General features: G+C 47.6%; 10 protein-coding genes across 32 annotated transcripts; 4 read left to right on the top strand and 6 right to left on the bottom strand.

Moving 5' to 3' along the window:
• Positions 1-40,156: 40,156 nt before the first annotated feature.
• Positions 40,157-56,912, bottom strand: TIFA (TRAF interacting protein with forkhead associated domain). Of its 3 annotated transcripts, XM_076073375.1 has the most exons (4): positions 56,804-56,911; positions 56,379-56,491; positions 55,928-56,164; positions 40,157-46,360 (listed from the first exon to the last, which is right to left on the bottom strand). In XM_076073375.1, the coding sequence occupies exon 4, from the start codon at positions 46,355-46,357 to the stop codon at positions 45,497-45,499; it is 861 nt and encodes a 286-aa protein (XP_075929490.1). In that variant the 5' UTR covers positions 46,358-46,360; positions 55,928-56,164; positions 56,379-56,491; positions 56,804-56,911; the 3' UTR covers positions 40,157-45,496. The 3 variants fall into 3 exon arrangements, with proteins under 3 accessions (XP_075929490.1, XP_075929492.1, XP_075929491.1); XM_076073377.1 differs by lacking the exon at positions 56,379-56,491 and having other exon boundaries at positions 55,928-56,148; positions 56,804-56,912; XM_076073376.1 differs by lacking the exon at positions 56,804-56,911 and having other exon boundaries at positions 55,928-56,148; positions 56,379-56,613.
• A 35-nt stretch (positions 56,913-56,947) lies between these two features.
• Positions 56,948-125,202, top strand: ALPK1 (alpha kinase 1). 4 transcript variants are annotated; one of them, XM_076073374.1, is made up of 15 exons: positions 56,948-57,090; positions 81,778-81,927; positions 82,126-82,320; positions 87,044-87,207; positions 102,096-102,294; positions 103,033-103,092; positions 103,983-104,069; positions 104,954-105,030; positions 106,313-106,408; positions 108,595-108,699; positions 114,994-117,160; positions 118,324-118,483; positions 119,299-119,461; positions 120,701-120,890; positions 123,139-125,202. In XM_076073374.1, the coding sequence occupies exons 3-15, from the start codon at positions 82,212-82,214 to the stop codon at positions 123,342-123,344; spliced, it is 3,783 nt and encodes a 1,260-aa protein (XP_075929489.1). In that variant the 5' UTR covers positions 56,948-57,090; positions 81,778-81,927; positions 82,126-82,211; the 3' UTR covers positions 123,345-125,202. The 4 variants fall into 4 exon arrangements, with proteins under 4 accessions (XP_075929489.1, XP_032824903.2, XP_032824902.2 ...); XM_032969012.2 differs by lacking the exon at positions 81,778-81,927; XM_032969011.2 differs by lacking the exon at positions 81,778-81,927 and having other exon boundaries at positions 57,022-57,157.
• A 7,755-nt stretch (positions 125,203-132,957) lies between these two features.
• Positions 132,958-136,917, bottom strand: NEUROG2 (neurogenin 2). Its single transcript, XM_032969302.2, has 2 exons — positions 136,311-136,917; positions 132,958-134,757 (listed from the first exon to the last, which is right to left on the bottom strand). The coding sequence occupies exon 2, from the start codon at positions 134,754-134,756 to the stop codon at positions 133,920-133,922; it is 837 nt and encodes a 278-aa protein (XP_032825193.2). The 5' UTR covers position 134,757; positions 136,311-136,917; the 3' UTR covers positions 132,958-133,919.
• A 28,053-nt stretch (positions 136,918-164,970) lies between these two features.
• Positions 164,971-206,663, bottom strand: AP1AR (adaptor related protein complex 1 associated regulatory protein). Of its 4 annotated transcripts, none has more exons than XM_032969422.2 (10): positions 206,417-206,661; positions 179,727-179,775; positions 178,341-178,367; positions 177,020-177,048; positions 175,854-175,872; positions 174,025-174,123; positions 173,289-173,347; positions 172,016-172,092; positions 170,900-171,004; positions 164,971-170,694 (listed from the first exon to the last, which is right to left on the bottom strand). In XM_032969422.2, the coding sequence occupies exons 1-10, from the start codon at positions 206,500-206,502 to the stop codon at positions 170,330-170,332; spliced, it is 915 nt and encodes a 304-aa protein (XP_032825313.2). In that variant the 5' UTR covers positions 206,503-206,661; the 3' UTR covers positions 164,971-170,329. The 4 variants fall into 4 exon arrangements, with proteins under 4 accessions (XP_032825313.2, XP_032825312.2, XP_032825315.2 ...); XM_032969421.2 differs by having other exon boundaries at positions 175,776-175,872; positions 206,417-206,658; XM_032969424.2 differs by lacking the exon at positions 174,025-174,123 and having other exon boundaries at positions 206,417-206,663.
• A 4,751-nt stretch (positions 206,664-211,414) lies between these two features.
• Positions 211,415-425,280, top strand: RAPGEF2 (Rap guanine nucleotide exchange factor 2). 10 transcript variants are annotated; one of them, XM_076073363.1, is made up of 28 exons: positions 211,415-212,227; positions 245,520-245,590; positions 253,583-253,639; positions 258,017-258,100; positions 307,200-307,272; positions 308,113-308,316; positions 383,053-383,184; positions 399,771-399,954; positions 400,911-401,047; positions 401,818-401,976; positions 403,240-403,392; positions 404,011-404,175; positions 404,861-404,968; positions 407,149-407,352; positions 408,042-408,150; positions 408,677-408,992; positions 409,450-409,619; positions 410,045-410,285; positions 411,572-411,955; positions 412,400-412,611; positions 413,347-413,470; positions 416,014-416,037; positions 417,634-417,857; positions 418,669-418,878; positions 421,062-421,190; positions 421,927-422,040; positions 422,658-422,826; positions 424,910-425,280. In XM_076073363.1, exons 1-28 carry the CDS (start codon positions 212,159-212,161, stop codon positions 425,190-425,192), a joined length of 4,509 nt encoding a protein of 1,502 aa, XP_075929478.1. In that variant the 5' UTR covers positions 211,415-212,158; the 3' UTR covers positions 425,193-425,280. The 10 variants fall into 10 exon arrangements, with proteins under 10 accessions (XP_075929478.1, XP_075929480.1, XP_075929477.1 ...); XM_076073365.1 differs by having other exon boundaries at positions 418,666-418,842; XM_076073362.1 differs by having other exon boundaries at positions 418,666-418,878.
• A 1,224-nt stretch (positions 425,281-426,504) lies between these two features.
• Positions 426,505-437,198, top strand: LOC142930558 (uncharacterized). Its single transcript, XM_076073372.1, has 3 exons — positions 426,505-427,063; positions 428,649-428,963; positions 429,449-437,198. The coding sequence occupies exons 1-3, from the start codon at positions 426,565-426,567 to the stop codon at positions 429,472-429,474; spliced, it is 840 nt and encodes a 279-aa protein (XP_075929487.1). The 5' UTR covers positions 426,505-426,564; the 3' UTR covers positions 429,475-437,198.
• Positions 437,199-441,240: 4,042 nt separating this feature from the next.
• Positions 441,241-481,292, bottom strand: LOC116951088 (long-chain-fatty-acid--CoA ligase 1-like). Of its 5 annotated transcripts, none has more exons than XM_032969474.2 (22): positions 481,163-481,270; positions 477,969-478,075; positions 472,650-472,885; positions 470,017-470,131; positions 468,933-468,997; positions 467,766-467,867; positions 465,615-465,714; positions 464,913-465,091; positions 461,321-461,353; positions 460,388-460,439; positions 458,810-458,883; positions 456,960-457,037; positions 453,221-453,355; positions 452,082-452,216; positions 450,927-451,022; positions 450,302-450,374; positions 449,133-449,221; positions 448,171-448,287; positions 446,424-446,567; positions 445,336-445,437; positions 444,373-444,444; positions 441,241-443,167 (listed from the first exon to the last, which is right to left on the bottom strand). In XM_032969474.2, exons 3-22 carry the CDS (start codon positions 472,851-472,853, stop codon positions 442,622-442,624), a joined length of 2,511 nt encoding a protein of 836 aa, XP_032825365.2. In that variant the 5' UTR covers positions 472,854-472,885; positions 477,969-478,075; positions 481,163-481,270; the 3' UTR covers positions 441,241-442,621. The 5 variants fall into 5 exon arrangements, with proteins under 5 accessions (XP_032825365.2, XP_032825366.2, XP_032825364.2 ...); XM_032969475.2 differs by lacking the exon at positions 477,969-478,075 and adding an exon at positions 478,311-478,344 and having other exon boundaries at positions 481,163-481,266; XM_032969473.2 differs by lacking the exon at positions 477,969-478,075 and having other exon boundaries at positions 481,163-481,292.
• A 28,599-nt stretch (positions 481,293-509,891) lies between these two features.
• LOC116950924 (fibroblast growth factor 5-like) lies at positions 509,892-541,319 on the bottom strand. The gene is made up of 3 exons (XM_032969099.2): positions 540,768-541,319; positions 518,768-518,871; positions 509,892-517,039 (listed from the first exon to the last, which is right to left on the bottom strand). The coding sequence occupies exons 1-3, from the start codon at positions 541,138-541,140 to the stop codon at positions 516,629-516,631; spliced, it is 888 nt and encodes a 295-aa protein (XP_032824990.1). The 5' UTR covers positions 541,141-541,319; the 3' UTR covers positions 509,892-516,628.
• A 15,828-nt stretch (positions 541,320-557,147) lies between these two features.
• Positions 557,148-570,457, top strand: RBP3 (retinol binding protein 3). The gene is made up of 4 exons (XM_032969098.2): positions 557,148-562,535; positions 564,133-564,323; positions 565,865-566,007; positions 568,021-570,457. The coding sequence occupies exons 1-4, from the start codon at positions 559,452-559,454 to the stop codon at positions 568,383-568,385; spliced, it is 3,783 nt and encodes a 1,260-aa protein (XP_032824989.2). The 5' UTR covers positions 557,148-559,451; the 3' UTR covers positions 568,386-570,457.
• A 979-nt stretch (positions 570,458-571,436) lies between these two features.
• Positions 571,437-574,572, bottom strand: LOC116950957 (uncharacterized). 2 transcript variants are annotated; one of them, XM_032969169.2, is made up of 2 exons: positions 574,376-574,572; positions 571,437-573,681 (listed from the first exon to the last, which is right to left on the bottom strand). In XM_032969169.2, the coding sequence occupies exons 1-2, from the start codon at positions 574,386-574,388 to the stop codon at positions 572,534-572,536; spliced, it is 1,161 nt and encodes a 386-aa protein (XP_032825060.2). In that variant the 5' UTR covers positions 574,389-574,572; the 3' UTR covers positions 571,437-572,533. The 2 variants fall into 2 exon arrangements, with proteins under 2 accessions (XP_032825060.2, XP_032825061.2); XM_032969170.2 differs by lacking the exon at positions 574,376-574,572 and adding an exon at positions 574,127-574,369.
• Positions 574,573-576,716: the final 2,144 nt, after the last annotated feature.

Here is a 576,716-nt window from a genome sequence, read left to right as displayed (position 1 = left end):
ATCAGAGACCAGTCTGACAGTCTATTGTCTAGAGACTCCATCAGAGACCGGTCTGAAAGATTATTGTCTAGAGACCCCATCGGAGACCCGTCTGACAGTCTCTTGTCTAGAGACCCCATCGGAGACCGGTCTGACAGTCTATTGTCTAGAGACTCTATCAGAGACCGGTCTGCAATATATGTCTAGAGACCCCATTAGAGACCAGTCTGACAGTCTATTGTCTAGAGACCCCATCGGAGACCAGTCTGACAGTCTATTGTCTAGAGACCCCATCGGAGACCAGTCTGACAGTCTATTGTCTAGACTCCATCAGAGACGGGTCTGACAGTCTATTGTCTTGAGACTCCATCAGAGACCGGTCTGACAGTCTCTCATCTAGAGACCCCATCGGAGACCGGTCCGACAGTCTATTGTCTAGAGACCCCATCGGAGACCGGTCTGACTGTCTATTGTCTAGAGACCCCATCGGAGACCGGTCTGGCAGTCTATTGTTTAGAGACCCCATCGGAGACCGGTCTGACAGTCTCTTGTCTAGAGACCCCATCGGAGACCGGTCTGACAGTCTATTGTCTAGAGACTCTATCAGAGACCGGTCTGCAATATATGTCTAGAGACCCCATTAGAGACCAGTCTGATAGTCTATTGTCTAGAGACCCCATCGGAGACCAGTCTGACAGTCTATTGTCTAGAGACCCCATCGGAGACCGGTCTGACAGTCTATTGTCTAGACTCCATCAGAGACAGGTCTGACAGTCTATTGTCTTGAGACTCCATCAGAGACCGGTCTGACAGTCTCTCATCTAGAGACCCCATCGGAGACCGGTCCGACAGTCTATTGTCTAGAGACCCCATCGGAGACCGGTCTGACAGTCTATTGTCTAGAGACCCCATCGGAGACCGGTCTGGCAGTCTATTGTTTAGAGACCCCATCGGAGACAGGTCTGACAGTCTATTGTCTAGAGACCCCATCGGAGACCGGTCTGACAGTTTATTGTCTAGAGACCCCATCAGAGACCGGTCTGACAGTCAATTGTCTAGAGACCCCATTGGAGACCGGTCTGACAGTCTATTGTCTAAAGACCTCATCAGACACCGGTCTGGCAGTTTTTTCTCTAGAGACCCCATTAGAGACCAGTCTGACAGTCTATTGTCTAGAGACTCCATCAGAGACCGTTCTGACAGTCTATTTTCTAGAGACCCCATCGGAGACCCGTCTGACAGTCTCTTGTTTAGAGACCCCATCGGAGACCGGTCTGACAGTCTATTGTCTAGAGACTACATGAGAGACCGGTCTGACAGTCTATTGTCTAAAGACCTCATAAGAGACCGGTCATGCAGTTTTTTCTCTAGAGGCCCCATCAGAGACCAGTCTGACAGTCTATTGTCTGGAGACTCCATCACAGACCGGTCTGACAGTCTATTGTCTAGAGACGCCATCAGAGACCGGTCTGACAGTCTATTGTCTAGAGACTCCATCAGAGACCGGTCTGAAAGATTATTGTCTAGAGACCCCATCGGAGACCCGTCTGACCGTCTCTTGTCTAGAGACCCCATCGGAGACCGGTCTGACAGTCTATTGTCTAGAGACTCTATCAGAGACCGGTCTGCAATATATGTCTAGAGACCCCATTAGAGACCAGTCTGACAGTCTATTGTCTAGAGACCCCATCGGAGACCAGTCTGACAGTCTATTGTCTAAAGACCCCATCGGAGACCGGTCTGACAGTCTATTGTCTAGACTCCATCAGAGACGGGTCTGACAGTCTATTGTCTTGAGACTCCATCAGAGACCGGTCTGACAGTCTCTCATCTAGAGACCCCATCGGAGACCGGTCCGACAGTCTATTGTCTAGAGACCCCATCGGAGACCGGTCTGGCAGTCTATTGTCTAGAGACCCCATCGGAGACCGGTCTGGCAGTCTATTGTTTAGAGACCCCATCGGAGACCGGTCTGACAGTCTATTGTCTAGAGACTCCATCAGAGACCGGTCTGACAGTTTTTTCTCTAGAGACCCCATCAGAGACCAGTCTGACAGTCTATTGTCTAGAGACCCCATCGGAGACCCGTCTGACAGTCTATTGTCTAGAGACCTCATCGGAGAACGGTCTGACAGTCTATTTTCTAGAGACCCAATCAGAGACCGGTCTGACAGTCAATTGTCTAGAGTCCACATTGGAGATCGGTCTGACAGTCTATTATCTCGAGACTCCATCAGAGACCCTTCTGACAGTCTATTGTCTAAAGACCTCATCAGAGACCGGTCTGGCAGTTTTTTCTCTAGAGACCCCATTAGAGACCAGTCTGACAGTCTATTGTCTAGAAACTCCATCGGAGACCGGTCTGACAGTCTATTGTCTAAAGACCTCATAAGAGACCGGTCATGCAGTTTTTTTCTCTAGAGGCCCCATCAGAGACCAGTCTGACAGTCTATTGTCTGGAGATTCCATCACAGACCGGTCTGACAGTCTATTGTCTAGAGACGCCATCGGAGACCCGTTTGACAGTCGCTTGTCTAGAGACCCCATCGGAGACCGGTCTGACTGCCTATTGTCTAGAGACTCCATCAGAGACCGGTCAGGCAATATATGTTTAGAGACCCCATTAGAAACCAGTCTGACAGTCTATTGTCTAGAGACCCCATCGGAGACCAGTCTGACAGTCTATTGTCTAGACTCCATCAGAGACCGTTCTGACAGTCTATTGTCTAGAGACTCCATCAGAGACCGGTCTGACAGTCTATTGTCTAGAGACCCCATGAGAGACCGGTCTGACAGTCTATTGTCTAGAGACCCCATGAGAGACTGGTCTGACTGTCTATTGTCTAAAGACTCCATCAGAGATCGGTCCGAGAGTCTATTGTCTAGAAACCCCATCAGAGACCAGTCTGACAGTCTATTGTCTAGAGACGCCATCGGAGACCAGTCTGACAGTCTATTGTCTAGACTCCATCAGAGACCGGTCTGACAGTCTATTGTCTAAAGACTCCATCAGAGATCGGTCTGAGAGTCTATTATCTAGAAACCCCATCAGAGACCAGTCTGACAGTCTATTGTCTAGAGACTCCATCAGAGACCGGTCTGAAAGATTATTGTCTAGAGACCCCGTCGGAGACCCATCTGACAGTCTCTTGTCTAGAGACCCCATCGGAGACCGGTCTGACAGTCTATTGTCTAGAGACTCTATCAGAGACCGGTCTGCAATATATGTCTAGAGACCCCATTAGAGACCAGTCTGACAGTCTATTGTCTAGAGACCCCATCGGAGACCAGTCTGACAGTCTATTGTCTAGAGACCCCATCGGAGACCGGTCTGACAGTCTATTGTCTAGACTCCATCAGAGACGGGTCTGATAGTCTATTGTCTTGAGACTCCATCAGAGACCGGTCTGACAGCCTCTCATCTAGAGACCCCATCGGAGACCGGTCCGACAGTCTATTGTCTAGAGACCCCATCGGAGACCGGTCTGACAGTCTATTGTCTAGAGACCCCATCGGAGACCGGTCTGGCAGTCTATTGTTTAGAGACCCCATCGGAGACCGTCTGACAGTCTATTGTCTAGAGACGCCATCGGAGACCGGTCTGACAGTTTATTGTCTAGAGACCCCATCAGAGACCGGTCTGACAGTCAATTGTCTAGAGACCCCATTGGAGACCGGTCTGACAGTCTATTGTCTAAAGACCTCATCAGACACCGGTCTGGCAGTTTTTTCTCTAGAGACCCCATTAGAGACCAGTCTGACAGTCTATTGTCTAGAGACTCCATCAGAGACCGTTCTGACAGTCTATTTTCTAGAGACCCCATCGGAGACCCGTCTGACAGTCTCTTGTTTAGAGACCCCATCGGAGACCGGTCTGACAGTCTATTGTCTAGAGACTACATGAGAGACCGGTCTGACAGTCTATTGTCTAAAGACCTCATAAGAGACCGGTCATGCAGTTTTTTCTCTAGAGGCCTCATCAGAGACCAGTCTGACAGTCTATTGTCTGGAGACTCCATCACAGACCGGTCTGACAGTCTATTGTCTAGAGATGCCATCAGAGACCGGTCTGACAGTCAATTGTCTAGAGAGTCCATCAGAGACCGGTCTGAAAGATTATTGTCTACAGACCCCATCGGAGACCCGTCTGACAGTCTCTTGTCTAGAGACCCCATCGGAGACCGGTCTGACAGTCTATTGTCTAGAGACTCTATCAGAGACCGGTCTGCAATATATGTCTAGAGACCCCATTAGAGACCAGTCTGACAGTCTATTGTCTAGAGACCCCATCGGAGACCAGTCTGACAGTCTATTGTCTAGAGACCCCATCGGAGACCGGTCTGACAGTCTATTGTCTAGACTCCATCAGAGACGGGTCTGACAGTCTATTGTCTTGAGACTCCATCACAGACCGGTCTGACAGTCTCTCATCTAGAAACCCCATCGGAGACCGGTCCGACTGTCTATTGTCTAGAGACCCCATCGGAGACCGGTCTGACAGTCTATTGTCTAGAGACCCCATCGGAGACAGGTCTGGCAGTCTATTGTTTAGAGACCCCATCGGAGACCGGTCTGACAGTCTATTGTCTAGAGACCCCATCGGAGACCGGTCTGACAGTTTATTGTCTAGAGACCCCATCAGAGACCAGTCTGACAGTCAATTGTCTAGAGACCCCATTGGAGACCGGTCTGACAGTCTATTGTCTAAAGACCTCATCAGACACCGGTCTGGCAGTTTTTTCTCTAGAGACCCCATTAGAGACCAGTCTGACAGTCTATTGTCTATAGACTCCATCAGAGACCGTTCTGACAGTCTATTTTCTAGAGACCCCATCGGAGACCAGTCTGACAGTCTATTGTCTAGAGACTACATGAGAGACCGGTCTGACAGTCTATTGTCTAAAGACCTCATAAGAGACCGGTCATGCAGTTTTTTCTCTAGATTCCCCATCAGAGACCAGTCTGACAGTCTATTGTCTGGAGACTCCATCACAGACCGGTCTGACAGTCTATTGTCTCGAGACGCCATCAGAGACCGGTCTGACAGTCTATTGTCTAGAGACCCCATCGGAGACCCGTCTGACAGTCTCTTTTCTAGAGACCCCATCGGAGACCGGTCTGACAGTCTATTGTCTAGAGACTCCATCAGAGACCGGTCTGACAGTCTATCGTCTAGAGACCCCATCGGAGACCGGTCTGACAGTCTATTGTCTAGAGACCCCATCGGAGACCGGTCTGACAGTCTATTGTCTAGAGACCCCATCAGAGATCGGTTTGGCAGGCTATTGTCGAGAGACCCCATCAGAAACCCGTCGGCAGTCTATTGTCTAGAGACCTTATCAGAGACTGGTCTGGCAGTTTTTTGTCTTGAGACCCCATCAGAGACTGGTCTGACAATCTATTGTCGACATACCCCAACAGAGACCAGTATGACAGTCTATTGTTTAGAGACACCATCGGAGACTTGTCTGACAGTCTGTTGTCTAGAGACCCCATCGGAGAACGGTCTGACAGTCTATTGTCGAGAGACCCTATCGGAGACCGGTCTGACAGTCTATTGTCTAGAGACCCCATTAGAGACCAGTCTGGCAGTCTTTTGTCTAGAGACCCCATCGGAGACCGGTCTGACAGTCTATTGTCGAGAGACCCCATCGGAGACCGGTCTAACAGTCTATTGTCTAGAGACCCCATTAGAGACCAGTCTGGCAGTCTAGTGTCTAGAGACCCCATGAGAGACCAGTCTGACAGTCTATTGTCTAGACACTCCATCAGAGACCGGTCTGACAGTCTATTGTCTAGAGACCCCATCGGAGACCGGTCTGACTGCCTATTGTCTAGAGACTCCATCAGAGACCGGTCAGGCAATATATGTTTAGAGACCCCATTAGAAACCAGTCTGACAGTCTATTGTCTAGAGACCCCATCGGAGACCAGTCTGACAGTCTATTGTCTAGACTCCATCAGAGACCGTTCTGACAGTCTATTGTCTAGAGACTCCATCAGAGACCGGTCTGACAGTCTATTGTCTAGAGACCCCATGAGAGACTGGTCTGACAGTCTATTGTCTAGAGACCCCATGAGAGACTGGTCTGACTGTCTATTAGCTAAAGACTCTATCAGAGGTCGGTCCGAGAGTGTATTGTACAGAAACCCCATCATAGACCAGTCTGACAGTCTATTGTCTAGAGACCCCATCGGAGACCAGTCTGACAGTCTATTGTCTAGACTCCATCAGAGACCGGTCTGACAGTCTATTGTCTAAAGACTCCATCAGAGATCGGTCTGAGAGTCTATTGTCTAGAAACCCCATCAGAGACCAGTCTGATAGTCTATTGTCTAGAGACTCCATCAGAGACCGGTCTGAAAGATTATTGTCTAGAGACCCCCTCGGAGACCCGTCTGACAGTCTCTTGTCTAGAGACCCCATCGGAGACCGGTCTGACAGTCTATTGTCTAGAGACTCCATCAGAGACCGGTCTGGCAATCTATGTCTAGAGACCCCATTAGAGACCAGTCTGACAGTCTATTGTCTAGAGACCCCATCGGAGACCAGTCTGACAGTCTATTGTCTAGATACCCCATCGGAGACCGGTCTGACAGTCTATTGTCTAGACTCCATCAGAGACCGGTCTGACAGTCTATTGTCTAAAGACCCCATCAGAGACCGGTCTGGCAGTCTATTGTCTAGAGACCCCATCAGAAACCGGTCTGATAGTCTATTGTCTGGAGAATCCTTCAGAGACCGGTCTGACAGTCAATTGTCTAGAGACCCCATTGGAGACCGGTCTGACAGTCTATTGTCTAAAGACCTCATCAGAGACCGGTCTGGCAGTTTTTTCTCTAGAGACCCCATTAGAGACCAGTCTGACAGTCTATTGTTTAGAGACTCCATCAGAGACCGTTCTGACAGTCTATTTTCTAGAGACCCCATCGGAGACCCGTCTGACAGTCTCTTGTTTAGAGAACCCATCGGAGACCGGTATGACAGTCTATTGTCTAGAGACTACATGAGAGACCGGTCTGACAGTCTATTGTCTAAAGACCTCATAAGAGACCGGTCATGCAGTTTTTTCTCTAGAGGCCCCATCAGAGACCAGTCTGACAGTCTATTGTCTGGAGACTCCATCACAGACCGGTCTGACAGTCTATTGTCTAGAGACGCCATCAGAGACCGGTCTGACAGTCTACTGTCTAGAGACCCCATCGGAGACCCGTCTGACCGTCTATTGTCTAGAGACCCCATCAGAGATCGGTTTGGCAGGCTATTGTCGAGAGACCCCATCAGAAACCTGTCGGCAGTCTATTGTCTAGAGACCTTATCAGAGACTGGTCTGGCAGTTTTTTGTCTTGAGACTCCATCAGAGACCGGTCTGACAATCTATTGTCGACATACCCCAACAGAGACCAGTATGACAGTCTATTGTTTAGAGACCCCATCGGAGACTTGTCTGACAGTCTGTTGTCTAGAGACCCCATCGGAGAACGGTCTGACAGTCTATTGTCGAGAGACCCTATCGGAGACCGGTCTGACAGTCTATTGTCTAGAGACCCCATTAGAGACCAGTCTGGCAGTCTTTTGTCTAGAGACCCCATCGGAGACCGGTCTGACAGTCTATTGTCGAGAGACCCCATCGGAGACCGGTCTAACAGTCTATTGTCTAGAGACCCCATTAGAGACCAGTCTGGCAGTCTAGTGTCTAGAGACCCCATGAGAGACCAGTCTGACAGTCTATTGTCTAGACACTCCATCAGAGACCGGTCTGACGGTCTATTGTCTAGAGACCCCATCGGAGACCGGTCTGACTGCCTATTGTCTAGAGACTCCATCAGAGACCGGTCAGGCAATATATGTTTAGAGACCCCATTAGAAACCAGTCTGACAGTCTATTGTCTAGAGACCCCATCGGAGACCAGTCTGACAGTCTATTGTCTAGACTCCATCAGAGACCGTTCTGACAGTCTATTGTCTAGACTCCATCAGAGACCGGTCTGACAGTCTATTGTCTAAAGACTCCATCAGAGATCGGTCTGAGAGTCTATTGTCTAGAAACCCCATCAGAGACCAGTCTGATAGTCTATTGTCTAGAGACTCCATCAGAGACCGGTCTGAAAGATTATTGTCTAGAGACCCCATCGGAGACCCGTATGACAGTCTCTTGTCTAGAGACCCCATCGGAGACCGGTCTGACAGTCTATTGTCTAGAGACTCCATCAGAGACCGGTCTGGCAATCTATGTCTAGAGACCCCATTAGAGACCAGTCTGACAGTCTATTGTCTAGAGACCCCATCGGAGACCAGTCTGACAGTCTATTGTCTAGATACCCCATCGGAGACCGGTCTGACAGTCTATTGTCTAGACTCCATCAGAGACGGGTCTGACAGTCTATTGTCTTGAGACTCCATCAGAGACCGGTCTGACAGTCTATTGTCTAAAGACCCCATCAGAGACCGGTCTGGCAGTCTATTGTCTAGAGACCCCATCAGAAACCGGTCTGATAGTCTATTGTCTGGAGAATCCTTCAGAGACCGGTCTGACAGTCAATTGTCTAGAGACCCCATTGGAGACCGGTCTGACAGTCTATTGTCTAAAGACCTCATCAGAGACCGGTCTGGCAGTTTTTTCTCTAGAGACCCCATTAGAGACCAGTCTGACAGTCTATTGTCTAGAGACTACATGAGAGACCGGTCTGACAGTCTATTGTCTAGAGACCCCATTAGAGACCAGTCTGGCAGTCTTTTGTCTAGAGACCCCATCGGAGACCGGTCTGACAGTTTTTTCTCTAGAGACCCCATTAGAGACCAGTCTGACAGTCTATTGTCTAGAAACTCCATCGGAGACCGGTCTGACAGTCTATTGTCTAAAGACCTCATAAGAGACCGGTCATGCAGTTTTTTTCTCTAGAGGCCCCATCAGAGACCAGTCTGACAGTCTATTGTCTGGAGATTCCATCACAGACCGGTCTGACAGTCTATTGTCTAGAGACGCCATCGGAGACCCGTTTGACAGTCGCTTGTCTAGAGACCCCATCGGAGACCGGTCTGACTGCCTATTGTCTAGAGACTCCATCAGAGACCGGTCAGGCAATATATGTTTAGAGACCCCATTAGAAACCAGTCTGACAGTCTATTGTCTAGAGACCCCATCGGAGACCAGTCTGACAGTCTATTGTCTAGACTCCATCAGAGACCGTTCTGACAGTCTATTGTCTAGAGACTCCATCAGAGACCGGTCTGACAGTCTATTGTCTAGAGACCCCATGAGAGACCGGTCTGACAGTCTATTGTCTAGAGACCCCATGAGAGACTGGTCTGACTGTCTATTGTCTAAAGACTCCATCAGAGATCGGTCCGAGAGTCTATTGTCTAGAAACCCCATCAGAGACCAGTCTGACAGTCTATTGTCTAGAGACGCCATCGGAGACCAGTCTGACAGTCTATTGTCTAGACTCCATCAGAGACCGGTCTGACAGTCTATTGTCTAAAGACTCCATCAGAGATCGGTCTGAGAGTCTATTATCTAGAAACCCCATCAGAGACCAGTCTGACAGTCTATTGTCTAGAGACTCCATCAGAGACCGGTCTGAAAGATTATTGTCTAGAGACCCCGTCGGAGACCCGTCTGACAGTCTCTTGTCTAGAGACCCCATCGGAGACCGGTCTGACAGTCTATTGTCTAGAGACTCTATCAGAGACCGGTCTGCAATATATGTCTAGAGACCCCATTAGAGACCAGTCTGACAGTCTATTGTCTAGAGACCCCATCGGAGACCAGTCTGACAGTCTATTGTCTAGAGACCCCATCGGAGACCGGTCTGACAGTCTATTGTCTAGACTCCATCAGAGACGGGTCTGACAGTCTATTGTCTTGAGACTCCATCAGAGACCGGTCTGACAGCCTCTCATCTAGAGACCCCATCGGAGACCGGTCCGACAGTCTATTGTCTAGAGACTCCATCAGAGACCGGTCTGACAATCTATTGTCGACATACCCCAACAGAGACCAGTATGACAGTCTATTGTTTAGAGACCCCATCGGAGACTTGTCTGACAGTCTGTTGTCTAGAGACCCCATCGGAGACCGGTCTGACAGTTTATTGTCTAGAGACCCCATCAGAGACCGGTCTGACAGTCAATTGTCTAGAGACCCCATTGGAGACCGGTCTGACAGTCTATTGTCTAAAGACCTCATCAGACACCGGTCTGGCAGTTTTTTCTCTAGAGACCCCATTAGAGACCAGTCTGACAGTCTATTGTCTAGAGACTCCATCAGAGACCGTTCTGACAGTCTATTTTCTAGAGACCCCATCGGAGACCCGTCTGACAGTCTCTTGTTTAGAGACCCCATCGGAGACCGGTCTGACAGTCTATTGTCTAGAGACTACATGAGAGACCGGTCTGACAGTCTATTGTCTAAAGACCTCATAAGAGACCGGTCATGCAGTTTTTTCTCTAGAGGCCTCATCAGAGACCAGTCTGACAGTCTATTGTCTGGAGACTCCATCACAGACCGGTCTGACAGTCTATTGTCTAGAGATGCCATCAGAGACCGGTCTGACAGTCTATTGTCTAGAGAGTCCATCAGAGACCGGTCTGAAAGATTATTGTCTACAGACCCCATCGGAGACCCGTCTGACAGTCTCTTGTCTAGAGACCCCATCGGAGACCGGTCTGACAGTCTATTGTCTAGAGACTCTATCAGAGACCGGTCTGCAATATATGTCTAGAGACCCCATTAGAGACCAGTCTGACAGTCTATTGTCTAGAGACCCCATCGGAGACCAGTCTGACAGTCTATTGTCTAGAGACCCCATCGGAGACCGGTCTGACAGTCTATTGTCTAGACTCCAGCAGAGACGGGTCTGACAGTCTATTGTCTTGAGACTCCATCAGAGACCGGTCTGACAGTCTCTCATCTAGAAACCCCATCGGAGACCGGTCCGACTGTCTATTGTCTAGAGACCCCATCGGAGGCCGGTCTGACAGTCTATTGTCTAGAGACCCCATCGGAGACCGGTCTGGCAGTCTATTGTTTAGAGACCCCATCGGAGACTGGTCTGACAGTCTATTGTCTAGAGACCCCATCGGAGACCGGTCTGACAGTTTATTGTCTAGAGACCCCATCAGAGACCGGTCTGACAGTCAATTGTCTAGAGACCCCATTGCAGACCGGTCTGACAGTCTATTGTCTAAAGACCTCATAAGACACCGGTCTGTCAGATTTTTCTCTAGAGACCCCATTAGAGACCAGTCTGACAGTCTATTGTCTATAGACTCCATCAGAGACCGTTCTGACAGTCTATTTTCTAGAGACCCCATCGGAGACCCGTCTGACAGTCTCTTGTTTAGAGACCCCATCGGAGACCGGTCTGACAGTCTATTGTCTAGAGACTACATGAGAGACCGGTCTGACAGTCTATTGTCTAAAGACCTCATAAGAGACCGGTCATGCAGTTTTTTCTCTAGATTCCCCATCAGAGACCAGTCTGACAGTCTATTGTCTGGAGACTCCATCACAGACCGGTCTGACAGTCTATTGTCTCGAGACGCCATCAGAGACCGGTCTGACAGTCTATTGTCTAGAGACCCCATCGGAGACCCGTCTGACAGTCTCTTTTCTAGAGACCCCATCGGAGACCGGTCTGACAGTATATTGTCTAGAGACTCCATCAGAGACCGGTCTGACAGTCTATCGTCTAGAGACCCCATCGGAGACCGGTCTGACAGTCTATTGTCTAGAGACCCCATCGGAGACCGGTCTGACAGTCTATTGTCTAGAGACCCCATCAGAGATCGGTTTGGCAGGCTATTGTCGAGAGACCCCATCAGAAACCCGTCGGCAGTCTATTGTCTAGAGACCTTATCAGAGACTGGTCTGGCAGTTTTTTGTCTTGAGACTCCATCAGAGACTGGTCTGACAATCTATTGTCGACATACCCCAACAGAGACCAGTATGACAGTCTATTGTTTAGAGACACCATCGGAGACTTGTCTGACAGTCTATTGTCTAAAGACCTCATCAGACACCGGTCTGGCAGTTTTTTCTCTAGAGACCCCATTAGAGACCAGTCTGACAGTCTATTGTCTAGAGACTCCATCAGAGACCGTTCTGACAGTCTATTTTCTAGAGACCCCATCGGAGACCCGTCTGACAGTCTCTTGTTTAGAGACGCCATCGGAGACCGGTCTGACAGTCTATTGTCTAGAGACTACATGAGAGACCGGTCTGACAGTCTATTGTCTAAAGACCTCATAAGAGACCGGTCATGCAGTTTTTTCTCTAGAGGCCTCATCAGAGACCAGTCTGACAGTCTATTGTCTGGAGACTCCATCACAGACCGGTCTGACAGTCTATTGTCTAGAGATGCCATCAGAGACCGGTCTGACAGTCTATTGTCTAGAGAGTCCATCAGAGACCGGTCTGAAAGATTATTGTCTACAGACCCCATCGGAGACCCGTCTGACAGTCTCTTGTCTAGAGACCCCATCGGAGACCGGTCTGACAGTCTATTGTCTAGAGACTCTATCAGAGACCGGTCTGCAATATATGTCTAGAGACCCCATTAGAGACCAGTCTGACAGTCTATTGTCTAGAGACCCCATCGGAGACCAGTCTGACAGTCTATTGTCTAGAGACCCCATCGGAGACCGGTCTGACAGTCTATTGTCTAGACTCCAGCAGAGACGGGTCTGACAGTCTATTGTCTTGAGACTCCATCAGAGACCGGTCTGACAGTCTCTCATCTAGAAACCCCATCGGAGACCGGTCCGACTGTCTATTGTCTAGAGACCCCATCGGAGGCCGGTCTGACAGTCTATTGTCTAGAGACCCCATCGGAGACCGGTCTGGCAGTCTATTGTTTAGAGACCCCATCGGAGACTGGTCTGACAGTCTATTGTCTAGAGACCCCATCGGAGACCGGTCTGACAGTTTATTGTCTAGAGACCCCATCAGAGACCGGTCTGACAGTCAATTGTCTAGAGACCCCATTGGAGACCGGTCTGACAGTCTATTGTCTAAAGACCTCATAAGACACCGGTCTGGCAGTTTTTTCTCTAGAGACCCCATTAGAGACCAGTCTGACAGTCTATTGTCTATAGACTCCATCAGAGACCGTTCTGACAGTCTATTTTCTAGAGACCCCATCGGAGACCCGTCTGACAGTCTCTTGTTTAGAGACCCCATCGGAGACCGGTCTGACAGTCTATTGTCTAGAGACTACATGAGAGACCGGTCTGACAGTCTATTGTCTAAAGACCTCATAAGAGACCGGTCATGCAGTTTTTTCTCTAGATTCCCCATCAGAGACCAGTCTGACAGTCTATTGTCTGGAGACTCCATCACAGACCGGTCTGACAGTATATTGTCTCGAGACGCCATCAGAGACCGGTCTGACAGTCTATTGTCTAGAGACCCCATCGGAGACCCGTCTGACAGTCTCTTTTCTAGAGACCCCATCGGAGACCGGTCTGACAGTCTATTGTCTAGAGACTCCATCAGAGACCGGTCTGACAGTCTATCGTCTAGAGACCCCATCGGAGACCGGTCTTACAGTCTATTGTCTAGAGACCCCATCGGAGACCGGTCTGACAGTCTATTGTCTAGAGACCCCATCAGAGATCGGTTTGGCAGGCTATTGTCGAGAGACCCCATCAGAAACCCGTCGGCAGTCTATTGTCTAGAGACCTTATCAGAGACTGGTCTGGCAGTTTTTTGTCTTGAGACTCCATCAGAGACTGGTCTGACAATCTATTGTCGACATACCCCAACAGAGACCAGTATGACAGTCTATTGTTTAGAGACACCATCGGAGACTTGTCTGACAGTCTGTTGTCTAGAGACCCCATTAGAGACCAGTCTGACAGTCTATTGTCTAGAGACTACATGAGAGACCGGTCTGACAGTCTATTGTCTAGAGACCCCATTAGAGACCAGTCTGGCAGTCTTTTGTCTAGAGACCCCATCGGAGACCGGTCTGACAGTCTATTGTCGAGAGACCCCATCGGAGACCGGTCTAACAGTCTATTGTCTAGAGACCCCATTAGAGACCAGTCTGGCAGTCTAGTGTCTAGAGACCCCATGAGAGACCAGTCTGACAGTCTATTGTCTAGACACTCCATCAGAGACCGGTCTGACAGTCTATTGTCTAGAGACCCCATCGGAGACCGGTCTGACTGCCTATTGTCTAGAGACTCCATCAGAGACCGGTCAGGCAATATATGTTTAGAGACCCCATTAGAAACCAGTCTGACAGTCTATTGTCTAGAGACCCCATCGGAGACCAGTCTGACAGTCTATTGTCTAGACTCCATCAGAGACCGTTCTGACAGTCTATTGTCTAGAGACTCTATCAGAGACCGGTCTGACAGTCTATTGTCTAGAGACCCCATGAGAGACTGGTCTGACAGTCTATTGTCTAGAGACCCCATGAGAGACTGGTCTGACTGTCTATTGTCTAAAGACTCTATCAGAGGTCGGTCCGAGAGTGTATTGTACAGAAACCCCATCATAGACCCGTCTGACAGTCTATTGTCTAGAGACCCCATCGGAGACCAGTCTGACAGTCTATTGTCTAGACTCCATCAGAGACCGGTCTGACAGTCTATTGTCTAAAGACTCCATCAGAGATCGGTCTGAGAGTCTATTGTCTAGAAACCCCATCAGAGACCAGTCTGATAGTCTATTGTCTAGAGACTCCATCAGAGACCGGTCTGAAAGATTATTGTCTAGAGACCCCCTCGGAGACCCGTCTGACAGTCTCTTGTCTAGAGACCCCATCGGAGACCGGTCTGACAGTCTATTGTCTAGAGACTCCATCAGAGACCGGTCTGGCAATCTATGTCTAGAGACCCCATTAGAGACCAGTCTGACAGTCTATTGTCTAGAGACCCCATCGGAGACCAGTCTGACAGTCTATTGTCTAGATACCCCATCGGAGACCGGTCTGACAGTCTATTGTCTAGACTCCATCAGAGACCGGTCTGACAGTCTATTGTCTAAAGACCCCATCAGAGACCGGTCTGGCAGTCTATTGTCTAGAGACCCCATCAGAAACCGGTCTGATAGTCTATTGTCTGGAGAATCCTTCAGAGACCGGTCTGACAGTCAATTGTCTAGAGACCCCATTGGAGACCGGTCTGACAGTCTATTGTCTAAAGACCTCATCAGAGACCGGTCTGGCAGTTTTTTCTCTAGAGACCCCATTAGAGACCAGTCTGACAGTCTATTGTCTAGAGACTCCATCAGAGACCGTTCTGACAGTCTATTTTCTAGAGACCCCATCGGAGACCTGTCTGACAGTCTCTTGTTTAGAGAACCCATCGGAGACCGGTATGACAGTCTATTGTCTAGAGACTACATGAGAGACCGGTCTGACAGTCTATTGTCTAAAGACCTCATAAGAGACCGGTCATGCAGTTTTTTCTCTAGAGGCCCCATCAGAGACCAGTCTGACAGTCTATTGTCTGGAGACTCCATCACAGACCGGTCTGACAGTCTATTGTCTAGAGACGCCATCAGAGACCGGTCTGACAGTCTACTGTCTAGAGACCCCATCGGAGACCCGTCTGACAGTCTATTGTCTAGAGACCCCATCAGAGATCGGTTTGGCAGGCTATTGTCGAGAGACCCCATCAGAAACCCGTCGGCAGTCTATTGTCTAGAGACCTTATCAGAGACTGGTCTGGCAGTTTTTTGTCTTGAGACTCCATCAGAGACCGGTCTGACAATCTATTGTTGACATACCCCAACAGAGACCAGTATGACAGTCTATTGTTTAGAGACCCCATCGGAGACTTGTCTGACAGTCTGTTGTCTAGAGACCCCATCGGAGAACGGTCTGACAGTCTATTGTCGAGAGACCCTATCGGAGACCGGTCTGACAGTCTATTGTCTAGAGACCCCATTAGAGACCAGTCTGGCAGTCTTTTGTCTAGAGACCCCATCGGAGACCGGTCTGACAGTCTATTGTCGAGAGACCCCATCGGAGACCGGTCTAACAGTCTATTGTCTAGAGACCCCATTAGAGACCATTCTGGCAGTCTAGTGTCTAGAGACCCCATGAGAGACCAGTCTGACAGTCTATTGTCTAGACACTCCATCAGAGACCGGTCTGACGGTCTATTGTCTAGAGACCCCATCGGAGACCGGTCTGACTGCCTATTGTCTAGAGACTCCATCAGAGACCGGTCAGGCAATATATGTTTAGAGACCCCATTAGAAACCAGTCTGACAGTCTATTGTCTAGAGACCCCATCGGAGACCAGTCTGACAGTCTATTGTCTAGACTCCATCAGAGACCGTTCTGACAGTCTATTGTCTAGACTCCATCAGAGACCGGTCTGACAGTCTATTGTCTAAAGACTCCATCAGAGATCGGTCTGAGAGTCTATTGTCTAGAAACCCCATCAGAGACCAGTCTGATAGTCTATTGTCTAGAGACTCCATCAGAGACCGGTCTGAAAGATTATTGTCTAGAGACCCCATCGGAGACCCGTCTGACAGTCTCTTGTCTAGAGACCCCATCGGAGACCGGTCTGACAGTCTATTGTCTAGAGACTCCATCAGAGACCGGTCTGGCAATCTATGTCTAGAGACCCCATTAGAGACCAGTCTGACAGTCTATTGTCTAGAGACCCCATCGGAGACCAGTCTGACAGTCTATTGTCTAGATACCCCATCGGAGACCGGTCTGACAGTCTATTGTCTAGACTCCATCAGAGACGGGTCTGACAGTCTATTGTCTTGAGACTCCATCAGAGACCGGTCTGACAGTCTATTGTCTAAAGACCCAATCAGAGACCGGTCTGGCAGTCTATTGTCTAGAGACCCCATCAGAAACCGGTCTGATAGTCTATTGTCTGGAGAATCCTTCAGAGACCGGTCTGACAGTCAATTGTCTAGAGACCCCATTGGAGACCGGTCTGACAGTCTATTGTCTAAAGACCTCATCAGAGACCGGTCTGGCAGTTTTTTCTCTAGAGACCCCATTAGAGACCAGTCTGACAGTCTATTGTCTAGAGACTACATGAGAGACCGGTCTGACAGTCTATTGTCTAAAGACCTCATAAGAGACCGGTCATGCAGTTTTTTCTCTAGAGGCCCCATCGGAGACCCGTCTGACAGTCTCTTGTCTAGAGACCCCATCGGAGACCGGTCTGACAGTCTATTGTCTAGAGGCTCCATCAGAGACCGGTCTGACAGTCTATCGTCTAGAGTCCCCATCGGAGACCGGTCTGACGGTTTCTTGTTTATAGACCCCATCGGAGACCGGTCTGACAGTCTATTGTCTAGAGACTCCATCAGAGACCGGTCTGACAGTTTTTTCTCTAGAGACCCCATCAGAGACCACTCTGACAGTCTATTGTCTAGAGACCCCATCGGAGACCCGTCTGACAGTCTATTGTCTAGAGACCTCATCGGAGAACGGTCTGACAGTCTATTTTCTAGAGACCCAATCAGAGACCGGTCTGACAGTCAATTGTCTAGAGTCCACATTGGAGACCGGTCTGACAGTCTATTATCTCGAGACTTCATCAGAGACCCTTCTGACAGTCTATTGTCTAAAGACCTCATCAGAGACCGGTCTGGCAGTTTTTTTCTCTAGAGACCCCATTAGAGACCAGTCTGACAGTATATTGTTTAGAGACTCCATCGGAGACCGGTCTGACAGTCTATTGTCTAAAGACCCCATCAGAGACCGGTCTGGCAGTCTATTGTCTAGAGACCCCATCAGAAACCGGTCTGATAGTCTATTGTCTGGAGAATCCTTCAGAGACCGGTCTGACAGTCAATTGTCTAGAGACCCCATTGGAGACCGGTCTGACAGTCTATTGTCTAAAGACCTCATCAGAGACCGGTCTGGCAGTTTTTTCTCTAGAGACCCCATTAGAGACCAGTCTGACAGTCTATTGTCTAGAGACTACATGAGAGACCGGTCTTACAGTCTATTGTCTAAAGACCTCATAAGAGACCGGTCATGCAGTTTTTTCTCTAGAGGCCCCATCGGAGACCCGTCTGACAGTCTCTTGTCTAGAGACCCCATCGGAGACCGGTCTGACAGTCTATTGTCTAGAGGCTCCATCAGAGACCGGTCTGACAGTCTATCGTCTAGAGTCCCCATCGGAGACCGGTCTGACGGTTTCTTGTTTATAGACCCCATCGGAGACCGGTCTGACAGTCTATTGTCTAGAGACTCCATCAGAGACCGGTCTGACAGTTTTTTCTCTAGAGACCCCATCAGAGACCACTCTGACAGTCTATTGTCTAGAGACCCCATCGGAGACCCGTCTGACAGTCTATTGTCTAGAGACCTCATCGGAGAACGGTCTGACAGTCTATTTTCTAGAGACCCAATCAGAGACCGGTCTGACAGTCAATTGTCTAGAGTCCACATTGGAGACCGGTCTGACAGTCTATTATCTCGAGACTTCATCAGAGACCCTTCTGACAGTCTATTGTCTAAAGACCTCATCAGAGACCGGTCTGGCAGTTTTTTTCTCTAGAGACCCCATTAGAGACCAGTCTGACAGTATATTGTTTAGAGACTCCATCGGAGACCGGTCTGACAGTCTATTGTCTAAAGACCTCATAAGAGACCGGTCATGCAGTTTTTTCTCTAGAGGCCCCATCAGAGACCAGTCTGACAGTCTATTGTCTGGAGACTCCATCACAGACCGGTCTGACAGTCTATTGTCTAGAGACGCCATCGGAGACCCGTTTGACAGTCGCTTGTCTAGAGACCCCATCGGAGACCGGTCTGACTGCCTATTGTCTAGAGACTCCATCAGAGACCGGTCAGGCAATATATGTTTAGAGACCCCATTAGAAACCAGTCTGACAGTCTATTGTCTAGAGACCCCATCGGAGACCAGTCTGACAGTCTATTGTCTAGACTCCATCAGAGACCGTTCTGACAGTCTATTGTCTAGAGACTCCATCAGAGACCGGTCTGACAGTCTATTGTCTAGAGACCCCATGAGAGACCGGTCTGACAGTCTATTGTCTAGAGACCCCATGAGAGACTGGTCTGACTGTCTATTGTCTAAAGACTCCATCAGAGATCGGTCCGAGAGTCTATTGTCTAGAAACCCCATCAGAGACCAGTCTGACAGTCTATTGTCTAGAGACCCCATCGGAGACCAGTCTGACAGTCTATTGTCTAGACTCCATCAGAGACCGGTCTGACAGTCTATTGTCTAAAGACTCCATCAGAGATCGGTCTGAGAGTCTATTGTCTAGAAACCCCATCAGAGACCAGTCTGACAGTCTATTGTCTAGAGACTCCATCAGAGACCGGTCTGAAAGATTATTGTCTAGAGACCCCATCGGAGACCCGTCTGACAGTCTCTTGTCTAGAGACCCCATCGGAGACCGGTCTGACAGTCTATTGTCTAGAGACTCTATCAGAGAACGGTCTGCAATATATGTCTAGAGACCCCATTAGAGACCAGTCTGACAGTCTATTGTCTAGAGACCCCATCGGAGACCAGTCTGACAGTCTATTGTCTAGAGACCCCATCGGAGACCAGTCTGACAGTCTATTGTCTAGACTCCATCAGAGACGGGTCTGACAGTCTATTGTCTTGAGACTCCATCAGAGACCAGTCTGACAGTCTCTCATCTAGAGACCCCATCGGAGACCGGTCCGACAGTCTATTGTCTAGAGACCCCATCGGAGACCGGTCTGACAGTTTATTGTCTAGAGACCCCATCAGAGACCGGTCTGACAGTCAATTGTCTAGAGACCCCATTGGAGACCGGTCTGACAGTCTATTGTCTAAAGACCTCATCAGAGACCGGTCTGGCAGTTTTTTCTCTAGAGACCCCATTAGAGACCAGTCTGACAGTCTATTGTCTAGAGACTCCATCAGAGACCGTTCTGACAGTCTATTTTGTAGAGACCCCATCGGAGACCCGTCTGACAGTCTCTTGTTTAGAGACCCCATCGGAGACCGGTCTGACAGTCTATTGTCTAGAGACTACATGAGAGACCGGTCTGACAGTCTATTGTCTAAAGACCTCATAAGAGACCGGTCATGCAGTTTTTTCTCTGGTGGCCCCATCAGAGACCAGTCTGACAGTCTATTGTCTAGAGACCCCATCGGAGACCCATCTGACAGTCTCTTGTCTAGAGACCCCATCGGAGACCGGTCTGACAGTCTATTGTCTAGAGACTCCATCAGAGACCGGTCTGACAGTCTATTGTCTAGAGACCCCATCGGAGACCGGTCTGACAGTCTATTGTCTAGAGACCCCATCGGAGACCGGTCTGACAGTCTATTGTCTAGAGACCCCATCAGAGATCGGTTTGGCAGGCTATTGTCGAGAGACCCCATCAGAAACCCGTCGGCAGTCTATTGTCTAGAGACCTTATCAGAGACTGGTCTGGCAGTTTTTTGTCTTGAGACCCCATCAGATACCGGTCTGACAATCTATTGTCGACATACCCCAACAGAGACCAGTATGACAGTCTATTGTTTAGAGACCCCATCGGAGACTTGTCTGACAGTCTGTTGTCTAGAGACCCCATCGGAGAATGGTCTGACAGTCTATTGTCGAGAGACCCTATCGGAGACCGGTCTGACAGTCTATTGTCTAGAGACCCCATTAGAGACCAGTCTGGCAGTCTTTTGTCTAGAGACCCCATCGGAGACCGGTCTGACAGTTTATTGTCGAGAGACCCCATCGGAGACTGGTCTAACAGTCTATTGTCTAGAGACCCCATTAGAGACCAGTCTGGCAGTCTAGTGTCTAGAGACCCCATCAGAGACCAGTCTGACAGTCTATTGTCTAGACACTCCATCAGATACCGTTCTGACAGTCTATTGTCTAGAGACCCCATCGGAGACCCGTTTGACAGTTTCTTGTTTAGAGAATCCATCGGAGACCGGTCTGACAGTCTATTGTCTAGAGACTACATCAGAGACCGGTCTGACAGTCTATTGTCTAAAGACCTCATCAGAGACCGGTCTGGCAGTTATTTCTCTAGAGACCCCATCAGAGACCAGTCTGACAGTTTCTTGTTTAGAGACCCCATCGGAGAGCGGTCTGACAGTCTATTGTCTAGAGACTCCATCAGAGACCGGTCTGACAGTCTATTGTCTAAAGACCCCATCAGAGACCGGTCTGGCAGTCTATTGTCTAGAGACTCCATCAGAAACCGGTCTGATAGTCTATTGTCTAGAGACTCCTTCAGAGACCGGTCTGACAGTCTATTGTCTAGAGACCCCATCAGAGACCGGTCTGACAGTCTATTGTCTAGACTCCTTCAGAGACCAGTCTGACAGTCTATTGTCTAGAGACCCCATCGGAGACCAGTCTGACAGTCTATTGTCTAAACTCCATCAGAGACGGGTCTGACAGTCTATTGTCTAAAGACAGTCTATTGTCTAAAGTCTATTTTCTAAAGACCCCATCAGAGACCGGTCTGGCAGTCTATTGTCTAGAGACCCCATCGTAGACCAGTCTGACAGTCTATTGTCTAGAGACCCCATCGGAGACCAGTCTGACAGTCTATTGTCTAAACTCCATCAGAGACCGGTCTGACAGTCTATTGTCTAAAGACCCCATCAGAGACCGGTCTGGCAGTCTATTGTCTAGAGACTCCATCAGAAACCGGTCTGATAGTCTTTTGTCTAGAGACTCCTTCAGAGACCGGTCTGACAGTCTATTGTCTAGAGACCCCATCAGAGATCGGTCTGACAGTCTATTGTCTAGACTCCATCAGAGACCAGTCTGACAGTCTATTGTCTAGAGACTCCATCAGAGACCGGTCTGGCAATCTATGTCTAGAGACCCCATTAGAGACCAGTCTGACAGTCTATTGTCTAGAGACCCCATCGGAGACCAGTCTGACAGTCTATTGTCTAGAGACCCCACCGGAGACCAGTCTGACAGTCTATTGTCTAAACTACATCAGAGACGGGTCTGACAGTCTATTGTCTAGAGACTACATCAGAGACCGGTCTGACAGTCTATTGTCTAAAGACCCCATCAGAGACCGGTCTGGCAGTCTATTGTCTAGAGACTCCCTCAGAAACCGGTCTGATAGTCTATTGTCTAGAGACTCCTTCAGAAACCGGTCTGACAGTCTATTGTCTAGAGAACCCATCAGAGACCGGTCTGACAGTCTATTGTCTAGACTCCATCAGAGACCAGTCTGACAGTCTATTGTCTAGAGACTCCATCAGAGACAGGTCTGACAGTCTCTCATCTAGAGACCCCATTGGAGACCGGTCTGGCAGTCTATTGTCTAGAGAGCCCATCAGAGACCGGTCTGACAGTCTTTTGTCTAGAGACCCCATCGGAGACCGGTCTGACAGTCTATTGTCGAGCGACCCCATTGGAGACCGGTCTAACAGTCTATTGTCTAGAGACCCCATTAGAGACCAGTCTGGCAGTCTATTGTCTAGAGACCCCATCAGAGACCAGTCTGACAGTCTATTGTCTAGACACTCCATCAGAGACCTCTCTGACAGTTTCTTGTTTAGAGACCCCATCGGAGACCGGTCTGACAGTCTATTGTCTAGAGATTCCATCAGAGACCGGTCTGACAGTTTTTTCTCTAGAGACCCCATCAGAGACCAGTCTGACACTCTATTGTCTAGAGACCCCATCGGAGACCCGTCTGACAGTCTATTGTCTAGAGACCTCATCGGAGAACGGTCTGACAGTCTATTTTCTAGAGACCCCATCAGAGACCGGTCTGACAGTCAATTGTCTAGTGTCCACATTGGAGACCGGTCTGACAGTCTATTATCTCGAGACTCCATCAGAGACCCGTCTGACAGTCTATTGTCTAAAGACCTCATCAGAGACGGGTCTGAAAGTCTATAATCTAGAGAATCCATCAGAGACTGGTCTGACAGTCTCTCATCTAGAGACCCCATCGGAGACCCGTCTGACAGTCTATTGTCTAGAAACCCCATCAGAGAACGGTCTGACAGTCTATTGTTGAGAGACCGCATCGGAGACGGGTCTGACAGTCTATTGTCTAGAGATCCCATTAGAGACCAGTCTGGCAGTCTATTCTCTAGAGACCCCATCGGAGACCGGTCTGACAGTCTATTGTATAGAGACCCCATCGGAGACCAGTCTGACAGTCTATTGTCTAAACTCCATCAGAGTCCGGTCTGACAGTCTATTGTCTAAAGACCCCATCAGAGACCGGTCTGGCAGTCTATTGTCTAGAGACTCCATCAGAAACCGGTCTGATAGTCTATTGTCTAGAGACTCCTTCAGAGACCGGTCTGACAGTCTATTGTCTAGAGACCCCATCAGAGATCGGTCTGACAGTCTTTTGTCTAGACTCCATCAGAGACCAGTCTGACAGTCTATTGTCTAGAGACTCCATCAGAGACCGGTCTGGCAATCTATGTCTAGAGACCCCATTAGAGACCAGTCTGACAGTCTATTGTCTAGAGACCCCATCGGAGACCAGTCTGACAGTCTATTGTCTAGAGACCCCACCGGAGACCAGTCTGACAGTCTATTGTCTAAACTACATCAGAGACGGGTCTGACAGTCTATTGTCTAGAGACTACATCAGAGACCGGTCTGACAGTCTATTGTCTAAAGACCCCATCAGAGACCGGTCTGGCAGTCTATTGTCTAGAGACTCCCTCAGAAACCGGTCTGATAGTCTATTGTCTAGAGACTCCTTCAGAAACCGGTCTGACAGTCTATTGTCTGGAGAACCCATCAGAGACCGGTCTGACAGTCTATTGTCTAGACTCCATCAGAGACCAGTCTGACAGTCTATTGTCTAGAGACTCCATCAGAGACAGGTCTGACAGTCTCTCATCTAGAGACCCCATTGGAGACCGGTCTGGCAGTCTATTGTCTAGAGAGCCCATCAGAGACCGGTCTGACAGTCTTTTGTCTAGAGACCCCATCGGAGACCGGTCTGACAGTCTATTGTCGAGCGACCCCATTGGAGACCGGTCTAACAGTCTATTGTCTAGAGACCCCATTAGAGACCAGTCTGGCAGTCTATTGTCTAGAGACCCCATCAGAGACCAGTCTGACAGTCTATTGTCTAGACACTCCATCAGAGACCTCTCTGACAGTTTCTTGTTTAGAGACCCCATCGGAGACCGGTCTGACAGTCTATTGTCTAGAGATTCCATCAGAGACCGGTCTGACAGTTTTTTCTCTAGAGACCCCATCAGAGACCAGTCTGACACTCTATTGTCTAGAGACCCCATCGGAGACCCGTCTGACAGTCTATTGTCTAGAGACCTCATCGGAGAACGGTCTGACAGTCTATTTTCTAGAGACCTCATCAGAGACCGGTCTGACAGTCAATTGTCTAGTGTCCACATTGGAGACCGGTCTGACAGTCTATTATCTCGAGACTCCATCAGAGACCCGTCTGACAGTCTATTGTCTAAAGACCTCATCAGAGACGGGTCTGAAAGTCTATTATCTAGAGAATCCATCAGAGACTGGTCTGACAGTCTCTCATCTAGAGACCCCATCGGAGACCCGTCTGACAGTCTATTGTCTAGAAACCCCATCAGAGAACGGTCTGACAGTCTATTGTTGAGAGACCGCATCGGAGACGGGTCTGACAGTCTATTGTCTAGAGATCCCATTAGAGACCAGTCTGGCAGTCTATTCTCTAGAGACCCCATCGGAGACCGGTCTGACAGTCTATTGTATAGAGACCCCATCAGAGACCGGTCTGACAGTCTGTTGTCTAGAGACCCCATCGGAGACCGGTCTGACAGTCTATTGTCGAGAGACCCCATCGGAGACCGGTCTAACAGTCTATTGTCTAGAGACCCCATTAGAAACCAGTCTGGCAGTGTATTGTCTAGAGACCCCATCAGAGTCCAGTCTGACAGTCTATTGTCTAGACACTCCATCAGAGACCGGTCTGACAGTCTATTGTCTAGAGACCCCATCGGGGACCCGTCTGACAGTTTCTTGTTTAGAGACCCCATTGGAGACCGGTCTGACAGTCTATTGTCCAGAGACTCCATCAGAGACCGGTCTGACAGTCTATTGTCTAAAGACCCCATCAGAGACCGGTCTGGCAGTCTATTGTCTAGAGACCCCATCACAGACCGGTCTGACAGTCTATTGTCTAGAGACCCCATCAGAGACCGGTCTGACAGTCTATTGTCTAGATTCCTTCAGAGACCAGTCTGACAGTCGATTGTCTAGAGTTTCCATCAGAGACCGGTCTGGCAATCTATGTCTAGAGACCCCATTAGAGACCAGTTTGACAGTCTATTGTCTAGAGACCCCATCGGAGACCAGTCTGACAGTCTATTGTCTAGAGACCCCATCGGAGACCAGTCTGACAGTCTATTGTCTAAACTCCATCAGAGACGGGTCTGACAGTCTATTGTCTAAAGACAGTCTATTGTCTAAAGTCTATTGTCTAAAGACCCCATCAGAGACCGGTCTGGCAGTCTATTGTCTAGAGACCCCATCGTAGACCAGTCTGACAGTCTATTGTCTAGAGACCCCATCGGAGACCAGTCTGACAGTCTATTGTCTAAACTCCATCAGAGACGGGTCTGACAGTCTATTGTCTAGAGACTCCATCAGAGACCGGTCTGACAGTCTATTGTCTAAAGACCCCATCAGAGACCGGTCTGGCAGTCTATTGTCTAGAGACTCCATCAGAAACCGGTCTGATAGTCTATTGTCTAGAGACTCCTTCAGAGACCGGTCTGACAGTCTATTGTCTAGAGACCCCATCATAGACCGGTCTGACAGTCTATTGTCTAGACTCCATCAGAGACCAGTCTGACAGTCTATTGTCTAAACTCCATCAGAGACGGGTCTGACAGTCTATTGTCTAGAGACTCCATCAGAGACCGGTCTGACAGTCTATTGTCTAAAGACCCCATCAGAGACCGGTCTGGCAGTCTATTGTCTAGAGACTCCATCAGAAACCGGTCTGATAGTCTATTGTCTAGAGACTCCTTCAGAGACCGGTCTGACAGTCTATTGTCTAGAGACCCCATCAGAGACCGGTCTGACAGTCTATTGTCTAGACTCCATCAGAGACCAGTCTGACAGTCTATTGTCTAGAGACTCCATCAGAGACCGGTCTGGCAATCTATGTCTAGAGACCCCATTAGAGACCAGTCTGACAGTCTATTGTCTAGATACCCCATCGGAGACCAGTCTGACAGTCTATTGTCTAGAGACCCCATCGGAGACCAGTCTGACAGTCTATTGTCTAAACTCCATCAGAGACGGGTCTGACAGTCTATTGTCTAGAGACTACATCAGAGACCGGTCTGACAGTCTATTGTCTAAAGACCCCATCAGAGACCGGTCTGGCAGTCTATTGTCTAGAGACTCCATCAGAAACCAGTCTGATAGTCTATTGTCTAGAGACTCCTTCAGAGACCGGTCTGACAGTCTATTGTCTAGAGACGCCATCAGAGACTGGTCTGACAGTCTATTGTCTAGACTCCATCAGAGACCAGTCTGACAGTCTATTGTCTAGACTTCAACAGAGACCAGTCTGACAGTCTATTGTCTAGAGACTCCATCAGAGACCGGTCTGGCAATCTATGTCTAGAGACCCCATTAGAGACCAGTCTGACAGTCTATTGTCTAGAGACCCCATCGGAGACCAGTCTGACAGTCTATTGTCTAGAGACCCCATCGGAGACCAGTCTGACAGTCTATTGTCTAAACTCCATCAGAGACGGGTCTGACAGTCTATTGTCTAAAGACAGTCTATTGTCTAAAGTCTATTTTCTAAAGACCCCATCAGAGACCGGTCTGGCAGTCTATTGTCTAGAGACCCCATCGTAGACCAGTCTGACAGTCTATTGTCTAGAGACCCCATCGGAGACCAGTCTGACAGTCTATTGTCTAAACTCCATCAGAGACCGGTCTGACAGTCTATTGTCTAAAGACCCCATCAGAGACCCGTCTGGCAGTCTATTGTCTAGAGACTCCATCAGAAACCGGTCTGATAGTCTATTGTCTAGAGACTCCTTCAGAGACCGGTCTGACAGTCTATTGTCTAGAGACCCCATCAGAGACCGGTCTGACAGTCTATTGTCTAGACTCCATCAGAGACCAGTCTGACAGTCTATTGTCTAGACTCCAACAGAGACCAGTCTGACAGTCTATTGTCTAGAGACTCCATCAGAGACCGGTCTGGCAATCTATGTCTAGAGACCCCATTAGAGACCAGTCTGACAGTCTATTGTCTAGAGACCCCATTGGAGACCAGTCTGACAGTCTATTGTCTAGAGACCCCACCGGAGACCAGTCTGACAGTCTATTGTCTAAACTACATCAGAGACGGGTCTGACAGTCTATTGTCTAGAGACTACATCAGAGACCGGTCTGACAGTCTATTGTCTAAAGACCCCATCAGAGACCGGTCTGGCAGTCTATTGTCTAGAGACTCCCTCAGAAACCGGTCTGATAGTCTATTGTCTAGAGACTCCTTCAGAAACCGGTCTGACAGTCTATTGTCTAGAGAACCCATCAGAGACCGGTCTGACAGTCTATTGTCTAGACTCCATCAGAGACCAGTCTGACAGTCTATTGTCTAGAGACTCCATCACAGACAGGTCTGACAGTCTCTCATCTAGAGACCCCATTGGAGACCGGTCTGGCAGTCTATTGTCTAGAGAGCCCATCAGAGACCGGTCTGACAGTCTTTTGTCTAGAGACCCCATCGGAGACCGGTCTGACAGTCTATTGTCGAGAGACCCCATTGGAGACCGGTCTAACAGTCTATTGTCTAGAGACCCCATTAGAGACCAGTCTGGCAGTCTATTGTCTAGAGACCCCATCAGAGACCAGTCTGACAGTCTATTGTCTAGACACTCCATCAGAGACCTCTCTGACAGTTTCTTGTTTAGAGACCCCATCGGAGACCGGTCTGACAGTCTATTGTCTAGAGATTCCATCAGAGACCGGTCTGACAGTTTTTTCTCTAGAGACCCCATCAGAGACCAGTCTGACACTCTATTGTCTAGAGACCCCATCGGAGACCCGTCTGACAGTCTATTGTCTAGAGACCTCATCGGAGAACGGTCTGACAGTCTATTTTCTAGAGACCCCATCAGAGACCGGTCTGACAGTCAATTGTCTAGTGTCCACATTGGAGACCGGTCTGACAGTCTATTATCTCGAGACTCCATCAGAGACCCGTCTGACAGTCTATTGTCTAAAGACCTCATCAGAGACGGGTCTGAAAGTCTATTATCTAGAGAATCCATCAGAGACTGGTCTGACAGTCTCTCATCTAGAGACCCCATCGGAGACCCGTCTGACAGTCTATTGTCTAGAAACCCCATCGGTGAACGGTCTGACAGTCTATTGTTGAGAGACCGCATCGGAGACGGGTCTGACAGTCTATTGTCTAGAGATCCCATTAGAGACCAGTCTGGCAGTCTATTCTCTAGAGACCCCATCGGAGACCGGTCTGACAGTCTATTGTATAGAGACCCCATCAGAGACCGGTCTGACAGTCTGTTGTCTAGAGACCCCATCGGAGACCGGTCTGACAGTCTATTGTCGAGAGACCCCATCGGAGACCGGTCTAACAGTCTATAATCTAGAGACCCCATTAGAAACCAGTCTGGCAGTGTATTGTCTAGAGACCCCATCAGAGTCCAGTCTGACAGTCTATTGTCTAGACACTCCATCAGAGACCGGTCTGACAGTCTATTGTCTAGAGACCCCATCGGAGACCCGTCTGACAGTTTCTTGTTTAGATACCCCATTGGAGACCGGTCTGACAGTCTATTGTCCAGAGACTCCATCAGAGACCGGTCTGACAGTCTATTGTCTAAAGACCCCATCAGAGACCGGTCTGGCAGTCTATTGTCTAGAGACCCCATCACAGACCGGTCTGACAGTCTATTGTCTAGAGACCCCATCAGAGACCGGTCTGACAGTCTATTGTCTAGACTCCTTCAGAGACCAGTCTGACAGTCGATTGTCTAGAGACTCCATCAGAGACCGGTCTGGCAATCTATGTCTAGAGACCCCATTAGAGACCAGTTTGACAGTCTATTGTCTAGAGACCCCATCGGAGACCGGTCTGGCAGTCTATTATCTCGAGACTCCATCAGAGACCCGTCTGACAGTCTATTGTCTAAAGACCTCATCAGAGACCGGTCTGGTAGTTTTTTCTCTAGAGACCCCATTAGAGACCAGTCTGACAGTCTATTGTCTAGAGACTCCATCAGAGCCCGTTCTGACAGTCTATTTTCTAGAGACCCCATCGAAGACCCGTCTGACAGTCTATTGTCTAGAGACCCCATCGGAGACCGGTCTGACAGTCTATTGTCTAGAGACTCCATCAGAGACCGGTCTGACAGTCTATTGTCTAAAGACCTCATAAGAGACCGGTCATGCAGTTTTTTCTCTAGAGGCCCCATCAGAGCCCGTTCTGACAGTCTATTGTCTAGAGACCCCATCGGAGACCAGTCTGACAGTCTATTGTCTAAACTCCATCAGAGACGGGTCTGACAGTCTATTGTCTAGAGACTCCATCAGAGACCGGTCTGACAGTCTATTGTCTAAAGACCCCATCAGAGACCGGTCTGGCAGTCTATTGTCTAGAGACTCCATCAGAAACCGGTCTGATAGTCTATTGTCTAGAGACTCCTTCAGAGACCGGTATGACAGTCTATTGTCTAGAGACCCCATCAGAGACTGGTCTGACAGTCTATTGTCTAGACTCCATCAGAGACCAGTCTGACAGTCTATTGTCTAGACTCCAACAGAGACCAGTCTGACAGTCTATTGTCTAGAGACTCCATCAGAGACCGGTCTGGCAATCTATGTCTAGAGACCCCATTAGAGACCAGTCTGACAGTCTATTGTCTAGAGACCCCATCGGAGACCAGTCTGACAGTCTATTGTCTAGAGACCCCATCGGAGACCAGTCTGACAGTCTATTGTCTAAACTCCATCAGAGACGGGTCTGACAGTCTATTGTCTAGAGACTACATCAGAGACCGGTCTGACAGTCTATTGTCTAAAGACCCCATCAGAGACCGGTCTGGCAGTCTATTGTCTAGAGACTCCATCAGAAACCGGTCTGATAGTCTATTGTCTAGAGACTCCTTCAGAGACTGGTCTGACAGTCTATTGTCTAGAGAACCCATCAGAGACCGGTCTGACAGTCTATTGTCTAGACTCCATCAGAGACCAGTCTGACAGTCTATTGTCTAGAGACTCCATCAGAGACAGGTCTGACAGTCTCTCATCTAGAGACCCCATTGTAGACCGGTCTGGCAGTCTATTGTCTAGAGAGCCCATCAGAGACCGGTCTGACAGTCTTTTGTCTAGAGACCCCATCGGAGACCGGTCTGACAGTCTATTGTCGAGAGACCCCATTGGAGACCGGTCTAACAGTCTATTGTCTAGAGACCCCATTAGAGACCAGTCTGGCAGTCTATTGTCTAGAGACCCCATCAGAGACCAGTCTGACAGTCTATTGTCTAGACACTCCATCAGAGACCGGTGTGACAGTTTCTTGTTTAGAGACCCCATCGGAGACCGGTCTGACAGTCTATTGTCTTGAGATTCCATCAGAGACCGGTCTGACAGTTTTTTCTCTAGAGACCCCATCAGAGACCAGTCTGACAGTCTATTGTCTAGAGACCCCATCGGAGACCCGTCTGACAGTCTATTGTCTAGAAACCCCATCGGAGAACGGTCTGACAGTCTATTGTTGAGAGACCGCATCGGAGACCGGTCTGACAGTCTATTGTCTAGAGATCCCATTAGAGACCAGTCTGGCAGTCTATTCTCTAGAGACCCCATCGGAGACCGGTCTGACAGTCTATTGTATAGAGACCCCATTAGAAACCAGTCTGGCAGTGTATTGTCTAGAGACCCCATCAGAGTCCAGTCTGACAGTCTATTGTCTAGACACTCCATCAGAGACCGGTCTGACAGTCTATTGTCTAGAGACCCCATCGGAGACCCGTCTGACAGTCTATTGTCTAGAGACTCCATCAGAGCCCGTTCTGACAGTCTATTTTCTAGAGACCCCATCGAAGACCCGTCTGACAGTCTATTGTCTAGAGACCCCATCGGAGACCGGTCTGACAGTCTATTGTCTAGAGACTCCATCAGAGACCGGTCTGACAGTCTATTGTCTAAAGACCTCATAAGAGACCGGTCATGCAGTTTTTTCTCTAGAGGCCCCATCAGAGCCCGTTCTGACAGTCTATTGTCTAGAGACCCCATCGGAGACCAGTCTGACAGTCTATTGTCTAAACTCCATCAGAGACGGGTCTGACAGTCTATTGTCTAGAGACTCCATCAGAGACCGGTCTGACAGTCTATTGTCTAAAGACCCCATCAGAGACCGGTCTGGCAGTCTATTGTCTAGAGACTCCATCAGAAACCGGTCTGATAGTCTATTGTCTAGAGACTCCTTCAGAGACCGGTATGACAGTCTATTGTCTAGAGACCCCATCAGAGACTGGTCTGACAGTCTATTGTCTAGACTCCATCAGAGACCAGTCTGACAGTCTATTGTCTAGACTCCAACAGAGACCAGTCTGACAGTCTATTGTCTAGAGACTCCATCAGAGACCGGTCTGGCAATCTATGTCTAGAGACCCCATTAGAGACCAGTCTGACAGTCTATTGTCTAGAGACCCCATCGGAGACCAGTCTGACAGTCTATTGTCTAGAGACCCCATCGGAGACCAGTCTGACAGTCTATTGTCTAAACTCCATCAGAGACGGGTCTGACAGTCTATTGTCTAGAGACTACATCAGAGACCGGTCTGACAGTCTATTGTCTAGACTCCATCAGAGACCAGTCTGACAGTCTATTGTCTAGACTCCAACAGAGACCGGTCTGACAGTCTATTGTCTAAAGACCCCATCAGAGACCGGTCTGGCAGTCTATTGTCTAGAGACTCCATCAGAAACCGGTCTGATAGTCTATTGTCTAGAGACTCCTTCAGAGACCGGTCTGACAGTCTATTGTCTAGAGAACCCATCAGAGACCGGTCTGACAGTCTATTGTCTAGACTCCATCAGAGACCAGTCTGACAGTCTATTGTCTAGAGACTCCATCAGAGACAGGTCTGACAGTCTCTCATCTAGAGACCCCATTGTAGACCGGTCTGGCAGTCTATTGTCTAGAGAGCCCATCAGAGACCTGTCTGACAGTCTTTTGTCTAGAGACCCCATCGGAGACCGGTCTGACAGTCTATTGTCGAGAGACCCCATTGGAGACCGGTCTAACAGTCTATTGTCTAGAGACCCCATTAGAGACCAGTCTGGCAGTCTATTGTCTAGAGACCCCATCAGAGACCAGTCTGACAGTCTATTGTCTAGACACTCCATCAGAGACCGGTGTGACAGTTTCTTGTTTAGAGACCCCATCGGAGACCGGTCTGACAGTCTATTGTCTTGAGATTCCATCAGAGACCGGTCTGACAGTTTTTTCTCTAGAGACCCCATCAGAGACCAGTCTGACAGTCTATTGTCTAGAGACCCCATCGGAGACCCGTCTGACAGTCTATTGTCTAGAGACCTCATCGGAGAACGGTCTGACAGTCTATTTTCTAGAGACCCCATCAGAGACCGGTCTGACAGTCAATTGTCTAGAGTCCACATTGGAGACCGGTCTGACAGTCTATTATCCTGAGACTCCATCAGAGACCCGTCTGGCAGTCTATTGTCTAAAGACCTCATCAGAGATGGGTCTGAAAGTCTATTATCTAGAGAATCCATCAGAGACCGGTCTGACAGTCTCTCATCTAGAGACCCCATCGGAGACCCGTCTGACAGTCTATTGTCTAGAAACCCCATCGGAGAACGGTCTGACAGTCTATTGTTGAGAGACCGCATCGGAGACCGGTCTGACAGTCTATTGTCTAGAGATCCCATTAGAGACCAGTCTGGCAGTCTATTCTCTAGAGACCCCATCGGAGACCGGTCTGACAGTCTATTGTATAGAGACCCCATTAGAAACCAGTCTGGCAGTGTATTGTCTAGAGACCCCATCAGAGTCCAGTCTGACAGTCTATTGTCTAGACACTCCATCAGAGACCGGTCTGACAGTCTATTGTCTAGAGACCCCATCGGAGACCCGTCTGACAGTTTCTTGTTTAGAGACCCCATTGGAGACCGGTCTGACAGTCTATTGTCTAGAGACTCCATCAGAGACCGGTCTGACAGTCTATTGTCTAAAGACCCCATTAGAGACCGGTCTGGCAGTCTATTGTCTAGAGACCCCATCACAGACTGGACTGACAGGCTATTGTCTAGAGACTCCATCAGAAACCGGTCTGATAGTCTATTGTCTAGAGACTCCATCAGAGACCGGTCTGACTGTCTATTGTCTAGAGACTCCATCAGAGACCGGTCTGACAGTCTATTGTCTAAAGACCCCATCGGAGACCGGTCTGGCAGTCTATTGTCTAGAGACCTCATCACAGACTGGACTGACAGGCTATTGTCTAGAGACTCCATCAGAAACCGGTCTGATAGTCTATTGTCTAGAGACTCCATCAGAGACTGGTCTCACAGTCTATTGTCTAGAGACCCCATCGGAGACCGGTCTGACAGTCTATTGTCTAGAGACTCCATCGGAGACCGGTCTGACAGTCTATTGTCTAGAGACCCCATCAGAGACCGGTTTGGCAGGCTATTGTCTAGAGACCACATCGGAGACCTGTCGGCAGTCTATTGTCTAGAGACCTTATCAGAGACTGGTCTGGCAGTTTTTAGTCTAGAGACTCCATCAGAGAACGGACTGGCAGTTTTTGTCTAGAGACCCCATCAGAGACCAGTCTGACATTCTATTGTCTAGAGACCCCATCGGAGACCGGTCTGACAGTCTATTGTCTAGAGACCCCATCAGAGACTGGTCTGACAGTCTATTGTCTAGACTCCATCAGAGACCAGTCTGACAGTCTATTGTCTAGACTCCAACAGAGACCAGTCTGACAGTCTATTGTCTAGAGACTCCATCAGAGACCGGTCTGGCAATCTATGTCTAGAGACCCCATTAGAGACCAGTCTGACAGTCTATTGTCTAGAGACCCCATCGGAGACCAGTCTGACAGTCTATTGTCTAGAGACCCCATCGGAGACCAGTCTGACAGTCTATTGTCTAAACTCCATCAGAGACGGGTCTGACAGTCTATTGTCTAGAGACTACATCAGAGACCGGTCTGACAGTCTATTGTCTAAAGACCCCATCAGAGACCGGTCTGGCAGTCTATTGTCTAGAGACTCCATCAGAAACCGGTCTGATAGTCTATTGTCTAGAGACTCCTTCAGAGACCGGTCTGACAGTCTATTGTCTAGAGAACCCATCAGAGACCGGTCTGACAGTCTATTGTCTAGACTCCATCAGAGACCAGTCTGACAGTCTATTGTCTAGAGACTCCATCAGAGACAGGTCTGACAGTCTCTCATCTAGAGACCCCATTGTAGACCGGTCTGGCAGTCTATTGTCTAGAGAGCCCATCAGAGACCGGTCTGACAGTCTTTTGTCTAGAGACCCCATCGGAGACCGGTCTGACAGTCTATTGTCGAGAGACCCCATTGGAGACCGGTCTAACAGTCTATTGTCTAGAGACCCCATTAGAGACCAGTCTGGCAGTCTATTGTCTAGAGACCCCATCAGAGACCAGTCTGACAGTCTATTGTCTAGACACTCCATCAGAGACCGGTGTGACAGTTTCTTGTTTAGAGACCCCATCGGAGACCGGTCTGACAGTCTATTGTCTTGAGATTCCATCAGAGACCGGTCTGACAGTTTTTTCTCTAGAGACCCCATCAGAGACCAGTCTGACAGTCTATTGTCTAGAGACCCCATCGGAGACCCGTCTGACAGTCTATTGTCTAGAAACCCCATCGGAGAACGGTCTGACAGTCTATTGTTGAGAGACCGCATCGGAGACCGGTCTGACAGTCTATTGTCTAGAGATCCCATTAGAGACCAGTCTGGCAGTCTATTCTCTAGAGACCCCATCGGAGACCGGTCTGACAGTCTATTGTATAGAGACCCCATTAGAAACCAGTCTGGCAGTGTATTGTCTAGAGACCCCATCAGAGTCCAGTCTGACAGTCTATTGTCTAGACACTCCATCAGAGACCGGTCTGACAGTCTATTGTCTAGAGACCCCATCGGAGACCCGTCTGACAGTCTATTGTCTAGAGACTCCATCAGAGCCCGTTCTGACAGTCTATTTTCTAGAGACCCCATCGAAGACCCGTCTGACAGTCTATTGTCTAGAGACCCCATCGGAGACCGGTCTGACAGTCTATTGTCTAGAGACTCCATCAGAGACCGGTCTGACAGTCTATTGTCTAGAGACTCCTTCAGAGACCGGTATGACAGTCTATTGTCTAGAGACCCCATCAGAGACTGGTCTGACAGTCTATTGTCTAGACTCCATCAGAGACCAGTCTGACAGTCTATTGTCTAGACTCCAACAGAGACCAGTCTGACAGTCTATTGTCTAGAGACTCCATCAGAGACCGGTCTGGCAATCTATGTCTAGAGACCCCATTAGAGACCAGTCTGACAGTCTATTGTCTAGAGACCCCATCGGAGACCAGTCTGACAGTCTATTGTCTAGAGACCCCATCGGAGACCAGTCTGACAGTCTATTGTCTAAACTCCATCAGAGACGGGTCTGACAGTCTATTGTCTAGAGACTACATCAGAGACCGGTCTGACAGTCTATTGTCTAAAGACCCCATCAGAGACCGGTCTGGCAGTCTATTGTCTAGAGACTCCATCAGAAACCGGTCTGATAGTCTATTGTCTAGAGACTCCTTCAGAGACCGGTCTGACAGTCTATTGTCTAGAGAACCCATCAGAGACCGGTCTGACAGTCTATTGTCTAGACTCCATCAGAGACCAGTCTGACAGTCTATTGTCTAGAGACTCCATCAGAGACAGGTCTGACAGTCTCTCATCTAGAGACCCCATTGTAGACCGGTCTGGCAGTCTATTGTCTAGAGAGCCCATCAGAGACCGGTCTGACAGTCTTTTGTCTAGAGACCCCATCGGAGACCGGTCTGACAGTCTATTGTCGAGAGACCCCATTGGAGACCGGTCTAACAGTCTATTGTCTAGAGACCCCATTAGAGACCAGTCTGGCAGTCTATTGTCTAGAGACCCCATCAGAGACCAGTCTGACAGTCTATTGTCTAGACACTCCATCAGAGACCGGTGTGACAGTTTCTTGTTTAGAGACCCCATCGGAGACCGGTCTGACAGTCTATTGTCTTGAGATTCCATCAGAGACCGGTCTGACAGTTTTTTCTCTAGAGACCCCATCAGAGACCAGTCTGACAGTCTATTGTCTAGAGACCCCATCGGAGACCCGTCTGACAGTCTATTGTCTAGAGACCTCATCGGAGAACGGTCTGACAGTCTATTTTCTAGAGACCCCATCAGAGACCGGTCTGACAGTCAATTGTCTAGAGTCCACATTGGAGACCGGTCTGACAGTCTATTATCCTGAGACTCCATCAGAGACCCGTCTGGCAGTCTATTGTCTAAAGACCTCATCAGAGATGGGTCTGAAAGTCTATTATCTAGAGAATCCATCAGAGACCGGTCTGACAGTCTCTCATCTAGAGACCCCATCGGAGACCCGTCTGACAGTCTATTGTCTAGAAACCCCATCGGAGAACGGTCTGACAGTCTATTGTTGAGAGACCGCATCGGAGACCGGTCTGACAGTCTATTGTCTAGAGATCCCATTAGAGACCAGTCTGGCAGTCTATTCTCTAGAGACCCCATCGGAGACCGGTCTGACAGTCTATTGTATAGAGACCCCATTAGAAACCAGTCTGGCAGTGTATTGTCTAGAGACCCCATCAGAGTCCAGTCTGACAGTCTATTGTCTAGACACTCCATCAGAGACCGGTCTGACAGTCTATTGTCTAGAGACCCCATCGGAGACCCGTCTGACAGTTTCTTGTTTAGAGACCCCATTGGAGACCGGTCTGACAGTCTATTGTCTAGAGACTCCATCAGAGACCGGTCTGACAGTCTATTGTCTAAAGACGCCATTAGAGACCGGTCTGGCAGTCTATTGTCTAGAGACCCCATCACAGACTGGACTGACAGGCTATTGTCTAGAGACTCCATCAGAAACCGGTCTGATAGTCTATTGTCTAGAGACTCCATCAGAGACCGGTCTGACAGTCTATTGTCTAGAGACTCCATCAGAGACCGGTCTGACAGTCTATTGTCTAAAGACCCCATCGGAGACCGGTCTGGCAGTCTATTGTCTAGAGACCTCATCACAGACTGGACTGACAGGCTATTGTCTAGAGACTCCATCAGAAACCGGTCTGATAGTCTATTGTCTAGAGACTCCATCAGAGACCGGTCTCACAGTCTATTGTCTAGAGACCCCATCGGAGACCGGTCTGACAGTCTATTGTCTAGAGACTCCATCGGAGACCGGTCTGACAGTCTATTGTCTAGAGACCCCATCAGAGACCGGTTTGGCAGGCTATTGTCTAGAGACCACATCGGAGACCTGTCGGCAGTCTATTGTCTAGAGACCTTATCAGAGACTGGTCTGGCAGTTTTTAGTCTAGAGACTCCATCAGAGAACGGACTGGCAGTTTTTGTCTAGAGACCCCATCAGAGACCAGTCTGACATTCTATTGTCTAGAGACCCCATCGGAGACCGGTCTGACAGTCTATTGTCTAGAGACCCCATCGGAGACTCGTCTGACAGTCTCTTGTCTAGAGACCCCATCAGAGACCGGTTTGATAGTCTATTGTCTAGAGACCCCATCGGAGAACGGTCTGACAGTCTATTGTCGAGAGACCCCATCGGAGACCGGTCTGACAGTCTATTGTCTAGAGACCCCATTAGAGACCAGTCTGGCAGTCTATTCTCTAGACACTCCATCAGAGACCGGTCTGGCAGTTTTTTCTCTAGAGACCCCATCAGAGACCAGTCTGACAGTCTATTGTCTAGAGACCCCATTGGAGACCCGTCTAACAGTTTCTTGTTTAGAGACCCCATTGGAGACCGGTCTGACAGTCTATTGTCTAGAGACTCCATCAGAGACTGGTCTGACAGTCTATTGTCTAAAGACCCCATCAGAGACCGGTCTGGCAGTCCATTGTCTAGAGACCCCATCACAGACTGGACTGACAGTCTATTATCTAGAGACTCCATCAGAGACCGGTCTGACAGTCTATTATCTAGAGACTCCATCAGAGACCGGTCTGACAGTCTATTGTCTAGAGACCCCATCAGAGACGGGTCTGACAGTCTATTGTCTAGACTCCATCAGAGACGGGTCTGACAGTCTATTGTCTAGAGACTCCATCAGAGACCGGTCTGACAGTCTCTCATCTAGAGACCCCATCGCAGACCGGTCTGACAGTCTATTGTCTAGAGACCCCATCGGAGACCGGTCTGCCAGTCTATTGTCTAGAGACCCCATCGGAGACCGGTCTGACAGTCTATTGTCTAGAGACCCCATCAGAGACCGGTCTGACAGTCAATTGTCTAGAGACCCCATTGGAGACCGGTCTGACAGTCTATTATCTCGAGACTCCATCAGAGACCCGTCTGACAGTCTATTGTCTAAAGACCTCATCAGAGACTGGTCTGGTAGTTTTTTCTCTAGAGACCCCATTAGAGACCAGTCTGACAGTCTATTGTCTAGAGACTCCATCAGAGCCCGTTCTGACAGTCTATTTTCTAGAGACCCCATCGGAGACCCGTCTGACAGTCTATTGTCTAGAGACCCCATCGGAGACTGGTCTGACAGTCTATTGTCTAGAGACTCCATCAGAGACCGGTCTGACAGTCTATTGTCTAAAGACCTCATAAGAGACCGGTCATGCAGTTTTTTCTCTAGAGGCCCCATCAGAGACCAGTTTGACAGTCTATTGTCTGGAGACTCCATCACAGACCGGTCTGACAGTCTATTGTCCAGAGACGCCGTCGGAGACCCGTCTGACAGTCTATTGTCTAGAGACCCCATCAGAGACCAGTCTGACAGTCTATTATCGAGACTCCATCAGAGACCGGTCCGAGCCTATAGACGTCAATGCATCGATGCATTGTTGCACCCCTGTTACACAGACACGCAGTTGATAACCACAAGCACACCACACCAGGTAGTCACTTTCAGCGTGGCTGACAAAAGGTGAATGATTGCATCACAGCTAAGCATTGTAAAATCCTGGTCACGAGGATCGTGGCGTAGCGCGCTGCACACTGACGCCACTACGAGACGTGCTTACACAGAAATTCCCCACTAAGCCTTAGCAACTCTTGGGGGACAGTTGTTGGGAAGTTCCGACGAAGCCAGAAATAGTTTGTGAATGGGTGGTGGGGTAAGTACCACATTCTGAGCCACCCTTGCCCCTCCCCCCCCCAGCGCTGATGCACCCACGATCTCGTTGAGGGGTGACTCAACCCAGAAAGATGCCCCACAGGGCAGGTTTAGACCAGCACGTGCAGGCGGACGTTATCCGTGACCAGGAATTGAGATCGCAAGTCACAATGCAACGTGATAACCACTGCGCCACGTAATATATATCGCGACGAGTTCTACAACAGTCGCCATTCCCTACCGAGTGAGGGTGGTGATGTCACAACCGCTCTCGTGCAAGGCTCGGTGCACTTCCGAGGCCACGTGAAGTTGGCGAAGGCTCGCTGCTGGCAGGTCAACGGCACAGACGTACGGGCTTGGACTGACCAAGGTGACGAGTTGAACAGAAACAAAAATCACCACACACAAGGTGCCTGGACACAAACCCGCACAGTTGTAATGTTGAAAGTTCCTTGTTATTGTTTTCCCCTCCTAAAAATTCCACCACAAATGCCATCACCCACATTGAATTCTTAACCTCATTGCTAATATGTATTATGGTAGCGCGGATGGGGGTAGTTTTCAGTGTTTAACAAAACGTCCGATGAACCCGGTGAAAACAGAGTTTGATTTCGGGGGCCACGGCTAACATCAGTGGCGAGTGATATCTGAACCGGTCCCGTGGCAGCATTGGTAAAGTATGGCGAAATAACGCCCTCATTACCGACACGACGTGGGGAGGGATTCATCCGGCAGTACATTCACATAGCACTGCTACGAGTGTAGAGGGCGGATTGTTGCTGGCTGCTCGGTGTTTTCGGCCTTGGCAACAATGGGTTAAAATTAAGTTACTTTTAAATACACCATGTTGAATACACAAGGCATTTACATATGCATTTATTTATGAGAAAGCATCGGCAGATTCAGTAACACAACACTGGGGTTTTGCCCACAAACAGCCGGTTGACAGCGCTCACTTTGCGTCAAATGCAATCCCATTTAGTTCGCAGTAACAGTTTGATACACATAGGCATAACATGCGTAACATACACGCACAGTAACACATCAAATCACGTTTTATAGCAGGGTACATTGCCGACCGGGTGTTCTGAAACACGTGCACTGTGGATTATGTACTTGTGTTACGAGCAACTACACAATTTAAGGAGGCACTTTAATTGCGGCTCCAATAAAGCAATGCACCACCGTGATGTTACTACTATAGCGTTAAAGGCAATTAGTAGTTGCAACCAATAATAATACTATCTCCACGCTCATTGCCATTGATTGGCTGCACTCAATTCATTGGTGGCCAAGCCAATGGTGGAAATTCCACATTCCTAAGGCAAAAAGCCATGATGTTAACCAATAACCCTCGCGTGACTATCATGAGGCATGCGACAGTATGCTTCCCTTGTGATATGACCAATTGTCATAGCTTGCGGACAACGATTAGATATCAGAACCGTTCATTTGCATTGTAGCGCCGTCACAACATGTACATCCGTCACAACATGAACATATAAACTATTAAAAGGCATTGTGGGTCATACACCCCCAATGCAGGCCCCTCTTGAAAAGGTATTTTTAGAATTAATGCTGTTAAAACCTAAGCAACATTTCGGCAATGTTATGGCATAGCAAAGCGAAAATATCATACACACAAATAAAATTAATTCAAACAATAGAGTTAAAACAAGGTCAGCCACACCTAAGCACAGACGTTGCTTGAAACGTCAGCTGTGTAGGATGAGGGGAGGGGTGGTGGGCGATCGAGCTGAGGGCGAGGGGGGATCGAGGGGAGGGCGAGGAGGGATGGAGAGGAGGGAGAGGGGAGATGGAGGGGGGCGATGGGGGGAACAGCAAGAGGGGGGGGGGGCCTGTGGGGGGGTCCGACTTTGAGAACCGACCGATGGCCTCCACTACAATGCGTTACACAGCATGACAAGTTATTTTAGTTTCTAATACATATACAAATACGCAGGTTTTTATTTTCTACAGAGGTTTTCAGTAAATGTAGAAGCCATCAAAGTACAACAGTATACAGCCGAGTCCAAGTAAAACAAAGCCATCTATTCAACAATAATGATACAACACAAATAAAACCTAAACAATACTCTTAATACGACTCCAGTACAAACGTGTGAAAATACATTCACCATACTGAGTTGATCTGTTTAAAGTGGACCTGCCGAGTAACGCTTCACATGAACACATTAGCATTGCGAATTAAGATTTTGTTGCATTCGTGCGAACTCCTTAAAACGGGAACTTTCCCGATGCGCCCTTTGGAAAGTTGCCTTTACGCAACGCTGCCAGTCCTTGCCACAGTCCGGATGGCTTGGGCAACTCGGTGGTAATGTCCTCAAATCACAAACTGAAAAATCCACACCGCCTACGCTCCCCTTTACAAAATCAAGCAACGCAATGCGTTTGTGCAGAGCAGCGATTCTTACTTAACCTTTATGGCAGCCTTGCACCCTTTTGGTCCTCAATCGTAAAAAAAAAATGTTAATAAACACAGAGGTTTGATGAATCAACGTAGTTGTAACTTACGTGCCCGTGCTTAATTTGTGTTTTGCAATTTACCTTCTAAAAAAATCCGGCAATGTATCGCACCCCTAAAAAGGGCATATCGCACCCCAGGTTGAGAACCACCGGTGTAGAACATTGCTGATTGTATAGGATGCACAGTTTTCTGCAGAGGTGGCACTCGATAAATATATTTCATAAGTAGCTATATAATATCTCCTTCCAAAGGCCCCCTTTTCTAACACTCTGTAATGTGCGAGCTCAGAATGGACAAGTCACCAATAGCACAATTCGAAGGCGTGGGGTGGGGGAAATCCATTAAAATAAAAAAAGTGTCCTCATCTAAATGTTTTTCACTTCTGAAAAATGTATAATAAAAACTATTGAGAAATTCTGCCAATGAGCTCCAGGGCAAACGGCTGTTAGTTTAATGAACAATGCTGCAATGATCCCCGTTGCCTGGTTTGCATAATTAGCTCTCCTGGCAACCGAAGTGAAATCACTAATTTGCGTAATTAGCTACAGCTTCCTATAGTAAAGTAGTTTCAAATTAAGTGTATAATTATCACCCGAGCAGCCAAGTCTAAATCTGGCCAGGTGGCTCTGTAGCTGGAGTGGCTCAACTCAATAAAAAAAATGTTGCAGCTTTAAAGCCTAGTCAAGGGTTGGGCATAAGGATTTACACTGGAAGGGCGCTCGCTTAAAGGCCTTCGCATTTCAGAGCATCTCAGCTCGACCATTCAAATTCCCTGTTGCAGTCGAGCCAAGGAGACTCCCCCCCCCCCCCCCCATTGACAGCTGCCCCTGTGTAGCACAAGGTGAATGCGCCACTTGCCTAAAAAAATGGGTAAAATTGTTGTCCGAATTAAGTAATTTGCGAGTATCTTTTTCAACAACATCAAAGTGTCTTTATCATTCACTGCGAAGTTTAATACACACGCAGTATTAACCAGGGTGGCCACTGGACTCGAACCGCGAACTCCTAAAATAATCTGCAGACGAGCTGCAGCTCGGCCACGTCATCGAGGTTATTAAATGTGTACCGCTTTGTGGTATGTCAACATTAGTTGTCCCTACGAAGCGATTTATGCACGTCATAAGAATGTGGAATTCCCATCACTCGCGCAGAGTTCTCAGCAGCAGCGTGCCTACACCCAAATGCTCGTTTGACCTCGGAGATTATTCTTTTTTTCGTTGGGTTCAGTATCGACTTGGCAGCACAGGTTAACTAATACCATTAAATTATTACTTCACATTATATACTGGAGTTTATCCCAACTGTGGAAGCAGAGACATCAGAGGGCTTGCAACTAAATTCCCTTCAAGTGACTCGAGTCCACACAATCGGGTGCAGCACTTTCCCACCCATTCTTCTAAACGAGATTTATGTTCATACCACGAAAGTCGAAACTGACATGCTTAATTCCCAGAGCCGGGACATTTTGCCAAATTCCACGCACAAATAAATGTTACATGGTGTTTTCATTTGCGTGCAGTCATTATTGACCAGGCTGAGACCGTCAACTCGTTACACTTGAGCACCTGGTTTAATCGCACGCGGTCAAACCCTGGAATCGAAGCCAAGATCTCAGCACTTGCCGGCTGAGCACACTGCCCTCCAGACAATCGAGACACGGCACGTCTTTGAAATTCATAGCAATGTAAGTTATAAAACTGGCATGGTATCGTGGGATTCCCAAGTGGCCTTGTATGGTCTGAAAGATAAAATGCAGCGTTGCTTAATGGATGGGAGGAAGCACATGCATTTTACATTACAATCCTTTGTAGGCCTTGTGCCTTCCGTGTATAATATTAATTTGATTTGTGGATGACCATACATTTAAGCAACCACACACGCGTACACACACACAAACAAACATTGTGCGCTTCCATAACTTAATCAAGATGTTTACGATGAAACGTCTGGAGTATTTCAAAGAACCAACCACACACTGCAACGGTCTTAGCACAAATCATTTCCACAAAAAAAATACTTTCCTGCCTTTTCCAAGCATTGAGACAAACCACTTCATCAACAAACTTACTTTACACAATAATATACAGAATTCGACATTTAACATAAGGAGAGCGCCATCGCAATTTGAGATTAAATTCTGTCGCTTAAAAGCTCTGGTTGAAAACCATTTTCACAGGACAAAATAAAACTGTACGTCAAGACGCTGCACCAGTCATGCATTTGTGCGTACAAAATAAACCGTAAATATTGTCAAAGTAACGTTACGAACAAAGGTACACATATTTACGATTTTTCCCTAATTGTATTAAAATGTCATCTGCCAAGTCCACCGAATTTGGAAGAAGCCTGCCGACTTTAAAAACCATTTCCAATGGCACGTTCACAGCGCAAGTCGGGTGATAACATTCATTGCTTAAATTTTTTTTACGATGCGGTATTATTAAGTCGTGAATTTGTGTAGGGAGGCAAACGTGTTGGCCCAAGTATGCAAAGTGTGCCATCAACATCGTGTCACCAACACAAATTTACATTTGTAATGTGCAGTGACCGTGTCAACAGCAAACATGTAACTAAACAATGTTTTATTTTACCAGGTAAAGTTCACCAGCTATGCAGCTCTTTTTCAGAAGCGACCTGGACACAAATGATAGCCCAACGAAGTGGCTTATCACCACGTGGAAACTTACATCAGCCAAACACTCCAAACGCACGTTGATTATAAATGCGGAGGGAAAACCGTAGGACCTGGAGAAAAATCCACGTGACCACGGGGGGAGAGACATGCAAACTCCAAATATACAGCAGGCGTTAGGGTCGGTATCGATCCCACAACCTCCTGTATACCAGGCGAGGTAGTTAACATCTTGCCACCGTGGCGCTTTGTGACTTGGCAATGCTGCTGCTGCATTGGCAGTAGTGCAAGAGCACAATTAACATAAACAAACTCAACACGTTTGTCAATAGCACTGCCTTAAGGGAACAACGTTTCGGGCGATAGACCTTTATCACTGCAGTTTTACGTGCCATGAACAAGGGCTATCTCTCGAAACGTCGCCTATTATATATTTTTCCTTCGAACCCCAGTCTTTTCGATTAATGTTTTTTTTTAAAATCAGAATAGAGGGCCTGGTAGATCAAACTACTTTTGAGAATACTTCAAAAGGTTGTATTATTGATCGACACTGAGGGCACATCCCTGGCAAAGCGTCTACTCCATATCAATCAATAAAAAAAACAATAATTTATTTCAAGTCTCAATACCGAAAAAAAAGCCAGAATGAAGTGACAAGGCAAAGTCAACGCGATGTTTTTGTTTTGGTGCAGCCATTGGTGACTGAGCTGAGCCCATCATATGCTTTTTCAGTACAAATAGACACGGGGGAGGGGGGGATTGCAGTTCGTCAGCACTTACTACGACTAACATCAACAAGGTGTTTTGTACGTGTGTACGTTGAAGCTCTTTCGCACCGTACGTAGCCAACCATGCTAATCGGAGCCTAGGGGTGGGCCAGACGTGGTTCCGCTATCCATTTACACCAGTGCCGTGCCCTCATTGTCAGGAACCGTATCGTGGTTGTGGGTGTTTGTAGCCCAACGTGCAAGCCACTGCAGTGCTGCTCGCGAACACGTGCGCTCACACACATACACGTATTGGCAAAGTGTCCGCTTGATGTAACCGTTGTAATGTGCATATTCACCACTAAATCATCACTTAGCATCTGGCAAAATCCTTTTCTTCATTCTCAGTCGGCATCCTGCGGTGATTGACGGCGATTGAAGCCACTGACGCACGACAATCTTCTACTTTCTGGCCAACGCGCTCCTCTTCCCTGCCGCAAGCACCACCGCTATCACCAACACTATCACCACCACCACCACCACAAGCACCACGACTATAACTACCACTATCATCACTGCTGGCAACACTCACACCGATGCCACTGCTCAAGCCACGAGGGCTAGCAAGTGCAACACCATCGCCACCACTACCATTGCCGTTGTCGCCACCACAATTACCACCGCCGCCGGTCTCCATCATCGGAGTGCAGAAATGCGAATCGTCCGCGCCGGTCTCCTGCCGCAAGGGCATGGTGGCCACCTCGCACAGCACCTCGAACGAGTCCACGGACTCGCCGGCCTCCACCGTGCACCCCAGCTGGAAGTTCCCGAATATGAGCAGGCTTCTGGGCGGCAGAGCGACGCGCTCAAGGTGGCCCAGGCGCTGGTCGTTGACCCGCAGCTCCATGGTCTTGCTCAGGTTCTTCACCTCAAAGGACAGCTCCACGTCGAGCTCCGAGCCCGCCTGCTGCTGCTCCTGTTGCTGCCACGTGGGCTGCTGCCGCCGCCGCACCGCCTCGAATTGGAGCTGCATGCGCGACGCCCGCTGGTAGTGCAGACGCAGGAGGCACGTGTCGAGGCGGCCCACGGTGAGCACCGTGTGGCAAGGGTAGTCCCTGCGCTCCTGCAGGGGCAAGTGGCGGAAGATGTTGCCGACCGCGTTGTCCGGGTGGTACACGGAGAGGTGCAGGCACGGGGACACTTGGTCGGTGGGGGCTGTGGTGTTGACAGCCATGACCTGCGCGGCGGGAATAGAGCGGTGTTAACGATCGTCGTCATGTGACGCCGCGTGTAGGCTTTTCGCGACCAACGTTGGGATTAAAGAATTTATTTTTGGGTCAGGTCGTGCGTGTCGTATACCCTGCTCCACCCGACACGGCTGTTTAAAAAAATAAGCTGTAGTGTGTTTAAAAGTGCCACTTTATTGCCGCTTCAGCACACCGGTAGGTTGGAGAGCAATCCACAACGGTTAACAACTGGGTACAGTACCAAATTGTTAAATGTGAAGGGGAGAAATTGTTTTTGCTGCAGGTGTGTTACGTATTGTTCATTCTTGCACTAGTTTGGGTTCTCAAGCGATTAGTGTACTGACGGACACACTTCACACAAAAATTACAAATAGACTAAGCTACAACATCGCAGGATCACGAGTGAGGGGAATGGCAAGGAGAGGTCTTCATCCAGCAGTGGACTGATCACGACCAAAAATGACAAATGCGAAACCTTATATGCTATATTCTTAGTTTTTTCGGTAAAGTCACGTTGAAGGGAAACAACAAAATAATAAAATATATATAAAACAATAAAAAATTCTCACGACGTTTCGACCATAACTCAAACGGTCGTCTTCAGGTGTGTTGGTTTTTTAAATCAAAACCTTATATGCTGTTAATGATATTCTTCTATTCTTGCATGTGGCAATGTTTAGGAGTTAAATGCCAATGTTGAAGTCTGCTCGCCACAAGCGGGTTTCAGGAGAGAATCTGTGTACAGGTAGTCCCCGAGTTACCATGGTCCGACTTACGATATTTCGATCTTACGATGGCGATACGACAAAATTGTAAAATATTTTAAATTTCGCGCGGCAGGCAAACGCAGCAGCGAATGAGGTACGATACTGTACGTTGGGACACTGCCGGGATGTACGCATCTCCCGCCTTGTGCGGTGATGCCTCACTCTCACCAGCGGTCGACGGAGTCAAGTTGTCTCGGTGTTAGCGCGTGCACTGTACCTTGTGTTTTTTTTACTTTACATTTTGCTGTGCAACAGTATTGTAAATAATAAATACATACAGTATATAGTTTATACAGTACGGTATTGTAAATTGCTCTATTTTTGCTAAATTATCACCATTCTTTAAGACTCCTGGGTAGGCTAGGCCATCTTCGACTCACGATATTTTTGACTTACGATGGGGTTGTCGTAACGCATCTCCATCGTAAGTAGAGGACTACCTGTAGTTTCGCTGTTCCTCCATTGAAGGAGCGCAGACTATAGTGGTGTACTATACGGTCCATAGTTTGGGCTGCATTGCAGCCCAATGTATCGCTATGGGTTCACCATATGGTCCACAGTTTAGGTTGCATGGCTACAATCGCACTGTAGCTTGTCTTTAATGTATATCTATGTATCTCCACGAATGCCAGTGTATCTCTTTGTGTCTCTATCGGTTTACTATGTGGCCCATAGTTTCGGTTGCATGGCCATATTTATTTTTACGCTATCAAACCCAATATCCTATATTATGAATAATATTGGTCACGAAAGCTTACTACGTGTTACATATTCTGTACCCATGGACCAAAAGTCAACCCTCCGTTTGAATTTTCACCAAGCACCAAGGGACACACTCTACTTTCCAAATTAAAACTACTCCAAATCATAGTATCTGCAAAAGGACCATATCCTACAGCCTCACGAAACACAGGTTGGGTACAGCTCGCTGCTGTAGGGCAATAGCAAACATGTCAAATAAATAATACAATAGGTGACACTGGGTTTTATGGTGGTGGGTGGGTGGGTGGAAAAAACTACAAAAGTGTTGTGTTTTTTGCCAGACATGATGATACATTGCTCGTTTGACTCATTCGCACCTGAGGTCGGGTGACGCAATGTGGCTTTAAAACAACAACACGCCCGACCGGGGCGTTTACGAGGACTTTCTTTAACACAGGACAGGTAAGCGAAACCACTGTGCTAATAAAAAACAAGACGATTACAATAAAGTTTATGTTGTTTCTTATTGGGCAAGGTATGGTAAAAATTCCCAGACGGTTAGCTCTTATGCAAATATTAAGGTGAGTGGGCAAAGGTGTTAGGTGTGGTTTAAGTGAAGATTAAGCACCTAGACTTGGTAAAACAAGATTGCTGTAATTCTTAAACAAAAAACAAAGAATGTGTCACACTTGATCGCAAATCCTTCCTTCTTACTGGCTGGAATGCCTAAGAGAATGGTGCCGTGTAGCCTGCAGCCATTAGCAGCCATGGAGGCCTCTGCTCTTTGATTAGGGCTCATCAGTGAGCCATGTCCAGATACGCACTGTGTATGTCATGAGGCTTATGGTTAAGGACACAACACTCAAGCCACAGGGATCCCTGAAAGTTGCAGGAACAGAACGCCAATGCAGTATTGTAAGTTACAGTCCTGCAAAAAAAGAGTAACAATTTTCAGCCCTTTTGTCAATCGGAAAGAAGTTCAACATACACACAATACAATCCACTGCCGGATTAAGGCCTCCCTATGCCGTGTGCCACGGGGATTGCTAGACCATGCTTCACCACGCTTATCAATGTGGGTTGGTAAACTGCCTGCGGGGGTGGCTGGTGAACCAGGCCAAGATCAGATACCGACGTTAGTCGTGGCTGGCAAATCAAACTCAGATCACTGGGTCCTTAGTGCAACGCGCTAACCACTGTGCCACCGCTCCAGCTCAATGAAAAACTATAAATTACATTATAGTTCCTCAAAACCGCTGGCTGGAACACGAGGTCGTAGCCCTTAAAACCGCAATCATGAAGGTCACAAGGTTGAGTGTTACCCCTGCCAATCAGCTTTTGCCATGAGCAAACGCGTCGAAAACATGACACAATTGTAAGCAGAACGAATTCGACACCGAGCAGGAGGAAAGGGATGACTGGGGAAGGTGGAAAAGTGTGGTCAAGTCAATGTTTTAATGAGTGACTTGTAGCTTACTAGGGAGGTGTAGGTCCCCTCTTCCATTCTGTTATTGAGCAATCATTTGCGGCCAGGTCGTTTCTGAAAAAGAGCTATACAGCTCAGTGGGCCTCACCTGGTATATAAAAACATAGTTTAGTTTGTAAACTAGGACAAGGATCTTGTAGTCAACCACTTTAAGTATTGTTGGGAGCCAGTGACGCTGGACGAGCCTGGGGCTGGCGATCGTGGAATGCAGCTTGGTGCGGATGAGGGTTCGGCCAGTTGTGTTCTGGATGAGTTGAAGTTTGTGGAGGGTGGAAACAGGGAGGCGAGCAGTAGTCATCCTACAGTGAGACTGGCCTCTGCCATGGGTAGGTGGAATTGATACCACATCCATGCTTGTTAGGGTATGGAGACATTTTATTGAAATGCTCATGAATGGTGCCTTAGCTCCACCACCTGAATGTGAAATTGTGGTTGTTGCTCTGCATCTACATCAGCCATACGAAGAAAGAAGAAGAATGGATTCATAATAAAGTTTTAAGTGTATATGCACTGGCTCTCTGTGTCTGAACATAACAAGGGGGCACGATAACTCTCAAAGATGATCCAATATTTACCAAAGTGTAGTATAAAGTTGTGTTGCTATTAGGGACATGCTCTGTTTAAAACTGATCAAAGTGTTGCCCAAACCCTGGAGACACCAACACGCACAAGAGTTCACCTTGTAAATAGACAAAGATGTTTTTCCCTGATAGATACCACTTCAAAAGACAAACGAATGTTGGACAGCATTACAGAATCCTTTGGGTATTCAGGATGTTTACTATGTACCTAGATTTTTATGTTATAGCAACTTTAGAAATGTTCATGTAGAAAAAAAACATTAATACAATGGTAAGATCTTACTTGCTTCAAAATGTGTGTTCACAGACTAGTCTAAGCATTTGGGAAATTTTTGGACACTTAATCCCAAGACTAATATGGCTGCATCCAGGCAAATCGTAGAAGAGAATTAAGCTTCGAAAAATATTGAAAGAAGGATTCAGTCATAGCCACAGATATGGTTGACTTGATTCTGTCCAAAGTTACTTGACAAAACAGACACTGTAAAGTGCCCCAAACAGGGACCTTTGTTCGACTTTGAAGACAGAAAAATGTAAGACCTGTGTCCAGCAAATGACGTAAATTCTCGTAAGCCAGTGGCAGACACTAAGGCTAGGGCTGCAGAGGACAATCGCTTGCTGCCCTGTTTGCGTCGGTCAGCCTGTAGTCTTTAACTTAGAATCTGCATGTACATTTTTGTTGATGTTGTTGTTGCCATTTTACCACATTCGTATATAACCAGCTCAAAGCCAATTGTTTATTTTGCAACAGATTTAATTCAAAGTGTTTCCATGATGACATGGCAACGCAACGAATAGACCCCCCCCCCCCACCAAATCAGGGGTCATAATTCCATTCAGAAATATATTATCCCTAATATAAGATTCACCATCTCCTGCCAGCAGCCTAAAAGGGGAGACTAAACATAAAATACGCATATCAATTATTCTTAATAATTGTAGAAAGTCCTGTCAATCCACTGTAAGCCTTCCAACACTATTCGGTTTATGAAGGTTGTTTCAATGCAGGCTCACAAGAGTTGGTGAAGTGGTTGGATGGTGTGGGTTCGGGGACTGAAAATAAATAAAATTGCGTCTTAAAAAAAAAGCCAGATTTCATGCATTTCCTTTTTAATTTCAAATGTAATTCTTCATAGCACGTACAGAGAGGCCCGAGAGAGTCACGGAGTGGATATGAATTTGAGGCTGCACTTTTGACACGATGTGGGCCTTGATAATGAATGTTGTACAAATATTTTACGGGCGTTTATTTGTTGTTAAATGGCATATAAATAGTTTTCTATGAGTAGTTAGTAACAACCCGTTTAAAAATCAAAAGAACCTGATAAAAAAATAAAGCATATTTGAATAGGAAACAATGCGGTAAGCATTGTACTAGATCAGTCAATAAGCCCTATCAGGAGTGCATTGTAAAAAGCAATGTTTACTTGACAGCTTAACATCCAATCTATTGAGACAAGCACTCCTATAAAACTCAACAATTAATATATTATCTGTGTAGCAGTCCCCTAATGGCAGCACCCGTGACTGTTAATTAGAAGGGTAACAATGCATCAGTTAATGCATCGATTAATATGGACTCATGATACATGCATCGTATCTTGATATAGAGTAATTAACATTAATATAGTCTCTTAAATGCAACCCCATCTCCGGGCACTTCACGGGAATCATAAACCATAAAAACACATATTTCAGCAATAATCAGGTGAAAACAAATTACGGTAGTCTTAAGTCTTGAAAAATGAGCGATAAATCTGATGTTACCAGCAGCATACCGGGCGATTTGATTATTGTATTTGCGATTCAAGAAAATTCCATGCAAGCTGTGGTGGAGCATTGGCTCAGAGCGGTGACCGCACGACACTGAACCTGGCCCTGCCCGAGTTATATTCCTGGCCAGGGCTAACGCCGGTGGCGAGTGACATCTAAACCGGACCCGGGTACTTCGCTTTGCTTCACCTAAGCGCAGAGACTTTGATTGCATTCAAACCCAGTTTTGCTGTCGTTACACAAAACAGCTCTGGCGCGTTTCTTTCCATTTGTAACTAAAAAAAATCGTAATCTTCAAAACAAATTCAACAAACCTACCTGCAATACAATAACCGTGCCTTCTCAAAAGAAAAACAGCTGGGGGCATTTTTTGTTCCGTTTAAAGACAATTCCACAAAGTGTCCGAGCATACACACATGGCCAACAGACACGGATTTCGTTTTGCGCGTGTATGCCGCTTAGCAACTCGTAAAACTTCATTCCTCGTATCACCACTCGCTGCTGTGCACCTACCCTGTAAACAAATACCACGTTCAGACAACACAAATGCATTGCATCGAAGCACGATGATGTGTTTAAAAAAACCCCACACAAAAGTCACGTTCTTTCAGTAGGTTGATCGGTAGGTCCCTAACATGTGGGTGGTGTAAAGTATCCTTCACCACTTGGAAAGTTCGGTCGAGTCGAACTCTATTCGCTCCACAGAGGGGGGTTCTCTTGGACTAACTATAAATATAACTACTAACCGATGTATCTCTTTAAAATCATGCTGGAAAAGCAACTGGCTATACTAGTGAGGCTTTCTTGATTTACATCTACATGCAGTATGAATGATGTGTAGGTACTGTCTGAGGAAGAGGAGACACAGATACCCTCTAATAACGTCCCCAATAGTGGAGGCCCTTGCCGCCAGCAGTGGCATGGGCAAGGTAATTTTGGGGCTGCACGTTTAGTTGTGGGTTATGTGGATCATAACCCACAACTAAAACTTGCGCAACGAGTTACCATTCCAGTGCTGCATACACGTGGACAGGCAAGGCACGTGGTTAATGTTGCGGTTTCTCCTTCCTACTGGGCTATACGAACATCCAACACTACAGCATATACCAAATGTATCATATCTATTTGCAGAAGCACCATGAGCAAGCATTTTTAAGTGTTTGCTTGAGCATGTTTCAGTATTGTCCAAAGCCTACATTTCCTCTAACCGTATACACTTCTGTATTTGAAAGCAGTCAGGAGGAAGTGAGCGTGTAAAGATACTGCAGTAACATACAAGACCGTGTCTTTAGTGTAATGTCATTACATGCATAGGAATGTCACGTCGATTCCATACATGTACTGTGAACTAGAAGAATTATTAAATCGAAGGCATGGCCTCCGTTAAGTTAATAAGGGGAATACAAAAGAGGATTATGAGACTGAGACCGATGAAAACATTATTTGAGTCACACGTATGGCTGAGTCACACGTGTGGGTGGGTTAAAGCAATGTTTTTCAGACGAGCAGAGGTCATATTTTGTGTGTTGAACAATGTTAAGGTAGTAACAACTGTCTGTTATCTGTCCAATGCTACGTTTGCAAAAGCAGGAAATATAAGAATACAGCACGAGCTTCACGTAACCATAAGTTAAGCTACAATAGTGAAGCGTTCAAACTATACTCCATACTGTTATAGTAACTTGCCTCACTCTCTGCTCTTAACACAAGTGAGCTATCCATCCAAAAATGAGTTTGTGCAGTCCTTTATATAACTAGTAAACGCACCAACGATTAGTAAACTTTTGGCATGCGATTGGACTCGTTGGACAAATGCAGATGCGAGAAAAGGGTTGCACACAGAAGTAGACCTGATGATACACAGGCAGTGATGAGAAGAGAACTGGCACCATTTGAACAAATACGTACGATGGAAAACAGGGAAATTGAAAGTGTGTTGCTCGGAAAAATGTAAGGAACTGGAAAGAGGGGATGATCAAACAGAGAATGGCTTGACGACGAAATTGGAGATTAGTGCCAGAAAGATGTGCACTAACTTGAGCATATCGGCACAGAAATCAGAAATAAATTACGAAATGCGCAGTGGACACCTAGGGGCTATCTGCCTGTAGATCGTGATGATGATTGCTGATCAACAATTACATATCAAAAAAATATCACACGAACATCAACAAAAATGACATATCAACACTAATAGCACCACCGCGTGTATAAATATTAGGCCAGCTTACAACTATTTTCCAACCAGAACTGAAAGCCACAATTAAACCACAACCAACGCAACCACGATCACGTGGCCACGACTGCATTAGAAACACAACCACGTTAGAACCACACCCCTCCACATTATCGCAGCATGCTACATTGCCGACAACCCGTGACAAAGGCTCAATATCCATAAACATTATCCATAAACACTGCCATCATCTTTGTTTTTTGTGCGGACATCTCACCGTGTCCAGCCCCAGAGAATCTACAAAACTTACAACAGCTGCAATGTCCACGCCGTAGGAAATCAACCTGCACCATCATCATCACTGCACAATCCCAATAGGTATGATTCACGGCAACTGCATCATTGTCGTCTGAACAAGTTCACTTTATAGCTCAGTGGTTCTTAACCTTGGGTGCACGCATCCCCCCGGGGGTGCGAGATGCCCTTTCTGGGGGTGCGAGACATGGCCAGATTCAAGGCCGTAATTATAATATATTGGGGGGGGGCACATCCCCCCCCCCCAATATTCAAATATGCTCAAAATGTTCCCCCAATATATTGTTATAAAATAGATTTCTGTTTATATGATTGTGGTTATGGTTGTACTTTATTAATCCCTAATCTCTACCATCACATACAATGTAAAAAAAAGTTAATCCCATGTGTTAGTGAATTATTTTTTTAGATTTTAGGTAGGAAATTCGTTTTCAAATTTAGATTTTTTTCTGGGGGGGGGACCCCCAGACCCCCTGGAAGATGTGGGTCCCCCCCCCCCCCCAATATTGACTCCATGGCTACGGCCTTGGCCAGATTTATTTTAGAAGGTAAATCATCTCAAATACAAATTAAGCACGGGCTTGTTGCTGGCAGAATATGAATCCCTGCAGTCACGAAAGCTTTAAATCAAAATTTAAGTACAACTTTGTTTCATCAGACCTATGTTTATTATTAAACATTATTTAAAAAATTACGATGTATAACCAAAGCGGTGCAAGGCTGCATGAAAGGTGAAGAAGATCCACTGCTTTAGCTCCACAATTTACTGTCGGTACTCATCAAATTTCACATTATTACGGCACGAGTCCTAGCCCATCATCGAACGACCACTGACCGTAGTAGACTTCCAGCAAAGTGGTACCCATTTTATCTGACCCGCAGGATGATGATGGGCCGAGTCGAAACTAAACAGGACCTCATATTGCGAGAATTGACCCACACAATGCAACAAACATATCCAGGGTATATTCATCGTTATCGTCAGCAAGCATGAGTACTCCACTGCTGGATGAAAAAGGCTCTCCCAAAGCGGTCGCAATAATATCTAGAAGCTCGACAGCACGAAGTAACATATAACCGGTGACGTTTCGGTCAATGGACCTTCTTCATAGATTGCAGATTATACCGTATACAGCACTACACACTACTAGGCTTACGTTGCCGTTATATCTACTGACGCATCTTATAACAAACACTACCGCAATATATTTACATATAAGCAGCAATATGCGGTATAATATTACACCATAACGCAACTTACACATATTACACTGTAATATACAGGTTGGTCCAGATATCTTGTGACCCCCCCCCCCATTCAAAAAAATAATTATATAAAACTTAGTGTTTATTTAAAACATACATGAACATGCAACTTAACAAAAAGTATAGACATTATAGGGGTCAATTAATTGGAGGTGGAGGGGTGGTGGACGTGGGGTCACAAGACATCTGGACCACCCTTTCGAGTACAAGCGTCCCCTTTGGTCAATCCACTGCTGGATGAACTCCTTGCCGTGCCAGTCAAGGCTGGGGGGGGGGGGTGCAAACCGACAGAAGGGGGGGGTCTTAACCATACTTCACCAACCCTTTGGTTAGCGCGTGTGGGATGAAGGCTTCGGGCCTTCATTCTCCTCCGTTGCGTCGTGGGGGCCGAGGATCGAACACATCAACAAACGCGTCCCCCCCCCCCCGCCTCCTCTATCTCTCTATCTCTCTCATGCTCGTAAACGAGAAATGTTTAGCCCGCTACTCACCTTCAACAGGAGATAGCAGCACCGCAAAGTCGTCGTAACAACAACAGAAGCAGCAGCCGCAGCAGCGGTAGTGGTAGAGAATAACGCCGTGTGTGGGTTGTGCGCGCTCGGTGCCTGTGACTTCTACGGTCTTCCAGTGACTCTCCTCCTCCCCCTCCTCTAAGGAGACGTCGCTTGTTGCTGGCGGAACGTTCGGCCTCGCATCAACCACGGGGAGACGCCTACACGGGACACACACTAAAAGTAAAAAACAAATAAATAACGGCGACACAAAGATGATGATGATAACAAAAAAATCCTTCCCCCACCCGTCGGGGTTGTTGCCTGAACACTTTGGTCAAGTGCTGTTCGCGAGCGGCTATTATCGACGCCCGGCCGCCTTTGTCTCTCTCCCACGTGCTGATGATGTTTTTGTTGTTAAATCCGAATCGGTTCAGGGCATCAAACTCACCGCTGACGACGACGACGTTAGCCGCGGTTGGGACTCGAACTCTGGATTCAGGGTTCGTGGCCGGGACAACTGCGCCACCGCTCCTCCTAAACGATTGCCAACGCTGTTGTGGGCTTGGTGGGAAGAGACACGACGTTAACGTTTATTTATTCTAAAACACCACAAAAGCTAGCTGCAACTTGATTGCTACTCTGTTACACGTCCTGACGGAGTGGAGGAGTTGTTGGGGGGAGAGGGGGTGGGAGTTGTAGGTTCATTGTTCAGAGGGATTTCCCCCGGCTTTTTAATCGCTGGAATTTCCATCGGAACTTGGACAACACCAACAACAAACCCAACCCGCCCGAGTCCAACACGTGGCGTTGCTGCGTGGGAGCGGTGGGTGTTGTGGTTAGCGCCACGCTGCGCCACGAAGCGCGGGCCCTTACCCCGAGTTCGATTCCCGTTCACGGTCAACAGCACCGGCGACGGTCCCGGGCCTCGTCCCCTAGGTAGACTCGGCCTCAAACGACTACCTGTTGTTGTACGATGTGTAAACAGTCGTACAACGTGGGAGGGGGGGGGAGAGACAAAGGCGGTCGGGCGTGGTGCTGAGCCGCACCTCGTGTGCCCTGCCGGCCTTCATAGGTTGCGGCTGCCTGAGAGCACTTGCCCCGTGAGTGTGTGGCAGGCTACACGGGGGATCTTTGTCTTTGTGATTTCTGCAACCCGGAAGGTACTTCACCCACCACCACCAACGTGAGGCGGCCATAGGCTTCACTTTGGCAGATTTCTATATTGTGGTGTGTATATGTTTTTTAAAACATTCTTTTTGGAAGCTTCAAAAAGTGTTCTATACGTACACCACGCGCGTCGCAAAGGGGTTTTAGTAGCTTTTTGCATTGCCCTCTGTTGCTTCGAGGTCCGGGGCATCGTCGTGAGAGGTTAGGTGTTCGTAAGGGGTTGTTATTATTATATGCCGAGTTTAGTTTTGTTGAATAACAATAAGCGACGCTAACACAGAGTCGACTGTGGATGCAGTGTTTGTTGGGTAAGTTGCTGTTTTCTTTCCGGCCTTTTAAAGAGATAGTGTACGCGTGCCTTTGTCCTTTTTTTAATACACATACAGTATACACATTGTTGCATTACACGTGTGTGTTATACTGTGCTATGATATATACCGTTCTCATCGGTGTATAAGACGCAACAATCCCCCTCCTTGTCTGGAACTTGTGACGGATATCAATAAGGTCTGGGTCTCAACGCTTACTCATCTACCGCACCACCACACACACACAAACACAATCATTACTTAAAATCTAGATTACTACGACATTGTTTAATCCAAGCTGCTTTAGGAATATTAGCCAAGTAGAGAACTCTGAGATTGAGTTACGCTATCGTTGATGTTAAATTCACTCGTGACGAGTCTTAAAAAAACCTACTACTACCTCGGGAGTAGCTTTGCCGGTCAGAATTTGTTATCTGAAATGCATTGGTACGATTAATGATGATCTCCCGTATCTTTGTAAACGTGTTAGTCTTTGTCGGGTGGTGGAGGGTTGACAGCGATGTTGGCATACAACTACTACTGTACGTGGCCTAGCCCCCAACACATACGATACGTTGTACTGTATGGTCTCGGAAGACCTTTATTTAGTTAAATGTCAATAGCATATTCTTGTCTGTAGGTGGCGTACGCCGACTATGCAATTTTTTGTTTAAGTACCACGGATGTCTCCAAAGATGTCCTGAGACACTGCGAAAATCCACGTTGCTATGTGCAGTGGCATTCAGGATAGTGGCATTGATTAAAACATTGTTTTTAATCTGTTTGAATAAAATTATTTGGTGGTGGTAATTGTTTTACCCAACTCATGCTGATTACAGCATGCGGCCAATAATTCGGTGACCTTTTTTTGCCAGTATCAAAGTATACAAAAATAAGAATAGGTTTTACCCTTTATGGCAATATTTTTTTAATACTTTGATACTGGCAAAAAAGGTCCCATATTGTAGTTGCTCATCCCGAGTTATAATTGCCCTGATAGTGGCATCGTCTTTGCGCTGTTCGCCTTTTGGCGTTCTCTGGTCTGACACTTGTGAGACTGGGCCCTAAAGAAGGCTGTCTGGTGTAGAACAATCAGTTTCAAAGACAATGTTGTTTTTTTTTATCAGAGCATGTTTATTTCCATCTTCAGCACAAGTACGTGTGGTTAATGCGAACTTGATTCCTTGCAAAAGTTTTCTATTTGGTGTTTTAACTTCTTGACACCTGTTTTATTGCAAGAAAGGATAAAACCTATTTGTATTTTTTCAGTAATAATTCTGGAGTCCTCTATTTACTCAAGAAAGGCTCCTTGAGTCTCTGTTTCTTGATGCCCATTGGGGGCCCGAAGCAGACATTATTTTGGGAGGCCACTTTTCAACGTTTAAAATCCTCCTTATGAAATGACGGAAGAGATATGGACAAGAGATAGTGAAATAAGAGATATGGAGCCAAAATAAGAGATATCGTGAGATGACAGAAACGAGATGCAGACAATATAGTGATGAGATATATTTAGTATTGCCTTATTGGATTGTTGTGTTTAGTAGGATTAGTATTTGAGCTGATTGTTTTAATGAATCTGGGCCCCCATTGGGTTACTAAGCTTTTGCTGGGTTTGCTTATGCCTAGTGTGACCACTGCATCGATGTACAAAGAAAGTCTACCGTGCTGTATTTATTATTGATGCCTATTTGGCACAGTGCTTGACTCTCAATCAAAAGGTTGCAAGTGCAATCCTGGTTGGATGTCAGAACAACCCTTATCACTTAGATATACAAACTATACCATTTGAAGGAAGTCAACAGGGGGCATTCTTTGGCAAGATGTGGAGACTGCCATGAGTATGTGGAAGTTACACCACTGGCTCATGGCTTTCCAATCGAGATTTGTGCTTCCCCAAGCTCATTTTGGGACCTCAGGGCTCACAAAAAAACTTCCAGAAGCTGCATTGCCTAGAGTTGTAGCGCTATCTGGTGGAGTGGTGGCACAGTGGTTGGCGCATTGTGCTGTGAGTCTCACAAACTAAGTTTGATTCCCGCTCATGGCTTACATCAGTGGCAAGTGATATCTGAACCAATTCCAAGCTTCCCCTTCACCAACCAACACTGACCAGGGCAGTGAAGTATAGTCAAACAACCCCACACTACCAACTTAGAATTATGAGTTATTCATCTAGCAGTAGATTGAGAAAGGGCTGCAAATTACAATAATTATTAAGCTGATTTGAGTAAGGTACGTTTAATTTTTGTGAACATCTGCATAAAGATGAATAACTTGAAGGCTTTTACTAGCCTTAAATCATAAACAACTTCTGACGAATAATAAACTATAGTGCAATAACAATGCGGCATTGTACAACATTTGCCGCTGATATATTTTGCACGCACGTTCAATATACGTTCCACTGTAATAATTATAATCACTATACAGTGTTGACATTGCGCAGTGTCACGATATCACGGCCACCGAGACCCCAAACGCCATGCGGCCAGCAACGTACAGCCTGCGGCCATTATGGCGACTAATGATGATAAATGATGACGATTCCTTACGGAAACAATACGCCCATAGAATTCATGCAGTGACCCCCAACAACATTTGACAGAGGCCATCATGAAAAACGATAAAAAACAATGGTGACCGTGAAAGAGATTTAGAAGACAAAAAGGGCTGCTCTACTGTAACCGACAACGGCACAAAATGCAGCGGCAAATCGTGAAAAACAAAAACTCAAGGATTGGATGCTCTGCTGTTTTTTTTGTTTTGCCACATCAACCAAGGCATTTTCACTTCTGCCTTTAAGTTCAAACAAAAATTGCCATATTCTCCGGATTATAGGACGCTCCGGGAAGTAAGATGCATTCCACAATCATTTTATTTTTACACACAAAGCCGATAGCAAAGTTGACAAACACGGTCACACATTCACACACCGAGAGGATTGTAAGACGTACTTCAACCGCTTTACTTTCAAATACAGGGAGATAAAAAAAACACTGTGACATAATCCAGAGAAACGGTATATATAATGCTAAGAATATGGCATTATAAAACATAATTAAAATCAAGGGATAATGTTTGGTTGTCCACTTAACATTCAGAAGACAGCCGGCCTAGGTTATTAGAGACATGGAAGTCAGCCATTGGCTTTCTCTTTTAATTCTTTTTTTTTCCCTTAACCACCCTTTCCCCCATCATTGCCACCTCCACCCATTGACCGAATGTGCAATGTTTGTCAAAATCTGCCGTACGCAGGCAACCAACAAAAGCCAGCCCATTCTCTCGGTCAACTGTTCATATTGAGAACACCGATAAATTCTGCGCTGGCATTGTGATGCAGACCCAGGTCTCATTCAACGCTCATTTTCTTTTTTTTAGGCGGTGGTGGGGGTAGGGGGAGGGAATTCTATATTAAAAAAAACCTCCAGCGACACCGCTTCTCTTATGGCCCCTTGCTTCTACTCCTCCTCGACGCCACAATCATTTTCAACCAGCCCCCACCACCCCACTCCGCCACCAATTCCATCGCTTTATTTGCTCCACGGCTGCAATTTTCTCCAGCGCCGGGCGTCTCAATGGACGCGAGTATACGAACGTGGCCTTGTCTCGCATGCAGGAGATTATAGCGGGCGGCCGGGCGGCCGGGCCGAGCGGGTGTTAAGCTGTCTTGTGGCCGTGCCCGGCTAGCTACAGCCGCCCCTCTGTTCTGCGTGCGCGTTTGTGTCGGGGGTGTGGGGGGGTTGAGGGTGTGTGGTGGTGGTGGGGGGGTGCCTTTCGTTTTTTTTCTTCTTCTTTCCGCCAGGATTGGGTTCTGGGAGACGCTGGTTTTAGCGTCGCCACAATAGGGCTGCCCCAGATCAGGATTTGTGGGAATTAGTGCTACTTTGAAGACATTTTCAGTCGTGCGAGGAGTTGGTGGGGGGAGTGGTGGGGATGCGTGGGTTGCCGTGGCGAGAGGAGGGAGAGGTGGCGGTTTTGTTCGTCCGACTTGTGGGAGGGAGGGAAGGAGCTTGTGAGGGATGTGGAATACCAGATGGCGAGGTTATTTGACTCGTACGTAACGGCGTAGGAATATATGCGCGAATGCTCGAGGAGGTAAGCATCTCATAGATTCGAACGTAGAGTAATAAAGTGTGAGTCCATGTGCAGTTTTTAAGTGTGGAATATCCAGCACGTTTCGGCACTTCGGGACAATGCCATGCGCATTGCAGTTAAAGGTCAAAATGTCTCCTTGCTCAAACAAGCAGTGGGGTGGAGCTCATCTCCATTGGCGGTCCTAAGCCACTGGTGTGAATTCCACATTCCCATGGTGAGGGTCAGACTCTCCATAGGATGACCACTGTTAGACTTTTTTACAATTGGATACATTACTTTATGAACTGTGTATTTTTTGCGTACCTCTGTTTGATTGTACGGAATCTTTGGTGGTATAACAGAAATACACAGTGGATATATATAAATACGATACATGCATTTTCTGTATAGCTTATGGGCTGTTGGACCAAGTGCTGTTAATAAGCGCCTATTTACACCAGAAATAGCACAAGATGGGGTCAAATCTAGGGGAGGCCCGGGGCAGATTCGGATACCGCTTGCCACGCATGCTATTATCCATGGCCTGGAATCGAACTCTGGTTCATAGCACCGTGTGCCAAAGACTACACCATCTGCAGTGGCACACACACACGTGCCCCCTATAGGAAATGTGTCTTCCTTTTTTAAATGTTTGACTTCTATTTGCCTGGCTTTCCCTTTCCATATGTCACCCCTGGGACACTGTTAATATTCAACATATGTGAGTTTGATCATTTCACTTGGCGTAAAACAGGGAGTGAAGGATTAACATGGTGGTTAATGTGTAATAGAAGCAACGCTCACTAATTGTAAATGGCCAATCTACAGAGGAGCCCACAATGAACATCGTGCCCTCATAATGGACCAGAATGCTGTTAAGATACTGTGCTCAGTAAGGTAGTAATGCATTCAACAATAATATCTGTACAAGAAACAAATATTACATTGTAAATAATACACAGCCATTTTTCAGTACAACTGCTGGATTGAGGAGGCCTTCAAACTTTGTATCAACCATGGGGGTTGTTTAATCATACTTCACCACTCTGGGTGGTTTTGGTTGGTAAAGGAAGGGGTGGGGGGGGTGGATGTGGGGGGGGGGCAGAAGTTGTATATTTAAATACAATAAAACTATGTTCTATTGTCCACAATCGAACAAATATTATTTTAGCGCATTAGTCTATGGCCTTTTCAATCCGAAATCTGCTGATGATATCCTAAAGGGTGAAGCCACAAACTACAGAGTTTGTTTAAACATACCCTGCAGGCTAAATATTCTATTCTAGATTTAAAGCTTTCGTGACTGCTAGGATCCATACTCTTTGGTTCTATTGGGTAAAGTCACGTAGGTGAAAATAAAATAACAAAAAATCACGACGTTTCGGCCACAACACAAGCGGCCTTCATCAGGTGAAGGGACGAGCCTGTCTGGAGGACACTCCAGCGCTGTCCTCCAGACTGATGAAGGCCGCTTGTGTTGTGGCCGAAACGTCGTGATTTTTTGTTACTAAATATTCTAATTGATCGACTTTATAATTGACGAATCAAGGTATGACTCTACATTTTACGCTGTTACGTACTCATCCATAATCAGGACACGTCAAATGCACGTTGCAATCTCGCACAAGCAGGGTGCAAGAGAACTCCAGCCGACTGGAGTGGGGTTCACCCTGTGTAAGCAGGGGAAGAATGCAAGTAATAATTTGAGATGGAGAATATTTTATAAGGCAGGCTTTGTGGCACATATATCATACATTGCAAAAATATATCGGTGCAGAAGTACAGTATGACCAAAATGACCAATTCTCACAATAAAAATAAATACAACGGTACGTGCCATATAAATTATACCTATATTAGAATCTGTATTTATCCAAGATAAATCCGATGAGCTATGAAGCTCTTTTTCACAGGTGTACAGTCGGGACGGGTCAGAAAGTTACTACAACGATAGCAGTACAAAGTATAGGAAATGTAAGCAAATAACCAAAAGTAAATACGTTAAATAGATAAAGTATATAAGTTCAAATTTCATAAGTATATGCAACATATCATTGGCCATTGTCCACTGCTATATGAAGGCCCCCTCCCCGTGTCGTCAGCATCCCTCTCACAGTCCAGTGCTGCTCCCAACCCTACCATCCGTCTCGCTCCCGCACACGATCTGATCTCATCTCGCTCCCGCACACGATCTGATCTCATCTCACTCCCGCACACGATCTGATCTCATCGCTGCATCCCCGCCGCGGTCGTCCTCTTGGGAGCCTTCTTCTCAGGAGAGAACTTCGATTCCGTCACCGGTCTCATCCATCGGCCACCGTTCTATCCAGAAATTATCTTATTGTATGCAATGTAGGGCACGTTGCTTTTATTAGCACCAGATGCGCTTCTGCGACTGTCTGGAACGCTCTTTCTTCCAATATTAGGAAGCCATTACAGCTATGCACTTTTAAAATATAGCTTCTTTAGAACAGCTTTTTGTGTTTAGTTTGTTGTCTTTCCCTCGCACGTCCAATTAACACGCTTGTATGTAGTATGCATGTTGGCTACGTATGATGAGAAAGAAGTTCAACATACATACAGTACCAGATAGCCGGCGACTGGCATTTTTTGCTTTAAAAAATGATAATACATACACGTGGAGGTAAAATTACAACCCTTGCAATTATTTGCCCCTTGTTTCAACTGCTGCGCCGGGAGATCGAATCGAACCGGCGGCTTCTGAATTGCAAGTCCGCCGCGCTGACCGTAACACCATCCGCTCCGTTGCGGATCAGCTCGCGCCGGGCACCTCCAGCTCATCGGGCTTCTTTCAGCTGAAATTTTTTTTAATATTATGTCTGTCGTAAAGATCATAAACCACCGTGAAATAGTCCAAGGCAGTTGTAAAAAGTGAACCTCCACTTTCATTACAACTCACTTGACGTGCACGCGCGCGTGTGTGCACGCACTCTTAACAGCGTGCGTGCGCGTTTGTGCGTGTGTGCGCACGCGGGTACATACAACAGGAGCGCGCATGCCAGTCGCCCGCCAGTCTCGTACTAATAATAGTGATTGCATGACGCCCCGTGCGACCCGGAGATTTGGGCCCACGTGTGAGCTGTCCCGTACAAACCATTTATCGGTACAATGGGGCGAGCGGGCCCTGTTCAAAATAGGCGATTAAGGGGTTCCATAGAGAGAGAAAAAAGGTGGGGGGGGGGTCCAGGGCAGTTAATGCGGCGGCCCCTGTGCCTTGCACACACGCACGCACGAACCCCGTGCCTATTTGCAATTCGCCCGCTATCCAGACCTCTTTAGCGAGAAAGGATGCACGGGTGCAAAGAAAGGACTCAGAGAGCTGGAATGAAAACAGGGGTGTTAGAAAAATCTATTCCCCCCCCCGTGCCCCTGGCCCCACCCCACCACTGAATCCCTTTGGAATATTTTATTTGTGACTTCACTTCATGTACCAGCGAGGCTTTCGCTATGGGTGTGTGGATGTGTTCTTGGCCCCCTTTTATATATGTGTGCGTGTGTCTGTCTGACAGTCATAGCGGTGTGCAGGTTTTTTTTGCTGTCGCGCTTTCGAGCTCTATGATGGGTTTTTCTTTTCAGGTTGGAGCTTCTTCAAGGAATAGATCTTTACTTCCCTGAAGAGGCTCTCAGCACGTGCAGCGAAACGTCTGACTTGGCCCCCGAACAACACGTGGTGCAACCCGAAAACACATCGGAGGGCTATCCCAGCGGGTTACAAATAATAGATGGGTTTGTCACTGTGACGCAGCTATCGAGTGTGTAGGCCGTGCAACCAGGCCGGGGCCCACTGGCCATCGGAGTGTGGTATCGGGATCCATGCCAACCACACCACACCACCACCTGGTCCCATTGCCCCCTTCCCAGCGAGACTTCGCCAATGCACGTCACCTCAAGGTGTATCCTGACAGAGGTCGCGAAAATTGAACTGGTACTTTTTGTAAATTTTCTACCAAGTATTTTACAACAACTTGTCTCTCTGGTCCGCGAACACATAATCAGGCCCCATGTGCAATTCCAGTATAACCTTGGATTGCGAGTAACTTCGTCTGCGAGTGTTTTGCAAGACGAGCAAAATTTTTGAGCAAATATTAATTTGATAAACGAGCGAGGTCTTGCAATACGAGTAGTATGTATACGCTTTTTCTGCCGAGCGTCACGTGATCACAACTGATATACGAGTGCTTTGATATACGAGTGCTTTGGATTACAAACACGTTTCCGGAACGAATTATGTTCGCAATCCAAGGTTTGACTGTACTTTATTTTGGGTGTACACAAAGGCGAACACTAGGGGGCAAACTGAAACCAGTTGTAACTGAGGCTGTGAAATTAGTTTCCTCAATTCAGCAAGTGGCAAGACTTGAGAGGCAGATGAAAGCAAGATAATGTAAGACTTCTACCGTGGCTGCAGCATACAACTTCAACGATCGCCCTACGCCGCGTTGCTATCATTATTACAATCTGGTCTTATTTTTGTAGTCTTCATTGCAAACAGCGCATCTCTCACTCAAGAACTACCTGAGTTCAATGATCTTCGAGCGAACACTCAAGCTGGGTGTTGTGGGCGTGGGGCTGTGAGCTGTGGGTAGGAAGGATGTGGTAGTGCTTAGTGTTATCCCCTCGTATATAAATGCTGGGGTTGTCTCCGAGTTGTCTGGTTTCCTACCATGCAAAAATTATCATTCATCGTCAGTGGCCAATCATTCAAATTAAGGACCACCCCCCCCCCCCCGAAAAAGTATTTTGGGACTCAGGAAGGCTTTCCTGAATTAAAAAAATGCTCTTGGTATTATTATCCACAATAACGTTTTTTGGGTTAGATTGCATAAATTTAAATGTGTCGTTAACCCACTACCACCCGACACAGCCAATTGTTAAAGTTGTCACGTAAACAAAACATGGTAATTACTACTTCAGCACACCGGGTGTGTTGGAGAGTAAACCCACAACATTTACCATTAGGGTACGACGCTTCTCTGGCGATTACAACCAGCTTCATCAGGCAAATATAAATGCATCCTTGCATTTATGTTTACGCGATCTAACCCAGAAACATTTTATGAATAATATTGGTCACGGAAGCCTACGTGTTAAACTGGTATCATTTCCATATTCTTTGGTTCTTTCGGTAAAGTCACGTAGATAAAAAAATTAATAGATCATGATGTTTCGATCGCAAATCAAGTTTGGTATAATTTCCCTTTTCCAAACAATATAACTGCCCCATGTATATAATGTAAATACAGATGGATTTTACTGTATTAAATTTCAACTCACAATAACCCTGAAAGAAACAGTGGTATGTACTTGATGAAAATTAATTATATTTTTTACAACATATGGAAATTTAAGTATCATACTTTAGCATGAATAATTTTGGTTAGAGGAAAAATATATATTGTACTGTTTAAGGTCACGACTACATAAATACCTAAAAAGCTAATTAATTTCTTTGAAATCTTTTGAATATGGCACTGGTTAAGTCAGTGAGACATGACTGTAAGTACGTATGTAGAACTTCTTTCGCACCGTACGTAACCAACCGTGCTTATCGGAGTTGTGAGGGTAATGATAACGCACAAAAAAGTAAAGTTTACAGACATTAAGTCAAGTTTAAGCAGCCAGCAGTAACGTGTTTATCGCCTGTATGTACTGCGGAAGAGGAGACCAAATATCCTGAAAAGGGGGCCCTCTTGAGCTCTGTCTAGTGGATGATCTTCCGTCAGCAGCAGTGAAAGAAATTGCACTCTTACCACCTCTGGTCTGGGCGCTGTCAGACACAATAAGAGTGTGAATTCTGTCAAAGGCCAGTGAGTGTCTTCACGTTCAAATGATCAGCACTGAGCCATTGGTGAATATATTCTACATTCTTGTGGAATATATTCACCATTGTTGACCACTGTGTACAGATGTAAAAAGAGTCATATTTTACAACGCATCAATCCACTGCTGGATGAAGGCATTCTGTACGCAGTGTTGGTAAGGGGGTTGTTTAACCATACTTTACCGCCCTGGTCAATGAGGGTTGGTGAATTGTGGGGGGTTATAACGGTTCTGACATCACTCGGCACTGATGTAAATTGTGGGTGGAATTTTAACGCCGATAAGTTTTAACACGTAGAAGGCTTTCGCGACCAATATCGTCAATAATATAGGTTTTTTGTTGGAAGTTAGATCGCGTAAATCGAACTCACTCCGACTTATGGCTTCATAGTGCAGTGTGCTGGCTGCTGCGCTACTACCGCTCAGGGCCGTTTGTAAAGATCACACGAGAAAGCCTGTGAATCTCCAGAGCATTGTCAAGTCGCACATGACAAATCTTCACTCCATGAGGATCTTATTCTGATAAGGGTGAAGTTCAGACGCTAGAATGCACGCATTATTATACGTTGGGTAGATTTCGCTTGAGCAACAATTTTTGTTGATGTTATCCTTATTTTCGGAAGCGAATCTCAAATCTGCCGTGCGGCTCTCCCGAGACACAACTTTCAGTGGTTGAATGAATGACGAACATTTAACAAAGAATTCGCGCACAGCTAAAGTTCTGGGCGGTCATGGGCTGAGGCCACTCCGTGAAATTGCTCATCAAACCCAACCACACACGCGAACACACACACACGCTTACACACGCGAATCACACGCACACACTTGTGCACGCGCACGCTCTTTCTGCCTCTGTCTGTCCTCCCCCTTCTACTCTCCCCTACCCCCCATACCCACCCCACACACAACACCCACCACCACACACACAACACCACCACCACCACACACAAACGAGCACATCTGCCACTCACATTCACGTGTGTGAATGTGAACGCGCGCGTGTGCACACAGACACACACGCGCGCGGCGTCTCGCCAACTCACCCGCCCGCTCATCCACCCGCTCGCTTGCTCGCACTCACACACGCGCGCACTCACTCTCACTCTCATATGCATATACAAACAAACATGTGGCGGGGAAGCGTACAAACTTGCGCTGTATCATCTCCAGTCCCGGGAGCGTGTCATCCAATTACATTCAAAGCGCATTGAGACGACGCGCAAGAGCTCGCTCGCGTTAACGCAATTTATATTTTTCCTGCGTTGGTTTTGTTTGCTGATGTAACACGGAGACTTCTTTTAAAACTGTGGTGAAAAGTTATCTGCGTTTTAGACGTAGAAGTTGTTGTCCGGGTTTACACGCTCGTAACCGTACATCAATGATGTTCGTTAGTGTATTGTGCGCAGTGTCTTTAGTTGTCTAAGATGTGATCGATGTACAGCATTTGTTTTTGAGTAATACATATTAATAACGGCGTTTTTATACGTAGGAATGCCTCACCCGGTCTCGTTTTCCATTAGACTGCTTAATTTGAGATGTCTGCCCACTTTCACTTTAATGAGAGTTTGGCTTCACGTGGGAAGACATCGGAGTACGTAACCCAATGAACCCCACACGGACATCGGGGTAACACGCAACAGCTCTGCACAGATAGATTCAACAATCCATTGTACTCCTGCCTTTTAGCCACCACAGCCCGAGCCTACACTAACTGGCAGTCTCCAATCCAAGTACTCGCACACACACACAAAAAAACGTGACTTTACCGAAATAACCAAAGAATATGAATTCCTGCAGTCACGAAAGCTTTAAGTCAATGCATTGTTTTACTTTTGAAGCCGACGTGTCGTTGACGAACGTTGTTCGGTGTTGTAGAGATTTTGTTTTCTTGCTCTTGTTATTTCGCTGCCTCTCGCTTTCCTGCATCAGAAGACGCTTTGGTTCTTTGGGTAAAGTCACGTAGGTGACGATTGCTTGCGTTGCGATCGAAACGTCGTGATGTATTATTATTTTTTTCTGCCCACGTGACTTTACCGAATGAACCAAAGAGTATGGATTCCTGCAGTCACTGCCATTGAATGGAATATCACCGAATAACGGCAGGTAAATGTACTAACCAGGCCAGGCTAACCATCGCTTGCTTACCTTGCAAGATTCGGACGAGATCACGGCGGGTCTCGCTGCCCGGTCTGTGTGACCACCATCCATCCTTGGTGATTTGCCTGGTGACACACATGTTGGGAGTGAATGTGAATGTTGAAGCAAACATGCCACCCGGGGAAAAGGCGTCCGTAGTTACGTCGCACCGTTTTGCGTGGTTAGCGCAATGTTGCGATCGAGAAATGTCGCTGCATTCGATAACGATCCGCATTTGTGGCCGTTATCGTTTCATAGTCACCAGTGGAGTTTACGTTGGTCAGGAATTGATGAAAAGCGAATACAAAATGAAAATGAGTCTGGGTGACAGTGTGAGGAGACGGGGATAGGGGTTGGATTGGAGTGTCAGCAGGAAGGGGCGGTGTTCGTGATTGGTTGGCTGGCGTCTACCGGACATCTGTGAAAAAAAGAGCTTTACAGCTCATCGGATTCCTCCAGAATAAAATAAGCATTGTGATTCTGTCTGGTTGGCGAGTGTGAGCCATCTACAGATACCCCCGCCGATGTCCATTGACCCACTTAACGTTCCGCTCGGCGGGTGATTGAATATTGGGTAAGCGACGGCTCCTGCCCGCTATGCCTACGGGGGCAGTGAGTAGGGGCGTGCTCAAAGATTCCATGAGTTTTAAATTGAGCTTGGCGGGAGACAGTGTTGTAGAGATTTTGGGGCGTAATGTTTGCTTCCTCTGTTATTTCGCTGCGTCTCGCTTTACTGCATCAGAAGACGCTTTGGTTCTTTGGGTAAAGTCACGTAGGTGACGATTGCTTGCGTTGCACCCGAAACATCGTGATCTATTATTTACTTATTTCTACCGACGTGACTTTACCGAAAGAACCAAAGAGTATGGATCCCTGCAGTCACGAAAGCTTCAAATCAACGACTTAATCAGAATATTTGTTTTATACTTCAGGACGGATCAGATGAGCTATAAAAGCTCTTTTTCACTGATGTCCAGTAGGGTCGGGTAAGGGGCCGTCCATAAATGACGTCACGCACCTGGGGGGGGGGGGTCAGACATTTGTGACGATGTGTGACGAGGGAGAGGGGGGTGTTTGGGAAATGTGACGTCACGTAAAATTGTGCAACTTTAAATAAATATAGACAACACGTTCTACTTAATTAAATAGACTTTTTTAATTAATGTTTTCTCCTACAACATCAGAGTGCAGCGCCACATTAAATACGCACTACAATGACAATAGTTTAAAGCGATTTGAAGCATGTTGTTTAATTTTCAAAATGGAAATATGGTTTTGGGGGGGGGGGGGCAGAGCTTTGTGACGTCATATTTGAGGGGAGTCTGACTTTTTGTGACGCCGTGTCACGAGGGGTGGGGGGAGGTAAAAAATCGCGTGACATCATTTATGGACGGCCCCTAAGAACGTTACAATGGGGGACGCTGTACTTTGATGAGGTTAGCACAGTAGCCTTCTCATTCAGAGTTCGCCAGTTTAGCGACATAGCTGTGTTCGCCAGCAGTCGGTCGATGAGCCTGTTTCATGTGGCGGGGTAAAGTGTGGGTGCTCGCACAGACCTCTTCCACGACGTCTGTTCCAGCGTGGAAGAGTAGACCAAAACACCCTCGAGAGGAGCCCTCTGGGCCTCCTGTCAGTGGGGGCCCTTCCGTCAGCAGTAAAGCAACTGCAGGGGCTGCGCCTGTACCTTTCAATCTGGCTCACCCGGTCACGATGTGGAGCGAGGACGGACGCACGTGGACGTCGCTCCAAGGAAAGTGCCCACAAAGTGAAACAGCACGCGGAGACAGCTGCCTGCCGAGTAGCGCACACAGTACTCACAAACAGCACACAGTACACATACTACACAGTACACACGGTACACACAGTACTCACAAATAGTACACACAGTACACATACTACGCAGTACACACACGGTGCACACAGTACTGACAAACAGCACACACAGTACACATACTACACAGTACACACACGGTACACACAGTACTCACAAACAGTACACACAGTACTCACAAACAGCACACACAGTACAGATACTACAAATACACACACGGTACACACAGTACTCACAAACAGTACACACAGTACACATACTACACAGTACACACAGTACTCACAAACAGCACACAGTACACATACTACACAGTACACACACGGTGCACACAGTACTCACAAACAGTACACACAGTACACATACTATGCAGTACATAGTACTCACAAACAGCACACACAGTACACATACTACACAGTACACACGGTACACACAGTACTCACAAACAGCACACACAGTACACATACTACACAGTACACACGGTACACACAAACAGCACACACAGTACACATACTACACAGTACACACACAGTACACACAGTACTCACATACAGCACACACAGTACACATACTACACAGTACACACGGTACACACAGTACTCACAAACAGTACACACAGTACACATACTACACAGTACACACACAGTACACACAGTACTCACATACAGCACAAACAGTACACATACTACACAGTACACACACGGTACACACAGTACTCACAAACAGTACACATACTACACAGTACTCATACGGTACACACTACACACAGTACACGCACTGCACACACGGTACACACAGTGTACACAGTACACGCACTACACACAGTACACACTACACACTCAGTACATACACACTACACACACAGTACATACACACTACACACACAGTACATACACACGGTACACACAGTACACACACTACACAGTACACACACAGTACACAAACAAGGTTGTTCCACGTCCGACCGCATCGCCGCATATGAGTGAATTCAAACCGCACAGAGCGAAATCGCACAAACGGAACCCGCACAAAGCGAGGGAAACTTATACACTATACACAACGCAGTGGTGTTATTTAAGTCGGGTATCTATATATGGATCGCGCCCTGCATTATATAGACAGTCTGTGAAAATAAATCGTGTTTTAATAACGCTAGAGATTGTATCAGGGAACACATCTTTTTATATAACGCGATTGAGTGAACGTCGCAGCGCGAGAAGGGATCCGCGGTTGTACGGCTGCCTCGGCGCGGGATGCTGCTGGATGCTTCTAAGACACACGCGGCTCAAACTCTTTTCTTCAGCCTGCGGCGTATGCATCTCGTGTGCCATCGGTGGGGGACTGTGCTTCTCCCCCCCCGCTCCCTCCCTCCCTATATTTATATATTCATTATTATAACGCGATTTTTTTTGTTAATTGGTCCACAACGCGCCTGTCCTTCCGGCACGCACCGAACAAGAATTGGACGGGGAGAAGTTTGCTCTCGCCGAGGCTGTCGACGTCGATCGGCCACAATCTGCAGACCGCTTGCTATTATTGCTATGCGCAGAGAGAGGAAAGCCTCCTTAGCTTAATGCCTTGTGGCTGTGCAGACGGCAGGCAAACACATGGCGGTAGACACGAGCGGAAAAAAAGGCCGATTAATCCCAACGCGATGGACCGAATGCAGATTTCGCGCACGCGATGGTTATCTTCACCCGTTCTCTCTTTCTTTTTTGTTTAAGGAAATAAATTACGGGTAAATAAATGGAAGGCAGGAAAGAACTTCATGATGTTTTCCCAATTATTCAAGTGTCCTTTGTGCAATGTTTACACACGCGAGCTCTGCACATAACTTTATTTATGTTTTCCTGGCGCGTGTACAGCCACTGCCTGTTGTGAATGCACCCTTTCGTGCTCCGTTCGTGATACTTCGTACAACAGCACAAAGACAAAGATCCCCCGCGGAGCCCAAACGCAAAGCTGGGGCAAGTGCTGCGAGCGAGCACATTGTGAAGGCCGGCACGGCACACGATAGTGTTTTGTGGCCAGCACCACGCCCGTCCGCCTTTGTCTCCCCAGTTGACCATGTTTACACGTGTTTATACATCGCCACCAGGTACTCATTTGAGGCTGAGTCGACCTAGGGGAAGCCCATGACCGGTTCAGATGATCGTCGCTGGTGTTCACGCAAGTACAGTACAAAGCACTGTGGTATATCATCGTCAAACATGGTCAATCCACTGCTGGATGGTGGCCAATACAAGCCGTCGCAATATTTCACCGTCACACGATGCAACAACGTTCGCATCGAGCACCTATCCGCACACGAGCTCATTTCGTCGCTCCATCTCCGAGGTGATCGCTCCCTCCTTTGCGCTGCCACTCTGTCAAACGTCTCGACCATCGCCCGTGTGTGTCTGTGCGTCTGTGGACGCAGTCAGAGCCCCGTCCCTACGCTATGGCGAATCGGGGCGATGGCCCTGGGCCCCACGCTTTGGGGGGCGGGTGATTTCCCCGGGTCCCACACCACTCTAGGGGACCTGCTTGGGTTGCGAGATGGCCATGAGATTGCAGTGCAGCAGTGGATTATTGTATCAATCTGTGCGGTGATTTGGGTGTGTCCATATCCTCGTATTAAACCTAGGGCAATTATGATTGTAGGGCAGTGTGTTAACCAACGACAACAACAACAACCGCCGTTCGCAACTAAGTGGAGGTGACGTTACCATGGCGCTTGTGCCAGGCAAGGTGCACCTGAAGTCCGCGTGAACTGTTCGTTGGCAGGAGGTCATGGGACAGAGCCAGGTACCAATGGTTGACTTGACAGATGACTGGGAGATGCATCACCTGTGCTCCCTACTGACACACAAAGATCCTTCATTTAGCACAACAGACCATGGGGAGAATGTATGTTTGCGAGCACCTATTAAGGCCAGCATAAGGCACAATAGTGGATTGGCCAGCACCACTCCTGGCCATCTTAGTCTCCCCAGTGCTTATGTGTAGGCTGTGGTCCTGGTTTTTATTTATGGCTGAGCTTATCCAGGTGGCAGCCTGAACACGTTCAATGAGATGCTGTACAGCACCACTTGTTACGCAATACTGCATTACAGCCTTGGCCAGAAATCGAATTCAAGCGAGCGCCATTTGTAGTTAACAGAGATATCCGTACAAATACACGGACTCGTATACGTACACATAAACAAAGATCCCCTAAATAGCCTGCGTGGGATGTTGGAGAAAGTTCTGTTTGCGAGCACCGATGACAACCGGCACACAATTTGTGCGTGCAGTCAAAATGTGTGGAAAATTCTGAGGCTACTTTGTTTTTTGCGTATGAGTACTTGTTTGATATTTTATCTTAGGAAGTGCGGAATAAACTAAAACTATGTTTTATTCTACCAGATAAGGCCCACCGAGCTATATAGCTATTTTTCATAAGCTACCTTGCCACAAATGATAGCTCAACGAAGCGGTTTATTATCGTGTGGACATTTATAGTAGCAGCCAAATACCCTAAACGCGTGATGTTGATTCTAAATGTGGAGGGAAAAACCGGAGGACCCGGGAAAAAAATCCATGCTACCAAGGGGAGAGGGACACGTAAACTCCAGATATACAGGCGTCAGAGTCGGACTCCAACCCACGACCTCCTGTATACCAAGCGAGGTAGTTTACATCTCCTAGCCACCGTGATGCTCAAATAAAGCATCCCCCCCCCACCACGAGCAAGTGCGAGGCTCATTGAAACTTTTTCTCCACACCACCCTCGGTGGTGCGAATTAAAACCATTAGGCTTGGATTGGCAATTGTGGGGAGGGGAAGGATTGGGAGTGGGGGGGGGGGGAAGCGGTAATTGGACTGACTGACCCAACCCCTACATCTCGCTCTTCTCCTGCCCCGCCAGCGCGCCCCACCGCAACCACAAACCCCAACCTCGCTTACCCCAACCTCACTTACCCCGGCCATTCTCTTCCCCCAAATCTCCCCGCACCCCGTCAAACCCCACCCCAGGCCCCCGCTTCTTGCCCAGCGCAGATGTCAGTTTAATTCGCCAAAGGCTGCACGCTGCAGCCCCATCTGTTACATTACTTTATACGGAGCCGGCGCTGGAGTTTGTGCGTGTGTTGCACGCTTGTTTGGGCCGGCTATAGGGGTTTGCCGACCCTATACAATAAATGCCTCTTGTGTGTGCGCGCACGCGCGTGTGGGTGTGGGGCACGGTAGTGCAGCGGTCAGCGCTAGGACCTGGGTTCGACTCCCGCTCACGGCCACCAGCAGTGACGATAATTATCTGAACCGGTCCTGGGCCTCCCCTAGATAGACCCGGTCTCAAATGAGAACCTAGTGCGGTGTGTAAACATCGCCACTGGGGAGACAAAGGCGGCCTGGCGCGGTGCTGGCCACCCACCCCCTCGTGTACGGTTCCAGCCTTCATAGGTGCTCGCTAACAGCACTTGCCCCAGCAGTCTGTTAAGGCTACATGGGGGATCTTTGCCTTTGTGGGGCACGGTAGCAGAGTGATCGTCTACTTCGTCCTGCCACCCCGCACTCGTAGATTGTATTTCTTCCCCGCCCCGCTTGTCAGGCACATGATATGCCCGTCCAGCAGTGGATAATCCATAGCTCATGATATGGCCCGGACGAGATGTTCCACGTTGGCGCAGGCGAATGGATGTTCCGTGAGGTCTGTGTTTTGCCGCAGTGTCGGGGTGGTGTTGACGATCACTGTCGGTCGATTCCAGTGGCAATTTGAGATCTTGGGTTTCCACCACGTCGTGGGAAGATGACTACATCTCACAGTTCCAGAAGAGGGGAGAATGTCACGTGAATGCATTGTCTTTTATGCAACTAACAAAATCCACGACTTTTAATGTCCCTGGTGGACTTGCTGATCTCCCAGGAGAGCCACTGCAACGTGACGAATGTAATGCTGGAAACTTTATTAATATCTGAACCTGTTCTGGGATTCTTCTAAGTAGACTCAGCCATAAATGGGAACCTAGTGTGGTGTGTGTAAACATCGGTGTCTAGGAGACAGTCGCAGCTGGGCATGTGTGGTGATGGCCACACAGGCCCATCCTGTGCCATGCTTCTCTTAATAGGTGCTCGCTAACAACAAGGGACTCCAATGGTCTATGTGTATCTGTGTATTTCCATGTATAGGGATCAATAGTGTAGTAGTTGGTGCACTGCGCTCCGAACCCACCAACCCGAGTTCGATTCCCGGCAATAGCCGACATCAGTGGAGAGTGATATCTGATCCGGACCTGGGCCTCCCTTAGGTCTGCTCGGCCTTAAATTAGTATTTGGTGCATTGTGTACACATCAGCTCTGGGGAGACAACAATGGCCAAGTAAGGTTCTAGCCACAACGCAACCTCGTGTGTCGTACCAGCGTTAATAGGCGTTCACGAACATCATTTTTCTTCAAACAGTCTAGCCCAGGAGTCGGAAACCAAAACAACAACAAGAGTCCGAATCCAGTTATCAAAACTCAACATTTCAAGAGCCGTAATGCACTGTGGGCGAATACGAGACAGTCGTCCCTTCAGTGAAGAAGGTCACGAGGCAGGTCCCTTGAAGAGCCACAGCCGCGTGCGGCCTTGAAGTCGCGGGTTGCCGACCCCTGGGTACTGGTACCCGAGACTCGACCAAGTGAATTCCTCCTCTTCTTCTCAACCTGGGGTGCAAGGCACTCCGTGGCGGTGCGAGACGTAGCCAAGTTGTTTCGGAAGGTAAAATCATCGAAGCACAAATGAAGCTTGGACACGTCAGTACCACTTACTTTATGGAGGGGATCTTTGTATTTGCATGCGCAGTGTTTTTGCGCATCATGAGACTTGTGCCTTTAAAAAAAAATCTTTACATTAGGAATTACGAAAGCCCCTCTGTAAACATTGACATCAAAGAGTGCGTGACGCGATTTTCAAGAGTAGGCTGTTGCGTCCCAGGCACCATAGCCCCACATTGTAATTGTCAAAATAATTGCGACTCCAAATTTTAAAACAAAGATGAGTAATACATTTTAACTTTTTCGGGTACGGTGCTGTAATTACATTTATATTCTTACATCTTCTGTGCGAAAAAAAAGATCGCCGATCTTCACGGGGTTCTTGCCGAGTAAAAAAAAGGAAATTAAATTAAGTGTGTGCACGTGTGCTTTGTTGTGCGTTAAAAAGGGAGAGAGCGAGACAGCCTGGCTGTGTCACAGTCCGTGTGTGTGTGCGCGTGTGTGTGTGTGGGGGGGGGAGCGGTAGTGTAGCGGACAGCGCGCTGTGCTACAAACCCTGCGACCCGAGTTCGATTCCCGCTCAGAACCTAGGTCGACGCAGCCTCAAATAAGTACCTGGTGCGGTGTGTAAACATCATCACTAGGGAGACAAAGGCGGCCGGGTGTGGTGTTGGCCACCCACCCACTCGTGTGCCGTGCCGTCCTTCGTAGGTGCTCGCTAACAGCACTTGCCCCAACAGTCTGTTGAGGCTATACGGGGGGTCTTTGTGTGAGTGGGGAGCGGTGGTGTAGCGGTTTGCACGCTGCGCTTTGAACCCGGCGCCTCGAGTTCCATTCCCGCTCACGGCCAACACCGGTGGCGATTATCTAAACCGGTTCTGGGCCTCCCCTAGGTCGACGCAGCCTCAAATAAGTACCTGGTGCGGTGTGTAAACATCATCACTAGGGAGACAAAGGCGGCCGGGCGTGGTGCTGCTTACCCACCCCCTCGTGTGCCGTGCTGGTCTTCATAGGTGCCCGCTAACAGCACTTGCCCCAGCAGTCTGTTCAGGCTTCACGGGGGGGGGGGGACCTTTGTCTTTGTGTGTGCGCGTGCGCGTGTGTGTGCATGCGCGCGTGCCCCCGCGTGTGCGTGCGCGTGTGCGTGCAATTGTGTGCGCGCGAGACGGGGGGGGGGGGGGAGTGTGTGCGTGCGCTTGCATGCGCACACACGCACAGGCGAGACACCAATGGGTCGCTGAAAGGAGCAGAAACACCCCCCCCCCACCTCCTCCTTCAACCCACCCCATGAAATAAAGACAAGAAAACATGCACCCAGGCGCTAACGACATGTGTATGGTTCTATATGATGCCGCATACTGTGCCATTGGCGAGACCTTAATTTATGAATCCCGGCAATTCAGGCAGAACCTCGCACCGGTCCAAGTGCCCCTTTCTGGCATTTGTGATGGCAGGCGCTCTGCAGCGCGCACTTGGACGAGTTCACAGAATGAAAGGGCGGGGTGAAAAGAAAAAATGAGAGATATAACAATTTACAATATAAACAAAGGAATAGTGTTGTTATATATTCGGTTTTTAAGCGACGTAGCGATACGTAACTTTTAGGTCTCCCGAGTATTTTTTGACCGTGGGTCTTTTGAAGATATATATTAAAAAAAAATCTCAAACAGGTGGCCTTTGCCGTTCGACGCCTTTCTAAAAGAAAATTTGAGGTTTTATTTGGGTTCTTTGTGCGCGCCCGTTGTTTGGGTGGGCGGATGGAGCGCCGTTCTGGATCACAATGTGTTATGTCCGTGCGTGTATAGGTGTACATCTCGCGCAGCGCTTTATCCACCGGCAGATGTCGGCCAGTCCTACGCCGATGCGTTCTTCGGTTATCATATTTAGTGGAGCAGTTTTGACGCAGAGATAACACACTGGTTTGGGTATTTCAACAACCTTTTTGAGTTGTTTCTACGCATGTGAATGGAAAGTGCAGCACAAGGAGAAAAGCCACAGCGTTTGAGAGGATAACACTAAACAATTCTGCATAGGTAGGGCAGCCTACTTTCTGTACTCCCTCACCTTATAACCGTTTGTGGTTTCCACTTGAATTTGTTGGCTCCATCTATGTGTGATCCACCAACCCCAACATCCAAAGCACAGTATTGCAGGCATTCAGCCCCACACCTTGCCAAATGTTTGTACATATTGCGGTATGAATATAATCGTCTTCCGTTTTCTGTCCGCTGCTGGCTGAAAGCCTCCCCATGCTGTCACTGTCCTTTTGACGGCCCGCGTGAACTTCACAAACATCAGGCACACGAAGTGCGTAAAGACTACACCTGTATTCGAACGGATGCGTTGCATTTTGGATTTTTTTTTCAATAATCGTCAAGTTGTGATCGCATCTCAAGACACGGTACAAATGGAACTGCTTTTTGAATTTGTTCGCCCGCACCTCCGATCAGCATGGCTGGCTATGTACGGCGCGAAAGAAGTTCAACATACACACATTGCCCCAATGGTTAGTTAAAGGGTATATTGGGGGGAACATTGTCGTTGTAAGCCACTTCGCCATCCATTCACGACGCCACCAGCACCAAGTGGTATCAGGGCTGTATCGTAATGGCTGGAGCGGTCTCATATCCAACATTGGTTTGCTGCTGGCGATGCTTACACACCGCACCAGTTACTCATTTGTGTTTGAGTCGACCTAGGGGAGGCCCAGGACCGGTTTAGATAATCGTTACCAATGTTGGCCGTGAGCTAACCACTCCAGCCGCGCTCCCAACATGTGTGTGTGTTCGTGCACGCGTGCGTGGGGAGCGGTAGTGTATGAATGTACGTGTAGCGGTTAGCGCCACAGATGAGGGAATTGCGATGCCACTTTAATAGAGGTGTTCTTCAGTGCAAGGCCCGGAGGCCACTGGCGGCCCCTGGTGGCCTTTAGTGCGGCCCCAGACAATACACAAATGTGAAAATACCCCCCCCCCCACCCATTATCGTGCTGTCAAACCCAATGCTTACAAATGTGTAGCGGTCCTCACACTGACGATGTCTTGTCGGCGAAAGTGGGCCCCCTCTAAAAATGAGTGAAGAACACCGCCCTGGGTAATCTCCCGTCGTAGCGGTGAAGCAACTGGGCCAAGCTTCTTAAACTCCCCCAAACCCTGTCCAGCCAGTGGCGCAGATGGGTACACCGCAGTCGCTTGGCAGGTTCACGTGTGGTGGGGTGAAGTATGGGTGCTCCCACTGTTTTCAAGACGTTTGGCCAGCCTGGAAGAGAAGGCCAAAATACGCCGGAGATGGACGATCTAAGGCTCCCTCTTGTGGAAGGCCCTCCTACGTGCAGTGGCATTGGGCATGCAACCGCAGATACTTCTGGCAGAAAGACAGTCGTATGCTGAAGAAAAGAGCAAAGTCTAGAGCCTTTGGTTAATTCGAAAAAACGTACCATGTTCGGTTGTGAGGAATGGAGTTTGGGACAACCCTGCATTATGTGTAATGGGAAACTACTGAAACTCTATGCCAGTATAACAAAGTGAAAAAAAAACCATGAATAATAAAGTGGTCCATAATAGCGATTGTTTTGGGTTAGATTGCATAAATATATAAATGTGTAATTAAACCCGCCACCACCCTACCTACACAGCCAATTCGTAAGGTTTGCCACGTAAACAAAACATGTCAGCTAATTACTAGTTTAGCATACACCAGTGTGTTGGCAGAGTAAACCCACACAACATTTACAATTTCTAGTGCGACGTTTCTCGCCGGTGATTACAACCAGCCTCATCAGGCGACAGGCAGAATTGTGGTCCGTGGCGCAGAATTTGCGATCCGTTGCTTGTCAGGTGTGTCCAGCGAGAGCTGAATTTAAGGGGGAGAATGGATTACGTCGTTGTGTGCACCTGCTGTGAGGACTTTGCAAATCGTGTAGTGGATCGATTTGCCTCTGCCCAACCGCAGCCAGGGAACCGCGTCACATGCCTGCTACGTGGACGTGTAACTGGGGATGCGTGCGAGGTGCCTTATGGTTGCGCTTGGCCGGGAGCGCTGTCAAATGGACTCTCTTGGGATATATGACAGCGGTCGTTCTCAGAGAGCGGTTCCCGGTACCACCTCCAGGTGATCCGTGGTGGCTGCGATGCAAACGCAGGTTGATCCGGACAATAATGACAACGTTTATTGTACGTTTTGTTTCGGACGTTATTTCATATTTGACTCATCATATTTGATAATATTTTTTTAAAATACGAATTTCGGTACACTACCCTGATTGAACTACCCTAACCCTAGGATCTAAATGCCACCACTTAAAATTTGTATAATTGAAGCTGCGTAAAAAATATTTTTTTTATGTTTCGGTAGTATGAATCATTTTTGTATTGCTGGTATTTAGAGAGAGAAGCGAAGGCGTTCTGTCACCAGGGATGTGGGGGGCTGGGTGGTCCACGGAAATGTTTGATTGAATAAACTTGCCCCCCACCCCCATAGTTTCAGCTGCCACGCCGGGAGATAGAGATGAAGCGGAGGCCTCTGCATCGCAAGTCCAGTAGTGCTGCTCACCATCGTACCACCTTGGCAGTGTCCTCCCCTTGATTGATATAATCAGTCTTGGAATTTGATTGGATATCAGAATATTTGTTTATATTGGAGGAATCCAACGAGATATACAGCTCTTTTTTCACAGATGTCCAGGAGAATATAATAATAAAATTGGAATGTAATTGAGGGAGATACATTTTTTTCACGATTATGTATGTATGTTGAACTTCTTTTCGCACCGTACGTAGGCAACCGCACTCATCAGAGGTGATTAAGTTAATGCGCACCAAACGCAACCATTTTCCATCACGAAGCAACGCCGAAACGCGAAACTTTGCGAGCGTGGCCTGCGACCGATGGCGTAACCTTGGACTCAGAAGCTGGCGCACCGCTGAGCTGTGAGGAAAAGAAAACAACCGATTCATGACCCCTCTATTTATTGAAAGAATAACTCTTCCAAACCCCCAACACCCCCATCGCCTTCCCCTGAACCCTCTCCACCCCCTCCTCCCCTCGCCACCACTCCCTCGCGGCTCGCTCACCCCCTTGTTTTGTTTTTTCATTTTTCCCCCCACCCCCCCCGCCCGCAACTCAAGGAGCCACATCTGGGCTCGGAGGCGAGAAGTTTGGCCATCAATCATCCTGTCCCCGGACGCGTATCGGAGAGCCTCCCTCTCTCACCATGAGCACCCAGGAGGTGATGGTGGCTGCCCTGAGGGCATGTCTGCAGGAGTTGGGGGCATTGCGAGACGGAGATGCCACTGTCCCCGCGGGGGCGGCGCTACCTCACGGTGAGACACGTGCAAAGAGCGCCTTTGAAATGAGCAGCGGCTCTTCCCGGTCGCTGTGATTCGTCGCCGCGGCTTTCATCATTTTGTATTGTTGTTGTTGTGAGATCGCAGTGCGTAAATTAACCATTGAGGATCCATTGGGATGTACGGATGAAATCCCCCTTACATATGTAAATTATTATTATTATTATCATCAGAGAGAATATAAGTAACTCAGTAAATACGCAGTTGTGACGCCTCATTCTCACTCATATTTTCTCTCTGCGTATACATTTTTTCTTTTTTTACACATCCCATGATACCCGCAGCTCCTTGGCGGAGTGAATATTTCCAGCAGCATTGGATTAAGTCAAGTAAACCCAGGACCGCCTTAGACATTCAGTGTCTCACCAGCAGAGCTGGGCTCGCGAAATCTAATGCTGGTGAACCAATAGATGAATGTGTTCCTTCGTTAGTGTTGTCTGCCGTTTGGATGGTTGGTGACCAAAAAAGCTTTTATTTGCCTCTCCCCCCTGGGATATCGCTGTAATTTTCCGAAGCACCTGCTGTCCAGTCCTTTCTTTGGTATTCGCTAAGCGAAAGAGAGAGAGAGATATACATCCTTTATTTAAAACTGGGGGAGAGCCCACAGAGACACAGATGTCTCTTTTTCCCAAGGAACACATGGGTGAAGGATAATTACAGCACACGGCTGAAAACAAAGTGGGATCAAATTAAAAACAAATGCGAAATAATAAAACACAAGTTAACGTCCGGTAAATAACAGATGTATAAAGAACCGGTGTAGAATGTGGACAGATCGTATGAAATGAAGGCAAATGGTCACAACAACAAAAAAAGGCAATTAATTTTTAAATCAAGGCGATGCGAAAGGCAATTTGGAGAGGAAATACAACAGAAGTGGTAGATACGGTTTTAATTTAAACACGGAATCAATTTGAGATTTGGTTGTACTTTAAAGTGATGTTTGCCTTCAAAACAGGGAAAACAAGGAGCGCCCTGATAGACAATTTACGTGCGGGTGAACGGACGCGGCCAGGGGCGACCGAATAGCGTGAGCGCGTCAAGACGTCTTCTCTGTACAAGCCCTCCGAGAGCGAGAGCAACCCCTGAACGATTGGTTCCAATTCCGCTTTCCTGTGGCAGGGGCCAGTCTTACAAATCGGAAAGCCCGCTGGTGACTTCCCACAATAAAAAAAAAAAGTGGCGGGCGTTTTGTTGACCCCGCAGAAATGATGGACCGAGTTGAAACCACCCCCCCGATGAACATCTGAACTCGTAACCCTTGTCAGTACGAGTCGCGTGTCGTGTGAGTTCTTCACCATCTGGATGGGAATGAATAAATGATGAACCTCGCTTCGGAGGAGTGGGCGCTGCAGCAGCAGGCTCGGCTTGCAGTCAGAAAAGGTGCTGAGTTCAAATGCCAATCGAGGGGTCAACCAATCACGTGATCTCTCCCGTGTTTTATAAAAATGAGTGCATTTCGCTTTGTTGGATGTTAGTAGTGGTTGTCCTGTAGGTGACATGCCCCCGCACCCCCCCCCCCCCTTGCCATTGGAATGTGGAATTTCCACCAGTGGCTTGGAACGGCCACGGTAGATGATCAACGCCCAATAATCAATTAAAACTAGGAGACGAATTGGTGTCTGGGTCAATTAACCCCCATGACCCGCACGGCGTGTGGAGGCCCTCATCCCGAATCATTAGAATCACACGTGACAAAGAGTCGTGCATGTGTGTATCACTGCCCATAGACGTGATAGCACAATTATCTAAACGACTGTTGCGCAGTCTCTGGCGTATTTGATCACCTTTGTTCAAGTAATTATCTTGATCCGGACCATCGGCGCGTGGCTGCGTACGTCCGACGACAGCGCACGTTGAACGTTGGTACAGCACGCGTCCGCGCACGTGTCCGCACATACGTACGTACGTACACACGCGCGGGCACGTGGGCGAGCGCGCGCGCGAGCTCACCGGAGGAAATTGTGACATGTCAGCAGAATGCGCTGGAAGGGATTTTGCCCGGTGATGAATGGGTGCCTGCTGTGTAGGACTTGATTAAGCAAGATTGCCGGTAATGATAGTGCGGCCGTGGCGCGCGTACGCCAGTGCATGCACTCGGAGCGGTGTTGATGCGATCTTCTATAAACAGCGCGGACAGGAAGGGCAACAACCGACGGAAATGCCTCGGACCGTCCAACCGTGCGGCTGCCGCGTGTTTACAGTTGCTGTGCGCGTATGTGTGCACGCGCGCGTATGTGTGAGAGACACACGCGTGTCAATCAGATGACCCATAACACCCGGGCCAGTTCCCGTGACCTTTCTCTTGCCCGTGTTGAGCTGCTCCACACTTCACGCGGCCTCCAAGTGCACCTAGGCTGGCACAGGCGCTGTCGTAACGTCAACGCCACTTTCTTTTCTTGAACACAGTTGCTGAGCACAGATACAAAGACCCGACTTGTCAGGTGGCTCGCAACAATCAGCAACACAAGTGGTCACCAAAAAACTTACTGGAGAACAGCGGGTGTTGTTGTTATTGTTTGTATTTGTGTGTGTTTGAACACCGGTGTGTATCTGCATTTGTGTATGTGTGTATGTGTCCGTGAAAGATCTCGACATTGTCCCATCGGTGAGCTCCTCTGGCAGGCGAGGCTGTGTTGGCTGCGTCATGTAGCCCGCATGCCCAGCCATCACATGTCCAATGATCCTCTGTTTGGCCGAATAGAGAGGGCTAAATGGACATGGCACCTGCTAGAGAGACTGATCTAGTACAGGTTGACGTGGAGCTTAGTGGACTTGCCAACGACTGGCACCAACAATATCAAGATCGACCTCTGTGGAGGAGGCTCGTGAAGGACGCTACTGGGCAGTTGGAAGCATTTGCCCTCCAACAACAACGGGGGGCAGAGGGGCGAAGCTCACAACAACAAGCGGAGTGCCAGGTGGTTAAAACGAAGCAAGTTGTCACGGTAGGGAGTACAGGTGGTGCATCTGCTCGTCATTTCCGTCAAGACAACCCATGGCACCTGGGTCTGTTCCGTGACCTGTTAGCGAGCGTTCGACACTTTACGTGGCCTTAAAGTGTACATAGCCTGGCACAAGCGCCGTGGTGATGTTACCGCCACTTAGTGGCGAATGGCAGTTGTTGTGTTATTGTGTATGTGAGAAGTGATGGCATAATGGTCAGCACACTGCACTATACATACAGTTAACATTAGTGCCAAATGACATATGAACCAGTCTTGCACATCAACTTGATTGACTCGGCCTGAAATGAGCACCTTGGTGTGGTGTATAAACATTAGCACTACGGAGACAAATATGGCCGGGCGTAGCACTGGCCAAACCGCTCCTTTGCGATCTACGCTGCTCTAATAGGTTCTTGCTAACAAGCTCTTTCCCCAATAGTCTAACCATATTATCTGTGTCTTTAGTGTGTCTACGTATATGTGTGGGCAACGGCGCAGTAGTTAGCGCACCGCACGACGATTCAGTCGATCCGAAGTTCCAATTCCCGGTTATAATTCGCGGCACTTTTTGCCTTTGCTGTCTCGGCCTGGCCTGGGCCTCCCGGAGGTTGACTTAGCCTAAAGTGAATACCTGGTGCAGCGTTGTGATCAAAACCATTGGCCGGGCGTGGCGCTGACCACACCGGCACGATGCCTACCCACACACACACACGTGTCTGCTGTGTGCGGTGGCGGGCGCCCATCCCAAGCACGATCCATTTGCTCGGATCAAAAGTGTGCCGGTCATATCTGGATTCGAATTTTATCGCCCATCCGTTTTTGCCGAGTTGACGGTACCATTGTCGACGCAGCTTAAGGTGACGTGAAAACGTGGGGCGACCGTTTTCCACGCAACCATATATGGACCCATATAGTAAAACCACTGTTGTCTGTGTATGTATGTTGAACTTCTTTCGCACCGTACGTAGCCAACCGTGTTAATTGGAGGTGTCGGGGAAGGATAACAAACTCACTCCTTCAACAGAGGAGCATGAACAAAACGCCACGAACTCTCTCCGGAAGCCCTCTTGTGACGAGCAGATCTTAACATTGGCATTCAGCTCCTGAACATAATGCCATATGCAACCATATATCCAAAGAGTGCTCGTATCAGAAGTGTACTTGTGTCCGAAATTTGTTTGTATCAGATGTGTACTTGTAACAGATGTGTAACTGTATCAGGGGTGTACTTGCATAATAAGTTAAGTATTTCTAGCTGACGTGTCTTTATAACCGAAGTGTGTTTATATCAGAAGTATAAATTAGTGTTATATAATCTCCACGTATATATGTGTATACGTATTTGAGTAGATGGGGGGCATTTATGTTGTAAGTATGTGCAAGTATCTACGAGTGCATGTATCATTTAATTATAAATGCACGTGTATGTGTTTCCGTGTGTATGTATGTTGTGGCGAGCGGACGTGTGGTGGTTATTGCACTGCGCTACGAACCCGGCGACCAGAGTTCAATTCCCGCTCACGGCCAACACCGCTGACAATTATCCGAACCGGTCCTGGGCCTCCCCTTGGTCGACTCAGCCTCAAATGAGTATCTGGTGCGATGTGTGTAAACATCGCCGCGTGGGAGACAAAAGCGGCCGGGCGTGTGCCTTGCCAGCCGTCGTATGTGCAACTCGCTGACAGCACCTGTCCCAACAGTCTATGCGGGGGAATCTTCGTCTTTGTGTCTGTGTGTGGGGGTTGACGTAGGCAGCGACGAGCCCTTGTCCGAGGAGCTGTTGGCGCTGCTGCAAGACGCTCGGGACATGAAGTGGCCCTTCGTGCCCGAGCGCTGGCAGTACGTGAACCCAGCGCGGCACGAGGACACGCGAGACCTCAAGGACATCCTGGCCGGGCAGCTGCCGCAGCTGCTGGTGAGTCCACTACTCAGGTCTACGTCGCAGTCCGGCCTGCGCGCCATTGCATTGGTTCGACGCGGTAAACTTCGGGATGGCAGGGTGGAGAGATGGAAGAGGAGGCCAAAGTACCCTGCAGAGGTGCCTCTCTAGAGCCCCCTCTGGTGGAGGCCCCTTTCTGCCAGCAGTGGCGTGAGCAAGCAATTGCAGTGCTGCCCCTTAACCTCCTCACATTGTGTTACCGCTGTCCCCTGAGCGGGGTAGACGCGTTGATGTTGACCGGGGCGCCACGGTGGCGAGATGTTAACTACCTCGCCTGGTGTACAGCAGGTCGTGGGTTTTCCTCCAGGTCCTCCGGTTTTTCCCTCCACATTTATAAATGTGCGTTTAGAGTATTTGGCTGCTATACATTTCCACATGATAAGCCACTTCGTTGAGATATAATTTGTGTGGCCAGGTCGCTTCTGAAAAATAACTATATACCTCAGTGCGCCTTATTTGGTAAAATAAATAAAATTGTTTAGTTTACAGTATAGTTTAACTACTGTGGCCAGTCTTCTTTGTTCTTCTTTGGTTCTTTCGGTAAAGTCACGTAGAATGAGAATAAAATAATAAAATAAAACAATAAAATTCTCACGACGTTTCGGCCACAACACAAGTGGTCTTCAGAATGATCTTAAGGTTGTGTGGAATCCCTCCCCGTAGAGGCGGTTAAATTTCGATTTAAAGCTTTCGTGACTGCAAGGATTCATCTTCTTTGGTTCTTTCGGTAAAGTCACACAACCTTAAGATCATTCTGAAGAAGACCACTTGTGTTGTGGCCGAAACGTCGTGAGAATTTTATTGTTTTATTTTATTATTTTATTCTCATTCAACGTGACTTTACCGAAAGAACCAAAGAAGATGAATCCTTGCAGTCACGAAAGTTTTAAATCGAAATTTTACTGTGGCCAGTTTTGAATCGTTGGCTTGGGCGCCTCTCTGGAGTTTGTAAATGCGTTTCTGTTGCCGTCTGGAACGCTCTTCCTTCCGATATTAGGAAGCCACTGGAGCAATGCACTTTTAAATAATCTAGATTGAAAACTCGTTCCTGTATAGCGTGCTTTTTGTATTTATTTTGTCGTCCTTCCTCCGTGCATCCGATTAGCATGGGTGGCCACGTACGGTGCGAAAGAAGTTCAACATACATACATATGTGTTCCTTGCCCCTGTTCTGCATGAGTTCCTACCGAGTTCGATTTCAATGCCACGGCCAACACCCATTGACGAATATCTGAACCGGTCCTGGGCCTCCCCTAGGTCGACTTAGCCTCCAATGAGTACCTGGTGCGATGTCTAAACATCACCACTGGGGAGACAAAGGTGGTCGGGTGCGGTTCTGGCCACCCCACCCCTTGTGTGCCGTGCCGGCCTTTATAGGTCTTCGCGAACTGCACTTGCCCCAAAAGTCTGTTAAGGCCACATGGGGGATCTTTGTTTTTGTGCACTTTCATAATTTGGGCACAGTGCATCTGCCAGTCATCTCAGTTAATCCATGGCACCACCTGGGTCTGACCCGTGACCTCCTCCTGCCAGCGGAGAGATCCCTGGACACCTCGCGTGGCTTCAAAACGCACCTAGCCTGGCACGGGCGCCGCGGTGACATCACCGCCACTTAGTGGCGAGTGGCGGCTGTCGCCGTTGCCGCTGCTGTTTCTTAATTGACGAAAGGCAGTGAATGGGATGCGCCTTCTGCAGAACCACGCCGAGTTTATTTTCCTGTCTCTCGTTTCCTCCGACCGTTTCATCCCCCCCCCCCATCTCCCTGCATTATAAATGTCTTCCCCACTCGCGTATTACCTCTACCTGTGCCCCACGCACCCTCATTAAAGCGTCCCAGGTGCGCCGCTCTTTAAGAGAATTAAAGAAAAAAAACACCCGGAGAGGCGCACCGGGGGATAAGAGTGGGCAGAGCCCAACTTAACAAGCGACGCAATTAAGGCGTGGGACGCAACGATTTGCCACACACACACACACACAGAGGTTACCCCACGCACTCACGCAAGGTGTGCAAGATTGCCGCTTGTCGGAGTGAAAAGGCTTTTTATCCCGCCCGCCTCCTCCTCCTCCTCCCCACCACCCACCGCACCTTTCGTAATTACAACGCCAGCAAGCACGATGGGCGTTGCTGATGGTGGTGGTGGTGGTGGGGGAGGGCCCCCCCACCTCAGCCTGGGCCCACACGGGAGAGAGACGAGAGGGCGGCTCGCTGCCTCTTGTGCTTCATCAGTGTTGTTCTTGTTCTGCCCGTCGGGGGGGGGGGGCAGGGGAGGCGGGGGGTGGGTTTTCGGCCCTGCGTTTGGCTCGGGTGTCGTGGAAGGGTTTTTTGTTGTTAAACCACAGACGCTCGTTGGAGTCTGCGCCTCTCGGGAGAGAGCGCGCACGGCGGTGGGGTGGAGGAGGATGATGGGAGAGGAAATGATGATAGTGATTATGGGGGAGGTCAGCTTGGAAATTAGCACAGGGCGGCCGTGCTGGTTTTACCCCCGGACGATTTTTCTCGATGCGCTGCTTCGAATTCTGTATGGGGGGGTGGGGGGGGCCTTGATGTGGCTGAATGAGTTGTTAGCATGTCTGGTGCACGCTGAGGATCCAATATACGACTTAGTTTGGCAGTTTGGGACCTTTCCTTTCAGCATGTCAATTGAGCCCTGAGAATCATAAACATGCCCTTAGTTTTGCTGTTGGAACGATAGTATTATTAATTAGATGATTCGTTAATTAGTATCATTTCTAATGCTCGCGATGTTTGCATTCTATCATGCGTGTAAAATGTATATATGTTTATAGATTATGAGTTGTTCATAGAACACTGCAAACCAGCATTTCTATTTTTTAGTCAGAGAGATGTGCCCTGTCATAGTAATGTGGAATTGTCACCGCTGGCCGAGGGGCTGCACATTGATATGGCCGCCACCCCAAAGTCATTTGAGCAGAGGGATGCTTTTACTCTTGGTTTTATTAAATCAGTTGCGTCAAATTATCAGGTGAAGTCGGGATGTCTCTATGAAATTAACACAGTATTGAGTAAAAGTGAATTTTGATCAGTGCAATACATCACTTTGAAAGTATTCACAAGTGACACTTCTGAAAAAAAAGTATCAACGTTCAAAGCGTACCCCTGCTCACGCTGAGTTTAAGGCAGTGCTTGAGCCGGTGGTGGAAATTCCACATTCCTATGGCAGTGTACATTTGCTACGTATGTGCACCTTTGACTTACCTCGAAGTGGTACCTATTTTATTAATTTACGAACCTCCCTCCCCCGCCGCCCTGCCCCATAGAGGTGTTGGGCTTAAGTCGACCTGCAAACCGGAATTTAAACTCACAAACCTCCCAATTGTGAGTCAAGCACCCTAACACAAAGCCGCCCGGGCTGTATAAAGGATACGAGTGGCTTACTGCCCCATTCATATGATGGCTCAGTAGTCAGAGCACTGAGCTGGCACGGCTAATGTCCTCTATTCAAATCTGTGTTTCAGCCACCTGTGATTCAACCAGGTTCTCGAGTGTTGAGGATTTCAGTCCGGTCATCAATGACTGCACACGCACACAAACCACATTTGAATTCGCCTAAATAGCACCAATGAGAATTATGTTTTTATTGGTTTGATTACAGTTGCGATCGGAATGCAGGAAAGTACACCCCCCCCACCCTCCGCCACCCCCGTAGTTTGTGGATACAAAAATAAGTGAAATGAAAAAGATGACAGTAGTTCTGTGATATCTGCTTCTACGGGGCATCCTCTAAGACGCGGTGGTTCACACAATTGAGATTTCCGAACGGAAGCTTCATCTCGGGGCGTGATGCCGACAGCACGTCCGCGAACACGAGCAGCAGTCGACACGTGGCACGGTCCAAATCACATTTTAGAAAAAGCCAACGGAAGGTGGAAACAAGTACGAGGCCCGACTCAAATAAAACAACAAAAAATCCGCAGCAACGCTTCTTCTCCTCCTCCTCCTCTACTACGAGCAGAGAAGAGGAAGAAGAATAAGTCGAAGTTTGTTGACGGGACCTGCGTCTGTTCACTGCGAGCTCTGGATTCGCCCATCCGTGCCGCTGCGTACGACACGCGATGTAATTGCAGATGGAGATGCAGATTGTGCTGTCATGCGCGGGAGAGTGGCGGCGCACCGGGCGGTGAACAGTCGAACTCTTGTGTGTGTGTGCGCGTGCGCGTGAGTCGGGGGATCTTAAACGCGTGCGCTCGAGGGGGTACCTTTAGGGTCGTTAGATCAGTGGGATTATATAAGAAGGGTGACGGCAGAGGGCAGGGGAGGTGGGGGCAAGGTTGGTCAGAGCACACCTGTTGCATACATACACCCGCGCGTGTCTGTGTGTGCGCGTGTGTGAGTCTGCGCGTGTGTGAGAGTGTGTGTGTGTGTGAGAGTGTGTGTATAAGTGTGTGTCTGTGTGTGTCTGTGTGTGCGGGGAGCGGTGGTGTAGCGGTTAGCGCTGCGCTGCGCTACAAACCCTGCGACCCGAGTTCCATTCCCCGCTCACGGCCAACACCGGTGACGATTATCTGAACTGGTCCTGGGCCTCCACTAGGTAGACTCAGACTCAAATGAGTACCTGGTGCGTTTTGTAAACAACATCAGCACTGGGGAGACAAAGGCGGCCGGGCGTAGTGCTGCCCACCCACTTTTTCGTGTGCCGTGCCGGCCTTCATAGGTGCACACACTCACACATGCTGGAGTGGTTAGCTCACGACCAATATCGTTGACGATTATCTGAATCTGTCCTGGGACTCCCCTAGGTTGACTTCGCCATAAATGAACAAACCTTTTTAATTGGCTGTGTCGGGTGGTGGCGAGTTGACGACACATTTATTTGTACGTGCTCTCACCCAAAGAAAGACCTTTTTCATGGACAACGATCCCCTGTATAGCATTTTAACTCACTGTTGGGGCAGATGCTGTTAGCGAGCAACCAAGGGGATGGGTGACCACACCACTCCCAAACGCCTTTGTCTCCCCGGTGCTGATGTTTACACACTGCACCAGGTGCTCTTTGGAGGTTGAGTCGACTTAGGGGAGGCCCAGGACCCGTTCAGGTATTCGTTGCTGACACTTGTCGTGAGCGGGAATCGAACTCGGGTTTCCGTGTTCGTAGCGCAGTGTGTTCACCACTACAAAGCCAAACATCCCCCGTATAGCCTTAACAGACTGTAGGGGCAAGTGCTGTTAGCGAGCACCTATGAAGGCCGGAACGGCACACGAGGGGGTGGGTGGCCAGCACCCCGCTCGGCCGCCTTTATCTCCCCAGTGGCGATGTTTACACACCGCACCAGGTACTCATTTGAGGCTGAGTCGACCTAGGGGAGGCCCAGGACCGATTCAGATAATCGTTACTTCTGTTAACCGTGAGCGGGAATCGAACTTGGGTCGCTGTGTTCGTAGCGCAGCGCGTTCACCACTACACAAACACAGACGTGCACACACCCACTCGCACCCGGACACAGACGCACGCGCACGCACGCACGCGCGCGCGTGCTCTCACACGCTTGAGCGAGCAGCCCAGTTGCCCAGATCGGGTGTCTAGCCCCAGCAGATGTGATCGGAGTCTCCATGCTATGAAGACTCGAGGGATGACAAAATGGAGCATTCATGTGCATCACCAAGCAGCATCGGCAGGAAACAGAACTATAATTATCATCATCAGCATAATAATGATCAAAATCAGCATCGTATTAAGTCGTCGTATTTATCAGGAGCATTGCCATCAACGTAGACATACAGTCATAACAATTATTACTCACAAAGAGATCAACACCATCATTGATATCGTCATCATCATGGACAGCAGACTTCTCGTCACCATCATCACTATTACCAGCAAAGACGTCAGCGCCATTCTTGTCATCGTCATCATCGTCATCATTATCTTCATTACGTGCGGAAACATCGTCATAGTTAACAGTAGCATTTTTTATAATTTTGATAAACAGTAAGATTGTCATCACTAACATCATCATGATTATCAATATATCGCCATCGTCAGCAGAATTGTAATCATCATAATCCATCACGGAAGTAGCACCTTAATATAATAATTAATCTGTTATGACTGTATCATCATTATACATGGTCGTGTAATGGCTATCACACTGCACTATGAACGTGGAGAGCCGAGTTTGATTCCTGGCTATGGCTCACATCCGTGACGAGCAACGTCTGACTTGGGCCAGCCTGGCCCCCTCCCCCCAACCCTTCCCCAAGCCACGCCGACCAGCGTGGTGAAGTATGGTCAAGCAACTCTTCTCGACCCACATTGCATGGGGAGGTGGCCCCTCAACCACAAAGTCGATTGACAAACGTCTGCAATGTATGATAATTATCAATATCTATGCGCCCAGTGCGTGGCAGTTCACTTTACCACTATGCCTGACCCCCAAAGCATCACTCAGAACCTCAAAAGAGTTCACAAAGCATCACTCAGAACCTCGAAAGAGTTCACAAAGCCCTAGCATAGGAATGGCTTGGGGACCCATCAAGCGTTTTTTTATTGTGTGTGCCCCAGTGTATGCACACACAAAGACAAAGATTCCCTGTGTAGCCTTAACAGACTGTAGGAGCAAGTGCTGTTCGCGAGCACCTATGAAGGCCGAAACGGTACACGAGGGGGGTGGGTGGCCAGCACCACGCCCGGCCGCCTTTGTCTCCCCGGTGGCGATGTTTACGCACCGCGCCAGATAATCATTTGAGGCTGAGTCGACCTAGGGGAGGCCCAGGACCGGTTCAGACAATCGTCACTGGTGTTGGCCGTGAGCGGGAATCGAACTCGGGTCGCCGGCTTTGTAGCGCAGCGCGCTAACCGCTACACTACCGCTCCCCATTTATACACACACACGCACACACACACGCACACACACAGCATCTGCCCTGGTCCCAGAGGAAGAGATAGTGCATCTCTGCTAATGGCTGGACGCTCACGGAGAGAATAGAGGGGTGAACCTCGGGTAAAGGGCATGCGTGCCTGCGTGCGTGCGCTTGTGCGCCCGCGTGCGTCCGCGTGTGTGTATCTCGCGGTCGAGGATTCAGATAACATCAGACGCTGCAAAGCCACGCCGCCACGCCACGCCACATAGCCCACCATCCGCCAGCCGATCTTCCCCGTGCAAGCGAAACTCTTGGCAGATGCGCGGCCGTCAAAGTGTGACCCGGCTGATTTTTATCATCGCCCCATGAAGGCTTGATTTAGCGATGGCTGTGCTGATCCACCCCCCGCACTATAGCTGGAGGGGGGCCTTTGGTCTAAACTCGAGGCCATCTAACGACGAGCGTGTCGCCGTGGTTAATGCGGGGGGGGGGGGGGGGAACGGGCTGCTGCCTCCAGAGATACCGCTACTGTGTGTTCGGAGGCGCCCGGACTCCGCCAATATTTCTCTACATGTTGGCTGGGTTGTTGTTGTTGTTGTGGTGGTTATTGTTGTCAGCCTGTAACTTGGCAATGCTTGACAAAGACCTTTGCCCTATTTTCTTCCATTCGCTCCTTTAGCTTCGCTGTTCCTGTCCTGCAGCCGTGACCTCCAAAACTCTGTGATGTCTCGCTGCTGATGTCTCTACTTTGTGGAGTTAAAGTTTTCGCTGGTTCTCCGTGATTGCTGCGTTTTGCGATCATTGCAAATGCTGTACATGATCAATCAAAATCTACATTAAAAACATTTTTTTTAATATAGTGTTGCTCCCGAAACTAGCTGGGTAACTGGCTAAATTGGATTTTCCGTGCAACAAACAAACATTGAATGAAATTGAAACGGTGAAGAACAAAGTTCGGAAGATGTATAATAGATAGCAAAACCGATGAGGTGGGAATTACACAGAACACTGACCATAGTTTCGATTTAAAGCTTTCGTGACTGCAAAGATTAATCTTATTTGGTTCTTTCGGTAAAGTCACGTAGAATGAGAATAAAATAATAAAATAAAATAACACAAAATTCTCACGACGTTTTGGCCACAACACAAGTGGCCTTCTTCAGGTGAAACTCTGTCGTCCCGACAGGTTTGTTCCTTTCACCTGAAGAAGGCCACTTGTGTTGTGGCCGAAACGTCGTGAGAATTTTATTGTGTTATTTTATTATTTGATTCTCATTCTACGTGACTTTACCGAAAGAACCAAAGAAGACTGACCATAGTTAATTTAAAATTTCTTTATCTTCTAAAATTGTGCACCTATTAATGTAATTCTTTTGCCAAAATATTCTTTAAATCCTAGAGACATTTTAAAAAATCAAAATACATCTTATGTTGGCATTTTATTACATACAAAAGTGTTTTAGTGCTCCGAGTACAGGATTTTGAGAAGAGTATGAAATTGTTATTTTTCCTTGCAGAGTATCGGGTTTTCTCTTGATATTTAAACACACATTTAAAGCCCTTTGTTAAACCATACTTCACCGCACTGGTCAATATGAGTTTGTGATAGTGGGTTTATTGGTGACAAGACTCAGTGAGGGTCCAAGACACAGTGAGGGTCCTGCATTGGGATATTTGGCCATATTGGTGTCATCAAAATGTTATACATGTGAAAGTTGTACCTGGAGAAAACCAAGGGATAACGAACCAAAAAAAACATACACCTGTTTTGTGATAATGCGTTAACAGTGGTACATGATCACAAATAACAATAACTTAACACGTTCCATCAGTAACACCGACCTAAACATATATACGAGGTGCCATTTTAGCTAATGGTGTTTTACAGAAAGGCCATTACTCGTACAATCAGCCAGTGCAGATTGTTTTCCTTTTCGCGCCGTGCTATTGACAAATGTTTGGAGGGAAAGAAAAGCCACACGGATAGGTTGTCAACCTACTTGCTGTACTGTCATCCACTGGCCACCCCTTAGCTCCACGCACCACACACTGTGATGTCCACTCCACCGACAATGCAACTTCACTCACAAAGGTCAGAATATCAACTCGTTTTTTTTAGGGGGGGGAGGCGGTGGAGGAGAGTGGGCGGGGGGGGGGGCGGGCGGTCGAAGGCTGTCGAATGAAAAAAAAATCAAGCACCCTTCTTGATTTTTTGTTCTTGACTTGGCCATGCAAACCACCCAGGCCACACAGACGACACACAAACACATACACACGCGTGCACGTACACACACACGCACGCCCGCCCGCCCGCCCGCAAGCACTCTTAACGGCAGCCTCTCTTTCCAGAGGCTGCTCGCAGACTCCCCACAGCGCTGTGCAAACACATGTAAATATGCAGGGCTTCCTTGCATACAAAAGCAGTTTGCTATTTTCACTGCGACGGTGCATTCAAGACAAGCGCTATTCAAGTGCTCAATTATTGTAAGGGATATAATAGCCAGGCTTGTTTCTCCCCGTTCATTTTAAGGGTGGCTTTTTTTTTCTTCCTTTTGGCCCATCTCTAGGTTTTTTTTATTTTTCGAGGATGGGTGACTTGGTGGGTTTGGTGGTGGGTGGGTGGTTTGGTGGGTGCATTGGTGGGTGGGTTGGTGGGTGGGTGGGTTGGTGGATCCCGCGTGAGTTTTTTTGTCGGCAAAGAAGGTCAGACCTTTTTTTGACGCTTTGTTGTACTTGAATAATAAGCAGCGTTTTGGGGGTAACAGAGGGATTTGAGGTTTTAGGAAAAAAAAAAACACACACACGCTAGAGCCGCAGAGAAAAGCACAAGAGAGAAAGAAAAAAAAACACGCTCACACAGTGGAGAGACTGCTCAATCGATCTTGAGAGGGTGACCAGGGGAAGAAGGTTGGCTAGATTCAGCCAACAAGTGGCCCTGCGAAGAAGGGGGTTTAGGGCGACAGGCAAGGCAGGCAGCCAGCCATAGTGAGAGCGCGTCCAGGCGAGCGAGGCACGCGGGGATAGGGGAGAGGCTGGGAGGGAGAGGTGGGGAGAGAGAGAGAGAGGGGAGAGGCATGGAGATGGGGAAGACGCTCTACCCCGGACGCACGCGAGTTTCAACAGACCCGTCGAGGTGGCGAGAGGCGAGAGAAAGAGCGCAGGAGATCTGGAGCAGAGCAGCCGGTGGGGGGTAGGGGGCAGCGGGGTCTCGCACAAATTCGTAATCTGGCAGAGAGAGCGGGCGGGCGTGCGGGAGAGCGAGAGAGCCCAAATAAAAGAGCCACGGCTCCCTTTTATTCTCTCTCCCCTTTCTAAAACCACGGCTTTCTTGTCCGCGTTTTCAACCGGTGCTGCATTAAAAAATTGTCAAAATGCAATTAAGGGCCTGGCTCGGTTGCACTCGACTGTGAAGTTTATACAGGCACTCGATTTTGTTTGGGAGGGTGGGGGGGTCGTTTTGTTGTTGTTGTTTGTTGTTGTTTGTTGCTCCTCGTGGCCTCGTCCACCGTCCCCCACCCCACTCCGCGGCGACGCGGCGCTAACTTTTCTTGGCAGCTTTGAAATAAAAACACACACACACACGCGCGACAACCACAACAACAACACAAAATAAGGGCCAACTTTCTAAACAAAAAAATAAACAAATCTGCAAAGTAAAGAGGCCCTTTTTTAAAGGGGTGGCGGTGGGGGGTGTCTAGAGAGTGTTTTGTGATACACACGCTTAAGCCGCTCTCCAAGTCTCGCGGCGTCGTCCCCAGATATCCCCCGGCACTTCACAGCGTCTCTCTCTTGTTGCGCGGTTCCGGTGATTAGATTAATTGCGCAGATTAATGACGCTGCGTTATTAGGAGTACACCGCTCGTCGAGCAGCGAATGAGAAATAGCGCACTCGCTGGGACAGTAGGTGCGTTTGTGCAGCGTGCAATTTATACGTGGTGCTCATCATTGAGCATTAAATTATTGGTATTATTTTTCTCCATAATGGAGGTAAATATAAATGTGCCTCTTATGAATTATAGTGGTCGCGAAAGCCTACGTGTTTAAACTTTTTTTTTACGTCACAAAAACTCATTAATTTATTATCCAAGTCAACAGTGGCCATTACATGAAATACTAGTCCAATCGATTACTACTGTTGACTTTGTATGGATATACTGTACTAGACCGTGCCATAGGAATGTGGAATTTAGACCATTGGTTTGGGACCTCCGGCAGAGTTGAGCAGTAACCAATGCTCATTTGAGCATGCCAACGACACTTTATTAAAATCACCTACTTTCGTATGGCTTGTGTAGAGAAACATTAGTGATTCAGTCATTCGGGTGCTTTGTCTCAAGAGTTGGTGAATTCCAGGTACACTCACCCACCCAATCACGTGCATATTTGGGGCAGTGCAAAGTTTTACTTTGCCATGGTTCCTTCGGAGTTCGTAGCTTCGATCACACCCCGGAGACTTATTGAGTTTAACGGAGAGGCGTATTGAGTTGAATAATTATCATGAAAATGAATGTGTCGCTGTACTTAAAACGATGAAACTAAAAACGAAACTTTTACATTATGAGACCTCCTTTGCCAGTAACAAGATATAGTAATAGGTAAAATCTATTACTAAAAACGAAACTATTTTTATTTTACCAGGTTTGCCCCACTGAGCTACGTAGCTAATCTTCAGAAGCGACCTGGCGCACAAATGATAGCTCAATAAAGTGGCTTATTGCGTGGAAATATATCGCAGCCAAATATTCTTAGACCGTGTGTTTGTCTTGGTGTCGTCAGGAAGTGATCTTGCTGTTGTTTTGCTGCGTTGCCCAAGCTTGGGAATTTGTGCACTTATGCAATCTAAACTTATATACTTACATTTATTTGTAGTGATTTTTTCACCGTTCCTATACTTTGCACTTCTATCGTTTTTTGTGCCGTTTCTTGTTGGAACTTTCTGACCACGTGCCCCTACAGGACATGTGTGGAAAAAGACCTTCATAGCTCATCGCATTTCTGCAGGATGAACACAAATTCTGATTCTGATATACGTATTTCTTTTTGCACATACAGTAGTATTTATTTTGATTTTGACGATGAGAATTTTGGTCCTACTCTACTTCTGCACTGAGATATTTTTTTGTATCGTTACAATCTTTGTGCGCCAAGGCCTGCCTGCCTTATAAATATGTTAGAAAAAATCCGTCCATCTCAAATTCTGACTCTGACTCTCCCCTGCTTGCCCACGACCCGAATCCCACCACCGGGTAGCCTGGAGTTCTCTTGCGCCCACCTTGCGTGAGATAGCAAATTTCAAGATTTCCGACGCTACGTCTCCCGCTTGGGGCCCCGCGCTTGCTCCGAACGTTGAGCGAGAGCTGCACTTGATGCTGCCCACCATGAGGGGGGCCTTCCCCCTTTTGAGGACGAGAGGCAAATTGCTCCATTGTGTGACCTCACATCTGTCTCGTTTTTTTCCATTCCCCCCTCCCGCCTCCTCCTCCTCCTCCGCCTCTCTCCCCTCCACCCTCTCAGCGCACGGTCCCTGAATGTGAAATTCGCTGGCCCTGGGGGGTGGGGGGGGTTTGGGGGGGCTCGCCCATTGTCTTCCGGCTCATAACGCCGTTATTAACGTTCAATTCCAATACAAAAAGGACAATGCCCCATAGGTCACCTCCCCCCCTCCACCCCACCAACCCACCCCCCCCCCGTCTTAGCCGCGCAGAATGCAGTGGGGGGGGGGCAAGTGCTGTTAGCGATCGCCTATTAAGGTCGGCGTGACGTACGCCTCGGGGGGGGGGGTGTGGGAGGTGGCGGCGGGGGGGGTGCTCGAGAATGTTGCGGTCAGCGTCGCGCGCACTGCCAGGCCTCCTTTGTCTCCCCAGCGCCGATGCTGATCACGCCACAGTGTTAGATGGTAATTTATTTATTTTTAGCCTGAGTTGACCTAAGGGAGGTCCAGAGCCGCGCGTGGCTGGAAATTGAGCCTAAGTGTGTCAGGATTGTGCCTCGGTGCACTCTCACGTGTGCCGGCACTTTGCGATGTCAATACTTTGCGTGTGTGCGCTTGTGCATTTGGCACAGTGGGGAGCGGTGGTGTAGCGGTTAGCGCTACGCTGAACTACGAACCCGGCCATCCGAGTTCGATTCCCGCTCACGGCCAACAACGGTGACGATTATCTAAACCGGTCCTGGGCCTCCCCTAGGTAGACTCAGCCTCAAATGAGTACCTGGTGTGGTGTGTAAAACATTGCCACTGGGGAGACAAAGGCGGCTGGGCGTTGTGTTGACCACCCACCTCTTCGTGAGCTGTGCCGGTCTTCATAGGTGCTCGCTAACAGCACCTGCCCCAACAGTCTGTTAAGGCTATAGGGGGATCTTTGTCTTTCTTGGCACCTGGATCTGTTATGTGACCCTCCTGACAGCGGGCCTTCAACACTCCACGTGGCCTCAAAGTGCACCTCGTATGGCACAAGCGCCGTGGTGACGTCACAGCCACTTTGTGGTGAATGGCGGTTGTTGTTTTTGTATGTTTGTATGTATGTCGAAATTCATGGGACCTCCTTTTCCAGGACCAAAATATGAGAATAGGTTTTCCCCTTTTTTCTGGCAACAAAACAGGTGTTAAGATTCATATTCTTGGTTCTTTCGGTAACGTCACATAGAAGGGAAACAATAAAATAATAAAAATATAAAACAATAAAATTCTCACGACGTTTCGACTGCAAGCCATCTGGCTACCATGAGAGATTCGTTAATGAGGCTATCACATATACAAACACAGAGACAATTTCAACCGAGAAGATGGATTCTGGCTTAGCAATCATTGGAAGGATTTGATAAACCATTTCGGGTCTTGATTGATTGATCACGCTTAAGGTGGTTTTCAGACCGCATCCATTATTTTTCGTCTCCCCCCTCCTCTTTTCCAAACATAGATGGACTCGTCCATCTGAACAAACTGTCAAATCGCTCTCCGTGGTGCTAACGTTAAAAATAACCACCACTTTTTTCAAATTTTTTTGTTGTGGTTTTCACACCTAATGATGATTGCTTGTGTTGTAGTCGAAACGTCGTGATAATTGTATTGTTTTATATATATTTTTTATTATTGTATTGTTTCCCTTCTAAGTGACTTTACCGAAAGAACCAAGAATAAGGTGTTAAGATGTTAAAACACCAAACTGAAACCTTTTACAAGGAGTCATGTCTGCATTAACCACAATGCTTGTGGTCAGAATGCAAACAAAAAACATACTCTGATAATATATTGCCATTGTCTTTGGTGTAACACCGTTTGAGACGAGGCTCGAAAGAAAGCTGTCTCTGGTGTGGACCAATCAGTTTCAAAGACTTTACCGAAAGAACCAGAGAGTATGAAAACCTATTCTCATATGTCGAACTTGTTTCGCACCTTACATAGCCGATCGTGCCAATCGGAGGTGCGGGGGAAGGACAACAAACTTAACACAAAAAGCAGTCCTTAAGAATTGCATGCGTGTGTGTATATGTATACAGTCATACAAATGGTTCCATAGATAAAATGGTCCCATAAGTAGTGATTCCTCGTTTTAACGCAGAAGATGTGTTCCTGAAAAGTGCCGCGTGAAGCGAGGAAGTGCTATATGTGGAGACATTACGGGACGTGAATAAATAAAGCTATGCTTTTTCAATGCAGTCATGCCATGAGTACCTGGTGCGATGCGTAAACATCGCCGCTGGGGAGACAAAGGCGGCCGGGCGCGTGCGTGCGTGCGTGTCGACCTCCCACCGCCTCCCAACGTGTGCCGTGCTGTTGGGGGCGGAGGTTGTTTAAGTTTTGTTGTCCTTCCCCCGCGCCTCCGATGAGCGCGGTTGGCTACGTACCGAGTGAAAGAAGAAGAAGTTCACCTTACACACGTACATGTTTCTCCGCCGCTGCTCTGCGCGGGTTTTTTTCACCGGGTGCTCCGCTTTCCTCCCACATGCACAATAGGCGCTCATCACTAACCGGCCGAAAACGTCGTAACGTGCACGTACGTGCAACAGGCGGTTCAGGCTACTCGGGGCACGTTGGTCTTCGCAGGGAGCGTTGTGGCGCGCCGTGGCCGAGGACGATACGCTGGGCGCGGCGTGCGCCTGCCTGGCGCTCGACCGCTCCGCGTACTGGGCGGACGCATCGGGGCCCCTCCTGCGGGTGGTGCGAGCCCTGCACCGACGGTCGCCCGACACGCCACTCGCCCCGCAGATTGTCATCCGCCAGGCGCGCGTCTACGTCAACGACGGTGTGGCCCCCCCTCCCCCTTCCGCCCCCCCCCCCCCCCCGCGGCGCCGTCGCCGTCACCGTCGCCGCCGTCGCCGCCGTCAGTTTAACAATCATCCAGCGATGCCTTTGTCATCAGCACGGCCGGTGTCGTCTTCGTTGCCACCGTTGTCGTCATCGTGGTTCTCATCGTGATCACTGTCGACGTCTCATCATCATCATCATCGTCAGCAGCACGATCATCATTGAGCTCATTATTTCGCGATGCGGCTGCTATCGTGGCCTGAAGACAACAAAATAAACGCGTATAAAATCGGCGACATTTCAGGCAATGGCCCTTCTGCATAGCACGCAAGCAGAGAGGCCGGACGGGATAGCGTTAATATTCTGCAGTGCTGACTGCCTTCGTCACTTTCAATATCAACGTCAGCGTCATGGTTATCATCGTCATCAGCACCATTGCCAGCAGTGGCAAAAGCATCATCAGCTGTTGCAGCAGCAGCAGCATCAGCGGCCTCATGTTCGCCTCATGTTCATTGTCAGAAAGAGAAGCAGCATTGGATGACGAGGACGATGACGACGGCGATGATGATAATGATGCCCACTATGGCAATGTACAATATCTATTTTTGTTTCACATTCAGGGTTTATAATTTCAAATGAACAAAAGAAACATGTGAACTCAGTATGCTCATGCTGCACATTGGACACGACGACGCGACAGGGGGTCACGTTCGTGAGTTTGTTATTTTTCTTCCAGGTCAGCTTCGAAAAGCCGAATACATGTTAAACAACCTTATTGAGAACAACGGGCAAACAGGTGCGTGCGTGCGTGTGTGCGCGTGCTTGCATACGCGTGCGCGTGTGTGTGTTTCGCTACGCCTTTCGATAAACTCTGTTTGCTGAAATGCTCAAGCGATGTTGGAACGCTGCCACGGTGTGTTGAGTCGTCGTGCACCGGTCATTGCGATCCAGAGGTCGCCAGTTGAATCGATGGGGCAAGTTTCTGAAATCAAACCCCCTCCTTCCCCTCCCTCCCACCATCTCTGGCCACTCGGCAGTATGAATGTGTACCCCACAGTTAGTTGATCGGCAGCTGGTACGTGTTAGAGTAGAGTGAGTTGATTCCCACCTTTTCCGAGACGCCTGGCCGGCAGTGGATCGACTAGGGGCTGCGATTGATGATTATTTTCATTGTTATCGTGGACGTCCGGAATAAACTCCTCATTCGGCATCCAAACACCGCACACCCTCTTGGCTTTGACATTCCTCCTGCTCGAAGGCACCGGTGGAATCATCAACCTTATCAAAACATCAACAGGCCGATGCACATAAAGATACAAGCCACAGTACGACCGTGACCATGCAACCCAAACTGTGGCCCATACAGGAAACCACCGCAGTCCTTCAACGGAGGAGGAGTTGCAAAACTCTCTCCTGAAGCCCTCTATTGGCGAGCAGTCCCCGACATTTCTATCTAGCTCCTGAGCATATTATCATCGTACGCAAGAATATTATTATTGTTGTTTAATTTGTTGATACGCTGTGTTGTGACCACACAACTGCCTTCGTGCTCTATTGCTGTTGCCTATAACCTGGTTTCCCTGAAACTAAGTTCTCGAGACACAGAGTCTCTCCGTCTTGATGTGGTGGGATTGGCCAAAGCTTGTTTCACCCCATTTTAACCCAGCACCGCGTCTGTGTGGCCAGGGACCTGGGTTTACCACAGCGACCAGGACAGGATTCTGGTGCAGTCGGTGTGCATTCAGATCCGAGGACAGATCTTCCAGAAGCTCGGTAAGCCGGAGGGCGTGGAGTTAACCGAGACGCGTTCACCTACCGCTGAACGCGACAGCCATCGTACCTCCGATTAGCTGGATTCAGAGGCGTTGTGAAGCCAGCGTGTCACAGCTTGGTTGCGGCTCGACACAGCGAATGGCCATGGTAGGGAATCTATAATGGTGCAGCGGTGGCAAGATGTTAACTACCTCGCCTGGTATTCAGGAGGTCGTGAGTTCGATCCCGATCCCGATCCTGACACCAGCTGTACATTTGGAGTTTGCATGTCTCTCTCTTTCCCAGTGGTCGCGTGGATTTTTCTCCGGGTCCCCCGGTTTTTCCCTCCACATTTGGCAACACGCGTTTGGAGTAGTTGGCTGTGACAAATTCCTACGTGATAAGCCACTTCGTTGAGCTATCATTTGTGATAGCCACGTCGCTTAAGCCACTTCGTTGAGCTATCACTTGTGATAGCCAGGTCGCTTAAACCACTTCGTTGAGCTATCATTTGTGATAGCCAGGTCGCTTAAGCCACTTTGTTGAGCTATCATTTGTGATAGCCAGGTCGCTTAAGCCACTTCGTTGAGCTATCATTTGTGATAGCCAGGTCGCTTAAGCCACTTAAAAAAAGCTATATAGCTTAGTGGGCCTTACCTGGTAAAATAATAACGTTTAGTTAGTTAAGTATCTGATTGAGAGTGTGCATTTGGTGGATGGTAGAAAAACCTTTCCTAAATCGAGCTTTGCTGACGTGGCTGTTTAACCTCTAAGAGTTGTTTTTGTTTATTATTATTAAACATTTTAACTCAACAATTGCTGGAAAAGCGCTGAAACAGGGTACTCAGTGTCCCTAGTTGTGATCACGCAATTAATTGTTTTTGTTGTTGTTGTTTTTCTTCAAGGAATGTGGTTGGAGGCAGCAGATCTGTTCCTCCTATCCATTGTGGGATTTCAGAACTTAGACATCGCTGACAAAAAGGTGAGTCGGCATTGCTCGACATCCACGTACTAAAGCTTCGCTACAAGTATTCCCCCGTTGCTCACGAACTTGCCACCCGCGAATCGCATCTGGAACTCTAACACGACTGCATCGTGAGAGAGAGCGAAAGAAAGTGATGAGAGATTGAGTGGTGAGATAAAGTGATGAGATAATAGCTTATTTACTTATTTATTTAAAGTAATTCATCGCGTAGACCAAAATCGTTATCCGTGCAATTTGCTATTCACGAGCACCTCCGGAATGCATCCCTCTTGAATAATGAGGGAATACTTGTATGTCCATCGATTACTCTGAAAAATGAATGACTTTACAATTTGCCGCATGTGGCATTAAATTCATTTAGATTTGAAGTTTTCGTGACTGCAGGGATCGATACTGTTTGGTTCTTTCGGTAAAGTCACGTAGGTATAAAATAAAATAAATTAAATCCCCTCTCCTTGCTCGCTCTACCCCACACCCCCCTCTCTCTCTCTCCTCCCTGGCTCCTGCCCCCCCCCCCCCATCTCTTACCTTTATAGCCTCTTGTCACAGCAGTTCTTTTTTCCCACTTCAGCAATTGTTTCTTGCTGTGGTTGTCCCACCTGATGACGGACGCTTGTGTTGCGCCCGAAACGTCGTGACTTAATTTATTTTATACCTACGTGACTTTACCCAAAGAACCAAAGATTATTAAATTATCAAGGTCAAAGTGCAGCCCTGCAAGTCCCTGATTGCGCCACTGCTGGCGGGAATGGCCTCCGCTAGAGGGCCCCTCTCGAGGGTGTTTTGGCCTACTCTTCCACACTGGCTAGACATCTTGGAGGATGTGGGGGGTATCCACCCTTCACCTCACCAATTGACTAACTGTTGCGTGCACGCTGATACCGCTGGGTGGACAGAGGGCAGAATGGGGGATGTGAGAAACGCTTCCACTGCCACGCCGGGAGATCGAACCGGCGACCTCTGCATCGCGAGTCCACTCAAAGAAAACACACACGCGTGTGCAAGGGGGCAACGCTCTATCCCAGTACAGATGGAAACAGGTCGCGATTAGTCCACTTGCTGTGTTGCCTCTTCCTGGCGAGCCAGAGTATGGCACCCCGACGCCCACGGGAAGGGAGTTTAACAACATTTGTGCGATCCCCCAACCCTGGGTGCCTCCGTAGTGCTGGACTACAGGCCACGTCCATAGCTGCCACCGCACCAGCTTGATGCAAAGGTGAGTGATATCAGCCGTAGAGTGACGTTTAATCCGAAATATTTCCGTGCGTTTGTACTCCAGGGGATATCCTCATCGCTGGGGCTGTTGGCCGAAGTTTTGGTTTCCATGAGCGACTCCGACTACGAGCAGTTGAAGGCAAACACCAAAAATGTTCCGGTGAGTATCACAAATACAAAGATGTCCTGCGTAGCCTTTAACGGACTGTTGGGACGAGTGCTGTTAGCGAGCACCTATGAAGCCCGGCACGCACACGAGGGGGTGGTTGGCCAGAACCACGCCCAACCACCTTTGTCTCTCGGGTGGCGTTGTTTACACACCGCACCAGGTACTCATTTGAGGCTGAGTCGACCTAGGGGATGCCCACGACCGGCTCAGATAATTGTCACTGGTGTTGGCCGTGAGTGGAAATCAAACTCGTGTCGCTGGGTTTTTAGTGTAGGGTGTTAACTGCTACACTACTACTCCCCCAGTGTGTATCACATCGGCAAAGATCACTAATTTTAACTTCATCGACAAAGACACAGATCCCTCGTATAGTCTTAACACACTTTTGGGGAAAGTGTTGTTAGCTAGCAACTATGTAGGCTGGCACGGCACACGACGGGGTGGGTGGCCAGCACCATACCCGGCCGCCTTTGTCTCTGTAGTGGCGATGTTTACACACCACACCAGGTACTCATTTCAGCTGTGTCACACACACACACGCGCGGGCGCAGCAAACTCCAGTAATTTACGTTCAAGAGCAAACCAATAGGCTTGGGCTGAGACAGCCGTTCAGTCAGCCTTGTCGGCAAGTGAGTAAATGCCTTGACTGAGAGCCTCTCAACAGGTCCATTGACGGACGATGGCTCAATTTTCCAGCCATGTGCAGCAGCATCAGTGCGAAGTGAGGCCCTCCACACTTGTACGAGGCCTCGTGTAGGTTGATGCAACGTTGAATTAGTGCACGGCTTGATGCTGTGGGAATGCCAGCACTGGAGGAGACAAAGGCGGCCAGGCATGGTGCTCACCGCACAAAAATTCCCCTCGTGTGCCGTGCCAGCCTTAATAGGTGCTCGCTAACAGCACTTGTCACAACAGTCAGTTGAGGCTGTACGGGTGATCTTTGTCTTTTGTGTATGCGTGCATACGCACGTGATATGGGGAGCCGTGGCACAGCGGTTAGCACACTGCACTACAAACCCCGTGACACGAGTTCAGTTGCCGCTCACGACCAGCAACAGTGGCGAATATTTGAACCGGTCCTGGGTCTCTCCTAGGTCGACTCAGCCCCAAATGAGTATCTTGGTGCATTGTGTAAACATCACCACTGGGGGAGACAAAAGCGGCCGGGCGCAGGTGTTGGCCATCCACCGCCTCGTGTGCATTGGTGCTATTCGCTAACAGCACTTGCCCCAACTGTCGGAAAGGCCACACGGGTTCAGGTTTATTTATTTTGGTATAGCCCTGTGAGCCATTCGGCTCTTGAATCGGGTGCAACCACAACAAACAAAAAAAACCACGACTGCAGGGATTCATATTCTTGGTTCTTTCGGTAAAGTCACGTAGAAGGGAAACAATAAAATAATAAAAATATAAAACAATAACATTCTCAACAATAAAATTCTCACGACGTTTCGTGAGAATTGTATTGTTTTATATTTTTATTATTTTACTGTTTCCCTTCTACGTGACTTTACCGAAAGAACCAAGAATAAGAAAAACATCTTAAAGTGACTATGTGACTGTGCAAACAGAAAATCCATGATCTTTGTTGTCATTTGTGTTTGTGCGTGTGTTTTTGTTTGTGTGTGCATGTTTTTGTTTGTGTGTGCATCTGTTTTTGTTTGTGTGTGCGTGTGTTTTTGTTTGTGTGTGCGTGTGTTTTTGTTTGTGTGTGCGTGTGTTTTTGTTTGTGTGTGCGTGTGTTTTTGTTTGTGTGTGCATGTTTTTGTGTGTGCGTGTGTTTTTGTTTGTGTGTGCGTGTGTTTTTGTTTGTGTGTGTGTTTGTGTGTGCGTGTGTTTTTGTTTGTGTGTGTTTTTGTTTGTGTGTGTTTTTGTTTGTGTGTGCGTGTGTTTTTGTTTGTGTGTGCGTGTTTTTGTTTGTGTGTGTGTTTGTGTGTGCGTGTGTTTTTGTTTGTGTGTGTTTTTGTTTGTGTGTGTTTTTGTTTGTGTGTGCGTGTGTTTTTGTTTGTGTGTACGTGTTTTTGTTTGTGTGTGCGTGTGTGTGTGCGTGTGTTTTTGTTTGTGTGTGTTTTTGTTTGTGTGTGTTTTTGTTTGTGTGTGCGTGTGTTTTTGTTTGTGTGTGCGTGTGTTTTTGTTTGTGTGTGCGTGTGTTTGTGTGTGCGTGCGTGTGTTTTCAGGCTTCCGTGTGGAAGCAACCGCATCGGTTACTGGCGGCGGCCGAAGCGGCAAAGCTGTCGGCCGTGTTTGTGGAATACGTGGCCGGGCTGGTGCTGCTCAACATGGTAAGCGTTGTCTCTCCTTCACTCGTTCGTTCATTCAGTCATGCGTCCAGTCGTTCGCCTGTTCATTTAAATCCGTAATCGAGCCAGGCAGCCTTTGCATTCACTTTATCTGTTCTTAATTCACTCATTTAATCAGACTCTCAGCTCGCAGTGCAGTCTTTCAATGAGTCATTATTTTAATTATTAACTTGTTCACTTCACTGCTGGTGGAAGGGCTTCCGCCTCAGGGGGCTTCAGAGGGTAGCTTGGCCTGCTCTTCCACTCTGGCCAGACGTCTTGGAATAGGTGTACGTACCCTCACTTTAATCCAACATACGTGACCTGCCCAGTCAGCCACGGTGGGGCGAGATGTCGACTCCATCGCCTGTTATACAGGAGGTCGTGTGTTCGATCCAGACCCGTGGATCGAACACACGACATGTTCTCCCCGTGGTCGAATTGGATTTATCTCCGGGTCCTCCAGGTTTCCCCTCCACATGTAGAATCAACGTGTGTGTGTGTGGAGTATTTGGCTGGTTATGAATTCCCACGCGATAAGCCACGTCGTTGAGATGTAATTTGTGATGGCCAGGTCGCTTCTGAAATAGCGCTATATAGCTCAGTGGGCCTTACCTGATAAAATAAAAAAAATGGTTTTGTTGTATCGTTTTGCTTACTACGATTACCCATTTCTACTGCTCGGTGGACAGAGTGGATGGTGGTGGGGGTGACGGGTCGAGATTTGAGAAACTCACACCGTCATTTCGACTAGCCGCACCGGGAGATCAAACCGAACGCGGTGATCTGCGCAAGTTTGGGGCTCCACCCCGACCATCACGCCGCGATGGCTTCCCGGGCCGAACGTAAACGAGAAGCCGAAACACATCCACGCCGTCGCTAAACAAACACGTGACAGCCTGACAGCGGACAGCAAATAGATTGCGTCGAGGCGCATCTCAAAAGGATCGATGTCGAACGTTGCCGCGCACCGTGTCCGATCCTCGTTTCTATGGGGTTCGTTTTTCTTTTTTTCCACCCCTTGTGCTCAATCTGGCCGGACCGATCGTTCCCCCCGGCCGGATCGAGTTGGGGAGGGTGGGGGGGAGGGAAGTGAGCGCCGGATGTTGGCCTCTCGTTCCGGAGCGACAATGAGCGACAATAAGCGACGGACGGGCGGCAGAAGAAAGAAAAGGCGAATGTCTCGGCCGCCATCGCTCAGCGTTGTCAACTTGCGGCAAGAGGGGCTCATTATGAGCGGTGCGCGCGTTAGCGGACGGGGCGGGGCGGACAATGCGAGTCAGGTTCGTGACCCCCGCCGGTTCATCATCGCGCTCCGAGCCGTTGGTCACGTCAGGGACGGGAGCGAGCGGGGAGGGGAAATCGATTCGAGAGGGGACGTTGCGTGAGCTCGCGAGAGAGGGAGGGAGGGAGGTGGAGAGAGGGGGGGAGGAGGGCATAACCCGATTCCCATTCGTGCCGCTTTGCGTCACGGAATGGATCGTTTCTGATTTTGCTTTCGTTTTCGTTGGTTTTGTTCAGTGGGTTTTTTTTTTGTTCCTTTTTTTTGAGACGGCGCTAAGATAAATAACACTTTGATGTGAATGAACGGTTGTTATATACCGGAAAAAAAACCCTGGACTCTTCATACACAATCTTCATCAAGACAGTGTAAAAGCATTCGCTAAATACATCAATCAGTACAGCGCATGCACAGGTACGTTTGACCAATTCCACAAACGAATGTTCGGTACATTCTGAGGCCACATAATATCGCATATTTACAATCGCATGCGTGCAAACAGTTATATATATGCACAAATGCAAAGATCCCCCATTTAGCCTTAACAGACTCTTGGGGCAAGTGCTGTGAATGACCACCCATTAAGGCCGGCACGGCACAGAAGGGGATAGGTGGTCAGCACAACGCCCAGCCACCTTTGTCTCCCTTGTGGCAATGTTTACACACCACAGGCTGAGTCGACCTAGGGGACGCCCACAGGACCGGTTCAGATAATTGTCTCTGGTGCGGGCTTTGAGCGGGAATCAAACTCATGTTGCTGAGTTTGGAGCGCAGTGCGCTAACCACTCCACTACCACTCCCCACAAATATATATACAAAGATCCCCCCTATAGCCTCAACAGACTGTTGGGGCACGTGCATTTAGCAAGCACGCGGGAGTGGGTGGCCAACAACCACACCCGGACACCTTTGTTTCCCCAGTTCTGATGTTTACGCGAGGTACAAGCCTGAGTCGACCGACCATACGGAATGCACACAACACAGAAGCACTTGAGTACACTTACAGGCTACAACTTAAGAGCATTAGACTTAAGCCTCTCTCTTCACGACAACATTTCCCCATGGCTTTCTCTCGATCAAAATTAAGGTAAATATAACGGATGGACCTTCACCGATTTCCCACACATATAACAAATTGTTTTTTTTTTTTAAATCATACTCTCGTTTTTTTCCCCGCGAACAGTACAGATATATATTTTTTGATATTAAACCATATTAACAGAAGCTTTGCCGCGCGAGTGTCATGTGACTGGTAGTTTAACCCTTAAAGCGGATTACGGTGCTGCCTACTGGCCGTGGGGAAGTCCGTTCTAAATCCTCGGGGCCACGTCATCAAGGGCAGCATTGGGAGGGTTAATGACAGGCTGGCACCTCTGTCGAGCGCAGTTGGCTACGCACGGTGTCAAAGAAGTTCGGGCTCGATAATTTCGCTGTTGAACGTTGCGGTCCTCAAGGACAGCATCGCTCCTTCTGCTATGCCGTACGAGTAGCACGTGCGTTCGATTGCTGTGTTTTCCCGTGTGTGCGTGTGTGAATATATATTCGAATCGGAATCTTTATTTATCCTGGAGAAATCCGATGAGCGCCAGGTGTCTAGTAGAGGGCACGGGGTCAGAATGGTTACGACAAACAACACAAAAGACGATCGGAGTGGAAAGTATAGGAAAGTAAATTGCTAAAAATAAATACGTAAAATACATAAACATATAAGTTCAAATTGCATAAGTACACCAACTCCCAAGCTTGAGCAAGGCAGCAAAACAACAGCAAGAACAGTCCCAGACCACACCAAGACCACACACAGTCCCTAAATAAAATTGCACATTAAAATGTAACTATTGATACATAGGTAACGATGAAAGTTTCAAATCACATTGGTAAATGCATTTGTCTCCGGCAGATATTTTGTGAAGGAATATTTACGTACGTATGTGCGTGGAACTCCTTTTGCACCGTACGTAACCAACCGTGCTAGTTGGAGGTGCGGGGGAAGGACACCAACGTTGTCAACAACGTTGTCAACAAAGTTGTTAAAGGAGGAAACAAGGTTGTTCCATAAAGGTCGGTGCTGCAACGGCAAAGCCTTCATCACCCACGCAGGTCCACTCGGCCTCGAACGAGCACCCGGTTGTGGTGTGCAAGTAACTGCCACCAGGGAGACAAAGGCGGCCGGGCGTATTGCTCGCCACCCCACGTCCTCTCGCGAACCGTCGCGCGAGCAGGCGGACGGACGGATGGACGGACGCTGCCCCGCGCTGCCCCCGCAACCCCTGTCGTCGTCCGATGCGCGGCCCAAGCCGAGCTGAACTCAAACCCCCGAGCCCCCAAGCCGCCCCCCTCCCCGCCCCACGGCCGCCCCCCGTCGCCCCCTCCCCCCCCCCCCCCCATCGAAAGCCGAAGCTCCGTAAATTTTTTATCTTTTTGTCGCGTCGCTTCAAAAGGGAGGCGGCGGTTGACGCGGGCAGTATGCTCCACATTGTGCGCGGAACTTGGCATGAAAAATGAATTGAGGTTTTATTACATGTTGAAACTCCGTGTCCAATGCACGTGCAATAAAACCTCCATTCAAGCGGCCCGAGCGCTCTATCCAAGCAAAAAAGTTGGTAGAGGGAACAGGCAGCAAAATAAAGGGCTCGGGGACAAGGACATCTGCAGGGGAGCTATCCCCATTTTTTGTTGTACGGGGGTGGGTGGGTGGGTGGGTGTGGGGAAGAGGCAGCCAGCAAAGAGAAGAACGAGAGAGAGAGAGAGACAGAGAGAGGGGGAACCCAAGCAACAAAAAAAGACAAAACAATAAAGCCGAGCTCGCCGCGGGACAACTCATTATATGCACGACACAGGTACATAAATTTTGCACGTAAAATGCAACTTTGCGCTGAATAGATTTTTCATGATAAGCTGATGAAGGAACTGATTGGGCATGCGCTGTGCCGTTGTGCGATCGCCCCGCTCCCTGCTAGGCTGGAACGCGTGAATGCTGTTGATTTACCGTGCCCACGGGTTATGCGAAGACTCCCAGTGCGTGTGGTGTCTGTGTGTCTGTGCGTCGTCTTTGGGGAGCGGCGGCGCAGCGGTTAGCGCCACGCTGCTCTACGAGCCCGGCGGCCCGAGTTCGATTCCCGCTCACGGGCCACCGACACCGGTGACGATTATCTCGAACCGGTCCAGGGCCTCCCCTAGGTCGACTCAGCCTCAAATTAGTAAATAGTGCGGCGTGCAAACATCGCCACTGGGGAGACAAGGGCGGTCGGGCGTGGTGCTGGCCACCCACCCCCTCGTGTGCCGTGCCAGCCTTCATAGGTGCTCGCTAACAGCACTTAAGGCTGTTGGGAGATCTTTGCGTGCGTGTCGTGTGGGGAGCGGCAGCGTCGCGGTCAGCGCGCTGTGCTTCAAAAACAAACGCGACCCGAGTTTGATTCCCGCTCACGGCTGCTGACGTCAGTGGCGAATATCTGAACTGGTCGTAGGCTTCCCCCGAGGACCGCTCAGCCTTAAATCAGCACTTGGACATCACCGCCGGGGAGGCGATGGCGGCCAGGTTGGGGTGCCGGCCACGCCACATCCTCTTGCGCCGTGCCGGCCTTCGGCCTGGCAAGTGCTTTTCGGCACTTGCCCCAACAGCCTGTGTAGACTATACGGGGGAACTTTGGCTCGGTGTGTACTTTGGTATAGCAGCACGGCGAGAGGTGGTGCGGTGACTCTCGTGTGAACACACAGTGCCTCTGTCCCAGTTACTCGCGTTCAGCTCCTTGGCCATGACGCACAACACCAGTGGGCAGTTGGAATCTGAACCTTCTCAGGAATCCCACGAAGGTCAACTCAGCCTAGAATTAGTACCTGGTGCAGTGTGGTCAACATCAACATTGGGAAGACAAAAGGTGGTCCGACTTGCATTGTTGTGGCCCTGGAACCTCCTCGTGCCTTCTGCTGGCTTTCCTCACGCTTCGCTTTCGGTACCCGCTACAGGAGTACAAAAGTTACCCGGTTTTGCCAATTTGATTATTTTTTGTTTGAATGAGCGATGTTTTATTTGACTCCAATTTTGTTTGTAAATCAAAGAGAATACAAAAAGAAACTAATTACGTAAATGAAGTGTGATTAGGATGCAGAAAATATGCACGTGATGGGTTCTATCCAATTGCAGACGGTTCTACGTAGTCATGAGCACACTATCAAATCAATGCATTGATCACAGCACTCAGTACCAGGACTGGCCCTTACAGAAACACTATGTTTGATTTCTTAGCGGAAACCCGGTGTGTGTCTAATTTGGGGTATGTGTTGTATTGTGTGTGTATGCTCTGCGTGTTGTGTGTGTGTTATGTGTTGTGTGTGTTGCGTGCGTGTTGTGTGCGTGTGTTGTATGTGTTTTATTGTGTGTGTTACGTGTGTGTTGTGTGTAAACGAGTCCCTTGTTTTCATAATCTATGCAGCCGTCCACTGGTTGCTAGTTGGTCTTAACGAGACAAAAAAGCAAAGCTTTTACCAAAGTACAAAACCTTAACTACCTTTGTTACAAGGCAAGTCAATCCTTACACCTGATTGGTAATGGTCAAGAGAAAAGCAAACGGCAATACTGCATCTGAAAGAGGAGGATGCTCACTGCTTATGTTTACTGATTTTTGATGATCACTTCGCCTTCAGTTTTGATTTTAAACAAAATAAACTTAAGCTCCTTCTCTTCCGCTGGCTTCACTGCCTGCAGTGACACAGCACTGCTGCCCAGCTAAAATCAGAATTCCCGACTTGTTGTAAATTGCTGCTTTCAACAAATGTGCGCGTACGTATGTATGTACGTTGGACTTCTTTTGCACCGTACATAGCCAACCGTGGGGAGCGGTAGCGCATCGGTTAGCGGCGCTGTGCTATGAACGCGGCGACCCGAAGTTCACCAACACCAGTGACGAATGAATGAACCAGCCCAGTACCGCGCCCCAGCATCCTACACAGAGTCGTGGCTCTTCCGCGTTCGCTAATCTCTGCGGCTGCCCGTCCGTCTGCCTGTGAACCTGCAGAACCGCTGCGGCACCTGCCTGCTCTCCTACAGCCAGCTCCCGCGCGTGCCCGACGACGCTCGGCGAGCCCGCGCCTCCGCCGCCGCCGCCGCCTTTGAAGTGTGCCTCCTGACGCGCCGGGGCAGGGGGGCGGTCACGGGCCGAACGCCGCTGCACGCCTTTATTTACGCCGCGTTTAACCTCTCCGTGGCGCGCCGCCTCGCCCGCCCGCCCGGCCTCCCCGCGGGGGGCCGGGTCAGCGCGGGGTTAAGCGCCCACGCGTGCGCGCGGCTCCTGCGCTTGCTGGGCACGGCCGAGGCTGCCGCGCGCCCGGGGAGACGGGGCCCGGCCGCCGCTGCCGCGCTGGCGGCCGCCGCCAGCGCGGCAGCGGCGGAGGAAGAGATCGACCGGGCGGTTCTGGAGCTGCTGGAAGAGGCGGACGCCGGGAGCGAGAACCGCACCGAGGATCCCGATTCCTTCGTGCCCGATCGCTACAAGGACGCGGAGGCTTACGAGGCCCTCGGGAGGACGGAGGAGTTCGCCGCGGCCTTGCGAGCGAAGGCCTCCTCCCTGTTCCGGACGCTGGAGCAGGGCGAGGATTTCCGCAGGCCGAGCGACGCGCGAGACGGCGGCGCGGCGGCGGCTCTGTGCATCACGACGGCGACGACGGAGGCGTGCGCGACGGGCGACCAGGACGCGCGGGGGTGCGCGAAAAAGCCCATCGCGTCGCTCGTGGGATACGCGGCGCGCGACGCCCGGTCCGGCAGCGACGGCGGGAGCAGCGGACGGTCGTCGCGCGGTGAGGGCGTCTCCGGCGCCAGCAAGTCGCGGAGCCAGAGCTCCACCGGATCCTGGGGGGTGGTGCAAAAGTCCGGGAAGCAGTGGAGCCTCGAGTCGCTTCCCGAGCACCGGCCGGCGGCACCCTCACTCGCTGCCAGCGACAGCAGCGGCTCGTTTGTGTTTGTCGAGAAGGGCGGCGGAGACGCCGGCGGCGATGCCGGTGCCGGGAAGCCGTCGGCGGCGGCGGTGAAGGAAGCGACGGAGATGGTGGGGGGCCTTCGCGTGTCTCCGGAAGGCTGGGCGTCCTCCGCTGAGGTCGTCGACGCTGCGCTTGCCACGGCTGGCTCGGAGGAGCCGGGACATGCGTCGGTCGAAGCCGCGGGGCGTGACCGCCGCGAGATGGCCGCGCCGGACCCGGACGGCACCGTGGACCCCGACCTGGCCACGGAAGACGTCTTCGTTGTCGACGTGTTGGCTCGCGACGGAGCGGGGCGACGGGCTCCACCGAAGTCCGCCGCCGCGGCCGCCACCGTCGACGCCGAAGCCCCCACGGCGGACGACGGAGATCCGGTCGCCGCGCCGCGACCCCAGCGAGGCTCCGCGCCCGGTGAGCTGGGGGGCCGGGGGTCGAGCGCGAGGGACGTCGACCCGCCGACGGAGGATGTGCCGAGCACCGCGGACGGCAATCGCCGTCTCCCGCCCTCTCCGCCGTCTCCCGCCTCGTCGGAGAGGAGCGGCTCGTTCGACCTGCTGGATTTGGACGCAGAGACGAACGAAGGCGACGGTTCGAACCTCCCGCCGCCGCCGCCGTTGACTCGCGGCCGCCCGGCGGCCCTCGCCGGCGGGGCGTCCGCGCCGGACGACGAGCCGCCCCCGGGCGCTGCCACGGACGTCGACGTGGACCTCCCGACGGCAGAAGACGAAGCGGTCGCGCCGAGGGGAGCGGAAGCCCGGCGCCGCGCGTCGCCGGCCGCGTCTCCCGACAGTGGCTCGTCGTTCGAGGTGGCGACGAGCGACGCGACTACCGACCCGCCGACGGAGGGGCCCGGTGGCCGCGGCGGCGGCGGCTCTGCCGAGCCATCGAGCGGCTCCTTCGAAGGGTTTCCCCCGGGGGACGCTCCGAGCGCAGCCAACGCGGTCGACTCCACCGCGAGGAGAGCCGCGTTCAGAGCGTCGAGGACGTTCCACGACAAGCCGGGGCGCTCCGGGAGCTCCGGGAGTTCCGGGAGCTCGTTCGAGACGGTCGACTACTCCTTCGTCGACGACGGTCAAGGCCGGTCGATGCTGCCCGAGGAGGCGGTCAGGGCGGAGGGCGAGCTGTCGCCCATGGACATGACCACGGCCGAGCTGAAGAAGATGCTGGAAGGGAAAGGCCCGATGCCTCTGGTCGAGGAGAACACGGTTCATCGTGAGATTTAGATTGCTTTTTATTTTGACGTTTTTTTTAAAATCATGTTTTTATCGGGACAAATGTAGTTTAGTGGATGGGACCGATTTTTTTTTAATCAATTGGCTTCTCCAAAGTTTTGGAGCGCAGTAAGATGAAAGTTTGTCTTGTAAAGTTTATATGTGTAGATCCAAACATTAAATCAGACTTTATAAAATATATATTGGGACTCCAAAATGTTTAGTTTTTTTGTTGACACATCTGGAGGCTTCGAAGGGTGCTGAATCCAAATAAAGGCATACCCCGTTTAGTGTGGGGGATGCGTGCCTGGAAACGAAAGCGCTAGGTGAATCGGTGCTATACGGGGTCATTATAGCATAGGCCCTATGGAAATGTGTTCCCGACATCGTAATTTATCACCTACGACCAACACATTAGGGATTCATTGGGTTATTGGAACAATAGTACAGATGATAAACATGATTTATAAATACTGTTAATGGTACGAAATTTTGAAATAATTAAAAACAGTGTTCTCATCAGTGAATGGTTCGGCCCCAATATGGCGAACTTGGCAGCAATGGGAGACAAGATGGGGGTTACAGCTTGGGCCTGATGGGGGTTACAGCTTGCGCCTGATGGGGGTTACAGCTTGTGCCTGGTGGTGCAGTCCAATCTGTGACTAGGCACCCCCCGGTGTTAGAGGAAAGTGCTCAATGGCGAAGAGCGAACGCTGCTTGCTCATTGGCTGAGGGCGGACAGCGTATAAGGGCGCTAATACTGTAAGTATTTGGATGAGAGCGAACACTGCTCAAGTACGGCTTTGAATCCATTTTTATTAACTCTACGTTACGTATGTACTGTTTATTTTTTGTCACATATAATCTGTATCTATTTTATTTTTAATAAAAATGTGCCCGAAAGCAAACAGCTCTAGAACGAATCAGCGCTGTACTGGATAGCGCTAAACGGGGAATGCGTGTCTTCAAATATTCCAGTTTTTCAAGGGGTCTTTTTCTGGAAAGTTGCGAGGCCAACGCTGATATAAAGTGCGTTTGTAGAAGTGCGTCGCTCGTACACACGGTATATATATATGTGTGTATACACACGCAACCTGCACGTTCACTGTTTGCTCTTTTTTGTCGCGGCTGCCGCTGCCTCTCCTGCCGCTGCGTCGGGTGCAGTGGCGATGGTGCTGACGTACAACCGGTCGGCGGACCGCTGGGCGGGCCACCACACCCTGCTGCACATCGGGGCCCGGCTGCAGCTGACTGCCAACGTCCGAGGGCAGCAGCGCGATGCATTCTGGGTACAGTACCTTCACCAGGAGCAGGCCTTGGCCCGGTGAGTGTCTCAACTTCCTCGCCCGTGTCCTTTCCTTTAAACACGCCACTGCGGGTGGAAAGGCCTCCACCAGAGGTCACTGGTTTCATTTGATTCACGAATGAGTGGTGCGGGTTTTTGTTAAATCTCTCGCGCTCCGTGGGATAAAATGTGGGTACTCCCACCTCTTCCAAGAACGTGTGACCACCGCGGAAGAGGAGGCCAAAGTACCCTGCAGAGGTGCCTCTCTAGAGCCCCCTCTGGTGGAGGCCCCTTTCTGCCAGCAGTGGCGTGAGCAAGCAATTGCAGTGCTGCCCCTTTACCTCGTCACATTGTGTTACCGCTGTCACCTGAGCGGGGTAGACGCGTTGATGTTGACCGGGGCGCCACGGTGGCGAGATGTTAACTACCTCGCCTGGTGTACAGCAGGTCGTGGGTTCAATCCCGACTAACGCCTACTGCTGTATATTTTGAGTTGGCGTGTCTCTCTCCCCGTGGTCGTGTGGATTTTTCTCCGGGTCCTCCGGTTTTTCCTTCCACGTTTAGAATCAACATCACCCGTTTAGAGCATTTGGCTGCTATAAATTTCCCACGTGATAAGCCACTTTGTTGGGCTATCATTTGTGGCCAGGTCGCTTCCTGAAAAAGAGCTATATAGCTCAGTGGGCCTTACCTCGTAAAATAAAAAAAATAGTTAACATTAATATTTTAGACCGAGATGGCGCGTCGTGGCGTTGTGACGATGGGGTATGACGCTGCCCCCCCCCCACTCCCGCTACCCTGCCCCCCCCCCTGTCCTCCACCCCCCCCCCCCTCCCCGCGCCACCGTGCGACAGCTACGTGGGGAAGTGCTACAAGCGCGAGCGGGAGGCGCGCTACTACGTGGACAACGTGGTGCGGCAGGCGACGGCGCAGCACTACGTCACCGAGTTCAATCAGCGGCTCTTCAAGAAGAAACACCCCACCCAAATCTACTACATGCCCGCCACCCTGCTGCTGGTTTGTGTGGGGACGCACGCACACACACACGCACGCGCACACTGATCGCCGAGCCGTTGATACGAAAATGTTAATTATTATAAAACTAAACAATTTTTTTTATTTTACTAGGTAAGGCCCACTGAGCTATAAAGCGTTTTTTTCAGAAGCGACCTGGCCTTCACAAATGATAGCTCAACGAAGTGGGCTTATCGCGTGGGATTTTATAGCAGCCAAATGTTATCAATGCGTGATGGTCACTTTAAACGTGGAGGGGGAAAACCGGAGGACCCGGAGAAAAATCCACGCGACCACGTGGAGAGAGAACACGCGCAAACTCCAAATGTACAGGTTTCAGGCTGGGGATGGCATCCACGACCCTCTGTATACCAGGCAAGGCAGTTAACATCTCGCCACCCGGGCACCCCTTGTTATTTTTTTGACACACCCGACCCAAGGTCGCTTCTGAAAAAGAGCTGAGTGGGCCTTGTAAAACAAATTAAAATTATTACTTATATATCTACTGCTATCAATTCTGCTGGTAATGATAAGGATAACGATGATGATGATGATAATAATAATGAGGATGTTTGTGATCGTCAAGAAGTTGCTATTGATGATGGTGGTGATACCTTCACCGCTGCTTCGACTGATTATGAAACTGCCGCTGCTGATGATGCCAACAAAGACAATGATGATGTTAATGAAGATTATGATGCTGCTACGAATAATAATGATGTCGATGCTGCTTGTTACTCCTACTGACGATGATGTTGATGACGATGAAGTGGTGACTGATGATAATGACGCTGCTGCTGATGGTGATGCTGTTTCATGTTGAACTTCTTTCGCACCGTACATAGCCAAACGTGTTAATCATAAGTGCTGTGGGATGATGTGATACTCTTTGAAATGTGTGATTATGATGATGATGATACATCTGCAATTTCCAATTATGCTGAAACTTTGACTTCAAACGTCCGTGACTGCAGGAATTCATATTCTTTGGTTCTTTCGGTAAAGTCACGGATTTTATTTCTTTTTATTTCATTATTTTCTATCTACGTGACTTTACCGAAAGAACCAAAGAATATGCTGAAACTGCTGCTAGCTGCTGCTGCTTCTGCTGCTGCTGCTATCAAAATTATTCTGCGAAAAACCCAGTCCGATTTTCCCAATCACCGCAACAAAGCGTTGTCAAAACTTAACGGCTTTGCTCCCTCCGCGTCCCTCCCCTGCCTCTCGCCGAATCCCCGGCAGATGTTGGATGACGGCGGACGCGTGCGAGCCTGCATGAACGCGGAACCCTACATGGAAGGATCTTTCGCCAAAATAACAAACAACTCTGAGGTGTACAAGAGAAACGTCCCCGCGGCACCGTACGCCATCGCCTTCAGCCACTTCACCTACGACCTGTCCAAGGGATCGGAGATCATCGTTGACCTGCAGGGTAAGCGGAGCGAACTCTCATCAAAGCCCGCCTACGATTTATTTTTTTACCGTCATCATCATCTAAATTTTGCCAGGTGACATTGGTGGCTATGCACGCCGCCTGTAATCCAACGCTGCGGAGGGGAGGGTTGGCGGATCGCACAGATGTTGTGAGACTCCTTTCCCGTGGGTGTCGAGGAGCCTCATTCCCTGACTCGGCAGGAGAAGGCGGCGCAGAAGAGACATGGATTCGACCTGTTCCGTCTGTATGGGGTAGAGTGTTTCCCCCTCTCGCGCGTGGCTTCTCTAAGGGTGTTCCAGTTTCCTCCCGCGTGTAAACACTTGTTCATTTGTGCACAGCTCCAGTGGCTACCCAATATCAGAAGGAAGAGCATTTCAGAAAAGGAATTGGAATTGAACGCATTCCGTGGTGTACGTCCACTGAGGAGATGGAACGCTGAAATCAGTTTCATGTGCAGGTGCTAGGCGGACTACTGCATTGCAGGATCGTGAGAGGTGGGCGGCAGTTTGGGGAGAGCTTCATCCAGCAGTGGATTGATCATGACTGCCGATTCGGATGCTGATGGCCAAGCTATTTTAGAGATATTATATGGACGCAAATTTGACTTTCTTCAGTTTGTGGTCTAATTTGAGGCCTGTGTGGGTTATGACATGCGACGTGGTGAGGTCCTGCACTGCATGCTCACTGCTAACAGTACTTGCCCCAACAGTCTGTTGAGGCTAAACAGGGGATCTTTGTCATTGTGTGGTGATGTCACATTAACTCTGAGGCATGATAGAAAAAACAATACAATGGTCGCAATGGAGCCTTCTGCCATCTAGGAATCAGCTTAGTTGCGTGTGTTATTGTTACTACTCGTGTTTCCATCCAGTAAGCACCTTTGCCTCTGATGGCTTTCCCATAATTTAAATATAAACTGATAGCATCGGTTCAATAGCAGATGGGCCCAGACATAAAATGTTACTTGGTGGTACCATCTGAGGTGGAAAGACTTGAGCTATACACTCGTATTGATATCTGCAATAAAAGTAAATTTCGTAGTCACGTTATCAGGCGTCGCGCTGGCGAAGTGGGAACTTTTGCGCCTCGCAGCAAGAAGGGCCTCTGGGTTCGATCAGAATCAGAATATTGATTGATACTGCGGGAATCCGATGAGCTTATGGAAATCTTTTTCACAAGATCTCCGGTAGATGGTCGACGCTCGATCTGGGTGCCTCTCTGTGTAGAGACTACACGTACACGATCACCCCCCCCCCGCCCCCGTTTAAAACGCATTTTATCCTGGTTTTCCAGTTTACTCCCGTAAAGAAAAAACATAATCATTCGCGAAATATATATTTTTTACCATGTAATTGGTCGTGGCTAAACATCCCAAAGTGGTGAAAAATTATCCGCAAATCGAATCGGGAGCGCAAGAAACAACCTCGCCTCCTCCGGCAAAAACCGTGGAGGAAGCTCCAGAGAAGGAGTCTTGAGACTCAGCGAGGCCTTTGTGGGTAAACAAGCGAAACAATAACTAATTATAATAATTATTATGCTAGCATATACTTCACTTCTATTAGCCACATACGGTAACTGGTGTTGTTGCCCCGAGACGCAAGAGATCAATTGTCGACGTCCGGTCGCCGCGTTGATGGCGATCGTCGTGATGCCTCGCTTAACAGAGTGGGCCGCATGAAGGCTGCCATCTTCCACGCCACGGTAGCTGGCACCACAACATTAAATATTTGCCACCTTCAGTGGTATCAAATGTTCCTCATGCCCACGGAATGTAACACGTCCACCTGCTTGCCTCTTGGCGGCCTTGGTCAAGCGCTCGTGAGAAGGAGGCCCTCTCTCTGGCGCAGACCAATCGGCTTCAAGCACGGTGCTCACATCGTCAAAGCGATGTTCTGTTTGCGTTCGTTCGCAACAAGCGTGCGTGGCTGAGCAAGGGGGTGATGCCTTGTAATCGGTGTCTACTCAGCGTTTGAACATCCTAACACCTCATTTTTTTTGACGGCAGGTAAATAGGGGTAAAGCCCAGTTTTTTTTGTTTCGTGTTTCCCTCCACGTTTAGAAACATATTTTTAGAGTATTTGGCCGTGAAACATTTTCACTTGATAAGCCACTTCGTTGAGCTACCATTTGTGGCCAGGTCGCTTTTGAAAAAAAGCTGTACAGCTCAGTGGGCCTTCCCCGGTTAACATAAAAAAAAATGTTGAATAGTTTAGTGCTTAATATTGTGTGTGCGTGTGTGTTGCAGGCTGGACCACGATGGATGGCACGGGTCTCATGTATCTGACCGATCCTCTCGTCCACTCTTGGTTCAAAGATCTGAATGATTCGGTGGACTATGGCCAGAGAGGGTTCCACAAATTCTGGGACAAGCAGCACGCAGAGTGCAACCACATCTGTCACGACCTGGACTTAAAGAGACCCCCGCCAGGGCAATACACCATGAACTCGTGAACGAAATTTACCGGACATATTGCAACGATGTGTCACAAATTTTCGCGAATCTTCGTGGAGATTTTATTCAAGCGTCGATCTGGGTTTTCTTTCTTTTTTGTCTCTGCTCTGGCGGTGAATGCAGGGACCATAGTGGCTGCAGGGTTTACTTTAGACCAGTTTACGTAAGCCAGCTACGTAAAATATAACATCGCGTATCCGCCGTGAACCAATTCACCTCCCGCGCCCAGTGCAGTATCTGTGCACTTTGGTGTACCCGTCATTTTCTCTAGATCTTCATATATCCGGCCGTGTCACACGCGGTTAACGTGGCATCCTCAACCACGCGTATATCCACTCGGCTCCAATGCACAGTGAAGCATCTTCCCACGTTTGGAGCGGTTTGCACTTCGTCCAGTCACCTGGTTACACGTGGCGTGTAACTGTCATTTCGTAAAGATGTTGACATGTCCGACTTATTTCACATGCTCGTCTGCATGTATGCATGTTTAACTCCATTCGCACCGTACGTAGCCAAACGTGCTAATCGGTAGGTTTGGGGGAAAGATAACAAACACGAAAAAGCAGTTTCCGAAGAAATTAGTTTTCGATCTATATTTAAAAGTGCATAGCTCCGGTGGCTTCCGAATATCAGAAGAGCGTTCCAGACGGCCGCAGAAGCGCACCTGAAAGCGCGCGATGCCAGTGACCATCTTTGTTCGATGGCGAGCCAAGGATGACCGCCGGAGTTCGCACGATGATGGTTTCTGCTCCTTGACGAGATCAGCAAGGTGTCATGGTTCATTTGTTTGTGCAACCTCATAACCCATAACTCAGTTCCCCGCGGGTCGGATATGTGACGTATTGGACTGCACAGACGGGGTAACGTGTTCCATGAGATGAGTGTGTGCGAGTACCTTGGACTAAGGGGCAATATTCATTATAATGCTTTCATTTTACATAGCGTCATCCATGCCAACAGCATCCCAAAACGCTGGACGTTAATTATTTTTAAGGGCCAAATCCCATGTACGTCGTAGACTTTGTACGGCGCGAAAGAAGCCCAACACAAAAAAGACAAAGATCCCCCGTATAGCCTTTAACAGACTTTTGGGGCAAGTGCTGTTAACGAGCACCTATGAAGGACGGACCGGTAGACGATGGGGTGGGTGGCCAGCACCACGCCGGACCGCCTTTGTCTCCCTAGTGGCGATGTTTACACACCGCACCAGGTACTCATTTGAGGCTGAATCCGCCTCGTCACTGGTGTTGGCCGTGAGCAGGAATCAAACCCGGGTCGCCAGGTTCGTAGTGCAGCGCGCTAACCGCTACACCACTGCTCCCCACACACACACACACGTACATATCAAGCAAATAAAAACCCTAATACTAAGCAAAACAAAAAAGTTCAAACGACTTAAATGTTCTTCTTTGGTTCTTTCGGTAAAGTCACGTAGAATGAGAATAAAATAATAAATTGATAAAATAAAATAACACAATAATATTCTCACGACGTTTCGGCCACAACACAAGCGGCCTTCATCAGGTGAAAGGACGAGACTGTCTGGAGGACAGCGATTCACCTGATAAAGGCCGCTTGTGTTGTGGCCGAAATGTGAGAATATTATTGTTATTTTATTTTATCAATTTATTATTTTATTCTCATTCTACCTGACTTTACCGAAAGAACCAAAGAAGATGAATCCTTGCAGTCACGAAAGCTCGTCTGTGACGTGCAGGTCGTTTTTTTATTCCATATTGTGCAGGGTGAAGCTGTGGGGGGGGGGGGGGCATGACGAAGCAGCAGTGCAGGCGAGGATGTGGACGAATGCACTTGCCAGTTGACACTAAATGTTGTTGGGAATCGTTACGGGTGGGGGGGGGGGGGGTGGCGTTGTTACGAGAAGCAATTCTGCGGTGGGCTGGTCATCAAGACTTAAAGGTTTGGGCTTCAGAAACAAGTCATCGCGGGGGTGTGGGGGGGGGGCATGGGATTGGTGCCTTTCACTGTGGGCATCGGTTTCGTTTACAAGTCGACGTTTCGTCTTGGGCCATTCCTTGGCGTCAAACACTTACGATGCACGATGCTTGCTGCGGGCATTATTTGCAAGTCCGGTTCGTATTTCTTAACGGAGGGGGGGTCGTAGTTTTTGCCTCGGCTGCTCGTTGAAATGCGGCGTGTTATTTCGGTTTATGTTCACGGGTTTTTATTTTTGCTCTCTGTTTGACTGGCGTGGTGAAGTATGGTCGAACAAGCCACGTGACCAACATTGTGTGGAGGGGGGGGGGGGGCCTTCATCCCAGCAGTGGATTTCTAAGAGTCTGCATGTGATTATTGTTTTGTTATGATGATGATTTTCAATAAAAGTTTCCACTTTTAATTCCAAGTTGTGTCATAGTGGTCCCATTTTCTTTGAGGTTACGGATTGGTTATGAAGTCACCTTCATAACCAATCCGTAACCCCACCAAAATACAGGCTCAGGTGTTAACTCAGACCCAGCGTGGGTGAAGTATGGTCAATATAGTTATGAACAAAACAAGACAAAGATCCCCCATGGAGTCTGAACAGGCTTTTGGGTAAGAAGGCCACCACGCTGCATGATGGGGCGGGTGGCATCACGCCTCTTCCGTCTCCCCAGCGGCGATGTTTACTACACACCGCACCAGCTACTCATTTGAGGCTGAGTCGACCTAGGGGAGGCCCATGATCGGTCCAGATAATCGTCACTTGGTGGTGGCCGTGAGCAGGAATCGAACCCGGGTCGGCCGGGTTCGTAGCGCAGCGCGCTGCTTCACGACCGCTCCCTACACAGACGCAGCGACACGATTCCTAAAACCATAACCCATCTCCAAACGATCATAGCTACGTCGCATTGCGGTGCAAATCTTTTTCCCCCTCTGGACAAAACACCCAAGGGAGGTGGGGTGTCTCATCTCGGGGAGTCTTCTTCTTCTTTCGTACGGCCGATGTAAACGGCAGAACAACCACGACAAATTCACATTGAGGTGGCCAAGCCAGGCCAACAGCGTCGGGAGTGTATCGTCGCTGTTATGATGTGTCTCCTCTCCGTATGTTTATGAATCGGGGCATTGCGTCGTGGTCGTTATATTGTTGTTGTTGTTTGGGTCTCTTCTGGATGGCCCACAGTCGCACCACCACCACCACGACTACCACTGGAAACTTGTTTTCTGTTAGTTTACATTTGTGCAATCAGATTATCCGCATCTGCTGCTGTTGCCATGGCGTGCTGCTTTGCGTGATGCGATTTGTAGGCTGGACCGTTGGAGCCTTGGTGGAAGAGCAAACCGCAGGGAGGGCGATCTAATGCGCTGGCACCGAGAGTGACTTTAGGAAGGGTGGACAAAAAACAAGGAAGGAGCTGCGTGAGCCTCCTATCCACTCCTCCCCACCCACCCCCGCTTGTCCGACCCCCCCCCCCCCACCCCCCGAGTGATCAATGCCCTCCGCACGGCCTGAATGTTAATTGCTGGTTGTGTCCGCGGCCTCGTTGGGTGGGTCGCGGGCACGCTATGGAGACGCCTTCACAGCTCCCAAAAATGCGAGGGGCGAGCGAGGTGTCAATCAGGAGGCCGCGAGCACGCGGGTTCGCACGCCCGTGCGTGCCGGGCTCAGCCGAGCCGAGGAGGCGAGGAACGCGGAGCTGGCTAAGTGGGGATGGGGGGGGGGGGGGCACGTGCGTAAAAGGTGCACACACACACGCACGGTTTACTTGTGGCAACAGCCACCCTCGATGTTGCTCGTCTCGTCGTGCACACCGCACTTCCCAACAACGCACTCGCTCACGCATTAACCCGCTCACTCGGCCACTCACTCATCCACTCGCCACACCGCAGGTCATAGCGACACACTCGCTCAAATACTCACTCACCACGCTGCAGGTCTCAACAACTCACTCACTCATCCACTCACCACACCGCAGGTCATAGCGACACACTCACTCAAATACTCACTTACCACGCTGCAGGTCTCAACAACTCACTCACTCATCCACTCGCCGCACTGCAGGTCATAGCGACACACTCGCTCAAATACTCACTCACCACGCTGCAGGTCTCAACAACTCACTCACTCATCCACTCACCACACCGCAGGTCATAGCGACACACTCACTCAAATACTCACTTACCACGCTGCAGGTCTCAACAACTCACTCACTCATCCACTCGCCGCACTGCAGGTCACAGCGACACACTCAAATATTCACTCAAATACTCACTTACCACGCTGTAGGTCTCAACAACTCACTCACTCATCCACTCACCACACCGCAGGTCACAACGACACACTCACTCAACAACTCACTCACCACACTGCAGGTCTCAACAACTTACTCACTCACTCATCACACCACAGGTCACAACAACACACTCACTCAACAACTCACTCACCACACTAGGTCTCAACAACTAACTCACTCATCACACCGCAGGTCACAGCGACACACTCACTCAACAACTCACTCACCACACTGCAGGTCTCAACAACTTACTCACTCACTCATCACACCGCAGGTCACAACAACACACTCACTCAACAACTCACCACACTAGGTCTCAACAACTTACTCACTCACTCATCACACCGCAGGTCACAACAACACACTCACTCAACAACTCACTCACCACACTAGGTCTCAACAACTTACTCACTCACTCATCACACCGCAGGTCACAACAACACACTCACTCAACAACTCACTCACCACACTAGGTCTCAACAACTTACTCACTCATCAACTCCGCAGGTCCCGACACTTTCCCACTTCCTCCCTCGCGCCACTCCACTTTAAAAAAAATCACTCACCTCGTCTCAATTTTTTTTACCCGGATTTTCACAAGAAATCACCTTTGCTCGATTCAAATTAAATGACTGCTTCGATGATGATGCTGTTTGTCGCTGACCGCGCGACGCTTAGCCACCTGCGTTAAAACGAACGCGCGGTGGGGAAGCGGTGGTGGTGCGGTTAGCGCGCCGAATGTTGACTACGCGTGGATTAAAGTGTGTGTGCCCTTTGTGGGTGTGTTGTATGTATGTTGAACTTCTATCGCACCGTACATAGCAAACCGTGCTAATCGGAGGTGTATGCATCCGTGTGAACGCGTGTCTGCATCTCTGTGTATTGAAGGTGCGTGTGTGTGTGTGTGCCAGAAGCGTACGGGTTATCGCGCTGCGCTACAAACCTGGCCAGCCGAGTTCGATTCCCGCTCACGGCCAATGCCAGTGACGATTATCTGAACCGGTCCTGGGTCTCCCCTAAGTCGGCTCAGCCTCAAATGAGTATCTGGTGCGATGTGTAAACATCGCCACTGGGGAGACAAAGGCGGCCGGGCGTGGTGTCGGCCACCCATCTCCTCGCGTGCTGTTCTGGCCTTCATAGGTGTTCGCTAACAGCACTAAACCCAAAGCATTTGGAAATTATTAATGTTCATGGAAGTTCCTGGGTTGATCAGCATGGTAAAACAAAATAACGGCGTGGTAATGCTTTAATCCATGAGTGGATTAACAAAGGGCTGTAAATTAGTATTGTGTGTATTATGTACGTATTGTTTGTACTGTATATAATTATACGCAGGATATGTTTTTAGTATTAAAATGTATACAAGTCAAATCTATGGTTGTGCAAGGAATTTCTGTGCAATCCACATGGCTCACCCATTTCACTGTGGAAACATGCAAAACCACAAATTCCTCAACATGATTTGTGCATGTACAACCATTATCTCATAAGTTTGATTGCCTTCATCATTTAAGCTTGGTCGGATAGAGGGGGCTAAACGGGCGCGGCACGGGCTGGAGAAGAGATGGACTGATGCGGGTACGGGAGGATGTGGAGCTGAGTGGACTTGCGGTGTCAATATCGGCCTCTGTGGAGGAGGAGGAGGAGGCTCGTGAAGGACGCTGCTGCTGCTGGGCAGTTTGGAGGCAGTCGCCCTCCAACAACAGCGGAGGGCAGAGGAGCGACGCTCACAACAACGAGCGGAGCGCCGGGCGGTTTAAAACACAGCGAGTAGGGGGCACAGGCGAATGTACATTCGCCAGTCATCTCAGCCATGGCACCTGGGTCTGTCCCGTAACCTCCTGTAAAGGAGCAGCGACAACTTTGCGTGGACTCAAAGTGCACCCAGCCTGGTACAGGCGCCGCGATGACGTCAACTGCGGTTTTTGCTGTTGTAGTTCATTATCCCCTTTCATATGTGTGTGGGTGTGTGCCTATTGAACACAATTCTCACACAACGTACCCAGTATGAAATGCTTTATTAACAAAATAAATACACGCGTGGAAGGGCTTTCGTTTACATGTGCTTTTTTAGAACAAAATATGCACATATATAGCACTCCAACAATTAGCAAGCCACGTCTGTGTCTGTCTCGTTTATATACCACCTCCGCGTGTACAAATACACGTGCTAAGAGTACGTTAAAAACACAAAGATAGAGATCCCCCTATAGCCTTCACATAATGCTTGGACAAGTGCTGTTAGCAAGCACCTATGAAAGCTGGCACGGCACACGAGGGATCGGGTGGCCAGACGTTTACACATCGCACCAGGTACCCATTTGAGGCTGAGTCGACCTAGGGGATGCCCATGGCCGGTTCAAATATCCACCTGTTATTGGTCGTGAGCGGGAATCGAACTTGGGTTGCCGGTTTCCCAGCGCGGTGCGCTAACCATTGCGCCACCGCTCCCCACACACACACGCAGACACACGCGCGTTCTCGTCGTAACAACATTATCTTCTCGTTTTTTTTGTTCGAATAAATAGAGAGAGAAGTGTACCGCATGCGGCGGCTGCATAAGGGGAACAAAGGCGAACGGGGCTAAGCATGCATAATCGGGCAAAGGGGGTAAACCTTCTGCATATTTTCTAATGTAGCGGACAACACGCGCGTGTGTGTAACCCATTCAGAGCGCCCCGTCTCCTGCAGAAAATGTGAATCTCGTTCTGATTTTGCACGCCCAGCCACCGCACAAAGGCTCCCCGCGCATCTTCTCTGTGGGCGGCGCGCCTTAAAAACGCTTTTAACATTGATTTTGTCCAGGAGCCCCCAAAGAGCAAACTTGAGCTACACACACACGCGCGCAGCACAAGCGAGGGATTGTTCTTTGTGTGTCTATTGATGCTATTCAACGCGTACACACACACACACACGCGCGCACACGCACGGCAAAGACAAATATCCCCGTATAGCCTCAACAGACTGTTGGGATGCAAGTGCTGTTAGCGAGCACCCATGAAGACCGGCACGGCACACGAGGGGGAGTAGAAGGCAAGGACAACGCCCGGCCACCTTTGTCTCCCCGGTGGCGATGTTTACACAGCGCACCAGGTACTCATTCGCGACTGAGTCTACCAGCGTAGCGCTAACCACTCCACTACCGCTCCCCCCCCCCCCCCCGTACCACACACACACGCGCACCTGCAATACACACGCAGATGCAGACACGCGTTCACACGTATGCTACACCTCCGATGAGCACGGTTGGTGGCTACGTACGGTGCGAATCAAGTCCAACATACACACACTTTCATTCACACACGCGCACAGGCACATTCGCACTTTCAAATACACACTCAGATGCATTCACACACATGCAACACACACAGACACAAATACATACACATTCACACATATTCTTGGTTCTTTCGGTAAAGTCACGCAAAGACCCCTGTATAGCCTACACGAACTGTTGGGGCAAGTGCTGTTCCTGAGCATCTTTGACGGCTGGAACGAGGGGGTCGGTTCGGCTAGAACCAACACGCCCGGCTGTCTTTGTCTCTCCAGTGGTGATGTTAACACACCACACCAGGTACTCTACTCGTTTTAAGGCTGAGTCGATCTATGGGAGGCCCAAGGACTGATCCAGACAATCGTCAACTGATGTTAGCCGTGGCTGGATAATCGAACTCGGGTCGCCGGCTTCGTATCCACCACTACGCTACCGCTCCCCATATTTGACACACACTCAATGTACCGCGAGCACGCACGCACGCGCACACACACGCGCCGTGTCTCTCTCTGGAAGACGACACCAGAGAGAGAGGAGACCGAGAGCGGCCGAGGGAAGGGCCGAGTGACGGAGAAGAGTGTTTCACATTGAAGTGGCCGAGAAGAGTGTTTCACATTGAAGTGGCCGAGAAGAGTGTTTCACATTGAAGTGGCCGAGAAGAGTGTTTCACATTGAAGTGGCCGAGAAGAGTGTTTCACATTGAAGTGGCCGAGAAGAGTGTTTCGCATTGAAGTGGCCGAGAAGAGTGTTTCGCATTGAAGTGGCCGAGAAGAGTGTTTCACATTGAAGTGGCCGAGAAGAGTGTTTCACATTGAAGTGGCCGAGAAGAGTGTTTCGCATTGAAATGGCCGAGAAGAGTGTTTCACATTGAAGTGGCAGAGAAGAGTGTTTCACATTGAAGTGGCCGAGAAGAGTGTTTCACATTGAAGTGGCCGAGAAGAGTGTTTCACATTGAAGTGGCCGAGAAGAGTGTTTCACATTGAAGTGGCCGAGAAGAGTGTTTCACATTGAAGTGGCCGCATCGCTGCTCGGTACGTTGAACTTCTTTCTCACCGTACTCAGCCAAGCGTCCTAATCGGAGGTACGAGGGAAGGACAAAGGGGTGTAATAGGGATAAGGATCTAAAAGTACGGTGGTGGCGGTGGTGCTTCTGGTACTGTGGGACTCGATGCGAAATTAAGACAGAGGGCTCACCCGCTGCGCCACCACGCACATTCCCACGCGCGCGCGCGCACACAGACGTCAACAAAACCCACCACCCTAGATTTCTAATAGTGGACTTAAGGGCTGACTCAAGTGGGATCATGAACCAAAAGGGAAGGCCAATGACAAAGCAACGGAATGCGGTCTCAATGAGCCTCCACCAGCCAGCTCCCCCAGACTCAAAAGGCCACAACTCCTCGACATTTGCATATCGAAAAAAAAACGTAGCCGGTGGGAGCGATTCCATCTCAAACGTCCCCGGGAGTCGTGATATGCTGGACGAGGGGGGGGAGTGAGAGGCGGGAAAGGGTGGACGGACAATGTTCTGTATGCCATCGTCAGGTTGTGAATACAATGATTGTTGGAGAGTGTTTAGAAGAACATAGCATGTGTATTATTGAGAGTGTGCAGCTGAGTTGAAAATAAGTTTGAATGTAGCTGCAGTGGGCTCTTTGGGTGGTTTTATGTTTTTGACCAACACAAAATAGCGTTCAGTGGTTTGCATCGCTGACAGCAGCGTTTTTTATTTTGTTGTTTTCATTAACAAAAAAACAATTTTCAGAACTTTTTTTGTTATTGAGTCACGTGATATCTCTTTCACTCTTTGCTCGGGGATATAAAAAAACCCAACAAGTGGTCAAGCAAATCAAATATCAAACTGATGCACTGTGAATAAGGGGCTCAATGGCCGAAATGTCCCATATTATGTGTATATATTTTTCCTTTTAAGGCCACAGTGTTGTTATCGACAAAGGTGTTGAATTGTCACTGTTGTTGTTGTTAGTTGTGCTTGTGTGCCAATGCAGCAGCAGCAAATAAGAATGATTTTTTTTAAACATCACTTGCATCAAGTGATACACTCCTCGTTCTTAAAGACACAGACACACTCGGAGCGAGGATATTTCAGTGTTTTTATGTAAAAAAGAGACCCCCCCTCCCCACATTTGACATATTTCCCGAAATATGCCGACAAGTTCTTTGACAATGGAAACATGTTTCGTTGCAAAGGTACGCATTTTAAAAAAATAACAACCTGAGATGGTTTTACATAAGTTAAGTCACGCATTTGATAAATTATTATTATTAAGGCGAGTTGTTCGCTGCTTGCCAGCCGAAGACCACGTTCTAAAAATACAATAAAATAAAAATATATATTTATATATTGTGTTTTATAAAAAACAATAACAATTACAATCAAAATATTAACATCACGGGGCTAAGTCGTCTAATGCTGTGATGTGGAATGCCATGCCGTCTAACGCATCACAATTGAGGACACGTGCTCTCCGTCTCACATCTCGTCGCCCAAGAGTGGCCACCACAGCAAATCCAAGTGCCAATCCGCCAAGCCGTCGATGCCACCACCACTTTTGGCAGGGGAGGTCATCGATTCATTGAACCAAACAGGAGCGCGGACGTTAAAGGCGCCGTTCAAACGATGCTGACATAGTTTAACACGTCCGTAGGCTTTTCGCGACCAATATCATTCATAATACACGGTTTTTTGGGGGGGGGGGTTAAATCGCGTAATTTTATAAAAAAACACAAGCTAGTTGTAATTACTGGCGAAACGTCGTACTCAAGATTGTAAATGTTGTGGCTTTGCTCTCCAACACACCGGGTGTGCTGTACTGGTAACGAATTGGCCACGATCTGTTTACGTGACAACCCTTACTAGTTGGCTGTGTCGGGTGGTGGCGGGTTTAACGACACATTTATACATTTACGCGATCTAACCCAACAAAAAAAAACCCTCTATTATGGATGCTCACCTACCACTCGGGGGATCACCTTTACCAAACAACAACGGCAAAAACGAATTTTGAAACTAAACGATGCGACGCAAGAAGTCCGCGCGGTCAGATGAAGTCGACAAACGAAGCGTTGTGCAGAAACTCCGTCCCGTTGGGGAAGGACGACCTCAGCAGCAGATTCTCGCACTTGACGTCCGCCGGCAGCGGACTGCACAGCGACTCGAAGTCAGAGTCTGGGGAACTGCAGGGTCTCGAGGCGGGGGAGCTCGAGGAAGCGATGGATGACAGCGACGACGAGGAGGACGAGGATGCGGGAGACAAGCTGTCCCCGCCGCTGGCTGCCCAGGCGGCTCGCACGATCTGCTGCTGCGACGGGCGGCACACGCCGGCGCCGCTCAGCAGGCTCTGGTCGGCGATCTGCAGCGTCTCGGTGAGCACCCAGATGTAGTTGTAGGCGAAGCGCAGCGTCTCTATCTTGGTGAGCCGAGCGTCGTCCGGCAGGGTGGGCAGCACCCCGCGCAGAGCGTCGAGCGCGTCGTTGAGGTTGTGCATGCGGTTGCGTTCGCGGTCGTTCGCTTTCATCCGCCTGTTCTGCTTGACGCGCACCAGCGGCTCGCCGCCGCCGCCGCCGCCGGTGCGGCCGGAGCCCCGGGATCTCGCCTTCCGCCGTCGCTGCTGCTGCTGCTGCTGCTCGGGCATCTGAGGTTTCTCTTCTTCGCAGGATGATGACGATGACGGCGACGACGACGGTGATGCGGATGACGATAATGTCGGCGATGATGATGGGGAGGAGGAGCTGCAAGGAAAGCGAGGAGACAGTGCCGGAGTGTCTTCTTCCATCGGCGATGGAATGGCGATGCCGCTGCTGGTGCCGCCGCCGCCGCCGCTGCTGCTGCTGCTCTCCGGATGGGTGGGTCCGTCGCCAGGAAATGGAGACATCATTCTGTTGGAAAACGAACAATAAAACATTTATTTACGGTAACCATCGAGGATTTGCTATGTTAGACCAAATGTTTCGTGGATGCAAGTGACTTTTTGTGGGGGGGGGAGGGAATTATTTTAAAATGCATGATGTGTCATGCTTCTGAACCAGAAAGTCAATCATTCACACCTCGTATTAGCATTGTTTGGATAAATATGCATGCGTGTATGTTGAACTTCTTTCACACCGTACATAGCCAACCGTGCTAAGTATTGCTACTTTTAATTGGCAAGGTAAAGGTTCAGCCCTGCAATTTCCGTGCTCACGCCACTCCTAGAAGAACGGCCTCAAAGAGCAACACTTGTTTCAAGAGATGGAGCAAAACAACTTCTGATAAAATAAAAAATATATATACCAGTTATACCCCAAGCTTAAGTTATACATTTTTTTAAATGTGTGTAGACAAAAACGAAATGCATCGTGATAAAGTGCCAGTATTGTGATGGTATATTCTGATTTCATAAGCTGATAATATATGTAGTGGCTTTGGTATTTATTTGTCGTGATAGCAGAATCGTAGAGTTATATTGTTCTAGTGGTATGGATTCGTACAGTTATACATTTATATTAAGAGTGGTATCACTAAGTTACGAAGTGACAGCATAGTCCTAGTGATTGTAAAGTCAGGCATTCACACACACACTGCAGTTACAGCATGGCCATGTTTGGATAGTCAAGTGATTATAGGTCAAGAGTGAGTATGTATTTATATTACTGTTTAAATAGCTGCTGTTGGTAGGCATGGGTCTGGGAGGCTGGTAGGCCATGAGGCTGTAATAGTATACGCATGCATGCACACCAATGTCATATACTATTGACATTAGAGTCATGGTGACAGAATGTTCATGTATTGCTAGCCTTGTGTCCTGCATTTACAACCTAGCCATCGTAAAGTATGTGACATCGTGACATAACAACCGTAAAAATAGCTTGCTCACGTACACTGATGCAAAGACACATTACAGACAGGCGTAGAATAAATATACACGGATTAATTCATGCATGTCACTAAGTTAGTAGGTGTATGCAGTGTGTTTTGTGATGCTGTCTGCCCACCGATCTAGACACGAATGCACATGTTACTCGCAGTGGCTTACGCAGTGACATTGCATTAACAGTGTGTGCTCATGGACATTGCTGCAAAGGCACACAGGGACACGTACAGAGGACAGAGATACCCCATCGTATTACATTTCAATCAGGTATGGCATGCAGTCAGTTGCAAATAACACAATGTCGGTAGTCAGTATCTGTTGCAGTGTGTTTGTATGTATTGCAGTCAGTAAGTTAACTTATGCAGTGTGTATGACATACGGGCCAGTAAGGTCACCTTTTGCAGTGTGTATGACATGCATACACACAGCCAGTAAGTTAGCGTATGCAGTGTGCGTATGACATACAACCAGGAAGTTAGCTTGTGCACTGTGTGTATGGGTGTATGCCATGCAGCGAGGTACGCTAGCTGATGCAGTGTGTGTGAGTGTGCAAGGGCTTTGCTCTGCTTGCATGCCCACCTCGCTGCTGCTAAGCTGGGGCCGATATCTGCTTGCTGCTGCTGCTTGCTGCTGCTTGGCCGGCGTGCTGGGCTCGTGGCGTGCGCGTCGCGTGAGTCGAGGGCGTCACGTGCGCGGCGCGTGCTCGGGATGAAGCCGGGGGCACGAGACTGGGAGTGCGAGGGTCGCGCGCGTCGCCAGCTCTTCCGTCTCTCTTCGCGCAGTGGTGCACGCGACTGCCGCACGCCCCACGGTATATAAGCGCCTCACCGGGCACACAATGGGCAACAAAGGCGGGAGGATAGTGGGGGGGGAGAGCCCCTCGAGGAGGGTACATAATAAATAAATAACTAGCACCACCACCACTACGACCCCACCACTACGACCCCACCCCCCAAGCACGTTTAGAGAGGAGGAGGAGGGTGAATGGAGGAGGGAGCAGAATCGAAGAAGTAGAAAAAGAAGGGGGGGTGGAAAAAAACTCTGTAAAGAATATCATCTATCCCTGCCCCACCACTAGCAGCACCCACCCACCCCCTCCCATCTCCAACCATCTCTACCCTCACACACACGCGCGCACGCACGCGCGCGCACAAATCCCTGCACCCATGTGACCGCCATCCACGCGCCCTCCATCCCTCCCGCCCTCGGCCGCTCTTGTCCGCCTCGTGTCCAGCCTTTAATCTGTGAATGCCCGGTGTTTTGGCACCAAAGTTGCACCACCACTGCCACCACCAACCACCACCACCCCCACCCCCGCCACCACACACACCATCCACCCCTCCTTCCATCCACACTCACCGCCCCGCGGGCTGCCTATGAGTGCGCACGTGCGCAGACACGGTCTTAGGGGCAGACGCGCGCGTGCACGCGACAACACACACGCGCGCGTGCGCACACACACGCGGGCATCAATACATTGCTGTATAGGCACACACAGTATATAAACTATCATTAAAAAAGTATTGTTTTTATTGATTTTACCAGGTAAGACCCATTGAGCGATACGGCTCTTTTTTCAGAAGCGACCTGGCCACAACCGTCACGTGGAATCGCATAGCGGACAAACGACTCTGAACGCGTGGCGATGTTGAGCCGAAATGTGGAGGGAAAAACCGGAGGACCCGGAGACAAATTCCACACGACCACGATGAGAGAGAGAGAGAGACATGCAAACTCCAAATATACAGCAGGGTCGTGATCGAACCCACAACCTCTTGCATACCGAGCGAGGTAGTTAACATTCCGCCACCGTGGCAGCAGTTAGGTCGATGGGGTAAAGTACATGGGTACGGCCACAGATTGTTGATCAGCGTGGAAAAGTCGGCCAGAAATGACCCTCTGAGGTCCTTCCGCCTGCAGTGGAGTTCACAATAAATTGCAGGGCTGGACCTGTGGCTTTCACAACTGCAACGGACATCTGCTGTTTACTTTAGATCTCACTGCTGCCGGAATAAACTGCGATCCATCCTATGCATGCGTCTCACGATCTTCGTCGATCTCGACTGCGGCTTATCGTTTGTGGGCGGGTCGCCTTCTGAAAAAAAAAGAAGCTAAGAGCTCAGTCGGGTTTACCTGGCAAGTTACGAAAAAAAAGATTGTAGTTTTTATATGAATCGTTTTTTTTTAAGTGATTTGTTTACCTTTCATACACTCTGCACTCCTACCCTATTATAGCTACTCGGATTCCTCCAGTGTAAATAAATATTATGGGGGACTCTGGTATGCACCACGGTCGATAAGTGGTGGAATAAATTTGTGGGTTTACATTACCCCCCCCCACACACACACACCTTCATCAAGACGTCTGGTCGGAGTGGGAGAGTAGCCCGGAGTGTCCTCCAGACGAGAGACGCTCTTCAGAGCTTCCTCCAGTGCTGACTCCTTCGCCGGCAGCGGCAATTGCATGCACGTTTAACTTTAAACCGGTTAATTTATTATCATACATAACCACACAAAAACCTGACCCCAAACGAAAGGTTAATAAAACCCGATATGTTGTCCTTGTCGCGTTAAAATAATGCGTATGTGTAACAATAATAATAATAAACTTGTATCGACTGGGGACTGCGTGTCTATACTTCACCACTCTGGTCAGTGAGAGTTGGTGGAGTGGGGTGGAGGAGAGAGGTTCTGAAGCCGTTCAGATAAAACGCGCCACTGATGTTGGCCGTGGCCTGGGATCGGAACTCAGGTTCATCTCAGTTTATTTATTTGGTATAGCCCTATGAGCCGTTCGGCTCTTGAATCGGGTGCAATCGCAACAAACAAAAACAGGTGGTCGAGTTCGTAGCGCGTACACATTGATCATTTGTAACCAGAGCGCTGTTAGCGAGCGCCTATTAATATCGGAACGGCTACCAAACAATGGTAGTGGCCACAAACACACCACGCCCGACCGCCTTTGTCTCCTGCATGGAGCGAAAACACAGTATTGATCGGTTTGTCACGATGCACAGAATAATCGATCAATATCGATTAATTAGCTCTCGACCCATTGATCGAATCCAGTTCTATTTCACCCATTTTTGTTTCTATGTTGTATACGTCAAGTCCCACGGGTTCGTGTGATACCCAGAGCCACTCGTGGCCGCTACGTTGATCGTTATTTAAATTAAGTGCGACTATAATTGATCGAATCGCCAGGTTGGTGAATCGTTGCAACTCTGTTGATAACACACATTTTAGGCTGAGTCGACAAAGAGGAGCGCCGGTTTGACACCGGCGTCGTCCAATCGCGGCCAGGAATTGAAGTCAGCCGAGGGCCAACGTCGCACCACGGTGCTCTCGATCCTTCTCGACAGTCCACTCTTGTGGGGGCTACACGAGGTCGACTCAGCATCAAATCATCACTTGGTGCTGTGTGTGTGTTACAAAGGTAAAGATCCTCCCCTGACACAGCCGTGAATCCACTCGGGGCAAGTGTTCCGTCCCTGATGTAGCTTCAGTTATCTTAACGAGTTCCCCGCACGTGGACTCAAAACGTCGGACATCGTGCCGAGCAACACGCGGTGCAACCCTAAACCAACATCGAAGGCTGTACAGCACAACCACGATAACATACACAAGTTTGCTATTGCCTATGCCATCAATAATTCCCTCCCCACTTTTTCGCTCCCTCTCACTCCACATCATCACCATTTCGATCGCTCTGGCTCCGTCTCCCTCTCTCCATCTCCCTCCCTCCCTCCAATTCTCATCCTCTCGCTCATCTCCCTTGCGGCTCCATCTCCCTCCAATCTCCCCCTCTCGCCTCCTCCCCCCTCTCGCCCATCTCCATCCCTTGTGGCTCCATCTCCATCCCTTGTGGCTCCTTCTCCATCCCATCCCTCCACCTCCCTTCCCTCCCTCTCCCCATGCCACCCACTACCCCTCCCCTCGGGTCCCCACCCTTCCCCCCACCCCACACCACCCGGGTGTGCCCCACTCATCCCCCCACCACCCCCCTACCCCCACCACTATTGTCGCGTGCGCACTGCGGGTGGCTTTCACGGGCGCGCGTGCGTCTAATTAATGGAGCGCGGCGCGGAGCCAATGGGAGCGCCGGAGCCAAAGCAACGGCGGCGCGCACGCTTCATTAGCGGCGTGGCGCGGGGCACGCCTGGGGGACCCTGCCCATTCAACACACACACACACAGACACACATACTACACACACATACACACATACAGACACACACATACACACACATACAGACACACACACATACACACATACAGACACACACATACAGACACACACACACACATACAGACACACACTACACACACACACAGACAGACACACACATACACACATACAGACACACACATACAGACACACACACATACACACATACAGACACACACTACACACACATACACACACACACTACACACACATACAGACACACACACATACAGACACACACTACACACACACACAGACAGACATACAGACACACACACATACAGACACACACACAGACACACGTACAGACAGACACACACACATACAGACAGACACACACACATATACAGACACACACACACATACACACACACGTACTTCACACGTACGGACAGACACACACTACACACATATACATACAGACACACACACATATAGACACACACACATACAGACACACACACATACAGGCACACACACACACACACATATACACACACACGTACTTCACACGTACGGACAGACACACACTACACACATACAGACACACACACATACAGACACACACACGTACTTCACACGTACGGACAGACACACACTACACACACTTACAGACAGACACACACACGTACTACACACGTACGGACACACACACGCACTACACACGTACACACACATACGGACACACACTTACACACACGGGTATACCTGCGGGACCCTGTCCTTTCAACACACACACACACGTACTACACACACGTACGGACAGACACACGTACACACACGCACTACACACACGCACGGACAGACACACATACACGCACTGCACACGTGCAGACATACAGACACACACGTGCAGACATACAGACACACACACGTGCAGACATACAGACACACACACACGTGCAGACATACATACAGACAGACACGCACGTGCAGACATACAGATACACACACACACGTGCAGACATACAGACACACACGCGTGCAGACATACAGACAGACACACACACACGTGCAGACATACAGACACACACACGTGCAGACATACAGACACACACACACGTGCAGACATACAGACACACACACGTGCAGACATACAGACAGACATACAGACACACACACGTGCACGCCTACGGGATCGTGACAACACTTTCGACACTTCGACCGCCGATCGCATCCAAGTGGCGGTGACATCACCGTGGCGTTTGTGCCAGGCTGGGTGCACCTTGAGGCCACGTGAAGTATCGAAGTCTCGCTGTCAGGATGTCACGGGGAACACCCAGGTGCCATGGGTTGGCTGAGATGACTGGCGGATGCATCGCTTGTGCTCCCCACGGGGCAAACTCGCTGCGTTTTAATCGCCCCGGCCCTCCGCTCGTTGTTGTGAGCGTCGCTCCTCCGCTGTGCGTTGGAGGGCGACTGCCTCGAACCGCCCGGTGACCTCCTTCACGAGCCTCCTCCTTCTCCACCACAGAGGCCGATTTTGACAACGCTGGTACCAGTCATGAGCTCTTGCATTCTTCTGTACCGAATCAGTCCATCTCTTCTCCATACTTAAAACAGGCAAGCAGCCAGACCCTGGACCCAGACCATTCGATACATACACGTAAATAGACTCTATAATATGCCTCCATACGGGCAAATACAGACATATGCGCACAGACAGCTGTAGATATTAAAACTATTTTTGTTTACTATTTTTCATTTTACCAGTTTTCAGTTTCATTCATTTGGTATAGCCCTGTGAGCCATTCGTCTCTTGAATCGGGTGCAACCGCAACGAACAAAAAACCAAAACATGAACAAGAAAACATCTTGAAGTGACTATGCGCAAACAGAAAAATCCAGGAAAAAACAGCTAAATCTTCCAGAAAAAGCACAGGTAAGGGCCACTGAGCTATAGCTTTTTTTCAGAAGGGACCTGGCCACAAATGATAGCGAAACGAAGTGGCTTATCGTCTTGAAATCTACAGCAGCCAAATACGCTAAACGACATTTGTTTCTAAATGTGGAGGGAAAACCCGGAGGACCCGGGAAAAAATAAACGCGACCACGGGGAGAGAGACACGCGAACTCCAAATATACAGCAGCAGCAGGCGTCAGGGTCGGGGTCGAACCCACGACATCCTGTAGACCAGGCGAGGTAGTTAACATCTCACCACCGCGGTGCCACACACACATGTATATTAGGACACGCGGATATATAATATAGATGCATACACACGTGCATATGTGTACACACATCTAGATAGACAAAGGCAAAGATCCCCCGTGTAGCCTGAAGAGACTTTTTTTGCAAGTGCTGTTAGCGAGCACCTATGAAGGCTGGGTCCGCACACGAGGGGGAGGGTGGCCAGCACCACGCCCGGCCGCCGCTGTCTCTCCATTGCTGATGTTTAAGACACATCTCACAAGGTACTGATTTAAGGCTGAGTCGACCTAGGGGAGGCCCAACACCGGTTCAGATCATCGTCACCGGTGTTGGTTGGCCGTGAGCGGGGGTCGAACTCCCCACATTATGCTTACACGAAAAAAAAAACACACACACACACATAGACACACACACAGACAAAGATGCAATTTCTGTTAGCGAGCACCTATGAAGGCCGGCACGGCACACGAGGGGGTGGGTAGCCAGCAACCACGCCCGACCACCTTTGTCTCCCCAGTGGCGATGTGTATTCATTTGGGGCTGAGTCGACCTAGGGGAGGCACCGGACCGGTTTAGATAATCGCCACCGGTGTTGCCCGTGAGCGGGAGTCGAACCTGGGTCATCGGGCTCATCGTAGCACAGCGCGCTATCCGCTGCGCCACCGCTCCCCGCGTTATGCCTACACACACAGACACACACACAGACAGACACACACACAAAGACAGACATAAACCACGCACTGGGGCGAGAGAGGAGAAAATAATGAAAGCCCCAAGAAAACCTGCCCACAACCCACCCACCCTCCCATTGTGTCAGCCATCCAGATCTACAATGCAGATCCCCTGGACAGCACAGCGCTGTAACATCGCGTCATCATCATCGTCGGCCATAGTCCATCCACTGCTGGACGTGTGCACGTTGAACTTCTTTCGCACCGTACGTGGCCAAGCGTGCTTATCGGAGGTGCGGGGAAGGAGAACAAACTCAACGCAAAAAGCAGTTGTAAAGGAATGCGTTTTCCATCCAGGTGATTTTTAAAATGCGTAGCTCCAGTTGGCTTCCTGATGTCGCAAGGGAGAGCGTTCCAGACGGCCGCGGACGCGCATCTGAAAGCACGCGATGCGGTGACCGTCACCGTCTTCGTTCGATGTCTATAGCCAAAAAAAGGCCGCTCCAATTCACCCGCCCCTTCATACGATTGAACGATGCAATAACGAGAATAATAATTCTCCATCTAGCCACCGCACACGAGGCAATTCCGTCGCTCCGTCTCCTCTGTCCAAGACGCGTTCCCTTCCTTGGCTGCCACTCCGTCGTTAGTCTCGACCATCGTCCCTTGTAGCCCCCGGTGTGCCCTGCCAATTGGACGCTTGTTTATTTTTACAACAACGAAATATCGCGTGGATAATGATGTACGTGCTATGAATAACGTAGCTTAGTCTGAAAAGGGTCCACCGCTCGAAACGTCGCCTATTATATATGTGCGTGTCTTTCTTTGAAGGCCACGGTGTTATTGACGAATGCTTTGAGATTGTTACTTACAGTTGTGCTTGCGAACAACTTGCAATGCAGCAGTACCACCAAAAAATAGGGATTATTTTTTTATAAAAACATTTTTGTTAAATATTAAGGGCCATCCATAAATGACGTCACGCACCTAAGAGGGGGGAGGGTCAGACTTTTGTGACGATGTGTGACGAGGGGTGGGGGGGGGGGAGAAATGTGACGTCACGTAAAAATGCGCAACTTTAAATAAATATAGACAACACGTTCTACTTATTTAAATAGACTTTTTAATAAATGTTTTCTCCTACAACATCAGAGTGCAGCGCCACATTAAATACGCACTACAATGACAATAGTTTAAAGCGATTTTAAGCATGTTTTATTTTTTTGGGGGGGGGGGGGCAGAGCTTTGTGACGTCATATTTGAGGGGGGTCTGACTTTTTGTGACGCCGTGTGACGAAGGGGGGGGGGGGTCAAACATCGTCCAAAATCGCGTGACGTCATTTATGGACGGCCCTTCACCAGCAGCGTACGTTCTGTAATGCCACGTGTTCCTCCCTCTCTCAAGGCGGGGTAATTCCCAAGCACGAATCTCCCTCGTTGCAACGTGTTGATGACACCGGCCACGTTTCCCGAACCGCATCTCTCGCTCCCCGCGGCGCGATCCTCGTCACACGCACCCCAGATGTTACGTGCTAGACGGCCACCTGCATGCAACGAGGTGAACGGAGTGGTTGGTGCCCGCGAGACTTACTTTCTGTAGACTTACAAAGCAGCGCCTTCATCCGGGTCGCTTGACAACAATTATACAATTGTACATAAGAGTGGGGGGGTTATTATATTTTTTTTAAAGCGGTGGTGTAGTTTTGGTGACAGGAGGACAGGTGGGAGTGGTTAAGGCCGGGTGGGAGTAGGGGTAGTGACAGGGGTTGTACGTATGCTGAACTTCTTTCGCACCGTACGTGACCAACCGTGCTAATCGGACACTAATCGTAGGTGTTGGGGTAGTGATAGGGGTTGGGGTGGTGATAGGGGTAGGGTCAGCGATAGGGGTAGTGGTAGGGACAGGGGTTGGGATAGGCCTGGCCATAGGTGGGGGGCTCGGGGCGAGGGAGTAGCAGTAGTAGGATGGGCTAGGGGAGAAGAGACGGGGATTGTGTTAAAGGGATGAACGGAAGCTTTAGGTTGTTGTGATGGCTCTGTGTGTTGCAGTGGGAGTTGGTTCCAGCGAAGGGGAGCGAGAAGGGATAAGGAGCGAGAGAGCAGCAGAGCGAGAGAGTCACAGAGAGGGACGGTGGAGACGACTGGGAGCGTATAGGAGGGGATGGGACAGATTCGTCAGAGGTCAGAGAAGAAAAATAAGACAGGGAGTGGAAGTGTAGGTGGGTAGCGCACTGCGCTATGAACCCGGCGGCACGAGTTCCATTCCACCGTTCACGACCAAAAAACAGGTCCCGAATATCTTAATTGGTCCTGACCTTCCCCTAGGTTGACTCAGCCATAAACTAGTACATGTACACAGCAGCAATGGGGAGGCCACGATCTTCTTCAAAGGTGCTACTCGCCAACAGCACTTGGCCCAACTATTTGTTGAGGCTACACGGGGGGCATCTTTGTCTTTGTATTAAGAAGTACAGGAAGTAGGTCGCGGATTATGAAAGTTAATCTGCGTAACGGAGTATTCCTGGGTATTGTTTAACCCAGATATTTCCGATTCCCCCCCGCAACGCAAAAACATATATCCATGATAGAGGTTTTTTTTGGGGTTAGAGCGCATAAATATATAAATGTGTCGTTAAACCCGCCACCACCCGACACTGCCAACTAGTAAGGTTTGTCACGTTAATACAACATGCCAATTGGTTACTGGTACAGCAAACCGGTGTGTTGGAGAGCCAAGCCACAACTACTACATATAGTACTCAAAAACATTGTCAAGCATGGTACTGTCTTGAGACTCAATGTGCCAGACAGACACCGTGCAGCGTCACTGTTACGATGCGTGTACGAGCCAAGCCCTTCTGTTCATCCGCTGCTGGATGAGGGCCTGCCCGCACTGCTGCGGCTTGAGGATGTTATTTGACCTCGCTTGACCTCACTGGTCAATGCGGGTTGAAGGTATAGAAGAGCATGAAGGTGCAATACAACAATGGCGACGACTGCACTGCAACCTCCGCTGTCCAACCACGTGGCGCTGAAGCCGAGAGCAACGTGAGCGATGTCCAGGCTCGCAGCTGCTTAGCGTTCCGAGACCTCACGAGATCGCCCGCACAACATATCGCGTGGTATGGTCTGCATACAGGGTGGCCCAGAAGTCAGGGCGCGAAGGGTTATTGAATTTATTTAACACTGGAATTACAACATTTCGATTGTTCTTTTTTAAAGTTAAGTTTATTGTCTGTTCTTATTATTAATATCCATTTTTATTCTGCCTCATCTCAAATCTGTCGTTTACAAAACTCGAGCGAAAACCCCTTAATTAATTGACACGAAACATAATTGGTGAATGTTCAAGGATTACACCTGTTAGCTTTTTGTTTTTAACAGCCATACAATAATTTCAAACGAGAATTCGTGCGTGCATTTATGTTGGTGGAAGTCAGTTTGAACATTTGTTGAAATGAAATAAATAACCAGATGTGTCCTAACTTTTGGGCCACCCTGGATTATAGGCCTATACATTTCCATTAATCTTCTTTGGTTCTTTCGGTAAAGTCACGTAGAATGAGAATAAAATAATAAATTGATAAAATAAAATAACACAATAATATTCTCACGACGTTATCAATTTATTATTTTATTCTCATTCTATGTGACTTTACCGAAAGAACCAAAGAAGATGAATCATTGCAGTCACGAAAGCTTTAAATCGAAATTTCCATTAATATCATCAACATCATCAATTTATCTAGGTAGGCCTCACTGAGTCTCAAGATTGTTACCTTTCAAGAGGGTGCTGCCGTGCGATATACGAGCCCATTATTCGTTTCAATATAACAACACGTATGGAAAAACTGGAATAACAAATGTGTGTGATTAGTCAGCAACCTACTTACCATGCTGCAATCTACTAACCACGCCAGGTCTCGATTATAAAACATTTAGTAGCGACGAGAGATGAAGTTGCACTCCTCTCTGTCTTCGCTTCGTCTACTCTTGATGGTTGTCAGCCGGACAATGACATTGCCTAGCGGTTGTGCATTTGCAGAGTGTTTTTTTTGCTGGTCGAACCCAGCGGCAGCCCCGGTTAATCCTGCGGGTGTATCGATTGAAAATACGCGACGCCCGCTTCACAGCGGACGTTCAAGATCCCGTGAACGCAATTCGGTAAAGAGCAGAGGCCATGCGTGCTGGGCTCATGGTCCCAATTTGCCGAGTTAAAACAAATTAAATTTAACACTGAAAATGACTCGATTGGGAATGCTGGTAGCAACATAGTCAGGAGCCTCCTGAAAGAACAGTCTTGAGACTCAGTGGGGCTGTCCTTGGTAAATAACACAATATATATAATAACGATATTGTCAGAAACTGTCAATCTGTCATAATCTTAGTCTAAGTTAGTCTGTTCTTCCTGCCTGCCTGACTTGGCACACGTGTGTTTGTGTGTGTACTGTGTGTGTGAGTACGTGTGTGCGTGTACCTGTGCGTGTACCTGTGTGTGTGTACTGTGTGTGTGTGTACTGTGTGTGTGCGTGAGTACGTGTGTGTGCGTGTACCTGTGTGTGTACTGTGTGTGTGTGTACTGTGTGTGTGTACTGTGTGTGTGAGTACGTGAATGTGCGTGTATGCGTGTACCTGTGCGTGTACCTGTGTGTGTGCACTGTGTGTGTGTATACTGTGTGTGTGTACTGTGTGTGTGTGAGTACGTGTGTGTGCGTGTACCTGTGTATGCGTGTACCTGTGTGTGTGTGTTTGTGTGCGTGTGGAGAGCGGTAGTGTAACGGTTAAGGCACTGCACTATGAACCCGGCGACCCGAGTTCGATTCCCGCTCACGGCCAACAGCAGTGACGATTATCAGAACCGCTCCTGGGCCTCCCCTAGGTCGACCCAGATTAAAATGAGTGCGGTGTGTAAACATCGCCACTGGGGATACAAAAGCGGCCGGGCGTGGTGTTGGTCACCCGCCCCCTCGTGTGCCGTTCCGGCCTTTCATAAGTGCTCGCTAACAGCACTTGCCCCAACAGTCTGTTAAGGCTATACGGGGGGATCTTTGTCTTTGTGTGTCCAGAAAATAAAATAAAAACCTGAGCACTGATTGCTGTTTGCCATCAAACTTATCCGTTCCTCTTCCTCCTCCTCCTCGTGTGTGCCGGAGCATCTTCTTCTGCTTCATTCACAGAGCGACAAACGCCTCTCGTTTTTTTTGTTCAGCTTTTTTGTGCCACACTTTCTTCGGCCGCGTTTCCGATGCACGGCTCACGTTTGGCAGTGCGAAATCCGATTGAATGCCGCGCCTTGAACAACAACAACAACACAAAAGGCACCTCTCGCTCTTCGTGACAGAGTTCAATTTCTCGAAAGCGTTCCAGCCCCCCTGACCTCCTCTGCTCTGCTCTTCCGTTCGATTAGCGTGGCCATGATCCATCTTGAACGGGCCACCTTCAATAATAAAAGGCATGCCGCCCCTATAACCACCCCTCACCCCTCATGGCAAGACGGGAAGGGCTTTTGTGTTCGGATATGCCGCTGCAGAGTGGAGCCGATGCAATGGTCACCAAAAGCAGCGGTCATAACACCGAGTTCGATTTTCGGCCACGGACTTTATCAGCGGCGATTGATATCCGAACCGGTCCTGCCACATACCCACACCCACCCACCCCCCAGTACCACCCCCCCCCCTCCCTCCCTCTGTCAGACACTTACAAACAACTGTCACGACCAAACAGCTTGGGGAGAGAGGGAGGCCTTCATCCACTCTTTAGATCCACAGTGAGATGAATTCTAATGATGTATTAGGTAGAGTCAACGCTGCCGTAATTGTATCGGGAAGACCTCGGGGCCGGCCCAGGACACGGTACTACTTGCGGGACTGTCGCTCAGCTGGCCTGGGGACGCCTGGGAATTCCCTAAGAAGAGCTAGAGTTTGTGTATAGCAGTGTATAGTGTCGTGTATAGTAGTGTATAGTGTAGTGTATAGTGTAGTGTATAGTCGTGTATAGTGTAGTGTATAGTAGTGTATAGTGTAGTAGTGTATAGTGTAGTGTATAGTAGTGTATAGTGTCGTGTATAGTGTAGTGTATAATAGTGTATAGTGTAGTATATAGTAATGGATAGTGTCGTGTATAGTAGTGTATAGTGTAGCGTATTGTATTGTGTATAGTAGTGTATAGTGTAGTGTAGTAGTGTATAGTGTAGTGTATAGTAGTGTATAGTGTAGTAGTGTATAGTGTAGTGTATAGTCGTGTATAGTGTAGTGTATAGTAGTGTATAGTGTAGTGTATTGTAGTGTAGTAGTGTATAGTGTAGTGTATAGTAGTGTATAGTGTAGTGTAGTCTAGTAGTGTATAGTGTAGTGTATAGTGTAGTGTATAGCAGTGTATAGTGTAGTGTATAGTAGTGTATAGTGTAGTGTATAATGTAGTGTATAGTAGTGTATAGTGTCGTGTATAGTGTAGTGTATAGTGTAGTAGTGTAGTCACTCCACTCTACACTACTATACTGTAGTGTATAGTAGTGTAAAGTGTAGTGTATAGTGTATTGTATAGTAGTGTATAGTGTAGCATATTGTGTAGTGTATAGTGTAGTATATAGTAGTGTATAGTGTATTGTATAGAAGTGTGTAGTAGTGTATAGTGTATTGTATAGAAGTGTGTAGTAGTGTATAGTGTAGTGTATAGTAGTGTCTAGTAATATAGTGCTGGAGTCTGTCGCCAGGGAAAGGGAGGTTTGGACCGCCATACTCAACATCATTGCTGCCACGACCCTCGTTCAGGACAAGCGGATTTAGAAGCGAACGAACGGAACGCGAATTGGCAGAATCACTTTGGCACGTCACCTCCATCTCGCCTCTCATTTCGTCAGTGCGACTAAATCAATGCTTGCAGCGACGGAGATGTGAACTACCTCGCCTGACATGCAGGAGGCCATGCGTTCGATCCCAACCCTGACGCCTTTATATTTGGAGTTTGCATGTCTCTCTCTCTCTCCCCATTGTCGCGTGGATTTTTCTCCGGGTCCTCCGGTTTTTTCCCTCCACCTTTAGACACACGCGTTTAGAGTATTTGACTACTATACATTTCGACATGAAAACCCCCTTCGTTGAGCTATCAATTGCTACTAAGTCGCTTCTGAAAAAGAGCTAAGATAGCTCAGTGGGCCTTACACGGTGAAAAAAAAAAGTGTCGCTTTTAGAGAACGCCTGCGAGACGGGACATTTCTAAATGACGGGCGTCGTTTGACCAAGCAATGAAACGAAGTCACGGGCCGCCGTTCTATCCCGAGGGCCGGTACATCCCCCTCCTTCCCTCCTCCCCACGTCCCCCACCACCCCTTCGGCCCTGTAAGGCTTGAGCCACAGCAAAGCAAATTGCATTGTGCGGGCGGCTGAACCCGGGTCCCGGGTTTTGACCCCTCCGTCCCACCATGCGCCTGAGCCGCGGCTCGACTTAGGGGAGGGCGGTTCTCGCATATCCGCCCCCTTGCGAAAGGTGCTCACAGACTCGGAGCGACGCGGACAAAGATTCGAAGGGGGGGGAGGTGGGTTTGGGGTTGGGGGTCACGCTTCTACAGATGTCACTGGGGGCGCAAGGGGCCCCCGCCCGCCGGTTAAACATATACCCAAACGGGGGGGTGGGGGACAATGTGGACATTTCTGTCCCTGGCAATTCATCCCGAGCCATCGCCATCCATTCTCGAGCCGCGCTGCAGGTTGTGTGACCAATTCCATTTCTCCCGAACCCGTTTTGTTCGTCGGTGGAAAACAAACAAAAAACGGGGGCCCAACCGAGGTTAGAGGAGGCGGGTTCGGGTTCGGGTAGGGGAAGAAAGTGAAAACAATTTTGCTTTGTGTCAACTCTTGATCCCTCCCTCCCCCGCCCCCCCCCCCCCCCCCCCGCCCGTCACTAAAACCATATGCTGCTAGGATCTCATTTAATGCACAATCATCATCAGCCGTTGGTCTATCCACTGCTGGATGATAGATTAGAAATGTTGTACCGTCCACTCACTGTCCTTAAATGGCCGCAAGGCACCTGGCTCCTATCCACGGTGGCGAGATGTTAATTACCTCGCCTGGTCTACAGGAGGCTGTGGGCATCGTCCCCGACCTTGACGATGCCTGCTGCTGCTGTATATTTGGATTTTTCTCCGGGTCCTCCGGGTTTTTTTTCCCCCTCCACATTTAGAATCGACACGCGTTTAGATTAATTTGGCTGCTATAAATTTCCACGCGATGAGCCACTTCGTTGAGCTATCGTGTGGCAAGGTTGCTTCTGAAAAAGAACCGTAAAGCTCAGTGGGCCTTACCTGGCAAAATAAAAAAAATACAAATTGTTTAGTTTAGACGCAGTTTCTGCTCTGGCTGCCGTTACGTCACCACCAGTCTCTTTCCAGTGACTAATCATCATAATTTCTTCGAGAGATGTCCTACTAAAGCACATTCACTTCCCTTGATAATCAATAGGATGTCTCTGGTTCGAGTGTATTCTCCTGATCTACACGTGTCCTCCCTTCCTCGCCGCATCGCAGAACCGGGTGGGCCTTCATCCAGCAGTGGATTGAGCACCGCTGATGATGATGATGATGAATGTAGGCAACATACTGTAATTGCATAGCTTGAGTTTAATTCATGTGATTACAACTCAGATGTTTATTCAGATATGAGTGTGATTATTTCGCAACGTGCTTTGTATGTCGAACTCTCAAAAAGTTATTTCCACCTGGTTTTCATTAAAAACACATCGTGCGAGGTCAGCAGTCGACGGATATTGGAAGGACTGACCCCCGCCATGAGAACGTGGAATACGCATCAGTGGATCGTGAGTGTTTACGTGTGTGTTGGTACGTATGCGTGTGTATGTTTGGCGAGCGGTGGTGCAATGGTTAGCGCATCGCGTTCTGAACCCCGCGAGCGATCCGACTTTATTCACGACCGTGGCGAGCAACGGCAAGCCTCCTCTAGATTTACTCAGCCTCAACAATGACGATCCAGTACGGCGTTGTAAAACATCAGCAGTGGGGGAAACAAAGGCGGCCGGGTGTGGTACGAGCCACACCAGTTGCTTGCTTACAGCATTTACCCCAACGGCGGTCTGTACGGGTATACGGGGGGATCTTTGTCTTTGTGTATGTGTACAATCACACGCAGAGCATAGGGGGTATACCGTGTCCAATTTAAAGTATGCGCAACACAAGCCAATCTACATCAGGCGGAAGAAATACACAAGTCCCACTAAAGATCGTGGGATTCCAAAGCCAAGCGCGTATTCTGGGTGGACACACTCATTATGTTAAACGTCACTCAGCGCATAAGGGCCCGTTTGAACCCGCGACCTGGCATTAGGGGGAGAAATCCTATAGAATATCTTATAGGACATCCACCGAGGTGATGGAGCGAGAACAATCCTGTGTAATATCTTCTGAAAAGGACATCCTTTAAAAATGTGGTACCACCCAGATTCATCATGATTCACCCAGGAAAGCCTTCTTTATTTTTCAAGAGGGTCCTGCTTTGGGATGTTTGGCCAATGCCAATTTGTTTCGAGGCCAGGGTTTGTGGATAGTACAGACGTTTGCGAAACTCGCTTCCCGTGGGCGTCGAGGAGGCGTCGTTCCGCCGCTTTAGGGAAAGCGGTACACAAAAGTGCTGACCATCATCTGCCCCTTCTTATATGGGATACAGTGTTTTGATTTCTCACAAGCGTGAGTTTTCTTCGGGTGCTCCAACACGCATGAACACCCATGAATTGGCTGAAAACATATTTCTATCGTAGAACCGTGCCCGCACCTCGGATTAGCACGGTTAGCTACGTACGGTGCGAATGTTTTTAAACATACATACATTACTATGCAGAAGACTGCAGAGCTTGGGAAATTGTTGCTAGTGCCGACTCACCGCCTGGCTGCTGATTTCCAGCTTGGTCTGTGGTTCCTGCGCGATTGTGAGATGCAACTTGCACGAACGATCCTCAACATAAAACCAAATGTTCATATTACGAATGGCTGGCTTCGTGTGGGAGGGAACTGGAGCACCCGGAGAAAACCCCACGGATATGCACAAGAGTCGGTAAACGCTTAAAAGCTCCGCACAGACTGATTTAAGGATTCCTCTTTGAACTGTTATCTCCTGGTCACGTCGCAGCCCAAGCCTATATCGATATAGTTTGTTAATCCCCACCCCCCACCCACCTTCGCATTATTGACCCAGGCTTCAAACTGCGTGGCTTCCGAGAGCCATCGGAAGCCACGACCTCCTGTGTACCAGGCGAGGTCGTTAACATCTCCTAGCCACCGCGGCGCCCGCACTCAGCAGCCTCGCCGCGAGCATGTCGAGCGCTGCCGGTCGACCTCTGCACCACACGAAGGAATAGCAACGAGAAGGAGGAGGATAAGAAGTGGAAGGTGTCAAGTGAGATGATCGATCCATTGACGGATTCGCACTGGCGAGCGGGGGGTAGGGTGAGAGGATGGGGGGGGGCGGGATTGAAATACGACGTTAAGAGGTTGGTGGCGCACTTAGGCTAAATCGAAGATGATCTCAGGATAGAACAAAGGGGGGGGGGGGGGGAGGTCCTAGCCATCTTCCCAAGAGAGAGAGGAGAGAGATCCCTTCCTCCGCTTCCCCCCACTCCACCCCACCACCGCCACCTCCTCCCCACCTCCCCGTGCCCCGCGTGTGTGCTCTGGGGTTTCACTGTAAACAGAAGTCGCTATTTAGTGCCGACAAGTTCCCTGGGGCAGCCCACAATGCGTGCCCGCGGCGTACGAGTGCCCTGTAAACAAATTCGCGGCACAGTCGCACAAAGCGCGGCCCCCAGGCCCCGAGCGTGGGATGTGAGGATGCGGTTGGGTGGTGGTGGTGTTGAGTGGTTGGCGGTGGTGGTGAGTGGTGGCGGCGGTGGTGGTGGTGAGTGGTGGCGCTGGTGGTGGTGGTGGTGAGTGGTGGCAGTGGTGGTGGTGGTGTTGAGTGGTTGGCGGTGGTGAGTGGTGGCAGTGGTGAGTGGTGGCGGTGGTGGTGAGTGGTGGCAGTGGTGGTGGTGGTGAGTGGTGGCGGCGGTGGTGGTGGTGAGTGGTGGCGCTGGTGGTGGTGGTGAGTGGTGGCAGTGGTGGTGGTGGTGTTGAGTGGTTGGCGGTGGTGGTGGTGAGTGGTGGCAGTGGTGGTGGTGAGTGGTGGCGGTGGTGGTGAGTGGTGGCAGTGGTGGTGGTGGTGGTGAGTGGTGGTGATCCTACTGCTGCCGGTGATGATAATGACGATTGTGATATTGTTAATGTGAGATCAATGCAATAATAACGCTTGTGGCCTTATAAGGAATTAATGTCATCGGTGACGTTTCGGGTAAAGGCCCTTCTCCATTTGCACGAAGTGTCGCCCATGATATATGTTGCTGCTTATCAGGTCACAGTGTGATGATTGACAGGCGTGTCGAGTGTTCTTATTTGTGATTGCGCACCACTGCCAACGCAGCAGCAGCAGCAGGATCACCAGACAATTTAATTCGTTTAAATGATTACTCTTTGGTTCTTTCGGTAAAGTCACGTAGGTAGAAAAAAAAAATAATCACGATCTCTCGATCGCAACACAAGAAGCGGTCGTCCTCAGGCGGAAAAAATAAGCCAACAGTGGAACTGCTGAACCGACATGATATTATAATCTTAGCTCTTTCGGTAAAGTCACGTTGAAGGGAAACAATAAAATATATATAAAACAATAAAAAAATTCTCACGACGTTTCGACCATAACACAAACGGTCGTCATCTGATGACGAAACGTCGTGAGAATTTTTATTGTTTTATATATATTATTATTTGATTGTTTCCCTTCAACGTGACTTTACCGAAAGAGCTAAGAATATGAATTACTGCAGTCACGAAAGCTTTAAATCAAAATTCGACATGATATTGTTAGTTCGCTGGTCCAGCAGCTCCACTGCTGGCTCATTTGTTCCGCCTGAGGACGACCGCTACTTGTGTTGTGATCGGAACGTCGTGATGTATTTTATTTTGTTGTTTCATTGAAATTTTCTACCTACGTGACTTTACCGAAAGAACAAAAGAGTATGGATTCCTGCAGTCACGAAAGCTTCAAATCAAGGTTTAAATGATTGTTTACGTGATCATAGCGATCGTATTAGATTACATCATGAGCGTGCCACGGTAGGAGCCCGTGGGTTTGATCCGGGACCCTGACGAATCCCTGTTGTACATTTTGTACATTTGGAGTCCGCGTGTTTTCCTCTCTGCCCGTGGAAGTCGCGTGGATTCTTCTCCGGGTGCTCCGGGTTTGCCTCTCCACATTGAGAATCGACATCACGTCGAGATTGTTCCGCTACTACTATAAATTCCCCACATGTGATGTATCGCATCATGTGTGGCCAGGTCGCCTCTGAAAGATGAGCTGATAGCTCAGCGGGCATGATATTGTTAGATCGTGATGATGGCAAGAATGTGTCATATAATTCTGACATTGATGGTAATATTAGATGCTCATAATGGTATTGATTATGATGATGGGCCACTATATCTGGTGATGATGACAACGATAATGCATATCAGATCGTTCATGATGATGTTATTTAATGATGACAAATAATGATGACAAAAATGTGGATAATATTGATAATATTTGTGGATGCTGATGACCAATGACTGTATGGAATGATTGTGAGATGTAGATAATCGATACTTGTGTTAGTAGATGAAGATACATGGGTTGTGTGTATTCTGTGTGTTGTGTGCCTTGTGTGTTTGTGGGGCGTGTGTGGTGTGTGTGGTGCGTGTGTGTATGTGGTATGTATGTGGTGTGTGTTGTGTGTGTGTGCGGGGTGTGTGTGGTGCGTGTGTGTATGTGGTATGTATTTACGTGTGTGCGGTGTGTGTGTGTTGTGTGTGGTGTGTGTTGTGTGTGTGTGGGGTGTATGCGCTGTTTTGTGTGGTTTATGTTGTGTGTGGTGTGTGTTGTGTGTGTGGGGGGTGTATGCGGTGTTGTGTGTGTGGGGTGTATGCGGTGTTGTGTGGTTTATGTTGTGTGTGTTGTGTGTGTGGGGGGTGTATGCGGTGTTGTGTGTGTGGGGTGTATGCGGTGTTGTGTGGGGTGTGCACATGCAGAGAGGTTTTGAGCATGAGGCACAGAGGGTTAGTGGTCAGATCTTAGAAGTTGAACATCTCCAAGGCAACGACACAGCTTACTGCCTCTAAATCCAAACCCCCTCAGGGCATATGTGTCTCTCAGTATGTGTGTCTGGATGTGTGTCCCTATATCTGATGGGGAGCTCGTATAGTGATTAGAACACTGCGCTACGAACCCAGCCGTCCGAGTTCGATTACCGGTCACGGCTAACATCAGTGGTGATTATCTAAACCATTATCTCGGCCTCCTCTAGGTCGACTCAGCCTTAAATCATGTACCTGGTTCGGTACGTAAAAATCGCCAAAAGAGAGACAAAGGCGACCGGGCGTGGTGCTGGCCACCCACCACCCCCCCCCCCCCCCCCCCTCGTGTATCGTTCCGACCTTTCAAAAGCGCTCGCTAACGGCACTTTCCCCCAATAGTCTGTCCAGGCTATACGGGTGATCTTTGTCTTGTGTGTGTGGTGGGCGGGGTGGGGGGGGTCGTGTCCCGTGGGGGGGCGAGGGGAGGGGGTGGACCTACACAGAGGTCGTAGGTCCACGAGGGTGAGGCTGCTGCCCGCGTTGTGTGTGGAGTGCCGCGTGTGGGTTGGTGGGGAGGAGGGGAGAGTCACAGGGAGAGAGAGAGAGAGGGGGAGAGGCAAGCGCATCAAATAGATTGGGCATCAGGGGTTTGTGCACGCATTTACATGGCAGGTGCAGCTTGGCATTGTGAGGGCCGGGGTCTGCTGTCGCCCTTGCACACGCCTAAAGAATATCTAATACGATATAAATTCGACAGGGGTTGAGCTGAGAAACGGGTATTAGTGGGTGAAAAAAAACCCAAAACCCTGACTTTATAAGTTCCAAGGGGGCTTGAACAATTGCAAGAAGAGAAAACGGCGAGGACTATGGCTGGCGTGTGTGTGTGTGTTTTTTTTAATTCCACATCACGGATCAAACTATATGTTTGTGTATTTTGAAATCTAATTTATTTGGGGGGGGGGGGGGTGCGGGTGGGGGGGGGGGAAGAGGGAAACTTTAATAATGTGAAATCTACAGCTTCTATATTATGTATATGTTATATATAATCTGCTAAGTTTGTTTTGAGTAACGATAGTCTCTTGTAGAAGAAATGCTCGATTAATTGTGTAGATTTAAAAAAAAACTTGTATCCGATACTCAGGAAATTATAAGACGCTCCAGAAAGTAGGACGCGCGATAAACTCGTGCGCGGTGTTAATTCGAGTTATACAAAGACAAACATCCCCCGTGTAGCCTTAACAGACTGTAGGGGCAAGTGCTGTTAGCGAGCATCTATGAAGGCCGGCACGGCACACGAGGGGGTGGGTGGCCAGCACCACGCCCGGCCGCCTTCGTCTCCCCAGTGGCGATGTTGACACATCGCACCAGGTGCTCATTTGAGGCTGAGTCGATCTAGGGGAGGCCCGGGACCGATTCAGATAATCGTCACCGGTGTTGTTCGTGAGCGGCGAATCGTCACCGGGGCGCTAACCACTTCACCACCGCTCCCACGCTCACAAGTGCCGGATTATAGGTCCCCGTCCGTCCTTAAAAAAATTATATATACTGAGTAAAAATATTTAGACGCAAAAAAAAGTTTCGGAAATTGTTGGAATAAAAATGGCTCGCGTGTGACAAATGAACAATGTCAATGTTCTGGTAAGTTTGTGCATTAAAGTGTGCGTGTATTTTAATTATTAATGCTCGTAATTGTACAAGAATGCTTGATTTTGTCTTCGTACAAAACAAATAACTCAGTAATTGAATTCAATTAACGGTTCTCAATTAAAAAAAACTCCAACAACAACTTAACTTTAAATAGAATACACCTGCAGTGCTGTTTGAGAGCGCCTATTAAGGTCATCACGGCACATTGAGGTGGGAGGGAGTCAGAACACCTCATACCAGGACACATTTGTCTCCCCGATGCCGATGATGTTGATCTGAATGCACCATATGCAGTAAGCTTTTCAGGCTGAGTCGACCTACGGGAGGCTTTGTTCAGGGCACAGCAGGACCTTGATTAAAATAAGTCTCAGGGATTCAAAAGGGCATTATTACTATTACATGTTTTGGGGGGTTACATTGTGGCCAGCATTTCACAGTGCAGGAAGATTCCTTGTTGTACTATACTCCTATGTCCCCACGTAGCATTCACCAACCCCGCACTGGCCATCGTTGCAAAGTCTGCGATTCGCACAGTGGAATGACATGTCATGACCACGGGATCGAACTCAGATTTTCCTGGCATCGCGCGGTCCAAAGATTGCCACATTTACTCCACAAGAGAGACAGATTCCCCTGTGTAGCAGCCTCACAGACTGTCAGAGCAAGTTCTAAGTTAGTGACCACGATGGGAATTGTGGCCAGAACCACGCCCGGCTGCATTTGTGTCCTCAGTAGTATCCACACCAGGTAAAGATCTACTCATTTAAGACTAAAATAAAACTAAACTATGCGTGTTTTTTTTTTATTTTACCAGGTAAGAAGCGACCTGGCCACAATTGATAGCTCAACAGATTTGCTTATCATCACGTGGAAATGTACAGCAGTCAAATACTCTGAACTCCTGTTTCTAAATGTGGAGGGGGAAACCGGACGGCCTGGATTAAAATCCACGCGACCACGGGCAGAGAGACACGCAATCTCCAAATATACAACAGGCGTCAGGGTCGGGATCGAACCCACGACCTCCTGTATACCAGGCGAGGTAGTTAACATCTTGCTACCGTGGTCTCTATTTGCTTCCCCAGTGCTGAAGTATCCACACCAGGTAAGTCCTACTCATTTAAGGCTGAGTCTACCTACCACTACAGTGTTATACGCCACTATGCCCATTACTCGCCACACATACAAGGCTCAATGGGCTATGCCCAGATGCACACAGCAGGATCAAACACCACTTGCTCACTGATGTTATCCGTAGTGTAAAACCCGACACATGTCAATAACATTGTGAACTTAAAAGTAAAACATATAGAGAACCGGCGACGTTTTGGTCAATTGCCCTAATTCATAGGACGTCCGTAGCATGGTCACTGGGTTGGTAGCGCCATGCGCTGACCACTGCGCCACCGCTCCCCACATTGCCCCACGAAAGACAAAGATCTCCATTATAGCATTAACAGACTGTTGGGGCAAGTGCTGTTAGCGAGCACCTATGAAGGCCGGCGCGGCACACGAGGGGGTGGGTTGCCAGCACCACGCCCGGCCGCCTTTGTCTCTCGCTACTACACTACCGCTCCACGCGCACACACACACACGTACAGTATAGATGCAAAGCGGATTGTGCTGCTTGCGTTATAATAATAATAGGGGGGCCGGTGTGCGCACGCACTGCGGCCGCGAGGAGCGAGGGGGGGGCGCTTAAGCCTCTGCCCGAATAATCCGAACCCCATGCGGGCTGATCCCCTCTCCTGGGGCTCCTGCACGGGACCTCAGCCTCTATTAAGACGTCGTCACGCGAGCAGTGGTGGGACCCTGACCCACACCCCCCCCCCCATTCCTCTTTCCTCTATCCAGGCAAACCCCCCACAGCCCCCTTCTTATCCCCCCCCTCCTCCCCTATGTCTGTGCAATGTGCCCAGCACCCCCCCCCCCCCCCTTTAACACGCACGCGCACGCTCCCCGCACACGACCACTGCCTTAACTGCGCTTTCATGAGCTTTGCATTCAGCCCGACTTGGTTGGCACCTTCTGTCTCCTCTGTCTCCTTTTAGCCTTTTATATTTTCGTGCGCGCGCGTGGGTCCCCCACCTCCATCCACCAGCCACTAGCAGCAGCAGCAGCAGCAACCCTCCCAGGCATTTACAAGGCACACGGCGAGCGGCGGTGGTTGGTATCCCACCGCGTGCATTTGAAGAACGCTTCTGTAAATTCGAAGGCCCTCAAACGCATGAGAACATCCGAGGGACACCGGCGGGCGCATCTCGTTTTTTTTTATTATTATGAATGGGAAATGAAAAGGCGACGTCCCACGTGTGCGATTGTGTGCTATGAGACTCAAACTATGAACCAAATAGTGAACCCGCAGAGACACATGGGGAGTCGCGTAGACTCGCGCAGAACCAATCGAGACGAAGTTGGAGATCAGTCCGCAGTTTGCTGGACCGCATTCTCCTGGCCCGTGAGGTGGGCGAATAGTTGGCAGTTCGATCATAGATTGTTAAATGCATCTGTTCGGAGCTTGGAGTGTCGTATGCCTGGGTTTCTCCGGGGACTTTTCAAATTTGATTTTATTTAAATTAGGGTACACGTGAGTATACTCCTGGAAAATACTGGAAATCTGTTAAAAAGAGCTTCATAGCTAATCGGATTTCTCCAGGACAAGTACATAAATAATCTGATTATGGTATAAGTTGAAATCACTTTTCACTGTCGGCATTTAACAGACATAACAACCTCAGCCTTAAGCACGGAAATAAACAATATGCTGAGTGATGCCGAGTGCCATTCTTTGTTTGGGGAGCGCAGCTTTGCTCACAAAGTTAGCTTCTTAAATGTATAGTCATAGTATTGTAATAATATAGTAATAGTATACTAATATGAATTCCTGTGCAATTTTGTATTATTATTCAGGTCTGTTCGAGATTGAATCTGTTTCTGTTTGTTTTAACTCTACTTAATTGTACCCTACTGCCAAAACATAATTTGTATGTGCGTATAGCTGTGTTTGTCTTTGTGTTGTCTACAAGAGGCGTACAATTATCCGTTGCCTGCGTGCGTGTGTGTTGTCACTACTTGTTACACAGTCCGCGTGTGAATATTTGGGATGTGTGTGTGTCTCTGTGTGTGTCTCTGTGTGTGTCTCTGTGTGTGTCTCTGTGTGTGTCTCTGTGTGTGTCTCTGTGTGTGTCTCTGTGTGTGTCTCTGTGTGTGTCTCTGTGTGTCTCTGTGTGTGTCTCTGTGTGTCTCTGTGTGTGTCTCTGTGTGTGTCTCTGTGTGTGTCTCTGTGTGTGTCTCTGTGTGTGTGTGTGTGGCATGTGGGGAGCGGATAGTGCGCTGCGCTATGAACCCGGGTTCGATTCCCGCTCACGGCCAACACCAGTGACGAATATTTTAACCGGTCCTGGGCCTCACCTAGGTGGACTCAGCCTCAAATGAGTACCTGGTGCGGTGTGGAAACATCGCCGCTGGGGAGACAAAGGCGGTCGGGCGTGGTACTGGCCACCCATCCCCTCGTGTACCGTTCCGGCCTTCATAGGTGCTCGCTAACAGCACTTGCCCCTACAGTCTGTTCAGGCTATATGGGGGATCTTTGTCGGTGTGCGTGTGTGCGTGTGTGCGTGTGTGTGCGTGTGTGTGCGTGTGTGCGTGTGTGCGTGCGTGCGTGTGTGCGTGCGTGTGAATGTGTGTGTTTGTCACACAATCTGTGCGTGTGACTATGCGAGTATGTGTGTGTGTGTGACTGAATGTGCGCGCGCGCGTGTGTGACTATGCGTGTCGCTGTGGCACTTTGCGTCTGTGAAAGGCACTTAAGAACCTGCAGTGAGGAATGGGGACCTTTCACTCAGTCCGTCGCGAGAGAGGGGTTGTCAAAGGGGGCCCTTTCAAAGCTAAAACAATCAAAGGGGTTTCTATAAAAAACCCGACCACTCTACCCTCTTGCCTCGCGCAGTGAACAAATTAAAACGTGCTCTTCACAAGGGACATCAAACATTAATAGGTTTATTGCCGAACCACAAACAGGCCAATTCGCGTTTGTTTTCTCTTTGTCCGCGACAATGACCTAATGGTTGTCGGTTCAAATGGTCTGCTCAGCCCATCATTCCTCCGGGTCGGTAAAGTAAAGTACCAGGTTTATTGCCGAGTGACGACCACCCATTTGTGTGTGTGTTCATGCATGACTTAAACCGATGGTTGCCGGTTCAAATTGTCGACTCAGCCCATCATTCCTCCAGGTCGGTAAATTAAAGTACCAGGTTTTTTTGTCGAACGACAGCCACCCATTGGTATGTGTTTGTCCATGACTCTATCAGAATCAGAATCTGTATATATATTGGAGGAATCCGATGAGCTATAAAGCTATTTTTTCACAGATGTTCAGTAGCCCTCGACTAAAGCTATCATTCCTCCGGGTCGGTAAAGTGAGTACCACACTTGCGCTTTCCTTACACATGCTACGGCCATCGTTCTGCATCTTTATATGCAATTAATGTATACACAGTGCTGTATATTCATATTTCCCAGATATGTCAGACTTATGTTAACAACACTATTTTCTGGTTCTTTCGGTAAAGTCACGTAAGTATAAAATAAAATAAATTAAATCACGACGTTGCAAAAGAAATCTTGCTGTGGTTTTCCCACCTGATGTTGATTGCTTGTGTTGCAATCGAAACGTCGTTATTTAATTTATTTTATTTTATACCTACGTGACTTTACCGAAAGAACCAAAGAGTATGGATTCCTGCAGTCACGAAAACTTCAAATCTAGATTAACACTATTTTTTTACATACAAACTTGGAAACTTCTTCAACAAACTGGGGCTTCTAAGCGGTCAGGTTTGTTGAAGCAATATTTTTCACTCATTGCTGGGATTTTCCCAACATGCAAATTTAGGCCCTCCTGTAGGAGAGTATTGAGGCTCGAGTGAACCTTTCATGAGTGAATAATTGCATCGGTATCATCAGCCGAAGACACACCAGCAACTTCCATACTCACATTGAGTAGTGCTCATGTCAGTTGGTGGCCTAGGTCATTGGTGGACATTCCACATTCCTATGGTTGGGGTATGTTTATCCGTAGAGTAATGATCACACTGTTGCCTTTCCACGAAGTTAAACTATTTTTATCTACCCCGAGAGAGATGATAGGCGGAGCTCACCTAAGATATTTTAACTGACAACTTGGTGAATTTGAGTTGAGCAGCATAGTCAAATGGAATGTATTCCTATTGTAATATGCATTAAATTACAAGTGACTTTTACGGTAACCATTCCATTTTTAAGAATGACAATCGCTTTCAAAAGTTAGCTCGTACGCACATCTGAATGTGCAATTGCTCATAATATATTATAAGTAATTACGACCATGTCTGAGGCTGGTTATAAAATATGCAATTTTAAGGTTGGTTTAATGGCCAATACTATAGTGTAAATGACATTCAGCCGATGGTTATACTACTCCACAGCCAACAAGTTGCATGAAGAGTTGAGATACACATTTTTTTTCGTGTCAGCGGGCGTAGCTACTGAGTGTGCAGGCGCTGCAACTGCACCGTGACACACGGGGCCGGAAGAGCCCACAGGCGGCCAAGAGTGGCCCAGACCCGCAGGGAGCCAGGTGCCGTTCTACACAAGGCAGGAGGCCCAAACGGGCCCCACGGTGGCGAGATGTTAACTACCTCGCCTGGTATACAGGAGGTTGTAGGTTCGATCCCGACCCTGACGCATGTATGTTTGGAGTTTGCATGCTCTCCCTGTGGTTGCATGGATTTGTCTCCGGATCCTCCACATGAAGAGACGTGCGTTTAGAGTATTTGTCTGCTATACATTTCCACGTGATAAGCCACTTCGTTGAGCTATCGTCTGTGGCCAGGTCGCTTGTGAATTTGAGCTACACATAGCTCAGTGGGTCTTACCTGGTAAAATGAAAAATAGTTTAATCTGCACGCTCCTGTCATTTAAATTATTCCATTGGGTTGCCGTTTAGAAAAATAATGTTTCAAGTACCTTGACCTAAAGGTGCTCTATAAATATAAGATGATAAGATTCCTTGCACCAGAGCCCATACCAACCACCTACTCAAACGAGTACGTACGGTGCGAAAAAAAGTTAAAACTACATACACACGGTACCATACAAGTTCGGGGGCCCTGAGACAGTGGTGGAAATTCCACATTGCCATGACGAGACCTATCTCTACACGCCTAACTGTCACGGAACGTCTCTCGCGCTTATGATGTTCGGATTCTCTTGAAGTGCAATGCTGTTTTACGCAATAGTGCACGACGTTTCGGTGCACCGCCAATGCCAGACGTTTTTTTTTGGGGTGGGTCACTGGCCGGGCCTGCCTTTTGGAGGCCACGCCAGCTGCGACGTGGTCGTTCCGCCACCTGGCGTTAAGGCAACGAGGGTTCGACTCTTTTTGCCGATCGTCAACTCGCGAGCGGCTGCGTTAACTCGCTCTTCTTCGCACGGCTCATGTTTATGTTAAGACGCAGTGTCCTTCACGAATCTACAGAATGGTGGGGGGGGGGGGGGGGATTGTTCGGGGGGCAACTTTCACCGCTAAGACATCGTCAGCGTGCGAGGGGCCGCCACACATTTGCAACCATTTGCGGGTTTCTGACAGCGGCACGACGTTGATGATGATGGTTGAGGGGGGGGGGTTCACATTTGTGTATCGTCGTGGGCCGCGAGCCTTGGAAATGAAGAGCACCGATGTGGAGCAACAACCGTCACTTGACATCGAGGTGGTTGAAGCCAGATGTGGCGAAGTCTATCGCTGTGATGACGCCTCCTTCCCATGGATCTCTATGCGAGTGTTTGAGACTTACATTTATAGACGTATGGCTCACGTGAATGCAGACCAACAACTGACATTTTACACTGTGGTAGCGGTGGCAGGTAAATGCGTCAGGAGCAGCTGAGTGGCGTGTCGCTGCCGTGACGATGCCTCCTTTGCATGTGAAATCGGACATTACGTACGTTGAACTTCTTTCGCACCGTACGCAGCCAACCGTGCTACTCGGGAGGTGCGGAGTCGTTTGTGCAACACTCCACGGCTCCGTTCTGGGTGCGCAGTCACTTGCACACTGCCGGAGAGTTATCCCATTTCCGTTTGGGCATCACCAAGTATCTCTGCATCTGCTCGCGATTTGTGCGGACGAGGTTTCACACTATAAAGGCGACATTCAGTTTAGACAAGGTTTTCCGTCCACCGAGGAGACGGAGCGATGAAATCACTTTGTTGCAGGCGCCGCAGGATTGAGACGCGGTGGCTATTGGGATTGTCCATAACTGCTGCTGCTGATGACGACACAAAGGAACTGGCCCACGAACTCAAGCAGCCTCGCGACTCGGTGAGACATACACAAGATCATAACAATAAAGTCAAACCAAAATGTTTTAAAACCTTTATTGCAGTGGACACATGCTTGCATAAATCCCGAAATGAAATGAGATTCGTGTTCTTATTGTCAACAAATCGGGGTGCAAACTGTGTATGATGTACACCGGAATGCTTTCACGCATCATACAAACTGCGCAACACAACCATGACAAAATGAACCCAAGTTTAATTACACCACCATAGCCGCGAAACATTCAGATGTCTTATCAGTTTATTTTTTATTTGCTAAACTGTTCAATCTTTTGGCACCGCAGGATATTTCTCAAGGCTGCTGTGGTGTTAATTTACCAGCAGAGGGCAGTGCACAAACATCCAATCGTTGCACAGGTACGAGGGGGCCTCAACGCCTATGCACCCCGACTCCCAACAACCGACACTGACCTGCGTGGTGAAGTATGGTGAAATAGCTCCCGTGGATTTAAACGTGGTGGGCAGGGAGGGGGGGGGGGCTCTCATCCAGCAGTGGATTGATTAAAGGGCTGTATGCGTGTACACACACCCGTCATCGGGGCTCATCGGTGAGTGAGCCATGCTCAGCTACAAGACTGCGTGGAAGGCATGAGACTACAATTAAGCGACGGTGCCTGGATATTGTATCATCATCATGCTGTCCGTACCCAAGGACGATGACCTCTCTTGCGTCGGGAGTCAGTAATCCTTCGTCACCTTACGTGGTTGTTGTGCATGATTCATGCGCGTTCGCTTGTGACCAGCAAGACCTGCGTTTGGACAACCCCATGCCGCGTAGATCACATGCACAGTGGGCCGAGGGTAGCACCTAATATTCAAATGCACTGGTCGGCACTCTAACCACTTCTAACCCACGTCTGCCGGCGTGTTGTGACTCCGTGTCTTCAAGAGCGCCGTCTCTCAAGCAACTGGGCAGCTTCAGCCAAGGCTTTGCGCCAATTCTGTCTGTTTTTGGCGAGATTTTCCCATGAATCTGCATGGAATTCCACATCTTCTCAATTTTCAATGCAGTACACATCCTGAACGTATTGTCAAATATGCACCGCAACTTCGACGCTTCACATTGAGACAGGCGTGCACCGGCAAGAGGAGATTTTTAGCTTCTGTTAAGACAATTGGGTCATGTCGAGGAGCATTTTGACACAGTTAAATACTGAGTTCATGGGGTGAGATTCAACGACGTTGTTATTTTGCCCTGCGGAATTCTGATGGCCCCGGCTCTGATTTCCAACGAAACATCCATTCGGATGGATTTTAAAATGCACACTGAGCATTTGATCTTCTCTCTAGCTTTGACCACGCCACTGCAGCCGAGGGCATCTTCATGATGAGCCACTTTTGTTGACCAATCATTTGTGTCCAGGTCGCTTCTGAAAAAGAGCTATATAGGTCAGTGGGCCTTACCTGGTAAAATACAAAAAAACTTTAGTAGTTTAGTTTAGACGTAGTTTCTACTCTGGTTGCCGTTACGTCACCACCAGTCTCTTTCCAACGAGCCATCATCATGATCATCGTCTCCTCAAGAGATGTCCTACCCTAGCACATTCACTTTCCTTGATAATGAATAGTATGTCTCTGGTTAGAGTTGAATCCTCTGATCCACGTGCGTTCCCGAATAGCTCAGTGGGCTTTACATCGCAAGACGTTATTTTTTTGTTAGTTTTATTTGTATATATATTAAGCGATTTGTTTACCTTTACTACACTTTGCACTCCAATCGTGCTTTGTTTGTATTGTTTGTTGTCAGGAACGCTCCGACCCACCCCGGATGGACATCTGTGAATAAGCGCTTTACGGCTCAACTGATTCCCCCAGTACAAATAAACATTCCGATCCATTCAGTAGTTCGTGGCGAAAGCTTGGGAACAACGAATGCTCAAGCCGCGGCCAAAACCCTGGAAACCGCACTCGCACTCGCGTGGACGTTCCACAGCCGATTCAGAGCGGCCGCCAAAGCTCCTCGACATTGACACCCGTTCGCTGTTGACAAGGGGCCTGAAGCGGTGGCCCGCACGGGCTGATAGACGAGTGGCCCCTGGCGGTGGAGAGCGGTGGTGCAACGGTTAGCGCGCTGCCCTACAAACCAGGCGTCCCCGAGTTCGATTCCCGCTCACCGGACAACACCAGCGGTGACGATTATCTGAAACGGTCCCGGGCCTTCCCTAGGTCGACTCAGCCTCAAATGAGTAACCTGGTGCGGTGTGTAAACATCACCACTGGGGAGACAAAGGCGGCCGGGTGAGGTGTTGGCCACCGACCCCCCGTCTTGTGCGGTGCCTGCCTTCATTAGGTGCTACTCGCTCACAGCACTTGCCCTACAACGGTATGTTCAGGCTATAGGGGGGGGGGGGACTTTGTCTTTGGTGGTGGGGAAGAATGTCTGGCCACAATCTGCTACAAGGCTACGGCCAAAATCCATCATCACACCTTATGTGATGGACGTGCCTTCCTTTGTACCTGTCACACGAATTTGAAAAAGGTACGCGGTTAGCTCTCTCCCATGTTACACCCCCCCCCCCCCACTCCTTGCTTGCTGTGTGTGCGTGCAGTCAAATACTCTTGGATGAGGCCACCGTGGATGACGAAACCTTGGCCCTAGGTTTGAATCAGCTTCAGGATTCCGGAGCAGCTGTACCACCCCCCCGTGGGGCTCTTTTAAAAAAAAAAAAACTTTACAATGGGAATTGTGTGCTTGACTCGTGCTGCTGGAAGGTCACGATAATTCAAATCCCCCGGTTGCGGCGGCAGATGACTTGACGCACATGCTTCTACCTCCACGGTCGTGCGATGAGTAAACCGATCCCTGTCATGGGAACGTGGAATTTCCTTCACTGGAGCCAGACGGCCTGCTGCTCAAAACAGAAAGAAAACTTACAACGACTTTTTATCGTCAACAAGTTCAAGGTGTAGTAAACTTGCACGTAGCTCCATCGGTCACGGATGGAAGACATCAAGTTCATGAACATGGCACGTGGTCTTGCGGTCCAGATGCATCAAAACGCAACATTAACTTCGCCGATTGGCAGATGTATGGCAGTTGTTTTTTTTCTTTCTGAATGTCACATGCAATGTCTGCTGCTGTAAAGCCATTGCTTTAAAAAAAAAAGTTACTTTATGTACGGCGGTTGTGTGTGGGAAATTCATCGCACAACTCAACAGCTGTGATTTAATTAAGGCAAATCAATTAACTTTGTTGACCCAAGGGGAAATTTAGGGTACGTCGATTTTTTTTTTGCTGAGACCAAGGGGCTTCATTGCAATGTTTAACTCCTGGAATATAACAGACACGAAGTGGCACTATATCGTAACAAATTATTCTAAAACAAACACCTGCCTTGAAGTAAACATTCTTCACACCCGTACTGCCACCCGCAACCAGGTTTCACAAAACAAATGGACATTTATTCACGACGTAGTGGGGGGTGGGGACGCGTGGTCAGAATGAACCAACTTAATTAAGCCTAAATTAGGTCGGGCACTTTAATGGTGAAATAACTCACTGGGTTCTAAATCGATGGCGGCAACTCCCACTGCGCGTCAATTCGCAATGTGTCCAACAACTGTGCATGCCCGGTCAAGCTACCTCCCCGTCCTCCTGCGTGGATATTCACGAAATAAAACCCGATGCTCTCGCATCGGCTGCGCATTGACCGAGCGGAGCGTTTTTTCCAAGATTCGCCAACACGGCACGATAACCGTGTTACGTTACGATTGCCACTTACGCCGGTTATATCCCGTGATGCACAAAACCATTGGCGATTTGCATCTGAATCTGGGCCACTGTTATGTCAAACTTGGCATAACACGAGCACCTGGGGACTGTGTGCTAAACACGAGCAAAGGGGAATGATGAGTGTGTTTGACCATGCTGGGTTTTAACCGCAGCAGTGCTCGCATGTCTTTGTGGGCCTTAACGGGTGCTCGCTAACAGCAATATAAACAAATCTACGTGTGACCTTAGTGTGTGTGTGGAGCGGTGGTGTAGCGGTTAGCGCGCTGCCCTACGAACCCGGCGACCCGAGTTCGATTCCCGCTCAAGGCCAACACCAGTGACGATTATCTGAACCGGTGCTGGGCCTGTCCTAAGTCGACTCAGCCTCAAATGAGGACGTGGTGCGGTGTGTAAACATCGCCACTGGGGAGAGAAAGGAGGCCGGGCGTGGTGCTGGCCACCCACCCCCTTCATAGGTTATCGCTAACAGCACTAGCCCCAAAAAGCATGTAGAGGCTACACAGGAGATCTTTGTCTGTGTGTGTGTGAAACCGTTAAGCGTGTTGATAACGGGGTAGAAAATCACTAACACAGATGTCCACGTAAAGGAAGAGTTATTCACAAATCAAGACACCACGGTTTTGTAAATGTGCTGCGTTTCTTCAGACAATTGCAGAAATGCTGCACGTGTTCTTGAACATCCGATGAGGAATGCAGCCAAGTATTTTACACACACGCAAAATGCTTCAGGATCACATCTCTGCATTACAAACAAACTTGGGCTTCCGTTCCGATAACACTTCGAGGCAGATTAATACAAACATTGCGGAAATACAGTAGCTTCAATAAAACATCTCTCCCCAGCGTGTTGAGCATCTAAAGCCAGTGCATTATACATGAGAAAACACCCCCCCCTGCCCCTTACTCATTGCGTTAGGCCACATCACATACCAGTGGTTTCAATATAAACCACACGAAAAAAAAACAATTTTTATAAGCTCATCATTGCATAAACCTGCAAAACAGAGAAAATGTAAAAACTGTGTTCAGCAACTAAATTTTTATTGAAAGCAACAATTTCCCTGCTTTGATTTCCCCCGATATTTTTTTATTGGTCTAATGGACAAAATAATAATTTGCCTCTTGAGAGACCGATGGTGATGCACAGAGCATCACTTCTCCTTCCCGCAGCCCTTAACCAGCACCATCATTCGACTAATTTGTCGGACGTCATGACTTGACTCTTTAACGTTAATGCTCTACCCAGCAAATCCTGGGTAAGTAAAGTCTTGAGACTCATTGGCGAGATAGGGTCCTGCCTGAGATGTTAAGCCAATTTCGAAGAAAAAGAAACATCTGCTTTGCGACAAATCAATATATCTTGTGACTTAGGCCAACCATGTGCCAAGGGACCGTGTATCAAATTCACATGGAATTCAATTGTGAACACCGTACCTACCCCTCCTCGGGTCCTTAGCCCGGACAGCTGCCACTTTGCCAATATAAACGTTGGAGGAGATGGAGGGGACGGAGGAGGAGGAGGAGGAGGAGAAGGACGGAATGTGTCTGGGCCAAAGCGGCTGCAAGGCAACACACGTACGATGTGCGGCGGTGGCAATGACAATTACAAACCGCCGCCGCCGCTTGCGTGCGTCACGAAACGGCGGCTACCTATCGGCCGCGTGTCTGTCGTCCCCCGACGTGGATCCGTCGGTCGAGCCCGCGGCGGCCGGCGCGCCGCCTCCGTCGCCGTTGCCGTTATCGTCCACCTGGGCGCCCACAAAGTCGTTCTCCCACTCGAGCCCCGGGGACGACTCGGAGGTGGAGGTGGCGGCCGGGGTGGAGCCGTTGCCGCCGGTGTCGCCCTGCTGCTGCTGCTGCTGCTGTCGCCGCCGTTGCTGCTGCTGCTGCTGCTCGCAGTCGCTCCTCGCCCTCCCTGGCGGGCGGGGAGACTCGGGTTGCATCATGGACGCTTGGAGGAGGTCCTCCTCCGTGCGCGAGCGCTCGTGAGCCTCCAGCATGCGGTTTATGCCTGCGGGCGAGCAGGCGGACGAGAGCCACCGGGTGAGAAACGGACCATCCAAAAAGTGAGGCGATTGCAAACGTTAGTGGATTCATCGAGCTTATTGGCTCATCATCCGAGCCCTCTTACGATTACTTGACCACCGGGTTTACGAGTCGAGGCTTAGTTCGGACGCAACCGCGGCGCCGCCGCCGCCGCCGCCGCCGCCACTCACCCTCCTCGTCCTCCCACTCCAGGTCAAGCGAGGCACTGTCGTCGGCGGACGACCGCGTGCGGCTGCTCTCCGTGTTGGGGGTGATCGCCGCGTCCGCAACGATCCCTGCGTGCACACGCGCGCATTCAGGCGCATTCACACGTGCACGCATTCCCGCACATGACACACAGATGGCGCGTAATTATGGATAAGATTCATGGGTGCTCGCACGGTTTGTCAGACCTTACCAATTCACGCTCTGCATCATAAGCATCGGGATGTGCATTTACAGGCCACTCGCGATTAACCCTTTCCCATTCTGATGACGTTCGTGTACATAATTAAAAGGAAACCGGAAGACATAAATAAATAACTTTATCGGTACCGAGGGTCCCACAAGGGCCATGCGGGGGGGGGGGGGGGGGGGGGGTGTGTGGCACAGTTTGGCGCCAGCTATCGTAGAGTGCGGTCGTGTCGCTACGGTTCTCTGCGGTGAGTACAACGTCTTTAATAACAACGTTGCTCGGCACTCTCCAAATAAAATGAACGCGGAACCGCTCGCGCGTTCCGAGGTTCGGCGGTGAGCGTGACCCCACCCTGCAGATGCCTCGGAACGGGAAGAGGTCGAATGTCTTGAGCGCAACTCGGAGCGCCTTGCATCACATCCGATCTCAGACATTCCAATGCCTTGCCGTGCTCTAGCCAATGGGACTCTCTGGTGGCAGCTGCAAAATGGGCTTTAGACTATCAGCAGGGGACGATGGTTCATGGACTATAATCAGAATATCGATTTACACCGGAGGAATCTTATGAGCTGTAAAGCTCTTGTTCACAGATGTCTCGTAAGGGCAGGTCAGAATGTTACAACAATACAAAACACAATCGGAGTACAAAGTATAGGCACTGGCGGAGCCAGTGGGGGTGGGGGGGGGGGTGGGGGTGAAACCCAGATTCAAAGCCAGCAGCATCTCTCAGCAGCGCTGGCCATAACATTGAGGCCATTGTGACCTTGGGTAGACGGCCGTACGGGTCAAAACCAGCGCGGGGTGAAATCCCAGCACTTGTGGGCATCCAGAGAGATCGGCACGGCTGGAGAACACTGGGCGAGCTGAGTGAGTAGGGAGCAGAGGTACTCACGGTATTTGTTCCTAAAAGCATCCGATCTTGCCTTGACCCCCTGCAGATAATGATCAAAGTCCTCTTCCTCATCGGCCCTGCGGACACCAGGAAGAGACGGACGCTGTTTTTAGGAGGAGCCTGACCCTGGGGTTTTGCTTGCGGAGGGGGAAGTAACGCACCCCGGGGGTAGAGATGGAACGATGAAATCGGCTCGCGCGCAGGAGCTCGATGGATCGTTGCGTCGCGCGACCATGTGAGATGGGGGCTGGCTTGGGGGAGGTTTTAATCTAACAGTGGTTTGATCATCATGGATGGTGATGGTGGTGATGACGACGACGACGATGTAGCATTTCCACATTCTGTGATCCGATGCATACAAGGGGGTAGGGGGTGGTGTTAATTTTTCTCGGAGTCAACCTAGGAGGAGCATTTAACGAGTATCATCTTCCCTATATACGCAATCCAGAGATTTTCAGCAGGTAGCTATGATACTGAATCAGCCAAGGAGAGGTCCCTTAATTAGTTCTCATTTCAGTCACAGCTAACCTGGAGGAGGCCCTGTTCTGATGTTAGGGAGCACAGAATGGTAGGGACATTATTATGTTACTATTGAGCCCATTCATTCACACACTGTCAGTGGATTCACATTGTGAATGGCACGCCACACCACACCGCATCAGCGCACCAAGGATAAATAAACAAAAGGCCACATAAAATAATTTCTGATGAAACTGCACTCACGCCATGGTGTGCACTTGGAATCAACTACTTCCTATTCATATACGTTTACACAGGGGTGGCAGAGCATGGTTAGCGCACCGCGTTATTAACCCCATGACCCGAGTTCAATTCCCAGCCAAGGCTAACATCAGTGGTGAGTGATATTCAAAGTGCTCTGGTCCACGCAATTAAAAGCGTGGTGAAGTATATGGTCTAACAACCCCCCCCCCCCTCCCTGGGACCAACACGGTTTGTGGGTGCCTTCATCCATCCATCAGAGAATTAACAAAGGGCTGTAAAGTCATGATCACATCTACTATGGTAACACCATTCTAATAGGTTCGTACGACTGCATTTTCTACATGTGTCAGAGGGGCAATATCCTTAATATTCAGAGAATCCTGAATAACAATAATGATAATAAAACAAATAATATTCATTTTATCATGACTCCGAAAAGGGGAAATGGATTGCATCGTGGACAGTGTAAACTGCTTGATTATTCATACTCCGCCTACTCACCGACCTGTGTGCAGGGGGGAATGCAAATAAACGGCATCGCACCACTTACACTTGCCACTCATCAGCACTGTCTCCCACCCACGACTTATCCAGGTCAGAGCTTCTCTCCTGCAAGGCGTCCAGAGACACGACATTGAAAGACAAAGAACACGGCAATAGATTTTTTTTATTTTTTTTTAATCAGCGATTTCTTGCTCAAGTGAGCATTTAGGTGCTCATCTCCCGTTCACAGTGCCGAGACTGTGGTAAATTTTCCACATTATTATGGCAGGCAAGTTTCAATACAGCACAGCCACTGTTGCTGCTTTGGCGAGGGCATCGGCTCACCATAGAACAATAACTAAACTAAGCTAAGTTTGATTTTACCAAGTAAGACCCATTGAGCTATTATCTCTTTTTCAGAAGCGACCTGACCACAAATGATAGCTCAACGAAGTTGCTTACCACGTGGAAATTTATCACAGCCAAATACTCTAAACGCACGTTTATAAATGGGGAGGGAAAAACCAGAGGACCCGGAGAAAAATGCACACGAAATTAGCCACAGGCCACCACTGCTCAATTCGTTTGCAAAAAATTCAAATGCACATTTGGGGAGTGCCATCACACTCCCCGGGTTCCTTGGGAGGGGGGTGCTGGGGGCATCCGCCCCACCCACCCCCCACCTGCCCCCCACCCGCCCCCCAACCGCCCCCCACCCGCCCCCCACCCACCCCAGCTGGCCCATCCATCCCACCCGCCTGTGCTGTGACACTGCAGGAAGTATGATGGAGCAGGTGATGTACCTGGCGCGCATGCTTTTGCTTGGCATGTAGGGCAGCCAGCCTCTGTGCCCTGTGTAAATCCTCCTCCTCCTTTTTCAACCTCTCCTCCTGCTCCCGTAACTGTGTCCAATGGAGCGCAGCAAGATACACGGGCGCAAGGACGCGCAGACCGAACACAACACACACACGAAAATATATTCAACAAAATGAAACAAAAACCCCCAAAAATTAAGTTGCGTAAGAAAAATAAGCCAGGCGAAATTAAATGAAGGAAAAAAAGTATTGCGAATGCAATGGAATGTATTTGATTCAAAGTGTTGAAGTGAATGTTATTATTGTGATAATAGGTTAAAAAAAAACATATAAAGGTGCAGCCCTGCAATTACATGCTACCACCACTGTTGGCAGATGACCCTCCACTCGAGAAGAAGCACAAGAGTGCCCTTGAGAGGGCACAGTATTTGGTCTACTCTTCCACGCGGGCCAGACGTCTTGGAAGAGGTGGGGGCACCCACACTTTACCCCACCACACACCACCTCTGGTGTACCCCATTCATCCAGTTGGGGCGGACATAGGCGAGGGTGGGGCGAGATTGAAGAAACTTGCGCCACCGTTTTAAATTCCACGCCAGGAGATGGAATCTATCGAATCGATCGTCTACACTAGCTTCGTAATCTGAACCGGGATTTTCATCGAGATGTGAAACAATAAGAATGATAAATCCCACAAACTTCGCCCACTTGTTACAAGAAAATTGAAAACCAATAACACACACAAACACGCACGCATGCACGTAAAAAAATAAAGAAACCACCCCAAACTTGTGCCCGGTATTAATAACGCTATACAAATTTTACTACACACAAGCACCCAATTGATTATAAGATTATAAGACACCCCCCCCCCCACCAAAACTATTTGAAAAAATAGAGGGGGGGGGTAAAGTATTGATCTAAAAATGTCTACCTTAGATATAACTGCTTTGGCATTTGCATCTTCGCCTTTTGGCATTCCATTTGGTCTCTACAGCTGTGGTGAGACAAACCACTGCAATAGGCCAATCGGTTTCAAGGACAATGCATACACTACCAAAGCATGTTTGTTCGCATGTTTCACCACAAGCATGTGTGGTTAATGCAGACTTGATGCCCTGTAATAGGTGTTTATTTTGAAATTTTAATATCTTAACACATCCTGCATTATATGCCAGAAAGGGTGTAAAAAAGCCCGAGTAAGAAAATAAATAACTTAATAAATACTCAGTTTAACACGTATGCTACTCTCGATTCCCTCCGGCCACAGAGGGAAAGGGAGGGAAAACGCAGACGGCGGGAATGGAACAGGAAGGACGCGAGCTCACGTAGCCGAACCAGAATCAGAATATTTATTGATACTGGAAGAATCCGATGAGCTACAAAGCTCTTCTTCGCAGATGTCCAGTAGGGGCGGGTAAGAGAACGTTGCTACAACAAACAGTACAAATACATGACACGAGTGCAATGTACAAGAAATGTAAACAAATCAGCCAAACACATAGAAATACAACACTAAACCATCACCATCCTACCAGGAAAAGACCAAAGAGATTTTAACTTATTTTTCATTGTTGGAGGGGGCGGGGGGGTTGGTAAGAACCGAGCTGTGGTGAGCCGTTCCAAGAGCCGCATCTTGGCGGGTCGTGGAAACGCGGCGCAAAAAATTTCAGGAAATAAAAAGTGCATGACGAAGCCGAGTTGGGCTGTTTGATGGACCGCTCGGCCCGAGGTCAGACCTGCTGCGCCAATCTCTGGTCGAGGTTCCTCTGCTCGTCAACCAGGTGCTCGTATTTCCCTTCCCGCAGGGTCCTCACCTCCTCCTCGGTGAACATCCTGGAAGGCAAGAGCCGCACGCTCACCGTCACGACCCCCAAACGTGACGGCCCCTGTTGCTCACCAAACGGGACCTCCTAAATCACCAACCGGGACCTCCTAAATCACCAACCGGGACCTCCTAAATCACCAACCGGGACCCCTCGCTCACCAACCGGGACCCCTCACTCACCAACTGGGACCCCCTAAATCACCAACTGGGACCACTCACTCACCAACCGGGATCCCTCGCTCACCAACCGGGATACCTCACTCACCAACCGGGACCCCCTAAATCACCAACTGGGACCACTCACTCACCAGCATGACCCCTCACTCACCAACCGGGATCCCCTAAATTACCAACTGGGACCACTCACTCACCAACCGGGACCCCTCGCTCACCAACCGGGGCACCTCACTCACCAACCGGGACCCCCTAAATCACCAACCGGGACCCCCTAAATCACCAACTGGGACCACTCACTCACCAACGTGACCCCTCACTCACCAGCATGACCCCTCACTCACCAGCATGACCCCTCGCTCACCAAACGGGACACTTCGTTCACTCACTCAGAAGGACCTCCCAGCTCAAAACGAGCGTGGGGCGGCACTCATATCTCCCCTTGCTGGCCAGTGGTGAAAATTCCACACGTCTCTATGAGCAGGGCCGAACGGCACTTGAGACGAGCGCACGCGTGACAACGCACAAAGTGGGCACTCAATTTATCGATCACAGAGGGATGACAGGGCCGAGTTGACACCAGACTGGGAATCGAACTCGTGATCGGCTGCCTGGCAGTTGAATTGCACCTGTGTTACCCTTGCAATCGCCTGTAATGAATGTTTACAACTTAATCACAGGTTTTTGCTTGGCTTCTATCTGATAATCTCGGAGGTGCTGACTCGGTGTTCCAGCACAGCAATTATAAGCCCCCTTGGGTTACAAAACGATACGTGATAATGATATTCTAATTGTAATTTTATTGCAAATTCCAATGTTGAAGATGCAGTTTGGTTGTGCGTGATTCTTTCATTGCATTATCCGGTAATATTGCACTCGTATTTACATGTTGTTTTAGTGGTCTCTGTTAAATAACATTCGCGTAATGAAATAGAAAAGAAAATATTGTGGCTTTCTTAAGAATTTTGAATGACATCATACCTTGGGTTGGCGTTGACACTGCTGTAAACCTGGAAAAATGACAAATTTGAAACACTCCTTCAATTATTTCAAACACATATCCTTTGCAAAATGCGCAATAACACTTTAAAAGAAGGTACATGAAAACAAAAACATTGAATCAAACACGACAACGCATCCTGACAAGGAGGAAGATGTAAAATAAAACAGCACGAAAAGAAAAGTTTAAACAATTTGAAGAACTTAATAGCAACATCAAGAGGGAATAGTGGTACACTGGTTAGCACACTGTGCTATGACCCCAGCGACCTGAGCTCAATCGCTGGCCACGGATAACATCAGCGAACTGGTCCTGAGCCCTTCCTTGACGTCACCAACTCGGACTGACCAGTGTGGTGAATTATGGTCAAAACTCCCACAGCTGACATGGTGAAGGATTCAATTTACGTATCTTTTTTTATTATTAAATACAGAAATGTCACCATAATCACATGCAAAATCGAGTTTCACTGCGGCGTTACATTAACCGGACGTTATTTTGTCCCACGGCTATTAATGTTAACGACTCATCTGATTTAGTTATTCATGCATTATTTTGTCAGCCATGTATTGCCCTGCGGCTTTTTTAAGCCAAAAATATAAGCCTCAAGATTTTAGGCATACTTAACTGTGAGCGTGAAAGAACTCTTTATTTTAAAAAAATGTTCACGGCTATGTCGCACTTTGAAGCTTTGGCCAATGACGCGGTCACACCACGGGTGAACAACACGCTCAAAGAAGATATTTCATCATTTGTACCATCCGCTATACAGCAGTAAAACTAAATATTCAGGAAGAGGAGGATCTGGAGAAAGAACCCGCACACAGGAGGGGATAACGCTGCATTGCTGTAATTGTCACGTTTTAAAATGGTCTCCAACATATTTGCCAAAACGCTCATGAATACCCCTGTATTCTAACACGTAATACGCATCAGAGAATGACCCTTCTATATTTTTTTGCGTGTATTCTATTATTATTATTGATGCGTCTTCACCCAGGAAAGTCTAACAGATTTCTCATTACTTTTTTCCCTGCCAAGTTTTTTTTTGCAGTTGGGGGAAACCATTGCTCTTGAAAATTTTCCAACAGAGAAAAATTTTCGCGCAATTAGTTTTTTTATTGCGACCGTGACGCCGGCACACAATGACCCAACTCTTGAAAATGACGTCACAGGCTCTTTAACGTCAGCAGGAATCAAGCTCGAGTTGCCGGGTTCGTAGCGCAGCGCGCCAACCACGACAATTACCGCTCCCCGTGAAGTTCAACACACAACGTAGCGGGATCTGAAATCAAACCATACCTCATCTTCTTCCACCAAGTTTTCAAACTGCAAGAGAGGAGAATAAAGAAGAATAACAATTTGCACGTAGAGTGGCACTTGCTTGCCTGCTTAGGGCAACTCAAAGCGTGACCACACCACACCTCATCTCAACGATTCAAATGCCCTGCTGCCGTCTAGCCGAGGGGACCCCACAGTGGCCAGCTGTCACCACACATGGTGGGGGGGGGGGGGCGCAAGTTTGCCAGTGACGGCCGATGCTGCTTCGGCGCATCCACGAACACAAGTCGGCGTTTCACAACATTTGGTGATCCATTTGACCGCCTCTTACTTTTCGACACTTGCGTAATGTAGCTCTCAGAGACACTGTCTTGTCTCTCCGCATAAAGTCCACGGACAACTCGACGAGTAACCACGAGTGGCTACGTACACTTGGTTAGTTAGCCGACTCTGTTCTGGGTCATCACAGCTTCCGGTCTCAAGGCATCTCGAAGACGATGGAGACGGCCCGTTCCAAGGCGATGACGGCGATGATTCCCCACACCAACAGCCACCGGCTCGCGCCGCCTCTTATGCCTCGTCCGGTCCGGTCACGCCCCTATTCTCCAATTCTCCTCGCCACACCTGGCTATGTCAATCACCTGCCTAATTACACTTCCCGCGCCGCCATTGGATCCCGTGATCCCCTTCACGTGACCCTGTCAACGTTTGTCTCATGAATCATCATTAGCACGTCCATTAGTAACCATGTTCCCGGGGAACCATACTGTCCCACTATCGCTCGGTACTGTCTTTACACTTGGATTCAATATTGCGAGAGTGGTGGCTCCGTACCTTACAGAGGAAGCAGGGTGCCAACAGATGTAACGAGTTGTATTGAGATTGGTGACAGACGGGTCGAGACTCTGAGATACGATGCAGTCTTCTCACGTGAATATTTTTTTTTCCACATGACTTTGGCGGGGTATCTATAAATAGGCCGCGCTGTGTACGCATTGCCGATTTTTTGAATGCCCAATTTCTATATTTAGTAGCCACGATTCAACAGTATCTAGCTGCTCAAATGAGACGTGAGCTCATCTCCATCGGCAACCATGTGCCAGTGGTGTGAACTCCACATTCCCATGAAAGAGGCCAGTTCTGCCAAACCAAGAAGCACTATTGACTTCTTGGAAAGTGATACTCCTTTTACAAACCCCCACAGGATGATGGGAAAAGTTGACCTCAAATTTGGGAATTTTTAAAAATGTTATGTTTGGGATTTTCGGCAAGTTAGTTTGTGTAGAAGAAACCCTTCCAATTGTGAAGTTATAAGTTCTATTCTCGGCTTATTTTAATGTGATGATTATCATCATCCGTGTCATCATCCTTACGCCAATGAGTGATACAAATGAGAGCAGATCATACCTCGATGGTTGTATGCTCTGCGGCGTAGCCAGACTTAAAATATTTAGACCTGTAAAACAAAACAACGAGAACATCAACTTATTAAACACTCAAAACAAACACACGAAGTATCTCAACACGTGGGCCACGTGACTCTGCAATGTGTGTACATCAATCAAACCACAAGGGAATACAAATAACGTGGTCTAGTATTTAAGGCCTCGATGTGTGTGCGTGTGTGTTGTGGTGACCGATGGTGTAGCGGTTAGCGCGCTGCTTTGCAAACCCGGCGACCCAAGTTCGATTCCCGCTCATGGCCAGCACCAGTGAAAAATATCTTAACCGGGTCCTGGGCCTCCCCTATGTCGACTCAGCCTCAAATGAGTAACTGGTGCGGTGTGTTAACATCGTCACTGGGGAGACAAAGGCGGCCAGGCGTGGTACTGGCCACCCACCCCATCCTGTGCCGTGCCGGCCTTCATAGGTGCTCGCTAACAGCACTTTGGCCCAAAAGTCTGTTTCAGGCTACACGGGTGATCTTTGTGATTGTTTTCGTGTGAGAGGAAGCTCAGATAATGCAGAGAAAAGCCACTCCTAAAGGGGATATACCACTCGAACTCCGCTGCACAGATTGTAGGTTTCAAAAACTGAGAAACACTAGCGTTAACCCAATACCGTGAAAAGTGAGTATATTGGGAGTAGATTGTGTAAGTAGTATAATGAGTGCGTATTGTATTTGGATACTTTTATATTTATTAGTTTGTCCTTTTAAGTCTGGCCAGGCGGTATTGTTAGAGGTGCTCTCGACCGATAATCACAAGGTTAGAAGTTCATATCCCAGTCGGGGGTTAAATTAACCCTTCTTTACTACCTCATCGATAAAAATAAGGAATTGTTATTTTGTTAAAACATGTTTCTCTGCGTCCATGCTGCCATCCACCGGCGACTTTGTTAGTTTTAAGAATGAGCAATTGCCGTTGGGAACATGGAAAGTGATGCAGAGAGTATTTTGGGGGTGGGCACTAAGTACCCACTACCCATGAGCCTCACTGTTTTTTCCTCATCTCTGAGCGAGCTGAAGACAGGGGTTTTTGCTCATTGTTAATACGTAACCAGGGGACAGTGACATTGACGCGCATCAATGCCTATTGCAGTGTTGTTTTTTCTCAGTTGCTGCTCGAATAGCTCGCCGATGTGTTTTCGCGGTTATGCTGCACGTTATTCCCAAGGGGCGTTCGACCCGTGCGTGTCATGAACACGCGGTATATGACCGTGGCAATACATCGAAGAGATAAAACTGACGAATCGCTTTGTGGGACAACAAGACTGGCAGTCGCATCAAGAGGTTGGACCCCACTTTCAGAATCTGAAATTCCACCTTTGTCTTGACGATTACCATCGAACACACGTGCCCGTCCTAGCCCGTTAAAGGTGACTTCCGTGATTAAGTTGACAAATTAACCACGCTGTGCATCGCTGTCTTGCACATTAATAATGGTCCAATTACGACACACACCTCCGATTAGCACGGTTGGCTACTGACGGCACAAAACAAGTTCAACATACATACATGCGATTAAATAAAATTAATCATTAATTTATTTTGGGTTAAATCGTGGAGATATGCCAATTTTCAGCCACCCCATAGAGGCAATACAATTAAGTTGTCACGCGAACAAATGATGCATTTTTTTTAGTTTTTTCTTAGTAAACTGGGATGTTAAAAAGCAAAGCAAAATTGTTGACGACTTTATACGACGTTTCGCTGAAGATCACATCCAGCATCGTCAGGCGTCAACAGCGGCTCAGCTCTCACGGCAAACACGATTGCTGGGCGATTTGGGCCACTAAATCATTGTTGGGATTCAATTATCGATCTTGGTTTCACGGAAAATAATAATAGAATGCGGTTCAATTTTAGTAACGATCAAACCGATTTAGCACGCGCAGACATTCAAACTCGACGTCGCAATGCTTCAATGTTCCAAACGGGACCAGTGGCAGAACTCATCAGAGACAAACAAACAAATACAAAAATCCCCCATGTAGCCTCAACACTGTTGGGGCAAGTGCTGTTAGCAAACACTTTTGAAAGCCGGAATGGCACACGAGGGGGTGGGTGGCCAACACCTCACCCGGCCGCCTTTGTCTCCCCAGTGGCGATGTTTACACACCGCAGCAGGTGCTCATTTGAGGCTGAGTCGACCTACGGAAGGCCAAGGACCGGTTCAGATAATCGTCACCGGTGTTGTTCGTGAGCGGCGAATCGAACTCGTGTCACCAGGTTCACAGCGCAGCGCTCTAACCGCTACATTACCGCTCCCCACGCGCACACACACGGCTCAAGTTAATGAATGATTTCGCTATGATTAGCGATCCAAAACGCACAATAAATTCCGTGGCATTCGTCCAATTGACTACCAGATGGTCAGCGGCAATTTACGTGGACCACGCGCGACTGTGCATTCTGCCACCCAAACTGCCAGGGCTCCACGTTCAACTTGATTCGATGTCAAGGCAATGGGCATTTTGCATTCGGCAAAGTGGATCTGGTGGCAAAGCGAGGTTGCTTGCAATCGAAATGGCCGCGAGTTCAAATCCCGGTTGCGGGTTGACTCGCCCACCGTCATCACTCCCGGAGTCGATAAAAATTCGTACAACATCGTGGGGAAGTCAAAAGTGCTTATCCTATGGATAGACTCGCCCCCTTCCAGAGGAATGTGGATTTTCCACTGCTGGCTCAGGGCTTTAAACAGATCAGAATCAGAATATTGATTTATTCTGGAGGAATACGATGAGCAATAAAGCTCTTTTTCACAGATGTCCAGTAGGGGTGGGTCAAAAAGTTACAACAAAAAATACGATAGGATTGCAAAGTATAGGAAAGACGAGCACCTCCTCACGGTTTTCACGTACATTAAAACCAACTCCTGCAGTCACGAAAGTTTTAAGTCAAAATCCAACTCAACGTCTAAAGGTTAACTATAATGAACCACCTGCAGACGTGGAAGAAAGTTCACTATCAGGGTGTTCACCGGAATAGGTTCAATGTCAATTTGTAAAGTACTGTTAATAATGAGCGACAATTGTGTGTTTGGCAGCGCCTACGATTGTTAGACGCAGCCACTGTAGGAGGCACAACGTCACACAAGTGAATGCATTCCTGCGGCACGCTCATTATGAACGGCGGATCGTTACAGTTAAGCATGGTCCATCATATAACGAGATAATACGAGGTGACACTGCATATCTCGTCACGGTGAAGTGATGCTCTACATTTGGTGTAAAAACGAAGCAGGCTTTCGGCTGTCACTTCCAGTTTAACACAAAGCGTGCAGCTTCCTTTGGGGCTAGCAATTCGTCTGAATCGACATCAGCACGGATACACGCACGCACACACACGCACCCCCTCACAGACACCCCGATGACGTGGCACTTTTGCGTGGGCAGTCTTTGTGCAGTGTGAAAAGAAAACTGAATCTCCCCGTCAAATTCCCCGAGTGAAATCGACGGGGCGTAAGCGGGGAAAGTGAAGCAATTTGCACGGATTGCTGGCCCCCTCCAATCAGTCAGGCAACGCCAGGTAAGATTTGCTTCAGGAAGAATGCTTGCACCTCAACAACAACACTAAGAACAGCAGCAGCAACAACACCACCAACAAAAACTCCTGAACGTAATGTAACAAAAAATCCAGAGTAATACGAGCCACCCGTTTCAGATCAATGATGCATCTCTGTGTGCCACGGCCTTAACTTACTGTTTGTAAGAGATGTGCCGTATCCCTCTGCTGGGTGGATGAATCGGTCACAGCAAAAAAAAATCGGGCATCAATAATGCCGGGACCAAATCAGCCCCAAATGCGCCTGGCCTCGTCAGATTTCTGAAGCTATGCCGGTTTGAGCCTGGGGAGAACTCGTTAGGGCCGAGCGCCATACAAAAACAGGTTGCCGTAGTCCCCGCTGCCAAGGCACGTGGAGGGCATTGCGGCGAGTTCCACTGACACACCGCGCTTCGACAGTCGACGCTCTGCCACCTTCGCGAACCCACGCGAAACCGGCCAGGTGAAGTATGGTCAAGCAACTCCCCCCTCAGCTTGCGCGGCGTAGGGAGGCCCTCCATCCTGCAGCGTATATCGACAAGAGGGCTGTTACGCAAGTTGACGTCCGAGGCAGAAATCGTTTTAATTAAACCGGTGTCTTGTGCGGCCTTGAAGATACGAACATCTCGTGGAAAATAAAAATCAATACCAACTGCAGTGATGGCGCTCACTTAATTGTGGGCTGATGAACGCCGAGCCATTTGAGGAATGCGCCGCTTTCACCTGGCTAAGAGAATCAACGTTTTTACGGAGGGGGGGGGGGGAAGATGGGTCCGCATTTATTGGGCTAATGCCAGCACCCAGATACACAATGTACCGTTTCACTCAGGGTGAACCGAGCCGTATTAGGTCCAATTCCACTGATGGCATCGGCCTCTCGCCATTGCCGCCTTCCTTCTCCTGCTCAATGCCCCAGTTGTTGCAGCGTCTGGCGTCAGGGTCTTCCCCTCGTCACAACAGTCCAAACATCTCAACATCTATTGAGGTCCGTTTCCTGCAGTCTCCCAATATACGGCTTACAGTCTCACCAACACCAACCTGTCTGGCTTCTGGTCTTCCCCTCGTCACAACAGTCCAAACGTCCTCTTTGGTTCCTTCGGTAAAGTCACTAAAGATAGAAAATAAAAATACTAGATCACGACGTTTCGATCGCAACAACAAGCGGTGATCGTCTTCAGGTGAAAGAAACAGACTGCTGTGGACGAGGCATTATACAGCAGTCTGATTCTTTCACCAGAAGACGATCATCGCTTGTTGTTGCCATCGAAACGTCGTGATCTAGTATTTTTATTTTATTTTGATTTTCTATTTACGTGACTTTACCGAAAGAACCAAAGAGTATGAATTCCTGCAGTTACGAAAGCCTCAAATCAAGATAGTCCAAACATCTCAACATCTTTCAAGGTCCAAAATGGGACTATTTTTTGTCCTTATCAAAGCATTAAAAAACAAGAGGTTTTACCCTTTCTGGCAATAAAAGAGGTGTTAAGATGTTCAAACCCCAAATAGAAACCGTTCGTAAGGAATCAAGTCTGCATTAACCATGCGTACTTGTGGTGAACATGCAAAATAATCATGCTCTGATAACATATGCATTGTCTTTGAAACTGATTGGCCTACACCAGAGACGGTCTTCTTTAGGGCCAAGTCTCACCAGTGTCAGACCAGAGAAGGGCAGTTTCACCATTACCATAATCTCTGGCTTTGAGTCTTTTCCCCATCCCATTGGTCTCTAATCCCTGGGCACCACTACGACACCCCGTCCTCTGCCCTGTACACTCATCGCAACCTCCTCGTCCTGATCGCATTCACAACACTTTCTCGCCCCCCACTCTCTCTAATCATCACGAGTTTTAAGTTATTTGCCCAATCGTTAAAAGGGAAATTTCCAGCACCTCGTTAAACAAAATGTCAGTTGAGTATAGATATTCTTAAGTCTGTTTATTCTATTTAGCTCGACTACTCTCTTGGCATTTCCTTATCCTTATTCTTACAACTTAAAACTCGTGATGATTAGAGAGGGGGGGGCGAGAAAGTGTTGTGCGACATTAGTGGAAGGCGCCGTAGAAATAAATGTAAATGATCAATTATCATTAAACAAACGTCAGTTGAAAACAGGGTCGTTGTTTTTATTATTGTTACACGAGACCAAACGGCAATCTCTGCCCAAGCTACGTTAAACTTCCGCCAATAAACTAGAACGATATTAAATGTCGTGCTTAAGACAGTTAAACACGATTTAAAAATCAATGTGTGTGGTTTCATGCATGAAATATATCCCGTTTCAACACAAATCTCTACACACTGTCCAAACACGTGGCGTGTGCCATTTTCCTCCTTAGCATCATCAATTAACAAAAAATAGTCACCATTTAACTGACAATTCATGGTGGGTACGAGCGCGTGCATATACTTCTCAACTTCAGGCTTTACATTCCTATTAAAATGTAAGAAACCACGTGTAACCAGCTATAACCGTAACGCTGATAGTGGTTTACAATGAGACCACCACCAACAAGACTGTGCGTAGCTATGCATCCGTGATCTGGTGCTTTGGAAGGAATGGTTGCCAAACTACCAGACCATCTGGGCTGTGATGTGGCTCGGAGATGGCAGTACAGCAAATTGGGGTCCTGACCCCTCTCCCTGTGGACGTTAAGAACCAATTTATCTATTTTTATTTTACCAGTTAAGGCCCACTGAGCTTTCCAGCTCTTTTTTTTTCAGAAGCGACCTGGCCACAAATAGATAGCTCAACCTAGTGGCTTAACATCGTGGCGAAATTTATAGCAGCCAAATACTCCAAACGAATGTTGACTATAAATGTGAGGAGACAAACTAGAGGACCTGAGAGAAAAATCCACACGAACACGGGGAGCACATACAAATTCTAAATACACGGGCATCAGGGTTGGGATGGAACCCATGACCTCCTTCATACCAGGCGAGGTAATTAACATCTTGCGCCACCTTGAACAGGAGCCAGGTGGATTGGTGGATTTGTGGCCATTCAAGGACAGTGAGGAGTAGTACATGATTAAAACTCTTTCATCCATAAATAGATAGACCAACGGCTGATGATGCATGAATGCAATCCCAGCATCATTTGGTTTTAGTGATGGACTGGGGGGGGGGGGGGAAGAGGAGAGGAGGGGGATCAAAAATCTACGCGGCCATGGGGAAAACATACAAAATTCCATATATGCAGGCGTCAGGGTCCGGATTGAACCCACGACCTCCTGCATACCGGGCGAGGGAGTTAACATCTCGCCACCACGGCGCCCCTTAAGAGCGGTATCCCCTTGTATGCGCCGATGAGGTTTAACTCGGCGCTGTGCTCCGTGTTTTCCCCCCAGTGACTGATGACTGCATCTGCCCAACCGCGCACGGCGCGCAGCGCACGTCGCAATTGCTCACTTAAACAGACCACGTGGGGCTTTGGGGGCTGTGAAGCAATATTGCCGTTGCTCTCTCTCCCCCTGGCGTGTCATCTAATTGGACCGATAACTCGATGTTGGGAAGCTATGCTCCCATTCAGCAGCCCCGAGAAATGGCTGCGAGAGTCATGTACAGTTGAATATAATTACAGCTCTCTCGCCGAGTGGTAAGCACGGCTGCCGCTTGTTAGAGGTGCCACGGTGGTGGAATGTTAACTACTTTGCCTGGTACACAGGAGGTCGTGGGCTCGAGCCTGACCCTGACGCCTGTATATTTAGAGTTTGCATTTTCTCCTCGTAGTGGCGTGGGTTTTTCTCTGGGTCCTCCGGTTTTTCCCTCCACATTTAGACATCTGTTGGGAGTATTTGGCTGCTATAAATGTCCACACGCCAAGCCATTTCGTTGAGCTATCATTTGTGGTCATGTCCGAAAAAAAGAGCTATATAGCTCAGTGGGCCTTAAGTGGTGAAATTAAAATAGTTTAATTTAAAGCTTGGGGAGGCCTTCATCCAGAAGTGGGATCGATCATGGCTGATGATTATACTTTTCTTGAAGCATTTATCTTTATTAAGGCTGCTCCAGATAAAACATCACTCGTGCTCCTGAGCACAAAACACAATGTAAAAATATGATCGATTCTTTAAGTTGTGACCCTGAGCTGTAATAATTACTTAATTACCTTGGTGGGGAAATAGGTACACCCATAGGTTTCAGTCTTGGATTTTTATTGATGCAAGTCGGACGCATATCGTAGGCTTCTACCGTGGCCATTTATTCATTCTGGAATAATGATAACAGCAATATTGATAATATTGCCATGTTTGAACAATAATTTGCAGCGCTATTATTAATCTACCACGTATGAAAGCCTCGGCACGCCGTGTCGGTCACAAGGGTTGCTCGACCATACTTCACCATGCTGGCCAATGTGGGTTGGTGAAGGGCGAGGGCGATGATCGATTCAGACATCACTCGCCGATGTTGTTAGGTACGACCTGGCAGTAGCCAGGTTCATAGTGCAGTGCTAACTAAACACACACTATGCAACTACGCCAGCCCATTTGTTGCTGCATGTTGGCAATGTCGATTCAATTAATTCGCACATTTGCATGGCGACATTCGTGCAAAATGCATCTTCACAACGCTGCAACGTTGAATAATCCAAAAGGAGAGAGAGAATTTTTTGAAACATAAATTCTGCCCCAAGGAAGTGAGTGATGTACGAGTTAAACTTGTGAACAACACACCGTGACGAACACGCTCTCTCACCATCCCACCACACTCCTCAACCCCCCCCCCCCCTTCACCAAACTCCTCGCAATTTAAAAAAGACAAAATTATCGTTTAATGAGGAATCAGACGCCATCAGTTGCAGCCCCGCGGAAGAGCCTCCACTAGAAGGGAACCCTTGAAAGCTCGACCTCGAAAACGGTACTTGGTCTACTTCTCCGCAACCGGACAAATGTCGCCGAAGAGGTGGGCATACCCACACTTTAGCCACTGTGGTGCGACCCATTTTTTTAAATTGCCGGGTGGACAGAGACAGCGAGGGGGAAACATATGAAAGGAACTCGCTCCGTCGTTTTTGTCAACTGTCACGCAGCCCGGGACATCGAATCCAATCGGCGCTGTAATATGATAAAATCGGACACCCGACAAAAATCACCCGACAGACACCTGCCCATATATGGCATAAAGTAGGCGTGGTGTTGCACGAAGGGGCGTTTCTTTGCGCATATATATGGTCGAGTGGATCGTGAATTTTAGGTCAAGTGTATTGATTCTGCTCGGTCGATCGGGCAAAACCAGCTCAAAGTCGGACGTAATCTGAGGGTTAATCGCCGCGTCGATTCATTGCCAATCGATAGATGAATCGAGTAATCCCAAATGGTTGGCATACCGTCATGTGACATGCCCCCTTTGTTTTTGATTGTCTAATATCTGCATGATCGGTGATTCCGTCGCAGGCCGTTTTTATTGTATGGCGTGCCCTCTGGATCGCAATCCCAGCACGCTAACCGTTACATCACAGCAGAGTCCCCAGTCGCGGTTCCATCAATAAAAAAATAAAACCCCAACCGAATTATAAAGGCAAAATGTGGAGCACTTCTTCTTTCATGTGGCGTTTGAAAAGAAAAAACAACCAACAGGCTACAATTGTACTTTACATTTTGTAAGCCATTTCACGGGTATCTTGGGGTGCAGCCGAGCGCTGAAGGAAGGAAGCACGGGGGCGTTCCACCACAGAAGCACGTGCTTACGCTTCACTTTATATTCTTTGCTGATGTGTGCGCATTTCTAACAGCCAACCCGTGACTCAGTTGCGCGACTTAAAAAAAAACACACGAGCCACTCAAGCCCGGTGCCCTTTGCAGAGACAATCAACAAGAGAGCTAGGTTTAGGAAGCCACCCATAACTAATGGCTCCTCTTCATCCCCCCTTTGTAAACCTAATGCATCAATGTCGATGAAAAAAAAAACCTCCCGAATTTGGCTTTATTAATCGTCCCAGTACACTCAAGTATCGATCAGGTAGGTGGTGGTGGCACAAACGACTGTAATTTATGCCATCTGGGCTGGTTGGGTGGCAAAGAGATTTAGCGTTAATTGGCGCTTAGTACACCCACCTACAGGGCCAGGAGAGATCTCCAAGAGGCAGTACTACGAGCAGCTTCACGACTGGCACAGAACAATACATCTGTTCATCGATTAAAATATATTCTTTGCGATTATGACAATTGTGACACGTGTATCATTATTGTCCAAGGGAGGAACATATATTACGAATCGTACATACATTACACTCATCAGTGTGGCGAGGTATGGTCCAAAAAAAAACCCCGTGACCAATACGGCATGGAGGGGCATTCATCCAGCTGTGGATTGAAAAAAAGGTTGTGAATTATTACTATTAACATTTTTATTTTATACGTTTGTATTTGTCCTGGGCATGAGGTCGGCGTGAAAAATTGCGATAAAGTGGTTAGCACGCCGCGCTATGAACCTGTTGTGTAACGTACCATGTCTGTATGGCCACTGCTAACATCAGTGGCGAGTGATATCTGAACTGGTCCAGGGAACCACGCTTCACCAATGCGCACTGAACTACCGTGGCCAAGTACGGTCAACCAACCCCCATGAGCAACTTGGCAGCTTGAGGCTTTCATTCGCCAAGGGCTTGATGAAGGGCTGTCAATTATTATTATTTGTACGACGTTAAACTGCATCCAGTGATGCGTTATCTAAAACCCGCGTCTCTGAGAAAGGTTAAGAGGAGGCCACCTCAACCCATCCTTCCCCTAGACCAGGGGCCGGCAACCTGCGGCTCCGGAGCGGCATGGGGCTCTTCAAGGACCGCTTGGTGACGTTATTTATTAAGGACCACCACCGTATTGTATTCACCATGTGCGTTGGTGGCTCTTGAAATAGAGGGGGGGGATTTTCACCGAATTCGAAAAAAATGTCTCTCCTTATTTTTGTCGCCGACCCATGCCCTAGGCCGTCCTGAAAATAAGGCTTTCTTGGCTCACCAAGGTCCCAGTGCCTAACACCATAACAATAATTGAAGATTTGGTCCAACATGGCTTGAACCCTGATGTACCTGCGCTGGTTAGGCACTGCCTCACCAACACTTACTTTACCTGGAATGGTACCTTCTACAAACAAAATGAGGGTACCCCTATAGGTTTCCCCTTGTCACCAGTGATAGCCAATGTTTTCATGGAGAAATTTGAATCAGACGCCATCCAGACATCCACCCTTCGTCCTTCCCTGTGGAAGAGATATGTGGATGACACTTTCGTCATTTGGCCACATGGCCTCCCAGCATTGAACCATTTCCTAGACCACATCAATTCCAGACACCCATCCATCAAATTCACCATGGAAGTGGAGAAAGATGGCAAGCTGCCATTCTTGGATGTTCTGTTTGAGAGGAGGACTGATGGCTCTTTGGGAAATTCTGTTTAGAGGAAGTCCATCCACACAGATTCCTACATGAAGCCTGATTCCCACCACCACCCAGCTCAAAATAATTCTCTCATCAAAACATTATACCATAGGGCTCATTGCATTTCTGACCAACATCACCTGGCCAGCGAATTAAAACATGTACATCTGGCCCTCAAGATGAACGGATACTCTGACCGTATAATCCGCAAAGCTGTTTCTCCCACCATACAGAAACAACCACCTGATACTCCGATCAAAATCATCACACTGCCATACATAGCAGGCGTTACCAAAAAGATTTCCAAAATTCTAAACAAACACAAGATCCAGGTCCAGTTCAATACAGTACACAAAATCCGTGATCTGATCCCATCAGCAAAAGATGTCATTCCTGACTTACAGTACCCCGGTGTTTACAAATTGAGTTGTGCCTGCGGTGACTGCCATATCGGGGAGACAAAACGACACATTTCTCACCGAATTCGCGAGCACAAATCAGATTTGAAACACGGCAGAACGAATTCCTCGGCCGTGGCTGATCATTGTTTCAACACAGCGGGTTCTCATGACATTGTTTTCTCCGATACCAAAATAGTCTGCAAACCTCCCGGTTATTACCAAAGATTTGTCTATGAAGGCATCCAGATATACAAACATAGACACAACGTCAACAGAGAGGATGGTTTTAAATTGAGCAACCATTAAAAAGATGTCATCAACAAAGTCAAACTTTAGCTGCCTTATAATTGTACAGCCATTTCCATTACTCTCAATGGGTTGTACTCGCTCTCGTGCAGTGCACCACCGCTTCCCCCGAACCCCCTGCAGCATAACAAAAGGCGGCTTAACTTAGCCCTCCCCCCCACCCACGTCCCTTCCTGGCCCCCCCCCTCTTAACCTGTATATATAATCTGGGGTGTCTCAGAGCTCTTCACTTGATACAGCTATTTTGCTGCGACTGTTCCACCTGAAGACGGAAGTTTGTTCTGCCTCAGAAACGTCGTGATTTAATTTAGTTGTTTTCATTTATTTTATTTTACCTACATGACTTTACCGAAAAAAAACAAAGAGTATGTAATATTAATATAATATTAGAACGGAGTCTGTTGTTTGCAATGTAAAGGGTGTGGGGCTGCAATGTGCTCAGAACAAAAAAGATAAATCCTTTGTTGTAGTGTCCAACGTCGATGCTCCCCCTCTTTCGCCAAACCCACAACCAGCAAACACAGCATACGTGCAAGTAACAATGGATACCACTGTTGTTGCTGAACTGGTAATGATTGAACGGGGCGGGCGTGCGGACTTCAGTCAAGAACACGGTAACACACGATACCGACCAGGGCTGAACAGCCACCACAGGGAACAAGATTCGCAACCGCGGCTCAAAACATTACGCACACATCAAAGTCACATTCTGGATCCTAATTCAGATGTACGTGGACAAAGGGGTAGCCAGCCGTGATGGCCAGCCATGGTGGTTCATATACATGGGCAGCTGCTTTTCGTCGGTCCTCTGCTGGATGAAAGCCTCTGCAAGCAATTTTAGTCGTGGGATTTTGTTTCACCAAACGTCACCGTGCTGGTCAGTGCGGGTTTGGCGAAGGTTGGAGAGAGGGCTCAAGGATGCTGCTGATGTCACTCGCCACTGATGTCAGCCGTGGTGGGAATTGAATTCGCAGCGCAGTGCGGTAACCACTGTGACCAACTATTCAATACATGCGCACGCTGAAACAGTACAAAAAAAAAGCACAATTCGGTAAATATAAACGCATTTGTCAACAGCACTGTTCCTGAAAGAAAACTACGCACTCCAAGAAGGCGATGCGGTTGATGGGCCGTGTAAGAAATGTTTTATTTAATGTGTTTATGTGGAGATGGATGTGCGAAGACATTGTCCGCGTATTTATTTTTCCCCTAAAAGGAAACAAATATATGGCAACATCACCTATTTTATTTTAGGGAAGTGTTTCTGACCAACTTTAATCGTTTTTTTTCGGAAAATGTACCATAATGAACAGGAAAATGCCTATACAGTACATCAACGCATACACCGGTTCACAACGCTATTTTATGAATTAATTCAGTGAAGTCCAATCTCTTTTGCGGGAGTGGAAACACTCAAGAGATGTTTATAACAACAACTAAAATACCGATTATTTCAGTTTAGCTTAGATAAAATCAATCTGCCCTAAATTGCCGCCGGCGCCGTGCCGGCGTATAATAAATGTGGTTCGCATTCCGCCGGTGAACCGGCTTAGCGTGCTTGATGCGCAACCATCCTTGACAGAGCCCACTTGTCTAATTCAACCAGAAATTAGTCTTGGGGGTTCTTTTCTTTTTTTTCACAAACGGAAAGATGGGAGCTTTGCGAGCCCAAATCGCTTTGGGATTTGCGCAGCTCTGCCGAAACAGGACGCAGGCCGGTGGTCACGTAACCCAAACTATGGGCCAGAGTAAAACCGCCGTAGTCTGCACTTCTTGAGTGGAGGAGGAATAGAAAATCAACAAACAAAAAATAGCTCGTCCGAAGCCCTCTCGTGGAATATGTACGTACGTACGTTGAACTTCTTTTGCGCCGTATGTAGCCAACCGTGCTAACCAGAGGTGCGGGGCGAGCAAACCTCGGCAGTGGCATTGAGCTCCTGACCGTCTGAACATATTGCCAGAATATAATTGCGGTCAGATGCTGTCCACGTAGAAGGATTAGCACAAGCTGGACTCCCAAGGTCGCCGGTTGGATTTGTTCTCTCCGAGCGGCAGTCCCGACAACCGTGCAAATTTTTTAAATCCCCTCCCCCCCCCCAGCCCACCGCCTCCGTTCACCCAGCAGCATAAACGGGTTCGCCACGGTTCGTTGATCGACCGGGTCCGCGTGTGGTGGGGGGTAAAGTGTGGGTACTCCCACCTCTTCCAAGATGTCTTGCCAGCATGGAGGAGTAGGCCAAAAATATCCTCTGGAGGGGTTCTCTAGGGCTCCCTCGAGTGGAGGACCATCCACCAGCAGTGGTGCGAGTAAGAAATTTCAGGGCTGTGTTTTATTTTCGTGACATGTCTGAGCCAGATGCAAGTCATGATGAATTAAAATTTATTCTTGAGCTCACAAATCAAATGCCAGGCGTGTGAGACTCAATGACTTGTAATTGATGCAAGTGACATGCGAACCGCATGAGTGTGTTAAATTTAGGTAAATGTAGCAAACAAGACTGTGAAATGAAACCGTAAAAATAAGACAAAGAATCACCAGCCAGGAGCAATCCACTGCTGGATGACGGCCTTCCCAAACCCAGCAACAACCCATCTATATAGCACCTGAACACGAGCCGATGTCATCGCTCCAACTCTCTCCTTATTTGAGGTGGGTAATGGTAAAGAATAACGACGGAGCGACAGCCAAGGAAACGAACGCGTCCGAGAGGACCTCCACCGAGGAGATGGAGCGATGTATTCCACTCGTGTGCAGGTGCTAAGCGGTTTATTACATCGTAGAGATCATGACAAATGGTGACAGCTTGGGGAGGCGCTGCGGTGGAGGAGATGTTAACGACCTCGTGTGGTACGCAGGAGGTCGTGGGTTCGATCCCAACTGATGATGCCTACTGCATATTTGGAGTTTGCAAGTTCTTCCCGTGGTTGCGTGGATTTTTCTCCAGGTCCTCCGGGTTTTCCCTCCACATTTATAAACGTGTGGCATCAAAATCAGTGATTGTTTTGAAACGAAATCTTAAAAAAATACCTTTTTAGATTGGCTTTTAATAATAAGGATGCTTTTATTATGCGTTTATGATGAATTTTATTATACTTTTAGGTCACTATAATGTGATGTAATTTTTACGTGACAGTCTCTTCATTTAGTCCTGTAAAGCACTTTGTATTGCATTCTTTGCACGAATTGTGCTATATAAGTAAAGTTTGATTTCATTTGATTTAGAGTATTTGGCTGCTGCTCTAAATTTACATATGATAAGCCACTTTGCTGAGCTATCATTTGTGACCAGGTTGCATCTGAAAAAGACCTATATAGCTCAGTGGGCCTTACTTTGTAAAATAAATATAGTTTAGTTTAGTTTGGCGAGGGCCTTCATCCAACAGTGGGTTTCAATCATGGCTGTTGATCATATTTTTTCTGGAAGCTTTTGTCTTTATTAAGGCTGCTGCTGATAAAAGGTCACTTGTAACTCCCGAGCGCAAAATGCTTTTGGAAGAACGAGGCTTCTCAAGCGGGCATTTGCTAACGATCCTCTCCGACGTCACCAAAATTAAATTTACCGCATCCACGGAGTGTCCCACGGAGCGGCTGGGGGCATTCGATGCGCCGAAAGGTGCGAGACAAATGATGCAATCTTCGAGATATCGATAGCTAGCAGCTCCCAGCACGGAGAGAGCAATTTACGACGATTCCGGCTCGCATATCACTGGGCTCGGATTTATTTGTGTCATACGTGGACAACGTGAGTGGCATCGTTTTGCCGCAATGTCCCAGACAAAAAACGTATGCTCTCCAATCGCACGTGTTCTTCTTTATGTCTTTAAATGCAAGATGAATGGTGCAGCCCTGCAATTGCTTGTTGACGCCGCTGCTGGTGGCGAAGTCTCCACTAGTATTATGGCTGGTCTCCCACGCTGGCCAAATGTCTTGGAAGAGGTCCGAGCACCCACACTTTACCCCACCACACACAACCTGCTCATCGGCTAATTACGGCGTATCCAGTTATGCTACTGCTTCCAATGTAATTCCACCCGAATAAAGGACTCTCATTGATAAAAATTAAACAAGACCACCAGCGACACGTGGCATGAGTGGCCCATAGCAGACCGCACGGCCACTTAATAAAAAAAAACGGCAGGAAGAATTATTTCTATCTAAAGCTTTCGTGACTGCAGGGATTCATATTCTTGGTTCTTTCGGTAAAGTCACGTAGAAGGGAAACAATTAAATAATAAAAATATTAAACAATAAAATTCTCACGACGTTTCGACTGCAACACAAGCAATTATCATCAGGTGTGAAAACCACAAGAAAATTAGAAAAAAGTGGCGTTTTTTAATGTTAGCACCACGAGCGGAATAGCAAAGTGATAGCGAAGCTATCACTCCAACCATGAAGAAGGACCCTCTTGAGGAGCCTTTCAAAACCATCACTTTACCCTACGGGGATCACAAAAAAATCTCCAAAATCTTGAATAAACACAAGATCCAGGTCCGATTCAACACATTACATAAAATCAGTGATCTGGTTCCGTCTGTAAAAGATGTGATTCCGGACATACAGTACCCTGGCGTCTACAAACTAAGTTGCCTCTGTGGTAGTAGTTACATTGGAGAGACCAAACGACATGTCACGGACCGCATTCGTGAGCACAAAGCAGACCTAAAACACGGTAGCACCAACACCTCGGCCGTGGCAGATCACTGTTATAATTCAGTAGGCTCACATGACATTGACTTCTCCAAGACAGAGGTTCTTTGCAAGCCATCTGGCTACCATGAGAGATTCGTTCATGAGGCTATCCACATATACAAACACAGAGAAAATTTCAACGGAGAAGATGGATTCTGGCTTAGCAATCATTGGAAGGATTTGATAAACCATTTCGGATCTTAATTGATTGATCACGCTTAAGGTGGCTTTCAGACCGCATCCATTATTTTTAGTCTCCCCCTCCTCTTTTCCGAACATAGATGGACTCGTCCATCTGAACAAACTGTCAAATCGCTATCCGTGGTGCTAACGTTAAAAAAACGCCACTTTTTTCAAATTTTCTTGTTGTGGTTTTCTCACCTGATGATGATTGCTTGTGTTTCAGTCGAAACGTCGTGAGAATTTTATTGCTTTATATCTTTATTTTATTGTTTCCCTTCTACGTGACTTTACCGAAAGAACCAAGAATAGGAAGCATTATATTACGCAGGAAGCTCATTGCTCAAATCTATTCAATGGACGACGGTCGTCTTTTCAGAAACGCACGATCGAAGTACACCCACAACCACGAGCAGCCAAAAATAACAAGAAACGAAAATATTGCGCTTCACACTCCTGTTTCTCAACGACGAAACACCTTTCAGTAAAGCAGCGGTAAGTATTGGGGAAATGTGCTTCCAGACGCAAATTATTCCTAATGGTCTCGAGGACATTAGCCATTATTAGCGAATAGGGTAGGTGAAATCGATAGCCGTTTCGGATTTCCAATGACGACATAATGGGTGCGCGCTACGCGAATGGCATAAGAGCATCTGTGGAGCGAAGGGAGACAGAGGTGGCAAGGCCACGTCATTAAAGCGGAATGCATCTCGGCAGTGGGAATTAGGGATGAGAGTTAGGCCTTGATAAATGGGCTTGGAGAGCAGGAGGAAAATGCCAATACAGGGTAATGTGATTATGTCTAAAAAATATATAAGAAAAAAATCAACTGCTAGATGAAGGCTGCCCCCACCCCCTCACGCCACGAAATGTAATTTTAAAGGTGATATGTTGTTAATGTGAACGAGGTCAGAATTCTCTTGTTTAAATAATAATGCAATACTGTCGTTATTATTTTATTAAAAGCAAAGGTGCAGCCTGAAATGACTTTCTTCAAACCACCACAAATGAAAGGGCCTTTACGAGAGAGTCCTCCCCTAAACTATAACCACATGCGCGCACTACTTTATGAATAGGGGCGGTGGGGTGGGATGTCAGAAACTAGCCCTTTGTTTCAACTGCCTTACTGAAAAATTGGAATTTAACCGGCAACCTCTGGGTTGCAAGTCCGGTATACTAGCCATGACACCAAAGCAGCATCCCTATTGGTTGAGCGTGCAATCAAACCGATCAAACTAATTGTATTACATTGCCACTGAATGAATATACTCACTCAAAGTTTTTTTTTTTATCTCAGTGGGATTACTACTAATGTTTAACAGCTCTTTCACACTACAAACTGATGTGTACACTAAGTACATGCCAAAAGTAAAAAAAAAATATTATGGAAAACTAATTTTGCCCCCAATATCATCCTGCTTTATATTATGAGACCAAGTATATTTTCAGATTTCCCTCAGAGCAGTGTAACCCTTCCTGTTAGAGAACGGTCCATGGAAGCAGATACCACAGAGCTACCTCAGATCCCTTCCTCAAGTGATACTCTGGTCAGCACAGAATCGAGGCCAGCAATTCCCACCCGCTCTGTTGCATTATAGTTCAATGAATAGATGCTGGAATTTGGCAAAATTTATTGTAGAACCCAATGTCCCGTGAGTTTTTTTTTTAAATACAGATATTGGTGACTGGGCTGAGACCATCAACTCACAACTACACTTGAGAACCTCGTTTAAATACAGGTAGGTGCCGCCTTGATTCGAACCCAAGATCTTAGCGGTGCTAGCTCACCGCTCTGACAGCCGAGCCACACGGGCACCTCAAATATCCACAAATATGAAAATCGCCAAAGACAATCGCGACCGACCATTGCACAAATACTTATCGGCTGTGTAGGTTTGGCTCTGACAGCCGGTATCACTGAGCAGCAAAACCGACACCTATGGCTCAAGAGGCGGAAAGGCATCGATCATTCAATTACCGCGCAGAGCACGCGACTAACATGAGAAATGTAATATCGCCGACCGAACAGCCGTGCCTTGGTTGTATCCAGCATCGTGTGGTCGCTGCCTGTCAGTCGCCTGTCAGCCCAGATAGGGAACAAGTGTATTTTATAGCTTCTCATCTGTTGTGTTATCGTGGACATCTTGCGAATAACAATAAAGAGAACTGGGGGACATGGCATGGTTGTGTGTATGCATGTATTACACTGGCAAGAAAGAAGCGAGCTCCCAAGCCAAGGGAAAAAAATATATATTTTATTTGCGATGTGGAAAAGTGGCAAGGGCACTTATCAATGATTTTCCCAGAAATACTTATCATCTAACCTATATGTACTGCATAGCCATTTCATTACTTTAATGTACATAGCGTTTAAATAATATTTTAAATAATGTGAACCCCTTTTGTCAACCCACTGCTGGATGAAGACCCCCCCCCCCCCCACCTCCATGTTGAGTTGGTCGCAGGGCTTGTTTGACTATACTTCACCACACTGGGTCAAGTAAGGGCCAGGGTGAAGAAGGGGCACCCACGGCAAGGTGTTAACTATCTCGCCCAGTGTGCAGGAGGTCGTGGGTTCGATTCCGACCCTGACGCCTGCTGCTGCTGCTGTATATTTGCAGTTTGGATGTCTCTGTCTCTCTCTCTCATCATCATCACGGTGGCTAGGGAGGTGTTAACTATCTCGCCCGGTGTACAGGAGGTCGTGGGTTCGATTCCGACCCTGACGCCTGCTGCTGCTGCTGTATATTTGCAGTTTGGATGTCTCTCTCTCTCCCCGTGGTTGCGTGGATTTTTTTCCCCGGGTCCTCCAGTTTTTCCATCCAAAATTCAGGATCAACATCATGCGTTTGAAGTATTTGGCTGCTATAAATATCCACACGTGATAATACATTTCTTTGGGCTAACATTTTTGGCCAGGTCGTTTCTGAAAAAGAGCAATACAACGCAGTGGTGCCTTATCTGGTAAAATAATAGTTTAGAGTTTTTATCGCTTTAATCACGCGCGACTGATACGTGTACGAATGCAACAAAACCACCGAACTGACCGCATAATGATGCAGCAGATGTTTACTTACATATTCATGCGATCTCAAAAGCTCTTGCAGGAAAGCCTTGCTTGGCATTTTCGACCAATTCCCCGTGAATTATTCCCGCGTGTTGAGGCGGTACGCAGAGTGCCTGGATAAAACCCATTCGTGATAGGGGATAGCGTTCAAGTTCTGCACAAGTACATCGGTATCCTACAGGCAGACCACACAGGCTCCTCAGCCACCGTCTCATTGCACTACAGGTGGCCGTTTTGCACGCGTATTCTCTGCTAGATCTACCGACCCCACCACAAAGTCTCCGGATTAGGTGTGCACCAATGCAACCGGTTTAACCTTCGTTCGCCAGGAACGTACGACTTCCTGTTTAACACGGCGCGAAACACAGGCTGTCAACATCGCGTAAAGGAAAACTTTGAGGGGGGGAAAAAAACCTCGCAGTTCAATGAGCACTGATCATGTTTTAAAACCGGTATTATTTGCACAAGGACCACAGCTTATCGCATGCCGCGACACAGTTCGCCTGCACGCCTACAATGTCACACCGTCCACGTGAGCATTCGCCTGTGAATTAAATAAATAAACGTTGCCGCCATTTGTAAATCAACTGCTGGATGAAGGCCTCTTCATGCCGTGTCCGTCATGTGGGTAAAAAAAAACACCCTCTATTTTTTATTTTACCAGGTAAAGGCCCACCGAGCTATATAGCTGTTATTCAGAAGCGACCAGGCCACAAATGACAGCTCATCGTGTGGAAATTCACATCAGTCATATACTCTAAAACATATCTTTCTAAATTTGGAGGGGAAAACCGGAGAATCCGGAAGAAAAATCCACGTGACCATGGGAACAACATGCAAACTCCAAATATACAGGTGTCAGGGTTGGGATGAAACCCACCTCGATGGTCAGTGTGGATTGGGGAAGCGAGGGCCACAGGATCGATTCAGATTTCACTCGCCGCTGATGTCAGCTGTGCGGCCAGGAATTGAACTCAGGTTACCCGGTTCATAGGTCGATGTGCTAACCCCCGCACCACTGCTCCACCCTACCACATCACATAACTCAATCGTGAAATACTCAAACATCACGCAAAATGTAGATATGTGCTGGAAATTCTAAAGAAAAGATTCCCCCATTCAGCCTTCAAGGCTCTTGTGCGGCAAGTACCTTTAAGTAGAAATGATCAAATCTCATACAAAACACGAGCAGACGGTGTGGCCAGAAGAATAGAGGCCACAACCACCATTATCTCCTCATGCTAATATCAACAGTACCACTCCAGGTATTCATTTTAGGCTGAGAGGCAAAGCTACATTCATATACTGATTGGCACTTGTGCTGCGTGTGGACGGGAATCGAATCTCAGGATCAGAATCTTTATTTATCCTGGAGAAATCCGATGAGCTATGAAGCTCTTTTTCACAAATGTCCAGCATCTGTGTGTTGCCAGGTCTGTATCAAGGCGCAAAGAACCTTGAAGTAACTACCCCTTTCGTACATTGTGTGCACAAATATCCGCTTTATTAGATATATGAATGTAATGCAAGGTGAAGTAGTGCGTGTTTGTACTGCTTCTTTGGCCATGATTCCACTTACAGCTGGAGAACCGAGAGTATAACAAGGATGAGCAATTCACCAAAGATTTGTACGTAAATGTTTTTTAGACAAATCAAAGTCTGCTTTTTTTGTGAGTGCGTTACCTGACCTGAGGATTGGGCAAACATTTTTTTTAAAAAAAAGAACTAACAGATCGGTGGCCCACTGCCTCACTGCCATTGGCGAGTCACAACCCAACAGATAGAGCAGATTTCAGAGAGGACTTAACAGCGCGAGTTTGGACAAGGTGAAGAGAGAGTGGAGATTTGACACCATTCATCCTCCATCCGTTGGGGCAAACGGCCGACAAGTTACAGAGTGAGCACTGTAGCAAGACCGTGACGCCCGAAGCCAAGATAGCAACACAATTACAGAGATTAAAAAAAAACGGAAAACACGAATAAATAAACGTAGGTACAGTATTGGACGTACAAAAGGACACGTAGCAGAATGTGCCCGCGCAATGCCTGGTGAACCAATGATGAACTGGCAAAGGCAATCGCGGTCATGTCCACGACAATCGATGACACGGCGGTGTTATGATAATGCTAGCGGCTGATGGCGATTGCGACGCTAATGCAACCGCCACTCCAACAAAAACACAATACAACAATGAGCGCGATCAACTAAGAGGCAGGCATGGAGGCTAAAATTGATTTGGCAATCCAAAAGGGCACCAAGTATGAACGATGCTAAATAAACAGTACTGCAATAATTCACTATTTTTTTTTCTTGGTGAGGATCGCGTAAGGACAGAGCCAAAAGGTGATCATTACACAGCCTCCGTCGCCTGCCACAGCCAAACAAATCAAGTTGTCACAAGAACAAAACATGCCAACTGATATTGCCTTCAGCCAACAGATCTGTTGATATATGACCTACGCAAAATTGGACAATTTATATACACGACGTTTCGCTGAAAATTACAACCAACATCATCCAGCGACGGCGACCCAACAGAGTCTACTCAGCAAGTGGTGGCATCCCCTGACCCGGAGAGATCAAATTGTGATATGGTCATCTGCCGAGCCAGGAGTGTATATGACACCATCTGGCTTTATACTTGCGTGCCCTAGCCCTAGAAAAAAAAACAATCATGAAGCGCAACATTTGGCGGCAAAACATGCGTGTTAATGTGCTGCCATAAGCAGTTGTAACATCATCGCGGAGGACAAACACTTACACCGGCCATTGCTGCCAGCTACTGATCCGGAGCTTAGAATTCAGGTCTTTCTAAAACGCACAGAACGCAGCCTTGGTCACACAGCATGATTAGGGTAAATAATTGATGTCACTGCCAATTGCACATGAATATGGCCTGTGTGGTACTCTGCATAATTATGCATAGAAAATATAAATAAAATTAGACCGTAGAGTTTCCTAAACTCCTGTCAAGTGACATAGCTGGGTATCATTTCCCATGTTCGCTAATCTGTTCCATTCAAAATACTCGCCGCACACGCCTGATACTTGTTAAACAATTCCCATTTTCAATGTAGAGAGCGCTGGTTACAATGAAGACAGATATCGTATGTGTGTCTGTGTGTAAATGTGGCCTCCATAATGTAGGGAGCATTCTTAAAATGAATCATCCCTCTCTGTCACGTGTGAAATGTTCATTACTCATGAGGTTTTGTCGGCATGTAACCACATACGTTGTATTTTATTTGAATATAGCAAATTGGTAAACATGAGGAGGCAGACAAAGGATGCCGAGTTCAGTAGCCACGTGAATTGACAGCACCAAGGCATAAACTACCATCAAAACGATCCTTCCTTAAATCTGTTCCGAAAATTCTGCACCATGTGACCGTTTAATATATATTTACTTAAATCTCTTCATAATCACTGAAATATGTCACTTCAAATCAATAAACAATGACACGGCATAAAATGCCTGTGTTGGGTAACTACTTTTTGAAATTGTTGGATCAACACATCACACATGCGACTGCGTAGGGTTTCACGATAGCCCTGTGTAAGCTCTCCGACGAGTTTCCTTCCGGGTTGCACGAAGTGTTGCTCGGCACCGTGTCTCACGTTTCACTCCACGTGCTCGGAGCTTCTTCAAGCATGGAATTGTTATTCAGTTCCTGAAATTTGGATTCAGTTCCCCAATAATCTCCCAGCACGTGGTGTGGCGCATCAGCCAAAGTGCCGGGCAACACGCAGTACAACCTGAAAAGGCACCAGAGAGCCGTACAGAACAACCACAACAACCTACACAGTAGTCCTATTAAGTAAGGTGTTTTGAGAGAATGCAAACTCTGTTCTGACATTGATCTGAATATTTTCTACTCGAGTATTTTTTTGTCTAGATTTGAAGTTTTCGTGACTGCAGGTATCCATACTCTTTGGTTCTTTCGGTAAAATCGCGTTACATTATTCAGTATAATGGGAGCTTGGGCTGTGCCTACCAGCTGGGTTTTTATGGAATTCAATATTTGTTGGTAATGAGACTGGCTCTTCCTCAGTTGTACAGTGGCTATGCTTACAGACGTGCTCTGCCACTGTGGGGCATCAATGATTTATGAGCAGGTGTGAGCCCATAGAGAGACCAGAGCGCCTTTGTAGTGCAGTCTATCTGCCCTGCTCACAGGAGATATTAAAAGAGAACTGACTGCATGAATGAAGCCCGCTGTTAACCTGTACATACAATACTGCCCAATGTCCATATATCCGCGACATCACAAAGCCCATGCCAACGATACCTCATTCATTCACCGACTTGCAAATGCTATTTTCCCACTGCTGAATGAGAGCCGTGAGGGGTCGTTGAGTGAGGGGATCATTTGACCCATACTTCACGCATAGATGTGAGGGAATGAGTACAGTACAACATCGTGTTTTACTGCACTGCCATTCTGATGACCACTACAAAGCCTCACAGCCACTTCAACAAACCAGCACCATGGTCGACCATGCAAGAACGATATAGGCTCAAGCCTGCATAGATTCCGAGGTCTGTTCAGATGGTATACACTGGAGGTCTTTGGTTTGAAGTAGAAGCTCATTCATAATTAGCGAAATCGAACTAATCATGCCTTCTTCTTGCTCAGGATGATGGCCTCACTGAATCTCAAGACCGTTTAAGAATTCCTGTTACACTGGAATGTTTTGGACAATTCCAATAATGAGAGGTTGTTGGCATGTGGGAGGAAATCGGAGTAACTGGGGAAAACCTCACGCATACGAAGGGGTAACTATCAAAGCTCTACAGATGGATTCAATAATTGTTCTACTGCCATGTGCTGGTCACCTCACAGCCAACATCAACAGACAGTCTTCAATCGAAGTACTAACCCGCCTCAATCCTTCTTAGCCGTGATCTAACGTAATGAATGTTTTTTTTATTTACCCAGGTAAGGCCCACTGAGCTATGTAGGTCTTTATCAAAAGTGACCTGGCCACAAATGATAGCTCAACGAAGTGGCTGATCATGTGGGCATTTACAGGAACCAAATACTCGGAAACACATGTTTGTAAATGCTGAGGGAAAAACCGGAGAACCTGGAGCAAAACCCACGCTACCATTGGAAGAACACGCAAACACCAAATATAAAGGCGTTAGGGTCGGGATCGAACCCACGACCTCCTGTATATCAGGCGAGGTAGTTAACATCTTGCCACTAAAGTCAATTAATTCATTTTGTTTACTCATTTACATGAGGGCATCTGACCATGATATTCACGTCACCGTACAGGTTTCATTAATTATTTTAAGAATTCCTTCATTTATTTATCCATCAACGTGCTAATGGCAGTCGTGTTGATTCTGTGCATACGTACAGCAATGAGTGCTAATGTATTGTCTGCATGCAGTGAAAACGATAACATTGACCAACCAACGTTGAACAAACGCTGAAATGTGTGAGTGCTTGAAATGACAATGAAATACGGTAAGAGGGATTAGAGATCAAGTAAGAGACATGACATGGACTGCTAAGAAAGTGGGAATAGTGGCAAGGTTGTTCTCAAATGGGATGATGGCTGATGGTTCGGACTAACACCCGAGTGATGAAACCCCAGAGGACGTCAACTGAGGAGATGGAATTATGAAATCAGCTCGCGTGACCGTGAGAGGTGGAGACCCCTTGGGGAAGCCTCCGTCCAGCAGTTGGTAGATCCGAGCTGATGATGATGATACCACTCAGAGCACTGTGTACCTTGTTACATCATACACAGACGTAAAACATTGTACTGTACCTAAAATACACAGATATGAGGACTAATATGTACAATACATATTGGACAGATTGTACACATTGCTGGGCCAATGTATGACAATAGACGGTTAATATTTGATACTAATACAGTAGGCAAATACAATAGGCACCCTATGCATACACACCTGCATGTTGTACATCTCGTCAGATCTCGAAAGCCAAGCATGTGCGAGCCTGGATAACCCAGTAAACATGGAACGCTGGGTCAATATTGGCCCAACCACATTCCAACACTGCCCTACATGACATGTTTTGCTGGGTAGTGTTTGGAATGGTCGACCACCATGCATAACAGGTCACATAGGCTTCTGAAATAACGTGGAGATAAGAGTACAGGATACATAATCCCTGATATCATGAAGCACGTCTCATCTGCGCATACAACATTCATTCACTGGCTTGTAAATGCATGATTTTACCAAATAATCTCCCATGGCTCGTACCACGTGGGAAGGCAGATGTCCAGCAATGGATGTACACTTATAAGGAATACGATACAAAATAAAAACAATTACTAGTAGTCATTAATGATTTAATTCAAAACACCTGCCTCGACCGCTCCATTCCGTAGCACTCGGGAACTCCAACCCGGCTTTCCGGTCACACCAAACAGATTTCACAATAGGCTGTTGCTAGTTTCAGTTTATTTATTTTGGTATAGCCCTGTGAGCCATTCGGCTCTTGAATCGGGTGCAACCACAACAAACAAACAAAAACACGAACAAGAAAACATCTTAAAGTGACTATGTGACTGTGCAAACTGAAAATCCATGAAAAAACCAGCAAAATATTCCTGAAAAAAGCACCGTACACCAACGCTGTGTGCAAAAAAAATCCCAGTGGAATATGACATAACTACTATTCTAAACACAATTATCCACAGCACTAATTAAACATTGTATTAGTTATGCAAATGCACACTGGCTGAAGCAATTGCATAAAGCAAACACAACCCGTGATTGTTGTTACGATACAGGACTAAATAACCGGCTTTAAAACAGCGGGGCGGTTCGCAAAACACGTACGGGACTATACCCCACACAGCACGGAATGGAGCCTGGGTTTACGTGTCAAATTATAACAATTAAACCGTCACTAATTTATAATAATGTGCCAAACACGGCGACGTCAACAACGTCAACCGACCGCAACGAACAACGTCGTCGGAGCGACAGTCCCCTTGGAAGGAGAATGAATAATGAATGAATGAGGAAATACGGAAGAGAAAGCCAACATCATTCGGCGGGCATATGGAGACATATGAGCGCACGTACCCTCCGCCTGCTCGAGAGAGCCTGGGTCTCCCGGCCGCACCGCCCGGCCTCAGCGCGGCCACACACCACGACCAGCACGCGCCCATCGCTGTGCCGTGGCCATAGGGGAAGGACCCGAGGTTTGGCGGACGACACGAGGGGCCGAGAGAAGCTGAGCCCCACCGCTCCTTCTTTCTCCCACTGAGAAGCGACACGGGGAGGGGAAGGAGGAGCGTGGTGGTGGGGGGGAGTGGCTATTAGCGAGCCACGCCTACTTCTGTGTAAGCTCCTCCCGCTGTAACAGATGGCCCCCGCCCACTGTAGCAGAGGTCCCTCCCACTGTAAGAGAGGCTCCGCCCACTATTACAGAGCCCCCCCCCCATAAGTGGTCCGCGTGGCAAGAAGCGGAAGTAGAGGCGGGGTCCGACGTTTCGGGCGTGGAAGTGGTGCACAAGAACAAACAAACAACAAAAACTCGACACATTCGTCTCAATCGTATGTTTTTCGTCTCAAGCACGTATTTTTAGCGTGTGCTCTGAAGAAGGGACATTTCCCGAAACGTCGCCTATCACACACATTTCCTTTAAAGGCAACGCTAATTGCCGAATGTGTTGATTTTTTTGGTACAGTAAGGTAGTTCCGTGAGGGCGTGGCTATCAATATAGTAGGCGGGGCTTGGTTACAAGAAGGCGGGGCCATGTGAAAGGGGGCGTGGTTGGTGTGAATTTCAGGTAGGGCCCGTTGGAGGTGGATTAAATCGTAGAGCTGGGATAACAGATTATTATTAAAGTACTGTAATGTAATCTATTACTATCCAAGTTACTATTCATGCGTTACAAACAAATGACTCAATTGATATTACACATAACAGTCATCGTCGCCCGCTACTGGCAGACTTATATTTCCTGTTCTGTTTACATGACAAACCTTACTCATTGTCTGTGTCGGGTGGTGGCGGGTTTAACGACACATTTATATTTTTACGCGATCTAACCCCCCCCAAAATCCCCCCAAAAAATCCTGCATTATGGATAATGCATATTTGCAGACGAGGTGCTGAGTCATCTCGTGCCCACAGGGACATCTGCCGCTAGTGGTGCCCTTTCCAATGTGGTCGATGAGTTTGTCTATCCAAAGCGGGCTGAGACGCCTGGAGGCTATATCGGTTCGATTACTTATCGTACAACACCCACATTCAGCAGTTGGGACAATGTGACATTTCTGTTCCCACGTATGCCGCTGGACGGGAGGTGCTGTTTACAGTTGTCCGAATAGTCGATTTAAATTATTATTCTACAAATCGGCAGGTAATTATTTATAATAAAGGTTTTTGGGTTAGGGGCCGTCCATAAATGACGTCACGCGATTTTGGATTATTTTTGACCCCTCCCCCTTCGTCACACGGCGTCACAAAAAGTCAGACCCCCCCCTCAAATATGACGTCACAAAGCTCTGCCCCCCCCCCCCCAAATATATATAAAAATCGCTTTAAACTATTGTCATTGTAGTGCGTATTTCATGTGGCGATGCACTCTGATGTTGTAGGAAAAAACATTTATTAAAAAGTCTATTTAATTAAGTAGAACGTGTTGTCTATATTTATTTAAAGTTGCGCATTTTGATGTGACGTCACATTTCTCAACCCCCCCCCCCCCATCGTCACACATCGTCACAAATGTCTGACCCCCCCCCCCCTCCTAGGTGCGTGACGTCATTTATGGACGGCCCCCTAGATCGCGTAAGTATAAATTTGTCGGTTATTAGTAAAACCTCCACGTGCTGGACAGAAGAGGGCAGTAGAGCAACTTCCATTGTTGTGCTGTACGTCTATGCCCCCACGTGTCTGCTTCTTGCCTTCACTGAACCCGCACTGCCCAGCTTGGTGAAGTATGGTCACCGAACAATCCCCGTGACCCGCGTGGAGACCCTCATCCAGCAGTGGATTCACCTATACGATGGGAGTATACTCTAGAATCATGGGTGGGGAACCTTTTTTTCTGCCAAGGGCCATTTGGATATTTATAACATCATTCGCGGGCCATACAAAATTGTCAACTTAAAAATTAGCCTGTTATATTTGGTCAAACATTTAATTAACTCACCCCTAATGTGATGGCTGGAACTGCTTCTCTTTTGCGAGGTGTGTGATGATGTCGGCTGGTATTGATGATGTTGCTACTACTCGCAACTGCTTTTCCAGGTTAGCTCCTAGATTTATTGAATTTCGAGTCCCGCCTGCGGTTGCCTTGGCGGGGCCAGAGACCAAATTATTTCGCTGTGCCTTACACGTCCCGCGGGCCGGACGTGCCCCCACCCCTGTTCTAGATGCATCGAGGGTTGCAGCAGTGGTTGTTAATGGTGAGCAAACTAGACGACTTACAAGCCAGACTCTCCCGGCGTGGTAGTTAAAACAATGTACACGTTTGGTGTTCAAATCCTCGCCACCTGTCCACAGGTGCAACACATTCAATGGACAAGTCGCGTGTGGTGGGGTAAAGTGTGGAGTACTCCAACATCTTCCGTCCAAAGACGTCTGACCAGCATGGAAGAGTAGGCCAAAGAACCCTCTATAGGGGCGCTCTCTAGAGCTCTCGAGTGGAGGTCCTTCTGCCAACAGTCTCGTGAGCAAGAAATTGCAAGGCTGCATTTTAACATGTACATTTTGAAAGGGGAAATGGAATGGATGCCGGGACGGAAGTCTCACAGGTAATAAGCAACGATGTTTTTTTTTTACCCGTGGTGCACCACGGGGAGGGGAGTAGAATCAAGGACATTATTTATGGGGAACTAAAAAAAGAGATGGGAAATGGAATGGATGCCGGGATGGAACGTCTCAAAGACGGACAAAGAGGAGGGCACGGCTCAAGATGAGCAGCAAGAAGAAGGAAGGAAAGAGGAAGAGTGAGCCAAGACGATGAGAGGGGAGAAGGAAAAAAGGGAGAGAGGCGGAGGGCGCAAAGAGATGTGAGCTGCACGGAGCGGCGTCTGTTTTCACAGGGGGCGGGGTGATGGGGGACGAGGAGAGGATTCAGAGTGGGGGTGGCCACACGTTGTCACGTGAATTACGGCAGGCTTGAGTTAATTTAGATGTTTGTTTCAGACATTTCAAAAATACCATTAACACAATAACATTTTAATTTGCTATTTGATTGGACAATTGCTCCATATGGGGCCGTGACATCACCATGGGAATTATGGGATGGGCCACCGCAACGAATATGAAGCAAACACAAATCAATGCACGTGGCTTTCCATAGGACGCTCATTGTACAAGGTGGCTTGGAACCGCTCATATCAAGCACCGTATTGAGAATGGCTGGATATTAAATACACGTTTTTACTGGGAGATTTGACCTGGAGTCGTTGAGCAGTAGTTCGTAGTGAAGTATGGTCTAACAACACCCTAGGCCAACACAGAGTGAGCGGGCCTTCATCCAGCAGTGGATTGACAAAGGGCTGTCAATCGCTCTGAGAAATAAACAGAAAATGCAATACTCATTTTGTGCCACGCTGTGGCAGTGTGACACCAAATTACTTGACATTGAATTTCAATCGCAGAAGAACGTGGTTTTTAGGTGAAGGAAAGTATAATAATAACTCATATACCCAGGACACCATACAGAGTCCAATAAGTCATTTTCAGGAGAGTCCTGCATTGCGTGTTTTTATATTAAGCCCTTTTCAAGCAATGAGTATCATATACATGTGGGAGGAAATTGGAGCACCCGGAGAAAACTCACGCATGCGAGAGAGCATCAATCGGTTCTATGCAACTGGGACACAGTTGGAGATTCGTCCACACTTGCTCTATCGAATGCTCCTGCTAAGCCACGGTGTGGTACCTCCACGCACACGAAAAGAGAATTCCCAAGATGTGTGTGATCCACCAACGCTTGTCTCCACAGTGCGCCACCATCATTAGATGATGGACGGCCTGCCCCCTGACATAGCAATGTGGAATTGACTCAGGGTCTCCAACGAAGATTGTGAATACCACATAATGCGTGTTTGAGCAAAGGGACTTCAAATATTTGAATTTTTTTTTAATTGGTGGCGATTTTGGGGAATCCTTCATCCAGCAGTGGATGGACCATGGCTGATGATGATTAATCATTATTCCTTATTTAATACAATCTGTATTCAGGATGGTTATATTCGGATGTTTGGCCAATTTCATATGCATTATTTTGCATTTGGCTTTGATCCAATTACTTGATTGAAGTACAGTAGATGATTTAATACCACTCCTATAATTACTGCTGAGGTTTTCGCGATTGTGTTGTGACGCGTCCCGACGTGATTTGTTTGGCACGCTGTCTGACGTTTCTCTACATGTGTTGGGACCTTTCTCAGTTACTGAATTCCTGAAGCAATCCAGCGCGTGTAGAAAAACGTCGGACATTATGCCAGACCACACACGATTCAACTCAAAAGTATACCGGACAGAGTAATACAACAATAATAATAATAATGACCAATTCTATAGTGCCGTAACAAGGCAAGCAAGCCATTACAAACCGATATATCAACACGACACATTTTTAAATATAACCTTAGTAAATACAATAAATATAACCTAACCTGTATTTCAATTCTCAAAACTTCCTTTAAAGCGACATGTCTCGCTGTGCCAATGATCTGTCAGATTAAAGGACATGTACATATATTGTGCAATGATGGTGCGTGATTGTGCGTGGGCACGTGTACGACCTATACGAGCCACGGGTGCCGATGTGTGTCAACGTGTAGTCGTGTCGACAAAGTCCACCTTGAACGGTCGAGCCAGCCATTCGTTGTGGCACTTTGTTATTTAAAGGAGGCAATTGGCAAAGCCCCTTTGCCAGCCTTCCAGCCCCTTTATCTGTGCGCTCGTGTGTGTGTGTGTGAACTGGCTCAGCGTTGTGGGTGTGTTCCAGTGGCTATCAAATGGATTCCAGTCTCGCTGGTTGGGTGAGCCTGTGTGGGGGAGGGACGGGAGAGAGAGGAGAGAGCCAAAGTTTTCTCATTTAAATTCTGTGGATTTTTTTTTCTCACTCTTCCACGGCGTGTCCGTTTTCACCACTGCCAAGTCGAGGCAGCCGGCTCAACAAAAAAAAAGACTCTGCTCCCTCGCGGAAACTCGTTTTGTTTAGCAAACAAAATATAAAACAAACCCCTAAAGCAACTGAAGAAGACATCTGCGCTATATTCGTACCAAGAAGCTTCCTGTTAGTAGGGGCGTTTGCTTCCTGAACCATACGTGATTATACGTGCATCCTCCTAACTATTCTACTGTTGTGTTTATAGCTTTGTACAGGTTGATACTTTTATTTTCTTTTCTTTTGCTATTTTCATGAACACATTCGTGCGCAGCCTATACACATTGAGTACGTGTAACTAAATGAATGAGGATTGATTCGTTCAAAAGAAGACTAGATGTAGTACTTTGCTATGTTCGAGAGGTGCCAAAAAGGAAGATAACTTTTCAACTGGGCGAAACTTTCCTTCAACTTGTAGGGAGAGTCGCCGAACGAACACCGCCAGGATTAATCAGCAAACTGCGTGTGCCGGTCATTCTTAAACAAGGCTCCGAAAGCCCTCTTTACTGATTGGCTGCTGCTGCTCCTGGAATAAAAAAAATGAATGTGAGCCACGGGAAACGAGTCAGAGATTGAGAGAGAGTTAGGGGTGGAGGAAATAAAGGCTCCCGGCTTCAAGATTTTTTTTAAAACTCGAGGACGTTAAAGAGGAATTCTCACGTTTGTTTCCAAGCAAAGTGGGAGAATGTCGCACCGTGCCGACGTGGGATTTCTGAGCGCACTCGCCAAGCCCGTCCCATCCAGGACACCCCAGGTGAGGATTTGCTGAAGAATTCCCCTGCGCTCGCTCGCCAACTGCTGTGACTGCTCGCGTGCGTCGTGTTCTAACGGGCTGAGCAGTTGAAGGCATGGTGGGTGCATCAAACGTGCGTTTTACTGTGGTCCAAGCATACGGCTTTGCCGTGCTTGCCTTGCCCACGACGGATGGCAACGCGTTTCAGGAGCCTTAAATGCCCGTGTCGAGATCCGTTAGCCGCAAGATGGGCTTCAGGAGGGAGAGATCTTTGTGTAGTTTTACCGTTGATTCGGTGAAAGGAGCACGCTGGTTCACTGTTGTGGTACGTAGCTTGAGGTTGCATGACCACAGTGGTAGTCCCCGTGGGCTTGTCCTCAAATGTTCCCTTCGTGAAGATGATGTCCGTTGCTGTTGATGGTTACTTCCACAAGTGTCATAGAGGAATGTCGGAGCCAGTATAATACCGTGTCGACCCATACGGTTTACCCGTATTGTTGTACAGGGAAATTGAGTTTTCAGGTTCATAGACTCCGTACAGCCGTTTCAATAGGGCAAAAAAAGTGTCTGTGTGTTTATCTCTTGTGACCGGACTTTGTAGGATGAACTTTGAGATGTATCAGGGCACATGGTGACCAATAAGGTCTGAATTGGTCTGTAATAATGTAGGCACTGCAAAGGGGTTGACATGTATGCAGTATGTATGTTATGTATGGTTGAACTTATTTTGCACCGTACATAGCCAACCGTGAGGTGCGATGTTTGGGCCTCGAATGAGGAGTTTATCGTCATCGTGGTAATCGGTTATCATTCATCATCAACCAACATCGGTGAACAGTCGTCAAAACAGAAAAGCTAAAGGTGCAGCCCCGCAATTACTTGTTCACGCCACTGCTAATGGATGGGCCTCCACTACATGGCCTGTAAGCAGATAGCAGATATTTCAAGTGTCAATGTATTTCTCTATTCTGGATATATTTTGTCGTGGTTAAAAAAAATAACTAACAGTCAATAAGTTGCGAGTTCAAATCCTGGTGAGGGGTTGTCAGCTTAGCCAATTGGTAAGTGGCACTTTAAGTAATCAGTGATCATTTCATGGACACACTGGGCCCCCAACATGGAAATGTGGAATTTCCACCATGGGCTCAGGGCTGCCCATGCCAGAAGAGCACTGCCCCATCACTCGTGTGAATATAGAAACTCTGAATTTGACGTGATCTCCATTGTATGAATGTATATTTTTTGTTGGCCTTAAAGCTATTGGTGCAAAAGCCTCGTGTTAACTCTTACATGCTTTATTTCAGGTTATTAATTAATTGACATTGGACTCCTATTGAACTTTGACCTTAGATACCACCCGCTTTTATGGGGCTATGAGTTAAGTATTGTCACCTTTGTCCCAACGGAGCACTGTTACAAGTTAAAGTGATTGGTGGTAAAGCTTTATTTTTTTTAGTGATCATAACTCTGTTACACTGCAGCAGTGTTTAACCAAATTAAAACTGGAAGTTACAGAGCGGGAAAGAAAGAGGAACACATATTAGGGAACAACATGATATCATTCTAACGTATTAAAATAAAAGTGCGCTCTGGAAGGACACATTATATTAGAAAGGATGATGGTCAGGAATAATGATTGAGTGGGAATGGGTTTGAGAGTATGCCTACCTGGGAGATTGAGCAATGAATTATGACATCGAAGGATTGTGGGAGATGGTGGTGATATGGAGAGGCCTTAATCCACCGGTGGATTGACCATGATACTGTTCTCATGTCATGATGTTCACAACACACATTATTGGTCACAGTTACGGGCCATTATTAACGAGCAGAAGGATATAATTGTGTGCGAGTTAAGTAACAGTCTTAAGTGTCTCCATGCTTGAATGAGATTGGGGTAAGACTGTTCTCTGCTAAATGCACTGAGCCCGTGGTGGAAATTACACGTTGCTATCACAGAGGTCAGTGTCACCAGAGGGTAACTACTGCTAATGTCCCACAATTTGGAACTATTATGATTTTGTTGACCCCAGAGAGACGGTGAACTTAATTGCCCTCCTGACCAGGATTTAACATTTTAAGCTTTCAATCTTGAGTCCAGCACTCTTAAGCCGTGCCACCTGGCCGTATTGTGGCATGTAGCCACAATGTATGACTGTTTTGTGCTTTCTGTCGCTTTATTGATTTTGTATCCGCAATGAGGTCTTGATAAATAGACCTATATACGTTGTACGTATGTGAAGGCATATGTATACATTTTCACATCGGTTTGGAATGTGATTTCAAAGTTCAAAGCAGCTGCAGTACAGTACTTGATTTCCCAAGGACAGTTATTATAAACAAGGGCCGGTCAAGGGGCACATTTAAAGTCAAGGGTGCTTCAAGAAACCTAAACAAACAAACTTTCATTATTTATTGATTATTTTTCTTGGTTCATTTTCCTTTTTTTTTTTCGAATGAATGCAGAAATATATTGTTGAAGGACTTACTTATCCCACGACCAAATCACTCTGATTTTATCCGATCCGGTCAGATTTCCCAAGCCAGCGGTTTGAGTCTTGTTCGGACTGTATGTGAATGGGCGACTGCCTATGAATATGGGGAGCGGTAGTGTAGTGGTTAGCGCGCTACGCTACAAACCCAGCGACCCGCGTTCGATTCCCGCTGACGACAAACACCGGTGACGATTATTATTTGAACCGGTTATGGGACCTCCCCCCCCTAGGTCGACTCAGCCTAAAATGAGTACCTGGTGCGATGTGTGAATATCGCCACTAGCGAGACATAGGTCGCTGGGTGTGGTCCTGGCCACCCACCCCCTCATGTGCTGTTCCGGCCTTCATAGGTGCTCGCTAACAGCACTTGCCCCAACAGTCTGCTAAGGCTTTATGGGGTGGGGGGGGGGAGTCTTTGTTTTTGCCTATGGATACCAGGTGTTGGAGGCTTGTGCTGCTTTTACACCTGGCCAGGAAGATGCTATTCATGCAATGTATTCTTGATTCCATCTGTCTTTTGCCTCTACGTTTGGATATTCTACGGGTACTTCAGTTTCCTTCCACATGCTAAACACTCAATAACGCAATTGGCCAGCCATTACAATGGAGCCTCCCCCTGAAAACAAGAATTGAGACTGAGAATTTCCTGGCTAAATAAAGGACGTACATTAAAACAAAAATATACTATCGTAAAGTGTCTCTCTGCTAGAATTAAATATCTGGTAGAACCTATCTCTTTTGGCAGCCCTGAGCTGGTAGTTCAAATTCAACATTTCTATGGTGGGTAGCACTCTCACTATTAATACCACCAATTCCCACTTTCCATAAAGTGGGTGTCCATTCTAGAAACCCTTATTGGAGTGTACATACCACAGTTAGGTTGCAATATAGTATAGCTGGACACAAGAATTGGAGTCACCTGACCTGGCAAATGAGTGCTGTACTCATTATCACCCCCACACAACAGCAGCCCCCTGGTTTCAACATCCACAGGAAGGAGTCGGTCCACCCTCAACAGGTTCAGGACCCGTCACGGCCCATGCCTCGCCAACCTCCACTGCTTGGGCGTAAGAGCTTCAAGCCCCGCTACGTGTCTGCGGGGTGGAGTAAACCATGCACTACATCCTAGAAGTCTGCCCAATCCACAAACTTAGTGGAGGCCTCCAAGGCCTCAACACAGCAGGACCGGAAGCAACCGCTTGGCTTAGGGACTTTGTATTCGCTAAATAAATAAAATAGTATAGCCCTTGATTTGCGATTCGTGAGATTAAAGTACAGTACAGTTTTGCCAAAGGCAGTTAATTGGCAATGATATCTACCGTATCTCGATAAAGTATTTTTCCACTTTATCATCAGCCACTGTCTATCCACTGCAGGATTAAGGCCTCCACACACTCTCACGAGCCCTCACGGCCATACGACACCACAGTCCGTCCCACTCCTGCACGTGAACTGATCGAGTTTCTCCGTCTTCACGGAGGTCGTCCTCTCGGGCGCCTTCTCTCCTTTGGCTGCCATTCTGTCACCCGCCTCGTCCATTGCTTGCCACAAATGAACCACAACACCTCGCTGATCTCGTCAAGGGGCATAAACCATCACGCTAACTCTGGTCATCCTCGCAGCAGTGGCTTTTGGCTATTGCCATCAACAAAGACGTTCGCCGCATTGCGCTCTTCCTTCCGATATTAGGAAGCCACTGGAGCTATGCACTTTTAAATGATCTCGATTGAAACCTCATTTTTTTCAGAATTTATTTTTGTGTTTAGTTTGTTGTCCTTACCCCGCACCTCCGATTATCACGGTTGGCTACGTACGGTGCGAAAGAAGTTGAACACATATACGGTACATCATGCTTTCTAGCGATATGTCCTGCCCATGCCCACGTAACAGTCGCTGCGATGTGAGAATTTGCTAGCTAGTGGCTCCGTGGCTCCGTGCGTTATTATCTTTGGCCATAAATGCGATTCCAACTATGCATCGCTTCGTGTCTTTCTGCTCACTTGATTATTTTCTGTCATAACGCAGTGTTTATTGTGGGCACATGCGCAAGTGTATAGCTCCACTGTCAGTCCGCTGCTGGATGAAGACTTCTCGACAACGTGAGGGGGCCGTGGACTCTTATTTGACCGTACCTCACAACGCTGCTCATTGCGGGTTGGTGAAGGTGGAAATATTGACGTGAGAGCAGAGTACAGTCGGCGCCGGATTAAGCTAGTGCGGGGCCTGTAGTATATGTTATAAAGGGGCCCTAAATAAAAAAAACACACGTACATTTTAACTTGCATAGTAAATTAATTGTTTTTTTTCATTTGCTATACAGCCAGATAATACGACAAATCGCTAACCTTAAACACCCAGTCGTTCATAAAAGTTGAAGGCAGTATAGTACTATAGTAATGGAGCAAGTGCAGAATCACTTGCTTGAAAGAATTTAGCGTGGGGCCCTTGAAAGTGCGGGGCCCGTAGCATATGCTACTTTTGCGACTAGAATAATCCGGCACTGAGTACAGTACAACGATGTATTATGCTTGCCAGTATGGCAAGAAAGAGGTCCCATGTTGTATCTGCTCACCCCGAACTATAAATGCTCTGATAGTGGCATTGTCTGTGTACTGTTCACCTTTGGGCGTTCTCTGGTCTGACACTGGTGAGACAAGGCCCTAAAGGAGGCTGTCTGTTGTAGAACAATCCGTTTCAAAGACAATGTTGTTTTTATCAGATCATGTTTATTTGCATGTTCACCACAAGTACGTGTGGTTAATGCGAACTTGATTCCTTCCACAAGGGTTTTATTTGGTGTTTGAACATCTTAACACAATTTTATCGCAAGATAAGGTAAAACCTATTCCTTTTCATTCATACTTTGATACTGGCAAAAAAGGTCCCATGTTGAACTATATCTCGTTTGCACAATGTTATCATCTTGCAGAGAAAGAACTTTGTTCTATTTCGATTCTGATAGTTGCACACAGATTCGACTATTTGTGCCATAATTCGGCTATGAGAAACCCCTTTTGGAGCAATGATTAGAGTGTACAACAGTCCCTTAATGAGCCAGTCCGTGTGAAATTGAAACTACGGCGAAACATTTGTTATATGCGTTGAAATGCATGGCGTTCTGTGTATTTGTGTGGTTGCTTATGTAAGCGTGTTCGTGTTTGTTTGTGTGAGTGGACGAATGTGCAGTTTCTCATGCTCGTGTGCACAAACACAAGAGTCGCACCACAAAGGCGAAATCTTGCAATTGGTAGCCTGGCATTGTGTGCAGAAGCCCCCTCATTGCGTGGAAGCATTGTTCGTTCTGTGATCGTGAGTGTCGTTTGCACAAAACCAAAGCTAAAATCCCTAACGAATTGTCACTGATGCACTGGTACTAACCACAGTTCAGTGCTGGAACTGAAGTGTGAAATTATATACCAAACGTAGAATTTGACATCGGGAAAATAATTAAATGGAATAGAATGTCAAAGGTAATAAGGGCTAACGGCGACAATGCTTGAATTGTCTTGTCAAAGTGCCGAATTTCTCTGGTGAGTGTTGGGTGGTGTTTATTTATATATTGGTGACCCAGATACAGTGGTGGAAATTCCACTTCAATGTGGCAAGAACCGAACGCATTGCCAGCCCCGGTTTTAATAACATCATTGTGAGCGGCGGCGAGGGGAAACTCTTCGGGCGATTGCTGCCAATGGGCAAAAAAGGTCCCGTTAATTAGTTTTCACTGTCAAACACATTCCTGCGGAGGGAGCTGGTAGGAACGTTGGGTTGCTCGGTCAATGGCCAGGGTCAACGGCGGCACCACGTGGTGTATTCCGCAAATATGCCCGACTGTGAGGGCGGGCACAAGCCGGCGTGAGTAGGTTAAACGTTGAGTTTTATAAGGGCACCACGGGGAGACCAGCCCCTCCCCACCCAGCCCCTCCCACCCAGCCCCTCCCCACCCTCCCCTCTCTACCCAGCCCCACCCCTCCCATTTTTGGATGCACCACGGACGGACACAACAATCCCCTGTGGGCTGGTGTAACCAGGAGGTTCCTACCAGTATAAACTGTACGTAATGATAATGCAAAGGTAAAGATGCAGCACCGCAATTGGTTACTCAAGCTACTGCTGGTAGAAGGGCCTCTACTGGAGGGAATTCCAGAGAGCCTCTCTCGATAGGTGTTTTGGCCTACTCTTCCATCCTGGGTCAGGCACTACAATGGGACCTTCTGATCGACTGTAGTGTGAATCCATCTGAACGTAGTACCGTTGTAATAATAATGAACTCGACGAGAGCCTAATGATCCTCTCCCATTTAACTGCAACTATCTACTACTGATGATATTGCCAAGTTATTTTGTGTACATATTACATGTATATGTACGCGTGCAAGTGAATGTGTGTAGGGAGCGGTGTGCGCAGAGCTCAGCACACTGTGCTACGAACCTGAGTGATCCAAGTTCGATTCCCACTCGCGACCAATAACAGTGGCGCATATTTAAACCGATCCTAGGGCCTCCCCTAGGTTTCCTCAGCCTTCAAGAAGTACCTGGTGCGGTGTGTAAACAAAAGCATTGGAGAGACAAAGGTGGCTGGTGTTGTCCACCCACCCCCTTGTGTGTCGCGCTGCCTTCATAGGTGCTCACTAACAGCACTTGACCCTGATTAAGTATACAGGGGAGATTTTTGTCGTTTTATGTGTGCGCGTGTGTTAAGAACACCCATGTGTTTATGTGTCCGTACATGTGGGCTTGCGCGTGTGTTATGTGTGTGTGTGTATGTTGGCTGTTCAGCTTTTTCAAGGGCCCTATTGATCCCGAAAAACTTCAGCGTGGGACAAACTAAGCGCTTTTGTCTGCGACACGGATGTCGTGTCTTATGAGGGGTCTGGGAGGTGGGGGCTCCCAATGGCATTGTGAGCCCATTCATTAAGTCCCTGCGTTAGGATTTGAGGCTGCTTTTGGCAACGTCGTCGCCAGCATTCGGATGTAAACGGCGACTTTGCCCGTTGCCCTGAAGAGAAAGTTGGCGCGCAAGAAACGGGGTCGGCGATTTTGTTTCTCGGAAATACGTCCGCAAGGTCAATGGGAATGCAATTGCGTTTGTAAGAGGAAAACATTTTTTTCACGACGGCACAGATGGTGGTCTTGAGTTGTTAATGCCGCATGTATATATTATGGTAACTGATATTCTCATACGTGCATTGTTAAAAACTGTGATCGTGCTTATCGCTATTGGCAACCTTTAGTTGGTGGCGGAAGTTCCACATTCCTATGGTGGGATCCAGAAGACCACTGGGAAACACAACTGTCTTATAACATCGGCCCCAGAGAGATGGTGAGCTGCGCTCAGCTCAACTAGGAGTTGAACTCGCAATCTTTAGACTGTGTGCTCTAATCAAAGTGCCACCTGGCCAACAGTAATACTCATGAATTAACTAACTAAAATCTGAACGTTTTATTGTACCAGGTAAAGTGCACCGAACTATTTAGCTCTTTTGTCAGAAGCGACCTGGCGAAAAAATGTTAGCTCAAAGAAGTGGATTATCGCGTGGATATTTATAGCAGCCAAATACTTCAAACGCGTGATGTTCATCCTAAAAAACTGGAGGACCCGGGGAAGAATCCACGCAACCACAGGGAGAACATCCAAACTGCAAATATACAGCAGCAGGCGTCAGGGTCGGGTTAAAACCCACGACATCCTGTATACGAGGCGAGGTAGTTAATAATAATAATTTGGATTTGTAAGTGGCATTTCATCCAAGGATCCCAATGCACCGTCTATGGAAAGCAGGGGAGTTAGACGGAGCCAGTGGTAAACGACCAAAACGATGGGGAAAAGGACATTTTTAAAGAGGTGCTTTTTTTTAGGGTAAATAAAAAATGCTCTAAAGATTCTGATTGTCTTATTATCATCGTCTTTGAGTCCCATAGTCTTGGAGTTGCGCTGGCAAAAGCCCGATCACCCCCAGGAGCGGAGCCTTGACCTCGGAAGACTAAGTAGAAGGATGTCATTGGTGGTGTATAGAAGTGGATCAGTTCCTTTAAGTAATGTGGGGGCTTACCCATTGACAGCCTTGTAGGTCAATAGCAGGAACCTTATAATCGACTCGGTGTTTGATTGGTAGTTAACATCTCGCCACCGCAGCACCCCCCATGGTGCAGGAGTGGCACAGTGTTACGTGCACTAAGCTATGAACCCCGAATACCGAGTTCGATTCCCAGCCACAGCTCGTATTGGTGTGCGAGAGATATCTGAACCAGTCGCAGTATCCCTCCACCAAACCATGCCGACCACTATGTTTGAGTATAGTCACAAAGACAAGGATTTCCCGTGTAACATTAACAGATTTGTTGGGGCAAGTGCTGTTAGAGAGCACCTGTGAGGGCCGTCACGGCACACGAGGGGCTGAGTGGCCAACACCACGCCTGGCCGCCTTTGTCTCCCCAGTGGAGATGTTCACACACCGCATCGCGCACCGGGTACTCATTTGAGGCCGAGTCGACACAGGGGAGGCCCAGGACCGGTTCAGATCATCGTCACTGGTATTGGCCATGAGCGGGAATCGAACCTGTCGTCGCTACGTCCATAGCGCACCACGCTAACCGCTATGCCACCACTCCCCACAAGTATAGTCACACGACCCCCATCACCGACACATCCAGCAGTGGATTGACAAAGAGCTGTACCTTTTTAAAAAAAAATTATATTATGTATAAGTCTTCACATATGATGCTTGTGATAGTAATTGGGTATCCAATAAACTGGATGGAGTTTGTATAACACGTTTAGGAGTTGCAAATTTACATTGCGAGGTGTTGTGCTTTTTTCCGAGTGTAATATTGTCCTATTAAGTATATTTAATTTAATCTGTTGAATATTTTTTTTATACAGACCGCTTACTCAGGCTTATGTTGTTTTTTTGGTTGTCTCAAATTCCCGCACTGAAACCACTTTAATTATCTTGTGTTTTCACAAGAATGCGGTCCAATGTTGAGAGCAAGCTTCGGTATGCAAGCCTGGTGTGTTATCTCAGTAAAAAAAATATTAAAATACACAGCTGGATTGCTTTCTTTAAGCCCCAAATTGCACTTTTATTATGGGGAAACAGTGTTGCAGTCCTTCGGTACGACTTTGTCATGATGTGTATTTTACGGTGATATAATGGTGCATGAACACGAACCGCTTGCTGTGCCCCCTTGCTGCAGCGAGCGTTGGACTGTACTCATCTCCATTGGCGGTCCTCGGCTATTGGTGGAAATTCCACATCGCTGCGTAGGCATTTGCGGTGGTGCTGTGTGTCCCCTCCGTTGTGTGTTCGAGCTGCACCGAATGTTGTTGATGCCCACGTGCTGGGAGCTGAACTCTCCCGGCTCGCTCGCAACACAGTGGAGCGAAACGTCAGACAAAGTGCCGAGCAGCACGCGGTACAACCCGAAAAATAAAACGCACGTCTGTATGTATGTTGAACTTCTTTTGGGTCGTACGTAGCCAACCGTGCTAATTGGAGGTGCGGTGTGAGGTCTCATTTTATGTTGTTATTTTATCAGGTGAACTTGAAATTATAGAAATTCGATTTTTTGTTGTTATTATTATTATTTTACTTTGTAGAGGTATTCCTTGCAGAAAGGGTAATACTTCTCGGTGGTCTCACAAATTTGCTAAGTAATGTATGAAAACAGGACATAATTTTACGTATTTTGTCACAAGGCTACGCTTGAAAAAAAGAGCATTTATATCAGAGTAAATAGTTGTGATAATTCTAGAAATAAACATGAACACATTCGTTAATAACGACATCAATAATGGACGAATGTTTTCAGCTTTGTTTGTTGGATAATTGTGTTCGTGCACTGTTGCCAACGTAGCAGCAGCAACAGCATGATAACCGCATTATTTGTTTCGTTAAATTGTTGGTTTAGTATCTGCTGTGGGGCTAGAACGGCGGGTACAGTGGTTAACATTTTGTGGTATGAATTCGGCGGTCTGAGTTCGATTCCACGGCTAACATCAGTGGCGAGAGTGATATCAGAACCAGGCCTGGACCCACGCACCCACCCAAGGCACCGCGCACCTTCAACACCTAACCCAGTGTGCTGGAGCCTGGCAAATAAACCCAGACAAACAACCCATGACTGACCATCCACTGGTGCATCCAATCAATCTTCCTCAATAAAGTGGGCATCGGCGCACATGACGGCAGAACGGGAAGGGTTACCGGGGGTGCACGGAGCAAAAGGATTTATAAAAGAAAACCCCTCGCGAACTCAGCGGCTAACACCTACGGGACAAAGTAAATTTCAACCTCGTGCGGAAATAAAGTGCAGCCGCGTGCACCGATTAGCTGGACAAAGTGAAGTAGTAAATACAAATGAATGAAATGAGCGAAAATTGATAGAGGCAGTTTTTATTTTTACATTTCGGATGTTTACGGGGAAGGCCAGTGCTGAATAGGTGTGTCTTGTGCACACCACGGACTGAGAATAACTGGAATTAATTTTACTACCTGCTTCGGCGCAGCTGTAGTGTTTTGAGTGGAACTTGTATATGAATGGCTTACAATATTTCAGTTCGTAGTAAACATGCTATTGAAACTGAATACACGGATTTATTTTTCAAGTATGGGAAAGCGACCAATAAATGTTAGTACTGGAAATTCGTATAGCGATGGTGCATACTGGTAAATAAAAAAACACCGATGTTCATGATTTTAGAGGCAGAACGTTATTCCAATTTAAGAATCCTAACTCTCTTTTAAAAAGCAATAAACAACCAAGCCATATTTTTGCTTCTTAAAATTGTATGGCGCGTAAAACTATCTTGCATTTGTTTATGTAGGACTGAATTTCTCACACGCCCATTCCTTGTACTCCATGCCAACAGTCCAGGTTCTACTTTTAACCGGTCATCAGTTACTTGCACAGTCTATGATGATTGTAGCTGGCTGCTAGTGAATTATTAAATCACCTCGGACTGCACAGGATCTCATCAGATCTCGAAATGCTAAGCCGGTTTGAGTCTGGAAATGCTTGGATTGGTAACGTGCACGCACCTCAGGTGTTATAGGCTACGGAGCGATGTGTGGTAGACTGCAAAGGGGGGGGGGGGGTGCAACAGAAAACCCAATCTTAAGTCGGCATCTCTAACCGCAACACCATCCAACCAAATTTAAGGCTAAATATATTTTGACAATGTGTTGTTTGATATGGTCTAATTTAAAAGTTACTTTCGCTATAATCTCTGCTCAGCACTCCCAGGCCGAGGTTACGCTCTTTTGGCGATCGGGATTTTGTTCGCGTGGTACCCAAACTATGGAACGCCTTGCCACTTTGAATCAGGCGATCAGAGTCGGTAGATATATTTAACACGTAGGCTTTCGCGACCAATATCATCCATAATATATAAAAGTGTCGTTAAACCCGCCACAGCCAACTAGTTAGTGTGTTGTACTCGTGACGAATTGGCCACGTTCTGTTGACGTGACAACCCTTACTAGTTGGTTGTGTCGGGTGGTGGCGGATTTAACGACACATTTATACATTTACGCGATCTAACCCAAAAAACATCTATTATGGAGATGTATTAAGTCTGCCTTGAAAATCCACCTCTTTAAACTGACCTTTCCTCTTTAGTTTGGTCGGTTGCCCTGGTTCTGTTTTTTTCATGCATTGCGCATTTGGATCCTGGGATGGAATGTGCATTATAAATTTCAATTATTATTATTATTAATTGTGTTCTTGTAAAGCTTCCTCGAGTAAAGGCCCTTGCACCAGCAGCATTCTGAGCAAGCACTTACAGGACTGCGCCCTTGCCTCTTTACACAAACGCAAATATTCTCGGGACACAAATACCCCGGTTTACGTCTCCCCCTTACACGTCGTCGCTGTATTGTCAACGCCACCACCCGATGTGCGTCGCCTCAGCCTCGCACGCTTACGTCGCTGGCAGCATCGTCCGTCCTTTCTGGTATCCGTCTCCTCCGCGGCCTTCGCCCTCCACCCACCTACCCTGTAAAGCGCTTCAATTGCCGTCGTTTCGATATTCATCGTCGCACCTTCCCAGGAACGCTACCCGCGACGTAAACCGGGGTGTGACTGGTCATATTTAAAAAAACAAACACCGATTGTGTATTGAAAATGTGGCACTGGAATCATGCCACGAGGCAAAGAAAACATCCTTCTAGAATTCTCATTCCCCGATGGGAGATGACCCTTCCACACGCTTACTTCCAAAGCCACGCCAATAGTTTCCGCGGTACCCTACGCGAGGTGGCACCTCCTTGCTCCTTCGTTCTCCGCAGACGACGCTCGCCTCGCGTGTCAATTCTCCACACTTGGGTGGCTGCTGGGTTTTACCACGCGTGGCTGCGCCAGGATTCGAGCCCAGGAATCTCAGCGGTGGCCGGCTCAGTAATTTGGCACGGCCGTTATTAGTCCCCCCCCTCCCCCGAACCACAAGGCCGCCACAAGTTGTTTATTTACTGAGCCTCGTGACGCACGCACAAGCCAACTAGGCAGGGCTTGCAGTGTATATATTTTTTTATGTGTTCGTCCCATTAGCGCGCACACACACACATTTAGTGTTAGCGTCCAAGGCTGCTATCTACACCTGAAGCCGATTCGTCGTTACCTGCAGGATTTGCTTGGGTCGGTCATGCAGTTATTTTGACTTTTTCTACAATGCAACAACCGTGTTCGCTGCGGACGAGGATGTGTCAAAAACGTCACATTAATTTCACGCTCAAATAGGCATCGGAGGTGGCGCCCATCCCCGAGTTAGAGGCCTGAGCCAGTGATGGAACTTCCACGTTCCTACGGCGGGGGGCTGTCAGACCACAGGACGACCGTCATTCACTTCATCCACAAAGTAGCACGAATTATTTCCTTTTTTACACCAAAAGGATGATGGAGCTCAGCCATCCCACCAACCGGGATTTGAACTTGCAACCTTCTGATTGCGAGCCACTCGCTCTGCTGCTGAGGCACACGACCAGTTGACTATTTACTTCACGGTACAGCCGTGGATTTGAACTCGGGGTAATAATTGAGCGCTTGAGAGATATCTGCCTCTAAAATGCATGATTAAAAGAAACTCCGAAAGGCCCAAAGCCAAAAGGATCCATGAGCGCGACACCAAACAGCAACCGGTGAACTCGAGACAAGAGTCTAGTCGCAGATTCGATTCTCTCGAGATGTATCCTCAACCTCACCTGCAGCATCGGCCACGGTCCAAACGTACGATAAACCCACGGTGCGAGTTCATACAAGCAAATTCTCAGTTGCTTCGGTTCCCCGAGCCGTACGCCAGGGAAAAGGGTCGAGGCACAGAGAGCACGAGTAAGTTGGGGTTGGCAAAGAACAACACAAGGGAACATGCAAGGATTTACAGAGCTTACAGGGCACTGAGACTACACAAGTCGAATTAACGAGATCGGCGATAATGGCGGTAAAGAAGAAAGAGAATTCGGTCGAGTGATAACAAGATCAACAGATCGTCATCATCATTAGACCTCCTTTGCCAGTACCAAAATGTAATAATAGGGTTTGTCCCCTTTTTTTCTGGCTAGTCGCGGAAGGACCAGGCCGCAGAGCTCCGTCACGGAAGCAGGTGTGTAAGCCTAAGTTCACAGGTCAACGGACACTGGCTTGAGCGGGGCTGGACACCGTGTTTGGTGGAGACGTGGTTATTTAAACTGACTTCAGTCTCTGTCTGTGTGGACCACGCATTAGTTTGGCTCTTTCAGGCTCAGGAATTTTCACTGAATCACAAAACATAATGAAAGTCGTAAGAATGGGCCTTTATGCGCTTTTGTCCCAGCTTCACGCTCAATTACCCACCTACTGCGTTTAACGCTGCCCCACATAAGCGAACGAAGCCTAGGAAACTCGACCAAATTGCATTTGGCTTTTACGAATATGGCCTTGGGCTCTCGACGGCTCACGTTGCCCGGGTCTACCAAACGACTAGAGATGAATGATTTACGCAGCATGTTTAAGCCACGGCTTCTTAAACTGCCAGTCCTCTGATCTGGCTGTGATGGTCAGCACACTGGACTTACGATGCTGAGGTGGCTGGTCTCCTGCCGTGGAAGTTGAAGCAATAGCGCAAGTTTCCTCACCCTCCCCACTACCCTACCCTCCCCCTCGCCTTTATCCACCCAACACTATGAATAAATGGGTGCCCCAAAGTCAGTCGGCAGGCCACGTGTGGTGGGGTAAATAGTGGGTACTTCCACTTTATTCCAGTATGTCTAGCCAGCGTGGACAAGTAGGCCAAGTTCCCTTTATATGGGCTTCCAGAACTCCCTCGAGTGGGGAGGCCCTTCTGTCAGCAGTGGAGTGAGCAAACAATTGCAGGGATGCACCTTTACCTTACACCTCACAATCATCGTAGTACAGGTTTACATGTTTAGCAATCATCAGGTGTGTGCGGTATGTAATTTTATATGTCATGATCATCAGCCATGGCCAATCCACTGCTAGATGAACGGCTGCCAGGGCTGCCACCGTCGCTAGCGCCCGCGCGCGAGCTCATGTGGTCGTCGTTCCATCTCCCCAGTGAACGTCCTCTCAGCAACACAGCATCAGCAGCCCGCAATTGCAGGATCCACTCCCGACTAACCTTACCCAAGATTTAGAACTTCACCCACACAGGGCTACAAGTAACTGAGCGGCTCGCAATCGGAAGGTTCGGGACTCAAATTATGTTGGGTGCGGTGGGGGAGGGTTGGCTAAGCCTATCATCCTTCCCACCGTTGATAAAATTGGTACCACTTTGTGAGAACGTCAATGTTTTGTTTCGATAAAATGCGAAATTTCTACCACTAGTTCAAGGGTTGTCAACAGGAGATGAGTACTAACTACCTCAATGTTCATTTGAGCAGGAAATCACTGACTTTATATGTTTGTGGGCTGCTCGTCAACTATTTAAAACTATTTCAACTGTTTTATTTTATTTTACCAGGTCAGGCCCCACAGAGCTATATGGCTATTTTTTCACAAGCGGCCTGGCTATCACAAACGATAGCTCAACAAAGTGGCTTATCACGTGGAAATTTATAGCAGAAAATTACTCCAAGCGCACGCTTCCAAATGTGGAGGTGAAAAACCGGAGGACCTGGATAAAAATCCACGTGACCAACTCCAAATATACAGGCATCAGAGTCGGGATCGAACCCATGGCCTCCTGTATACCAGGCGAGGTAGTTAACATCTCGCCGCTGTGGTACTGTAGTAGTGTGGACAGAATAGAAAGGCTGTGATGGATGATCCGTGGGATATTTTTGGGCAGGTGTTATGTCTTCTCATGCATGCTTATCAGCTTCACGGTGGTGCTTATAGCTTCGGGCAAAGACACTAAAATAAAACGTCTTCATGATATGATTCTACTCACACTCGTAAGGTCAGTTCAGGGCAAACTTTGCCAAGACAGTAATTTGGCAAACATTTTTTTGAAAGTTCAAAGTTTCCCCTGGGGTAATGGCTGAACCAAGATTCCGCCAAGCAATAATAAAAAAAACACTGACACTGCACAATGCAGTAGAATGTGTGCAGGTCGCTGGGTGGATTGTCGTGAAACAGGATCATGAGAGGTGGCATTCATCCAGCAGTGGATTAACCATGGATGATGATGATTGTGACGATACGACAATTCGCACGGTTCGCTGCGTGCGGTGCGAAAGAAGTTCGTCGATAGGCACATTCGCAGATAAGCAGAGTTCATTTCACAACTGCGATATCATTGCATTTGTGGCCATGTGAAAGTTCTGTTTAGGGCTCCCTGTGGCCTGCCAGCCCCAGTGGTTTTCACCACCCCTGGTGTGGTCGCTGGTGTGGTGATGAGATTGGTAGCAGTGCAGTCATGCGGAGCCGTTTTTTAAACCGGCAGTCTGCCATCAATCCTCGCCCTACCCCCCCCTCCAAAAGAGCTGGTGGCTGAGCCACCTCCAGTTAAAAACAGAGCTCGCAACGCTCGGATTCCACGAAAGATGAATTAACTTAATGCAGCTAGATTTTAAAACTCACTTCTCTCTCCAACTGCTTTTAGTGTTTAGTTTGTTGTGCTTTCCCCGCACCCCCGATTAGCACGGTTGGCTTCGTACGGCGTGAAAGAAGTTCAACATATATTCATATACACATTGACAATCGGCTTAAATAAAAGCAATTTTAAGGTACAACATTCTCAATTAGCGCCGCAGCAGCAATGCCATTCGCGTCGGTGCACGGCCCTTTTTTCAATCCACTGCTGGATGAAGCCCCTCCCCCATGCTGTGTAGATCATGGGGGGTTGTATGACCATACCTCACCATGCTGGTTGGTGCGAGCGGTTGGTGAAAGCAGGAAGCTCTAGGCGGTGGAGCGCAAGTCGAATCCAACGATGGATTTTTCTGCACTGCTGTCTGCTGCCTGCTGCCAGCAACGTAGCCCCCCAGAGTCCTGAACGTCGGTTTTAAGCACCCTGATTGCCGATCAAAGCACTGTCCAGGCTCAGCACTACCTTGGCTGTCCCTGCCATCTGGGTATCGTTATTTTTACTCGGTGCAACCTTTCACTTGCTGGACTTTGGAAATACGGCAGATTCCAAGGGGGGGTCTTTGAGTGCATTGCTTGCTGGAGTTTGTGACCCTTGCTTATCACGATGTTTGGGGTTTGGGTCTTGTTCCCACAATCAGTAACTGCTGAGCGTAGGCCTGTGGCTCATGTCTAGACTACGTTTCCTCCTCTCCGCAGCATTTGTTTGTGAATTCAATCGTTGTTTTGTTTACCATGCTTTCAATTTGAGCAAACACTTTGCTTTCATTTGCCAATTTTTTTTTTAATTTCTGTTCGTATATAGATATGCATATTCCTGTTTGCATATTGCCATTCTGCTTTGTCATAAAGCATCCCTATGGACTGTTCGTAAATATGTAAACCACTCTGTGGGTTTTTGCAGTCGAGCTGCGCGGCCCTCAAACCCGTTGTCTTGTTGTACCGTGCGCCGTTCGGCACGCTGTCCGACGTCTCACTCAACGTAGTGGCGGGGCCTTCTTCAGTAACTGAACACCCGAATTCCTGTAGAAGGCCCCATCGCGGAGGGAGAAAACGTTGGGACATTACACCGGGCAGAGCGCAGTATGACTCGGAGTGGGGGGGGGGGGGAAACATCACAGAGCTATGATCTTCAAATCTATAGAGCGTGTGTATTCTCGTTACTTAACAAAACATTTTTTTTTTTACCATCTTGTTCCCACAATAAATAATAGCGAACAAAATATTGCACCGGAATTTTGTTTATTAATACTTGAGTGTTTGTAATTACCACGTTAAAATGTTACTTTAGCACGAGTGTTCTAAACTAATAACGTTGACATTTTGCGCTGTCTGAACGATCGTGTTCTCATTTTTGAGGAGGTGCTGCTGCTGTGGTGGTAGATTTCGCTGTCCAACTCGCCGTTTCAATTATGGTTTTCAATGCGCCGTGATTTCCGATAGCGTTGCATTTTTCTGAATCCTCCTGATGGTTTCTAGTTCCCTACCCTGGGTGAACAAACCGAATAAAGTGAACCAACTAAACCTGCTATTACATACACATAGACTGGAAACATGGACACTGACAATTTTTTTAAAATCTAGTTGAAAAGTCGTCCGTGACAAAACACATCCCATTACCACGGTTGGCTACGTTTTGTGCGAAAGAAGTTCTGCAAATTGAAGATATAATTTTGACTTGTGAAAACTAAGTGGGCTTTGAACGGATACGTGGCGTGAAATATGTGGGTCGAGGCTGTTGACAATGTCAGAGGTGTTGGCAATTTTGCGCTGGCGACAGGCATGGCTCGTATTTCAAGCATTTCTCCGAATCTGGCGAATTGGAAAACACACAGAAATCGTGGCCCAATCTCTATTGTGAAAAAAACTCGGCAGCAACTTACCGAGGATAAAATTCGTCTTTAGACTCTGAGATTTGTTCGGGTCAACGAGCATTTGGTATAGCCGTGTGCAGCCACGCACATTCAACTGCTTCTCGCACAGGCTGCGCTAGATGCGCAATTCAACCGTCTCGCGTAAACCACTTTAAAGTAAAATTATTGTTCTTTTGTCGGCAGCCGTCGGTTTTTTTTTTGTCTACGGATGCAGCACTTCCCCGTTTCACCACGGCTTCGAAGTCTTTTTGGCACCGGCTTCTAAAATCAAAACAATTACCCTGCCGAAGCTGGTTGACCCGTGACGCAGAATTCTCGTAATTGTATCTGTCTTACAATGCCGTTACCGGAGCAACACGTGTTCTGTCACTCCGTTGCGTAACAAATATTGAAAACAAGGAACCGTTGGCAATTTTTTTTTTCGTGAACGTTCCCTGCTCAAGGATGAACACAGGAAGTGGGTTTGCAGTGGTCATGCAGTTTCCTCATTTCATCATTTTAGTGCGTACTTTTCTGGGGACGTTTAAACCGTGTAATTTTTTGGGGGGTGAAATAAATGTCAGATGTATTGACACCTTTTATTGATGTAAGTCTACGGCGGTTGTTGGCATCCCCTCAATCCTTATTCGCATTGATCCTTCTACACAGTCAATTACCCCCACGCTCTGATGGCGCTGGTTGTAATTGCTGGTGATACGTCACGGTACTCGAATTGTAAATGTTGTGGGTTTACTCTGCAACACACCGGTGTTCTGTACTAGCAAAGCAGTGGCATATTTTTGTTTACGTGACAAACCTAATTGGCTGTGTCAGGTTTAACGACACATTTATATCTGCGCGATCTTACCCAAAAGGCTCTTACGGATAATATCGGTCGCGAAAGAATACCACGTGTTAAACTCGCCCTACGCTCCAGTCTCGGTATCTCCAGCGCGCACCCCTCTCCCGGCTAGTCTTATCTCTCTTCATGCACTTCCTTTCAACCCCCCCCGCCCCCCGACGTCACTGTTGGTGTCCACCCCAAGGGTCCGTCTGTCCTTGGGGCCCTTGCTGTTCTACCTCTGTTTCTCACCGATGGAAGCTGTCATTTCATCATTTAACTTTCCCCATCACTTCTTCGCTGACGACACCCAGATTTGATTTCCCTTTCCCTCCCGATGCCTCCTGAATTTCAGGCTGCTTAACCGCTGTCCAAAACCTAAATCCCTGTCTTTCCTTCTCTCTGCTCCCCTCCACTCTGCCCTACCATCTTATTCCCTCTCTTCTCCCTCTCTCCTCCTGCCTCCTCTGCTCACAACCTCGGTTTCATCTTCTACTCCCTACCTGTCCAACCCACACCCCTGCCACTCGTCGCACTCGCCGTTGTCACCAATTCGATATTTGTCAAAATCCATTCCCCCTCGTCTCCCTCTGGTGCTAAACTCCCGGTTCGCGCCCCTCGTTTGCACTGCGCTTGCCTCCTGCACCTCGCTTCTTCTCGGCCTTCCTCCCTACGCCATCACTCCTCTCCAACAGCAGACACAAAACGCCTCAGCTCGGATCATTTTTAACCACCTGCAGTCATTCCAATCTGTGTCTCCGCATATGAATACAAATTATTTATTGATTTGTTAGTCCATCGGCCGATATTGGCCAAGATAATGAAGAAGTATTTGGTGAAAAACAACAAACCCGGAACCCGTTTGCAACCGACTGGGTCTCATCAGCAGTCATGGTTTGTAAAAAAACATGCTGCTGCGATTCCCAGACGATATTGTCAAGAGCACTCCATAAAAATTATTGGACCTGCCCCACCCCCAGCTCCATTGCTGCTATTAACAGCCTCAACAACCTGGCTACCTCTTCTGGTTCTTTCGGTAAAGTCACGTAGAATGGAAATAAAATAATAAAAATAAAGCATAATAAAATTCTCACGACGTTTCGGCCACAACACAAGTAGCCTTCCCCTTGACGTCACCACTATTCTTCAGGGGAAGGCTGCTTCTGTTGTGGCCGAAACGTCGTGAGAATTTTATTATGTTTTATTTGTATTATTTTCTTTCCATTCTACGTGACTTTACCGAAAGAACCAAGAAGATGAATCCCTGCAGTCACGAAAGCTTTAAATCGAAATTTAACCTGGCTACCCACAGCCCGGGCCAGATGAACATATGTAATGACTTGACACACTTCTCTTGAGATGGCACTTTATTGAAGACACGTTCACTTGACATCAGGCAGAAACCGCCGCTGCAACAGCCCCGAGTCTCCCGTGTGCATCTCCCTTTTATATACCAACTGAGGCCACGCCCCCCTTCCCGAACCTTCTCGCTGACTCTGGACGCTCGCTCCACCGGCAGACTCTACCGTCCTCTTCCCTCGCCTGACCTCGCTCCCTTCTCGAACATTCCCGGAGCCACCAGTCCCTTCGCACTCGCAACCGATACCCCTGTCATTACCTCCTGTGGCCACTAGTGCATTCGCACTGGAGGCTGACTCCCCTGGCATTACCTCCCGTGGCCAATAGTCCACTCACACTGGCATGTGCCCCCACAATGATCCGATTGAAATCCCTAATATCGATCAGATCATTGGCGTTTATTAGTAATCGGCATTTTGCGACCCCCACTGCCACTGTGTAGCATATTCTATGAGATGATAGGACAATAGTCTGAGTCCATAATTGGCAATAAGTAACGGCAAAGCGGTTATAAGTGACTCACAGAATTGTGCGCAGTTGCGTATACAGAGTCCACGACTTCCCTGAAGGCATCAACACCTTCAGCGAGCGCGATGCCGATCACACAACGCGGTTCGAATTCGACCCTCGATCGATGGCTGTGCCATCGCCGCACACGCGGCGAGTAACAAGCAAGGGACAAGTCTTTACTTACTAACTACTCCTTACTTACTAACTCCTTACTTACTAACTCCTTACTTACTAACTCCTTACTTACTAACAACTCCTTACTTACTAGCAACTCCTTACTTACTAACAACTCCTTACTAACAACTCCTTACTAACAACTCCTTACTTACTAGCAACTCCTTACTTACTAGCAACTCCTTACTTACTAACTCCTTACTTACTAACAACTCCTTACTTACTAACTCCTTACTTACTAACAACTCCTTACTTACTAACAACTCCTTACTTACTAACTCCTTACTTACTAACAACTCCTTACTTACTAGCAACTCCTTACTCACTAACAACTCACTCACTAACAAGTCCTTACTTACTAACAACTCCTTACTCACTAACAACTCACTCACTAACAACTCCTTACTTACTAACAACTCCTCACTTACTAACAACTCCTTACTAACAACTCCTTACTTACTAACTCCTTACTTACTAACAACTCCTTACTTACTAACAACTCCTTACTTACTAACAACTCCTTACTTACTAACAACTCCTTACTTACTAACAACTCCTTGCTTACTAACTCCTTACTTACTAACAACTCCTTACTTACTAACAACCCCTTACTTACGGACAACTCCTTACTAACAAGTCCTTACTTACTAACAACTCCTTACTAGCAACTCCTTACTAGCAATTCCTTACTTACTAGCAACTCCTTACTTACTAACTAACAACTCCTTACTTACTAACAAGTCCTTACTTACTAACAACTCCTTACTTACTAACTCCTTACTCACTAACAAGTCCTTACTTACTAACAACTCCTTACTTACTAACTCCTTACTTACTAACAACTCCTTACTAGCACGTTCTTACTTACTAACTCCTTACGTACTAACAACTCCTTACTAACAACTCCTTACTTACTAACAAATCCTTACTTACTAGCAACTCCTTACTTACTAACAAGTCCTTACTCACTAACAACTTCTCTATCATTTCTCATTGCTGGAGGGGTTGCCCCCGCCCCCTACCTGAAAATCCTGGCTCCACCATTGCTCACACCGCATGGAGGCTCTATTGTCATTACACATTTATTGATGCAATGACTACTTATGTGAACGTCCAGGAGCCGAACTCTGGTTAGCAGGCGTGTGCGTGTAGTGCGCCGATCTTGACGTCAACACTATTCCTGTACCATGCTGTAAGCGTGCATTGTTCCCCCACTGGCCTACGTGGTATGCATTTTCATACCGCACTTTGTCTGCAATGCAACACAACGCAATGGGAATTTACCCCCGTGCAGGAAAACCAAAGGTGCCAACCCACACACACGTGCTCGTCAGGTGGGAATGTAAACACACCGCAAAACCGTGCAGCCCACCACCGCCGCCGCTGACAAAACACGCAGCTAATAGCAACATGCCACCGGGGTCCAACACAAAACACTTTACTTGAGAAGAAGACAGCTTCTGTGTTGTACAGGATGTGTGCCGTCACCTAGGGGCGCTAGGTGACGAGTTGAGTTTCCTTGGGGTTTTGGTTGCTGAGCTGTGAGGAGAGGGCCCGGAGCCTGCTAGAAGGGATCGTACCAGACTCGATTGAGAGTTGCAGTGTTGTGATTGTTGGATGTATTGATTGATTGCAAAAATAGGGTAAATACTAGCAACGTTTTCTTTATTTTTTACCCATGCCACATCAAGGAAAGGGAAATAGAGTCGGGGATATCATGTTTGGAGGGTGAGAGGAATGGGGTAAGAGAGAGGAGAGAGAGAGAGAAGAGAGAGAGAGAGACCCGGGAAAATATGAGTACAAGGATGGATCAGGAAAGATGAGGATAGGGAGGAGGAGGAGGCTACTTTCAAGGCCATGGTGCTGCACGGAGCAATGTTTGTTTTCACAGTGGGCGGAGAGAGAGGAGGGGTTCAGAGTGGCGATGGCCAGTAAGAAATTAAGGGATTTATGGGAGGCTTTAGTTGATTTAGATGTGAACGTATTGGCAGTATTACCAGTGTAGCGGTATATATAAAAACAATTCCCCCAATATTTATTATTTTTTTCCAGCGATTCGCAACCCCTGCTCAGAAAATCTTGCGGGGTGGTGCGTCAAAATCAGTTGTCGTGATGTCGAAGCAGTCGGAAGACGAATGTTACGAGTAGCTGTACACGAAAGCTTCACAGTCTGTTGCCGTACAGCACCCAGCCTGATGAAGATTGGCTGCTCCATGTTCTGACTTGTGGCTTAGACTTGGCCAGACGGTTAGTGTGAGAGAAATACGAGCACTGACCTTTCACGAACTATTTTCCTTACATTGGGGGAAAAAAAAAAGAAAACCTTGTCCTTAAATAGCATTTGTTCGTTCATGAGAGATTTCTATTTTTAGCTCATCTATTGTTGTCATTTCAATAACCCTAACCCTGATGATCCCAATGCTTCACTGGCCGCATTCTCCATCGGCTGTTAAAGATGACGATGCTCCAGTTCCACCTCAGGCTCGTAAGGCAACGCAAGTTGCTGCTGCTCCTGCTGTTGCTCCACGCGTTCGCCCTCCTGGTCGGCCCAAGAAATCGCGTGCCCCGGACCCAAATTAACGGCCAATATTGACCTTTTTAGCAAGTCTGGGTAGACTGAATAAGCCTTCGAATCGTGTCAAACTTGGCGACAGGGTCAATTAAATCATGGGACCTCTTTTGCCAGTAGCAAAATATTAGAATAGGCTTCCCCCTTTTTTCTTGCAACAAAACAGATGTTAAGATGTTACAACACCAAACTGAAACCTTTTACAAGGAATCATGTCTGCATTAACTTGTGGTCAGAATGCAAAAAAAACATACTCTGATAATATATGCATTGTCTTTGAAACTGATTGGTCCACACCAGAGACAGCTTTCTTTTGAGCCTCGTCTCAAACGGTGTTAGACCAGAGGACGCCAAAAGGCGTGGACCAATCAGTGCAGAGAACTTCTCCAAGACGGAGAAGTTATCTGCAAGACATCCGGCTACCATGAGAGATTCGTTCATGAGGCCATCCACATATACAAACACAGAGACAATTTCAACCGAGAAGATGGATTCTGGCTCAGTAATCATTGGAAAGACGTGATAAACAATTTCGGTTCTTGATTGTGTTTTACGGTGACTTTCAGACCGCAGTTCATTCGCTGGCATTGCCTCTTAGTACCTTTCACCCGACGGTCAATGGTATGGTTTATAGCATATTGTATAATAATAAATAGTATAACAGTGTAATGTTTAATATAATTTATAAGGTAATATATAGTTTCGTAATTGTATAGTGAATATACAGCAGTGTGGTATACAGTAGGGTTGGTAGAATAATACATAGTGTAATATTACAAGTCTAATATTATTAGGCTAAAGTATAGGGTAGTGTATAGTAACGCAGTGTATAATTCAATGTTGGGGTCTGTCTATGGCAGTTTATAATACGGGGTATAGTTGTGAGATGTAAGAAAAAAGATTAGTTGGAGGCATATTATAATAATTTTTGCGACATAGAAGTGTAATGTATAATGACTTATTGTTCGTAGCTCAGCTTATTGGAGAGTATATCGAGTATATTGATGATATTGATGCAGTTTATATTTAATTTTGTATCGGTTCACTATATGGTAGTCATTATATAGTGTAGTGTATACCCAGTTACTTAATGTTAATAGCTAAACTTATTGGAGAATATATTGAGTACATTGATTAAAATGATGTAGTTTATATTTAGTTCTTTCACATCGGTTTATTGTATGATAGTTGGGTAGTTGCAGTTCTTTAGCGTTAATATAATAAATGCCTCTGTTGATATGTAAACTCTGACTTTCCGTGACCAGTTACATGCTAATTCATCACATTAACATCATGCTAATCTCCCAGTTACATGCTAATTTCTCACCTTAACATCCTGCTAATCTTAGTAAATAATACATAGTGTAATATTCCAAGACTAATATTATTATAATCTAAGGTATAGGGTAGTGTATAGTAATGCAGTGTGTAATTCAATGTTGTGGTCTGTCTATGGCAGTTTATAATAAAATGATTAGTTGGAGGCATATTATAATAATTTTTGCGACATAGACGTGTAATGTATAATGACTTATTGTTAGTAGCTCAGCTTAGTGGAGAATATATTAAGTACATTGATTATATTGATGTATGTTCTTGGTTCTTTCGGTAAAGTTACGTAGAAGGGAAACAATAAAATAATAAAAATATAAAACAATAAAATTCTCACAATATTTCGACTGCAACACAAGCAATCATCATCAGGTGTGCAAACCACAGCAAGAAAATCTTTTATTGTTTTATATTTTTATTATTTTATTGTTTCCCTTCTACGTGACTTTACCGAAACAACCAAAGAATATGAATCCCTGCAGTCACGAAATCTTTAAATCGAAAAGTCCATTGTTGTGTGGTTATGTATTTCCTCCTTGTGCTTTTGTATACATACTTCCGATGTTTTGTGTTATTGCTTCTGACTCTGCTTTTCGGTCACGCAAAAATACGCGAATAAACCTAATAAAATATTATTCATATAATGGATGCTTGATTTATTTATTTTTGACAACAACAAATGCTTCTTTCGAGGTACCTGTGTGAGGATGCTGTCACAAGCAATGCTGGGTATAAGCTGTAACAAAAACGTGGACCTTTTTTCATAGTTTCCAAGCCAGTGGACCGTATAAGTAGTGCACGTGAATACAAATGATGAGCTTTTATATTCAAATGTTTCTTTTTATCGCATACAATGTTGTTCGTCTCCAAACTGTGATTCTTGAATGTGTTCCCGTTCGTTTTTTGACGTTGGGTTAGAGACACTGACGTCCGTGCTGCTCTCCAAGTTGCCTGGCTCACAAAAGTTGGCCAAGTTTGCGCACAAACGTGATCCGGCTTGGCTCGACACAACTCAATGAACTTGACTGAATTAGCTCGGGGGGGGGGGGGGTCGGCAAGCAAAAATGAGACAAGAAGAGCCACAGTTTTCTCGAATACGAGACGCTTGGTCCTTTTAATAAATGGCGTCACGAAGCGGAGGCCTTTTTAAAAAGAAAAACCACGCGCGGCTCTGGAGCCGCAGGTTTTGCCGACCCCTGAACTGGCCGGCCAGTCGCCGCTAAACTCGGCCCATCGTCTCGCCGCGGGCAGCCGGCAAAGATTCGCACAACTTTTGTGGATTGTCACCGGGAGCGGTTTTCCCATGGACAAAAAAAAACTGGCGTCTTCCTTAGGAACGTGGAATTCTCACTAACCGTGGGCTTACAAGGTTCGCCAAACACTGACGGAGCACCACCGTGGTCGTTTGAGAAGGGGGCTGGCGCTTTTGATTTGAAACGAGGGACTCGCAGCCTGGAATTTGAGAAAGCGTGCAGCTTTACGATGCAGTATCGCACCTTGATGCCGGAGGCAACTCACTCGCGCTACGAATTGCCCAATGAAAATCGTATCCTACGCTTGCGATTCGTGTGCGCTGCAGAATCGGTCGTTTGCTGTTTAATAATAATTATGTAATTTGTAATACGTGCAAATTTCCGGACGGAACGGCTGCAACTCAGCGGCAATTTACACAAATTGCACGATAGTATGTAATGCTGTAACTGTTGTTACACCGAGGCTCATGGAGGGAGATTTTTCATGTCTAATAAAGTATCAATTAGTGAAGAACAATTCTGTGCGAAACGTATACAATGGATAAAAGCTGAGCAGCGCTGTCGAAGAAGCATTTGGAGCAGAGGGCGAAGAGCTGAACCCTGCTGCCGAGCTTGTGAATATTTAAGGCAGCGGTGGACACATTGCCAGAGAATCTTTTCTGTCTGCGGGGCATGAATGGAGGTGGTGAGGGTTGTGGGGTTCGTGGCGAGGGGGGCGGTGAGATGGCAGCTGGCCACGTGTGTGCTCTCGTCTGGTTTCACGTTCTCACTGTGCCGTTGCCGCACAGCGCTTGGCAGTGTTGACAGTCGTGGCTGTGTGCATGGCTCTGTCTCCTATGCACGCGTGTCCACGCGTGTTCACGTGTGTTCACGTGAGGAGTGGTAGCGGGGTGGTTAGCGCGCTGCGCTACGAGGCCGGTGACCCGAGTTTGATTCCCGCTCTCGGCCACCAACGCCAGTGACAAACATCTCAACTGGTCTTAGGCCCTCCCCTACGTCGACTCAGCCTCAAATGAGTACCTGTTGTGGTGTGTAGTAATAATCGCCACTAGGGAGACAAAGGCGGCCAGGAGTGGTGTTGGCCATCGACCCCCCTCGTGTGCCATGTCGGCCTTCATAGGTGCTCACTAACCGCACTTGCCCCAACAGTCTGTAAAGGCTATATGGGGATATTTGTCTTTGTGCATTCATAGCATGCTCGCTGCCATAAAGAATGGCCATTAGCCGACATGTAAAATTTCATGTTTCCTCTTTCGAGCAGGATGGGAGTTTTTTTTGTATTACGTGTGTTAGTGCACCACTGCCAATGCAGTATCACGAACATTCTTTCAGGCTTAATCCACGTGATGCACCCGTCAATCTGGTTGTGTGCTTCTATGTGTGGTCTCTTTGACCAAATATGCCTACGCATGTCATAGCGTGTGCGCGTGTGCTATATTTGGGGAGCGACGATGTCTAGCGATAAGGGCGTTGCGCCGCAAACCCAGAAAGTTGAGTGAAATTTCCGCAACCACGGATGTAAAAAAAAAGACAATGAGTTGTGTATATATGTTGAACTTTTTTTCGCACCGTATGTACCGCCGTGCTAATCGAAGGTGCGGCGAGGGACACCAAATTAATCCAAAAAGCAGTTCTACGGAAATGAGTTTTCATTCTAAAAGATGATTTTAAAGTGCATACAGTGAGGGAAAAAAGTATTTGATCCCCTGCTGATTTTGTACGTTTCCCCACTGACAAATAAATGATCAGTCTATAATTTAAATGGCAGGTTTATTTGAACAGTGAGAGACAGAATAACAACAAAAAAATCCAGAAAAACGCATGTCAAAAATGTTATAAATTGATTTGCATTTTAATGAGGGAAATAAGTATTTGACCCCTCTGCAAAACATGACTTAGTACTTGGTGGAAAAACCCTTGTTGGCAATCACAGAGGTCAGACGTTTCTTGTAGTTGGCCACCAGGTTTGCACACATCTCAGGAGGGATTTTGTCCCACTCCTCTTTGCAGATCTTCTCCAAGTCATTAAGGTTTCGAGGCTGACGTTTGGCAACTCGAACCTTCAGCTCCCTCCACAGATTTTCTATGGGATTAAGGTCTGGAGACTGGCTAGGCCACTCCAGGACCTTAATGTGCTTCTTCTTGAGCCACTCCCTTGTTACCTTGGCCGTGTGTTTTGGGTCATTGTCATGCTGGAATACCCATCCACGACCCATTTTCAATGCCCTGGCTGAGGGAAGGAGGTTCTCACCCAAGATTTGACGGTACATGGCCCCGTCCATCGTCCCTCTGATGCGGTGAAGTTGTCCTGTCCCCTTAGCAGAAAAACACCCCCAAAGCATAATGTTTCCACCTCCATGTTTGACGGTGGGGATGGTGTTCTTGGGGTCCAAACACGGCGAGTTGAGTTGATGCCAAAGATCTCCATTTTGGTCTCATCTGACCACAACACTTTCACCCAGTAGTCTTCTGAATCATTCAGATGTTCATTGGCAAACTTCAGACGGGCATGTATATGTGCTTTCTTGAGCAGGGGGACTTTGCGGGTGCTGCAGGATTTTAGTCCTTCACGGCGTAGTGCGTTACCAATTGGTGACTATGGTCCCAGCTGCCTTGAGATCATTGGCAAGATCCTCCCGTGTAGTTCTGGGCTGATTCCTCACCGTTCTCATGATCATTGCAACTCCACGAGGTGAGATCTTGCATGGAGCCCCAGGCCGAGGGAGATTGACAGTTATTTTGTGTTTCTTCCATTTGTGAATAATCGCACAAACTGTTGTCACCTTCTCACCAAGCTGCTTGGCAATGGTCTTGTAGCCCATTCCAGCCTTGTGTAGGTCTACAATCTTGTCCCTGACATCCTTGGAGAGCTCTTTGGTCTTGGCCATGGTGGAGAGTTTAGAATCTGATTGATTGATTGCTTCTGTGGACAGGTGTCTTTTGTACAGGTAACAAGCTGAGATTAGGAGCACTCCCTTTAAGAGTGTGATCCTAATCTCAGCTCGTTACCTGTATAAAAGGCACCTGGGAGCCAGACATCTTTCTGATTGAGAGGAGGTCAAATACTTATTTCCCTCATTACAATGCAAATCAATTTATAACATTTTTGACATGCGTTTTTCTGGATTTTCTTGTTATTCTGTCTCTCACTGTTCAAATAAACATACCATTAAAATTATCGACTGATCATTTATTTGTCAGTGGGCATACGTACAAAATCAGCAGGGGATCAAATACTTTTTTCCCTCACTGTAGCTCCAGTGGCTTCCTGACATCGAAGGGAAGAGCGTTCCAGACGGCCGCAGAAGCGCATCTGAAAGCGCGCGATGCAGTGACCGACTTTGTTCGATGGTTATCGTTCGCGCGATGGGGGTTTATGCTCCTTGCCGAGATCAGCGAGGTATTGTGGTTCATTTGAGGCGGGCACTCTGTGTGTGTAACGAGTGCGACCTTACGGATGTGTTCGTTCGACAACCGGAAGCCGATGCCTCTGGGCGGGCGTGGTGCTCGCCACACCACCCACTACTAGCCTCGTGCTCCATGCCAGCCACGGATTGCTTGTTCGACAAGCATTTGCCCCAACAGACTCTGTGGCAACACAGGGGATGACGGGCGGGGGCGGTCTTTGTACCCACAGAGCGTTCTTGTCATTCTGTTTGTGTGCCGTGTGTGTGTCAACGTTTGCATGGTTGACTGAATGTGTCCGTGCTCCTCTTGTGTAATTTGAATGTAGGGAAGTAGTCACGTCGTGGTTGCGCCTGTGACAAAGTGAAGCGCATTGCGCCAGGTATCGAAAGCTAAGCAGCGTCGAGCCTGGATAGTCCTTGCATGGGCGACCGCCACATATAGGACGAGCGTTATACGATTAATAATTGGTTTCATTTGGGTTGGATCGTGCAAATATGAATACCAATTTGTAACTAAAAGCCTCCACCACCCGACAGAGCCAATCAAATCAAGTTGTCACATTGGCAAATGTGCAAATTGACTTTGGTTTTTCGGCAACCCATGTTTAAAACAACTTTTTGCTGGAGATTACGTCCAGCATCATCATCACATGTTAACAACATCATCAGGTTGCCACGGTGGTGAGATGTTAACTATCTCGCCTGGTATACATGAGGTCGAGCGTTCGATCTCAACCCTGACGCCTGTATATTTTGGAGTTTGCATGTTCTCCCCGTGGTCACGGTGGATTTTTCTCCGAGTCCTCCGGTTTTTCCCTGCACATTTAGAAACGTGTGCTGAAAGAAATCTCCACGTGATCAGCCATTTCGTTGCGATGTCATTTGTGGCCAGGTCGCGTTCTGAAAAAGAGCGATGTAGCTCAGGTATTTTTGTCATATATATTTAGTTTTTGTTTGCACGTGTTAACAGCATCATTAGACGCTGCAGGGCTACGTTTGCGAGTAGCGGAAGGGCAGTGCGACGATATCCATTAGCCCGGAGTGGAGTGGTCCGAGACCCTGCACTGTGAACCCGGCTCGGCCTTCCATGAGTACCCGGTGCGGTGTGCAGCCAGCAGCGCTGTGGGAGACAAAAAAGGGGTCACCCTGGGAATGGTGCTCGCCACACCACGCACAATGTGTGCCGTGCCCACACGATGCGGCACCGCCGATTTTAGCACGGTTGGCTACGTACGGCACGAAAGAAGTTCAACAGTCATACATGCAGCCTGAATAGGTACTCACTAACGACACTTGCCCCAACGGTCTGTTAAAGGCAATAGGGGGGGGGTCTTTGTTTTTGTCCCACGTGTCTGTGTGTTCTTTTGCCTGTCCGTGGTCCTCTTTGTTTTGCTGTGCATTCATTTATTTACTTGCTCAATCACCCGTTCATTAATGTGTTTACTTATTGACGTTTGGCTCTTCTAGGCATGGGTATTTGTTGGCATAGATGAAAGCGGTTCTGTCGTACAGTGATGCTGTAGTGGGAATAAGACTTAACGAATATGTCACGTTGTCATAACATCTTTTGAACCGCGTAAGATGTGTTTCATGATGATGTGGTGCATAGTTTTTCAAAACCGAAAATGGAAATGCAATAAAATATTACGTGGAACTGAAATTAACTGGCATATGAAAGAAATCGCATTTTTCTTCTTTGGTTCTTTCGGTAAAGTCACATCACTTTACCGAAAGAACCAAAGAAGATGAATCATTGCAGTCACGACAGCTTTAAATCGAAATTGAAATCGCATTTTGTAAGTGCTCAAATTACTCTGTTAAAAGGACGCTTTGTATTGTACCGTATTTTATTTAATCATATAAAATATATACATCTAAAATCATTTAAAAACGTCTTGCATTGGTATTGCACCCATTTCCTAATTAAATATCTCTGGGGCATAGTTTTCATTTGATCATCGCAGCCTGTTACTTAACTATATCAAGTGATACAAATACAATTTTAGGAATTGTGTTTGCAGTGGCGTTAGCATCATCGGCTGAAAACTCCACTGCCGTGGTCGTGAACACCGTTTCATTTATCACTGAAATATTTTTCCCGGTCACAGATGAACCAGAATAGGTTATTTAAATAGCAGCTACAGGTCACAGCGAGATAGATTTACTGGATGTGGTGTGCCAGGTGCAGACATTATTTCTGGGGCACCCAACTCGGACAGACTGGTTCTGGACATCCCATAGGTCGACGCAGCCTTAAATGAGCAACTGTTGCAATGTGTGTAAATGTATGTTAAACTTCTTTTGCACCATACTTAACCAAACAGTGCTAATCGGAGGTACGGGAGGAGAACAAGCTAAATACAAAAAGCAGTTGTAAAGAATTGAGTTTTCAATAAAAGTTTCAAAATTTCATAGCTCCAGTGGCTTCCTAATAACGGACAGGAGAGCGTTCCAGACGGCCGCAGAAGCGCATCTGAAAGCGCGCGATGCAGTTGACCGTCTTTGTTTGATGGCCAGCCAAAAGCCGCTGCGAGGATGGCCACCGGAGTTCGTGTGATGGTTTTTATGCTCCTGGACGAGATGGCTGCTGGTCTTTGTCGAGAGGAGGATGAGTGCTTGAATTCTTGGCTCATATTGGACAAAGTCCATCATGGAACAGGCTGTTCTAAACCTCAATTTGAAGCCTCTCTTATGCTTCGGCCCTCCACCACCCGGTCACTTTGACCTCTTCAAGTTTATTTAGAAACGTGCATTTAGAGTGATTGGCTGATATAAGGTTCCACATGACGATAAGCCACTTAGTTGAGCTGTCATTTGTGGCCGGTTCGCTTCGGAAAAATAGCTCTATACGCTCAGTGGACCTTACCTGATCAAATAAAAATTGTTTAGTTTCTAATTTTAGTTTTATCCCAAATGAATGAATCAAAGCCGTGGTGCACATGAATAAAATAAGTCTATACAGCATAAGTCTCTGTCCACCACGAATCCACTGGTCACTACTCCCCCCCCCCCCCCCATGGTGGTGGTATAACAGTATTAAATATTTCTGGTGGGGCCACGCAACCTTCATCGTCAGTACCCTACATAGGTCCCTGGCTCTTTCCCAACAGAATTGAGCCCTCGCTTGGCTCTCGACAAAATTGCCGAAGTGCCATGACTGACGGAGAAAGTCTGTTGTCTCTATCGAGGATCACCAATATGCAGCTTTTGTGTAGTTTAAGGCTCAGCAAAGTTTCAGCCGTGCATTTACTTCTCAAGCAACTGCTGGCATAAGAGCCTCTATAAGAGGGGGCTCTAGAACTCCCCCCATATGAAGGGTTTTTTGGCCTCCTCTTCCACCCTGGACAGATGTCTTGGTGTCGGTGGGATTGCTCACACTGTATTCCACGACACGCGACCTGCAAATTGACTGACTGTGGTGTACCCATGCCTACTGCAGCTTCTGCATATACATGTATGGATGCCTATGTGGATGAAATGGTAACAAGTCTTGTCTCTCCTACAGGATTTGGAGCTGGTTTATTATTTTCTACACGGCTTGGAGTCTTTATCCCACCTCCGTGAGCATCAACTTCGGTGAGTGTGCATCATCATTATTATCATGAAAATCATCATCGTGACCATCATCATCATCTTGAACATCACCATCATCATTATGATCATGATAATCATAACCATGACCATCATCATCATCTTGAACATCACCATCATCATCATTATTATCATGAAAATTATAACCATGACCAACACCATCTTGAACATCACCATCATCATCATTATCATGAAAATCATAACCATGACCATCATCATCATCTTGAACATCATCATCATTATTATCATGAAAATCATAACCATGACCATCATCATCTTGAACATCATCATCATTATTATCATGAAAATCATAACCATGACCATCATCATCTTGAACATCACCATCATCATCATTACACCTGTAATGATGTATGTTTTATATACACCGTATACGAAAAAAAGCATTTGTCAAAAACACTGAGGTCTTAACAGTAAAAATATATAATTGTCGACGTGTCAAGCAATGACACTTCATCATTGCACACTAAGAGATGCCGGAGAGACGCATTAATAATTTAATTATGGGATTCTTATGTTCTTGATTCGAATCACGTGGATGAGAATCAAAGGTTCGCATTATTAAGGAAATGATATGATAAAAATGTTACACGTATGCTAATGGACAACAGTGCAACCAAGGTCAAAGAAACGAGAAGACACCGTGATTGTAATAATGAGGCAAATAATAATAACAACAATGATGATCATCAACACATTGTCCATGCTAAAATGTATGAGGGTTGGTGCTCATCTCTTGTTAGGGTTACTCTGAGCCATTTTTGGAAATTCTGCATTCCTGTGGCGGGAGAGATTCCTCACAAAGCAGTGTTAGTTTTACCAACCTGAAGGACGAGATGATGGGCCGAATTCATCTCTGATCGGGATTTCAACTGTCAATATGTAATTCGGCTGTGAATCAATATCAGAATATACACAGAAAGTTAGCAAGAATGCCGTGTTAATGTAATAATATGGCGTGTAAATATGAATAGTTTACACAATGCTGGTCATCAAACACCACTACAATGCAATTATTTTGCACTTTCCTTTAATCAGAAAGTAGGGATGTCTGTATCTAAAAAATATTTGCAGTAACGCAAAGCATTGTTGTTACATGCTGCCCTCTTCTGGACAAAGTTTATTTGTGTCGTTAAACTGTCTCTAAAAGCTTTGCAAACTATTTGGTGACGCTGCTGCTGCTGCTGGCAGTGCTGCACAAACACAGATGACCAACAATAACAACTCATCACTTGCGCCAAGAACACTGTGGCCTTGAAAGGAAAAACATATTTACGTATGCAATCGCCGACGTTGGCTTGAAGTTGCCACTGAAATAGCTTGAAGTGCTGCTGGGCAGGGACGGAGCCAGGATTTTGACTTTGGGGGGGCTGACTTCAAAATTCTGAGATATCCAGTGTTTATTTTTTCCAATGGGCGCCACAAATGTATAAACAAATTTTATTGGATTTGAACGCGGAGTTTATTAATAGGCCGGAGACGCTGATATGGCTAATAAGTTCGATAAGTTCGAAAGGCTGCCGCTCAAGCAGCCTGCAGGGCAGCACACAAGGTGGCAGCCTGCAGGGCAGCACACGGTAGCAGCCTGCAGGGCAGCACAAGGTGGTAGCCAGGAGGGCAGCACAAGGTGGTAGCCTGCAGGGCAGCACAAGGTGGCAGCCTGCAGGGCAGCACAAGGTGGCAGCCTGCAGGGCAGCACAAGGTGGCAGCCTGCAGCATTTTGCAGCAGCCGAATATACGGTTATCCCGATTACCGACTTTCCCAAAATTTTAGGGGGGGCTAAGCCCCCCCCCACCAGCCACCCCCTGTGGCTCCGCCCATGCTGCTGGGGTTTATTGGTGCATTTGTATGCCAGAAGGTGGCTGTTGGTGTGTTAATGCATTGTGTTTCCAGCCCCCTCCCTCCTCCGCTCCGGAGGTGGGGCTGGTAACATGCTAATTCAACTCCGCCCACACAGTTTCAAAAGACACAGTCATTGCTTAACAGCGTTCATTCAAGTTCCGTCTTCTTGATGGACCTGTTTCTTCACCTGAAGAAGGCCACTTGTGTTGTGGCCGAAACGTCGTGAGAATTTTATTATTTTATTTCATTATTTTATTTCCATTCTACGTGACTTTACCTAAAGAACCAAGAAGATGAATTGCTCTATATATTCTAATGCAAGGATGAGAAATACAAACATATATGAATTGCTTCCAACATTTTTTTGATTTAAAGCTTTCGTGACTGCAGTAATTCATATTCTTAGTTCTTTCGGTAAAGTCACGTTGAAGGGAAACAACAAAATAATAAAATATATATTTATTGTTATATTTATGGTTTTATATATTTATTATTTAGTTGTTTCCCTTCAACGTGACTTTACCGAAAGAACTAAGAATATGCTTCCAACATGTATTTATAAAAAAAATGAAATCGAACAATCAAACATAGAACAATTGTTAAGTTAAAGAAAGTTATAATAATAAAAAATAAAACAATTCCAATAAGAAAGTAATAGGACTTTTAAAATCGCAGCCTTTGCGATTTGCGAATCGCATTGTTTCAAATTGCGATTTCGATTTGAAATCGATTCATCATTCAGCCCTAGTTCAGGGCTGCCTCGGAGCAAACGAGGAGCGGAATGATCACTTTTTTTTTAAAGGGCACCACCACCAGAGGGCGCCGTTTATTGATGAATCTCGATGCCCGCAGACGTTTCTCCCAACGGTAGTTGACTCCGCGGTGTCATCTTCAGCGGGCACCATACACCAGTGACGTCAGCAGGTGTAATGTATTGTCTCGCTACATGCCACCGATAGTAACATTTTAATGTATTTGTGAGCACTTGTTTTGTTGTTGTTGTTGCTTTTCAAATATCATGTCTGGCCTGACGAGGCTACTGCCCAGTAAGCATGTGAATGTTGGGTTGACGTTGGGTCGACGTTGGCATGTGGCTGGAACTGTTGGCCCAACGTTGGTTGGCTCGACGCTCCATGCTTACTGGGTTCACGTGTTCTCACAAAAGCTACAAAGCTTCAATCTCAATCGCGATGAAACTCGCCACAGAGCTTACCGACACAGCTGTCCAGATGTGTATGGATTTTGGGAAAGATTGGCAATGAAATACTTGAAAAAAAACATGTTTCTTCAGCAGGCATAAGTATTCGGTCCTTGTGACGTGATGAGTTGTCATGATTTTGGGTGAGGGTATGGCATTTATTGGGCTGCAGGCTCTACATGAACAAACTGACATATGTAGGAATCAAAAAACAAGTTACTCGTATTTTAATCAAAGCCAAACTATTTATTATTTTACCAGGTAAGGCCCACTGAGCTATATAGCTCTTTTTCAGAAGCGACCTGGCCACAAATGATAGCTCAACGAAGTGGCTTATCACATGGAAATTCATAGCAGCCAAATTTTTCGAAGCGCAGATTTACTAAATGTGGAGGGGAAAACCGGAGGACCCAGGGAAAAATCCACGTGACAATGGGGAGAACATGCAACCTACAATATTCAGGCGTCAGGGTTGGGATCGAACCCACGACCTCTTGCATACCAGGCGAGGGAGTTAACATCTCACCACCGCGGCGCCATATTTATGTGTTGTGAGCGTGCGAATCATTCAACATTAATTAGATTAATGTGGGGAAGAGCTCCTGCGGCCTGGTACATGGAGCGAAACGTCGGGCGTTACAAACCGAAAACATCAGAAAAACTGTAATTTGTGTTAAAAATAAAGTGCAAATCTGCCCGATACCTGCGTAATGCAGGAAATAAGGTTTGAGAAATAAATTAATATATATTTGAAAAAACATTGAACATTGTGGAGCAATAAGGGCTTTAATGATTAAAATTAAATTAAAAGCACTTGCATTATCAGCTTCTGCAGCGTCCACAGTTCACAATGACCAAATGAATTATTAAAATCTTGCGAAATTAAATTTTAGAGCTAAATTGGGAATCAACGTTAACAAAGCAATTTCCTGCATAACACGATTGCGCAAAATAGGAAGGTTCATCGTGGCTTTTTTCTCTGTCGTAAATTCATCGTGACATTTGGTTGAGTGCCCAAGGGTATTCTAAGCTGTGTGTTGATACGTTATTATATCCTGCATATGAAGGTAATCGGCGGCCTCTGGGCATGATAATGCCGATCCGAAGACAAAGGGCCTTTTGTGGCATCTCGATATACAATACCGCAACACGGTGGCTTGCCCCTTGAGCAACGCAACTTAACACATTGCCCTCCGCTGTCCTCGGTGCATCAATTCAGAGCCCTTTGTCAATCCGCTGCCGTGTCGGTTCAATGGGGTTGTTTGACCATAGTTCGCCACGCTGATCAATGCGGCTTTGGTGAGCGTGGGGACAGAACTGGTTCGGATATCACTCGACGCTCACGCTGGCCGTGATGGAGAATCGAACGCCGGTGACCGTTGCAGTGAGCTGACCACCGTGCCACCGCTTCAACCCAAGATGTTTGGAAGGTTTTGGGTCTGGTTAGACTCGATACCATGGGTGTTGTAAGCTTGGCCTGCAAATTGGTCATGAGATGGCAGCAAAGCAATGCATCCTCGAAGGTCTGTGGTGTTTATCCCCTTGTATATGTGAATTTTCTCCAGGTACTCTGGTTTTTTCCATCCAGAATTGACTCAACGTCCCAATGCAAGAAAGCCTCCTGAAAAAAGAGACTTGAGACTCAATGAGGCTCCCCTGGGTAATTGGAGGGCATTACTGTAAAGTGTTTCAATGCTCAATGTAACATTTGGTAGTACTCGACTTTATTTGGTGGAGAGTCCGTGGCTTATTGTGGGGACCAGTCTCATTGTTTAATGCCACCAATTCTGCCTTCCCATAAGATGGTATACATTTTATCGACCCTGAATAGATGATGGGCTGAGTTGACCCCCAACCGGAATTTGAACTTGGGCCCTCCCAATTCTAAGTAGATTGTGCAAACATCAGTACCACCTGGCCAGACTCATAACTTTGGGAGTTGATATTTGTCACGATTTATGGTTATAATTCCAACGCTTATGAAAGTATGAACTCCCCCATGAAGCCTGACACAATGTTTGGAATGTTTTATTCGTGACCCCCTCCGAGTTACAAAAAAAGTGTGTTCTTTAAACAAGCCTGAACTAATGAATAATAAAGCAATGTGCTATGTATACCCAGGTTAAAGACATGATGCAAACTGTAAAAAATAAGAGGGTTTAGGCAGGACATGCCACGAGATGTGATCATGGATGATGGTCAAGAGTAATGACAAAATAGTAGACAAGGAATGGAACTCTCCGTGCAGAGTGTTGTTTAGAGGTGAGGAGTGTGGAGTGGGATTGTAGGCGGTAGAGAGGGAGTTTGAGTCATGGACCTGCTCTTGGGCAGTACATGCGTGAGATAATACTGTCCTCAAGATTCAAGATCACGAGATCAAATATGAATCCAAGTTAACTTATCCAATCATCATCATCACTCTTGCAGGGTCAGTAAAACGGGGCTCTGCTGAGGGTGTGCACCACTTATGACACAATCGGTGGAAGAGAGACTTCTAGCCCTTTATCCCACCGGGATTGATCAAATGAGTACCACTTTGGGGAAAGTCAACAGTGGTTAATATGTGGGGCAGACTGACCCACGCCATAGGAATGTGAAATCTACCACCATTGGTCCCTGCCGTTGAACAGGATATGAGCACCGCCTCAATGCTCTTAACTGCAAAAAAACTCACTTCCACTTTGTACGTGACAACATTGGAAGTCCGGTATAAAAAAGATGGATACAACTTGTTTGCGTGTAAAAAATAATAATATTAAAATATAGGGGCCCCTTCAATAAAATTCCATAACAAATGCTGTTGTTCCACATTCCTATCGTTAGAAGCTGCCCTTTTTCAACGACTGTCACGTGAAGGCCATTCATCCATGTCTACCACATTTCTTGATTCCATGTAGCTTGTCGCATACAAAAAGCTCCAAACATTTGTCATTAACGCTCCAGCTTTAAAGGAAATATATTTAATAGGCGACGTTCCGGGGAATGGTCATTCTTCATCGCACATTGTACATACGTGACTTTTTGGGATTTACAATGCTTTTAAACATCATTGCATCTCCAGACACTGGGTTATAGCGGTGGAGTAACAATGCACTGATTCTCCGATTAAGACCAATTAGTCTGCCTTACAGTACATGCATCGTTTAGTGTACGCAGGCGTCAGTGTTTCTTGTTTCATTTGCAGTCAAATTCCTGACAAAACCATATCCCACACATATATAATGTGTAGGGCTAGGGATAGACAGTCAAAATGTTCACTATTATAAGACAGACAAAGATCCCCCATGTAGTCTTACCAGATAGTTGGGGCAAGTGCCGTTAGCGAGCACCTATAACGGCCGGCACAGCACACGAGGGGATCGGTGGCCAGCACCACACACACACGCCCGCTCACCCGCCCGCCCGCCCGCTCGCCTTTTGTCTCCCAAGTGGAGATGTCTACACATCGCGCCAGATACTCATTTGAGGCTGAGTCGACCTAGGGGAGGCCCAGGACCGGTTTGAATATTTGCCACTGTTATTGGTCATGAGCGGGAATCAAAATCGGAGCGCTGGGTTCGTAGCGCAGTGCGCTAACCGCTACAACTACCGCTCCCCACTGATAGAAGGACTTACCTTGTTTCACAGTCACGCCGCTTATAATCTACGCACAACAGAACAGCAGCTAGAGAATGGCTGATTATGCGTGCATGCATGTGTGCACACGGCTAATAAAAACAATCACATTATTTTAAATCTGCCATGATGTTAGGTGGGGTTGACTTTAACGTTAATTAGCATAAATTACATGCGTAAATTTGCCCTTGTGTGTTGCTACCATGCATTTGAGTTGCTTTGGCTAAAAGGCAGTCGTACAGTAACTGTATTGAATTCGGCACGGTTTCATATTTGCAAGCGTTTTCAGTTTAAATGCATTTCTAAAAAATGATTTTTTTAGGCTAATTTAACAATAACAGTACAGATTAATCCTGGAAATTGCAATCTTTGGGCTTTGGTAATTCAGTGTTGGATTTTTTTTTGGAGGAAATGACAGCACAGTGATGCAGCCTTGTTAATAATAGTTAAAGTATTCATTTGTTCATTATTCGTTTAAAATAATGTTGGTGCAGCATTTCACATCCCTTCCTTACTCCAGTTTCACAGAGTTAATTACATTAAATATGGCCCCAACATCAAATTGCTGAGTTGCTTGCTATTTATTTCCGGAATATAGGAAGGATTCCAGGGACGTTGTGGCTGTTGTGAACCCCATTGGCCACCCAGTGAGAGAGTTGTACGACACAAAGCTAAAGCAGAAGTATCCACTCTCGCTCATAATGCGTTGTTGCAGAGATTTACGGGTAAAAGCATCGCAGAAGCAGATTGTTTGGTGTTGTGTTGGGAGTGATGTGCAAGCACAAACAACTGAACACATTAATCAATAGTAATGTGGGCTTAAAAGTAACAAAATATATAATCGTCCCAATGGCGCTTATTCATGGTCCTTCTTCACCGCACATAACATCATTTGATATTTTTATATAATCGTTTTATTGTATATGCTATGAAAAAGGGCTATAGCCCAAAATGTCACCGAATATATAATGACTTTACCGAAAGAACCAAGAATATGAATCCCTGCAGTCACGAAAGCTTTTAATCAAAATATAATTTTCCTTTTAGGGCCACAGTGCTCTTGATGCATAAACAGAACTCTATTCCATCTTCAACTAGAAATAAAAGCGTGTTTTAGGCCATCAGCCCATTGACTTTCCAGACCAATGTTATCAAGCAGTATATGTTTACAAAAAGGGAACGCTGGACTGGTTTTGACATTCTGGGTCTCATCATTAGAGTCAGGCCTGAAACAGAAATTAATGGTGGGTTGCCTAAAGTGTCAAAGTTGCTTGGTGTTATGTTTGCATTTGTCTCGTTGCAGATTATTGAGCCGAACTGCACACTACCAGAAGGTGGATGTCGGTTGCCTTGTGTTCTCGTAAGTATATTTACCGCACGCTAAATACAGGGTGTTTCAAAAATATGGACCCGATTTCAAAGCAGTCCATCTTTTTAAAACACCCTGTATAAGCACAAGACATTGATAATTACACAATGTCCAGGATTTTATTCATAGCGAATACACATTTATATGTATACACTCTGCTACACAACGCTATCATCATCATCAGCCACAGTCTATCCTCTGCTAGATGAAGACCTCCCCATATCGTCATCGCCTCTCATGAACCTGCGATGCTAGAATGCATCTCACTCCTGCACGTGAGCTCTAGTAATATAATCCCAGGGTTAAAGTCCTTTCACAAGGACCTCTTTATCCATACTGCAGTCACAGCCTTCATAATATAAACTTCAACTTGGAACACGCTGCACAGTATCCTCACTCTCGAACAGACAGAAATGAATCGGGGGCACGATGGACCCACAGACAACGCGGGAAGGCAGCCACGCGGTAAGACGGCGCCAACAATTGCCCAAGCTCTGTCCTCCCCTCTATATAAAGGTGTTAGCGGCCAGTTAATGAGTGTTTACATGTGGGAGGAAACCGCCGCACCCGGAGGAAACCGAAATGTGCAAGGGGGAAACACTCTATCCCCATACAGACTACACAAGTGGAGTCCACATTTTTGCTGTACCGCCATCTCCAGGTGAGCCAGGCTGGGTATGGCAGCTCGACGCCTACGGAAAGCGAGCTTTACCAAATTTGTGCCATCCACCAAACCTTGCCTCCACAGTGCCGGATTACAGGCGTCCACAGCCTCCAACGTACAACTGGGGTTATGGTTATTTTATATTTCCCCAAGCGTACAATGGCGTATTGTGCATACAGCTCGTTTTGTCACTATCGCACGAGCGCCTCCCCCCGCGCCTTGTGGGCTGTGAGCGGTGTTCGATCATACTTCACCACGCTGGTCATCGCGGGTTTGTTGATGGTGGGGAGAGGGGGAGTGCAGAACAGCAGTGGATTTTTCCGCACTGCCGACTACCGCCCACAACTCCTACTGCACCTGCCTTTTTGTGCTTGGTGGTGGTCTCCCATCCCAAGCACTTCTCAGCTTCCGAGATCTGATGAGATGCATGGCGATTACAGCACAGCGATGGTCAACCAACCAAAATGTTCCCATAGATTTTAAGTGTTCAACGATATGCTCAAAGCTACTTAAATGATAGTCAGGTCAGCCGTTGTTGCAATACACCATGTAATGTTGGTTAACTCTGTGCGTTTTCACGTAACATCTAAGTATGTTCTTGATTTGAAGCTTTCGCGACTGCTGGAATTTCGGTAAAGTCACGTAGGTAGAAAAAAATATATATCACGACGCCTCCCTGGTCCAGCAGTTCGACTGCTGGATAATTTTTTTCCGCCTGAGGATGACCGCTTGTGTTGCGATCGAAACGTCGTGATATATTTAATTTTTTGTTTTATTTTTCTACCTACGTGACTTTACCGAAAGAACCAAAGAGTATTTAAATGTATATTATTTAATTGAGGTCAATAGACTATTTTCATTGTCACTTTCGTTCGTTATAGTTTTCGTTCTAGTTATAAAGAAAACTGCATTTTGCCAATGCAGCATACGGTTAGAAGCAGGCAGACAAACGTACAAACAGCTGGACGGACGGCTGGATGCAGACATACATTGTACATTTGATTATATGCATGCGTTCAAGGTAACGAGTTTTCTTCATTACAATGCCTTACAACAGATAAGTACACAGCTCACATACGCGCGCCAACTTCTGCAGCGTAATTGGCGTGCGAACAGTGTTCCTGTCAGAGTTTTTGTTGTTATAATTTACATTCACATACTACTCTGTTTCTTTATTTCGGAAAACCTTCTGGTAGAGTCCACATTCTGGCTTACCCGAAGTCCGGGCTTCAAGAGTTTTGTTTTGCTGTATCTCTGCTCAACGTGAATGATGGCTTGGCCGGCCGGCCCGGGTAGGAATGAATAAGAAAACACACATACTCTCCGTGATGACCGGCAACATTGATTGGTGAGCCATTTGTGTACCCAAGCCCCATTGCCAAGTTTCTGGATTTTGGCCAGGTGTGCCATGACTCACAGCTCAAATACATTCCTCCCTTGTGCACTGGGCCATAATTCCTGGGAGGTGTTTGTGAGGCAATCGGTCGCTGACATTTCACCTCTCTGTTTAGACTGAGCATGTGCGAGCCGCGTAGCCGAGCGGCCTCTTGCCAGCTATGCGCTGGCCTTAATAGGTGCTCTGTGTCAGCGAGCACCTATTTAAGGGCCAGTCGGTGAGACGCACACGAGGGCAAGCGATTTGGCCTGCGCCACAAATGCCCGCTGCGTGTGACTTTGTCTCCACGGCGATGATGCCGATGATCTTTGCACTGAGGCTGAGTTGACCTAAGGGAGGGACACGATGGGTTTGGATTCCAAAAATGCTGCTGGTGCTGTGTGTGGATGGGAATTTGAATCCGGGCTGGGAGGGTTGATAGCATAGTGTGATGACCATTGCACAGACAAATGTCCCCCGTATAGCCTTAACAGACTGTTGGGGTAAGTGCTGTTAGCGAGCAGCACCTATGAAGGTCGGCACGGCAATAGCTCACGCACTCATAGAGGCACACACCTGCGCCCTTGCAAAAACAGGCAACAATTGCAACCAACACCACGTGGTGGTGACGACACCAGAGCGCTTGTGCCAGGCTAGGTGCTCTTTAATACGTGCACACAAAGACACATGCGGCCGGTGTAGACTGTTAGTGCAAGTGCTGTTAGTGACGACCTATTAAGGGTGCAATGGCACATAATGGATCGGTGTGGCGATCACCCATGCCCGGCCACCTTTGTTTCCCCAGTGCTGATATGTACACACGGCACTAAGCACCCATTTGAGACTGGGTCGACAAAGGGGAGGCCCAGGAGTGGTTCAGATAATCGTCACTGGGCTCAAAGCGCAAATGTCCCTAACACTAGGCTGCTGATCCACACATAAACATTGACACGTACACACACGAGATAAAGATCCCCCGTGTAGCCTTATCAGACTGTTGGGGCAAGTGCTGTTAGCGAACGCCTCTGAAAACTGGCACGGCACACGAGGGGGTTGGTGGCCATCACCACGCCCGACCGCCTTTGTCTCCCAAGTGGTGATGTTTGCACATCGCGCCTAGTTCTCGTTTGAGATTGAGTCTACTTGGGGAAGGCCCGGGACCGGTTCAGATAACCGTCGCAGGTGTTGGCCGTGAGCGGGAATCGAACTCGGGTCACGAGGTTCGTAGCGCGCTAACCGCTACGCTACCCGCTCCGCATACCGTGCCAGACACACACACACAGTCAGTGGCATTGGGCCCACATTCCATACATTCAACGAATTCTTTTGAGATTCCTGAATTGCTTCTCATACCTTCCCTGCAAGGCAGCGGAACTGTGGCATCAAGTTCGGTGAAAGGATTCTCAAATGCGGTGAATTGTGCGTAAACAGAGACCTCCACATGGCAAGTCACACAAATGTCTCTCACACTTATCACGATGGCCCGATTCAGGCTTTTCTCGTTTATAATTATTATTATTATTGTTCACATCTCACAGGCTGGTGGTCTCTTTACTCGGAAATTGTTTTGGGTGGGCCCCTTGGGCCCCCCCCCCACCCCTTCTGCATGATTAATTTATTATAATATACTAGACAAAGTATCAATTATAATTTAACATTTGTTTAGCACAGACTGTGCTGTTGCCTCCTCCACTCTGTCTTAGCATGCCCCCCCTCCCCCCCCCGTAAACAAGGTGATGCTACAGGATTGAGTTAAGCTATAAATTATGCAATCCTGAAGTTGCTCACTTGGGTGTAATCTGAACGTAATTTAAGTGTAAAACGTCAACATTGTCATTATTTTTAAGTCTCATCATCACCCGTTAATCCTCGCTCGTCAATAATCTCAGCCAGTGCTTTTATGTAATCGTTCTTTTAGGGCCTCCACTTTGCAACTGGGATGTGAAAATAAATCATTGGTTGTTATTCATCATCGTCACACTGGAGAGTGGAAGACTCTCTTTTCTCCCACACTTAGCTCCATGGCCGTCACACGTTTCCCAACGAAGTGTACAAAACATTCAAAAAGTGAGTTTCAGCAGCAATAATATCGGCCTAAAAATAACTCCCAAATTTTATTTTCTTTGCCCAATAACTTTCTGAGCCAGACGCGCGAGCCAATTTCAGAAACTCTATCGCTTTAAAGCGCAGCGGTCGATGCAAAAAAATTGCCAAAGAAACGTTTCCTGGGGCCACGCAGAATTGCGGCACGTCAGCATCGCATAATGCCACCCTTTGAACATTTTTTAAAAATAACATTTTGCTGTGGCCTTCACATTTTCCCTTCCAGGGCATACGACGTCAGCACAAGCTGGTATGTGCTGGTGGTCGGCTCAGTCTTCATTCACGGGGCCATGTTTTTCCCGAGAAGCAGGTGAGGTCACACACACACACAGAGAGAGATAGAGCGCGAGAGTGCGTGGCGTGTGCCTGGAGAATGGAGATTGGCTGGGTGTGTGACTTGCCACGTGCGCATGAGCGCTTGCATTTTTTTTACACTTTCCATATAATGTTGAAAGCGTTTATGGATCAATTATGTCTTGTCTGTCCGTTTGTAATTGGGGGGGAAGTCTGAAAACCGTCGTAAAGATGAGCCAATATGAGCACAATTTTGGTGTAACGTTTAAGTTGCGATGATGAACTCGTCTATATGAATCTGACCGAATATATTAAATAGTTAGCACAACTTGGAAATACGCAAACCAGTACTAACATAAACCTTGCCCCTGCTGTGAAACTACTGCGGGCTACGTCTGTGAAACATAACACCTCCGTGACGGTAGCCTTGTGCTCTATCAATGGCGTGAACACCAAATGTACTTGCGGGTATTTTTTATGATTTGATAACATACACATTCAAATGGGGATCGTTGTTTTCTGTGTGTTGTTTTATGTGTGTGTGGCGGAGCGGTGGTGTGTAGCAGTTAGCACACTGCACTACAAACCCGCAGACCCGAGTTAGATTCCCGCTCATGGCCACCAACACCAGTGACGATTATCTGAACCACTCCTGGGCCTCCCCTAGGTCGACTCAGCATCAAATGGGTACCTGGTGCGGCGTGTAAACATCGCCGCTGGGGAGACAAAGGCGGTCGGGCGTGGTGCTGGCCACCCACCCCCTCGTGTGCCATGCCGGCCTTCATAGGTGCTCGGTAACAGCACTTGCCCCAGCAGTCTGTTGAAAGTATACGGGGGGATCTTTGACTTTGCCTTTGCCTTGTGTGTGTACGTGCAAGCCTACTGCAATATTCTGTCGAGTGCTAAGCATCTGGGAGGGTGTGGTGGCGGTGGCGGGTGGTGGTGATGGTGGCTGCCACCATGGGACTGGTTTTCATTCCCTGGAGGCAAATTGTAGCCGTAGCCATGGGAGAGGAATGCCCGGCTTCCTAAGGCAAGTGGCATGACCTCATTAGATTCCTGTGATCAGCAGCAGCCGTGAGTGTAATGGGAGGGAATGGTATTGGATGGAGGCGGGGGTGGGGGCAATGGGAGGCTTCATTGCAGAAATCCCCTGGGGGGGGGGGGGGGGGTGGTGGTGACTGCGGCAGCAGTGCCTGAAGAAATGCGTGGGAGGATGAAAGAAAACCGTGATGGCTTGAAAGCGATGGAGAGCCTAATTCCTCGCAGCATTGAAATTGATGGGGAATTGTATTGATGATGGGATAATACGTAGAGGCGGATGTATTCCTTTCCGTACATTGACCGTTTACAAATGCGGTCGCAGCAGCGGTTACGTGACTGCTGAATAACGACCTCTCCCACGCGATGTTTCTTGGTGAGGGTTGTCTGACCATACTTCACCCACCAGGCTGGCCCAGTGCAGGTTGGCGCACGGGACCGGTTGAGGTATTACGCGCCGTTCATGTGAGCTGGTGCCACCAGGAGTTGAACTCGGGTGGCCGGGGGTTCATCGCGCCGCGCGCTATCGAACGCGTCACCACCGCCGCTCTGCCGCTTTAAACGTGGTGCCAAATTGTTGCGTAGAAAACGTTTCCGGTTGTACCTCTCGGAAGATCCAAAGGCTTTGGGCCAATAGTTTTTAAGAAACGGTCGTTCAACAATTCTGCTAATAAAGCCCTTTATATTATACACGTATGTTCTTTGGGTCTTTCGGTAAAGACACGCAGATAGAAAAATAATAAAAATATCACGACGTTTCGATCGCAACACAAGGAATCGTCATCGGGTGAAACAAATATATCGTCATTAGGTGAATTTTGTTTTTTTTTCACCTGATGACGATTGCTTATGTTGCGATCGAAACGTCGTGATATTTTTTATTATTATTTTTCTATCTACGTGGCTTTACCGAAAGACCTAAAGAATATGAATTCCTGCAGTCACGAAAGCTTTAAGTCAAGATATACACGTATGTTCAGAAATAAAACGGGATAGAAAGGTGGTGGTCAAGAACACTCAAATTAGCATGGGGCGCTCGGTGTTAAATTCCCACAAAGGTAGTACTCATTTGATCTGCACGAATGGTGAACTGAGTTGACCCTCCGATTGGATTTTAGGCTTGCATGCTTTCCATCGCGGGGTCCACACACAGCAGCTTCTCACTTCGCCGTGCAAATTAAAGCCTCTTTAATACGTCGTGTTTTTTAATAGCTGCGTTCAGTACACTGACGTGGGCATCGGCTCCCCGTGTCCTGTGAGAAAGTCTGTAGAGCTAGGCCTGTGAGCAATTGTGCAGAAAACCACTCGTTACGTTACAGTGGCAAGAGTCGGTCGGCCGAGCTCCGGTCAGCCTCGCAGCGCCGGCTTTTCGGCTAACGCCGTCGAACAAAGGCGGTCGCTGCATCGCGCGCTTTCAGATGCGCTTCGGCGGCCGTCTGGAACGCTCTTCCTTCTAATATTAGGAAGCCACTGGCGCTATGCACTTGTATATCTAGATTGAAAACTAATTTCTCTAGAACTGCTTTTTGTCTTTAGTTTGTTATGCGTCCCGAAGCACCTCTGATTAGCGTGGTTGGCCACGTAGGGTGCGAAAGAAGTTCAACATGCACACATGCAATGGCTCCGATGCAAGTGTTGTGGTCGCTTGCCTCTCGTTTATCGGTCTTTTACTTTGCCACGTGTGGGGAAGACAGGAGGCCTTCATCCAGCAGCGGATTGACCCTAGGTGGCCGACGACGACGACGATTTATTCATTGGAAGCAAATCAACGACTCGTCTCACGTCGGTCGTTCACTTTTCATACACTGTGAGCGTGTTTCGGGCGTTCCGTTTGTCACCGCCGGCAGGTTCACATACAGCATCCACACGCACACACACACACATATAATTTTTAATGTGCGGAGACCTTTTGTGGAGTCGTGTTGCATGCGCCACGGTGCCTCGCGTTTGATCTTTGACGACGGGGAGACAAAGCTGTGAAGATTTTTTTTTGAAGTTTTCGGATGAAAATACTTCACAACCCCCCTTGCCCTTTAGCGGGTCGTTACACGTGGAACGTTGGGCCAACGTTGGGCCAACCACATGCAAACGTCGCGTGTTTACTGGGCGATGCTGTCTAATAAATGAGACTTGTGCGTTGGCTTACTGCTACTGGTCGTAGCGTAACCTTTAATTTGCACATTAGAGCGTCACTGAGTCCCGTGGCTCTCTTTCAGGAGGGGTGCCGCCAGTTTTCGGGAACAATGATTGGAGTGTAGATTCCACTTGCGAACCGTGTATAACCACTGCCTTTGGGAGCTGCCTTGGTATAATGGTTAGCACACTGGGCCTGCAATCCAGAGGTCTGCTGTTCGATTCCATCTTCCGGCGCAGTGGTTGAAACAAAGGTGCAAGTTTCTCAAATCCCCCGCCTCTGTCCACCCAGCAGTATTAATGAGGTCACCACAGTCATGCGATATGGCAGGTTGAGTGCGGTAGGGTGCGGGTTACTCCCACCTCTTCCAGCTGATCTGGTCAATGTCAAAGAGTAGACCACAAATACCCTCCAGCGTTCACTCCGGTGGAGGGCCTTCCGTCAGCAGTGGCATGAGCGAGCAACTGCAGGGGCTGCGCGTTTGCTTTATCTTCGACTTATTCCACGGCAATTCACACCAGTTGGCTACCGATTCCTCACTGCTGCTGGAATGGACTGTGATCTATCCATGCCTGCAATCTTCATCAATCTCCACTACGGTCTGAGGTGAGAGTCTATACACCGCTGCTGGTGTGCCATAGAAGCCCTGGGGGTGTGTTGTAGAGGGATATGAATGGGTTTGATGTTGCTCATACGGAAGCAATGCTCACAGGCTTGGTATCTGTCAACCCCTCAAATGTTGGCATTGAGGCTGGTGAGATTTTGAATATAGGTGCAGTATATGATCAACAAGACAATATCAGTTTGCTGTAAAGGTGATTTTTATTATTTTAACATCTGACTGCGCATGGCACTGGGTGGCAGGAAACTTGATTCACGAAATAATATTTGCCAATTAAAATCCATGGTTAGGGGGTCAAGTTAGCATCTCATCTCTCCCGGGTAGATAAAATAAGTACCTAATTTGTAGGAGGTCACCAATTGTTAATGTAGGGATATATGGGTCACTGTCATGTGAATGTGGAATTTCTACTACCAGTTTATGGCCACCATTCGATCAGGAAACACATTTTACTTTGAATTTTAGAAAAAATGTTTTACATATTACTATTTATGCTGGAAATAATCTGGGGCACTCTTTTAACAAATCCTTAGTTGGGAATGCTTCAACATTTATTTAGTTTATTCGTTTGTGGAAGGAAAGGATTTTTTGGCGAAATGAAAATCTGAGATTCTCGTCTGGATCAATTAGAGGCATCGATTAGATTGGCTTTGTAGGCAATAACATAGCTCCTTGCTGTTAGCCATTTAACAAAAATTAAATCTTTCGTTGTTCAAATCAATCCCAGTGACCTTGCTTATTTTTTCCCCAACAATTATTGAAAAGACACCGGTTTTGATTTTTGTTTCGGAGGGAACCACATTTCTGTTTGGGCCCGGCTCGGTAAAAAAAAAACAAATTCTGAAAAGCGCATTAGCATTTTTGGTTTTAATAATAGCGTTAACGTCGTGCTTGCACAGAGTGTGAGAGACAGAGAGAGAGAGAGAAAACACGTGTCTGATTTAATGTGCGTGCTCACTGCCTTGCCCAGGGGCAGAGAGAGGGGCGCATGACCTCACGCACTGTACTCTGAGCGAGCGTTTCTTATTGCCGCCAGGAGGGAGAGGGGGGGTCTGCATGAAAATGCGACGCAGATGTTTGGAAGGGGTAGGGGGGGGGGCCCACCGCGCGACGCTGCCGCTCGCGAGAAGGGCCTCGCCCGCGTCCCACCAAGAAAAAAACACGAAAAAAAGCGCGCGTAAAATTAAAAATCGAGCGTTGCGAGGCGCGCGGGTAACTTTCCCTCCTTTTCCCGCGGGAGAGATTTTACTTGGAGCCGCGTACACGGCAAGATGCACGTGTCCTGTAGCGTGTAATCATGGGTGGGTGGGGGGGGTGGTTAGTGGTTGCGCATCAACAAACTAAGATGCAAGTGACCTGGGTTCAACTTGTGGCCGAGCCTCAAACACGTGGGCAAATCGGTATGTTCTCTGACCCAGGGAAAGCCAAGTTGGGTTCATAGCACTGAGCTAACCACTGACACCCCCTCCCACCCCCCCCCCCGAGTTTTTGTTTTTATTAAATTCTAATTACATCCCAGTTGTGTAAATGGAGTCAGTTAATGAGGCAAGTTAACGTCAGTCGGCAGAGAATCTTATCGTGGTCCGGGCAGTAATGGCAAGGACTACTCGGCCAATAAAGTTTGATTTGTCTTTTCCCCCAATTGTATTGCGTTTGTGCAATTGGCACCATGTCACGAGACAGGCTCTTCATTCAGAACACCACGCTTATCGATAACAAGTCTTAAGAGGAAGGGGGCATCGCTGAACTTCTTCTGATATCCAAAGTTTTCTCTCATTCGCGGATAATGGGATGGATGTAGTGCTTCCGAATGACCACTTCTGGGTGATAATATGAATAATTGCCCACCGACTGCGAGGAACCAGAGGGTCACTTGAAGGGATCTCAAGTGTGTAGCTCTGTGAACTCCACTTCCGTGCTGCATTCTAACACAAAGGGTCGCACTGCTCTGTGTGAGCTCGATAGATCATTCGGCCGCGGGGCGCGGCACCGGTCGCACAGTTTGGGAAAAAATTGGGTGGGGGGTAAAGACAAAAATATACTTGCAATAATATCGATAGTAATGAAGGAATAATCACTCTATGGATAACAGGAGCTTGCGTGTATCAATGTCGAGGCACGGATCGTATGTTCATCACGTAACGGGTATGTCAATAGGTGAATCGTGCGACGTTATTTGTTATGGTGAAGCGGATGCGGCATAAATCTAATAACTAAATCGAGTCGTGGGATGTGGGAGGTGGCCGCAGTGTCACGGAGGGCTTTGGTGTGCGGTATTATCCAAACTTCCGTTATTTGTAATTTATTCTCATCCTGCCGGTCATCGTTCGGTCAGAGTTGAATAAGCTCAACCTGTTGAGACGGATTGGGATGTGGTTTGGGCGAGAGAGCATGATTGTGATAGCTTGACATCATTTTGTGAACACGTGTTTCAAGTGTGTGTGTGTGCACGTTCAAGTGTATGCTTTGCTGTGCGTGTGCGGAGCAGTAGCCTGGTGGGTCGTGCGCTGAGCTACGAACCTGGCGGCCTGATTTTAATTTCCGACTGCGCCTCTGTGGCGAGATGTTATCTCCCTTACCTGGTACGCAGGAGGTCATGGGTTCGATCCCGACCCTAACGATGCTTGTATATTTGCAGTTTGCATGTGCTCCCCATGGTAGCGTGGATTTTGCTCCAGGTTCTCCGGTTTTTCCCTCAACATTTACAAACAAGTGTTTCCGAATATTTGCTTCCTGTACATGGCCACATGATCAGCCACTTCGTTGAGCTATCATTTGTCGCCAGGTCACCTTTGAAAAAGAGCTACATAGCTCAGTGGGTCTTACCTGGGTAAATAAAACAGTTTCGTTTTACATCGGTGGTGATTATCTGGAATGGTTCTCAGCCTCCCAGAGGCTGACTTGGTCTTGGTAATGAGCACCTGGGACAATCAGCACTGGGGCGACAAAGGTGGCTAGGCGTGGTGCTAACCACACCACCACCTCGTGCGGTTTTCATAGGCGCTCCCAGCGGCCTCCGTAGGCTACACGGGGATCTTTGTCTGTGCACGAGAGAGAGAGACAGCGGCGTTCAACATCGGTCCGAGCACCGGGCCACGCACATGAGCGGCATTGATATGGGCCCACTAGGTCAACTCGGCCTTCAGTGAGCAACTGGCACGGTGCATAAACCGCACCATGCCATCGTGCTTCTTCATTTCTGCCTCCGTAGGGGGCCGCTGAGGTCGATATGGCTACATGAGGGATCGTCGTGTGGATGCGTCCTTAAGACTCAATCACCGCATTATGTACTAATCTGCCTTTGTCATCATCTATGCCTGGCAGCGCAGATAATGGAGTGGGGGGAAAAAAAAAGTTAATTAACCGGGATTGCCAATAAGCTCGTACAACACTGACTTTGTCATCCGTAATAAGAGGTTGATGCAACAATAGCTGATTGAACGCTCGCATCGTAGCGTGTAGCGCGTCGACGCACGTGACAGAGACGGAGACAAAGAGGGGGGGGTCCCCCAGTTAGCCCTGCGGGCTGTCTGGGTCTCGTGCTGTTTGCAGGCACTTGCTATGAAACCAGCGCGACTCGCAAGGGCGTGTTGAACCCAGAAGCATGCACGGATGGTCACCTTTATCTTCCAAGTGCTGATGTTCAAAAGACAAAGATCCCCCCGTGTAGCCTGTAACAGACTGTTGGGGAAAGTGCTGTTAGCGAGCACCTATGAATGCCCGAACGGCACACGGAGGGGGTGGGTGGCCAGCACCGCGCCCGGCCGCCTTTGTCTCCCCAGTGGCGATGTTTACACACCGCACCGGGTTACTCATTTGAGGCTGAGTCGACCGAGGGGGAGGCCCAGGGACCGGTTCAGATAATCGTCACCGGTGTTGGCCGTGGGCTGGGGAATCGAACTCGGGTCGCCAGGTTTATAACGCAGTGCGCTAACCGCTACACTACCGCTCGCACACATACACTGCATTATTATTACAATGTCTATTTCCCCCAGGTTATTCCTTGCAGAAAACAAACAAGACCTACGATCTTAATGTTGAAATTAAGGCTATGGCGTTCGATTAACATGACTGCCTTCAAATTTGCGCGATTTGCTCGAGTGTTGTGCTGGGTCTGTGCAAAAGCGCGCGTCTTCATTGTGTGTCGTTACCATGTCCACCAGCAGGACGGGACGGGGGGGTCCCTTTTGCTTGCACCAACCTGCCAAAATAAAATCCTAGACGTTGTTGCTGTCAGATGTCTGCCGGTGGTGCCAGCGCTTAAACGACGTTCAGGAGGAGTGTGGTGGGATTGTGCTGGCGCCACTGCTGATGCCACGGATTTTAACAATTCCCCACTCCCACCCCCCCCCCCCGTCAACCATGTGACTCAGTAGGTGGTAAAGGTCTTTCATTAGCAGACACATCTGGTAGTGTGTTCAGTGGCTCCAAAGGTATATTCTCCTTGCCCACTCTCTTCCGTCTCCCCACCCCACCACTCCCTTCACACGAAAACTCATCCTCACAGCCACTTCTCTGGACCCTACCCCCATCTTAGCCCCGAAGGCATTCTCTGATCCTGCACCGACCGCCCCCCCCCCCCACCGCTGCCTTCCATCTCAACGCCACCCCAACACCATCCCACCTTCGTAAACCCCCACAAACACCTTAGCCAACACTCTCCGGCCACCGAGGAAGCACCCACCGCCGGCTAGAGAGAGAGAGAGAGTTAATGTCCCGCACGGGACATCAGAAATGAAAATTGCAGTTCTTCTCGTTGATTTGTTTTGATGGGCCCACTATTATCCCATGTTGTGCTTCCAATCTGTTGTAATGACGCTAATAAAAGAGTGGCGCTCCCATCATACCCTCAGGGTCGTCGGTCAGCTCGCCACTCGCTGCGCGACTTATGTATGCGGCGAGCGCTGATGCAAGTTGAGTAATTCTTTCTTACGTGGAGGATTTCCAAAATTCACCATCTGCTGCTGCTGCCGCTGCAAACGTTCATAGGCCGCGTCCAAAAATACCGCAGTGTTTTATTTTATTCAAATAGCGGCGTTAGTCCGACTCGAAAAATCTACGTTGACTTGTACGCGGTGTGCCCGCGGGTCTTCACCTGATGAAGGCCGCTTGTGTTGTGGCCGAAGCGTCGTGAGAATTTTATTGTGTTATTTTAGTTTATCAATTTGTTATTTTATTCTCATTCTACGTGACTTTACCGAAATAACCAAAGAAGACGTTCCGTCCTAATTAACGGCACGCCGTTTAATAGCAGTACTGAGATCACGTTTCGGAGCAAAGAACCTTGTGGTTTTTATTATTTTTTTTGAACAGCAAAGAGAAGGAAGCTAAAAGAATGTGAAATACACTGCGGTTGGAGAGAACTTTTTTTTGCAAAATGGTCACTCAAAGAATGCGATTTCTTTTTGGCAACAATATATATTACGTAACGCATTTTTTCCCCCCTATATTCTGTGACTAATGAGAAATATGCCTTAGGTCTTATTGGGTTATCCGTGTAGCCTTCAAACTAGCCGACTGTACGTTTCTGTTTATTGCTGTAATTTCCTTCTAATTATCAGACGCAAGCGTTTGAAAATGCAACAACGTATATAGTCCGTCCTTCCGGGGTCAATGAAACGAGCACTTGGGGTGTGGAAAAGCTGAGTAGCTTTCCAAATGAATGACTGACCACCTCTATAAGAAATGTGGAATTTCCACCAACCTTTCAAAAAGACGAATATCCCCCGTGGTTTTATAGCCTGTAACAGGCTGTTGGGGCAAGAGCTTTGAGCGAGCACCTACGAAGGCCGGCGCTGCACACGAGAGGCGGTGTGGCCAGGACCACGCCCGGCCGCCTTTGTCTCCCGAGTGGCGATGTGTACACATCACACACAGGCCTCCTCATTTGAACCCGAGTCGAGCACTTTCTCTACCCACCCCCCACCCACCCACTCGCTCGCTCGCGTACATTTAGCGCAACAACAACAACAACAAAAACCGAACACAAACGCGTCCAATTAAATCTGCAGTTCGGGGAAGGCATGAACACAAATTTTATTTGGGTGGACTCATTTGTTTGAGACGGCACGGCCCCACCACCACGCGAGCGCGCACACGTGTTGCCAATGCACGCAACTGCCCGTGTGTGTGTCTACTCAAAGGGGTGTGTGCGCGCAGCGAATGTCGCCCAGCTTCTGTGTGAAAACACCACCCACTACCCCCCTAGCGGAGTGCCATGTGCCCTGCGAGAGAGGGGGGGGCCCATTGTGAGGCCACGCAAGCCAATTGGGCTCGGCATGCTAATCCGCGCTATTCCCCCCACCACCATCACCACCACCACCCCTCCCCCCGGCCAATCGGAGAGAGTGGTGGGGGACTTCCTCGCATTGGAATGCGTGCGGGCCCCCCCTCCTCTCTCACTCTCTCGCCTGCCCGCCCCAGCCGCTCCAGATGCACGCAAAGCCACGGGCCACAGCACTCGGTTGGTGCTCGCTCATTCTCGGTGGCGTTTGAATTCAGAGGCGGCGCGTTGCTTTGCTTGCGCTCCTCGGGCAACCGCCGATGAGCCGGTCGGACAATTCAGCCGGTTCAGCCAGCCAGCCAGGAGAGCCATTCAACACGGGGGTCGGGACAGCTGACCTTAGAAGACAATTTGTATTTATTTTTAATAGGCTGTGTTTTTTTTAATGTGTGTAAATTAAATCACGGTGGATAACGAGAGCCGCATGCCTGCTGCTGCTGCTGCTTCTTCCTCCTGGGTGAGCCGAGTGAGCGCGCTGCGGCATTCCGACGGTGGCCGTCCGCGTGAGTCTTTTGAGCTGCACGTTCGCGCGCGCGCGCACAAAGACAAATGTGCCCCGGATAGCCTCGGAACGGAATTTTGGGGCAAGTGCTGGTTTAGCGAGTAGCACCTTAATGAAGGTCCGGCATCGCATGCAAGGGGAGGCGGGGAGTTGTGGGTGGAGGGCGGTGTGGACAGCACCACGCCCGGACAGCCTTTGTCTCCCCAGTGACACACACGCGCGTGTCCACTTTGAGAGCCGGCGCGTGCCCGGACCCGAAGATCGGATGGATGGAAGCTTGGTCGTCTTGAGAGAGAGTGCGCTCCCGTGGTGAGATGTTAACTACCTCGCCCTGCTAGACAGGAGGTTCGTGGGTTCGATCCCGACTCTTGACGCCTGCTGTATATTTGGAGTTTTCACGCTTCTCTCTCTCCCCCGTGGCCGCGTGGAATTCTCTCCGGGTCCTCCGGATTTCGCCTCGACATTTAGAATGAACATCGCGCGTTTAGGAGTTAGTTTGGCTGCTGTAAATCTCCACGTGATGAGCCAACTTCGTTGTCGAGCTATTATTTGGTGGCCAAGTCGCTTCCGAAAGGAAGAGCTACATAGCTCTGTGAGCCTTACCTGGTCAAATAAAATCGATTTAAATAGTTTAAATAAGTTACTGCCAAGATTGTGTTTGCGTGTTGTCGGAGGTAGTGTAGTGGTCAGCGCGCTGCTATGCTACGAACCCGGCCCACCAGAGTTCGTTTCGCGCTCACGGCCAACACCAAGTGACGATTGTCTGAACCGGTTTTGGGCCTCCCCTAGGTCGACTCGGCCTCGAATGAGTAGCCGGTGCGGTGTGTAAACATCGTCCACCGGGGAAGACAAAGGCGGCCGGGCGTGGTGCTGGCCACCCACTCTCTCGTGTGCCGTGCCGGCCTTCATAGGTGCTCGCTAACAGCACTTGCCCCTACAGTCTGTTACAGGCTACACAGGGGTGGTGGGAGGGCATGTTTGGTCTGGTGATGGGTGCACTGTGGATGCATCTTTCGACTCGAGCACAGCTGTTCCTGTTTAAACTGACTTGTGGCTGTACGGAGGCGATATTCGGGGCCAGCGTGTGAATGAATGCCTGTCTGTCCATCCGAAGGAATTGGACCAGTAAACATGGCTGTTCGGAAAATATTAGTCAATATGTAAAATTCATGATAACAAGTCCCCGGGATTGGAAAGTGCAGTGAGCGTTTTTAATATACTTGCGCCTTTTACATCCGGCACTTGAAATATTTAATGTCATAACGTGTGGATTTGATGTTGTTAAACCGAGCACTTAGGTCAAGTTGGTTACTATCATTTAATATTCTCTCGTTACTCACACGGCGTTGCGATTGTATTGCAAGAACTGTGTACAGTGTTTCTTGTTTATAAATATGGGATTCTTTACTTTTTTAATTTAAGCTCAAATTTGTGCCCTTTGGGTACATTATAATTAATCACAGCATGTCATATACACGTACCAAAACAAATACCCCCCCCCCCCCCCCGTATAGCCTTAGCCATATATTTGGGGCAAGTGCTGTTAGCAAGCACCTATGAAGGCCGGCATGGCACACGACAGGGTGGGTGGCCAGCACCACACTCATCCGCCTTTGTCTCCCTCGTGGCGATGTTTACACATCGCACCAGGTACTCATATGAGGCTGATTCGACCTAGGTGAGGACCAGAGCTTGTTCAGATAATCGTCAGTGGTGTTGGCCATGAGCAGGAATTGAACTCGGGTGACCGGGTTTTTGTAGCACAGCGTGCTAGGCGCTACACTACGCAAATACCGGTGGTGTACGCGCATTCATAATAACAATGTTACATTTGTTCACAGTTCTGAATTTTAGGGAATAAAAATCTAATAAACATCTTTTCATGGAATTTATATGATTATGAAGATCAAAGATGCGTGATTGATTTTTCCAAACTCAGTTTTTACATGTCAACATAGTAAACTAATGTTGCGAACCATTGTCAATCCACTGCTGGATCAAGGTCTCACCATGAGTTTATCAATCATGGGGGTCGTTTGAGAATACTTTACCTGGCTGTGTAGTGCAGATTGCTGAATGATGGAGTTCCATGACTGGTTCAGATATTGTGTGTTTGTATGTTGGACTTCTTTTGCACCGTACGTAGCCAACCGTGCTAATCGGAGGTCCGGGGGAAGGACAGCAAACTAAAGACACTTGCTGCTCACCATAGACTTTAACCATTGCCAGGAATTTAACTCGGGTTTCCAGGTTTATAACCTAGTGCTTTAACACACTGTACCATTACTTCTCCATCTATTTTTAGGAAACTAAACATGGTTTGTTTTGGCAGGAACGTCAGAACACACATAAGTGTGTCTATATTCATGGCGTTCGGTCGTGTCAATGAAAATCTTAGACGACCAAATTAGGAACAGTTTTGATTAAGCAATACCTGACATGTGCACAGCATCGGATGTGACCACGTACTCAAATTTCGTTTGAACGTGGGAACGGAAACTGTTTTAACGCCCCTTATAGACATCTGACGAGAGCAAGTCGAATGCCACCGAGGTGCCGAATGTAGAATTTGTTCATCTCCGGGAGTGATGGCCTCACGGTTCATTCAACATAAGCGTATTGTTGTACTTGGCAAAGGATATCTGGTTTCTCTCAAGGTGGCACGGTTTTTTTTTGTTTGGCTCTTAAATTTGGAATATTATTCAGTAGGCAAAGGCAGTCTTGTATAGTTCCATTGTAATGTAATGCAGTCGCTTAAACGCTAGCAGCTGGATTTTAGTGCCGTAGAAATCTGCAGCCGTAGATTTTGCATGCCTTCACTTAGCTTTGCTAATTATTATTGGTGCAATGAAGTACAGGCGTTAAGCAAAGTAGGTTCTTGTTGTGGGCAGCTGAATTTCAAATGAGTCGCGTAATTTTTATTTGATTTTTTTAGCAAAGGTAACAAAAAAACTGTGGCTTTAATGTCATTAAGCAGTCTTTATTGCTTCGGGGAAAACTTTAAGTGGGGAGGTAAGGGTTTGCTAAAGGAGTGCAGCCTTTCAAGTGGCCACACCTGGCGTGCTTGCTTTGTGGTAAGAGAGAGAGAGCAGATTTTACCAATTTAAAATTACTGCCGTGGTGCGATGGTTATCGAAAACTAAGACTCTGTTTATTTTACCAGGTGAGGCCCCACCGAGCTATACAGCTCTTTTTCAGAAGTGACCTGGCCACAAATGATAGCTCAACGTTGTGGCTTATCGTGTGGAAATGTATTGCGGCTGAATACTCTCAAACGCGTGATGTTGATTCTAAATGTGGAGGGAAAAACCGGAGGGCCACGGAGAAAAATCCACGCGACCACGGCGAGAGAGATACACGCAAACCCCAAATATACAACAGGCGTCAGGGTCGGGATTGAACCCACGACCTCCTGCAGACCAGGAGAGGTAGTTGACATCTCGCCATATATAGACAGACGTCCCCTCCCACGGCGCCCAAACCCGTGGCGAGGACAATCCAGAGGCTGCCGTTTCGATCTCCCGGTACGGCTGAAATGGTGGCATTTTTTTTAAGTCGTCCTCGCTGCCTCCGTCCACTCAGGAGTGTAAACGGCTTCACAAACAGTCCATTGGCAGATCACAAGTATGGTGGGATAAAGCGTGGGTACGCCCTCCTCGTCCGGGGCGTCTGGCGATTGTAGAAGGGTAGGCCAGTATACCCTCTGGAGTTCCCCTCTATCGTAGTTGGAAGGGCTTCCGGCCAGCAGTCGTGTGAGCAAGAACATTGCGGGGCTGCACCTTTCCCCTTTGACCCCGTGCACTCCTGCCGCAGAGGGGGCGAAGGGGAGGGGGACACGCACCATGCCCTTTCTGGCGAAATGTAAATGTGACTTTGAAAATTCGACAGCTGCAATTACGGAAGTGACACAGAATTGACACGGCCTGCTCTCCGTCAGAACATAATGCTATTATCAAGTATTGCAATGCACAAGTGGCTTTGTGTGATCAGTGAAAGGATTAAATTTAAGGGGTTTTTTTAAGGGGGGGAGGGTTGAATGTATTTTTTGTGGCTTTTAATATGATATTGAGGGTGTAGCTGGTGCTGCCTTTCAAGTTGCCAGAGCGGTGTGGCAGACCAAGAGGAAGCTACGTAAAGAAAAATAACAAACACCTCTGGAGCTGCCACCGCATTCACTTGCAATGGCTGCGTGGCAAGGATTGCCACTCAATAATTGGCCTTCTAACTCGTTCTAGGCACTGCAAACCGCACAGCTGACATCGTAAGGCACGAAAAAATTGTCTCCCGAGACACAGGCCTCTAGCGGGTGCTGCAGTGGTTATATTGCGCGCTATAAACCGGACAATCTGAGTTAGATTATCGGTTTATTTAAGTATGTATGTTGAACTTCTTTCACACCATACATAGCCAGCTGTGCTAATCGGAGGTGCGGGGGAAGGACAACAAACTAAACACCAAAAGCAGTTATTAGTTTTCAATCGAGATATAGAGTGCACAGCTCCAGCGGTTTCCTAATATCGGTATGAAGAGCGGCCGCAAAAGCGCATCTGAAAGCGCACGATGCGGTGATCGTCTTTGTTCGATGACTTGCGTGATATCTGAACTGGTCTTGTGCCCGCCCTTCACCAGCCCACGCTGACTGATGCAGTGAAGTATGGTGAAATAGCCCACACGATCAAAATGGCGTGGGGTGGCCTTCATTCAGCTGTTGATCTACAAAGGGCTGAAAGTTATAATTTTTTTTCTTTATAGAATGCTCACAATTTGAGCTGTGATAATAAAATTATCCCATACTATTATTTTTCCTCTGACCACATTAAATTACAACACAACATCCATGATTTTCGTAGATTTTTCCATCATCACCGTTATTGTCATCATCATCCGCCATGCTGGATGAAGCCCTCTTCCAAGCCATTTGCCCGTTTTATTTTCTAACCTGGCTTTCATTTTGGCCAACATTCTTTTGACTCTGGCCACACAAAACAAATTCCTCAAGATGTTCTATTTTAAATGGGTCCTGCTGGCTCTTAAAATAGATTGAATCAATTCCTGAAGGATGTCCCCAGGAGGTCCTTTGGGATCTTTTAGGAGTTTTAAAATTCCTTTACTGTCCCATAGGGCGAAAATAAAAATGTCTCTGCATGAGAGATGTATAGAAATGGCGTGTTTTTTTAAAAGCTTTCTTGTCATTTCTTCGAAGACGTGACTTTTAAACGTGAATCAACACCCACACTGCGTGGCGATAGTGGCATAGAGATATTGACTGTGCCGATGGTACGACGGAGATGCAGTTATAAAATCAGCCGATGTGCAGGGGTTAGGATTGTTGAATTTTCCACGACCACGGAAACCGATGGTGTGTGGAGGCCTACGTCCAGCAGTTGATAGATCATTGGTTCATGGTTATGATGAAGCAGAGGTGTAATAATTAAATTGTTTTGGCGATTTGATGAATTGTCACGATTTTTTGTCAAAGATAATTTGTATTCTTGGTTCTTTCCGTAAAGTCACGTAGATAATGAAAAAAGAATAAAATTGTTGCGATCGAAACGTCGTGGGTTTTTTTGCTTTTATTTTTAATTTATTTTAAATTTAAATTTTCTTTTATTTCTATTTTTCTATCTACGTGACTTCACCGAAAGAACCAAGAATATGAATTCCTGCAGTCACGAAAGTTTTAAGTCAAAAATTAAAATTTGATTATGGTATTGCGGTAAATGTAGCGGCCACTAGTGGCTGCAGGGCTTACGTGAAAGTAGAACCCATTGCGTACAACATTCGCGATAAAAAAATAATTCTTACACGCACATCTCGGCGCACTTACCGTGACCGTTCAGAACCGCTCTGCATTAATTCATCGATGTACGGCATCCCGCCATATAGCGGTGTTCCCTAGCACGTATTGAATCGGTGCTTCTTGTAACAATCCGAGAGATTTACAGGCAGACGATTGAATAAGAAATAAAAAATCTAAACTAATTCGAGCGAGACAGCGCTGCTTCCTTTTAAATCATGGCCTTTCGTCAGCGATTTGGTCCTAGGCCGGCTGCAGCGTTGGCGCGTTCGTCTATCGAGTGACAGGTGCGGAGAAAGAAATAATGAAATTACATTTCCCCGCACACTTGCTCACACCAATCAAAGACACGGCTCGGTAATACAAGACGATGAAAATTGGACTTGCAGAGCGTTTGAACGCGGCTTGCTTGGACGCTGTAAAAATGGGGGAGAACGGGCGGATTGAGATCATTTGAAGGGAAATTACGATCATGATGTTGTGTATTTTGGAATGGACTCCAACCCTAGAAGGTGACCGGGTAAGGAAGAGCACGATGCTCCCGCACGCTCTCTTAAGTGGTGCTATTCCGCGCGTCAGTCATCTCATATATTGATGAACTTTAACTTAACTTAAAAAAACCCTCAATTGTTATGGAACTGGGCTGACTCCATTGAACTGCTATACCTGGGAACCTGGTCTAATCACGAGTTAATGCCAAGATTGTGCGGAGGCCATTATGAGCGCACTGATCCACACAGAAATGTGTTTCTTGCAGAGTTCTACTCGAATTACTGTTGATCGTGCAATAAATATTTAGAAAAAAATAATTAGCACAGTCAAAAACTGACGGGTCTCAGACTTTTTCCTGCCTCGGTGCGTGTTTGAGCAGAAACAATTAAGGTCCTCTTTCCAAATTTAACATTTGGATTCTAAGAGATTAATTTGGCCACTTAAACTTACGGCTCAAGCCCCGTCAGGGCTTAAACTGCCCGCTCAAATAAGAGCTTGTTTAAATAATAAAATGAGGGGTGAAATGAGATCGGCTGATGTAACGAGTTTGGAGAGGTATGTTCGAGCCGTTGTCGTCTTCATCGTGATCATCACCATCGTAACAACCACCATCATCATCACCACCACCATTATTATTATAGCCACCAACAGTCAGGTGCTCCGTTGGCAAACGCACCTAAACAAGCCTCCCCTCCAAGTGTTAAGCTGTAGAGAACACAAAACCCACTTTTTTCACGATCAGTGGCTTGGAACTCCATTCCCAGGAAAAGATGGGGCTTCGGGTCACTTTTGTCTTTTCATTTTTTAGGGGTGTAGGGTAGGGGGGGGCGGGGGGGGGAGTGAGTGGAGATGTTCCCAACACAACGTTGTAGAAACTCATCGCAGATTCATTCTCGCTTTCCAGAGAAACAAATGCCGTTTGTCGGAAGCGTGTTCCGAGGCAACGCCAGCCTCGCCGGGCCTTAGTAAATATATCGAATTGGCTTCAGCTGACATTTGGACAGAGATCCTGATCGAATCAACCAGCTGAATGAGTTGCTCGACCTTGACTATACAGGGCTCTCCTTGTCAGCGAGCTGCATGGAGGAGCCCAACACACGTGCCACTGTTCTGTGAAGCAGTTTCCAAATGTGTTTGCAAAATAAAGAAATCGGTGTCTACGTAATTGAGCGGGTCGGTATGTCTCAAATTATGGTTGTGTGCCACTGATCTCCATTGACGGTCTTGAGCCTGTGGTGGAGAAAAAATATTCCACATTCCTGTGATGAGGGATAGTTCTCTGCATGAGGTGGGCCCTTGCTTCATATGGTGGGTTGGTGACCAGCGGCGTTTCTAGGTTCAAGTCGAGGTTTTTAGTTGAGTCGGTGGATGGCTTCGGTAGTAGGTAGCCAGGGTGAATGTCTGAAACATTGCTGGCACATGATCAAAGTTATTTTTTAGTGGTACATTATTAGCAAAAAATAGCCCACAGTTGCAACTGTCAACTGTTCACAATGTAGTATATTGTTTATCAACCCGGGAGAGATGATGAGCCGAGCTGACACTTGATCAGCATTTAAATGCAAACGCAAGTGTTCATTTGAACGTATCACCTTTCCGTTGTGATCTCGTCTAGTCTGTGTGCTGGCGTACATTGCGCAATATCACATTTGCAGTGTAATATTTGCAATCGAGCAAATGGCTTACAGTGCAGTATGTCATCAGCATCAACTATCGCATACTCACTCCTGAGTGACGGCTTCCCCACGTCACCACCGTCCATCGTGGTCTTGTGGCTGCAACGATCCATCATGCTCACTCTTGTATGTGCGCTGATCTCATTGCTCCATCTCCATGGGGTCGCCCTCCAGGGAATGTCGCTGTGTGTTTTATTATTATTATTATTATTATTTTAAAACCAGGTAAGGCACACTGGGCAATTATTTGTGACCTGGCCGCAAATAATAGCCCAACGAAGTGGCTTATCACGTGGGCATTTGTAGCAGCCAAATATTCTTAAACTCATGTTTATTCTAAATGTGGAAGGGGAAAACCGGAGGACCCGATGAAAAATCCATCTGTGGCGGTATCCTGGGGTCCGTGGAGCCCCTCGCTGTGGGGAGACCATCCGAGTGTGGCGATCAATCCCAGGCTGCCTGCAAAGGGGTTCTAATTTTATTCACCTCGCCGTGCGACGATGGGTGGAGTTTACCCCCACAGCACAGTGCCGCTCCGCTGAGTGATAAGATTATGAAGAAATGATTAAGCTAAACTTAAACCAATAGATGAGTTTTGAAATTGCCTTTCTTACATTTTTTTACTGCATGCAAGTGATTGCTTAAACCCATGGGTTGCTTTATCTTTATAAAATAATTGAAGGTTTTTTTTTTCACTGATGCTGTCCATTTACAGAATTGATGTCAAAACAATGGATTCAAAACAAATGCATGCGCTCTGGGCTTATGGCTGTCATCAATGTCATTAATGGGAGACATGTAATTAACAACAACCAGTGAAAAGATTCATTGTCATTGAATCAGGTATGCATAATATTTAATTATTTTCATTGTGTATTTTGTCTGTAATGGATACCATTCGCCATCGTGTGAGAACATTTAAAACATCAGTTATTGGCGTCCTCTGGTCTAACACCGTTTGAGACTAGGCTAGAAAGAAAGCTGTCTCTGGTGTGGACCAATCAGTTTCAAAGGCAATGCATATATTATCAGTGTTTTTGGTTTGCATTCTGACCACAAGTACTGTGGTTAATGCAGACATGATTCCTTGTTAAAAGGTTTCAGTTTGGTGTTTTAATCATCTTAACACCTGTTTTGTTGCCAGGAAAAAAAGGGGAAAACCTATTCTCACATCAGTTATTGACCTGAATTGCCATCCTGGATCACGACGGTTCATTGCATTGGCACGTGGGTGTGGGGAATTGAATTGTGTCACCGATGTCAATTAAGATCCCTCCTTTAACACATGCTTAAATAAAATCCGGTTGGGATGTCAACGAAATTCCAATGAATTCCACGTGAATCCTTAAGGAATGCTGTAATAGTACCCTATGTGTAATGTAAGACCCCTTTAAGACAAGGGAAATCATTTTGCCTGTCTTTATTAGCAGAACACTTGGGACAGGTGCTTGTGAAGTCTCGGTGGCCCAAACATCATCATTTAGCTTGCCTTGAAACGAGCCCTCAATCTCTATTGATATCATTTTTAAATGATAATAATGTCCAATTGCCTTTCGCCGGAAAAGCCTCAGTGAGTCTGGAGACTCATTTTTAGAAAGGTCCTGCTACAAATGGGATGTTTTGGGGAGGAAACCAGAGAACTCAAACAGAACCCGCACAAGAGGAGGCAACACCCATACGCCATACAGGCAGGCCAACGGCCTACTTGTTGTACCGATACCTGCAGTTGGCATATGCCCTCATGCATACGATGGCTCCACCTCTGCATGATCCACCAACCCCACTTCCAGGGAGGTGGACAGTGTGCCTCGGAGGTCCGAGCGCTGGACTGTCACCGCTCGGATCCACGTTTCAGCTGCCTGTGATTAAGTCGGTGTGGTGAGTTTGGTGGTCTCAGCCCGGACACCAGTGACCTGGGCAATAACCAAAATGTAGCTGAATTCCAGCACTGTTAATTAAAAATGTTCAGTTACACTGTCGTGCAAAGGAACGTTACTGTCCGTGGCAGGGCAAGTGTGGGATCTCAGCGGTAGCTCTGTGATATCCTCTTCCGCGGGCCGTTCTCTGACATGCATAATTGTGCCACTGTGCGAGAGATCCGAGTTCATACGTCGTCTTGATGACAAACATCGGGGGAGAAGACGTAAAAAAAAGATTGCATGTTCACTTTGACACCACACTGAGCAATTTTTAGAAAAACGTGCAACGCGTATATATATTCACGGGCATCTCATTTCCTGTTGGCTATACTATTCCCCATCACACCAGAGTGCACGGTCATTTGCGGGGATGAGTATTGTGGGGATAGCCTTGAGGTGGCAATCCCGGTACACACGTCGGGGAGCGTTCTCTGAAGTGGAACACGGGACATTAACGGCATTGGACGAGAATAGAAAATAAACCCAAAAATATAAACCCACCGGAGCGTGAAGAGTTCAAGAGGATTGCATTTATGATATGTACATCTTAAAAAAAAAACTCATTATGGACTTCCTTTGAATCGAAGCACCCCCTACAGACACATCACACCACCAGCTCCGGCATGTCCCGGAGACAAATGATCAGCCGGGGGTGCTCCGCGTTTTGGGACGCGGAAACACAATTTACCGGATGACGCGAATTGCCGTTGACAGTTTTGTTGATGGGCTCTGGCAAAGAGCCGCCCATCACAAGCGACTCTTCGGCCCGCACGGTCGGAGTGGCTCCAGGAGGATGCTTGGAGTTTCCGAATCTAAATGTTGTATTTATTTATTTTACTTCTCAGGACCGCTTTGGCCAATGTGGTGGTGGAAATTGCATATTTCTATGACGGGGACAACTGTCTCCATATGGCAGCCATTGTCAGCTCGCTCACAAAATAGTATTTTTTGTGTTTTATCAACCGTGTTGGTTGATGATTGGCTGAGTTAACACGGGACCGGGATTTGAACTCGCGCCCCTTTCTGATTGTGTTTTGGCATCCGCATGTGGCCATATACATTCTGTATTTTAATCTTAGCCAGTGTCGAAGAGAATATCTGATAGAGTGTAAGGCTTGCCGTGCAATATATGTGTAATATATATGCATATAAAATTGTGGGGGGAAGTGCCTTAGCGGTTAGTACACTGTGCTACGAATCCGGCGACCCGAGTTGGATTCCCGCTCATGACCACCAACACCAGTGATGATTTTGTGAACTGGTTTTGGGCCTCCCCTAGGTCGATTCAGCATTAAAAGAGTATGTGTTGATGATATTGAAACATCGGCACTGGGGGGTACAAAAGTGACGTGTGGTGCGGAACTCACCACACCACCCCGTTCATGTGCCGCGTCGGCCTTAATAGGTGCTCGCTAACTGCGCTCGCTCAAGCGGTCTGTTAAATGCTATCCCGGGGGTAAGGGGACGTTTGTCCATATATGGCGAGATATTAACTACCTCGCCTGGTATACAGGAAGTCGTGGCTTCACTCCCGACCCTGACGCCTGCATATTTAGAGTTTTCCTGTTCCCTCTCCCCATGGTCGCGTTGATTTTTCTTTGGGTCCTTTCGGTTTCCCCCTCCATGTTTAGAATCAACATCACGCGTTTAGGGTATTCTGCTGTACAATTCCACACGATAGGCCATCATTTGTGGCCAGGTCGCTTCTGGAAAAAGAGCGACAGTATATAGCTCAGTGCGCCTCACCTGGTCAATTACAAAACAGCTGAATAGTTTATGTGCGGGGCCACTCCTCTGGGCTTTAACCTTCGGGGGTCTGTGAGACCCCACGCTGTGCGACCATCTGACCGTGGAACGTGGAGGGTCCTCGTCTCGCATCCCCCCCCCCCCCCCTCATTCGCGGGCGTCGCTCCACTGCCCTCATTAAACCCAGCGCCCTCTTCCCAGGGCAGCGCCTGTGACGCTCTCGCAGCCTTAGCAGCGGACGCTCTCTCTCGCCGCTGCTTAAGCATTCGATCTTTTTCAGCTTCTCGAGGCACATTTCTTTCCGATTGCCTCAGAACAGAACAATAAGTATATACGTATATTCATAGGAGGGTCGTTGCCCAAAACGTTGGCCAACATTTGGTAGTTTCCTGTTGTCAAGCAGCGCAGTGGCACGGTGGTTAGAGCGCCATGCAAATGCACCCAGCGACCCAAGTTTGAATTCTCACCTCAGCTAGCATCAGCGGCGGTCGATATCAGAGCGGGCCTCACTATCCGCAAACCTTCAACAACCAGCACTGACCAACGTGGTGAAGTATGGTCAAACACCCCCTATAACGGGCATGGGGAGTGGATTCACATTGAGCTGTCGACAGAATTGTTTGCAATGCATTTATTTCACACACACACGCGCATACACGCACACGATTTAACCCATGTGGGTCGTGAGCGCAATAATTTGTCTGCGACAAACGCATCGTTGGAACGCACATTCCTGCATTGTTACTTCTGAATCCTTGAGTGTGCGCCGACTGGCTGCCGTTCAAGTGTCACCCTTCCGAGGCCTGTACGTGCGACCGCACCCTCCGCACAGCCCGTCGGCAGCTTCCGTACTTCTGCTCACGACAGGTGCAGTCCCAGAGATTTCGAGGATCCGTCAAGGAATGAAACCCCCCCCATCCCCTAGCCTGCCGCTCCCGTGGGAGACACTGCCGAGGTTCACCTTTGACCTCACCTGTGCCGCCCCCCGCCGCCCTCTTGAAATCGATCATCCGACGGTCACGCGATCTTTCATCGCGTCTCTCTTGCCGTGCTATCCCACTTTATTCCTTGGGGCAAAAAAAAAACCACTGCCAAAATTGGGACTAAATTTAGTTTATTGAATGCGGTTGATCGTCCTCCCGAATGTTTCGTTCAATTCACAGGATAGAGATGCACTCTTAGAATTATTTTTATTATAAAAAAGCAATGCAGAGTAGCAGCAGATACAGAGGTATGATGATTATCATATCTGATTACAATTTGCATTTGTATAATGTCTAAATGTTGAGAACATCTCAGGACGCTGTAAGGGAAACGATAAAAAGAACACTTTTTAGTTTTTCACTTTGAGCACCGATGTGATTGCGGCCGCAAAAACGCACCGACGTTTAAATTATTTACGCGGGCGGCAACGTTTAACTTGTACGCTGCTCTGGAACGAGTCTCTGCAATGATGGCCTCTCTCCGTGTTCGCTCCCTCAACGGAGCTCATTAGTGAGGCCTCTCAACGGGAACTCGAACGCCATGCGTCTTCCTCCACAGGGACGTGCGCTGGCCTTTCCACCGCGGGTCTCCGCAGTGAGACTCTCGAGTGATTCTTGTCAAAATTCCCTCGATGCGATTTTTTTGTACAAGTGTTCTGTATAGGTCCTGTCTCGTACCTTGCACTACTGTCGTGTTTCTGTACCGTTTTGTTGTTGTAACGTTCTTACCCGCCCCCTACTAGACATCTCGAAAAGAGCTTTATAGCTCATCGGATTCCTCCAGTATACATTTTTTGTTCCCACTGAGCTATATAGCTCTTTTTCAGTTGCGATCTGGCCACAAAATGATAGCTCAACGAAGTGGCTTATCGTGTGGAAATGTATAGCAGCCAAATACTCTAAACGCATATTTCTAATTGTCGGGGGGAAAAGCCGGAATAAATATTCTGCTTCTGCATTGGCTTTCTCTACAAGTATTATATATTCTTTTCAAGATCTTCTCGGCGAGCCTCCTGAATAGATCTTCTCTATCAGGGCACCGAACTCCTCAGGGCCGTTGCTATATTTCGAGACGGGTGTTCAAACTCCTGGGGTCGTCTCCAATTGGATCTTCTCCGCCAGTGTCTCCCATTGTCTCGGCCGTCCTTCTTATCGCTTCGTTTCTCACCCTCGTTATTTTGTCCCAGCCAGCTAATTTCTATGCGGTCACGATTTATTCGTTGTGTCGGATTTCCACATCGATGTTGGCCGTGGCAAAGTTGAACAGAACACGCGGAAGGTTTTTCCATTGTCAAACTAAATTTTTTTGCTGCCCGCGCAATCCATTACCCAGATGTTTAAGGCAGCTTATCTGTCGGGCGGAAATAAAAAAAAATACCTCGTATGTTCTTGTGTGTTATTTCTCTTTTACATAAAACACATGTTTTATTCACACTTCAGCGTATGCTGTGCACACACAGCCATAAAAGCAAATAAAAAAATATCGCCATGGAATTCGATGTACATTTTATGGGCCCTTGCACAGATCCTTGTGTTGGCGGTGCCACTGCACGTAGCTATTTTAGGACAATGTAATTATTAAATGTTATTGGCAAAATTTGGCCAGATGGTGCTGCAATTGGAGTGCTGGACAATCGGAAGGTCGTGAGTTCAACTCCCGGGTGGGCTTTCGTCTCAACCCAGCACCAACCCTGCGGTCAATAAAGCTGAGTATCACTTTGCGGTGATGCTGGTGCTTGCCGTGGTGATGCAGAATTGCCACCGCTGGCTCCCAGGGCAAACCAACGGGGTTGAGTGGCACCGCTGCGTGCTTGTCTGCACCCAGATACACTCGGACTTTGTGTTGCAATAGCAAGTAATCTGTTACAGCCGTTTTTCTGATCAAACAAAGATGAGAGGGGAGCAGTCTTGACAACGCGATATCCTGAGCGGCCGTGTGCTTGCTCGTAGTAATCGCGGCGCCCGGACCGGCACTAAAAAGCGGCCAGCCCCTCGCCAAGATGTGAATCAATGTTTGCATCTACAGCTGTAGTTCACGGCATGACTGCTGGGTAGGCGCCGTCTCCGCTTCCGTTGTATGCCGATCAATAATGCGTTAGTTGCCGTCCGTGCTGGGGTGGGTCGCGTGTGCATATCCAGGGGCATCATACCCAACCCCGGGGACGGAGAGACGGAGAGAGGGAGAGCGGGGGAAGCTGCCCTCCTCACAAGAGCGAGGCGGCGTGCCGTCGACAGTCGTGCTGTTCTGAGTGTCGTGCCCAATGCTTTTGTAGCTTGCCGGGACAGACAGACAAGAGTGCGGCAGTCGCCATTTCTGAATCGGGGGGGGGGGATGCAGCCATATCAGACGAGTGCTCGGCAAGACACGAGACAAAAAATGTGTCGGCTTCATGAACTCGCACCGACCGGCGTGGTGAAGTATGGCCAACCCCTCCTTCCCACCACCTCTCCTCGGACGAGCAATGGAATTAACCCTTGACCCCCAATCCCCAACAGGTCTGTGTCCAGTGCTCGTGGTGTTGGTTAGGCTGGTGGAAGGAGCAGAGCAGTGGTTCTCAATTGCTTTTTGGATGCTCTACCCCTTCTTAAATTTTGTTGTCAACCGAGTTACCCCGCCCTATGCCTGGCCCAACATGGTTCTGAGAAAATAAATGTATGAAGAATGAACAATCATTATTTTAACCAATTGTCCATTTTGTGAGGTACCCTAACGAGCTGAGTAACTGCAAGCGGATAAAAAAAACACATTCAACGAACGCTCTGAGTTGCGTGATGCAAGTTGTTTGTGCTCGCTGGTTACTCTTGGAAACCGCATTGTTTGCAATCACCGAGTTTAGAAAGGTCTTTTGTATCGTTCTAGGTTCACCACGTGGATTTTTGTATTTTATCGCAGTTATTTTAAAATTGGCAGATAAATTCAAAACATGCTTAGTTGCCAATGACTCGCACGTATGGTGTAATTTCACACGTTGAAAAATCGCCTCACGTACCCCCCTGGGACATTGCCGCGTCGCCCCAGGGGGTCCGCGCGTCCCCTCTGTTGAGAGCCACTGCAGCAGAGGGCGCTCAGAATTCCTGGATGAGCGCTGATATCAGTTGGTGTCCAGGCGTTGCGTGGATCGATGAATTGTGGCACTGCACGATTGGAACAGGTAGCGGTGGCTTTAGGGAGACTTTAATCCGACAGTAGATTGACCATGGCCGACGATGATGATGATGATGATGAATTTGTCGTGTCGTATTCCTCTTAAATGTACCGAAGGAATGTTACGGACGAATGTGTTTTATTGTTGTTAATTGTGCTTGTGCACCGCTGCCAACACAGCAGCAGCAGCAGCATCACCACAAAATAATTGGTGTTCCTTAGAATTGCCACCTCGGAGGTGCAAAAAAAGAACAACCCCTGGGATATCATCCATAATGGAGTGTAGAATGTCTCACATTACCGGGAGAGGTGAGAACTGCGTGTAAACACATCATCTTGAGTGGTAAATTGTTACTGATTATTACTATGCAGCTGACAAAAAAAAAGAACAGGACTTGTAATGTCCTGGGAAGATCCAGGACAGCCGCTTCAAACAAGAGGACACATCCTGGGGATGTGGCAACCTCAGATCTCCTCTGCCCTGCATACACGTCCCAATACTAACACCCAGCGCCATTGGCCGCTAAGTGACGGTGACGTCACCACGGCGTCTGTGCCAGGCCAGGTGCAATTTGAGGCCACGTGAAGTGTCGAAGGCTCGCCGACGGGAGGTCTCGGGACGGACCCAGGTGCCGTGCCATGGGTTGGCCGACTCGGATGACCGGTAAATGCACTACTGTGCCAACTTGCTGCATTTTAGCCGCTCGGCGCTTCGCTCATTGTTGTGAGCACCACGGTGGAAACACCAAAATAAGCCTGTGCTGATGCATGCCCCAAAAAACGAATTGAGACTCGCTCGTTTATCAGGGGGCCACACCTGAGCTTGCGAGTTGCTCGGTGGTGGTGGTGGGGTGGGCGGGTGGGGGTTTCAGATTCTGTGACACAGCCTTAACAGACTGTAGGGGCAAGTGCTGTTAGCTAGCACCTATGAAGGCCGGTACGGCACACGAGGGGGTGGGTGGCCAGCACCACGCCCGGCCGCCTTTGTCTCCCCAGTGGCAATGTTTACACACCGCACCAGGTACTCATTTGAGGCTGAGTCGACCTAGGGGGAGGCCCATGACCGGTTCAGAAAATCGTCACTGGTGTTGGCTGTGAGCGGGAATCAAACTCGGGCCGCCGGGTTCATCGCGCAGCGCGCTAACCGCTACACTACCGCACGCCCCACCACCACCACCGCTTGCAACCCCCAAATAACATTGACAGTGCTTTCTTCCCACCAGTTTATTGGAAACATCCACCCTGTCCGCGCCGCAACATTCCCTGTATTGTCTGCGTGCCCCCTACCCCCTAAATACATATTCAAAGAGGATAAGTTTATTTTTCCCATTTGCTTTATCTAAACCTGGCTCACCTGACCCCTTAGACAATGCCATGAGGCATTCTTAACAATTCTCCTCGACCCCTTTGTAGTTTCACCATTTGCTTCTCTCCCCGCACACACGCAACCAACTTCGCCGTCTCGGTATAGTTTGTCTCATTAATGCGCCTGGGTTCGGCTCTCCGATCAGTAGACATTTGCGTCTCTGCATCCCGGTGAATGCCACCGAGGCTCTCGCGGCTGTTTGCCCGTCTCTCTCCACACCGTGCGGCTCGGTTTGCCGAACGGCTGAGCTCGGGTGAGTGAGACTGGCAAACAAACACTTAGCACCGCTGCTCGTAATGCGCATGTACAAGACAAAGATCCCACTACAGCCTTTTGGGGGGGGGGGGGGGGCGAGTGCTGTAAGCGAGCACTTATGAAGGTGCACGAAGAGGTGGGTGGCCAGCAACACGCCCGACACCTTTATCTCCCTTGTGGCAACATGAACACACAGCACCGGGTACTCATTTGAGGCTGAGTCGACCTAGGGGAGGCCCCGCGACCGGTTCATGTGATCGCCGCTGCTGTTAGCCGCCGCGAGGGGGAATCGAACTCGGGTCGCTGGGTTCTTAGCGCAGCGTGCCAACGGCTGTACTGCCGCTCCCCATACCGTGCACGTGCGTGTGCTCGCACGTGCGTGTGCTCGCACGTGCGTGTGCTCGCACGTGCGAGTACACGCACGTGCGTGTACTCGCACGTGCGTGTACTCGCACGAGCGTGTACTCGCACGTGCGTGCGCGCGTTTTGGATGAACGCGACCCGTTTATGGATTGACGGGAAGCGCGGTGTAGTCTTCCTGCGAGCTTTCCGAGGTTATTTTCGGGTTGCAACGCCGCGTGTTGTTTGGCGCGGTGGTCCGACGTTTCGCACCACGTGCTGGAAGCTTCTTCGGGGAGCCGAGTTATGGAAAGGAGCTCCCAGCACGTGGAGCGGAACGTCGGACATGGTGCCGATTATCGCGCGGCAGCGACCCGCTAACGCGTCGGAGAGATTACACGGTACTCGCAAACAAAAAACCTACGCAGTAGAAGTCTTTTCCTTTCTTGCTGTGATTTATTACATGATTCATTACCATGATTCATTACCATGATTTATTACCATGATTTGCGCATTTAGTTCTCGGATTTATATTTTCCTTGTTTTCGTGTGTCCCAGAGAGCCCATCTTTTTGTTTAGCATCTTTGTCTATTTTCACATCCTCCCTTCTTCATCATCATCATCAGGTAGTTTGTGTTTTCTGATCAACTAGTTTTTTGTTGGCTTTTTAACCTTGCCTCCAATTTTCATTGCCCTGTCTGTTATTACAGTGGAAGTTATTTCCTTGATTTAGAGTGTTGTGACATCCATTTTAATAACTTTGCTTCTCTAAATCTGAGCAATAGATTCAGATTCATAATGTAATTTCTTCTGCTGCCTGACCTCGATGTTTTGACGGTGAGTCTCGCTTTTGCCCTTAATTGGCTTTGCTCTCCGTTGGTCTACATCAAAGTAAATATAACTTGCATCACACCGGATCTGTGATCACTTTGTTGATCTTGCTGAGGACATTTGGTCGCCAGCCATTGTGGAATTTGTCCATGAGTAAAAAAGTCAATGTCAAGGAAACCCTCGCCGAACATTGAGTCTCTTTTTTCAGGTGACTCCTGCATTCCGATATTTTGCCAAATCCCATTTTTATGTGTGATTGGCAATACGTACAAGGTCAAGTATGACGAGAAAAGCTTCGCACAGATAGTGCCAAGGATTAATTCCCGTAAATCCATCTCCTTGCCACTTCGCAGCCCAATCCCCCACCATCTGATACTGCCAGGTTGACTCCCATCCATCCACCTTCCCATCAGGTCTCGACTTTGCATAGCGGGGACAATTTGGTCGCATGTGTCTACCTGGCAGACGTTTGCAGGATAGCATTCAGACGCTCACGGGAGCAATCCTGCAGTACATTTCGTGTGTTTTCGATGATCACAGACGCTGCTCGGTTCACATCGTGTCGGTCGAAAATGCCCGCATTGTTGTTGAGAAGGAGCGCATCGGGCTGGTCACAGCGTAGCCGTGTCGGTTCACGGGCCAAGGCTCCTTCCGAAAGCACATGTTATGGACCACCCTCCCTGGGGAGTAACGACGTCCGTATGACTGGGACCACTCTCTCCAGGGGACAGTCACTGTCGACTTCCCGCAAAGTGGTCCTAGTTTTTTTTAGCCGAGTCCACACCGAAGCAGAATTTCAACTCCTGACCGTACAACTGCGATATTTACAAATATTTTTCCGTTGTTTTCGTACAGCCCTTCGTCACCACACTGCTTGTGGAGGTTTCCCCATGCCGTGTAGGTCGTGGTGGTTGTTTGGCCTAACGTCGCCACCCTGTTCAGTGTGGGTTGGTGAAGGGGGGAGGCGCAGGGCACGACCGTTTCAGATATCGCTCGCGGCCCTGAATCGAACTGAGGTTGCCTGGTTTATAGTGCATGACGCGAACCACTGCACTCCTGCGGTGCCAAAATGTAATTCAAACTTAACCTTACCAGACATGTTCTGTGGCACGAGGTGACGCGCACTGTTCACTGTGACAGTTCCAAATGGAGTGGGAAAAGTCAGTCAAGGTAACCCTGCGGGATTTGCTAACGGGAGGAGATAGGCAGAGACTGTATTGAGATAATGTAGGATCATGAGTCCCAGACCATGGAACGTATCGCATCAACCTGTCCACAATGATCTATTGCGTGAGGAGCTTTGTTACCCCATTCAGCATCTCAGGAAGCCACAGAGTGGATCTACCGTCTTAATGCTGCGTGGAAGCGAATCATCAAATAATACATTATTTAAATGCATGCCTACAAAGGGCAGCGTACTTCAATAGGGATTACCGTTGGTAGGGCTATTTTAATAAACACAGTGGACAGGAAGGACAAGTTCAAAGGGTTCGTATAATGTACGTTGCCTCAGTAACCCCCCCCCCCCCTCACATTTTGCAAGAGCGCAGAAGGGTGGTCAACACATCTACGCCTCTATATAAGGAATGAAACAGGTGGACTTCTCCACAAATCTGGCTGTCGCCTGATGAAGCTAGTGGTAATTACTGGCAAAACGTCGTACTCAGATTGTAAATGTTGTGGCTTGGCTCTCCAACACAACCGGTGTGCTGTACTAGTGACGAATTGGCTCGTTCTGTTTACGTGACAACCCTTACTAGTTGGCTGTGTCGGGTGGTGGCGGGTTTTAACGACACACATATATATTTACGCGACCTAACCAAAGAAACATCTTATGGACAGAGTGGATCGCCAAACTAGACGTGCCATTGCAAGCTTCTCTCCCACACCTCCGATTTGCACGGTTGGCTACGTACGGTGCGACAGAAGTTCTACAGGCGTTCGAAAAAAGATCACGTCACCATCAGCCATGGTCAAACAACTGCTGAATGAAGGCCTCCCCAAGCTGCCGCCACCTCTCATTTTCCTTTAATGCAAAAATCCACCTGGACCCTGTGCACAAACTCACTTCGTCGCTCCACCACATTGGTGGATTTGATCCCGGACGCGTTCCATTCCTTGGCCGTCACTCCCGTTACGTGCGAAGTGAAGGGAAAGTGCAGAGGCTGGCCAGACACCTAAGCTAACCGTGTGAATGTGACGGGAAGGAGGTGGGGGGGGGAGGGAAGGGAGCGGTGCCGAGGAGGTAGTGATGCGTCCATTGGGGTGGATCGGCAGGGTTCAAACCCTCAGTAATTTTGTTTTCGCTAAAAACCCATATGTACGTTTCAATAATGCCAGCGGGCAGCTGGCGAGGAACAGAACGGGTCGTCACCGCTAAGCCCTCGAAGCGCCACGTGAGCAAAGCACATACCGGAAAATCACGGTGCGTACTTCCAAAAGTGAAACGCTCGTAATAATAATAACAAACGACGACGACAAACAACAGGAACACGCACACCCACGCGTGCAGCGGCGGCGGCGGGCAATATAAATGTCCGATGCGTGGAATTCACATTCGCGCGCTCCTTTCTGAAGTAATTAAAAAAACCCCAAAAATTATAATGCAACGTTACCGCGGCCGGCCACATTCATCATTCGGCGAAAAAAAAAAAGCAGCTCCCACCGAGCTTTGCTTTTTTTTGTTGTTGTTCCGCGCTTCTGCGAATGCGCATAGCCAAGCCGGTGCGTAACGCGCGCGGAATTTAGACTCGCTCGTTTATCAGGGGGCCAAACCTGAGCTTGCGAGTTGCTCGGTGGTGGTGGTGGGGTGGGCGGGTGGGGGGTTTCAGAGGCGTCGTAGCACGTTCTCTGCCCTTCTATGATTCTGTGACACAGGCTGGAAAGTATGCTTCAGCTGGGAGCCCCCACTCCACTGCCCCCCAGCCCCCCCCCAGCATTGGCGTTAGAAGGCTCCGGAGTGCTTTCACAACGGAGGACACAAAATGTCAGGATGCAGAGTCTTGACGGAAGCGCGGCGCTCGCGAGGACAGAGTCACATTCGCTCTGCGTGCGACGGAGCGTGTGATTCTGTTGCTAACCCAGCGACCCGAGTTCGATTCACGCTCATGGCCAGCAACACCAGTGATGATTTTCTGAACCGGTCCTGGGCCTCCCCTAGGTCGACTTGGCCTCAAATGAGTACCTGGTGCGGTGTGTAAACATCGCCACTGGGGTGACAAAGGCGGCCGGGCGTGGTGCTGGCCACCCACTCAGTCATGTGCCTTCGTGGCCGTAACCATATTTAAATTGATTTTAAATGCGTAACTTTCTGAAAACCAACATATCCGTTGACGTATTGCTCGAGCTGATACTGCTTTACTTAAATACTGTCAGTTAATTAACTTTTACTTAACGAGTTTAACACTGCTATGACAAAAGCACACTTCGGCTGATTTTTATACAAACGAGTGACCTTTACTTCAAACGATATGCGTTCATTCCCAAACGGACGTTTGTTCCTTTAGAGTATTTTGGCAGGATTTCTTGCAAGGGCATGTAGGAGTTTGTTGCTGTTAAAATATCTCTTTTTATATCATAGTTTTGTTTAAAGTACAAAACTGATTACAGTTGAGAGAAACTACCACAGATATTCAAGGTTACTGCTGCTTTGTAACAGAAAAAAGTTACAAGCTGACGCTTTGGGCAACGGCCCTGTTCTGAATGAACGATCGGAATGAAATGCCATTCGCCTGAAGGGCCACGAAAGGGTAACGATGGCATGGAGAGACCTTTAACGAGCACTGAATAGACAGTGGTTGGAGACCCGCGTTCGGCCACGATTCCCGCTCAGTACCAAGAACAGAGGCCCAGGGCCTGGTTGAGGTACCACGGTGGTGAGATGTTAACTACCTCACCTGGTATCCAGGAGGTCGTGGGTTCAATCCCGACCCTGACGACTGTAGATTTGGAAGTTGCACATTCTCCCCGTGGTCACGTGGATTTTTTTTCCCAGGTCCTCCGGTTTTTTTTCCCCTCCACATTTAGAAACGTGTGTTTAGAATATTTGGCTGCTACAAATGCCCACGCGATAAGCCACTTCGTTGGGCTATTATTTGTGGCCAGATTGCTTCTGAAAAATAGCTATATTGCTCAGTGTTAAAGTTTATAGTTTGCTTTAACGCACTCTTACATTCTTAGCTGCTGCAGTGTGTATACATCACCACCACTGGGCAGACAAAGGTGGCCGGGAGTGGTGTGGGCCATGCCCATCCCCTCGTGTACCGTGTCAGCCTTCATAGGTGCTCACTCACAGCACTTGCCCCAACAGTCTGTTAAAGGCTACACGTGGGGGATATTTGTCTTGTTGTGGCTGATTATTTATGATTATTAGTGAAGTGGTGATGTAGCGGTCAGTTGCAGAGCGCTGAAATCCTGGCTACCTGGGTTTAATTCCCAGCCGTGCATTAAATTCAGTAGAAAACCTTGAAACATTTCTAGACATGCCGCTAGGTTGACTTAATGCCTTGTGATAGGGTATGGTCCTTGCCACACCACTGTCCTGTGCGCTACGCTGGCCTGAATCAATCACTGGTTATTTGTTGCACGGAAAGTCTTGCGTAGCCAGTTACCCAGCTAGTTTGCAACGGAGTTTCATGGTGCAGTCGGCACAGAACGAGCACAACAGCAGCGTCAGAGCGATCCGTATGGAGGAAGGTACCATTAAAAATAATGCTCAAAGAGCCAAAATTCACAACATTAACAAAATAAACTAGCGTGCTTATAGGCGCCCACTGCCAGGGCTTATCCTGGCCATATACAGGGCCCAGCAACAGAATCGTTTTTAGTTTCGCTCACGATGCACAGAAACGTTGTTTGCAAGTTTGTATTTATTTTCATTCAAAGACACAAAGCTATCGTGCGGTGTGCCAATTATGTTGAACACTGTGTTCCACTCGCTTGAAAAGTCCCTTATTGACATTTTACTTCACGGAGAAGAATTCCAGCAGGGAAATCAAAGACACGTACACACACACCCACACTGGGCAGCGTGCATAGGCGATGATGCAACATCAGCGTTTGTCCGTGGTTCAGCGGATCAGTGCTGAACATCAGCCGCAAATGGTCCAGAATGCTGCATTAGAAATTATTTCGGCAATGTCACATCCGTCTCGCCTCATTTTGTGCTCACACATTCTTGATATGATTATTGGAATGTAGGTTTACAGCAATATTGGACTATAGATAGGTGTACCTTGTACACTTGGTTGTGGTGCCTTACGCCCGTAATCCCTACTCCCAGGAGAGCCCAGCAGCAGCTTTTTGGGAAATATCGAGTGAGAAATGAAGCCCTGCGTGGGATTAATCGGTTTCGGGAATGTCGCGCTGGTCAAACGGTCAGCGCGGTGCACTCGCGGTCCTGAAGTCGCCCGTTCGACTCATCTCCCGGCGCGGCAGCTGGAACAAGAGGCACGTTCTTGTCGTTTCATTTTCCCGGCATCTGTCCGTCTGGCGGCACAAATGGGTGCCCCACAGTCAGTCGGCCTCTTCCAGCGCGTCCAGCCACCGTGGAGGAGCAGGACCAAGTGCCCTGTGGCGCGGCTCTCTCTCTGTAGTGGAGGGCCTTCTGCCCGTCGTGGCTCGAGCCAAGCAATTGCAGGGCTGCACCTCTGTAAGTACGTATGTTGAACTTCCTTCGCACCGTACGTGGCCAACCGCGCTAATTGGAGGTGCACAGGGAAGGACAACACCACCTGATGAAGGACGCTTGCGTTGCGCCCGAAACGTCGTGATTTAGTTTATTTTATACCTACGTGGCTTTACCAAAATAACCAAAGAGTATGGATTCCTGCAGTCACGGAAGCTTCAAATCAAGAAAGCTCAACAAACTTAACACAAAAAGCAGTTTTAAAGGAATTGGTGTTCAATTTAGGTGATGTTCAAGTGCGTGGCTTCCTAATGTCGGAAGAACGAGCGTCTCAGACGGCCGCAGAAGCACCTTTACCTTGTCCTTACCCTCTTGAGCGTGATCGCCTCTCCGCGTTCAGGCTGTACAAAGCGTAATTATTATTATTCACCCGTTGGAGCATGTGGGCGCAGGTGTAATACTTGCAGTCTGTTTGTACAGTTTACCCAACGCAATCAGTCACCAAGTCGCACGTCGGCAGCGGTTAGTAATATAAGCGGGTCGAGTATAATCTGGCGCAGATTCCTGTGAAATGCCATACTTTTTCTATTGCTGTTGTCGCAAGCACGATGAAAATCCACAGCTCTGACCATGCGCCAACAGATAACGAAGGGGGGTCAATGCAACAGACAACCATTGTTAACATCCCACAAAATCCAGATTCATTTTATTAACCCTAAAGGGGGGGGGCGCGATGGGCTGGGTTGACCCCCCCACCCTGACCCCCTACCCCCCCAGACCTCTACCCCGACCCTCTGGAGCCCCCCCCCACCACCCCCCCCCCCCCCCCCAGGATACACGGCTGGTGTGAAGAGCCGGCGCAAATTAATGACGGCGCACGGCTTTAAGAATCCCAAAATAGAAGTAGCGGCAGCTTGTGTGCTCCATCGTAACAGTTCATGAACGCCCGTAGTGAAAGGCTTTTTTTGGGTTGGATAGAGTAAATATAAATGCGTCGTTAAATCCTCCACCACCCGACGCAGCCGATTTGTAAGGTTTGCCACGTAAATAAAACGTGCCAGTTAGTTACTATTCATATTCTATGGGTCATTCGGTAAAGCCACGTAGATAGAAAAATAATAAAAAATATCACGACGTTTCGATCGCACCACAAGCAATCGTCTTTGGGTGAGAGAGACGATTGCTTGTGTTATTATTTGATGGGTTAAGCGACAGAATTTTGTATTTTTTGTTGTTTTTTACGTGACTTTACCGAATAGAACCAAAGAGTATGGATCCTTGCAGTCACAAAAGCTTTAAATCTAGAAGTGACAGTAAATCCGCATACAGCGGAGGGTTTTTTGTTGTTGAGTTGTCCTACCCCACACCACATTCCAATTCGTTACTAGTACAGCACTAATACAGCACACCGGTGTGTTGGAGGGCTCTCCAACGCACCGGTGTACTGTACTAGTAACGAATTGGCATGTTCTGTTTACGTGACAACCCTTACTTAGTTGGCTGTCTCGGGTGGTTGCGGGTTTAACGACACATTTATTTAAGCGATCTACCCCAACAAAAACTTGTATTATGAGTAATAACACATCCTCCTCCGAGCTTTGATTTTGAGGAATTTAACGGAAGAGATGCAATGCGGGCAACACAACCTTGGCTCGCACGACACCTTTTTCCCCTAAAAAGTGATGCCCGTTGCTGGAGACACACGCGTGGGTCTGGTGCGCGTGCGCGTTAGTGTCAGCAGCTGACGGAGGGGCGCGGCTGTCATAATGCCTCGACTTCAAAAGCCCTTGTGTGTAATGTGGCGAGGAAATCTGGATGTCGGGCATGCCCGAGGTTTTCTCTTTTTATGTCGGAGGGGGGTCAGGGGGAGGGATCCATTTGAAATTGTCAGAATTCGGCGTCAAAGTTTACCCCGTATCCAGACGAGTGCGGGGAGTTGTCACGTCGTCCATCGGCAGCCCTGAGCTATCAGAAATTCCACATTCCTATGACGGGGGGGGGGGTGGCTTCTTGTTTTTCGGACAATTACTCTCGACCAGAGATGGGATATCCGATTATTTAAGTAGTTGATTACTCTCCAGATTATTTGTTCGATTACTTGACTATATCGGATAGCACAAAGTTAGTTGGGGGGGGGGGGCGGGGGAGCGGGGGAAATGTCACGCTCTCCATTTCCACTTCTGCAGCTTGACGGGAGGTGATGGACTGAACTTGGTGATGTTATCGGCATTATCATCATCAGCGGTAGCAGTCGTGTAATGCTGGCATGGCTTGTGGGGGATTTCCAGCCTTCAGGAGGCAGGATGCGGGGCCGGGCCATCGTTTATAAAGGCGCTCATGTAATCAACTCAGAAGAAGATAGTCGATTTGCAATTTTTAGTCGATTAATTAACTTAACCGAATAATCGTACCAACTGGACTCCTGCAAAGCAGTACCCATTTTAGTGACTGGAGGGATCATGGACTGAGCTGAACTTCGATTGGCATTTCAACTCGCTGCCTCATGCCAATCATGAATGCCACGCTGCCAGTAGCAGTCCAGGATGAATTAACACTGCATCACGCCGGTTCGGGAACGGGATGGGGGGGGGGGGTACCCAGAACCGGTTCAGACATCACACTGGTCGCTGACGTTAGCCGTCGCCGAAAATCAAACTCAGGTTGCTGGGTTCATAGCACAGTGCGCTCATCACGGTGGCACATCTAACCCCACGCCCACCCCCTGCGCTTTAAGTAATAATACAAAAATACAATTGTTTAACTGTTAAGATTTAGACTATATCAGGACATTTTGGGAATTTTACCAACTTGATCTTTCCCAGCAAGTTTTGATGTAAAGCCATGTTTGTCTTCGCGAATTAACCGCATTGTAGTTTAAAAGTTCAGCGATATTTACCGTAGGATAAATAGCTAAATGTGAATTACCACTTATGTTGACGTATTGTTTTGAAAGCGTTTTACACATCTGTACAGTATAATTACAAAAATATATTAATGTGACCATCTCAAAATGTCTATTTTATCAGTCTCCCTCATACGCATTAACATTTGTCCGTTTATTCATCCAGCAGTGGATAAAGAATGCTAGTTCATGACCTGCCATTATAAATCAGAATTAAAGTGGTGACTTTTTGAGGAAGCTTTTAATAAGTTCTAAGGAGTCTATGATGCAACTCCTCGAACTAAATATGTTGACGGGAAAAAAAATGCACACACCACAATTTGGCTTTTTGTTTTCTGAAATGCGTGATGTAACGTTGCCTGCCCATGTTCCGCCTGTGGGTCTTTAGGAAATGAGTTAATTACTCTCCGCTTTTCAATGGCCTATTTGTTGCCAATGCAGCCTCTGAAAGGTCAAAGGCCAGGCATGTTAATTGGGTCATATTTTCACAATTTGTTACAGGGAGCTGTATTTGTTAAGTGGCTTTCTGTTTCGTGATGTGTGAAACGATCTCGGTTCAAATTTTTTACACGATATACAAAATTCTTCTTCTTCCTCCTTCTGTTACACATGGGAATTGTTCAAAATATTCATGGGAATGTCTTGAAACCCTCCACATCACAACATGGGACTTGGATGTAGGATCTCCGCGATTCTGGCTCAGATATACGATCTGTAACGTCAGTCCTCTTAGACACTGTTTCTCCTGTGTTCTTTGCCTACCACAGTTGTAATCTTTTGAAACAAAATGGACTTCTTGTTATTGGCGTTAATTCTACGTCTCTCCTTTGCGTAGAATCACTTTCCATCATCATGTCTTCCCATCCACCATGGCTTTGTGACTGGCAAGCCAACTTGCGCATAGTTCTGTGGGATATTGGCAGCATTACGTGCAGCTGTGTCACATAAAATATCCACACTTCGAGTGATTGTACCGGTGCTTAAAGCCAAGGGATTTTCGGAAAATATCAGCAGCATTTGCTTGGCAATACTTGCAGGCTGTGTCTTGTTAGTTCATATATGCAGACAGCAGTTATTTGGCCATGGGTGCTCCTGCTTAAATCAGACTTGGCGATAATGCTGAGCAGAAGAGGGCCCCATCACCTGTGCATACCTCACTTGATATTGTCGTCGCTGTATTCGTTGTGAAGGATTTTGGGGAAAAAATTGGCAGGGTTTGGGTAAGCGACATAGACGCAGTGGAGAGATGTTAACTACCTCTATACAGGAGGTTGTGAGTTCGATCTCGACCCTAATGCCTGCTGTATATTTGGAGTTTGCATGTTCTCCCCGTGATCGTGTGGATATTTCACCGGATGCTCTGGTTTTCCCCTCCACATTTGGAAACATGCGTTTTAGAGTAGAGTATTTGGCTGCTATACATTTTCCACGTGATAAGCCACTTCCTTGAGCTATAATTTGTGGCCAGGTCACTTCTGTAAAAAAATTGTTTAGTTCAGTGTAACTACAGAAGGTCGGAATAAATGAGTACAAGTGTGTAAAGCTTCGTAGACATTACCACTTTTCAAGAGCCAACGGTCGTACCAGTTAATACTGCGGGCGTATCAATGATAAGTTCATGCCATAAGCTTCACGGTTGCTGTGCAAGGTCCCGTGATGTTTTTTTTTTCAAGAGTAGGCCACGTGTGCCGATGTCACCATGACACATTGCCGAATATGTAAGGATATGTCCCGATTACTTAAATTCGGTTGAACCACATCGCAAACATCGGCCTCCACTGGCAGACAATACCCGTCTGTGAAACGCAGCGCCTTTGAAGATAGCACAAATACCAAATGCACTGAATTATTACCATTATAATTATTAACAGGAGGCTGTGATGTATGGGACACGTGTGCAGATGGAGGAAGGGAAGGTTTACCGAGACAGGCATTGGAGGGGGCATCCAGAGGTCCGTGAATGGGGAAAGATGTAAGAACCGATGATGGAATACTGCTTGAGGAGTGTGCCTTGGGCTTTTCAAACTCACACGTGGGAGGAAACCTGAGTGCCCGGAGAGGCCCTCTGCATACGAGGGGATAGCACTCAAACTCCATGTAAATTGTATTGTGGGTTGTATTGTATGTAGCTGGTTCGTAACACAGACAAAGAGCCCTCGTATAGCCTTAACAGACTCTTGGGGCAAGTGCTGTTAGCGACCACGGCCTTCATAAGGTGGGTGGCCAGACCAACGCACGGTTGCCTTTGTTTCCCAAAGTGGTGATGTTTACGCACCACACCAGGCACTCGTTTTAGGCTGAGTCGACCTAGGGGAGGCCCAGGACTGGTTCAGATAATTGTCACTGTTGTTGGTGGCCGTGTGCAGGAACCGAACTCAAGTCGCCGGGTTTCGTAGCGCAGCGCGCTCACCGCTGCTCTATCGTTCCCCAAAGCATTTGACAACATGCATTCTAAAAAGAACGAAGCAATATTTAGCAAATCTCAGACGTTTCAGCCCTTTAGTCTGGGGGAGATGCGATTTTCCACTGTGAATCAACACTTGCCAAGGGTTTGACCGCACCTTTCTTGGAGCCAACTGTTAGGAATTTTTCACGCCATGCACCAAATAGTGCCCCGCGCAGAATCTCAATGACGCACTCCCATATGCAGTCCGCTCGGCATCCACACGGACCTCACATGGGACATGGTGCCGTGCAAGAGAATTATAAGCACTGCCTTGCAGCGGAGCCAAAAATGCCGCGAGCAAAGTGAGAAACGGCTACTTTATGAAGTTAAGCCATCCGCTCTCCCAACCCCTCCCAATGTTTTTTTTTTATTCTTAAAAAAGAGTAAAGAAAATTGTCGAATACAATGTTGGGCTATGGGTTCCGTTTTTAGAGCAGAGCAAGCACAAGTCGGCATGTTACGTGGCCGAGCAACGGCCACATAACATGCCGACTTGTGCTTGTGCTGTAAGGATGTACTTCACTCTCATTTGAGAAGATCACGGGCAAAGGCTCGCAAGAAACGGACAGCAGTGGGCCACGCAGGCTTGGCTCAAGCTCCTCCGTTGCCTGAGAGACAGCGAGAAACAACAATAACAACAAGCCCATTGCGCGTGATGTGAGCCCTGCCGTGGAAGGTGTGTGCGTCGTTCAAACGATGGTCTTGCTAAGTCGCAAACGAACTCACAGGAACCAAAACGCAACGACCAAATAAGAATGCTGATGGATTACCAACTCCAGGTGCAAAAGAGGTCATTGTCCTTGGGGAAGGACTGCGTGATGATGGACGTTGCGGTGGCTAGGAGATGTTAACTACCTCGCCTGGTATACAGGAGGTTGTGAGCTCTATCCTAACCCTGACGCCTGCTGTATGTTTTCCCCGTGGTCGCTTGAATTTTTCTACGGGTCCTCTGGTTTTTACCTCCACATTTAAAATCAACATGTATTTAGAGTATATATATTCTTGGTTATTTCGGTAAAGTCACGTAGAAAGGAAACATTAAAATAATAAAAAAAATTGTAAAAATATAAAACAATAAATTCTCACAACGTTTCGACTGCAACACAAGCAATCATCATCAGATGTGAAAACCACAGCAAGAAAATTTGAAAAAGTGGCGTTTTTTTTACGTTAGCACCACGGAGAGCGATTTGGCAGTTATTCAGATGGACGAGTCCATCTATGTTCGGAAAAGAGGAGGGGGGAGACGAAAATAATGGATGCGGTCTGAAAGCCACCGTAAACGTGAACAATTAATTAAGACCCGAAATGGTTTATCAAATCCTTCCAATGATTGCTAAGCCAGAATCCATCTTCTCGGTATTTGGCAGCTATACATTTCCACACGATAAGGCCACTGCGTTGAGCTATCTAATTTGTGGACAGGTCGCTTCTAGCAAAGAGCTGTATAGCTCAGTGGGCCTTACCTGGTAACATCTCGCCATCCAGAGGTCGCCCGTTCGATTTCAATCTCCTGGCGCGGGAGTTGAAATAAGGGACAAGGTTTTTAAATCTCCCCTCGCCCCCCGCAACCCTTCTCCACCCCCCGCCCCCCGCCCCCCTCCCCCCACCCCCTCGTGCCTGTCCACCCAGCAGTATAAACAGGTACGCCACAAATTTTTACTTAAAGCTTTCGTGACTGCATGAATTAATATTATTTGGTTGTTTCGGTAAAGTCACGTAGATAGAAAAAAAATACGCTCACCAGCTTAAAAAACAGGCTACAGTCTACATTATAGACTGCCAGTACACCCACCGAGGTTAAGAACCAGGCTACAGTCTACATTACAGACTGCCAGTATACTCACCGAGGTTAAGAACCAGGCTACAGTCTACATTATAGACTGCCAGCACACTCACCGAGATTAAGAACCAGGCTACAATCTACATTATAGGCTGCCAGTATGCTCACCGAGATTAAGAACCAGGCTACAGTCTACATTAGTGGGTTTTTATTAATTTTGTATTCACGTTATTTTTTATTATTATTTTTGTATCTACGTGACTTTACCGAAAGAACCACAGTTAGTCGATGGGCTGGTCGCATGTGGTGGGCTAAAGTGTGGGTAACTCCCGCAGCTTCCCAAGACTTGCGGCCAAGCATGGAAGAGTAGGCCAAATACCCTCTGGAGGGGGCTCCCGAGAGCTCCCTGTATCGGGGAGGCCCCTTCCACCTTCACCGTTTTTACATTTGAAAAGGTTTAACCGAGTGCAGTTTAGCTGTGTCTCGTACCATTGGGAAGTATAATGAAAGTGTGACCCCCCAAGGAAGTGGCTCCAGATTAGATTGGCCATGAGCTTCCGTGTCAGGTTTCCCAGCTGACCAAATCTATGCAGCCTCCAGGGATAAGCTGGCAGCATCCTTTCCACGGACAGTGTCCGTCATGGGCAGTGTCCATCGTGTATGTATATATGTTGAACTTCTTTCGCACCATACGTAGCCAGCCGTGCTAATCGTGAGCGGTGTCCACCGTAGGTAATATCCACCATGGGAAGAAAGCTTCGCACGTTTACCGTTTGTTTATTTATAAATATAGTCTTCCTATTTTCACATTTCATGGATATGTCAACCCACGTGAGTTTTTGTTTCCAAAATGATAATTGTTTTAGATCATCATATTACAATTCCATCCTCTCACAATAATTCGTCATAAAATGCTACAACGTCGACCCTTGCTATCATACGTATTTGTGATCTCGAGAAAAAGTGGTTCAAGAAATGCATTAATAGCATTTGCCACCCTCGCTGCTACCCATAAACCTCTTTCAGACTAATGGCTGTAGGAACAATAAAACGACTGGAATCCTAGTTTTGATGGGTAGTCATGCACTGGGTAATTCAAACGTGTAGCTGCTTTGGAAACGATATTTGTTTAATGCGAACTGTTGCTCTACATTTTTATAAAAATGATTATTTTAATCGGTAAAAGAATACTGATTTTGCAATGAGGATGAGTGGATGTGTTGGCTGTATTTCTGTTTGCATTCGGCTGGGTATGTTTGCTGTCATCCTGAGAGGCCCTGACACAATCACGGAAGGTCAAAAGTGCAAATGCTGCCCAACGATCAATTCAGCCCATCGGCTCATCATCGGGGTCAATTAAAACAGCACTCGCCACTTTGTGGGTAATCGGCAGCTGTTTCTCTTAATCTCACGGCGATACTTTCCCCCACCATGGGAATGTAGAATTTCCAGGAATGCCCGTTTCAACACGAGGCACTTTAACTCGTGTCTATGCATTCGCCGTCTTTTTGATTTAAAGCTTTCGTGGCTGCAGGGATTCATCTTCTTGGTTCTTTCGGTTAAGTCACGTAGAATTTTTATTATTTTTATTTGATTTTATTTTTATTATTTTATTTCCATTCTACGTGACTTTACCGAAAGAACCAAGAAGATGATTCGCCGTCTTTTTACGCATGCAGCGTATTACTTTTGCTCCGCAATTGCCGAAAGGGACTGGACGGAGCTGAGAGCATCAATTGCACGCACCCCCTTTTAGCTTGAGTGGTAACTGGGGGATTGAACTCAGGATCTCTGAGGGCACCGGCTCATCGCTCTGACGTGAGTATTACCCCCCCCCCCCCGCACCACTCGCTTCCCGCTAGGGTCACCCGGCCACCCATTAAATTAGATACTATTGACATGGCAATAAAACACAAACTGACTCTTTACCATCAGCACAGCCGATGGGCTTCCGTTGGAATGCGCACGACATGTGAGTTATTGTGAGGCTGCTTTGCCACCTATGCTTAATTTGTAGGCGAGCTGAAACATCTTTATATCATTACATGCAATTATTTTGTGAGATTGGGCTATGGGAGGTGGCTCATTACCGTTGCTAAGTCTTTTTTCTGAAATGTGTAGGCCATCATTACGAGATAATTGTCCTAACATTCGACACCCTCTCGGTCCATATCATTGGCTGTCGGACATATGGATGCGCATACCGATATTCGCAGGAGTCTGTCGACCGGCACCTACGCTACTATACACTACATTGTAAACTACGCTACTATACACTGGGCTCTATGGAGGTCCGTCGTTCAGTGATTAGTCGTTCACAGGGGTGGTCGTAAAGAGGGGTTCTACTATACACTACTATACATTGCACTACTCTGCACTCCACTACTATACACTACATTATAAACTACACTACTATATGCTGGGCTCTATGGAGGTCCGTCGTTCAGTGATTAGTCGTTCACAGGGGTGGTCGTAAAGAGGGGTTCTACTATACACTACTATACATTGCACTACTCTGCACTCCACTACTATACACTACATTATAAACTACACTACTATATGCTGGGCTCTATGGATGCCCGTCGTTAAGCGATTAGTCGTTCACAGGGGTGGTCGTAAAGAAGGGTTCTACTCTACACGACTATACATTACACTACTCTGCACTCCACTACTATCCACTACATTATAAACTACACTACTATACGCTACATTATAAACTGGGCTCTATGGAGGCCCGTCGTTAAGTCATCAGTCGTTAATAGGGGTGCTCGTAACAGGGGTTCTACTGTACATACAAACTCCCATCTCATGGTACAGCCAATGAGGGATCGAGTGTTTCACCCTAACACGTGTTGGTTTTCTTCGGGTAATGACATTCATATATATAGGACCGCAAAGCTTGGACAATTATTGGACCCGGCTTACCACGTGGCTGCATTTCTGCTTGTTTGTGGTTTCTCTGTTCGAAAGTGAGCGAATACAAATGTAAAGGATTTTCCCTTTATTATAATGTATTGATAGTTAGGTGACATTGGAAAACTGAATATTTAACGTTTTGAGTGGAACAGTGGGTGTGGTGGTTAGCATGCTGCGCTATACACTTGGGTTACCTGGGTTCAATTCTTGGCCATGGCTACCATCAATGGCACGTGATATTTGAACCAGTATTGGGCCCTCCTCCCTTCATCAGTCCACACTGATCAGTCTGGTAAAGAATGGTAAAATAAAAACAATAATAGACATGGCATGCCAAGGTTTTCATTCAGCTGTGAATTCGCAAAGGCCCGTGAAGGAATTTAACACATAACTCTTCACCTTAGCTCCTCCACCCTCAAAAGTATTCTGGGTCTCTATAATCCCATGGTGATTGTCGGGAATTTTAAACTGGTGTTGAGCACGATCGCCTTGCTGTAGAGGAAACGTCTCATCCGTTAAATCAAACTCGGTTGCACCCAATTCATCGTCGTGATCAGCACGGTTGGCTGCGAATGGTACCAAAGGAGTTAAAAATACACACGTGAGTGTTTACATCTTGGATATAATCATACTCGGTCTGATTATCTAGGGGGCGAAGGGGGGGGGGGGAGCGCATTTTTAAGAAACCTGCGCCGTCGCTTCAACTGCCGCGCCGGGGGCGATCGGATCGAGCTCGGGTTCCGGCGTGGCCCGCCCGTCACGCAAGGGCGGCGTGGTCCCCTCGGGCACAGGCACCGTACCGCCGCGTGCACGGTGGGCGAGCGAGCGGCGCGCGGTGTCACCGCTGGCGCTCCCGTCGCGTTACGCTAACTCGGTGCAATTGGCCGCGCTCGTGCGAGAGAGGCATTGGCCGGTACGATTTGCTCGGCAAGTGACAACGCGCGATGGTGTGGCGGGTCGCCACGGAGCGCACCCCCCCCCCCTCCACCCCACCGCCCCGCTCCCACCCCGGCCACTTGAGCGTGTATGTATGTTAAGACTTATTTCGCACCGTACGTAGCCAACCGTGATAATCGGAGGTGCGGGGGAAGGACGACAAACTCAACACAAAAAGCAGTTCTAAAGAAATGAGTTTTCAATCTAGATGCTTTAAAAGTGCGGACCTTCAGTGGCTTCCTAATGTCGGAAGGAAGAGCGTTCCAGACGGCCTCAGAAGCGCATTTGAAAGGGTACGATGCGGTGACCGTCTTTGTTCGATAGCTAGCCAACAGCCGCTGCTGCGAGGATGACCAGAGTTCACGTCATGGTTTATGCTCTTGGACGAGATCAGCAAGGTACTGTGGTTCATTTATAGCTTGCACTTTGTGTGTAATGAACACGACCTTATAATGTATTCGTTCAGCAACCCATGCTGCCACCAAACCCCCCCCCCCCTGCGCCCATCACCCGACACATTTGCCTCTCGCGTTTCTGCCTCCGATTGTGACGCAACAAAGATCATTTGACAGTCTCGTGCTCTCTGGGAAGCGTGCTTCCCCAGGCTAGCGTCAGTGTCGTCCATAACCAGCAGAGGCAGCCGGGATGGGTAAGGGCGGCCGTGTGATTCGATTTGTTAAGGAGGTTGGTGGGATATAATTATGTCGTTAAACTCGCCACCACCCGACACAGCCAATTAGCAAGGTTGGTCACGTAAACAGAACATGCCAATTCGTTACTGAGTTCAACATACGTATGGGACATATCTGGCCTGGTGGAGGTTTTTTTGTCTGGTGGAGAGAGACTGTCCAACTGCCACCATCCCCTCCATGGGAATGTGGAATTCCCACCACTGGCTCAGGGCTGCTGACAAAGTGGAGCTCCACCACATACTCATTTGCAGCCAGAGATGATTTTATACTCAACAGAGTAAAGAAAATAATAATGAAACTATTTTTTAATAATGTCTTACATTTGTAAAACAAACACTAAAAAAGCAGCCCAGAAGCGGAATGAAAAATAAGGAAGAAAAAACGCATGGTATTATGTGATATTGTGATGTTGCGAGTCATTCTGTTCCTTCCCACAATTGCCAGGCACCGTTCCCACGTGAAAATCAGCGTTCCGGTTGTTTTGTTAGCGCAAATTTATTAAATCACGTGTCGTCACTCCACGAAGGCTTGGCCTTTAGTGATGCACAAGACAAAGATCCCCCGCGTAGCCTTACCAGACTGTTGGGGCAAGTGTTGTTGGCGAGCACCTATGAAGGCCGGCACGACACACGAGTGGGTGGGTGGCCAACACCACGCCCGGCCGCCTTTGTCTCCCCCGTGGCGATGTTTACACATCGCACCAGGTACTCATTTGAGGCTGAGTCGACCTAGGGGAGACCCAGGACCGGTTATGATAATCGTCACTGCTGTTGCCCGTCAGCGGGAATCGAACTCGGGTCGCCGGGTTCGTAGTGCAGCGTGCTAACTGCTTCACTACTGCTCCCCGCTGCACAGGCACGCACGCACGCACACACGGACGCACACGAAGTGGCCATGCGATGCACGTGGATGTCCCGCGTGAGCGTGCGTTGAATGTGCTTGGTGCCTTTGTCGCGAATGTGTTTATAAATAACTCCTACTGGAAGGCAGAAATCGTTAATCTCTCACGTGCCTCCGCTAAAAATACGTGCGCGCCCCTGATAAATGCGCGCACGGGCTTGCTTATTGTGTTTTTATTATAAGTCCTCAAACAAAACTACGTCCCTGTGGGCAGAAAAAAAGGGGAGGGGGGGGAATGGGGACAGGGGAGAGAGCAGAGAAAGAATGGGAAACGAGAGTAAAAGGAGGTGAAAGCAAAATGGAAAAGACGAGCAAGCAGAAGCGAGTTACACGGGGGGGGGGTGGGGGGAGCTTCTGAAACCACAGGGGGTAGGGAGAGGGTAGCGATTCACAGTGGGAGTGGTTGGCAACACATAAGTCAGATGATTTACGGGAGGCTTCAGCTCATTTTCGATAGAGATGCGATGTAAATTTCGACTCGATGAGCTCTCACAGGCCGGGCAACCCAGAGTTATTCATCGTCCCCGCAGTCCCTTGGCCCCGTTTCGGGCACGACCGTTTCCTGCGCCGGCATCTTTCCCCCGCGGTGTCTCCCCCGTTTCTCCTCGCTCTGCTCGTCGCTGCGTCTTGTCGTGCTTCCATCCCGCCCGGCGTTTGATGTCCGACATCCAGGCACGTCCAGGTGTTCCTCTCCCCTCCGTCGCCATGCTTTGCAGCCGGTCACCATTCAACCCCCCCCCGGGGTCACGACATTGCAGTTTTTCCTGTGCCTGACCTCGTTTTGTGGCCTTAATTCTTCCTAACACGTTTCTCCCCTCTCCAGGACTTGCCACGTTTGCTTCGTGCTCTTTATAAGACGTTTTCTGGAAGGCTTTCATTTTGAGGGCAGCAGAGACCCGGGTTTGATGCACCGTTAAATCGGGTTGAAACCTTCATCTTGGTTCTTTCGGTAAAGTCACCACGTAGAAGGGAAATAATGAAATAATAAAAATAAAACATTATAAAATAAAATTCTCACGACGTTTCGGCCACAAGGCAAACAGCCGTTCTCAGGTGAAGAAACAGAGCTGTCGGAAAGACAGCGTCTTAATGAACACTGCTAAGCTTGGCAGCGTATTTTAAGCTGGGTGGGAGGAGGAGAGAGCCTTGACAAAGGAGTTTACATATCAACAGAGGAATTTAGCATATTGATGACAAATGCAGATATGGTTTGAGTCACTCCTTGCGGAATGTGTAGGCGGTGGGGGGGGGGTCTCAAAGTCATATTATGCTCGTGTATTATGAATCCTGCAGTCACGAAAGCTTTCAATCGGGTTTGAAACCTTGTTGTAATAACACCAAATTTAGCGGTGATTATCACAACGTAATGATATTTTGCAAAACGGACGGTGCGATTATCGTGGACCTTGAGTCGCACGATATGTCACCGCATCGCGGCAACGCGAGTATTTCCACCGCGTAGGCTCTTGCGGGTGTGCTGCCGTGTGGCTCTCTTGAACGCGCACGTTGGCTTGCTGTTCGGCGCGACGTCCGACGTTTTACTCCCACGTGCCGGGGAGCTCCTTTTTTTTTCTTCATTCACCTCCCCCGGGCACGCGGGGCGAAACGTCGGACCCCGTGCCCCAACCGCGCACGGCACGCAACCCGAACGCAACGTCGGAGAACTAACCCGGCCGCTATCGCGCCGTGCAGGATGTTGGCGCGGTGTATATATGCGTGCGTGTGTGCGTGTGTGTGTGTGCGTGTGTGTGTGTGCGTGTGTGCGTGTGTTCCGTGCCCCCAGTTTTGGACGACAGAGGCCGGGCAGTCAGAGGGGCCATGATTGCATCGTTCTGGAGCCATCAGAGCTAATTGTGGTGAGTGCACATTAAACACTGTCATTCGGTTGCCCTTGCAGTCCCCCGCGGGGGGCCCCATCATTTACATTCTGAACGCCGGTGATTTAATCTGTCAGGGTTTTGCCTTCATTTTTTTCTGCTTCCCCCCCCCCCCCCCGCTTTTTCCTGTCGCTGCTATTCATGATTTATTTCAACTACATAGCAAAAAGCCCGTGCGTGCGCAGGGCACGGCGAGTGTGCTTCAGTAGGTTCATAATGTGCGCATCATGAGTTGATGTGCGTGTGTGCACGCGTGTCGGTTGGTATGGTCGCACGATGCGTGTGCGTAATGGGGTGCGTGTTTCAATGCGCCGTGTGACCAAACCCGCATAGAATCCGTCGAATGCATCGCTAGCTAAGCAGGCGTTGAGCCTGGCTAGCGCTTGGATGGGTGACCGCCACCGTGCGTGCAGTGCGGTGGCCAGCAGAGGGCAGTGCAGGATAATCCATTTGTTGTACTGCTATCCTCGGCTTCTAATTTTCAGAAGGGCCAGGCGTCTGAAATGCAGATAATTTTAATCCTCTTGGAGACGTGACGATTTTTTTTATATATACGTGTTTATCAACCTCCAAATAATGTGCTTGCAGTCGTCTAAGTCAGGGTGCAGCCCTGCAATTGCTTGCTCGTGTCACTAGCTGGCGGACGGGGCTCCGCTCGAGAGAGCCCTGCAAGTAGAGGGTGTTTGGCCTACTCTTCCACGCTGGCCACCCACCCCCCCCCCCCCCCCTTGTGTGCCACCCGCTCAACAGCACACGCCCCAAAAATCTATCGAGACTACACGGGGGTGTGGGGGGGATCTCTTTGTCTTTGTGGCGCAGCTGGATTTCATGGACGAGCATGAGGAGTTCCAGCGCCAGGCCTCCTTCCGGCAGTCTCGCCGGCGCTTCAAGAGGATCACGCACGACGGCGCCAGGCAGACGGTGACGGACTGCCCCGGCGAGCCGCCCGCGGCCAAGCCACCGGTGCCCCTGCCGAGCGTCCACTACGTCCCGCACGCTCCCGCGCACAGGCTGTACTCCACGGTGAGTGCGGGCGGGCTGGTGCGCGCGGACGCGCTCGTTTGCTACCGCGTCGTGTGCACGTGTTCTCGCGAGTGGACGTGTTCTCGCGAGTGCACGTGTTCTCGCGAGTGGACGTGTTCTCGCGAGTGGACGTGTTCTCGCGCGTGCGAGTGTGTTCTCGCGAGTGCGTGCAGGAGTGTAACGCGCAAGAACTCGCAAAACCGGCGCACAGGTGCACGCACGTCCACGGGCGAACGCACGCGTGCGAGTGTGTGAACATTGCGCAATCCCTGGTTTTTCACACGTGCACGCCCAGGTGGAACACAGCAACACCGATGTGGTGTTGCGATGTCACGCGTGTGATTGCCCCAGGTTTTGTGCCCGCCAAGGCTACGCGATGTGTCGGAGGCTTGCCAGCGGGCAGTCGTGGAACAGACCCGTGCGTTACGGGATATCTGAATGCGATGACTGGCAAAAAGCACCACCTATGCTGCCCATCTAAGCGGCCTCAACGCGCCGCTCGTTTTCGCGAATGTCACTCCTCTGCCTACCACCTCACTCTCCCTCCATCTTTCCACACACATATGATAGACAAAGGCAAAGATCCCCCATGTAGCTTCTCAGAGACAAATGGGGTAAGTGCTGTTAGCGCGCACATATTAAAGTCGCATCAGGGGGTAGGTGGCCAACACCTTGCGGTGCCGTCTTTGTCTCCCCAGTGCTGATGCTTAGAGACCTCACCAGGAAAGGAATTTAAGGCTGAGTCGACCTAGGGGGTTCAACGTGCCGGGCGCTGACCACTAGACTGCCGCTACCCTTGTACATAAACACAATCGTGCACGTGCGAATGTGGTCTGGTACAGACAGATATGCCTGACTCATGTTAGCATGTCCTCGGGAAGGTGTGCAAAAGACAAGGGTGCCCCTTATAGCCTTAACAGACTGTTTGTGGCAAGCGCTGTTAGCGAGCGCCTATGTAGACCGGCACGGCACGCGAGAGGGGGTGGGTGGCCAGCGCCACGCTCCGACCACCTTTGTCTCCCCACTGGCGGTGTTTGGGAGAGAGCGCACACACACGCTCGTGCAGGCAGATGTTTGAGACCATTTAATTCATCGGCCGGCGAGAGCTCACCCCCCCCCCCCCCCCACTGCTTTGAAGTCGGAATGAATGAATTCACAAAGTGGGGACCCTTTTCCGAAACAAACACTTGAATGGATGAATGAATGGGAAAACAAACAAATTAAATGAACGAATGAATGAGGACGCTTAGAGCCCTCCACGGCACAAGGGCGCGGTTCATTTAATACTCGTGGTCTCCATTGCAATTCACGTGAAGTCATCAGCAACAGAATGCACATTGTTGCAGTAGCATACCCTGTGCACGATGGGGCAGTGTTAATCGGCGAATGATGGATTTCGTACGCGCCAATGAAGGGGCGGCAAGCTGTTAGATGATCATCGAACGGAATCTCTCGTGCAGTAGTCGCTCATGGGAAAATTACTGCGCGATGCAAACAGCCGGGTACGTATTTGGACGCGCAATGGCAATTGCAAGAATTTAGAATCCACACCTCTCATTAGCGTGGTTGGCTACGTACGGTGCAAAAGAAGTTCAGCATACATATGCACATGAAGCAATGCACATTAGTCGGAGCTAGTTTCTTTGTCCTGTTGTTTAAGTCGGCGATTATTCTACCATTTGCCTGTGCAATTGCGCGACTAACGAGGCAGAAACGAAAATATTTGGAAGCACATTAAACCCACCTCTGTTCCCAAGAGTGCCGCTGGACGGGAGGTAAGGGTGACGTCATCGGCATCGTCAGCACCTCCCGCTTGGCGTGGCTTGTTAAGGGGGTTTCCTGCCTTCAGCAGGCGGGATATGTGGGGATGCCCGCTGCGTTTTAAAGAGGCCCGAGATGGATCCAGCAAAAAAAAATGAAAAATGTGTCCATTACAAACATTCGTCTAATTAATAGACCCTCCATTGACGATGAATGTGACTCAAATTTGCAATCGACTAAAAATAAGTTGCAATGAGGTCTTGCGTGATCGGAGCCATTACTTTGCCACTATAAATTTCCACGTGGTAAGCCACTTCGTTTAGCTATCATTTGTGGCCAGGTCGCTGATGAAAATGAAACTTTTAGCTTTGGTGACTTTTACCGAGTAAAAATTAAAAATAGTTCAGTTTTATTTGTATTTTTTCAGTGATTTGCTTACCTTTCCTATACTTTGCACTCTTATCGTGTTTTTGTATTTGTTGTAACATTATATAACCTGCCCCTACTGCACATCTGTGAAAAAGAGCTTTATAGCTCATCGGATTCCTCCAGTTTAAATATATATTTGTGTAATGGATGGATTCATCTTTATTTTTCTGCCGTCAATGGGATTCGGTAGTGGTCTCACAATACTGTTTCATCGATTAACATTGATGCTTCAGCCCCGGATACATGCATGGAATCTTTGCGTGTAAGAATCAATGTGTGTTTGATTCGTATGCAGCACAGTTTGGTGCGTGCATGCCGTGCCCGACCTAGGGTAGTTGTTTGGGGGGTCGAAATTAAGAGGCGTGGTCGTGCGAGATGGGCACGGCTTGGGGAGACCCTCATTCAGCAGTGGATAGTTCATGGCTAGCGATGATGGTATGGGTGCATGATGCATTAACGTTGACAACAGCCACTAGAGGCCGCTGTTTTCACCGCAACGTCAAATAAAGGAATGCATGCTTGAATTGGATGCCGATACGTTAAAAAAATAACGGTGGGGTTGGTGGATCGTGCAGACATGGAGCCAGCAAGGTGGTTCCTGTAGGAGGCAGTATAGCAAGTGGGCTCGTGCTTGACTATCAATTGCCTCCTACGTGGGGGTTTAGTTGACTCGCTCTCAGTTTTGCCGAATTCTATCCGTGCGTATGGCGATGTGTCCAGGCGCTGGATGTCAGGGTCTGCTGGCCGCGACGAGGGCTCTCCGGGGGGAGATTTCGCATGGTGGGTTTTGTCACGCGAAATGTTGGCACTTGAAAAAAGGGGGCATTGTCCAATGTCACGGAGATGGAACAGTCTCGAATTAGTCTTCAGTGGTGCTCTCCTGCTGAAATAAACATATAAAAACAAATCTAATGAAGACAATTCAACTAAGGATCACTGCTGACTTTTCCATGAGATTTCTTTCGGCGTACTGTAATGAAATATCCCGCGAACGGTTATTATTAATCTTTTGGCCAGTGTATAAATAGGCCTTACGATTCTGATGAGTTTTGTGATATCGTTATAAATTTTATTGCGAATCTTTAAAGTTTTTGAAAAGGATGTTTCTGTAGGCACATGTGTTTGCATTAGAGCGGACATTGAGGTATAAATGTTTTTCAATTAGATTGCTTCGATCCAGCAGATGTAATATTGACCTTCACTCCCCCCCACCCCCCACACTCTCACCTCAGTTTTCCAGCGCTATGTTTTACAGACGAGTATTGTCCGCAGTATCTTCATAGTAGGGGCGCGATGTTGCTACGTGGCCTTAACAGGTTATATATGATTTGCGAGTACCTTTTCATAATTGGGACTATGGTCTCCTCGTTTTTTTAATCAGTTGACGAGATCTTTTAATGTCCAACTGTGAAGCAGGCGGCACGTATTTATTGTTAATGCCCGCACCTCCGATTAGCACGGTTGGCTACGTACGGCGCGAAAGATGTTCATCATACATACAATACAGAACGCAGTATTAACCAGGGCGGCCACCTGGTTCGCACCCAGACCCTCTGTAACTAGCAACAAACGTGCGCGCCCCCTCGCTTGATGAAATGGCTTCAGTCATTCCAAAGCTGCGCACCGATTCTACTCCTGTGTATGATGGCAGCAATATTTTTAGGAGATCTCGTGCCAATGTTTGGGGTCAGGTGCTCGCCACACTTTGGGAGAGAGAAATAATTCGTGTCGTTTTACTGTGCCTCCTCTGCCAGCACAGACCACAGTGGGGGTTACCGTGTAGGTTGCATGACCCCCTCCTATTACAGTCCAGCAAGCTTTCTAGGTAGGTCGGGCAGATCAAGCATTGTCCTCTAAAGCTGAGCCCAACTCATTTTAGAAACAAATCGATAGTGGTGGGGAAAAAAAATAGGTGGGGCGCACGTTAATTATTTACAGAGATATATTTATAACTCGCATGGGGCGTTTGTGGCTGAGAAATTGCACATTAAGGTACAGCCAGTTTTGGGCCACTTGGTATATTAACGATAATCGCCTGCCGAATTAGGTGGGTGGTGCACGCTGGCGTGATAGACCAGTTGGGAGAGGACAAGTTCAGATCCGAACTAGGGGTCAGTTTCATTCAAACATCAGCAACATCATTATCAGCGTCCAACATCAGTTTCATTATCACCATGATCCCTATCATCATCAGCATCGGCAGCATCGGCATCATCAGCCCTAGGAGGGAAAATTGCATCACCTGGGTAGACTGAACATTTGGTAGGAAATGAACAATGATAATTCAATGGAGATGCTTGTGCTTATAATACAAATGTGGATTTTCTTCCACTCGGGTTGTAATCACCAAGATAGTTGAACACTGCTCGATTAAAGTTTGAGTATAACTGAAAATATACAACATCATCATCATCATTACCATCACCATTTGTCATGATCTATGCACTGCCGGACGGAGACCTCCTCACACCGTAGACATCATTCACAATCCCGCGATGCCACAATCCATCTCGCTCTTGCAGATGAGAACTAGCCTCGTCACTCCATCTCTGCGGTAGTCATGCCCTGGGCGTGTTTTTTTTCCGTTGGCTGCCACTCTATCATCCATTTCGCCATCGACCAAAGACTATCACCGCATCGCACGCTTTCAGATTCGCTTCTGCGGCCGACTGGAACGCCCTTCCTTCCGACATTTGGAATCCACTGGAGCTATGCACTTTTAAATGTAGATTGAAAACGTATTTGTTGTGTAGAACTGCTGTTTGTGTTTAGTTTGTTGTCCTTCCCCCACACTTCCGATGAGCGTGGTTGGCTACGTATGGTGCGAAAGAAGTTCAATATACAGTTTGTTCTCCTTTAACGCGGTAGTTCTGTTGCTCAAGAACACCGCGTTATGGAAAAATCGCGTTATATTAAATAATATAGGGTAAGGCACAATGTGCGAAAAAACGTGGGATGCGTACTCAGGCTGAACAATGAGTGAGGAGCGGGAGTCGCATCTAGAAGCATCCAGCAGCATCCCCACCTTGTGTGACGTTATGTGCTTGCGCAACGTAGTTCTGTTCACTAAATCGCGTTTTATCCAATTCACTTTCTGAAAACTTTGTTTTATAGGAGAACAAGACTCTCCATCCGTGCATCCATCCGTCGGCCATTGTCTCTCTTCTAGCGACATGTCCGGCCCAAGTCCACTTCAGCCGATGCGATGTCACTCCTTGTTGTTTGTCGCTTGATCCACGTGCTCCTCTTTCCGCCCCTCCGTGTAAATAGCAAGCAAAGCATCTCTCCGTATTTCTTCGCCACACTTTTTTTTCAATGCTTTGATCCTTTTCCTTCGTTGGCGTCACTGAATGCGTGAACATGGGCCCAACGTAAACCTCTCTGTGCGTCTCATAATTCACTTTTATTATGAACCATTACCTCTTGCGGGAATATAGAAATTAACGTGCACGGTAAATCCTGGCCCCACTTTTGTACCATCGTGTAATGTTCCGTGATCGCGATGAGAGGCCGGGCGCGTGTACTCAGCCTTGCAAGCTTAAGTAGCAGCAGCAGCAGCAGCGATGTAGCCTGCTGAATTGCATTCGTGATCGCGATTAAAGCTGTTAACCGCCCGGGTTAATGGCTTTAATTATGACCTTGCAGAGGAGGCACACAAAAAATAAGAAAACAACAAAACAATCCCCCCATTTCTCCTGCAAGGCGACGCTGCCGGGCGCCCTGTAATGTTCGCCGCGGTGGACTTGCGATCCCGAGGCCGCTGGTTCAATCACCGCCTCTTTTCACCCAGCGGTATGAATGGGCACGGCACAGTCTAGTCGGTGGGCAAGTCGCCTGTTTGTGTTGGGTGTAAAGTGTGGGCGCTCCCACCTCTGCGAAGGTGCCTGGTCAGGGTAGAAGGAGAGGCCAAAATACCTACAGGCCCCCCTCTACTGTAGGCCCTTCCGCCAGCAGTAGTCTAACAGAGACATTGCACGGCTGCACATTCACATAGAGTTATGGACCACGAAGGAAATTGTTGGTGGCGAACACCTGTTAAGGCCAGCGTGGTGCGTAATGTCGTAGTTTGATTAGCACCATGCCTACCCGTCTTTGCTCCACCAGTACTGGTCTTTTACACATGTCCAAAGCTATAGTAATAGGTTTTACCCTTTTAACTGGCACAAAAACTGACACCTTTATTTGAGGCATCATGTTTGCAATAACCACAACACAAGCAGTCAAAATGCAAACAAAAGAGACAACTCTGATAATGTCCAAAGCTACTAATATGAGACTGAATCAACCGAAGAGAAGTTCCCAAGATAGGTTCAAATACTGCACAGCCGGTAATAGAACCGCTATGGCCATGGTTAACTGGACTAATGCATCAGTGCTTCTCACACACGTAAAAAAAACACGCATAATTTGCATTCTCGCACAGGCTGCATCTTGCAGAAAAATGTGACATTTACACAATATCCTGTGCGATGCCCGCACGTTTATCAAATGAACAGATGATGCCACGGCTATTCTGGGCTCGTACTTTATTTAATTATGATCTCAATTATTCTCAATTACTGACGTTGCTGCCACGTGAAAATTTACAATGTGCAATGCGCGTCATGCTTCCTGTGCGTGTGTTGGCACGCACCTGTAAAGCCGTCACTCTGGAAGCGACCCTGATGTGATCACATTTTTGGGGGGACACTCGGATATCGGGTCGGAGGGGTGGGGCGGTGACGCAGGGAAGACGGTAGTACAGCAAGTAGGTTGCTGATTATACATGCGTGTGCTCTCCTCTCATGCGTGTGGGTTTTCTATCGGTACTCCCGGGTTCCCTTCAAAGTTGCGAGACCGTGAGGCGAGCGGCCGTGGCAACGCTGCTGCACTGTGGTCGCCTGTAATCCGGCGCTGTGGAGGCAACAGCGAGGGTTGGTGGATTACCGCACAGATGCTGTGAAACTCCCTTCCCGCGGGTGCCAAGGAGGCTCAATTATTGCAACTCGCTGCTCTACGGGACGTCTGGCAAAAAAAAAAAAACCATAGCCAAGCTGCAGCCGTGCAGAACTTTCTTTGGCACGTGTCGTGACGGGTACTCGCAAGATCCGACCGTGTCCGTCCGGCGCTCGCCGAACTGCATTGGCTTCCAGTTGCCGGACGAATACGTCACGAGGTCGCATTCATTACAGACAAAGTGCTTGCCGCATCTCATCTGCCGCACAGCATTCTGGGAGAGTGCACAATTTCAGCATTATTGGTGCGACGCGAGCAAAAACTCTGGACCGCTTTTTGGGATTGAATCAATGCTGGCGTTCTACCGGACGTTTATAGGAGCGGAACCCTCTCTGTTCTACATATATTATCACAACATATGTCTTCATAGCCTCAATTATACGTTTTGTGTTATTATCTCTGTGTGTATTTTATCCGGGCTACTGTTGCCCACTGATTTTACTGGATAACCGAAAGTTGACTGTAAGTAGGAATTGGTGAATTGGTCCAAACAGGACCCTTCAAAAAATGGTTATTTTAGTATCCGTGAAGGATTTTCATGCACATAAATGTCAATTGTTTGTAATAATGTTCACGTTGTAGACATTAATGCGCTATTAATGTATGCCATGAGCAAAATAAGTTTATCCTTGAGTTACAAACAGATTAGAATCCATTTTTGTCACTTATCCACCAGATATGGATTGTGAAACAATAACTGTATTCTAGATTTGAAGTTTTTCGTGACTGCAAGGATCCATACTCTTTGGTTCTTTCGGTAAAGTCACGTAGGTAAAAGATAAATAAAAAAATCAATGAAATGAAACAATAATTTTGTAATTTTGCTGTGCTAGTTACACCTGATGATGGAAGCTTGTGTTGCCTCCGAAACGTCGTGATTTAATTTAGTTGTTTTCATTTTTTCTTTCATTTTATTTAATACATTTTTTTTATTTATCTTTTACCTACGTGACTTTACCGAAAGAACCAAAGAGTATGTAATAACTGTATTCATGGCATTAAACAATCAGTCTCCCCAGCGGTGGCTGGGTTGGCTCAAAGGTCAGAGGGTCAGAGCGCTGAGCCCAAACCACTAAGACCCTGCATTTGAATTCAGGTTTCAGCCGCCTGTGATTAAACTGGGTACTCCAGTTGTCCCGGGTTGATGGTCTCAGCCCCGGACGCAAAATGACCACGCCAATGACGTTCCAACACTCTCTCAGAGAGAGTTCTCGATGAAATTCGTCATCTCCTAACGCGATGTCGAGAGCACAAATTGGAATACAATTGCGGAGGGCAATAAAAAAAACCCGCAAAAATAAGTCTTTCCTGCCAGAGATTGATTTGTGCGAGGGTACCTTCAGTTACGAGGTCGTACAAGTTGGACGGTAATCGCTTGCCTCAAATGAACCACAATACCTTGCCGATCTCGTACAGGAGTATAAACCATCACATAAACCATAACGCGAACTCCGGGTAATCCTCGCAGCAGTGGCTTTTGGCTAATCATCAAACAAAGTCGGTCACCGCATCGCGCGCTTTCAGATGCGCTTCTGCGGCCGGCTGGAACGCTCTCCCTTCCAATATTAGGAAGCCACTGGAGCTATGCACTTTTATATATATAGATTGAAAACCCATTTATTTAGAACTGCCTTTTGTGTTTAGCTTGTTGTCCTTCCACAGCACCTCCGATCAGCACGGTTGGCTGCGTACATTGCGAAAGAAGTTCAACATCCATACATGTTTACAATTCCTGACGCCATCACGCCACCAATGAGCCTCCACCTCATCTCGAGGGTTGATGACTAAATTTGCAGCCTGAAGCTGTATGTGGCCACGTGTCCTCTCAAGCCTTGAGTATTGCCTAGGCACGTGAGCAGCCATTAATTCTGTGACAATGTTATTTGTGCAGTCAGTTGAGACTGGGTGCAGCTATCCAATTCCCTTACTAATGAGACGCTCCATTCAGCACAAGGGGGGAGGAGGCACATTTTTTATTTATTTGTTTTATAAGTTTAAGCTCTAGAGCTTGAAACGAGGACGCACGGTGCTAAATTAACGAACGTTCACTTTGACTTTGTATCGGTGGCTCTGAGTGAATTGTGTAAATTCCACATTCCTATGGCAATGACCAGTTTTTCCATAAAACAACCTCTGTTCATGTCGCACAATGTGGTACTTAATTTATTGACCCTGGAGTGGATGACGGGCTGAGCCAACCCCTAAACGGGATTTGAACAGATTTTTCATTTGTGGATTTGGCACTCTACCACAGTGCAACTGGGCTGTTCAAATAACATTTAACATAATTCTTATGCATTTATACATTTGAGTCCTCTCTGCATATGGATACGAGATGCAACGATCCTAATAATGTTGTTATAGCCAACTTATACTTATTCATCTCGCCTAAGCCAATTGTGTGCAAGTCATTACATGTATTATAAAACAATTCCCATACCATGTTAATTATTCCTAAAAATGCCTTGACACATGCTCTCACGTGGGTTGTTGGGATTGCATTTCTGCACGCTCGCGTGTGTCCCATGTGTTAGTGAGCTTGTATTTAAGTCCGATTTATCCCTGCCTTCGAAATAGCAAATGCAATAACTTTGGCGCAGAAGCCCGCCATTGTCCTCTTGTAAGTGCGGCAGGGGGCTGTGTTTTTCCGGAAGTGTTTGCTCAGCCAGAGCACGCTAATGGATTGCGCAGATTGATTGATCGCCGTTCTTCCTGTGTTATGGCTTTTTTTTCCCTTGTATTTGTTTGCAGCCTCTCTTTCCCCCCCCCCCCTCCACCGTCCTCCGCTCCCGGGCAAAAGCAGTCAACACGGCTGCTTGACTTTTTGAGAATGGGCATGGCTATGAAATGTAAATGGCAGTGCTCAACCGGAATTCACTGATAGTAAATCTACGTCAAAGGATTAGGTGGCTGAAATTGTAATTGAGGCCCATGTGACGTGGTGGTTGGACTGCCCGACTCACAGTCAGAAGGGTTGCGAATTCAAATCCCAGCTATGGGTAGACTCAGCCCCATTATCTCTCCAAGGGTAGATAAAAAAAAATACAAGTACCACTTTATGGAAATCCAACTGGTCATTCTTCGGAGAGAGCCTGCTGGCTCCTTCCGTAGACATGCTGAATTCCCTTCACCGGCTCAACTTCCCCCCGCCCCAATCGAGATTGGAACCGCTCGCTTGAGGAGACGCTCTGCTGATTGACTCTGCTTGACATGAGCGCCAGCAGTATGATTTGTTGGCTGCATCTCTCCAGCGACGCTCCGGTGAAGTCCACGATATAGTCGGGGAATTTTAGAGCAGATCGTTGCCGGCAATTGTTACCGGCAACGCGTTTTACTCACGAGCAGCAATGGCTTAAGAGTGAACGGGTTCCGTCTTGCTAATGAATACTGTGTTTGTTGAAAACTGCGGTGGATGGCAAATGATCGTTCTACAGCGCACAACAACCTCGGGTCGCCACGTGATCTCGGTCTGCGATCTCATTAGACTTCGCTTTCTCAGTTGCCCACGGAGGGGAACGGTGATGAGAGTTAGCCAAAGTTCAGCGGCTATTATTGTTGTTATATATTCTTGGTTCTTTCGGTAAAGTCACGTTGAAGGGAAACAATAAAATATATATGAAACAATAAAGTTCTCATGACGTTTCGACTGTAACACAAACAGTCATCATCAGGTGTGAAAAATCAACGGCAAGAAGCATTTGAAGGAAGTGGCCGTTTGTATTTATTAATTTATTTTCAAACGTTGCATTTATTTATTTTTGAACAGTGTTTGTACTTTATTTTTTAAAACGTTAGCGCCACGGATAGCGATTTGACAGTTTGTTTAGAAGGACGAGTCCATCTATGTTCGGAAAAGAGGAAGGGGGAGACGAAAATTTAATGTATGCTGTCTGAAAGCCACCGTAAGCGTGAACAATCAATTAAGACCTGAAATGGTTTATCAAATCCTTCCAATGATTGCTAAGCCAGAATCCATCTTCTCAGTTGAAATTGTTTCTGTGTTTGTATATGTGGATAGCCTCATGAACTAATCTCTCATGGTAGCCCGATGGCTTGCAAAGAACCTCTGTCTTGGAGAAGTCAATGTCATGTGAGCCTACTGAATTATAACAGTGATCTGCCACGGCCGAGGTGTTGGTCCTACCGTGTTTAAGGTCTGCTTTGTTTTCACGAATGCGGTCCGAGACATGTCGTTTGGTTTCTCCAATGTAACTACTCCCACAGAGGCAACTTAGTTTGTAGACACCAGGGTACTGTATGTCCGGAATCACATATTTTACAGACGGAACCAGATCACGGATTTTATGTAATGTGTTGAAACGGACCTGGATCTTGTGTTTATTCAAGATTTTGGAGATCTTTTTTGTGATCTCTGCAATGTAGGGTAAAGTGATGGTTTTGAAAGGCTCCTCAGGAGGGTCCTTCTTCATGGTTTGAGTGATAGCTTTGCGGATTGTATAGTCGGAGTAACCATTAGCCTTAAGAGCTTGGTGTACGTGCTTGAGTTCACTGCCTATGTGTTCCTGGTCGGATATGCATTGGGCTCTATGGTGCAGAGTCTTGATGAGAGAATTCTTCTGTGATGGATGGTGGTGGGAATCCGGTTTCAGATAAGCATCCGTATGGGTAGCTTTCCTGTCGACAGAGTGGCTCATTGAACCATCAGGTCTCTTTTTTATTAGGACATCCAAAAAAGGTAGCTTGCCATCTTTTTCGACTTCCATGGTAAATCTGATGGCTGGGTGTATGGAATTGATGTAGTCGAAGAATTGGTCTAGAGCAGGCCGGCCATGTGGCCAGATGACAAAAGTGTCATCCACGTACCTCTTCCATAAGGTTGGGCGCAGAGTGGCAGTCTGGATGGCGTCAGTCTCAAATTTCTCCATGAAAATGTTGGCTATAACCGGAGATAGGGGGGAGCCCATTGGGGTGCCCTCAGTTTGTTTGTAGAAAGTTCCATTCCAAGTGAAGTATGTATTGGTTAAGCAGTGTCTCACCAGGGTGGGGTACCTCAGTGTTTAGTCCTTGATGAACCAAGTCTTCAATGATTGCAATGGTGTCAAGTACAGGAACCTTGGTGAATAAGGAAACTACATCAAAACTGACAAGCAGGTCGTCTGGGGACAGGGAAATACCCTTGATTGTCGATACTAGGTGAGTAGAATTTTGTACCGCAGAGGTGGTTTTTCCAGTGAAAGGACGCAGGATTTCAGACAAAAAACGAGCTGGTTTGTAGGTGGGGGAGTTGATAGTAGAGACGATGGGACGAAGGGGTGTATCTACTTTATGTATTTTTGGTAAGCCGTATAATCTTGGTGGCCTGGCAGCAGAAGATTTCAACGAAAACTGTTTAGATTGATCAATTAATGCGGTTGAATCAGAAATTATTTTGTTGGTTTGTGTGACGAGGCTTTTGGTGGGATCTCTTTTTATTTTTGTATAACTACCATCGTCGAGTAATTCTTTAATTTTGTTGTTGTATTCTATTTTATCCATGACGACAGTAGCATTGCCTTTGTCAGCTGAGAGGACTACAATATCATCCCTCTTTTTTAATTTATATAATTCAAAACGCTCATCTTTGCTGAGGTTGCTAGTTGGCATCTTAGCGTTTTTGAGGGTTGCAGCGATTTTAGATCTTGCTACGTCTGCAGCGATGTGACCCAGAAGAATTTCAAATGCTTCTTGCCGTTGGTTTATCACACCTGATGATGACTGTTTGTGTTACAGTCGAAACGTCGTGAGAATTTTATTGTTTTATATATATTTTATTATTTTATTGTTTCCCTTCAACGTGACTTTACCGAAAGAACCAAGAATATGAATCACTGCAGTCACGAAAGCTTTAAATCAAAATGTATTATTGTTGTTGTTTACAGTGGAGAGTGGTATGGCACGTAGTACTGCTGAAGATGACTGAAAGCCCTTACTCGGCTTTGACTTGGTGCATCATGGTCTGTGGGTCTGGTTGGCAATTGGAAGGGTGACCACCATAGCAACATCGGGTCTCTCTGGGCAGTTGTCATTTGTTGGGGACAATCTGTGTCGCGATCTGTAATTCAAGTGACATTTTGCATTGTGCAGCATTATCGGGTTCTGTATTTTATAGACAAACGTTTACTTTAAGTAAAATACATTCAACGAATTTCTTGCCTCCAATCAGACATCACATGGCAGTCTTTGATAGGAAGGGTAGGTTTTAGATTCAGTGTCCTGCCTGAAAAGTCTACTTCTTCCGACATTATTGAAGATCACATGGTAGTGTGATCAGAATAGTAGAAGTTTAATGCAGTGTACCAGAAAAAAAGAAACTAATTTTGTTTTTGGTATCTAATTATATTTAGCTGGTATTGAGCGAGCGAGCAACTGAGTGACATTCTAATAATGTTCTATAGAAATATTAAAAGGCAGAAATTTGGCGTATAGTTGTCGATGCTTTTAACAAGAAAAACACGTGACCCAAATTGTAATGTTTTGGGTCCTCCAGAGGGTGGAGGCCAAAATATTTGAATGTTGTTATTGAAACTAGACCAAGGTATGTTTATATCTGGGGTGACAAGCAAAAAAATGTTTAGTTTTTTTTTTTACTCTGGGAACGAACTTTTAAGTTGTAAATTCAAGGGTGATACATTCTAATGACTAACATTTTTTCAGGTGATATTCATTCGAGAGCCCCTCTCTCATGTTGCTTAACCCCCTTGTAATTCCGTAGCCGTGGATTCGAACCACATCCCTCAAAGTAAGCGCATGGCGGGGGCAAGATGAGTGATGGGCAGGTGCCTGTTCTTCCACGGCGATGAGGTTGCTACCTTAACCCTCGTGACCCCTCTTGAGGGCCGAGCGCGTGGCGTGTGCGGTGCGCGGTGATCGCCGTGCGGCTTTTGGCTATAGCCATCGAACAAAGGCGGTCGCCGCATCGCGCGGCGCTTTCGGATGCGCTTCTGCGGCCGTCTGGAACGCTCTTACCTTCCGATATTAGGAAGCCACACCGGAGCTATGCACTTTTTACATCTAAGGTTGAAAACCCATTGCTTCAGATCTGCTTTTTTGTGTTTAGCTTGTTGTCCTCGTCCCCCCGCACCTCCGATTAGCACGGTTTGCTGCGTACGATGCGAAACACACGCACGTGTGAAAACGGCCGGAAGGGAACGGCGGCCCGTTACCCCCCGCGCAGCCCTCCCGCGCTCGCACCTTCGGCCTGGCGTGCAGATAATTTCAGAAAACGCCGAAATCACGGCATGTGTTTATTTTTTTTTCCCCCCCGCGCGCCACCCCTCTCCCCCGTCTCTCGACGGCGCCACAGCCACGCGCACAATCTTAATGCGATCGCAGTCACCGCGTGTTGCGGTGGGAGATAGAGTGGCGGCCTTTCATAACGTGGCTGCGTATCGAATGGATGGCTTCGTAATAAGTCAGGCATTAAATCGTGCATGAATCTGCCACCGTGCGTGCGTGTGAATTTTTAGCAGGGAGCACAATGGCAGTGTGCGTATATTTTCGTCTGTTTGCAACAAAAAAATCAATTGGCGCCCGTAATGAAATGCGACGAATATCATTTTGTTCTAGTTTCATATGTCACAAATCTACGTACGTTTGCGTTGGCATTTTTACATGACACCTATTTCCAAAATGAATAGTTTGTATTACAATGATTGTCTTGTACACCTATAATGGTGTACGATATAATTTTAGAACAAATGTTCGCAGTCCACTAACCAACAGGGGTGGCACTTATGTCCGCACACGTGATTCATTTTGGACCTTTCTCCGCGCACAATACCATATTTAGTATTTACGGTGGTGCACACACATAGCACAGTGTGCGGAGAAAATCTTTGGGGGCTGACGTAACACGAAGATGTGTTGAAACGAAAACACTTGAAACCAAACGCAGCAATTTGATGTCCTAAGAGCAGCAGCTGAGGATCTGTCACTTCTTATCCAATTATGTGACTTAGTGGCGAGTGGCCTTTTTAATGGATTTCCAATGTTGACATCTGACACCGCGACATACGCAACTTTTTCTCAGGTTAAATGCGCCGGCGGGCCGGCGGGCGTTTACGCGTGGAAAATCGTTTTCCTCCGTCGGCCAAGGAATGGAATGGTTCTGAGAGAGAGAGAGTTCGTCCGTCGAGGATATGGAGCGGTGGAAGTTGGCCCGTGTGCAGCATGCGCGCTTCGGTGCATTATTACATCGCCGAATGGTGACAAGTGGCAGCGGCTTTTGGGGGGCAGGCCTTCATCCAGCAGTGGGTTGATCGTGGCTGATGATGAATTAACACGCCATTTATTTATTTATTAAGTGTTGAGCCAGCTGGCCAGGACTGAGCAATGACGTTGCCCACTCTTCACCCAGGCAACCGGTGAGCACAGACTGCGGTGTTTTTAAAACACTTATTACGAAAACAACGGACAATTAAATATATATATCTAAGAATGCACAAGTATAAAAAAATATATATATTTTTCAGAAGAAAATGTACAATGTTTAAAAAAAATATATTGTCAATTTCTCTGCATTTTCTTTGTCGTCATATGTGCCAGCACTTAATTATTGGTATTAAAATTCTACATTCGCACACATTGTATACAATCTGTTTCACGTACAGGTGCAATGAAATTGTATATCCTTTTGTGTACATTGAAGTCAAACATTTCAGTTTGATGATATCTTACTGAGAGATTGTTGTTTTTAATTTGTGCATTAACATAATTCACTTCAGTACATTTTCGTCATCTTCCACAAACCGCACACTTTCGTGAATTTTGGGCAACTCTCGTCTCTCCGATGATGCCAAAAATAGACACGGATCGTAGCTCATCTTAAAATCCTTGATATTTAAGATCATCGCCTTCTTCCTGTAGTGGCTTGACAACAGGTTGCAAATTAATATGTTTGGGTTACAGTAGGGCATCATTCGGTGCCGTCTTGTAAACGATGCACGTGAAGTGTTGTAAACGTGCCTGACTTTCCTCGAGAATAGAGAGAATATCGAACAATTCCATACAGTACCATTGTCTACCTTGCCCCTGCGGCATACAGGTATTTTTTTCTTCCCCTTTACCTCTTGTCATGCTTTATTCCCTTGTGTAAAATAATCCGCTCGCTCCACGTGCAACGCTCACAATATGTACAATCGCATCCCGGGTGCCCGTTTGCTCGTTCATTCTGCGTTCGACCCGCCGTGTACATTGCATGAAATCTGCCGCACCGCGGTTTTGACATTTGCAAGAGAAAGCGCGGGGATTAAACGATTACGCAGCTCTGCAGGCTTTTAGGCACGTTACGCTTGCCGGACAGTCCATTATTAAGGGTGACGTCATGTTTTATTTTAATCACTCGGGCTCCTGATTTTTTTCTCTCTCCTCCTTTTCCCCACCCCTCTCTTTCACGGTCGATGTTTTGCCGTTGCCATCAGCCAATCCGCTTAAGCCGTGATCTCGAGGGACGTGGCGGTGGGAGGGGAGGGATGCAGGCAAGGGAGGGAGAGGAGTAGGGAGAATACAGAGAGAGCGTTGCTACGACGCAGAGCGATGGGCACGGAGAGCAGAGCGCGGTGACGGTCCATCGCTCGCGATGCTGAGCGCAAGAGGGCTCTGAGCGCGGCGGTGGGTGGGTGGGTGGTTGGGTGGGTGGCGGCGAGCGGCCACGGCAGCAATTTTCCTGCCGGCGTCGTCGTCCGGACTTGCGGTGCATCCGTGCTCCCGTGCGGAATTCGGCGTCCGGAGGAGCGCAGCCAAAGCAAGGACCGACCCTGCGTTTGGCGACGGACAATGCACGTTAAAGCCAGCGTCCAGCACGGCTGCCTGCACCTGCCATCGTGCCGCTTCAGCAAGGGAGAAGAGGGCAGGGTTTTAAATTGAAAAGGGATAAAAGAGAGAGTGGGTTGGGGTTGGGGAGGGGGGGGGGTGAAGGAAAAAAAATCTCCGTGAACGTCAGAATAGTTTTTTTCTTCGCTGCTTTTTTCATCAGCCCTGCTGTCTGTGTGGAAATGGCTTTTCTCATGCGTTGCTATGCCAACTGTCTGCGACCGTGGTCGTCAAAAGTAAGCGTTATCATTTTTTTTGTTACACACGCACCGTCTGTTTTCGCCGCGTGGATTTCGGCAACGAGAGCGGGCGGGAATGGCAGCGGGGCGCGATTTGTGCGTGTCGCTGTCGTCCTCGTTTCTCCGCTGCCTGCCGCCCGTGTTAGTGCTCTCGTGGTGGTGCCTGCGAACGGCTCTCCCGGTGTGTTTTTCGCGTCCTGCCGCGCGTTGTTCGGCACGGCGCCTGACGTTTCGCGCCACGTACCGCGTGGGCTCGAGAATTCGATCTTCAGAAACTGAGTTGGAGGTCTCGGCACGTCGGGCGAAACGTGGGGACATCATTGCCAAAACAGCGCGCGGCGCAACCTGAAATCACATCGGAGAGATTTTTGACTTGGCCATCACCTCGTAGTTTAATAACCTGGATTTTTGCTTATAGTCGTTGCTGTTTAAGCAGCATCTAAGCAAGAAGAATATTGACTTCGTGAGGCGCCTGAATAATTTTACTGCCCGAAATGAATTTGTAACCTGAAGGGTTGTTATCATCGTTAGCACAGTGTCATCTTTCTTGAGATTGTTTCTTGGTAATAATAACATTGCAGTTGTCCATTATACAGGAAAGCTTAATCTGAGACTTGGGAGTTTTTATTTTGTTTGGGTGGGTTCTATCTGGCAGGTGTGGCCAGATATTTCTAGTGTGTGTTGATTGTGAGGAGCAAATTGGAGTGCTGTACCTGTACGAACTCTGTGCACGTGAGTATATAATTCTGACAAAATCTGTAGCGGATAGGCCAGAAACCCATCGTCGACACACGTAAATTCTACTGGTCGTAATTTAAGCCCTGCGTGTTTGAGAGTTCCTTAGCACATGCCAATCTCTGTGTGATCCAAAAAACCCAGCCATATCCAAGGCGTTGAATCACACCCATGGACCACCACACCCAGCTTTGCATTGTTGACGTTTCGTGCTTTTTCCCCCCAAAGCAATTGCTGGCTGATAGATACGGAACAAAGTAATGCGTTATCATCATTTACTTACACCGTATCATTATGCGTGTTATGATTGTATCTTCCTCCTCCTTATCTGCGAGCGATTCACCAGCAGCGGCGTGAGCAAGCACTTTCAGGGCTGCCCCTTCACCGCCTTCACCCTCGGTGACGCGATTAATCGCCACGATCCTGGGTCACCAGTGTGTGTTCAAGAATGGAGCCCTTTAACTCTGTTTGATGTTGTTTCTGAATGTAGCGCCCCTAGTGGCTGCGGAGGTCACGTGAGCCGGTGACCTTAGCACTGTACCATATAGCACGGAATATGAATCGAAAATAATGTATTGTTACAGGCATGATTCCCGATGCATGCATCCAATTTGTATGAATGTAGTCCAGTGCATCCATCCATCGTTGAATGCCTACAGCGCAGTATTATTTATATTTTATTTTTCTCCGTCACGGTTGCTGAGCACAGGGCCCCAAATGGCCTTGACATCAAGTGGCCAGCAACAAACAGCCCCGTGGAAGGTCTTTAATAGAATGGCTTTAGTAGAAGTGGATGGCAGGATGACCAGGTAGCCGGATGTATCGGTGGCTTGATCCTCTAATCCTTGTGCTCTTCGTGCAGCGTTGGGTCCCTTGAGGAGGCGGTAACAGCAACTAGGCTCACGATATGTTTGTGGGCGTTTGAAAAAGTCACACTTTTTTTTACATCCTCCATGCCAAACATCCCAAGAGGGGGATAAAAAAAAACATGTAATGATTCAGCCAGGGTTTAATGTTTTTAATAACAACATTTAGTATTTACAGTACAGTATATGTTTTTTTTGGGGGGGGGGGGCTGGGTAGCAGCATGTATTGCTGGGTCAGGGGTAGCCAGATTTAATGGGTTGCTGGGTGACTTGGATACTGCCTGGCTGGATTGCTAGATGGCTCGGTTTCTCCGTGAATGGGTAGCTGGATAGTTGGCTGACTGGGTGGTTGGAGGGCGAGATTGCTGAATTGCTCGTTTGGCTTGGTGGCTAGATGGATGGGTTGCTGGATGCCTGGGTGGCTGGATTTCTGGGTGGCGAAGGGTGTTTGGGTTCATGGCGGAATATATGGGTGGGTGGGTCGCTGTCTGAAATTCTGGATAGCTGAATAGCTGGGTGGGCCGTGTGACCGTGTAGGTGGGTGTCTGTGTGTCTGGGTCTCTAGGTGGGTGGGTGGGTGCCCGTGTGGCCATGTGTATGGGTGGTTCCTTAGGGCTAGAGACCGTGCCTACCCCCCCCCCTTTCCCTGCCCCCCACCCGGTTGTATTCTCCCCTGTGAACTGACCGTGCTTCAGGATGCCCATGCGATTGGCCTCACAAAGAGACAATGGGGGATAGCATTTGTTAGGGAAATGGATGTGGCTGAGATGGGGAGGAGGTTAGAAGGTGGGGGGGGGGGGTGGTCGTGGCCGCTCCAGTGGCTGTGTGTGCGGCGGTGGTGGTGGTGGTGGTGGGGGTTTGGCAGGCCAGGGCGGGAAAAGGTTTAGAATTACAGCCATTTATTTAACGGGGCCCTTTTGCTGCCATCGGGAAGCTAGAGCGCTCCGTGACAGCTGCAAGAGTGGAAATCGCCCCCTCCAGCAGCCATTTTTTCCCGTGAATCCTCTCACAGCCGCGGCTTGCCCTGGAACCTGCCTCGGCTCTGCGACGGCGCTTTCCCTCGCGCCCTTAAGTAACGGCGGCCGCGCGCACACCATCGACCGCTGCGGTGCTGCTTCTTTTTTTTCTTCTTCTTCTTCGTTTGTTTGTTCGCTTTATTTCGAGCGCTTGTCACGAAGACCCGGGTGGCGGGCGTGTGCGCGGCCGACATGGGTTTGAGCCCTTGACAGCGGCCATCAGTCAAGCCGGCGGGTGTCGGGGGTGGGGAGGTGGGAGATGAACCATGAAGGGCCTGGAGCTCGTAACGATGTGCGTTAGTCAGGAGGTGAGTTTCCCGTTTGTGGCCGCGACGGAATTGCAAGATCTCACGGGCGGCCGCCCGCGCCGGGGGCTTTTGTGTGGGAATAGAATGATGCAGGCCGTGTCCCATGACCGCCCGACTCCGTTTGTAAGGCGCCCGACGCGCAGTGTGTGCTTGATCAATTGTTTGTTAATCGCAAGAGGCTGATTTGGCCGTGGCATCGATCGCGAAATGCCGCGTACTTATGGGGACCTCTTTAAAGGGGGTGGTGGGTTGAACGCGTCTCTCTCGCCGTCCCCCGTGACTAAAGGAGCCAAGAGGTTTTTTTTTCAGCGGATGACAACTGCCACTTTACACTTGAATAGGCGTTGGGGTGACGCTCGTTTAATTTGGAGGAAATTTCACATTCCCACGACGAGGGCCGTTGTCCGCAGAAAATTGCTGCTTTTGACTTGCCACAAAAGTTTAGAATGTCCCGCGAGGGAATGGAGCAATGAAATCAGCTTCTGTGTGGGTGCTTTGTGGGTTATTACATTTTAATATCGTGAGAGATGGTGATGTCTTAAGAAGGCCTTAATCCGGCAGTGGAGTGAGCATGGCTGATGATGATTATATTAAAGTTTTACTTTAATTGTTTGAACAGGATTGAACATTATGCATGTGAGTCAAGCAATCTAACCTCGCGGCTTGATTCTACTCGCACAGTACATTCGTATGCACAAAGATTTATGAAATGGATGCAAAGATATAAAAACTAATAAAGGCAAAATAATTCCCGAAGATCTTTCTGGCATGTGGCCCCAAAGACCAGCGGTGGGTTTCGAACCCATGTACAGTGAACTCTTGGACAGATGCTTTGTTTTTCCCCTCGGCAGTGGCAGATCGATACTTTTTCACCAGTCATTTGAAGACCTTCTTGAGTGGCCTGCTGAAAGAGCATTCCTAACTGACAGCATTGATCCTCTGGCAATTGCATGCCATATTTACGTCCTGTATTAACGATTTGGCAATTTCCTGAAATTTCTGCCCACGATTATTCATTGTAGAATCAAATTGGGCGAGCACTCGTGTTGTTGTTTTTTTTCTTCTTTCAAGTCCCATTTAGGCTGTTGTGTAATTGTTTGTAAAATTGCTCATGTCGGCGCCCGTAGCCTGGCAGCCCCTGGAGTAATCCATCATCGTTTTAAGTTTGTGCAGCAACTGGCGAATGTGTACACAAACATATTGACGGGGGCGCCCAAACGACTGTTAACTCCAATGGGTGCCATTGTGGTGAGATGTTAACTACCTCGCCTGGTACATAAGAGGTCGTAGGTTCGATCCCGACCCTGACGCCTGTATATTGGGAGTTTGCATGTCCTCCCCGTGGTCACGTGGATTTTTATCCGGGTCCTCTGTTTTTTTCCCTTCCACATTTAGAAATGTGCACTTAGAGTATTTGGCGGCCATAAATTTCCACGCGATGAGCCACTTCGTAAGGCTATCATTTGTAGCCAAGTCGCTTCTTATATGGCTCAGTGGGCCTTACCTGGGAAAAATTAAATAGATATGTACACGGAGCTCAAATTAGAACAAGTTTGCCTTATTCTAATTTTATTTTGACTGATACAGATCACAACTTGGTTATGGTGACAATCTATTGTTATGTTGATTATTACGCTCACATTAATTTATTCAAGGGCGGCTTGATTGCCTCGTAGAGACGGTTATATTCCCATCACAGCTGCTCAGTAATTTCTACAGGGAATTAGCAAAGCGTGCTTGCCGCCGCCTGTAAAATAGATGTTGGAGACCATAGGAAGTGTGTGCGTGTCATCGCCAGTGTCGTAGGCCAAAATTGTCTAAATGAATTGTGAACTAGTACCAGTCTCTATGCGAATACAAAAAAATCTCAAGGCTTCGACCGCAAATGTCATGTTGAATCCCTTGACTTAAAATAAAAAAAACAAGATTTAGCGGGGCCACATTTTGTTTCCACATATAAATAAAAATATATGTTTTTTTTCCATGAGCATATTGACTTTCCAGACCAATATTATCAAGCAGAATTTGCTCAAGTGCGACAATATTCTCGGGCCAGTTCCAACCTCATAACAAATTCCGCAGCAACACGTAATTAATTTGTGCAGTGAATTGTAGTTTTAAGTAAATCTTTTAGGCCCATGATGAAATGGTGATACAGATTCTTTTTTCACGATTTTTTTTTATATATGTACAGGACCCTGATAATATGAAGAGCAGTTTAATATCCTGCACTGCTCTGCCCATCGTTTTTCATTCTCGAACCAGCCAGTGCGGCAAAATCAAATGTATTTCACAATTGAACCTTATTCACGAGTTTGCTGTATGCTCACACTTTGAATTTATTCAAAACGGTATGAATTGTTTGCCTCTTTGACATACACGACAACGTGATGCTTGTGAAGTGATATTTCTACTGACATTCAAGATTTTCACTGGGCTGCATGATATTGTTTTGTACCACATGTTCTGTTTACTATATTTTATGCTTACATTTCTGGTCTTTGAATACCAGTGCGTATGGAAGACGCTGTCAATGTCATGGAAGGTTAGGATAAACGATGTTTGCCTTTTGTAATAGGACGTGGCAAGTGTGCTACCAATCGGGGGGAGGTAGCGATGGGTGGGACACATGTGCAGACTCTGGGATCTATCAGAAGGAAGTGATGGGGGGGGGGTGGTGTAAGGGGCTCCATTGACCTTGGCCATGCTGACCTCTTGACCTTGATGTGTTTTGTTTCTATACTGTGCTTTATAACCAGGGGAGAGCCGATTGAGTTAAACACTGGTGAGCCACTGATTTGGTGAAGTTCAATGGGAGGGGGTGGGGTGCCCATGACTAGCTTCCACCATGGCCGGTGTCTCAACACAGTGCCGCTCGCTGAACCGGCGTGCGCCACCGCTCCCGTAGACAAAACTACATTTCAACAAATTATGCTACCGCGCGAGGCGGTTGCGTGGGTATTGTTCTAAAGCACTCGCGTTCATTCATGTATTCGGCCCAAAATATGCAGCACAGAAGCTTAGGCGCGTGCGAGGGCTTTTGCTGCAAACGGACCCGACGACAGCGAGTGAACTCGGTCGCGAGCGGTGTTCACCGCCACTCCGCATGATGCGCTGTGCAACCAACCTCACCGCCGCGCTCGGGGAGGGCATCGTGTGAAATTTAGCTTGAACCGCAGTAGCTGTGTTTTTCCAGCAGGGAGAGTACAGAGAGCCTCCTGTCGCTTGAGAAGTTTGCGACAACAACCCCAGCAGTGTAACAAACTTTGCGCCACCGGAGAACAACCGAGCTCGCACAATGGGGGAGACCTTTGTCGCGCTCGCCGTGCCGATGTCGCATCCAGGATTAGCATTTGTTAAGGGATTGGCCGGGGAGTGCTGATCCGAAGGTCGGTATTCTTTTGATGGCGGCCGCCGTTTGTGCAGCCAACGCCGTGCACCGCCTATTAGAAGCTCCTACAAATGACTTCCTCGCGACGAAACAGCCCTGGAATGACAGAGTTGCAGGTCCCTCTCCCAGTGACTCATGGAGTTGATCTTTCTCATCTCCCCCATGTAAAGTGGTCCATGTCGTTATATGGTCAAGTGTGCATGTGGCCACTGCGTCTCTTGATACTAACTCCAGCGTGATGAATTCGGTGGCAAGTGCCAGTTCGTGGCAATGGAAAGCGACATAACCGACGTGCGTTAAGAAAACGCGCTGTCAATGAGTGCGCATCGCTCCCCATGACGTTGATCAATGAACGTGGACGCCGACAAAGGCAGCGGAACAAAGGCTGAAAAGAGGCGTCGAGAGAGGGGGGGGGGGTGCACGCTCGGACATACGCCGAGAGACGGAAAGAGGGGCACAGGCGAATCGGATGGAACGCAAATCGGAGACGTAATATTATTTAAAAAACGCAAGTGGGCTTGGGCACGACGCACAGAGGGTATGATGGCCGGTGGCCAAAGAACAGCAGCCCAAAGGAGGGAATGCCTCCAAGAGGGAAAACCACTTCGGAGATGGAGCGATGAGATCTGTTAATTGTGCAAGAGTGACAAAGGTCGTGGCATGACAGGACGACGATGGTTGGCAATGGTGTAGGGAAGAAGAAGAAGCTTTATCCTTCCTGGCAGCAATACAGGAGGTGTTAAGATGTACAAACACTGAATAGACAACGAGTACAAGGCATTACGCCAGTATTAACCACACATACTTGGCGCGTCAGTGAAAACATGCAAACAAATATGCTTTGACAATGTACGCATTGTCCTTGAAACGGATTTGGGCTGCATCAGAGACAGTGTAAGGAAGCCTACATCCAGCAGCGGATAGACAGTGGCTGCTGCTGATGATGTTGATGACCAGTTTATAATGATTTTGCTTGAATTGGGCCACCAAACTTGGGCTTGAACCCAGAAGTTCTGAACTTTGATTTCATTCCGAGAATTGGGCACGGTGCCTTCAAGACACCCAGTTATCCTATTTTTGTCATCACATCCAGAGAGATATCCGTGACTATTATTCTAACAGCTCTTCCCTGCTGACTTTTCAAAGTGCGCTGTGCCTGGGGGGAAGAAATAGGCTTAAGACCGTAGATGACAGAGTCGTGGAAATAATTGTGATAGTTTACGGCCATTTACAAGAAATGAATGTTTTCATTTTGGCTAATACGAAGTGTGTGATGATTCAGTGAATCCATTCATAATTATTTAATCTGAAGAGTGGAAATATATGATAAAACTCAAACCTTTTAAAATTCTTTTTACTATAAACGGTGAATAATTCTCGAGAGGAAAAACACGTTATAATACTTATCATCATCAGTTTTTGTGACTTCAATACATCAATTTTTAGCTGTATGAAACAATACAAAAACACACAAGGACATAACTTACAGTTCCATATTTTGTTCAAACCAATACTGGAAGTTCCACACCACTTTGTAGAATCCATCTTTCATTTTAGATCACTTTTGTAGAGTTATTAACTGGTTTTGGAGAAGTGAATTGTGTTTCCTCTTTCCTAAAATACCTATTTTCATCTAGAAGAAAGGTCAGATAGGTAGGAAAAAGAGTGAAATAAATGAAATTAGGCCATGCATCGAATAGTTTTCTTAAACAAATGACAATCTACAAAGTCAACATTTTCAAGATGGCGGATATGGCAGGTCCATCTTTTTTATAAATCAGCTTTTTACTGTAATCTTACCTCAGGCTAGATCTTCCCTCAGGGTAGATTATACTGTAATCTATTTACCTTATCACCTGAGATAATTTCTCTGCTGCAGTCTCTCGTACTCCCCATGAAACCAGTAGGCAACGACATTCTGGTAGCAAGGTTGATCGCAGTTGTACCACAACATGCAGTTTGCTTGTTTGCGTGGGAATTGTATCAGCGGTTATATCGTGATTAGCGATTCTGCTATCGTAGCCATGTTACAAAGATGTGAAGCAACATTCTTCTGGATGAGCCTCACTCGGCGGAGCGTTATATCACATCTTGACTGGGAATGGCCCCCCGCTTTAGGCTAGATTTGGGGCTTAATATTTCTTGCCGAATGTTTTCCTGGGGGCGTTCGTACACCAATAGGGTGGGCACGTGTGACCAGCAGCCACGGCCATAGCGAGAGGCCTACCGGATGCGGTGTGCCGGGTGTGGAAATATTTTCTTAAGCTCAGCCCCTGACAGTTCCGGCTGCAGTTAAGCCTTGAGCAGTCAATAAAAACAACATTCGGAATTACTTATGCAGCCTTCTCCTTGCCAACACTAGCCAGTACTTCGTGTTTTATAAAGTGTGGTCCACCCCATACCAAGCGCCTGTATCATGCAAAATGGTTCTGGGTTCGAAACCCTCGGAGCTAGTTTGAAGAAACCATCCCACTACTGGAGGACTGGCATTAGGCCCTGATGCTTGAGAATGTAATTCAGACATGCAGTGGTAGCAGCGGTGTAAGCTGTTGGGTGCGCAGGCGGTAGCAATTTCCCCCTGGCCCAATGGGCCAGAGGGCCCCCAGGCCCTGGGCTATGCAGCGGTGGTGGGGAAATGAGACAGGAGGGGAGTCTCATATCGTTATTGCTTGCTCCAGGGCTCATGCCAAGCACGCTCTGCCACTGGATGTTGCGCTTGTATAGGAAAGCAAGGTCTCAGATGTGCCGCCTCAATGCGATGACACTGCCGCGATGAAGTCCCTTCAACCGCATGTGCAGCCACTGATCCATTGCTGGGTGTTGTGGAGGAATGAGGTGAACAGTGTCAATATATATTCATGATTATCAAATGCATTCATCATCATTCTGTAGAACATAGCGGCAATGTCCTTGGTGTTAAAATGTATGTCATTTTTCAAAAACTAATTTATGCCGTAAATCGATCGGGTGTGTGATGGAGTATAATTATGCAGCATTGATTAATAATTGCATCATTAGTTTGTCATTAAGAATGGAAAATCATTTCCTTCTGCGGATCATGTCGTTTGTCAGGGCAATGACTTTGCAGGTGCTCATATTTTTAAATCATTATAATGAACACAATTAATATCTGTGTATTAGCACGGTCGGCTACGTGCGGTACAAAAGAAGTTCAGCAAACATGTCATCCTCTAAACTGAGGGCTTGACGCAGCTGATCAGCCTCCTGCTTCCCCTCATCCATTCCATTTCCCACCCCTTGCAGAATCGTCTTCGTAATTGCAGCAGCCGTGCCTCTTGCGTTGCACCCAGCAGCTGATCCTTATGGCGGAATCCCGGGGTACCAAATAATGCTAAATGGCCGAGGCAATTAAATATTTTATTTCTGGGACAATATTTTTTTCCCAGAGGTGTTACTTAACTCCGCGACTGGGGTACCGATCAATCCGAAATGAATGCTACTCCGCGATGTCGAAACGCCAAACATCAGCGTAAAAAAATCCGTTATCGAAAAATTCCACTTTGAATAGTGCATCGTGAGTACAGCTCGTCGAGGTGAGTCGATTGCCGCATCGCCGGCCATCAACAGACTAAAGATGACTGCGTCACGGATATTATGCGTGAGCCGGGGTACTATGGTACACCGGGGTGCTATGGTACCCCGGTACCCCAGGGTACCGCCATAAGATTTATATACCACGTTCCTTCTCACCAGGATTATGACCAATTGCTGCTCGCATCTGCTCTCTCGTCTTCCCGTCGCTCCAGCTCGCTCGCCCACTCTTTCCGTTCTCCCGTAATTCCGCATTTCAGAATCAGAATATTTATTTATACTGGAGGAATCCGATGAGCTATAAAGCTCTTTTTCACAGGTATCCAGATCTCTTTCCACGCCGCCTGTCTGCTTCACTCGGGAATATCCCACTGCTTTGAGTAACTCGCTTCCTCATTCTCACGTTCAGTGCTCAGTTATTACTCCTCTTGTGCTTTTCATAAGGCCATCTCAGTCATTCTGATTGTTAGAAAACAGAAATGGCGGTGAAGACGTGTCAGTGTTTCCATGCTCATATGAGTGTTCCGCTTTGTTGGTGGGGACAGGTCCCTCCCATCGTACAACAACTGGTGACTTCCCAGCGAAGGCTGCTCATTTTCAGGACCCTTGAGGGATGATGACGACAAACTTAATGGCAGCGATGATGATAACAATGATGATTATGATGAGAGTGAGTAGCCAATGACGATGATAACTGTTGATAATGATGATGGTGATCACGGCAGTGACTACAGTGACGTTGATTATAACGACAGTGATGATGATATCTTAGCCACCCCTTTCTGGCATTTGAGCTTGTGATTTCACTAATGGGGGCTCCGGTGCTCTAGAAATCAAGCTGCTGTGTGGATGTGTCTCAAAGTCACGTCTTGAGAAAGCTTAAGGTATTGCAATGGAGACGTATGAATGTATGTATATTTGTTTAACTTCTTTCGCAGCGTATGTAGGCATCCGTGCTAATCGGAGGTGCGGGACTTGTGCTGGTAGGCCAATAGCTTGTGACAACAAATGCATTTGAATGCAGACTTTATTTCTTACAATAAAGCCACGGGTGATGATTTCACACCGACGGGAGTGCATAGGGGTTCATTTTTATGTTGTTTTGTTAAAGGCTAAAGTCCATGAGAATTGACTCATCGGCTGATATAATGTGGCTGGACAGTGTGAATAATGCACCCTCTGGAAACCAAATCCGGGGTAAGCAGCGGCTAGGAAAATTTAATAACGTTTGTTTTTATAAATGTATTATTTTAGTCCATGCATCCATCATCTGCCTGCCAATTAGTGCCTTGTGGCAGTTTTTCCAAAGGGGGACATCTTCGCCGAGTCCAAGAGGTCGTTTTCCAGAGTAAATGAGGACACAATGAGCCGGCTGTAATTATTTAATTGATGCGCCAGATTATTGCGTACGGTTTAAACGTTTTGAGAACCATCCGGAATCCGTGCTGTCGGCACAGGAGAGCTTGTAAATCTGTAACGTCAATTAAAAGACTGAGGTCCTTCACTCTGCCTATAAAAACAAGAAAACAATGTTGGTCTATCAAACACATGGACTTTGCAGACCACTGCTTAAATAAAAGCAGGTGTAGTTAGATATGCCATGACACTTACAATTCGATTTTACGTAACTTTCATTCATTTAAACTTTGGGCTTTGATGCGATCACACAGTGGTTCACTCTTGGAAGTGCTGCGACAAGATCTTTAACATTCAACCTCGGTTAGTTTCGTGAAGAAATTACTAAATGGCTGCGGTGGGCATTGAACTGTCAACCCCGTACAATGTTGCTGGGTGGTGAGCCTGTGCCAAGCGCTGACCATCGTTATGATTAATGTGATTATTCACTGCTGACTGCTAATGCGAAAAAGTCCAAATGCAATTGGATGTTTGTCTGTATCGTGAAAAATACCCCTATCTAAGTAAACATTCAGCCGTAATCTGAAATTGCCATACCTCATTTAAGGTTTGGGAGAAGCTGGATAACTTGATGGCTCGTGCGCTTGCAGCTGAGATGAAAGATTGCAAAGTTTTAGTGGCTTGGAACCTACCCACGCACATTAATTCTCCAAGACATTATCAACAGACGCAGTCTGCTCTTTGGTTTACGTCAAAGATCCTGTGCTATAATAATCAAGAGTGTGTCATTGTGTGAAATCGTCACGGACCGCTTCCCCCCCCCCCCCCCCAAAGTATTAGTTACCATAAAAGATAAGTTTTTATTAACTTTCATTTCATGAGCACTGGGTGTTGTCATGCTTTAAAAGTCAAAGTGATTTACTGTTCAAGTGGGCATATCATGTTTACAGGCCAGAGACAGTGGTGGGAAGTTCCACATTTCTATGGTGGGGCTGAGTTTGTCTGCAGGACAACCACTTTTGAATTCCTCACAAAATGGTACTCTGTGATCCCTGGGGGATGATGGACTGGGTCAACCCCCCCAAATCGGGATTTGAACTTGCATCCTTCCGCTTGCGAGCAGCTCGCTCTACCGCTGACCAGCCCGCGTGAATTCTAAACGCTGTACGCATACATCTCTATTTGTGTTTATCATGTATCAATCTGATTTAGAACATTGAGATGATTTTGCTGCGCGAAATTTCCACGTGATAAGCCGCTTCGTTGAGCTATCGTTTATGGCCTGGTCGCTTCTGCAAGAGAAGCTTAATAGGACAGTGGGCTCTACCTGAAAAAAAAAAATATATTTGTTTCATTTGTATTTGTTTGTGATTTGCGTACCTTTCCTATCATGTTTTTGTTATTGTAACGTTCTGACCCGCTCCGACTGGACATCTGTGAAAAAGAGCTTTTTTAGTTAATCGGATTCCTCCAGTATGAATAGATATTCTGATTATGAATTGGAAATATAAATATAATCGATACCCACGCTTCGTGACATTTAATGATGCAAACCTCTGGATTGACAAGCTCGGAAATGGTACCGTAATTTTTGTTTCAGGAGATTACATCCACGATGGCAATTTTCATTTCCGGGAATGCCAGATCCCTCTTTGAAATAAATTCAATTCCCACGGCTTTCTAAGAGGGGGGGGTGGATTGGTTTGGGTGGGTCTGTCTGCCTGTGGCAAGTCGCAGCTGATGAGTGATGCTTAGCATTTGCGTCAAAACACAAAAGCCACAGCTATATTTTCCATTTGCTCATTTCGATGAAACAGAAAACCATCTGCCCACTGTACACAAGCGCACAGCTCCAGTACAGGCGCCAAGACGCGTGGCATTTGGGTCATGTTGCTGATAGGGCTTGTGGGCCCCGCTAAGGCAACGGGACGCATGGATATTAATATCGCGTCATTACTAATGTCGATGGGTTTGAAATGCTGCCAGAGGTACCCGCAAGATCACTCCAGTGCCTTTGGTTAATGGGTCATGGTGTCGAGAAAAATGGGTCTGGATCCAGCAAATCGCTGTACATGGGTGTGAATTCATTTGTGTTTGTAAAGTACTGCCGTTCAAAGATTGTGAGGTGGTCTTTTTTATGTTATATTGCTACACTCGCTGTACTACCCGGCTTCGTCCGGGACTTGGATCCACCACGTCCGGCCGCCTTTGTCTCCCCAGTGGCGATGTTCACACACCACAGCAGTTACTCATTTGAGGCTGAGTCGACCTAGGGGAGGCCCAGGACCAGTTGAAATAATCGTCACCGGTGGTGGCCGTGAGCGGGAATCGAACTCGGGTTGCCGGGTTCGTAGCGCAGCGCGCTCACCACTACACTACAATGCGTTACGCTTCCACATGCGCGGGTCACGTAGATTTGACGTCACAGCTCACTTGCCGTGCAATAAAAATATGCATTATTGAGCCCCCCCCCAAAAAAAGTTTATTTTTTTATAATTTTTGCACGGTGTACAGTCTGGAAAGTACCCACATGGCAAATTTCCAGTTTGTTGCATGTCGGGAAGTACGCTCAACATTTTGAACAGACACACATATTCACAACTTTGCCTTTTATGTATATATGGAGATTTACAAATTGCGTTTAGGTCTGATAACAAAAATTAACATTGCCGCCCCATGCCGATTGGAACAGTGCGATATGCGTTGTGTTTTTCCATGTCATGCAAATTATATCATACACATGCAGCTAAAATTGCTTTTTTAAAAACCATCAGAATGTTTTGTTTTACTTGACGTACCCTGTCAGGGGCGTCATTGGCTTTTGGCGATGACGATATCTTGATCTTGAATGTAACCGATAAAAATATGTCTTGAAGAAATGATCGATGGGTATGCAACACTCATTATTTACTGAGCTTGGGCGAGTGCCATCTGGCGTTGGGTATGCGAGGCCTGTTGAAGTACATTCCGAGGTAGTTATTTGGTGTCATCTTCTGGGCCATTCTGCTGACAATGGCGATGGTCTTGGTCTGCTGTCCGTAATAATTGCAGAAAGAGGTCGACAACATTACTCTGAGAGGCATATCTGGAAATAAAATTGGTGGTCAAAATCATAAATTATATAGTAAAATGCCAAAATATTACCATATAAGGAAGAATCCCTTTCACTGGTTTTATTTATTGATTGTGTAATTTCCGCAATGTTTTTTTTAATTTCACATTTGGTACAGGATGCAGATAGCGGATTTATTTATTTTAATATTACCACTTCCTGCATATGTGCTGCAGATCTACGGTCCTCGGATCACTGCAGTTTTTGTTTTGTTTCAGGTCACTCTCCTCTTTACGAGGGTTGCTGTAATGGTTATGGCACCAAACTTGCGTTGCTGACGTCAGCAGTTCGATCTCCCTGGCGCGGGCCGTCGAAAAATGGGGCAAGTTTGTTAAATATCCCCCCATCTCTGTCCACCCAATTAAATGAAATTGGTGTGTCTGAGTTGATCGATCGGCCGGGTTGCGTGTGATGGGGTAAAGCTTGGGTGCTCCCACCTCTTCCAAGACGTCGGGCCAGAATGGAAGAGTAGGCCAAAACACCCTCTATAGAAGGGGCTCTCTCTCTCGAGCTGCAATGCTTGGAGGTCCTTTCTCCGGCAGTGGCATGAGCAAGAAGCCGCAGGGGCTGTACCTTCACTCTTTCCTCCCTTCCCTTTGCATCGCACCTCCGATTCCCAGCGCCTCCGATTAGAACGGCTGGCTTACGCACGGTGCGAAAGAGGTTCAGTGTACACGCGTACGCACATCGGCATGGCGTCACGCATTTAATTCGGGGGGTCATGGCATGGTGACGGGCGAAACTCGAGAACACATTCACCTGGGGACGTGCTTGAACAATGACAGGTCGTGAGCTCACGGTGATGCGAGCCCGCTGGGAGGCTTTCGTTAGATTAAACGGAACGCAATCTTGTAAATTAAATTCCTGCCAGTGATGGGGATCAAAATGCCCCAGACTTATCAATAAAAGTGACGGTACTCCGCCCATAAGATTCTCATCTAATTATGTTTTGCAATATAATAATCATCATCACCTGCTGCTGCTGCAGCTATTATCAATCCGCTGCTGTATGTATAGGGGCCTAAATTAATCATTTGAAATGGCATCCTTGCTATAGTTGGTTATTCCTACAGTGGCCACCGACACGTTCTGAAATAAGTGCTCGAAGCAGCAGGCAGTGCCGCATGGCTAGATGTGAAAAATTCCTCAAAAATAATTGTCATTTATCGAAATTTGCTCATATTCTCTCCTACTTATTTTGAACCATACATTGTGACGAAAAGCCACCCTAAGTTTGTATTGCTTTTAATTCACCACGTCTATAGTGCTATAATATTGGACATTTTTGGACTCACCCGTGGCTCGCTGATGAGTACTAAAGCAAACGAAACCTGAGCTATTTCTTTGTTGTTGGATCATTAGCCAGCGGAAAATATGAGTCTCGTCAGATGAGCACGGTTCATTCGTTTAAATTTCCACTTTTAAGCAAGCAGATGTCCAATTTAAAGTTGGACTTGTGTCTTTACGTGCAAATAGCATAAACATTATATTACAGTGCAAATTAAATGGCTAAATTAATTTAACATATTTCTAATATTATCCTTTGGCTTAACGGGTTAAGTGCTGTTCGTGAGCACCAATGAAGGCTGGCACAACACACGAAGGGGTGGGTGGCCAGCACCACGCCCGGCCACCTTTGTCTCCCCAGTGGCGATGTTTACACACTTAGGGAAAGCCCAGGACCTGTTCAGATAATCGGCACTGGTGTTGGTCGTATGTATCTATGTACGTTGAACTTCTTTCGCACCATACGTAGCCAACCGTGCTAATGGGAGGTTGTGACCGGCAGTCAAACGCAGGTCGTAGGGTTCTTAGCGTAATGCACTAACGACTCCACCTCCGCACCCCAAAGACAAATATCCCCCATATAGCCTGAACAGACTGTTGGGGCAAGTGCTGTTAGCGAACACCTATGAAGGCCGGCACAGCACACGAGGGGGGTGGTTTGCGAGCGCCACGCCCGGCCGCCTTTGTCTCCTGAGCGGCAACGTTTACACACTGCACCGGGTACTCATTTGAGGCCGAGCCAACTTAGGCGAGGCTCAGGATCGGCTCAGATAATGGTCACCGTTGTTGATGGGTGTGAGTGGGAATCGAACTTTGTTCAACCGGGTTCGTAGTGCAGTCGGCTAACCGCTACGCGCCCACCACTCCCCAACCCACACACACACACAACAGAGAATGCAGTCGATGCTAAGTAATGCATAAGAGCAGTGCTGTGGTCAGTGATGATGGTCATAATGAGCTGGAGGTGGCTGCCGTCTCACGTTTGTGATGGTATTGTGTCTTCTTTTGCTTTCACTCAGCCAATTAATCCGTCAAAGTGTCGCACAGATCAAGCCAACGGCATTGTGGCGTCACATGCCCCCACGACATCGAGGCAGAAACAGCCTGCAGCCACGATATCCGAGGGGGAAAACGAAACATGTGTTCCATTTTCAAACAAGATACTTTGTTATTTTATTTCTCCCTCGCCGCCAGGGATTAAAGTTTGACTACTTTTATTTTGGGGTTAAGAAATACTCACTTGGGGCGGGTGGGGGAGTATAGCTATGCACATTTAAAAACAAACCTTCAGGGTGGGAAAATATCCAAGGAGTGAAGTCTCTGTGCATGAACATCTCTTTTTAATGAGCAATTGGCATCATTTTGAATCTGATAGTAATTTTCTGGAGAAATATACAGCGTAGTGTGTGCGTGTAAATGAAAAAGAAAATGGTTTGATTTTATGGCATTGGACTGCTGAATTTGTCAAAGCTAATTTAATAACAAATCATGTTTTCATGTTCTCTGAAATAAATAAACAGATCGCTTTGGGATGGCTTAATGTTTTGGACAGTTCATGATTATAATATAAGACTTTTGTCAGGTTTAATATAATTTGTATTAACATGCTATGAACATCTCAACTATCAAACTTAAATACGGTGAGGGTAATTTACAAATAGAAGCTGCCAGCATTGCCATTATAGTTTATCATCATCAGCCATGATCAATCCACTGCTGGTTGAAGGTCTCCACACGGTGTCACTGTCCTGCATTGCCACATCCGTCTTACTCCTGCATCGGGGCTGATCGCATTTCTCCGTCTACACAGGGATTTACACGGACGGGTACCGTAGTTGGATGGACAAAGCTGAAATTGATCCATATTTGTGTACTTGCGTTAGGCCACGTGGTAGTTTTATTCCAAATCCTCGTCATTGTTAACCCTCCACTGCGCGACAAGATTGTCACCGTTTACAAAATATGTATATACTAGCTTTCCTACCCGGCTTCGCCCAGGACTCGGATTCACGACTTGCCGTGCAAAATATATAAAAGGCAAAGTTGTGATTATGTGTGTCTGTTCAAAATGTTGGGCGTACTTCCTGACATGCAACAAACTTAAAATTTGCCATGTGGGTACTTTCCAGACTGTACACCATGCAAATATAAAAATACACCTTTGTGTTTTTTGGGGGGGAGCTCAATAATGCATTTATTTTTTGCATGCCAAGTGAGCTGTGACGTCAAATCGGTCATGTGACCTGCGCATGTGGAAGCGTAACGCATTGTAGTGTAGTGGTTAGCGCGCCGCGCTACGAACCTGACGACGCGAGTTCGATTCCCGCTCACGGCCACCACCGGTGACGATTATTTGAACCGGTCCTGGGCCTCCCCTAGGTCGACTCGGCATCAAACGAGTAACTGCTGTGGTGTGTGAACATCGCCACTGGGGGGACAAAGGCGGACGGGCGTGGTACTGGCCACCCACCCCCTCGTGTGCCATGCCGGCCTTCATAGGTGCTCGCTAACAGCACTTGCCCCCTACAGTCTCACAGGCTACACGGGGGATCTTTGTCTTATCCTGCGTGTGTGTGGGGGGGGCAGCGGCTGCGTAGCGATTCGCGCGCTGCGCTACGAACTCGGCCACCCGAGTTCGATTTCCGCTCACGGCCACCACCGGTGACGATTATTTGAACCGGTCCTGGGCCTCCCCTAGGTCGACTCAGCCTCAGCCTCAAACGCGTAACTGGTGTGGTGTGTGAACATCGCCACTGGGGAGACAAAGGTGGCCGGGCGCGGTGAATCCAAGTCCCGGGGCGAAGCCGGGTAGTAAAGCTAGTATATATAGTGTTAATGACAAGAATATTGGCAACAAATTTGCCACATTACTGAACTCACAAAACAAGTATGGATCGTCGTACTGGTTCTGGAGAGCCTTCGCTTTCAAATCGCTCGCTTTGTGAGAAAAGCGTATTGTGGCACACCACTGTGGAGCCTCCTCCACATGTCGCCTCCAAAAGGGGTAAAAAAAAGATGCTATTTTAAAATCGAGCTGGATTACGGTCAGCCCTCGGAACAGCTAAACCGTGCTGCATTACTCAACGCTGTAAAACGTGGCCCCTTGCACAAGGGGCTCACGAGATATCGGTCAGAAGCCTGCCGCAGGCTAGCGGTGGCATCTCTGGTTCATACAAGGAAGGCCTCTGGTTCATACAAGGAAGGCCTCTGGTTCATACAAGGAAGGCCTCTGGTTCATACAAGGAAGGCCTCTGGTCCATACAAGGAAGGCCTCTGGTTCATACAAGGAAGGCCTCTGGTTCATACAAGGAAGGCCTCTGGTTATACAAGGAAGGCCTCTGGTTATACAAGGAAGGCCTCTGGTTCATACAAGGAAGACCTCTGGTTCATACAAGGAAGGCTTCTGGTTAATCCAAGGAAGGCCTCTGGTTAATACAAGGAAGGCCTCTGGTTCATACAAGGAAGGCCTCTGGTTCCTACAAGGAAGGCCTCTGGTTAATACAAGGAAGGCCTCTGGTTCATACAAGGAAGGCCTCTGGTTCATACAAGGAAGGCCTCTGGTTCATACAAGGAAGGCCTCTGGTTCATACAAGGAAGGCCTCTGGTTCATACAAGGAAGGCGTCTGGTTAATCCAAGGAAGGCCTCTGGTTCATACAAGGAAGGCCTCTGGTTCATACAAGGAAGGCCGCTGGTTAATACGAGGAAGGCCTCTGGTTATACAAGGAAGGCCTCTGGTTCATACAAGGAAGGCCTCTGGTTCATACAAGGAAGGCCTCTGGTTCATACAAGGAAGGCCTCTGGTTCATACAAGGAAGGCCTCTGGTTCATACAAGGAAGGCCTCTGGTTCATACAAGGAAGGCCTCTGGTTCATACAAGGAAGGCCTCTGGTTCATACAAGGAAGGCCTCTGGTTAATCCAAGGAAGGCCTCTGGTTCATACAAGGAAGGCCTCTGGTTAATCCAAGGAAGGCCTCTGGTAAATCTAAGGAAGGCCTCTGGTTAATGCAAGGAAGGCCTCTGGTTCATACAAGGAAGGCCTCTAGTTCATACAAGGAAGGCCTCTGGTTCATACAAGGAAGGCCTCTGGTTCATACAAGGAAGGCCTCTGGTTCATACAAGGAAGGCCTCTGGTTAATCCAAGGAAGGCCTCTGGTTCATACAAGGAAGGCCTCTGGTTAATCCAAGGAAGGCCTCTGGTTAATCTAAGGAAGGCCTCTGGTTAATGCAAGGAAGGCCTCTGGTTCATACAAGGAAGGCCTCTGGTTCATACAAGGAAGGCCTCTGGTTCATACAAGGAAGGCCTCTGGTTCATACAAGGAAGGCCTCTGGTTCATACAAGGAAGGCCTCTGGTTCATACAAGGAAGGCCTCTGGTTCATACAAGGAAGGCCTCTGGTTCATACAAGGAAGGCCTCTGGTTCATACAAGGAAGGCCTCTGGTTCATACAAGGAAGGCCTCTGGTTCATTCAAGGAAGGCCTCTGGTTAATACAAGGAAGGCCTCTGGTTAATACAAGGAAGGCCTCTGGTTAATACAAGGAAGGCCTCTGGTTCATACAAGGAAGGCCTCTGGTTAATACAAGGAAGGCCGCTGGTTAATACAAGGAAGGCCTCTGGTTCATACAAGGATGGCCTCTGGTTAATACAAGGAAGGCCTCTGGTTCTTACAAGGAAGGCCTCTGGTTAATCCAAGGAAGGCCTCTGGTTCATACAAGGAAGGCCTCTGGTTCATACAAGGAAGGCCGCTGGTTAATACAAGGAAGGCCTCTGGTTATACAAGGAAGGCACTGTCTGAGAATGCGACCGACTGGTATTCGGTGCTGTTCGATCGGCCTTATTTGTAATGCAACAAAAGTGTGACGCAGCGTTCGCAGTGGCGCACAATCACAGGCAATGGGCCACTCTCCGTAGCTGTGCGACACTTTGACGCAATTGGCCCTTTTCTTTATAGCGGAATTGTTAGTCCATGGGCCAAAGCAGAAATATTGGTACCACTTTAGCTTAGCAAAAATACTTGTAGTGCTATCGATGTATTTATATGGCTGATGAGAGTGAATTATTTGAGAGCCCCCACTCATTTCAAATGGGTCATCACATAATTCACCGTTATTGGCCACATCAAGAAATTGTAACCGCTAAAGTTCTGCCACGTCAGGTGGCACCGACAGGTGAAATATTTCCTGTCTGGGCTCCTGGTGCTATGTGAAGATGCAAGAGCACAGGTACGAAGAAAGAGTGCTGCTCATTTCAGCAGCCAGATGTGTAACACGGAATTGGCTCGTGCCTGGAATGGTTATATTATTTGAAGGGGCAACCAAAGTTGGTGGCTCTCTCTGTTGCCGTTCCGTTGTCAGCCGCAGCAGGCAATGCTTACGTCAGGTACGTATCTCACGTACAGCATGAGCTATCAAGATTATGAAGCATAGCTTATACATTACGCGTACACACAACAGCGATTTATGTTTGCAATCTCTCCCCCATTTTTTGTTAGGATTGGTACAACCCGACACCTTAATTTGTTTAAACACGCACCTCCACCACCCCTCGCGTCAGGTCAAATTGGATTCTCCCATATTTAATGTATTCATATGCATGTTCATTTTCTGCATGATAACGCTTTATGTTTTACCGACTGATTAATGTTGTCAGACTTCCACCCTGTGTTGTAATCATAACGATGTAATGATCTGATACATCCTGCGATTGCCATTTTTTCTCCCCCCACCCGACTCAACACATCAGCCGGTATGCACGGTGTGTGTAATTTGTTTAGGAGACCATATCGAAAAGAAAATTGAGGATGTTGTGTTTCGTATGCGTACGGTTCACACAGACACGCAGGTTCATTTCCTTGTTTCCAATTAGGTTATCGCCGGCCCGCACCATTGGCAATCACTCGTCCAGAGAACTATGGAAACGGAATTACAGCCTACCACATAAATAACAAGATAATCACGCAGTTTAACATAAGCATCGTTTGGGATTTATTGAAAATGAAGCATAAATGTGGCTCATATGCCCAAATTATTCTCGTAATTCTGTTACCATAAAATTGCCCATATATCTGGCAGCTATGCATGTATATATATACACAAAGTAGCGCTTTTACTGTTCACTGATTGTATGCATACATATAGAAATTATTTGCCGATGCTGCTGCGTTGGCTGTAATGCACAGGCACAGTTGACAAATAAAAGAAAACATCGTCACATTCGTCAATAACACTGTGGCCTTCAAAGAAATCAAATCTCTAACAGGTGACGTTGCGAGCAATGGCCTCTCCTTCATAGCGCATAACGAATGCGTACGTATTTAGTATCTTGTATTGTGCACGCCCCGACTTGGTTATGTGTTACGTTGGGTTTCAGCAGAATGGGTTCAGGTGCTTGGGTGACTGAGCCCAGTTTGAATGGAAGTCTGTTTAGATAATTTTACCGCTATAAATGTGCAATTGATAAGCCACTTTGTTGTTGAGCTATCATTTGTGGCCAGGTCGCTTTTGAAAAATAAGTGAATATCTCAGTGGGCTTTGCCTGGTAGGATGGGGATTGTTTAGTGTTTTGTATTTGTTTGTGTTTGGGTCATTGTAATTTGCACTCCAATCACGTGGTGTTGTGTACTGTTTGTTGTTGTCACGTTCTTACCTGCCCCGATTGGACATCCGGATTCCTCCAGTGTAAATACATATTCTGATTATGAAGTCACAGATTTCCACTACAGCTGCTCACGATTAACTTAAGAATTAACCACAGTGCATTGTCTCCCATAAAGTGGACATTAAATACCCAATGGTATCATTTGTTAGAATAATTAATCACGTGTGGCCGTCATATCACGAACCCCAAAAAATAACAATTGTCCACACATTCATATAGTATTCCGAATTAAAATAGAGATCCCCAGGTGTTCAGTGCATGAAAAGATAATGGCAGTGTCCTATAGCCCGTATAAACAAAGCACATCGATCAATTTGTCACGCACCAATTTACGTCTACAAATACACACGTATTCCGGCACGTAATGGTACACACACACACACATTCCAACGACATGTGTCCGGCTGACTGGGTGACTGAGGTACAGGCGGATACGTGAAAAGGTTGGATTTGTGAACATCTCTCGAAAATGATGGTTATGCCACCGTGTACATATATTGCACTGGATGTGTGCGGTTAAATGGTCAGGGCAGATATCCGACGGTCGGACATGCGACGTCGTCGTACAAGTGACGAATGAAGAGTTATCAGACTTGCGCGACCACAGCACCCAGATAGACGAAGGAGATGAGGCCACAGACAATGTACTGTATTCCTATAATACACTGCATGCACTAGGATCGTTCCAAATAATGTGTGGCTGTGTGCCCCATATCTCCAGGGATTATGGCCTGTACACTATTGGACAAGCATTGTATCTGAGCCACACGGGTATATCCAGTGTCCGTAGAAATCTGCGGAAGCTCTCATGGAGTCGCGCGGGCAGGCCCGCCTTAAGCTCCGCGTGGTTTAGTTGCGAAACAAATTGGTCCCACCGGCTGAGCGGTCACGTAAAAAAAATTGCACAAACCCATTTTGCCCTGTGCCTGATATTGGAAAAGTAAATGCGGTCAGTGAAAATCCGAGCGGTGCGTCCGTCCGCGCGCTGTGCCTCATTATCGCAAGAAGTATAGTTTACTTTGTTTGAATTTGCCGGCTATGATATGTCCGGTTTGACGGAAATTGATTGCATCTCTGAACCATAGGCCATCCGCCCCCGTACAAGGATGGGGTGGCGTAAGGAAGCCACGGGACGTGTGTGGTGCCATCATCGGAATTAGCCGTGATGTGACCCCTTGTGACCTTGACGTTGATGGCGAATTGAGAGGTGGCCAGTATGTTAAAGCTCCCCTATGGTTATCGGACGGAAGCGTAGAATAGACGCTCTCGCGTTATGGATTATGTCATTGAAAATGTAAAGCAAAGTGAACGATGATCTGTTGTGAGCATTTAATATCTGGCTTTTCAGTGTTTCAAATGGATTGAAACAAGCGTGTAAAGGATTGCTACAGTCTTATAAATAATTACATGGGGCTTGTGAGTATTTAGTTATTATATTTATTACGTCAAGTGAAAATATAATGTCCTTTAATATAATAATTGCATTACAGTGTTGCAGTGTATGATTTTGATTATTTTACACTTTTAGGTAAAATTTCCCTATCTTGGTGTCATGCATCGTTAAGTAATATTAATTAACAACCCTCTCATCAATCCACTGCTAGATACAGGCCTCCATATGCTGTCTGACTATACTTCACCAAGCTGGTCCATATAGGATTATTAAACGGGGCCTTAGAACCAGTTCAGAGATCATTCGCCACTTTTGTTAGAGAATTAAGCACTCATAACCGAGTTTCATAGTGCAGTATGCTCTGTGTATTTCATACAATATAAAACACATCAAATTCTACAACAATTATCATCATTTATAAGAATAATAAAGTCAACACCGCATGTGATTACAATGAGAAGCGGAGGGTGAACGTTTGTGATTTTTAATGACTCCGAACCAACCAACCAGCCACCACGCATTTGTGATTGTTCCACATCAATGCCTCCATCCACGGGAAAGTGCTTTTGTTTTGTTTTTAAACTCATTTAGCATAAATCCCGCCGGGCCCAAGGAACTTGCACAGAGAGAGAGAGAGAGGGGAAGGCTTTCGTTCGTGATTTTCCACCAAAACGCGGCACAACACCGCAACGTCGCCTCGGCGATGAAGACCTCTACCCACGGGCCGCGCGAGAGGACGAGGCACGAGAGGGACGCAGCTGTCGGTGGCGAGGGGGGGGCTTGTGCCGATCGCGGTGCCTGGAGTGTGACTGGCGTGTCTGACACGCAGCAGCTGCTTTGGGGCATCCTGGAGATTAAAAACCTAATCTCTGCTTAAATAAATAAATAATCTGGCAAACTGCCGCTCCTCCAGCAGCACCGCCACCCCAAACTGCCAAACCTCCTCCGCCCTAACCCAGATTTAGTGGAGCACAAATGGAGACGCTTTGGTAAATTGCCCCGTTAGGTTTGGCTTGGCTTAATGCTTTGTAAGCGGGGTTTCATCATCGTCATCGTCGTCATCGTCATCATAATCATGATGATTGTTTTCGGCCATGATCAATCCACTGCTGGATGAAGGCCTCCCCAAGCCATCGCCGTCTCTTTCGCGATCCTGCGTTGCGAGAATCCGCCCGAAGCGCCCGCGCGCACGAGTGTGCGATTTCATCGCTCCGTCTCGGGCACGCGTTCCACGCCTTGGGTGCCGCTCCGTCGTTTTTCGTGACCATCGGCCATCGGCCCTTCTAGCTGTGACGCGTCCCGCCCGCGCCCTCTACATTTACGTCAACGGTTTGAATCGTTTCTGTAAAGATGCATATTCTTTGGTTCTTTCGGTAAAGTCACGTAGAATGAGAATCAAATAATAAAATAAGACAATAAAATTCTCACGACGTTTCGGCCACAACACACGTAGCCTTCTTCAGGTGAAAGAACAGGCTACTTGTGTTGTGGCCGAAACGTCGTGAGAATTTTATTGTCTTATTTTATTATTTTGTTCTCATTCTACGTGACTTTACCGAAATAACCAAAGAAGATGAATCCTTGCAGTCACGAAAGCTTTAAATCGAAAGCTGCATATGTTCTCCAATACGTGCGTTCCTCTTTATGTCCGTCAACGTAATTCCAAGCGTGCGGTGTGTCCATGCTTCTTTGCACACATTTCTGTTTTTCATAAGCCAGTTCACAGTGTACAGATGTCAAAAGAAATCAGAAGGATCTCGCATCGTCTTGGTGACATGGCGGTGGATTCACGGTCGTTTAAAATCCGCGCACGATCCGCCGTGCAGCCAGAGCACACGTGGGAGTGAGTGAGATGCACTGGGGTTGCCAAAGAATCGGTGCGGTAATTGAGGACGAGGGAAACTTTTAACATGCGAAGGACACAGACTGATTGATTGTCACGCTGCTGCTTCTGCTACTGACAATGCTGACTATGACTAATAATGACGGTTTAATGCTTCTGTCTGTGACCCTTTATTCTTGTGTCAGCGTATTGAATGATGATTTTCAGTCTCATGTGCCCACACTAAAAATTATACATTTGCCCTGCAAAGACGACGGTACCTTAAATATAGGGACCGAGTCAGGTGTCACTGAGCATTGATGTTAGCCGCGGCCATGAATGTTGCCGCTTTCAAATTTACAAAGTCTTCGTTCATTGCTTTAAATGAAAGTATGACATTTTTGTTGGAAACTATTGGAGAAAGTAATGCGGCTGTGTAGTGTACACAGTCTCACACACACACACACAAAGCAATGCTGTCTGCACGTTATCAATAACTGGCTTCCGTCTGTTGTTAACGCAATCGCTTATCAGTGTTATTGAGTGTGATAACTTCACTGTAATGTGCCCGAGGTCACGGGAAGTTAGAGTGCGGCGTTTTTCTTTGGTGGGGGGTGGGGTGGGGGCAGGAAAGCCATCACTGAAAGCGCTCAAATTCCTCCAATCAAAATATTTTTGCTCATTGTGATCTGGCAAACGGAACCGTGACTTTTTTTCCCCCCTCCCATTTTACGTCCCTGCACGTGAAGCTTCGAGTTGTATGAAGAAAATGTTAAGCGATGAAAATGCGGGGAAAAAAATGAAGTCGATGCTTTGCTCCCCCTCCCCCTTCGCGTGCATCAGCGCCGGTTATGAGCGCCACTCTCTCGTCTCGCCGTGTGCGATCCTACGAGGGAGGCGAGATTGATGTAGCAGACAGGCACTAAGGTCAAAGAATCATTGCTTCTGGGGTCTCGGGAGTTTCGTCTGGGTATTTACGTTTGGGAAACAGCGAAAGTGGGATTATTATTATTATTATTTTGCTGGTACGAATAAATGCGAGTGGCATCCTCCCACCCACCCTGCAGAGAGTCGGCGAGATGCGTGCGGCGACGATGGTGAATTTTGCCAGCGCGAGGCAGATTTTGATGCAAAAAGATATATTTCACGACGAGACTGTCGAAGTGCAGGCTGAAGGTTTGCACGTAGAAAAAGAAACTGGTGATGTGGGCAGCGATGAGAAGGAAACTGGGCACGATATGGACATGTGTGTAGGATGGAGAACGGCACGAACATGTAAAAGTTCGGGGGCGGGAAATAGGAAGGAAACGGAAAGAAAGGAAGAGCAAACGGAGAATTGGCTTGACGACGATATTCGAGATTGGTGCCGGAAAGATGTGGGCACGACATGAGCATATGTTGGCACAAGACGGAGGAAAGTGGAAACATGACAAAACGTGCAGTGGACACCTACGGGCTATCTGCCCATGGATCGTGATGATGAATGAAACTACGCGATCGCACATCTTGCATTGATATCGTTAATGCCGTTTCATTATAACTTTTGTATTCTGTCGAAAATTCTATCTCGTTTTCTGCGCACGTACCGTAGTCGAGTGCTGTTCACCGTCAAGGTGTCCGTTGACGTATGCTGCTTCCGTGGTGTAGAGGTCAGTACAATGGGCCTGCGGTCCAGAGGTCACCGGTTTCAATTCCATCTCCCGGTGCCGCAATTGAAAGAACGGTGCAAGTTTCTTGAATCCTCACCCCTACCGCCTCTGTCCAGGCAGCAGAGTAAACGGGGTTCATCGCAGTCGGTTGATCGGCAGGAAATGTGTGGTGGGGTAAAGTGTGGGTGCTCCCTTCTCAAGATATATCCTGGCCAGCGTGAAAGAGTAGGCCGAATATTCTCTGGAGTAGGAGAATGCTACGTAATAGATGACAAAGGGTTTGTTTGTGCAGTCATTGGTGTCAAGGCTGAGACTATGAACTCCCCTACACATGAGAGCCAGATCTGTAGGACTCCTTCTCGTGGAGGCCCTTCCACCAGCAATGACATGAGCAGGTAAATTCAGAGCTCTCACCTTGAACGTCGGAAGGGTTCGTTGGATTGAATCCCACGCGCCACACATTTCATTCTGCGGCCGAATGGCTCAACGACTCAACAGCACGTGCGAAGCGCTCGCAAACAATAGCGAAATTAACCAAACAAACAACACGCAGAGCAAACAATAAATAATGAAAATAAATACAAGGCATCTGGGGGGGGGGGGTTACTTGAGGTTATGAACGCTCAAGTTTATTTGCGCTCAACGTTGCCTTGAGAGAGTCTCCCCCCGTTGTGGTGACGGCTCCGGCTGAACGGATTGAAGCCAGGGCGGCCCAGCTGGCCATGCGGAAAGTTATCTTTGTGGTGGGGGGGTGACCTTGGAACTCGGCCAAGCACACGTGGACAGATGCGATAGGGGGGGTGGTCGACCGTGTGGAAATGCCCATGGCAACAGAATACCTAGAAGCGGTGCCCCCCCCCCCCCCCGAATGCGTGAAACCAAAGTGTCGTGTCGGGTGGGGAGCGCCGTAGCCATAGCTGACCGTGTGGCGCAGTGGAAACAACTCCCGTGACTGACGGCAAGAGAACCACCTGGGTTCGATCGCAGACTCGGGCACCTTATTGTTAGGGCCATGAGCCCAGACCAGATGTTTCACTTGCCGGTGCCACCCTAGTTGGCATAAGTTTAGTGGTTTTAGTTTTCTTTGTATATGGTTAGTAACAGTGATTTATGTGATAACCATTTGAAAAGAGTGGGTTATCAAGTAATTGCCACGAAACGAATTTTTCTTTTTTATTTTACCAGGTAAGGCCCACTGAGCGATGTAGCTCTTATTCAGTAACTACCTGGCCACGAACGATAGGTCAACCAAGTGGCTTATCTTTTCGAAATGTATAGCAGCCAAATACTCTCAATGCACGATTTTAAATGTGGAGGGAAAAACCGAAGGACCCGGAGACAAATCCACGCGACCACGGGGAGTGCATTCAAACTCCAAATATACAGCAGGCGTCAGAGTTGGGATCGAACCCACAACCTCCTGCACACCAGGCGAGGTAGTAACCCACGACCTCCTGCATACTAGGCGAGGTAGTAACCCACAACCTCCTGCACACCAGGCGAGGTAGTAACCCACAACCTCCTGCACACCAGGCGAGGTAGTAACCCACGACCTCCTGCATACCAGGCGAGGTAGTAACCCACGACCTCCTGCGTACCAGGCGAGGTAGCAAGCCATGACCTCCTGCATACCAGGCGATGTAGTAACCCACAACCTCCTGCATACCAGGCGAGGGAAATAAAGTCTCGCCACCACGACGAGATTGACCATGAGAATAAATCGGTACTACTAACGTTTTGCTGCTTTAGATGCTACCAATTTCCACTCAGAGTTATCTCGTTTCCTTTCATAGCTAAACACATACAATGTTCATTGGTATTGGTCTAACATCCCAATGCAGGACTCTCTTGAAAAATAGTGTTTGGTCTTGATGTAACCTTCCTGGATATTATTGTTATTATTACATAACATGGTCGTGCAACTTGAATATTAAGCAAAAGAAGCGAGGTGGCTGAGAAATCTCATGGTTGTGTGTGTATTGGATTTTATTACAGTGTATATTGGTTATGCTCCTGGAGTTCTGCCAAGTGGTAAAGACATGCTTCTTCTGGAACTGCTTCTGTCAGCAGAGCATGGCGTCTTGTCAAGAGATCGGCCTCACAAGTTGACACCACAAACTATTTCTGCAATAGCGTCATGAGGACATGTGGTCATTACTATGCCACATGTTAGGCTTCCAATGCAGCCGTATATTAAGCAGACATTCCATGTATGTCGATTTCATCACGTGAACTCGGATCATCCCCGCAGTAGCGGCTTTTGGCTGGCCATCGACCGAAATTGGTCACCGCATCGCTCGCTTTCAGGTGCACTTCTGCGGCCGTCTGGAACGCTCTTCCAATAATAGGAAGCCATTTCACTGTGGTGTGAGTATACTCCCTCGGAGTAATGTATTACCGTGGAATCTGGACAGGCTAGCCACTAGTTTAATATTAATATGGACTAATATTAATAATTTTCACAGTGGGGCTCAGCCAAAAACGCTAAAGGAATGAATGATATATGATGGGTGTTTTTTGTGTGTAGTCAACGGTGACAAGGCTGACTGAGACCGTGAACTTCCTGCAGTTATGAACCAGGCTTGAACATGGGTGGCCACCTCGGGTTGGACAGCCACCCATCACTCTTACAAATTATGTTGTCACAGTGGGGGGCTTTAATATCCTCCTTACATTAGACAAAGCACATTGGTAATTCATCAAATAAATTACCAGGTGCACGTTACAATTTAGCCATCAACGCCTTCTACAAAATATATTGGGGGTGAACATGGCCACCACAAGACCACACAGCCACTGCCCTAAGTGAATCTTTAAGACTTACTTAAATACGCCTATGATGGTCCCATCATCACACTTCCAATGCCATGCATTCGACCATTTGTTTGCTGCGTATGGTAGGTCCTCCACCAATGGCTATCATGCTCAACAATGCGTAGCACAACCAGAAATTACAACGGAGAGCAAACGGCTGAAACGTAAATGGCTTTAAAAAAATATCAGATTTCGGAGACCGATTGGCATTTATCCACTCGCAGAAGCAGAATTAAACTGCGACACTGCCACCGGATGAAAGCTGTTTTGTTAACGGTATTAAAAAAAAATGCTCGAGTTTCGTCTTTTGCTACACCGACTCCTATGACTGAGACTGAACCCAGCGGGTGATGTGGCCAGAGTCATTGTTGTAAGGGAAGGCCGTTGCAGTGGAAGGTTCCTTTCCTGTAGAACAAAAACGTAATTTTTTTCTCTCTACCTGTTTCATTGTCCCATTTCCTCTGCAGCTACTGTGGTGCTCGGTTGGCGCAGTGTGCACGGGACAATTTAAGGAACTTCGTTAATGGTCTCTTTGGGGGTTGCAATTAGGCTTGGAATAACAGAGGAGGTGAGGTCTGCAGCTGGCATCTAAGGAGCTGGGTGGTGAGTGGGTGGGGGGGGGGGCATTAGGGAAGGTGGCAGTCGTGCAGAGGAAATTGGTTCCAAATTCACTTCCGCCTAGATGTAGGATATACTGTACGTGTTTCGCTCAAATAATTTGTGTTGCGTCGATGTTAAGGGAGTGGTGGCATATAGTAGCTTTACTCAATGCACTTTGATGCCAGCCACCTGTATTTTGGAGTCTTGGTCATGGACAACGACAGCAGAGCTAATTTGCACCCGAACTTGCCTTGGGTTTCCCCCAAACGTACGTTGACTCGGGCTTACTGCTTAGCACATTGTGTGATGTGTCAAAATCGGCACCTGGGAGACAAAGTTGGCGGGGGCATCGATCTGGCCACACACCACCCCTTCTTCTTGCATCAATCGTTCTGGCTTCGATAGGTACTCGCTAAACAGCGCGAGCCATCGTGAGTTCCCAACAGGGTGCCGCAGTGGCGAGATGTTAACTACCTCGCCTGGTATGTAGGAGTTTGTGGGTTTGATCCTGACCCTGACGCCTGTATGCTCCACATTTAGAAACGTGCGTTTAGAGTATTTGGCTGCTCTAAATTTCCACGCGAAAAGCCACTTGGTTGAGCTATCATTTGTGGCCAGGTCACTTCTGAAAAAGAGCTGTATAGGTTGAGTGGGGTCTTAACTGGTAAAATAAATCAAATAGTTTTTGGCGAATTGGTTATGCAGCTGTTGTGCAAATTGACTGCTTGGTGGAGGTCTTCCCATGCCGTATCAGTCATGGGGATGTTTCACCGCACTTCACCACATTGGTTCAAGTATCCGCTCATTATCGATGTAAGTAAATAGCCTGACAATCCAACAGGTCCGCCGGTCATCATCGTGCAGCCACAGCTCTCCCCATGCTATGTTAATACACACACACACACACGCCTATGTAACGAATCACGTCAGGTAATAAACGTAAGTCGCCACCTTGGGAGCATGAATCACGTGAGAATGTCGACAGAAAACGGCCGCGCAAGGCTCGTCGGGAAACGTTCAAATGCTCTCGGCGTTGTTATTCCTCGTGCAATCAAACGCGCACCTCGTTTAGATTAAACGCCAAATGCGGCAGGGCGGCCACTTCCCGCAGATTTCGCCTTTCCGTCCATTCTCCTCCTTTTTAAATGGATGTCTTCCACCCCCCCCCCCCAACACAACGCCCGCCTCAATATTATGAAACACGCACGCAACGAGCGGCACTCTGTTCATTGATTGGCACCCAGCTGAGCTCCGTCCCTTCCTCTCTTTAAGATGCCAGGTGTGTGGCAGGAACCTCAACAGTTTCGGGCCGCAGAGCAAAAGGGGAAAAAAAACACTCAAGAGGAAGTGGGGGGCAATGCAAACGCCAACAAAGAGCCTCATGACACACTGTCAGGGGCAAGTGCTGTTAGCGAGCGGCAACTGTGAAGGCACGCGAGGGGGTGGGTGGCCAGCGCCACGCCTGGCCAACTTTGTCTCCCCAGTGGCGATGTTTACACACCGTACTCATTTGAGGCTGAGTCGACTTAGGGGAGGCCCATGACCCGCTCGAATATCATCGTCATTGGTGTTGGCCGTGAGCGGGAATCGAACTCGGGTCGCCAGGTTCGTAGCGCAGCGCTGCGAACCGCTACGCCACCGCTCCTCACAAACAACGTGTACAGTGAGGGAAAAAAGTATTTGATCCCCTGCTGATTTTGTACGTTTGCCCACTTACAAAGAAATGATCAGTCTATAATTTTAATGATAGGTTTATTTGAACAGTGAGAGACAGAATAACAACAAAAAAATCCAGAAAAATGCATGTCAAAAATGTTATAAATTGATTTGCATTTTAATGAGGAAAATAAGTACTTGACCCCTCTGCAAAACATGACTTAGTACTTGGTGGCAAAACCCTTGTTGGTAATCACAGAGGTCAGACGTTTCTTGTAGTTGGCCACCAGGTTTGCACACATCTCAGGAGGGATTTTGTCCCACTCCTCTTTGCAGATCTTCTCCAAGTCATTAAGGTTTCGAGGCTGACGTTTGGCAACTCGAACCAGCTCCGTCCACAGATTTTCTATGGGATTACGTACGGTCTGGAGACTGGCTAGGCCACTCCAGGACCTTAATGTGCTTCTTCTTGAGCCACTCCTTTGTTGCCTTGGCCGTGTGTTTTGGGTCATTGTTATGCTGGAATACCTGTCCACGACCCATTTTCAATGCCCTGGCTGAGGGAAGGAGGTTCTCACCCAAGATTTGACGGTACATGGCCCCGTCCATCGTCCCTTTGATGCGGTGAAGTTGTCCTGTCCCCTTAGCAGAAAAACACCCCCAAAGCATAATGTTTCCACCTCCATGTTTGACGGTGGAGATGGTGTTCTTGGGGTCATAGGCAGCATTCCTCCTCCTCCAAACGCGGCGAGTTGAGTTGATGCCAAAGAGCTCCATTTTGGTCTCATCTCACCACAACACTTTCACTCAGTTGTCCTCTGAATCATTCAGATGTTCATTGGCAAACTTCAGACGGGCATGTATATGTGCTTTCTTGAGCAGGGGGGCCTTGCGGGCGCTGCAGGATTTCAGTCCTTCACGGCGTAGTGTGTTACCAATTGTTTTCTTGGTGACTATGGTCCCAGCTGCCTTGAGATCATTGACAAGATCCTCCCGTGTAGTTCTGGGCTGATTCCTCACCGTTCTCATGATCATTGCAACTCCACGAGGTGAGATCTTGCATGGAGCCCCATGCCGAGGGAGATTGACAGTTATTTTGTGTTTCTTCCATTTGCGAATAATCGCACCAACTGTTGTCACCTTCTCACCAAGCTGCTTGGCAATGGTCTTGTAGCCCATTCCAGCCTTGTGTAGGTCTACAATCTTGTCCCTGACATCCTTGGAGAACTCTTTGGGCTTGGCCATGGTGGAGAGTTTGGAATCTGATTGATTGCTTCTCTGGACAGGTGTCTTTTATACAGGTAACAAGCTGAGATTAGGAGCACTCCTTTTAAGATTGTGCTCCTGATCTCAGCACGTTACCTGTATAAAAGACACCTGAGAGCCAGAAATCTTTCTGATTGAGAGGGGGTCAAATACTTATTTCCCTCATTAAAATGCAAATCAATTTATAACATTTTTGATATGCGTTTTTTTGGATTTTTTTGTTATTCTGTCTCTCACTGTTCAAATAAACCTACCATTAAAATTATAGACTAATAATTTCTTTGTCAGTGGGCAAACGTACAAAATCAGCAGGGGATCAAATACTTTTTTCCCTCACTGTATGTATGTTGAACTTGTTTTGCACCAAACGTAGCCAACCGTGCTAATAAGTGCATAGCTCCAGTGGCTTCCCAATATCAGAAGGAAGATCGTTCCAGACGGCCGCAGAAGCACATCTGAAAGCGCGCGATGCGGTGACCGTCAGTGTTCGATGGCCAGCCGTTTGCACCTGTGTGTAAAAAACTTTGAAACATCTTTTTAAAAAAATCACACAATAACATTTACATCTGGTTTGTGCATCAGCCTGCTTTTTTTTAATAGTGAGGTCAAACTCATGGTTTATTTTCTGCTCAAAATGAGCCTCCTGTTTACAGGGCTGGGCCAGTGGTGAGGGGCAGGTTGCCCTGCAGGACAACCACCGTTGACTTCTCCAAAAAATAGTACCTAATTTAATGACCCCGGAGGTGATGATGGGCTGAGTCTCTACCACCAACCAGGAATTGAACTTGTAACTTTCCGATTGCGAGCCGCCTGCTCTTTCCTGCTTTGTCACCTGGCCGGATATTTAAATTGTGCCCTGATGTTAACATTTATGCTATTGTATTTATATTCCATACACTTAAAAAAAAAAATTCTGAATGACTTTAATGTTTGCCAAATTTTGGGACAAAGCAAATATAGTGCATTTTTTTCGCGTGCAGTCGTGGTGATGCGGCTGTGACCATCTTCTCATCGTGGGCCACAATCGCTTCACAAACAGTGCCCCACTTTATGCTTGGGGTTTGCACTCGATTTGCCTAAAATCCAACACTGGGGAATTTCAAAACGATATATCGATGTGACCGCCATGTGACAATACTTTAAAATCTAGATTGACAACTAATTTCTTTCGAACCGCTTTTTGTGTTTGGTTTGCTGTCCTTCCTACCGCACCTTCGATTAGCACAATTGGCTATGTACGGTGCGAAAGAAGTTCAACATACATCATAGTAGAGTGTATGGGGGTGTGCGTCCTCTACTGTACAAAGGATTTATTGTGAGAAGTCCCTACTGGACATCTGTGAAAAAGAGCTTTGTTGCTCATCGAATTCGTCCTGCAGTATGAATAAACATTCTGATTCTGAAGCATCACTTCAGTGGAATATACTCTGACACATGGTGAGCTCTGCTCTGTGAGATTTCCGATTGGATTGAGCCATCTCGCTGGCTTATTATATTTTATTTTCCCTAGTTGTCTGTCATCTGTAGGTTTCAATTATGCGATGATATGGAATGAATAGTGCCGCTGAAACTGATGGATTGCACAGAGCTGTGTACTGCAGTGCTACGATAATGACATAAATGCTTTTTTTTAGCAATCCTTAAATCTGTTGCCATTTCCAAAACTAACATTCAAGTGTTGGCTTCATATACAGCACGGAAAATACTTAAACGGGTGCCATGTGCTTCGCGGTTGATAGCCAGCATCCGAGAGCTGGATATTTTTAAAACCGCTATCTAACAAGTGGACTTGATTAAACAATTATTTAGAGTCACGTTGGATGGGCATGTGAATCACTGTACTGTACCCGGCAGTGGAAACAATGGTGCAAGTTTTTTCATTACTTCCACTTCTGTTTAACACGTAGAAGGCTTTCGCGACCAATATCATCCATAATACGTTTTTTTGAGGTTAGATCGCGTAAATATATAAATGTGTCGTTAAACCCACCACCACCCAACACAGCCAACCAGTAAGGTTTGTCACGTAAACAGAACGTACCAATTCGTTATCAGTACAGCACACCGGTGTGTTGGATAGTAAATCCACAACATTTACAATCTGAGTGCGACGTTTTGCCAGTAATTAACGACACATTTATATTTATACGATCTAACCCGAAAATAAAAATCCGTATTATGGTCTTCCACTTCTGTCCACCCAGTGGTATAAATTGAGTACACCAAATGTTAGTAGGTCGGCAAGTCACGCGTGATGGGGTAAAGTGTGGGTACCACAATGTCTTCCAAGAAGACTTTTCAGCACGCAAGAGGAAGCCACGTGCTCTTTATGGGGACTCTCTAGAGCTCCCTCGAGTGAAGTCCCTTCTGCCGCCAGTGAATAGAGCAAAGCAATTTCAGGGCTGCACCATTACCCTGAATTTCCGTGTGCATGCTTTGTCGCTTAGTGTGTTTACGTGCTCATGATAAAGTTCGTGCGGTTTCACAAAAAAACTGATATGTACAGTATATTTGCGTGATGTAGCGGCACTGATAATGGCATGGAGAGATGCGTTTCGTAATGCATATCTGCCAAAATACAAGCCATAGTTTGGAGTAAACCGTTTTAAGATAGCACCATAAAAAAGTCACCAATCTAAACTAAAACTAAACTTTTATGTTTTACCAGGTAAGGCCCACTGAGCCATATAGCTTTTTTTCAGAAGCAACCTAGCCACTAATGATAGCTCAACGAAGTGGCTTATTACGTGGAAATTTATAGCAGCCGAATACTCCAAACGTATGTTGATTCTAAATTGGGAGGGAAAAACCACAGGACCCAGAAAGAGAACATGCAAACTGCAAATATACAGGCGTCAGAGTCGGGATCGAACCCATAACCTCCTGTATGCCAGGCGAGGTAGTTAACATCTCGCCACCATAGTGCCCACTGGACGTTTTTTTTCTTTCAACATGCAGAATGATTGTATGATTATTACCACCAACGTCTATCAATCAGAACATCACATCGATTAAATTGTGTACTTATTCGTGCATCTGTTAGTCAATTAACGAATGTTATTACATGGATTGTCTAAATATATATTTTAGTTTATGGAACATTTCCAGCTGTGTGACCTATCGCAGAGTGTAATAGGTAAAGGCGCAGCCCTGCAATTGCTTGTTCACACCGCTGCTGGCCAAAGGGCGTCCACTAGAGAGAGCTCTAGAGCTCAAGAAATGATTTCAACAAGTGGTTGTCCTATAGATGGACTAACCTCCGCCATAGGAATGTGGAGTTCCCACCAATGGCTCAGGGCTAGCAACGTGGCTGATACGCCACTACCCCACTGCTCATTTGTGCACGAAGAAACTTTGATTTGACATTCAATGTCAAGATCAAAATGTTATCGTGGTCAAGACTGTTCATGTTCCATCACACCTTGCCAACACACTCCCTTACCTTCTAACCCTAACAGCATTCCACCATCTGGTCTTAAGGCTTTTAGTTGGTCGCTGGACTTTAACATGAGGCTTCGATGGAACAAATGCGTTGTTTCACATTAGCGCAGATTGCATTTAAATATGACTAATATGATCGCATATCGAGCCGTAATGAATTTAATTGCTTTCATAGTGTGCATTACAAACATAACAAGTATGAAAAATGATATACTTTTCAAAAATGAATACCTTTTTTGTACAAGTTTAATGTGATAAACATGTTGTTGGGCTTGTGCATTTCTCCACAATTTAAATAATTATAATTAGCTTATTCATTGTGTTTATATATAAATCGTCTCCAGTGTGTGGGGATTGATTTAAAATTCTGGTGTTGAGCTGCAATGTGCGTGCATGTGGGTGGGTGTATTAGCTTGCGGTTATATGCACGGGCGCGTGCGTGTGTGTGTGTATTTTGCAGTAAACACAGTCAAAGTGAAAAGATAGGACCTTGGCAGCCTTCTGAGTCAACCCAGCTAAAATAACACCGTAAATGTTGTATTTAGACCAGAGCGTAAAATCCCATTAGCCCGTTCTCAACCGAATAAAGCGGGCGCTGATCTGTATGCATGTCAATAGAGCCCTCAGTTGTCGTCTGGCTGCCCTGGGTCACGCATACGTATACTGCATATATATCCAATGTGACTATTTCATGGGCGGAATAAATTTCCGTGTTAGTGACACGTGATTTCGGCCAACTAAATGATGTGCTCTTCCAAACGTCGCAAAGTCCAACATGACCCAGTGAAACCTTCCTGGGTGTGATTGTGTAAAGTTTGACGAAGTGTTATATATATTTTATTATTGTATTGTTTCCCTTCAACGTGACTTTACCGAAAGAGCCAAGAATATGAAGTGTTCTTACTTGTGTCTTGTTGCCCAAGTTTCATTCTCTCTCATCGATGTTTCCACTGACAAATGTGCGCTTAGCTTTATTGGCCAATTTAATACGGTACAATGTTTAAAATGCTCTTTTGGAAGTGAATGTAAATAAGTTGATGTCATATGTTACTTTTGTGGCTCCAAGTGGCTACTTGCAATTGATAAGAAACTGGCGACGGAATGCCAACAAAAATGAGATGACATGGCCGAGAGGATGACAAATAGTGGGGTGGGGATTGAGGCGATGAGATAAGTTCAAGTACAGAAGAGGGAACGTTTGTGGCACTGCTGCGGTGTGGAGAGGGCTTCGTTCAGCAGTGCAAAGGTCATGGTGTGATTTTGAACTGGCCAAATCCATTGCTACCCAGAATCAAACGCAGAATATAAGCAGCGCTGATTCAGTTCTCTGACATGGCCAATGTCAAAACTCTTTTGAGTCAAACAGCCTACCTCCACCATATTAGGGTTAAAACAATTTATTAAACACCGCATTTACGTACAAAGTCAAAACTGGTTTCTTGCATTGATATATTAATTTCCACTGGTGGACAATACACATTCCTATCAGAGGGGTGAGTCTACCCATAGGGTTACCACTGTTGGCTTCATTCAGAAAGTGGTACTTATTTTACCAGCCCTGGAAGTATGATGGGCCGAGTCGGCCTGCAACCACAAATTCAGCTCGTTCTGCAGCTGGCCAGTTATGATCGTATCAAGACGAAGTGTAGATACTCCGTAAATATATTTTAACAAAAAGTATTGGTTTTGACGTTAACGTTAGTGTTAGATTTCATTAGGAGAGGGCAAAAGCAGCACGGACGCGCTTGCTGTGGTTTTTTTTGGTTGGAGGAGGAAGTCTCCCTGGGGTGGTTTGGGCAAATGTTGGGTCCTCCACCCACACAGACGGAGGCTGACTGTGGACAGGAAAAGGGTGTGAGCGCTACCGAGAGAGAGCCGCTAAAGCATTTCGTCATTTTTTTAAAGCGGTGCGTTATGAGGACGTGGAGCCAGCGCTGAGGAGAGAGAGAGAGCGAAAGAAAGACATGGATTTCATGATTTTTTTTAAAGAGACTGTAAGTACATTTTTTTGTACGTTTACCGTTAACTACTGTTGTTACCGTTCCGTTGTTCGCGAACCTTACCACTGGGACGCGTAAACAAATTGCCGCGTGACTTGCACGCTCGAAACGATATGGGCTGCTTTTGGGATAATAACGATGATATTTGATAAAATTTTTTTTTATATAAAAGCTCCGTGTGTGTTTGTGAGTGCGTGCGCGTGCGTCAGCGTGTATGTCTTGCACATGTGTGCTTTACTTGAATATTATTATTGTTGACTTTTTTAAGGCATTGCGGGGTTTAGAGGTATTTTCAGGAACTGGGTGCCTTGGCTTAGCAGCAAAGTGAAGGATGTTGTTTGGTTACAAAAGCAATGTGATATTCACATGCCTACTGTGCGTTCTATGCTACAATTGTACACATTGATTTCAATGTGTGTAGGCATATCAATTTACAAGTCAGATCGAAGTTATTATTGGTGAAATGAGCATTTAGACGATGCTTATCTATTGTTTACACTCCTTGGCCAATGGTGTGAAATTCCACATTCCTGCGATGGGGGCGAGTCTGTCCATGGCACACCCACTGTCAGCTTCCCTACAAAGTGGTACTCGTTTTATCGATTCTTGGTTGGAGGGATGATGGGCAGATTAAAGCCCTCCGGCCAGGAGTTTGACTCTCAATCTTCCGATTGCGAGCCACCTGGGTGGTTTGTTTACAAAGTTGCTTTGTGGAAAATATGGCCGGGTAGATGGATTTGCATGCAGATACACGAATGCGCGGCGATAACTCGATCGTGAATGTTTCTGCCTTGTGCGTTGCAGTTGAATAAAAAAATGTGTTGTCATTTTTTTCCTTTTCTTAAATAAATGAACGTGCATGCAATTAAATAAGGATTCGTTGCAGAAGTGATCGTGCATCGAAATAAATAGCAAAATGTGGAGTTATTACGAACCTTGCATTTTATAAATATATTGTCAACCCCTTTGACGGTATTGTGTACCATTTGCGAATGGTGTTGTCAGGGCTTATTTTCTCTCGTGATGTATTTTACTGGTCGCTGGTAGACTGCAGTAGGCATATGACTAGTATCCACAATCATACAAGAGGGGTGATTTGCTTACCTTTCCTATACTTTTCTCTCCTATCGATGTTTGTACCGTTTGTTGTGGTCACTTCCTGTGTCACCCCTACTGGGCATCTGTGAAAAAGAGCTTCATAACTCATCGGATTTCTCCAGGATAAATAAAGAATCTGCATCTGCTACCGGATGTGGTGAGCCGGTTATGGGAATACATTTTCCAGGTTGGCAACCCAGATAGCTCAGGCTGAAAATAAGTTCCATTTTGTTGTCATCATTCTGGATCGAACCCAGGTTACCAGGATCATAGCAGCAGTCTACTAACTACTATGCAACTGCTTCACATCCAAACATAAAACAAAACGATCCCCCGTGTAGCCTTTAACAGACTATTGGGGCAAGTGCTGCTAGCGAGTAGCGCCGATTAAGGCCACCACGAGGAGGGAGTGGGGGGGGTAGTGGTCAGCACTACGCCCGACCGCTTTTGTCTCCCCAGTACTGATGTATACACAGTGCACCGGGTAGTTATTTAAGGCTGAGTCGACCTAGTGGAAGCCCAGAACTAGTTCAAATATTCAACACTGTTATTGGTCATGAGCGGGAATCGATCTCGGGTCGGCGGGTACGTAGTGCAGTGCGCTAACCACTGCATCATGCACACATGCTCCCTCATTTACAGTTTCAACACCACTTAGCAATTCTCTTTTAAGAGGCACTGTGAACAAATGGAATTCTTGGCATTATGCGCCAATATAAAAAAAGCGTACACATTAAGAGGAACGTTTCCACCTCCCCCCCCCCCCGCTACTACGAATTCGCATTTTCACGAGCAAAAATAAAACCTTTCATACTTATCCAGAATTTCACATCCCGCCTCGGTTTCTGGGGTTCACTTTATTAAGCGCGTGCTCCCGAAGCGTTCTGTCCGAGGATTGCATAACCTCCGAGGCAAAGCGGGTCTGGCGTCCTCTGTCCCATACAAAGGAAGAGTGGTGGGCCTGGCCTGACACGTTCGAGTTCCCTGGGCATTTGAATTCGAGACACGGCGGCGGCGACGGAACCGTCGCGTTTACAAACAGCGGAGAGCGGCCGCCGCCGCCGCCGCTGGGCATCGTGCTGTGGATGCCCCCAACTCGCAGCTGTCGGTACTGTGAACCCAGGCACTGTCTTGACTCGCAAAAATAACAAAAGGTTTTAAGATCCCTGCCCCACCAACACCACCACCACCACCACCACCGCCCGCTCCACGTTGCCCAGCACACGCATCACTTTGACGTTCATAATACAGGCTTTTTGGGTTAGATGGCGTAAATATATTAATGTGTCGTTAAAACCCGCCACCACCCGACACAGCCAAATCAGTAAGGTTTGTCATGTAATTGGCTGTGTCGGGTGGTGGCGGGTTTAACGACACATTTATATGTGTACTCGATCTAACCCAATAAAACCTGTATTATGGATGATATTGGTCGCGAAAGCCCTACTGCGTGTTAAACTTTGCCGTTCGCGAGCAGCTTCGAAGGCTGGAACTGGCGGTATATGACCAGCACCGCGCACAACTTGCCCTCGTCTCCCCCCAGTGGCGATGTTTTAGACCTCACGCCAGGCACTCATGTAAGGCTTGGTCAACCTCATGGGAGGCCCAGGTACCGGTTCAGATTATCGCCACCGTTGTTGGTCGTGAGCGGGAATCGAACTCCGGAGCACAGCGCGCTAACCACTGCTCCGCACACATTAGTTATTTTATTTTAATTGTGCTTTAACAATATCCACACCGATGTCGGCCATAAGGAGGAATCGCCAGCTATGTAATGCACTGTGCTAACTGCTTCAGCACCGCTCTCCACGTAAGAGATAAAGATCCCCCGTATAGCCATGAACAAAACTGTTGGGGCAAGTGCCGTTAGCGAGCACCTATGAAGGCCGGCACGGCACACGAAGGGGGGGTTGATGGCCAGCACCACGCCCGGCCGCCTTTGTCTCCCGAGTGGTGATTTTTGCACACTACACCAGGTACTAATTTGAGGCTGAGTCGACCTTGGGGAGGCCCAGGAGCGGTTCAGATAATCGTCACCGGTGTTGGCAGTGAGCAGGAATCGAACTCGGATAGCCGGGTTCGTAGCGCAGTGCGCTAACCGCTGCACCACCGCTCCCTTCGCTCCGCACGCACGTACATACACAGCCACATACACGCACACACACACACATAGCATCATCTGACTTGGAGTTTACAGATTCTACAGGTAAATCTGTGAACATAACAGGATGAAATTACTTTATTATAGCCTCCTCCTAGAGCACAGCTGCCAAACTTCCCTTTGCTTCCCTACTTCTGTTAATTTCCCCCACTCCTCTTGTGAAACTGACTGGCACTGAGATATTCCCTGGGACTTCAGCTCTATTTTGAGAGGTGATTCCCCCTCCTAAGTCTGTGTACCTAGTGAAACATTTGCTTCTGAACAAACAATATTTAGACAATTATTATATTAGTCGATACATTTGATATTTATATCTGTAAAACTGTATTTTGAAGAAATTACATTAAGATTTATGTTACGCCTTGCCTAAAATTTAGACCGTAAATATATTTTCCACTGCAAATCGTGCGTGGCTAACGTACAGGCGTGGCTAACGTACAGGCAGACCTCATGACTTTGTATTAATGCGGAGGCCTCGCTCTGAATCGTAGCCAGCCAGCTGGCTCAGTGGCAGGGCGAGCGACTCGCACGTCAGAAGTGTGCGAGATCAAATCCTGGCCGCGTGTTGTCTCGGCCCACCGTCCCTCCGTCCCTCCAGGGTCGGTGAAACGAGTACCACTCTGTGCGGAAGCCAAACAGTTGGTTGTCCTATTTAGAGACTGCGCTCCCTGCATGCGGATTGTGAATGTCCGCCAGAGGCTCGGGGAAAGAGATGAGCGGTCTATCGACGTTTGGTTGAGCTACAACTCGCGTCTTTTGGTGTTTTGAATGGTTAAAGATGTTTTTTTTGTGTGTGGCGTTGAAACACGCGTGTGTGTGTGTGTTGCGGGACACGTCTAGACTATGACTGCACAAAGCTCAACGACGGGTGCGTTTTAGTTTTTGACCAATAATAATATTTACTTCTCAAACATGACGGCGACGTATGACTAGCTGGTTTGAAGTTATATTTTATGGTAACGGGTGGCTGGGTAGCTGAGGTATTACAGATCTGAGCAGGCACTGTTACAGTCCTGGGTTTGATTTTATAATTGAACGGGGTCCTTGGGCTTAGTGAGTTGACGGTCACAGCCCCATTCCGTTGCCAACTCTGACAAAAAAATGTGCGGTTCAGCTGCAATGTAACAAACATGTGTCTCGTGGGGAATGTGGAAATGTACTGTGCCCCTAAATAATAGGTCACATGAATGGATCTCAGAAGTAGTTCTGTAACATCTTAGTCGTTGGTACAGTGAGTTGTGGGCCCCACCAACCTGATTTTTGATTCCTGGCCCATGGTTTGATTCCTGGCCTATGGCTGCCTTCAATGGTGGGTGATGTCTGACCACCTGTACAAACCTACATTGACTCAGAATGCTGTGCAGTATGCTCAAATAACCCCCATAACCAAAACAGCATGGGGGGCATTGACACAGAAGTGGAATGGCAAACGGCTAAATGTTATTATTAACTTTGACTTGTGACTGATTATTATTGTTATTGCATGTGTACTTCTGTTATGCCATTTCCCAACACTTTCCTGTTCATTAATTGCATGGAATAAAAATTACTCTCATAGGCTCGTTCATTTACGTTGCATCGAGATCAATTCTCATCAACGCTGGATGCTTAATGAGTAACTTCGTCTGTCATTAACATGGTAACCCATCACCACCGCTAATCGTCGGGTATGGATAATATATCGCCGTGAGTGAACATGCCTAATTCATGGCTGCAATGGATCAAAATTAGGCTGCTGCAGCAACCATTGTGAACTTTACATTGCATCAATAATAACGATGAAAAACACGTGATTATTTCAGGACAGATGTTCTTTAGTTTAATTGCGTGCCTGTGAAAGCTGCATTGATTTTCATTCATGAGACTAATGATAATAGCAATTTACCGCACTTTTTCGGTTCCCTGCTGAATGGAACATCTGCTCGAGCCTTGTCAGTCGTTTGACCATACTTCACCGCGTTGGTCAGTGCAAGGTCGGTGGAGTATGGTGGGTCATAAAGTCAGTTCAGATGTCACTCTACGAAAGTCTACGCTCATATTAGCCAGCGATTGGAATCAAACTCGACCCCGCCAGGTCCACGGGACAACACCACCACTCCCTCACTATCGATGTATGCATGATCATATATGACAAAGATCCCCCATATAGCCTTCAACAGACTGTTTTGGGCAAGTGCTGTAAGCGAGCACCTTATGGTGTGGCCAGCACCGTGCCCGGCCGCCTTTGCCTCCCCAGTGGTCATGTCTACAAATCGCACCAGTGACTCACTTGAGGCTGCCAACCTCGGCGAAGGCCCGGAACCAGTTCAGTTATCACCCCTGTTATTGGTTGCGAGCGGGAATCGAACTCGGGTCGTCGGGTTGGTAGCACAGCACACTAAACCACCGTGATACACACACGCGAGCGCTTTTATTTTTATTGTGCTCTAACAATTGCCACGCTTACACTGACATCGTCTCAGCGGAGCGTCGAGGCATCCTTCCGTTCCCGATTCCCCGTACAATTTACAGGACCGCCACGTTATAGCAATAGCCTTCAAGGGCATTAGACAAGAGCTCTGCTGTGCAGACGAGTTGAGTGATTCAGATGTGTCTCAGAGCATCTAGGTTTCCTAGAATTCAGGGATGAAGAATAAATGACCTCTTGTAGGCAGCCTGGCACTCAATTAAATTGCATCTTTACCACGGTTGTACTTTTCACACAGCGGGTGCACCCGGCTGGGATGTAATAGTCAGCACGCCGGTATTTGCGATGTACAAGTTGCTGATTTGTTTGGCTCTCACAGCGGTGCAAGTTGGAACAATGGTGCAAACAGTTGCATGGCTGTGCGTTGACCTTTTTTTCACCTGCACACGAACCCGCAATCCTCTGAACATTGAACACATGTTTTTTGGGTGATACCATACTGCCATGGCAGAGGTGCAAAAAGCTCTGATAAACAACAAAAAATCAACACAATTGCCAATATCACTGCCATAAAAGGCGAGTGTATGAGCCTTTAGCCTCGCAACAACCCCCCCCCCCCGTCTATATTTATATATTTAAAATCCACAGCTTTCGGGTTACATTTCCAGAAATTGCTGCAAGCGCTTCGGTTCAGTCGGCAGCGAAGGAAATGATATGAAAGGGCAAAAGTCGCGACCGGGGGAGCCTGGTTCCACAGGCTGCGTGGTTGCAATGAGCACGATAACAATCATGGCAGCCGGAGCTGTGCAGTGAGCCCTCACCAAGCCAAGGAAACGGGGATGACATTTGCGGGTGCAATGCTGTCTCTGCACAGGGTTATTACCTCCAGTACCGGTGGAAACACTGGCAAAAGTATTTTTTTTCGATTGCGAGAAACGGTGCTGAGCGGTGGGCGCAGTGGTTCGGCACGCTGCGCTGTCAACCCGGTGACCCGAGTTTGGCGGTTCGATTCCCATCCACGGCTAACATCGGTGACGAGTGACATCACAACCGGTCCTGCCTTCGCCCCCTTAAACTATGAACTAAACAATGTTTTTGTTTGACCAGATGAGGCCCACTGAGCTTCTTGCTCTTTTTCAGAAGTGACCTGGGCACAGATGATATGAAGTGGCTTATCATGTGGATATGTCTCGCAGCCAAATACTCTAAACGCGTGTTTCTAAATGTGGAGGAAAAAAAACTGGAGGACTAGGAGAAACATCCACGTGACCACGGGGAGAAGATGCAGACTCCAAATCTACCAGGCGAGGTAGTTAACATCTCGCCACTGTGGCGTCTGTCACCAATACACCACTGGATGAAGGGCTCTTGACACCATGTCAGTCACGGGGGTTGTTTGACTGTATTGCTCCACTGCTTCGTGGTGAAAGGTTTTTTAGAACCGGTATTAGATATCTCTCACCGCTGTTGTTAGCCTTGGCTAGGAATCGAACTCGGGCGACCCAGGTTCATATTGCAGCGTGATAATCACTGCTCAGCCACTCCGTTGCTAATTTGTAAGGTAGAGTTAAATGTAATAAAGATGTCTCTTCTTTCACTCCACTGCCAATATTATCCCAGAAATTGTATTACTGTGGGTAGATCGTAGATTTATATCCTGTATGTAAAAAAATATTTCGGTAGGATTTACCTCTGTGACTCGCAATACACATCCCTGGCTCATCACCTGGTCTGTCTGCCTTCCGAAAGAATTCCCAACATCTGACCCCGCCCCTCCACCTGTGTTTTGAAAATGCTAATTTAGCGTGCATGTAGATAAGTGTCTGGAATGTGGTGAGTCGCATTCTACATAAGGCTGGATACATTACTACTGACCAAGCAGTCCTCAATCTGTCCACCCACCCACTCACCAGCTTTGCTGCTTTTTTATCTATTTAAAACATGTCACCTGGGCAATTCCTTGGGATGGAACATTCCGGTTCGCAAGGGTGTCCAGAGTGGTACAAACTTAAGCCCGTGGCAATTGTAGGGGATTTCTTTCTGGTGACGACGATGCCCTTGATGTGGCTGGAACCTTCTATCTTCCTGAAGGTGTGTGTCTGTGCCACTCCTTGCTCTCACGAAGTAACATTTCCATCATTTAAACAAAACAAATTATTTGATGCTGGTGCTCCTCCTGGTGCTGCTGCTGCGTTGGCAGTGGTGCACATAAATAACAAAAACAAACTCAACACATTCGTCAAATAACACCGCGCCCTTAAAATAAAACGTGTATATATAAAAAGGCAACGTTTTGGGTAATGGCCCTTCTTCATAGCACATATTTTCACAGAGAAGGCCCTTTGCCTGAAACGTAACCTATTATATTATTAACGAATGTGTTGCATTTTTCCCCCCATTACTTTAACAAGGCCAGAGCCCAGCGAGACAACGGTTGATCATTTTTAGTCAATACCATATTGAAAAGCAGACCCGTAATGCTGGGTATTTTTAAAAACGATTTTCTACACCTTAGTTGCAAAAGTGTTGTCCTGCATACTTGTAGTACAGTATCCATACATCACATCATCGACCGCTATTTGGACAGAATTGCAGCGACATATCTGTAAAATGAGCTAATGCAACTGCGTCGCCGTAACTTTGTGTTAAATAATTTTAACTTTACACGCCATTCCTTTTGATACGAGTCATAGAGGGGGAGCGCACATCAACTAAATATCCATGACCTTATTTAAAGGTGGTGAGGGGGGGGGGTATAGAAAAAAAACTCTGAGTTGTACAGGCACAAAACAATCACTTGACTATCAGAATTATAAAAGGTGGGGGGTCTGAATCTGCAACCCCCACCCCCAACGCTCCAGGCCTGGTGCACATTAAGTTTTACTGCATGTGCCTATTGTGGTGTATGTTGTTATCTCGCTCGCAACTTAATGGACTATTGTAATAGCCATTGTTTTTGTACCATACGCATCATCGTGCGAAAACATTGTAAGGGCGGTTATGTTTTTCGTTGCAGTGTGGTTTCCATGGGATACTGCTGAGACGTGGTGGAAAATCCGAACTTCCCCCCTTATTCCTTTCAGAGTGCACGCATTGAAAGACAATAGATGCAGAAGAGGGCTAAACTGATTAAAGCGAATCCCCGAAAGGGTAGAATTCCCAAACTTCCTTTGACGGCAAAATATGCACCTCGCATATTTGGACGTTGGTCAAAAATGGGATTTGGTAAAGTTTAATCGTTGCCTTTTGATGATGATGATGAAATGTTATCTTCTTGCACTTGGTTTATACATTGTCATTGTACACACTCAATGTCATGGTATTGATTCAGTCAGGCTAACTGAAGAATTCGCCTAATGTAAAATTGGCACAATGTTGTAATACTAAATTGTCATAGCACTTTGACTGCCACATACTGTGTATGATGTATGGATAATAATTTTACAAACCTTTGCCAGTCCACTGCAGTATAATGGCTTGTCATATATATATAAAACAATCGTTGGTTTTAGCATTGGTGGCTTCAGGCACAATTCATGTTTAGCGAGCACCTCATAAGGCCAACCCAAGTGTTGTATCACGATGGAATGGTGTGGCCTTCCTCAGGGCTGATGTTTACATCCAGCCCAGTACTCATTTAAGGCCGTGTCGACATACGGAGGGGGCGAGATGCACACGCGTGCATAATCCGGAATAGAACCTGGGTTTTCATGGAAATATCTTTGCGATATAACTGGCACATGAAACAGCACACGTGTGTGCACGCAATGCAAATAGGGTAAACAGGAGGGCCAGTTTGATGCCACCGTGATAGTCCTGCTTACGAGCCAATGGCGTTTAGTTGGTGTTGTTTCTTCACAGGGCAGTGATAAAGCAACACTGACCACCAACGGTTTTGAGGTTTCCTGGGACCCTAGTGGGGGGGGGGGGGTTCTGTAACAACAAAAAAATCCACTATTGACACCTAACCGAGCACTTCACATTTCTCCTTTATATGGTTTTTGTTCTCGGACATTTTTATTCGTCATTCACATGGCGGGGTTTTTTTTACATTTACGAACAACGGTAACTTTCCCAGAAAGCGTGAATTACTCAAGCAGTTGTGCTGTACATTCATATTTTTAGCGCATTTTGCCAACCCGTAATGGACATCGATGCACTTAGTATATGATGATTATTGTGTGAGTATAAGCCTTTGCAATCAGCTCAACGCTCAGCCACAATGTGTGTACGCATGCTTATGTGTGTGCTACCCACTGGGCTAGCATTGTAAAGGACAAACCATTTATTAATCGAAAATGTCGAATTAAACAACGTCCCTTGTGAAAATTAAACTTTACACTTCGTGTTAATGTTTTAAGTGTTTGCGAAATATGTGTTTCAATAATCGGACCTCAATTGTCAGCACATTAAAATGCCTCATGCGTGTCAACCACTTTGGGGGGGGGGGTACTGTTGGTGGATAGACACTGATTATAGTTCATGTTTATCTGCAATAATAACTCCTGATATCCGTGAACAACTGTGGATAGATGAGAAGATTGTCCTGCCACTTTCGGGTGACTTCATGTCGTCGGCCGAAAGTGTGCATATTAGGACCAACTTAGTTGCTTCCGAAAGCACAGTTCTGGGTTACTCATCCTTGGATGAGTCACTTCTCTCACTTGTCTTAACTGCAAAATGTGCACAATCCATTGGCAAATAATACGTTTTGCTCACAGATCAATTGGAGTAAATTGTGGGACCATGGGCAATATGCGTTTTTCCTTTGGCGATGTTTATATATATGCAGTATTTAAAGAAATATTGGTTCCTCTGTTTCCAACATAGGACCTTGCCACTTGGCAGCACAGCATCAACTACAGTGCAATGACGAGACTCCCTCTCTGTCGTCATTCCTCCCAGCCACACTGATCAACTCGCTTCCAAATATTTAACCACGGACTCACTACCGGCCGCTCTCCCACATCTGACGGATGCGTTGTTTTAGCTGCACCAGTGTGGCAAATATGAGCAGAGGAATTCCAATGGTTTTGACATTACTGCACTGTACTTTTTTAAGAGACCTACCCCAGGCCATGGACATTGAGAACTGAAATTGTTTACTCCAAGCGTTCTAACTTTAGCCGGTGCTGTCCAGTGCTGAGCTCAGGAAAATGTTTTTACGCCTTGAATTGCATCGTAAAAAAACTGCTGTCAACGTGAGGATTGGGTGATTGTGGAATTGAGGGGAGGGGTAATCCATAAGAAATTCAGTCCTGATTTCAACTGCACCAACACCAAATGGTGATTGTTTTTTATGTTCCAGTGTGGGTGAGGTGACACTCATGAACCGAGGGATTTGTCTCACGATTTGGGGGGGGGGGTTGTTCAGCTGGCAATCCAGGTGCTGTAAGCTGCCGTGCGGCTAGCTAAGTTGCAGCAAAGGCTGCAATGGTTTGTGTATGGGCGATGCTGGTAATGTCATCGATTGGCATCAGTGTCACCCATTCATATTCTATGAAGCCAGGTGAGTCTTGGGTCAGAGCACTTGACAAACAAATCAGAAGGTTGCAAGTTCAAATCCCGGTTGTGAGTCAGCTCAGCCCATCAATCCTCTGGGGTCAATAAAATGATTACAGCATTGTGATAAGTTTACAGCGTAGAGATTGAGGCCTGTCATAGGAATGTGGATGTTTCACCACTGGTTTGGTCCAGGACTCTCCTGTAAAATTGTCTTGAGTCCCAGTGACTACGCTTTCCTGAGTAAACAAGTGTAGTAACAAGCTTTCGTGACCAATATCCATAGATGTTTTTTTGGATTAAATTGTGTAAATATAAATGTGGTGTTAAACCCGCCACCACCACCCGTCACAGCCAATTAGTAAGGTTTGTCACGTAAACAAAACGTGACAATTAGTTACTAGTTCAGCACACCGGTGTGTTGGAGAGTAAACCCACAACATTTTCAATTCGAGTACCTTGATGTTTCACCGGTAATTACAACCAGCCTCATCAGGCAACAACCAGAATTCATATTCTTGGTTCTTTCGGTAAAGTCATGTTGAAGGGAAACAATAAAATAATAAAATATGTATAAAACAACAAAATTCTCACGACGTTTCGACTGTAACACAAAGTCATCATCAGGTGTGAAAACCAACGGCACACACCTGATGATGACTGTTTGTGTTACAGTCGAAACGTCGTGATAATTTTATTGTTTGATATATATTTTATTGTTTCCCTTCAACGTGACTTTACCGAAAGAACCAAGAATATGAATCACTGCAGTCACGAAAGCTTTAAATCAAAACAACCAGAATTGTTGAGGAATCCTGTTTCAGTCCTAAATAGAGGGATAAATGTGATGTCGTCACTGTGAGCTGGATGTAATTGGAATGAAAGCATTAACTGTAACAAACTTTTTTACAGCTGATTCAATCTTACAATAAATATAAACATACACACACACACAAACAAACCCACCCATTAGGATACTTCATGGTGCCAATAAATCAGGCAGTCCAAAGGCATACTTAATCAGAGCATGAACTTTAAAATATATTGACATTGCCTGTTTCAAATTGGCCGGCACGTTCGAGAGAATTATGTCGCGGTCATAGTTTATTTAAGCTGTGGCCTAATTTATAAGACTATTTAATTTCGAGAATATTTATGTCATAAACCACACTGAGGTTCACTAAAGTGATTTGCATGGCCGTCAACAGCAAGAGTACTTGATTATTTTAATTATTTTAAATAATAAATCATGCCTGTTTAATGGTGTGCTTTTAAAATTCTATTTGTATGATATGTGGGTTGATAGAACGATCTATAAATGTCAACCTCAATGCTGCATGTTCCCTCATTAGAGCCCCATCTCATCTATCTATTTTTCTCTCTCTCTCTGTATTATAACTTTTAACATTTAATCCGTAACTTTTTCACAGTTTGCGCTATCAGGGTCGTGTCACGAGACAAAAAATCCATTCCGATATCTCGCAGAGCAGTGCGCGAGCCTTCTCATTGGAGAGTAACCCGTGGAAGATGATATCGTAGAGCTACTTCTGAGATCCATTCAAGTGGTATCTTGTCCAAACATTAGCAGGCAGCGCTTTCCCACCTGCACTGCATTCGAGAGTAATGGTAATCGCATGGCGGACAAACTGGAATTTAATTATCAGAGCCGATTTTATTTCTCAGAATTAAGTGCAGAACAGAATTAAATTAGCATTTTTTGTTTTGTTCAGACGTTGGTAACTGGGACTCACTCCACTTGAGAGAACCCAGTTTAATCTAGAGTAGTTGCCTGGATTTGGCTCCAAGGTTCTCAGAGGTGCCAGCTTTAGTACTCTGACCTTTGAGCCACCAAACCATCGCTTACGATATCCCTCTGATGATTCTTTCTGGCAAGGTTTGTTTAATCCGTACTCTCTCTTTCAGCCAGTCATTTAAAACCCCAGGAGACCATTATGTGCCAGAATTTTTTTCCTCACGAAGCATACAAATTAATACCTTTAATATTCCCTGCGGCGTAAACAAGATCTAATTGTTTATAAACCATGTGGCTTGTAATCACTCCATCCAAAGATTTTCCAATTTTGAAACAGAATTTCATGACCTTTTGCAAATTCATAATTTTAGTCTTTTTTGGGGGGGGGGGGGGGCGAGGGGAGGAGGGGACATTTAACAGAACTAATGCTGATTACTTGAGGGTATTTCCCCTGCCACTAATATTTAATAACGAATATTTTAAAGCGTGGACAGACACATGGTTGTGCTGTGAGGCAGGTTCCTTTGGTTCCTCTGTAGAATTAAACAAATAATATCACAATGTTCTCCCCTCACATCGACCTTCCTGGTTCTGTGGAGTCTATGTAATGAGCACAATGGTGCCACTATGCTGATCTGCTTAAGCCGGGCTGGCATCCAGCACCTCCAACCCGACCAGTTGGTGGCGTTTATGCAAGAGAGCGGCTCATTGTAAAAAAATATTATCGTCAGCGTGCCACAACTGAGACAAGACACGACACACCGCCTGAGGATTTTAAAATAATAGTAATATATATTTCTTCAGAATTAAGTGTGTGACGCTTGGCTGCTTTAAGCCTGGCCTGCAACAAAACCATGCTGTTATTGTGAATTATCAGCATATTTTTTTTTTAAAGAATGCTTTTGCTGGCTATTTTCGCCCAATGTTCCGTACAACCTCGAGACGCGGTGGCATTCAGATGTTATGTAAATCCCAATTGTATTGCTTTGTGTTTTGTCTGCTATGGTACAGATAATTTAAATACGTTAGAAAAAAAAGTGGCGAGTGATATAAGAACTGGACCCCAACTGTCCCTTCACCAACCTACACTGACCAGCGTGGTGAAGTATGGTCAATAAGCCACCATTGTCCAATGTGACGTGGGGATGCTTCCATTGATGGATTGAGAATGGCTGGAATATATTCGTGTTAAAATTGTATCACCAACTGTATCCCAGTAGTAGTGTTGGAGTTATGTTTAGGTGGAGGAATTAACTTTTGGAAGTCCTCCATGCAACTCAGGATCATACCAAGTGAAGGAATGGCCCCTGTAAAATGATGCCACAGATTTTGGTCTGAGGTCCCATCAATAGGGCCTCTCTTACCCAACACTACACAGTGCCTCCTACACGCTCTGCAAAGAGTAATTCATTCCATGATGACCACCCAGTGTGTTATGTTTAGTTCTTAAATTTGGGCTGGCCCAAATTGCATGAAAAAAATACAAAATATGTATGATGCCGTGGTTGGTGACTGAGCTGAGTTGAGAACCCCTTACCAACCCATACCGCTCAACCTGATGAAGTATGGTCAAACAACCCACACGACTGACAGAGCATGGAGAGTCCTCGATCCAGCAGTGGATTGACAATGGTCTTTAACTTTTGTTTTACTGGATGGACATTTAAAAACTGAGTATGGAATCATCAATCGTGCATTTTGTTATTTTAATAATATAATTTCCATTAACAGGTAATGTTTAATTATATTTTTACTCCTTCCCCTGAATTGAGAACTAAACAAAGTACATGGTATAATGCGTGCACGTACACCTGTGGTACTTGTGGGGAGTGGAAGTGTAGCGGTTAGGATGCTGTGTTGCTAAATATTTTTACTATATTGACATTTAAAAAATTAGAATGGAAAAATCATCAATCTTGCCTTTTTTATTTTAATAATCATATAATTTCCATTCACAGATAATATTTTATTTAAACTTTTTTTCCCTGAAGTCAGAACTGAACAAATGATGTGTTATAATGTCTGTGGCACTTGTGGGGAGACAAAGACGGCCGGGCGTGGCGCTGACCACTCGCCCCCTCGTGTACCGTGCCGGCCTTCAAGGGTGCTCGCTAACAGCACTTGCCCCAACAGTCTGTTGAGGCTACACGGGGGATCTTTGTCTCTGGTACTTTTTGGGGAGCGGTAGTGTCGCGGTTAGCGCTACGCTGCGCTACGAAACCCGGTCCATCCGAGTTCGATTCCCGCTCATGGCCAACACCAGTGACGATTATCTGAACGAGTCATTGGCCTCCCCGAAGCCTCAAATGAGTACCTGGTGCAGTGTGTTAACATTGTCACTAGGGGAGACAGGGATGTATGTTATTACGAATGCCATTTGCTTTAGAACCTGGTTAAGGCACTGTTGGCTTCAAGGATTTTAAGCCAGGAACTTAGTTGTGCTGGCTCATTGATCGGACATGGTTATTGTGAGCCACTGTCAACTAATTGACATCTGCCAAATCAAACTCATGAGTACACAATCTGTATTTGTTTTACTCTTCGCTTAAATATAGGTAACGTTATGTACAGGGACTCCTCTTTTCGTTCGTCCAAATTTCCTCCGGTCGATTTCAAACATGTTTGTACGGCATGTACACTAAACACAGGGAATGGCTTTCAAATTTGTATAATCTCCTGTAGAAGTAGATGCTTTAGTGTCCACGTGATAGTGAACCTATTCTTGCTACCACCCTCAACACTTTCACCACTCGTACGCTTCTAAGACATGATGGAGGTTGATAATGTTCGTGAAAAGCAGAGAGAACGTCGTAGTGAACTGCACAACATAACAACAACATAAAAACGACAATGACGGCGGCCCAGGCAGAAATTCTAGGAATGCTGGGGTAATGACACGAACAACCACCGCCATCTATTTGCTGGCAGTTGAACTTACGACTCTCGGTCCGAACAGGCAACTGGACATACGAACAGGTTTGTTCGTATCCCTGAAAGTTCGTAAGTCGAATGTTCGTAAGTAGAGAGGATTCGCTGCACGTGCTTCATACTCCTGAATTCATAACCAAGTACACGAGTAAACGACGCACACATGCAATGATGATCCAACCAAAAGGACAATTGAAGAGGAACGTTGTATCTGACCAAGTTCCCATTGGGCCAAAGATTCAGCAACTGAAACACACATCACCCTGTGTTGCGCTGTGCCCGCTTTATTTCACTCGCATTGACTCTCGCGGCGCAGACGGGTGGATAATTGCATCACCATACTCGCAGGCCGCGTTTGCGATCAGGTGGAGTCTTAACCCGGTGGGGTTGTGGCTGAACACAAAAGCGCATTGTGTGTGCCCCGTTTGATTTTCAGGAAAAAAAAAAGGATCTCTGACTTCATCCACCCGAGGTTGTTTGGCCTTCGTGAGCTTGCTTTTGCTTGGGCTTGTGTGGTCGTGAGTGGTGGGAAGCGGTGGCGTCGTGGTTTAGTGCGTTGTACTCTGGGGGTTTTGTTCCCAGCAACAGCCAATATCAGTACAGCCCCCCTCCATCCCTACTTATTTTAACACGCACTGACTGTAGTGGTGAAGTATGGTCAAACAACCCCCACGAGCGACATGGCATTGGTGAGACCTTCATACAGCAGTGGATTGACGGACATTTGTAACGGTACACACAGGGCGTTAATGTACTATAAGTCTATAATAAATAGGCAGCACAAATTATTCGGAAATTATATTCATTTAAAGCAATTGATTATCACATGGACATAAGCATCGATTGTAACCGACAAATCTGTGCTTGCTAAAATAACTCGATCCACCAGTCTATAATGGTCGCACTGGTGTTTTAGTGTGTCTGGTGGGGAGTGGCAGTGTAGTGGTTCATGCTGTGTGTGTTCAGCAATCCCAGCCAACCTGGGTTTGATTCCAGGTTATTCACATCTATGGAATTTGGTAATTGGGCCTGTTGGCTAGACATTCTCTCCAGAACATTGTTTGATGTTATATATTTTGTTAAAATTGAAGGTAGTTTTACTTTTATTTGTGTTACGATAAGAGCACCTGTAGGTATAATCTTACACATCAGTATGTTTTGATGTCGTACCAATTAACGAGAAAAAGCATTCTACAAAGAAGCATTTCAAAGGAAATGCTAATGCATCCTTCAATGATGACACAAGAGTGGGATTTGAATGTACACATTTTAGAAGCCACTTCAGCATGTGTGACCGTTAACCATAAAATAGCTCAATTTGAATAACACTCAGTGTTAAACGAAATAGTATTTATGGTTGTCGCAAGCAAGCAATGCAGTAGTACTTAGTGCATTATGCTCCAAATGGACAGGCCCGTTCCAGATTTAGGCCTGGCCTGATCCAGAATTAGGCCTTGGCCATCCCACAGTTGCTATTGAGCCATAAATGCCTACCTGGTATGGTTCTGTGGTCAACATCAGGACGGGGAAGACAACGACTGCTGGTTGTGTGTGGCAGGGAGGGTCCAATCAACCCCCTTGGTGTTGCTGATCCAGCCTTAATAGGTGCTCGCTAACAAAACTTGCCCTGCCAATTTGTAACATCTATGAACATACCATTGACTATGTATGGGTGTGAATAGCTTTTTGGAAGCATGAGTGAGTCCGTGCATGTGTGTGTGTCTGCGTCATCTGTGTGCACGTCTGCTGTATTGTGTAAGCATTATTGCTGTAGAGACAAAGGTGGTGGGGCGTGGTTCTGGTCACACCGTCTCCTTCGTGCGCCGTGCTTTCCATTATAGGTGCTCGCTAACAGCGTTAAAGGCTATTCGGTGTATCTTTGCCTTTGTTACTGTATGTGTAGCTTGCGGATGTTGTGTTTCGCTGTGCTTGCAAGTTGTGGTCCGAGGACTCGTGCGTTACAGACAGTTGCATCTGCTGCCCTTGCTCGTACAGAACACAGCTGTCGTGTGATGCGTCACTTTGAAACACGTGCACTGTGCCCGGCCACGCCATTGCGTTCTGCGTTTAAGCCGGAGTAATACTTTCAAACTGCCACAGTCGTGGTATTGGTAGTTTATCCACTGCTCAAGTATGTTGTGGGACACACACGCACGCACAATGCCGATTTGGTTAGCTCTCTGGTGCGATTTCAGGTTGTTCGGCGCGTCGTCGTTTGGTTTGTTGTCCGACGTTTCGCCCCACGGGATGGGGAGCTCCCTTGAGGAGCTGTGCATCGTGACCGGGAAGGAATTGACAAAGCTGCCTGCGCGTTGAGCGAAAGCATCGGACGTTGTTTCCGAATGGCACGCGGCACAACCCCGCACCTAGAACTAAAACTATTTTTATCTTACCAGGTAAGGCCCACTGAGCTATATAGCTCTTTTTTCAGAAGCGGCCTGGCCACAAATGATAGCTCAACGAAGTGGCTAATAAAGTGGGCATTTATAGCAGCCAAATACTCTGAACGTGTGATAAATGTGGAGGGAAAAACCGGAGGACCCGGAGAAAAATCCACACAACCACAGGGAAGGAGAGAGAGAACAGGCGTCGTCAGGGTCGGGATCGAACCAACGACCTCCTGCATACCAGGCGAGGTATTTAACGTCGCGCGACCGTGGCGCACGAGCTCGCGTCTGCGACGTAACCGTCTTGTTCTTCTCCCTTCCTTCCCGCGCCCTCTGCCCACCGTAGCTTCCCGCCGACCTGCAGAAGATGCAGCTGAGCGAGAGCTTGCACCACCAGCACATGGCGCGCGTGTCGGCGAGCCAGTCCGGGTGCAGCATCGGCAGCGACTCTGGCAGCAGCATCTCCGATATCTACCAGGTGACCGTCCGGCAATGAACAGCTCGGTTCGGATTCAATAATCGAAGGGCTCGCGTGCATTTTGCCGCTGGCGCCATCCTCGTAGCGCGAGGGGGGACATCGCGAAGGAAGCCGCCGCCGTGTGTTTGACAGACCGGCGATGGGGGCCACATTGCTACAGTACGTGGTATTAGCGACTTAAGGACTTGGCGAGGAGTACTCTTTACGAATCTTGTCGCGATCGGCGACAAGATTCTTTGCTCACGAGAGCGCTTTTTGCTAAAACTAATTTTAGAATTGAAGTCCCGTGAGTGGACTTGCAAAATCCGTGCGTCGCTGCCGAAACAGTGGGCAAGTCTCTGTGGTCCTCCCCGCCTCTGTCCAATCCAATCCTGCAGTACAAATGTGTACCCCACAGCCAATCAGTCGGCAGGTCGCGTGTGGTGGGGTAAAGTGTGGGTACTCCCACCTCTTCCAAGATGCCTGGCCAAGTGTGGACGAGAAGGCCACAAAAACAATCGGAGGGGCTCTCTATAGCTCACCTCTGGTGGGAGGCCCTTCTGCCGGCAGTGGTGTAAGCGAGCGATTGCAGGGCCTCACCTTCGCCACCTCTACCACGTGTACACGCCACTGAGCGTCTGGTCATTTGGGAACGAGCATTACGTTGTAAAAGACAACATTTGTTGGGCACACTTGCCTGGGTCGATTCCTGTTAAAATCTTTATCGGGTCAAAAAACGAGAGCAACCTTCACCCTCCTCCAAAGGTCAGGGCTTTAATCAATGCAAAGGTCAACCGTCAGGGTGGGCAGTGATCCTAATAAATAATTACGCTGACGCAGTGGAGAGGGAGACCCCGGTGTGCGTTTTGCCCGCTAATTTCCTGACCTTTCGCTCGCTTCGCCACGGGCGCTCTTATTTGCCGCCTAATTTCATCACCCTCGTCGGAGTTATGAGATTAGTAACGCATAGGAGGCAGTTGCCGCAGCGATTGAGGCTGTAAGGAAAAAACAACAGGGTTGGAGGAACTACGGCATTGCCCTGTAATGGACCTTCCAAACAGATTCACAACGGCTACATTGAGGCTTACGCCGCGAATCTGTGTCGCTGCGTAGTCTTTCGATGTGACACATTGCATTGACAAGCAGTGGTTTTGAGACTAGCGGAGAATAACAATAACGGTCCATTGCACACATAGACAAGGCGTGGTCGCATAGCTTTGAGAATAACAATACAGTGCCCACATTTACACTGGCGCAAGCCAAGCCCGGTTTTGAGCCTGGTTCATAATACTTCGATGAGAAGACTGGCCTGAAGATAGCAGCATAACAAGGTATCATTGAATCCATCTGTGCAAAGCTTTTTTTGAGTGTTCTACCCAAAGTGTGAATGGTTTTCAAGGGGGAATTCGACGTTTCCTCCCCGATGCTGAATACTTGGTCATGTGGGTGTTTACACACTGCAGCAGGGGGTACTCATTTAATGCTGAGCTGACTTCAGGGAAGGTCCGGGAAAAGTAGAGGTATCATCTTGAGAATTCTCCACTGCCATATTTGGCGCTACTTATATGTACGGTAACTACGTAGCATTACTACACCCTGTAAACAATCCAAATTTTCTAAATAAATGTGTGGATTTTTTTTCCTAAACTCCCCCCCCCCCCCTCAAAAAATATCTAAATTTGTTTTAATCCGACACGCAACCCTAAGAGGTATGCATGTTGAACGGGGAACGTAGGAAGGTGGAGAAACACGATGGTCAGACGTTCGTAAAGTACGAATCGCAAAGAGAAAAGGCCGGACTTTTTTTTGCCAAGCGAGGAGGCCGTTTGAGTGCAGAAGAGAGAATGGACGACTTTGCATTGAGCCCCCGTCGCCAACTGCTGAGTGGACGCAAACCGAACTAAGAAACAAAAGAAGAACTCCGGTTTCCTCCTCCGACATGTCTTAACACTCTTTCACGTGGTATTTATTGGGCAAGTGTCGCAATTGCTGAACCTTCCTGTGAAAGCCGTCTTGAAACACACAGCGAGGCTTTCCGGTAAATAATTGGTGTGAAAAAAATATATATATAAATTCTCTCTCGCTTCATTTGAGTTACGTTAAATGTAAAAATGTGATAATCGGGCGTTGCTGCATTGCGTTACGCGATCGAATCGCTGTTGTCAAGGGGAAGTAGGTGAACTGCTCAAATCGGTTGCCTGAAGAAGCTCCCGGTACGTTGAGCGAAAGGTCGGGGCATTGTGCCGAACAGCATGCGGTACAGCTGTAAAACCCATCGGACGTCTGTGGGCAAAACAGCCATCATTAGAGTGACTCGCTGTAAAAGTGTTACTCTAAACCCTCGCTAAGCGCGAGTTCCGGATTCCCGAGTTTCGCGAGTTACTAAACGCACGCTAATTCCATGTTCGCGACCCGCCGGACTCCAGTATTCGCGAGCGTGCGTAGTGCCGGACCACCGACAACCGGGGGAGGTGAACGAGCAGAATGTTACATTTGAAACTGTCTGCGAAGATTAGGCACGCCCCCTCGGCCTGAATTTCTGGCAGTAAACACCGCTCGGAACTCGCCGTTGTGCATTTTTACTTGGCGCGCTACCTGCTCGTTAATTGCCCCTTAATCACGGTTGCCAAGCGTCCCGACGAGGGAGGCAAGTGCGTCCGCTGGAAAAAGGCAGCAGAACGTGATGAGTTTGAGTGTAAAAGGTAAAAAATTAAAGTGTTGGGCTTGATACCGGTGAGAGTGCGTGTGCTGTAGGTCGACATTTTGGTATGAACGAGTCGACTGTGAGGTCCATTAAAAAGAACGCGAATGCGTTTGGGGAAATCTTGACTTAAAGCTTTCGTGACTGCAGGAATTCATATTCTTTGGTTCTTTCGGTGATGTCACGTAGATAGGTTCAAAGAAAAATAACGAAAAAACACGTTTAGATCGCAACACAAGCGGTCGTCATCAGGATGATCATCCTGATGACGACCGCTTGTGTTGCGATCGTCATCAGGATGATCATGCTGATGACGACCGCTTGTGTTGCGATCGTCATCAGGATGATCATGCTGATGACGACCACTTGTGTTGCGATCGAAACGTCGTTGTTTTTTGGTATTTTCCTTTTTGTTATTTGTTATTTTCTTTGAACCTATCTACGTGACTTTACCGAAAGACCCAAAGAATAACAATCGGGGAAAGGTTTGTGGATAGTGCCCCCCAGAGCGCTAAAATGATAACAGCGATGCGTCGTTGTTGTCGGAACACCTGCGATCTCCCGAGGAGTCATCCTCCTGAATTCCTCACCGTCGCCACCATCTCCATCATCATTAATCATCAAAGGTAATAAAAAACATTATTTATCATGTATCGTCAATTCATTGTAGTCACTGTCATTCAACATTTACCATTACCCCCCCCATGTTAACTCGTGCCACGAACGTAACTCCTTTTTTCCCCATTGGAACAAGGTCTCTGCATTCGCGAGCATTCTTAGAATGTATCCCTCGCGGATAGAGAGGATTTGCTGTATCACAATAATCTAGGATCACATCCACCCATTATCCTGAGAGAGTTGATACAACTGTGCTGCAACTTTGTGGATATCCAACGGCGGTTGTGCTGTTTATGGACTGCTCCCAAAAACTCAGTGGTTTTCTGCTCAAATGAACATTGGGATGGTGCAATTCCTCCCATTTACAGCCCTGAGCCAGTGGTGGAAATTCCATGTTCCTGTGGCAGGGGGTGGGGTTGAAGGGGAAGGGTGTGACTCTTTCCATAGGGAGAGACTTTTCCCAGATATAGGATTGTGTAATTTCCACCACTGGCTCACCGCCTCAAATGGAATTAGCGCCACGCCACGGTTGTTTATGCAAGAGGGCTCTTTTTATTTGATTTTTGACTCGTGTGTCATTCGTTCCATCGAAGAGGTTTTCACATGAATAATTTAGCACGCATATTGGGGACACGGTGATAAGGAGGAGGCTCATGAACCAAAATAAATATTTCTATTGTGGAGAATGTATTGGCGAAGATCGGGAGATAAACTACGTCGGGAAATATCGTCTCATCCAGTGACTAATGTCGGTGCAGAAGTTCATTTCTCAGGGCATGATAGTGTGAAGATTCCATTTGTAAAAAAATATATTGAGCCTCTAGAGTGAGTGTGTAAAATTATTTGTGGGGTTCATTTAATTCCAGTGCTTCCGTCGGGACATTTGATTCATGCTCACATTGAGATGGATGGGGTTTTCTTTAATTGTTATTTATTGCACTTTCGATCTGTGATGCTTGACGTTATATGTGCTACTCATTGTGTGAAGCCCTGAGCAGGAGTGGTGGCGCAGTGGTTAGCTCGCTACTATGACCCCGGTAGACCCAAGTGAATTCCCGAGTGCGGCTAACATCAGTGGCGAGTGAGATCTGAAGCCGTCCTGGGCCCCCTTCACCAACCCACACTCGCCGTCAGAGAGTCATTGTTGTTATCATCAGCCTGAATTTTCCCATTGCTGGGCAAAGGCCTCCCAGATTTCTTCCCTTTCTTCATTTAGCTCGGCTGCTCTCCTGTCCCACCTCCAAACTTTACCGTGAGCTCCTAACGTCCGTGATGTTGTCTCGCTGCTGCTGCCGCCGCCGCCGCCATCTCCTCCGCATCCCTCGCCCGCACTTGGTCTCCCGCTCCGTTGTTTATTGTCTCTCTTCTCTCCCAACGTACTTCTGCATGCCGGGGAATGCATTCAGTCAAAAAACCCCAGCGACTGGCACGTTGTGGGCAGAGGTCTTTATCAGGCAGTGAATTATTACGGAATTTTTTTTTTACCCATAATCAGTTTCCGCCACTGCATGCGGTACGTGCGCATGTACCTCGCTTCAAACGGCCTCTCCACTTTGTGGGTGTGCGCGTGTGCGTGCGGAGTTGTGCGCCATGCTAAATGCGAAGCCCTGCCTCCCTCATATGCAGCTGCCGCCCCAGATTACTGCAATGAGTTTGGTGGGGCCTCGCAGAGTTTATTAACGCCACTCCCTGCGGAGAGGAAAAGCCCTGCCCAGCTGCTCCCAGCTTTGTGGAAAATTAGCTCACTCCTAATAAGTGAGCTGATGGGTCTCTCTCGGGATTGGGTCAGCTCCTGGGGAGTTGGGAACTCTCTAAATCAATGGTGAATTGGCTATATTTGATCACAAAAAATATCTGAATTTACTTTCTTTGAAGGAAAAGCTCCCACATTACATGGGACTGTCTGCTCATTTTCTCTCTGCATGTGCTTCTATTGATTCTTTACTTCTTCCCATGTCACTGTACAATATCCTCGTTTCACCACATCCTTCCCATCTCTGGTTCTCTCTCTCTGTCCCTCTTACACAACCCTGCCATTTACAGCTCATTAAGCATATCTGCACACAAACAGCAGTGCGGGGTATATCTGTACAATAATTATTAAAGCGAGTGGAAACAATTGCATTGGCTTGCATTCACATCATTGTGACAATTGGTCGCGTTTCTGCTTGTGGGCCACTCGGCGGATGCCAGTGGCGGTCAAAGTCGACCTGCAGTGGCTCGTCTCGTATTCCACCCTTAAGATCGTCTCTCAAAGGTCACCCGGTTCTTTGATGCCTCCAGGTTTCCACACAAATTCATCACGAGGTAAATGCAATGAAGGCTCTTCCTTGCCCTTGGCTGCAGTCCCCGCTCTCTCTCTCTCTTATCTTTTCTCCACCAGCTTCTCTCTGCCTGGCATGACCTTCCCTGTGTTCTGTCACTTGCCGCATTCAGGGAGTAATCACCCCGAGGGGGTACGGCTTTGCCCTTCAGGAGTCCTATACATCAAAGGCCTTGCGATCCGACGTAGCTGCCCTGGTTAGGCAAACACAGAGAGGCTCCATTGCTGGGTCCACATCGAACGGGTTGGTGGTGGTGCACGCTTTTTTTATATATATCGTGCTTGAATGGTAGCGCCTGTAGTGGCTGCGGATTCGACATGGGCACCGCAGCGGCGAGATGTTAACTGTCTCGCCTGGTGGACAGGAGGTCGTGGGTTCGATCCCAACCCTGACGCCTGCCATATATTTGGAGTTTGCGTGTCTCTCTCCCTATGGCTGCGCGGATTTTTCTCCGGGTCCCCTGGTTTTTCCCTCGACATTTAGAAACATACGTTTAGAGTATATGGCTGCTATACATTTACACATGATAAGCCACTTCGTCGCTTCTGAAAAAGAGTTGCACATAGCTCAGTGGGTCTTAGCTGGTTAAAATAAAATGTAGTTTTGTTTGCAGGTAACATCGTGAGCTTAGGAATCAATATCAATTGATGAATAGATGCATTGTTCTGCTGCTAAAACTTTATATTTGCTGGCAGTCCTGAACTATTTATGGAAATTCTACATTCCTAATTTGGGTTATAGTCTCTCCATAGGGCAGGCAATGTTGATCTTACGTATCATTAAGTAGTTATCCCCATTTGCTTGTGTATTGAATGGTATAGGTTTAATAAAGTAGCTGACGTCTCTTTCTCTATGTGCCACGTCCTTTCTGAAAGACATTGGCGATTGCGGCTTTCCATTCAGCTCTGTGCATGATATTTGCATTCCGTACACCAAGTTGCGTCTGATTGTTAAAAATCTTTATGCAACTTAATTCGCTGTTTACCCTGGATTGCTGTGCCTACCCCGAATACTTTTCCCCAGTCAAAACGTTCCATTAATTTTCTCGTTTTCTCATTGCGTGTGTCCAAGACCACCTCGACCCCCGCCCTTTCTGTAACGTTCAGCGCAATTTGCGCCACACGTCAGCTGGGCAAAAATTTGGAGCCGAGGGAGTTTGCGAGAGCTTGGCAGAAAGTGACGCGAGGGCTTTCTTCCATGGGGGGGGGGGAGTGGAGGATGGGGGGGGGGCCACAGAGTCGCCAGACTCTTTAGTTGGTCATGTTTTTTTACGAGCCTTCGGCAAGTGGTAGGAAATTGGAGAGTACACGGGGCTGGGGGGAATATCCCACCCAGGGGCCAAGTTTGGAGTATCACAGCGCACGGTAAAAATCTGGTTAATCCCAAAAAATATACCAGGTTCGATTTTTGGCTATACACAGTACTCAGAAGTAAATCCTGAAACTTGTCTGGGCTTCCTTTAGGTCAACTCAGCCTTAAATGAGTACGTAAGTATGGGATCAAAAAGTATATATACGTAAATATATATGACCGGGAGATGAAGGCGTCGTGGCTGCAGAATCCCCTCGTGTGTTGTGTCAGGGCGAGGTGCAGCCTCACAGCACTTGCCCCACTTGTCTCGAAGGATGAATGGGAGAAATTTGGCTCCGTGTATGGGTGTACATACGTGTGTGTGTGTGGGTGTACATACGTGTGTGTGTGTGGAAGCAATGGTTAGCAAGCTGCACTATGCGCCCGACCGCCTGAGTTCAATTTCCACTCACGACCAATAACAGTGGTGATATTTGAACCGATCCTGGGCCTCCCCTCGGCCGACTCAGCCTCAAATGAGTGCCCGGTGCGGTGCGTAAACATCGTGTACCGTGCCGGCCTTCATAGGTGCTGCGCGGACAGCACTTGCCCCAACGGTCTGTCAATGCTACAGGAGGGGGGATCTTAGTCTTTGCCTGAGACTGGGCTTTATAGGATGTGGATTGATTCATACTGGAAGTTGCAAATCTGCTCCATTATCATGCATCGAAATAACCGGTGCGTGGAAAGGCTGCTGAGTGGGAAAACAGCATTGTCATTTCACACTCGTGGTAATGCCCCCGTTTGTCATCGCAGATTACCCATAATCCTCCTCTATCTGATTTATGGCCCGTTAATGAAGAACATCAATATAAGCTTGTTCCCTGTGCAGGTTCTATAACACACTCCCGTGCACATACCCGAGCACAAAAACGAAAGTCAACTCTTTGTATTGTACAGACGCAATGGTGTTCAAGTGACATGTAAAACAAATGATATTAATTTAGATGCTGCCTTTCACTCGTACAAATATAAGGGTTGTATAGCTCTGAAATAATTCCTTAAGAATAGCTTTTTGTGCTTAGTTTGTTGTCCTTCCCCCGCACCTACGATTAGCACGGTTGGCTTCGTACGGTGCGAAAGAAGTTAGGCATACACACACATACATGCAGAGTACACATACCTGTCAACCACTTATCAGTGCCTACTTTATTACAGACCAATTCAGACCTTATTGGTCACCCCGTGCCCTTATAAATCTCAACGCTCATGCTACAAAGTCCCATCACAAGGGAGAAACACAAACGCATATATTTTTTTTTTACTTCAAATGGCCGTACGCCGTATGGACCTCGATTTCCCTGTACAAGAATACGGGTAAAACCGTATGGGTTCACAGTTATGAGTACATAACAACAATAATATAAACTTGCGACAGGATGCAAAAGTATTCGCTCGCTCTCAAAGAGAGAGGACGACTCGGAGGCGTGGGGAACCACAGACGAAGTTAGCCGGCAGCAGCCTGGTGGTAAGCCGGCACCAGCAATTGCTCAAGCTTTACCGTCCCCTGTATATTAAGATGTTTAGCCAATGCATGCATGTGGGAGGAAACCGGAGCGCTCGCAGAAAGCCCGATGCATGTGCGGTCGGGGGGGTGGGGGGGGGGGTGCAACACCCTATCCCATACAGATGGAGAGCCTCACGGTATACGGTACCTCGACAGCCACGGGAAGAGAGTTTCACAACATCGGTGTGCGATCCGCCAACCCTCGTTGCCTCCGCAGTGCTGGAACACACGCGTGCGCCACCGCAGCTTGCCTAATGTGTTCAACGCGTGACACGAATACTCTGCGTAGTCCGTTTATTGACACCGGGCACAGGTTTGTGGGGTTGTTTTATTCTTTTCCGGAGCATCCTGTAAGTATGTACGTACGTTGAACTTATTTGGCAACCCCACGTAGCCAACTGTGCTAATTGGAGGTGCGGAGGGGTGGGGAAACACAAAAAGCAATTCTAAAGAAATTAGTAAAAAGGAGAATCTGGTTAATTTACGTTGGAGGAAAAATAGTGAATGATATAAAGCTGAACGGTAACGTTTCATAGCGACAGACGCCTCGATAGGAAAATTATGATTGGGCGTCACTGCAGCGACGTCCCTTAAATCAATGAGGAATTTCATTACGTATATTAAACACAAAATTTCCGCCGGAGCACTTGCGCCATTATTTTGATGGCGTTGCGTAATGAACAAAAGGTCAAGAAGTGACTTGTTCATTCGCGCACATTTTTAAAGATCGGCTCGGATTTATGCGTTGCCCCCACCGCCACCGCCCCGATCAGTTTGATCGTAAGGCATATAAATTTTGTTTCCCTCCAAATGAACACGTGTTCCTAAACAAACATCGAGTTCATAATAAAGGTTTTTGGGTTAGATCGCGTTTATTTATGAATGTGTCGTAACCCTCCACCACCCGACACGGCCAATCAGCAAAAAAAGTGCCACGTTGACAAAAGACAAATAATTCACTCTTCAACACACCGGTGGGCTAAAGTAGTGAATTATTTGTCTTTTGTCAACGTGACACTTTTTTTGCTGATTGGCCGTGTCGGGTGGTGGAGGGTTACGACACATTTATAAATAAACGCGATCTAACCCAAAAACCTTTATTATGAATAATATTGGTCGCGAAAGCCTACGTGTTAAACAAACATCGAGTTGTTTTCCACCAGCTCCCGCCCGATGGTGTGAGCGCAAGTTACTGATGTGTTGAGCCAATGGGCTATGAAGCCTGCTGACTTTCACTTGCGGGGTGGACTTATTTCACAGGTGATTTAAACACTTTTAGCTCCGCAGAGCCTGCAGAGCTGTACGCAGCTGCGTCAGTCACGTGCCATTTTAATTGATCTGCTATGCGGAATTTTTAGTTTTATATGTCTCCCCGTAATGTATGGGTTTTGTAGATCGGGAGTCACGCCTAATTAACTCGTGACCTCTTTGTTCTTGTGGCTCCTACTGGGAACTGGTGATAGGGCCCCTGAGCCACTGAATGTACACGAGTGTGGAAGTTACGCACGTGTGTGAGCAGTGGTGTAGCGAGTGGGGGCCGGAAGTGCAACGGTTAGCTTGCAGCACTACGAACCTGGCGACCCAAGTTCGATTCCTGAAAACCCTCCTCCCCACTCCTCGCCTCCCCTCTCCCCCACACACCGTGTCAGCCATACTTCATTCGAAATCACACTGGTCAGGACAGGTCGGTACAGGAGGGGTAGCAGAACATAAATTGGGTGTAATTTGTGACATATGTTAGCCATGGCCAGGAATCATACTCAGGTCACCCAAATTCAAAGTTGCAGTGCATTAACCAACACATGTATGTATGTAATTTATGCAACTTAGAGCTGTCGACTTTGGTCAATGCCATTGTGTGAGATTGATCGATTGGTACAGCTAGCCACTAGGGATGCCAATTGGTGCATCTTTACCCATAAATGATCACGCTAGAATTTCTTGGTGTGTTTGTGTGAGCGAGTCGTGTGCGGTGCACAGGCGTTTGTTTTTGCGTGTGTGTGTGCGTGTTTGAATGGGCACACACACAGTGGGAGTGTAGGTTAGCACTGCACTATGTATTCGGCAAACCAAGTTTCATTCCCGCTTACGACCAACATTGATGACGAATGTCTGAACCAATCCTGGGCCTTCCCTCGGTTGACTCAGCCCCAAATGATTAGCTGGTGCTGTAAGTAAATACGCCATTTGGGAGACCAATGCGGCCGGGCGTGGTGCTGGCCACCCACCACCCCGTGTGGCGTTCCGGCCTTCATAGCTGCTCGCTAACAGCACTTGCCGCAACAGTCTTTTCAGGCTAAACGGGGAATCTTTGTCTTTGCGAATGGGCAAGAGACAGCTGCTCATGCGTGAAGTGTCTGTGTGCTCGCGCGTGAAGAGGCATGCTCGTGTTTCTCGTGTTTGACACACGCAGCCCTGGATGTTGTGGAATGAGAGCACGGTGTTTGGTTCATGGCCTGCTGCTCTAAAAACCCAGTGACCTCGGATCAATTCCAGTCCATGCATGATACAGTTGAAATCTGAACGTGGACCTCTAGGTTGACTCTGCTTAAAGTGAGTGCAGTGCCACCCAGGGTGACGCAGTGGTTTAACTCTCGCACCTCGCGAGAGTTAAAAACCACTGGAGACAGGCGCCATTCTTTGTGGAGTTTGTGAGTTCTCCCCCTGTTCTGCATGGGGTTCCTCAGGGTTCTCCAGTTTCCTCTCATGGATAAACAAAAACATGCACTGCAACTGGTAGTGACCAAACATCCCAATCCTGAAACATATCCTTCAAATTACTCAATTGGCATGACAGCAACATCACCGCCCCCCACTGCAAACACTTCGCAGGATCCTCCTGAAAAGGAGTCTTGAGACTCGGTGAGGCCTCCCTGGGTAAACAAGCGAACGAGCACCAAGTGAAGCAAAGCTGCGGTGGTGCTGGTGGTTCTACCCTACCCACAACCCCCTGTTTTTTTTTGTTGGTCTTAATAGGTGCCCTCTCACAAAACTTGCCTCAACGGTATTATATGCCACGTGGTAAATATATTTTTTTATTTTATATAAAAAGACAAAACATTCTAGATGATTACAACACTTTTTTTCAGGGTTTTTCCCCCCCGTACCCTTGCACTCCGCTTTAGAACTGAGTTTGATTCCTGGCTACGGTTGACATCGGTGAGGAGTGATATCTGAACCAGTCCATTCCCGCCCCTTGCCCCCCTAACCTTCACCAACCCGCACTGACCACTGTAAAGCTATGGCCTAACATGACTGAGATGGCATGGGTAAGTCCTCATCCAGCAGTGGATCAACAAAAGGGTTGTGACATTTGTTGTAAAATTCTATTATTATTTGAAGTATATGGGCCCCTATTCAAGAAAACTAAACAACACTATTTTTATTTCACCAGGTAGGGCCCAATAAGTTGTATAGCTCTTTTTCAGAAACGACCTGACCACAAATGATTGCTCAACGAAGTGGCTTATCACGTGGAAATTTATCGCAGCCAAATACTCTAAACGCACGTTTCTAAATGAGGAGGGAAAAACCAGTGGACCCAGTGAAAAAAAAATCCACGCCACCACGGGGAGAGAGAGCATGCAAACTCCAAATATACGGGCGTCCTGTGGGGGGATGAGCGCTGACTAGTAAGAAGAACCTCTTAAGGCTGTCATGGAACGGCCTTGCTCCGCGGCTGAGAACAACCTCTTTTTGTTTCGATTCAAAGCTTTCGTGACTGATTGGAGGGTATAATATTGTATTACATAGTAGTCCTGTTTATAGCATAGTCATAATGCAACTCAGTACACAGCAGCGCACCTTGGCTCCTCCGCCCCGGAGATGGGGGCTGGTAACATGTTAATCCAACTCTGCTAATCCAACTCTGCCCATACAGCTTTAAAAAGACTCGGTCCTTGCGTGACAGCGTCCATTCAAGCTCTGTCTCCTGGATAGACCTGTTTCTTCACCTGAAAAAGTCCACTTGTGTTGTGACCGAAACGTCGTGAGAATTTTATTGTCTTATTTTGTTTTATTCTCATTCTACGTGACTTTACCGAAAGAACCAAGAAGCTGGTCCTCTTTTTGATCTCCACTGAAAATTAAATCACCCATTTGTTGCGCTTCCCAGTGGTGGTGATGAACTCGAGGAAACAGCACCTCATAGAATGTTCAACTGCAGTAAGGGTTGTGTTTTGCAATTTATAATGATGAGCACTGGTAAAAATATATATATTTTTCGAATAAAATTGAAAAGCTACACACCAAAACAAACTTTTAAATGAGGATTCTTTTACTTGGTTTGGGCAAATATATTTGTGATTTATAACATTAAAACATTCTTTATATATTAAAAAAGCTACTTTGATAATATGTGTGTATGTACGTTGAACTTCTTTCGCACCCTACGTAGCAAACTGTGCTCTTATAGCACAGATGATTGACATGCAGTGAGTAAGCGGCACACTCGCTTGGAACAAACCCCTTTCTGAATGTAACGCTTGGTGAGCTGGGAGATGGCTCGGAGATGCCATCGACTTTCAGCAAGTCGGTTAATTCACACTTCGGAGGGGGGATCTGTGAGTGTGAACCGCTTTTTATTTATTTATTTTACGAGTGGGTTTTTGTCCGGGTAACCCTGTGAAGAAAAAAAAACTCTCCCAAAGTCAGGACCATCCTCAAAAAATACAGATTGTCCCCGAAATATCGTAAGTCGGATGGTCCGACTTACGATATTTCGATCTTACGATGGCGATAGCGATACGACAAAATTGCCATCAACAACCTGACATCGTTCAAGGATGCAGACGACGGACAGAATCTTGGTGAGTACAGTTACAATATGGCACGTTACGATACGTTCAATGCGTGTATGATACATAGCTTTAGCGATTTCATTTTAGGGTTACCACGGTACGATACATACGTTCAATACATGTTAAAAGTTTTTATAGCAGATAGGATTGTTTCCTGAAAAAAACTTTCTATGAAATTTGCAGTTCATATAGGTAGGCTAAGAATTTACCTTGTTTTTTTACTTTACATTTTACTGTGCAATGCAGTATTGTAATTAATAAATACATACAGTATATAGTCTATACAGTACGGTACTGTAAATTGCTCTGTTTTGATAAATTATCACCATTCTTTAAGACTCCTGGGTAGGCTAGGCCATCTTCGACTTACGATATTTTTGACTTACGATGGGGTCGTCGTAACGCATCTCCATTGTAAGTAGAGGACTACAATATAGTTTCAACCATCAAGGCTTTCCTAGTATTGATATTTTCTCCATAAATAAATGTCATATATAAGAGCGTCACCTGGTGGTTGAGCAAAAAAAACCCGCCTTTTTAAGTGGTTCCCAAATAGGCTTCGGCAAGGTAAGATAAAAACAACGAGCCTACCTTTACCCTACCTTTTACCTTACCACAATACAATCACTCTACCCTACATTTTACCCTTCAGCAGGTAAGGTAAAAGGTAAAAAGCAACGAGCCTACCTTTACCCTACCTTTTACCCTTACCCCATACAAATTACCCGATTATAGGGTAATTACTGGGGTATTACACATGAAAAAGGTTTATAACAGGTAAATGCTAGGTAGAGTGCTTTATTCATCTAGAATACTCTCGATTATTCCAATTTTACACGCTTTCTTTTAACTCACTCTGTTGTCATATTCTCAAATCTTGTAACTCAATTTTAACCCACTTCCCAATGTGGTTTTGACTGCAAACTTGGTATATTTATGTCATACTGATGACAATACTATATTGTATCATAAAAAATAAAATACAAATATTTTTTAACATTATTTTATATGTTATGTTTCGGCTTGGGTCTAATTATCCACTGTCAACTGACGTTGGCTGTAATTGCCCACGGTCCCTTACGTTGTGGCAAGCTTCAGGGCCACTTCCTGGAGTCGTGGAGTTCTGCCATTACTCGTACATTTCATAACCGCGTGTTTTTAAAAAAAAGTTTTAAAAAAAATATTACTTATTAAATGGAAGCCACGGACTGCGCCACGGAGCTTTTAGCGGTAAACAGTGGGAGTTTAATGGTAAACATTGGTGTAATTCACAGTGCATGCGAAATTCCTGCATTGTGAATTACAGATTAATGAATGCCGAGAATCACTCCTGCCATGTGCTATAGCAGGAATAATTACCGCAGTAAAAAAAATACATAAAATGTAAAAAAAATCTCTGTTACGGTTGCAAATGTTCAAACTTTGCAACATAAGTTTCCCCCAACAGTATTCATGTGTGAACTTCGTCAAGCTCGGGAAATTTGTACTTGTTCATTTACTCACCTCCCTCCCCCTCCCTCCCTCCCTCTGTTCCAATGCTGGAATGCTTATAATTTCTTTAACTCGCAGGCCACATGAGCCGGTCAAAATCTCACATGGCGTGGCTTCGGGCAAACGGCTTGGCATCATCTCCCGTTTAATAATTGAGGACGCTTATCTCTCGAGCTCGTGGGTCTTGGGAGCCCATAACCTATACCATTTCATCAAATATTCATGCACGGAAGTGAGTAAAACACATACTCCAAAGCACGGGGGTCCGAATTGAGTGCAGTCTGATCTGTTTCAAAATGGGTTTTGGGCAGCCGAAGCTAATAATTTTGTCCGTGTATTTGTGTCAAAAACGTTTGGTGTTTTGAAGTAGTTTTTTCCTCTCTCTCTATGGGACCTTTTTTCCAGAATTAAAATGATGGAAATGATAATAGGCTTTACCCTGTATGGCAATATTTAATGCTTCGATATTTGCATTGCCTTTGTACTGTTCGCCCCTTGGCGTTCTATGGTCTGACGCTGGTGACACTCGGCCATAAAGAGGGCTGTCTCTGTTTCATAGACAATGCCATCTGTTATCAGAGCATGTTTGTTTGCCTGTTGTTACCACAAGTACCGTGTGTGGTTAATGCAGACTTGATGCCTTGCACTAGGTGTCCGTTTGGTGTTTGAACATCTTAACACCTGCGTTATTGCCGTAAAGGATGAAGCCTATTATTATTTTCATAGTTTTTTCTTTATCTTTGTTACCCGTGCGTTGCCCGCTATAACCAGAGGTGACAAAAAGCGATCGAGTAGCATTAGTTTAATTTATTGAAACGACTCTAAATTACAATAATTATTATGATGATGATGATTATTATCATTGCAAGTGAGAGCCAACGCAAATAGTTGCTCGTGGCAATGGCGTTGGCCGGTGAGATGATTCCCAAGCAACCTGAAATGTCCGTGGCGTGTCGTTGCTTCGAGGCAGTGATTGGAGCCACCACCAGGGCAGGTCGATCAGCAGAGGTGACGCCATTGCGACGTTGAAGCACCATTCTCTAGCCGCCGCTTCCCTCGCTCACCGCTCGGCTTTATATACTTAAAAAAATCCTTCCCATCGACTCATTTCCTCCGAGTTCTCGAGACCTTGCTCAATCCAACGCAATGAATTGTTATATCTCCTCCCTGGCTCCCCCCCCCCCTCTCTTGCCTGCATAGCCTCTTGTCACAGCAGCCCTTTTGCCCACTTCAGCAATTGTTTCTTACTGTGGTTGTCCCACCAGATGATGGACGCTTGTGTTGTGCCCGAAACGTCGTGATTTAATTTATTTTATTTTATACCGACGTGACTTTACCGAAAGAGCCAAAGAGTATGGATCCCTGCAGTCACGAAAACTTCAAATCTAGAATGAATTGTTAACCTCAAACGCAAAGCACCTCGGTGCTTGCAGGTGAGAGGTGGGCTTCAAAATGAGGTTCTCAATGCCGTAAATAAATACAAGGTTGCACAGGTGAATCCCTGCAGCCGTACGTGGCATTTGACCGACGCTGAAAGCTTCCTGTGCATCCATGGAAATTGTGAACTTCATTTTGAAGTCAATCTTTCACCTGTAGCACTGATGTGATTCGTCTTCAATGCATCTTGTATTGGTTGGCTTGTGCAAATCAATATAAGATGTCAATAATCGTGCTGTTTGTTCATGCGGCTTGGGATTTGGGCCTTTGGGCCTGTGTTCAGCAACCGTGATATAAACAAGAAATCAACAAATACTGCCACGTGCATCACAACTTATGGAAGTGCTTGGTGTCCCGTACGTGCCCGCGTGTCACGGCAGGCCACGGAGAGCGACCCTGGCGACATGGACCTCACGGGGCTGCCTGAGGGTCTGGTGGACTCGGAGGACGACGAGGAGGAAGACGAGGATGAGATCGAGCGCTCCGGCGAGGCTCTGCCGAGCCACGACTTTGTGCGCGACTGCCTCGAGAAGGAGCCCAACGACCGCACGGACGATGATATCGGTAAACTTTTAAAATCATGAAGTTACTTTGTAAATTAAAATTAATTTGATATCTCACCCACTCCAAAATGGGGTTGACCACGCCTCATATTTACGTATATGAGACGAGGCTTTGCCTGGGAAATGACAGTGTTCCTTGGCTGTTGTATAAATGAAATGCAATGTTAATTTAAGTGTGGAAGCATGCTCTAATCACTATATTATCACGTCCGAATATCCGGTGAATATCATTCGTCCTGCATAACGAAAAAAACACACGCATCTCAAATGGACAATTTGTGACTGATAACAAATTCTAATGCTCTTTTTGAATGATGAGAAAGATGAAATTGCTCACGTATATATTAAAGTTTATGCTGATACGTGGAACAATCTAAAAATATTGGCCCCACAAAAATATAACCCGTAGGGTTTATTGGTTTTACCCATTGAACAGGGTCCCCTTGAATTCCCACACTGCTTAAAGTCTAAAACTTACACGCTCAACATAAATGATCGCTACCATCAATGAACTAAGTGAACCACAACACCTTGCTGATCTCGTCAAGGAGCATCAACCACGAAGCGAACTCCGGTCATCGTCGCGGTAACCTTTTGGCCGGCCATCGAAACAAAGACGGTCACCGCATCGCGCGCATTCAGGTGCGCTTCTGCGGCCGTCTGAAATGCTCTTCCTTCCGATATTAGGAAGCCACTGGATCGATGCACTTTTAAATCTCGATTGAAAACTACTTTATTTAGAATTGCTCTTTGTGATTAGTTTGTTCTTTCCCATCACGGTTGGCTATGTGTGGTACAAAAGAAGTTCAACCTACATACATACTCGCAGGGGCACCCAGATGCACGTAGCAAGCGCACACACTCTCTCTCTCTCCGGTGCTTGCGCAAAGAAAGCACGCTGGCTCTGAGGCTTGCTGACGCGCCGGGGCTCCGTGTCTGCCTCTTCGTGACCCACAGAGCAGATGCTGGAGTTCATGCACCAGCTGCCCGCCTTCGCCAACATGACCATGTCTGTGCGGCGTGAGCTCTGCGCTGTCATGGAGTTTGCGGTGGTGGAGCATGCCGGCACCGTCGTGTTGAACCACGGCGAGGAGGTAGCCGCCGTCGCCGTCGTCGGTTGTCATTGCCGTCATCGTCATCGTCGTAGTCATTATTATTGTTATCGTTGTCATCATCATTGTCGTCATTGTCAACATCGTCATCACCATTGTCATCGTCGTCATTGTCATAATCTTCATTATCATTGTCATCATCATCATTGTGGTCATCGTCATTGTCGTCATCGTCGTAGTCGTTATTATTGTTATCGTTATCATCGTCATTGTCATAATCTTCATTATCATTGGCATCTTCCTCATTGTCGGCATCAAAATGATCATTGCGGAATTTTCTAAAGCAAACTGTGACTTCATCCCTACCCATAGTTGGCTTGTAATTTTAATATGTATTTTGTTGATTCTTTGCAATTTCACTTTGCCTTTCACATTTATAATTTCGCGTTTCGATGTCTGTTTTCTGCACTGATATTTGTTTTGTTCAACGCAATTTTTTTTAGCGAAAGAGATATTATCATCGCAATGATTTCTAACCCGCTTATAAAATGCGCTTCAGTGTGTTTTATGCTGGACATATGCAGGGCACAATTCTGTTGCGTTTTTTGCCAAATAAACCCTATTAGCTGTCATATTTAGACAGGGAGATGAGGATAAATTGATAATGTGCTTGGTTCAAAGAGCGAACCCGCAGGATGATGACTCGCTTGGGTCCCGTCACTCTGCATTCGTGCATTTGCTGGTGTCGTTATTTCCGCATTCTGATCGCCGTTGCAACCATGTCCTGTCACCTTGCCCGCTTGTTTCGCTAGCTGGACTCGTGGTCGGTGATCCTGAACGGCTCGGTGGAGATCACCAACTTTGACGGGCGTACGGAGACGCTGTACATGGGCAACAGCTTCGGAGTGTCTCCCACTGAGCATACAGAAGTCATGGTCGGGGTCATGAAAACAAAGACCGATGACTGCCAGGTACCTGAAGACTTTAAGAATGGGGCCTGACAGAAGGAATGGGTGCCACAGCAAGGGCATGAATGTTCAGTTAAAGGGAATCTTTTTTTTGATCGCATTATATTGAGATTTTAACAGTTTTTAATTAAAATGTTGACGTGTTAACTAAACAAATCTGGAAAAGATAAAAAAAATCCATAAGAATTTGGAGAAAATTCCGAAAAAACTTTCCAAACATGACCCCAACTAATTTCGATATTTTTCACGGAGACAGAAATTGCGTAGTCACATTGAAGGAGTTGTTTGAAGGGAAGGAGAAATGTAATTCCTCAATGGCAGGGATGAAAGTGCTTAGCACTTCAAAGAGCTCATCTGGAGTAAATATTACTCACTGATCGCAATGTCAGGACTTGTCCCGTCTAAGCACTACACATCGCACGTACAAACACAACAACATCGTCATCAGCTGCCATTGCCACTCAGTTGGGTGCTATCACCATGACAACTCTACCGTGATAGGTGCATTTTAAGGTCACGTGGAGTGGTGGTGGCTTGCTGGCAGGAGGGCATGGAAGTGACCCAGGTGTCCGTAGATCAACAGACATATGTGGGACCAGAAAATAAAGCACTGTGCAAACTTGCTTTATTTTAGCTGCCTGTTGCCAAGCTTGTTGTTGTGAGCATTGCATCACCACTTTAATAACAGCAACAGCTGTCGCCATTCTCCACTAAGTGGCGGTGACGTCACCATATCACTTATGCCAGGCTAGGCACGCTTTGAGACTGTGACGTGTGAAAGGCTCGCCAGAAGGTCATCACAGGAGACAGACCCAGGTGTTGTGGGTGAACTGACTGCGATGACTGGCATATGCACCACCAGTGTTCGCCACCGCGCTGACTTTAGAAAATTGATATGAGACAAGGACTTATCAGACTTTTGGGGGCAAGTGTTGTTAGCCAGCACCTATGAGGGCGGAACGGTACACGAGTGGGTGGGTGGCCAGCACCACGCCCGACTGCCTTTGTCTCCCTAGCGGCGATGTTTACACATCGTACCAGATATTCACTTGAGGCTGAGGCGACCCGAGGGAGGCCCATGACCGGCTCAGATAATCTTCACTGTTGTTGGTGGCCGTGAGCGGGAATCAAACTCAGGTCACCGGGTTCGTAGCGCAGCATGCTGACCGCTGCGCCACCGCTCCCCCACTGATATGAACACACAACTACGGCACTTCTCCCAGCAGTCCATGAGATTCATCCCTTACCTGTGTGTGTGTGTGTCAGTTTGTGTGCATAGCACAGCAGGACTACTGCCGCATCCTGAACCAGGTGGAGAGGAACATGCAGAAGGTGGAGGAGGAGGGAGAGATCGTCATGGTGAAGGAGCACCGAGAGCTCGACCGCACCGGCACTCGCAAGGGGCACATCGTCATCAAGGCACGCGCACTCGCTCAGACACGCTTGGCATGTTGGCAGGGCCCCTCCTGGGTGCCGTGGTGGCGAGATGTTAACTATCTCGCCAGGTACACATGAGGTCGTAGGTTCGATCCCGACCCTGGTGCCTGTCTGTTCTTCCCGTGGTCATGTGGGTTTTTCTCCAGGTCCTTCGTTTTTTCCCCGCCACATTTATAAACGCGCGTTTAGGGTATTTGACCACTATAAATTTCCACGTGATAAGCCAATTCGTTGAGCTGTCATTCGTGGCCAGGTCGCTTCTGAAAAAGAGCTGTACGGCTCAGTGGGCCCTACCTGGTGAAATAAACATTGTTGTAGTCAGTTAGAAGAGTCATGAGCCTCGGCACGGCATTCCTGGGTAAAGCATGCTCGTGCCAAGGCGAAGATCCTACGTGTGTAGCACGCGCATGCTGCTGGGGCAAGCGCCGTTGTTAACGAGCACGCGTGTTGAAGCCAAACATGGCACGCAAGGGGATGGCGCGGCCGGCACACCACGCCGAGCCACGTCCATCTCCCCGGCGCCGATGTTTACACGCACACGCGCGTGCGCGCCCGGTTTTAACCGCCGCTCGTCACGTCCGCACGTTGGCGCCTGCGCAGGGCACGATGGAGCGGCTGCTCACCCACTTGGTGGAGGAGCACTCCGTGGTCGACCCCACGTACGTGGAGGACTTCCTCCTCACCTATCGCACCTTCCTGCCCGGCGCCAAGCACGTGGGCGAAAAGCTTCTCGAGTGGTTTGGCGACACGAGCCTCCGGGACAAGGTGCTTTGCCGGCGCGGAAGCACTGCACGTGACTGTTTCCCCCCCCGAACTAAATCTCGCTCGCCCATCGAGATCTCTCGGCCTCGCCGGCTTCCCGTCCGACTGCTGCGAGATCCTTCGTCCTCGCGGTTAAATCGCATCCACGGCCTTTCCCCCCCCCCCCGCCCACCCCACCCCCCCCCCGCTCTTCTTACCTCCACCTCTACGACCTCCTGCACCCCCACGTCCCTGCCCGCTCCCTCTACGTGCCGTCGCCTCCTCCTTGCTCCCAAGATTCCCGCTGCTCCACCGTTGGTGGCCACTCCGTGTAGCCACCACGCCTCCCCCACCCTCTAGAACTCCCTCTCGGGACAGCAATGCCTGGTCTCTCGCTCTCTCTGCTTTCTACATTATTGTCGAGTGTGCTTTCGGACCCGCATAGCTGCTTCTTTTGTCTCCTCCTGCTGCCACGCTCGCTGCTTCCCGTTCTGTCCCTTTTCTCCCCCCTCGTAATTCGGCGCTGTGAGACGTTCGGTGCGTTGTGAGTGTGTTGCAGTGTGGGTTGTTGTTGTTGATGTCGTGGTGATAATTTAACACGACTGAGAGCATCAGTGATCCTGCCCGTGATTGGCTGCTGATTGTCGCCACGATCCCCCCTCCCCCCCGGGTAAAGCCCCTGATTGGTTGTTTGTGGCCGTGTGCCCAGGTGACCAGAGTGGTTCTCCTGTGGGTGAACAATCACTTCAACGACTTTGAAGGGGACCCGGAGATGACTCAGTTCCTGGAGAAGTTCAAGGATGGCCTGGAGAGAGAGGTGGGTGCTTGTGAACTTCGTCTGCAGACCTTGTTGCTGTTGTCGATCCGGGACAGTTTCTGTGATGATTCATGGAGCATTCATTTGCATTAAATGGACCATCTGGTAAACCACTGCAGTCTTGAGCTCCTTCAACCGAGGAAGAATAGCAAAACTCTACGAATGCCCTCCTTGAAGCCCTCTTGTCATGGCTAGCAGGCCTTGACATTGGCATTTAGCAATTAACGTATTGCCGTGTGCAAGGATATAATACTGTATATATAATACTCTATATATAATACTGTATATATAGTCGTATGCTTCTGACCGAATCGCTGGGAATGCACCCGGATCTCATCAGATCATTGCAGAAATCCTAGCAGGGTTGGACCTGGATGGCGCTTGAATGGGCTACCACCATGCACAACAGGCTGCTGCGTGGCTATATTGTCAGCATACGAGCCGTGCATTGGAGTTCATCATTGTGATGTACAATGCTCAAGTCTATGTGCTCTGCGTTTGCCCAAACTAGATTCACGTCCTATCTAGACAGGGATGCGTATCAATGCTGGAGGCAATTGGGTGTTGTTTGAAACCTAAATGGGATCCATGAGTCAAAATGATTCCCTGCTCAGATGAGCCTTGGGCAGTTGCTCATCATCCCCTGCTTGCATCCCCGAAGCCAGTGGTGGAAATTCCACGTTCCTATTGTGGGGGCGAGTTAATCACGATAGAATAACCGCAGCTCAGCCTGCAATGAGCAGTCTCCGTTGAGTGTGCAGACGCATATGCCAATACTTAATTAATTAAGCTGTATTTATTTGAAATGCAATTCAAATGTGATTCAAAACAACTGTAAGTGCCGCAGCGACGTGCGATATTGCACCATTACAGTCGGACTGTGCTCTTCCAGTTGAACACTGTCCTTGTCACTGACCGAACGCCATTCGCGCTTGTTGTATGCACTTTTAAACACATCGGCCCGCGTGCATTCGGCAAACACGTTCACAACCGGCTCGGCGGTAGCCTTGGCACAAAGGAACAGATCTTCCGTATGTAGCCTCATCAGGCTGTCGGGGCAAGTGCTGTTAGCGAGCGACTATGAAGGCCGGCACGGCACACCAGGAGGTGGGTGGCCAGCACCACGCCCGGCCATCTGTGTCACTGCAATGGCGGTGTTCACACATTGCACCAGGTACTCATTTGAGGCTGAGTCAACCTCTTGGAGGCCCAGTACCGGTTGAAACATTCACCACTGTTATTGATCGTGAGCGGGAATAGAACTCGTGTCGCCGGGTTCGTAGTGCAGCGCGCTTACCACTACACTCCCTCTCCCCTAGCCTTGGCACGCAGGAGAGTGAACGGCCCGCTTATAGAATTCCTGCCTTTTTTTCACTTTTCCGCCAACGTAAATCTGCGAGCCTCTCTCGCTTGTCTGCGAGCACGCGCGTGCTTAAACAGCCGAGTGCTTTGACCTTGCTCCCCGTGTGTCCAAGGGTTCCGAGTTATCTTTCATCCGCCCGTTTTTGTATCGACTCTTTGAGCGAAGTGTTTGTCTTGCGGTGCCATTCCATCGCTTTGACACATACAATGAATGAATGCGTGCAGACGATGCCAGCATTGTTTGTTGTCGACATTTTTTATTACGATATATATTAAAGAATAATTCCAACTTGTAACAGCAGGCTGCATGGTATTCACTCGCCCTCGAAGTAAAGGGAGCAACTCAGAGGTTCGAGGAGGAACCACAGACTAGCGGAAATGCAGCCACACAATGATCCGGCGCCAACTATTGCCTAAGCTCTTCAGCCCTCTTATATGTGAAGGTGTTATCGGCCAGTTATTGAATGCTTAAATTTGGGAGCAAAATCGGTGCACCTGGAGAAAACCCACACATGCGAGTGGGGAATACTCTATCCCATGAACGCATTTGCCTTGCGAGCCAGGGTATTACTCCTGGACGCCCATGGGAAGGGAGTTTCATGACATTTGTGTGAACCACCAACCCCCGCTACCTCCACGGTGCCTGATTATAGGCCACGTGCATAACCACCACTGCCCGGCTAACCGCTCACTTCGTATCAATTTTACTGCACAATCGTACGCTGACCGTGTCACGCGTGCCGAGTCGCACCCGAGTCAAAGTGAGAACGCGAATCGCCCCACCTCACGTCTTTTCCGCGCCTTTCCTCCCGCTGCAGAAGATGCAGGGCCACCTGCGCCTGTTGAACATCGCCTGCGCCGCCAAGGCCAAGAGGCGCTCGCTGACGCTGACCCGGCCCGGCCGCGACGAGCCCCTGCCCTTCACGCTGACGGGCGGCAGCGAGCGGGGGTTCGGCGTGTTCGTGGAGAGCGTGCAGAGCGGCAGCCGAGCTGACGAGGCCGGGCTCGGACGCGGGGACCAGGTGAGCCGAGCGGGCCGCGGTCGATGCATCGCTCGCTGGGATGGCCAGGCGCAGGCCGGTGCTGCATCACACCGTTGTGCCGCACAGGGGCAGCTGCCACCAGGGGTCCTGGAGAGAGAGTCAACGTTGAGCGACGACGATGATGATGATGAGTGTGGCCTCACCTGCGTTACGTGGAGCTAAGACGAAATTATTTTCTGAGCACCTGTTCAAGAAATACATGGAATGAATGTAGTTTCTGGAAAGCAAAGTGACCAGATCAAGCAAGGAGAGGTCATAGAGATAACAAGATCAAATCAAAGCGTTTACGGCAGTCTTCATCGAAGCCTATCCGTCATTATTTCTTATCATATGTGGGGATGCTGTTTTGCCACTGTACTCACAACAGTTGGTACGTAAAAAGGGTTTGTTTACCTGACGAAGCAGAAAGAATATTACACGAGTTGGAGGATTATCTGTGGGTTACGTCCTTGGAAAACTTCGTGCGAAAAAAAGAGTCTGGGGGGGGGGGGGGGGAAACTACAAAAAACAACAACAATAACAAAACAACAACAAAACAACAACAACGTGTCCACCTGTAGTCTGCACGAGCCCACGTGACGTTGCTGCTGCGCCGCACCACGCGGGCGCTTGCGATGTCACCAAATTTTTTCGCGGGTTTTTGCCGTTTTATCTGTTTGTTCGGGCAGATCCTAGAAGTGAACGGGCAGAACTTCGAGAACATCCAGCTGTCGAAGGCGATGGAAATCCTCCAGCACAACACCCACCTGTCCATCTCCGTCAAAACCAACCTCATGGGTGAGAAGCCGTCGCGGTCGCCCCTCGATTTGCAACTCGGTCATCGAGCGTCCCCCCCGCCCTTCCCTCCCACATGTTGTGCTTTTGTTTTAAGGTGCGCTACATTCTAAATGGGCTTCGCCTCTCACGGATACAGTTTGCCTCGAGCTGTTTTAACGCCTTCACTCGTTCTTTTTTTTAACGCCAATTCCAGACTGAGCCAAAATCAATTTGACCGTTGATTTTCTCGCAAGTGTCTGCAGCCTCCACTTGCAGCATATGTCAAGTACGCTTAAATTACACGTTCAGGCTTTTAGGTTTGTGCGCCACGCGGTGATAGCTTCTGGAGTAACGCCGACTGACACTTGCGGCGGGGAGGGGTCACCCTTTCTCTAACACGAGAAAGCAGTTGCAGGGGCTGCACATTTACATTCTCTTTTTCTTTACCATTCATCGTGCCCACTACTACGAGCCAGCACGCTCACCTCCGTTCTCCGCTGCTCGGCGGTCGCTCGCCCCCCCCCCCGCCCCCCCGCCCGCCCCCCAGTGTTCAAGGAGCTACAGAACTGGACGGGCGACGAGCCCGGCCCCTTGAATTTCGCCGGCCGTTGCGGCGCCGCCGCCGCCGCCGCCGCCGCCCCCTGCTCCTCCTCCGGCGCCGCGGCTGAGTCCCACCGGCCCAGGATCGTGGACGGCGGTAACGCGGTGCGCCTCTCGGTGCCCGATCTGGCCGTGCCGCACGAGCTCGTCATCCCCGTCGAGAAGCTCAAGGGCAAGGGCAAGGCGAGCACGGTGAGCGGCCGATCGCGGCTGAGGAAGTTCGTCAACAAGACCTTCAGCATCCTGCCCACCAAGCCGTACGGGTGAGAGGAGTTTTGCCGTCGGCGTGCGCTCCGCTGTGTTTTGTGCCTGCCCGCGCGTCTTGCCGCTGAAGCGTTATTTCGCGACGGGGGGGGGGAGCGCGCCGACGGTGGCTCGGTGCGAGAGCGGGCGGCTCGCGGTCGGAACGTCATCGCCTTCGGGGGTCGATAAAATGAGTACTATTTTTGCATACCCCAGTTTGGTCATGTACGGCAGCTTGATAAATAATAACCTAGCTTTGGGAAGCCTACATGCAGCAGTGGCGCCAGCCCCCCGCATGGCTGGCTTCCCCACTCGTCCGCGGGTTCCTCGCGCCTCCGAGGCGTTCTCTCTTCAAGAGCGAGCGATTGCCGCGTGCGTTGCGCGTGGAAATTATTATCGAATGGCAGTCATTGAAAGTTTTTTTTTTATTTGTGCTGCTGCTGCTGCTGTTGCTGCTGCTGCGTTTCGAATTCAAAGCGGCGGCGGCAGCACCGAGGTGAAGATCGGGCAGTCGCAGGACGACAGCATTGTGGGCCTCAAGCCGCCCGTGTGCGGCACGTCCACGTGGATGATGCGCGGATCCCTCTCCTCCAGCAACCCCGACCTCCTGCAGTGCCACCGGCTCATGGACTTCACCGCGCCTCCCGGTGAGCCGCCGCCCACCGGCGACAGTCCTCAGTCTCCGCCCGGCACGGCCGCGCGCCGCGGCCGCCGACTCCCTCGTATTGCCAGGGTCGCGGTCTGAGGCTTCGTGTGGGACATTAGGCTGAGTTTGCCACGTGGCGCAGCGACGTTTCCCCCTCGCGCAGCAGGCTCGCCGAGAGGGGGATGAGCTCCGCCCCGCGGTCGTTGGAGTGGGGAGACCCCATTGGCTTTTTAACCGTTGTCTAAGCACCCTCTGTGAAACTTCACGTAAGTAGATCATTCACACGGACACTAATTGCGTGCTTGATTACAACGGGGGCAGCGTTTTGTACGGCGACACGTGGGATGACCAATTCCTCACCGTTCACTCCGTATCCGACTCGCCCGCTCGCCCGCTCGCTAACTCGCCCAATCGCCTGCCCCGCAGACGTCCACGACCAGGTGCTGCGCATTTTCAAGGCGGACCAGTCGAGCCGCTACATCGTGATCGGGCGCGAGACAACCGCGCGCGAGGTCGTCACGCTGGCACTGCAGGAGTTCACGCTGACGGGGCCTCCCGACTCCTTCTCTCTGTGCGAGGTGTCGGCCGCGCCCGACGGAGTCACGCGCCAGCGTCGGCTGCCCGATCAGCTCTCCCGGCTAGCCGAGCGCATCCAGCTGAGCGCCAGGTGCCCCCCACCTCCTCCTCGCGCGCCACCTCTCCCGGGCCGACCCTTACGTGAATGTTGCGATTGGCTATCTTAGGGCCGGCAGGATTTGTTCTGGAAACCTCCCTTGGGCCTCTTTCTCCACTGTACGACCATGCCGCCCCAGGGCCATGTCGAGCCATTCCTGGCACGGCTCAAGAAGCGCCGGGTTTGGTTTTCCACTGCAGAATCTGAGCCGTACTACTTATGTCACAAACAATGAATCAATAATTATCCCCACCCCCGACCTTACTTGGCCCCGAGCAAGATTTAAGTGGCTTTTGAGGCCAGCATCCTAATGGTTTGGTTTTGGCTCGGCATGGCAAATAACCAGTAGAAAAGCACCTCTACTGTGAGGTCTCCGTGCTGGCTCAGGTCAGATGTGCCAGTGGAAATGGGGCATTGCAGCCTCACTACCGCATCAAACCCATGCACATGGGACAATGCGGAAAGGCGTGACACGTGGAATCTGCCTATTCACACTTGCAGATAAAAAAAGTGGGACTGGGAAATCTAGTTTTGCCTCCCAGCCCAAATTCAGTGCCTGCTTATTTTTTTCAACATCAGATATTTGAGTGTGATTCTGAACCCCCCGCTAACCCTGACCTTTACAATCTTATTAGGTTCCTGCTCCTGCCCCTACAGTCGACACCGGCAATTGAGAGACTTTTTAAAATTGAAGCCGATTAAAATAGTGGCGTGTGCGCTACGTTCCCAGTGAAAATCTTGTGGTTAACTTTTACCCCGAACATTGACCACCACACCCGGCACGTCTCCCCATCCCCCCTTCTCCCCCACCCTTCTCCTATCGTGCTGTTGTATTGTGTTTCACGCAGCTTCACAGCCCCACTTTCTGCCCCCCCCCCTTCTTCTCTCCCCCCCTACCCGCCGAGGCCTACTATATATAACAGCCTGTCGCGGCAGCTCTCTCGCCTACTTCAGCAGTTTTTTCTTGCTGTGTTTGTCCCACCTGATGACGATTGCTTGTGTTGCGATCGAAGCGTCGTGATCTATTATTGTTTCTACCTACGTGACTTTACCGGAAGAACCAAAGAGTATGGATTCCTGCAGTCAACGAAAGCTTCAAATCAAGATTGCATTGTGTTTGTTGTGCCCCTACTGGACATCTGTGAAAAAGAGCTTCATAGCTCATCGGATTTCTCCAATATGAAAAATATTCTGATTCTGTCTTCCCCCCCCCCCCCCCCGTTCACCCCCCCCCCCCCCAAATCGCCCCCCACCCACCTCTGCCCCCACCCGCGGCGCAGGTACTACCTGAAGAACAACATGGAGACGGAGACGCTGTGCTCGGACGAGAACGCGCAGGAGCTGCTGCGCGAGGGCCAGGTGTCCCTGCTGCAGCTGAGCACGGTGGAGGTGGCGGCGCAGGTGTCGATGGGCGACTTCGAGCTGTTCCGCACCATCGAGCCCACCGAGTATGTGGACGACCTCTTCAAGCTGCGCTCGCGCACGGGCACGCGTGCCCTCAAGCTCTTCGAGGGCGCCCTCAACCAGGAGACGTTCTGGGTGGCGTCCGAGGTGCTCGCCGAGCCGGGCCAGATCAAGCGCGTCAAGGTGCTCAAGCACTTCATCAAGATCGCGCTGCACTGCCGCGAGTGCAAGAACTTCAACTCCATGTTCGCCATCATCAGGTGCGCGCGCGCGCTGGGATTTTATTATTTTTATTATTATTATTTACGTGTTTTTGTTCCCCGGACATGTTCGCTGACCCGCGGGGTGGTTCTGGGTCAGCGACACACACGCATAAAAAATGTTCGCATCACCGGGCGCACACCACCGCATCCAGTAAATCTCTCGGGTACGGCCATGGCCACGGGTGGCATTCATCTCGGGGTCCTCGCATGCTCCCTCCACACCATTTAGAATCGACACGCGTTTAGAGTGTTTGGCTGCTATACATTTACACAATGATAAGCCACTTCATTGGGCTACCCATTTGTGGCCGGGTCGCTTCTGAAAGAGGGCTCTACAGCTCAGCGGCCCCTTACCTGACGAAATAAAAAAAAAAAGCGAAGTTTAACATTCCACGTGCTTGTGCGGGATCGACCGACGCGCTCGGCCCGGTCCCCTCGCAGTGGCCTGAGCCACAGCTCGGTGGCCCGACTCAACGGGACGTGGGAGAAGCTTCCGACCAAGTACGAGAGCCTCTACCGCGAGCTGCAGGACCTGTTCGACCCGTCGCGAAACATGGCCAAGTACCGCAACGTCCTGAGCAGCCAGAGTCTGCAGCCACCCCTCATCCCGCTCTTCCCCGTTGTCAAGAAGGACCTCACCTTCCTGCACGAAGGTACCCGCCCGCTCGACCCGGCTCCACGCGTCGACGCGAGTCCCAGCGCTGGGAGATGGTGCAGAGGCCAACGCTGCCTTTTCACCGTCGCCAGGAACCGGGCTGGGTTCACACCGGCACCTGCGACGAGCGCGGTTGGCTACGTACGGTGCCAACGTGCACACGTACATATACCGCCTCGCACCAAGCGGGGCGTCGTTGGGCAAATAACGTGCGACGCCTTCAAGCTCTGCAAGGCGCCCTTCGGTGAACGTGGGCGACTCGCGCTCGTGCACTAGCCGGGGCGAGGCAACGGGGGTGTCTCCCTGGCAGATCCGGGTTTTTTCCTCGCGCGGCCGGGGTCGGAGCTGTCGTCCCCGTTGTCTCCGTGCCCGCCGCGACCGAGCGCGTCGCGGGTGCGGCTCGAGGAGCGGCGGGCGCCGTGAGCGGTCGCCGCTCACTGTCGTGCAGCTGCCGCATTCTGAAGCCTCCGAGAGAGACGCGCAAACAAACCAAAAACCAAGGCAGCTTTTTTTTCCCCTTTCGAAGCATTCGAGGGTACCGATGGCAAAATGTTTTTTTGCCGACGAGGCAAACAAGGCCGCCACATCCGGATACCCATTGTAGGCCGCGTTAACAACATCGGCGAACACCGGGCTCCAACCATGCACGCTGCATTGCTACCTCGCTGTCGTGCCGTCTAACACGAGAAGGTGCATGTCTATTTTTATATTTGAGATTTTTTTTTTCCTTCAGGCAACGACTCGCGGGTGGACGGGATGGTGAACTTTGAGAAGCTGCGAATGATCGCCAAGGAGGTCCGCCAGGTGGTGAGAATGGCCTCCGTTGGAATGGACGCTGCGGCCATGTTCCGACACAGGTGAGGCGACGGGGAGCGTTCACCGCTCATGAACAATAATGTTTGAACTTTCCCGCTAAATTGTATGCGTGTCTGTTGAGACTATACGGGGAGTCTTTGTTGTGTGTGTGTGTGTGCGTGCACGCGTGTGTGTACAAGTGGATAGCGGTAGTGTAGCGTTACAAACCCCGTTCGACCCAAGTTTCATACCCGCTCATGGCCAGTTCCTGGGCCTGCCCTAGGTCGACTCAGCCTCAAATGAGTACCTGGTGTGGTGTGTAACCATCGCCACCAGGGAGACAAAGGCGGTTGGGTGTGGTGCTGGCCACCCACCCCGTCATCTGTCCTCCCAGCCTTCATAAGTGCTCGCTAACAGCACTTGCCCCAACTGTGCGTTAAGGCTATACGGGCGATCTTTGTTTGTGTGTACAATCGGTGAAGTAAAACCCAACGCAGCTAATGTGCGAGACGATTTGTTTCGTAGCATGGCTCTGCTCGTTAGTCGTGCACTTCTGTTGTGGACTCTCACTATTCATGTCCCCTGTTCATGAACAAGGACTGGTTGTAGTAGAAGCTTTGTGGCCATGCTGCCTTGCTTTGGGCCACTGTGGAGACCTTGTGCATTCCATGAATATTATCTGCAAAAATGTTTTAGACTTGTGCATATATCGGCAAGGCCATTTGTGCAAGCATTATGCCCTCCCATGGCGTGTGCCTTAATCACACACACATAATAAGGAAGACATGACCGTCACTTAATTGAAATGTAAAAGAGTAAATTAAGTACAAGGAAGCCACATCATGGTCTTGGAAGTTTATCGCTCTCTCTCTCGCCACCTTCGCTATCTCTGTTGAGTCGCTTTAGTTTGGCTGAATCTTGGTTGAACTTTTGTTAAATATTTCAGTTTCTCGGCAGTAAACACAAAGAGAAGTGAGAGGGTGGGAACTAGGGGACTGAGTAGCCGGGGGGGGGGGGGGGGGGGTGGGAAATAAAGAACAATGGTTCGGCAATGCAACAATCCACCCAGCACATGGACACGAGCTGATTTTCGTCATTCCATCTCTACGCTAGATGCTCTCCCTTTTGGGCACGCTCCAATATTTACAGTAACCGATCCATCTTTATTTATACACCAACGGGGTCCCTGATGTCTCGGGATCGCCTTCTTCTGAGTACTCCGAGGTCAAGGTTCAATCCCTGGGGTGATCGGGCTTTGCCAGTGCAGCTCACAAGCTTTGGAACGCTTTTGCCCTTTGGTCATAAGACAATCAGAATCGTCAGCTATATTTAAAATGGCCTTTAACTCCATAGTTCTCGCCACCTACCCTTGCAGGTCTGTATCATTTAAGTCCTGGTTTTCCATACACGGTGGCATTGGGATCTTACGGATGAAATGCACCACTTTACAAATGTAAATTATTGTTATTTCCTTGGCTGCAAAATCCGTCATTATTCTTGATCATTGTGCCATCATCCCTTCTAGCAATGTGCCCTGCCTCTGACAATTGTTAAGTAATTGTCCTTGATAAAAACTACATCTTTCCAATGCTTTTACCCTCCAGTGCCCTGTTACTATCTCCCTTCACCTTGTAAATATATATCGCTGTGCTTACACAATTTGCTGCTGCTGTCGGGCCAATTAATTGGATTTAATTGGTGCCGGGTCTTGTTTGTTTTTTGGATCAAAGACAATGTCCACTGCTTCACCGATTGATAACCCAACCCTAATTACCACTGCCAGTCATGGAACCCTGGAGCCAGGCTGTGTCTCCATTGTGTTTGCCATGCATTTGTGTCATCGTGTTTGTGTCTTTTGTGGTTGAGATGCCCCCAGTGTCTGGACTGCTCGGATAAATCATCAATTTGTCACAAAAATGTGGTTATTACAGTGAACCGTGGCACTATTGAAATACTACTACATTAGCAGGTTTAAGTCTAAATAATAATACTAATACAAATCAGAACATTATTTGCTTCTCTGACAATTGTTATCAAATTTGATTTACCCAACAAAATAAGCACTCGAATACTCTGCAGCAATGTGACATTCTAGAGTTATAATTGAGTGCAGTGAGCTGTGTGGCACTGTGGTAAGACCACACGGCTCATGATTAGCGGGTTAACGCAACCACTATCATTCTAGCAGGGTTGACGATACAAGTGCCACTTTGTTCTCTGGATTATCTGACCCCTGCCAGCACTGTCTCAGGGCCCTAAACAGAGCAGGAAGCACCTTAAGTCGTATTCATCCAACGGTAGCAGCTGTTTGCTGAATACGTAGAGAGGTGATTCCTAATGTGCGCCGAAGATGCACGTGCATTTTGCACCGTGCTTTTGTCTGACGCAGTCTCTGTGCTGGGGCCTTCATGTTTCATTCTTTCACTGTCACTTTCCCGTTTGTCTTTGCCCTCTGGCCCTGCCTCCGTCCTTCCCCTCTTTTTACCTTCGCCGCATTAAAAAAAATACTTTTCTCTGCTCCGTTTCCCAACACCTTACCTGCCCCGCTAACTGTGCCCTGCCCATCAATCAACCATCACCCCTCTCCCTCCCGTATTACACACAGGCGTAAAAGGTGGCGCAGCCTCGGGTAAGTCGGTGTCCTTTATGCCAGCACACGTAGCGGAGCCCTGTTCACAAAGCGCCCTGTCTGTTGCCAGGAATCTTAACTCGCGATCCGTGTCGCCATCGATCCAGCGGGGAGAGTTCGCCAAATGCGCGCACGATAGGTTGAATCGGTGCGGATCATTGGTTAAATTCCATGGCGACGATTGCCGTGCGTACGGACATCATTCTCACATGCAGTGCTGTGCTGCCTATGACTGTTGTGGACCAGAGGTCCATTTGAAGGGATCTTCAGAGGTAGCGTTTCGATAGCCACTTCTGTGGGACATTCTCAAACGCGAAGAGTTGCACTGCTCTGTGAGCGATGCCACGGTTACTTTGTCTCGTGACATGATATCGAGAGCATGATCGAGGTAAAATTTGGGGGATGCCACCTGAATGAATAAATAAATCTTAATCTGGACCCTCGGTGATGGGAATATTTCAAATGGAGAGTACCCATGTTGGCATAGATTCCCAGATTTTTTTAATGCCCAGAGTTATTACCTTTGAGCCTTAGCTCTAGGGTGTCCCCTCCTCCAGGCCTTGCATTGAAGAGGCAGGATGGCTTTTGTGGCACAAGGCTCCTTACCAGTCTCACTCGCACCAGTGTAGGCATGCCTGCGATTTCACCTGATTCCAAGCACTGCCCGTCTTCTGTCTTGGAAAAGAAAACTCCACCCATGTCTGTCGGCAAGAAAGGATGGCCTTCACACGTAATTACACACACACGTATACATACATTCACTCTGGCTTTGACCTAATGGGCACAGATTTGCTTTGACCTGGTTGTAATGGGTTTGCTGATTTTAAAAATTGAAACGTTGTCCTGGCGTGTAATTATTCTGCAAACGCATCTGCTGGCATGCACAGGTGTGGTTGAAATGCTTTGAGGTCATATATCAGCCCACGATATTGGCAAATATTATTTCAATCCAGTGTCCGACTCGCCAAATCACGGCGAGCGCTAGGCAATGGGATATTAGCACTGTCCCATGGATTTTTATTAAAGTGCCATACAGCGTCCAACCCATTACAACGACGTCCAATTTTTACCGCACTGCTAAATTCGAATCATGCAACATGATTTGAGTTCGTCGGCTGCGATGCTGCGAATCCTTCTTCAAGTTAAAGGCCGAGCGTGCAGAAAGATTCGAGCGTTGGCAATGTTGAAAATATATTGACCTGACGTGGAAGCACTTGCAGCATCACCGCTACGGTATTTAGGGCCACACAGCCTTTTCAATCACTGCTTGGGCATTCGCATCAGTGTGGCTGTGCGCTGCGTGCAGGAGGCAACGCATACCCCCTGTAGAACACGAATGAGTGCTGTTCCATCGGCGAGGCTTGTACGTGCATACGTTGAACTTCTTTCGCACCGTACGTAGCCAACCGTGCTATAATCGGAGGTGCCGGGGAAGGACGACAAACTAAACACAAAAAGCAGTTCTAAAGGCCATTTATTTCAATCGAGATTTTAAAAGTGCACGGGCTTCCAGTGGCTTCCTGACATCAGAAAGGGAAGCTTGGTCGGACGGCGAACACCGCTGGAACAACATTCCTCCTCCTCCTCCTGCTCCAGGTCCATAAGCCAAGGGAGCTCCAACTCGGCCGTGTTCGACGCCATCCAGGCGTCGGGCCACCGCAAGCGCGCGCGCCGCAGCTCACTCGTCAACCCGCGCAAGCTGTACGAGGAGGCGCAGATGGGCCGCAAGGTGAAGCAGTACTTGGGGCAGGTGAACAGGGACGTGGACGAGGACAGCCTCATGACGCGCTCCGTGGCGCTGGAGCCGGCCAGCGCGCCCCGTGAGTACTCGGCCGGCGCGCGTTTGCGTTGCCTTGCGGCGTCTGTCTCTTGTGGCGTCTGTCTGTCTCTTGCGGCGTCTGTCTCTTGTGGCGTCTGTCTGTCTCTTGTGGCGTCTGTCTATCTCCTGTGGCGTCTGTCTCTTGCGGCGTCTGTCTGTTGTGGCGTCTGTCTGTCTCTTGCGGCGTCTGTCTGTCTCTTGCGGCGTCTGTCTGTCTCTTGTGGCGTCTGTCTGTCTCTTGTGGCGTCTGGCTGTCTCTTGTGGCGTCTGTCTGTCTCTTGCGGCGTCTGTCTGTCTCTTGCGTGTTTGTCCTTCGCTCCGTCTCGCTCTCCGGCCGCGCGTCTCTCCTTGTGTCGGTTTGCGCGAGGCGTCAGTGTGCCTGTCTGCGTGTCTGCCTGTCTGTGAGTGTTTGCGTGTTTGCGTGTGTGTGTGTATGCATGTATCAATGCACGTTTGCGGCTCGCTGCACGCGCGTATATGTTTGTCTGTCCGTCTCTTTCTTCTGGCCGCGTGGTTTTCTTTCGCTTCGTCTCGCTCTCCGGCCGTGCGTCTGTCCGTGCGTCTGTTTGTGCAACTCTCTGTGTGGGCCTTGGTCAATCCACTGCCGGATGAGGGGGCCCTCCCCCACGCTTGCTCGCACAGCTTGCGCAATCCCGAGCCGAAAACGATCCAACCTCCGTCGGCTTTGGGCGCGAGACCTCCGCAGTATTCCTCGTCCCGAACATGGGAGCACGCGCGTACGCCTCAACCGCTTCCCCTCTCCCTGCCCTCCCCGCCCCCCACGCCCGCCCGCCGCCGCCGCGTCCCAGCAGCGGCGCCACGCATCCCCTGCGAGCGCAAGACGGCCAAGTCGGCTGAGAGCTCCCCCGTGGTGACGCGGGCCCCCATCCTCAGGCAGGGCGCCTCCAGGTGGCCTCATGGGACACCGGCCTCCACAGCAGCGGGGGCTGCCACCCCGGCCGCCCCAATGTCCCTGCAGCCGCCCCGTAAGCGCTTCCCCGCTAACGCTTTGCTTCCTCTTGGTAAGTGGCGCTTGCTGGTTCGGTTTTGTCTTTCCCATGAGGTCGCTCTGGCTGTTGTAGGATTGCTGTGTGTGTCGGCCGCCTCCTGTTCCTACTCATTGTGCTGTCGCTTGGCTGTTGTTGGATTGCCGTGTGTGTGTTGGCTGTCTTTGGTTGTGTCATGCGGACGCCCCACTGCAATTAGAATTCTGCGTGTGTTTGCTGCGTCACTCTGTTGTCGGAATGCTTTGTTTGCGTTCCCGTCTGTGACTTTTGTGCTCGTGTTGTCTTGTCAGTGCATTCTTTACTTGGCTTGCAGTGCGCTTTCATTCGCTTGCACGATGGTGACGTATCGCACACAAACGTTGCATTCATACAATTATTGTTATGCTCACATGTACAACATTCACAAGGTTATGAGTATTCATTGTATCAAAGTATTGAATGGCGGCAATTGCATCCATGTTTTCAAGTCGGTGACACCGTGTCCCTGCTTGATTGAGCAATGTAGTATTGCTCACCTTCAGTAGCCCTGGGTGACTAACTCCACATTCCTATGGCAGGAACCAGTCTCCATAACATTATTAAAAAGGTTTCCATAGATATAACCGCTCAATCCGAGACATTAATGCTTTGGTCTTGCATTGACCTTGTGCTGTTCGCCTTTTTGGCGTTGTTCTCTGGTCTAACACTGGTGGTGAGACATGGCCATGAAGAAGGCCGTCTCTGGTGTAGGCCAATCTGTTTCAAAGACAACGCGTATATTATCAGAGCACTTTTCTTTGCATCTTTTACCGCAAGTGCGCGTGGTTAATACGAACTTGATTCCCTGCATTAGTTGTCTATTTGGTGTTTGCCAGAATTGTTAAAGCCTTTTCTTTTTTCATCATCTTTATACCAGAAAGAAGGGTCCCATAGATATCGATAACTCTAGATATTAACAGTAATAAGCAAGGTCATCTGCACACGCTTATTTAACAGCATTTTTATTCGCATAGGAATTGAAAATGTGAAAGCTGTTCGCCAAGGTAATTGTGCATTTTATTTAACGCTATGGTGGTGTTGGTTCTTCCAATCGTTGCAAAGTGGAACTTTCTTTTATTAGGGTATTTGATTGGGGTAACCAGTGGTGACCAATTGCTAATGCAATTATCGGATTTCCATTATAGGAGCCATTGATTTCCGTGATCATTGATCGCTCTGACCTTTTGCTTTGTCCCAAATGTCAAAGAAATCGCGGCTTGACTAATCGCACCGCTGCTGTTTTGATTATTCCAAACCTAAACAAAGAAATTACACATTCAATTAAGCACTGGCGGACGTACAGAGCACACCATCGCTCAATTCGATTTAATGCTTTTAATGCTCATATCCCAACCGGGCCTTACCAGGGTTAAGGGCTCGCGCTCTCGACCTGGGCGATTCTGCCATTGCGTGAAGGTTGGCGCACCTTGGCCTGCCTATCCAGAGGTCGCCGGTTTGAGTCTATCTCTCGGCGCACCAGTTGGAGCAATGGTGCACGTTTAATTTTCATAAATCACCCACCCCAAACCTTGTCACTGCAGGAATAAATTCGTACCCAACGATTAGTCCACCGGCAGGTCGCGTGTGTGGTGGGGTAAACTGTGGGCACTCCCATCTCTTCCGAGACGTCTGGCCAGCCAGAGAGAGGAGAGGGGGCTCTCTCGGGCTCCCTCTGGTGGAGGCTCTTCCGCCAGCAGTGGCGTTAACAAGCAATGGCAGGGCTCCATCTTTACCTTTTAAACTAAACTATAAACTATTTTTTATTTCACCAGGTAAGGCCCACTGAGCTATATAGCTTTTTTTCAGATGCGACCTGACCACAAATGACAGCTCAGCCAAGTGGCTTATCACGTGGAAATTTATGGCCGCCAAATACTCTAAACGACCCGGAGAGAATACACCACGCGTCCACGGGGATATACATGCAAACTCCAAATATACAGGCATCATCTGGGTCGGGATCGAACCCACGACCTCCTGTATACCAGGCGAGGAAGTTAACATCTCGCCACCGTGGGTGCCCGTTTTACCGTTAAAGCTGCCTAAGGAAATCGAATGACGTCAGAACCTGGCATCGTCATCTCGCGGGGAATTTTCGACACCGGACACGGCAGCGGGTTACGACAGAAGTGAATTATTGTGAGCAATCCTGGACGGTGTTTGTCACCCCTCCTCAACAGGAGCCACTTCACCGAACTCATACCGCAAGCTTCTTGCCCTCTCGGAGAGCCACGCGGACAAGAAGAGCAGATCAGGTGACGAGTCGGTTCCGACACCCCCTGCGTCTCCTCGGACTTCTCCACGACGAGGTGAGGTCCCCGACCCTTGCATTCCCGTACGTTGGTGGAAATGTTAGCGTTGGGTTTTTCGTTTCGTTGCAAAGTGAGCCAGCCGCCTTGAAAGTGTGGTTCACCGGGTTGGCCCACCGTGTTGAGCAGTTCTTCTCTCGAGCTTTCGCCACGCGCTACTGCGCGCATCCCAAAAAGACGGCAGCCGAAAATATAAAGACACCCGGTGCTCGCTGGATGGGATTATGGGTGGCGATTGACATGGCAATAAACAAACACTAATCTCAACGGTTTTTTTTTTTCATTTTGCCAGGTAATGGCCGCTGAGCTATGTAACACTTTTTCAGAAGCAACCTGGTCGCAAATGCCTGGTCTCCGGGTCCTCCGGTTTTTCCCTCCACATTTAGAAAAGACGTGTGTAGATTATTTTAATGCTATGATTTTCCACGTGATAAGCCACTTCGTTGAGCTATCATTTGTGGCCAGGTTGCTTCTGAAAAATTGCTATGTAGCTCAGTGGGCCTTACCTGGTAAAATACAAAATAGTTTAGTTTGTAGTAGAAACATTTTCAAAACTGTTGCTTTTCCGTCATGCGATACGAAAGAAGAGGACTGCGAGCTTCTTTAGGAGCTGAATGCGTGGTACGGCAGCTCGAGAGTTTGCTTCGAAGCATATGCGGAGACGTACTTGTTAAATCATCGTGCAGCTATGTTTGAAAAACACACAACACGCGCGCGCGCGTTGCTGTTCCCGCAGGCTCTCAGATGAAGCGCAAAAACTCTCAGCGATCTAATTCGGGAGGGTCAACTGCGTCCTCGGCTGTGGAAAATGCCAACAAGAACAACAACACTCCCAGGACGTACGGCATTGGTACGTTCAGGTTTTCAGCTACTGCAGCAAAAAAAGAAAGTACGAGCAAAAAGTCCGTCCACGTTTAAGTGAATACGTCACGTTTATGTCGCGCCTTTTGTTGGCAAATTAACCTTCATTAACGTGCAACGTGCTCGTTAACGCTATGTTCAACTGATAAAGCAGGCGCCTGTCGCACACTCGAAACGCCGATGGTGCAAAAGTAATGAAATCACTTCCTGTGCTCTGTGGATTCTCACATTGCAGGATCACGTTTTTTGTTGTTGTTAAATCGCGTAAATATATTAATGTGTCGTTATACCCGCCACCACCCGGCACAATCAATTAGTAAGGTTTGTTACGTAAACAGAACATGCCAATTTGTTACGAATACAGCACACCGGTGTGTTGGAGAGCCAAGCCACAACATTTACAATCTGAGTACGACGTTTCGCCAGTAATTACAACTGGCTTCATCAGGCGACAGCCAGATTTGTAAAGCCCACCTGTTTCATTCCCTAGATAGAGGCGTAGATGTATTCTTCATTGGGACAACTTGTAAAAACCAAAACTACCAACGAAACGACTGTCTTGATAATAATCATCAATTTATGATTGTGATGATTTGTGACCCGCAGGGTTCACGCTGACGTCTCTCACGGACGTGCGCGCCACGTGCGAGCCTGGGTCGGATGAGCGGGAGGCAGCGGAAGGCCCAGCGAGCGGGGAGCAGCACGAGACCTCCCCTCACGGCCCCGGGGATGAGGTCGGCACCGAGCGACACCCCCTTGGCCTCCCCCCCACAAGGTGAGGAGGAGGAGACTGGCGCGTTTGTGTGATAACTTACGGTGTGTTGGGTTTTGGGTTGTTTTTTTTACATGTGGATATTTGGAGTTTGCGTCTTCTCTCTCGACCTGGTCGCGTGGAGTTTTCCTCCGTGTCCTGTGGTTTTTCCCTCCACGTTTAGAATCAATATGCAATTTTGATTGTTTGGCTGTGATAAATGTACACGTGGTAAGCCACTTCGCTGAGCTGTCATTTGTGGCCATGTCGCTTCTGAACAAGCAGCTAATAGCTCAGTGGGGGCCTTACCTGGTAAAATAAAAATAGCTTTTTTTATATATATAGAGAGGGAAAAAAGCATTTGATCCCCTGCTGATTTTGTACGTTTGCCCACTGACAAAGAAATGATCAGTCTATAATTTTAATGGTAGGTTTATTTGAACAGTGAGAGACAGAATAACAACAAAAAAATCCAGAAAAGTGCATGTAAATTTTTTTATAAATGGATTTGCATTTTAATGAGGGAAATAAGTATTTGACCCTCTGCAAAACATGACTTAGCACTTGGTGGCAAAACCCTTGTTGGCAATCACAGAGGTCAGACGTTTCTTGTAGTTGGCCACCAGGTTTGCACACATCTCAGGAGGGATTTTGTCCCACTCCTCTTTACAGATCTTCTCCAAGTCATTAAGGTTTTGAGGCTGACATTTGGCAACTCGAACCTTCAGCTCCCTCCACAGATTTTCTATGGGATTAAGGTCTGGAGACTTGCTAGGCCACTCCAGGACCTTAATGTGCTTCTTCTTGAGCCACTCCTTTGTTGCCTTGGCCGTGTGTTTTGGGTCATTGTCATGCTGGAATACCCATCCACGACCAATTTTCAATGCCCTGGCTGAGGGAAGGAGGTTCTCACCCATGATTTGACGGTACATGGCCCCGTCCATCGTCCCTTTGATGCGGTGAAGTTGTCCTGTCCCCTTAGCAGAAAAACACCCCCAAAGCATAATGTTTCCACCTCCATGTTTGACGGTGGGGATGGTGTTCTTGGGGTCATAGGCAGCATTCCTCCTCCTCCAAACATGACGAGTTGAGTTGATGCCAAAGAGCTCCATTTTGGTATCATCTGACCACAACACTCACCCAGTTGTCCTCTGAATCATTCAGATGGTCATTGGCAAAACTTCAGACGGGCATGTATATGTGCTTTCTTGAGCAGGGGGACCTTGCGGGCGCTGCAGGATTTCAGTCCTTCACGGCGTAGTGTGTTACCAATTGTTTTCTTGGTGACTATGGTCCCAGCTGCCTTGAAATCATTGACAAGATCCTCCCGTGTAGTTCTGGGCTGATTCGTCACCGTTCTCATGATCATTGCAACTCCACGAGGTGAGATCTTGCATGGAGCCCCAGGCCAAGGGAGATTAACAGTTCTTTTGTGTTTCTTCCATTTGCGAATAATCGCACCAACTGTTGTCACCTTCTCACCAAGCTGCTTGGCAATGGTCTTGTAGCCCATTCCAGCATTGTGTAGGTCTACAATCTTGTCCCTGACATCCTTGGAGAGCTCTTTGGTCTTGGCCATGGTGGAGAGTTTGTAATCTGATTGATTGATTGCTTCTGTGGACATGTGTCTTTTATACAGGTAACAAGCTGAAATTAGGCGCACTCCCTTTAAGAGTGTGCTCCTAATCTCAGCTCGTTACCTGTATAAAAGACACTTGGGAGCCAGCAATCTTTCTGATTGAGAGGGGGTCAAATACTTATTTCCCTCATTAAAATGCAAATCAATTTATAACATTTTTGACATGCGTTTTTCTGGATTTTTTGTTGTTATTCTGTCTCTCACTGATCAAATAAACCTACCATTTAAATTATAGACCGATCATTTCTTTGTCAGTGGGCAAACGTACAAAATCAGCAGGGGATCAAAGACTTTTTTCCCTCACTGTATATAGCACCAACAACATCAACGTATCACAACCCGTAGATTCTTTTCACGTGGCTGTAAAAAAAACACCGCGGGGCCCGCGTCTTTCCATTCCCGTGCCAATCGCTGAAAACCTTACTCGCGTCCACGCGGGATTCCCCCCCTCCCCCCCTCCCCCTACAGCGACGACCCCGGAGCTCAGGATGACGCGGGGGCCCTCCTGCACGCCTCCGAAGCGGACGCCGCAGCCGCCGCGGACGACGACGCCGAGGGGGGCGGGCGGTCCCTGCTGCTGCCCCCGTACAGCCGCAACTCGCTCGAGACGTCGGACAGCGGGCGGGACAGCTGGACGTCGTGCTCCAGCGGCTCGCACGACAACTTCCAGGCGAGTGTGTGTGCGCGCCACGATTCCAGTGTTCCCGAGTTCGATTCCCGCTCACGGTCAACACCAGTGACGATTATCTGAACCGGTCCTGGGCCTACCCTAGGTCGACTTGGCCTCAAATGAGTACCTGGGGGCGATGTGTCAACATCGCCACTGGGGAGACAAAGGCGGTCGGGTGTGCTGCTGGCCACCCACCCCCTCGTGTGCTGTGCCGGCCTTCATAGGTTCTCGCGAACAGCACTTGCCCCAACAGTCTGTTAAGGCTACACGGGGCATCTTTGTCTTAGCTGAACAAAAATAAGAATAGGCTTTACCCTTTCTGGCAATAAAACAGGTGTTAAAATGTTCATTTTGATAATAGCAAAAAGTTCCCATGTTGTAGCTGCTCACCCTGAGCTATAACTGCCCTGATAGTGGCATTGTCCTTGTCCTGTTCGCCTTTTTGCATTCTCTGGTCTGACACTGGTGAGACTAAGCCCTAAAGAAGGCCGTCTCTGATGTAGGCCAATCACTTAAAACAACAATGCATGTGTAACAAACAAACAAATTGTTCCTGGGTAGTAAGTGTTATTTCCTAATTGCTTATGCCTGAAAAGTACAGAAAATGGCTATTATTCCCCACAAACTTTGCTTTTGTGACCAGGACAGTGATATTTTGAAATGTACCTATTTTCAATGAGAAAAGTGTGCATTTGTGTGATTCCTTCAAACAAAGTCGTGGTCACAAAAGCAAAGTTTGTGGTGAATAATAGCCATTTTCTATATTGTTTAGGCATAAGCAACTAAAACATAACACTTAGTACCCGGAACAAAAATTGTGTTACATAGTGAATTATCAGAGCATGTTTGTTTGCATGCTTTGCCACAGCTACCTGTGGTTAATGCAGACTTGATGCCTTGAAATAGGTTTCTGTTTGGTGTTTGAACATCTTAACACCCGTTTTATTGCCAGAAAGGCTGAAGCCTATTCTTATACTTTTCATAATTTTGATGCTGGAAAAAAGGTCCCATAGAGTGTATATGTGTGTACGTTGAACTTCTTTCACACCGTACGTAGCCAAGCGTGCTAACCGGAAGTGTGGGCGAAGGGCAACAAACTAACACACAAAAAGCAGCTCTAAAGAAACAAGTTGTCGGTGTACATTTAAAAGTGCTATAGCTCCATTGGCTTCCTAATATCGGAAGAGCGTTCCTGACGGCCGCAGAAGCGCACCTGTAAGCGCGCGATGCGGTGACCGTCTTTGTAAGAGATGGCGGCAAAGGGAGGGGAACCTCTTCCGAGATGACGTCCACTGCTGGCGTTCGGGCGAATCGTCACCCCCCCCCCCCCCCCACAGGAGCTCCGTGAGCAAAGGCAAAACCCCGTGACGCGCGATGTGCAACGCGCGGCGCACAAACCACAAGACAAACTTTCCTCCTCCCGCCCCCCCGCCACCGGGGTCTCTCGCGCACGATGCAGGCGCTGACGAGCAGCCGCTCTTACTGGAGCGGCTCGGGCGGGCTGAGCACGGGCGACCTGGCCGCCGAGCTGGAGCAGTGCTGGGTCCTGCTGGGCGCCGGCCGCCTGGCGACGAACGCGAGCAAGCGCGCCGTCGCCGCCGGAGACGGCGGCCCCGCCGTCGTCGTCGACGACGACGATGGTGGCGTCGTCGTCCGCGGCGCGGTCCACAGCTCCCCGTCGCTGCTTTCGTCGTTGTCGCCGTCCCGCGAGAGCTGGGCGTCGTCGACGGGCTCGCTGTCTCCGGAGGAGAACGAGGGCGACACGGGCACGATAAAGCGGCGTAACGGCAAGGACTGCCTCCCCGACGCGGCGGGGCGGCGGGACGAGAAGCCGGTGCCGCCCACCGGCGCCGCGCCCGTCGCAGACGGGAGAGAGGATCCGGCGGAGAAGACGCGGGATGCCGAGGTGGTGGTGGCTGCTGCGGAGCCGGCCGGAGAAGGAGGTTTAGTAGGTAAGGTGTCGTTGTCGTTGTTTTGATGTGGATGTGTCGCGCACTGTAGATAGTGCTTGATGTACGGTCAGAATGTGGAAGAGTAAAATACCGCCGGTTGTCTTGGTCTTTCATCCCCCAGGGTGGATGAAAGGCAGCGCCATTTCGAATCGGTCGTGGTGGTCCCATGAAAACACCGAACCTTTTGTAGGATTGTGGATTGCTTTTTAAAATCCAGGTCTCTCTGACGAAAGAGGCTCGTCTCATTGTCTCCTCCGCATGCTTTAGGTCCACTGATTCTCTTCATTGTTACGTACGCTTTGGTTCCAACGCAAGTTGAACTATAAATCGCGTTCATATCGGAACCTTGTTTGGCTTTGTCATGGAGCTGGGCAACATCACATAATGGTGGGGAATTGTTTCAGAAGATGGTTCCACAGAATGAGTCGCATCGGTATCTTGATCCAGTGCAGGATATCACCACTTATATATTTTGAATGTTAAGCCTCATGATTGGACCACGTTTAAGTGGAAGTTTGAATCTACATTATATTGTGCACGGTTTTTGGTGACTGGGCTGAGATCATCTAGAGGCAACACTTGAGCCCAGATTCAAACCCAGGATCTGAGCAGTGCTGGCTCATTGCTCCGATATGGGCATTGTAGCTCACTGAGATCTCGCTGTCATTCATTGTATGAGCCCGAAGGCTCCGTTTTATTAAAAGTAATCGTTTTGCTTTGCATATTACCCTGGCTACAATTGCATTGGACGGTAATAATACACATGCCTTGGCCTCACGCCCGACTGAATATGTAATCACTCTGTTAATAGGTAAACAATTATTTGGCAACCCATTATAATTTACCGTCAGACACAAAAAGCCATTAATTACATTGAATGTACTCATGCATGCAATAAACAGCTCCCAGCATTAAACAGTGTTGAACAAGAGATATACCACACACCCACACATTGTCACGTGGTGAATTAATTAACTCAATGTTGGCCTTCAAAATCCATCTATAAATAAAGCATGTGACCCATGTAACAACAGTTGCCCTGAAAGGTTCATGCACAATCCATCAATTGTTTAAACAGCTAATCATTCATTTAGATAAAAAAAGATCGAGATATGTGTGAATAACGCTGTGGCCATGAAAGGAAAAAAAATATATAATAGCCGACGTTTCAGGCAATAGCTCTTCTTTATAGCACATACATCGATAGCAATGAAGAAAGGCAAAAATAATGCCTCAAACTTTGCCTCGTGTATTTTACCTTAATAAGGCCATAGTGTTATAGACGGATGTGTTGAGGTTTAGTTTATTTATTATTATTAATGCCACTCATGCACCACTGCCAACGCAGCAGCAGCAGCAGCAGCATCACTAATTCATTAATTTATATGTCCGCGGTTTGCATTTTCTTGTTTGCTCTTGCTTGCACGTATTTCGTGTGCCGATATCGTTAGTTTTTTTTTACCGTGCCATCTCACGTTTTTTTGTGTTTTTTTTGTTGTTGTTGTAAAATCGCGTTAATTTATTTCGTTTGTTTTGTTTCTCCCATCTCGCCCGCCCCGCGCTTCGATCTCCGCAACGCCCCCAGTGTACTGCGTCACGCGAAAAACCGTGCCCTCCGGCGCGGGTGGCGGCGCAGGAGATCATCCCCCGCATGCCCTGGTCCCCCCGGAAGAGAGCTCCGCTCATTCCGGCTCGTGCCCCGCGCACCTCCACCCCCCGCTGCATGCGACCGCCTGCGATAGTGGCCCCGAGGTGTTGCAGCAGCAGCGGCGGCCGTGTTCCGCCACGCCGGCGATCCGCCCGACGTGGAATGTGCCCAATGTGCTCGGCAGTCAGGCAGTGCATGGACAGGGCTTGCTCAGTTCACCGGTTAAGCAGCAGCAGCAGCAGTATGAGGACGGTAAGCAAGATCGGAGTCAGAATCGGCATTGTTGCCATCGTCGGTGTACGGGCGTGCGAGTTTTGTGAGCAACAATCGGGATGCACCACCGCGTAGGTTTTCGCGGTTGTTCCTGTCGCAGCTCTCTGGTTTTCGTGGTCGGCACCGCGTGTTTGTTCGGCACGACGTCCGACGTTTCCCGGAAACGTGTGCTGCACCCTGGGTCGACAGAAGGAAATGCGTTTTTAAGCCCGTTTCTTACCCTAAATAAAAATGAATATCAATTACATGCAAGGTTAGGCGAAATCAGAATAAGCTGTGCACTGTACCCGAGCGAATGCTCGTTTTTTTTTTTTACAGATGCATATGCAAGCTGCAAACATTTTTTTAAAGCATGCGTGTTTTACTGCATGGTAAAACAAATTTAAACGAACAGCTTCATTGAAATTTACATTGCATTGACTTGCTCCGTTTCTGACTTTTTCTTTGTTCTTCCTCTATTCCAGAGAAAGACCAAGTATCCACCGTGTAGGCGAGAGACGTTTGTGGGGGAGGAGCATTTGGAGGACAGTGGCACACGCGTGCACGCACGTGAATAAGCGAACACCCCCTCTCCCTCGAGACGATGACCCCACGGAACACAACGTTGGGCCTGCAACTTGCGTTTACGAGCCGGAAGGTCTTGCAAAGGGTGGGCGCGATGATCTCTCGCGTTCGGCTTTGGTGGAAAGAAGAAGTCCACCCGCGCTTGACCAGCCGAAAGTCACACCCGCCTACGGCTCGTGACGGCATGTGGAAGTGATGTTGCCGAGTGAAACAAGGAGTTGGGGAGGGGGGGAGGAAGGAGGCTCCCTGAGAGATCGAAGTTTCTGGACATAGCCTGCTCAAGGAGTTTTTTTTTTCTTTCGGTTGGGGGTGGAAAAGTTCCGGCCTGTTGTCCGAGGCTGGTACCACGTAAAGCAACATCCAGGGCGATGACGGCATGATTGTGGTGGTACAAAAAATAAAAAAAAACGTTGCAAACGAGTATTTTGCTTTATTTAATGTCCAACCTGAGCAAGGTGGTGCAACCTTTGGGGGGAATTGGCGAAGGGTTTTGGAGAGACGAATGGATAAAGGTAAAAAAAGGGGCTGGTCTGTGAAAATAATCCATCTTGTCATCTGCACTGCACTTTGTATGGCCTGGTAGGCTCCATAAAGGCCATATTTTACAGCTATTCTTGCGATTTACTGGATAGTCCTAGTTTTTCTATTAATTTATGCTTGTGACTCGTGTAACGTATTAATGTTCAGTTGCTTGAAAGCAAATTGAGTTTACGTATCAAAGTTCTGCAGGGTATGAAGGACGTGTTAGAGTCTTTGTAAAACGAAATTTGACATGGTGTTTATTTGTCCTATACTCTTAAGTTCTATTTTTTCCCAACACCCTATAGAAGAAAGGTCAGTGAAGCTAAGAATCTGGATTCTGATTGATTGAGCCAAACAATGAGAAGCATTTCAGCAATGTAGCAGTTATTGTTCAAATGAAATATTTGAACTGTGATGTGGGCTGGCATTTTTAAATACACCTGCAATCAATGAGTAATTGTGGTGGCATGTTCGTAATGTGCTCTGAATGTGAACGCCGAATGATTCAATTTCAGAGCAATGAAAATCCGGTGTGTTATAAGCAAATGACGAATCTGAGCTACAGTTACTCCCAAGCCACTGGGACGTTATGGAGCAATCGGTTGCCCTTTGGTAAACATGGATTAGGAGACAAATCCAAGCTTGAGTTCATGTCTTCTCATTTAGTCCCCAGTCCGTGCTACAGCACGATCCAATTTGGATTTCCATAAGCGTCGAAATCCACTGAATCTCAAGACGCCATACAGAAAGTTCGGAAGCAGTTGGGCGTATATGTTTAACGGAGAGAAGGGGACAGGCAGTCAGTCGTAGAGAGGAGGAAAGTCCTGAGGCTTGACTGGAGCAGGGGCAGAGAGTCTACAGCGCAGTTTAATGGGGGGAGGGGGGGGAAGGAAGGTTCCAGACTATAGGGTCCAGCAGAGGAGAATTCGTGACCTCCAACTCGGTGAAGGCCGACTGGGGTGGGCTTTGATAGAAAGGCCTCAGCAGCTGGAGCAGAGAGGAGGGTGCATGGGGGAGAGCCGAGGGAATAGAGAGGGGAGAGGCGGGTAGGAGCAAGTCCATGGAGAATCTTGAAGACGGCGAACACCATTTCGACGTGACTTTAATAATACTGCCAATACCAAGCGCTGAGATATCCGTCTCGCAATATGTTTTTGCGCTGAAATAACATTGGCACGACAAGGCATACCGTTTTTTTTAGACATTAACCGCAATAAGCCTCTGATAATATATTCACCCTTGAACGCACAAGGCTATGAAAGAGGAATCTTTAAGAAATAATTGCATACAAATTACAACAGTTCACCTCCACGATATGGTCCGTGTAGCGTTGAAAGAGCATGTGTGCAACTGTGGTGGACATAAACGCTGTCCGCCTTTCTTTTGCCACAGTGCATGCACTGTCCATGACAGAGGCCCGATTCTTTCAGAAACAAACCGGAATGTTTACTTTTTTACTCATTGATCTGGAGACGCAGAAAAAGGTGGTTCAGGCTTGCTTGATTTTTTTAAATTAATCTACTGTATTATTATTATCTGGTAATGTATCACTCACGGATAATTAGTGATTGGTTATTTATCATTATAAGCAGTGCAATTGACCACGGTGTTTTATTATGATTTTGTATACTTTTTTTTCGTGCTATAAATTAACTTTGTAGATAGAAATGCTGCAATTTTTTGCCAAGGAAATGCTAAGAATCCAGGTTCGTAGTTTTATTCCCCACAGTGAGCTTTACCGTTCACTCGTTTACGGGCATCTGTAGTTTAAACTTGTGAAAACTATTTGTTGATTTTTACGTGTGTGTGTGTGTGCGCGCGCGTGTTTGTGTATACGCCCGCGTGTCTGTGTGCGCCCAACATGCGGCAAGATGGGAAAACAGTGTTATGACATTTTGTAAGCTAGTGGAGAAATGTGCAAGGCGCTTGGGTGGGTATCCTGTTGGGTGGCTGTGCACATAGCGAGGCTGTGCATCGGGGTGTCCCTCCACCAGAAATTGATTAAATATTTATGATATCGCAGACTGACTGCTAACACTGGTTATATTATCCTGTACAAAACAGTACTATACATACTGGAAGATAAAAAAAAAGTTTGAATTTGATACCTCTTAGCATGCACTCAAATATGACATTCCTGAAAAGTCTGACAGTTTTTTTTAAGTTATAAATTAATTTGTTCTATATTTAAAAGAACGACGAAAGAATTTGAGCCGGCCGTTATATATATATCTCTATATGTATATTTGACCGGAAACATTCTGATTCTGAGTGCACAGTTCTAACAGTAGGTTATATTGTGCGATTGGTTATTGCTCCTTTGCTGCATGTGCATAAAATGTGAGTTGAATATATTTTGCAAATTCTTTTTTACAAAGCTGAGGTGTGGGGGGAGTTAAAATTCAATATTTTTAAACAGTTGTGTAGCCTGCACTAGCGCAGCTTGCTAAATGTTACAGTAAATATCCAATGTATGCATTGTTGTGAAAGAAAATTTGGTTACAAAAAAAGTTACATTTAACGTGTCATTCAAAAACACTTGAAAAGACGTACAAGAACCTAACCCATATGAATGAGTTTAGGTGGTTTGGCACAAATTTGTCTTTGTTTAAGAAGAAATCGCAAGATCATTCACACCGTTGCCTTAATTTCAAGTTCCAAATATATCTATCTTACGTGGAATTACTTAAACATTGGTCTAAGCTTCGGGGAAATTTAAACTTAAATCAGAGTTGAGAACATGTAGGCTGAGCCAGTTGTGATAGGCCTCGCCTAATCATTTCATGTGTACTTGGGTTGGTGGATGACGTAACGATGGGTGTACAGGACAAATCATATTAAGTACATGCGCTGATAAAAAGAAAACAGCCTCGAGACGACGCGTTAATGGAACGTGCTCATGATAAGTGCACATGAGAAGTGCTCGTACCACCATCGCTGAAATATTATTGCGCGTTTATTTTGACCCATTAAAACGCTCCATTACGTAAATGAAAAAAAAGTTAATGATTAAATCTAAAAAAAAATGACAAAATAATCTTGAAGTTTGTTCTTTTTTTCCCATTTATTTACTCTTGAAGGGGCACTTAAGGTTAGATGTTAAGCAAGCTAGAGATTGAAAAGGAGTAATTGAAACTCCAGTGGTGCATATTTGTAGAATGTCAAATCGGTAGTGCTGATGTGTTAATAGGGATAACTAAATTATATTGAATTGAACCACTCGTATATAAGTGTATTTGGTTACAACTATTCCCAGTAGGACTGTATTTGCAACAGTAATGAGGTTTAATTCTGGCAAATCACACTTCTCGAAAATTGCCTGATGAAGCTTGTTGTAAGCACCAGCGAAACGTCATACTCAAATTGTCAATGTTGTGGGCTTACTTTCCAACACACCACTGTGCTGAAGTAGTAGCTAATTGGCACGTTTTGTTTACGTGACAAACGCGATCTAACCCAAAATAACCTTTATTATGAGTAATGAGATGGGCAGTGTTATTGATGGGATTGTTCTCAAATCAATGAAATAAGTTAAGAAAATATTTTGTTCCCATTGTTTTGACGCTGTGTTTGATTGGTTTGAAAATGGCACGCGCGCACTAATACATTCATGTGATTGGCTCTGTGCATTCTATAATCAAGTAAAACGTCACTAATTCGGACAGCCTTGCGAAATGATGAAAACGTTTATGAATGTCATAAATTCCTGTTTAGAAAAAAATAATCTGTAATTACGAAGACACAAATGTGATTTTTCTTTGTTAAGTTTTTACTTAAATAGTACATATATGTTTTAATTTAATTAAATATTAAATGCTGCAATAATTTAAGTAATTGTATGTAAATACATCCGGTCCAATAATTTTCCACATTTTTAAAATGTGTCCTATTACTGTCCTCGTGTCCTGCTTTATGTCATGCAGTGAAGGAGTTTCTGTGATTTAATAAATTGACTTGCAAATAACTATTTTGGAAGGAAAGACTAAGTTAAGAAGGAAACGTTTTTATAACATTATTCTTTAATTTAAATTGTGTTATCATTTGAATGTACAAAGTAAACATAGAAGTTGTCAATTTTATTAACATGTAATTATATTTTTTATTTAAAGCTTTCGTGACTGCAAGGATTCATTCTTGGTTCTTTCGGTAAAGTCACGTAGAAGGGAAACAAAATAATAAAAATATAAAACAATAAAATTCTCACGACGTTTCGACTGCAAAACAAGCAATCATCATCAGGTGTGAAAACCACAGCAAGAAATACTAAAACCAAGAATATGTAATTAAATTTTTCCGTTGATTAAATCCGCATTGTAAAAGGTGGCCAGGGCTTTGTTTTGTTGGTGATCTTTCATCAGATTCGATGGATATTCAGTCAACACTTGTAATAACCAGACGCAGGAGGCACCGTGGTGGCAGGATGTTATCTCCCTTGCCCTGTATGCAGCAGGTCCTGGGTTCGATCCTGTGCCCTGAAGATGCCTGTTGTATATTTGGAGGTCGTGTCTTCTCTCTCCCTGTGGTGGGCGCATGGGTTTCCCTCTGGTTTCCTCCAATTTTACCCTCCACATTTAGAAACATGCGTTTAGAATATTCGGCTGCTCCTATAAATTCCCGCGCATAATGATGTTAAGCCACTTCGATGTGGCCAGGTCGACTCTAAAAGTGCTCCTACCTCCGTAGGCTTTACCTGGTAATTATTCTTTTAGTGGGTAATTAAAGTTCGTATTCTTATGTACATGTCAAAGGACACTTATGGAAATGGAGCCTTACGCCTAATCACCAGAGGGACCTAATCACAACACCTTTTTGAGACGTATACTTAATAACTTCAATTTAGAAAAAAAAATCCAGTTACTCCACGTATACCTCTTCTGAATATGCTCGTCATTAGGCGCTACGTCATTATGTTCACTTGAATGTTGTCCACTAACTTCTCTAAGAAAACAAATCATCACCACAAGCATCCTTGGCCATGGTCAATCCACTGCTGGCTGAAGGCCTCCCCAAGCCAATCCTGTGGTGATGTAATCGTTCACCTAGCACCTGCACACGAGATAATTTCGTCGCTCCATCTCCCCGGCGGTACCAACCTCGGACGCGTTCCATTCCTAGGCTGCCGCTCCATTATTCTTGACCAGCAGCCATCCCTTCTGGCCCAAGCGCAGCTGCTTATCTTAACATATTCAACGAGTTTGAATGCGTTATTGTGCACGCAATAGCAACTCGCCAACACAGTTCGCAGATAAACAACTTGACAAAACGCAGAACAGCTTGGGTTGCTCCATGGAGCATCGCTGCGTTGGGTGACGAAGCTGAGGCCCAATATGAAATATAAATGATCTCTCCAAGACAAAGCCTAGTTGAGTCTCTTGACATTCCATTGAATCTGCTTAGGCTGTCACTGCGGTCCCTTATCATGGGTCGGAGTGTGGGTCGAGGACCAACATCTTACCTAGCGAACGCTTTGACGTGTCGCATTTGCCAAAGATGCAGTGGGCCCTTGGCTTGAGCAGGGCTCGGGTTACCTACGGCTCTTGAAATATTGAGGGATTTTTTTTCGTTTACCGAATTCGAAAAAAATGTCTCTTGTTACATTGGTTGCCGACCCCTGGGCTGAAAGGAGCTCGAGAGAGACCTTCTTGAGTAAAATGTGGCCTACGCTTCCACACTTGGCCAGGCGTCTTGGAAAACGTGGGAGTTACCCACACTTGGCTGCACCACACCCAACCTGCCAGTCGACTACATGTCACTGTGGTGTGCCTATTCATACTGCTGGGTAAACAGTGTTGCGTTTAGCAGTGTTGCTGGCAAAAATTCACGCTTACACTGGGTAGATCTAAGAATGTGTGTATGCAATTCTCATAACAGCGCTCCGTTTGTAAATTTACTCCAGTCCTCAATGTGGCTTCATTGATTCAGAATCACCGTTTGTCAAAATCAACAACTGCTGACCGAATTGAGAAACTGCACAATATGTTTGAAGTGGGGGGTGCAGTGGCGATTTCACGAGATGGTGGATAATCTTTGACACCCCCCCCCCCCATCATCATCGTAGGACAATCGGATCAACCCAGTTTTACTTGCAGTGCGTTCATCCTGAACACGGCATTTGTGTACCTGTACGTATCGGTGCACAGTAACACTTTTACGCTTCGCTTCTCTGAATGTTACCTACAGACCAAGTACTTGAAAACCGGTCCCGGTCCACCTGCACATATGCCCATGTGCATCCGCATGCATGGCTGCTCATGTGCATACGTAAACGCGTACACTTATGTGCATCGACACTCATGCGCCTGCAAATCCGTTCACTGTCACAGCTGTGTACCTACATTCAAATGTACCGATACACGCTGCACCTGTACACATGCATACGCGTGCACACGGCTGGGGATGCGTTTATAAAGTGTCGGATTAATATGAAAGATCTGGAAGATCTGGCCGAGACATAAAATATCGGAGAGATATAAATAGCCCCCCCCCCAAAAAAAAAAATCGGATTAATCCGAAAATATGACGTCGCAGAAAGGAACGTGACAATTCATGCGTTCCGTATGTTCCTGCCACGTAACGGCACGTTTGTTCGAGCAATAAGAGACGTTAAGTTATCGCGTCATGTAAACGATATGAAAAGTCCAACAACAGCACAAAAAATATCAAAAAATTGTTGTTAAAAAATTATCTGACAATTGAGAGTTGTTTTTGTTTTGTATTATTCGCGACTCATCCCTAGTACTGGAAATACACATTAGCCATCACGTTTGGCGGTAGCCACCGCACGCACTGCATTTAAATTGGTTCAGCCCCAAATGACAGAATTACGAAGATGATGATGACATCGATGATGAGAACGCAACCATCCAACCAATGTCGCCACTTGCACGTAGTACGCATACGTTAACGCTCGTTTATTTTGATGAAAAATGCGTATTTGTTGTCTTTCAGAAGGTCCATCACAGATGTGCATTTTTGTATATTTTAATATGTGAATTGTACATATGTTGTCTATTTTGTCATATGAAGGTGGATTATGATTATGCCATGGCAAGGCGGTTGTGTATAAGTCATGAATGCTTTGTATAGTTAAGTAAAACAATTTTAAATAAAGTATGAGCTGAAACAAGATACAGCAGACCTGTGCATTTTTGATTATTGCTATTTCCTGTTTATGTACAAACACTGGCCTTTCCGCGATTTAAGTAGGAGAAATAGCACGTATCGAATTGAAATTTCCCAAATTTTCAGAAATCAGGAGAACACAACAATAAAATGGTTCTAATGTGTCACGGCAATCAATGGGAGCATTATGGTAGCAAAAAAGGAAGTTGATGATTGGTAATTCACCAGTGGAATCACACCCTAGATTATAAGGCTCACGTTTTCCCCATACACATTCAAGCAAACCTTGGGGGGGTGGATCTTACAATCTGGAGTGTGTGTGTTTGTGACGGAATCTTTACGAACACCAGAAACAATGTTTAAAGGTGCGTCTTACTCTCAGGAGGATCTATTGATTGGAGAAAATGCATACGAGAGGGATTACGAAGACGGAACGAGAACTCGTGATCGAGATACAATCTTAACACCCGTGCAAGAACGTTATGGCGGTCTATAGCAAAACAAACTGTATTTCCCATGGCATTACCTGTCAACCCTTTATCAGTACCCTACCTTATCACAGACCAATTCAGACCTTATTGGTCACCCCGTGCCCTTATAAATCTCAACGTTCATCCTACAAAGTCCCCTCACAATGGAGAAACGTAAATATACAAAAAATATTTTTGCCCGTATTGAAATGGCTGTACGCCGTATGGACTTGAAAACTCAATTTCCATATACTGTACAGGAATACGGGTAAACCGGATGGCTTGACAAGTATACATGAGTCGAGGAATTTCTCAGATGAAGAGGAGGTGGTGTCTGGAGAAGTAAAACCTTCACTTCACGTTATTGCAAAGGCAAAGCTCCTGGGTCAGACGATGTAACTGTGGACATGCGACACCTTTAAAATGTCACCCATCTATGTCATAGACGCTCTCCCCAACAACATGCCGAGACAGGTCCGGGTTACAGTCCGTTTATTCCACCACCTCCGTCACACACACAGCTCCCTCCTTCATACACAGCTCTCTCCTTCATACACAGCTCCCTCCTTCATACACAGCTCCCTCCTTCATACACAGCTCCCTCCTTCATACACAGCTCCCTCCTTCATACACAGCTCCCTCCTTCATACACAGCTCCCTCCTTCAGACACAGCTCTCTCCTTCATACACAGCTTTCTCCTTCATACACAGCTCTCTCCTTCACACACAGCTCCCTCCTTCATACACAGCTCTCTCCTTCATACACAGCTCTCTCCTTCATACACAGCTCCCTCCTTCATACACAGCTCTTCCCTTCATACACAGCTCTCTCCTTCATACACAGCTCTCTCCTTCATACACAGCTCTCTCCTTCATACACAGCTCTCTCCTTCATACACAGCTCTCTCCTTCATACATAGCTCCCTCCTTCATACACAGCTCTCTCTGCACGTCCCTCCTCCGACATGCCCTCTTATCCCCACAGTCCCTTCTCCAATTAACCCCCCCCCCTTCCCTCGTTCCCAGCCGCCAATCACACGTCGTCACATCTCAGGACCATGTCTCCTCATCTCCCGTCAAACAATCACATATCGATCGTCAAACTGCGAGGGGGGGGGGGGGGTTACTTTCGGTTAGGTAGATGCAGGGATTGGCGTCAGCATGTGGGGGGTAGGGAATGGTGATGTTGTGGGGACCATTGACATACGTGAAAGATGCGTTCCCGGAAAAGCGCGCACATCTCCAAATCACGGATGTCAAAAGCAATTTTCCCATAAGAAATAACGGTAAAGGAGGGGGCTAGGGGATTTGGGGCCGTCCATAAATGACGTCACGCGATTTTGTGCGATTTTTGACCCCCCCCCCCTCGTCACACGGCGTCACAAAAAGTCAGACCCCCCCCCCCTCAAATATGACGTCACAAAGCTCTGCCCCCCCCCCCCCAAAAAAAAAACATGTTTCAAATCGCTTTAAACTATTGTCATTGTAGTGCGTATTTAATGTGGCGCTGCACTCTGATGTTGTAGGAGAAAACATTTATTAAAAAGCCTATTTAATTAAGTTGTTTATATTTATTTAAAGTTGCGCATTTTGACGTCACATTTCTCAAACCCCCCCCCCCCCCTCGTCACACATCGTCACAAATGTCTGACCTCCCCCCCCAGGTGCGTGACGTCATTTATGGACGGCCCCTTTGACTTTCACTCGCAGACATAATCGCCTGTATTATCCAACTCCATTTACGTCAATACATGTGTAGTGACGTAAATGGAGTCCCTGTGGCGTTTAGCGCCAGCTACTGTCCCAAGTTCATAGTTCATAGTTTCATTTATTTTGGTATAGCCCTGTGAGCCATTCGGCTCTTGAATCGGGTGCAACCGCAACAAACAAAAAAAAAGAGTGGAACTGTGCGTCTCGAGCCTCTCTCTGGCACCAGAGTAGGTGTGGCATGGAAGCGGGCCCTAGGGGGCATGGTTCTGGTGAGGGTCAGAGAGAGGGCAAGTGAGGACGTGTAAGTCTGGGTGAACCCGAGAGGGCACGTGACCGGGACAGGGTAGCGAGGGGGGCCAAAAGGGGGCTTGAGGGGCACGTGATGCTCGGTCGAGAACCTTCTGGTGAGATCCAGAAGGGGGCGTGGCCGAAGGCGGAGCGAGGCCACGCTCCTCGGTCTTTACGCTCGGCATCGTGGGTCAGGCAGTGTGTTAGGGGCCGTCCATAAATGACGTCACGCGCCTAGGGGTGGGGGGGGGGGGTCAGACATTTGTGACAATGTGTGACGACGGGGGGGGGGGGGGGGGTGAGAAATGTGACGTCACATCAAAATGCGCAACTTTAAATCAATATAGACAACACGTTCTACTTAATTAAAGACTTTTTTAATAAATGTTTTCTCCTACAACATCAGAGTGCAGCGCTACATTACATACGCACTACAATGACAATAGTTTTTTTTGGGGGGGGGGGCGAGCTTTGTGACGTCATATTTGTGGGGGGGTCTGACTTTTTGTGACGCCGTGTGACTAGGGGAAGGGGGGGGGGTCAAAAATCGTCCAAAATCGCGTGACGTCATTTATGGACGGCCCCTTAGTGACTGACCTGGTTATGTAGTTACCCCGTTGTGGTCGAGTTCACCTGTTGTACGTTTATGTTGGGGTGTGAGAATAAACGTGTTGCCTCCCAAGCTCAAGTGTGCGCTTCCGTGGAACCCACTACACATGTACACACAATACACTTTAAATGAAAAAAAAATCATGACAACTCCAATATACTTCCTACAAAATGAAAATAAATACAGTATTACATATTCTTAGTTTTTTCGTGAGAATTTTTTATTGTTTTATATATATTTTATTATTTTGTTGTTTCCCTTCAACGTGACTTTACCGAAAAAACTAAGAATATGAATTACTGCAGTCACGAAAGCTTTAAATCAAAATACAGTATTACTTGCTCGTAACTACACCGGAGTTGCGTTGTGGAGAGGATGGATGGAGACGAAGAGAGGAGATGGACCTGGATTTGTTGAACGCTGTACAGTATAGCACACGAGTTATCGTACCGGGGTCACGGTGCTAGCTCGGGTAGCGTATGTCGCGTTGCGGATGACATTATTCCGAAAAATTGCCTCGCGTAAGTTAACAAAAGGTCTAAATACAAAGCGCGTTATTCCAAAATGGCGCACCACAAGCGCGTAAAGCGAGGGTTGCCTGTATACTGTAAATCAGCTCAAGCCTTCTGTAAATCACGTGACCTTCACGTGGCCAACCCCACTCAAGTCCTCCACCTCTCCGTCCGCCCACTGTGAAAACGGACGCCGCTCCTCCGTGCAGGTCACTTCTGCTTGCTCCTTCCTTCTCTGTCCCTTTCTTCCCTCCCCACTCATCATCATCATCATCAGCGTCTCTTCTCCCCGACATCATTTCATTGACTGTGCTCCCGTGGTCTGCCATGGGGGAAGGTTCTTTTGCATTATAATCAAGAAAAGTTGGCACTATTATGGCTACAATTGAGAGAGAAATGACAACAAATGAGACGAAAAATAAAACACGAGTTCATCAAGAAAAGGCAGTACATATACATACTTTAAGATATACTTTATTAAAATAAACTACATGTACATTCAATTAGTTACTCTGATCACATGCATTGTGTAACACTTCACATTTGAAATGTGTATTAATAGCAAGTCATGTTTTACAGATCTGCGCACAAACATCTTACAAGAGATGTTTGACATGCCGACGAATATTACACCGATCAGTGGGTTTTGCAGACAGTGCCGTGATTTCGTATACTGTTTTGATTAAACAGAAATGTACATAGACTTTACATTTGTAAGCTTGACATGATGTACTAAATATAGAATAAGAGACGTTGAGTAATTTTAGCGATGAACACAAACACGGCGGTTCATTCTAAATTAAGGTGTTATTTCCATACATGGAGCACGCGGGTTTAGTAGATTTGACGACAGGCGTAAGGATGATGACCACGGTTATGATCGTGACATTAGAATAAATGATTAAGAGAACACTGATAAAAGCTACATAATTAAATCAATTACGGTCGCTACCAATATTATGATTTGCAATTGAATTGTGGCTTAGATTGCGAGAGTATAATGTGTGTTGTACACCCCACTCCACCCGACATGACCACTTAATAAAGTTAGTTTAACACGTAGGCTTTCGCGACCAATATTATCCAAAATGGAGGTTTTTTTTGGGTTAGATCGCGTAAAAATATAAATGTGTCGTTAAACCCGCCACCACTCGACACAGCCAATTAGTAAGATTTGTCATGTAAACAAAGCATAATAATTAATGATTAATTACTAATTAGTTACTAGTTAAGCAAACCGGTTTGTTGGAGAGTAAACCCACAACATTTACAATTCGACGCATTTATATTTGCTCGATCCAACCCAAAAAACCTCCATTATCAATTAATAAAGTTTTCACGTGGGACAAACGTGCCAGCAAACGGGTAAGTCGTGTCAGAGAGCAATCACGTGTGTTCACGTGACACCGTTATTACATTGGCGTGTGTCGGGTGGAGAGGGGTGTACGACACGCGTTCTACTCACGCGAATAGACCCAGAAATCAATTACGGTACGAATCAATGACGAGGGTCACTGCAGCGACAGCGATTGACATGACGACAATAACCCGGTGGTGATCAGTGAAGTTGTGTGCCAGCCTGTTAGAGCCCCAGTCAGTCAAATGTCAATCGCAGGAAAGGCCCGAAGGACTATTATGAGCAGGAAATTCCTGCGTTGGGTGGTTTGCACAATCCCTTTAGCTTGTTAATGTGTGTGAGCAGTGGGCGCACTAAAGCCCCCACTACGCTTCGTAATCGCCTCCTATAGAGACTCCACTGACCTCTAGTCTCTCACACGCGCACGCACGGCAGCTTCATCCCCGCATTAGCCACTAACGCCCACCTTCAATAAGAACGCTTTAAGGCGGCAGATGGTTCCCAGACATAAACCATGGATGATCTCGTGCTGGCGATGATGACAGTGATGGTAACTGTGATGCTAATAATGATGATCGCCATGACGATGATGATGATGTTGTATTGAAAGTATCTCTCCGGTGTGTTTTCGGGTTGTTACCGCGTGTTGTTCGGCACGATGCCCGACGTTTCGCTCCGAGTGCTGGGCGCTTCTTCAGGAACGGTTCTCGAAAACACATCCGAGAGCGATTATTGCAGCTCAACCACGCAGGGCTACGTGGGGGGGGGGGGGGGGGGGGTCCTGTCGTGTCGAGAACGCTTTGTGGGTGAGCTGCAAGTGTCCATGCCATCCGTCTCACGCTTTCACGTTCTGGTACATGCTGCTGATGACGCTGCGGAAGTGCGTCCTCAGCTCCGTCCGTTTGGCCTTGAACGTGGGCGTGAGCAGCCCGTTCTCGATGCTGAACATCTCGTTGTGCAGGTGAACGTCCTTCACCTGCGGCAGGTGGCACCGTGGAGTCAGTGCAGCCTCGTCCTATTGCTGCCCTCTTCAGCGCAGAGCCAAAGTCAAGATAAAGTTATTTGTTTGTTTTTTTTAAACTCATCATGTGCACTGAAGCCGTTGCCTCATCTTCTCATTGGAAATTTCACATTACTATTGTGGGGGCAAGCATATCCAAAGGACAATTACTGTTGAATTTCCTGCAAAGTGAAACTTATTTTTATTGATCTCGGAGAGATGATGGGCTGAGTCAATCTCCAACTAGGATTTGAACTCGTAACCTTGTGACTGCCGTTGAGGCACCAGGCCACCCTGATGATATAGGCCATGTTGACGGTATAGAACCAGTCACAAAATTCTCCCTTTATATGAGTACACATTTCTTACCCAGCCAAATGCCCCCTGACCCTGTTAATTTAAAACAAAATCCACAACACTTGTACGGGAGACCATGCTTTCAGTTTCCATTCAAAGAATGCCAGCAGTGGATATGGACAAATTACTGATTTATACTGTGTATCTGTTAATTGACATATTGTCAGTACACCGGTGCAGCATAACAGTTTAAAATCTAAATTTGAATCAGCAACATGATACTGTTTATCAGTCTTTACTTGACCCTGTTACCAAATTTGATGCAATTCGAAGGTTTATTCAGTCTACTAAATAAACCTCAATCGAGGAACCGTCCGACCAAGTCTAGGGCACGAGGAGTCAAGTCTGCCTTTGCAACACGGAGCAGCCAATCGGCATCCGGCTGTGTGCTGCTGTACGGCAACAGACTGTGAGGCCTTCGTGTTCAGCAGCTCATAACGTTCGTCTTCTGACTGCTTCGACATCACGATAACTGATTGTGATGCACGCCCCGCATGATTTTCTGACCGGGGTTGTGAAGATAATTCATGATTGCAAACACCGCCAATACGTTCGAGTGCTGGGACGGTGATACAGTGATTAGCGCACTGTAGTATGAACTGTTACACCTGAGGTAGGGTTCTCAGCCACGGCTGACATCAGCGGTGAGCAAAATCTGAACTGGTCCTGGGCCACCCCCTTCACCAACCCACCCAGACCAATGCGGCGAAGTATGGTCAACAACCACAACAACAACCGCTGTTCGCCACGAAGTGTCGGTGGCGTCACCACGGCGCTTGTGCCAGGCTATGTGCGCTTTAAGTAAGGTCAACTAACCCCCATGACCAGCAGCGTATCGAGAAAGGGCTGTGAATGTGTTTGTCATAGCAAGCTTACCTGCTCAAAAGGCTGCAAGTCAGATTCCTTGCCGAGGCGTTGCATGTCTTCCAGAATTGCTTGTCTTACTTCCTGAAAATTATAATCATAACAAAAGCAACGATAATTATTGTGATTTTGAAACTAAAATCAACAAGCAAATAACAACTACAACCGAATGTCAACAAAAGCTCATCACATTCGTCAATAACACTACCCTAAAAGGAAAAAAAAAACACGTGTATTTCAAAGTTAACATTTCAGCAAACGGCTAATCTTAATATCTCTTTCATATCTCTCTGCTATGAAGAAGTGCCATTGCCCAAATTGTAACCTATTATTTAGAAAATGTTTGATCCCTTTAGGACAGTGCTATCTCTGTGGTGCACTGGTTAGCACACCTCACTATGAACCCGGCGACCTGAGTTTGATCCTGGCTCACGGTCAACACCAGTGGCGTGTTGCTATCTGGACCGCCCGTGGGCCCGACCTGCACTGACCAGCATGGTCAAACAACCCCCATGCGGTGTTGAGGCCTTCAACCAGCAGTCAATAGCTCATAAGATAGCATCGTGCATTTCTGCTGTTGACACGAGTTCCCACCACCCGCTACGAGCTTTAGCAGCCTTCTCCGCTGTTGTCATTGTGAGATCCCATTGCGCCAAGTCTCTGTCTGCTAGAGATGTCTCACCATCTGGTACATAGGTCTTCCTCTTACCCTTACAAAAGGCCTGTTCTTCAGCTGCCCCCCACAACTGTGCCACTCTTATAAATCAGACTATCCTGGTCTCATACTCTTTGGTTTTTTCGGTAAAGTCACGTAGGTAAAAAATAAAATAAAAAGAATTGAAAACTTTACCGAAAAAAACAAAGAGTATGAATCCTTGCAGTCACGAAAGCTTCAAATCTAAGAATATCCTGGTCTCCTTGGGTTCTCACCCCGTAAAAAAATACAACTTTACGTGAGTTGCGGTGCCCGCTCACCTTATTTCTGCAGAGCTCCGAGTATGTTCCCACGATGCCTTTCTTCCGGATCCAGCAGCAAAGTATTTCTGGGTCAGGTACCACAACTGCAACCAAACAGGCCTGCCACCAAAATGCAACAACATGTGCCATCAACAACATCCACCTCTATGCATAGCATCTGGTGTTCAATTTGTACAACGTCTACAGGAGCAATTATAATTATGGCAATGTAACGGAAGGTGAGAGCATCTGTCACCCTTTTTCAGGGCCGGTTCTGCGTAGACCCTGTGCCGTGGAGGGACAGTTGCCACTAGAAGTCCCCTTGGCTAAACTGCCTCAGGGCATCAGCATGGTGGAGATGAGATGTAAGGAAAGGGGGCACCACGGTGGCGAGATGTTAACTACCTCGCCTGGTACACAGGAGGTCGTGGGTTGGATCCCGACTCTGAAGCCTGCTGTATATTTTGAGTTTGCGTGTCTCTCTCCCTGTGGCCACGTGGATTTTTCTCTGGGTCCTCCGGTTTTTCCCTCCACGTTCAGAAACATGCTTTTAGAGTATTTTGGCTGCTATAAATTTCGACACGGTGAGCCACTTTGTTGAGCTATCATTTGTGGCCAGGTCGCTTCTGAAAAAGAGCTACGTAGCTCATTGAGCCTTACCTGGTAAAATAAAAAATAGTAGTATAGCAAGAGTTGCTGGGGCATTCAAGCAAGTTCTCTGTACTGTACATGCAAACCCTTATCCCAATGTGAATAATTATTGTGTTATGAGATGTAGGAATGGTGGTGCAGTGGTTAGCGCACCACGCTATGAATCCGGAAAGACCCGACTCCGATTGGCACTCACGGCCAACGTCGGCAGCTGTGACTATCTGAACCGGTCCTGGGCCTCCCCTCGGTATGTGAATCAGCCTAATAGGAGTACCTGGCGCGGTGTGTAAACATCAACACTGGGGAGGAAGCCGTCCCTTCGTGCTCCGTGCTGGCCTTCACAGGTGCTTGCTTTACAGCACTTGCCCCGATAGTCTACGTAGGCTGCACTGGGGGGAGGGGGGCATCTTTGACTTTGTGTGTGTGCAAGTGCACTGTGGGTTGAGCTGGGCCACCTGGAGACTGTCCCCGTGCACGTACACCTGGGCCACGGGCTCGCAGCGAGAGTACACGTTCTCAATCTTCTCGGGAGCGATGTACTCCCCCTGAGCCAGCTTGAAGATGTGCTTCTTGCGATCGATGATCTTCAGAGTTCCGTTCTGCAGGGCAGAACAATACCCACAACGCCAGGCAGGTGTGACTAGCGTAGGAAACCAGCACACGTAAGGTCCGAAAAAAGTGCAACATACATTTTTACTAACTTTTTTTTTACCAGGTAAGGCCCACTGAGCTACATAGCTCTTTTTCAGAAGCGACCTGGCGGTCACAAATTATAGCCCAATGAAGTGGCTTACCATGTGGAAATGTATAAGCAGCCAAATATTCTGAACGCATGTTAATTTTAAATGTGGAGGGAAAAACCGGAGGACTCGGATAAAAACAGGCATCAGGGTCGGGATCGAACCCACGACCTCCTGTGTACCAGGCGAGGTAGTTAACATCTTGTCACCTCGGTGCCCACTACATACAGGATAGAGGCCTTTCATCAACCTTTGTGGCTTTGTCCCCGAGAGCTTTTCGTTTTAGAATCTCATTGACGTAAAGCACCGAGCTCTGACCATTAGCGAAAATGGGTCTGTTTACAGGCAACTAATTATTGTGCATTCCATCGGCATTACAATCGAGCAGGTTGTTGCTGTGGTTAGAGCTCTCGATTAAAGGACGATGAAGGTAAAGAGTTCAAATCCTCTTTGGGAGTCAATTCAGCCTGTCGCTCCACTGTGGTCGGTAAATCAAGTCCTGCGGAGGTCTTATCCCATAGCGAAAGGGGTCCGTGCCATGACCATGTGACATTTCCACCAATTACTTGAAGGAGCTCCACTCCATTGCTTGTTTGAGCATGGAAGACACTTTGTCAGTGACTTAGTCGAAATTTACTCATACAACATAATGTTAAGTGCTTTGTGAAAGAATGTTAAGCGCTATTATTGACATCATGGTTATAACCGATCCTGGCCACCTAACCAGATCCGATATCTATTGCCGTCCAAGTGATCTGCAAAAGAGAAGTGGATTAGTTCCTAATTTAATTCAGATGTGAAACGGCAGTGAAGCGGTGTCTCAGCGGGTAGCACACTGCTCTATGACAGCAGCAACTTGAGTTAAATTCCCAGCCATTGGTTAACATCAGCACCAAGTGATCAGAATCAAAATCTTTATTTATCCTGGAGAAATCCGATGATCTACGAGGCCTTTTTTTTTTTACAGATGTCCAGTAGGGGCAGGTCAGAAAGTAACAACAACAAACAAAACAAAATAACGATAGGAGTGCAAAGTATATGAAAGGTAAGAAAATCACTTAAATATTAATCAGTAAATATTGGATAATTAAACTATTTTTTTTATTTTACCAGATAAAGCACACAGTGCTATTAGTTTATTTTCAGAAGTGACGTGGCCACAAACGATAGCTCAACAAAGTAGCTCATCGTGTGGAAATTTATAACAGGCAAATACCCTAAAGTGATAGCTGAACCGGTCCTCAGCTCTCCGTACCTTCATCAACCCACACTTACCAGCTTGGTGAAGTACGGTCAAACGACCCCCCAAGGACGAACACAGCCTATGTCCAACAGTGAATTAACGTTGCTGTTGTTAATATCTAAGTAATTTGTGTTATTAATTTCTCATGGAACAACTTTAATTGATTTAATTGAGTATCATTAACAAAATGCAAAACTGGTTTCATGTTAAACGACGCACGGGCATCCATTGGCCAATGTCTCCCGTGTGAAGCCACCCATCCCGATCCACCGCCTCGGCCGTCTTCTCGGCGTCCTTCAGGTACCCCTTGAAGACGTTGGGGCCCTTGACGCACACCTGAGCGAGGCACACACAGACACTAAACTAAACTATGATTATAAAACTAAACGATGCTTTCCCACCTGATGATGGACGCTTGTGTTGCGCCCGAAACGTCGCGATTATTTATTTATTTTATACCTACGTGACTTTACCGAAAGAACCAAAGAGTATGGATTCCTGCAGTCACGAAAGCTTCAAATCAAGATTAAACTATGATTGTTTTTTTTTTACCAGGTAAGGCCCACTGAGCTACGTATCTCTTTTTCAGAAGCCACCTGGCTATCACAAAAAATAGCCCAACCGAGTGACTTATCACGTGGACATTTATCACAGCAATGTTTTCCATCTTGGAGTTAAGTTGATAACCCAGTGATGTGTCACCGTGATTGTTTTTATTATAAGGCGTGGAGAAAGTAGACCAATGTGTGGAAAAGACTACACTTAGATTTTTAAATAGCCACAACCTCCCTTATGTTTTTTTTTAATTTTAAGGCCAGTGTTATTGACAAACATGTTGACTTTTTGTTTGTTAATTGTGCTTCTGCACCGCTGCCAACTCAGCAGCAGCATCACCAAATAATTTGAGATGTAATAATTGGCCTCAGTTTATAATTGCCCGCTTTGTCAAGACCTACATACCACATCTATAAACTACCGGAGTGAAATAATGGCCATAATTTTCACTTTTCTAATGCCTTGATTTTATATCTGAATCAGTCCTGGGCCCCTACCATCACCAATCCACACTGACCAGCATCGTAAGGTATGGTCAGCCAATACCCCATGACCAAAAGCCACGGGGAAAGGGCTTCATTCAGCAGTAGACAAATAGTTTGTTATTGCTCTCATGTTAAACGTACCTCTCCCTTTCCCTGTGATGTGTAATATTCCATGTCTTTCACATCATGCAGTTTTATGTAATTGCATGGCATCGGCGCTCCAACGTGACCTGAAAATTTGGAAATTAAAACAAAAACCAAGCCCATGTCATTCTACGTCTCGGGAAGGTACTTTTCATTTTTCTCTTTAAGTAAAGATACATTTATTTTAAGATATTTTCATAGCACAAGTTACGAGTATCGCCTAGCTTAAGCGCTCAACATCACCGGTATTTTGGGTTATACTTAAGAAAAACATGAACGTTTCTCACTGCTCAAAGGATCAATTGCCAGTGATATTGGCCCCGAGGCTGTTAAACTATTCGGGGGCCCTCTTTGAAAGTTAATTTCCTTCCCTTGACTGTTTTACCATCGCCATCACATATTTGTGCGTGTGTGTGTTTCGTTTGTTGTCCTTTCGTCGCACCTCCGATTAGCACGGTTGGCTACGCACTACGTACGGTGCGAAATAAGTTCTGAATGCCAAACGCCCCATTGTTATTCGCCCTGGCTACTTCAGCACTGATATTTTACATGTGATATGCGAATTGTATAGTTGAATCAAAGTAACATTTAACAAACCTTTTTTTTAATTCGGCAAATAACTGGTGGTAATGCACAGTGATGCTACGGCTTTGATAACCAAAATAACCTTTAGCATGTATCAATGTGCCACAGTACTGATTTTAACCATTATGAAGCAGTATGTATATATTTATACTTTTGGGTGGTGGGGCTCAATATCTGAGCCTCTGGGCTGCAGCCCCTGAAGCTCCTTCGTTAATCCTGCTCTGCTCATCCTGAATATAAATACATGGCTTACTGTTTAGTGGCAATATTAGCTGTGTCAGGGCTTAATATCTCACTGAATATTGTCTGGGTCCCTGGTAGACTTAAGGTAGTCGGCATGTGGTTCAGTAGTAGCCACAGCCACGGCAATAAGTATACTGGATGGGATGTGGTGTGCCAGTTCAGGCATATTGAGGGGAGCGTGGACCCAGAGCGACCTGGCTGAAATAAAACCCTGAGCTCTGCAGCATTCACTATTGAATACATCCCAAATGTGATGATGCATCCTGTAATGATTGGGACGTAAGTGGTGATACAAAATGAAACATGGCTCATAAGGAAAATAATCAATGGATCCTCACCGGCCTTCCAGTCTCCAGGCAGGGTTAGGGTACAGCCAGCTGTACATTCTGTCTGTCCGTAGCCTTCATACATCTGGAAACAAGTATGCAGCATTTAAACAAAATTTACAAGAATTGCTTAACTTTCCCATCTCTAAAATTACTTAATGAGCAATGAATGTGTGCATGTGCGTGGGTTTAGAAGTGTGGGTGCAAAGGCTCATGAAATACGCCACAAGGCAGCTGGGCAGCAGCTGCTCTGCAACACCAGCAGAAGGGCAGAGGGGTGATGCTCAAAACAACGAGCAGAGCTTTGGAAGGAAAAAACACATTGAGTTGGCACAGTGGGGAGCACAGGTGGTGCATTTGCCGCTTACCCTTTTCTGCGAACTATTAATACGTGGCTCTGTCCAGTGACCGGTTATCAAACCTTCGCCAGCCCACGTGGCCTCAAAGTGCACCTAGCCTGGCACAAGCTCCTGGTGATTCCACTGGTACTTATGAATGAACGGTGGCTGTTGCTTGATGATGTGTGCCAAGTAAACGGTGATCCATTTATCGATTTTATTTTTAAACAAAAGATTCCGTTTTTCTAACTCCCGTGATGTTAGCGCGGGGGTATCTACGACTGCATCGGCCGCAGCACCTGGCAGCCCATGACGACGCGCAGGAAGTTGAGCACTCCCGGGGAGATGGGAGCAGCTCCGGTCATGATCATGCGGACGCGTCCGCCCACGCTCAGCTTGCAGCAGCCACAACACAGCGTCCACACAAGCAACAGACAAGCCGGTCAACGCTCGCCAAGTGAGATGTGCAGACCTTGGACGTAACAACGATAAATAATTTCACACGTCTGGTATTCGCTCCGTTCTTGCGGCTGGCTATCACAAACGCGCTGCGTTTAGCAGATGGACGAAGTCTACGAGCAGCGGACGAGGTTTCCGCGCTAGAATTGTTTTTTACACAGGTCCGTAACAAACGCTTTAGGTGACAGAAAAACCAGACGGGGACAAACTCGGAGGGGGGGGGGGGCCCTCGGATCCGACGCGATACATAAGACGGGGAAATTTAACCGCGGGTGTAGGGAGGGGGCGGGTGTACATCTATCGCCTCTTTCACACAAAGGAATCGGGTAGGGGAACCAATGTGTTTTTATCTGGGGGATGGAAAGGGAAGGGATGGTAAGGGAAGAAGAAAGGTGGGTGGGGGTGTACAAGGTATTCCCAAGCCTGCATCCGTGTGGTTTTACGCAATTAAGTAATTTGCTATGGCTGTAAAATAAAAAAAGGCTAATTTGGGACGGCACGCTGGCACATATGGCCTAATCTTTTTCGAATAATATCACAGTATTATCAATAGTTGTGCGCTGGGTTCCATTGGCAGTTCTGAGCCAGTGCTTGAAATTCCACATTCCCGTGACAGGGGGTCAAGTCTACCCGTAGACAATTAATATTGAAGTAATAATGAACAAGGGAGCAGGATACTGCTGCGCAGGCGTTCGTGGTTGTGCTGCATAGCTCTCTCCGATGTGTTTAATGGTTGTGGTTGTGTGTTGTTCGGCACGGTGTCTGACGTTTCGGTCCCCCAGTACGTGGATATTCAGAGAAGTTGAACATCCCACTCACGACTGAATGTTCGCTTCCTGAAGAAGCCCACCGTGCCATGCGGAGCGAAACGTTGTATGTATCGCGCCGTGCATCACGTGGCACAATCGGAAAGCACACCGGTCGGAGAGCGAAAGGGGTAGGATGTTAATTTGTTTTGTTTTCATCTGCAGGTGGAGCCCTGCAAGAGGAGTCACCTGCATGGGGCGGAAGACGAGCCAGTCCCACAGGGAGTTCCTGCGAACCACTCCTCGCTGCAGCTCCGCCATCTTCCGCCGCGCCCCGAACTCCAGAAGCTTCCTCCGGAAGGGCGTTCGGGTGCTCCCAAGCACCTGGGCAGCCGCGGTCAACCCAGCAGCAGCAGCAGCAACGTCATGTCATTCGCACACTTCATTATCATCGTCGTCACAGTCATCGTTATTACGGGTGGCAGCAGTCTCATCAAATCCATTATCTGTAAGAGTATGACAAGCAGCAAGTCACCATCATCATGAGCAGTAGAAGATTCAACATCATAATCAGCAGAGTAGATTCATCATCATCTGCAACAGCAGCAACAGCATCAGTAGCAGCGGCAACCTTATCGTCATCGTTGTCACCAAATAGCAACAGCAGCAGCAGAGTTCTTATCATCATTAGCATCAGAACGGGAGTGGTCGTGGCAGTAGCAGTGGCAGCAGGTGCATCATCACCATGATTCATCTGGGACCTCCACCGCGTTATGCTGCACCAATTGGGTGGAAGTCAACAATGGCTCTCTTGTTTTATATTTTTATTATTTTATTTTGTTTCCCTTCTACGTGACTTTACCGAAAGAACCAATAATATAATGGCTGTCTTACAGATAAACTCTGCTCTGGCCGCATGAATGTGGAATTTCCGACAACAAGCAATAAGCTACGTCCGAGGCTCGTTTTATACTAGTTGCCATTTGCGTTTGCCAAACTGGTGATTCTGCGAAGGTTTAGACTCTGATAGTTACGTGGCACTGAGGGGCCAAGCACACAAAAAGACAAAGATCCCCCTTAGAGCATTAACAGACTGCTAGGGCAAGTGCTATTCATGAGTAGCACCTATGGAAGCCGGCATGGCACACAAGAGGGTGGGTGACCAGCACCAGGTCTGGCCACCTTTGCCTCTCAAGTGGCGATGTTAGCACACCGCACCGGGTACTGATTTGAGGCTAAATCGACCTAAGGGAGGCCCAGAACCGGTTCAGATAATCATCACCGGTGTTGGCCCGTGAGCGGGAATCAAACTGTGGCCCGCCGGGTGGCTTAACCGCTGCGCCACTGCTCTCCACCAAGCACACCCACCGTTTGCCGAGCGCACCCACCTTGTCGTACATGCGGTTGAGAATGCGAGGGACCACGGGAAACACGGTCGGCCTGAGGGCCTGCATGTCGTCCAAGAGCAGCCGCACATCGCCCTGGAAGAAGCCAATGCTGGCCCCGTGGCAGAACAAAGTGGCCTGGGAACGAACACGCCGTGAGAAATTCAACTGACGTGGCAATTGGCAGTGCAGCAGGGTGGCGACATGGCCCAGCGGTAGCGCATTCGCACCTCCGATTAGCACGGTTGGCTACGTACAGCGCAAAATAAATTTAGAGAGCTTGTTGCACAAGTTCATGGTTCAAAATCAGCAGCCGCCTGAAGTAATACCGTGCGGTCCGAGACATGTCGTTTGGTTTCTCCAATGTAACTACTACCACTGAGGCAACTTAGTTTGTAGACACCAGGGTACTGTGTCCGGAATCACATCTTTTACAGACGGAACCAGATCACGGATTTTATGTAATGTGTTGAAACGGACCTGGATCTTGTGTTTATTCAAGATTTTGGAGATTTTTTTGTGATCCCCGCAAAGTAGGGTAAAGTAATGGTTTTGAAAGGCTCCTCAAGAGGGTCCTTCTTTATGGTTTGAGTGATAGCTTTGTGGATTGTATAGTCGGAGTAACCATTAGCCTTAAGAGCTTGGTGTACGTGCTTGAGTTCACTGCCTATGTGTTCCTGTTCGGCTATGCATTGGGCTCTATGGTACAGAGTCTTGATGTCTCGGACCGCATTCGTGAACACAAAGCAGACCTTAAACACGTTAGGACCAACACCTCGGCCGTGGCAGATCATTGTTATAATTTAGTAGGCTCACATGACATTGACTTCTCCAAGACAGAGGTTCTTTGTAAGCCATCTGGCTACCATGAGAGATTCGTTCATGAGGCTATCCACATATACAAGCACAGAGACAATTTCAACCGAGAAGATGGATTCTGGCTTAGCAATCATTGGAAGGATTTGATAAACCATTTCAGGTCTTAATTGATTGTTCACGCTTACGGTGGCTTTCAGACAGCATACATTAATTTTTCGTCCACCCCCTCCTTTTTTCAGAACATAGATGGACTCGTCCTTCTAAACAAATTGCCAAATCGCTGCCCGTGGTGCTAACGTTTTTAAAAAATAAATAAATACAAACACCGTTTGAAAATAAATAAATGCAGACCGCCACTTCTTTCAAATGTTTCTTGCCGTTGGCTTTCACACCTGATGATGACCGTTTGTGTTATGGTCGAAACGTCGTGAGAATTTTTTTTGTTTTATATATATTTTATGATTTTATTGTTTCCCTTCAACGTGACTTTACCGAAAGAGCTAAGAATATGAATTACTGCAGTCACGAAAGCTTTAAATCAAAATTTAAGAGTTAGGCCATCGCGTGCCGGCATCATGGTCCAGGCTTGACAAAAAAATATATATTGACACCCGCAACTTACTCAATTGGGATTACACGGAGCCATGATCGGCCCACCACTGAGAAAACTTAGCAAGACCCTCCTGAAAAAGAATCATGAGACTCAGTCGAGGCCTTCCTGAATAAACGAGCAGAATAACAATAAAATGTATCGCAGAGGTATAGAGAGGGAAGCGTGAATCATAACACTTACCACCGTCACCTTCAACACCATCTTACAACAGAAATACAGTACGTACACTGTAATAGGCCAAATGTTGTTGGTAGTTTATGGTAATCCAACGATCGGGTTGCCACCTGACCTGGTTTTCCTAGGATTGGCGTCTCCTTGAGGAAACTGCCCGAGGAAATCTACAAGTCATCCCAGGACATTCATGGCCCCAGTTATCATCAGCTGCGTAATAATTCACCATTCAAGACGACGCATTTCCATGAATTCCTCCCCTCTTCTGGTATTGAAAGATATTTTCCTTTCCGCGATGTGTCCCTGTTTTTTTGTACCTTGGAGGTGGCAACCCTCAATCCAACACCAAATACAATTTATTCTGACATGAAGGGCTGCAATGTGGCCACAATGGATTGCTGAAACTATCTGCGTGTAATTTTGAGTGTTACCCCCACGTATGCCTGGGTTTTCTCAGACTAATCCCATTTCCTCCCACATATCACTGCCAATTGATTGAATTGGTCAAACAACACGATGCAAGACCCTCCTCAAAAAACAGTCTTTAAGACTTAGACGTTTGTGGGTAAACATTTGACTGATTTCGTATAAATTAGTGGTTACTTTTTGCCACTCTACCACCGCCCCTGCTGTGAAGGTTTCCTGGCTTGAGCTAGAATTTGAGACTGTGGTCTGGAATGTGACTTCATAAACTAATTTCTCTGTTGTGGTAACTGTTGTTGTTGTTTGTGCCTTTTTGTTTTGGTGCCATTTCTTCATTTGTTTATTGTGCTTGTTTGTTGCTGTGAATAGGATTCGGCCCTAATATATAATGAATGTATAGCATTGTGGGATGTAATTCGCATGAAATATGCTACTGTATGTAAATTCAATTCTTATACTATAAAATAAAATTATTATTGTCATCAATGCCTAGATATCTCAACATGTTATAAATGTTTCAGTTTAAAATCATTGTTAACAATTATTACCGAAAGAACCAGAATAAGTCTACATTATAGACTGCCAGTACGCTCACCGAGGTTAAGAACCAGGCTACAGTCTACATTACAGACTGCCAGTCCACTCACAAAACCTAATAACCAGGCTACAGGCTGCATTATAGACTGCCAGTACACTCACTCCGATTAAGAACCAGGCTACAGTCTACATAAGTGTTTTTGTTTTGATAATTTTATTATTTTTATTCACTTAATTTTTAAATATAATTTTTCTATCTACGTGACTTTACTGAAAGAACCAAAGAATATGAACACCGCATAAATGTTTTTTTTTTTTAATAAAAAATAATGAAGTATTTATCACATGGATATAATTTTAATAACCGGTCCATGTCTTGCCCAGCAGTGGTCTTACCACCACACTGCCTCCACTGTTTTCCCATTCCTCCTGCACGATGACAAGATTGTCGGAGATTAGGCTTTGTTTAGAAAACAATATCTAAGCAAATCAAGAAATAAATAGCCAAACCACCCACGGAGTTTGCAAATTGAGTTTCTGTAAAACGAGGTGGTTTATTTGACGGTGTGGAAAAAAATCTCTTTCCAACTTGAGGCCCAGGATATTCCTCGGCATCCATTTAGTTGCGACCCAGCAAGCGGTGGAACTTGATTTAAAATCGTCACCTGCCCCACAATGTTTATCCTCACACCTATTCCAAAGCATTATTCGGTGACAAATGTCCACTGTGCTTTGCTCAACGCGGAGGAAAAGAGGCTACTTCTTATTCAACCGCTGTGTGGAAATTACAAGCGACGTGCACACAGATGAAACTATTTCATCCACAATGTAAAGCCAAACTGAGCTATTAATTTGTCAGAGGTTGACCTGGCCACACGTGATAGCTCATCTAAGTGGCCCGATCATCGTATGTGGGAAATTATAGTCGCGGCCAAATAATAATAATAATCTAAAGGTGTGTTTTCTAAATGTGGATGGAGTGCAATATTGGAGGACCTGCATAAAAATACACATGACAGCCACGGGAAGAGAGAGAACACGCAAACTCCAAATATACAACAGGCATCAGCGTCAGGGTCTGGAATGGAACCCAAGGTCACCTCCAGCGAACCAGGAGGTGAAGATAACACCTCACCCATGAAGCCTGCATTGAATTGAAAAGATGAGAGTTCTGTTTACCTGGACCAGCCTCTCAAACATGTGAGCGAGCGGGAGGTACGAGATGGCGATGTCGCTCGTCTCTGGCAAGAACAAGCTCTGAAACCAACACAGAGAGGGGCCACACATTACTCAAGTGTAAATTATCGCATGCATACGAGTACAATTACACAGCAGACGCCATTCCCCTTACCTCTCATAGCCATCTTTCCATCTTTACCAATAAACCTATCCGAGCGGTCCTTACCTATTACATCTTGGGTAATAGGCATAGTCTAATTTACACGTGATTTGCATCATCGTTGTTTTTGTTCCAGCTGCACCGCCCCTCCGTCCAATTACATCCCCGATGCTCACTTTGCATTGTGCAAATCGTCTATCTTGCTCATGCGCAACCACACACTTGCGGTTCTATACGTCGAGCGCTACTCACTATGGTACTTTCCATTCTTCCTGTGCTTCTGTTGGTGCTAATTAGAGGCTTAATTCGTATTCCACTCATCCTGGAACGGGCACAACTGCCCTCGTGGCTCCTATCCAGTCCGGCAGGCGCACCAAAGTCGAAGCATTGCGTACACGCTGGCATCTGCCGATGCGCCCAAACATTTCCCTCTCATTATTAACATTTTAACCCTGCATTGTTGAGCGCTTGATTTTACTTCATCTGCAGGTTGGCGGAGGTGGTGACTGTTGACGTGGGAGCGTAAGAGTATAGTACAACAATTGATTGACGCTGCGCTGCCCTCTCCTACTGCCAACCACGCATCCCCCACAGCCTTCAACACCTCTCATGCATGCCGGTTCGGTTGCTCATCGAAGTGCTCTTTCATCCAAGATTGCCCCTTGCTTAGCTTCCAAAAGGAGATGAGATTGTGCGCGTCCTTGGTGGCTGTTGGTTCACCACGCTTGACCGTACTGGTCAGTGCGGATTGGTGAATCCGGGTAAAGAAGGGGAGCATAGATGTGGGGGACATAGTACAGTACAATAATGTACTGTACTAGACTGCCCTATGCTGCCCGCCATATAACCCCGCAGCTCATCACACCCTCATTATGTACATGATGGTCGCCCATCGAAGAACTATCCAGGCTCAAACCCGGCTTAGCTTCCGATATTGGTCGCATTCCAGGTGACATTCTAAGTGGCCACTTTGCCCACACATTACTGAGCCAGCTGGCCAGGATTGGACAAAACCTAGCCCAATTTTCACCCGGGCAACCGGAGAGCACAGACGAAGTGTTACTAACCTAACTTTGAAACTAACAACATATTTGAGAATCACAATTAAAAGACGAATAACATAAACACGATTAAGCAGAAGAATACAAATTTTAAAAAGCTCAACAATGGTCCTAAAACTATCCGGGACACTGTTCCAGTGCCCGACCAGGTTATGGAAGTGTTGGCAAGGTATTGTGGGCTGTTTTCATCATAGCGACATGCAGCCTATGCGTATGGGATGTTCGCGTGCATTATTTGTGTATTATTTGCGTCCAGCAAAACCCTTCTTAACGATGGTAGTTGGTTCCAGGAAACCGGTCGTTAAGTGATTTGCTCGTTAAGCGAGTATAGGAAATACAAGTTAGAGGCTTAATTCGTTCCGATAGCATCGAAAGCCACCCTTTTTCACCCCAAAAACATACTTATTAGTTAGACAATCGATATGAATACATAAAGATACTAACAACATCATAAAGCACATAATATTAAAAGAAACATGGTTCATCAATGCATGAATTCGTATTCACATCGTTAACAGGGGAATGGTCGGTAAGTGAACACATTGGGCTCTATGGAGTCCCGTCATTAAGAAGGGTTCTGCCGTATTATTTGGCAAGGGGGAGGGATGTGTGGTCAAAGGGTTGGGTACCTCGGTCACTTTCAGAAAGCCGGACATGTCGGAGACGATGTTGCGATGGGTGAGCATGGCTCCCTTCGGGTTACCTGGGAGAGAAAAACGCCAACCCGTGAGCGCCCGTCAACAAAACTTCACAATTATATTCTTAGTTCTTTCGGTAAAGTCACGTTGAAGGGAAACAATAAAATAATAAAATATATATAAAACAATAAAAAAAATTCTCACGACGTTTCGACCATAACACAAACGGTCGTCATCAGGTGTGTCACAAAACAACGGCACCGCAGCAGCGTTCAACAACATCGTCGGTGCCATTCGCATTCAAGCGCACGGAGGCAGCATTTTCTAGAGCAGCGGCCGGCCTACAAAACAGCATATACGACAATAAAAATGAGCTTTGGTTCCTTGTTAATCACTGTTGGATTGTGAAAGTCTCCACATTCCACGTTGACTGTTGGCGGGGGGGGGGGGCGTCGTTTGGCCATACTTCACCACGCTGATCAGTGTGGGTTGGAGAAGGGGATGGGGAGGGGCGGTACTTCTGGGATCTGTTCAGATAACACCACTGATGTTAGCCGTGGCCAGGAATAAACCTCAGGTCGTTGAGTACTCCCTCCACCCGACAGAGCCGGACGGAACAAGTTGGGCAAATAATAACAATTGATTTGTTTTTTCAACATTTATTGAAAAGTGCTCGCTTTTCAATGCTCCACCAGCTTTTGTTGAAAAGCCAAAGCAACTGACATATTTGCCCACGTGACAACCTGATTTGTTTGACTTTCGTTTGGTGGCTGTTTGAAGGATATAGGTAATCATTGACACTATACCTATGGGATCTAACCATGAAACGGGTCCATGCAACAGATATCCTAAATATATTTGAATCCCCATTTGTTCATAGATATATTACAACTGTTAACGTTCTGGCATAAGATGGGCTGCAGATCGCTGAAAGAAGCAGATCCATGTTCCAATACGGATTACGCGTCATCCATATTACGCGCGTAGTGCCCCATTGGAAAGACGGGACGAAATGTGCACAGTCACACAGGCACACAATGGCACGTTGTAGTGAGCAGCATAATTGATCTTTAATGCCTGCTATCTGATGCATGCCATTTTGATAATTTGCCAGAAGCACATTAAAAGCCACGGGGTGGGAGCCAGCCCAGCGAACTGTGATCTCCATCTGTGCACCAGTCCAGCGAGGAATGTTCTAGTGCTGCTGTCAAGTTAGGTCCATGTGCAGTAACTCATGGTATTGCGAAATAATCACCGAGTGAACGCGTTCACCAATTCTGGTTACGCTGCTGCTCGAGGGCGTATTTACTTTAATAATAATGATGGCAATGAAGCGATATGTAACGCTCACAAAATTAGCGAAAAACGCGAATCGTTCTTTGATCGCGAACTCTTCCTTTGCAGATTAGTTTCCATTTTTTCAAGAGGCATCTCTCGGCCTATTCTACTTCATTAAGTGATGATAATTTATGCACATATTCGGTGGAAACGTCACGCAAAGTTTGAGCGACTTGACCAATTCCCGTAAAAAAATTACAATAGCAGCAGGAAAATAGTATGAAGTTTAACCTGTTGTTCCACTTGTAAAACAAACAATCGCCAAATCTTCAGGCTTGGGTGGCTGAAATAAAACAAACATTCATGTTCATTAGACCACGGAAATGGTTTATAATCTATATCAACCAACCGTTACATTGGTTTGCTTCATTAACATTTGGGTAAGATCCCATAGAGATTCGGCATATTTTAAAATAATTAAGGGGCACGCATGCACGTTAAAAGCCTGGGCTTAGAGCCTTGTCAGCACGCCAACAAGGCTCTCCAGTCATGAGGACGTGAGATCAAATCCTGGTCAGGGCTAACTCGGCTCCTCATCTTAGCCCTTTGAAAAATAATATCAGTTCATCGGCAATCACTTGGTTGGAAGGCAGCAGCGGCTGTACTATAGAAGTACTAGTCCCTGCCATGAGAATGGTGGAATTTCCATCATTGGCTTAGGGCCACCAATAGAGGCCCTTTGTGAGCATAGGAACACTTTGATGTGACTTTACAAGGGATGGGGTGATCATTAGTATGTTTACTAAGTTAATTGTTTAGTATTTAAATGAATTCACGATGATCATCACAATCACCATCATCATCATAGTCACCATCATTATCACGAACCTGTACACGTACAAGGCCTTTGTCAACCCTCTGATAGATGGATGCCTGCCCATGCGGTGTGGGTTGTGTGGGTTTAATTAATCATACGTGATCACACCAGTCGGTGGGAGTTGATGAAGGTGTGGGAGCATAGAACTACAGTGGAACAATGGACTCGTGTAATCAATCAACCGTCATACCTTGTACCAACATAGTTTGGAACATGATTATTTCCCAACTAAGCAGAGGTACATTTTGCCCCAGAAAGCCATTTGAGAATATATACCCAGTTCAGGAATCGATTTTCATAATTCATTTGAGAACATTGTAAGATAGAGGAATGTGAACCTTACGTACTAATGTTGTTCGCTTGTGCATTCTCCCGCAGTCCTGTAAAGAGCAGACACAGATTGGGTTTGATTCACGAGCCGTCAAAGAAGCAATTTACTAGTTCAATAATTACACCAATGCCACTGGATAGGCATCCACAGTTGTGCTGTGTATGGCTCTTCGATGTGTCTCAGAGTTGTACCATGTATTGTACAGCGTGGTCAAGATGTATTGTGACTCCCATTTAATTATTTCAAACGTAATATTTTTAAGTTTATTTAAAACAGAAATTAACATGCAAAGGAAACATTTTTAGGGGTCAAACATTTTTAGGGGTCGCGTGGATTTTTTTCCCGGTCCTCCGGTTTTTCCCTCCACATTTAGAATAGACACACGTTTAGAGTATTTGGCTGCTATAAATTTACACGTGATATGCCACTTCGTTGAGCTATCATTTGTGGCCAGGTAGCTTCTCAAAAAGAGCTACATAGCTCAGTGGGCCTTACCTGGTAAAATAAAAATCGTTAAGAGTTAAATGTCCACTGTAAAGCAGACAAGGCGCAGTGATACTCAGGGTGGTCACTTGAATCTCCGACAGGTGACTCGGCCATGTGATCACCTACTGCAGACATGATTCATGTTTATTCTTGAGGCTCACAACACTTCACATCAAACGACGCGTATGAGAATCGCCGGCTTCTGATATATGGACAACTGAATGCAAATGGTACGCTCATGTTACCTTTTGGCTATGGGCCTTACCTGGCAAAATATAACATAGTTGTTAGCAGTAGCAGTTTAGGCTGGCAGACGACCCTGGGATGGTGGGGTAAAGCGTGGGTTTAACGCCTTCTCTCGCAACCAGTGTGGCCAGCAAGTGTTGCATGGTGCTGGGGACGTGCGCGCAACGTGGCTGTGCGCGCAACGTGTGGCTCTGCAGACAACGAGCATCGCGTTTGGCAGCGTCGCCCAGTTGGCCGCGTGACAATGGGGCGTTAAAAATCGTGACGGGCCCACGTAGTCCAATTAACGCCTCTTACCGTTAGGCGCATAGTCATTGGCAATCGTAACGGCTCCTGCTCTCTCGCTGAGAATTGTATCGCGTCCATAAGCACGAGCGCTGTGCATTAGCAGTGTGAACATTCAAATGATAGATTTGTACAATTTTCATCACTTTGCGATGATTAGATTGTCCGTAACTACGCGCAGAATTAGTTCGTTTAAAATCAGCTTCAAAGCAATGTTCTGCGAGTGCCTTCTAATGGCCTTCCACTGAATAGTACATCCGGTAAGATTTTCATTTGCTTTTTACAAATATGTTTGTTCCTTTTTATTCATTGTTTTCCTGTCATGAGATTACGAATCAACTCGGATATCTCACCCAGCAGTAAGATCAATCATTCAAGTTTCCGTTTTCCTGCTTTAAACTCTCGGGGCCCCACGTCCCCACACACTCTGCTATGAGATTGTTGCATGGCAAACGAATGTTTTCATCTGTAGAACTGGAATTTACGCATAATTTAAGTGTAGCATGGCTTTTTTCGCGTGCAATAATGAACAATTGGGCTGAGAGCATCAACTCACCACACTTGAGAACCTGGTTTAACCATGGGTGGCTGAAACTCAGTGCCGCCTCAGTGCTTTAACATCTGAGCCACCCTGCCACCTCAAAAATTAATTCTTAAATCGATCCACAACACTGAATTTTGGTAATTGATAGCATCGCTACGAGAGTAAATCATGACATACCTGAGGATGATTGCCAATGATAGCTACTGCCCCTCAAAATCTGAAAAATTGTTGCGATGTTTCTCGAGTGCCTCCTAGTGGCCTAACACAGAATTGTACGCAGAGTAATATTTACCTCTGCGACAGCTGCCCCGTGAACCATAAATACAGTGGACTGACTGATACAACTATCATATTGCAAAGTATTGCGCGTATAGCTGATAATTGTGAGTCGTATGCCAGGCATTGAGGTGAAGCCTCAAGACGCAGTACAGCAAAAGCAGAGTTCCAAAAACATTATTTGTGCAATGTCTGAGAATCTTCCTTTCCCAAGTGTTTTATCTATTGACATCACTCTGTAGTGATGCCAACAGAAGAAGACGTGATCTGCATGATTTATTATTTCAGAGTAAGTGGAGCCTTAGGTCGTGTCAGCAGATTATAGTCAAGAGAAGTTAACGCCACAGAACTGCATCAGGAGTCTTAGCAGGGGCGGAGACAGGGGGGTGACAGGGTAGACAATTGTCACCCCCGAAAATAAATAAAAAATCAAAAATCTGAAACATTCCGCGTATAAGTGTACGACACTCGGTCTGGCGGCCTCCGTGCAACTGCATTGTCAGAGCGTGTTGCCAACCGATGGCGTCTAGTTAAACAGCCTGGCTCTTTAATCATTCTTGAAATTACAATTTGTTGAATGTCACCCCGGGCTGAAAATCCTGGCTCCGCCCCTGAGCCTTAGGCTCATCCAGCAGTTGCATCTTGACTTAAAGCTTTCGTGACTGCAGGGATTCATATTCTCGGGTCTTTCGGTAAAGTCACGTGGATAGGTTATTTTTGGTATTTTTGTTATTTTCTTTGAACCTATCTACGTGACTTTATCGAAAGACCCAAGAATATCATCCAGTAGTGTTCGGCCTGCTCTATGAACATTGCTGGGTTGCTGGCGTGTTCAGCAATAATCATCCTTAAGCAACGTGGGCCTATTTAATGATATACAGCAATATTGCACAAAACTTGTGCGTAACGATTTAAGACAACTGGAATGCCTCGATGATTTAAAGCCAGGATAATAATAATAATAATGACATCCAGTTTAATTTGCTATAGCGTTGCCGTTTATGCAAATTGCATCTCCCGTGTATATTAAGATGTTGTCAGCCAATTAATGAAGGTGAATGCATATGGATGAAAGCAGATCACCCGCAGAAGTCTCATGTATGCGAGGTGGCAATTCGTGCAGCAGGAACAGACAGATTAGTCCTCACTTTGCTGGGCCACCTGCAACCTGGCGAGCAAGGTCATACGGCACCTCCTCGACAGCCACAGGAAGGGAGTTTCACAACATTTGAGTCATCCGCCAACCCTCGATGCCTCGCACAGCTCTGGATTTTCAGACGTGGATAGCCACCACTAAACACCTCAGGATCTCAGCTGTGCTGGCCAGCGGCGTGGCTATCGAGTGTGCAGCTTCTACAACTGCACCAAGGCCCATCGGGTCAGAGGGGGCCTAGGCACTGGCTACAGCAATGTTGTTCATTGCAAGGCCTGCGGGCCACTGGTGGCCCCTGGTGGCCTTTAGTGCGACCCTTTGACGTGAAGCCCACGACAATACAGAAAGGGGTGAAAACACCCCCCATCATGCTGCCAAACTCAATGGTTCCAAATGTGTGGCAGCTGTCACACTGACGATGTCTTGTCGGCAAAAGTGGACCCCCTCTGAAAATTAGCGAAGGACACTGGGCTACGGAGAGAGAGGTAAATCGGACAGGGGAGCCACTTAATGTCTTGCACAAGGGCGAATTCCAAACAGGCTACGTCGCTGGCTCTGGCAGGTGCATTCGTCGCTGTATGAGCCACCCAGCCAGCACGCAGGAATTGTTGAAGTGACCTCGATGTACTGGAAGGACAGCACGTCGACACGGCAGGTGATGCCCCACTGGATGAGGCCCAAGTCGGGCGTCTCCATGACGACCACGGTCCGCAGGCCCGGGGTCTCCCGGTTCTCCACGCCGCGCAGGAGCACGCGGGCGCGCTCCACCGTGTCGCACACCACGACGGCGATCTCCGCTGACACGAGACAAAGACAAAGGTCCCCCGTATAGCCTTGACATACTGTTGGGGCAAGTGCTGTTTGCGAGCACCTATCAAGGCTGGCACTAAGGCACACGAGGGGGTAGGTGGCCAGCACCACGCCAGGCTAGCTTTGTCTCCCCAGTGGCGATGTTTACACACCACACCAAGTACTCGTTTGAGGTTGAGTCGACCTAGGGGAGGCCCAGCACCAGTTCAGTTAAACGTTACTGATGTTGGCCGTGAGCGGGAATCGAACACGGGTCGCCAGCTTCGTAGCGCAGCGCGCTAACCGCTACACTACCGCTCCCCATAGTCACTTTCAGAAGACAAAAATCCCCGTATAGCCTGAATAGACTGTTGGGGCAAGTGCTGTTAGCGAGCACCTATGAAGGCCGGCACAGCACATGCCGGGGTGGGTGTACAGCACCACGCCCGGCCGCATTTGTCGCGTATACTAATGCACTGACACACATAAGCCCTCCCTGACCAGACGCACCAATCGACCAATTTGACCAACCTCTGTTAATGATGAAGCAGATGGCCTCTTGCCCCAGCGTGTCGTACAGAGGCACCACGACCATGGAGTACATGTAGCAAGCCTGCTCCGTGATGATCCACTGGTGGGAGACGTGCAGAAAAGCAATTTTCAGCAGCTAGAATTCGATGTGTTTTTTTTTCATGCATCGTCATTCTTGCGGCTGTCAAAGTTGTATGTAAAAAAAGTAATTTGGTTATTTTTATATAGTACATGCCACGTTTCAATCAAATACTGAGTTGCAAATATAATTTGTCAGCCGAGACTACATTGTAATTGTGTACGCACGTTGAAATTATTTCGCACAGTACGTAGCCAACCATGCTAATCGGAGGTGCGAACATCGCATTAGACTCAGACTCGGGCATGATTATTGCAACCGGTAAGGAGGCCCCATTGAACTCAGCAGCTCTGTTACAAGGACGACAACAGCCAAATATCAACCCAGCAGTGGTGTCAGTTACAGGACGTTGCAGCCGCATATCGCATTTGAATATTCATAGGCTCAGGCTTAATTATTTCAGCTTCGTATGCCTGCGAAACCTGGACACCAAAAAAAGTCTTGACAGGGACAAAATACTGGCATTTGACATGTACTGCTACAGGAGGATACTGCATCTTGTTTGGACACAGAAAGTGACAAACGTAGAAGTAAGAAAAAGGGCTGAACATAACAGAAGACTTGATGATGCGAGCAGTAATTAGAAGGAAACTGAGCTTGTTTGGGCACATGCAGGATGGAGAGCAACAAGAAAATAAAAAATGTAATGATGGGAATAATGGAGGGAACTGGAAGAGGAAGAGCCTGTAGAGAGGGGCTGCATGATGTAAGAGATCGGTGCCATAGAGATGTGGCATAGTCTCAGCATGTTGGCACAGGATAGAGGAAAGTGGGAACAAGTGACGAAAATTGCAGTGGACACCTACGGGTTTTCTGATGATGATGATGATGAAGGCCCCATTGAGGGAAGCAGCTCTGTTACAAGGCCGATCACAGCCCAATACCATCAACAGTGGTGGCAGTTAGAGGAAATGACAGGATGGGAATGTGCAAACTAACAAGGGCAAGAACTAAACTTATTTCGATGAAACATTACACTTGTGTATTCAGATAGATTTCAAAACAACTTAGTTCCCTTTGTCAATGCACTGTTGAGTGAAGGTCTTCTCTGCACCATGTAGGTTACAAGGGGCTGTTTGACCATACTTCATCACGCTGGTCATTGTGGATTGGTGAATGGGGTGGGTGCCCGATACCAAGTCAGAGATCACTCGCCACTGATATTAATGGAACCCAGATCACTCGATTCAGAGTGCAAATTTATAGATTGACTGTGGTGTGTAAACACAGGTTGAAAATAACGATTGTTGTCTTTACCCAGGACATCTGAGTATTTCAGGAAGTTCCTACATTGGGTTGTTTTCCCAGTTCTATTTTAATGAGTGTTTAGCTTAGTGTAGGAGGGAGATTGAGTAAAGAGATCCAACCACGCATTTTAGGAATTCATGTAAAAGGTTCGCACAAACAGATACGATCCATTGCTGTACCACCAGGCCTACAACACCTGGTATACCCTGGTGGGATCTTACTAGGCACCTGAGTTTGGGTACTTTTAGGGTGATTTGGTGGTGGGCTTTCCGGATGCATTATTGTCATCCACCAATAGCGATGGAATATCATTATCAAACAAGATCATGGAATTTCATTTGTGAATCCTCATACACGTTTAACACGTGAAAATGCGCGTGTGCGAATGCTCGTATAAACCAGGGGTGGGGTACGTTCGGCCCGCGGGCCATATAAGGCACCGCAAAATCATTTGGTCCGGCCCTGCCAAGGCAACATCAGGCGGGACTCGAAATTCAATAGATCTAGGAGCAAACCTGGAAAAGCAGTTGCGAGTAGCAACATCATCAATACCAGCTAACATCACACGCCTCGCCAAAGAGAAAGCAATTCCAGCCATCGCATTAGGGATGAGTTAATTAAATGTTTGACCAAATATAACAGGCTAATTTTTAAGTTAATCATTTTGTATGGCCCGCGAATGATGTTATAAATATCCAAATGGCCCTTGGCAGAAAAAAAAGGTTCCCCACTCCTGGTATAAACAGATGAAGAGGCTCTGCTACCTCTGGCCGGTTCTGTGCGAAGACTCCGATGAACTGGTCCGTGGCTGGGCGGCAGCCTTTGTGGATTAACCCCGACCCAAACCACTCCGACCTTTCAGCAACCTGCAAAGAGAGTAGACACGTGGGTTGACCCTAATTTACAGAGGTGGCTCGTGACTTCGATTCGGGGGGAAGCTACAGGGTCCGTCCTGGCTTTTCCCAGCCTAAGTCGGCACTGGCAGGGAACTGGAAGGCGACGCCCGTGGCTTCATTCAGCGTGTCTCAAGTGGACTGGCACGCACCCGGCACACGCGGCTTTGCTGGGTGAACTGGTCTGCTCGGAGCTCAGCGCTGCTCCACTCTTGTGCGTCATCTTCACAAGTCCAATTATCACTTCACTTACTCCACTTGCATGTGTTGCATAAGACTGGAAAACCAGAGACGGCGTTCGTAGCTTGCCCGAAAAACGGAGTCACAAATAGCCACTGCATTTACCATGAGCCGCTGACTGTCATTTACTCCCGCGAATGTTTATTGCGCACTTGGGTCATTGTGTGTTCTCACATATCTAATTCATACGCTCCCTTATCTGCACTTTATGAATATTACGTGGATGGTGAATAATGCAACACCACTGCTTCTGTTGCTGATGATGACGCTGCTACAGATGATGCTAACAAATGAGGCAAAAACATCCGTCAATAACACTGTGGCCTTAAAAGGGTATTATATAAACGAGGCGACGTCTCAGGCAATGTCCTATGAAGAAGAGCCGTTGCCTGAAACGTCTCATATTATATATTCATTTCATTTTAAGGCCACAGTGTCATTGGCGAATGTGTTGAGTTTTTGTTGTTAGGGGCCGTCCATAAATGACGTCACGCACCTGGGGGGGGGGGGTCAGACATTTGTGACGATGTGTGACGAGGGGGGGGGGCGGGTTGAGAAATGTGACGTCACATCAAAATGCGCAACTTTAAATAAATATAGACAACACGTTCTACTTAATTAAATAGACTCTTTAATAAATGTTTTCTCCTACAACATCAGAGTGCAGCGCCACATTAAATACGCACTACAATGACAATAGTTTAAAGCGATTTGAAGCATGTTTTATTTTGGGGGGGGGGGGGGCAGAGCTTTGTGACGTCATATTTGAGGGGGGTCTGACTTTTTTGTGATCTTTACCTCTTTGTAGGACATCCACTGGTATGGTTTTTTGGGCTTCCGATAGCCCAAACATGGCCCATTCTCTGCAAAAGGCAGAAGCATAGTGCACACGTGATTAATTAGATTTGAAACCAGCGCGGTGTTCCAAAAGCATTAATATTCATACGCACTCTCACGTTATAGTCATGGCTCAATAGCAAGCAATCACAAATCATGTGGAGCAATAGCAGCTGTGGCTTTTGTTCATAGTTGGGAAGACCAAGAATGGTAGGAGCTTGGATCGAGTTTAAACACCAATTACTTTGATGCATTATTAATGATCAGAATATACGGAAACTTGTTTTACATATAAATCAGTACCAGTTGAGGCAAATGTATCTTGTTAGAAGCTATCAAATGTTCCTAAAACAAATAATTTATAGTGCAATAAGTAAGAACTTGGCACTCTTTTCTGATGAATCGTCATGGGCAGACTGACAAAACAAATTATCAGTGAAGATCAACAATGGCAAAAGCTTTTGTGAGCAGGCAGACACTTTTGTTAAAAAAAAAATAACGGTTCATAGTTTGAGAAGACAAACGTGAACATTTGAAGCAGAAGTTGAAACACTTTGGGCCCGATTGACGTGTTGACATATTTTTTTCATAAAAAAAATTTTGGCGTGAAAATGAGCTGGTGCCTTGCGCTAATAACAGGAGCAGGGTGGGGGGGGCAAATTCCCACGGCGATGAGGTTCGGCAGCTTTGGCGAGTCGTGAATGTGGTTCATTACACGTTCAAATGTGGATCCAGATCGTCTCGCGAAACAAATGACCCCCCACCACCACTGTAACTGGTTTCGCTTTCATCCTGCGTCGGTTTTCTGATGAGTGTTTGTGCGTGTTCTGGGTGCACCGCGCATCGTTCGGCACGACGTCCGACGTTTCGCTCCACGTGCTGCGGAGCTGCTTCAGGAGACATCGGACATCAATGCCGGACGGCACAGCGCCACCACCCGCGAAACACAGCCGGAGCGGTTTCACTGACACGACAACAAAAAACTGCCACACATTTTACACTTTCAAACACCGATAATGTGAACTGAACCCATACAAATGCGTACTTGAAACGCGCATTCCACGATGGAAGACTTCATACATGGTCTTTGCATCTTCGTAGTAAAACTCCAGCAATTTGTCCTTCTTTAAGAGGGCGGATCTTCTCACACCGTCTTGGCCCTAAATGGGTTGAAACAAACGCTGCCACGTAAGGTGTACGTACGGATGGCCGAGCAAAAGGGAACACTGGCCTCAAGGTAAAGGTGGACCCCAGCAAACGCTTGCTCACGCTACTGCTGGTGGAAGGGCCTACACGAGAGAGAGAGAGACAGAGCTCAGGAAAGGCCCCCTAAGTCGGTATTGTTTGGCCTACTCATCCAAGCTGGCCAGACGTCTTGGAAGAGGTGGAAGTACCCAACATTTACCCCACCACGTGCAGCCTGCTGATAAACTAACTGTGGCGAGACAACCACGGCAGGAAGAAAACTGCTGAAGTAGGCCCCTACTTCAGCAGTTTTTTTTTTCTTGCTGTGGTTGTCCCACCTGATGACGATTGCTCGTGTTGCGATCGAAACGTAGTGATCTATTATATTTCTACCTACGTGACTTTACCGAAAGAACCAAAGAGCATGGATTCCTGCAGTCAAGAAAGCTGCAAATCAAGAATTAACTGTGGTGAACCCACTTAGACGGCAGGGGGATTTAAGAAACCTGAATGATAGACGCATTTGCATAGACGCAGGCTAAAGGGCCAGCACAAATATGTAAAAAAAAACACACTCAATAATTATCAGGCATACATTGTTGGAACGTTCTGTCAGCGAGCAACTATTAAGGCTAGCTTGACGTACGGTAAGGTGATGTGACTGCTCGATTGGGGGGGGGGGGGGAAGACAAAACAAATGTGCCAATTGATATCCTGCGCAGTAAGATATTGCCAGACCGTATGCAGTACAACTGCTTTCTGGAAAATCGCAATTGGTCCAGGCATTCGAATACACAGGAGTGGAACGGTGTATGCGTTTTATTATTATTATTATGTATTCTTAAGCTCATGATGTATACATTGAACCGCGTGTGTGAGAATCACATTTGTTTTATTCTTAGACCGTGTATTTAATACAGTGCATTCAAGTTACCCCTGTAGCCATCAGCGGAGCAATGTAAGAACAAAGCATCCATTGTTCAATCGAATCAGGACCTGGAATTGTGACAATTTATTGAATCGCTGTCAATGGAGGGGCAGTGAATTGTTCCACGAGGATCTTATATCATAGTTCGTTTGTCAATGTATACAGTAGCGTAGCTTAGTATGTATAGGTTATTTTGCACCGTACGTAGCCAAGCGTACTAATCAGAGGTGCGGGTTGAAGGACAGCAGTATACAGTTGTTTATACTGTAAAGTAATCGTTTTTCGTGGGTTTATTGGTGTTGGGTAAAATTATGCATTTTAGATATGTTTAGAATTTAGTCTGACTCTCGCTACATTCATCTTACGGATCCTAGACCTCCTCTCACCCAACCCCAATCTCCATGACCTGGTGAATTAGATTTAAATGCAGCACACAAGGTCACGTATCCAGTTATCCCTTGAGCTTCAGCTATAATTTATAAGTTGTTCTGGGTACAATCTTTACAAATTTACTCATGGTGCATGATGTTGCAGCTATTGAATGCAAGTCCGTCCTGGGTTTTTTTGATTGAGGGAAGGGAAGCTTTGGGGCATTAGCGGTGAACAGATATGCATTGCTCAGTAATGATTTGGACTTATGTGCAGGTGCATTACTTATAACAATATATTTTTTTAAATCCGGAACACTCTGACTGATTCTCAAGTCTGAGGTTTTGAAGGGCCCTGCTTGCAACGATTGGGCTGTTTGGAAGAATGTTCACGTACAGCCCTTTTTGTCAATCCACTGCTGGATGGATTAGCACCTCCCCCACTCCGTGCGGGTCGTGGGAGTTACGTGACAATACTTCGCGTGCTGACTAGTTCTATTCACGTAATGCAAAGCCAAATGTAAGGACTGTAGAGTGGCAGCACACATTGTACAAAAGTGGTTTGAGGCTGATTTTAAAAGCAAATAATATTCAGCGTATGGACGTATTGGCGGTACACCGGTGCAGCATAACACACCAGTCCTCATAAAACAGTTTAATATCAATGAGGCCCGAGCTGACGATGTCGCTGTTGCCCTTGAGTGAACTGCAGACTCTCCATCAGAAGTTGCCTTCGATTCAGCAGCCGCTTTCCCATTCGAACGTGTGACACCCACGAGTTGCAATCTTTTGATGTCACCGTCCGCCAAAAAATTATTTCGGAAATGAATCGAGGAACCGTCCGACCAAGTCTAGGGCACCAGGAGTCAAGTCTGCCTTTGGAACACGGAGCCAACAGACTGTGAAGGCAACAGACTGTGAAACATCGTAGTCTAGCTGCTCATAACATTCATCTTCCAACTTTTTCAATGTCACGAGAGCTGATTTTGATGCACCACCCCACAACATTTTTTCGACCGGGGTTGTGAATCGCGGGAAAAGAAATAATCATTGCGCAAAAAATGTGCTTTTTTTTTTAAAACCGCGTACCGCCGTACCGCCAATACGTTCATAAGGAAAGAGGCCGGTCTCGGTCTCTCTCACGGGCCCTTGAAAACGATTGTGCACGGGGGGCCGCCACCACCCTGCTGGGCTTACCTCCACCTCCACGGACTGCTGCGTCAGCTGGCACGGCGGGCAGATGGGCCGCGGCCGTGACAGGTACCAGTACCCCGTGAACAGGGAGGCCGTGCCAACTCCTAGCCAGGCGGAGGGGGGCATAGACCCCCACACGTTCTCGAGCAGCCCCCCGATAGAGAGCATTTGCGTGCGCCAAGGGATGTACTCCTCCACCCATGCCATCTCGTGTCCAATCGCCGGGATGCTGAGCCAACCTGCAGGTAACAAGTCACGATCATTTAAAAAAAACTCCAATGGCTATTGGCCGTTCAGTGTTAGGGGTGGATGCTGCTTGCCCTGTTGCCTGACCGTTTTATAGGGAGGACATAGCAAGCATGCTCAGGGAGGGCCCAACACAGTCAGTGTCAAGCAAATGATGAACAGAATGAGTAACGATATGATCTTATTTTGTGAATCATGCAGGGAGGGGTGGGAGGGGTTATTGGACCATACTTCACCACGCGGGTCAGTCAGATTTGTGACAACGTGGGAGCATATCATTAAATTGTTAAAGTATAACTATTGACTTTGTTGCACTTGCTCTCTGCTGCCCAGAACGTAGCCCTGCAGCCTACCTATAGCACCTGTTATGCATGGTGGCCACCTATCTAAACAGTATTCAGACAGATTATATTGAGTACATATTGACATAGCCACCTATAGAGTGTGCAGGCGGTGCAACTGCACCGGGGCACATGGGCCAGAGGGGCACAGGCACTGAGCTACAGACGGGAGGGAAGTGGGAAGATTGCACAGGGGGGAGAAATTTATTTTGCGGAGCCATGGTGGCGAGATGTTAACTACCTTGCCTGGTATACAGGATGGTCGTGGGTTCGATCGCGACCCTGATACCTGCATATTTGGAGTTTGCATGTTCTCTGCGTGATGACATGGATTTCTCTCCGGTTTGTCCCTGCACGCGATAAGCCACTTCATTGGGCTTATCATTTGTGGCCAGGTCGCTTCTGAAAAATAACTATATAGCTCAGTAGGCCTTATCTGGTAAAATGAAATTTTTAAAAATATATTTTAGTTTAGTTTCAATTATCTGTAAGGGAGCCTACGCCGATCATTATATGCCACTAATCAGCACACTTTTAAAGAGATTTGCAAGTGCAATCGTTCGGGTGTTGGGATGGTACCAGCAAAAGGGCCTGCAGGTAAAAGCTTTTTACCCATGCAATTGAACCGGACACTTACAGCCCAGGATCTCGGAGGTGCTGGATGAGTGTTCTGACATGGCCATTACAGCAATGGAACTGTTAATATTGCAAAGAATGTCATTAAAAACACTTTAGCAATGTCTGAAAGTGAGAAAATAAAAAATATAGTTTATACTCCACGGCTAAGCCCTTTTCATTGGCAAATATTCTTGCAAGTCCCTGTGCTCTGTGCTCTAATTGTTTTTCATTTGAGAGTTATTTATTTTATTGGACCATGTTGTTTACTTTTGTAAAGTAATTGCCCATTGAGGCGCTAAATATTTGAAGGGATCAGGGACTTCAGGAATGTTTCACCGTGCGCGGTCGTACGCAACAATATTTTGGACCAATCGCTAATTTGTCAACAATGTGGATTTATGTTTTAAGTCCTGCATTGCATTATTGTACAAGGTCATGCCCCTAGGGCGCGTGCTAAGTTTTGCAAACCAATGTATGCACGCAATGCAATGTGGATTAACATAGAGTCCAAATGCAACTGCATCTCATGAACGCTGTACATAACAGTGAGTGTGTATGTTTATTTTATATATAAAGAGAGTGAGAGGTAGTAAGTCTGAAGAGGATAAGAGGAAGATCTGCACTTAAACAGGAGGGATTTTGCAGCACCGATGGATGGGGGAAGGGAGTTCCAGACCATGGGAGGAGAAAAAGAGAATGAGCGACCTCCCTTTGAGTTGAGGTGGAATGGGCGCTTGACCGGAAAGTTTTGGTTGCTGGAGCAGAGTGCGTGAAGGGAAATAAAATGAGATGAGAGGGGAGAGGTAGGAGAGTGTTTGTGGAGGGGAGTAGAGTCAGATGAGAGGGGAGAGGTAGGAGAGAGCGTGGAGGGGAGTAGAGTGAGATGAGAGGGGAGAGGTAGGAGAGTGCGTGGAGGGGAGTGGAGTGAGATGAGAGGAGAGAGGTAGGAGAGTGCGTGGAGGGGAGTGGAGTGAGATGAGAGGGGAGAGGTAGGAGAGTGCGTGGAGGGGAGTGGAGTGAGATGAGAGGGGAGAGGTAGGAGAGTGCGTGGAGGGGAGTGGAGTGAGATGAGAGGAGAGAGGTAGGAGAGTGCGTGGAAGGGAGTGGAGTGAGATGAGAGGGGAGAGGTAGGAGAGTGTGTGGAGGGGAGTAGAGTGGGATGAGAGGGGATAGGTAGGAGAGTGCGTGGAGGGGAGTAGAGTGAGATGAGAGGTAGGAGAGTGCGTGGAGGGGAGTAGTATATAGTAAAATGGCTGACGATGACCGTCCTGAGTCGTACTTATCCATCAGTAATTAACAGTGATAGAGTTTGCACGCAGAGGTTCATGAAAAATAACTACTGACTGCTCATCGCGTGCTCTTAATTGCCGCGCTGCTCCTGCGCTGCGTTTCATAACAAACTGCTTTCGGTTCACCAGGGCAGCACAACGTCGCTTTGTTATGCCGCAGCCGGTGCACAGTTGGCGGAGAACAACAGCACCGTCATCGTGGGTGCCACCAGTTTCCTGCTGCTGCTGCCAGGGACGTGTTCTGCGATGGGTGGGCAAATGCCCTCCCCTCCCTATGTCACGAAGCACAGTGCCGGATTATCCCGGTAGCAAAAGTAGCTGCATATGTAGTAGCTACGGGCCCCGCACTCTCAAGGGCCCCGCGCTAAACGCTTTCAAGCTGTCAATTGCGGTTCAGTGGTTCTGCACTTGCTATAGTACTATACTGCCTTCAACTTTTGGTGTTTAAGGTGAGCGATTTGTCGTATTATCTGGCTGTATAGAAAGTGAAAAAATACAATTACTTTACTGTGCAAGTAAAAAAGAATAGTGTTTTAATATTTGTTTTGTAAATCTAACTTATGCTTAATCCGGCACTGACTAAGCAGTGTGTGATAGTGCAGAGTCCGGCATCCACCTCCCTCCCTACCAGCCTATACATATCACTACCTTTCGACAAATTCACCGAGTGCTTGCCCGTCTACGCACTTGTCCACCTACTTGCCCACTCACCTGCATATCTAATTAAAGTCATACATGGCCACGTGCCTAGCTATAGCCGTTCATTTACCTACACACCTTCCTAACCACATACTTACAAATCCACCTACCTAGCACCCATCTACCCAACTACCCACCTACCTACCCACACACCTAGCAACCGACTCATCTTCCTACTAACCTAGACACAAAGATCTACCTACCTATCCTACCTACTACCCACCTAGACACACACTCGCCCACCTAACTACCTGTCAACCCACTAATCTACACATTCACTCACCATATACCTATCTACTAACCCACTTACCTCCCCATTTACACAACCCACCAACCTAACCTGCCTACGTAACAACCCGTCCACCTACCACTACACTGCAGGTGACAACACACTCACTCGCCCACTCACTCAACCACACACTACAACTTACAACTCACTCAACCACCCACTCGATCACACACTGCAGCTCACAATGCTTTTCCTTTATGCTCTACTTGGGACATTCTCTCCCATCGTCTCTTTCCCCAAGTTATCTATTACAACTCTGAAAGTGCTCTTTGTTGCTGGCCGCGTGGCGTATTGGGCCTATGCTTCAGCAACTGTATTTTAATACGGCGAAATGTTTGATGATATACTTTAGCGCAAAATTCACAGCTATTAAATTTATACAAGATACAATTATACTCCGCTCAATTTTTTTCGTAAATATTACAGCTTCCGTCCTAGGACGGGCAAAGAAGCTCGTCAAATAATATTCAGCTACTTAATGCCTGCCTGACACGAAAACCCCAATGATATAATCACCTGGAAATAGGCCACACTCATCAGATCTCAGAAACGAAGCCACGTTAAGCCTGCGCAGTGCTCGGATGGGCGACCACGATGCACATAAGGTGGTTATAGGCTGCGAGACTTCGACGTGAGCAGAGGCCATTGCAATGAAACCCATTCACTGAACAACAGCGTGGTGAAGTAGTGGGAAAAGCCCCCCCACGACGGCGTGCCGGGCACAGAAAGTGTCACCAACCCGGAGAGACGCGGCTGCAAATAAGCCCTGCACATCCGTCGCGCGTACATACAACACACACGTGGGCATGCTGAGAAAAAGTGTAGACTCCCCTTGCACACGGTATCAATGGGTGGCTGATGGCAGTGCTTGTTTTCTGTGATATTGATTGTATGGATGTTGAATCTTCCTTCGCACCATGCGTAGCCAACCGTGCTAATGGGAGGTGCGGAAAGATTTCAATGCAAGCAAAGCGTGGTTATATGCGAAATAAATTATGGTGGCAAATAGCCACTCCGGTGTGTGTCCGCCGGTCTTAATCCAGATGTTCTCTAATCAAGCATAATCCCCTCCTTCCGTGGGCAGATGTCGCTCTCCCATTGATGGTGAGGCGAGGGGGAAGAGGAAGTTTCTCAAAAGCGGATTAGTGATGCCTGCAACATCCTTGGCCTACTTTTATTTCGGTTGCTCTCTATTCACGCCGCCAACGTTGTCTTCGCTTGCCATTGGCCGGGCTCTTACGCTCCCAATGGTTGTGATGAATAAAAAAAGGTTAAAGTGCGTTACACTGTCCTCTCCCCACTGGTTGTGATGAATTCAAAGTTAGAATAGTACATTACACTGTCCTCTCCCAATGGTTGTGATGAATTCAAAGTTAGAATAGTACGTTACACTGTCCTCCCCCCACTGGTTGTGATGAATACAAAGTTAGAAGAGAACGTCACACTGTCCTCTCCCCACTGGTTGTGATGAATTCAAAGTTAGAATAGTACATCACACTGTCCTCTCCCCACTGGTTGTGATGAATACAAAGTTAGAATAGTACATCACACTGTCCTCTCCCAATGGTTGTGATGAATACAAAGTTAGAATAGTACATATTCTTAGCTCTTTCGGTAAAGTCACGTTGAAGGGAAACAATAAAATAATAAAATATATATAAAACAATAAATGAATTACTGCAGTCACGAAAGCTTTAAATCAAAATTTAGAATAGTACGTTACACTGTCCTCTCCCCACTGGTTGTGATGAATACAAAGTTAGAAGAGAACGTCACACTGTCCTCGAGCATTATGTCAACCACGGTAGGGTGGCGAGCCCGAATGATCTCACCCCATTACCTAATGATCAGGGTCCGAGTTATTCACGTGGCCTGTTATATATTTGTTACATGTTGCTTCCGCCCCCTCCCTTTCATGTTCCCGTCGTGTTCCTGGATCTTGAAAATCTAAATAAAAATGTTGACAACAAAATAATTAGAATATGTGCCACGAGAAAAGAAAAACAAAGCCGCACATGGAGCATGACAGTGGCATAATAGGTGCACAAACACAGCTCAGTGACCTCTTAGTTTAGTCTTACGGACTGTCCCTTGGGTGGGCAAATGCCCTGGGGTCGTTAGCATCAACACCCTTTGCCGATATCCCAAGTGCTGATGTGGACGCGCAGCAATGTGCACGTACAGCGCCCTTTGTCAATCCACTGCTGGATGAGCGCCTCTCCATACGCCGTGCGAGTTGCGTTGGCGACGTACGGCGCGAAAGAAGTTCAAAAGACACGCATACATCACGCTGGTCAATGCGGGTTGCTGAAGGCGGGAGAGCGGAGCTGTAGGAACAGGAACATAGTACAGTACAGTTCAACAATGGATTTTGCCGCACTGTCCTCTGTTGCCCATAATAACACACAGCACTTCATGTATACATTTATGCGACAGCGAGGTGTGTTTGTGTATTTTTTTCATCTACAGACTATTTTTTTTATTTTACCAGGTAAGTTTCCACTGAGCTATTTAGCTCTTTTTCAGACGCGACCTGGCCACAAATGATAGCTCAACTAAAGTGGCTTATATCATGTGGACATTTATAGAAGCCAAATACTCTTAAACGCGTGCATCTTAATGTGGAGGGCAAACCCGTAGGACCCAGAGAAAAATCCACACGACCACGGGGAGAGAGACACGCAAACTCTAAATACACAGCAGCAGGCGTCAGGGTCGAGATCTAACCCAACGACCTCCTGTGTACCAGGCGAGGTAGTTAACACCTCACCAGCGTGGCACCATCACATTTCCGGATGAGGGCCCACCCCACACCGTCTCAGGCGTGGGATCGTTTGACCATACTTCACCACGCTGGTCAGCGTGCATTGGTCAAAAATTTAAAACCATGGGCTTGGAGAAATAAATGCAGGACAACAAAGCGACACGGCCTCTGTTGACCACCATGTGCAACACCGCGGCCACCTACGACAATCCTGGCATGCACGGTGACCTGCCATCCTGGGCACTATCCACAACATCAAACCTGCTCGCCTTTCGAGGTCTGGCGAGATCTGTGTGCATATGCTGGACGAGATCGGTGGTGCATTTGCTGCTGTAATCATTGGGTCACGACGCACAACGGGGCGACACCACTCGTACACCGACCTTCCAGACGATGTTCTGCCGGTTAGCGCAAGTGTGGAAGGTCACCCGTGGTTTATTTGGCACACGCATCAACACCAAGTGGACGCATCGTTGGCAAAACACAGCCACAGCGAGCAACGTTAACGGAGAGGCAGTTTTGTTGAAGGCGCGCGTGTGCACACCGCCAATGGGGTACAATCTGGACACGGAGGCGTAAACCCTCGTCATTTCTAAAACGATGACCTCTAAAACGTAGTTACGTAATATAGAGCTGCTCGCCCCGAGCTGTGAATGCTCTGATGCGTGGCATCGTCTTTGCGCTCTTCGCCTTTTGGCGTTCTCTGGTCGTGACAATTGGTGAGACTGGGCCCTAAAGGAGGCTGTCTGGTGTAGACCAATTAGTTTCAAAGGCAATGCCATATATTATCAGATGTTTATTTGCATGTTCACCACAAGTGCTGTGTGTGGTTAATGCAGACATGATTCCTTGCAATTAGGTTTATATTTGGTGTTTGAGCGTCTCTCCACCTGTTTTATTGCCAGAAATGGGTCAAATCTATTATTATTGTTTTTAACGCCATAGTTATGCCATGCCAAATAATAATCAACAGCCCCGGTATGTTAATCCACTGCTGGATTAAAGACCTCTCCGCGCGCTGTTTCCGTGCTGCGGGTTGTTTGTCCAAACTTCACCATGCTGGTGAGTTGGGGGGGGTTGTTAGAGTAGGGAAGAGTGGTGCCCAGCACTGGTTTCAGACATCACTCGTCACCGACGTTAGCTAGCCATCGCTGGCAATAGAACTTATTATAATGTTGGCCACATTCATTGATAACTGCGCGAACCACCGCACCACCACCACCACCAACCACTACACCACATCACAACTTTAATAGGCATTCTGCCAATAACGTTTTCCAATTAACCTACCACCACTGATGGGACACAATCCAAAATCACAGTTGAAGCTAAAATAAAACAATCAATATAAACTTACTACGGTGGTTGCGCGTTTTGAGTATACTGTATAATTAACGGTGGCCTGATATGTAATTTTTCATTATTATAAATTGCACCGTCAATGTTGGCTGTAAACACGTTCCACCATCATCGTGAGTAACCAACAACTGCTTTTAAAGCAATAACGTTAATCATGAGGTAATATATAGATTATAGAGCAATGACCCTTAATCACAAAAACTGACGATACACTTTTGTAAACTGCACAACTGTTGCATTGGTTTGTACGCTGAACGACCTTTTTTTTAAAACCAAAACGCTATGTAATACGTGGCAATTACTAAAGCACTGCTCGACTGACTCGGCGTAAGATCTCACGATTTACACGAGGACAATATTTGACAACCAAAAAAAAATTCGTGCGCTACCGTGCAGCGGAGAAATGCGAACGGACAATCCACGGTAAAGTTTATACACAAAGTAGATGCCGTGTCACTATAGGACGCAACACACGCACAATGGCTCACGCTGTCACAGAAAAGCAACTCATAGCCTCATTTAACCGGTCATTATTCAAACATCGTAAACTAGATTCACTTTATACTCTTTGGTTTTTTTCGGTAAAGTCACTTTTTTTATTTTATACCTACGTGACTTCACCGAAATAACCAAAACGTATTTTATTCCTACAGTCACGAAAGCTTCAAAATCTAGATTCACTTTCTCCAAAACTTGATGCACACACTCCCCACCCACCACCACCACCCACTAAAGTTCGATTCTGGTAGTTCAAAAAAACACATCTCCATTTTTCAACGTTACTTTATGAAACGTATGAAACGACTCTCAGTGCAAAAAAAAAGGATAAGCCGGGTTTTTATTTATTTTAATTTTAGTTTTTTTTCTTTTCCTCCCCGAACGTTAACCACAACATAGCGGATTTGCCTTACCGGTTTGCGCACGCAGCTCCTACGAGCCTGTGAAAGGAGCCCTCGTCATTGTGCACCCACCGCACGCAGAAGATGATCTCCCAGGGAGACTGGCGGCAGAGATGGGAGAACATTGTGTGGGCAAGAGTGACGGCCACACCGCCACCCCCCCCACCACCACCACCCCCCACTACGGCTCTCGGCAGTGACCGTGTCCCCAGCGACGTGGTGCCAAGGCGCCACCCACACTCCGGGTCATCGTCGCAGCGGCAGTAGCGGCTGTAGCCATCGAACAGCAAGAGCGGACGTCGTGTCGCGCGCTTTCAGATTCAAGTTTCATTTATTAGGTTACTAGCTTTAACTACCCGGCTTCGCCCGGGACTTGGATTCACCACGCCCGGCCGCCTTTGTCTCCCCAGTGGCGATGTTCACACACCACAGCAGTTACTCGTTTGAGGCTGAGTCGACCTAGGGGAGGCCCCAGGACCGGTTGAAATAATCGTCACCGGTGGTGGCCGTGAGCGGGAATCGAACTCGGGTCGACGGGTTCGTAGCGCAGCGTAGCGCTAACCGCTACACTACAATGCGTTACGCTTGCACACACACAGACAGACACAGACAGACACACAGACAGACACACACACAGACACACACAGACAGACACAGACAGACACACAGACACACAGCGCGCTAACCACTACACTACAATGCGTTACGCTTCCACACACACACAGACACACACCACACATAGACACAGACAGACACACACACAGACACACACAGACAGCACGCTAACCACGACACTACAATGCGTTACGCTTGCACACACAGACAGACACACACAGACACACAGACAGACACACACAGACACACAAACACAGACACACAGACACATACACAGCGCGCTAACCACTACACTACAATGCGTTACGCTTCCACATGCGCGGGTCACGTGACAGATTTGACGTCACAGCTCACTTGCTGTGCAAAAAATAAAAGCATTATTGAGCTCCCCCCCCCAAAAAAAAAAACCCTAAAGTGTATTTTTATAAATTTTGCATGGTGTACACTCTGGAAAGTACCCACATGGCAAATTTCAAGTTTGTTGCATGTCGGGAAGTACGCTAAACATTTTGAACAGACACAATCACAACTTTGCCTTTTATATATATGGAGATAGCTCCTGTGAGCCATGCGGCTCTTGACTCGGGTGCAATCGCAACAAACAAAACATGAACAGAGAAACATCTTAAAGCGACGCGCTTCTGCGGCCGCCTGGAACGCTCTTCCTTTCCGATATTAGGAAGCCACTGGAGCTTCACACTTTTAAATCATCTAGATTCATAACTCAATTCTTGAGAACTGATTGTTGTGTTTTTTGGTTTGGCCATGTTTTTGTTTATTGTAGGACGGAGTTAGACTGATGGCCTTAATCTAAGTTTTCTTGTTGTTGTTGTTGTTGTTTTACTTGCATCCCACTGGGGATTTTTGCACACAGCGTTGGTGTACGGTGCTATTTCAGGAATATTTTGATGTTTTTTCCTGGATTTTCTGTTTGCACAGTCACATAGTCACTTTAAGATGTTTTCTTGTTCATGTTTTTGTTTTTTTGTTTGTTACGGTTGCACCCGATTCAAGAGCCGAATGGCTCACAGGGCTATACCAAATAAATGAAACAATGAAAACTATTTACATTATGAGACCTCCTTTGCCAGTAACGAGATATAGTAATAGGTTTTACCCTTTTAACTGGCACAAAAACTGACACCTTTATTCAAGGCATCATGTTTCCAATAACCACAACACAAGCAGTCAAAATGCAAACAAAAGAGACAACTCTGATAATAATATGCACTGTCCTTGAATTTGATTGGTCCACACCCGAGACGGCTTTTCTTAGAGCCTAGTCTCCACTGGTGTTGGACCAGAAGACGCCAAAAGGCGTACAACTCAAAAACTGATTTTTTGGGGGGTTGGCCTCCTCCTCCTCCCCTTTCAACTTATAAACTCCTCGTGAGCTGACAGAAGAGATGTGGGGCGCCACGGTGGCGAGATGTTAACTACCTCGCCTAGTATACAGGAGGTCGTGGGTTCAATCTCGATTCTGACACCTGAACTTTTCGAGATTGCATGTTCTCCCCGTGATCGCGTGGATTTTTCTCCGGGTCCTCCGGTTTCCCCCGCCACATGTAGAATCAGCTTGCATTTAGAATATTTAGCTCTATACATTTCCACACGATAAGCCACTTCGTTGAGCTATCATTCGTGGCCAGGTCGCTTCTGAAAAAGAGCTCCATATAGCTCAGTGAATCCCTGCAGTCACGAAAGCTTTAAGTCAAGATTTGGGCCTTACGTGGTGAAAAAAAAAAGTTAGTTCTCTTGCGATCATCATGCATGCAGTCCCTCCCCAAGAACGATGACCTCTTTCTAGCACCTGAAATTAGTAATCCTTCGGACTTATGTTTGGTTGCTGTGAGTTCGCTTGCGACTTAGCAAGACCAGAGTTTGAGCGACGCACGCCCTCCCACAGAGATCATCGCACACGCAGTTGGCTGAGGGTAACTCCCGAGATTTTACTATCACCGGCCGACACTGTAACCACCACTTCTGGCCCTTGTGAAACGAGAGAGCTGTAGACAAGAGACGTAGATGGTGCCAGATGAGAGAAGCGAGGTGCAGACAAGAGAGATGAATTGAGATGTGAGATCATTTCTGTACGCTTAAGTAAATTAGCCTCGTATGTTTGTTAGGATTGAAATTCGTGCTGATTTCAATTCACCCATAATTTCTTGACATTCATTCAGGTTACCCCATGAACAATTTTGGGCCCTAAACGTTTCCTTCGGTTGCTTATGGCTATAGATAGCGCCAGCGCTGCACACGATGACGTGGGCAACTCAGGTTTCCAGATTATTCATTCTGGACTTGTTTTCGTAGAGACATTGTATTCCAATGGAATGCTAAATGAGTAAAAAAATACGTCTATATGTAACAGAATCTCAAAACGCCATAAGGTGAGATGAAAGGAGGAGGGGTTAGGGAGGATGAGGGAGGAGGAATCCAGTGGAGTGACTGGTAAAAAATATTTGTATAATGGTTGGGAATACTGGCAATCAGACGTGGAGGATGAAATTAGGTCTTGCAGCAAGGATTTGAACAAGAGGATGGAGTCGGGAATGCAGCCAACAATGCAAATGAGTTACACACATCAGGAAAAGCACGGAGCTTTGTGAAAGGGGAGGGTTAGGCAGGAGTGGCGAGCCTATGGAGAGTGTTATAATGAGGAGTCAAGGGGTCCATGGTGGAATTGGAAGCCGTAGTGGTGACTGTAAGATTGGAGCGAAGAGGTGACGTGTGGATAACAATTTTGCACGTGGCATTGTGGATCATAATTCCCTTGCCACATGTGTGGCATGGTTTTTTTCTGAAGCATTCATGTGGAATTCGACAAAAAGAGTACGTATCTATTCCTCCTAGAGACATGCAGTAATTCACGTGCAGAAAACTTGCAGAAGCTTTCGTGAAGGTGGAATCACTTTATCGAGCAGCGGTCAAACTCTGCAGTTTGCAGGTAAAGAACCTGGTAGAGAAAGTGAGGCCCTGCTCCATGACTTTGTAATTCAGGGCCACCTGTACAGGGAGAAAATGGCCCCAGTCCTTACAAAAAAATAGGGCCCCACAATGGGCGTGGGTTTGTTTTTGTTGTATCTTCCTCCATGTAGCATTCTACCCCAGGCCTCCAGGAATATCTGGGTAGTCCTGTTCACAGCCATCGAACAAATAACGGTCACCGCATCACGCACTTAAAGATGCCCGTCTGGGACGCTCTTCCTTCCGATATTCGGAATGCATCGGAGCCGTGCACTTTTAAATCTAGATTGACAACTAATTTCTTTAGAACTGCTGTTTGTGTTTAGTGTTTTGTCCTTCCCCTGCAGCTCCGATTAGTACGGTTACTCTCCAACACACCGGTGGGCTGGCATAGTTACCAATTTGCACGTTCATATTCTTGGTTCTTTCGGTAAAGTCACGTAGAAGGGAAACAATAAAATAAAAAAATATAAAACAGATAAGCACGTATAAATGTATTTATATTTTTATTATTTTATTGTTTCCCTTCTACGTGACTTCACCGAAAGAACCAAGAATATGAATCCTTGCAGTCACGAAAGCCTCAAATCAAAATTTGTGCGTTGTTTACGTGACAAACCTTAATGGCTGTGTCGGGTGGTGGAGGGTTACGACACATTTATACTAACCGAAAAACCTTAATTACGAATATTTGCAGAAACATGAACCGCTGCTGAATCAAAGTTCGATATTAAATTCCCTGCAGCGCAGATTTGGCTCGGGCAGATTTTTTTGGGTTTAAATCTGATCAAAGTACAATTACAGAAACATTACACGTTAAACAGACGTAGGGTGGCTATAGTACTAATATATAAACAGATAAGCACGTATAAATGTATTCATTGAAGGGAGTATGTGTGCCAAAATAAAGAGGAAAGCCTGAAGATCTGACAGGACAGAGGGAACTTGAACCAAAAAGTTTGCTCTGGTGGCTAGAAATCAAGAAGACGTGAACATGTGTTACATTTTATATTCTCATTTTCTCATACCACTCACTCAGTGTTCTTCACTAATTTTCAGAGGAGGGGGGGGGGCAGCACTAAAGGCCACCAAGAGCCTTGCGATAGATGAAGAACTCTGCACGAACTCATCGCATTCATATCGCAAATATTGTATTCACTTTATCCACTAGGTGGCAATACTACACTGGTATAAAAAAAATCACGTTTCATGACCAACTGAAGCAATATTTAGAATCCATGGAACTTTGAAGAATACTGACATCGAAAGGTAATAAGATGTGGTGAAAAAAATAGGCAATTACACAAATGGAGTTTTTTGCACTGTTACTGTACAGTACACATTGAAATATTACCAGCAATTAATTTATCGCTAAAATGCACAATGAATTATGCCATCGTGCAATTGTCATTTGATATCAGTCGTTTGCATTCGAGTACATGATTAATATTTGACAATGAAAATGCTTAAAATTGCAAGAGTGATAAATGAGATGCAGGTAGATTTATTTGTATTTTATGTAAATCATTGTTTTACTCGTAATAGATGTTAAATTAATGCATTACCAGGTTTCTGAATTGTGGAACTATTTTGGTGATAAAAAAACAAGCAGTTCCTAGGCTGAACACAAATACAATTCTCTTTATGTGAAACAATATTGACAAATATGCCTATCTTCTCCCCCAGGACCCCTATGTTCTACTGTATGTATCAATGTCTTGAGATGCATTTACATTTAGATGCTATATAATTCCACATTATTATGTACATATGTATGTTGAACTTCTTTCGCACCGTACGTAACCAACCGTGCTAATCGGAGGTGCGGGATGAGAGAGACTATACAGGGGGTGGAGGGGGAGGTAGGGGGGGAGTTTTGTCTCTGCGTGAGCGTGCGCGAAGCATCGATGATGATCAAGTGTGTGCCGACAATCTTCAACAGCTTGAATGATCTTGCACAACGCATAGCAGAAGCATTTCAACCGATCACACCCGAGATGTTGCTGTACACCTGGGACTCCCTCAAATCTCGATACAATACAGTCATTCTAGATTTGAAGTTTTCGTGACTGCAAGGATCCATACTCTTTGGTTCTTTCGGTAAAGTCACGTAGGTGAAAATATATATACAATAAAAATAAATAAATCACGACGTTTAGATTGCAACACAAACAATAATCATCGAAACGTCGTGATTTGTTTATTTCTATTTTTTTTTTCACCTACGTGACTTTACCGAAAGAACCAAAGAATACAGTCATTCCCGTGCCCGTTTAAAAACTGGTCAATGAGAAATATTAAATAATTTTTTTGTAATGCTCACGAAGCCCATGGTGTAAACAAGTTCCATCTCAATCTCTTATTCTCCATTGTACCTCAGCTGCCTCTCGTGTGATGTGCGATGAATAAGGGCCATTGCCCAAAACGTCACCTGCTATATATTTGTCCTGTTAAGGCCACGGTGTTATTGGCGAATGGGTCGAGTCTTTCAGCACGATGTGTGTCGCCAGCACCATGGTTGATTCTGCAGAAGTTCAGAGGGATGAAACTCATCCAGTAAAATCTTCATATTACCCAATGTGTGTGTGTAGTTGTATCGATGTGGTTCAATTGTAAATCGTGGAATGCCCGATTTGTTGAGAAACAGACGTCTCGGACAGTCTGGGGTTGGCCTTTGGAATGAAGTCTCACGGGGGGGGGGGGGGGGGGGGTAGATGATGGACGTGACCTAGCAGAGGCAAGTTTGCCAGCAAAGGTTCGTGGTTCCAATCCAGCGGCCGCCCTGGTTATCACTGCGGTGTGTATTAACCAAAAGATGTATACGCGCCGTCCGCTTCACAGTGGATGTTACAGATCCCGTGACGTCGTGGACTAGGGTAGGCCAGCGTCATCGTCCAAAATTGTCTTTTTTTTAAATGACACCGCGAATTACTTGATTGCAATGTACATCACAATGATCACCTGCTAACAACTTGGCATAACCCTCCTGAAAAGTCACGAGACTCAGGCTTTCCTGTGTAAACAAGCATAATAAAAATTAAAAGTGAGCCTAATTCTTCATTTTTATTGTTTGTGCTTCTCCTGGATTTTCCAGCTTCATTCTTTGTAAAAAACGCGTCCACTATTTTCATTTTCTTTTGTGAGCTGTGATATCTAGGACCCACTCACCCCCCTCTCATTTCTCATTCCTATGCCAACTTGTGCCAATCATCCTCCCGTCTCTTGCATCCTCTCACCTAGAGCCTTGGATTGAATTCGCCCCGTTGACGATGGTACAATGTACTGTACCCTCCTTTAGTAGTTGGGTAAATTCCCTCACGTGTTTGGTCTTCATCATCGTGGCTGATTGCCGCCCTCTATGCCAGCCCTGTATTTTAGATAAACACAACACATCCATATGGCAATTATTACTTTGCAGCAGCTTTAACAAGATATCCAAGGTCACTATAGGGGCTACTTATCCCTACAAGAAACGAGGAAGGAAACAGCCACTATTACATACCATATACACTTTACCATCTAATTATGGAGTTACGATTAAAGTGAGAGTTTTTCAAATTCTGACATTGCCCCTGGCACATAATGGCTTTCTCTTGTTCGGGGATGTCACAGACTGTTCAAAGGTTTAACGTTAACTTAGCAACTGTTTTGGGCATAGCTCAAGATGCAAATGCATACATTTGATATTTGCATTTGCAATGTATACTAGAAGTGGTATATAAACACGAAACCGATTAAAAAAATACAGCTTTTTAGAATCAAAATCTTTATTCATAGAGGAATCCGATGAGCTATAACGCTCCTTTTCAGTTGTCTTTGTCAATCCAATCCTGTATGAGGACTCATCCAGCTGTATAGATCACGAGGGTTTTCTTGTTGTTGTTGTTGTTTGACTTGCATCCCACTGGGATTTTTTGCACACAGCGTTGGTGTACGGTGCTTTTTTCAGGAATATTTTTGCTGTGTTTTTTCATGGATTTTCTGTTTGCACAGTCACATAGTCACTTTAAGATGTTTTTCTTGTTCGTGTTTTTTTTGTTTGTTGTGGTTGCACCCGATTCAAGAGCCGAATGGCTCACAGGGCTATACCAAAATAAATAAACTGACAAAAATAAAATAAACTGGGTTGTTTGAGCATACTTCACCACGCTCCTCATGTTAGCCCATGCCCAGGAATCGAACTCAGGGATGCCCACTTCATAGCGTGTGAACCACTGCACCACCCATTCCATCCCCATATATAAATAATAATAAAAATACAAGATACACATCCTCCGGTGACACCAGAATTGTTTTACAACGTCGACAAACCTTCGTACGAGCGTGCGGCGTAAATTATTTCGCGAGAGATTGAGCAGTAAAAAAAAAAAAAATTACACGTTTGCGATAATGTATAGATGTTGTTTAACATGCGCATTCCTTGATTAAACATATAAAAACGATCGCACGGTTTTTTTTTTCACATTGCACAAACTTTCCCAAGTAATAGAGTTTTAAAACGTAAACATTTCCACAAAGTTATTCTGCTGCCAAACGTGCCACCGCTATCCCGTACGAAAATGCACCTCAACTCAGATCAGTTTCACTCTGCACAATCAACTTGTAGATGTCTCCACAGCGATGTAGTGTAACACTTAAATACGTCAGCATAATTGAGTCTATTAAAGCTATCATTTTGATGTAACAACTGTGTTTAACCTGTTTCCTGCATCTAACTCCCAACTCAATGATCGACATTTTTTAGTTTAACTTTGCAAAGTGTATTATAGTTTCATTTTACCATTCATATATTTGGTTTTATATATGATATATTGCCTAAAATGTGTACAAATACAAAAAATGTCCACACAAAAGCCGTTGAAGTATTTCTGTCCCACAGTGAACACTGTTTAGCAGTACTATCTTCAAGTTATGACTCTGTGAAAATGCAGGACATTGTATCGTGCCCCAATTTCATTGCACGCACTTAATTTTAACGGAATGTAAATATTGACATTTCAAAGGGTCTGTGATTTATGTAGAACAGGAAATTATGCGAGGAATATTTCGACGCAAGCGAATACACTTAATAACGGCGTGCAGCCCTGATGTCAATCCATTGCTGGATGAGGGAATTTCCATGCAGGTGTCAGTTATGGTTATTGTCTGACCATACTTCACCACGCTAGTCGGTGTCACTTGATGAAAGGGCTTCCCAGGACCGATTCAAGTATCACTGGCTGCTGATGTTAGCCATGGACGTGAGTCGAACGTGGGTCTCCAGGTTCACAGCATAGTGCACGATAACTTCTGCGCTATTTTCCCCCAACCCATGTATAATCTCCTCTTTCATGTATCGTATCAAATGTGGTGAACCGCTCTGGTTTATATGCCTGCTGTTAAGTTATATGCAACCTTTTGAACACGTTCGGTGTGTATCCCTTAACTCCTAAAATCGCGTGAGATAAAAAAAAATATAAAAGGACAAAATCGTTTTGGCGTCGAATAATTTCACGCGCGAGATGGTTAAAAAAAGAAAATCTCACTGCGAATCGCGTAAAAAAAAACTTTTAAGCTTCCAATTTTTTCCAGTCCAATTATCTGCGCGAAATCACCTGCCGTCGTTCCATGTTAATCGGTGCGCGCTGGCCAAAAACACGCGCACACGGAGGATGATTTCGTTTTTAATATTCCACATAAGTGCTGCGAGAAAAAAAAATACGAGCGCGCCCTATACCCAGCCGTGTGTCTCAGGTAACGTTCTTTCAGATGCTCTGCTCAAAGCTGTTTGATATGCTAGACGGGCAGGCCAGTAATTAAAGTCACATGGCAGGAATTCCTGTGTGCACGTGGACCAAGACGCGAGAGTGAGCTTAACACGCTTTAAGGAGCCACATCGCTCCAACCGTATGCGGCTTAATAATTACAATGATATATAAAAAAAACGTGGAATGGCAGTGGAAGTATGGCCAATTTGACACTGGCATCGAGTGTGACATAACCAGACTCAAAGTTCGTAATGAGATAACCAGACTTACAGTTAATAATGAGATAACCATACTTAAAGTTAGTAATGAGATAACCAGACTCAAAGTTCGAAATGAGATAACCAGATTTACAGCTAATAATGAGATAACCAGACTTACAGTTAGTAATGAGATAACTATTCTTAAAGTTAGTAATGAGATAACCATACTTAAAGTTAGTAATGAGATAACCAGACTCAAAGTTCGAAATGAGATAACCAGACTTAAAGTTAGTAATGAGATAACCAGACTCAAAGTTCGAAATGAGATAACCAGATTTACAGCTAATAATGAGATAACCAGACTTACAGTTAGTAAGGAGATAACTATACTCAAAGTTAGTAATGAGATAACTATACTTAAAGTTAGTAATGAGATAACCAGACTCAAAGTTAGTAATGAGATAACCAGATTTACAGCTAATAATGAGATAACCAGACTTACAGTTAGTAATGAGATAACCAGACTTACAGTTATTAATGAGATAACCAGACTTAAAGTTAGTAATGAGATAACCAGACTTATAGTTGGTAATGAGATAACCAGACTTAAAGTTAGTAATGAGATAAGCAGACTTACAGTTAGTAATGAGATAACCATACTGAAAGTTAGTAATGAGATAACCAGACTCAAAGTTAGTAATGAGATAACCAGATTTACAGCTAATAATGAGATAAGCAGACTTACAGTTAGTAATGAGATAACCAGACTTAGAATTAGTAATGAGATAACCAGACTTACAGTTATTAATGAGATAACCAGACTTAAAGTTAGTAATGAGATAACCAGACATATAATTGGTAATGAGATAACCAGACTTACAGTTAGTAACGAGATAAGCAGACTTAAAGTTAGTAATGAGATAACCAGACTTACAGTTAGTAATGAGATAACCAGACATACAGTTAGTAATGAGATAATCAGACTTACAGTTAGTAACAAGATAACCAGACATACAGTTAGTAACGTGATAACTAGACTTACAGTGAGGGAAAAAAGTATTTGATCCCCTGCTGATTTTGTACGTTTGCCCACTGACAAATAAATGATCAGTCTATAATTTTAATGGTACGTTTATTTGAACAGTGAGAGACAGAATAACAACAACAAAATCCAGAAAACGCATGTCAAAAATGTTATAAATTGATTTGCATTGTAATGAGGGAAATAAGTATTTGATGCCCTCTCAATCGGAACGATTTCTGGCTCCCAGGTGTCTTTTATACAGGTGACGAGCTGAGATTAGGAGCACATTCTTAAAGGGAGTGCTCCTAATCTCAGCTTGTTACCTATATAAAGGCACCTGTCCACAGAAGAAATCAATCAGATTCCAAACTCTCCACCATGGCCAAGACCAAAGAGCTCTCCAAGGATGTCAGGGACAAGATTGTAGACATACACAAGGCTGGAATGGGTTACAAGACCATTGCCAAGCAGCTTGGTGAGACGGTGACAACAGTTGGTGCGATCATTCGCAAATGGAAGAAACACACTGTCAATCTCTCTCGGCCTGGGGCTTCATGCAAGATCTCACCTCGTGGAGTTGCAATGATCATGAGAACGGTGAGGAATCAGCCCAGAACTACACGGGAGGATCTTGTCAATGATCTCAAGGCAGCTGGGACCATAGTCACCAAGAAAACAATTGGTAACACACTACGCCGTGAAGGACTGAAATCCTGCAGCGCCCGCAAGGTCCCCTTGCTCAAGAAAGCACATATACATGCCCGTCTAAAGTTTGCCAATGAACATCTGAATGATTCAGAGGACAACTGGGTGAAAGTGTTGTGGTCAGATGAGACCAAAATGGAGCTCTTTGGCATCAACTCAACTCGCCGTGTTTGGAGGAGGAGGAATGCTGCCTATGACCCCAAGAACACCATCCCCACCGTCAAACATGGAGGTGGAAACATTATGCTTTGGGGGTGTTTTTCTGCTAAGGGGACAGAACAACTTCACCGCATCAAAAGGACAATGGACGGGACCATGTACCGTCGAATCGTGGGTGAGAACCTCCTTCCTTCAGCCAGGGCATCGAAAATGGGTCGTGGATGGGTATTCCAGCATGACAATGACCCAAAACACACGGCCCAGGCAACAAAGGAGTGGCTCAAGAAGAAGCACATTAAGGTCCTGGAGTGGCCTAGCCAGTCTCCAGACCTTAATCCCATCGAAAGTCTGTGGAGGGAGCTGAAGGTTCGAGTTGCCAAACGTCAGCTTCGAAACCTTAATGACTTGGAGAAGATCTGCTAAGAGGAGTGGGACAAAATCCCTCCTGAGATGTGTGCAAACCCGGTGTTCAACTACAAGAAACGTCTGACCTCTGTGATTGCCAACAAGGGTTTTGCCACCAAGTACGAAGTCATGTTTTGCAGAGGAGTCAAATACTTATCTCCCTCATTACAATGCAAATCAATTTAAAACATTTTTGACATGCGTTTGTCTGGATTTTGTTGTTGTTATTCTGTCTCTCACTGTTCAAATAAACCTACCATTAAAATTATAGGCTGATCATTTCTTTGTTAGTGGGCAAACGTACAAAATCAGCAGGGGATCAAATACTTTTTTCCCTCACTGTACTAACTTACAGTTAGTAATGAGATAACCAGACTTACGGTTAGTAATGAGATAACCAGACTTATAGTTAGTAATGCGATAACCAGACTTACAGTTAGTAATGAGATAACCAGACTTATAGTTAGTAATGCGATAACCAGACTTACAGTTAGTAATGAGATAAGCAGACTTACAGTTAGTAATGAGATAACCAGAATTAAAGTTAGTAATGAGATAACCAGTATTAAAGTTAGTAACGAGATAACCAGAATAAAAGTTAGTTATGAGATAACCAGACTTACAGTTAGTAATGAGATAACCAGACTTATAGTTAGTAATGATATAACCAGACTTACAGTTAGTAATGAGATGACCAGACTTAAAGTAATGAGATAATCAGACTTACAGTTAGTTTTTAGATAACCAGAATTAAAGTTAGTAATGAGATAACCAGAATAAAAGTTAGTAATGAGATAACCAGACTTACAGTTAGTAACGAGATAACCAGACTTACAGTTAGTAATGAGATAACCAGACTTACAGTTAGTAATGAGATAACCAGTATTAAAGTTAGTAACGAGATAACCAGAATAAAAGTTAGTTATGAGATAACCAGACTTACAGTTAGTAATGAGATAACCAAACTTACAGTTGGTAACGAGATAACTATACTTAAAGTTAGTAATGAGATAACCAGACATACAGTTAGTAACGAGATAACCAGACTTACAGTTAGTAATGAGATAACCAGACTTACAGTTAGTAATGAGATAACCAGACTTACAGTTAGTAATGAGATGACCAGACTTACAGTTAGTAATGAGATAACCAGACTTACAGTTAGTAATGAGATAACCAGACTTATAGTTGGTAATGAGATAACCAGACTTACAGTTAGTAACGAGATAACCAGTATTAAAGTTAATAATGAGATAACCAGACTTATAGTTAGTAATGAGATAACCAGACTTACAGTTAGTAATGAGATAACCAAACTTACAGTTGGTAATGAGATAACCAGACTTACAGTTAGTAACGAGATAACCAGTATTAAAGTTAATAATGAGATAACCAGACTTATAGTTAGTAATGAGATAACCAGACTTACAGTTAGTAATGAGATAACCAGACTTACAGTTGGTAATGAGATAACTATACTTACAGTTAGTAATGAAATAACCATTCTTAAAGTTAGTAATGAGATAACCAGACTTACAGTTAGTAATGAGATAACCAGACTTACAGTTGGTAATGAGATAACCAGACTTACAGTTAGTAATGCTATCGTCGCTATCCTATTCTCAACCCTCTTGCTGGCACGTCGGTAAACATTGTTGAAACGAGAACCACGAGTTGCTTAATATTTTAATATAAATGTGATATATAATATTTTAAAAAATTATATGGGGGTGTGTCTTATCTCCCGGGGCATTTTATTAAAGTAAAATTAGTTGCTTAATTTCTCATGTTTGAGTTGATTAGGGAAATTAACAGAATCAGAAGTATATGCCCAGTAAGTGTTATTATTGAGTAAAATGTTCAGTTTTTGAAGAAATCATTACATCCTTTTGTTTGAAAATAAAAAAATAATTTGTTCAATGTGCCGTTACATTCTTTGCTGTTGAAAGTATGACGAAAACACCTGCACGAATAATGAACGTGTCAACCAAGTGTTAAATGCATTTTATTTTTAACTTAAAATTAGTATATTACTTTCGTGACTGCAGTAATTCATATTCTTAGCTCTTTCGGTAAAGCCACGTTGAAGGGAAACAATAAAATAATAAAATATATATAAAACAATATTGTAAAATAATAAAATATAAAAAAATTGTTTTATATATTTTATTATTTTATTGTTTCCCTTCAACGTGACTTTGCCGAAAGAGCTAAGAATATGAATTACTGCAGTCACGAAAGCTTTAAATCAAAACTACTTGCTGTTTGTATCGCGGCCTATGTAAAGACAATTGTAGCTAAGATTTGTACCGTGTGACATCTGTACCATCGACGCATGGCGCCCACGAAATCCAGCCTTACAGCTTATTGTGCCCTTCCTGCAGGCGTAGATCTACAGGCGTAGATGTACGACCTGAAGAAAGGAAGTTGGAGTGACGTCTTTCACTGGAACTGGTTGCTGGTGGCGTTTTTTTGGTTGTAAGAAGAACTGAGTTGGCATTTCGTGGCCATTTCAAATCTAGATGGAAAAGTCATTGCTTTAAAACTGCTTGTTGTGTTTGCTTGTCCATCTCAACACCTCCAATTAGCACGTTCGACTACGTACGGTGGGTAAGAAGTTCAACATACATACATAATGACCCCGTGCATTAAACTAATTAATATAGTGTGTTGTATTTTTTATAATAAAAATGGCATATGATGGGACATATAAAATGTTATGAGTGCTGTAATAAAACAGCCTACTAGCACAATCACGTACAACCATGTACTCGTTATGAAATACGTTAAGACCTGTTTAGGGTAATGTATATTAACCAGTTCTGCTACCCCCCACCCCCCACTTGACTAACCAATGTGGTGAAGTATGGTCAAGTGAGGTTATACAACCCCCAATGTGGACAGTGTGGGGGAGGTCCTTGTCCAGCAGTTACTGGACAGAGGGCTGCAAATGCTAATATGCTAATCAGTTACAATCTTACTTATATTATCGGGATTTTGACAAGTTTAAAAGTTAGGGCTGCATCTTATAATCCACGGTGGCGAGATGTTAACTCCCTAGCCTGGTATACAGGAGGTTGTGGGTCCGATCTCAATCGTGATGCCTGTAAATTTGTTTGCATGTTCTCCCCGCGATCACGTAAAATTTTCTCCCGGTCCTCTGGTTTTTCTCTCCACATGTGTAGTGACATGGAATGGGTCACTACGGCGCGTAGCGCTGTTACTGGTAGAGAGCGGGATCGTGGGTGTAATCGCCTGGTCTACCAGCAGGGCAGGTGAAGTGTGCCCTGGAGCGCGTAGCGCCGGTTGCTGGCAGTGAAGGGCATTTAAGGATACAGCGGCCGGTCTGCCAGTAGGGCACGTGATAGGCACAGATGTAGGGTAAAGGTGACAGAGGGGACACGTGGGGCAGAGCCCAGAACCTTCTGGTAGGTTACAGAAGGGGGCGTGGCCGAGGGCGGAGCCAGGCCACGCTGGGGAAGATAAAAGGGAGGCCCCGACGCTGAGTCGGGGCTGCTGTGGTTTTGGAATGGAAGCCGTCGTCTTCACAAGTCTTCGTCCCCATCTTCACCTCCTCGTCGCTGTTGGGTCAGGCAGTGTGCCGGCTGTTCTGACCCATATATAGTTGTCCCGTATACTGTGGAAAGTGTAGAATAAAAGTGTATGCCTCCTACTATTAGTGTCTCTGAAGTGACTCACTTCACATGTATAAACATGCACTTAAATGATTTGGCTGCTATAAATGTCCACATGATAAGCCACTTTCTTGAGCTATCATTTGTGGTCAGGTCGCCTCTGAAAAAGAGATAACTCAGTGGGCTTTATCTAGTAAAATAAAAAAAGTGTGCGTGTGTGACCGAATACGTATCACTTTATTGATACCCAATACAAATTTGGGGTGCGTCTTACTTTCTGGTGGCATCTTATAATTCATAAAATACGGTACGTTTATTGTGCATTCTATTAATCTCTCGAATGGCATTAATAAAGTATGCATTAATTCAAAAAGCCACTTGATTTAAACGTGTAACAACTGTTTAATCCGCTCCAAGGTTATAAAACTGCTCCTTAAGTGTTTCCCTTGTATTGCAAGAAACCCAGTTCCAAAAATAACAAAGAAGAAGAGAAACTTAATGGAATAAGAAGCAAAAGCAAAAAATCACAGATCTTTTTAGCGGCCATTTGGTGTGTAATTGTAAACGCTGGGTCATGTGTTCATGGTTTGGTACTTGTTTCTCTAAAACATTAATGTTCATTACGTTTGTTCAGTTTCCCTGCAAGCATAACACAACATGGAGATTCATTTAGCGTTATATTTCCATGTTTGGTAGCTTGGTCATTGTTTAAGTCCCATGGAAAAATGTATTTATAGAAAACGGTGCATGTAATCTCAAGCATGCTCTTATTCTAGGTTCAGCAGAAAATATTATTTTAAACTTGAAAATTAAGAACATGCGTTGGAACATAAGAAAAGCACGTCCTATCGTATTACTGTTATGAATAAAAACAAACACTTAAACTTTATCGTTTCGTCCTTATTTGCATTACTTAAAAACTAAAATGGCAAACCATGAACGCGTGTCAATTTATTGTTGTCAGCCTGTAACTTAACCACTTCTGGGAAAAAAATTCCATCCCATAACTTTCTCCGATTCCCACCTTGCCTTTCAATTGTCAATTGCGACCCACTTTGATATTTATAAATGCATACATTTGGCATCAGAAGACAAACACGCCCAGACACACACAGCACGGCACGCCAGTTTACAACGACAGCAACACCAAAACTGCTAACGCAGCAAGCGACCTGGGAGTTAATGAATATTGGGGGGTGGGACACCGCGCAATTGGCACTTGGGGATAAAAAGCTAATTACAAGCCGGTCTTTTTTTTATGTTCCAGGTGGCTCACAGCGCCCACAACTCACGACACTCGATCTGGCTTCAGACATTCAGCTGGCGTGCTTTTGTAGCCCCGGCGTCTCTTAGTGAGTGAGTCAGTTCGCTTCTCTCTCTCTCTGCCTTCGCGCACAGCCTCCCCCTTCGTCGTCCAAAAGGCGCAAATAACAGACGCGAAAAGTTCGGTCCTTTTGTTGCCCTAAGAAAAAAAACACTTTGAAAAAAATGCGGCGCGCTTGCTTGCTTGCATGCGTACACACCCACACACACACAACCCTCCTGTTACACCTCGTGGTAACTGGAGAGGTCTCGAGGAATGTTTGTTACGCCGTCTCTTTGTGTACCGGTCGACGGAGTGCGGAGGCAGAAAAAGAACAAAAGCGATGCAAAATGCGATTTGTGCGACGAGCATCGTTTTTGTACGTACGTTGAACTTCTTTCACACCGTATGTAGCCAACCGTGTGTGACGCGTGTGTGTGTGTGAGTGTGCAGCGCTCACAATGAATTTGCGCTGCTGGAATCACTTTTTCATCAGTGCTGCTGCTGCTGCTATAACAAGAACAACAACTTCAATTTACATCGCCGAACTATTATATGTGGCACCAATTCTTCCTTTCGCCTGCAATGATCTGAAAACGCATTTTTTTCATGGATAAGTGAACTCAATTCGCAGATAGCATCACGGAAAATCACTGGCGAAGTGTTTTGATCGAAATCCCTATTTTCGGTCGGATCATTGGGGTTAATTAGTAATAACTCGGCATTTTGCGACCCCCACTGCCACCGTGTAGCATATTATTATGTGCCAAGGACTCTATGAGATGATAGGACAATAGTCCGAGTCCATAATTGGCAATAAGTTACGGCAAAGCAGTTATAAGTGACTCACAGAATTGTGCGCAGTTGCGTATACAGTCCACGACTTCCCTGAAGGCATCAACACCTTCAGCGAGCGCGATGCCGATCACACAACGCGGTTCGAATTCGACCCTCGGTCGACGGCTGTGCCATCGCCGCACACGCGGCGAGTAACAAGCAAGGGACAAGTCTTTACTTACTAACAACTCCTTACTTACTAACAAGTCCTTACTTACTAACAACTCCTTACTAACAACTCCTTACTTACTAACCACTCCTTACTTACTAACTCCTTACTTACTAACTCCTTACTTACTAACAACTCCTTACTTACTAACAACTCCTTACTCACTAACAACTCCTTACTTACTAACAACTCCTTACTTACTAACTCCTTACTTACTAACAAGTCCTTACTTACTAACTCCTTACTTACTAACAACTCCTTACTTATTACCAACAACTCCTTACTTACTAACTCCTTACTTACTAACACGTCCTTACTAACAACTCCTTACTTACTAACAACTTCTCTATCATTTCTCATTGCTGGAGGGGTTGCCCCCCCCACCTGAAAATCCTAGCTCCGCCATCGTGGATAACGAGGGTCAGCAATATCAGTCCCCCAATATCACCACAGGGTGAGAGGGGTTCTCCCGAAGTGTCTGCGTGAGACTCGACGTCCACCTCGGCGACCTCACGGGGGACAGCGGGTCGCCATCCTCCCCTCTTAACCGATCATCCGCCTCGTCGCTCCGCGCTCGCGTGGCGCGACGCTGCCCGGGTAGCTGGCGCCCTCCTGTTTGCATCTTCTCGAAGAAACATGCTGGCCGGTTAGGGCTGCTCAAGATTAACCGCACCCCACTAGCCACACGGGCTGCGCGAGCGCTACGAGTACCCCAGATGCCAGCGCGTAACGGCGGCATTGCTGTGCACACACACAATGCGCTCACCACTGCCCCAATTGTGACGCCTGTGCTAGGCAAGGTGCACTTTGAGGCCACGTGAAGTGTTGAAGGCTCGCTGACAGGAAGGTCCTGGGATAGAACCAGCTGTACCTCCTACTATGGCAACTTGCTGAATTTTAGCCGCCCAGTGCTCCGCTCGTTGTTGTGAGCGTCGCTCCTCTGCCCTCCGTTGTTGCTGGAGGGCGACTGCCTCCAACCGCCCAATAGCGTCCTTCACGAGCCTCTTCCATAGAGGCCGATCTTGACACCGCTGGTACCAGATGTTGGCAAGTGCACTCAGCTCCACATCCTCCCGTACCGTATCAGCCCATCTATGCTCCAGCCCGTGCCGTGCCCATTTAGCCCCCTCTATCTGCCCAAACAGAAACTGCTTCGGCATGTCGTGGCTGGGCATGTGGGCTGTGGAGGGCGACGTCCACCCCCTCCACTCCCTTCTCCCCCTCGTCGGTCGCCTCTCGCCGGGCCCCCGCCGATCGAGTGAGCACCACCCCCCGCGCCAGCGCCCTCTCTGTCTACACGGCTGGCTCGCCACCACCGCCCGGGGTTATCCCGCACACTCCCACGTGCACCACCTCCCAACAGCAAAAAAACCGAACGCGGTGGCCCCGATATTCTGTACTAAAGTTTATTAACGGCGCAAATACACACTACCTGGAGGGGGAATATTTTGCGAGAAGAGCTTAGCCTGACTCTGCCTATGAACCCAGTCACTCAAACGTCCTGCCACGTACCTCGTAGCTGGACTCCCGGCGTCGCACGGACGCTGTGAGAGTCGAGGGAGAAGGACGAGAGAAAACTTTACCTATCACTGCCTCGTAGCAGCACTCGCTGGCATCACACGGATGCTGCGAGCGGCTCGAGGAGGCAGGACGGCAGGGAGTGGATCGTGACGGCCTGGAGGTTGAAGACAACTGCCCAAAATCGTCCCTGGCCCCGGGTGCCATTGTACCGCGCGGCCAATCGTGCGGTTACCTGCGGTTACCGCCCCCCCTCCCTGTTACCGTGTCCTCCCTCGAGTGCTGCGCGGCGGCGGCGGTTGCGGGCGGCGGGCGGCGGCGGCCATCCATTGTCCCTTTGTCTGGAAGGGCGCTTGCGCCCCTCTTGCTCAATGTTCCGACCTCCGTTCTCCTACCAATTTTGTGAGTAACTCATTGCGGTTGGCCCAGAGAACCCTTTCTTTCGGCGCCCATACAATTTTAAACCAACTTTAGGGGCATCGCAATGTAACCTGTCCTGCAAGGATTGGCCAATCTCCTGGCACCGGGAAACCGTGGGACTCTCACTCTAGGGGCCCTTCGGATTAAAACCCGTTTTGCCGGGCAATCCCCCGCCAGGACACTACGTGGGTGCAAGTGCTGCGTGTGTGCGTGTGCTCAGGGTGGGGGGTAGTGGACAATCGCAGCGCTTGATGAGTTGCTCCGTGGTCGTGGCACCACAGGGCTACATGACCCAGTGAACACAGCCTTGCCCACCAGAGCAGTTCACTGATGGAAATGTGTCCATATCTTTCAAGGATTTGTGAGCTCCTCACACAATCTAGCCTGGTTAAACCCAGGATAGATCGTAGGCATGCCAGCCTGAATGTTTCTAACCGGCACAGATATTTCTTCAGAGGGGTCCACGTTTTGCAAGATTAGAGAAGGGAGGGTATGACTGTGGACGAGAAGACAACAAAACTTCGTGCGGAGTGACAGACTAGGAAGCTTCCACACAGAATTGTGCAGCTGATAAAAAGATGATTCCGCCCGACTGATTAAAAGTGAGACCTCTGCTGTCAAACCAGAGCTGGTCATAAGCACACTGCCCAGGTATGGGAAACTCTCCACTCTCTCCACAAATGCTCCATCACCAGTGGCGAGCTGAGGGGGTGGAGTGTTTGGTGGCACAAAATACCCAGGCAGGTGCTTAGTTTTGGTGGGGCTGATGGTAAGACCCCATCTCTTAGTGGCAGAGTCCAGGTTCAGCAGCAGCACCTCCAACTCCTCCTTTGAGTGAGCAGCAATCACCAGATCATTAGCATACGTAACATGATTGAACAATAGGGAGCCATCCCTCGACCGCAGCTGGACATCAATCAGCCTCCCGTTGTATCTGTACCAGATGGAAATTCCACCTGTACAGCCATGGAAAGCTTATCGAACTACGTGGTCAAAGATGATGTTAAATAATGTGGGAGCTAGAGGACATCCCTGTCGCACCCCAAGGTGAACAGGGAATGGCTCCGACTCCTGGCCACGTAGCTTTACTTGGGTCTGCCCACCATCATGAAGGCCCTTAATGATGGTGAGCAGAGAGTCAGGGACTCCGAAGGCATGAAGAACTGCCCACAGCCCTGGCCTGTTGATGGTATCATAGGCCTTGACCAGGTCAATAAAGTAGAGATGTAGGTCTTGTAGTAATTCCTTATAGTCTACTGTAGCAGACGGACAGAGAATATGGCATCCGTGCAGGACTGCCCTGGTCTGAAATCACATTGGGGTTCCGCAAGCCTATTCTCAGCGTGCCTGGCTAGGCAATGTTGAATAATCCTTGCCAGGACTTTCCCCGGCACACTGAGAATAGAGATGCCCCTATAGTTGTTACAATCTGTGTGATCCCCCCTGAGGGATGCCTTGGTGGTCCCCCCTCAGGGTGGTCCGCCCTGCTGGACCCATCCGGTAGTCCAGACAGTTGTGATGATGTCATGTAGAGCAGTCTGCACACATGCCATCCTCCCTCAGCATTTCATTTGGGAGATCATCTCTGCCCGGCGCTTTTCCCGGTCGCAGACTTCGGATTGCCCCTCGTACTTCCTCCACAGATGGCACCTCAGCCAACCATTCAGAAGGGGTGGTTACTTCTGCCATTTGAGGCACTGCAACATTAGCAGGGTCATCCCCACCTTGCCCCATGATGTTGTCTAGGCTGAGGGAATTTCCCTCCCCCAAGACCTCTCTGAAAACCTGCATCCCTCTTCCTGGGGGTCGGAGATCGGACTACTGTTCGTTCTCTTAAGGATGACGATAGGTGAGGTGATGCAAGTTACTTTTTTGATGGAATTAAATCGTGATTTGTGATTCCAGGCTACCTTCTCAGCAACCCACGCCCACCACTCATCCTTGCAGTGCCGCACAGCTCTCCAAATCTCCAAGCGAAGGCTGCGGTAAACCTCCTTATTCTACAATGTTGGATGTTGTAAATGATGGGAGTGGGCCTGTCGTTTTCTCTCAACCAGCCGGAACACCTCCTCCTTCAGGGTCTCTGGGGAGGTCTGGACCGCATATCCAATGCAGCTGTTGCAGCTGCATGAGCCACAGTCCTGAACCTCAGCCATTTCCCCTTAGCATCAGAAGGAGGGGCATGAAACTAACCCCAGCTTCAAGCGATGTTGAAATGCATGCTTGCAAATATACTCAGCTAGCTGAGACCAGGCCACTGTGGGTTTAAATGGGGTCCTAAATGGGCACTCACCACCGGAGTGGAAGAATGGCAGGCGCATTTTACAAATGACAAGTAGATCGTCAGTGGGCAGATCAGCTCCACGGTAGGTCCTGGTGTCAATGACATGGGCCAGCAGATTTTCTTACTTGGACCCGGCGTGCATCCATGATGTTGCGTGGATGCGCTGATGCTGGAACAGCTTGTTCATAATTAAAAGCCCATGGGCTGCACAGAAGCAGCTTCCTTCCGTTAGTATTAAGCTGATCTGGCCCATGCCTTCCGATCACTCCAACTGAGGTGTCTGCATCATGACCCACTCGGGCATTAAAGTCACCCAACAGGATGACTCTTATCCCGAGGGGCCACTTTAGCTAGCACCTAGGACAAGAGGTTTTAGAAGGCATCTGACTCATCGGCCTTGTCTGCATCCCTCCACTGATGTTCACTGCCCCACCGCTCCTCCGACACTCACGGGCAGCCGCAGGCCGCACGCTGACGTCACCCGCACCTGCGTGACGGGGTCCGCGCGCGCGTCTACTCAGTGCTAACCACGGCGCCACCACTCTCCTCACACGGGCTACGCTCACCACTGTGCTACCGCACGTTAATCACCGTGCCACCGCCTCCCCTCGCACTCCTGATGCAGCGCGCCAACCACTGCACCATTGCCCGCACTGCGCGACGATGTCCGCGCACGCCCCTACTCCGCACCAGCCACAGTATCACTACTCCACGGGCGCGCGAGCCCCATAAACATCTCGCGTAGCGAGACGCACAGTCTTTCGAACTGGTTTTATTTAACGGTACTCTCGAACCAATGGGGTTATCGTGGCTTAGCTGGGACGGCCCGCCACTGTCTATCCACTCACTCAGCTGGATGTGCCCACTCGTTCTCCATACCTGGCACCACCCGCGTCTCGCGGACAGTGATGGTCGGCGAAGAAGGGCCGTACTCCTCGGCTGACCGTGCGTAGACCTCTGGAATCGGGAACTCTGCCCCCTCCCTCCACCTCGCCATTCTTATCCTCTGACATCAAATGGCTTGAATCATGATCTCTGTGCGTTTACCTGCATCTGTAAAATCATTGTGCTTTTTCCCAGTGCCGGATTATCCTAGTAGTAAAAGTCGCTACATTTGCTACCGGCCCCGCACTTTGAAGAGTGCCGCGCTAAATGCTTTCAAGCTATCAATTCCGGTTCAGTGATTCTACACTTGCTCTATTACTATAGTACTATACCGCCTTCAACTTTTATGAACGACTGGGTGTTTAAGGTTAGCGATTTGTCGTATTATCTGACTGTAAAGCAAATTAAAAAAATACAATTACTTTACTATGCAAGTAAAAAAAAAAAAAAATGTATTTTAATATTTATATATTTTTTTAGTTAGGGACCCTTTATTATAACATATGCACTAGCTTAATCCGGCACTGCTCTTTCCCCTCCCCTACCGCTACGGACCTCCTTCCACAGCGCTATCTCTGGGAGTGTATAATTCTCAACGCGGGGGATCCGGCAATTGTTTGTGAATACACATCAGAGATCTGATTACGCAGGTGCCCCGCGGTTCATTTTTCCCCCATGAGCTCAACCAATTCCCAGAAACCTTTGAGCATTGTCTACAACGTCCCGAATTAAAATCTGCACCGCCGAGTGAGCTCATCCAGGACCTACTGGGTGCGTGCGTGCGGGGGGTGCAATGGTCATCTGGGGAATGATGCCCTGTGTATTGTGGGTGTGTATTTGATCATGGAAACGAGAGACGGGGTGGGGGAAGGTGGGGGTTTGGGGGCCCCCGGGGTGGTGTCGTCACCGCTAACGCCACATCCGCAGTGCAAGTCGCATCTCAAAATGATTGACCAAAATGTTAAAACCAAATGACTCTCGAAAAGGCCTCATCGTAAGTCACTAGATTTTTTTTAAAATTTACTTTGGCTTATTAAACAAACCGCCTGCCAGATTTTTTTTAATAAATGCGAAACGGTGTCTTTAACAGCTAAATATAACAAAAATTCCAGAATGCTTTGCATGTCAAAATGACATCACAATTATTGCGCCAAATCCGCACATAGCCTCACAGCCTTTACAATGACCACCAGCTCACAAAGGCCAAGGGTGTCATGCCACGTGTGTATGTGTTTTTGTCTTGTGTGTGTGTGTAAACGTGCACCTAGCCTGTCACAAGCGCCATTGTGACGTCACCGCCACTTCGTTGCGAATGGCGGCTATTGCTGTTGCTGTCGTCTGTGCAAGGCGGTTAGTCCAACTTCTGAAGGCATTCGTGCACGCGACTCCATATGAATCCCAATGGATTCATGATTACCCATCGTGCATGTTTGCGTGTTTGTGTTATGAGAGAGGTGATGATGTTGTGAGTACATACGTCTACAAATAGCAATTCATATACAGTAAAACCTTGGATTGCGAGCATAATTCGTTCCGGAAACGTGTTTGTAATCCATAGCACTCGTATATCAGTTGTGATCACGTGACGCCCGGCAGACAAAGCGTATTGCAAGACCTCGCTCATTAATATTTATTTTAAATTTTTGCTCGTCTTACAAAACACTCGCAGACCAAGTTACTCGCAATCCAAGGTTTTACTGTACTTGCACAATGATGATTATGATGTGAAGTACTGTTTTAATCCATTACTTGATGAAGGTATCCAGATGCAGTGTTTGGTCATGTGGCTTGTTCGACCTAAACTTTGGACGCTGATCAGTGCAGCTTAGTAAAGCAGTGGGTCACAACTGGTTCAGGTATCACTCACCACTGATGTTAGCTGTGGCCTGGAATCGAACCCAGGTCACCGTGCTGGGTGGCACAGTGCGTGAACCACCGTGGCACTGCTCCACCCTTGCCTGTTATAAGCGGCATCTAAATATGGCCTGACCCTCCACTAAGTCGACTTGGCCTAAAATAAGCGTGCACTTGCAGTGTGATCAATTGTCGGCACTGGGGAGGTAAAGGTTGACCAGGCACATTGTCGAGTCGACCGCGCGTGTCGGTCTTAATAGGCGCTTGCTGACAACATTTGCTCCGATCGAAGGTGAGTGGGGTTTGGGGTGGGATACGTCCACTAGACGGGCATGATGGACGTCGGTGGAGAATGCCGATGGAGCGGTAGCCAAAGAAACGCTTGGATCGAGTCCGAGAGTCACGACCAACGAGGGAGACGGAGTGACGAAATCGGCTCTTGTGCAAGTGCTGGCTGACTTGGTGCGATCGTGGAAAATAGGCAGTGGCTTCAGGTGCCCTTCATCCAGTAGTGTATTGAGCATGACCTCTTTTGGTAGGCAAACGTATCTTTAGATGCACTTCTGCAGCCGTCTGGAATGTTCTTCCTTCCGATATTGGAAAGCAATTGGAGCGATGCACTTTTAAATCTATATTGAAAACTCACTTTTTGTGTTGAGTTTGTTGTCCTTCCCCCGCACCTCCGATTAACGCGGTTGGCTACGTGTAGTGCGAAAAACGTTCAACATTCATACGGCCGATGTTGATGTTGTATAAAGAAATCGACTGGAGAATCACATTAAAACATTTGTACCACTGCATCACATTCCCCCCCCCCTCTATTCATTGCCTTATGGCAATAAAGACATCGGGCCGCGTGTGCAATTGAAGCAACTCCTAGAGGGATCCTAAAGCAAATTTTGTAACAGCTGTGAAACAATCCTTGAGGAATCTTGCAATAATTAAAAAAGAAATCAGATATGAATTACTGTATGTAAAGGATCCCAAATGGAATTCTCAACAACTGCTATTTGATGTTATATTCATTAATTATTCTTCCTGCTGTCAAACGTGTATAATATAACTCTTTTGACTTAAAGCTTTTGTGACTGCAGGAATTCATATTCTTTGGGTCTTTTGGTAAAGTCACGTGGATAGAAATAAAAATAAATAATAAAAATAGATAACATAGATAAAGTGAATAAGAAATAATAAAAAATATCACGACGTTTCGATAGCAACACAAGCAATCGTCATCAGGAGAATGTTATTAACCAGTTTAAGTCATAACTGGCTGTGATGTTTCCATCCTACCTTGCGATGTTAGCAGTTATTTCCGACTCTCTGATTTTACATTAACAGGTTAAATGTCTCACACTAACACAGCCACCGTTGCTCGTGTCCTCGATGTGGCAGTGGCTCTGAGATCTTACATTGACATGCTAATCTCTGATTTTACATTAACAGGTTAAATATCTCACACTAACACAGCCACCATCGCTCGTATCCTCGAGGTGGCGGTGGCTCTGAGATCTTACATTGACATGCTTATCTCTGATTTTACATTAACAGGTTAAATGTCTCACACTAACACAGCCACCGTCACTCGTGTCCTCTATGTGGCGGTGGCTCTGAGATCTTACATTGATATGCCAATCTCTGATTTTACATTGACAGGTTAAATGTCTCACACTAACACAGCCACCATCGCTCGTATCCTCGAGGTGGCGGTGGCTCTGAGATCTTACATTGACATGCTAATCTCTGATTTTACATTAACAGGTTAAATGTCTCACACTAACACAGCCACCATCGCTCGTATTCTCGATGTGGCGGTGGCTCTGAGATCTTACATTGACATGCTAATCTCTGATTTTACATTGACAGGTTAAATGTCTCACACTAACACAGCCACCATCGCTCGTATCCTCGATGTGGCGGTGGCTCTGAGATCTTACATTGCCATGCTAATCTCTGATTTTACATTGACAGGTTAAATGTCTCACACTAACACAGCCACCATCGCTCGTATCCTCGAGGTGGCGGTGGCTCTGAGATCTTACATTGACATGCTAATCTCTGATTTTACATTGACAGGTTAAATGTCTCACACTAACACAGCCACCGTCGCTCGTGTCCTCGATGTGGCGGTGGCTCTGAGATCTTACATTGACATGCTAATCTCTGATTTTACATTAACAGGTTAAATGTCTCACACTAATACAGCCACCATCGCTCGTGTCCTCGAGGTGGCGGTGGCTCTGAGATCTTACATTGACATGCTAATCTCTCACAAAACAATGGCCACCTACGCGCCCTCGTCGTGGAGGTAGCTCTCCGATATTACATTGACATGCAAATTTCTGACATTAACATAATTAGCCCCGCCCACTTTGCTTATGACCCTTGGGCTACACCCATTTCAAACCTTTAAAACAGCCTGCCTCAGCAGCTTTCCCCCTCTTTTTTCTCCTGATGACGATTGCTTGTGTTGTGATGGAAACGCCGTGACATTATTATTATTATTATTTTTTATTCACTTTATTTTCATTTATTTTATTCTTATATTTTTTTTCTTCTATCCACGTGACTTTACCGAAAAAAAGACCCAAAGAATATAACTCTTTTCTTCCGATATTTTACACTACCACACTTGGATCAAACCATTGAGGTGAAAATATAAATTGACACCAGCAATTGCAATGTAATGGTGTGAACACGTGTTACATGCAGCATGTGTATGCCAACGTGATAATTGCAACTTACAGCCCTTTGTCGATTCACTGCTGAATGAAGGCCTTCCAAATTGCGTGTCAGTTGTAGAGGTATGTTTGACCATACTTCGCCACACTGCTCAGTGCAGTTATGAGAATAAGCCAGGAGGGAAAGGCCAGAATCCGTTCAGATATCACACACCACTGATGTTAGCAGTGTCCAGGAATCGAGCTCAGGTCATCGGATCTATTGGGTAGTGCTAACAACACCGCTCCACCACCAATATATATTTTACAAAATACCCACTTGAAAATAATAATACACATCATTTTGGAGTGGCGTGTGTCGCGAAAGCCTACGAGTTAAACTTCATCTCAAGAGTTGACTTAAAAATAGCGGCCGTGGTAAGCATCATTGCTTGCAGAGACGGTGTGTTACAAACTCTTAGTCTAGGCAAACACACAACATTGGCCATGGGTTGGACGAACATGATTTAATAACACGTAACCTTTCACCACCTATTCTCACACCCGGCACTCCACACACACCGACCATTTGTGAATACCGTATGTTAATTTTACAGGATGTTAAAAAAAATAGATACAGGAGGACGATGCGCTAATCCAAGGTAAGAGTAGAGGCCGTGTGTTGACAGACGGCTCAGTGGTTCGGGTATTTTTGGGTGGGAGTGACTGGCAAGAGTATGGCGCTGCAACAGCTTGAACGACTGAAATTCACGGGACAAACAAAATCCTCTGCAGCCTCTCCTCCTCGGGCTCTGGTTTCAGGGTGGCCCAGGGCCGTATTACCCACTCACTCACTTGACCATGTTTTTTGTTTTGTTTTTGCGTATGATAAAAAAAAATGCAAGCAAGATATCTTCTTGAAAGAATATGCGTGTACTGGCTTGTTTGCCCGTCCTAGGACGGAAGCTGTAATATTTACGAAACAATTGAGCAGAGTGTAATTGTTAATTTAATGGCAGTGAATCTTGCACGAAAAGTATGTCATCAAACACTTCACTGCATTTCACTGTAGCGCTGTATTATTGGCAGTGAATCTTGCACAAAACAACGTCATAAAAACCTCACTTCATGTCACTGTAGCACTGTATATAACTGACCTTCAATTTGTTCAAATTCACTGCTCTGATACTTTATTCTCTTCTGCTTTCGGTCGCTGGGGTTGAAATAAATTGGAAATCGATACAATATCTGTAAAACCACCGATAAATGTCTATTTTACCGTAATGTAGAAGCATCATTTAGACTTACCTTTTGTCTCAAGTGCTGAAGAAATCAATAAAGACACCAAATCCACTTTGTTGCTGCGTATAATTATTTATTAGATGCACTTTCAATAAAGAAACGTCAAACTTAAAGCGAATTTCCGAGAAAATAATTATTTTCGCTCGAACTTCTTCTGCGTGAGTGTAAAAATCCACCCGCTCATGAATATTAATGACGGGGGTGTGGCATGTGGAGTGACGTCACGCGCGTTACACACAAACAGACATTCTTGGCTCATTACAATAGTAATAGCGAGGATAGGCACGGTGTAGATACACAGAGGTAGAGTCATGGCAATCGTTTTTTTTCACAAGGTGAGAGAATCTTCTCGGTTCTTTCGGTAAAGTCACGTAGAAGGGAAATAAGAAAATAAGAAAAATAAAACATAATAAAATAAATATTTCATTATTTCCCTTCTACGTGGTGACTTTACCGAAAGAACCAAGATGATGAATCCCTGCAGTCACGAAAGCTTTAAATCGAAATTTAAGGTGAGAGATATTAACACCGAGATTTTTTTTTCCATTGTAAAATTAGCAATCGCATCTTCAAATGGTGTTTTTCGCACAAACGTATTCTCATTAGAGAGCAGTGCAAGGCTTAGTAACATAGGGCAACAGCAGTAGCAACTGCAGACAGTTATTACTGAAGGCCTACGAAACAGAAGTGCCGACGGGGCCCTACGAGAACCTGAAGAGGGCGGCAAGTTACTAGCAAGTCTCCGAATTGTCTCGAACCTCACAAAACATCATCTCAGCACTCTCATGCATTTGTACTTATCCCTGTACCGCACTTTTTTAATTCCGCCCCCCCCCCCCCCGCAAATAGAGCAAGAGTTAAAATCCACACCAGACCCTCGAGAACACTGCAACTAAGAGGATGTATGAAGTTGTTGGTTTCATGAACCTAGTCATATTCGGGGTAACCGTCTGTGTTGTTGTTATCTGCCTCTGCACTGAGACTTTAGTACTCACCGCTTGCTGGCTTCAGAACGTCCACGAATGTTGCTCCCCATAAGACATGAATCTACACATCTAAACCAGTGGTTATTAACCTTGACTGCATCCTCGCACACCTTTGGTTCTCAATCTTTAAAATTTTTATAATGCGAAATAAAGACATTGGTTTGATGAAACATAGTCGTTGTAATTCTGTGCCCGTGCTTAATTGGTTTTTCGATTATTTACCTTCTAAAAATAACGTCTCGCATCCCCAGAAAAGGGCATCTGGCACCGCCCGAGGGATGCGTGCACCCCAGGGTCAAGAGCCACTGCTCTACATCAACTCAAACCTCCTGCAAATCACGTGACTGCTTTGTAGCCACTCCCACTTTGAATCCCCTCTCCACGGGGCCCACTGTGAAAACAAACGCTGCTCATCCATGCAGCAGCGTCCGATGCCCTGACGGAGCCTCTTCCTCTCGATCCTCTTCCCTCCTGACCCTATGTTCCCATTTCCATTGTTCCTTTTCGATCCTTTCCACATTATTTCCCATTCTTAATCTTCTCTTTTGCATTTACCGTTCATTGTTCGTGCATCATATCCTTTCCGTGGTGAGCCATGGCTAAAACGTTGCCAAGAAAGACTCACAATTTTCACACTGGCTGGTCCCTAATGATTCTAATCGTTTTGTTTGTTGTATATGTATTTCCTGTGCACATCAATGCATTGCAACATGCTGTCGTTCAAATAATTCACCCCTAGATTTTACAGAAATGTGAAGTGCAACATTATTTACATAGCTATCGTTATTATTGGTGATCTTTATGAGCCAAACTGCTGCCAGGCATTACATAGCACGTGTATGATGATGATCATCATTATTATGCTAAGTCATGTTTGATATATTGACGATCATCATCATGCTGTTACATATCGTATTCTCTAGTATATAATAAACTCCGAAAAATGAGTCTCACCCAAAAATGTTTGCCCCGCGTCAATAAAGCTAAACAAATTGGTCACACACAAACACAGTTAACAAATTATATGATGCAGTCCCAACTTTTGTGTTTAAAATACATGAGGAAAAAAAGTGCATCATAACTCGGCGAAGACAGTAATATTCATATTTGTTGCGTACCTTAGTCTTTGCTACCCTTATGTGTGCGCGTGCGAGTATGCCTGAAACAAGGCCACATCATGAGTCACAATGGAAATATCAGCTTCTACATAAATGCTTCGGGTTTAGGATGGGGAGGGGGGGAGGGCTGTGAGATCAATTTCAGACTAATTTTATTCTTACGGTCGGTCGGTCGGAGTAGCCGCTTAAACAAATATTTTCCAACCTGCGCTCTGGGTTGACAACCACGCTTCATGTGCTCCCTCACCCATGGCCTCACTGCCCGGAGCAGTCGGGGACCTGAATCTTTTCTTTTTCAGGGCAATCCATTCCATCATCATCAGCAGCAGCAGCAGCGGCATGGCTGGGTTTTAAACAGTGCAATCAACATTCCTAATAACAAACATCACTTAATTTGTAATATTCCAGCTCTGGGAATTAAAGGCTATATTTAAAAAATTTTTTAGTAATTGCTGCCACTGTGTGTGTCACGATGTCTACACCAGAACCTGCGTTCCAGACGGACGTCGTCGGCTCGATCTCCTGGACCGGCAATCGCAACAGCGGGCAAGCGTCTTAAATTCCCCACCTCTGTCCACCCAGCCTGGGCTGGAGAGCTGTGAAAAACAACTTCGTGGACATTCCAACTCGCATCGAATGTCCAGCCGTTCGAATGATCACGTCGCCGTCGAGTCGATCGGCAGGTCGCGTGCGGTGGAGTAAAGTGTGGGTAATCCCGCCTCTTTCAACACGTCTGAGCAGTGTGGAAGAGTAGGCCAAATGGCCTCTAGAAGGGATCTCGAGAGCTCCCTTTTGTGGAGGCTCTTCTTGCAGCATTGGCGTGCTGCAAGACATTGCAGGGGTGTGCACCTTTACCTTAGCTTACTTGAAAATAAATTGTCGAAGAAATATTGTTTGTATGTTGAACTTCTTTCGCACCGTACGTAGCCAATTGTGCCAATCGGAGGCGCAGGTTGAATTAATCTTGATCTTCGAGATGTGTTTATTTCGTAAAATATATTTCGTGTAAATGGTGTTCACAAGAATTGCCCACCGATATAATGGACAAACCACATCGCATTGTCTGTTGATGAGGGGAACGTGGTCACATTCTCCAAAACGTGGATTGCTCTGAAATCTTGAGATGGTTATCAAAGCTTGGAATGCGTGCACTATTGATGTCTACGTGTGCACTTTTGCTTTAGATGTAAATAAAACAAACAAAAAATACATGAATTTGGGAGCAAAACAAATTCCACACCATCGATGTCATCTTTTAAAATCTAAGTTCCCACACTTCGCTTGACCTTAAACACCGACGCTGTACTCTGCTCCAAACATACTCGAGGGGAATATGCCACAGACAGCTTCAAAAAACGCAAAAAAACAACTCGGCTGTGTAAGGAGCATGTAGGTGTTTAATTCCATCGCCGAGAAAATGTCAAAGGCGGCTCGTCATTAGCGGCGCACAACACCGCGTGAGTGATTGTCCTTTAAAAAAAACCTGCGCACGCGTAGTCAAAACATTTTTGAGAACAGGGTGCTCACTCAGTGGTCGCAACGACTTCTTTGAAGAAGAAGAATTTAAAAAAAAGTGGGCTGCACATGTAGACGGATATCTCGTATTCAACGAAGGCTGTGTCTTGACATTAACGACCTTAAATTTCGATTTGAAGCTTTCGTGACTGCAAGGATTCATCTTCTTTGGTTCTTTCGGTAAAGTCCCGTAGAATGAGAATAAAATAATAAAATAACACAATAAAATTCTCACGACGTTTCGGCCACAACGCAAGCGACGTTTCGGCGTTTGTGGCTGAAACGTCGTGAGAATTTTATTGTGTTATTTTATTATTTTACTCTCATTCTACGTGACTTTACCGAAAGAACCAAAGAAGATTAACGACCTTCAAAAATCTTCCTTGTCACGTAGAATGAGAATAATAAAATAATTATTATTTTATTCTCATTCTACGTGACTTTACCGAAAGAACCAAAGAAGATGAATCCTTGCAGTCACGAAAGCTTTAAATCGAGACCTTCAAAAAGTCGATGGTCTAGAGGATCAAGCATTGCTTGCAATTCCCCTTCACACCCAACAACAATATTGAATTTGCACACGTTTCAGGACACGATGGGTAACCCCCGTTATCAAATCCTTTTGACCGCCCGCCCTTGTAAAATACGGCTGATATACAAAGATAAATAAGCTCAATGGTAGTCCCGAGCACAGCCTTTCAGCTGCCGATTCCATGTCCGGCCTTGGCTGTTTACATCGTCACCCCCGTTCGAGTAGCTCTCCCCAGCCTTTCAGGCATCTCCACTTGTTGCCCGCTGGTCCCCTGCATTCGTTAAGGCCGCCACTCGCTCCGTGTTTTGCCTCCAGCGTGCGTCATTTCGGCGGCCCGTGACGTCGGTGTCAAGGCCGTAGGTTCGGTGGCCCAAACAAAATATAATCCGCTGAGAGTGAACACCGAGGGAGGCGCTGTCAAAGTGGGCTACGCGCGGCCACGTGGCCACGTCCAGAGGGAATTCGAGGTCATGTGTTGCAACAAAGTGGGCGAGCCACTGAACTAAACCATTTTTTTTATTTTACCAGGTGAGGCCCACTGAGCTAAATCGCTCTTTTTCAGACGCGACCTGGCCACAAATGCCAGCCCGACGAAGTGGCTTGACATGTGGACATTGATAGCAGCCAAATACTCTACAACAGGTTCACAATGGTGGTGGAGCGATGAGTATAGCCCATGCACAGGAGCGTGGTGATCCGTAGTGTGAGGAGTCCTTCGTTCAGCAGTGCATAGATAATGACTAACGGTGGTTAAGGATAACCCAGTTGACAAGATAGACAGCTGCTATCAATAGACAGACACACATCTGTGGAATATCCTATGGTGTATATTGCAGAAAAGGTGACCTTTCAGTTCAAACCCAGACTTTGGTGAAAGGTTTAAAAGATTTGCAAACAAGATAGAGACGGCATGGGACTTCCTTTGCCAGTACCAAAATATGAGAATAGGTTTTCCCCTTTTTTCTGGCAAAGAACAGGTGTTAAGATGTTAAAACACCAAACTGAAACCTTTTCACAAGGAATCATGTCTGCATTCTGACCACAATACTTGTGTTTGCATTCTGACCACAATACTTGTGGTCAGAATGCAAACAAAAAACATAATCTGATTATATATGCATTGTCTTTGAAACTGATTTGTCCACACTAGAGACAGATTTCTTTTGAGCCTAGTCTCAAAACGGTGTTAGACCAGAAGATGTCTTTTGGTCTTTTGGCTTCCTCTGGTCTAACACCGTTTTGAGTCTAGGCTCAGAGCAATGGACTTCTTTCCAAACGGAAAGAAAACGTTGCCTCTCAATTCGTGCCAATAATTAATGTGACTGAGCCGGTAACATTCAATGAGATAGTTTGAAGTTAAACAATTTAGGAATAATCGTGGATGCGCATGGACTATCTAAAGCTTTCCGACGTGTGTTATATCTTCAGAAGTATTTAATTTGCAATAAGACAGCTGACGGCAATCGGTCCCGTGCAAAAACTTGTTTGCATATTTGGTACTGGATCAAATGGGGCCAGTTTCTGTTCGGGAAAATTCATGGATAGCAACACAACTTTGTACTAAATGTTTATCACATTGGATAATCTTTATAGGTGCTGTCGTGCCACCCTATGTAAGGCCAAATGGACAGCTAAAGCAGAACATTTTTCAACCTCCTTGTTGGAGAGCATTCATAAAAAAATTAAGGTTTTTAAATATTAAACAAAAACAAGAGATAGTTTTCAAACACAGCAGAAGTACAGCACAAATGGAAATTGCTAGCCTTGGACTTCAATTATTTCAGCCAGGCATCTTATAGCTGGGCAGCAATGCAGTCTTAATCAAGGCCCAATTCCTGAGTTCCTCCTCTGCACACAGGCACTGGTGATAGAGACATCATTGGCTAATCACGTTGATAGTGTATAATTAATTATTGCTCCACCCCGATATTAGTCTGGCACGCGGTGAGTGAATTTCCCAGAGACAATCACAGAGGTCACCATCAGAGGCAATTCCGTCCGCAACTGAAATCTCAGGCTGATAATTTCCACTTTTGTTGCGGCTGTAAACTTGTTAAAGACGTGTGTGTGTGCGCGTGTCCACACCTGAGCAAGGGTTTTCAGTCTATTGGCTCAACATAAGTAACTTTTTGCACTTTTGGCTCACCAAATTGGACAACGTTGTGCAATTATTTCTCAGCATATGCTAGGAATATCAAACTGCAATCTCGTGAACATTTGGAACAACCAGGAAATTGTTTTACCACTGCTGCCCTTAAATGCAGTGACCGTTGTGTAGAATACAACTTGAGCTTCCAACAAAGAAAATGAGTCAGTGACGGCCCTATCTTCCGGGTCAGAATGACCTCACCTGCATCGACAGCCCCGGGTCAGTGATGGAAACTCCACATTTCTATGGCCAGAGCCATAAGTTCAAGCCCAGTTTGCTTGATAACAGCGGTACGTATTTTCTTAACCCTGCATTGATTACGATGAATGGTTGAGTCGACCTCCCAGGCCGGGATTCGAGCTCACATCCTACCCGCTTGCGAGTCGAGCGCTCCAACAGCTGCAGCGGCACCCGGCCGCGTTTCGACACCAGCAGCTGCAATGGCCTCCTAAACACGGTCATCTTTTCTTTTGCCGTTCCCTCTCGACGTCACCCAAAGCGAAATTTGGGCCAGTACCTCGGTGCGCTCTCCGCGGCCTTCCTTTGCACCTCGACGGCCGGCGGCGCCGGACGGGCCGCCGTCTGCTTGGGCACGGCCACCGATGCCGGCGCCTTCTTGCCGACGAAGCGAAACGTCTTATCGCCGGCGACGGCAGCGGCGTCGGAGGCACGGGCGGGATCGTCCGTCGCGCCGCTGAAGAGCGGCAAGAAGTGCGTCGAGACGTGGTTGGGTCCCAGACGGGGGCTGTTGCCTCGCCGCAGGAGGCCGCGCTTGTTCAGGGCCAGGTACCAGGCGCTGGCGGGCGGCGCTGGTGCGATGGGGTGGGCGGCCGAGGAATATGTGTTGTAGCTGTTCTCCTGGTAGGTTTCGCGGAACCTGCACTCGTTGTTGAACTTTGCCTTGGTCGCACGGAGGGGGCATGGACAACGATTAGCGGCGAGCCGGGTAGGAGGAGCGGCAGCAGCGGCAGTGGCAGCGGCAGCGGTGTCAGTGCAGCGACAGCAAAAGTAGCAGCAGTCGTGGTATCAGCAGCAGCAGGAGTACCAATGGCACCAGCAGCAGCATAATCAGAAGCGGCAATAGTATCAATCGCAGTGTAATCAGCAGGAGTTACGGATGTATTAGTAGCAGCAACAACAGATGGAGAATACGCATTTACATCAGCAGAAGCAACACTATGAATTTAAAATCATCAGAGCGGTGACTCAAATAAATCGTGTGGCATTGTTGTAGGCACAGAGCAATTGAATCACGACAGAGTTTGATGTTCAAAATTACACACATGTTGTGGCTTTTACAGCTACGAGACGAGTCAACTTTCCAAATATTTCATGGGTCCAGGCCAGATTCAAATAAACAAATAAATGCCGTTATTAACTCGGGAAAGCTTCACCGAGTCTTGCGGCAGATTAACATATAAATTGTATACTTTTCATACATTGTAATAATAGATTCTTGGGCGCACCATTCGATATGGCTGCAATCATAATCGGAAGAAAGTTGGGACTGATAAATCAACGAATCGTTACATGGCATCTATCGTTATATATATCAAAAAGCAATGATTCCACGAACTTTTTTTGCAAAAGGTATGTATTTGGTGTTCGAACATCTTAAAACCTGTTTTATTGCCAGAAAGTGAGAAACCTATTCTTATTTTTTATACTTTGATACTGGTCAAAAGTATCCCTTGATACAGCTGCTCAGCCCGAGCTATAAATTATTCTTGATACTTGCATTGTTTATGTGCTGTTCGCCTTTTGGCGTTCTCTGGTCTAACACTGGTAGTGAGACATGGCCATAAAAAAACGCCGTCTCTGGTGTAGGCCAATCAGTTTCAAGGACAATGCGTATATTATCAGAGTGTGTTTGTTTGCACGTTCAAGCCAAGTACGTGTGGTTAACGCGAACTTGATTCCTTGCAAAAGGTGTTTGAACAGCACTCACACTTTGTACGCATGCATGGTGAGCTTCTTTCACGGCGTGCTTAGGGCACAAAAGTGGCACCGTGATCACCACTTTTGTAGCGGTTAGCGCACTGCGCCACGAAACCCGCTGACCCGAGTTCGATTTCCGCTCACGGCCAACACCAGTGGCGATTTTTTTTAACCGGTTCCTGGCTCCTCCTAGGTCGACTCAGCCTCAAATGAGTACCTGGGGCAGTGTGTAAACATCGCCACTGGGAAGACAAAGGCGGCCGGACGTGTTGGCCACACACCCCCTCGTGTGCCTTTCCGGCCTTCATAAGTGCTCGCTAACAGCACTTGCAGCAAATCTGTTAAGGCTATATGGGGGGGTCTTTGTCCTTGCCACGGAAAGCACGCTGTGCTACGAACCCGGTGACCCAAGTTCGATCCCCGTTCACGGCCAACGCCAGTGACGATTATCTGAACCGATCCCAGGTCTCCCCTAGGTCGACTCAGCCTAAAATTTGTACATGGTGTGGTATGTAAGCCACTGGGGAGACAAAGGCGGCCGGGTGTGGTATTTTCTACCCACCCACTCGTGTGGCGTGCCGGCCTTCATAGGTGCTGCTCGCTAACAGCACTTGCCGCAGCAGTCTGTTCAGGCTATACGGGGGATCTTTGTCTTTGTTTGTGCGTGCGTGCGTGCGGACGAGATCTTACAGAGGCATAGATTTTCCCCTTGTAGTTCATGGCCAGGAATCGATTGCTGTAGGTTCCCCTGATGACCACGATGCCCGGCGAGAGGGCGAATATCTCCAACATACCTGCAAACCGACGTCACACATCGCCAGCGGGTTTATCTCTCACTCGGCGGTGGCTGGGGGTTAGGGCCCTCGAGTGAAACAAACAACAATGACCGTATTTGCCCGCATATAGCCCGCATACGCATATAACCCGCAGACGCATATACCCCACAAAAATAGCGTTTTGTGTAAACAAAACGATACCCCGCAGGGTCTTGTTTTGTTTGTAAAGAGTGGTATACCCCGCGGGTTATATACGGGAAAATACGGTAATTGTCTCTATGTGCCTTTTTGCCAGTATCAAAAGGATAAACAAATTATGAATGTGAAAATGATCAATAATAGGAATAGGCTTTACCATTTCTGGCATGGATATATAACCGCTCAACGCGAACTATTAATACTTTCATACTTGCATTGCCTTTGTGCTGTTCCCCTTTTGGCGTTCTCTGATCTAACACTGGTGGTGAGACTACGCCGTTAAGAAGGCCGTCTCTGGTGTCGGCCAATCAGTTTCAAAGACAATGCCATATATTATGAGAGCAGGTTTGTTTGCACGTTTTCCCCCACGAGTATGTGTGGTTACTGCAGACTTGACCCCTTGCAAGGAGTGTCTATTTCGTGTTTGAAACATCTAAACACACGTTTTGTTGTGCCAGAAAGGGTAACGTCAATTCTTATTCCTTCATCACTTAATTGTCAACTGCTCATTGTAATAATAATTATGCAGTGCATGCACCTTGCTCCGCCCCCCCCCCCTTGCCCACACCCCTGCCCCTCCTTCCTGCTCCTCTCCCCCCCCCGTACCCCCATCGATACAGGGTGGCCCAAAAGTCAGGACACATTGGGTCATAATATTTATTTTAACAAATGACGTAGGGTTATTTCATTGATGTTAACAGATGTTCAAACTGACCTCCATTAACATTAATGTGTGCGTGAATTATCTTTTGAAAGAAAATTCTGACTTTTTTCTGGTCTCAAAACCGCTTTTAGTGTCTATTTTGTCGTCCTTCCCCCACACCTCCGATCAGCGCGAAAGAAGTTCAACATACATACACACATTCAGGGTTCTTGGTCGAGTTTTTTTTTTAAATAACGGATTCCAGGCGACCCCCACAGGAAGACGAAAAAAATATATATTAATAATGATAACCGCTTAAAGCATGAACATTGTTTTAATGCCGGTGTTAAAATAAATTAAATAACCTTATGCGTCCTGACACCAGCCGCCACTGCACTTAAGTCGGGTCCACAGCTGAGCGATCAGCTGAGCAACCAATTCGCTGTCAAAGTCATCGCGCAACTGGTTGCAGCAACGTCCGCGTGCCAACTTGGGGTTGGCATGCAACCCGCAAGTCGAAAGCAACTGATCGCGGCAGTTGTGAAAACACCGCCTTTACTTTTTGCAGCACATTGTTACGCACACCGTGTGTTCGGCCGAGCAAAGAAATTGGAGGGCGTTGAACATGCTTAACACAATTACTTTAACACTATGCAACGCATCCTATATGTGAAGGTACAGCCCTGTTGTCAATCCACTGCTGGATGAGCGTCTGCCCACGCCTCTGCGCTGGTCACGGAGGTTTATTTGGCCGCATGGCCACCTTGGCAGTGCGGTTCGGTAAAGGTGGTGGGGTGTGGCAGCAAACGGATTTTACTGCCATCTCTGTTACCCACAACATAGCCCCAAGTGCCCGATGACAACCTGTTTGTGCATGGTGGTCGCACAATCAAGGACTATCCAGGCTCAAACCCTGCCTATCTCCCAACATGTGACGACATTTTGCATATTCCGGTTTATTTGATCATCGGCAATTTTTTTAAAATCAGAATTTATATCTTGAAAATGTCCATAGGACCTGAAATGGTCACTATTTTGTAGCAGGCACCCTTTTTTAGTTAAGTGTGTAACTCAAAATAATAATTATCGTCGTTGTGGAGAATATAAATAACACGATTGATAAGCAGACAATGTTTCCGTCATATATCTGTCTCTCCACATTAAATATATATGAACCGTGTTTTTTACACATCTCATCGGTACCCCGCGGCTTTCTGGGGGTACGTAATTGCATCTGCATGATCAACACAAGCCAACTCTGGCACGGCTTCGATACGTTGCACGATCGGCACCAGTGGTGTGGCGGTCGAGTGTGCAGGCGGTGCAGCTGCACCGAAGGGCCCGTGGCCCGGGTTGCCTTTGACCAAATTACGTATACTCTTTGATTCTTTCGGTGAAGTCACGTAGGTATAAAATAAAATAAACCACGACGTTTCGGGCGCAACACAAGCGTCCCTTTCCCACCTGATGACGGACGCTTGTGTTGCGCCCGAAACGTCGTGATTTATTTTATTTTATACCTACGTGACTTTACCGAAAGGACCAAAGAGCATGGATTCCTGCAGTCACGAAAGCTTCAAATCAAGATCAAATTACGTATGTACTGCATTTTGAACTTCTTTCACAGCGTACGTAGCCAACCGTGCTAACCGGAGGTGTAGTCACGGCGCAGGCTCGTGGCTTTTGTTTAGCCAAATCAATGTTTAGGGGACCTTTTTTGACAGTATCAAAGCATGAAAATTAAAAAATAGGTTTTTTCCTTTCTGGGAATAAAATGTGTGTTAAGATGTACCTTGCAAAATGTAATTTTTTGGTGTTTGAACATCTTAACACCGATATTATTGCCATTAAGGGTAACACCTATTCTTATTTTCATACAAATCAATGTCGCTGTCTCTCTGAGTTGAATCAGAATCTGTATTTATACTGCAGGAGTCCGATAAGCTATGAAGCTCTTTTTGACAGATGTACAGAGTTAAAGTGAGCGTGTGGCTTTATTTCCGTGTCCGTCTGCGCAGTTTTAAAAGCGCGCGTTCCGTTTTGTCAACGACCACGCTTCAAGTCCATACATCATAGCTGACAAATATATTTACTTAAATCAATTTAACTATACAGTATACACATATTGTACGTATTTGTTTTCTCTGCTAATATGCAGCCTTCGCTTGCCTCTCACAGCCCGAAAGACTCTTTAGAAACATTGTAATTTGCACACGTGTTTTAGTTAGTAGGTGTATGTATATAATGTGTGCACGTGTAATAGCAATTCATCATTAGTTGTTTACCATTGTCAATCCACTGCTGGACGAAGGGCTTCCCACACCACGTTGGTCACGGCAATTGTTTGACCATACTTCACCATATGATTGTGAGTTTGAGTTGGTGAAGTGGTGGGCAAGGGCGGAGATCTCCGGATTGGTTAAGTTATCACTCGCCACTGATGTTAGCTATGGCCAGTGCCGGAATATCCTCGTAGCACAAGCAGCTACATATGCTACGGGCCCCGCACTTTCAAGCTATCAATTCCGGTTCAGTGGTTCTGCACTTGCTCTATTACTATAGTACTATACTGTCTTCAACTTTTATGAACGACTGGGTGTTTAAGGTTAGCGATTTGTCGTATGATCTGGCTGTATAGCAAATGAAAAAATACAATTACTTTACTATACAAGTTAAAAAACATGATTTTAATATTTACGTGTTTTTTTAAATTTAGGGCCCCTTTATAACTTATGCTACAGGCCCCTCACTAGCTTAATCCGGCACTGATCATGGCCATGCATACAACCCATCTTGTCAGGATCATAGCGCGGTGTGTAGTTGATAAGCAACGAGAGCCGACATTCGCCACGAAGTGGCGGTGGCATCCTCACGGCACCTGTGTCAGGCCAAGTGCACCTTGAGGCCACGTGAAAGTGTCAAAGCCTCGCTGGCAGGAGGTCACGGGACAGACCCAGCAGGTGCCATGAGTTGACTTGACCGAGATGACTGGCAGATGCATTGGCTGTGCCCCCTACTGTGCCAACTTGCTGGTGATCTGCTCGTTATTGTGAACGTCGCTCCTCCGCCCGCCGTTGTCGGAAGGCGACTGCCTCCAACTGCCTAGCCGCGTCCTTCACGAACCTCCTGCATAGGGGTGGCTGGTAACCCCTCCACCTGGCACTTTTTAGACCAAGCACCATGGTGGAAACACCGAAGTAAGTTGATAAACACACGCACGTACGCACGCGTGGCAGAATGAAGATCTCGTCACACGAGTCTCATCCCCCCAACCCCACACACGAGAGGCGTCGTTGGTCTTCAAGCCGCACTGACCGGCGTGGCGAAGCACGGCCAAATATCCCCCACGAGTCGCACGGCGTGCAGAGGCCCTCATCCCGCAACGGACCTGACGGAAGGGCTGCATGTACGTGCACAGCAACGCATTGCCATAGCGCATTCGCCTCGATAGTACTAGGTGTGTTTAAGGCGACACGAACACGCGTTAGCAGGTGGACAACCCTGCAAGTCTCCAAAACCCAGAATTCCCACGAAACCTCTCCCGAAAGGGCCCTCTCGCCGTGGCTCCTGATCGTCTCGCGTATTCGTAGTCAAGGAGGGAATAGAAATTCGACGGAATGCACGTGACGTCAAGAGCGCGGCGGCTCTCGCGGTATCGTGAAGGGGGTTAAGCCCGTGTTACGGCACGGGACTTAGGCAGAAACGTCGCGAGGGGGGTGTGATGTGACGGGGGGGGGGAGGCTTACGCTTCGCGCCTCTTATCGCGTTAGCGCAAAACGCTTTTAAGATAATTCCCATTCGCCTCCGAGCATCGTTCTGCTCACGCCGCGGCTCTGCCCGACGCCGTTTATATCCTTGCGTCCGTCAAATATGCTCAGGAGCTGGACAGCAAGCCATGTCGAGGTCTGCCAGCCGCGGCGAGAGGGCTTCAGGAGACAGCGTTCGCGTGGTCATTCCTCGTCCTCCTCCCTTGATTGAGCGCAGACCGCAGAGGATGGCTGTACGGTCCGGAGCTTGGGTTGCATGGCCACAATCGCACTTGTGTGGCTTGTCTTGAATTTTTCCATGCATGAAGGACGGTGTAACACCATTGTGTTTTACGCCAGTGTTACACACCAGTGTTACACCAATATTACACCGGTGTTTTTACACCAGTGTTGCGCCAGTGATACACCGATGTGTTCGAGGAATGTCGAAACCAGGAGGTTGCGATGTTTGGGTCTCGAATGAGCCATTCAGTCTGGACGTGCGAGTTCCCCCACTCTGTCTCTCGCGGCCCACTGTGACGAGTGTTTTCGTGCTAACTCAAGCACAACTCATACCACCATTGAGGTGAACGGTGGTGATAGCGAGCAACGACGAAGCGGAACGAGTCCCACGTGGCGTCTCGTGGTGTCGTGGCTCTGCAGACAGTGCCATCAAAGCCTGGTTCTTAAGGATAAAGCCACTTTGACACTTGGGGATTGATGTGCCTATAACGGGTTTTTTTGAGGATGCAGAATAAATATTATCGGCACAACCTACGATATGTACAGTAATAGGGTAATACGTGACAATTGCTTGGTCCAGGAAAGCATCGCTGAGTCCCAAGAGACGTTATCAAGAGGGCCTTAGCTGCATTGGGACGTTTGGCCAATTTTTTTTTTATCAGTGAGTGGTTGGCCTCATGTGCAAGGAAACCAGAGTGCCCGGAGAAACCCCGCGCAATGTAAAGTAATCGCACTCAACACTCTGCCGTCGTTCAGTTAAACAAATTATTTGGCGACGCTACTGCGTTGGCAGTGGTGCACATGCACAAATTACAAGACAAAACGCAACTGATTTGTCAAAAAAATGCACTTTCGCCTTAAAAACAAGTAGTAGGTGACGTTTCAGGCAATGGCCCTTCATCATCGCAGCTAAAACGCCATCTATTTTATATGTTTTTCTTTTCTAAGGGCAGTGTTATTGGCGAATGTGTTGAGTTTGTTTTCGTTATCTTCTGGTTACTTCACATCCCCGACGCCGACAGCACCTGGCAAGCCTTGGCGTTCACCCATCCAGGCACTAACCAGAGTCAACCCCTGCTTAGCGTCAGAGATTTGCTGAAACCGGGTGCATTCATGGTGATTTGGTCAAAAGCCAAATATGATTTTAATCATCACGTTAAATAGTTGGCAGGGTGAGAAAGACTTTGTCCAGATTCCGAGGCCTGTAGCTATCCATCACTGAATAACAATTATACTTTACAGCACCCAACTCGGATAGACATAACGAGTGTGTGTGTGTGTGTTTTTGTAACCTGCTAGCGCGCGCGTGTGCGTGTGTACGTTCAGGGTGTCACATAACTCGAATACGTCTTTTCAATGTTTGTGTTTCCTTAATGTTTTGAGAATACTCACCCGCCATCGTTGTTAGCAAACGCTGCCGTATAACAAGATACAAACACAGCGTCATTTCTATGGTAACGGAATAAAAGCATGGGGACACACGGAACCTGACGATCGCTGGATTCAACATTAACTTTAACATAGGAGCCTAAGTGTCCTTGAGATTCGGTTACCGTGAAATCTGCCATCGTCAGCCATGAGCTATCCGCTGCTGGATGGTGGCTTGTTTGCGGCCATGACCGTTCTTCTTCGGACCGGAGAACGAGAAATGTATTTTTTAAGAAAGAAAACAATTCTGATTCATAGTCCGAGGATTTTAAAAGGTGGCCCCCCCTGAGACCAAACATCGGACGCACAGTGTACGCACAACGCAGTGCACGTAGAACGATCGGAATTAAAAAAAATCTGTATTCGGACAGGAGAAATCCGATGAGCTACAAAGCTCTTGTTCGAAGATGTCCAATCGGGCCGGGTCAGCAAGACAACTTTCGTCTTCCGGGCCTGGTAACCGCTCAGCGGTAGAGCACGGGGCTCGCACACAGAAGAGCAAGAGTTCAAATTGTGCTGTGGGGGCATTGACTCTGCCAATCATTCGTCCGCTGTCGATAAAATTGGCAGCACTTTTGTGGGGAAAGGTCAACAGCGGTTGTCCTATGGATGGATCGACTCGCCTCGTGGCATAGAAACGTCGCATTTCCACCACTGGCTCAGGGCTGCAAACGGGAGATGAGCACCAAGCACCTCCGTGGTCGTTTGAGCGAGAAATCACTTCGACTCGTACAAATACGTCCGACACAGCACACACACACAGGGTGCAGCACATCACACACACACACAGGGTGCAGCACAGCACACACACACAGGGTGCAGCACAGCACACACACACACAGGGTGCAGCACAGCACACACAGGGTGCAGCACACACACACAGGGTGCAACACAGCGCAGCACACACAGGGTGCAGCACACACACAGGGTGCAGCACAGCACACACAGGGTGCAGCACAGCACACACACACACAGGGTGCAGCACAGCACACACAGGGTGCAGCACAGCACACACACACAGGGTGCAGCACACACACAGGGTGCAACACAGCACACACAGGGTGCAGCAAACACACACAGGGTGCAACACACACACACAGGGTGCAGCAAACACACACACAGGGTGCAACACACACAGGGTGCAACACACACACACAGGGTGCAGCAAACACACACACAGGGTGCAACACAGCACACACAGGGTGCAGTACAGCACACACAGGGTGCAGCACAGCACACACACAGGGTGCAGCACAGCACACACACACAGGGTGCAACACAACACACACACAGGGTGCAGCACAGCACACACACAGGGTGCAGCACACACACAGGGTGCAACACAGCACACACACATAGGGTGCAGCACACACACACAGTGTGCAGCACACACACACACAGGGTGCAGCAAACACACACACACAGGGTGCAACACAGCACACACACACACAGGCTGAAGCACGTACAAGCGATGTAGTGTCGTGTCGTTGCTGTGCGCGGAGAGGTGAGTCTCCACTTTGCTCAATCTGCCCGAGCCGTGTTTTTGTTTTGATTTGGGTTATTTATTTAGCTTTTGTCTGAATGTGATGTTTATGTTCTAGGCCCTGGTGCAAAATACCGAGATCCTAACGGTATTAGCACAATCTACGAATTCAAATCGTCGTTATTAAAACGGCGATGATAGTGGTGACCTTTGGATAACATTTGTTATAATTAAGTATTTTTGACGCACAATGTTATGATTTCATTAATGATGACATATGTTACGGATTTCCCAGCCGCTGCCAGCACAGTGCCTAAAGTTTGCAATTGAAGTGTAATTAATGGCCTGTAGTAACGAGCTCATTTATTACGATGTGTCCATCGATTGTTTTTCCTTGCTAGTGTTACTAAAGTGCAGGAGCAGCATTTTATTTTTTAAGTCTCGCTCTTGAGGGCCAGTTGTAGCATTTCTTCCCCTATCACAATCGCTCTTTAAATAAAGCCACAGTTGCAGTACGGTTGACCCAGATGCGAATATTCCAAGCAGCAAGACAAAATGAGCAAATGCTCAGCGTCGCATGAAAAATACGTTTTACCCTTTCTGGCATTAAAACAAGAGGTGTTAAGATGTTCAAAGAACCAAATAGAAACCTTTTGCAATGAATCAAGCCTGCATTAACCACACGCACCTCTGGTGAACATGCAAACAAGCATTCTCTGATATTGAATAAGTGGCATTGTCTTTGAAACTGATTGACCTACACCAGAGATGGCCTAGTCTTACCAGTGTCACACCAGAGAACACCAAAAGGCGAGCAGTACAAGGACAACGCCACACGTATCAAAGCATTTATGGCTCGGGGTGAGCAGCAATATCATGGGACCTTTTTTTGCCGGTATCAGATACTGACAGTAGTGAGACTAGGCAATTCGTTTCAAAGACAATGCCATATATTAAAACAGAGAATGTTTGTTTGCACGTTCAACTCAAGTACGTGTGGTTGATGCCGCACTTGATCCCTTGCAAAAGGTATCCATTTGGGTGTTTGAAAATCTTTAAACATCTTGTTTTATTGACAGAAAGGGTAAATCTTTGATTTGAAGCTTTCGTGACTGCAGGAATCCATACTCTTTGTTTTTTTCGGTAAAGTCACGTAGTTAGAAATAAAGGATGTTACTAACCTGGTAAAACCTTAACTGTTTATGGTTGTTCCATCATATCTGCCCGGTACTAGTCTATTTTTCCGAGTCAATTTCCCCCCGCATCCCTAGAGTTTAGCATTGTTGCTTCATTGCCATTGCTGCTACATTGGCATTGTTGTTGCATTGGCATTGTTGCTACATTGGCATTGTTTCTTTATTGGCATTGTTGCTGTATTGGCATTGCTGCTGCATTGACATTGTTGCTGCATTGGAATTGTTGCTGCATTGGCATTGTTGCTGCATTGGAATTGTTGCTGCATTGGAATTGTTGCTGCATTGGCATTGTTGTTGCATTGGCATTGTTGTTGCATTGGCGTTGTTGCTGCATTGACATTGTTGTTGCATTGGCATTGTTGCTGCATTGGCATTGTTGTTGCATTGACATTGTTGCTGCATTGCCATTGTTGCTACATTGGCATTGTTGTTGCATTGGCATTGTGTAACGTGGGGTCGATTGGTGTGCATCTGCTCATTTACAGATGAAAGAAGGCTGCCCGGAAGAACACTTTGAAACAAAGAGTTGCCGTTCCACAACCCTCTGGTGTCCCTCGGTGGTGGAGTCACTCGATCCTCAAGAGGAGGGCAGAACACAACGCAGAGTATCCGCTCATCGCCTCCTAACTAACTAGTAGATTACTGTTGCCTTTATTAGCCGGCCTGTACCCTCGTTACGTTCACGGGAGGAGAGGGATAGGGCCAGCCGGCTACACTGGCATGCCAGCGCGGGAAGAAGTCCTAAACCAGACCGTAGCGGGCCGCAATGTAAGACCATTTGTGAACCTCGGCTAAATTCAGCGGAGGCATTCAAGCCATCGTTCAGCTTCGGCTACTGGGCCTCGAAATGGACTTGTGAGTTGCTCTTTCTCTCTCTTACAGGGCAGCGTGCAGGAAGGTGAAGAATATATGATGAGGATTTTTTTTTCTAATCACAAAGTGTCTTTCCCTGCCTCATACATCGGGCAAGGTGCAGTGATGACTTCTGTCTATGGTTGTGAGCCAGTGGTGGAATAATCCACCTGCCTTTGGCAGCGGCCAGTCAATTCCGGATGTCGGTATTTCCAAGGTTACAGTCCTCGCGATTCGCCAGGGTCAACCTATTTCATGTTTACTAGGCTTCGCCATTCAGATACAAATTGTTATTGCACACTGCAAATCCCTGATGATTGTTAGTCCCAAGTTATGTGTGAGTATTTATTAAGATTAAAAGTGCTTTGTAAGTAACGAAGGATACATATGTACACACATACGTGCACAGTATTTCCGAACAAATTTAAATCAGCTCTTCGATTGTTCAGTAAACATCAGGTGCGTGCAGTGTGTAACGACATCCAATTTGTATTTGAATTGCGAAGATCGGTAAACATGCAAAGGTGGGCCGTAGTGGGTCACGATTACTGGAGTTTCACAGAAAACACCGATGCACATACAACAATTGTGGACTTCCCACAAAGTAGTACCTATTTTATCTACCCGAGAGAGATGAAAACTAAACTATAACATATTTTTACTTAACCAGGTAAAGCCCAGTGAGCTATATAGCTCGTTTTCAGAAGTGGCCTGGCCACAAATGATAGCCCAACGAAGTAACTTATCATGTGGAAATGTGCTGTAACCAAATACTCCAAACGCATGTTTCTAAATGTGGAGGGAAAAACCGGAGGACCCGGAGAAAAATCCACACGACCACGGGAAGAGAGACACACAAACTCCAAATATACAGCAGCAGGCATCAGGGTCGGGATCGACCCACGACCTCCTGCATACCTGGCGAGGTAGTAAACATTTCATCATTAAGGAGTTTCCTCAAACCCCAACAAGCAATCGAACTCACATTCCTTAAAATTGTGAGTGAAGCGCTCTCTCCACAGTGCCACCCAGCTCGTTATCAATGATCATAAAACAAAAATCACCCTTACACAAATGATGAAACAAAGCAGGTGCTTAATGAAAATTGCGTTAAAAAACAAAACCACACACACACAACCGAGACACCCATTACGAACTTACGAGCCACTCTCGCAATTAACTTTAACAGACCTCCCTTTAATGAGCTTGCGAAACGAGACACCGGGCCGCGAGGAGCCCAATGGACTCATTAATTGCGCCGTAATGGTTACGGGGCCCACCAACCAACCCCCAACCCCCGTAATGACCGCGCGTAATCTCTTTAACCTGGAGAGCGAGCGTGCGGGTACAGGGGGATGAGAGCGGATGGCGGGGTCAGCCGACATATGGGGTCCCCCGTGTGTCTCTCGCCTTCAAACGGAGAGGAGCTGCCACACCTGTCCCCGGGAATAGGGAACGGGGGTAGCTACATCTGGACCTTTGAAATCCCAGCGGAGCGTAGGGGCGCGACTTTTCATTTAATTTTGATTAATGGCTCTCGTCCCTTTTGTGCGTGTCGCGCTCTCGTCTCGCGATGTTGCTGTTGCTGATATTTTATCTACACGGGTGCAAGTGCAGTGCGGTAGGGGAGCGCTTGACTCGCACGTTGAAGGTTGAGAGTTCAAATCGCGGTCAGCGGGATCGGCTTGACCTATCGTAACGTCTGGGGTTGATAAAATACGTACTTGTTTGTGTGGCGGTTGCGCCATGCAGCGACAGATCGTCGTCGAGAATGAGATTGTTATCAGTGGATTCGAGCCTCCAAATATACGTTGAAGCAGTTTCAATTTAGTTCGTGAAGAAGCTCCCGCCACGTGGCGCCTCTCTCTCTCTTTGAGACTGAGCAAATACTGTTGTGTGCGGTGCGTTACAAGTTGAAATTATTATTTCAATGATCATACTTATTAACACGCGGTACAACCCAAAAACACCTTGGGGAGATACATATTCCATCATTATTTTAAGTTCATTTGTTATTAAAAAAAAAGTTAAATCGTTTAATCAGTAAGGGGCAACAGTTAGGGTCAAAATTAGAGAGATTTTGTGTGTGTGTGTATTTGTTTCCATCCTCGCAATATATGTGAAATAATCTCTCTTCATCTGTCAGCACTCATTACATGTAACCAAACACCCCACGTTGTAACATTGCATAATCAGTCATTAGAAGAACAGCTCAGAACATCTGGGCGGTCTTACGAAGTTCAGGGACCACCAACACGGTGCACGGTGCCCGCGTGTGTTGGTGGTTGCACATGGAACACCAAAGGGGCTTTGGAAGCGGTTACGCGATCCTTTATCGCACTATGCACCACGATCCAGGATTTCTGGGTTCGAGCCCCATCCACGGTTACCGTCAGTGGCGAGTGATGTCTGAATCATAGGCTGGCTCTCTGCCCAAGCTCGACTAAGCGTTTGTGTACGGTGTGGAAACATCAGTATTGTGGAGACAAAGGCAAGTTGGTTTGGTGCGGTGCTGGCCATGCTAAGTGCACGCTAACAGTACTTTCCCCAGGAGTCTGCCAAAGGCTATACGGGGGATCTTTGTCTTTTTGTGTAGAGCAGTTTGTGCACTCATTGGTGCATTGCGCTAAAAAAAAAAACATCTGACCACCTGAGTTTTATTCCCGCCCAAGAATAACAACATAATTGGCACGTGGTATTAGAATGTTGGTGTATGTTGTGCGCGTGTGACACACCATATCCTCAGCATGAACCTTAAACATTCGATTGTTGTGCTCACGACTCGATGCCATGATCCATCGCGAGCATGAGAATCGATTCCAATATCTACGCATCATGAAATACCTTCTCTGCAGCATCGCAGTAGAGTATTATCTATGTCTTCGTATGAAACCTGTGTTAAGATGTCAGTGGTTGGTCGCATGAAATGTATTATCAGTGATATTTCCCCTTAATTTGCGATATAAATCCGTGTGAAATCATGAATTTCATCGCAACCCGCCTCGGGTTTTTATTTATGCATTTGTTTTCATGTGCACGCTAATTTACAAAGACAAAGCTCCCCCGTATAGCCTTAACGTACTGTTGAGGCAAGTGCTGTTCGCGAGCACCATGTGAAGACCGACACGGCACACGAGGGTGTGGGTGGCCAGCACCACACCCGGCCGCCTTTGTCTCCCCAGTGGCGATGTTTACACATCGCACCAGGTACTCATTTGAGGCTTAGTCGACCTAGGGGAGGCCCAGGACCGGTTCAGATGATCTTCACTGGTGTTGGTCGTGAGCGGGAATGGAACTATGGTTGCCAGGGTTCGTCACGCGGCGCGCTAACCGTTGCACCCACCGCTCCCCATACACCAATTTACGCACACAATGCGCGAGGCATCGGGCAACTTATCCCTCTGAAAGGAAGTTTTATATTATGACTCGAAATTGCAGGGGTCGCGACCCCCTCTACAACAGGGGGGATCACGGCCAGACTTCAGAAATCCAGCACCCACTCTTGCAAACACAGCGGGTTCGCGTTTCACTGCTTATATATAAACGGACACCGCCAATGGAAATCTGCGGCAGCCGTCCACAGAGACCCGGTCGGTTGAGTGTTGCGAATGGCAACAGGGTAGCACGGACTTTGACCGGACATTCGACGTGGACAAAGAAACGAGGACGATGTCGTATTTGGAATTGCAGAGGAACACGTGGAGTAGAGAACACCAGGCAGGTTCCAGACGTTATCCAATCTGTCATGTAAGCTGGGCATGGGCAGGATACGTTGCTCTGATGGGATAATGGGCAGCAATCAACAATAATGAACGCAGATGCAGCCAAGGGCTCGAACGCGATCGAGGGAGGACGGAGACGGAGGAGATGGAGCGATGCGATCAGTTCATGTGCAGATGCGTGGAATGTTGCATCGTGGTGCCCTGAGAAATGGTGGGGGGGGGGAGGTGGGGAGCCTTCATCCAGCAGCGGAATGATCACGAAGCTGATTGCGGACTTTAGCACCGTTCACAAAACCTCTTGCGATAAACTTGCGTTGGCCTATGTGTATGGATAAACGAAAAACGGCACGATTTTTATTCCCACAGTTTATTTTGTCGGTCCAAAAAGCGAAAATCTTTTCGGATTCGTCTCGTTGCAAGCGTAGATTGGACAGAATTTTAACCAAGTTTTGAGATGTTTGTCGTTTTACTTCTTCCAGAACATAATTAGAATCCGCATCGCTAGCTCACAAGTGGCTATGTGCGGAGTGTTCAGTATGTAAATGTGTGCGTTCTTCGTTTAATAAAGCACACATTTTAGTAATTTGAAATCTGGCCCGGGGCCTCTTGTAAGTAAATTCTACCACACATGGCTTACGTTGTCAGCTCACACATTGGGAATACAAAGACGGACCTGGCACGCTTAATGCCGGTCCCCACCATCCCGTGTCATGTTATGTGCTGTTACTGGGCCTTAATAAGTTCTCGCTTAAAACACATGGGAAAGCAGTCCACTCCCATCGCAACCTTGTGCGTAACAGTACTGTATATATATTTATTTGAATGGTGGTGCAGTGGTTAGCGCGTTGCCCTTCGAACCTGCTCGTTAGAAATCAACGGGGAGTGATACATAAACCAGTGCTGAGTACCTGGTGCGGTGTGTAAACATCAGCACTGGGGAGACAAAGGCAGCCGGGCATTGTGTTGGCCACACCAGTGCCTCGTGCGCTGTCTAGGCCTTAACGGGTGGTCGCTAACAGCATTTGCCCCCAACAGTCTGTTAACGCTCTAAGGGTGATCTTTGTATTTCGATTTAAAGCTTTCGTGACTGCAAGGATTCATCTTCTTTGGTTCTTTCGGTAAAGTCACTCAAGCGCTGTCTTCTGGACAGTCCTGTTTCTTCACCTGAGGACGGCTACTTGTGTTGCGGCCGAAACGTCGTGAGAATTTTATTGTCTTATTTTATTTTATTATTTTATTCTCATTCTACGTGACTTTACCGAAAGAACCAAAGAAGAAGGTGATCATTTTTTTTTCTTCTTTGGTTCTTTCGGTAAAGTCACGTAGAATGAGAATAAAATAATAAAGTAAAATAAGAAAATAAAATTCTCACGACGTTTCGGCCACAACACAAGTGGCCTTCTTTAGGTGAAAGGGACAGACCAGTTGGGACGACAATTTTATTGCTTTATTTTATTATTTTATTCTCATTCTACGTGACTTTACTGAAAGAACCAAAGAAGATGCATCCTTGCAGTCACGAAAGCTTTAACTCGAAATTTAAGGTGATCTTTGTCTTTAGTGGGGCAATGTGGGTAGCGGTGGTGCACTATAACATATTTACGCGGATCTTTCATGATGACGAGCCATGGTCAATCCACAGGTGGATGAAGACCTCCACAAGCCGACGCCATCTCGCCATCCTGCGATGTCAATGATCTACACAGCTGCTGCACACGCGCTGATTTGATCGCTCCAATCTCTCCGATCGACGTCATCTCGCTCGCGTTCCATTCCTTGGCTGCCACTCCGTAATTATTCTTGACCAAATCGGCCACCGTCCCAAATCCCCCAATCATTACGGCGACGTTATCAACGAGTGATCTTTGCCGCTGCTGTATACCTAATCCATTGCTTTAGCGAGCACAGCAGGTTCAAATGATTTAATTTGGGGAGAAAATCTCGACTATGCAGAGGCTTTTGTTTTAAGGATCCAGCCTTTGGTTGTTGTGTTTTTATCTCTCCTGCGAATATATCTCCAAAAGCTATGTGTGAACTTCAGAATCCCTTTAATAAGCCCCGTGTAAACCTCTGTTCGCTGTGTGTTCCTATGAATTCGTATCGAGTTACTCCCACCCCACGTGTGCGATACTCCGAGAGCTTTACAGTGAAGCTTGCATCTCCCGTACACTCGCCGATAGTCTTGGCTGATCTTATCTTCTAAACGGGGTGTCGAGTGCAGCTGTAACTCAAAGGGACCCCTTTTATATCGCGAAGCACTTTTTTTGTTAAAAGTAGAAAAAAACCCCGCAGGACTAATGCAGTTGCAAGGCTGAAGATTTTTTTTTTGGGGGGGGGGGGTAAAATGTATTATCCAGAGATCCCGAATCCTTGCGATCCATCGCGGCTCGCCTTGGAGTGAACCAAATCGTTTCCGTACTCAACACGGTGCATTGCGGCTCCTGAAATATTGAGAGTGTTTTTTTGTTTGTTACCGAATTCTAAAAAAAAATTCTCTCCCTGTTGTTTTGGTTTGCCGGCCGACCGCTAACATAATCGTGTTAACAATGTTGTTTGTGTAACTACTCGGATCGATAGATTCACGGGCTGATACTCTAACTATGTATAAACGTGCTGGAACATTCGAGTGCGCCTTTAAAGCATTGCTTGTTGATAAACTGTGCGGCATTGCTTTTCATTGCCTATAGGTTAGCCTCGTGCGTGCATTTAGCGCTCAATATTTAACGCTCAATATATTTAAGTCGCTCCAAAGCGCCTTAAAAAGTGCACAAACACAGATAACAAACAACCCCCACTCAACACGTCCGTCAATAATGCTGCAGCCTTTAAAGAAGAGGCGACGTTTCGGGTAATGACCCTTTTTAATATCGCATAAATGAATGCACCATAATGAACGGCCCTTTGCACTGAACACGGCCCATAACTGAACGTGCTATGAAGGTCACTCGCCCGAAACGTCGCCGAGTGTATGTTTTTTCTCCTTTGAAGACCGCGGTGGTTTTGTTATTCATGCTTGTGCACCACTGCCGCAGCCCCAGCAGCAGCATCGCGAAATAGTTTGTTAACTAAAGTGGGGCCGTTACATGCAATGGATTCAACTCTGTGACGTTTCGGGCAATGACCCTGCATAAGCACGTGACGTTAAGTAACGATTGTTAATATTAAGCAATGGGGGGGGGGGTGGGGGGGTGTGTGTGAGAGTGGGAGTTAAACGTTAGCTATGTACACCATATACTCGGTTAACCCCAGTTCAATCCCGGGTCACGGTTAACAACAGTAAAGGCGCAGTCACGTCTGAACCGGACATATACCCGCGTCACTACCTGCCTACCATTTCACACGTAGGCTTTCGCGACCAATGTTATCGATAAAAGAGTTGTTTTGGGTGATTTCGTGAATTAAACCATTTTATTATTATTCCAGGTTAGGCCCACTGAGCTATTAAACTCATGTTCAGAAGCGACCTGGCCACAAATTATAGCTTAAGTGGCCTATCATTTGGAAATATATAGCATCAAAATCCTCCAAACGCATGTTTCTAAATGTGGAGGGGAAAACCCGGAGGACCTGGAGAAGAATTCACGCGACCACGGGGAGAGAGACACGCAAACTCCAAATATACAGCAGGCGTCAGGGTTGGGGTTGAACCCATGAACCTCCTGCATACCAGGCGAGGTAGTTAACATCTCCTAGCCACCGTGATAATAAGAGAGAGACACGCAAACTCCAAATATACAGCAGCAGGCATCAGGGTCGGGATCGAACCCACTGCCACCTGTATACCAGGCGAGGTAGTTTACATCTCCTAGCCACCGTGATGACGATGAGAGAGAGACACGCAAACTCCAAATATACAGCAGGCGTCAGGGTCGAACCCACGACCTCCTGTATATCTGGCGAGGTAGTTAAAATCTCGCTACTTACTTTGCTAGACTGCCCTCTGCTGCCCACCGCGTAGCCCCGCAGCTCATCAAACCCGTATTATATGCATGGTGTTGGCCCGTCGAAGAACTGTCCAGTAACCAGCCTGCTGAGCTTCTAAGCTCGGCCGCATTCCAGGTGAATTTAGTCACACAAAGGCACATAGACTTTAAGAGGTAAATATTGCACATATCCACTACATTGCTTATTTAAGATAATTACGCCAATGTATTCCTTGGAACTGTTCAAGTATTAACAGCATGGTTATTATTATTATTAGCTGACTTCGTTTGTATTCGTCGATGGTAAAGAATAGCGGCAGCCAAGGAATTGCGCAGCGGTGGCTAGGAGATGTTAACTACCTCTCCTGGTATACAGGAGGTCTTGGGGGTCCATCTCGACCCTGACGCCTGCTGCTGTATATTTGGAGTTTGCGTGTCTCTCTCTCTCCACGTGGTCGCGTGGATTTTTCTCCGGGTCCTCCGGTTTTTCCCTCCACATTCACAAACATGCTATACATTTCCACACGATAAGGCCACTTCGTTAAGCTATCGTTTGTGGCCAGGTCGCTTCTGAAAAATAACTACTAGATAGCTCAACGGGCCTTACCTGGTCAATAAAAAAACAATTTATTTGAGTTGGATTGTAGCATCGCAGAACCGTGAGAGATGGCGACGGCTTGGGGAGACGTTCGTCCAGCAGTGGACTGACCCTGGCTGATGATGATTGCGTAATCATAGGTGTGCACACTGTATACATATATCATCTGGCTGAGCGATGCGCGCCGTGTGTGTGTGCGAGTCGGGCGTGGGTGTAGTGGTCAGCGCGCAGCGTTACAAACCCGGCGACCCCAGTTCGATTCCCGCTCACGGCTAACACCAGTGACGATTATTTTAATCGGTACTGGCCCTCCCCTAGGTCGACTCAGCATTAAATGAGTACCTGGTGCGGTGTGTAAACATCGCCACTGGGGAGACAAAGGCGGCCGGGCGTGCTGCTGGCCACCCACCCCCTCGTGTGCCGTGCCGGCCTTCATAGGTTCTCGCTAAACAGCACTTGCCCCAACAGTCGGTTAAGGCTACACGGGGGACCTTTGTCTTCGTCGTGTATTCCGCTGTCCCTCCGTGTATTTATTCTCACCGTGCAATTAATCCACCGCCGTCTAAGAATAAACCACGAGCTGCGACTCCGCCGAGAGTTGTGGGTAGAGATCTCTCGCGGTGTTTATTTTTTTTTTCAGACCATTCGAACCGCGAGTTTATTTGTCGTCATTGTCGTCACCCTTCCACGGATCGATCTGCCGCCGCCGCAGCCGAAGCGATCGCGATCCCTGCCACAGTCCAAGTGGCACCCGGCACACGAACCGATGTCATCGCTCCATCTCCTCGATGCGCACGCCTCTCGGACGAGTCCCGTTCCTTGGCAACCGCTCCGCTATTATTTTTGATCGTCGGACATCGGCAACCTCTTCTCGTAGAGACGCGTCCTGGCCCAAGTGTGTGTTTTTTGTTTGGTAATAGCTCGGTAATTCCTATGTATGTATGTACGCATGTTGGACTTCTTTTGCACTGTACGTAACCAACCGTGCTAATCGGAGGTGCAGGGGAAGGGCAATATACTAAACACTTAAAGCAGTTCTAAAGAAATTCGTTTTCAATCTGGATTTAAAAGTGCATAGTTTCATTGGCTTCCCAATATCGGAAGGAAGAGCGTTCCAGACGGACGCACAAGCGCATCCGATAGCACGCGATGCTGGTGCAATCTTTGTTTCCGATGGTTATCCAAAAGCCGCTGCTATGCCCATACACACCACATATAGCCAATAAACATGGGACGTTGGAAAAACATTGGCACGTGGTTAGAACCGTTGGACCAACATTTCATGTTTAATGAGAATTAAATATCCGCATACGACCCAGAGTGACGAACTTCAAATGGCAGTGATGTTTTTGAAGGGCCATGAAAGGTGACATTTTGCACATAGTCGAGCATATTCTTACAACGAGCAACACTTAAAAAAAAAACACTATTGTTTCATGAAGGCCCTGAACATTTTACAGGGCAGTTTCAGCCTAAAATGCTGACATTGCTTTAAGTCTCGCGTTAAACGCTCAATAGACAAACGCTTCCCACGGTCAGCAACCAAAGTAATTCGCTGCACGTGGAGTGTGACCCTAAAAGCCGACACGAGTGGGTGTACAGACACATGACCTTCTGAGCACGACAGTAGTGTTGTCTGTACGTTGAAGCAAAGTACAGAGGCCAGGACAGCACAGCTCAACAAAGTCGCTTAACCACTCATACTCCTTACGTGGCCCTGTGATTTGAAATTCCACGTTATCGTGGCAAGTGCCATGACGTAAATAATGCGTACATTTAAACACCGCTTCGCTTAATCATTGATTGGCGATGCCCTTTATTTAAGCGGGTGACGAGAGCCCGTTGAGATTCTTATCTGTTGAGATTTCACATCACACGGCCGGCACTCATTAGCACCGCATCTGCAGTTCAGGCGAAATCAATTTTAAAATGCTGGAAGTTGGCCAACACGCCGACAGGCGGTCACTTGGTCTGGCTCTTTGTCAATGGTGTCACGGGGGTCTCGCAGGTGCTCAGGCACAGGTGCGCGTGTTCGTGTGCTCGACACTGATAACGATCTCACGTGAAGCTAGATCGCCTCTCCGGTGATCGGCACCGTGCGCATTACTTACCACGTGCTGGTACAGAGGGGGTTTGTCTTTACATGACTGGATATTGTGTGTTTTTTTATATCACGTGAGTGACAACCAAATGAGATTTAACATCAGACGTCAATGCGATACAACCTCTAACCTTGTTATAATAATAATAATAATAATTATCCACGCTTCGTTATCAAACGATTACTTTTTGGGGTGATGACATTTGTTCAGAGAGTACATATATATTGACCTGTATTCTTTCGCCTTGAAGTAGGTCCGTTGCCTGAAACGTCTCCTATTATACAGTTTTCCTTTTAAAGCCGCATTGTAATTGACGAATGCGTGCTGGTGTACCGCTGCCTTCCCGGTATCACCCAATTATGCGTCACAGTTGATATGGATTTAGTTGATATGGATTTAGCTGATATGGACTAAAAAGAAGAATAATGACGAATGCCACGTAGTTCCTCATGATGTTTTGCCTATTTTGTTTACGACAGGAATGATCGTAATTGTGCAGTAAACGAGACTGTGGTGCACAAATTCATTTCAATGAGCTTTCTGCGCCTCTATGAGTTTGGCGGGGAGTGGAGCGGTGGCACAGTGGTTAGCGCACTGCGCTGTGAACCTCGGCGATCTGAGTTACATTTACCGGCCGCAGGATTGGCGAGTCATGTCTGAACCACCCAGAAACACCTCACTGAGATTATTACTGAAGTCGTTGGGTGACTCGAGGATACAAAGACAAAGATCCTCCGTATAGCATGTAACAGACTGTTGGGGCAAGTGCTGTTAGCGAGCAGCTATGAATAAAGGCCGGCACGGCACACAAGGGGGTGGGTGGACAGCACCACGCCCGGCCGCCTTTGTCTCCCCACAGGTGAGGTTTACACACCGCACCAGGTACTCATTTTAGGCTGGGACGACCGAGGGGAGGCCCAGGACCGATTCAGATAATTGTCACCGGTGTTGGCAGTGAGCGGAAATCGAACTCGTGTCGCCAGGTTCGTAGCGCAGGGTGCTAAACCACTGCACTACCGCTCTCCGTGTGTGTAGAGCACACACACACACCGATATGGTGAGTCAAGTTTCTGCTATGTGTACATTTACATGTCAGAAATACATTACCGTCGAACAGGGTTTTATTAATGCTGTCACTTAGAGGAAATAAAGAGGTCGACGTTTCGGCCAACGGGCCTTCAGAAAATACTGAGGTCGGCAGAGAGAGAGAGTTAAGCTCGGTCAGGTGAGTTTGACGAAGTGGATGTTATTAAAACGTGAAAACAGTGTTTTGATTGTGCGTCTTAAGTGCAATTTGCGCTATCGCCATTCAGCGGGCCGTAGAAGATCCTCAAATGTCACCGGTTGACCCTGTTGCAATTGACAGGACTGTGAACGTTTACCCCGTCATTTAAAGATAACATCGGTAATAAAAAGAGGGGGGCCATGCGCGCTAAACGACAAAGACAAAGATGTTCCGTATAGCCTTAAGAAACTGTTGGGGCAAGTGCTGTTAGCGGGCACCTGTGAAGGCCGGAACGGCACACGAGGGGGTGGGTGGCCAACACCACACCCGGCCGCCTTTGTCTCCCGATGTTTACTACACACCGCACCAGGTACTCATTTGAGGCTGAATCGACCTAGGGGAGGCCCGGGACCGGTTCGGATAATCGTCACCGGTGTTGGCCGTGAGCGGGAATCGAACTCGGGCCGGCGGGTTCGTAGCGCAGCGTGGCGCTAACCGCTCCACACACACGCACACAGACACGTACAGACAGGAAGACAGACCAACGGTACTCACTTAGCAAAGTCGCCGTGTGGGTCCCGCTCACCCTCCCGTCGGCGTGGATCTGCAGGTGGTACCCGATGCCCACCCTGCAGTACAGAGATCCCTTCCTCGCGCCCGCTTTTCCCCAGTGCCGCGGCTCCCTGCCGGCCGAACGCAGGGTGCCCGGCCCGGCGAGATGCTGCTGCTGCTGTAGCTGCTGCAGCTGCTGCAGCCCGGCTGGCTCGAGTACCGCCGTGGGTTCGGCGTCCGAGTTGGACTCGGGGTTGTCCGGGATGGCCTGCAGCAGCGGCAGACAGCGGAGGTGGACGGCCAGCACGACGAGAAAGCGCATGTCTGGGTGGTACACGCGGCTGTGCGCAGTGCGCTGAACTTGCCGTGCGGTCATCCGAAATGTTACTCTCTTGCTCTTCTTTTACGCACGCACTCTCTCCCGTTCTCTCTGCCTCGTGTCCCCCTCTCTCTCTCTCTCTTCCTCTCCTCTCTCTCTCTCTCCCTATCACTCTCCCTCTCTCCTTCTCGCTTTCTCTCGCACGCCCGCTTGTTAACGAGGTGTCGATCACGCGTGTTATATCCACACACCCACCACCACCACCACCCCCCACCCAGCCCACCCTCTCCTCTTCGCTGTCTCACCCCACTGCCCGTTCAGTTCGCCTATTGCCCCGGGTATTTATAACGCGTCTGATGTCACAGCGTGCGCGCATACCTACAAGTGACTGACCCCAGTGCATTGCGAACACGGGAGACTGAAACTGAGACTTGGGTATTGGGAGGGGGGTTCAGGGAGTCGTGGGTGGGGGGGGTACAAGCCCCCCCCCCTCCGTCCCTACTTTTCTCCATGGCAATTAAACAAAATGTGTTTTTCTTGTTGTTATGATACTGCATAGGCAGTGGTGCATAAGCACACGTGATATAAATTCAACACATTTGCCAAGAACACTGCGGCCTTAAAAGGAATATAAATATATAAATTCAACACATTTGCCAAGAACACTGCGGCCTTAAAAGGAATATAAATGTATAAACTCTGCTACGAAGAAGGCCCATTTCCCGAAACGTTCCCTATCGCAATGTTCATCTCTGTACACGAAGGCCAAGACACCCGCAGCAACCCAAACTCTTTGGTGAATTAAACATCCCCGAACACCTACTTACTACATTACCTATACAGGGCGATCGATTTCTAAATTCATCATTAAAATAACAAAACATTTTAGGGAAAATTTTTATTTTCGTAAGCCAAAGCCTCGACCAATCTCCCGCCAATTGCAATGCGCTCGTTACATCGTTAAACACTCCTCTCTGTCAGGTAGGCAGCCGTGGCTTTCTCAATATCAAATCGCCCCATGAAAATCAGCTCAGAGGGAGGTCATTAAAATCTGTGGGGTATCTATAAATGGATCGGCCTGTGTAACCAACTATAGTGCTCTGAGAAGCTAAGCAGGATTCAGCCTCGATGTTGCTCGGATGGGCGATCACCGTGCACATTAACCGTTGTGCAGGCTACTAAGGGGCTACGGTTGTCAGCAAAACGGCAGTGCAGCAACACCAGTTGTACGGCACGTCTATTGCTCCCCGCTGTCGCCGACCGCCGCTACGACCAGCGTGGTGAGGTATGGTCAAATAACCCCCGGCGAAGGATTGCCACTGCTGCACACGTGCCGAGGGTGTGCACGCCACACGAGCGGGGGCTGCGGGTGGGTGGATGTAACCAGCATGCACCGCGTGCCCAATTGCACCTTTGTCTCTCCAGCAATAAAATGATGCGGATTATAATCAGATAAAGAGTCCCTTTAAATCACGACGGTAAAACGATAAAAACGTAAGGACCATCAACTAAATAGGGCCGTTGGGATCATCGCTGTGCGGCCGCATTTGTTTAAGCAATGCAGCAGCAGCATTTGTTTACATTCTACGAGTCTCGAACAAGCAGGGCACCCGAGTCCCCTCCGAGGATGCGTTGACCGAGTGGAGGGGCGCAGGACACTAGGATGGGGCTCAGATGCCACTTGATAGGGACGCGTGCGTGGCGGGGCACACAGCGATCATAGTCCAGTGTGTGTGTGTGGACCACCGCGCCACCGATCCCGGCTGCGCGCGTTCGCGGCCGTGATAAGAGCAGGAACAGTGAAGAGAGAGCTTCGTCAGCATTGTACCCCGTTCTGACGTTGAATGGTGCAGGCCTCAACCACGGCGTGTCTGTCACGGTGGTTGTTTGGTCGTACCCGGTAACTCAGGGTTGGTGCAGTTGTGCGAATGACGTCGGCGCGGATATCACTCGCCACCGATGTCGAATATGGCCAGGAATCGTTTTTTTTGTCTTTATTCATTTTGATAATAGGGGTTTCCCCTTTTTTCTGGCAACAAAACAGGTGTTAAGATGTTCAAACACCAAACTGAAACTTTTTACAAGGAATCATGTCTGCATTGACTTAAAATACTTGTGATCAGAACGCAAACAAAAACATACTCTGATAATATATGCATTGTCCTTTAAACTGATTGGTCCACACCAGAGACAGCTTTCGTTTGAGCCTCGTCTCAAACGGTGTTAGACCAGAGGACGTCATTTTGACTGAAATCGTTAACGCACAGCCCATTGTCTATTGCCGTATAATGATCCCTTCACGACGTGCTGGTCATGGGTGGTCTGTAACGGTGGCGCGGCGGTTAGCGCTACGCCGCGCCACAAACCCGGCGACCCGAGTTCGATTCCCGCTCACGGCCAACATCAGTGGCGATTATTTGAACCGTTCCTGGGCGCTCCCCTAGGTCGACTCAGCCTCAAATGAGCACCTGGGGGCGGTGTGTAATCATTTCCACTTGGGAGACGAAGGCGGCCGGGCGAGGTGCTGGCCACCCACCTCCCCCGTATGCCGTGTCAGCCTTATTCGGTGCTCGCCAACAGCACTTGCTGTTACAGTCTGTTAAGGCTATACGGGGGATCTTTGTATTTGTAAGCATCATGCTTCACTATGCTGGTCAGTGAGGGTTTGTGACCGGTTCAGATATCACTCGCCACTGATGTTAGTCGTGGCAGGGAATTAATAATACTCTCGATATGTCCATTAACGGTCTCACTGAAGCCATACGACTCTTTTTTTTCGGGAGGGCCCTGAATTGGAATGCCTGGCCAGATGCATTAATGAGTGTCAACCCAGTCACCGAGCAGAGGTCTCTATAGCAACTGGCAGGGAAGATAAGATATAACTTTTGACACCTTGACCATTTTAGTACCTTCTTAATGCGCAAATCGACCCAGGAGATGTTACACAGCTCACATTACAGCCGTGCATGCAGTGTCTTCTTGCTCAAAGAAAACCACGGGGAACGGCGCACATCCCATTTGACTCGCGCCAGCTCAGTCTGAAAACTCCACATTCCTATGGGCAGGAAGGTCAGGTCGCTCCACAGAGAACAGCCGAATGTTGACTTCCTTTGGCAAAAAAAAAAAATAATTACTTCTTATCCACCCCACAGAGACGACAGATTGAGTCATTGACGGCATGCATCTGTATATTTTCACAAATGACATCGCTTAATGTAAATGATACCCTTGTACAATTCGCAGAAATTTCATGTTATAATAATAATATGTGACGGAAACAAATACCTTCCGGACCTGCTGAAGTAGACGATTGGGGCATAAGCTGCTTGCAGATACGTATGAATGTCGGTGGTGAGACGAACGGCACGCCCGTTCCACTTTGCATCCATTATGTTGGGCTGAGTCGACCTAAAAGGGGGCCAGCCCAGGTTCAGGCACCAATCTGGCTCGGTGGTGCATTTCTTTTTCACACTCTGGTTGTTGAATCATACGCATATATATTTTGTTTTACTCGCAACCCGCTGGACTGAAAGGTAGCAGTACAACAAGTGGGTTGTTATCGTGTCTTGTGCAGATCGTTAAAAGCGATATCCCCTCATCTCTGTGGGGTATCCTCCTGATGCGTGCAGACACGGAGGTGGCCACACATTCCAATGCAGGACCCTCTTGAAATGTACGGTATTGTGGATACTGAGCAAGGCGCAACTGATTCAATCGTTATCAATATTATCAGCAGTTCGCGAGCGATGGGTTAAAGTGTGGGTGCTCCCACCTCTTCTGAGACGTCTGGCAAAATGCGGAAGAGTAGGCCAAATACCCTCTAGTGGAGGCCCTTCCACCAGCAGTGGCATCCCCAAGCTCCTCGCAAGTCTGCACCTGTAACCTTTTGAATTATCATCCTTATTATTCGTATGTATATATATATATTTTATTTTTGTTTGCCACTCGTCTCGTGAAATCGAACCGGGAGTCTAACCGGGCGATCTCAGGGGTTGTTGTTTTTTTTGCCGCGCAAGAGACGTGCTCGGTAATCGATACACACTCGAAAACGAAAAGGATACAAAAACGCGCAGGTGCCACCCCTTTCTTGCGCTCCGGTGGGGGGGGAGCGAGGTCCCTTCACTGGGACCGGGGAGATCTCTCTCCCTCTCTCTCTCGGCCAAAGTTTCCGAGCGATGATGAATGGACCGATGGATGCGAGCGAGCACTTGAAACGGGGCGAGGACCGCGCGCTGCAAGCGAGACAGCGCTAACGTCACGTTTTGTGCACCGAGCGTGCGCCGCGCTTCCCAAATCGAATTTTCTTATGGCAAGTGCCTGTGAAAGTGCCCTGCGAGATTACGGTCTTGTACGGAGCACATGTGCGTGCGCGTGTTGCGGGCATACGCGACGCTGCGCTACGGACACCAGCGAACCGCGTTCGATTGCCGCTCACGGCCAACGCCGGTGACGATTATCTGAACCGTTCCTGGGCCTCCCCTAGGTCGACTTGGCCTCAAATGAGTAACTGGTGCGGTGTGTAATCATCGCCAGTAGGGAGATAAAGACCACCGGGCGTGGTGCTGACCACACACCCCCTCGTGTGCCGTGCCAGCCTTCATAGGTACTCGCTAACAGCACTTGTCCCAACAGTCTGTTAAGACTATACGGGGGATCTTTGTCTTTGTGCAGGTATTTGTGTATATACTGTGAGCGGGCGGTGTACTGGGTCGTGGCACTGGGCTACAATCTCAATAATTGAATGACACCTTCGTTTTCTACCTCCCGGAAGTCCGTATGTACGGTATGCAGAACTTCTTTCGCACCGTACGTAGCCAATCGTGCGAATCGGCGGTGCGGGTCTCTTCTCCCAGGTCTCTCGTTCTTCGCTCATTCTCGGTCATCTCCAACATCCGCCCCACGGTCCTTCATATCCTGCTTCACCTCTTCGACCCACCTCTTTCTAGGCCTGCTTCCCGGTCTATTCACCGTTTTTTCATCTGACGTGGCTGTCCCCTCTTGGTATGAAGCCGTCTGAGTTTGACGTTCTTTCATCTTGCCTGCGATGGGTACGACTTGTGGCCATAACCAGTCTTGTTGTAATCTCTATAGATCCAGCGATGGTCCTGATGAACTAAAATTAAAGTGGGGGTAGAGTGGTGGTGCAATCATTAGCACATCGCATTAGAGTATTCCTTCGTTATTCGCAAGGGATACGTTCCGAAGGTGCCCGTGAATAGCACATTTGTTGGATAATTATATTGACATTCTTGGTTCTTTCTACGTGACTTTACCGAAAGCACCAAAAATATGAATCCCTGCAGTCACGAAAGCTTTAAATCAGAATTTTATTGGCCTTACTAAAATGAAACGTGCAAGGTCTGCACAAGCTAAACCTTCGAGAAGTTATCTCTCATATCTTTATCTCATCACTTTCTCTCGCATTACTTCACCACATCACTTTTTCGCACCCCATTCTCTCTCATATATTTATCTCATCGCTTTCTTTACCTCTCTCTCGATGCAGTCATGTTAAGTTCCAGATGCGATTCGCGGATAGCCAAAATCGCAGATAGCAAGTTCGTCAATAACGAGGGAATACTGTACAATATAAATCAAGCAACACGAGTTAATGTCCTGGTAATGGGCAACGCTAACAGCGAGTGATATCTGAACCACCAACCCACACTGATCAGTGGTGTAGGGTAGGGTCCAACGTATCTGTTTAAAATTACCTTCTCTCTTTAGTTATTTGCAACCGTCTTTCTCACTTCTTCTTCACTTGCTTTGTTGTGAACTATTTTCCGCCTTTCCATGCATAGCGGCCTGTGAACGATTGTTTAAGGGCGCCTTATACATTTAAATTATTATTATGAACTACCCCCCATGACTGACAGAGTGTTGTGTCGAGACCTTTATCCAGCAATGAATTGACAAAAGGTTACTTAAGTTTTATACATTTAAAGTACGTCCCCGCTCAAATAAGCAACGGCTCAGTGCTCATCTCTCCAGACGGCCCTGAGCCCAGCCTTTGAAATTCCACATTCATATGGCGGGGGACTAGACATGCACAGGAAAAAAACCCCATTAAAATTACTTCTTCTTTTTTTTCGTCCCACTGTGTTATTTCACTGAACACAGTGGGACGACAGGCTGAGTCGTCAACCCCCACGATTAGGATGTGAAATTCACAACCCTCCAATTGTGAGCTGAGCTGTCCACTGCAGCACCGCCTGGACGCGGTCTATAATTTTGAAGCGAAATAACAAAAACGGCATTATCTTAAAAAACAAAAATAAATCAAAGGAGCGGTGACCTTCCTTGAAGAAAGAAAAGAGGGCACCTCTGGCCCAAGGTGAAGCTGGGAAGGTATTTTTTAAATCCCGGAAAAGATCGCGACGCTTTCACAAAATGAGCAGGTTTTGGGTAGGGTGCTGGTATCAGGGGGAGGGAGCGACATATCGCTGTCCAAACCCAAGCAACTCTTGAGCAGGCGCCACCTTGCACATCGCAGATGGGTCACCTGCCGAGCGTCTGTCAGCGGTCCATTCCTGTCCTCGCCGTCACTGCGGCAACAAACAAAACACCTCGAACGTGACAACGCTTGGTCGCATTGCCCCCGGTAACCAACAGCACCGTGACGCACATTTGTTCCACGTCTCCATTATTGACGTCTCATTTTGAGCCGTTTCATTTGCAAACGACGGACCCATATCGTAAATCGCAGTAGTCTGTGCTCCATCCACGAATGAGGAATTCGCAAAACTGCACGAAATCTCTTCTGAGGCCCTCCCTCTCGTGCTTAGCAGACCTCGGGACGTTGGAATTTGGCTCGTAAATAATAAAATTGCTGTATCTTCCCCGTTCTGTACCGTTCCCGTTTCGTTGTAACGTGCACTGATGCCTACTTTATTGAGGCGCAGTCAATAAAAATTTATTGATTTATTGCCACCATCACGCGCAAGAATATCATTTTGAGCCAGGTGTAGTGGCGCAAGCCTGCGATCCAGCGCTTGTGAAGGCAACGGCTGGTGGATGGCTTTGATTTTCGATACCCCTAGACACCCTAATTTGTTGCAAGGTGGCCAGGTGCAGCAAGTGGAATTGTGGGACCTTGCTGCGGATGGCCCTCCAGATTTTTGGTCCCCACGAATTGTGTAGGGGTTTTTCTCTGGCCTGCTTCGGTTTTCTCCAGAGGTTTCCTTCGGTTTTCTCTGGCCTGCTCCGGTTTCCTCCGGTTTTCTCCGGTTTTGTCTGGCCTGCTCCGGTTTCCTCCAGTTTTCTCCGGTTTTCTCTGGCCCGCTCCGGTTTCCTCCAGTTTTCTCTGGGTTTCTCTGGCCTGCTCCAGTTTCCTCCAGTTTTCTCCGGTTTTCTATGGCCTGCTCCGGTTTCCTCCAGTTTTCTCCGGTTTTCTCTGGCCTGCTCTGGTTTTCTCTAGAGGTTTCCTTTGGTTTTCCCTGGCCTGCTCCGGTTTCCTCCAGTTTTTTTCCGGTTTTCTCTGGCCTGCTCCGATTTTCTCTAGAGGTTTCCTCCGGTTCTCTCTGGCCTGCTCTGATTTCCTCCGGTTTTCTCCGGTTTTCTCTGGCCTGCTCAGATTTTCTCTAGAGGTTTCCTTCGGTTTTCTCTGGCTTGCTCCGGTTTCTTCCAGTTTTCTCCGGCTTTCTCTGGCCTGCTCCAGTTTTCTCCAGTTTTCTCTGGCCTGCTCCGGTTTCCTCCGGCAGTGAAGATGTGAATTGGCCAATCATCCCCAATGCAGAACTCTCGTGAAAAAGAATGTAATAATGTAGTAATGATAATAATTCGATACATATTCTATTCTATAGTTTAACAAAACGTATCAGAGTGCATGTTTATTTTTAGCCTAGGGCACCCCAAAATGTCAGCTTGTCCCTAATAAGAGTCTTGACACTCGATGAGGCTTTCCTAAATAAATAACAGATACAATATTAATATTATTACTGTTATTCTAACGGTGCGGTTGTTATTCTTGATTCAAAGTCACTGTGGTTTTGTGAGTGTTGGGGGTGTCTTTTGGAAGCCCTAAGTCAGTGGTGAACATTCAACATTCCAATAGTTGGGACCAGTCTCTCCATAAGACAATCGCTCTTGACACCCCACAAAAGTGGCACTCACATTGGTCCGACTTGACCCCTGGCCAGGATTTTAAATCGTGTTCTAACCCTCCCCCCCCCATAATTTTTTTAGTTGTTTCTTACGCCCACAATTTCTATACATGTAGATTTAAAAAAAACGGGAACTCCATATGGGAACACCCATGGATTTCTCCACTGCGACCGCAACGTTATTGCATTGCTATCCTGGGGGGTAGAGCGATTGTATCAAAAGCAAACAAGCCGCAGCTGAACTGCTCAGCAAGCGGCACAGGGGGGTTATCTTCCCACTGCGACTTGCGTGGGTATCGACGCGCGCCGGCGATACACGCCGCACTCGGCACCTAACGATCCTCCAAGTGCCCCGTTCGACGATTAAGTCCGTCGTGATTCGCGGTTGCGGCAGTGCGCTTAACCGTCCCGCTATAGCTCCCCACATTTGAAGTCCACAAAGACAAAGGACACCCCGTGTAGCCTTCGCATACGTTTGATGTTAGCGAGTAGCACCTTTCAAGGCTAGCACGGCACACGAGAGGGTGGGTGGCCAGCACCAAAGACAAAGATCCCTCGCGTAGTCTGTAACAGACTGTTTGGGGCAGGTGCTGTTGGCGAGCACCTATGACGGCCGGCACGGCACACGAGGGGGTGGGTGACGCATAGAAACACAGGCGTCGCATCGGTGTGTACAGCGTGTGTATAGTGCTGGTGATAGCGTCCCGATGTCTTGTATTATTCACCCTTCAACGCTGCCACGCTGGCTGGAACGTGCGAGCGAGTGCATAACCCTCCTGTGATAAAGTTAGCATTGGCCAGATACACACCGGCTGTCACGCCGGATTGATAATGCGCATATACGTGCCAATTCACATTGCACGTGCATACTTTATGCACGTGGTGGAAAACAAGTGGTGACTTGTCAGCAGAAGTTCATTTCGTGGTCGAAACCTACTGGGTATGAACGTGTGCGTGTGTGTCTGTACGTGGTGCGGTGTGTAAACATTACCTCTCGGGAGACAAAGGCGGTCGGGCGTGGTGCTGGCCACCCGCCCCTTCGTGTGTCTTTGACGGCCTTAATAGGTGCTCGCTAACAGCACATGCCCCAACAGTCTGTTAACGGCTATATGGGGAGTCGTTGCCTTTGTGTGGTGTGTAAACATCAGAACTGGGGAGACAAAGGCGGCCGGGCATGGTGCTGGCCACCCACCCCCTCGTTGCCGTTCCGGCCTTCATTGGTGCTCGCTAACAGCACTTGCCCCAACAGTCTGTTAAAAGCTACACGGGGCATCTTTGTTTAGTGTTTAGTGTGCTGCGATACGATCCTGGCAAGTGAGATTAAATTCCTGGATATGCACAACCTTGACAATACCTTTTGCTGATTGGCATGTCAACCTGTCGTGGGCCATTTCAGTTGTTCATGAGCACCTGATGCAATGTTTGTGCGCGTGTGAAAAACTGCTCAACATCAGCCGCGATTATTCTACTGCTGGATAAAGTCATCCCAAAGCCACCGCCACCGCTCACGATCTCGCAATGCAACACTCGACCCAGCACCTGCTCACGAGCTCAGTTTACGCTCCATCTCCGCGGTGACTGCCTTATCGGCCGCGAGTTTATTTGGCTGCCACTCCGTTATTATTGTTGACCGTAGTCATTCATACACAAAAGCGATACGTCCTGCCCAAGCCCACTTGCTTAAAAAAAATAATTTGGATGATATCATGGCAATACATTATTTTGAGGACGGTCCGAAAATGTAATTCTGCTCAACAATGGAGTTTGCGTAACATCCATTGTTTTCACTGTATTATATTCTGTAGATGCATGTATTGGCCACTAGGTAGAGCACTGAAAGAGCTTCCAATAGAAGCATAGAACACGACACAAGGCCCTCTTGTGTCCGTGCAGAGTCAGGGGGAAGGTGCATGTCAGCATGAATAACGTAGAATGTCGCATCCTCATCAAGGTCACGCCGATGTACCAATCCATATAGACCCAGCACACGAGCCGAATTCACCATCACCTCCATGGTGAACATCCTACCGGGTGTGTCCCTTCTAGCGACGTGTCGTGCCCAAGCCCACTTACTAATTTTAGCAGTCAATATGATGTCTTTCGCTGGCGTATTTTCTATAATCCGTGTCTTCCTCTTCCTGTCTCTCAATACCAAGAATGCGTCCACCCCTCCCTGCTTCTCTTGGCCTTCTCGTTTATAAATATAATTGGAACATGAAAGAAAATCTAAACTGCAATAATAGTAATAATATGCATAGCTGCTGTACTTTGTAATGGCATATCGTCTCGTGTAACGTTGACTTTCTGACGACAGACGCGGCTTATCGATGCAGATTAGCTAACAGATCGGACCTCTCCAGCGTGTGTGTGAGTCCTCCGGAGGACCTGCAGAGGATGATATTCAATTCTTTTTCCATTTTAAACATCGCGGGGACCCGAGCAAATGATAGGCTGACTGGCTTAGCGCTGGCTCCTTTAATATCGCTCTCAGATAAGGACCTGGGCTAAGGGTGAGATCGTGTTAAGGCCAAGATAATGAAGGCATATTGGCTTAATACTTAGCAGGTCCAATTTTAACCACCACTGCCACGCTATAGCAGCGCTCTGCAATTTCATCCGATGGAAATTGCAGAAGTTTACGTATACAGATGCGTGTTTAAAGAACTCCATTTAGCCGGTATTCAAATGTTCTATTTGTGAGCATCTATTAAGGCTAACACTGAATCAGAATGGGAGGATGGACAAATACTGCGTCTGGCCGTGCTTGTCTTTCTAGGTCTGATGTTGGTGCATTGCTGCGCCAGCTACTCATTTAAGGCTGAGTTGCCCTCGGGGCAACACTATGGTTCAACTACAAAATAATTTTAAAACAATACTGTACAGCCGTGTATCAATCCATAGCTGGATGAACGCCTTTCGGTCATGAGCTCGTTTAAGTATACTTCCCCAACGATGGTCCCAGCGGGTTTGGTGAAGAGGCTGGTGCCCAGCCCGGGACCAGTTCGGATACCACTTGGCCACTTGTGTTGGCCGTGGCTGCGAATGGAACTCAGACGATCGCGTCGGCAGCTCGGTGCGCAATCCACCGCTACCGGCAACTTTCGTTCACTCATCACCCACTGCGCCGGTCCCGCCGAGCCTTCCGACGTACGCGTCATCGGCAGTTGTGAACGGAAGGTTCCCCGAGACCGCCGTCGAAGTCAAGGTCACAGGGGTCACTCGACGACGCTGTTGACACGCGCGTCTGCTAGCCGACCACATCGGGCCCCAGCTGTGGAGGTTGGCTTCATGGCCCGGTACGGAGCCTGTCGAGCAGGTACCGTTTTGCACGATGCAATGTGCGCGTGTATTATGGTGTGCGGTCTGTTCTCGCGTTATATCCAATTCTCGTTCAGAAAACACGCGTTATAGGTGAACAGACTGTGTTTTCATTGAAAACGTAATATATGTTGCTGCGTATTGTCCTTGTTGCAATTCCACCTCAGGGTCGTGCGGCACTGTACAGCCGGAGAAACGTGGAGCAATGAGTCACTATGCAGAATCTCGGTGCTTTCGGAGTCACCAGACCCAACGCTTCTTCTGAGGCTACACATCTGCTGGGTTCAAACGAGGCCAACCCTTCTCTTTGTTACGGTGACTGACACCAGCACCCCCACTGGGTGCGCATTGCGTCGTCGCTAGCGGTGAAACGATTATTTCAATTGCTCTAATTCAGGGTTGCTATTCGATTCAAATGCGTGTCGAGCACTGGTGAAGGCTCGCGGCCTCTAGTGGCTGGAGGAGTCATATGAAGCCATCCCATCCAAGATAGACGAGTCCATAACAGACAGGCGAGAATCTATGCACGTGTCGTGAGCTAAAGGAAATTGATAATTACCGTGTTCTCGTCTAGATTACATGACGCACTTTCCCCCTGTCATTCAAAACAAGAGTTTAGGGGGCAGGGAGGGATGTGTAAGACTAGAGTTGCAGTGCCGGATTAAGCTCGTGCGGGGCCTGTAGCATATGATGTTATAAAGGGGCCCTAAATAAAAATTTTAAATACAATTTTTTCTTGCATAGTAAAGTAATTGTGTTTTTTTCATTTGCTATACTGCCATATAATACAACAAATCGCTAACCTTAAACACCCGGTCGTTCATAAAAGTTGAAGGCGGTATAGTACTATAGTAATAGAGCAAGTGCAGAATCACTGAACCGGAATCGATATCTTGAAAGCGTTTAGCGCGGGGCCCTTGAAAGTGCGGGGCCCGTAGCTACTACACGTGTAGCTACTACACGTGTAGCTACTACACGTGTAGCTACTACACGTGTAGCTACTACACGTGTAGCTACTACACGTGTAGCTACTACACGTGTAGCTACTACACGTGTAGCTACTACACGTGTAGCTACTACACGTGTAGCTACTACACGTGTAGCTACTACACGTGTAGCTACTACACGTGTAGCTACTACACGTGTAGCTACTACACGTGTAGCTACTACACGTGTAGCTACTACACGTGTAGCTACTACACGTGTAGCTACTACATATGCAGCTACTTTTGCTACCGGGATAATCCGGCACTGCAGAGTTGCATACGGGCTACATTTATTTGGTACCGGGCACAAGTTCGGGGTGCGTCTTACCTGTCCGGAGTAGCTCTTCATCCAGACGATGCCGGAAATGAGTGGAACCGAACACCCGTAAGGGACCGTCCATAAATGACGTCACGCGATTTTGGACGATTTTTGACCCCCCCCCCTCGTCACACGGCGTCACGAAAAGTCAGACCCCCCCTCAAATATGACGTCACAAAGCTCTGCCCCCCCTCCCCTAAAAAATATATATATAAAACACGCTTCAAATCGCTTTAAACTATTGTCAATGTAGTGCTTATTTAACGTGCCGCTGCACTCTGATGTTGTAGGAGAAAACATTTTTTAAACAGTCTATTTAATTAAGTAGAACGTGTTGTCTTTATTTATTTAAAGTTGCGCATTTTGATGTGACGTCACATTTCTCAACCCCCCCCCCATCTCGTCACAAATGACGTCATTTATGGACGGCCCCAAAGTGAACACGTTCATTAGCGGCAGCCTCGTCCGCGCGCACAGGGATATTGCGTGCCGAAATGTGCACTCCTCTGAGGCAGTTTATAATCTCGTGTACTGTACCGTGAGGTGCAATTATTTCCTTCTTCTGTGAAGTATTTAAAGTGCAGCGTTCCAACCATGCCGTCATCCGAGTTGGTGTGATGCATCGTGACGCTCTTTCCAATTTAGACGCGTGCATGCCCCTCTGTCAGTCGACCAGCGTCAAACTCTTTACTTAAAGACTGCACGAGGAATCCGATGAGCTGTGAAGCTCTTTTTCACAGATGTCCGGTATGGGCGGGTCAGCAAGTTACAATGACAACTAGAACAATCGGAGAGCCACTATAACTGTCCGTGAAGATTGTCCAGTGTGAACGAGACTTTAGCACAAAGTTGTCGTTCTGGTCGGGACTAACCCGATTGAAAACCAGACAACTTGAACGAAGCGTTGCCCAATACTTGGAGAAGCAAGCCTGACCAGAAAACACTCCTGTTCATTCAATGCGCAACCGTATGTTTGCCCTGGAGGCTAAGTAATTAATAACGTGATTTGAAGCTTTCGTGACTGCAGGAATCCATACTTCTTTGGTTCTTTCGGTAAAGTCACGTGGGTATAAAAATAATAGATCACGACATTTAGATCGCAACACAAGCAATCGTCATCAGGTGGGACAACCACTTCAGCAGTTTTTTTTTCTTGCTGTGGTTGTCCCACCTGATGACGATTGATTGTGCTGCGATCGAAACGTCGCGATCTATTATTTTTCTACCTACGTGACTTTACCGAAAGAACCGGAGTATAATTAATCGCTTAGGCCTGTGTGTCTCGAGAGACAATTTTTTTTTGCGCCTTACGAGGTCAGCTGTAGGTTTTTCAGCGCCTAGAATGACTTAGTAGGCCAATCCTTGAGTGACAATCCTTGCCACGGCAGTTGCTGGTGAATGCGGTGGCAGCTCCAGAGGCGTTTGTTGCTTTTTCTTTACGTCGCTCCCTCTTGGTCTGCCAAGCGGTGTGTGTCTTTTCTCCTCGCCTCTCCTGAGGCCTGTTTTTACAGCCTGCTGCCAGCTGAGTCGGTCGCCGGCAGTTTTCTCCCAATCATTTGGGTTGATGTCGCGGCTCTTCGTGTCCCGTTCACAGACATCTTTGAAGCGCAGGACCGGGCGACCAGTGGCCCGCGTGCCCGATGCCAGCTCGCCGTACAAGACATCCACTATATAATTAATAACGTGTAATAAACGTATTGTGCTTTTGTTTCTAAGCGGTTCTAAAGTATTTCCATAAATACACAATTGGTTGTAAGATGGGATGTGAAACATTATTAGATACCCTGTGACGTGTTTTAAAAATATGCAGCTAGCTAATAGCTATGATGTGCTGACGTTACAGCGGAAATGCAATCTGTGAAGACGGCTACCCGTTAAATTGCATCCTAAAAAATGACTCAGAAAAATGTGAAAAGGCAAAGGAAATAACGATACAAAATCGGATAGTTTCGCAATATAAAAGCATGCTTGGGATTACAGAGAGAGACGAGAAGCAGAGCACGTGGATGAAATAGCATCCGCTGGCAAGAGACGGCAGATTGACTGTCAAGTAAAAGTAATCATGCTTGAGCAGGACACCTCGCTAGAAGGGACAATCTTGATTTGTAGCTTTCGTGACTGCAGGAATCCACACTCTTTGCTTCTTTCGGTAAAGTCACGTAGATAGAAATAAAACAAATGACGACGTTTCGATTGCAACACAAGAAAATCATCATCAGGTGGGAAGACCACAGCAAGAACAAATGTTTTGCTGAAGTGACAGAGAGATGCCGTGGCAAGAGGTTATATAGGTAAGAGAGGGGGGAGGGGGAGAGAGGGAGAGGGGTGGGGGGAGCGTCGTGATTTGTTTTTATTTTATTCCTACCTACGTGACTTTACCGAAAGAACCAAAAAGTATCGATTTAAAGCTTTCGTGACTGCAAGGATTCATCTTCTTTGGTTCTTTCGGTAAAGTCACGTAGAATGAGAATAAATTAATAAATTAATAAAATAACACAATAAAATTCCCACGACGTTTCGGCCACAAGCTCTGTCGTCCCGACAGGTATGTCCCTTTTACCTGAAGAAGGCCACTTGTGTTGTGGCCGAAACGTCGTGAGAATTTTATTGTGTTATTATTTTATTAATGTATTATTTTGTTCTCATTCTAAGTGACTTTACCGAAAGAACCAAAGAAGAAAAACCAAAAAGTATCGAAGGGATAACTCAACTTCTTATTTGACCGGGTAAGACGCACTGAGCTATGAGGCTCTTTTCAGAAGGGACACTGCCACAAACGATGGCTCGACGGAAGTTGCTTATCGTGTTGACAATGACAGCAGTCAAATACTCTAAGCGCAATGTTGATTCTGAACTTGGAGGAAGAAACCGGGAGGCCCGGAGAGAGACGTGCAGACTCCACATACACAGCAGGCGTCGGGGTCGAGATCGGGGTCGAGATCCCGACGCCTGTGATCAAGGCTAAGGGGCCGTCCATAAATGACGTCACGCGATTGTGGACGATTTTTTAATCCCCCCCCCCCCATCGTCACACGGCGTCACAAAAAGTCAGACCCCCCCCCTCAAATATTACGTCACAAAGCTCTGCCCCCCCCAAAAAAAACATGCTTCAAATCGCTTTAAACTATTGTCATTGTAGTGCGTATTTAATGTGGCGCTGCACTCTGATGTTGTAGGAGAAAACATTTATTAAAAAGTCTATTTAATTAAGAAGAACGTGCTGTCTATATTTATTTTAATTTGCGCATTTTGATGTGACGTCACATTTCTCAAACCGCCCCCCCCTTGTCACAAATGTCTGACCCCCCCCCCCCCGAGTGCGTGACGTCATTTATGGACGGCCCCTAATTACGGAGTGGCAGCCAAAGCAGAGAACACGACTTCCACGGAGATGGAGCGATGAACCCAGCTCGTGGTGTAGATGCTAAGTGAATTCATCCCATCGCAGGATCACGAGTGGTGGCAGCGGCTTAGGGATGCATTCATCCAGCAGTGGATTGGCCATGGCTCATGATGATGATATGCAGGGCTAATAATAATATGCACTGGCAATTACATGCAATTCGTGTGGATTTGGGAGGTTCGCCAAAACCGTTGACAAATTATTCCACTCGAAGTTGCTTAATTCGCACCAGCATCCGCGGCTATGTGGTTGAACGTGACCTTGGAAAAAAGACTTAACCCCAATCGCCTCCGGTAGGCGGTGCTCTCGTCAACTTGATCCGCTGAGTGCTGCACGGTATTGTCGTGGCTATACACCGCAGTGCCGTGTACAAGGCGCCCAGTGTAATGACTTTTGAGTTGATCAAAATGCGCGCCTACTCAATGTTATTAAACATATCTTTTTTTTCCCGAACTTTTCTATTTCCCTTTTTTTCTACTGCCCACCGTACAGCACATGCTAGACTATCTTCTTTAATTTTCTTCTATTTTTCCCGTTTATATTGCACACACACAATGACCCATCTACACAACAAAATACGGATTAACTCAGCTCCGCACTCCACTAAAGTCCCCTACATCCCCCCCCCACCTCAACCCGTATTTAAACTCGAGGTTCCCAGAACCTCACCACTTGGTGCAGCGATTTTTTACTGTGACTGGTCCCACCTGAAGACGGAAGCTTGCTTTGCCTCCGAAACGTCGTGTTTTAATTGTTTCTTTCATTTTACTTCAATGTATTTTAATCTGTTTTACCTACGTGACTTTACCGAATAGAACCAAAGAGTATGAAACCCTTGCAGTCACGAAAGCTTCAAATGTAGAGTTACTTAAGTTGCCTATTAATACGCATTTGTTTCACGTCGTACTGTGCGCAACGGCTTCGTTTGGAATCTAATCGGGAAGAGTCGGCAACCCCGAGGCTTGATTTCAGCGAGAGCTGTCCGGTGCTACGCTCCGGAAAATATGAAATAAAAAATTTCACCCCCCACCCGAGTAGAATTCCCAAGTGAAACTTTAACACCGGGAAGGACACCCGCTACGACTATTTATCACGGACAGCAACGTGCTCACACGCATTCCACACGAACAACACAGGGTGTAGAATGAATATTAATGGCACGTGTGGGGAAAAAGCGACTACGTGACCGAGTCCCAAGACGCACACCGTTGTAAGAGATTCGCGTTCGCGAGAGTTCCACTGCGGAGTAACGCCGCGAGTAACCACGGAGGTAACACACAGATAAAAAGGTTCACCCGTTATAGCCTGTAACAGACTGTTGGGGCGAGTGCCTGCTCGCGAGTTGCGCATATGAAGGCACAAGACGGGTGGCCAGCACCACGCCCGGCCGCCTTTGTCTCCCTTTGTGCCGATGTTTCGTACACTGCACCAGGTTACTCGTTTGAGGCTGAGTCGACCTAGGGGGAGGCCCAGGCACGGTATCAGATAATCGTCACTGGTGTTAGTGGCCGTGTGCGGGAATCGAACTCGGGTGCCAGGGTTCGTAGCGCATCGCGCTAACCGCTGCACCGCCGCTCCCCACGAGAGAGGCAACACACACAAGCTCCGAGTCGAGAATCGGTGGCTGCACTTTACAACAAGCCTACAACACCCGCTACTCCCGTGCACTCTACCACCATCCAAGTACTAACTAGGCTCACCTGAGCTTAGCTCACGAGACCATACAACAGCGGGCACGCTGCGTAGGCTGCCGTATGATGTCCGACGTTTCGCGGCCACGTGCGAGGCGCTTCCTCTCAAGAACTGTCAGCTAGGCGAGGCGAGCTGTACGCGGACAGTCATCGGGGCAGTATGCGGGCGGGATTGGACAGTCCACGGAAGCAGCCAAAATCGCGCAGCCCCGTGGGGTTTGGGTGTGGATATTCGCTGCCAACTCCTCGTGTCCATCATCACCGTCACCACCACCACCACCACAGCCCCGCGCGTGAACCAAGTGTTGTCGGTAGCAAGACCCATCTGGCGGCGACTTGAAGAGGAGCTTCAACTATCCCGCAACCCGTCCTCCAACCCCACCACCCACCCACTCCCGCTCCGAACTCGAAGCACGTCAAATCCCACGGATTAATCTGCTGAAAGCCACTCAAAGAGGATCACGTCCTTGATAATTCCCGGGCACTTTGCTCCGACACCACGGCCGCTGCCTTTGACAGAGGCCACCACCACCACCAGCAGCCACCACCATGGCTGGCTCGCGTGAGCAGCGCACCGCGTTCTCCACGCGCCTTCTGCTGCTGTTGCTGCTGCCGCTTGCCACGTGCCCCAGCCAAGCGCCGTATAAGTTCGACACCGCCGTGGTGCTGCACCTAGCCAAGGTGCTGCTGGACAACTACTGCATCCCCGAGAACCTGGTGGGCATGGACGAAGCCATACAGCGAGCGGTGGACAACGGGGAACTCCTCGGCGTCTCCGACCCCGAGAGCGCCGCGTCGGCGCTCACCGAGGGGATCCAGGCGGCCCTCAATGACCCCAGGATCGCGGTGAGCTACGTGCCAGACGTGGACGACGACGGCGACCGGGAGGAGGGTGACGCGGAGGGATGGGACGCTGGTGAGCAGCACCGCCCCACCACCTTCGAGGAGCTGCTGGCCACCATCCCGCAGAAGACGAGCTTCGCGGTGCTGGACGGGAATGTGGGCTACCTGAGAGCCGACGAGATCATAAGCGAGGCGACCATCAAGAAGCTGGGCCCCGTTATCGTCCAGAGGATTTGGAACCGGCTGGTGGACACGGACACCTTCGTGCTGGACCTCAGATACAACTCGCACGGCGACATCACGGGCCTGCCCTACCTGGTGTCCTGCTTCTGCGAGCCCAGGCCCGTGGTGCACCTGGACACGGTCTACTACCGGCCCACGAACGAGAGCAAGGAGATCTGGTCCCTGCCGGACCTGCAGGGGGCCCGCTTCGCCAAGCACAAGGACGTGTTCGTGCTCGTGAGCGCGAACACCGAGGGAGTCGCCGAGAACGTGGCCTACGTGCTCAAACACCTCCACCGGGCCACCGTGATCGGCGAGCAGACGGCCGGAGGGTCCCTCGAGGTGGAGCGCTTCCGCCTGGGCGACTCTCGATTCTTCGTCACCGTTCCCACGGCGAGGTCCCAGAGCCCGCTGACGGGCCGCAGCTGGGAGCTGACGGGCGTCTTCCCGTGCGTGAGCGCGCCCTCCGAGCGGGCCCTCGACAAGGCCCTGGAGATCCTGAACGCTCGCGGCGTGGCCCGCAAGGCCGTCGAGGCCGCGGGCGAACTCCTGCTCAGCTCCTACACGTTCGTGGAGCGCGCCTCGGCCATAGCAGACCACCTCTCGTGGTCCGAGTACGGCTCCGTGGTGTCCGTGGAGGACCTGACGTCGAAGCTCACCCAGGACCTGCAGTCGGTGGCCGAGGATCCGCGTCTCGTCGTGAGCAACCGCGAGCCCGAGTGGCCTCCGCTGGCGCAGCCGATCCCCCCGGGCCCACCCGCGCCGCTGCCGGACGACGAGCAGATGCTGGAGGCCATCGTGGACAGCGCGTTCAAGGTGGAGGTGCTGGAAGGGAACATCGGTTACCTCCGCTTCGACGAGTTCGGGGACGCGTCGGCCGTGATGAAGCTCAGGAAGCAGCTGGTCTCCAAGGTGTGGGAGCGCATCCATCCCACGGACGATGTGATCATAGACCTCCGCTACAACCTCGGGGGTTCCTCCACCGCCATCCCCATCGTGCTCAGCTACTTCCAGGACGCGTCGCCGCCCGTGCACTTCTACACGGTGTACGACAGGCTGCGCAACGTCACCGCCGAGTTCCACACGGTGTCGAACCTCACGTCGCAGCTGTACGGCTCCAAGAAGGGCGTCTACCTCCTCACGAGTCAGCACACGGCCACCGCGGCCGAGGAGTTCACCTACCTCATGCAGTCGCTCAACAGGGCGACCATAGTGGGCGAGATCACGTCGGGCAGGCTGGCACACAGCCTGGCGTTCCGCCTCTCGGACACGGGCCTCTACATGACCGTGCCCATCGTCAACTTCATCGACAACAACGACGAGTACTGGCTGGGTGGCGGCGTCGTGCCGGACGCCATCGTGCTGGCCGAGAACGCGCTGGACGCGGCCAAGGAAATCATAGAATTCCACGCGAAAATGGCGTCGCTGCTCGAGTTGGCCGGCGCGCTCGTGGAGGGCTACTACGCGATGTTGAGCGACGGCGAGAACGCCACGGCCGAGATCCTCCTCAAGTATCGCGAGGGTTGGTACCGCTCGGTGGTCGACTACGAAGCGCTCGCCTCGCAGCTCACCTCGGATCTGCACGAGATCTGGGGCGACCACCGCCTGCACGCGTTCTACAGCGACCTGCAGATCGAGCGCATGGACGAGGACAAGATGCCGAGCGTGCCGTCTCCCGAGGAGCTCAGCGTGCTCATCGACACCGTCTTCAAGGTGGACATCCTCGCCAACAACGTGGGCTACCTGCGCTTCGACATGATGACCGACGCCGAGGTGCTGAAGCACGTGGGGCCTCAGCTGGTGGAGAAGGTGTGGAACAAGATCTCCAGCACGCGCTCGCTCGTCATCGACGTGCGCTACAACATGGGCGGCTACTCGACGTCCATTCCGATCCTCTGCTCGTACTTCTTCGACGCGTCGCCTCCGCGCCACCTCTACACGGTCTTCGACCGGCCCAGCAGGAGCAGCACCCAGGTCTTCACGGTCCCGCGGGTGCTGGGCCAGCGCTACGGCGCCAGCAAGGACGTCTACATCCTCACGAGCCACATGACCGGTTCGGCCGGCGAGATCCTCACGAGGGTCATGAGCGACCTCAAGCGGGCCACGGTGATCGGCGAGCCCACGGCGGGCGGCTCGCTGTCCACGGGCACCTACCGCATCGGGGACAGCCGCCTCTACGTCTTCATCCCCAACCAGGCCGGCGTGAGCCCTTCGGGGGGCCGCACGTGGAGCGTCGCGGGCGTGGAGCCGCACGTGCAGACCAAGGCGTCCGAAGCGCTGCAGTCGGCCCTGCGCATGGTGGCGTTGCGCGCTGACGCCCCGTCCATCCTGCGCACGGTGGGGAAGCTAGTGGCCGACGGTTACTCGAGGGCGGAGGCCGCGCTCGGCGTGCCGAGCAAGCTGGCGGCGCTGCTCGAGGCCGGGGAGTACGGAGCCCTGAGGTCCGAGGAGGAGCTCGCCTTCAAGCTGACCGTGCACCTGCAGCTCATCACGGGGGACCGCCACCTCAAGGCGGTGTGCGTGCCCGAGCATGCCACGGACAGGATGCCGGGCATCGTGCCCATGCAGGTGAACGTCGTGCGCACGCGCATTTAAACGCGATCAAGTCCGTCGGACCTGAGGCCGATTTGGTCATTATATTCACAGGGCAGGCTCAGCCGAAAGTTACGCATTTGCTGAAGACCTGCAATTAAGATTCCCATCATCACCGAACTTAGTCGCTTGCCTCCCACCAAGTGTGCGACTAAAGCCAGTAGAAATAAATAAATACCCACTCTGTGTGACTCGTACACAGTGTTCTGTGTATCAGGCTGGCTCATGGTGCCTCTGCAGCGTTTGGGCACTGGTGGTGTGTGGACCTCATTATTTTCCATTGAAACCCAGGAGTCATCAGAGTTCAATTTATTGAGCCTTGAAGATTAATACTGAGCACTGGGCATAAACAACGTGCTCTGAATGTTAATGCTCCAGGCTCACAAAGACACTATTATTGTTTAAGAATTAGCAGTGAATTTACAAGTATTCACAACTAACTATTGAGAATGTTCGGCATCCTATGTTTGGCAAAATCTGACTCTCTGAGCCTCATGAATTAATATTGATCCTTGAGGATCCTAAAGAGCACAGGTTCGTAACATTCAGCATTGTGTATTTATCCTGCGTATTTTATCTAACCCATGTGCTCCTCTCCCTGTCTATCAGTCTTAGTTCAAGCGTATTTGCACGCTTCTTAACCGCCCAGGGTCAATAAAAGCAGACACTCTGCGTGAGAGCTCCACAGCAATCGCTGGCCCACGCTCATTTGAGCAGAGAGACACTTTGTGACACTTTTACGCGGCAACATCAAAATGTGAAGGGCCACGACGTTCGATGGGTGCTCTTGGGGGCCGTCCATAAATGACGTCACGCACCTGGGGGGGGGGGTGGTCAGACATTTGTGACGATGTGTGACGAGGGGGGAGGGGGTTTGAGATATGCTACGTCACATCAAAATGCGCAACTTTAAATAAATATAGACAACACGTTCTACTTATTTAAATAGACTTTTTGATAAATGTTTCCTCCTACAACATCAGAGTGCAGTGCCACATTAAATACGCACTACAATGACAATAGTTTAAAGCGATTTAAAACACGTTATATATTTGGGGGGGGGGCAGAGCTTTGTGACGTCATATTTGAGGGGGTCTGACTTTTTGTGACGCCGTGTGACGAGTGGGGGGGGGTGGCAAAAATCGGCCAAAATCACGTGACGTCATTTATGGACGGCCCCTTGGCCTGTGCGACGAGTTTACCGTTCTCAATCAGAGCAGGCTCCTCGCAAAGTGCAGCCTGTCGCACTCGCTCCTGTGTGTGTGCGTCACAGAGTGGGGACTCTCAGCCCGCTACGAACCCGGCGACCCGAGTTCAATTCCCGCTCACGGCCAACACCGGCGACGATTACCTGAACCGGTCCCTGGGCCTCCCTTAGGTCGACTCAACCTCAAATGAGTACCCGATGCAATGTGTGAACATCACAGCACGGGAGAGAAATGCGGCCGGGCAAGGTGCTAGCGAGCAACCCACTTCATAGATGCTCTCGAACAACGCTTGCGCCAACAGTCTGTTCGAGGCTATACCGAGTGGTGGCGGTGGTGGGGGGGGGGAATCTTTGTCTTTGTCACAGATGCCTCCAACTGAGTCCTTTGAGGACCTCATCAAGTTCTCGTTCATCACGGACGTGCTGGAGGGGAACATCGGCTATCTTCGCTTCGACCTCTTCAGCGACTTGGAGGCGCTGGAGCACGTGGCCCACCTGCTGGTGGAGCACGTGTGGAAGAAAATCTGCGACACCGAGATCCTCATCATAGACTTAAGGTGCCGGGTCTCTCCCCCAATACCTCCCACCCACACTTTCCCCGCTACAATCGCCACGAAGTAAACTATTGTTTTTGGTGTTGTTGTTTTTTTTACCACCATAAGCGATCGTGGCTATCACAAGGGATGGCGGCTCAACGTAGCGGCTTAGCGTCGTCATCGTGTGGAAACTTGATCGGAGCCGAAGGCTCTAAACGCGTGGCGTCAATTCTAAATGTGGAAGGAGCAAGAAAGAAACCGGAGGACCCCGAAGAAAAACCCACGCGACCACGGGGAGAGACACACGCAAACTCCAAATATACAGCAGCAGCAGGCGTCGTCAGCGATCGGGATCGAACCCACGACCTCCTGTATACCAGGCGAGGGAGTTAACGTCTCCTAGCCACCGTGATGATGAGGATGATAATGAGATAAAGAGAGGAACGCAAACTCCAAATATACAGCAGCAGGCGTCGTCAGGGATCGGGATCGAACCCACGACCTCCTGTATACCAGGCGAGGGAGTTAACATCTCCTAGCCACCGTGATGATGATGATGATAATGAGATAGAGAGAGGAACGCAGACTCCAATGACCCATCAGGCATCGTCAGGGATCGGGATCGAACCCACGACCTCCTGCATACCAGGCGAGGGAGTTAACGTCTCGTCATAAATACAGAAGCCCGGGGTGGTGGTGCCCGACCGTGAGACAGCCCGCTAGAGGCGAGATTGGTGGCTCAGCCACAGAGACCATCATGCGCGTTTGCATTTTGACTGCTTGTGTTGTAGTTATTGCAAACATGATGTCTTGAAAAAAGGTGTCAGTTTTTGTGCCAGTTAAAAGGGTAAAACCTATTCCTACAGCTAGTGAGTTTGTGATGACATTAATCTTCTATTAGAGGTTATTATTCTTACTACCACCAGGTGGCGCTGTGACACCACATTAACAAGTAGATCCAGACTTGGAAATCTTCGGCTTCGTTTCCGATTGAGGTTGAGGGTGTGGCGTCGCTTGCTCCACCACTGTCGGCCTTTCCACGTTTGCCACAACCTCACCGCATGAATCCGTCAACGGCTGCACTCGTCAGAGCGATTGTCGGTAATTCGGTAAGCGTGGAGTGTGTGGGGGAACCGGCATTTGTGAACCAAAACGTTCCATGGGGCGTTTGCGACACCTCCTTTACCACGTTCCCATCAGCACTTGCAGCATTTGGCTTGCGTTCACTGTTCATCAGCGGTGAAGTGTGGTCAAAGAATCCTCGTGAGCCACGCAGCACGGGATGAAGACCGCTCCATCCAACAGTGTCTTGACCGAGAGCTGCAAGATACATTATACAAATCCAACATTATGAATATTATTAGATTATCCAAGGTTATCAGTTTTCACACACACACACACGCACTTCAATATAGCTACGTCTAGAACTAGAACGATATTGTCTCTGCTGAACTCTCAATCGATTACAAAGTTAATCGATTCATCGTTGAGTCCGAGCTCAGTCCGGAAAGAGCGATGATGATGATTTTGACGATGATGATGATGATGATATTGCACTGCAGGTACAATGTAGGAGGTCCCATCTCCTCCATCCCCACACTCGCCTCCTACCTGTTTGATGAGGATCAGCCGGTTCTGCTCGACAGCGTCTACACGAGACGGTCCAACACCACCCAACAGCTGTGGACCATCGCGCGATTGCCCGGTAAACAAGGCACGACACGTAGCACAGCGAAGCCAGGCAGGTGCAACGCTCACGGCATCGCGCGCTTTCAGATGCGCTCCTGCGGCGGTCTCGAAACGCTCTTCCTTCCGACGTTAGGAAGCCACCAGAGCAGTGAACTTTCAAATAATCCAGATTGAAAGATCCATTTATTCAGAACTGCTATGTTTTTGCGCGCGCGTGTGTTTAGTTGGTTGTTCTTCCCTCCGCACCTCCGATTAGCGTACGGTGCGAAAGACGTTCAGCGCGCATACACACGTCGATAAAACAGCGTGGAAGAGACAGTACAACGGGAGAATCCGGTGGGAATTTTATTGGATGGAATTATTATTTGGTATCCACACACACAATGCATGATTCTGAAATCGGTACAAGTGTGAATATTGAATTGTTGCCGTATATAATCAATTGCCTCTGTGTTTATAACGGATGCATCCGTCTTGAGATAAAGTGTGACCCTCGATACACGAATTTAGCTTACGACTACCATATGACCAATAGCAATTAAAACAGGACAAGTGGAATAGAGATTGCCATGATGCGTTCTCAGCAGAACGCATTTCCATTACAGTAATGTGTTTCTTTATTGTGATTGTTCGTATTGATTATCTTTGTCATCACCATTGTCGATGTTATTGCTATTGCCATTATCATTGTTGGCATCAGAACTTATTTTATGCTGCCCACCAATCTACCCGCCTGTCCACACTCACCTTGCCAACGCACCTACCCACTCACCTGCTTGCTCCTACCCACCAAAATACCCACCTGCCCATCTGCGTACCCACCCACCTTCATGCCCACCCATTGACCTTCCTGCCTGCTTGTCTATCCAACCACCTGCCTACCCACATACCCACCCACCTGCCTCCCAACTTTCCCACCTATCCACCTGTATACCTACCCACCTATCCACCCATCTGCCTACCCACCTAGCTACCCACCTGCCTGTCCACTTGTTCCACCCGTCCACCCGTCTGCCTGCCCACCTATCCACCCATCTATCTGACCACCCAATCCACACACCTGCCTGCCCCATCTCTCACCTTCCCACAACACCCCCCCTTGCCCACACATCTGCCTGCCTACTCATCCACTTGCCCACACTCATCCACGCGTCTGCCCACAACGCACAGCAGCAGCAACAGCAGCCACCGTTCACCGCTCGGTGGCAGTGATATCACTACGGCATTTGTGCGAGGCGAGGTGCCTCCTTGAGGCCCCCTGTGACGGTCGGGTTGAGTGGCCGAGATGCACCACCTGTGCCTCGCCACTGTGCTCCCGCACACAAAGGCAAAGGTCCCCCTTGTAGCCTGTAACATACTGTTGGGGCAAGTGCTGTCAGCGAGCCCTTATGAAGGCCGGCACGGCACACGAGGGGGTGGGTGGCCAACACCACGCCCGGCCGCCTTTGTCTCCGAAGTGGCGATGTTTTTACACACCGTTCCAGGTACTAATTTGAGGCTGAGTCGACCTAGGGGAGGCCCAGGACCGGTTCAGATAATTGTCACCGGTATTGGCCATGAGCCGAAATCGAAGTCGGGTCGCCAGATTCGTAGCGCGGCGCACTAACCGCTACACTACCGCTCCCCACTGTGCTCCCGCGCATACGTGCACGCACGCACACACACACGTGCACGCACACACACACGTTCACGCACACAAACACGTTCACGCACACACGTGCACGCACGCACACACGCGCACACACACACGTGCACGCACGCACACACGCGCACGCACACGTTCACGCACACACGTGCACGCACACACACACGTGCACGCACGCACACACGTTCACGCACACACACACGCGCACACACACACGTGCACGCACGCACACACACACGCACGCACACGTTCACGCACACACGTGCACGCACACACACATGTGCACGCACACACACACGTTCACGCACACACACACGCGCACACACACACGTGCACGCACGCACACACACGCGCACGCACACGTTCACGCACACACGCACGCAGGCAAGCGCTACGGCTCGCGCAAGCCCGTGCTGGTGCTCACGAGTCGGCAGACCCTGGGCGCCGCCGAGGAGTTCGCGGCCGTGCTCAAGCGTCTAGGCCGCGCGCTCCTCATCGGCGAGACGACGGGCGTGGGCTGCCTGCCGCCGCACACCTACCACGTGGACGGCACGCACCTCTACCTGGCCGTGCCGGGCCAGCGCTCGCTGCTGGCGCGCTGGGAGCGCACGGGCGTCTCCCCCCACGTGCCCGTGGCCCCCCAAGCCGCGCTGCTCAAGGCCAAGCAGTTGGCGCGGCACCGGCTGGCGGCAGCGCCCCCCGCTACCACCGCCGCACCGCCCCCGCCCCCCCCTGAGCTTGTAGGCTAGGGTGGGATGCAGTGGCGTGGCGTGGTTGGTTAGCGTGGGCTCCGGTGCAACAAGTGAAAAGAGATCACCTGGCCCAGGGGTGCTGCGGTGGCGAGATGTTAACTACCTCGCCCGGTATACGGGAGGTTGTCGCGTTCGATCCCAACCCTGACGCCTGCTGCTGTATATTTGGAGTTGACATGTTCTCGCCGTGGTCGCGTGGATTCAAGAGTATTTTTGGCTGCTATAAATTTCCATATCGATGAGCCAACATCGTTGAGCCATCATTTGTGGCCAGGTCGCTTCTGAAAAAGATCTACACAGCTCGGCGAGCCTTTACCTGGTAATACAATAGTTTGAGTTTGATTTGCACCCCCGCATCACTTATTGTGTAGGAATAATCTGCTGTTATTGTGTAGGAATTACATACAGGGGCTATACACTGGGTGGGATAGGGGATAAATGCATTAAATATTGCCGTGAGATTCAAGGATTTGAGATACTGGGTGAGGACCACAGTTTACAGATGTAACGTGTTAAGGACTAGACACAGAGGTGCGTGCGGTGTAGGATGAGATGCAGCGATTAACTATCGGGTTGATGCAGGGATATATATAGGGGTTTACGTCTAGGGATTCGATATGGGGTCAGATTTATGGGTTCGTAGGAATGCTGCCATGGATCACCGTATTCTCCAGATTGTAAGATTGTCCGGAAAGTAAGAGGCACCCGAAACGTGTGCCTGGTGTCAATCGAGTTAAACAAATGTATTCACACGGAACACAGCAAACCAACACGGACAAAGATCCCCTGTATAGCGTTTAACAGACTGTTGGGGCAAGTGATGTTAGCAAATAATACCTATGAAGATGGGCACTGCACACGAGGGGGGGAGGGGTGAGTGGCCAGAAACACACCGGGCCGCCTTTGTCACCCCAGTGGCGATGTTTACTACACACCGCACCAGGTACTCATTTGAGGCTGAGTTGACCTAGGGGAGGCTCAGGACTAATTCAGATAATTGTCACTGGTGTTGGCCGTGCGCGGGAATAGAACCCGGGTCGCCGGGTTCGTAGTGCAGTACGCTCACCGTTACAACAGTAAATGCATAACACAACAAAGACACAGACACATGCACCAGATTATAAAACGCACACCCAGGGATGGGGGAGTGGGGGGGGGTAGGGATAAAAAAAGTGCGTCTTATAATCCGGAGAATACGGTACGCGACCGCACTGCACTTGCGATCCAGAGGTCACCGATTCAACTCGATCTCCCCGGCACGGTAGTTGAAGCAGCGTCGTGACTTTCCTTAAACCCAGCCACCCACCCACCCACACCGCCTCTGTCCCACCCAACGGTGCAAACGGGTTCAACGCGCCAAGTCGATCGGCAGGTGGGGTTAAGACTCGGCCCAATAACCCCTCCAGAGGGGGCTCCGGAGAGCTCGTAGCGCACAGTTCAAGCACTTGGCGGAAGACGCGGCGGCATTATACTCGCGGTGTACCATATAGCACGTGATTGTGACCGCATAGGTGTCCTGTATATTTATTATGAAAATAAAACCCTCGCCGCGGGATGGCACTCGGTTGTGTGCCGATGTCTCTTCGCTCGCACGGTCTCCCCAGTGCCGGATTAAGCTAGTCGGGTGGCCTGTAGCATATGTTATGAATGGGACCTAAATAAAAAAAAACACAAATATTAAAACACTAAATTTTAACTTGCATAGTAAAGTTATTGTATTTTTTAAATTTGCTATCCAGCCGGATAATTCGATAAATCGCTAACCTTAAACACCCAGTCGTTCATAAAAGGTGAAGGCGGTATAGTACTATAGTAATAGAGCAAGTGCAGAATCACTGAACCGGAATTGAAAGCGTTTAGCACGGGGCCCTTGAAAGTGCGGGGCCCGTAGCATTTGTAGATGCTTTTACTCCCGGGATAATCCGGCACTGGTGCTCCCCCCTTGCTCTCTCGGTGTGTAATTCGTTAGCGTGCAAATCTTTACGCAATCCATTTTCAGCTTTTTGTTCAACATTAATTGCTCAGCGTCCGTGTTTCTGATCCATATGATTAAACACTTTAAATCTTTACCCCTGTCAGTATGTTCATTTGGTTCATTTTTCCCAAAAATCACTCCGACCTGCTGTTGTCCGTCAATTTTATCATTTTGACGCAGGTGATTTCTAATATACGGTTAGGCCCACTGAGCTATTTAACAATTATTCAGAGGCGACCTGGCCACAAATGATAACTCGACGCAGTGGCTTATCACGTGGAAATATATATAGCATCAAAATGCTCTAAACGCATGTTGCTAAATGTGGAGGGGAAAATCGGAGGACCCGGAGAAAAATCCACGTGACCACTGGGATAGAGAGACACGCAAACTCCAAATATGCAGCGTCAGGGTTAGGATCGAACTTATGACCTCCTGTATACCGAGCGAAGTAGTTAACATCTCGCCACCGCGGCATCCCCAAGTTGTTGGACAAACCCCGAGTACCCGGAGAGTACTATTCGTGCAAGGGAATCCCACTAAAAGCTTTGCTTGTTATTTAATCCACAGACTCAATCCAGTGAGTGGACCAAATCTATCCACGGATCGCATCCATTTGCTGGACTGCCATCTCCTGGCATCTCATAGTCCTCGCTGCACCACACACCTGCACTGCCATGCACTGGTGGTCACCCGTGTGAGTATCCGAATGACCGGGCTCAAAACCGGCTTAGCTCCTGACCTGCGACAACAGCGGGCTCGGCTCATAGGCAATATAATAATTGCACGCGTTTATCTAAAGATGCGCTTGTCCTGGTGATGGTCGCGGCGGCAGCGTGTTGAGTCGGGCGGTCCAGACCTCCCTTGCCCTGGCGATAGACTCGAGCTCTTCCTGGGGAATTCCCAGGCGTTCCCAATACTGTTTCTTTAACAACAAATGACGAGGCTATGCAAGCTCCGATGGTTTGTTAGGCGAGGACTATTCCGTGTTTTATTAGCAATATACAATGTGTTTAAGCACGTTGAGCAAATGATTCGTAACAGATAATGCATAACAAATAATTCATAGCAAATAAAGAGACGACAGCTGATCGTTTATTCCCATTTCAACATTCTTTCCGAGACATACAATGGCACCATCACTAAATCGTATTGTTAATTTAGACACAGCAATGCTAATAATATTAAAAATAATATACTTTATGCATAAAAAAATTAATAATATATTTAGCGGTTTTAAATGCATTGGTAATTTTACAATACTTCTTGATAAAAAGACTAAAACTAATGTCGTACATTACAGTTAAACATATACACAGTACAGTAGTCAAAAGGAAATGCTCATAGTGGGTGGAAGGAGTGGTGGCACAGTGGTTAGCGCACTGTGCTATAATCCGGTGACCTGGGCTCAATTCGGGGCCACGGACAACATCAGTGGCAAGTGATCAGCACGGTGAAAAATGGTGGTCAAACAACCGTCCATGACTGACACGTCGTTGGGGAGACCTTCATTCAGCAGTGGATAAACAATGGGCTGCGAATGAATTAATTAATTTGGATAACAAAAATGTAGGGCTATTTATTGTTTTTTTCGTTTATTACTCATGACCAGTTTTACTGTTTTACGTTAACCTAAGTTGTACGTGTGTGTGCATTTGCATACACATCACTATAAATATATACATAAAATATCTCTAAACCTTTTTATTTTAAACATAAAATACAGATCAAAGTACATTTGTTTTCTCTGCAGTAAAAATCCATTACACACATCGCACAAGTCACACATATACCACAAAAGGCACATTGGCACCAAATTACTGCGCATTAATTGTGCTTAATTAACGTCACCGTGCGTCGGCCTTGCCAACCAAAGTCGCTGCAAGCGGAGCGTGGTCGGGATTTCACGGCAGGCTTAGGCTAAGCGACGTTGGGAGCTCGTAGCAGAGTGCGGCGGAGAAAGTGTCGTCGATTTAATCTCGTCGAGGCGACGGCGGACGGGTCGCGACAGGCGTGCGGGGTTTAGAGTCGGACAAGGCAAACTAACTCGGGGAGTTCCGAATCGAGCGCGGCAATGAAGTGTATGCGGGTGTAGCCAGGAGAAAGCGGGACGGCGGCCGACGGCGGAATTGCGGAGTCCCATGCTCGTCACGGAGGCCGTCACGCGGTGTCAGTTATGCGATATCATGTGCCTGGACAGGTGGTGCCTCTCCCGGAAGCTCTCCCCACACACCTGGCAGTGTAACCTCTCCTCGCGGCGCCTCTTCGACAGCGGCTCGGCCGAGCGTTCGCAGCGGTGGTGAGAGCGCATGTGGTAGACCAGGTCTGACGTGAGACGAAAGGACACGTTGCACTTGGCGCACCAGTTCTGCGGAGGCAACCCTAGTCCGCCTGGGCCGGCCACGGGAGGCAGGGGCAGCGGAGGAGACGGCCTCAAGATGGGCCTGGGCGCCAGAGGTTTGGACCAGGAGGCCCTGCAGTCCGCATAGACGAACGTGGGCGCGTTGTGAGCGGCGGCGGCGGCGGCGGTGGCGGCGATGCCGCGAGCGCCGAAGTGAGCGGACGCCGTTGTCGTCTTTAGCAGCTCGGAGACCATGAACTGAGAGCTGGTGGAGCGCCTGTGCTGGGACTTGGCTGGAGGCGAGAAGGCGCTCTTGTGCTGGCCCCCCACGACGCTCTTGGGCGTCTCACAGACATCGCCCCTCGAGGCGTCCAGGGGATTTGGCTCACCGGCGCTGGAAGGAGTGCGCCTCTCCGAGCGTTCACCTCTTGCGATGCTGCTGCTGCTGCTGCTATTGATGTTGTTCATCCACACCGCGTGCGTCGGTCTCTCAGAATATTGAGCGCCGTCATTCGGAGAGGACCTCTCAACCTTCTCAACCTTACGCTCTCGTTTCCACGCCTGCTCCTCCCTTTGCTCGCCCCGCTGCAGGCCACGCTGAGCCTTTGGCCGGGCGACGCCCTGCGCGGACCTGGGACCTTCGACCGCGGCCGAGCACAGCAGGCGACCGTTAGCATCCGACGAGGTGTCAGGGGCGATGTGTCCCTGCATTGCGCTCTCGCTTAACGCGGGCCGTGACTCGAGATCCCGGGCCAGGTTATGGAAGTCCACGGAGCATTTTCTGGCGGCGGCGGCGGCGGCGGCACAGGGAGCGGCACTCGGAGAGGCGAGGCACACGGGGTTGGAGTCTCGCAGAGGAGTGAGCCACGGCTGCGGAGCGAGTCTCACGCCGCACGGAGGAGCGCGGGGGTCGTGCGCCGGCGGGCAGTCCAGTCGGAACATCCCCGCGTAGTGTGAGCAGCGGTATCCCACGGAGTCTGCAAGGAACGCACACGAAGCACAGATTTGTCAGGCAGAGAGATGTGCTCGTCTACTGAAGGCTCAAATTGTGAAGCGACGAGCATTGGATGTGAATCGAGGCTCGTTCAGTTCCACAGTAGAGCAAACTGCATCGGATTTTATATATGTATGTTGAACTTCGTTTGCACCGTATGTAGCCAAACGTGCTAATCGAAGATGTATAATTGGGCAGGCCAATGGGTTGTGTAAGATATGCTTCCATTATTTCACGTGGAGTGACAGATACGTGAAGGAGACGTTGCTTGCATGCCAGTAGAAATGACGGGTGGAATGGCAGCGCAGTGATTAGCGCACCACGGTATGAACCCATTCTATTCCCCGCTACGGCTAACGTCTTGTGCCACTGCACTAACCCCCCACGCTCTCCACCCACCACTCCTCACTTCACCAACCAGCACTGACCAGTGCGGCCAACGTATAGCCAAGTAACTCCGACGACTAACGCAAGCGTGGATAGAGAGGCCTTCATATCGCAGCGGATTGATAGAGAACTACAAATAATGACGATTATTATTTAATTATGGTCACTTCTAATCTATTAACTGAACACAAGGGACATCAATCGCACTTGTAATAGGACGACTCGAATCTCCAAACGCGGTTCATATTCATGTGCGATGGTGCACGGTGATGGATCCGCCGACGACTCACACATCATATCCATGGGAGACGCGGACACCTCCTGATCCGACGCAGCTCCTCCTCCGCTCGCTGCTGCCGCGTCGACGTTCCTTTTCAAGTTGTGGATGGTCGCCGTTATCCGTCGCCTCTGGCGAGCTCTCTATCCCCTTGTGCGGACCCCTCCTCCTCCTTTCTGCCTCTCCCTCCCTCCCTTCTTCCCTCCCGCCCGCTCCTTCTCTTCTTGTATTCCCCGCTACCCCCCTCCCGCCTCTCTCCACCTTCCTTCTCCACTCGCTCAACTTCTCTTCTTCTGTCGCGCCGCCGCCGAGACTCGAGTCCAATCGATCTGTTCCGCCTCCGCCGGAGAAAAGGGCGAGCACCCTTAGATTTGTTGCTCCACGCAAGCAGTCGCTTTTAAGTCCTCATAAGGGGGAAGCGGGTGTCTAAGTGGACTCAAACTACCTCGCCTGGTATGCAGGAGGTCGTGGGTTCGATCCCGACCCTGACGCCTGTTGTATATTTGGGGTTTGCGTGTGTCTCTCTCTCTCTCTCTCCCCGTGGTCGCGTGGATTTTTGTCCAGATCCTCCGGGTTTTCCCTCCACATTTAAAAACGTGCCTTCAGAGTATTTGGCTGCTATGAATTTCCACTTGATAAGCCACTTCGTTGGGCTATCGTTTGTTGCCAAGTCACTTCTGAAAAAGGGCTACATAGCTCAGTGGGCCTTACCTGGTAACATTAAAAAATAGTAGTAAGAGTAATAGCGATGTAGACTACCTGTTCGCAATGCACTTGGAGTATTTAGCTGGTGATGGGAAGTCTGTGTCAATGTCCATTGCCATGACTTTCCCAATTCGCTCGTAGAAGCAATGCCACTATTTTCCATCTAAGTGACTTTACGGAAAGACCCAAATAATAACAATGCCACGATGCCAAACACATTACGAGGCAATGACAGACCAAACTAAACATCGCCTAGCCACATTGCAGCTCCACGTCTACAATATATTGACAATCCCTGCTCGTCTCAAAACAAATTCTCAACTTTCCGAAATCCGAATAGATCAAGTGGACGTCTTATTATTTATTATTATTATTTTCCCCACATACAGGAGTTAATCCAGGTCACTAAATTGAGTTTGTGGAATTCGCAGAAATGTTGAGTGTTTGGAAGGATTTTCTCTGGGGTGCTCTAGTCTCTTATTCCAAACACTCTTTTGTGGAATTGGCCACATATGTAATGGAGGTTTCCCTGTGCAAATAATAATGAGCATTGTTGTGGTTCATTGTATTAAACTTAAAATGCGTCAAATTGTTGAGGACAATTGTAAACCACGTTCACGCATAATACAAGGAAGAGTCGCTTACAGGTTTGAAGATGTCCATACCTGTTAACCCGTACGGTTTACCCTTAATATTGTACAGGGAATTTGAGTTTTCAGGTCCATACTGCGCACAGCCATTTCAATACGGGCAACATTTATTTTTGTCTATTTGTGTTTCGCCCTTGTGATTAAACTTTGTAGGATGAACTTTGAGATTTATAAGGGCACGGGGTGACCAATAAGGTCCGAATCGGTCCGCAATAAAATCGGCACTGATAAGCGGTTGACAGGTACGTGATACACAACGCACGTTGAAATATTCACCGCACACATATACACACACATTGCACGTAAATGTGGGGTTATAAAAAGTGTACAAAGCGGTGGGAAATCTTAAATTTAATCCACAACGTCTGGCTCCGCACTTTGCACCTGACCCTCTTGATCTATGTACGCGTTATTGCCGTCGCGAAACATCGCACAGTGAACAACTTCACGTCGCGGTTTCGTTAATCGCCATTGCAGACAATTAAAAAAACGCACAAAGCTTTTCTTAACGCCTTACGCGACTCCACAAGTTGGGAAACTGTGTTCAAATCGATCACCCCTCCCCCCCCCCCCAAAAAATCTAAAAATATAAACAATAAAATTTCTGACCGCAACCATCACCCCGCCGTTCCGTCGCTCCGCCGTTCGCGGAACACGAAACCAACCCCACTCGCGCCCACCGCTCACTCAACTCGCTTACCACCAAGCGAAGAAGCAGCAGCAGCAGCAACAACAGCAACAACAAAAGCGAGCCTCGAGTCGCCTGCACGGGGTTCCAGATTGTTTCCCTTCCGCTCCGCTCCGCTCGGCGAGGTCCCCCTACAAGCGACGGGAGCCACACTCGTCCGGGCTGGCAGCGAGCAGCGAGGGATCTGGAAGCATATGGTCGGAGCGTTAGGAGCGTCAGGCCATTGTGGCGAGCTCGCCACAAAGCGTCAAATGAGGCGTGTGGTGGCCTCCGCCTGTGTGGTCTTTTCTGGAGGGGGGCGCATGCGCTTC

This window comes from Petromyzon marinus, chromosome 41 (genome assembly GCF_048934315.1).
Source record: "Petromyzon marinus isolate PM22_M1 ecotype Great Lakes invasive population chromosome 41, UKy_Petmar_22M1.pri1.0, whole genome shotgun sequence".
In the NCBI taxonomy this organism is placed as follows: domain Eukaryota; kingdom Metazoa; phylum Chordata; class Hyperoartia; order Petromyzontiformes; family Petromyzontidae; genus Petromyzon; species Petromyzon marinus.
This window is presented reverse-complemented; position numbering and strand designations above follow the sequence as displayed.

Coding starts and splice junctions, on each gene's coding strand:
- TIFA (XM_076073377.1), bottom strand. CDS start 46,357: ATGGCTGTCAACACCACAGCCCCCACCGACCAAGTGTCCCCGTGCCTG.
- ALPK1 (XM_032969009.2), top strand. Junction 118,484..119,298: donor CAGGAGCAGGCCTTGGCCCG/GTGAGTGTCTCA, acceptor ACCGTGCGACAG/CTACGTGGGGAAGTGCTACA. Junction 120,891..123,138: donor GATCATCGTTGACCTGCAGG/GTAAGCGGAGCG, acceptor TGTGTGTTGCAG/GCTGGACCACGATGGATGGC.
- NEUROG2 (XM_032969302.2), bottom strand. CDS start 134,756: ATGATGTCTCCATTTCCTGGCGACGGACCCACCCATCCGGAGAGCAGC.
- AP1AR (XM_032969421.2), bottom strand. CDS start 206,502: ATGGGCGCGTGCTGGTCGTGGTGTGTGGCCGCGCTGAGGCCGGGCGGT. Junction 172,093..173,288: donor AGTGCTGATGAGTGGCAAGT/GTAAGTGGTGCG, acceptor TGGTGTCCGCAG/GGCCGATGAGGAAGAGGACT. Junction 170,695..170,899: donor GGAGTGGGAGGACGAGGAGG/GTGAGTGGCGGC, acceptor GCTCGCCCGCAG/GCATAAACCGCATGCTGGAG.
- RAPGEF2 (XM_076073362.1), top strand. CDS start 212,159: ATGTCGCACCGTGCCGACGTGGGATTTCTGAGCGCACTCGCCAAGCCC. Junction 411,956..412,399: donor TCCATGTTCGCCATCATCAG/GTGCGCGCGCGC, acceptor GTCCCCTCGCAG/TGGCCTGAGCCACAGCTCGG. Junction 418,879..421,061: donor TAACGCTTTGCTTCCTCTTG/GTAAGTGGCGCT, acceptor CCTCCTCAACAG/GAGCCACTTCACCGAACTCA.
- LOC142930558 (XM_076073372.1), top strand. CDS start 426,565: ATGCAGGCGCTGACGAGCAGCCGCTCTTACTGGAGCGGCTCGGGCGGG. Junction 427,064..428,648: donor CGGAGAAGGAGGTTTAGTAG/GTAAGGTGTCGT, acceptor CAACGCCCCCAG/TGTACTGCGTCACGCGAAAA. Junction 428,964..429,448: donor GCAGCAGCAGTATGAGGACG/GTAAGCAAGATC, acceptor CCTCTATTCCAG/AGAAAGACCAAGTATCCACC.
- LOC116951088 (XM_032969472.2), bottom strand. CDS start 478,252: ATGCTAACGACCCCAGGGCATTTGCCCACCCAAGGGACAGTCCGTAAG. Junction 465,715..467,765: donor TCGCACAGAACCGGCCAGAG/GTAGCAGAGCCT, acceptor GTCTCCCACCAG/TGGATCATCACGGAGCAGGC. Junction 451,023..452,081: donor TCGTCTTCCGCCCCATGCAG/GTGACTCCTCTT, acceptor GGCTGCTGCAAG/CTGAGCGTGGGCGGACGCGT.
- LOC116950924 (XM_032969099.2), bottom strand. CDS start 541,140: ATGACCGCACGGCAAGTTCAGCGCACTGCGCACAGCCGCGTGTACCAC. Junction 518,872..540,767: donor CCACACGGCGACTTTGCTAA/GTGAGTACCGTT, acceptor GTCGGTTTGCAG/GTATGTTGGAGATATTCGCC. Junction 517,040..518,767: donor AGGGGAAAATCTATGCCTCT/GTAAGATCTCGT, acceptor CGTGCGACCAAG/GCAAAGTTCAACAACGAGTG.
- RBP3 (XM_032969098.2), top strand. CDS start 559,452: ATGGCTGGCTCGCGTGAGCAGCGCACCGCGTTCTCCACGCGCCTTCTG. Junction 564,324..565,864: donor ATCCTCATCATAGACTTAAG/GTGCCGGGTCTC, acceptor ATTGCACTGCAG/GTACAATGTAGGAGGTCCCA. Junction 566,008..568,020: donor GACCATCGCGCGATTGCCCG/GTAAACAAGGCA, acceptor ACACGCACGCAG/GCAAGCGCTACGGCTCGCGC.
- LOC116950957 (XM_032969170.2), bottom strand. CDS start 574,193: ATGAAGGCCTCTCTATCCACGCTTGCGTTAGTCGTCGGAGTTACTTGG. Junction 573,682..574,126: donor GCTATACGTTGGCCGCACTG/GTCAGTGCTGGT, acceptor CGTTCCTTGCAG/ACTCCGTGGGATACCGCTGC.